The following is a 576,716-nucleotide window of genomic DNA, read 5'->3' as shown; positions in this document are numbered from 1 at the left end:
GGAGCTCAACAGTTTGATGAAAGAACAGAAGAGACAGTGTCATTCAGATTACATATATATATATTTACATGCAAGCTCCAAATGATTCTCCAATCAACCTTTTCTTTTCCTGCTCCTCCTTATGCCAGTGCCAGGATGAGGAGGAAATGAAGGAGATCACATGATTCTTCTACAGTCCTTCATTTCAAATGGAATTGAAATTGCTTATTGCAATGTAGTGCCTGCCACTTGTTGAATCGGGAGGCACTGTTAAATGTCAGCAATATTAATGGAAAAAATGATATAATGCTTGTATCTCCTTGGTATATTGAGAGTATGGAATGCTGTTGGAAGGGGAAATTATTTTAAGCAGAGATAATCTGTGATTAAGTAAAAGTTTAAGAAAGGAAAAAAAATAATTCTCTCTGAATTCATTCAGTAGCAGTCGAAATAAACATAGGTTAAGTATAAAGATCAGTAAATGTTCTGGGTGTTGCAGTAGTTGGTGTACATATTCAGTTCCTCATACATCTTTGTAGAGTCAACAGGAGACACTTGAAAGAAATTGTAGGAATGGAAAAAGGTTCACCATTGGTAATGCTCCAACAGAGAAATGAAAGCTGGGACTACTGCCAAAAAGATTCACTCTGAAAACTTTTAAATTAATACTGCAATTCAACCCTGACATTACTGGCACCTAGTACTAATACTGATGATAAAAAACTGGGCCAAAACTCATTTTTTAAAAAAAGAGCTGTAAGTTCAGTGGTGCAATCTGAACCATAGATTCACAGAATGGTTGGGCTGGAAAGGACCTTAAGATCACCTTAAGGGTGATCTTGTTCCAACTTCCTGCTATGAGCAGGGAGCTGGAACTTCCCACTAGACCAGTTTATGCAGCACTTCCCACTAGACCAGTTTACTCAGAGCCTCTTCCAGTCTGACTTGAATGTTTTCAGGGCTGGGGCATCCATATCTTCTCTGAGCAGCCTGCTCCTGTGAAGAATTTCTTACTAATACCTAATATAAACCCACTGTCCTTCAGTTCAAAGCCATTACTCCCTTTCTGAGGGTGAAATGCCAGCTAACATCAGAAGGAGTGGCAGATCTTGATGCTTAGGGGCAGCCTCCTACTTCTCAGCTGTGAGAATGTCTTGCTGGATTTCTCACCATTGTGTGTGGACTGGCATGTGGGCTGACTACATGATTTGGAGTGCTGCACATGGCTTATACAGACCAGCGCTGTGACTTGGTTTTTCTTTCCTTTATTCCCAGAAGCTGCGGTAGACCTTCCTGTAAATATCATTAGAAGAACTGTGTCAGGGATCAAAAATAACAGTCAAACAAACAGCTACAGAACATGAGCAGAAAGCTAGCAATATGGTTAAAATATTAGAGACAAATATGTGTATGAAAGGAAGGGAAATCAATCTCCACTAAATTGAATAAACTTTTCATAACGTGCAATTTATAATCTTCATGGCACTTTCCCATAAAGGTCCTCCTGCTTCACAAAAACGTTTTGAAGCCTGAACTATCCTAGATTAATGGCTGAATCAATATTGCCATTGTTACACCCCAAAAAATTTGATAGCTGGTTAAAAATACTCAAAACTACATTAAGGCATTTTGCAGAGCTAAGCTGCAATTGGCCTTGTGAGATGCTATGTTTAATCACATTAGAGGAGGCCTATGTGGCAGGAGCAAAATTATCTGTATAAAATTCAAGAAGAAATGTACTCATTATTGTGTACTTGTGGGTGAAGATAGGATTTATAATACCGTTTATAGCTAAGTTTACCTGAAGATCATATGACACACTTTAAATACTTTCAAAATTTCAAAGTTCTCAGTTATTCTGGCTTCAATATTGTAATGTATTTCTTGTCTCAAGCTGAAACTCAGTTAGAAGATTTCAGGTAAAAATAAACCATGACCAAGAAGAGTTAAACAGTATATGTTTGTCCTGAAAATGTGAAACTTGCTTACAACAGGTTGGGAGAAGTCATCTGAGATACTGTTCATCATGCTAAGACCTGAATTTCATTAGTGGGATGCCAATGTTCCATTGTTATTGTGGAGAAAAAAACAAGCAAAACACAACATTTGAGGCTATACTTAAAAATTGTGCTATAGATCTCAAACATGACTCACATGAAAAAAAGGGAACATAAATCCATAATGATTCAGTCTGAAGAAGCATTGAGAAAGAACAAGGCAAAATAATGTGCAAATGGAGCTAAAATGTGGTTCCAGGCTGAGAAGATCACAATCATGCTCAGTCTTAGAGCCTAAGGCCATCTTTAAACAAATATCATCTCCATAAATGTCTGGTATGTATTGCAAAATATCAACATCTTTGCTGTATTCTGAATGATGGGAAAAGGAAGGGTGTTTCAAACAGAGGAGTCAACTAAACAATGAAATATATTTCTAAATATAGATACGTATATATAATGACCTAAATATCAGAATCAATAAAGTAACTTTGTTTTCAAGAAATAAGCAAAACCAAATCAAACATTTTCATTTGATCTAAAACACTGGAGAAATTTGGGGCTTCGGGTCATAGGCTGCAAAAGTATTAGAGAGTATTTTAAAAAAAAATACACAGTGCTTAGCTTTGAGTAGCACATTTTTTTTATAAATTTAAACTACTAAGAGTAATGACACACACACATACACATATATATATGAAATGTAGTTCTGAGGAGACTGATAATTACGTTCCTCAGAAAATGGTCTTCCTTTTTGACATGTATAGTTAATATGCTGGAATAAAGAAGACATTCTTGATCTCCTGGGGTTTCTGTTTGAAATACCAAATAATTATTTTTGTTGTCACTGTTGTCCTGTTCTATTTTAGCTTTCAAAATATTGAAGAAATATGGCACAAAGAAATATTTTCAGATATCCTGGTTTATAAGGCTAATAAATGTTTACCTTTATATTTAGAAGTATTGTTCTCACCTGTACAGGTGTTAAATCCATGTTATTGTTAAGTACTGAGATTTCTGTTTGAATGTAGCTTGAGGTTTTGCTGTGATCTTTCTGCCAAATTCTGTTTCAACTTTACAAATGAATTTAGTTCAAGTAATTCAACGTGGAGAATGACTCACAGTGCTGTAAAACTGCTTATGGTGACCTGATCTGAATTAATTTTAGAATAATCCCACTCTGCCTGTTGCAGCATAGCCATTTACCCATTTACTGTCTTGTCAGCCCAGACAGATTTTGCCCCGAGGATAATTAGTGTTTCTGCAACTAAACAGGTGAAGATACTTTGACCCTTTTCTTTGTAAGCAAATCTATTTGCTGGTTGTATAAAAAGGAGGCAGGTTGGACAGATTTGGTAATGATACAATTTTAATGTACAGAAAGTTTATGCTGGCTTTTGGGGATAAAGAATTAGGAGGCCTGTCAGTATGGTACTTGAAACCACTCAATGCACGGATCATAAAAACACAGCACAAGCCATATGGAGGCTTGTGTACACTCCTCCCAGACTACAAGCTTCCATGTACTTCCAAGATTAGTTGCTGAAGGGAATATGTCTATATAAACAACAAATTTCTGGTCCTTTTTTTTTTTTAATAGAAAAATGTGATCACTGGCTAAAATAACTGTCATTTAAATATATGAGAGTAGTTCAGTATACTTAGTAAAGCAAGATCTGCTGAATACACTGCTGTAGTCCTCCTGTATCTGGTTTTGTGAAACATCATCACTTTAACAGAAAACTTATCTGAAAAGCTGCTTATTTTATGTTTTAAGTATAAGGTGGAAATAGAAAGAGTCAAACACAAGGCAGATACATATATTGAAATATATTTCAGCCTTTTTCAATGTCCCCAGTGTAGCTGGCGAACAAAATTATTTTTTTATTCTTTTGATTCCTGTTCATTGAGTAAACTCATTGTTTACAAGAAACTTACAGAGTTTTCATTTTAGCAAATTCCTTGTTTGATTTAAAGATGTCAACTCAGATATTTGGACACATAAACTTGCTCCAGACCTTGATCCATTTGAGCTTTGCTACCTCACACTTTTGCTTTCAGGTAGTTAGAAGCTGATTATTTGGATTCGCTGTGAAGGCTCAAAGTCAGTTACTTATCTCTCATCTTCTATCTTAAAACATTTTGGTTTGTTCTTTTTGCTATGACTATCTATGACCTTTTTTTGGTTCTAAAATGTCATTTAATTGGCAGGACCCTTCAGAAATAACCGCCAGTGGTTCAGAGGTTGTTTAAGCTATTTTCTGATATGCTCTAGACTGAATTCCCAAAGCCCTGATGATTTGGAAGGACCCATTTTATCTCAGTATTTTTAATTTTCCTCATATTCTGTTCAGCAAAAATTACACTGTCAAATGCCTGGTTGCAAACTTTATTGGGGAAGTTAAACATAGGAGGCCAAATCCTCCATTGTGAGAAGTGTCTTTTTAATGAAACCTGAAAGTACACTGCACAAAGGTATGGCTCACTCTACACAAAATTATTTCTTTTGCTTGTTTGCTTCATGGAACACGAAAGATTTGTTCTCACATCACACTGCTGGTATGATTTTAATTAAAAAAGAAACATCCAAAAATGCACTAATGGGGCTGCTAGTACAGCATGCTATGATAAGAAAACTTTGTCCTTTATTTAAAAAAGACGAGAACGCCAGACGAGCTGAGGGTTTGTTCCACCATACCTGGCGGGTCCTGCACGCAGTGCCCGCCGCTGCCCAAGGGCAGAGCCAGTGACGAGGCCCGCATTTCCCCAGCGCTTTCTGTACATGTATGAGGAAATCCCACTGAACCTTCCCTCCACAACGCTACTGCGGGTCGGGGACGATGCCCGCTCCACAGGGAGCCCCCTCACATTCCCACCTTCAACCGAGGATCTGGATGTTTCCCGGCCGCGTGGGGAGCGCAGCAGCCGGGCGCCCACACCCCGCCACCCGCGGCCTCCCCCCTCCCGAAGGGGAGCCCGTCCCGGCCGCAGGAACAGGTGGGGCGGAGGGCAGGGCACAGCCGCCTGCCGGGCCCTCACCTCATTACCGCGCTGTCTGTGTGCGAGCCGTTGCTCCCCCTGCACCTCGCCCAGAACTTTTTTTTGCCAGGCTTCGCGCCGCCCGCCGCCACCGAAGGAGCACCCAGGGTGGTTGTGGGCTTAGGGTGGCAAACTTTCTGCCCAGATGGGCCAGTGTGGCAGCTTCGTCCTCCCTTTCTGTTCAACATCACGTCTGCAGCACCATCCTGCCTCGGGCGCGCCACGCTGAGCGGGGGGCGGTGCGGCGGAGCCCTGCGCTCGTTCCGGCAGCGGGCGCCGCTCCGTTTCGGTCCGCCCCGCACCGGAGAGAGCGCGGCAGGCTCCAGTGGGCTCTGCTGCTGCTCCTGCTGCTGCTACTGCCGCCGCCACCGTCGCCCCCGTCGCAGGAGGAGAAAGATGGAGCCAGGCAAGGAGCCCCGAGTGACCGCGGGGGAGAAGCCCAGCGAACCAGAGCCGGCGGTTTCCTTCCAGGCCCGGCTGTGGAAGAACCTGCAGCTGGGGGGCAAGGGCCGGAGCGGCGGCGGGCGGGCAGCAGCCGAACGCCGCACTGCGGAGCCCCTCGCCCCGCCGCCGCCGGCCGGCAGCAAGGGGGACCTCCAGCCCGGCGGCAAGTGGAGCGGCTTCAAACGACGGCGGCAAGTGCTAGACCGCGTCTTTTCGTCCTCCCAGCCCAACCTATGCTGCTCGGCCGCCGAGCCGCTGGAGCCGGCCGGCGAGTCCGGCTCCGCCCTGCGCCGCCTGCGGGAGCACCTGCTTCCCCAAGGCAAGGGGCCGCCGCCCGGCCGCCGCCCGGAGCCCGCGGCCGGCGCTGAGGGGCCGGCGGGTGGCAGGGAGGGGCGCCGGCCCGGGGCGCACCTGTCCCACCAGAAGAGCTCCTCGCTGCCCAGTACCGCCTGCCTGGAGCAGCTGCTGCAGGGATCGCCCGCCGCCGGCAGGATCCAGGACCAGCGGACGGAGGACGGCGACAGCAGCGCGGTGAGTGCCGGCCCGCGTCGCCTCTCTGCGTACGGGGCCGGGTCGGCAGGTTGAGCGGGAGGGGTGGTAATCCTTGGGGAGGGGAGAGGAGGTGGGAAGGGAACTGAGGTAAGGAGAGGTGGGAGGGCGGCCGCTGGGGAAGGGAGCTGAGGTGAGGCGAAGGACGGCCACGGCTGAGTCTCAGCCCTCCTCCCGCTCGCTCGCTGTTGAAGAGAGCCCTTCGGGAAGCGGCTCCGGTCCCGCCCGCATCCCGCGTCGGAGCCCTGCATTCACTCCCCCAGCACGCCGTGACAGGCGGTGTCGCGGGCACCGAGCGGGGAGCACCGCTGCCAGCCGTGCTCCTGCTCGGCTGCAGGAGCGACCTCCCTCAGACCTTCATTGCATAAACCATGCAGAGGAAGGGTGTCTCGGAGGCTGGAGTTAGGCTTCCTTCACTCTCACGCCTCGCAGGTCTGTGAGGGCCTCCTCTGCAGGTGTCTGCTCCTAACACACGCAGCATGGCTTTTCCTCCGATGATCTCGGCTTTTTTGCTTATTTGGTTATCCATATTTGAATTACTATGTCTTTTGATTTCTGCAAGACACAAAAATGACAACCATTAGTATACATTTAATAGATTGTAGGTAATTATTTGGCTGGGTACTGTCTCATGCAGCTGTCAGTTCAGTCTAGGAGACTCGTGCTGGTTGTTGGGAGAAGGCAGTAAACAAAGCCATAACTCTTCCAACTGTCAGTTTTTAAATTGTGCGGTAAAACTACTGTTCATAGGGACTGCCGAATCTTGGAATAAATTTACTGCAAGAAAAGTGCAAAACGTATGAGTATTTTTGGATCTTGTGTAATTCTAAGTAGTCATCCACCTTTCTTAGGAATAACTGACTAATGTATATTATTATGAATTGTCTTAGGTCATAATCAGGGAGAAATGAGTAGCTGAACTAAAAGATGTGCTCTGTGTGTTGTCAAAAATAAGCTGTATAAATGCATTTGGCTGCTGCCAGAGCAGTACCTATACTAATGAAGGATGACAGTACTTCTGCAGCGATTTGCAAGTGTACCTTGAGGTCAGTGGTAATGTCCCTCTGCAGAATTCAAAGGAGTTCGTCTTCACAAATATGGGACTGACCTAGAGGTAACTATGTCACGGGGTTGCTTTGGTTGTAATCACTGGCCTAATTGGAAACTACTGGGGTTATCTCTTGTATAATGCTTATAAAGGGTTTAGATCATTGCTTATTGAGGTGGGATTATTGTGACAGGTGTCTCTAAAGTGGGCATGCAGTAGTTAATCCCTTCCTCCCCAAACTAGTGGCTTACAAGAATGTATTGCATATTTTAAGTATTTAGGTACTATTTTTTGAGACAACAGGACATTATTCTGCTTTAAAGACTGCTGCATCTAGCAGTATGAAAATGTGTGACTTTCTTCAGTGTTGTTCTGCTGTTGTGTTTAGTAAAGAGTTGTAAATGTTTGTTTACAAAACATGTCAAATGGTTTTCAGTTGTGAGGGCATTACTCTTGTTTAGAACAAGGTACATTTGGAAAGAATACTGCCAAATCAAATCAATTTAGGCTTTCTAACACTTGTTTTTAATCAGCAGGATTATGACCGATTCCTCCAAGTGTTTTCTAGTATTCATTTGGGCTGTGCCTGGATACCAGATATGCTGGTTTCGATAATAAAAAAGCTTGCTTGTGTGTTGATGAAGTTTGCAGAGCTGCTGATTGTGTTTGTTTCAGAGCGATGATCCGAAACAGAATAGATTTTCTGCTATTTCATAATAAGCACATTCACTGCTTTTCTCAAGTCTAAAGTATAATCTCACTTGAGTTATTAAATCTCGTTTAATTCACCAGCTTCATTGAGTTATAGGATGTTTGGGGAAGTAAGACTCCAACTTAAAGCATTTTTGTTTGTCTTCAAGTATGCCTGGTACTCTTCAGTGTTAGTTATTTGCACAGTGTTAGTAGAGCAAGGACCTTCCACTGTGGGCGGCTGGAGTTTCCATTTCAGTGTACCTCAGGAGTCAAGTCTTGCATGCTTACAGGCTGTACCCCAGGGCAGTAAAGTCCCTGCCCAACCTCAGTCATGGCCTTTACACCCTTCTGAGGTTTTGGGTTTACACATCTGGTAGCATGAGTTTGGAATAACTTGCATTTTTCAAACCCAAGTTTTACTTACACCACATGCTGATTTTAACAACTGCAGGGAACCAACCTCCAAGGAAGCTATTCCCTTTCCCCCTGTGCCCTCTGACAGTGGAGGGACAGTAAGAGATTATGAGTTAAAATCTAAAATCACAATAACCACAGCAATATCAGTAGTGAGAAAAGTATATAAAAAGATGGTGTCCCACCCACAAAAGGGTGTTTATCATTGGGACCAAAAGAAAAAGTGCTTCCCAAAGACAGTGCCTGGTATGTACTCAGACAAAGGCAGCATGGCCATGAGAGCTCTGGTGGCTTAATGCTCCATCCCCCAGCCCAGTCTAAGTAGGACAAGCAAACCCCTCTGAATCTTGTGCCGTGCTGCCACCTCAGACCGCTCCAACATGTTCTGCACAGCCTTCTCTGGCCCTGCCACCACTCTCTGGGGCTCTTCTGGGACTTGGGCTCTGAATGGCTCGGCTGAGCTTGTGCCCCTTCTCTCTCTCTTTCCTAATATTCCCTGGAGCAGTTGTCTTGGACTCAGCTTTGCTGTCCTTCAGCACCACATCTTAAAGCCACAGCTCAGGGGAACGGCAGAAGGACTGACAGTGGAGAGGGGCTGGGTCCACCTGGCTTACCCCCATCCCTTCTCCCTGGAGAGAGCCAGGCAAGACGGTGCATTTCCCCTGCTGCTCCTTGGCTTTTCCTGCTGGGATCACAGAGATGATGTGCGTGGTATGGAGTAAACAGCATTAAAAGCTCCATTCCATTTTTTCTGTAACCAGGACACAGCAGCAGAGACTTACAGCAGTGTCCAGGTTTTCATTGTCTTTCAGTGCAGCCTTACATGCCCAAAGATTTAAAAAAATATATCAGAATCATTAAAATGAGATTAAATTGCCTAAAAGTAAGTCAACATAAAATTGCAACTTCTTTTAAAACATATGTAAAATTTTATTGAAATACAGAGCAAGCAGATGCTACTGCCTCATTTGGATCAAGACTGTTGAATTCCTTAGCAAATCTGCACGCAAAAAGATCTACTACATTTCTTAAGGGAGATGGTGGAGAGAAATAAAATCCTGCAATAAGTCAATTTTTTTGTGCTTCTAAGCTGAAATAAGACAGTTGTCAGTTGCCATCAGTGAGAGGGAGCAAGAGTTAGTGGGTAGGAAGACTTACAATGTAAAATGTTATCATGAAATGTACATATGTTTAGCATAATCAAGCAATTTTAATTTTATTTGAACTCATTAAAGTGTGATATAACACTATTGCATTGTGCATGGACAGTCTAGCAGAGACCTAGTTTTTTCAGTATTGAATAAAGCTTCTGTTGCATTGAATAGGATTAGTATCTTGGTTTGAGCAGAATGGCACAAATAGAAGTGTAGTCTTATGCAAATAATACCTATTATATTTGAGTGCTAAATACTAACCTAGTTCTTTGGTGAAGACTGAATATTCTTGGAGCTGTCTGTGAATATTTCTGGAAAGGGCATTTTAAGTGTTTATTGGCAGGAAACTTAGGTTTCTTTTAAGCAGTAACTGAAATATAAATGCCTTTCTGAAATTATAAATGCCATTTCTTTTTAGGACAAAGAAATGAACACATGTGCAATTATACATAATCCTTCTTCCAGTTTCCAAAGACTATGAGGCAGGTTTCCTTGGCCAAACTTTTCATAACTTTCCACATGGCAGCCAGTCACTGTCATGTTGCTGAGAGCCACGTGTGTGCTGCATCCTTGAAGGACTTATATGATGGTGATGGAAGCTCCTGGGGTGTCCCCTGGACAGGAGATGACAACAACACTCCAGGAGCAATGCTTCACAATGCTTCCAGTGTCTGAGTGTGCTGCCATGGCCCAGGGCACTGAGGCAAGGGTTTTTCTACTTGTCCCTTTTAATTTTCCTTTCCATGCCAGCTGGAGCGTGAATTTATCTGACAGTGCCTGTGCCAGCATGGCCTTTTTCTTTAATGTGAGACATAGCTTTGCATGAAAAGTTTTATATCACTTGTATTTTGTCACAGTAATTTAGTAAAAACCAGGAGGGTGAAAATATACCTGTGTCTTAAGATTTGCAGTAATAGAGACCCTACAGGTGTTTCACTATCTTAATCAAAGAACATGGATCTGGTCATGTCATATTGAATCAAAAGTGAACATGAAGAGAGAGGGCTTAGGGAGAGGGTTCTTGGTTGAAGGGATATCCAGACTGCAGTCTGACTGTCACAGTGCAAGCTCTTGCAGGCACTTCTCTCCAGTGTGTTTTCTTCAAAAATAACAATGAATCTGATAACAACAAATTTTGTAATTTCATGACTTCTTAAAATGTGTCCAGGTTGATCTATTACACTGAAAGAGTGGACCGGTTCATAACACCTTCCATCAATGTTTCCAGTTCTGTGAGTGGCTATGTGAATCACTTAGAGGTGTGGAAGAACACTGGGGTTATTGCAGAGGGAAGATGGGGGCTGGCTAACTCTGCTGCTCAAGCTGCAGTTTCATAGCCATAAGAAAGCAAGTTTCATTAATTTTGTGACACATGAAGCTATTTGTTTCATTAATAAGCAGGGATTGGGAAACAGTGATCTAGAATATATTACACAGAGTGATGAGAGATGAGATGAAGTGAAAAACTGGAGCTGCATCCAGATACAGGGTCTTTCCCATTCTTACAAATAAAGATAACTATTAGTCAATAAAGTTGATGTAAGAGGGTGAACTGTGTGGCACAGGAGGAGGACCTGCAGAAAAAAGGGGAGTTTAGTGAGCTAGGTTGTATAAGGAGACATTGTACTTTCAGGGCAAAGAGCGTTGTCTTGTACTGGGACGCTGGAAAAAAGAAAGGAAATCTTAGTTAGCAGAAAGGAGTAAGTACAGGTTGAGCTGGGAAGAAGCCTGAAGAGAAGAGAGGGAAATTTGAATTTAGTGTGGAGTGGGATGCAGAGCCAGTGAAGACCAGACTGGCATACCATGCATGTTTCTCTGTCTATACCAGAATGAATCTGTACTTGGTTTAGAGCTGTGTGAGTCAGTGAAGTTACACAAGGGAAAAATTTTGTTTGTTTGTTATAATTGGCATATGTAATTGATCCAGCCAAAGAAGGAAAAAGAACAAGAAAAGACAAAAGCCTGAAATGTCAATGAAAAGCTACACAGATAATGTCACCCAAGAGGATCTTAATTGCTACTTTAATTTCACTGAGAAAGATGAAGGTGGTGAGAAAATTTGAAAACTACTGGCTGTCAAGGATTAATTACCTTTTCCTGACACAATGCTGGTACAAAATAGAGTTGGAGAGCGTTTTTTGCACAGGTATTTGGAACATGATTTGAGAGCAACATATTTCTGAAAATGGAGAGCAATAGTTTAGAAAGCAGGAGAACACTTGCTTTTAGTGATGTGGCCGCTGACACACAGGGCATGAGTAGATGAAACAATGTTTAGGCTGGGTGCAAAGACCATGGAGCTGGTTAAATAACACAGAAATAACAGCCAAGAGTAAAACGCTGTTGCTGAAGTTTGTTTCTTGTTAGGCAGCTGTTGCAACTTGATCAAAGCAATTTGTTTCTTCAAGAGTTTAATTAGACATCTGATTTTGTTAAAGGATGTTCTTATTGCCCAATTTTTCATTAAATTAATCTCTAATAAATCTTTTAGCAGTTTGAGATGTACTAATCTGTTTCTTGTGCTCTGTCAGCATCTGACCAGACTGTCAGTTTATGGTATTTTAATACCATGTATATATATAACTGGAAGAGAAATCAAGATATGGCACAATAGAGTTGTATTTAATTATATCCTGAATGACATCTGCTTAATTAACTAAAGATCTGCAGAATTTTCAAAGAGACCTACATGATTTTTCAGTATTGGCCAGTTTGCATTTATCCTCATGTGTAATATTTAGATATTTCAAAGTGAACTAATAGTGGCTGTTTATCTATGATCTCATTTAAACTTTATTTCCTCTTCTCCACACTCTTTGCATTTACTGCTTATGTATAAAAGTGCTTATAGTGAAATAATTGTATTGAGAATAATAGAGGTTTTGATGATAGAAATTGACACAGTCCTTGCACTGAAAGATCAAATACATGCTTATTTAGTAACAAGTGACTCTGCTGTGAAGTGCTTAAGTTTCAGGGGTTTTATCTGGATTTCAAGTGACTGTGTCAAAACTCTTACTTCAGTGTGCTTCATATGTGTGTTTCATAACCTATTGACCTGTGCTGAACTTTAAAAATTTAAAAATACTTGGTTATAGAAATAGAAACTTGGTTATAATACTAGACTTTCTTTTTTCCCAAGAAATACTGAAAAATGTTCCTTCCCTCTTTTTGAAATGTTGAATGCACAAAATCAGTCCTTCCTGTAAGATTTATCATCAGTTACTATATTGTTGCAGAGAGAATTACTTTCTAGCATTAAAAAAAAAATATAACTAAAACAGTTTTAAAACTGCCACTATGTCATTTAGCATGCAGTTTTTTAGGAAGTTCTAGCTTAACTGGTTTGTCTTATGTTATGTGCTAATAAATGAATAGATCCAAGTGTCTTTTGTTTTTTTTTTTTTTCTTCTTGGATAAATTTCTGGTCTTTGGCAAGATGACTAAGAATTTACCATTGATCTGAAGACCATATTTGCCTTTTCCTGTCTAATCTTACTATCTGTCGTAGATCTTGGATATTACAAGTGTTATCTTCTAGGTAATTTTAAGAGGGTAGCTACGATGTAATCCCTGGAGTTTATAAGTTTAAAAAATAAATATCTTCTCTTCCTTGTAAGAGAAGGCAGAATTCCCCCAGTTTTTTTCTATGGTAGACTTAATTTATGGAAATGACAAATTAGATCACCTTTAGTCCAGTATGGAGGTTTTTTTAATGTGAAGTTTTTGTTCTTCTCAGTGTATGTTCCATTCAGTGTATTTTGTAACTGTGAACTGAAGACAAACCATAGCAAGTGCACCAGAATTATCTTGTATATGTAGAATACACAAATACCAGAATGTATTTGTTTATATAGAAGTCTTATTGTGGGGTAGGTGACTGTGCTGGTTTGAAGGTAAACTAGCAGGAGAAATTAACTCTATGCAAATACCTTGTGAGAGATTTCAAGTTGGAGTTACAATTTAATAGGAAAATTACAATAAAGGCAGAAAGTACAGCAACACTGGTTTAAACGGACAAAGTCAGAGTACTACCTGGCCCCTGTTGGTCAGGGGTGGTGGTTGCAGTCCATTTAAGCAGTAGCTGCGGGGCTGCTGAAATGATGGTTGCAGTCTTGTGGAAAGCAGTTGTCCTGTGGAAATTTGGGTTCCTTCCCCCTCTGGATGCCCATTTGTGGTGGTTGTTCTCCCAGTTCCAAAACCCCAGGTTATATATGGTCAGATTCAGGCAGGAATGTTCAGGACCTTCCCCAGGGTGGGGAAATCCACAAAGGATTGGTATAAGCCTTGGTATAAATCATGTGATGTTTTGGGGAGTCCTTGATGACCTAGGCTGGTAGTGCTGCTCATGGGGGCTGTTGAGCCATTATGGCCCACTGGCAGAGATGGCCCCTCTGGGCTGGGTGTCCTCATCACTGCAAGTCAATATGTGGAGACAAAGAAATGCTGTCCTGCCACTCAGGGTTTAACACCCAGCTTGCAGCCTGGAGCATTGGGTGTGCAATGAACAGCTGTTGCAAATGATCCACCATTCATCGAGAGTAACCTAGGTGGGTGTGGAGGACATGGTTTGGCTACACCCATGTGGGCACTCTTCTCCTGTAACCGCGACAGTGATTCATACCTTGCCAGCAAGCCTGAGGTTTCCTATTTCACAGGCTTAGGAACAGTGATATACCATCGCTGTCAAAACATGTAGTTTTGAAAGGTTCAGACTCAGTGTGAGACGTGAGATCTGGGGATAAAAATATTGCAGTACTGGGATTTTTGTCAGTAAAGGCACCTCATGTTTCACATGAGTGACTTTTGGTGAGGAGAAACACTATGTCTTATCAAGTCAGGTAATTAATAAGGATGGTGAGCAGTCTTGTTCCTTTGTGCTCTGCATGGATGTTATTGATTTGCTTTTGTGTGTAGTCATTTGAGCCAATAAAATCATACAAACACAGAGTGGATTGCTTTGGAAGGACCTGAAGGATCATTTTAATGGCTTATAAACTGATGGATACAAGTACGGTTTCATGGATAATTTGACACAAAGGGATTTTTTTATAATTAGTATAATACATCTTGTAATGTATTGAATTAGCAGGATTAGAATGTATCAAGTTGTCCTAATTTTGGCTGAAGACAGAGTTAATTTTCTGACAGTTCCCATGAGGGGTTGTAGCTTGGAGCCTTGCAAGAACCCTGGTGGTGTTGTGCTACACCATTCATGTCATCATAGGGAGCAGGAGTAAGGGATTTACATTTCTGCCAAGATGAGGAACGTGGCTTTGGGTGGAAGAATAAGGCACCACATGGAGGAATACCACCATTTTGTTCCTTTTTTCCCCGGGAGCAAGTGTTGAATGGGGTGGTGGAGCAGCTCCAGCTCTAATTGTGGTGCAGTCATATGGGGTTGAACTCAGTGAGCATTTTGCATGTAAATCACCCTTTCTATGTAGTGGTGCTATTAGTATTGTTGCTGTTAATGTTTGTTTTCTTATCACATTGCTGTTGGCCAGCAAATGATTATCTCAACTTACTTCTGCCTTTTGTCCCTCTCTTACTGTCTGCGTAAAGCCTAATTTCCAGCTGAGTTTAATGTTTAAAAGAAGGGTTGAGATAACAACAGATCTATCTGTTCAGAGCCAGTCAGAAACAATTTTGATTAAGCATATTTTGTAGGTACAGATCCTTCTGGTTACAATGTTGCTTGGTCTGTGCGTGTGGATATGGTACCTAACTCATACCTTCCTGTATGTGTTCCTCACAGTTCTCTTTTCCAGAATGGGGAGAGGGATCAGAATGGCTTTGTTGCTGTATTGTGTGATATACTGTATGACATTATAATGTCAAGGGCAATCAGGGTAATTTGCCATGTGTGTTCAGTGCTGCTCTTCTGCCTGGGCCTGGGATGGTATGCCTGGGAATTCATTAATAATTGCACCCCATTAGAGGGGTGGAACAGGGGAGGATAATGCCCTAGCCCATGGGCCAGTTAGGATAGAACAAGATGTAAAAACATGCTCTACAGTGCAGCCAGGGAGAGTGGTCCTTCCTGGATCTCTGGTAAAAATTAGCCACAGAGACTCAAGGGTGACCCTTGGGTTTCTGGAGTCAGAGGATCCGGCCTGCTAATCCTAACTAAAAATGAAATCCTTGCAGTTTACTGAAGGTATTTGAGCTACTTCAGAAATGTTTGGCAACAAAAAATGAAATCCTTGCAGTTTATTGAAAGTATTTGAGCTGCTTCAGAAATGTTTGGCACCAAAGCACAGCTCCTCCTGGCACTCTGACTGCCAGTGCTGGGCTGGATTTTCAAAGGGGGATTCCCATGCTACTGATACTACGTGGAGTAAGTGGATTGCTCTGACCACCCAGTGAGCTTGAACAGGAAACAGCCATTGCTCAGGGATCTTGGAAATAATCATGAACTGGCCCAAAGGTGAAAATTGCTTAGGATGCCCCACCACATAATCAACTACCAGAAAATGAAAATAATATATGCTCTATTTCGTGATGGTTCCTGCTATAGGAGTGTATCGAAAATAGAAAGCTTCGTTGTGGAGTCCTACGTGGTGAGTCACAGAAGCTATGGAGGGACAAGTTGCATCAGGTCAGGTCACAGAGCTGAAAGCCATCCAGCTGGCTTTAGATATTGCTGAATGAGAGAAATGGCCAGTGCTGCACCTCTACATTGACTTGTGGATGGCAGAAAATGCACTGCAGGGTTGGCTGGACCAATGGAAAAAGACCAGCTGGCAGGACAGAGGTAAACCCATCTGGGCTGAAGAATTGTGTTGAGGCATCATTTGCCAGGTAGAGGAGTTGGCTGTAAAAGCACGTCATGTAGATGCACACCTACCCAGGAGTGGGGCTGCTGAAGAGCATCACAACAACGAACAGGTAGATTGGGCTGCCAAGATTAAAGTGTCTCAGGTAGACCTGGGCTGGCAGCATAAGGGTGAATTATTTCTTGCATGATGGGCCTCAGCTTATCAGGGAGGAGTGGCAAAATAGAGATAGGCTTGTGATCAAGGAGTGGACTGCCCAATGATAGTATGTTCCAGGTTATTCACAACTGTGAAACATCCACTGCAATCAAGCTGGCCAAGCAGGTTAAGTTACTGTGGTATGGCGGGGATGATGGTTGAAATATAATGTGAGGAGGCCTGGCAGATTAATTACATTGCAGACCACAAAAACCTGCCAAGGCAATTGTTACATGCTTACAGTGGTGTAAAGAAGGACTGGATGGCTGAGGATGTACCCTGTGCCTCACGCCACTGCCTGGAGCACCAGCTTGGGGTTTGAAGACCAAGTCCTGTAGTGACATGGTACCCCAGAAGGAACTTAGCTGAACAATGACACTAATTTTAAAGATTCAGAGTTTTTAGAATTTTAAAGGTTCAGAGTCACACCTTTGCCAGAGAGCATGGTATTGAGTGGGTATCATATTCCCTGTCATGCAGCACCCTATGGGAAAGCTGAATGATAGAATGGACTGTTAAAAACCACACTGAAGGCAGTGGGTGGTTGGATCTACGTTCAGCAAATGCAATCTGATTAGTTAACACCCAAGGCTTTATCAATTGAGCTGGCCCTGCCCAATCAAAACCTCCAACTACTGTAGAAAATAGGAAGTCCCCATGGTACATATAAAAATGTGTTAGCGGAAACAGTTTTGATTAGTTATGCCTTCTTTCCATGGGATTTTTTTTTGCTCAGGGACCTGGGTGCACTTGGCAGATGATGCAGAGGGTCATGCAAAGACAATGTGCACTCCAAGGAGATTTGATTCTTGGTTGAGAACAGTCTGTAATGTTAAATTGTGTGTTGAATTGTATTTGTTGCTGACGCTCCCACTATATGTCATAACTCCTATGGGCAGGATGTGTTGGAGAGATGCTGGAGTGGTTCTTGGAAGATGTTTTTACAGCTGGTATCTTACTTCTGACCTTGATTTAGAGAATAAATTTGGTTGTTTTTTACAGTACAGACTGAACTCTCTATAATATTTTCATGCTATCATTTGGCAAGACAAAGGCAATAAGAATAAAGAACTTTGATTTTTTAAATGAATGCTTACAATCGATTCTAGTCAAATCTTCATCTCTACTAAACTTTGATGCAGAAATTTCTGAACTAGATACAGGTTGCGTTCAAATTGAGTCACCTTTTAATGATAGGCTAATGCAACACAAAAGAGCTTTTTGTTTGAAAGTTTTACATAGACAAGATTAGTAAGGAAAAGCAATAAACTACAGAGGAAGTCCTGACAATAAATGAGACCAAGATTTCTGAGAAGAGAAAATGCAAAGAAAGAAGAGCAGGAAAGGCAAAAGCAGTATTGATAGAAACTCATAATGTTGAGACAGGGGCCTATGTGTGCAGCCTCAGGGGACCTGCTGGTAGTCCTGAAGGATTTGAAGGAGATAGCTGAAAAAAAAGAAAAATTCCAAAAGCAAAATCAGTTGAAATAAGTTTATGACCTACACTATACTTTAGCAAGAAGCAGAAATCCACAGGATTTATTTTACCAGTGAATGAGACAGCCAGTCTGGCACTGCAGGATTTTTTTGCAGTGTAGGATACGTAAGTAAAGACAGGAGATTGACTTCCTGTCTACCACAATCTATTCAAAATCGAGGTTCAAGAAAAAAATGAAGGCTTTTATAGAAAAATGTGAGAATTCTTCCTTTTAAATGATGGGAAAAGAGAAAGAATCTGTTTTAATAGCAAATAGTACCATTTATTATTTAATTCTGGAATATTGATAAAATTGAAAATCAAAAATTCTACAATACCTTTCAGTAGTGTGCATTATTAAATCCTGGAAGAAATTTCTGGAAGAAATAGAAGAAAGGAGGACTCCTGTACTTGAAAGTAAATGCCTAAAAATAAATATGTGTACTAAAAATGAATAGACTGAAGCATATTTAGACCAAGAAATCTGATATGATAGACTCAGGAAAAAAGTATGTACCCTAAACTCAAATGAGCTGTTACAAAAAAAGTAACTTTTTCTAAAACGTGGCTCCTCACAACTTCTATGACTAAAATCTGATATTGTCAAAACATAAAATAAGTTGGAAGAGATGATATTTTGCACATTTTTGTACAGATAAATGCAGTCAGAGGATTCCAAACATGACAATGCTTTTGTTGTTAAGAAGTTTAGAATTTTGATATGCAAATAATGTTTTCATATTAGTGACTAATTACTACTTGCCATTGACCCTTTATTGAAAGTGCAAACTTGAAACACTTTTCATGTATTTTCTTTTTGGTTTGTTTTTTGAGATCAACACATAGAAAAACAAAATAAGGGGAAAAACCCCCAAGCTTTAAAAAGGATGTTTTCTCAATTTTTAAATTAATATTTTTAAAAGAAACCTTCAGAAGAACCAAACAGCAAAACCAAGAATTCAAATGATCCCTTGGTAGTTAGACTTTCATGAGACATTTAGGACCCTGAAGACTGAGAGATTTTTATGGGTGATATAAACAAATATTTATCATATTGGAAGTTCCTCTTACATTTTCAGACTGCTTTTACGTGCCTGAATTCCTGTTTCCATATGCTCAGATTGAGTATATTTGAAGTCTGAGTTTATTTGAAGGTCACAGCTGATGTGGAGCAGCCAGACCAAAGTAGGAAGTCAGATTGCTGCACAGAATGTGAATGGCAGAGCTTGTGCCTGCTTTGCTTTTAAGAGCTTGTGCCTGCTTTGCTTTCAAATATACTCCCAGCACTCAGACAGTGCTGGGATTATATTTGTAAATTTCACAGGCTTAAGCTAATCTTAGGTTTTTTTTGCTTACAAGAAAAGCGAAAGTATATACCTTGACTTTAGACCTGAGAAGAGTGGTGTGTGAAGGAAGAAGCTGTGTTATGAACATGTACAAATACATGTGTGCTTCCAGAAGTATTCTTGGGGCTTCAAGGAAACATAGGAAGAAAAAGACTTACAAAAAAGAGTAAGTGCTTTTAACGGGTTATTTGAAGTAATTGCATGATCTGCTTCTGATGAGAGCCTCTGGGAACTTTTCTGTCAGAATACTCCTCGTCATCATAAGTAACTTAATAATTTAATAACTGGTTTTCTCTTTGGTGTTTAGAGTTTTTAAAATTTATTTAAAAAATATTTTTTCTGCTGCACTTTTCCTGTCCTGTGGTTTCCTGTCCTGTTTGGTTTGTAGATTCCAGTAGCATCAAGGCTCCTCTGTTAATAGATAATAGGTTTCTGTGGGAGGGATGCTAATCCAGCATTCTGGGAAACTGCTGGGAAACTCCCTGCAATGATTTCACCAAGTCTTGTCTTTCTCTTCAGTTTCTATGTAATGCTATACTTTTCATCAGTGCCCTGGTGGTAAAGGCGATTTAATTAGTAAACATCAACTTCTTTATCTAGTATTGTAGTTTCAACAGTAAGGATTTTGGCTTGGGTTAACCAGACTCGTACAGTTGCAGGTTCTCTTTGCAGTTTATCTGGCTCGGGCTAAATTTAGCTCCACAGTTCAGCTATGTAGGTGACTTGAAGTAAATCTCAGCCATCTGCAGCCGCCAAGATACATGATACCCAAAACAGACACTATTTTGGCCATAATTAGGAGGCATGATTCTGCTTTTGGAAAACTGTACAGCTTATGGTTTAAGTGATACTAAATGCTGCGCTTTGTAGTGTTATGTCATCCAAAATGAAGTGCAGTACAAATTTGCTTCATTAGGTGGAACAGAGTCTAAAAAATAACCATCTTTCCTTAAAGGAGCTAACTCTTCCACTGTAGAAGTTTTAATGTATGTCTTTGACGTTAGCCTAATATTATGTACATATTTAAACAGATGGATAATTTTAATAATAATAATAAATAATAATTTTCCTCATGCAGTATGAGTGAGTACTCGTGTACTATTGTACTATTTACCATGTACTATAAATAAGTACTCTTGTAATATTTGAACTTGAAAGCCAGGTACCTAATTACCTATTTGCTAGCTAACCTCACCTAGTTTGGATTTATTCCACTGAGAGATTCTTGGACCTTCCATGTGAAGATTTTTGTGTGAATAATTAAACAAGTGTGTGTGTACATTCTTATCATAGAATCATCTAGGTTGGAAAAGATCTTTGAAGTCATCAAGTCCAACCTATGACCCAACACCACCTTGTTAACTAGACCATGACTCTAAGTGCCATGTCCAGTCTGTCCTTAAACACCTCCAGGGATGGTGACTCCACCACCTCCCTGGGCAGCCCATTCCAATGCCCCATCACTCCTTCTGTGAAGAGCTTCCTAAAGACAAACCTAAACATTCTCTGGTGCAGCTAACAACTGTGTCTTCTTGTCCTATGAGACATGTTTACGTGCAGGAGTATGCATAAGATATGTGTCATTTGTGTACATCATTGCTGCAATAAAAGAAATTTGAGGTGTCACTGCACTTCATTAATATGGCATTAATATGTGTCTCTTCTCAGTGGCAGTTTCATGGTTATTTTCTGTGCTGCTGTCAAACTGAATCTGAATATCTTTTGTGCAGTGACAAAGGGAAATGGTTTATCACAGAACTGAGGAGTGAGAATGTATGCTTCGTGTAATGCCAGGGGACTGGTGACACATACCACCAGGTTTTTCTGTCTTACACTAAGGTGTTCGCTGATACTGATTCTGTTGTGTAATTTAAGTGTCTGTGTTTCGTGCAGTACTGTACTTTCATGCATTAAGTACTGTGTTTGCCTAGCCCTGGTCCTATAGGGGATTAGTTTTGACATTCTGGCAAATCCTTATTCTGTTTGGTCAGAAGTGTTCTGTTCACCGCTAACATTTTAATGTATCTCAGATGTAGTAGAGGAGATGCAAGCAGCATATTGTCCTGAAATGTGAATTAATATATTAAGAATATACAGTTGGGTTGTATTTAGTGGTAAAATAGTGCCTCATCATGCAAATGAAGAAACTGATTAACTTGTTGCCTTTCTTCATGAGAACAAATGACACAATTTCAAGACTGGCTAGATTCAGAGATTGTGTGAACAGTGGCACTCGATACGCTGGGAGTACTGGACATGTAAGTAGAAGGTTGCTTTTTCTGTGTGTCCCTGAGCAGATGGTCCTGTGGATGACAGCAGAGGACTCTTGTAAGAGCCCTCTTAAATTAAACGAGGAGCATAGAGAAGAGCTTGGCTTTCTGCATCTCAGAAACTGGATGTCATGAAAAGAAACCATGTTAAGTAGGCAGGTTTTAAACCTGGTCTTCATATATATCTAGAAAAAACAAAAAGGTCTTTCAACAGTTCTAATATAGTAAGGAAACTCTGAGGTAGATGCCATTTATTTTACCAGTTAGCAAGTATCTCAATTCTGTAGGCAAAATCCAGTGATTGCGGTGATGGCAAGTTTTTCAGCCGTTGCTTTGCTGTCTTGCCTTTTAGCATGTTTGAGGGAGATGGAGATCTATTGGAGCAGTGATGTATGTGAATACACTCTTATTGTTTCAGTTGTATTTAATTGTATCATTATGCAGTTGTTCTGAAAGAAACACCAATGTGTTATGTAAATTATGCTTGTTCATACTAATTATCTCTTTCATTAAATTTACTAGAAGTCTATAAATAATTCTTTAAGAGTGGTTATAAGTAGCTCTTTTATATTGCCTGTCACATGAAATTAATATCAGTAAAATTAAGTACTAGTTACTTGTCAAAGGAGAAAAGCTAGATTTCTAGAAAATATTTCCAACATGCTTTTCGTGTAACCCTACAGCATGACCCAGCAGACTATTGCCTAGTGATGGAAGAGGAGCAGAATACTAATAGAAGTCACTAAACCAAGCTGTTAATCCTTCCAAAGTGTATGATGCTGCCACTGGAACTGTACTGTTTCCATCCTTTATAACAAATGAATTATTTTATTATTTTGGTTTTGGCTTTTAAATTATTTTTATGGTCATTTAAGTGGTTATTTGTAAGTGAATGACAGTGCTTTTACTGGCAATGTGTACAGTTTCAGAAATGTCATCCTGTACCTTAATAAGCATCAGTAGTGAATACTGTAAATACCCGTGTCTTTCAGTGCCAACAGTGATGTTTCAGATAACTGAAGTTGTTCCCTAAGTGCCCACTAAAGTCCTAAATGACTGTGAGGCTGTGTGTGCCTTCCAGCCAGTGCCAGCTAGCCAGATGCCATACTTGGTTGCTCCTATGATGAGAAGCGTTTGATCCCCTGTGAAAATTGAAAGCAGTCATGGAGTCTCAAGGACTGCTGCTGTAATTGCTGACTTTTTCTACTGTGTTCCTTATTTATATTTAAAAATCAAAATGGCTGTAACAATACCTAAAAGAGATGTAAGAATAGACTTAGAATATCTGAAATAGATGGAAACCAGCCTGCAAAGAGATTCTTGAAGTCTTAAGTCTGATTAGAGTACGAGATAAATGAATGAAATGTTAATGAAAATTAGGAAAAATATCTCATGAGACATTCAAAAGTACCTGAAAGAAGAATACATAACTTAATCTTGAAAATTTGATTGTGGATTTTAAAATTTATTTTATGCTTATTCATCTTTTTTTTTTTTTATGTGGATTTAACAAAACAAGCAGATTGCATTCTTGCATTGAATGTTTTGCTGGTAGGCACTTTTAAGCAACTATTTGAAGCACCAGCTGGCATATTAGATTTGTAAAGATCTGGGCTTCACCTTACATTTGTATAGCAAATTCATCATAACTAGAATTTGAAGATAGCGAGTGTAAGTTAGTCTAAACACTTTCTGCCTGTTTCATTGCTGCAGATTCCCTCTGAAGGTTTTGGTCAGTTTCTTTAGTCTTTGCATTCTTTTCTGGGTTGGAATATATTCGGTGTTTAATTGTAATATCAGTAGTCTCATGTGAATGGTCCTGTACCTGGATACGTATTTTCTGAGCAAGATTTGTACTGGTAGCATCCAGTCACAGATTCATGTTAGGTAAAAGGTCTTACAGTTTCACATTCTCTCTCTTTCTTTCAGGCCTGGTTATTTTCTTTGGGCCATGGAGTGCCATGTTGCCCTGTTCCCTAATACCAGTTTTCCAATTTGTCATCCTCCATTTACACTGCAATTATCAGGGCTCTTATCCTTGTTTCTTGAAGATGGTACAGGTGGAGCCAAAGCAAAGTGGGGTTAATCCCAGAAAGTTTTGGGGTTTGATGACTGCAGATTTTTGCAGGATGTTCTGGAGTTGTGTGTTCATTTTGGTTTGACCTCATCTTTTCCCATGGAAGACTAATATTAGTCAGTCTTAATACAGTGTTTCTAGCTTCATTTTTCTCCCCTCCTTCTTCAGGTTATCTTTATGGGAGGAGGCATTTTATTATTATTGCTATTTTAAAAATAATTTTGTTAGATGAGTATAGGAAATCCAAATCTGTGCTTGTGATAATTACCCATTCTCATTTCTTACAAAGCAGACGCTACTTCCTGTTTGGCCAGTTGTAGGTTACTGACCCACTTTTGCTCACCATTTTCTCTGTAGAGGGAGATATAACCTCTTACAGTCATGGTGAGGCCTTGATAAGTCTTTGTTACAGTCACTGATGAATTGTGAAAATAAGAAAAAAACAACTGTGACAGGGAAATAGTCTGAGAAGAATTGCAATAGATTTGTCTAAATGTGCTCCACATGTTATGCTGGAGTTCATAATTGGATACTGATGGCCTATAACATTTTCAGCTGTGACTCTAGAATATATCCTCATTAGAGGACGCAACTAATATAAGATTTATAAGATAATGTGGTTTATTCCAATGGTATTTTTGTCCAGGAGCAAGGGACTGCAGAAACAGTTAAACACGTCAGTTGCTAAAGAAAAAATTATATAAGAAATAGTGCTGACAAAGGCAAAACATTGACTCACTGTTCTCTTGAGGTATATTATTCAAATAAGAATGAAAAAAACTTAGTGGCTTCATATAATAAATATTATATGTTTAAGTACAGCATTAGGCTGCAGACTGAACAGAAGTCCATAACTGATGCTCTTGTTGGCATACATCTGGTAATATTGTTAAAGCATATCGGAAGAGGAATTGTGAATGCTAGGGCCATCTATTGAAAATGGTGCTGAAATGTGTGCTTTTAGAATGGAAGGTGTAGACGTCTCCCTGCACAGCAGGGTGTCATACCTTGCAATGCTCTCTTGCTGTGCTTGAGTGTGCAGCTGCCCTGAGCCAGCCTGGTGAGCCTGAGTGAGCAGGAGTCCCACACAGGAGGGCATGTGTGTCAGGAGAGAGGGAGAGAGGAGGCAGGGCAGAGAAGGAGCTCTGTTGTCCTGCTCTGGATATTAGTCAGTTTGTGTTCAGTGCACGAATGGGAGATTTAGGGCATAAACCTGGCCTTCTCCTTTGGTGCTAGTGGCAGCATTACTGGGAGCTGGTGTGATACTGTACAATTACAGCTACTTTTTTTTTGCTGCTAATTCTTATTCGAACTCATGTTAAGATAGTCATGCACAAAAATTGGTAATTTTTTAGCATCACTGAACAGAAATATTTCTACTGCAGTTTTTCAGAATGTTCCATCCAATGCTTTCCAATACTTTATGATCTAGGGATGAATAGATTTCCTGTTAATAAAATGGGCAGGTGTCACGTTGGAGAAAGGTGCAGATAGCAACTTGAAAAAATTTATAAATGAAACTCATTTAAACAAAGAGCAGTTTTTAAGTACAGTAAAAATAAGTTGTATACCAAGCAATGAGAATCTCTGTAAGAGTAGAATAGTATTTCAAAAGGACAAACTATAAAAGGAATCTAGAAGTCATAATTAACAAGCAATCCTGCAAGAGAACCTAATTCAACATTTTAGCAAAATCATCTACAGTGGCCTCCAAATCTTTAAAACTTAATTTTCTGACTGTGAAGAGAGCTGATTTCACCAGTGAATAAATGGCTGAGAAGGACATGAGAAAATGCGCACACTGTATGAATTTTTAGGAAGATGTTGAAAAATAAAGTCATGGCTTGTCATAAATTCATAGATGAAGAAAATGCTGATCAAAGAAAACCTGAGATCAGTATTCAATTTACCTAAACAAAGGTAGAGGATGATTATTACCCAAGAGAACACATAGGGTCTCTCATTTGGTTTATCCCTGCAGGATTGCTAGTGGTGAGAGCAGGGGGAAGTGAGACAGTATTTTGCTTGCTTCTTCAGCATTATATAAATCTTTAGGGACGTCAGTCAAGTCTTTGATTATTGTTATGGAGAAAGGGACATCTGACTTACATTTATTAGTTTGCTTAGCTTTGAGAGGAGCCTATCCAGGTGCACAGCAGACTTGCCATTCCTTTGCACCTCAAGATGATCTGTTCTGCCCAAGCAATGTGATGGACAGTGGGAGGTCAGTATACTTTAGTATGCTGGAGATCAGACAATGTGTGTGATTTCTTATTCTTGTAAAGTCTCAAGATCTGAAATTACTGGATCAGTGGAAACTTGCACAGTTTCACTTTTACTGGGTGCTGGTGCATGACAGAGAGTATGATATACCTGCGCAATACTATGCTCTCTAGCCCAGGCATCTATGGGGTTGTTTTTGAAATGAGTCCTTGTCCTGGGTCGGCTATATGATGCTTTATCTCCAATTGTCTTGTTATGTTTATGCTGAATAATAAGTTTTGCACCTTTAAGACTTCCAGAGAACAAAGTGGGGAGAGAAGTAGTATGCAGTTTGTTTTCAGACACTGCACTCACTCCTCCACATTCCTGCTCCTAGACTGTGTTATCTGCGGATGACCAGACAGCAGGACAGAGCTCTCCTCTTTTTAGTTAGTTTTAGCTAGCTGAGGTAAAGAAGTTCCCTGGACTGTGCGTTTTTCTTTTTTTTCCTCTTCTTTGGACCTGTTTAAACCTGCCCTGGACTGAACACCCAGCAGAGCACCAGCAGCTCGCACCCGTGGCCCACTGGGCTGGGCCTGGGCTGTGACATTTCCAGCGCTGGAGAGACTGATCAGAGACTGAGTGAGCTGCAACCCATGGAAGGGACTTTTCTGAGTTTGTCATCTCTTTTGGAGCAGTAAGGGGTTTTATTATTTAATATTGTTTAAGTTTTGTTGTTTAATAAACAGGTTTTTTCCACTTTTCTCTAAGGAGCTATTTTATCCCGGACTGGTTGCGGGGACGGGCCAATTGAGTAATTTGCCCTGAACCAGGACAGTCCTGTAGTCCAAGTTAGTTCTGTCTGGGGTGCCATGTCACTATAGGCCTTGCTTTTCAAGGCCCAAGATGCTGTTCCAGGTAGTCGTGTGAGGCACAGGGTACATCTCCAGCCATCCAGTGGTTTTTTACATGAATATCAAGGTAGCTATTACCTTGGTATTAGTTGTGGGAGTGTGATGTAATTAATCTGCCAGACCTGCTCATATTTATGTTTTGACCATCATCCCCCATACCACAGTGGCTTTACCCATTTGGCCTGCTTGATTGCAGTGAATGTTCCACAGTTATGGCTCATCTGGGAAATAGTGTCCATGTTTAAGTCCACCCCTCAGACGTGAGCCCGTCTCTTGCTGGATGATTGGCGGCATCAAGGACCCACTGAGCCAGAAATAACTCATCCTTACATTGCCACTATGGCAGGAACCGTCGCTAAAGAGAGCATGTTGCTTTTCGTTTTCTGGTAGCTGGTTAAGTGGTGGACAGGCCCTCCTCACCATGTGTCATCTTTTCCTTCTCCTTGGCTGGTAGTCAGATACTCTGAAATTTTCACTTTTGGGCCAGTCCATGATGAGCTCTAGGATCCCTGGGCAATTGGGTTTTCCTGTTTGAGTTTGCTATCTGATCAGTGCAGTCTACTTTGCACAGCATCGGTGGCATGATGTGTGTAAGGGACTGTCCCTTTCAACATTCAGCCCAGCACTGGTAGCTGGGATGCCAGGAGGAGCTGCGCTTTGGTGCCAGACACTTCAGAGGTGGCTTGAGCCCCTCTAATAAAATGCAAGGATTTCATTTTTGTTGGCACTGTAGCAGGTTTCAGATCCTTTTTGTCCGTGACTCCAGATGGTAATGTACTGTCCTCTTCCTGATACCCTTATCAGGACAGGAATCCCAGTTTCTTGGCTTATTTACCATTTAGTTTCATACAGTACGCCACGTTGTGCCAGCATTCGAGCAGCCAGGTCACCAAGGGCTCACCTGACTGAAATCCTGTGTGTGTCACACCTGTCTTGGGGCCAGGAATTAGGTGATTAACTTTGGCCCTGCCTCCTGTTGTAAGGGCTCTACTTTGTCATCCCTCTCTAAGTGAACTGATTTTATCTTGAATTTCTTTTTCTGTATAGGGGAAACTGCTACTGGCATGGTCATTTCTGTGGTTCAGCTGCAGTTTGAGTGGCCACAGTGCATCTTTCTCTGTTTTCCTCCTCTTCCCAGTGGGGGTGCTATCTAGTATCAGGCCATATTCAATAGATAGTAACCAAGGTTCAGCCACATTGTAGAACTTCACTCCTCTCTGGAACTGCCATACCATTATTCTTTCAAATATTCTGCGACTTTAACAGGGTCCCGTAGTTACTCAGGTGTGAACTTCCAAACCATTGGAGAAGAATAGTGCTTTAAAACATGGCCTCTTTTTTTCTCCCACATTCCATGCCACTCATAACTATCCACCCTTAGGTCAGATCTCTGAATATCAATTTTCCTAGAAATCTCTTTCTTTACTCTGATGTAGACTTCTTGATGTTGATGTTGACAGCTCTGAAGAGACCTGGTAGTCTTAGGAGCAAGGACATACTTTCTTTCACATACAAAGAGACTTAAGAATTCTTAAAAGCTCTGGTAGCAGGCCTTAAAGAGGAAATTGGAGTGAAAGGGGGGAAAATAATCCTGCCCTGTTTCCCCCTTACTGACATGGTAAGATTATTAATGGACTCCCAAAGGCAGCACCTGAGATAAGGGCAGGAGAGCAGCACTGAACACACTTCCCATACGACCCTCATTGCCCTTGATGTTATCGTGTCATAAACTGATATCTCGCAGTACATCAACAAAGCCATCCTGCTCTCTCTCCCATTCTGAAAAATACCAACACATGCTGCACATATGGAAGTATATACAGGTTGGTGTCCCACAACCACATGAACAGACCAGGCAGTGGTCACCAGTGGCTCCATACCTAATACAACAAATACCTAGACCAAAGTAATGTCCAGTCTGCTCTGGGCAGATCTGCTGTTATTGCAGCCCTTTGTGCCACACATTATGCACCACATAAGGCTATTGTGATTTAGGAATGGCCCTCCCTGATTTAGTGTTCCCACTGAGACTCTCCAAACTATGTTCTACTCACTCAGTCCTCCTCCCCCTACTCATATTAAGGCTACCTCCAGACAGACTTTAGGAATGAATTAGAACAAAAGAAATCAATCAGCCTCTTTAGAGCAAAGCCCTGCTGCTGTGTGAGCTGCAGGATGGAAATGACTCTCCAGCTGATGTTCCTGTGCATGGAAGGCTCCAATCCCATCACTGTCCATGGCCCTGGTGCATCTCAATCTGGCAGCAGTCACTGTGCTGCGGAGTGGTTCTGCATGCTTTTTGCGTTACTGTGTCCTTACCTTAAAATAATCTGTATGTTTAGGCAGGGCTGATACATATGTCAGTGGCATCACTGCTGTGTGCATCCAGGACTGGAGGCAGTTTGGGCACTGTTGTTCTCTATTAAGTGTTTCACAGCTGAAAAGAAGGAAACATATTAGTTTAAATACCACTTTTAGTCAATTCACTGTTTGATAATGAACTTTCAGAACAGCTAGTCTGTACAGTTTGTGTTTTAATCAAGATAATGTTTCTTTTACTATAATGTGAAGCACAAGTAAGTGTTTTAAGTTTCACCTTACTGTTTTTTCCAGAATATTAGCACTAGTTTTGTTAAGAGGCTTCACTGATCCCCTATGAATTAAGACACCTTAGCTATAGTTATCAGAAGTTTAGCTATAGTCTATAAATATATCAGAAGTTTTTATTTTCAAACCTTGTTTTCTTTCATTAAGTGTAAGCCCCATTGTTCAAAGGGAAATCAAGATGGATTGAATGTTACTGTTTCTGAATTTTTGTATATTAGCTTAGGGGAAATGTTTGGAGAATATTTGAAGGTGAATTAACTGGAAGTTCTTCTGAAGGCATACAAAATCTTACCCTGTAAGGTGGCTTTAATTCTGTGTGGACTGGCATTTGGCAGCAGTACTTGAAAGAAATATTTTACTTATACTAAACTGTGGCTAACACCATGGGTGCGGCTAACACCGAGTGGGTGTATGCAGTATAATGCATCGCTGATATTTAGTTGTTCCCAAACTACCAATGTCCCTGCATTCTGGCTGGCAGAAACAGCGATTGCAGGTTGTGCGCACTTAGTCGCAGATATACTGTGTAAATGAGGAGAAAACTTTTTCTGGTGGGCTGATGAGGCAATTTTACCTGAGGCTGGCTAAAGAGCTCTTGTAAGAAAGCTAACAGGTTGTGACTGAAAATAGAGAATCACTTCCAAGGGCGAGTTCATGTTAAGGGAGGTCAAGCACTGGGTTAACAGATGAATTTTAGGTTCAGCCAAGAATCTTCTCTATGTGTTGACAATTGCAGTACACTTTTATGCACTGCTTGGTTCTTGCACTGTAATTGGCCTAAAGACTTAATAATTATTGAATGAAAGTCTTATTCTAGGTCTAGTTCATACTGAGAACTAATAAGGAGATGGGGTTTGTAAAGATGAATGAAAATTTGTTCTGAATATGGAAGTGTAGCAGTCTGTGTTTCTCAAGAGGATAGGGGTTTGTTACATCTTTGGTGATTTAAAGTACTGTTTAACAAGTAATTTAACTTTGTACTCTCTGAAACTGGGTAAATTCTGTACTACCAAACTTTATTATTCATCTCACCTTCAACTGATGAAATTGTTATTCAAAAAGCTCAGCTGGCATAAAAAAAAGAAAGAAAGAAGGCAAGTAGCCAGACTGCTGAATGAAAAAATAAAATTTATATTATTCAGCTACTTAATACTTCTGTGGAAATACCTGGTTTTTTTTAAAATTACCAGTTACTATAGATGTTCCTAGTAGCAGTCTATGTATGTTATCAAGAGATTGTGGAACTGAGGAATTTACTAAGCAGGAATGGGATCTATCTTAAATATAAACATATGAACAGAGCTGGAAAATAGACACTTTTCTACCTAACGTGAAACTTGAGTCCAAAGTACAGAGAAGACCCTAGGGCCATTCAAAAAAGAAAATTTCACTTTGTTAAAAAGGCCTGGCAGAAGTCTATTTGCTTTGATTTTTTTTTTTTTTTTTTTTTTTTTGCTGTTAATAATCTGAAGTATTTTGGTCTAGAAGCATTGAGCATTTTTTTTTTAATCCTTTTTCTCCAAAACAAAATTTGCTTCCACAGGACATCAGCAGTTGCCTTGGTGCCTACAGCTGCTAAGGAAATTGGGCACTGAGCATCCCATCACTGCCTCAGCAACTTGTCTGTCCATCTCATTTGTGCTGCCTGAAAGCTGGAGCACAGTCCTTTCCAGGCATGTTTATGTTCTACTCATTCAATTGTTTCCATGAAAAATTATATTCCACAAACAAATTTATTTTTTCCCTCAGACTTTGGCAATCCTTGTACTGTGACCAAGAGCTACAAGGAAGTTTTAAATTTCTTTAGGCTGTTTTGTATCCATCTGCATTGCTAGTTAATTTCTTTGTCTATGCTTTGTTTTGCTGGGCTTTTAAAAAAGGTTTTAATTTTTGTTGCTTAGCTGCATGATGAGTTGCCTGTCTTTTTCTAGAACCTTCTGCCAGACTTGGCTCAAGATTGAGAGAGCAATATGAAAGAAATATTATGGATGGTTTTTCACCAGGGAGATGTTAGGACAACAAAGCTTTTTAATGTTCCTATCCACTTTTGCAAGAAGCTCAGGAACCGATAATATTTGGAAAGTGTTCCTCTAGAATGTAATTATAGTCCTTAGTTAATCATAATTTTTTTGAAAGAAAATAGAAGAAAAATATCAGCTTTGTAGGGGAGTAGTTGGCTGGTTTTTACATCATTATGTGGTAGTAGTAAATCATTACTCACCTATGGGGAAAGGAAGGGCCATCCTAAATCTCCCTTTAAAACAAATAAAAATGTCAAGCCTCTTCTGTCCCTGTTCATATTTAAGCAGATTCTGCAACATCGGTGTGGTGAGGAAAGACTGAATATAACTTCAAGAATTTTTTTTCTGCCTAGTGATACCTATTTTGTGAGTGTTAGTCTACTTGGTGAACCATCTTCCTCCTCAGCCCATACAGAGACACCGGTGCACAGAGAAACATTCATCCCCAGAGAGACATTCACAGCCTTTTCATCCTAATCAGCCTTTATCACATAATTAAAACTTTAACAAAAATGCTTCAAGACTCAGACGTGTTTCATCAGGAAGGAAAAATTTGACTAACATATTTAGAAAATGGGAAATGAGACCTCTATATAGCAGTAAGTGTATTGTTGAGCTACAAGTTTTGAAGGCAGTCCCACTTTATCTGTTTCCATGCTACATAACCCTTTGTTTCTTTTCTCCCTGTTGGCGTGGAGTGATTATTTTAAAAGTCATTAGGCTGCTTGCATAAATACAGATTGCTTATTACAGTTTTTACATATGCTCAAAACCTCAAGATATGGAAGGTGTTCAATGTAAGCAGATTATCTGAGCGCCCTGCACAGATTTTCTTCAGGAAATAGTATTGCCTGTTATATACTACTTATTATTATCTATTTATTTATTTATTTATTTATTACTTTCTGGAAAAGTATTCTCTTCAGACATTCATCTGTTGGTTGACAGTCACTTTTCTATCTTGTAAGCCTCTGGCAGCCTTGCTGTCAAGAAGAGAGACATGCTGATTCTTTCTGTACACATAGGTCAAATAAGCATGATTTATATCAGGGATATCCTCATTCGTACAAAGAAAAGTAATAGAGCACTGTGCTTGTAAGATGACTTTTGATACCACAGGTTTTATAGCATTTTCTAAGAGCTGTCAAATGTTGCTGTTTAATAACAAGACTCTGCACTATCACTGGTGGTTTTTTTGTTTCAGCATTGCTGTCTGAGTTGTTTTATGTGGTAATTGGAATGTAATACACTAAGAATCAAGTATATCTGTAAAGATGAAAATGTTAAAAATGAAACATCTATGGGCACATACTAGATAAAATCAATCAATTTTTATGTTCTGGCTACATTTTTCTGTGCTTCTAACGAAATCCATAAGTGTATTTATCAGAGGCGTTTTGATAGTTGGTAACTGTACATAAAGATGCCAGGATGGTAAAATACAGCATGTTCTGCAACTGCACAACTGATTTTTATAGCATTTAAAAGACTAAAGAATAGTAATAATTTCATTCAAGCATTCAAAAATGAGTTATAGTGTCTTTAGGTACAAAGTCTTGTGTTTGTATTTTTTGATTGTGGTATCATGCCATACTTCCTAAAGACACAATAAGTTATTTGAAATGAGCTGATGGTATTATGATTGACTTTTTAAATAAATTCTTTCCTTTATCTGTTTTTAAAATGGCATAAGGAAGCAAATGAGAAAAGGAGGTCAGGAAGAGAGTGATGGACAAGGTTAAAGTAGTTAAATACTGACATGGAGATTACATTACTTTTTTACCTTGTTGCAGTGTTCCCAGAGGGTGCTGAAATTGGAGTACTTGGACTATGATTTGCACTGGTGACACAGGGTTCACTGTTCCAGAAAAACTCTATCCATAAAATATGAGTATCTTGATTCTTCACAGGATTTCTCTTAAAATAAAATAACATGGTGAATAAAAGTTATCATTTGCATATCGAATAGTACTTATCAGGAAGTAAATTTGAAAGAATAACTTTGAACAGGCATTTTATTTTGGCCATTCCTTGCTTTGAGAGATTTATATAACATCGAAGTCTTCATAGGTATCTGATAATTTTGACAGGAATATCTACACTTTTACCTGCTTTTTTTCTAGCTTAATGTCTTCAGCTAACTATTCATGATGGATTTTTTTTAAAAATTTAATGTTATACAATGAGTAATGTAATTTTTTCTACTCTTCTCTATAGGAAATTATTAAGTTTTACTAGATATAGAGGTAATTTTATGTCATTCTCTTAGTACACACAATGGCATGAATTAAAGTAGTTCCTAGTACCAATTTAAAGGCTTATTTCTTTGAAACAGGGGACCTCGAAAATTGAGGAAAGTGTATGCATTTCAGTTGTGCTGCATTTTATCTGGTAAAGACAGTTACTAAAGAAAATGCTTTGCCCTAATAGTGCTGGAAGTACATTAAGAGGTGCAGAAAACTCCTAATGGCATCTGTAGAAATCTATTTGGTTTAGATAATAACTGATAGTTGGCTACGTTATGATCCCAAAAGATTTTGGGCTGTGCCGTCTACTTTATTAAAAGGATGTGTATTCTCCACAGTTGGTTGGCTACTGAATGCTGTCCAGTTCAACCCTTGATTTCTGTTTTCTCTGGGAAAATATCTGAATTATTGTAACTGATGAAGTCTTTCCTGCATTAGTCTTCTGTTCTGTAGCATTAAACTTCTAGGTTCTTTAGAAAAATACTTTCTGTTTTTTACAGTATTTCTGAGTTCTGCATTCCCCTGCATAATTTAAATAATGAATAATAAATTATGGTTGAAATTAATAATTTAACCATTATGTGAATTATAAGTGTTATGGTCGTAATCTCAAAGCTGGCTTCTTGTAGCATAGATAAATTTAGTGTCACACCCATCTTCTAGTCAAACCCATGGCATTTTTGAAAGTGCATTATATGATATTCTTCCGTAATTAATGGGATTTTTTTAATTTTCAAAAATGTTTCAGTTGTCTCCAAAACTGCTACAAAGGTCGACTATGCTGCTGTTTCCCAAGCTGTTTTGTTTTTTTTTTTTTCTCTTGTGTGTTAAACTTCAGTTCTGCATATTTTAGTGCTAGAAAGAGTACTTCTTTAAGTAAAATTAATTTTTCTGGAGAGAGGTGGAGGAGTGGTACTATCTGTAGTAGAAGGGTTAGAAGGTATGGAGCTCACAGGTGGAAATGGAACAACTGAGAGCTTCTGGAATGAAGGGGCAAACAAATAATGATGATGTCTCATGATCTACTGTAGACCTCCTGGCTCCTGGCCAGGATGATGATACTGAGGAATTATTCTTTGATGAACTAAGGAACACTTTCAAGTTAACTGCCCTTATCCTTGTGGGGGACTTCAGCTTGCCAGAAATTAACTGAGAGAATCACATAGGTGGTACAACCCATGCCAGAAGATTCCTAAAAAACTTGTAATACTACTTTGTGGAACAGATCCTTAGGGAGCTGACTTGGAAAGCTGCCCTCTTTGATCTACTTCTTGACAGCAGATTGGATGTCATGAGCGAAATGGAGATTGGCAGCTGCCTTGGCCACAGGGACCACAAAATGATCAAGATTAAAATCACTGTTGATAGAAAGAAAAGTGCCAGCAAAACCTCAATTCTGGATGTGAGGAGACCAGACTTCAGGCTGCCGAGGGAATTAGTAAGTTACCCTGGGAGAATGTTTTTGCAGGTGCTGGGGTCCATCAGTGCTAGTCACTTTTAAAATACCACCTCCAACGGGCACAGGAGCAGCAATTCCCAATTGTTGACAGTTAAGCAGGAAGGGCAGAAACCCAGCCTGGCTGAGCTGGAGTCTTGTCTTGGAAATAAGAAAAGAAGGTGTATGCCCAGTGGAAGCAAGGTCAGGCAACATGGGAAGAATACAGAGGTGCCACTCTAGGGAGAAAATAATTGTGGTCAAAGCTCAACTGGAGCTGAAGCTGTCCAGAATTGTGAGAGACAACAAAGAGAGGTTTTCTCTAGTATATTGTCACTTAGCAGTGTACAAAATAGCATTGTCCTGTTAGAGGATGAGGATGGTTCACCTCAGAAACAGGGACATGAGCAAAGCAGAGTTGTTTAATACAGTCTCTGTCTCCATCACAAATGATGGAACCAAGAGGGTCTCTGCTCTGACCTGAAGGATCATATCTATGAGAATGATCGACTCCTTGGTGGCCCTAGAAATGTGTGGGATATGCTATTCCAGCTAGATCCCTACAAATCTATGGGGCCTGATGGGATTAATTCAAGGGTCCTTAAAGAATTAGCTGATGGCACTGTAAAACCTCTCTTGATGATTTTTGACTGGTCTTGGAAATGCGGAGAGGTCCCTGCTGACTGGAAGCTGGTGAATGTTGTCCTGATTTCCAAGAAGGGCAAGAACTCCAGAAACTACAGGCCTGTTGGTCTCACTTCAGGGCCTGATAAACTTAAGGAGATTATTCAGGGAGGTATTGAAATACACCAGAAAGACAATGCAGTCTTTCAGTCAGAGCCAGCACAGCTTCATGAGAGAAAAGTCCTGCTTATCAAACCTGATTTGTTTTTCTGACAAAGTAACTGCCCTAATGGGTTCCCTTGATCAAGGGAAGCCAGTGGATGTACTCTTTTTGGATTTCAGAAAAGCTTTCAATAGTGTCTCTCCCAGTATCCTTTTGGAGAAAATGTGCAGCACAGAGCTGAATGTACACGTCAGGGCATGGGTGAGCAACTGGCTCCCAGGTGAGGCACAAAGGGTGATAGTGAATGGGGTGACATCAGTCTGGTGACCTGTCACCTGTGGGGTTCCACAGGGCTCCATTCTTGGCCCTGTGATCTTCAGTGTCAACATTAACAACCTGAATGCAGGACTGGAAGGGATGCTAAGCAAGTTCACAAATTATTCATAACTGGGAGGAGCTGTTGACTCTGTCAAAGACAGGGAGGCCCTGCAAATTAGAGGAATGGGCAATGACCAGCCATGTGAAGTCCAACAAAGGAAAGTTCTGGATTCTGTACTGGACTGGGGTACCCTGGATGGATGGTTGGACTGGGGAATGAGATGCTGGAAAGCAGCGCCGTGGAAAGGGACCTGAGTTTCCTGGTCAGGGACAAGTTGAACATGAGCCAGCAGTGCCCTGGCAGCCAGGAGGGCCAAGCGTGTCCTGGGGGGCATCAGGCCCAACCAGGCAAGGGAGGGGATTGTCCTGTTCTGCTCTGGGGCAGCCTCACCTCAAGTGCTGGGGGCAGTTCTGGGTGCCACAATTCAAGAAAAATACAAAGCTATTAGACAGTTTCCAAAGGAAGGCTACAAAGATGGTGAAGGGCCTTGAGGGCAAGCTGTATGAGGAGCAGCTGAGGTCACTTGGTCTGCTCAGCCTGGAGGAAAAGAGTTACAATTTCCTTCTATGGGGAGGAGGAGGTGCAGGCACTGATCTTTTCTCTCTGGTGACCAGTGAGAGGACTTGAGGGAATGGCCTGAACTTATGTCAGGGAAGGTTCAGGTTGGATAGTAGAGAAAGATTCTTCACCCGGAGGGTGGTTGGGCACTGGAACAGGCTCCTCAGGGAAACAATCACAGCACCAAGCCTGAGAGAATTCAGAAAGCTTTTGGACAGTGCTTTTGGGTATATGGTGTGACTTCAGTATGGTTCTGTACAGGGCCTAGACTTGGACTCAATGATCCTTATAGGTCCCTTCCAACTCAGCTTATTCTGCAGTTCTCTGATTATGTAATGTTTGCAGTATCAAACGAGAGTGTATGTCTGTCTTTTTATGTTAAACAGGAAAATTACCAAAAAATGTATAAAAAATGCATGATATAAAAAAAGAGGGGAGATTGAATCCATTGCTATTTTTCATATCTAAGATAAAGGAATTCAAGTAAGTTAATGTGGAAAAGAAATATGGACCCTAAATTGGTCTGGTTGCTAATAGAACATATTAGACTAGGAACAGGTAAGTTATACATGACATAAACTGGTCTCATGTTTAGTGACTGATATATTCAGTGCTTAAACAGCTGCAGATGAGTTACTTATACATGGAAGTTTATGGAGTCTTTGAAACTTGAATATGAAGTTAGCATTTTTGAGATCTAGCATATTTTTCAAAAATTAATGAAGTAATTCAATATCAAAACCAGCAGCTTATCACTGAGAAATTTTAAGGGGACAAGGCAGGGGGAATAGAGATTCATTTATATTGGTGAAATACTCGTCACATATGAAAACTTTAAAGTGAGATGAGGGTAAATGTTTTGGAGGGGGGTTCTGGCAGTACTAGAAATATGACCAATCTTTTCATTGGTCTGGAGGACCACAGACTTCCCTGGTGTTGTTGCTCAGCCTGTGGAGTCCGTGTTCCTTTGCCGATAAACATTGTTGATACAACATACAGCCATTGCTCTCTGCTTATTTCACTGAATAACTTCAGAGGGTGGTTTTTAGTGCCCCTCTTCCCCAGAAGGCAGCTCAGATATCAGGTGTGTCACCTTTTGTCTCTTGAATCTGTAGAGAGACCAGGGGCACTTGTGATGTGGCTCTGGGACAGCGCTTTCAAAGGCAGCAGTCCAGTTGGATGGAGCCTTTCAAACTGCATTAATCTGAAATGCCCATATGTGTTATTATGATCCAGTTTCTCCTAATAATCATTCACATCATTGCCATCACTCACAATGAAATGATCCAGGAATTTTCAGTTATGAAATGAACATAGCAGGATAGTAGAATATTCTTAGTAGAGGAGACTAAAGTAGAAATAAGTAGAGCAAGTGAGATGCATATGTCAGATGTGCTTATTACAGAATATGAAAGTGGAGAAAGCATTGTCACGTAGGATATATTGACAGCTACTTGGCAAGTCATTTGTGACATTTATCCCTTGTCTAGAATAGAACATCCATGGCATGGAAGATACTCTGCTTTTGAAAATATTAAATGTTAAATGGTGAGAACATACTGATTTGAGGCTGTGTCAACCCACAGTTGTCCCATGAGCTGGTCATCTCTTTTGCTAAAATACTTTGCTGCTTGAAGCTAGGGATACATCTGCTTCTTGCTAGTTTTATATCTTCTATCATTTTCCAGATCATGATGAGAAAGAAAAGTATTCATAAACATAATGATACAAAAGCTGTTTTTCTGCTATGATTACATCATGATTAGGTATTGTATAATTTAGGGAATTTTATCTTTCTGTGCTAAATTCTGGCAGAAATGCTGCAGAGCAGCACTGCAAAGCAGACATTCCCACATTGCTTCACGTATTTAGCTAATATGTCTGTGGAGACTAGGCTCCTGTCTCACCTCTTTTATACCTTCAAAATGCTTAAAAATATTGCACAGCTGTTTGCATGTTTTTTCCCAAGAAACTATTCTGGAGCAGCTGTCTAAAACATTATATTCAAACTATTCATTAAATACTTTTCACCAAGACTGGTTTATTTCACAATATTCTGGAATGGATTTCCTGTCAGGAAATCCTTCTGCTGTTTAAAAAATAAATCTTATTCATATTTAAATACTTCACATTCCTATTTATTGCTGTTCCAAATTTTTCTCAAATTTAATTTTAATACAGATTACTAAAAATAATCATCGTAGCTTGTCCATGATTTTTTGGAAAAAGATCAGAATCCAAGTACACTCCCAGGACGAGTCATTTTTCTTACGAGGGTGTAAGGCTTGTCCTGAAGCATGTATCCTGCTGCACATATCCTGATGCTTCACCATTTCAGGGGCTGCACCACTGTGTCATTTTCCTCGTTACTGACAGTTCGGAAACAGGTAAAAGCAAACTGAATGAATGTTTTCTTACTGGAGGATATTAATGAAGTACATGGTTGAGCTAAGGAGGAGTACATTATGCTACTCCTCATACCATCTTCCACAATAATCTGAAACAGTCACTCTTTCAGAGAATGCATTTCACTGCATCACACAGAGCATCTGGCTGATAGGTGCTTTCTGAAGAGTGTTACATGATTTGCTAGATCTTCTTCACCTGTTGTGAGAAATAAATGAGAAAAGTTTAGGACCCCAATATAATAAGCTGCATATGTAAAGGTAATGTAGGACCTCCCAATGTAAAGTACATTTCTAAACAGACAGATAGTTGAACATGATGGCCCAAAAATCAGTTCAAGCCAAAATGAACTTTTTAAACATTGCTAAGAAGTGCAGGAGATGAAGCCTGTCTCCTTTGCCTCATCTCCATTGCCATCTGGGCAGGGTTGGAATTTCCTGTCTAGCTGAAGCTGCAAATTATTTTGCTTTTTGTATATATCTGGAGGTTTTAAGTGAAAAAGAAGTTGAGTTCTGGGCTGCCAGTTACATTGTCAAATACATCCATCTGACTTTGCTTGTGTTGCTTCCCTTTTCTGTGTTCTTTGCTATAATGGAACAACTTTGGTTTTGGCCAATTAGCAAGGTGTAATTTTTGTTCTTTGCAGTCCCTTGTTGAGTCTTCCTGAAGCAAGGATTTTTTTTCCAAGAACTTTGTGTAGGTGTGTGGAAATTTCTGTTTGATTCTAAATATTTCAGAACTGTGACCATCACCATTTAAATGTCTCTTTACATAGAAGATTTATAATTCTTTAGATAGAAAAAACGTTTTAGTGTTTAATGCTAAAGATACCAATGCTGAAACAAAATAGATGAGTTCTAAGACAGATACTGGAAAAATTTGTTCTTTATTTCTGTCCTGTCAGTATTCTTTATCCTCACTGACTTGAGCTTGATTCAATTTTTATTCTAACTTGTCCTGGTTATGCTGAGTACAGACTGTGCCAAATTGTCAGTTTTATAAGTGAATACCTAATGGATATGAAACTGTACCTACTCTGCCATGTGAACTTGCTGGATTAGCAATATAATTTACAAGGCAAGCTGATTTCTGTAGAAATGATACAGGTTTCTATACAGAATAAATGAGCTATGGGGGCTTCGTGTTTTCAGTACAAGTGTAATTCAATTTGTATTTCTGTAATAGTGAATATAAAAGATTTTTCAGACAGTCTTCCTTAAATAATGCTCTCTGCCTTTTACAGTCTAGTAAAATCAGATTTTTTTCATAATATAAAAACCACATTTTAGAAAATAGTTTTTTTAAAAAAAGTTTATAGGATACCATTATAAACTTTTTATGTTTAAGGGATGATTGAAATAGTTGTTTAAGTTGTCTGGAAGAGTATGGGCCATGAAGTAACAGAAGAAATAAATATTAGAGAAAATTACTTATTGTCATTTTTCATTAGGACGTCAAATAAAGACTAAAATCTAATGGCCTATTTTTTCAGTTTATTTTTCAGCTACCTGTATCTTTCCAAAGTCAAAAAGCTCTTGTTCTGCAGTGTTCTTTTAATCAAAAGTCACACTAGGGTGAAACAATTAATTTAAGAACCCTTTACTTAAAAAGTTGCTGGTTTTTTTTTCCATTAAATGGAGGTGTAACCTCAGCACAGTTTATCTGAGCTGCAGAGTTAGTCTATGTGAAAATGCAGTAGTAACATTACATTCTAAATTTAGCGATGGTGTTATTTTAATTTCTGAATCATGAATATTCTAGTTACTCATTCACGCTCTTGACAGATTCAGTCTTCCACAATGCTTTTTAATATCACTGATTAAAATAATGTTTTTATGTTAAAATAATTTATTGTGCCTAATCCAAATTTTAGGATCACTGTTACTGGTAGTACCCTGATTAAATGCTGGAGAACATATGTTGCCAGTATCAACAGCAATGCATTAAGTTCAGTGATCTGATTTTTTTTTTTAATTGGACCTCCTGCAATACCTTGAATTGAGGGATATTGAATGTAATTCTCACATGAGGAATTTATATTTATCATGGCAGCTAATTAAGTAAGATATGTGAGAAGCTGAGCCTTGATGCTTCAGTGAATAATTATCTCCTCTTCATACTTACGTTATTTTAAATTTGACTTGTAAAACGTGTAATTTGTGGATTTAAACAGAAGTCTAATCCAATCAGGATGAAGAGATGGATGAATTATTGTATAAGCAGCTGGAGGATGTTTCAAGATTACCAGCCTTTGTTCTTGTAGGACATTTAACCTACCAGGTATCTGCTGGGAACTCAACGCGAGGGAAAAGAGGCAGTGTAGAAGTTCTTGGAGTGTATAGAGGAGAGCTTCTTGCCACAGATGGTGAGTGAGCCTGCCAGGGATGGGGCTCTGCTAGACCTGCTGTTTGCAAACAGAGAGGAGCTGCTGGGAGATATGGGGGTCAGAGGCCATCTGGGGCACAGTGACCATGGAGTTCTTAATGTTTGGTGAAACAAAGAGTGGGCATCAACAAAGCTTCCACTCTGGACTTCTGAAGTGTGGACTTCAGTCTTTTGACAAGAATGATTCAGAGAGTTCCTTGAGAAACAGCCCTTAAGAATGAAGGGGTCCAGGAAGAATGGACATACTTCAAGAAAGAAATCTTGAAGGCACAGGAGCAGTCTATCCCTGTGTGCTGAAAGATGAGCTGACAGGGAAGATGATTGCCCTGATAAGCTTTTGAAAGAATTAAGGGAGAAAGGGAGGCTGTATCACCTTTGGAAAGAGGGGCAGGCAACTCAGGGATTGTTTTATGGATGTTGCTAGATCATGCAGGAAGAAAATAAGAGAGACAAAAGCCCAATTAGAACCTAATTTTGTCACTTCTGTGGAGGATAATAAAAAACGTTTTTGCAAATGGAGGGGCAAGGACAACCTCCATTCTTTATTGGGCATGCAGTGGATTATATGGACAGTGACTCTAGCACTTTCCTAGGCAGCTCATACCAAGAGGTACCCCAGATTGTCAAGAGCATGGACTACGCCCTGCTCTTACTTTTTCATGTGGGTACAAATGATGCTGCAAGCCAAAAAGTAAATAGGATAAAGGAAGGCTATAAAGCCCTGGTGAGGCAGGTGAAGAATATTGGTCCCAAAGTCATGTTCTCATCTATCCTACTGGTTAGATAAATAGGGACAGCCAGAAGCAGATAAATAATGCAGATCGTGATGTTGTTTTGTGGCTGGTGCCATCTAGGGTTTGGCTTTTATGACAGTGGGTTGTGCTTTAATGATTGTGGCCTGTTAGCGAGGTGTAGGATCCACCTGTCTGAAAAGGGCAAGAGAATCTTTAGCAGCAGGTTGCCCAGTTTGGTGAGATGGGCTTTAAACTAAAGGTCTTGGGAGGTGGGATCCAAAGTGGTACTGCTCATGCCCTTGGTTCCTCCTGGGGAATAGGTCATACAAACCACTGCAGCAACAGATGAGAGACAATTCTTGACTGCGTCTCTAGATGACGATCATAGGGCCCAACATATCAAGAGTGTTTATGGTTATGGTGAATCCTCTTATATACCTTCTAGAGCATCTGGCTGCATGGTCACCTCTCTGAAGTGCCTGTATACAAATGCACACAGCATGGGCAATAAACAAGAACTAGAAGTACGTGTGTGGTCAGAAGGCAGTCGCATTGCAGTTACTGGGACATGGTTGGATAGCTGACGTGACTGAAATGTTGTTATAGACAACATGTACTTTTAGAAAGGACTGGTGAGACAGGTGGAGCGATGGATTTGCTTGTTAAATGACAGAGCAACTGGAATACTTTGAGCTCTACCCAGGTACAAATGAATGATCTGAGAGTTTATGGTAGGAATTAAGGGGCAGGCTAATATGAGTGACACTGTTGTGGATGTTTGCTGTAGGCCACCTGATCCGGATGAGGGAGTTGATTGGCTTTCCATGAGCAGCTGGCAATAACCTCATGGTCACACGCCCTGTTTCTCCTGGGGAGCTTCAACCCCTCTGATATTTGGTGGAGAGACAACGTGGCTTGGAACACACAGTCCTAGAAGTTACTGCAGTTATTGAAGTAACTTTTTGGTGCAAGTGGTGGAGGAGCCAAAGAGGAAAGGTGTGTTGCTGGACCTTGTACTAACAAACCAGGAGGAACTGGTTGATGATGTAAAGATTGGGAGCAGCCTTGTCTATAAGTGACCATGAGATGGTGGAACTTAGGGTCCTGCATGGAGGAAGCAAAGCAGTACTAGACTAGGACACTCCAGAGAGGCCAACTTTGGCTTCTTCAAAGACCTACTCAGAAAAATCCTGTGGAATAGAGCTCTGGGACAGAAGGGATTCCAGAAGAGCTGCATGGATCAGCATGGATCAGGAAGCTCCTGGGAAGCAAATGCAAGGACGAAATTTATGGGATGTAGAGAAGGGAATAGACCATGTGGGAGGACTGTAGGAACATTGTCAGAGTATGCAGGGATGTAAGGAAGAAGGCCAAGACCCACCTGGAATTAAGTCTGCCTTGGCAGAGGGGTTGTACTACATGATCTCCAGAGAGATCTTCCAACCTTCATCATCTTCCAGCACTAACAATTCTGTCATCCTGTGAAAACATCCCATAAACCACATTCACCTAGAAACTGCCATTTTCACAGTATACAGTTAAAGATCATTTGCACTCTCAACAATGATTTTGTGAATGTAACTGTGAGAGACAGGAACTTGAACACTGCAGATGATTGTTCCAAAACATTTGAATAAAATACTCAAGTAATGTGTAATTGGAGAGTATTTCTTAGAGTTTGTGTAGACATCTGTGGCTTACAAGAACAGTACTATTTTAGAACATTTTAAAAACAAGTTCTGCAGGTTTGGAGGCATCCTCTCTCTGCATTATTCATGACATATCCAGTACCTGGCAGCAAATCAAAATGCTATGAAGTTCTGTTTTTCTTTCAAGACAGAAACATGGCAGGTTGAAACCAGCATGTCAGCTAGTTACTGAATTACATTACTATAATTTTGTAACTTACAGCCTACTTTTTATTTAGATAGAGACCTTCAGCACCAAAGCCGTGACTGAGGTTTTTGGTCTGACAAGGGAAAATACTCTGCTTTCCTCTTTTCAGAACTGGACTGGAGATGCACAAGGAATTGGGAGGGAAATAGGTGGGGCAACTGACCTCAGGTGACACAAAGGATATTCCAGAGTATATGACTTCATGCTCAGTATATAAAGCTGGAGGAAGAAAAAAGGAAGTGGAGGACATTCAGAGTGATGGTGTTTGTCTTGCCAAGTCACTGTTAGGCACGATGGAGTCCTGCTTTCCTGGACATGGGGAACAACGGCCAGTCCTTGGGAAGTGGTGAATTGATTCCTTGTTTTGCTTTGCCTGTGCATTGTTACTGCTTTATCTGTTAAAAGGCAGAATTAATATTCTTGCAGGACTTCTAGTATGGCCTCTTATTGGCATGGTTTTCCATGGGCCTTTTTGGACTTGACATGTAGTCAGTTTTCCATGAAGAAAACCTGAGTAATAGGAATTATGGGATATATTAGGTCATAGGAGTATATGCTTTGACTCTATTTCTTAAACTGGAAATATACTTAAGCTGTAAATAATATTGGAACACGCTAGGTGTCTTGCCCAATAGCTCAAGTCCTAGCCTTTGCTGGAGTGTCTCAGATCAGGACATTGGCTCTGATGCTGGTCCTGAGATGAGTGGAGGAGGTATACTGTGGATACAGTGAGTGGGTAAAGCGAAGCAGCAGTTGTGAAATCTGGTGATCCTTCCTCACGATTTTTCATAGAGACTTTAAATAACTTCATTAAATGCAGTGTGGGTAGAAAAGGATCATAGTTGATTTAACAGTTGCCTCATGAGAAGATTTTCTCCTGTTAATAAGTTTAAAGAGTATTCTCAGCATTGGATGTATATGAGTTAGCATTTTCTATCCAGTTTGAGAAACCCACATAATTTTTTATTCTCAGAGATTTTAATTATCACATCTTATATAGGTATATAGCAAAATTAGGAAGGAAAATAATGGAATTTATGGAAAACCACTGGAAACAGAGATCTTTTTTGTTTGTTTTCTGGAACATCTTAAATGTAAGATGCTGCTTGGTTATTTGCTACGCTGTCTACTCTGAAATAATGTACTGATTTAAAAACAAATTCTGTTTAAATTACCTCTTTTCTGTATTTAAATGATTTGCAGACTTTTATACAGAAGAAAAAGATATTTAAAGCAATTATTAAAATAAGTACCATTCCCTTATAATTTTTTTCTTCTTTTTATCTGCTGGTTGGGTTCAAGAAAAACCTGCAAAATAATGCACTTTTTTCACTTTCATTCAATAAACTTCTCTAAAACTCAAGAAAGTGTTTCTGTAAATAGGAGCAATGCAGGAGGAGAATATGAAATAATGAAGCAGTTGCAGAAAAGTGTTAAGACTGTTACTCATTTTCGATCTTAGTTGCAGCAAGAAAATTGGCTAGAAGTAATTTGGCCAAGATCTGAGATAATTAATGATTTTCTGATCTATGTACAGTGAAGATGAGAATCCAGTGGGTTCTAGAGGCTTAGGATGTGATATTATAGAGCTGAGAGTTTACAGATGTGAATGATTTAACATGAGCGACTACTGAGATGCTACTGAATTAATGTTGAGAGGGAAACAAAACAAGGTGCAGAAATACAGTCTCCCCATTGTGTGGAGTTCTGTAATTTGATGATAAAAATGGAACATGCTGGGGTGTAGCCCGATGATTCTTCTTCTCTTAGGCAAGATAAAATGGAAGAAATTAACCAATCTAATGCAGTGATAGAGCTGTTGATTTGTTGGGCACCGAGGTCAACAACTGTATGGTAATTACTTAATGAGTATAGTATCAGCTAAGTATGTGTATATGTATATATGCACTGAAAAATTTATGTGCATAAGTTAAATTTACACTTCAGTTTTTCTCAGATTTTTAAGACTACTGTAATAAATTTTTGGTGTACAGGTTTATAGTTTTATTTGCATGTTCTTGTTCTAGTAAACTGATCTCCAGAATCTTGATGTGAGCTTACTTACTTTTGACATTCACATTTTTCATTCTTAACTTCAACTGCAGATGAAGAAAAGACCCCTGAATAGCAACTTAAAAAGTTAAACAGCCATTCTGCATCCTTTTTCTTTAAAAATCATTATATTTGAGTATTGTTTGACTGACAAAAAATGTGGATGATTTAAGCTACATGGGAAATAGCATTTCAGTGATTCACATCCCTTTTTATAGATACGATTTTAATTTAGGCATGAGATTTCTGAGGCCTATTAGAAGGCAGTCCTCCTCTGGTATATCTTATTTCTTTATTTTTCATTTCAGATGTTCATTTTTAGAGCAGTTATTCTCTATTTCCTAATACATAGAGGAAAAAAAAGGTTAGACTTTTAAAGGAGGGAATAGAAATAAGCATTGAGAATGTGAAAAGTAAAAATGTTTACAATATTTTCCCAATTCTGTAGCACATTATATCGTTAGTATGGAAAGTATCATAAAAGTTTAGCTAGTTGTAATATATGGCATATTTTCTTGCTGGACATCTGAAATTCTTTTTGGTACTCTAAAATAAATGTCATTTCAGTGATAGCTTTATGACTTTTATTTTCTAAGAGGAGGTCACTGCCATGGAATAAATTAAGATTTCACTAATGCATAATAGCAATGGAGGATGTTCACTTCTAAGTGCTGAGATAACTTCTGTTTCTCAGTACTCTGCAGAATGAGATCCACTCTGCAGAATGAAACCTGGGCTATGGTCTATCATTCCATACGAGATTTTGTCAAGTAGACTAACTATCTCCACAAGTAGACTGAGGCATCTGGTTATGGAACTTTCTGCAGAGCTGGGCATTTGTTTAAAGGAGATGCAAAATATCTGCATTGGACTAAGATTCCCCATAACCTCAATATTCTAGGAAGCCAGTTTATGTTTATTTGTATGTTAGCTGCTTTCATACATACAAAATAAAATAGTGGAGTAATTCAGTGTAGTTTATTTGTCCACTGTGTGTACTTTCCATCTATAAGTGTTATGCTTCTATTACTGTAAATCTAAGGGACAGCGATTGTCCAAATGGATGTTTTCCCTTTCTTAGAAATGTTGGAATTTTTTAAAAGTCCAAATGAAATTACTGCACAGAGGGTATTGTGGCACATACTAATATCAAGGCAGCATGGTTTAGAATGTACATAATAATAGGAAGCAAGAAAAATATATCAGCTTTTCTGGAAATGTGTTACACTGCATGGAACTGTGTGAGTGCACATGCATTTATTTGAAATAAGAAATTTTAACAACATGTTACAAAATGAAGGTGTCGAAATAGTAGTACTGTAAGTAAACCTTGCAAAGAATTAGTCTCTGCTTTTGTTTTTCTCTGCATGATACTATTTCGTATTTATATTTAAAGATGAAGTTGAAATTCAATCCTTGGCTGATAGATCCCATAGACTCCAGCCTACTTTTTTAAAGGGAGTCTTCATGTTGTGAGTGACAAGATCAAACTAAAATGTTACGTGTTAGCAGCTCCTATTGATCATTAATTGTATTCCAGATGAAAGAATAGAAAACAAAAGCAATTTGTTGAGTAGCATTTGGGAAACCAATGAGTGTCTTGCCTGTTAGCACTGCAATCTTACACTCCTGTTTCTTGTAACAGTTTCCTGTGAGTTTTCTGGATTTTGGCTGTACCTTTCCTGCCATTCCTCTCCAGTACTATAAGCAACCTTAATACAGACAATTCAGATCTTATTGGTTGACTGTCACTGGAAATAGATACATCTCTTAAACTGTGCTTCTGAAGCTTATTATATATGTAGTCTTTCTCTGCTTAGTCACTTAGGCTATAAAAGTCTTACCGCTTTAATGAAAGGTACAGAAAGTGATGAACAAATTACTGCCACGTGTATTAAAATTTTTAATGGATAGTGCAAAATTTTGGTTAGCTACTGTGAAAAAGCACTGATTTCTGAATGTCCAGAAAATGTTCAGAGTAAAAAAAAAAAAACACAAACAAACCCAAAAAGTAGCACAAACTTTTGTAGAATGGTATTCCATTCTACATTTATACTGTAATTTTTCTAAATTCTGTCAAGTACGCATAGGCTTTTTACAAATACAAAAAAACATAGGAACTTTTTTGTCAAGCTGAGTGATAATGGATGCTATAAGTTACCTTTTTTTCTTCTTTTGCCCAGTTTTATGCTATAAAATGTAAGCCTGGAGAGTGACAGCCTGAAAGGCTTGAGGTGGAGCGGCAATTAGAGAAAGGATGTTGAAAGCATAACAGAAGCAAATGTAGACCTATGCCAAACTGTCCACTTCATTTTACCCTAATGAAAGGCTGGAATGAGTCATTAAGGTTGCTTATTGTTGTTGTTATCTGTCCATCAAAACATTTTTATCTCTTTCCTTCCCATCACCACAACTTTGAAATAAACTCAGCTTTCCCATCTAAGAAGATTCCAATGTTATTTGGAATATAGATAAAATCTCTCCTCCTTGATTTTTCTTTTTAGTCTCACTAATGGCTGTATCTAGATGTCTAGAATTGTGTATTCTTTGGAAAGCATTTAGGGAAGTGTTGCCTCTGTTTTACAAGGTGCTGCTTATATTGACTGCAAAGTGCATATATTGGTTTTGACTGCCAGGACTCTTACCATGTGCTTTTCCTTGTGTATTTCAACAGCTATTGATCATACTAAGACAGGTGATTTTTTGTATGGCTGACCAGTATAAGCTTTAGGTAAAACAAGAATTTAAGTTTCACTTCAACTTTTCTTGGGTTTTTTCTTCATACATTGGGAATAACTCTCCAAGGAAATTACTTTGTGGGAATAGAAAGAGGAAAATAATTTTAATTTTTAAGTAATAAAAAAATTATAGGAAATCAAATGTGCCCCTTTTATGCCTTTTGGAGTAGAGAAATGGTAGTACTGCTGTGGGTTTGGTCAAATTAACATTAGTGGAGCATTAGTAACTGACTGTTACTGTGAGTTGGTATAGTTTATATGAAATATTGGTAGTTCCAGTATATGTTTCATATAAGATTTATTTACCAAAAGAATAAACAAAATCATAACTTAAGAAGCACATTCAAATTTTTATTTATTTATTTTAATATAAAATATTGCATGCATTAGTGAATTCTGTTAAAGAAATCACAATTCTTTGAAGTATTTCTGGCACCTGATGGTTTCTAGTTCTGCATTCTTTGAGGAAAAAACCCTGCTATTCTCTCACATTTCTTAGCAGTGTCAGTTGTCATGTGGGGGCAAATGATTCCTGTGACAAAGCTAAATGCATTTAGGCTGTAACTGATTTAGTCACGTTCTTGAATTCACATTCTTGGTCCCACTGCATTATTCTGTGAAGGTCTATTGCATGAAGACAGATGCATTTACATTCTGAAAAACACTGTAAGAGTGCTTTTAGGAAGGGCGTGAAGTGATAGAACTTCATGGGGTAAAGTGACAAAGAGTACATTTAGATTATATACTAGGAACAAGTTCTTGACTGTGAGGGTGGTAAGGCACTGGAACAGGCTGCCCAGAGAAGCCGTGTTGCTCCATCCCTGAGAGTTACTGGGTGCAGTGAGAGTGTCTCTGTTTTTATATATAGAAGAACTATATTTATCTATTTGTCTGTCTGTCTGTATCTTCCCTATAATATCATTCTCCCTCTTAATTTCCTGTGCCAGTTTAAATCAAAACAATCTCATTTTATATGAAAGAAGCTTGAGGTTGTGGGGGAAAACAGTGCAAGCGAGAAGGCATGATGCTGTTACTCAAGGACAGAGTGGTGTGCCTTTCAGAAGGTAGCCCTGACTTCCAATCTCGTCTCCCAGAACAGAAATTTTAAGTAAGTTGGAGGAGACAGCTGAAAACAGAGAGAAGGGACCAGGCCGTGGCCAACTGCTTTCCCTCCCCTGCACAGCTGCTGCAGAAGGACGTGGCACTGGTGGTCCTTGGGGCAGGATCTGTGGGGTAGAACTGTGGGACTTGAGTCCCTTGTGCAGACACTGTGGCTGAGCCAAGGTGTCTCTCTTTGTTGGTGATGATGTTATGAAAGGCAGTTCCTGTCATCGCAGCCACATGCTGCACTTTTCAAATGATTCTGTGAAAGCCAAAGGCTCAGTGAGTTCTGACACTGTCAGGTGTGTTGGGTTTGGGTCGCAGAGGCAGGGCACAGTCTTCAGAGCAAGTAAGAAGGTCTGTGCTTTTATCTTTACCTCAAAGAACAGCAGTAGTAGGAACTGAGAGGAGGTACGCTCCAGGGTAGATGGCAGATCTGGAGGATTTGGAGGGCCCCTCATCAGGCTGCAATGCACTTTAGTGTGCAAGGTCTAAATTCGCCTTAGGGCCAAAGGAAATTCCTATGTGTTGTAGGTAACCTAAGTCTTATTTTGTCTAGTAATAACTGCTAATTGTAGCAAGAATTCTGCGTGTTTTTGTGTTTGATCTATTTCTTGAGCAAAATCTTCTATTTGCAAGTGCAAATTTAAGTGTGCGGTGTGACCACAAAACAAACTACCCGTGCTGGCCTTTTGATATATTCTAAGTCTTTTTTGTGAAATTAGTTGACTAATTAGAGCATGAAAAGAGATGAAGACTAGGGAGGAAAGTTTTCTTTCTAAATAAAACCTAAGATCTCGTCAAGAAAAATGCAAATACTTGCAATTGCATGTTTAAAAGACTTCTTAAAAATTATTACTAGTGCATTTAAGCAAAAAGCTGTCTTCTTCCTGAGTTTTGTCTCCTTTCTTTATTTGCACAAATTATGTGCCTTCATACCTAAAAGAACAAGTTGAAATGTGCTCCTGAAATGCAGCGCATTAAAATTACCCTTTTCCAAGGTGCTTTTATCACCAGAGGAGATGAAGAGGATTTGCAATCTCTCTTCTCTTCCTGGAAAGTCTGTGGTGTTCCAGTGAATGAAAGCATGCTGTGCCTTGCAATTACTGCACTTTGAAAAACACTGAAGCAACTATTTTGTGTAGTTGATATTTGCTGAAGTCTGCCATCAATATTTGTATTTATAAAGATGTCCTAAATCAAGCACAGATTTGTGAAGAAGCTTGGGGAAATCTTCTTCATAAATCTATTTTTCATTAATAGAAAAAGGAGCTCCTCTTCAGGTTCCCAGACTGGGAAATGGCTATAGTAGCAAATCAAAGCTTTCTTTAGTCTGTTCAGTTATTGAAACCCCTTGGGTCCAGTCTTTCTTCAGAGCTCAGAATTAATTCTGCGGTTGGCCTATTTTAAAGAAACCATTATGGAAATTAATACACTTCCACCTTCCTCCCCCCAAAAGCCTCCCACACCAAAATAACCACAACAAAACCCCCTCCAAACAACAATCACACAAAACCCCCTACACCCAAATGAAAACCAAACAAATAAATGGAAAAACCACAGAGAATCATAGAGAAATTCTTTAAAAATAAATATTATACAAGCTACTAAAATGAGAAAATGTCCATTCCGTTCTTCAGGAGTAAGACTTTGTACAGAAAATAGATTTTAATGGTGGATTAGTGTTAGGTTTTTGCACATACATTGTTCCCATTGTCCCTAAAACTTGAAATATGATAGGTGAAAGATTAACAATTCTGATTCTGGTGCTTTTTAAACAAAATAGTTTTTAAAACAGTTAAACAGCACACATAGATTTCAAAAATCACTTTAGTACTTAGAGACTCCTGAGAATGTTTACATCAAATTCAAGAAGTACCTCCCTGACATCATAAAAACCAGTCCTGTGTGGCACATTTTTGCACTCTGTATAACACAGGTGACTGTAGCAAGACATATAATAATTAGTATTGACCTGTTTGTTAATATTAGCATGTCATTGTCAATATCTTCCTCACAAGAAATTTAACATCCTGCATCTCCACAGGCTGAAAAGCTGAATGTCAGACAGGTGTCCTTAGAATTTACAAACCCACGCTGTGTCTGAAGTGGGCACCTCTTGCACTTCCTTCCAAAGAGATAAATTACTGCATCCAAAGGAATAGACTCACCTGTGTCCTTCCTTACCTCTGTGCAATACAGTGCTATCTATAATGGCCTTCCGTGGTCAAAATTGCACTCAAAATTACACAGAATGTTGCACTTTAATACAAAGATGAAGATCTGGTATCAGATTGATTTAGAGGAACTATCTTTATGAATTTTGTATTACTTCTAACAATTTTTTGTCCCTTTTTTGTTTAGTGTCTGTGCCCCTGCTTTCATTCCTCTTTATTGTGGGTATGAAAGGTGAGTGATGAACGTTAACTGAAATATTTTCGTGGTGGTCATGTCCTTAAGGTATTGAAGAAGACAGCTTTAGAATAAGGGTCAAAGTTTAACCCTCTTTATAAAGTCAAGAGACATGAAGGTGCACCTTAGGTGAAGGAGATATTTCTGATGTCGGAGGTGTTTGTTGAAACAGCTGTGTTTCCAGAACTGGTTAAAGTTTACAAACAGTATCTGTGGTGAGCATGATGTGTTCTACCAGAGGATGTACGCAACTCTATAAACCTACTCAAACTCCTCTACTTTTAGTTGCTTTAGTAGTAGTTCTGGCTATTTTACTTTAGCATAGACTTCTCTTTTTTCAGTGTGACATTTTTTGTAGGCGAAGTGTCACCTCTTTTGTCAGTCTCTGGGCCTTCTTACTTCTCTCTTAATTTAGGATTCTATTTTAGGCAAATATCTGTCATGACACTTTTAGCTGGCATCTGAAATGTACTCTCAGCCATTATATTTGTTAATAGTATTTTTAAATAGTGGATAAGAGACCTGCACAAACACAGAAACTGTATGTTGTGCCTGTGAAGGTAGTAAATGATGCATTTTTAGTGGTTAAAACAAGAGTTGAGAACCAGTCTCACTTCTCAGGAATCTGCTTACACCAAATTTGTGTCTTCAGCAAGTACATTGCATTGGCACTGCAAATGTAAACCAAGATAGCTCTGTTCTTTACAGAGCTTTTTGTTAAAGTCCACTTGCACTTAGTAAGATGACAGCCAGTAAGAAAACTTCCCACTCTGACCATTCACAAGTCAATCTCTGCCAGTCACACTCCCAGTGTGGAGATTTCAGCTGCTGCGACTGAGGCCCCTTCACAACAGGCTGCTCCGGTGAGCCGACTGGAGCTTGGCTGCCCCACACACGCCACTCACATGCAGTCACAGCAGGTTTCCTCGTTGGTTTGACCACGGGTTTCCCATAGGAGATGTTCATATCTCTAGTTCTGTAAAGCCATTTATTGACAGTAACACAGAATAGGCTCGAGTAGTTGCCTCTTGGAGGAGTGTGAACAAAGGAATCTCTGGGCTTTTTCACATTCAAGGTCCAGGTGCCTGTGAGTGTTCTTTGTGTCCATTCACCTGACCGCCAGTGTTTGGGCTCTTTGTTATGCAGAAGGTTGGCAGTTCATGGCTTCTTTTCTCTCTGGACTCCCATCTGGAGCTCATCCTGCATCTTTGGCTGCAGCTTACAGCCTGAGCTACCTACACCAGATGTGTTCCTTTACAGTAGCTCCCTTAGTACCTAAGTATGTAACTGTGAGTGGATAGTCTCTCATGTGCATACTTATTTCAGAATCCTTGATTGTTTTTCAGGTAAAATGTAAGGCCTTGTACAAAATTCTCTTCTGTGATATCTTTAATGGGTCCTTAGTTAATAAGGACTTAAGGTTAGTGAAATAAACAAAAGGGCCAGGAGACTTCTTCTCCTTTTTCAATGCCTTTATTAAAAGTGATCAGCTCAGGATTGGGTGGCTCGGCAGTCTCCGTCGTCCCTCCCAAAGCGACTCAGAGGAGGAGGATATGCGCAGCTCTGTCCACAAGGGGCAGAGCTGGGGTCACGTCCTCGTGGAAGCCTTTAAGGCCTGCTGATCCCGTCAGATGGTACTTTTGCCGGCTCAGTCGGCCTGGTCTCACCGCCGGGGTCGTCTCTCTTGGTCAGGGCGAGAGGCTCTGAAGGTGTTCCGCATCTCTGCAGGCTCAGCATTCGGCTCCTCACGTCCAGACATCACTCCAGTCTCTCAACTCTTAGGTGGCTCGTTGTTTTGGGGTTTTCTCCGTACACCGGGGGACCCATGCTGCATTGTGGTCTTGGAGTCACTTTGCATAGCCCCCCTCACCTTCTCAGGTCTCTTCTACTGTTCGGGAAGGTTCCCACCCTTCTGGGAAAGGTACAACTTAGCCTCGGGCGAGGCTCTGCTGATACAAAAGGAGCGATTAGCCACAACGACTCGTGATTACAATAACAAAACACGAAGAACTTCAGCAGCTACCCGTGGTCTGGCTGCTTTTTTGTAACTTTTTCTCACAAAAAAAATATTACCCGAATTTTTGTTCATAACAGTTAGGAAGAAGAAGTTGTCAGAAGTGTACATTTACACAGGTTTGCATCCTCTGATTTTCTGCACTGACTTGAATCCCATCTTCATGCATCAGGTACTGGGAGTTGCAGTAGGGTTACAAAGTATTTATTGATACATTTCAAAATTGTGAGTTTTAAAAGTGAGAATCAATGGTGTTCAAGATTGTGTTTATAGAACTAGAATTTCTAGTAAGATAAAATCTCATTTGGGGCCATATAATAAAATCAATAAATTCTACATAGTGTTTGTATTAGGCTTTATTCTTTACCAGGAGTACCTTTTCCATAAACATTTCAACAGCTCTTTACTGTGTTATCTCTGGGTATTTTACTCAGCTGAGCTAAGAGATATATGTTGTAGGTGACAGGAAGAGAGGTAGAGATATCAAATAAAATATGTGCTTCTCCTTATGGAAAGAGCAAGTGCTTAATCTGAGTTTGTGTTGTTGCATGTTAGCTGTGGTTTCCACTTGTGCTACTAAAGGGCAGACTGATGTTTTCAGGTCTTCAGGGCAAAATACTGTGACTTGTGCTGCCAGAGGAAAACCTAGGGGTCTGACTGTCAAAACCACCTAAAAAAAGTTAGCTCTTCAGTTACAGGAAGGAACCTGTAATTTCCATAGAATGGCTGAAATAAATTTAAAGAGCTGCAGTAGCATGTCTGGCATGCTGTTATCAAAATTCTTCTGTCAAGAATTTTTATGACATGAGACATATTAGAGTAGGGAGAAGAAATACACAGAGATCTACCCAAAGGAAATGACAAGAAAAATAGTGTGTTGTAAGTATTCCAAGCCAGAGGGCAGGAACAAAAATCCCCAGGGAAATGGCATTCTGCCAGAAATGTTGCCAGATCTTTCACATGATGAGGTTGCCTTATCCCGTTTGTGTAAAGATGTGAAAAGAGGTATTAACCAAGTTTGTGTGATGACTGAGAGTCCCAAGAATGTCTTCATGGGAATGTAAAAAAAATGCAAGTATTGTCCTGAATTGACTCCTCCCATTTACTGTCACTGTAGAGCTCTAGAGATCATTGGAAATTACATTTTTAGGCCTGAGGGGCTTTTGTATGTGTGTTAGCATGAGTTGTTAATCTGTGCTGAGTTCTGAACTCCTGTTTTTGGAGCCAGGATGTTCATGGTTGGCTAGGGGTTTTTGCATTGGCTGTAGGCATACTGAGCAGATTGCCTGGGTTATACAGCAGGGTAGCAGTGCAACCAAAATCACTGAAAGATCTATTTGGTTGTTTCACAGATATGAATGGAACTGATTTTGTAATGAAGCTCTAGAATGGGTTTAAATGTATGTAATCCAGGAGGGGCTGGAGGAATAATTCCAGGAGTAGAGAATAAATACTTTATCATCTTCTACAGTGCTTGAGCAATGAAACTAAATTCCTAATTGAGGGTAAGTAAATGTAATCTTAAAAAGATAATAAATAAGTAGGACTTCATTAATTTCAACACTGCCCTGTTTAGACTAAAGTTTTAAATGTATCAAAATGTATTTTGTATTTGCATAATTCAGCAGTACTTTAAAGGAACAGGTGCTCTTTTCATGATGGAAAAGATGCTTTCATTTTGAGTAACCTGGGACGTGGTGACTCTTTTTAGAATGCATCTGCTTGCAATGTGAATTTTGGTGTAGGATACATATTTTTGAGTGTGAGCAAAAATTAATTTTGTCTTCAGGAGGAATGTGCTATTGTGTTACTCCCTTGTCTCTTTTGTAAACTGCTTACACATTAAGTTACATGAAGCTGTGAAAAGATTATGTCTGATGGAAACGATAGGATCTACATTTCCTTCTAAATGAAAGCAGAAATTTGCTGTGGAGACAGCTTTTCCTATAGGTTCTATTTATCTGCTCACTTTCTGCAAACAGTGGAGGCATACAATTGCTGTTAGCTTCACTTTCTTATAGCACAGCAAATGTCAGATATGAATCCAGGATGACTCTTCACAGTTTAGTACATCTATACTGGTCACAGGAAAAAATGTATAGAATTAAAAATAGGACAGGGCGATTTCAGTTTATTATGTTTCGAAATTGTTCCTCCAGTACTGAGTTGCCATAAATGCTATTTTTGCGAGATTAAAAAACAAACAAAAAAAATTACACATAAGTTGAAATTTCAAGTTGACAAAAGTTACTAAATTATGAAATACTACATACCAGTTCTCCTCAAAAGTTTAAAGCACTGTCTTGAAATTAATGGTAGATTCTTAAACACAATACAGTCTAAACCACATAGTAAACAGACCAGTATCAAAACCAGTCACATTTAGTGAACAACCAAGGTCAATTTTTTGTATTAAAACAATTTATAAGAGAATTAAGTACACTGTCATTAGGCTGAGAAGAACCAGAGGCATTGATCAAGGTATAGGGAAATTTTAGGAAGTTAACTTACCTCAATTATTTCAAAGATGTGTCATAGTCTTGGCGCCATTATTTCTGGTTAACTGTTGTCACTAATGGTTTTTCTTGCCTGTCTGTCTCTTGGCAATGAAATGAAGGAAGGAAGGAGGACTGGTCTGGTGGCATTTTCTACCTGTAGCCTGAAAAATTGCTCTGTTGCACAGAGAACAGCCCTGGTGCTGATAAATTTGCCTGTGATGAGTAGTTCACCAGCAGTGATATTCTCTGCATTCTGTGAAATTAAAAAAAAAAAAAGATATCCCATTAAACAGAGTTCTTGAGTTAAAAGAAATACTGCACATATATTTTTAATATTTAATGTAGTATGCTTGTGTCCTCCTAATCAAACATTGCGGTGTTAAAATTGCTTTTTCATCAACAAAAACTTATTTTCCCCTTATCATACCAATGCTAACAAGACCTATCTCATAAATTCCATATTATTTTATAGTGTTAAATCAGGAAGCAGCATTACAAAACTCTTGTAGCTGGTATTTTTCATTTGAATGGTGCAGCAAACTCTGGGAAACTGGATGCTACTCATGAGGATAGTTTTCTGAAGAAAAATAACACCTCAGATGTGTAAGTGGAATAACTGAAATAAATTGTTCCAGTATTTCAGGTGAACATGCAATGCTTTACTCAAATGGACAGACTGAGGTATAGTTAACCACAGTTTGTTATTTCTTGGTATAGGTAATGAACTTTTTCAAAAGTGAGGTAATCTACCTGAAATGTGCACATGGATTCTGCAGAAAGGGTTTTTATTTTGTGAACTTTGGCAGAAAATTCACATTTTAAGCACACTTACTCAGTGTCACATATTCATTATGTGATGTTCAATTTCTCATAATGAAGTGCTGTGAAACGTAGTTTACCTTCCAAATAACCGATCCCTTATCCATAGTAGGAGGGTTTTGAAATAACCAAATTTACAAAACTTTTTTTAGTGTAACAATACATCATCATTTGTCTTTAGAAACTAAGGAGACAGGTATATTATGAAAATTAAAGAAAAGGAAATCAAAAGACTCACTGTTGGGGGCAGTTGTCAACATTGTGTGTATGCTGTAGTGTGGAGTTCTTGGTATAATACATCTTGATCCAAGCATCCATCAGCATCACTCTTTATGGGGTTTCTCAGTCCATACTCATTTGCTTTGCCCTTTTTCTATCATGAAAGAGAAGTAATGAGTGGCTTTGGGACGGGTTCTCAGCATGAGGGCCCAGGAGAATTATGCCTGGAAGTGACTGGACGATGTGGAGTTAAGGAAGCATCAGTCAAAAGAGAGATATCTTTATTCTCCAAACAAACATCTTTGCTTTTTCTCTATGGAAAATAGTGAGGCTCTTTGAAAATGCCTTTAAACGAGAACAGCAATGTATGCGATACTTAAAAATGCATTAATTGTTTTCCAGAGCTGCAGTCAGGGAGACAGCAAATGTGCTAGTCCTTTTGTGAACCCTCTCACAGCAATAACTTGAGTGCTCTGCCTTTTATCTGGAAAGTAAGGGGGAATTACTATGCTGCTTCCACTGGTCAAAAATGATGCCTAGAGGGATCAAATGAGAGGGGTATGGGCAGTATCTGGTATGTGAAGACACAAAAGTACACAGATCCTTCCAAAACCATTGTTTCTTCCTGAGGAGAGTGATTCTGGTACATATTCTTTTTTCTTTATGAGTGATTTAAAAAAAAATATTATTACTATCTTTTTTTAGCTTTGAAGTGAATGCCAGAAGGATATTTAACTCCACCATTTTGGAATTATAAACATTGATAAAATTACAATAAAGGTGTAAGGTTGACCAAGGCTAGGCCGGTTTGTGTGATTTCTGAATCCATAAAGCTGAAATGACTGCAAAATGTAGATACACAGAGATTTTAAGGAAAGACTTTTCACTTTCCATATTCAAGTTTCAAGCTAAATTGAAGCAAGATTTAGGTTACTTTCATTCTGAATATCTGCAGTTTGGAGCAGTAGTCAAATGATATTTGTGCAGAGCCATTGCTACCAGCTGGAGGTGAGCAGTATTGCTGAGCAGTTGCCAGCTCAGAAGGCTAACTCAGATTTGCGGATATCTTCGTGAGACACAAAGCACTAGGGAAGTTCATTTTAGAAGCAATTTAGTGTTGTTTTACTGATTGTGATACTATTGCTATATTTACTTTAAAACTAATTCATTATAATTCAAATTCTGATACAATTCCTAATGTAAAAGATAACTTTGTCATATAATTTAAATAAAAAAACTAATTCTGGATAACCCATTTTATCTAGAATGTGTTTATATGTATTTATATAAATAATTGGGATTATTAATATGGAAAATTGAGGTAGGAATATATTAGAATTGTTTTCTGTAGTGAAAACATGGATGATTTAAGTTTAAATACAATGATTAGAGATTATTCAAGCAAGTGTGGTATATGGCATTTATGTTGACTTCAAGTATTTTTCTTATTTTGAAACGGAGACAGCTACTTGTTCAGAGATCATCTTTGATTTGAAGTGACACCTCTCTCTGATTCCTAATTGAATTATCTTTCATCTCCCATGTTTGACATCACTTGCTGTGTAATTCTGCACTCTTCAGGCAAGTGAGAGAATTTTTTTGTGTGATAGTGCAATTTTTCTAGAGGTAACATAAATGCTAGCTGCCAGAAAGTGGAATAATACTGCATCTGTCTGAGACTTAGTCTTTGGAAAAAATAGGGAAAAGGAAATGCGGGAATGATTTTAATGCTTAGCAATTCAATAATTTTGGAAATTTGGGGTCTGATTTTGGCAGAAAAGGAATACGTAATTTTTGTATTTTCAGTTTTTTTATTTTCATCTCCTTAGACCCTGCTTCTGTTTCCCCTTTTACTTCGTGCATGCATCATGTATTTGTGAGTGCAAGTGCATGTGTACTTGCTAAAACATACTCAGACAAGCTGTGTAAGTTCCAGTAATCTTAAAACCAAAATGGCACAGAACTGCTCAGTCTTTCCTTGTCTTGGAAACTGAGTAATTCTGCAATAATTCTTCTGAAAGTCAGATCTAATTTTTTTCATGATGACTTAAATTTATTATGCTTTTTTTCATTTTTGCAAAAAGATCATATTTGGGATTTTTGAGAGCGTGGGCAACTTGCTTTCTACAAGCACATGTAGAAAGAGGCTTCATGTTTGTTGAGTCATACATAGTATGGCTTGATGTGCCTTTGAAAGTAATGGGTTGCTTCACAGAGAAAGACTGAAATGTCCAGGGAATGGTAACAACTTTTATGAGCACTGCAGCATAAATGCAAAGCATATATATAAGCTTATTTTGAAAAAATTAATATTTATGTGCATGTTGTATCTTGGACATACTCTTCTCTTAAGGGTTGGAGGGGATGGTAGTTCTGAATGCCAACTGCAGCACTGCTCTATGAGGGCAACTAGAAGCGTGTCGTGGTTTGAGAAGTAGTAAGATTTCTGAGATATGCTGTGGTCACCAATAGGTGTTCAGATTTCAATATTGGCACCTGGTGTGGCCACTGGGGACATTGGATACACCTCTGAGAACACAGGGGTTAAAAAGCAGAGCACTGCTGGGGGAGTTCCGGTGAGGAAAGAGTTTGGATCTCTCCCCCGTTCAGCTGCTACTGGCTGGGCAGGGGAGGGGAGGCCATGCGCCTGGGTGAGGTAGGCCGGGCCTTGGACAGCGTTGGGAGGTGAAGAGGCCCCCCCGAGGATGGAAGGGTGGGAGAAACACCAGGAGGCATCGGGCAGCCCCCCAGGAGAGAGAGTACAGCCTGTGCTTGGGACTGTGCTATCTTGAAACTTGCTAACTTGAGCCGGCAGCGCAGTCGAGAAGGAGAAGGGGGAGGGGGGGTGCAGCGAGAAGTTGTCCGGCCGCTTGTGGGAGCTTTGGGCGAGCGGAGCCCGAGCTTTTAACCCTTTTTCAGACAATGAAGGCTTTGCAGAACATTAACCTTTCCTAGAAGAGAGATAGAGATGAAATGGAAGAAGGAAATTTGCAAGTGTGAAGGTCTGGGAAAGTGAAAGATGTCGGGAGAGTAGAGGAGAGTCTTAGGTGGGAAGAGATCATGGAGTGGCCTTAGCTGGACTCTTCTTGTTATAACCATGGACAGAACCATGTTTCCTGTGACACAGAGACTGCATCCAGGGGGAAGCAATGGCTCAGAGCCAAGAGGGTTCAGTGTTGGTACCCCTTGGCCTCAGGGGGTAAAATCTGGGGGGGACAGATGTCCCAAAGGTGAGAGACTGTGCTGTTTTTGGAATGGGACAAAGCATCCTTAAAAGGAAAACCCTAGAAGCAGCTCTGGTCCATGTGCAGTGGTGAGAGCACTGGACATGGAAGGAAGAGGTCACGATGGCAGATGATTTCTGGATGTTGCCACGAGTGACATGGAAACACATGAGGTTTCAACTGTGTTTGCTGGGGAAGCCTCTGGCACAAGAAGGACTCCTCTCCTCTTGATGAACTGAGAATTGATTATCTAACGGGTGGTGATGGACCCTGAGTTGGTGATTTGGGGGATAGATGTATTGGAAATTTGATGGGGGGAGTAGGAAATGTTTTTGGGAAGTTTTCATTTTCCCTGTGTGTTTCTTGTTATTTAAAGTTGCAGTTTAGTTAATAAAGTTTTCTTTATTTCTAAGTGGGGGCCTGCTTTGCTTATTCCTGGTCACATCTCACAGCAGACACCAGGGAGCATATATTTTCATTGGGGCACTGGCATTGTGCCAGACTCAAACCATGACAAAGTGAAAGGCAAAACAATGCATCGAGGAAAGGTAGCTAAGGTCAGCATATACTTTATTTACTATGACATTTCAAATCAATAAAAAGTCCCAAGATGGATGAGGTTTGCAGGGACTTCTGGAGACAGATCAATCAAACCTCTTGCTCTGAGCAAGATTGCTTGGGACAATGTCAGAGCAGTTTTCAGGTGTCTTCAGAGACACTCCCTGGGCAACTTATTCCAGTGTTTGGCCTGGGTAAAGTGGCTCATTCTTGGTACCAAAATTGGCCAGATAGAAACATAGGTTCTTCTAACACCGTTTTGAGTATTAGAAATCAGGCATCCATCCTCTCAGTGACCAGCATTTTGCTGGTCACTCAGAGGATCCTTCCTGCAATCAAGTGCCTTGAATGTCAGGTAAACAGAGCTTTTAGCATAAACAATGATTACATATTCATCACCTATCCCTGATTACCTAATGTATATGTATTACTGTATTTTACAAACCACACCCCTTGTCAAAGTCCTTATGTGGCCCTTCTCAGGTCTTTTTTGGTGGTCTTTAATGTCCGGGTTCCTTTTTAATTGGCTTTTCATCAACCCCAGCTTTTGAGTTAGCACAGTGTTGTTGGTTTGTATAACTTCTGCTTTGTCAGCCTTGCAGAGCTGATCTGGCATCCTGCGTACATTTTGCACAACTCCTGTTTGCCTAAGTTACATCCTTTATCTATTTCTCCAGTGTTGTGCTATTCTGTTTGACTATCCTTATGAGAGTAAAATGCTGTTCTGTTCCACTGCTCTTATCAAGTCTCCCCTTCTCTGGAGACTAAATTCCTTAAGGGAGCTGGTCTAATATCTGTATTTCATTTTATGTGTACAACATTACAACAGCTGAATCACAATGCAGACTAAAACACACAGAGCAATTATTATTGCTTGTTATTATTATGGTGACAATTACAAACATGTATTAAAGTCCAGCTGGGTAACCATGAAGTAGGTTTGATCCAGATTTCTTCAGATCCCCAGGAAGTGTCCACAGGAAGTGTCATCTTGAGCTGTGCTTTGTCAAATTTGTGTTTGTTTCCAGATTTCCTGGACATCTGTAGACACTCTACCATTTTGCTCAATATATACAGGGCAACTGATGTTAATGACAGTGCATACTTCTTGTGATGCCAAGAGAAAATCTAGTGCCAGTTGTTTTTGTAAAGGGACATGTGACAAGCTCTTAACTTCTTTCTGCAATGCAGTAATGACATCTATAGTATGATTTTCTCTATATATTTTATATTAATTTTTTAATATTTTATATGTATATCTTTTTATATAAAGAAAATTGTCTTAATCCATTATTGTCTTCTCTAATTCACTTACTTCTAGCTGGACTAAAAACCACCATACAAAGCTATAAAATGTTGTCACAGCAGTAGCTTGAGTGCTCTGCTCTTGGTCGCTCAGTTACAGCATTTAAGGTGCATTTTATGCACTCCAAATAGCTTCTTATCCATAGTCCTGTGGGCACCTGGTCTTTATCAATTATTGTTTTGTTAAGGACTAAGGCTTTGAAAGTACAAATGCCTTTCCAGCCTAGGGGCAACACTTTATGGGTTTTATTCCCACATATCCAATAACATCCTTTTCCATTTGGTATTGGCCAAGGATGGTTTACTTTGGTCCATATGAAGTGTTTGAGTGCACTGTGTGTGATTTCCAATAGAAGTTCTGATTTCAGTGTCCTGTTCCTTTAGGGGGGTTACATCTTTGCACATATGTACGATCCTAAAAGATGTTGGTGAGTGCTTGCACACTGACTGGTTTGTCTACTTCTTGGTAAAAGAAGTAACCATAATCATTTCTTCTGGAACTCAGTTGCTGTAAATGGTTAAACGGTTTCCTTAAAAAAACTGTTACACAACCCCATAGAAACAGGTTGGGGCAATATATTTCTAGGATGAAAAGAAGTGTAAAAATAAGAAAATTACTTCCTTCAGTCCTTGAAAAACTTAGTGTCTAAATCCCTCTACTGGCAATTCATTGTTTGTAGGTGACCCACTGTGTTTGTAAGAAACAACTGATAAACCCAGAAGGATTTGGCATGATTGCAGTAGTTGCTTTTCAGAGAAGAGAACATAAGAGAGTTTTTAATTTGTGATAAAACAAGGGAGGATAATGACATGGGAGAAAGGTGGAGAGAGCAATGTAGCAGAACTGGCAAGGAAGCTGTGGTTTCTTTCTTGAAAAATGTTTTGTCATCTTAGTGGAGAAATGGAGAACTTGGTTTTATTTTCTTTTTTGCTGTACTTTTGCTGTACTGTTTTAGGCTCTGCAAGTGGTGCTGCAGAAGTAAAATATTGGATTTAAATCAATAAATGTTTGGAGCAAGAGCAAACTCTTGCTCCAAAATCAGGATATGGAGGCAGATGGAAAGAAGAGCAACTTGTTGGAAACTCTTCTGTTTGTTTTTTTTTACTGCCAGACATTCTCTGTCCCTCTTTCTCTGCTGTGGAACCAATGCGCATGCCAGTGTGCATTTTGGATAGCATTTTATGTGTGGCAGCCAACGTTAATGTGCTAGGGCTTGAAGTTATGACTCTGAAATAACAAGAATAAACCAGGTATTGAAATGCCTTTATTTTGTGTCTTCCTTCATGCTTTGGCTTTAGTATTACTTTAAAAGAAGAAAGGGTTTAGCAGGAAGAAAGAGATAAAACTGGTTTCTTGTTGAAATGGTATAGCACTTGATACATTTTCTGAGATATTTCCATCATCCAAATTTTTTTTTCCTGCAGAGGACCCATAATCAGATAATAAAACATTAATAGCACTACTCTTAAAAGATTTAGTTCCTAGCATGAGCATATGTAAATACAGGGTTCAAAGTGTTTAAGAGATTAAGCTTTTGTATCTACTGTGAATGTATAATTGATTTACTTTTTCCAGTCTTAAAATTAAAAGTGGTGTTCCAAGTGTGTGCTGTAATTGGATCCTACATAGAGAGATATGTTAAAAACGTTTTTGCAAAAGCTTGTGTATACTAAGAAATATAATTACTCTACTTTGTATTTTGGACAGGAATGTGTTTATTGTTCACGAACTCCAGAGGGCTGGGGAGTTTCTTGCATTCTGACTTCCTTTATTGTTTTTTCTTAGGACACATTTTATGCAAATAACTAATCTCAGAATATTTGCCCTGGCATACAGAACTACAGATGCATTTAATTTCTTTATGGTGATTTTCCTGCCTCAGCGTCCCTCAAAACTCTCAGGAAAAAAATCCACATAGCTTGCAGAGTACAGCAGTAGAGCACAAAATCTTAATTTATGTATGTTTATTCAATGCATATGTTATAGCTATTGAATCAACAGAGGATTGGAGTATACTAGTAATGACTAGTCCAAATAATACTATAAGGTCCAGCTTTGTATTTTTCTTACTTATTTTGCTTTAGTGGGCCAGGACTAGATATGAATGTAATTGCAACTGTAATTCTTAAAATCATCAAGTAATTTGGATTGGAAGGGACCTTAAAGACTATCAATTTCCAACCCCCTTGTATCAAAGAATTATTTTTCAGCCAGTTTGGTTTTTTTGTCATTTTGGGGGTTTTTGGTATTTTTTTGTTTGTTTGTGTGTTTTGCTTTGTTTTGTTTTGTTTTGTTCTTAAAGGAATCTTGGTAATTATCATACTGATGAAATTGTCATATTGAGCTCCTATCCAACATCAAGGGGCAGATTCCTTGATGTTGGGCAGTAGCTCTGAGTTGGGGGAGTGGGATGTGGCCTTTTCTTAGTTCGGTAGGGATGATGTTATATATACCTTACATGAAACTTTTTGTAACATTAGCTATTGCATTTTTTTTTTCCTCTCCAGAGAACAAATTCATTTGGAACTAGTAATGCAGATTTCCCCCCTGGGGACCCTGGAATGTACCAGTTGGATGTTACACTAAGAAGAGGACAGAATCTAGCTGCACGGGACCGTGGAGGTAAGTGAGCTGGTGAACACTGCCTTAATAATTGGGAAGTTGCATATTCATTGAGTAAATTTATATGTGGGTACTGGAGAACATAACTAGTGACTGGACAGCGGCTGGATGTGACACCATGCAGTCACATGCTCTGAGCCCAGCCATCCAGACAGTTCTTAACCCATCTTAACCTCCCAGTGAGGAGGGCATCTGCCTAAACCATGGACTGCCAGGTTCTCCAGGAGAATGCTGTGGGAGACAGTAAGAAAGGCTTTGCTGAAATCCAGGTACACAACCTTTCCATCATCCACCAGTACACAGCCTTTCCATCATTTACAGCCTTTCCATCATCCACCAGGCATGTCACTTGGTCATAAAACGAGATCATGTTGGTTAAACAGAACCTGCCTTTCTTAAACCACTGTTTTCTGGATTTGATCCCTTGATTGTCCTGTATGTGCTGTATGATCACACTCAAGAGAATCTGCTCCATAACCTGCCGAGGTACTGAGGTCAGGCTGACAGGCCTGTAGTTCCCTGGATCCACTTTCCAGCCCTTTCTGTGAATGGCCAGCATGTTGGCTAATCCCCAGTCATCTGGGACCTGATGATAAATAAATGATAGAGGGCAGCTTGGTGAGCTCTTCCACCAGCTCCCTCGGTACTCCTGGGTAAATGCCATCTGGTCCCCTAGACTTGTGACTGCCCAAATGGCTTCACAAGTCACTAATTCCTCTTGCATTACAAGATGCTTATTCTCACCCCTGTCTACCAGCTCAAGGGCTAGTTTCCCTGAAAATAATTGGTCTTACTGGTCTTACTGTTACAGACTAAGGCAAAGACGGCATTAAGTACCTCAGCCTTTTTCTCATCCTTGGAAACAGTGTTTCCCCCTGCATTCAGAAAAGGATTGCGGTTTTACTTGGCCCTCCTTTTGTTGTTAATAACTTATGAAAACACTTCTAATTTTCTTTCACAGCAGTGTACAGATTGATTTTGAGCTCTTTTTTCTCTAATTTTCTCTTTACATGACCTAATGACATCCTTTTACTCTTTCTTAGTTGCCTGCCCTTTCTTACAAAGGTCATAAGCCCCTTTTTTTTCCCTCGAGTTCCAGCAAAAGTTTCCTGTTGACAAGGCTTTCCTGACAGCTCATCTCTCAGCACATAGGGACATTTGACTTCTGTATCTATAAGATTTTCTTCTTAAACTGTGTCCGGCCTTCCTGGACCTCTTTGTTTCCCAGCAGACTCTCTGAACCAATTCCAGAATGGGCTGAAGTCCACCCTCCGGAAGTCCAAGGCAGAGGTTTTGTTCCTTACTTCACCAAGAATTAGAAACTCTGTCACTGTGCCCAAGATGGGCATTCTGACCACCACATCTCTCACCAACCCCTTCTCTACTCACAAAAAACAGATCTAGTGGAATCTCAATCCTGGTAGGCTCCCTTGCCAGCTGTGACAGGAAATTCCACACACTCCAAGAATCTCCTAGGCTGCCTCCTCTCTGCTGTGTTGAGTTTCCAGCAGACATCCAGCCAGTTAAAATCTGCTACAAGAGCAAGAACTAGCAATTGGGAAATGTCAGCCAGCCACCTATACAATGCTTCATCCACCTCCTCATCGTGGTTGAGTGGTCTGTAAGAGACTCTCACAAGGATGTCTGCCTTGTTGGCTCCCCCTGAATTTTGAGCACTCAAACTTAACCATCACTATTCTTGAGCTGTATACACTGAAACACTCCATGATATACAGAGCCACCCTATCACCTCTTCTTCCTTGCCTGACCCTTCTGAAGTGCTTCTGAACAGCCACAGCAGCACTCCAGTCAAACAAGTCATTCTGTCATTCTGTTTCTGTAATGGTGGCTTGTCTCACAGCTTTTCTACTGCAGCATGACCTCCAGTTCCTCCTGTTTGTTATCCCTACTGGGGTCATCTGCTTTAGCTATGTTATCACTTTCAACCCTGACACTGGTGTGAGCCCTGCTGGGCTCATATTTAGTGTGCAATGTTTTATCCCCTTCTCCCTTCAAACCTACTTTACAGCACTCTCAATCAACCCTTCCAACTCACAAGCTAGAACCATTTTTCCTCTTTTAGATGTTCCAAGGCTGTCAGCAAAAGACTGTTTTTTTCCTCTCTTGTCTTTCAACTCAGTGCCACTCCCACCTTAACCATGCAGAAGTTCCTGGTACAGTCAAGGGATGCTTCATTGCCAAACTGTCTACATGAAGTCAAGACCTCAGAGAATTCCTGAGGTTGTAGAGTGGTTCCAAGGAGCAGGGCAGTGGGCACACCATAATGTAGTGTCCACACACAGGATTAATTTAAATACATGATCTTTGACTTCAAAATCATCACCACTGTTTGAATAACCAAGGAACAGTTAGTTGTGCTAGACAAAATGTTTTTGTGCCACTGACATTCTGCCCCAGGAATTACAGGTGTGAATGAAGGTTACACAAGAGACCACCCTTTTCCACTGTTATAGTTTTTTGAAACAAGGAGATATTAACTTCAGGTAAAGAGTACTGACATCTTGTGGCTGGATGAAATAATGCAAAGAATGCTGCTCATAACCCTTCTAATTTATGTTTAGAAGATCGTGTTGCAGTTTTAAAAAAAGTTATTTCTTTTGGATGTATTTTCCAGTGGATACGAATGCAGAGTTCTAAAATCTGCTGGTCTCTTGAAAAGCCCTAAAAGTTAAAGGAAAAAAAGAAGCCTTGTCTTACAATTTTGCTGCTATTAATGATGCAGTTGTGACTGAAGCTGCAGTTACTCTTTATTTTAAGATAGACTTTGGTCAGTTAGTTTCACATGCACTCCTGGATGACTGCAAGTCCCTATGCCCACTGACCCTGAGACTCCTCCTCTCACAGGTGGTTCAGTCCTTGTGATACTTCCACATGCACGTCCTATGCATATGGCATTCATATGGCATATTTAACATTTTGTCATACCCATCAGGGTTGTTTTTCTGATCACAGTTGTTAATCAGTTGTTTGAAGAGGCTTTGTACAGTGCTCTCTGGTGAGTAGGTGATTGTTGCAGAAGACATGTTGAGGGCTTTGTGGACAGACTTTAGAGTTAATTTTCTCATTGTGAGTGCTGTAGGAAATGAGTCTATACGGAAAAGAAAAGCTTGGACACAGTAAGGTCATTGAAGACTTATACTGGTGGCATCGGTGGAGTATGTGCCTTTTCAAAGGCACAACATAATTAGTTTAATGTTTTTACAGGAGAAATTTTAACTTTATAATCTGATTTTTGTTGCATTAATATAATATACTAGCCCTAGTATGGGACATAATTCTCTTAACTAAAACAAGTACTGCCAGTATTTCATTATGACTTTGAGAATGGATTGCAAACAACAGAAAGTGATGCAAGTGTACATTTGATGTTAATGGAGTCAATTAACTGAGTATTGACACCCTGGAAAGTCATAGATTGTGGCAATAAACTATTCTATTCATCTGACGTGGTTTTGAATTTGACTATCTATAGAAATTGCATTTAGTTCTCTTTGAAGTAATTTAGTCTCCATTTCCTTTCTGTGTTGCAAAGACAGATTTAACAGTATAGATATGTATCTTTACCAGGAACAAGTGATCCATATGTCAAGTTCAAACTTGGAGGAAAAGAAGTATTTAGAAGTAAAACAGTACACAAGAATCTCAATCCTGTGTGGGAAGAAAAGGCTTACATTCTTATAGATAACCTAAGAGAACCATTATATATAAAGGTAAGACACCAGCTTACATATGTCTGATAAATTAGAACAGAAGAATTATTGGAAGAATTCAGGCTTTGCGATTTTCTGCATACTGGAAAATTTATTGTGCAATAGTGAAGACTGCAGAGCAGTTAGACTGAAAATAGTTTAAGTTTTGTCTATAGAATGATGATGTCAACATTTTTAAAAGTGGCCAATACAGCATTTTTGTTAACTTCAGGTCATAGTTGTTTTATATTTCTTTAGTGTGATTTTAGCAGAAGAACAGAGAAAGTGAACTGTATTTCATGACCCATTTCATGTATGGTAATATCACTGCATAATGATGATACGAACCATAATCTGTCCCATTAAAAGCAATTCGATGCTGAGATCAGTTTTTGAGAATTTATTGAGATGTGTACCTGATTCTCCAAAGTTTTCTAATTTTTCTGTTTGTATGGAACACAAGAGTTTGCTTCTATGCCATTTTCTACTCTTACAATTTTTACATTGTAGCTCTCCCTAGTAAATCACAGGTGAGGATGATTTTGTGATATTAGAGGCACCAATTATTCTGAAATATCAGATTGCTTGAGTTTAGATCAAAAAGTGGTCAGCAATGTCCTGACTAATAAGCAGCAGAGCCACTGGTATTTCTTAGATGTTGGTATTGGGGTGAAAACCAGAAAAACCGTGATGATTGTTTTATGCTCCCACAGAAGAGAAAGGTGCTTTTCTGGCCCTGGTAGTTTATGGTGATGCAAAAGTGATTCTTAGTTGTGTAAAACAAAGTAGATAAAAATTATTTTCCCAAAAATGTATTTAGAAATCTGTAGTGCTAGGATTCAAAATAAAACATGCATACATTGAAAATAATTTGGGAAGCATGGAAACTTGGCTTACCTATATAATTCTCTTAGTTGATCTGAAATTACATGATGTTTTAGATCAGTATCAGTCTTAATCTAAAATTCATGACAGAATTTTAAATGAAATGCCAAATTGTAGATTTTTTTTTTAGAGCAATGCCACTTAAACCTCTCTTAGGTATTAATCAGTATTACATTTCATGCTGCTCACATAAAGTACATAGTTACTAGAAAAGCTTAAAAGCTAAACAGAATCCTCAAATGGCATTTTCATGCCTTTATTATGTTCAGTGACTCATAAGGAATGAACAGGTGAAAGAGAGAGGAAGATGCAAAGACTTGCAATGTGGCCACCTGTTTTAGTTTATTTATGCCAAGTATCAGCCCTGCAGTAGGGTGTGTATTTTTTTTCCCCTAGGAAAGTGTGTCAAGTGGTACATCTAGCGTGTTTGCACTCTAAACACAGTGTGTGAAGTAATTTAGGTTTTATAGCTCATTCAGATATTTTAAAACATGATTGAATTTTACTAAGCTAAAAATACTTACTTGGTATTTTTACCATGATAATTTGTAGAGGGAGAGAGAGGGAGTAAACAATTTTGACATTGCACCATAAACTGAGATTTCATATTATGTTTTCTTTTCCCACTGGAATGACTAACAGATATAGATAATGCAAGGGTGAACACTCAGGTAGATTGATGCATGTGAGAGACTTGTGCTCACATCCTTGTATCCAGCCCATGGAGTTGTGCAGCTGTGCTGTAGCCTTTGTCCAAAGGATTTCTGTTACTACTATCTTAATCCTGTCCATATTAACTTATTTGCAGAAGATGAACTGTTTTGCGTTCTGGAATAGCTTCTGTAGTACAATAGTAGAAGTACTTATATTAGAGTTGAAGCCCTTAAACCTAGTCCTGTCATATTCTCTATTTTCTCCTTTCTCCTTAACACATCACACTCTTACTTAGCTGAAGATATGTTCTCAGAAAACCTCATATTTACCCAAAAAAGATAATTTACCTTAGAAGTTGACTTTGATAATTGATCTTTTCCCTTTTTTTGGGTTTTTTAAAATTTGTGTTGCATCTTTTCTTTGTTGCTGTCCATCTTTTTTGGTTTTTTTCCCTGCAATAACTGCCTCTGGATTATTTGCTTTCCTTTCTTCAGACTTAGGAAGTTATAACCCATCTCAAGTAATACCTTCTGATATACTGGCCAGATTCATGTCTGGATGTCAGTAAATTTATCAAGGTATTCTCTCTTTTAGGTAGCAAATTAAGAGGCAGACTTGTCCTAGTAAAGTATTAATTGTCATTGTTTCCTTACACATACCCCTTCAGTTTTAATCTTAGATTGTAATGTTTCTAACCCTTGAAAATTACATAGCCTTCAAAATGTACAATTATATTATTTCAAATACTGATGCAAGTGTTATAATAAAAGTGGAAGTGCTTTCCATAACCATATCCTACCCTCCTGCTTCCACTTTGCAGGATTCATAAAGGAAACAACAATGTATAAGAAATCAGTGATTCTGCTTTGCTTTATTAATTGTTTTGATCTTCCTTCTTTCAGTGCCTGTGTTTATAAAAATTTTTCTTTTTTTAAAAATTGCTGTCGTTCACATGCGAACTGTACACTAGTGTCTCTATATGATGCAGTCTGATTTATAAACAAGCAGTTTCAGACTTGATTTTCTGGCCAGAAAGTTTCAAGTTACTTTCAGGTAGTCCTGATTCAACAAGAGAGAGGCATGAAGCTACAGCTCTGGAAAAAGAGTTTCAAGAATGATTCATAGTCAGAAAAGCTCTAAAGAAAGAAATATTTCAAGTACCAAATAATGCTTTTGTGCATCATAGGTATTTGATTATGACTTTGGACTTCAAGATGACTTCATTGGTTCAGCATTTTTGGATCTCACATCATTGGAATTAAACAGGTATGGCACAAACAAGCCTATGGAATAGTTATATATTTTTATTTGATAATATCATGTTTGTGGAGTTGTAAGTAAAACATTATGCTAAAAAATAATTACAGAAACCTACACAGCATAAAACTAACTAAAGAAAACCACTTATGTTTAAGAAATTATTGTATTATGAATGTTAATTTATTAGCTGATTATGCACATTTTCACAGTGTCTATGGAGAGGTTGGCTTTACAATCACGTTAATCTTGTTTTCTTATTAGCTTCATTCACAGCATTACCCCCTAATGTTTGAAATTTTTTGGTGTTTTTGACCCATTGTTGTTACATTTTTTATTTAATTACTTCAGTACATGTAATACAGTACTTAATGCAGAGTAAAAGTATTTAGTCTTTTTAATGAGCATTCAGCAGAAATACTTTTAAGTAGAAATAGCGCAAATTTGTGCCACTGTTTTCCAAGTAGCTTTGTATTAATTCAGATGCTTTCAGTTCTTATGATTGAGAAATTTCATTATCGGAGAGTCTGAAATCCAAGTTAATGCATAGGTTTTGTCTCCTAGGCAAACAGATGTTACTTTGAGTCTGAAGGATCCTCATTACCCTGACCATGATCTGGGAAGTATATTCCTGTCAGTCCTGTTGGCTCCAGGAGACCAGCGAGAAGCGGTAATTTTATGTATTTTAATAAAGGTCATCACTCCTGTGATTGATCTCTGGTTGGATGACATCAAGCACAAGAGTAAATATCAAATTATGAGATTAATTTGACTTTTCTAATTCTTTAGATAACACTGAGTGATGTTTCTGGTATAGTATAGCATATTTCACCTGAGTTGAATCCTCCCTTATATAGTTAATAAGAAGGGATTCAGATGGATCAGGTAAAGTCAGTTGTAGGTGAATAATGGTGATTAATATGGAGAAACATCAGTAAACCATTGGTTAAAGAATTTTGGACCTAGTCTGCTATTTCTAGATAAGAGTATTTGAATCATATTCCATGTGAAAAATAAAGTTGAAAAAGGTAGTGTTTCTGCTTTTTGGCACCTAATGTTAAAGGATTATTTGATGCTTTTCAGTTTTTTGAATTTACATTTCAATTACAAAATTGTATAATTTTCTAAGTTTATTGTAATTCCTTCATCTTACTTTTCTGAGCTGCATAGTTGTAAGTGAAAATAGTTTCCAGGTTTCTAGATACTCGTAATTGTGACAAACTCTATTATAATTGCCTTGGTTTGAAAAGACAGGTGTCTGCTAAGGAAGGCAGGAGTCTCCCTTGAAATGAAAAATGCAAACCCCCTCCTTCTGAATTACTATAATTTTGAAATTACGGGGGCTCTCAGGCAAAGATATGGGAGTAGGAATAACAGTTCTTTATTAGGAAAAAAATTTTAAAAATGCAGTAATACAGGACAACACTGACAGAGTCAGAATACAACCTGACACCCTGTGGGTCAGGGTGTTGGTAGCAGTCTGATCTTGGAGTGACAGCTGTGGTTCTGTTGGAGCAGTGATGCTGTAGAAGGGTGTAGTTTTCTTCTGAAGGTCCAGTGGTGGTATAGATGGGCCTGGTCGTCTTCTGGGAGTCCAGTGGAAAAGAAAGCTGCTCCTCTGGGAATCCAGAGGGAAAAGGCTGCTTGCGGTGTTCTAAATCTCAGATTCTATCCAGGTACGAATTGGCTCCTCCCCCTGGGCAGAGCATCTCCCAATGGGTTGATGTAATTTTATCAGTTATGGAGTGACACTCAATGACCCATGAACAGAAGATATCTCCCCTGAGGGAGGATGGGTTGTGGAAGAGATAAAGAAACCTGCCCCACCTGGTTTTAACAGGTGGTCCAATTAACAGGAGATAACTGCCCCACCTCTAACACATGGCAATAGAATGCACAGCCCCAGCCGCATCTTGATTTTCCAACCTAAGACAATAATTTACTAGCATTTATGACTTTTCATGAACAGTAGAACTATGGCAGAAATAGAAGAGATTATTCTTACTATGAGAGGTTGTAAAATAATATGGATTCCTTTGGCCTCAGCTACGCTGTAGGGAAGCATTTGGACCTTGCAGCTAAATTTTGCTTTAAACATGCTGTTTTCAATTAAAGGAGAAGACTCCACTAAGCAATGGAACCTGTGAAACTGGAGCAGTGTTTTGTTGGATTTTTTATGCCAGTCTCTTTCCCACACCGTAAGCTGCCACTGTGCAGCCACAAAACTTAGTTTACTCACAAACTTTGTCCAGGCATTCAAACACAGAGACACATGCACTCAACCCTCTCCTGCACCTGCAGCACAGCCTAATTTTCAGAATCCTCCAGGAGGAAGACTGTTCTTGATGCCCAGAGCTTATGCAGGAGTTATTGCAGCATTTACCAGAAGAGTCAGAGTTATAACGACCTCTGATGGACTGTACGTCACAACCATGGGCCACGATCACCCATGCATCACAGAGGCCACGGGTGGTGGTATCTTTTTTCTATTGTTTCTTTTTCTTTCTTTTTCTCTTTTGAATTTTCCTCTCTTAAGATGATCATACACTCTAAGACACCTAGAAATGCTTTTCCAATGTTACACTTTTTTTTCCCCCACCAGTTATGGTTTTAAAGCATTTATTCTAATAAAATTTGTTATTAGATTTCTTATTTAACATTGTTTTAGTTTATCCACCCCTAAGGATCCATTAACAATGAACCTGTTTGCCCTGCCTCAGAGAGGGATTTGCAGCAGAGGCCAAGAAAAAGCATTACTCTGATGAAAATGTCCATGGATATGGTCAGCTGTATGGTTTTTGTAAGAACATATATGTTTCTGTATGCTGCAGTGTGAGACATCCTGTTGCACAGGACTACTGGCAGATTCTGCTAGTGTTCTTTTTACACTTTTCTCTAAGCTAGTATGAGCTAGCCCAGTAAGTCAGTTACTGGAGCTAGGTGTCTGGTAGGTACTAATGCAAAGATGTAGAATTTTGGAAATTACTTTATCCTCTGTTAATTTTCCTCATGGCATTCTGTTAGCACTTAATAAAAATAATGAAACATGGTGGTAATGGGCATCTAGCTTAGATAAGGAGTGTATTTTCCTTTTTTTGTTAGCAATATGTTTGTCCATGCAGCTCAGAATTCCATCTTGCAAATTTACACCACAAGAGTATTTTTTACTTAAATTAAGAAATTAATTTATTTTTGGATTTTTTTTTTATTTGGGTAAGACCAGTCCAGTCGGAGTCAGGTGGTACTTGCCCTGTTTTTCCAAGTTTCTTTGACACTATCCTGCCATAATCCTCAATCATGCAACACAGAAACGCTGTATTTTTATGTGATATAACATTATGTGGACAGCACAGGTTTCCTTTCTTCATCATACAGAGAGGGTAGCTACTGGGCTGCCTCCTGTTTTCTGCTAGTTTACCAAGTGTTCCAGGAGTTTAGAGGTGAGAAAGTGAAATGGAGTCACTACAGTGTAACATGTTTTTCATATGGGTGTTCATAAATTAGCAACTGAATGTTGAAAGTATTGGGAGACTGTAGCGTTTCTGGTTAACAAATTTTTTGATATCCAACTGACCGGTTATAATAGGATGAAGAATTTGGTTTATGTTATTACACATTTCATTATTAGATATTTTAATTTAATTCAAATCATCAGATTTTCTTCCCATTTAAACTATTATATAGAACTTCAGTCTGAAAATGCCCAAGATTCCAATTAAGAATCAAATGCCTAATCTGAAGTTTAATATTTATTGGAAACCAGTCTTCCCAAGATATGTTCCCAAGATATGGATCACAGAGCAGTTCTGGTGAAGTTGCAGTAAAATCAGAGAATTTTATCACAGTGCAGGGGAGATGACCTACAAAATTAATATGTAATTGCTGTGTGTTTAATGTGTTAAGGGTTTAATAATTCAAGACTCAATTAGCTTTTTTCTGTTACTACCTGTGCTTAATTATTTATTAGCTTTTATTTACTGTTGAAGGAACAAGTATATTACAAAATCTATCACTCCAGTTGAACTGTCATCTTTGGCTAGTTTTGAAAGGTTTTGTAATAATGATGGTATTTTTATTGAAATGAATGGGATGGAGGTCAATATATTTTCAAATGTTATGTTAGAGGATTAAGACTAGTTCTTGTCTACTCTTGAAAATGTCCAACATATAAAGCAGCACTAAAAGCAACTCCCACATTCCCAGTCTGTGTAGCACGCTGCTTGAATGATTGATGTTCCCCTTCTACTTGGATATTTCTATATAGGTAGTAATTTGAGTATCCTTGAAATATATAAATAAAAACCTGGGCACTTTTAAGTATGCATAAATGACTGATGCATGGAAGACACAGATACAGTGTCTCTTCACATCATGTGTAATGTTTTCCTGTCATTGCAAATTTCCTTAAATCCTGTTGGTTTGATATCCCTATATAGCATACATTTCAAATATTAATTTTCTCCTGAATAGGTTTTATTTTGCTCAGGTGATAACTCTTATATTGCTTGCAATTGAGAGTTGCAAGTAATTATGTAATTAGGGTAATACTTCACCACTTTACGTGATGTGTGTGTTGTCATACATAAATGGTGTTAAATTGTAAAGCTGAAGATTACAGAAATTGCCTAGAAGTACTTAAATTGCACTTATTATAATTCTATATGTTTAAAATGAGTGTTTATTAAGACCACGAGGGAAATGCAAAAATAGAACAGCTTTAAACAAGAAGTGTTCAATTTCCCATGCTGCCACAGAAACCACATGGTGTTTTGATCCTGTGTTTTGGGCAGGTCTCTAGCCATATTTCAAATTGAGCTCTTTAAAACAAGACTTTGTTTGTGATGTGTTGTTTGGTAACTTTTTGATGTGGATTATACTTTCCAAAGAGATCCTTTCACTGCCTGAACTTCAGCGAGGCTGTTTTGGAGGTCATGCACTGATGTGCAGGTAAAGGAAAAGTCTTCTGAGGATGTGTTGTTGGAGGACAGGTCTCACAAAGCATTTTATTGGTGTTTCAAAATAATGTAGCTGTATGTTACTGGAAAATACATCCTCTCACACTGCCTAAGAAATATTGATGCTTCTGGAGGATAAGATACTCCAAGTGCAAGTTTGAAATTAAATGGGACAAATTCAGGGGCCTAGTTGTATATTGCCACGCGTCTGTGAGAGAGGTTGTTATCGCAAGTGAGTTTAAAAATATGCAGCCAATTTGACACAGTAATAGATTGTTTTGGATGAAGACTTGAGGCTTGAAAAGAAATTATAGAGATATTTCGTCCACACAGGAGCATTTTTTCCCTTATCTTTCTGAAAAAGATTCTGATGAAATTCAGAATTTATATGTGCTGACTGATGAGATGGTCTTGAGAGTTACAACTGGAAAGCTCCACTTCCTCAGATAAAAACATTATATTTTGGGATTCAGGTATCATTTAAGAATATTAACTTAAATATACAATCATATAACTGTATGTAAAACTATGTTACACTGACTAGGAAAGAGGATTATTTATCTTTGAGTCCTAATGAACTGTGAAAAGCAATGCTTAAGTAGTTTACAATTGTGTTTTTTCAGTACAAGATAGTGGACATAATTTCAATCATAAAGAAATTCAGTAAACCGGTTTAATAAATAAGGACACATTATTTTATTTTTGTGGTACATTTTATTTGAACAAAATGCAGAAATAGCCTGCAGTTATTGAATGCTATTGTAAGAGTATAGGTAGATAAATCAAAATTTCTAGAAAATCTTGTCTGTATCTTTGCCATTTGCTACCTGGTGCTTGTCCTAAAGGCATTAAAATGTGAATATTTAAAGTAATAATCTTGTAATCTCTCTTCAAACTATGTACATAAATAGAAGGATAGCATATCTAAAGTTATTAGAAGGCCTGTTCTTTTGATTTTTGACATGTAAAGGCAATTGATTTGTTGTGATTTATGAAAAAATCATAAACCATGAATCAAAATTAATTAATGAATTATTTCTATGTTACTATAAAAATTAGAAATTTTTTAGTGTTCAAGGGAGGTTTAATCTATTTCCAGCCTAATGCAGTAAGTTGAAGTAGCAGTAGTTCCAACAATTAATTTGTGTTTGCTTTGTCCTGTTTAGCGCTACTTGTCCTTTACATTAATGCCTCATTTCAGTTTTACTATTTGGGAGAACACATAGCTTAGCTAATCAGTGCAAACTAAAAAGACATAAAACATATAAATATGAGAGAAGTATGTGTATATAAAAATGTTAAAACATGTCAGCTCTAAAGATTTGTTAATTTTAACTCTATTAATAAAAATAATGTGATTATGATGTACTTTCTGTATTTTTCATTAATTTGTCATTTTGATGACAAGTTTAAAAGACGTCAAAAGTAGCAATTGATTTTTTTTCTTAGACCTACTCCAACAAAGCTTGTTTTATTACTTTAATTCTGACAGTGTTTATTATTTCCTTTTGGATACATGTGGTGCTGTGTATGACAGTGTGCTCTTGTGATTTCATGCATGTGTACCGACTTCCTGGACATTCTGTTTGGTGTTGTAGTCATGGGTGCCACAATGCATGTGAGTTTTTCTGGCTCTTTTTCCATCAGCATTCAGTACACAGATTCTACCTGCAGTAAGCAAGTTCTGCAGAGCTGCATGTCACCCATTTCTTCACTACCACGGCTGTTCCCTGTCTGGGTCTTAACAGGCAGTTTTCAGCTATAGGAAAGGACAAAGTTGCTTGATAAGAAGCATTGCCTGGGGACCAGCAGTGACTGGGGACAGCAGTTCATCGCTGCCAGCAACCTAGAAAGAAAATGGAAAAAAGGGAACATATGAGTTTTACTTGAATATTGTTATTTATTGAGATTAAGGTTTAAGGCATTGTTTTTTTCCTAAAACAGTCTGTCTCAAATGATGCTTAGTTTTTTTTGCTTCATATAAAACTATTAACACTAATGTTCTGTCGGTTTGCTTGCTGTCTTAAATCATGTGTTGCATTATTTATTTATTTATTTGCCAGAGGGACATTAACATAATAGAGAAAAACTCCAGCAATAGACTCAGGGCATGGAATATTTTCAGATTAATAAGTTCCATGTAAACCATCCCTAGGCTATATATTTATTTTATTGGCTTTTAAGGATGGTTATTATGGCTTCAGCTTATCCTGCTTTAGCTGCTAATGATGCCATTTACTCAGTAAGGGTGGTTGTACCTTTCTGAACTCCTCAGAGTTGAAAGAGTCATAGAGTGGTTTGGTTTGGAAGGGACCTTAAAGATCATTTAGTTCCACTCAACTTCTTCCTCTAGATCAGGTTGCTCAGGGCCCCATCCAACCTGGCCTGGAACACTTGCAGGAATGGGGGAGCCACAACTTCCTTGGCTGACAAATTCCAGTGCCTCTCTACCCTCATAGTGAAGAATTTCTTCCTAGTATCTAATCTAAACCTGTATAGTTAATTAATCTGTCAGGACTTCCTCTGTTCCTTGCTCACAGCCTGGTCTGAAGCTGAGTTTGTGCTCTGACTTATAGCTTTGTAGGATTCAGAAATGACAAGGAAGGGAGGAGCAGTGCTGTGTTGAACAGGACTCAGGAACTCAGATTTTCTTCAAGGCCTACCATGAGCCTCAAGCTGTCAAATTCTTACATGCCTTTCTAGAAAAATGAGGTAAATGGCATTCTCTAGCTTAATAAAACATTTAGTATATTTTCCAAAGGCACACTGCGACAATTATTAACTTACTGCAGTGCACTTAGGACTTAACTGCCCATAGCAATTAAAAAAATTTCCTCAGCAGCTAGTTATTTTTCTTCCCACAAAAATTGATGTCTATTTAAAAAATCTCTGGGTATTTCAGAAATAAAACCCCCTATACATTTTCTATCATTTGAATTTTTTCACCAAAATATTTCCTTGCTAATTTCTTAGCAAGGAAAATATTTTAGTTTCAAAATTTATTTCCGTGATCTGAAAAAGCAAGTATTTTTTAAATACTTAATAAAAAATTGTAATTATGTTTTTCCATGGTGAAGGTTTCAATAGAAATTAATGGCCTTTGATTTATTCTTACTCAGTGTCAGTAAGAGGCTGCTAAACTTTATTAAGTTGTATAAAATAATTTCTTTGCATTTCCACAGAAATGCTTTAAGCAACAGTTGTGTTTACAAATAAACCTTCCACAACCTACTTGACCAGAATGTCTCTTTTATTTAATGATTAGGAATCTGTTGTGTGTACTTTAGCTCCTAGAAGTGCCAAGGTTTTACAGATTGTTTAGATAATGGGAGGAAAACTGAGATTTGGCTTTTTCAAAGAGTGAAGATATAACTATTTTTTTCTATTTCATGTATGTTATTATCAAACCAAAGAACTATTTCTACTGCTGTGAAATGAGAAAGCAGTGATAACTTTAAGGATTTTGTAATGGATTTGTGTCATCAAAAGAGCATCATGCAGATTTTCTCTTTTGTGGCTATACCTGTGAGTAAGGTATACAGTAGTATTCAAAAAGGTTGGAGTACTGTATTATTATGAAATAATAAATAAATATTCAATTATCAGACAGAATTGAAATCACTATCTATCATGGCATAATTATTTTCATTTTTTAATCTAGTTCTTTCTGTCTTTTCTTTCTAACAAGTTTATGTGATGCATTGTCTCCAGAAATTAGACACCCATACCACCCAGAAAAGTATGCCTGGGTATGCACAGGGCTGCTACTTGTCTGGATTTATTTCAGTCTTTTGTGTATCTGTTGCTGGAATGTACATGTTGCTGCTTCAGTTGTAGTGGTGGTGGTTAAATGTGAATTGCCCTGTTTGAGACTGTTGGCCTCCTTTTCTGTGTTGCAGAGAAAAGGTAATAAAAATGCTCTATTTTATTTTCAGACAATGCTAATGAGGAAGAGTTGGAAAAGATCAAGTAAGGTAACTTTGTAACTTTTAGCATGTGGTCTTCTAGCCGGTGGCGTTGGTTTTTTGTTTTGATTTTTAGAACAACTATGATTTCTTGCGAAGCATGCCATATAGGACTGGAAACTTCTAGCACAGGATTTATTGCCCTTCCAAATGTGTTTTAACGACAGCGTTTTTTGTTTCATTAAATAACATCATGGTATAGTTCATCTTTTAATATAATCATAGAACCTTTCAGCTTTGTCACAGCAGTTTAACCTATCTGGAAGCCATCTAGTAACTTCTTGTAAGCGGCCAACATGTCCTGATTCCTTTTTTGAAACCTTGAATTTCTCAAGTGTAAACAATTTCCTGTATTAATGTGAACAAAGAATTCATGCCAAAGAGTGTATTTTATTTTCCTGTTATGTACTTCTCTTACTGATCTGTGTTTTTGAGTGTAAAGTTTTCACAGTGAAGCTCCTTGAAGACCGATTTCCTCTAGCACTGGTTGTGTGCAGGTGGCAGTCATAGCCAGGCCTTACAAGAGAATAGTGGACTCCGCAGAGCTCTTTGGAGCTCTCTAAGCTTTTCCCCTCTTAGGAGTTATAGATGTGATAAAAATGGAGCAGTGTGTGCTGTTTTCCACAAGAGAAAGACTGAGACTTTGACTGTGGTGGAATGCGACCAATATTTACCTTTTTTCTTCTCTCTGTGTTGTTAAAAAGAGTGTATTTACTGCCTAAAGTGAGTGAATTAAAATTTTTCAGTGACTTGAGCTAGTGGAGTCGATAGAATTTACCATGTAAATATGTTAAAATGAGAAAAAAAATAGCTATGTGGGGTGATTCACTGATTTTGTTAAATTTTTTACTCTTCTAGCATATTAACGCACAACTTTAAATAGGAGATTATTAATAAACAGTGTTGTATATGGTGCTCATTTGACAAATATTTGCACTTTTTAGATATATTTGGTTTTTTAACCTTGAAACAAAAAAGAGAACAGTGTTCATAATTCTTGGGTTATGGGTGGGTTTTCACACAGTCTGCTTCTGGGATGCAGGACAATACTCAGTCTGTTTCCTTTGTGAAATTTATGTAACTAAGATAATGGTGAAGTGATGATATGTAGATTTTTGATTCTCATGTGGTTCAAGTAACTACAAGAAATATCTAAGATTCTCAAACTGAAGAGATAAGGAGGAGCTGTGAAAGTGTTGAGGGGTAGAACTGGTTTGCATCATGTAGGTGATGTGTTAACTCCTGATGTGCTGACCTTTTTGGGTAGCATGTTGTCTGCATTGCAAACTGACAAAACTGTGAGCTTCAATAATTCTGAATGAACAGCGCAGCGTGAGAGCTTGGAATTCTTTAAAGGTCTTCAAGTGAGCTATTTATCCCCGTTCTGTTTTGTTACATTCGTTGGATAGCATTTCATTCAGTAGCTGGCATTTTTGCAAATTGGCATACAAGAATATTAGGCAAAAAGTGAATGTATGACTTAAAATTTGAATTTTTTTTCTATGGTTGTCTTAACCGAAGTAATATTTTAACCTGGAAGTGTAATGCATGTACAATATCTTACATATGTTGCTCTGGTAATGATTTATATATAGAAGGATGTCATTTAAAACACAGGAGATAATTTGCCTTGTGAGTCTATCCAGCATTCCAAATCTTTGGTTTGCTCTCAGGCAAAACAAATTAAAAGATCTTCTGTTTACAAAGAATTCATTCAAAAGACTTGTTGTTCTCTGGGGTGCAGGGTGCAGAATTCATTCAAAAGACTTGTTGTTCTCTGGGGTGCAGGGTAATCAATATTAAATAGGACTGTTATTTCATTTGTAGATTAAAATAAAAGGTGTCTCAATGTAGATATATAACCCTGTTAGGTAATAGAGAAAGCACGCTTTTTGAAATTGTTCTTCTTCAGGAAGTGTTTGTCTTGTGCTTCTGAGAGCTGAGAAAAAAGCAGATTATTAGAATTTTTTAAAGATACCATTATAAAATTTCCTAAATCTAATTTTGGGTCTGTCTAGACTTTATGTACACCTCTAATAAATTAATTTGTTTTCACATGTTATGGCACAGTTCTTTGATTTTAAGGTTTGTCCTTGAAGCCTACCTTTTTTTGTAACATAGATGGCTTGAAGTTAAGGTGTAGCAATGCAGATCACTAGGGTGTTGCTTGTGTTCATGAACTGCGTGCGATGTTCTCCTATGTGGCTACAGCTTAAACAAAGCTATTTCAGTGAAGGCAATATCTTTTAGCCAAAGTATATGGACAGAGAGCTCTGTCAGAAACATCTATTTCACTGAAAATTGCTTTCTTCTGAGTAAGTGTCTACTTTTTCCATTTTCACATCTGTTGAAGAATTGCTATTGAATTGAGTTTGAACATGATCAGACCCCATGTTAAACTTCTTAGATTAATAACTCATTAAGGAAACACCAGGAAAACTTTGTAAATGCTTTAATTTGAGGATAAACTGATTAAAAGAGGGGTTTAGCAGTTTTAGCCAACATATTACGGGAAAAATATATGTAAGATTTATCTGCTGTGCCTTCTCAAGTAACATCATCCCAGTAAAATCTGGAGGAAAAGGTGATATGTCTTCTTCTCTTATATCCTTTCTTCTGTTTCATATCATCAATGGTAGTTTAGAACTGAGACCACTAGAACGTACTAAAATATAACAATACTCTAATTTATACTATTAATATGTGATGGATTTCTATTAATACTATTAATTAATTACTATTAATATATTTCTGAGTGACATTGATCAATTAGGACAAAATGTCCATTCTTACCAGAAATGAAGATCAATTAGTATGTTTTGCAACATGTATGAATGAAGACAAAAATACATTGTCATCCCAAAGTCATCAAATCGCAGTGTGGTTTGGGTTGCAAACCCAAAGACCATCTAGTTCAACCCCCGTGCAGGGACACATCTCATTTGACCTGGTTGCTCAGAGCCCCATCCAATATGGCCTTGAACACTTCCAGGGATGGGGCATCCACAGCTTTTCTGCACAACCTGTTCCAGTGCCTCACCACCCCCACAGTCAAAAATTTCATCTTAATACTCAGTCTCAAGCTCCCTTCTCTCAGTTTGAAGCTATTCCTCCTTGTCCTATCACTCCATCCTCTTGTCTGAAGTGCCTCTTCAGCTCTTTTGTAGCCCCTTTGGTTACTGGAAAGGGCTCTAAGCTCTCTCCAGATGCTTCTCCATGATGAACAACCTCAACTCTCACAGTCTGTCTTCTCCACCCTCTGAGCATCCTTGTGGCCTCCTTTGGACCCAGTCCAGTAGGTCCATGTCCTTATATTGAGAATCTCAGAGCTGGAACCAGTACTTCAGCTGGGGTCACAACAGAGGAGAATAGAGTACAGGATGAGAATCACCTCCTTTGACCTGCTGGCCGTACTTCCCTCGATGCAGCCCAGGGAGCCATCTGTGTCCTGGGCTGCAGGAACATATGAGAAGGTCATGTTTAGCTGCTTATCCAGAAAACCCCTCAAGACCTTCCCCTTAGGGCTGCTCTCATTCCATTCTCTGCCAAGCCTGAAATTGTGCTTGCCTTAGCCCTGACCATGGTGCAGAATGTTGCACTTTGCTTTGTTGAACTCTGTGAGATTTGCATGGGCCTCAGTTACAACTGAGAAGCTACTTCTGATTAGTTGCAGCTGGGGATGAAAGAGTGTATTTACTGCCTAAAGCAAGTGAATTAAAGTATTTTTTCTTTGCATTTAGGTAACTATATTTCCTTAATTTTGCTTTAGGAGCTTTTGCATGTACTTTTAAACTGAAAAATAGAACTTATGAACACTTTAAACAAGAATGAATTGTTAAATGAGTGGCTTTCAGGTCTGAACTGCCGACTGTTTTTAAAATTTATTTTAGAAACTTTTCCAAAAGTATTTGTGTTCCAGTTCTACAAACTAAAGTTCCAAAACCTATGATCTTAAAAACTGATGGTTTTATGCCCAACTCAAAATACTTCGTTTCTGTGGTTCCTGATTTGTATTTTCCTAATATCAAAATAATTTTTTCTATTTTAAAAGTGAAAAAAATGCTTTTCCACTGGAATGAGATGCCTCTTGAGAAGACAATAAAACTGGAAAAAGCAAATCATGGTATAAGTATTGCAAGGACAAACATAAGCATAGAGTTGTATGATATTTCTTAATTGGAGGAATTTACAGTTGGTTCAATCTTTCAACCAGAATCTCTGAGCCAAAACTCTAAGGAATTTCAGAATACATGGTAGAATTACTGCATTTTGAGTTCTTTGAAGAATCTTTCAAGACTGAGGAAAACATTTGTGTTTTGTAAGCCATGAGGTTCTAGATATCAGTTTGGCAGCTGTAAATAGTGCTTGAAGGAAAGCTTCTAAAAAATGGAAGTAAAAACCAGCCAGAATAGATAGGCCTGCTTGCTAGACGTCTAATTATAAAAATTATGCAAATGTTTGCTGAGACTTATATTTGCATTAATTGTGTGTGAGTGATAACAGCTGATCCAGCTAAGAACAAAAACAGCAGAGTAGCATTTTGTCATGGGGGTTTCATTCCTACATTTCCAAAAAAGTGGGAGGTTTCCATCAAGTTTTGGTTGCCACTCTTTTTGTGTATCAAGTCCATGTCAGCTTTGGGACTGTGGTGACGTTGGCTATCCCAGACAATAACAGGATCATTAGGAGACCTGTTGACTTTCATGTGTTGCAGCCACAGTTTCCAAGGGGAATTACAGGGACAGAGAATGAAGGCGGTTAGGATTATGATCACTCAGCCTCTCTGCAGAATTCTTCTGCATACTGTTGTCCTGCATGCTGTATAAATGTTTTCACCCTGTTACAGAAAATCCAAGTCACAGTGGGTGCCACAGCCTGCATCATACTACACCTGAGCTGCATCCAGCAAGTACACTTAAATAGAATGTCGCATTATTCAGTTTAGAAAACCACAAAAATATGTGGAATGCTGCAGAAGTATGAGCTGTTATTACAAATATTGTAGTGTCACAATAGCATTGCTGTACAGAAGCAGTATCCAGTTGTTGGTGCAAATTCCATAAACCAGACTTAACATGGCAGTTAAAACACTCAGGGTGTAGGGCAGTGTAAATTTTTCAACTGTAGAAATTTTTATTAGCTGCAACTAGAATTAGAAGAGCCTAAAATCTAAAATTTAGTCGATAAAAAGTTAAGGAAAGCGTTACTTCGTATTGCAATAATTATCAAGCAGATAATTTAGAAAACTTTCTTAGTTACAATAAGGAAAAAGTAAGAAGGAATCATCATGATCTCATTGAAGGCATTTCTGTAGCTCAGTGTCTATAATGCTGATGAATTCAAACCATTTTTCCATTTCTATTTGCCTACAGTAGAAGGAGAATGAGAAATCTCCTTGTAATGCATGGTGTTCTCTCAGAACCTGTAGAGGCCTACTGAGGACACAGGCTGACCCCAGCCTCCTTTCCCCTCGCCAAAAGCTGTTCAGGAAACACACAGCTGGACTTCAGCATTTAAAAAGGTCTACTTCCTAACATTCTTGACTTGCAGCTATTACATATAATAGTAAATGTGTGATTTTATAAGTTTAGAACTCTAGTATAATCAGAAAAACATATGGAGATATTTAAAAATATTGCTTTATGTATTTTGCATTATGATAATGTAAAAATATTTCAATCCAGTTCAAACTCTGTTCTGGCACACAGTATAGGAACTACATAGAATAGACCTTTCAGGTGTACTTTTTGTTGTTCTAATATAGGAAAAGCATTGCAAATGTATGTGACCGTCTCTTGATTTTTTCATTGTTTTGTGCATAGAGCTAGCAGTTGTATCTACTGAAATTCTCAGTCTTTATTTTACATTGTTTATCCAAGCTCTGCAAACATCCTAGAAACTGGGGGAGAGGAATTCTGTTTACATGAATTTACAGCAGTAATTTGCAACACTGACTTTGATTGACTTTGCTGTATTTCTATATAAGTGCTCTGTTAAGTGGTGGAGAGAAGTATTTTTCTTTTCTATATCTTTCACTAATTTCTTGATTGATTTTTTTTTGAGCTTTGAAACCAAAGTTATTTTTTGGATTGGAGTGCCTCTGCAGTTCATATAAGTGCATTATTGATTTGCTTGTTTAAAAAATTAATAACTTTGTGGTAGACTTTTCTATTTCTGTCTATTCTGTTCCAGGACTCAGAGGAGCAGTGTGTCTTAGGGGTGTCTGTAATAAGGAGGAGATTTAATAAAAGCAGAGTCTATTTGCACAAGCACATGCCAGGGAGAGAGGTGGTACTTTACAGGGCATGAGGCCTGATCAATGAAGAAATGAGATTGGGCTGGGACAGGACAATCTGTGTGATTTCTCCTACTTGATATGGACCAAAGTTTCAGAGGACATTTAGTTACCCAAAAATAAACAAAAAACAAGGGGATTTTAAAAAATACCAACAAAGTGCATCTCTTCTTTGGACAAAAATAACAATAGCTCATTAACAATGTGGTATTGATTATCCTGGTATCAATGCCCAGATTCTGACTAAGCCTTATTGATTTCCCATCCTTTAATGTTACCCAGAAATACCTGAATGCATGCAGAATATTAGGTCATGTTTATTAGATCATCTTTCAGCTCTGGTGTTTGGCTAGCTGTATTAATCACATCTAGCAGAGGGTGCAGTTCTGTCAGAAGATTCTTTTCTCTTGATGCCCCTAGCCCACTCACTACATCACATTTACACAGAATAGGTGGAACACAAATAAAAGCTGTGTTTTTCACATAACAAAAGTGCTGAGTTTGCTTGCTGTTTTTAAGCATTAAAGCAGTGTGTGGATATGAAAATAGGTGGGTTTTTCTTTCACAGGTAGTTTTGAGCATCCTTTGGTGTGAAAGACTGCACCACCCTCTCTCTTTGGGGGTTTTAGGATGCGTCAGGTGGATGTCACTATGCCTCTATCTGGCACAAAACTGTGAATTATGTAAACAATAGTCTCACATTAATGATGGTTTGGACTGAGATTTTGATCTTGCTTTTTTCCAAATTGTGGCATTTTATATGAAATTTGTAACTTCCCACCTATTTATAGACAAATAAAAAGCTGTGCAATTTCTTCTTTTTTTTTTCCATGATTGTGGCACAAGAGGGAATCTAGGCTGCAATACTCACTACGTGCTTTCTGAGGGAAACAAGTTGCCTAAGAATAAGTCTTGAGAAAGAGTCCTTCACAAGAGAAACTGAGAAAGACACATGCTCATTTCTTTGTTTTATTCTCACAGTTACCCTTCTGAATTTGTATCTCAATGTGGGCTGAATTTTACAGGTTTTTTAGGTACCCAGAAATGTACCTAGAAATGTGCCTATCTCATGCTGTGAAAATGAATTCATAAGGAAAGAACTTTAAAATGTGAAATAAGTCTTACTTTCCCATTTTTTCAACTTTTTGTCATATTTGATTTGAAATCTGAACATTCTTTTTCTGTTTTTCTTCCCACAAGAACCATTATATGAAAAGAGAGGTTATGTCAGTAAATTATCTGTAATTTCTGAGAATAGGTGTAGTTTTGACTGGAAGAAAAGTGTGCTGGATTCCCTTCAGTCTTGCTTAGAAACAAGAAGAGTGCCAGCTGGAAGTTACTCTTGCTGGAGAAAGCCACATAGGCTATGCTTTTCATGTCCAGGAAATCTCAATAGCTTTAGCTTTGGTGAGCTATGCTCTGACTCTTTCAGCACCTCTCCCTTTTGCTGTTCTGTGTATCTGTATGTTACCAGTAAAGACAGAAACGAGCCCTACTGTGGTCCACATTCACTACCTTGAGGAAGAAACAGCCACAACCAATCAATACCTCTTTTTAGCAGATGGCTGCTTTTCTTCCAGCATGTGAGACATAGTCTCTGGAACTTCACTGTCAGTCAAGATGCCACTAGGGTCTGCATAAAGCTTTGATTGTCATTGAGCGCAAGATGTGGCTCTGACCTGGGAGGGCTTCCTCCTGCATCACATGAACACTTGTTTTCCAGCCTCCTGCCTGACTCTTGTAAACTCCTGTCTGTCATTTTACACCCAGCTCTTCTTGGTCATCTAGATCTTACCTTGCTGCCTTGTATGGAAATTACCCCCACTGATGAAACTCCTGACTGGTCAGAAAAAAAAAAAAAAAACAACCTTGCTTGATGATGGGGCAGATGCTCTAGTGCAGCAAATTATTATGAGAGCTGCTGAAAATACTGAATTTAGATCAAGTACACTCTCTAAATTTTTCACTGTCTCAGTGATAAAGAAGAAGAGAGCTATGCAGTGTGCTTAAGATTTGCTTCAAAAAAGTTGTAAATGCAAGCTCATGATAGACTTCTGGAAATCATCACCCATTCAGCTCTTAAAACACCTCCAAGAACTGTATATTCTTTGCAGAAATCTCAACCACTGGTTATATCCCAGTATTAAATACTTTCCTGAACAGGTCTGGTCTTCCTTCTGTATCTCTCATCATCTTGTATTCAGGGCAGAGCCAATTATTTATTATCCAGTCTTTGTTTTGCTCTAAGCCCTCTAAGAAACTGGAGCAATAAAAAAATTTACCACTTCTTCACAAATCAAGTTAATGACAGTGATGACTGTATGCCCTCAATGAGAGATGTATTTCTGCTGAGAAAAAGTTTATATAATGCTCCCAAGTGATAAATGAAATCTCTTCTGGCAACTGATTTTCCCAATTCTGCCCTAATTTTTGTAAAGATCTGCTTTCTTATGTCCCACTGCTGCTTCATGTTGCAGGTTAAGTTCAAGATTATTCCACTCACAGTTCCTTGTTTGCCTGTGTAGAAACAGCAAGTTCATGAGAAGTTTCTCTGCAGTCAAATCCTTCACTTCAGGAAGAGAAAACTTTAATAAATATAGTGAAATATTTTGGGAATAGCCACACTACTTGAAGGGAAACACCATTAGAAAACACAAATGCATGCCAAAAATACTTGAAATGCTGCAAAAAGTATGTTAATCGTATTTGCTCCAAGCCCAGTGGCCACAGTTCTCATGTCTATTCTCTCTGGAGCTTGGGTGAGTGTGATAATAATCCTGTATAATCTCTATCATTGTCTCTGGGTAGTAGAGTAAAACCCCTGTCCTGGGCACCTGCATGGCTGTAGCCATCCAGCTTAGTTTACCATCTGAAAGACTCAAAATGAAAAAACTGCACTGAAACCCTCTTACAGAGATAGTAGAGGTCTGCAAGGGATGAAGCCAGGCATGCAAGACCTGCATGTGTGCAGGTTGCTGAGCCCACAAATGTTGCTGAGCCCACAAAGCCTTTGTTGCTCAAATTACATTGCATAATGAATTTATAGTTACAGCAGACTATACATGCAGACTTGCTTTTTTGATTCCTAGAGAAAATAATTTTCAAGTTTAAATATAGTTTAGCTATAATTCTGATTATAGATAAGGTAGCCTTTAATGAATAAAGTTTCACAATAGAGGGGAGAGCCTTTACCAACATTGCTTCTTGGATGCACTCAAGACACGTTTGTCTTCCTTAGGAGTGCAAAGGGGATTCCCCAGTTCTGGTACCTTGTACCCATTGTAGCTCAGAGCAAACTGGAAATTATCTTAAGTTATGCAAGTTTTTATCCTCCTGCTCTCAAACCCCCAGTGGAGTGCATTGATGAAAACTGTAGTTGCCTGGTTTGTGTGTGTGAATCTGATTTTGACCCCCAGAATCAGTGGCTGAGGTTTCACAAGTCCACAAGTCTCTACACAATTCTGAACAGAAGTTTTGTTCTTTCCAAACTCTTGAGCTTACATGCTGGTAAGCAATTCATGTTCTGAGAATACCGTATCATTTCAGAGGCAGAGATAGAGGAGTTTATTGAATTATTTTTCCTTGATACATAATGGTGGTTTTATATTATGTTATTCTAAGGCAAGATTATATTCTCAATGGGGCTTTATGTTTATAAACATGGAGTTTGTTCAAGTTCATTCAATCATATGCTACTAATAGAAGAGACTTTCTAATATTTATTTTTATTCTATCAACAGAGGAAGAAGTGAAGCAGAAAGAAACCCCTTTCTTAAAAATGAGCATTTCCTTGGGCAGCATTTGTTCTGCTTGTTTCTGCAAAAGCAGCATATGACATTATCCGCATAATTGTCACAATTTTATTGCTCTCCAAATAATTCTTTGCAATATAGTTTTCATATGTACTGTCAAATAGCTTGAAAATTTCTTCAGTGCTTGTTTTAGATTCATAGTTACATGAAATAGAACATTAAAGGCAGGGGAAATTTTTGGAATTGTGTTAACTAAATCTATTCTTTTGTTTACATAAAGTTTCAGACCCAGAGCTTACGTCTCTCAGACCTGCACAGAAAGTCTCAGTTATGGAGAGGGATAGTTAGTGTTACCTTAATAGAAGGCCGTGAACTTAAGGCGATGGATGCAAATGGACTCAGCGATCCTTACGTCAAGTTTCGTTTGGGGCATCAGAAGTACAAGAGCAAGGTAATTTTAGGTGAAACCAAAATTTTTTTTTAAATGCTTTGTTCCTGTTTGGTGTTTTTAGCTTGTATGACTTTCAATGGTGATGAAGATTTATTGTTGTAATAATTACCTGTCAGAGCACCTGGAGCTTTGTTTAAATGTTTCTTTTTGTTTCTTTGTAAACAAAAGTAGTTCTAGATGGGAAAATATGTAGCACTGAGAAATGTGGGTTTGCAGGGGGGCACACCTAATGTTCCATACAGGAGCTGTTTTGGCTTTTATTTACTGTTAGGAGTCAGTCATGGCAGGGAGGAGAAGGAGATGCAGGAGTGATTCTGACAAGGTCTTCCTGGCTTGCTGCTGGGTGCCTCTTGGACTCTTTGCATTGTTCTAGTCTCAAACCATGTCATGTTCATAAACTCACTTTCCTCTTCACAGAACAAGATTCTTAACAACAAGATTCATTAAAGTTTTCTTCATGTATGAGCTTCACAGGTAGAGAGGAGATAATTATTGTGAAGACTTGCTTGGCTTTGTTGCTACTTTTTTTTCTCTTGGTCCCTGCCATTTTGAAAATTGCTGTTTAGGGAAGATGCTGTGACTGTTGATGATGCACATGACCTTCCTCTCTGCATGGGCCATGACAATCACTGCCAGATTAAGGGTGAATTGAGGAAGAGGGCGGGAACATTTTCTTGTCATATTTGTGGGCCTCTGGGCCTGCATTAGGGCCTCTAAATCTGAAATGAGAAGAAATAAAATTTCATGCTTTTGTGAATTAAAAAATTTTCATAATCCTTTCTGAATTTTCGTTTTTTTCTAGTCGGTAGAACTGGTGGTTGTAGGGAGTAGTGTTTGCTAAATAGGGAAGATATTAGGGGTCTTCTGTTCTTGCTCAGGATAGTGAATGCTGCTTTTGCATTATGGTAGAAAATTCAGAAATTTTGACTGAAATTATTAAGAAAGCTGCTTTTATCAGCGTTTCAAAGGAAAGGAAGTAAAATACAGTTTTGGAAGTGAACTAATTTTAGTCCATAGAAAGTAAGCCACAGTATGGTGTTTCTCCCAATATTATTGCAGCTGGGAAAAAAGGACATGATACAATTGTTTATTTAAGTACTTACAGTCACCATCTATGTGTCATTGCAGGTGCTTGGTTTACCTTTGGGCTCAGAAACATTATAGCTAACTGTCACTTCACAGAGGACATAATTTTTCTACAGAGAAATGGCTCCATTCCCAGGACAAATCCTTTGTTCTGGGGGCTTTTGAAGGTGACGAGTTGCAGGATTTTGGAGGTTGCTGCTACGTCAGAGAGGCTTGAGAGAACGGGCTAGTAGATTTTCCTAATTACCGTTTTTTAGTTCTCACTGCTTGAGATATTGATGCAGATAAAAGAAGCTTCTTGAACAGACTTTAATGATCAAATTTACAATTTAAGAAAGTGTATTCCTATGCAATGTAATACAACTTTTGTTTTATTCTCCTTTTAGATTGTTCCAAAAACTTTGAATCCTCAGTGGAGGGAGCAGTTTGACTTTCACCTCTATGAAGAACGAGGTGGAATTATTGATATTACCGTGTGGGACAAAGATGTTGGCAAAAAGGATGATTTCATTGGCAGGTTTGTGCGATTTTAGCCCTCTTGGTCCATAGGGAGGAGAGAAGTCCGTGAGAGAGGATGATTAAAATGAGTCTTGCCATTGAAACTGTTTCTTATGACCGTTTGTTCCTGGTTTATTGTTTGGGAGTTTTTTTTAAGTTTGAGGAGGATTTTCTGCAGTGTTACAGTACAATTTGCTGCATTGCTGTAATTCTTTACATTGATGATGTAATATAATTTTTATTGACCAGTAGGTGGCAGCTTTTACCAATTGATAGACTGAGGTTTTCAACTATAAAAATCCCCTGTTTAGAGCAATTACCAAGGTTCAGGAGGTTCCATATAGCAACATCCAGTTTGGAGGACGAATAACTCTTGACTTGATGCATAAGACCAAGTTTATGTACCAATCTTTTTTTGGTAAATGAAGATAGAGTTGAAGGACTACACACATATTTTGAGACAAAGAATCATTCACCTATTTCCTATTCAGGAAAAGTGAATCTGTCTGGGAGTTCAAGAAATAGCTTATATTTGTATGGCTATGCTCCATTTTACAGAATGTTAGCTGATAGGGGGGAAAATGGCTTGTGCTTATAGCTACTACAAAGTAGGTGCTGTTTGGAAAGCTCAGGTATTTGTTTATTTCATATTTTCCTTGATAGCCAAGCAGTCATAATAATAGAGTTAATAATTAATAATTATTAATCCTGTATATTTTCATTGTTTTTATTGGCAGTGCTTTCACTAGCACTTTCACTTATTATGGTGTGATAACTATCAGTATTTTTCTGAAGTAATGTACTAATTTAGTCCTATGTCAACATGTTATATACCTTGGGAAATTATTCCAGTTTTCTTTTTCGTTCTAACATTCTTAGGAAAATCTGGTGAGATTCTAAGTTTTCATGAGTGATTTTTCAGAGCATCATCATCCAAGCACCACTTGCTGAAATCTTGCTGCTCTTGATTTTTTTGACCCCTCTGTCAGTGTACATATAATCCCTCTTCAGTGTTTGTCCTTGCAGACACTCTCTCATTTCACCTTCTGTTGGTACTGTATCTCTGGTAATGTAACCTGCAAAAAAAATCTTCTCCAAGGAGATTTCCATGAAAAACTGTCATTTGTCAAGCTCAATCTGAATATGAAAATAGGTCTTAATATTCCCCCTCCCTGATATTCTTTTCCAGTCACCGCAGATAAAAATCACCAACACCTGACAGCTCCACTTAATGCTGACCCCTCTTCCCCAGTTTCTCCTTTCAAGGCTGTCCCTAAAAGCTGGAAATATTTTGGTGCACACACTACAGACTTGCTCTGTGCATGTGTTATGGTAAGTCTGTATTAGTTTTCAAAAGCACAACTGAATCGTGTGCCATGACTAAGGCTCTGTGGCTTTCAAGATACACATAATAAGTTGAATATCTTGATTCACGTTCCAGAAGACATGATAATGAAGCTGTAGGAGGGAAACAAAAGACTTCCTGGTAGCATTCTACTATTGCTCAAGAATGAAGGATAATCCATTTCATCTTGCTGAGATCTTCCTGCTTGCTTGAATAATGTGCAAGCAGCAGCTGTAATGTTATATAAGAATATTTCTATTAAATGCAAATGAAAACAGCTCTTTCTTGTAGGTGTCCTGCCTGGACAAAATATGCCTAGGGAGCAGGCCAACACTAAATTGAAGAACTGAGCAAACTGAGAAAAAGTTTCCCAGGTGGAAGGTAGAAGGGAAAAATTCCAGGTTCATCCTGGAAAACAGCACAGCAAACCTCTTTTTTTTTCTGTGCTAAGCTCCATTACATGCAAATTCTATTCCAAACCAGAATGCTGTAAAGTCTCCCAGAATGATACCATGTCTCAGCTGCACTTTTGTGAAATAAAAGTGGGAAATCAAGAACATAGGCTTCTGTGGCCCTTGTATATTATTGACCTTGTTAGGCTGCAGCACAATAAGGGCAGGTGAAAGCTGTGAATCTGACATGGTAGCAATGATGCAAGGAGTTGGGCTTGCAATCCATTTCTGAGGGCAGAAAAATACAGCAAAGACGTCCGAGAAGGTTGAGGATATGGAAGTGAGATTTTGGTTTTGAGGTGGTGAAGATGGAAGTGGAAGGGATGGCTTGTAAGATCTGCCTGTGAGAGGGAGGTAGGTGTTAAGAGGGTGAGTGACAGCATGACATCCTAGTTCAGAAAAGTGAAAGGAGACGTCTGTCACAGAAGTAGCATGCAACTCTGTCTTCATCTTGATGCCCCAGCGTGTTCAATATGGCAGTGTCTGAGATGAAATGCTGACTGGTTGATTTCCGTTCTTAACTTGGAGCATTTTGTTTATAAAATACATTTGAATTTCAATTGTGTGCATTCTCCATGAGAGTTTAAATGTTGTAGCACCTTGTGAACTTCCATCTCAGAATATTCTAAAAAGCCCCAAACCTTACAACCAATTCAGTGTTTATTTCAGTATTTCAGTATTTCAAAAGCCTGGGAAAAGACTTCATGTAGAGCTTTGAGGAAAATATATTTCAAATCATGTGCAGATTCATGTGAGAAAACACTACACTTGACTAGAACTGAGATGCATTTTACAGGAGATAAATTCTCCCGTCCTTCTGAATACAGTTTTTTAAAAAACAATCAACATTCCAGGACCAAAAAATGAGGTCTAGAGTTCTTTTTATGGAAGGCACCAGGAACTAAAGCCACGTGGGCCATCTTCTTGCATTTAAAGAAAGGTATAGACTTGCATAAGTGGCATTAGTTATTGCTTCATCTGATAAGTAGAAATATGTATGTGTAAGTATTTTTCATTGTGAATATATTTAATATTCACGTTTTTGCTATGAGCAAGTAATTTAGGTACTATGTTGAGTCAGTATGCTCCTGTGATTAAAAACGTACTGCACTAAGTTTATGTAGGTAATACTAAGATCAAAATGAAGGTGATTTTAATCATCATGTAATTATTTAGCTTTCTTATCATTTATGTTTTTGAAGGCAATTCTGACTGTCACCTTTACGATAATCAGTTAATAAATCCTCATGACTGTTACACCTTTATGCATAGCACTAATCTGAACAAATGGGCTGCTGACAGGTGCAATAAATTGCCAAGAATGAGTGCTGTCAGAGAACAAGTTGTTTCTGTGAACATAGAGAATAAGTAAATCCCATGTCATGCAATTTTATCCAGCTGAAGTTATTTGCAATCCAGTGCGGCAGGATTTATAGCATTATTAATTGTTAGGAAAAATGCACATTTATCTTTAAAATGACATTGACTTTTGCATTTATTTTGTGCTAGGAAATTACTGCTGACTTCATCTATGTCTATTTTCATAAGTATTTATAGATGCTATTGTCTTTTTTCCCATTTGATGCAAATTAAGAAGAGAAGACCTTGTATGTAGCAAATTCATTAAGGCTGTGTATTAATTTTATCTATAGGAAAGTGGCATTTCCCATAATCTCACTAAATATTGATGAAAATAGATTGATTTTGTGAGCATTCATGTTATGAAATACAAAAGTTAAAATACTAAAAATTACTTATTTAAGTTTATAATACCTAATCTGCTATGCCTTGTCTGTTTACTTTTTTTTTGTGGTAACACAACCATAGAGTGGTTTTCAGGTGTACATAAATACAAATGATGTGCAGCCATGATTCTCTGATTGGTCTGAAAGCATGGGAATATGATATCAAATTTCTAAATTAAAGTGAGATTTTATTTTAAAAATACAAAATTATAAATTATTTATGGTTTGGGATTTTTCTTCCCTCACTGATGTTTTTGTAATTTTGCTTTGGGGGACTGAGCATTATCATAGAGAACTGAATTGTATATGAATACTCCAACATGCATGTAAAGCTGGGTGAAGGACTCTAAATATGCTACTATGTTTCTTCCCAGATCTTTTTCTAGAGGTGTTGTGGAGGCTGTGATTTATATTGAAATATTGGCAATTTTCTGTTGCCCAGGAAGAAGGTTTTGAATAGTATTTGTGAAGTCCATGTTAATGTTAAAGTTGCAGAGTCTTGAAATTTTCTCAATTTTTCAAAACTCTGTAAACAAGATGGCTTCTTCTGGAAATAGAAATAGTACTTTATTATGCTGGTCTTTCAAAAGTGGCTTTTGCATTGCAGTTTGAAAATTTGTTCATGTGGAACTTTGAATAGATGTATTATATATAAAATGTAAACATAATGGTCAATCTGTTGTAATTTTGACTTGAACTCTGTGCACATGAGTCACAGCAATTCTGTGCAAACAGCGAAGAGCACACAACCAGTGTGTATAATTGTCTGTTGATTATACATGACGGCTAAAGAAAAATTAATTACAGATGCATTTCTTGATGTAAAATCAAGGTTATGTCTGAAGCATTAAAATCTAAAAATGCTACTGCCAGGTCTGCCTTTGAAAAATCCTGTGATGTGCCAAGCCATCTCCATTTCTGATTGTTGTCAAAAGGAGACAGATGTAATACTGTGTCTCAAAATTTTGCCTTTAGGTATTCCATAGCTTATTTACTCCTATCTCAGCACATCTTCACTCTACTAATGCGGAGTTAGTAGTGTTCTTTCTGTTCTGCTAGAAAGCCAAAAGAGTTTCAGTTTTTGCACACAAATCTTCAGTAACTTTCTCTTACCAGATACTTTATTATTTACAACTCTTACTGACAGTTGTTATTGTCATGTTCTGACACAAAATTGATAGCATTCTCCAACGTATGCTGAGATACAGAATGCTCCATGCAATCTGGGCTGTTTATGAATCCTTCTTCTGACCCTCTGTCTTCTCACATATGGAAGTCTACTTCTTGAAGAGTGGCAAAATAAGAGAAGGAAATATGGAATGGCCAGTTTAGACATGAGGAGCATGACAGTGTGTAGAAAACAGTGAAGAGTGCAAATAGGGTTTTGTGACGATATATGAAAGGCACAGATTGCAGTTGTGTGAAAGCTCTTGCAAAATTTCTTGGGCCAACTAGTGAGGAAAGAACTATGTAGGGAGACATAATATTTATCAAAGCAATAGACTGATTTAGCAGATGAAAGTGTTAATTTTGCTGCAGAGAAATTGCACCAGTAACAGAACTAACAGTCTGTAGTATGTGGTTGTGCCATGGGGACAATCTAGGAAATATCACATTAGAAACCAATTGTAAGTAATTTCTGCCTGTGCAATATCAAAAGTAAATCTGTAATTTTATAGTGAAGAACTATGCTTAGGAAAAAATTATTCTGTCATTTCAAAATCCATCAGCAGGTTATTGTAGCATGGACTGTATTTCTTTCAGCAAGCAATAAACAGTAATTCTGTATTCAGGCATTGCTTGGTGACTGGTAAAATAGTATTTCATAGAGCTCTCATATTTCTGTTACCATGACTGACTTACCCCAAACTGCAGGGCTTTTTCCTGCCTTCCATGAGTTGCTGCATGGCAACTGACAGCACTGTTCTTCAAGTCCTGCTGAGGTCTCCTCTCCCAGCTGCCCAGGGATCCTCTCCAGCTTCCCCAGCTAAGCACCACTCTCATCCTTAGTCAATGTCCTACTTAGCTGAGATACTGTCTCCTACCCCTTTGGGAGCTTCCCTGATTTTCAATCTAACACCTCTATCAACCACTTACCATAAGCATCATGTGCAGTCCATAATTTAATTTCTTTCTCATTATCTTTACAGTTAAAAATGTCACGCTCCGATTCTTCTAAGAAATTCACATTACTGCAGTCAACACTCAGTGTTTCTGAGATGTGTCATTTTCTGCTAGTGCTTTGCAAAATTTCCCCTCTCCTTTTGTTTCTTGGTTTTACTGGAACATTTTAATCTGCTCATAAAGGATATGGAGTCTCACAAATTGTAGCAGTTCATGCCTTGCTGCTTCTGATGTGTGTCCAGCTCAGTTCTAATTGTGGAATCACACAGTTTCCTCTCCTTGGCATCCTTTGGAGCAGCATAGACCTGGATCACAGTGGAGTTAAAAATCTGTGTTCCTGAACAAGTCATGATGGTAATTAAGTTGCCTGGTTTGTAGCCAAGTGGTGCTTTTCTGTCCCTATCACTTAGGATTGTGCCAGTTCCTCTTTTATGCTTTATTTTGTCATGTGAGAAAACGATTCCACTATCTGCTGTCTCTCACTTGCCTGGCCACCTGGCTTTTAAGAGGCCTTCTATGTCATGTCGCTACCTTTGTAATTCATTCATTAGCAAGAATATTTCACCAGGGTGCCAACACAGTCTTACATTCCAGGTTCTGTTAGAACTAAAGAGGGGAGGTGATTTTTACCTGTTAGACATGCTGATAATAAAATACTACATATAGTTCTGCCTTCCACACTTTAAAAAGGATGCAGGAGAATTTCACTGGATCAGAAAAGTTACAAAAAAGTCATTTGAGGGCTGTAGGAGATATGTTCCTAGGAAATGTATAGGGAGCTGAAGGTGCTTAGCATATCAAAAGGAAGATCAAGAAGAGATATGATTATAGTGTATGAGTTCCTTCACTAGAAGAAAACATGAAACACTAAAGGGTTTTTCAACTGGTACGGAAAGGCATAAAAAGAACCAAAGGCCAGATATATTCAAATTAAAAATAAATCTGAAATATATTTCTAAAATTTTGTGTGATTAACACATTGAACACAGTTTCAGACAAGTGGTAGATTCCCCTTGAACCTTCAAATCTTCCTCCATGGGAGCTGTACCCTGTTTTTGAGCAATTAATCTGTGATAACTTTGGCACATGAGCTTGTTGCACTTTGTGGTTTTTCTCTCTTCTGATCTCTCAAGTCCTGAAAATCCAGCTACACGTGGTGCCTGGTAGTGTTCACATGCAGAACTGATAGGTGGGATTTGTGCCCCTACGCCACTTTCCAAAAGGCCAGCCAGCCAGAGAAATTGTTCCAGTGCTCCTGCTCACCACTTGAAGTGCTGAAACCCATGTGCACTGAAGGGGCCATACAGCATGGAAGATACAAAAGAACTCAAACTGCACTAAAAACTGCAGATACCTGCAATGTGATTCATAGTCATGCTTGGAAATGTGTCTTTGGAGTTAACAGCAGATTTTTTTTCAATAATTCTTTAGGCTGATCTCATTACAGGTGGAAAAAATCTTTGCCCTTACCAGCGCTATGTAAATAATAATTCCTTAAGAAACAGGATTATACAAAGTTAATAATTTCTCATGTTTCCAGTGTGACAGCTACAGGTCATATGCAGCTTATTGCCTTCTCAAAATGGCTGTAATTTTTCATGATCCAATATGAAAATACAGGACACAATTTCTCATTCATTCTGCACCACTTTCTGGTAACGTACAATTTCACCTTTATCCTCAAAGCATCTTTGTTCTCCCTGGAGATACAGTTGTAGGAAACAAATGTCTTTTTAGAGAACATCTGAACTGATGCAAAAGTCAGCATTGCTAAAGCTTTAAAGCTTGGAATACTTGAATATAATTTCAGTAAAATATAAAAGGACATTGTCAGATTGAGCTTTCCAAAGATATTTACATTTGGAAAACATACTTTCCAAACAGATGCTTATTTTTGGAAATATTTTGTTAGCTTCAGTCTTTCTAAAAAAATGTAGTACAAAAAGGAGTTTTGTGGTTGTCCAGTTAGAGTCTGTCAAGATTATTCTGGATAGGGTTTGTGTTTAGGTAATACCTTAAAAAAATAGACTTCCTTCACTTTTTTTGGTCCCATACAAAGATCTGATGAGGACAGAGAAGAATGAACAAAAAATTATTCAATTTTTTTTCTTTTTTCAGGATAATTTGGCACAAGATCAAACAAAATTGATTTTTTATCATTACAAAAAAATCAGCTATCAATGGGAAAAAATTGCAATTTTTCTTACCGTGTCTGTAGATTGGAAACTCTTCCCATTTTACTGAAGTGCATATGTTGTAAATAGGCTCCCCTTGTGCTGGGTGCTCCTTGAGCCTGGGCAGTTTCAAGTTAGGCCCATGTAAGCTGCATCTCCTTGAAGGCCAGGGCAGAGCACCTGGCATAGGGTGAGAAATCTGCTTTCACCTGACCATGTGTGCATAAAGATGCTTTTAACCTGGACTTCTCTAAGGTGCAAAGATGACAGTCCTTAATGGAATAACCCTACATTTTTACCAAATTTTCTGAGAGTACCTGAGAGAATAATTTTCCTTTAAAATAGTTAAGGTTTTTTACTGGAAAAAATTTTCCACATCACTTCCTATCTTTGTATGATTTTAGAAATAATAAGCTGGTAGTGGCCTGTTCATGAAGATTTATCAAGCAGGTGATAGATATATATTTGTCAGGTAATCTGTTCTAGATGTGATAGTATTAGAAATATTTCATTTCTTTAGGAAAGCTGCACAAGTAAAAGCAAATTGCCAGTCGCTTCTTTCAGCCTAAATAAAAAAATGGGACTACTCATATTGTTAAAGTGTTGTAGCTTCAAGAATTGAAGAAATTAGATCTAGTAGCCCTGATGTAGACCTTGTAATTTTACACTCTTTTTTTTATTGATGGATATATATGGGGTAGGTTTTGTTGCCTATTTTGTCTTTTGTTGCCTATTTTTCAGTGAGGGGTGGATTATTTCTCCATTAGTGTCATAATGACTTTCTGAGTCTTTTACTGATTTTAAGGGAGTTTAGACTGGTTCTTTAAATGTTTATTGGTTGAAAACTCAATATTGTTGCTGAATCCTATTTTTGAGGGATATCTCTTTTGAAATAAATTATTGAAGAGTATTTAATACTGGGGGTATTTTAACCTGCTACAGCTTTGAATGTTTAATTACAATATTTGTTGTCTTAAGAAGGGCTTTAAATTCCCCACTGCATCCTAAAAAAGAATTTGACTGTTTATGTACATGTATGAAGCTTGTTTTGACTATCAGCCTGCACTGATAGCAACAGCTTTATTTTTCCTTACTATTGCTAATTTAATTTCTCACTCCCTATTATCCAAAGAGTTCAAAGGAGAAAAAAACCATTAAGTTCAGAATGCTACATGAGTTAGAATTTTTTTCATTGTAAGATAATTGAACCTTGTTACTGTATGAGCTTTGCACTAGTTAACATGAGCTGTACCGTGGGTAGTAAATGTCTCTGAAAAAACAAAAGTCAGTTTTCCTGTAGCAAATCTCATCTGCCTGTGATAGCACAATACTCATTTTATGAAGCTGCTTTTATTCTCATAGTTGGCTATTTCCTATCCTTAAATGGCCGTATTTTCATGTCTGCCACCTTTTTCTTAGTTTATTGGTCCTGCAGTGACGATATTGTCTTTGTCTTCAAAATCACTTGACATTTTATGAAAAGAGTTTGCTTGATGTTTAGTTTAATGAATTAGTGGCATATAGTACATATGCTTGTGACAGTAAATAATCGCTGTTGAAAGTAGAGTGTAGAGTGGCTAACCTACACATAGGATGTATACATTTGTTTTATTTCAGTAGTATTGGTGGTTTTATTTAGAGCAAAAAGTTGGCAAAACTCATTTTGGGATGCTATATGGATTCTGAATAGTGCTTTTTCACAGAAATTCCTGTCCAATGCAAACTGGCATTACACTTGACACAGACAATGAATTTCAATACATGCTCAGAGTTGCAATCTAGGAAAGTTGAAACTTGTGCATTGTACAAATTAAAGTATTACAACATTTAAGCTATGCACAGACTAATTGATGCGAAGATATTAATGGGTTGCAGAGATACTTTTACTCAGCTCTTGGGTAGCAGAGATACTTTTTTTCCTTCCTATACCTTAAATTTCTAAAGCTGTTGCAAAGCTGTTTCTGCTGTCTGGCAGGCATGGAATTGTTCTTCATTAGTTCAGTGTATGGTACAGCCAGAGTTACTCAGAAGGGGATCAAGCAGGGCAGATTTGATTCAGCCACTCTGCACACACTCTGCACAGTTATATGCAGTCCCTGCTCATTACAGCCAGAGAGGTTTTATTATATAGGGGGTTGTGGCATCAGATGTTACCATGGGTGCCAGCATGAGGATTTGACCCACACACAGCTTACTGCATGAGAGCTGAGCCTTTCAGGAATTGCAGAGGTTGAGTTTTTCTATGCTCAGTCGTCTTTATGCCATCACAATTAAATCCATGTAGAATTCTAGTTTTTAGAAAGGGATTTTTACTATTGTTAGGTGAAAACTCTTTTACTATTGTTAGGTGAAAACTTACATTTTCCATGTATACGAGGTGTAATTAAAAGTAAAAGTTGCATCTGAGCTGGATTTTTAAAAATTTCCTTTAACTGCATTTGAGTAAGGCATATTAATTAAACCTTGTCTCTAATGTCTTTACATTCTTATTAATATTGATTTTTCATTTCAAAACTGTTTGTGTAGCTCTAAAAAAAAAAACCAAAGGACATGGGTTAAAGCTAAAGAGAAATTAAAAATTTTTTTCAGAAGCTGGGCAGGAGTTTCTGCTTACTTGCATTTTTTGTCCATTTGAATACAAGGGAGCCAATGTGCTCTTGTTTGGTGTGAGAAAAACCACATGCTGATGGAGAATGTATGTTTCTAGGTGCCAGATTGACCTGTCCACCCTGAGTAAAGAACAAACCCACAAGCTGGAGATGCCGCTAGAGGAGGGAGAGGGATACCTGGTGTTGCTGGTCACTCTCACAGCCTCAGCTGCAGTCACTATCTCTGACCTCTCCATCAACTCCCTGGAGGACCAGAAGGAGCGAGAGGAGATTCTGAAGAGATATGTATGAAGTTTTCTTTCATCCTTTGTTAGCAAAATATTGGCTTGTGTGAAAAATAACTCTAGTAAGGGGAAAAAAATCTAAATATATCTCTTCTATTCTAGTCACACCTAGCCAATAACAATCATTTAAACTAGTTATTAATATGCAAATAGTAACAGGCGGAACAGGTAACATCAAGAAGGTTACAAATGCTCTTCATACAATAATGTTATTTTTTACATGGTAGTTGAATGGTTTGATAAGGTGTCACATAATGAAAGTAATTTTACAGCCTTGCAGATGATTTTTACCAAGTACAAAGTAGCTAAGGGATCATTCAGCAACTCAGCAGTTTCTACTGATTGTTTATGCCAAATAATTTGATGTGCTAATGGTTTTCAGGGTTTTTTTTGGGATCATCTGTTAAAGGGCAAGAAAACTTATTTTTTGTCTTAATATTAGAGATTGAAGCACATAAAAAATAATAATTTCAAACAATGTTTCCATTTTAAAATATTCTGAAGGAGATTGTTTTAATTTCCCAGCATCCTTACATTACACAGAATCTTTGTAATTTTATCAAAGCAACAGAGAGGGGAGCTCTTACTCCAGCATTTGCTAATACCTAAATCACTGAAAGTAACTGTCTCACTGCACATGAAGAAAGAAAGAAAAAAAATGCTATTTCCACTTGCAATTACAAAGCTTTTATTGTACAATGCTGCCAGGTGTTTAGAAGGGCTTCTCTAGACACTCAGCCATTAAACCAACCTCTGACTATCAAAGAGGCTGCTTAATTTATTTTTGAGATTTTAAAATATTCCTATTCCATGACGGACATCCTTTCAATAACTGAATTTAATAAAGATGTACCTTATCAGGCTGTGCAGATAACATGAAGTCCTAGTACTAATGCTGTACAATATTCTTCAAACAGATTAGCAGGATGTGTGCTTCAGCAAATTTATTCTGTCTATCTCCACTGAATCAGCTGTCTGCTAATGCTTGTACAACTCATACACCAATAGTGTTATTATCATAAACACAATTTAATAGAGGTGACTTAGTGAGGCTAAATATAATATTCCAAAATGAATTGAAGGCTAAGGTATTGTCCGCCATCTCTGAAAAATAATTACAATTAAGAGAGTTACTGTACATTTTGGAATCCACCAAGACAGTCTGTGGTTGTCAAAATAGATGTCTATAAGTAGAATAATTTTTTGATGGATATGTTTTTGAGGTGCCATAGTTCCTGCTACCAACAGCAACAGTAACATATTTCTGTGGCTTATTCTGTGTGATGATATGGCAGACAAGTGATACTGATGGTTTTGATTATTTCAGTAGCAGTATAGAAATATACTGCTATAATAGAAATGTGTTGCGACTGTACTGTTAATAATTTTTCCTAAATCCTCAATTTTTTGTCCCCAGTGTAAAGCATAATTATGTGGCATAAGATTGATCTGGTTTATTCCTGTTTCCTGTAAATACAAGGATATGTTTCCTTGTAAATACAAGGATACGTTTACAGTGGTGTATGCATTTGAAAACATTTAAATTTTAGAAAGATATTCATATTGCAGAGGTATGAGTTTCTCATTATGTGTTTCTGAAAATTGTGGTATTCACATACTTTTTTGATAAATTCTACTGTTTTTATTAAAAATACTAGAAGAAGAAAGAAATTACCAGGATTAACTTAATTCCAGTAGTTTATTTTCACTGATGTTAAATTTTACTTCGGTGCTCATTCCTGCACTTCAGAACTAATACAAAGACAACATGTGTAATTAGCAAGATGTAGAGTTCCCTATTGAGTGGGTGTTTTTTTGGATTTATTTCTTCTTAAAAAAAATCTAGCTTCTATTTGAGAAATATATTTTGCACCCTTTCTACAGCCAAAAACAGTTAATGAGCTGACCTTGCCATCAGATCAAATAGCCTTAGAAAATGACTCTATTACTGTCACTTAACCATTTGTAGCTGAACATCAGAGCCTTACAAATTAAATAGGCATTACTGTTTGAACCATTATTTTACCACGATTGTCTGAAAAGATTAATTCCTTTTGGGGTGAGGAGGGGGGCACATTAATGGGTACAGACCAAGAGAGATTGTATGACCTTTTCAGAACTGGTGTGCTGAACTCATGGTCCCCCTTGTCACAGTTTAAAAACCAGAGGAGCTAGTTTAGAGAAGTTGTTAGCATTCCATTTTTATTATGACATTTCACAGTCATCCGATTTAATGTCCCTTGACCAGATTGTCCACTGTGAGACGATGGGCTTGAAATGTTATTTAGAGCATTGATAAAAGGTGAGCAGTTCTAAGATGACAGCGAGTCATGAGGCTGGTGGTGTGACATTAATTTTCTCCATAACAGAGATGGAATAAGACGTCATGGTGACAAGCTGTCAATCAGTACTAGCCCCTCAGTGTATCTCAATGCCATGGGATGGGGTATTGCTTCTCCCATAATAGAGCTGAACTGAGATGCTCTTCCTGACAGCTGCTGCAGCCATACAGAAAATATATTATACAGCCTTTCATTAAAAAAATAAAGAAGACTCATCTCCAGAGCATTTCAATCTTCTCCCATCTATTGAGGGCTGAAAAGATTCCCAGCAAATCACAGATTCCTCTGCTATGAAAATTCTAGGCTTCAGAAACTATGTGGATTTTTGATACCTTCAACAATAATCATAAATAAGAAGACAGAATATGGTCTGCTAAATCATTACTTAAAGTTATGTATTTAAAGTAATGTGTTAAAGTAATTTGCTTCTCCAATAGCCTCTGTCGTGGCATTGTATTCATTTTCATCAGTCTCCCCAGTCATTATGTGCAGTAAATGAATCTAAGCCAGCTACTTTCTGGAAATAAAAGTTCAAAAATTCTGTGGATTCTAACAAAGGTGGCAAAGCAAAATACAGCACTGGCACCCTTAAGAGTGAGCTAACCAGGATGAAATTTGGGAAAAGGGGACTGTGTGGCATCATAGGAAGTGGGTGCTGTTGCTTGTCTTGCTTTGTATTCGGTTTTTGCTTGGTTTTATTTCTACATCTTGGTGTTTGTTTGGTTGTTGGGAAACTTGGGTAGAATGTAGAAACATTTCTGTAAGTCCTGTAATTTTCATCATGCGTATTACAGCAGAATTATCTCTGTTCTGGGACTAGTTCTGATAAGAAACTTCCAAACCCTGATCATCATTATAATAAATGAGGGATGCAAAGATGCTTTTGAATTACACCAGTGCTATCTGTAATACCATCTCTGCTACCCTCAGCTTGTAAGCACATAAGCAAGGGATTGAGTGTGTGCTGATTGAAGTTGACCACCAGTATTTTGAAGTAATATTTATGATGATTATCTTAGGTAGAAATTTATTCACTGTTACCCTGTTATAACACAATGCATGTATGTAACACATGAGCTACTACACTGAACTGGATTTTTAAGTTCAGTGTTGCAAGGTCAAATCTTCACTGTAAACAGTAAATGGTCAGCTGGGGTTTGTGAAATTAGTATCAATGTGTTGCAACTGTTAGAATTGTCCTATTAATTAGAAAGACAGGGATGCATATTGTATGTCTAACATCTTAATGGGTAGATTTTCTGTGCAAAAGCATAACTAGTTTTGCAAGCTGACATTTAGTATTTCATTTAAGCAGCATCTGTGGGTTTTTCAGTGATTAAATTTATTCTTGTTTCCCATAACAGTAAATTTTGCTTCTGTAATAAATTAAGGAATTGTTGATTTGATATTTTCCCTGATGCTTGCTTTTTGTAGAAATCTGGACATTTTCATAGGCGGTGGAAAAAGTTTCACCACATTAAAATTTTAGGGAGGACCATAGGCACTAGATTCATTAGTCCGGATTTTAAAATATTTCAAAATAAAGGTATGGGCTAGTATTTATGAACAAAACTTTCATTCAATGTTTTATCATTTAAAACTCTGCAAATTTTAAATAATACCAAAAGCTAGAGTTTGAGAGTCATAGCATGTCACACCTAATTAGTGCAATACTCCCAGTTTGTTAGTTTTAGTTACTTGGAAAAAGAGCAGCAGTGGTACATGGTTTTTAATAAGCTTTCTAAATCTGTGTTGAATGAATAAATGCAAGTGTTAGTGTAGTGAACTCTTTTTTCTTCCTCTTAATACATGTAGATATTGAAGAAATTTATGCAAAAAAAAATAATGATTTCTGTTAAGAGCTTTCTGCCGTGGAATCGAAACATATTTTAATTATTTTTTTACCTTTTCTGCATGTGATTATTATGGCAGTTATTAAGTAGTTGTTATTCTCTTTTGATTGCTTTTGCTGATGTTATTCACAAGCTGCTTATAGGTGTATATGCAAGCTTGTATATAGGTATATGCAAGCTTGCATGTAATAGTCAACTACAAAAATCTGTATCGTCCCTAGGTCACTGCTCAAGATAATACTGGAGCCATCAGAGGGAAAATGTGAACATAGTTCTTGCAAAATAATTCAGGGAGAGGCGTTGTTTCTTTTTTTGTTTTAATTTCTTAATATACTGCTATAATTTCAAATTTTGAAGTGCAGTTATTTCCATAGTACTAGGGGATTAATTCACTAGAATCTGTATTACATTTAATCAATCATATTCTAACTCTTCCTTTGTAATTTTCATTGATAAGTTAAAGTTGCAAAATATAGGAAGAAATGCAAACAACTGCACATTCTTCAGCAAATAATATTTAAAAGTCTGAGTATGTAGGCAGAATTACAGTAACTTACATCTGGGCGAGGGAGGAGAGTATTAATATTGCTTTTGGTTTGTCTCTTTTGCAATACAGAATTATTTTTCTTTTTATTATTTTTTAGAGTCCAATGATGATGTTCCATAACATCAGTGATGTGGGATTTCTTCAGGTGAAGGTCATCCGGGCAGAAGCATTGATGGCAGCTGATGTCACAGGCAAGGATTCATTTAATTTCTGTGACACTGAATACCGCAGTAATATTTGGTGATTTTAGAACTGGGAAAAAAAATGCTAAAAGCAAAAGTTCATCTACAGGTTATGTTCTGTTTGTGCACTTCCACCTTCTGCTTATTAACAAAAAAATCTAAACACAAACAAAAGTTTTGTAAGTAAGGCAGAAAGTTATTCTAATGCTAGCAGAGCCCTAAGTAGATTATTTCTGATAAAGGTGAAATATAAATTTTTCTCTATCAGACATCCTACAAATATTACATAGAAGAAACCTCTTTTATTTTAGTAGATGACACCATACAAAATTATCAACATTAAATTCCAAGGTACAAGGCAAATAAAAGGTTCCAGACTTAGATACTACTTTAAAATTGTTGCCAAAAGAATCACTTGATATCTGTCAGATATTCAGCAAAGCTGCTGTCGGTTTCAGGCATTTCAACTGAATGCAATTTGCTGTAGCTACTGCTTATCTTTATAAGATAAGGGAAATACGATTTTTTTTCACATTTTCTATTTTATGTTATAAGTTGAATAATTAATTTGACACGTTGCTTTGCAAAATAAAGAAAAAGTATTTCAGCCTTACTGACCATATTTCTTCAGAAATGTCCATCTCCTCTAGGTAATTACCTTCCTACTGCCTGAGTTGAATGGAGCAAAATGAGCTGCATCTGTGTCAGAAAATAGCTATCTCCGATTTAAAATAATAATGAAAATTTTAAAAATTGGGAAGAAAGGAAAAGGAAACTAGAATAAATGTTCTGCTAAAGGAGCAGATATAGAGCAACCTACTCAATTTTTTGTAGTTTTTTGATAATTAACATGACTAGCAGTATTTCAGACATGGTATTAGTGCAAACATTTTATCAGTGCAAACATTTGATCATCCAGTTTGTGACACACAAAATAACAGATTCTATTTTTGGTGAGGTTGTAGAAATGCTTCTGAAGTCTGGTTTGACCTTATAATCCAATGTTTTCTGAACAGAGAGAGAGATTAAGTTACTCGGGGCAAATGGTATAATTTAGTCCCTGACCTGATTCAATCTTCAGCTTTTCCAAAACAGCATGTTATTTGTGCTGGTTGAACATTATTTTTGGATATATATTTGATTCAATTAAAGATGTATAGAGCTACCAAAAATTTTCAGACATTGTATTTAGGATGACAGGCAGGAAGATGGGGAAGGACACTCACTATCTTCCCTTGTTAGTAAGAAAAAGCATTGATACACCAGATGTGTTTTGTAAGATGGCTGCACATTCCAGATGTGACAGAAATCTTGTATAATCTGGACAAAAGTACTCTGGGAATTTTGAAAAGAGGATGAAGTAGTTTTATTATCTGCTAATGTAGTTTATAGCTATTTTTAGTAACTTGTAGTTATGTACAGGTCATTCATTTAAAATTAAACTTCAAATTGTAATAGTGAGAAATAAAGTAGGTGTTTGGTGATTGTCAATAAATCATGTTTGCAAAAATTGTGTAAAAACTTGACCCACATTTATTCAACTAAGTGATTAGTGTGCTGTCATCGGTGGTGTTACTTGCACTACTAAGGATTGCTTCTATGAGTAAAAGCTAAGGACTAGTTTGCACATCTTTCTGTAATGAGTTTTCAGAATCTTTTGCCCCTGAGTCTGAAAAGCAGCTGGAACAACTGTATAGTATCTGGTTTTGCTCTTGTTTCCTTCCTGCTAAACATACCCCATTTCACTTCCAGGAATCTTTTCATTTGAGGTAGTAAATCAAAATTTATTAATTTGAGCTGAGTAGATTTTTAAAATCCTTAATATTCCATTCTTACACATAAGCACAGAGGGAAAAAGATTTCTGTAATCTTTTAAGTAGCCATCAGTCCTGCCACGATTGCAAGGATTTTATTCCCCTTTTCAAAATGTGAAATTTTTCCTTTGTCCCATGCATTGAGCAGCATTGTAATACTGTACTAACTCTGTGTGAATAAAGAGCTGTTGAGACTCATGTTGAATGAAGGAGTAAAAAGCACAAATTACTTTTTAATGAAACCTCCAATTCTACTCCTTTCCTCAGAAAGCTCATAGCCTCCCTCAGTGGAATGCTAGTAGGTCACTTTAGCTAAGCCCTTAATAAACTGTAGATAGCCAAGGGCAGTTTTTTTCCTTCACTTTCAATAGCCTAATGTTGGACAGTGTGCTTCAAATCCTTAAGGTTAGTACAGATTTTTTTTTAAAAAAGAGAGTGATTAAGGGTGATGGTTCAGGTCTTAGCTTACAGCCCTCCTCACATGTACATCCAAAGAATAATGTGCCAGGATGAGCTGAAATTTCAGTTAAGTTGTAGGCAGGGGAGCAAGTAGACTTTACCAATTTTGAAATGCTGTGCTGCTGGAACATTCCATAAGTGGATATTAAAAATACCCCAGAAAAGTACAGTCAGAGTTCTCACTCAACCCACTTGCCAGGAGATCTATGAGAGGAAGAACCACTGAGGGGTTGAGAGACTCCCCACTGGTGCTTGAAAGCTTAACTTGGTTTTCACAAGAGCTGAAAAACTGGGTATCTTTCAGGACCAGGGCCTTTGGGAAAATGATTTGGTCTCTGAGGCTGTTTCCCCCAGAAAAACAGTGTAGTTCCATGATAAATATACAGTTCCAGGGATTCCACCAATGCAAAATTATATTCTATTGGAAATTGTGGTCACAGCAAATACATCTTTCTGGAAATAATGTATTATTTAGTATAAATTCTTTGAAAGTGTAATCTAATGAATGGGAAGATACAGAGAATGAAGTTTAATTTTTCCTTCTCTGTCTGAGAAGAACCTTCCAATTGAGTTTTCCATTGTGTTTTAGCTATTCAGTGCATGACTTTTTTTCTCCCTAGATCCTGAGTTAGAAAGAATTATATTCCTGTTTCCCTAAGTCTTTGCTTGCTCATGAAATCTCTGGCAGACTTTCTCAAGAATTTGGCTGCTTGTAGAGCCCTGGAAGGATAGGTGCTGTGCCTACAGTGACATCCTTTGATATGAAGAGATTTTCTGGTGGTTCAGTAAAACCTAAAGTATAATGGACTCATCATGACAGTTGGCTTCTGACATTATATACATGGGTTTCACCTAATCCATGTAAATTACAGGTAGTAAAACAATAAGCCCTTCACTGTGACATTGTTTAGGTTTAGGCAATAGTCAGATATATCTAATCCTTCTGCAGCGTAGTCAGGTATAGATGGTGGGTGGTTGTGGAAGGCTGCTGGCTTTGCAAGGCAGTGTCTGCATCTCTTTTACTGGGGCAGATACATTGCTCCTTGTGTCATGAAATAAAATTCAAAATCTCTGCCTCCTCATTCATGAAAAGTAAGCAGATTGGAAAAGGTGTGCCACAGATTTGATCAATTTCAGCAAACGTGCTGTACTTTTAAGGAATAATATTTAGGAACTCAGATTCATTAGCAAGAGCAAAATTCAAGCTCCATAAGATGGCCTGACTAGAAAATAGCTTGTTTTGTAGTATTTGGGCTTTAATTAAGATGTGTTCAATTCTAGCCCCCTGGCTCTTTCTCCCCCTGCCCCCACCCTTCTTGCTGTGTCACAGACCAGCGATCAGACGCTTTCAGATGGTCCAGCCCATGACTTTGACCTTCTGCGAGGTCTTGTGTTCCCTGGGGAACCGTTCAGCTCATGAGGTCTGATTTCACACTTCCAGGATGCCTTGGCTCTCATAACAATGACAGGGAGACAAAGCCCTTTAGAGTGGGCCGCATGGGGACTTGTTTAAATTGGAAACTAGAGAGGAGTCAAGGAACAAGGTTACAGGCTACAGAATAGTGCTTTTAATAAAGAGCTCACAGCTCTGGTTCAGCTCAAAGAGGGCTACCTCTGTACAATTAATTGAGACATTTATCTGGAGCATCTTAGGCCTCCACTTTCTCACAGAATTACATGATAAATATCAGCTGAGAGGCAAATGAAATGTGCATGAAATGAATTTTTAACACTTTGATTACTGGGTCTTCAGTCTTCATTAGAAGTAAATTTATTTGTATTTCTGTTCTCGTTATCAATCAATTGGGTTTTTTCCGAGTACTGTGATTTCATAACCTTATATGTCTGAGAGATTTTACTAAAGAGCTCAGTGTTATTTAGGTTTGTTTTGAAAAGCTTTTCAGGCTTTTCCTCCTCTAAAGAAGAGAAACTAAGGATAGAAAATTAGTCAGATTTTTGTTTTCTTCCTTTTTTTTTTTCAGTTTTATGTCTGCATTCAGCCTCTCCTCTAAGAAAAGTCTATGTTAAAATTTTGCTAAATGTAAATGTCTTTTCTAAAATCTGTCTTGCTAAACTGTTCTAACATCACTTGTGCAAAAATGGTCTTTGAAATGGTTCTTCAAATGCTAAGAAATGTCAGAGTGATGAACACAAACATTAAATTCACAAAGGTATGGAAGCCCATGCGTGTAAAATTGAAGGAATAAATTCAGAAGCCCTTTGGAAATACAGTTCCAAAAGTAATTTGCTCTGTCAATTAGTGCAAACAGATTTCAATATACACTTGAGCTATCTCCACAAAGTACAAAAATCTAGTAGGTGGGCAGAATTCTGTGGTAGATAAAACATTTCATCAAGTCCTGTCATATAGGTCACCTGAAGCCTTTGGTCCAATATCATGTACAGGAAAGGTACTGGCTTTTAAGTACCAGTTCTAGCTAGTAATAGAAAAAACAGGATTTAAAAAGATATTTTTGAAATATATTTTATTAAAATACATTTTTTGTTAACCGTAACATTTATAATTATACATACAATGAAACGATGGCTTGTGATTTTTTTTTTCTAAAGTAGTCTGTGGAGATGAGTTTAACTTGATTATGGCATTACACTGAGTTGCCTTGTAAGATACCTCAAGCATTCATGGTATCAGTGTGTTGCAACATGTTTGCATCATCACAGATAGAGTAGAATTATAATTCCCATTTTAAAGATGGAAAACTAAGAAAGATTAACTGACTCAGCTAAGGCCAACAGAGCAAGTCCTTGTCAAAGGTGGCATTTCACTAGGGTTCTGTACTTAATCCATTAGATAAGGCAGCTTCTCATGCTATTGAGCCATTCCTCCTCCTGGCCAAAGGTCAGACTGACTGTTCTGCTGCAAGCAGCTGGCTGGCAGGGAGCTTGGAACAACATTAGTGACATTAGTGTCTGCATGAGTGGCACTGCCCCCCAGAGTCATGAACTGGCTGTCTTGTCTTCTGAAAAAATAAAGGCCTTTTTTGCTGTGGGGACTTAGATCCGTAATGGATAGGCATGGCCAGAGGTAGGAGAGAATCATAATAGCCTATGTAATATTTAAAAAATATTTTGCCTTTTATAACCAGGTTAAAGTTGGTTGAACTTCATGAAGTTATGTTTTGACAACTTTACTTTTCAATGTAGAAAATGCAGTTGAAATTCCTTATTATGTTTTTAAACTGTCCAAAGCATTTTTAGTTCAGTTTTGTAATGTAATGTCAATATAATATTTAGTTTAGAATAAGGCTAGTGATTTGATGAAAATGGGTTCATGGACTAGCTAATGCTGAAATTGACTTTTTATCAGTTTTTGTAACTCAATGGACTGTGAAATGGTAAAATTATGAAATTATTTGTTTCCCTGGAGTTTTACTGAGGCAAGGTATGTTTTCCATAGCAATGGCAGAAGTATCTCTGAAGACCTAATGGGTATCTAACCCAAAGCTATCTGCTGGCCCTTGTGAGATAATATTTCAGAAATGCAATAAGTTTTTCAGAGGACAGCTAGGTCTGCCATGTGTTCTCTTGCTAGCATATACTCTGAAGAGCAGTTATATCAATGGTGATTCCTAGGAAAGGCCCATGGCAGCCTTAATTAAGATAGTAAGAACCTTTCTATAGTGGCTGTCCTTTATGATTTTTCATTTTCATTCCTACAGGCTGGAATTTCAGTGTTTGATGATAGAGAAGCATTTTTGTTGTTGTACACAAGTGTTTTCTAAACCACAGGATCATCCTATTGTATAAAATATAGATGTTTCCATATTTCTCTTTACTAAAGTCTCCTATTTTACAATATTAAGTTGATAATGAGCAGATGATATGCAATTTTCTGGAGACAAATGCATGCATTTAATAGAGTTTTAAAATTAAAAAAATCATTCTTGAACTTGTACAAAATATGGCAAGCAAGTTGTTCAAATTTAAGATTTGACAGCTTTTTATCAAAGTCAGCTTTGTATACAAGTGGAACTAGGAAGTGAGTGTGAAAGTGCAGTTATATTCAATTGAAGTCTCTGTTTGAAAGAAGTACTATGTTCCAAAAATAATTTTTGCTTGAAAACAGTTTGCCAAGAATAAAAATTTTATGTTGGATCATTTTCACCTTGGAGACTGTTGAAGGAAGGCCTATATAAACTGCCCAGAAATATGAGTTACATCATATTGCAGTTTGACAGTTTTAACACACAAGTAAAGTTCATAACTAGACAAATAAAAGATCCTTGCATCTGAATTGGTCACATGTCTTTGCCATCTCTTGTGAATTTGAGATGACACCCAATGGTTTGTTGTTCTAGCTGCCCCCTGGATTGGACAGTCCAGCTCGCCTCCAGCCTGGAAGATGGGCTGCAGTGGTGTGTGTGGGACTGTCAGGATACAAGGGTTCACAAGTCACCTAATACGTTTGTTCTTGCTTGTGAGTACCAGAAGAGAGAGCCAGATGAAAGTCCTGTGGTGTTTTAACTGATGGAATGGGCCTTTCTCAAACTTTTCCACTAGAAAAAACACAGGCTGTGTGGTGCTATGGCTACTTGAGAAGAAAATCCAGGAAGCTGAAATTGTGTGGAGATTGAGGCTTTATTGTTTTGATTTTCTAAATGTCTTGAGAAGCATAATTTTGAAATATTTTAAGATTGCTTCTATCAATCACTATTTTGGCCTCTTTTCCATCATGAAAAAGTGCATTTTATATTTTGTTGTTGGAGAAAAATGTCTAGGTGACCAGCCAAAACAGATAATGAATCTGAGCTGCCAACTGACTTTGTTTGTGAAGGACTTCCTGGGCTTTGGGGGACTTTGAGTTTTGACAAAAACAGCAAGCAATACATCTCTAGTTCCTCATTGCTGCCTCTTTTGGAGAGCTGATTTCAGGTTATGGTGTACAGTTCATCCAGGGACATATGGAAGTTCTGAGAAATAAGGTGACAAGCAAAAGACTAATTTAAATTATTGTGTGCATCATATGCAATGTGAGGGACAGAGTGCTGACTGAAGTAAAATCCTCTTCTTAGCTCTAAGTAAGGTAATCTGAGTTTGTGCTCTGGTCTTGCACTGTCTAAAGACGTAGCATAGCACAAACAAGGATATCTGTCCAACTAGATGCAACACGTGTCCTAAAATTCGGAAGCTTCAAAGATAAAAATAAAGATAGAATTCAAAGCTTCAAAAGGTAGGTAGCTCTTTAGGGTTTTTTTTACTGGTGGCATACATTACAAAATAGAACTCCAAGAGTTCATTCTCAGATAGTGAACTTCTGTACTGGGTAAAGGAAGAAAACAGGTGAGGGAGATCTGTCAAAAGAGAAGTTGCTTTTCCTTCCAATTATGAATATTGTGTAAATTAGCAGTTTATTTCTAAAATTTCAGGAGCCCTTCAGACTGTACAAGTAGAGACCAAAAAGCATGAGCTGTTACAGCAAAACAATGGATAAATTATATTTGTTTAACTTTGTATTGAGGTTTTCTGCAGGTTTCATTTCAGTCAGTTGGAAGGTGTACTTTGTTTTTTCACTACATACTTCTACTGTGAATTCCTGCAATCAGTGGTAAGGCATGATAACAGTTAGCCCCACTGTGGTCATGGGATACTCAAGATTTTCAGTGTCGGTGTTGGTGCTGCTGGGAGCATACTTTTAATGTGTGCCTTAGGCAGGTGGTGGCCGTCTTATTCTTGTACAGTGCTGACCACATGCTTAGGATTGTATTGAGACGTTTGCTGGGGATGTCTGTCTGATCAATAGCTAAATGTCTCTAAAATCACTGGACTAGTAGCTGGAGGCCTACAAAGAGCACAGAGCAGGGATTGCTAGTTGGAAGATCCTCAGTAGATACAGAGGGTTTGGTAGAATCTCTTGATGCATGACAGGTTATATACAGTTGTATACAACAGTTGTGGTTTAGTTTATAGTGTCCTGATAAACATAAATACATGTTCATAATAATGTAATATGGAATGAAACAACTGAGCAGCACAAGATTTATCAGAGATTTTTATGTGTACTTTTAGAAGGGCTAGAGGGAGACCACACTCTTCAGACACTTTTCTGAATATGTGTGACTCTTTTCTAAAAAATAAGGAAAACCATTTCTGTATCTTATATTTGAAATAGCTAATAACATTAACTGACATAAATTATCTGAGGCTGCCTTTGTTCGAGTGTGTTGTGCTCAAGGTACTGGTTTTGAATATAGTGTTGTTGAATCTTCTGGGTCCTCCTAGAGACCAAGGAGACCTAAGTACATTTTTTACTATTTTAGTGCTCTCTTAAGGCTTTCATTGGGAATGATCTCATTACTTTGAACACTTTTGAAATGCAGCAGGTTGCCAAGGTTGTCAGTGAGAATTAAGATTGCAGTTACTCTTTCTAATAATGAAAACTTGAAAGATGACAGATAGATACCAAGTTTCACCAAGTCTTCATGCATTATTCTTTCTGTCTTTCTGGATCACATTCACTAATTTGGGTTAGTATCTTAACAATGTTTGCACATATCTTATGTTGAGCATGTTAGCAATGAGTGGTGCCCTTCAGAGGCCCAGCTTGGCTATGAGTGTTTCAGCATATGTAAGAAATAGGCAGTGGTGAAGGTGCTTGGGGAAACTTTGTAACCAAGTAAATATGATAAAACCAACGTTCCTTAACAGAGATGTTCAAAGCTGGAAAACTTCTCTTTGTCAGCCATGGTATTTGAACCTACCCTTGAATCATGTAATGATATTGCCTCTATTCAAATTTGTTCTTGTAGCATTTTAAAATGATAGGAGAAAGGAGGTGTGAAATGTTGACTTTAAGTGAGGGATTTTTTCATTTCTGAAAACCGGTTGTCTTTGGTTTGACTGAGGAGCTCTACAATTAATGTTACATATTATTGATTGACATCCATGTAAATCTGTAAGAAGAGTCTTTGAAAAAGTGCATGCCAAGAGGCACAGAAGAGAATTAAATGTAGTAAACACCCTCTCTTTCTTAATAGAAAATGGCATGTATATGCTTCAATGTAATTTACTGTGTCTGTATATGTTTAATATGTTCAACTCACATTGTACCACCATATGCAAATATGATTGATAATGCCTTAAAAAATGAGATACAGTAGTCCACCTGCTGTGCCAGTGCTGCCTTGTTATTTTAACTGTCTTCTGTGTGTTTCTTTTTCAAATACTGAAAGCTAAAGACCTCGAATAATATAAATAGTTTAGATTTCCTATCACCTTCTAGATTGTGAAATAAAAGAACCTTTAGATGTGTGGTACATCCATTTCTGCTGACTAATGAATTGTATCATTTTTCAAGATAATGGGAAATATTCAGCATTGTATGATTTTCTAGAGGAGGTAAACATCAATTACCTATAATTCACAATGTGTTTAAAACAATTATTCTTTATCATTAATGTTAATAATACGCACATAATATGCATATTAACCCTTGGTGTAGTCAAAATCAATACTGCAGTTTGGGAGTTGTGGTCCCTGGACAGCTTTGTCTAAGTATTGATTTTATTGTCATTTGTATAAGGTATGAAACAAATTATGTGCCTTCCCTAATATCATTACTGTAGCCCCACTAATGTAGCTACTGTAGCTACTCAGTTTATGGTTTCTAATAATGCATGAAAAAATAATACAGAATTAATTAAGTCATTGAGAAACACAATTGCCTAGTATGGTAGATTTAATTATGGAGGGCCAATGCCAACATTCAATATATTTTGAATAGTTTACTGCCCAAAGAAAGTCTGAAGAGAAGAGCAAGTCATGCGGTACTATGCAACTCAAGTGTTCCTTTACATTAGACAAAGTTCCCCTGGGTCCAGGGAGCAGCAATTTGTTGTTCAGCTTTCTATTTGCATGAAAATAATGTGTACTCTTGTACTGTGCCAAAGGCAAATATCACTCCTTCCAGTTATTAGAGAAAATAAAAATATAAAAGCAGGATAGCATGTCTGTTTTTGACAGATTTATAGCAGTTATCATTACTGACATAATTTGAAATACGAGTTAAATAATTTAGCCCAAAATGTGATTTCTTCCCTTTATTGCCTCTTTATTGAAAGAGGTCTTCCCACCATGCCCCTCATGTTTTCATTAGTGTTCTTCCCATCATAGCTGTTCCTTAGGTCTACCTCTCCACCCCTCCTTAACCTTCTAGGTAATTTCAGGAATGCTGAAGATACTAAACCCACCTTTTGCTTTCTCCCATCCCACTTTGGAGTACTCCTTTTTCAGATAGCCAAGCTGTTCTTAAGTATCAGATTCAGGTGTCTACTTTTCTTCTTGTCGTTTTGTCCTAGTTTAGGCCAAGGATGTGTGAGGGTAGAGCCTGGAGTCGTGTGGGCTTGTCTAGGCTGTTACTGTATGTACTCAAATCATTGCTGGTATGTAGGAGTCAGGGAGTCTCTCTTCCAAGATGAAGAGGTCATGGCTTCTGGTGGAGGAAAATGGGCAGTGCAGAGGTGCAGCAGCCATTTTCTCCCTTTCTGGGAGAGTGTGCAGCGAATGGAGTGGTGGGTTGGTGCTGATTCCAGCTGGCAGATTTGTCCAACATTGTGGGTTCTTATGTTTTTTTGGTCTTGGGGACAAAAAGTACAGGTATGGAAAGTTGGAGTGCCATTATCTTTCATTGTCTTAGGCTTGTGGGAAAAAACATGGTGTAGGGAATGATGGGGTGGCACACCATGTGTGGAGACAGTGTGTCAGACTCCAGGAGCATTTTGCATATAATCACCCTCTCTTATACACTGTTACTGTTTGCTTTCTTATCTCATTGCTGTTTCAGTTAGTTGTTACCTCAACCCATAATTTCTGCTTTTAGTTTCTCTCACATGAAAGAGGGGCTGGGGAAAAGGGGAGCAGCTTAACTTCCTGGTGAGCTTAAAATAAACCACAACATCTTTCCAAAATAAAACCTTAAAAGGGTTAGTGTCAGTTTCAGGTTCTACCCCTAAACTTGCAGTTCTGATAATTTTTCTTGCGCTTTCCTTAGTATCTAAGCACTGCTTGCCTGCAGTGTTTTCCTGTAAGCTGCCTGTTTAATATTTAAGGACACACACACACATGCACACACATACACACACACACGCATATGCACACATACTTGCTTTGCCCATTGCTTTTCTTTAAAGGAAAAAATATACCTTCATATCCATTTCCATTATCATGCTTCAATTATCAACACAATACATTTTCCAAGCAGCAACTTCATACTTTCTCTTTTGGTGGCCTTCATGCTGAGGGATCTCTTTGTAAGTATATCCGAAACTACTTTTTTGTGCTTTAATGTATAATAAAATATCAACCATGTTTGCATTTCTGCTGTGCTGAGACTACAGCCCATCATTCCAGCCCATACCATCTCATTCTTTAATTGTACTTGCCCACTTTGTCTTGTGTTAGGTTTTTATATGAGGCTGCCATCAAGATTCTTTGATTTTGGGGAGACGGGAGAGGATTTGTACAGTATGAAACATAATGCAGCATAATGGTCTTTGTTTAATTTTCATAGGTGCTGTGTTGTTACAAATAATACAGAATAACACATTTCCTTCATATCAAAATACTTTCATTATGTTATCTTTAACGTGAATGGGTCATTGGTACCATTGAAGTGAAGTTCTCTTAACTTTCTCACAAGGGTGCTTGGCAACTTCTAGGAACATGCTGTGTTTCATCAGAAGAGTCTGTATGGTGATTTTGTTGTCTCCTCCCCCCTCCCCCCTTTTTTTTAAAGCAAAAGAATTGTCCTTTTAGCAAAGAATGTTAATAGATTATGGAGATGAGTAGTGTGTTATGAATATCCTGAATATACTGCAGACCATTACAGTGAAGTTCAGAAAGTAAGAAACAGCCCCCTATACTTGTTTTATTTTAAGCTTGCTCATCATGTGTTTTCTTAGTTCATAAAACTAGTTCTAAATTTTCTCTTACAGGTAAAAGTGATCCATTTTGTGTAGTTGAATTGAACAATGACAGACTGCTGACACATACTGTCTACAGGAACCTCAATCCAGAATGGAACAAAATCTTCACATTGTAGGTGTTTGGATTTAGGTGGGGGGAGCGGATGGGCAGTGGGTTTTGGGTAGTTTTTTGGGATGAGGGTGTTGGAGAGGGAAGGAACAAAAATACTTACTGGTAGTTCTAAAGGAGAATAGTGATGACATACTGATATTTCTTAACTAAACATTCAAATATGTTTTGAGGATTAAAAACATGAAAACAAATACAGAAGTGGTATAATTTTAAACATAAAAATGCCAGGACTGTTTCTTGGAAGGCATGTATGAGTAATGGTATGCATACCAGACTCCTGTTATGTTCAGCAAGAGTTTCAAGGGTCAAATCCAGTGTGATGGATTTGCCCCTGAAGTTTTGAGTGGGGGAAAAAAAAGATACTGTGAATATGACCTTTATTAAAATATGGTTGTTAACTGTAAAAAAATTAGATAGGTACATACAGTTAGAAATTCCTCATGCATTTATATTTCTCTGAATTATGATTAAATAATTTCTTCTTGTCTCCATTTACTAACTGCCCTTCTCACAATACCATCTAGTATCATACTAGTACAAGACAGCTGTTGTGAAAAATGCAATCTAAAACGATTGAGGAGTGATGTGATTGGTTCTTCTATCCTTTTGTTATTTTGAAGACAGTTAAAGGCTTTGACAAAATAGAAAAAAGGTCTTCCACAGACAAAATCCGTGTTGTTTGCCTTGCTCAATTGCCTTTTTTTTCTCCCTTCTGTCTATCTGACTGTAATGTGACACCAGTGAGTAGAAAAAACTGATCGCTGCTGCTGAAATCAGTAACAATCCTCTGCAAAAGCAGTAGAAGATTTAGTTTAATGTACACTTACTTCACTTTGTCGTACATTAAAATGCTATATTTTGCCCTTAAGGTCAAAACTCAGTCTGATTTTAATTTTTGTTTTCCCCTCTAGATTTATCATTTATGTATTTAGTATCGGTTTTGTGACCTGCAGTGAGGTCTCACAAATTAACTCAGAGCAAAAGAAACAAATCTCACAGTAGTTGTACTTTTCAACAGCTTATTATAGTAGTTCACATTTCTGTATCTGCAAAACCATGCTAAAATTCATTATTATATTTCTAGTTATTTACCAATAGAGCCAATAACTAATCATCATCTACTTCTTGACAATGTTCTGTGCACAAGGAATTGCCTAGATTTGTAGAGGACAAAAGACTAATCAGAAATCGAATAGAAAACCTCTAAAGGCTTTCAGTGCCTTTCTTCTATGTACATTTGCATTTATATTCAGATTTCCTAATTAATTTTGGGCTAGCAATCCCTCATCTGGAGGAGTATATTTTACTGAAGTTGAACTGCTTTGCTTGAATTTGTATTTCCTGGATCTGCCATTCAATCAAATATGAGTTCTCTCAAGTAATTTTTTTATTCAAATAAGGAATATGAATTTTTCACCCGAAAGTTTACATGTAGAGTGACATATCCTGTGCATGGCAGTGGAGTGTTTAATAGCTTGCAGTCTTTTTTCCTCAGTTGTACCTGAGAGATGCATTGTTCCATATTATTCGTTCTTTATTTGCTCTAATTTGTTGTATATTTGTAATTAAATGAGAAATTCAGAAACAAAGAATCTGTTCTTATTGCAAGGATAAGCTCTTGTAGATTGTAATTATTTCCATTTACAAACCTACAGGTTTCATTGTATTTGCAGTAAGAACTGCCACAAGGGTAGCGGTGTTTTAGAGTAGCTTTTAAAAGCTCTCTGTCCTTCTGCTGGTGGCTGTAAATCCCCCAGTGCTGCTTCTTGCAGGTCATGCAGTGCAAACCCCAGGCAGGAGATTTAAAGCAACATCCTTCAGAAAACTTGTGCTGGAAAAGCCTTTCAGAGAGAAAGAGTGATTAGAAAGCATTTTGGTCCCTAGAAAGAATTTTGGTCATAAAAAGCCTTGCAGAGAGAGAGAGAGAGTAATCATTGCAGCCCTTAGAAATCATTTTGGTTATATGCAGAGATGTCTCATTCACTTAATCTCGGTTCTTCTCCATGGCTTGGAAAAATAGATGGGTATCTATGTTAACCTTTTACAGTTTTGTCCTTGGTACTCACTGGTGTAAGTGACTTCTTTCTTCTGTGTGTACTTCTCTCTTTGTAGCAATATAAAGGACATCCACTCAGTGCTTGAAGTGACAGTTTACGACGAAGACCGCGATCGAAGCGCTGACTTTCTAGGCAAAGTTGCTATACCATTGCTGTCTGTAAGCTTCATTCACCTGACATACTGCTCTGAATTTTTCCTGCTGAAGGAGGGAAAGAGAAAAAAAAAAATAAAAATTTGCAGCTCTGAGTCTGTCATTTCTCAACCAAGGTCTGTAATAAGAACACTAAAATTTTAACATACTCTATTCACGGCCATGTTGAATCCCATGATAGTTAATTTTTCCTGACAGACTCGGTCCTGGTAATGAACAGGTACTTGTCAGACTTGCCACAGTTGTTTTGGGTTCTCTGTCAGTTTCAGCAGCTGGGGGTCAGGGGTCACCGGGGGGGTGTATTCAGCGGAGACCGCAAGACAGACGGCTGTCATGTCCTTTTCCTGCAGATTCAAAATGGTGAACAGAAAGCCTACGTCTTGAAAAACAAGCAGCTGACAGGGCCAACAAAGGGGGTCATCTATCTTGAAATAGATGTGATTTTTAATGCTGTAAGTCTTAACTTTGGGTTTTTTTGTACTGCTAAAGAGTTCAGTTTCATGAAAGCTTTTGTTCCTGATTTGTAGAGAATTTCTGTCATTCCTCATTTTCTCTAAGCCTTGATGTATACTACAGAATACTCTTCTGCCACTGCTTGGCACACCCACTCTTTTTGTTGCTGCTGCTGCTGGTATTGCTGCTAATGTACAGAGCAGCAACTCTTGTCTCTGTGTATGCTTATGTGTCCTAAGCTTGGCAGCCATGACTTTGAAACTTGGTAAATTTTGTGAATTGAAGCTTGTGTAACTAGTGAGGAGCAAGTAAACTTGAAATACTGACATGCATTTTAATGCATAGGTGAAAGCCAGCATACGAACCTTAATGCCCAAAGAACAGAAGTACATTGAAGAGGAAGACAGACTGTCTAAACAGGTAAAGAGTAAGGAAACACTAATCCCTTCTAAAATCCTTAATATCAAGTGTGAGCATTCAAATATCTGGTATCCTACTGCTGAGAGTAAAGAATAACATTTTCATTACCTGTTTACAAAAGAATATGATAGGTTGAGAAGTCAGAAATGGAATACACGGGTTTAATGTGTCTCCTCTATAAATTGCTGCCTAATTTCCATGAAATACATGAATAAGAACACAGTTGAAACCATCAGGTTTCACACATATCAGATTATTGCACAGGTGCATGTAAAATAAGTCTTGCATAAATTTTTGCTGTTAACTTTGACCTGAAAGTTCTCCATTTGTTGCAAGGTAAAGAGTCATCATTCTTTTAGCCAAATTTCAAGGAAGTTACTTGACTAAGGTTTGAATCAAAGGTGATAGCAGACTGAAATTCTTTAGAATCCCAGGAATAGGAAATGTCTTGACTCTTTTTTCCTCTGAATATATTTGCTACACACAGTTTTAATGCTTCGGTAAAAAATTATTTAAACACACATATTCTTCTGCACTCAAACTACTTTGGCCTCATTTTTTCTTATTCCACAAATGTTGTATCTTAAATTGAGAGAATTTGTTGGACTATGGGAACAAGATTTTTGTTGTTTTCAGTGAAAAGTCAAAGGTCTCAGAACTGCTTTCTTTGTTTCTGAAAGCCTGCATTCTTAAGCGTGGTTTAGATTATCTGCCGGATGAATTTTATATCAGTTTATGATGTAGTTCATAAAACAAAACATTTCAAGAGGCAGAATATTTCTTTATTAGCAATTTTGAGTAATGCAGTTACTAAAGCTGAATTTTGCACTACTATTCCATCAAAAAAGCAACAAAGCCTTTTACTCAAGATTCATTCTTCTTCTTATTTTCATGAATGAAAATGACATTGTGACTTTTGCAGATGGCAGGAGTGACCATTTTCTATGTGTCTCAGTACACATATCATTCACTGGTTTGTCCACTTTTTGTTGTGAGGTGTGTTTCCATTTTAGAGGATTTAAGTACATTTTCTAGAATCAAAACCTAGTGTTGTTATGTCTTACATATATGTAATTTGAAAGTATGTAGATTACTTTGGTAAATACTTAAAACAATGCTTTCAAAATAAATCAGAGAGACAAATTTGTTAAAAATGTTAAATGGTGCAGATATCTTAATTATATTAGAGCAGTAGTGTTGCATGGTTTCAGGTTAGCATCCTGCAGCATATTTTTATTAAAAATGGCCAACATTTGTTAAAGGCTTAATGAAACTGAAATCTAATTAATAAAATAATATGTGAAATTTTGCAAGTGATGTTTGAATGCTGAACAATTTTTGTACCATCTAGAATTAAAGTCAACAAATACCAATTGATACAATTAGCAAATTCTCTTTCTTCCAAGTCTCAGATTTTACATTAACTTGCTCGATTTATGAGGTAGAGAGCTTAATATTTTTTCAGCCTTTCACCCAAATTAAGAATGACAGTATTGTTAGCGTGAGCCTCTCCTGCAACTTTTTGGGGTTTTGAAACATTTTCAATCTTTCATCTTTTTAACAGCTGCTCTTAAGGAACTTCATCCGGATGAAGCATTGTATCATGGCGCTCGTTACTGCTGTCTGCTATATTAGCAGTTGTTTTGACTGGGATTCTCCTCCAAGAAGTCTAGCTGCTTTTTTGGTATGATCTTCTTTATACTATTTTTAATCGTCCCAGTGTGTTTGTGCTCTAGACTGAGAGACAATACTGTGTAGATTGGTGGTTTCTTTTTAATTTATTTAGAAGTTTGCATTATGATAATATCATCAGTCATGTTTATTCAGTTTTTAAAAAAAGTAATTAAGTTTAAAATGTCACGCAAACAAGATAGAGTGATTTTTAAAATTTATAATTGTATATTTATAGTAAAAAAGTAATTGATTTTATAAGTTGCAAGCAGGTGATGCAAATCAAAATAGAGTCAGTGAGCTGTGGATAATATATTTTAAGCTTCTCACAAATTATGTTCATTAAAATTTGTTAGATCCCCCTGCATATTGAATAATGACTCTCAAAATATTTTGATTACTAATTATTCAAAGGTGGTGTTCCTAGAAAAAAAATCCACCAAAATAAAACAAACCCAACTTTAAAACCATAAATGCAAACAAATTAGTACCTTTTAGGCAGCAAGCTCTGGTCATAGTTTTTAGTGAATGGTTTTAAGTGAATTTGTTTTTAGCAATTTAAACATAATTGCTGTTTCTTCAGGAATATTATCTTCATTATTATTAACCTTATTTTTCTATTAAATTTTAAGAATTCCAAGCACAATAGTAGATTGCATTGTGTTACCCAGATAAAAACCTCTTTATTTTTAAAATCATAAGAGCTACAAAGAAAACCATTATTTTTTCATTACAGAATAGAAATGTATGCATGGACATACTTTCTGGAATTTCAAAGTTTTTTTAATTAGCTGAGAGATACTGAGATTAGTAGCCGCTCCACTATGATTATGAACAGGGAAGGGTTTTAGTATAACTTTGAATAATTATAGACATCATCTGGTGACAGTACTTTTTACTTGGGTGCCTGAAGGTCAGGTGCCTCAAATTTGAAGAAATCAAACCAGGCTTTGGTAGCTGGCTGTGCAATAAAATGGGGTGGTTGGGTCTGTCACTAAATTATGCTGTTTTGCAGAAAGTTTCTCCTAGCAGGGCTCTGTTTTTACTGTGTTGCTTGTTAAACCCTTGGTTGCCATGTTCATTGGGAGTACAGGAGATACAAGTGCTATTCAAAGAGCCAGGGGGTTGTACTTTTGCCAGTGTCTGTAGTAATGGCACTGCATGGAAAGACAAAATATGCTTGCTGATGTTTGCTATAGAGACATGATCTATTGTTTCAGTTAACAGTTATCAACACTTCATAGGAAAATGCAGGTTTCAACATAAAACTCAAATGTTTCATGTTGCTATTACTGCTTCAGTTAGTAAGTATTCATGACTCTAAGTCAGATTTTAATATGGGTATGGAACACTGTTGCCAGTGGAAGAAAGGAAAATGGAAAGACATCCTGTTCTTTGGTAAATGAATTTTTTTTCCGATGGCACACTTCTGTGGCTGTGGAAGTAGTGGTGTTGCTGTTAAAATGTAATTGTTTCTGGTCATAGAAAAAAAATCAGTGTCATAATAATAATAAGTAATAGTAGTAGTAGTATGTAAAACAGAATTTAAGTAGGGAGGCCAATAATCAGTATATATTACTATTATAGTTACAGCATATTGCAGTAGAAACATTTTCCTGGTTATATTTTTATAGATATGTTTATATTTTTCATACCTATTTATATAGGGAGACATATATTTTAAAAAAATTTATTTTCTTGGTTTTCTTACAGTATTTTTTTTGCTTATGTAGGTGTTGCAGTAAATTTTTATGATTATATCACTGCTGTGATTCTACAGATGTATTCCACTTCTGCATCCAAAATGCATCCTTGTGCTTTTTGACCTGATATTATCCTCTCTAAGGATCAAATCATTCCTCTGTCAGGCAGAAGAAGTCTTTGCTGGCCAAGTCAAATATATGTGAATTTTTATCATGATTATAAGCTTTGGGTTCAGATGGTTTCTAGACTTTCATAGGCTGTTGAAATCTCGAGAGTGATCCACTTGCTTGTGTTATGACGAATTATTCTTGCACTAGGGTTACATTTGCATTTAATAGAATGTATAAAATTAATGTACGTATATGTTTCATTTTCTCTTCACTATTGTACAAATTATATCTCCTTGTGAAGTTGTCTTCTAGAGGCTAGAAAATCTCACATTGAAATGTCAGTTCCAGAAAGGAGATGAGAAACAGGCTGTTCTGGGGGTATTCAGCTCTTTAGCCAGAAAAAGAAACAACATATGAGAAGTAAAGCTTTAAACTAACCACTTCTTCTATCCTACTGGATTTGAAAATATACTGGGATGGGTGCATCCTGATACAGAGTTACAGTTATTTCACCTAGGATTGGTGTAAGGATTGATTTTGTGTATCTCCCAATGCCCCATGTTCTTGGCATTACCATCATGGATACTTTTTTACCCTGTGACTTTTCTTTCTAATGGGGATATGGGGGACCATAGGTGAAGAAATTCTGGCAGAATAGCTCCGTTTCCAAAAATGTAACTTCTAAGATTGATTAGGAAAGGAGAACTTCTCTTAGAAACCTACAGAAAACTTTGATTAATATGTTAACTATAATAAGTTACATCATATGCCTTGTGCACTCTTCACTGCAGTTCTTTTTAAAGTCATTCTCCTTGGAAAGTCACACTGTTAGTCACCAAGGCTTGAAAGAGCTTGCTGATTATTTACATTCCTGAGCTTATCTGTCTCAAACTTTTACATTATTTGGGACATTTTAGGTACAGAAATGTTGTACTGAAGATTTAGGATGATTCTTTCCAAAATCTGTTCAAAGGCATCAGGTCAATGATACAGAAACTCCAAGTTACATTTTCAATGTTCTAGATTATGCATTTCCTCAACTAAACATTATTTTACCTGTTTCTGATAAACTTCATAAACTCATCACATTCACTGGGGATTTTTTCTGAATACCTGAGAGTTTTCACTCCATTTCTTATTTTTATGCTTTGGTAATTTGCAGCAGAAGAACAATTTTATACATATGTGTGTGTATATATATATATATATGTACACATATAACTGTGATGCATTAATAGCTGTTATTTTTCAGATACTTAAAGATATTAATAAATAGCTCATGAATGATAGGTTGATCTTGCTAGCATATGACTCTATCTTAGAGCAATTAGAAGATTCTATATTCCCTCCTGATTTTTCGTATTTATTTCCTGTTAAATAAAGGAAGTGCATAGCAACACCATTAAGTTAATATTTGAGTTCCAGAACAGCTTTATTATGTCCCATGTCTATGCTGATAAAGAATGTGTTATGTACTTATATTTATGCTTCTTAAGACCTAAATACAGCGGGAAAAAACAGAATATGTAGAGAGCATTTGCTATAAAATCACATCTTTTTCTCTGTTTAAAACAGACCTTTGCAGTATTTAGCAGTTAATTTTTTTTATTACTATTTGGTAATTAATATGGTACGTTTCAGGAGGAAGAACTTTAGTAAAGTATACAAAAGTGGATGTTTTTTCTTCAGATTAATTCGCTGTGGGCACTGAAATGTCTGCTAAGTTTGTTAAGAAGCTGCTAATTAAGAAGTTAATTTCCACCAGCTTCTTAACAGACATTTCTTTTCTTGTAGATGTCAGTGGGTGCAACATGAGGGGAAAAAGGTGTGTATTCTTTTTTTCCAAACTAAACATTCTCTAATGATACTAGCAATTCTCTAATTCTCTAGCAATACTATAATGAGCAGAAAAATAATTGGACAATGGGGCTATCAGTAAAAGGACACACTTCAGTATGAGTCAGTGAATTATTTTATGGACAAACTTTAATCTTGACATGGGATTGTAAATAATTTGTGCTACCATCTGTCCATTTGAAATTCTTTTACCATTTCAGTCATTATACAGTAAGTACTGCTGTGTTTAACATTAACATTTGATACACATTTAATTTCTGTAGTGCTCCGTGGTCCTCAGGGAGCTTTGCTCTAGTGCTACAGGAGAGAGACAAAGTATTGATCAGTTAACATTTCAGCTATGTATGTTGCAAAATTAATGAAAATGCCAGACAAAAATGTCAGAGTGCACAAAAAGTTAAAATTTAAATTTGGTAGTTTAATGAAAAGTTTAAGATGCGCATTATCAAAAATATCCCCTTGCCTTTAAAGTATTTTTCATAACTGAGTAATTAAAGAGAACCATTCTTTACAAAGAAGTACACTCACTGTGGACTATGAGGGAATATATAATCTTCAAAGTGTTTGGTATCCCAAAATGGCTTCGGTAATGTACTTAATTGCCTACTTGAGCAATGAGCTCATTATTTTACTCGTAAATAAACTTATTTTGTTTCTCACTTGGAAGCGGAGGTGTCCTCACGTGATGAACATAAATGTTAGCCTCAAATTAAAGCTTCTTATGAACACATTCTCCTATTCCTGTTCTTATTCCTTTTATTTATTCTATGTGTGTACATGCACACACAGAGAAGATACTTTCCTTTCTTTTTCAGCCTTTCAAATATTGATAAAATGACTCTCCCTGCATCCAAGTAATTTGTCAGGTCTAACTCACCTTCACTTTGTTTTCTAACATTACAGAATTCATGTGTGAAAATGACATAATAGCATCCCTAGCTTTTGATTAAGTGTTAGTTCTCTTCCACATATGCTTTTTAGTTCTGGTGGCGTCACATTAATTAATTGAAAAGGAAACAGGATTTAAAAGAACTGGTTCCTAGAAGGATATGAGACAGAAAGAAATTTCATCAATTTACTGAGCTTTTCCTCAGTAAAAAGGGAAACAATCACTAGTGTGTATTTGGAAGCAATGTCACTCAAAGAAGAAACACAAAGGTTATGTTTCCAGAGAGATTTGGTATGATACCATCCAGGGTTGGAATGCATTTGTCATAATTATTACATATTTTCTTTATTTTTTGACACTGTAATTATAAGAGAATGAGAATTTCACACATATTAAAAAACTTGTAGATGCTCCCATTGTGGATACTATTACTGAAGATACAACCTTCAAATAGGACTTTTTTGCTAAACCTGGGTCAAACGTATCGTCAAATTTTCCTTGCCATCTCTTGTCTAGAATTTGAAATTTGAATAAGTGCTGGTTAGGTAGTTGGAAAAGCTTTTCTTATCTCCCCAAAAAAGCCTTTCCAAAAATTGTTGTTGCTGTCAAAACTGCCTGTTCTCAAAAGATTTGCAGAGGTAAAGTGTCATGGTGATAACAAGGCCGGGAACAAGATTAATTTCTGATGCATGTTGCACACATGTGTATGAGTCTTTCAGCTTTTTGTCATCTGTATCCACACCTACAGCTTAGAAAAATAGGTGGACCAGACTGCTGTGGGGTTTGGTGGGGTTTTTTTCCAAAGTAAAGGAGAGAAAAAGAAAAGTGGTTTAAGTTCTGTTTCCCCTCCTCCTAATTTTTGATATATCAGCAGAACTAATGTTGGACCTCTTCAAAATTACAATGGAATTTAAGCTTTTTACAACACTTAGTTATACTTTGTGCCAAGCTTTAGAAGGTGGAATAGGAAAGAAAAAAATAGCGGGAAAAACTGGTATATAGGACCAAAGAGATCCATTAGCTATTAATATTGAAAGAACATACCAGCACCAGCTATGATTAAAAATACAGCTCTTAATTATAACAAATGAGTAATTATACTGGTGTGGAAAACCTGCTGTCATCAGTCCACATCTTTTGTTTTGCAAATTGTGTGTTTGCAAATCTGATACAAAGAAAGATTCAGGAATATTTGTATATGTAAAGCCTCTTTAAGTACTTTATTTTGTGTATAAAAAGTCACTTTCATTTTACTTTCTTCACAGAGTGACTGCATAATTGCTAAACCAGTTTAGCAGTGAAATTTATTGCCCAAGCACAGATCTGTGCCATTTTCAGTAATGTAGAGCATCCTGTGTGCTGTCCAGCTACTGTCCCAGAAGAGTATGTGTCTGTCTTAGGTTCTCTGTCATTTCTGCCATCACCATCCAGGTGATTGGGGTGCCCACCCAAGGGTGTCAAAAATGTCACTAGCTCTACCTTTAAGCACTTTAATTGCTCCCATAGGTGTTTATTTTACCTGCATATATATTTTAGTACCTAACTGGATGCTGTTCTGAGTTTCTTCATAATCTTAAGGCATTAAATCTTGAAAACACCTATGCTGTATGGGGAATTACTTTCTTTATTTTGTGTTTTATCGAACAGGAATACACAGCAGCATAAAGCATTGGTATCCCATGTCTTAGACTTTTCCTTCAATATTACACCATTTTCCCCATATATTCTCCTTTGAAAGCTGACAGTATTCTGAAAATATTTAACTACCAAACCTTTTTGAATGCTATTGTAACTTGATACATCAAAAAGTCTGATGGATGAAAATGTGGTTGATGAAAAATTCTGGAAGTTGGCGAAAACTATTATGCATTCTCCTGTTTTTAGCATTACCTAAAAAGTTCGAAAAGCAAGCTTAGATTTCCTGTTAGGACTGTGATGTGACTAGAAATCTGGGCAGCCAGTTAGTGTGAGTTGCAGTCTTACTCTGCAGAATATTTCTGATCCCCCACTGCCTGGTGTAACTGGGCAGAGTTGCAGAGTGGACCATTGGGCCCCCAGGGAAAGACTTACATCGCATCACTAATTCTTACTTGTACTCTCTTCTGCAGTGCAAAACACAGTACTGAATGAAAAAATTAGCACTTGAAAGAATTCAGACATCATTGACGCTGAATTTGGATAATTAATAAGTAGCTTGGGTGTTCTAAGGTAGTTGTGTACCCTATCATCCTCACATTCCCTGAGGTGCTATTTTACAGTTATCTCAGAAGATCTTGGCCATTTAAACTTCCATGACTTAGATACGGGACATGATTGAGTTATAAGATATCTTTTTCATCATCTTTTAATGATAAGTATTATGAGAACCAACACATTATAAAGTCGCATGACAGAGTGTTTTACTTCCTTTTTATTTTAGAAGCAATGGGTATTATAAGGTTTGTTTTGAAGTGAGAGAACTGTAGAACACACTGATTTCTCTGGGCCATTCAGTAGTTAAAATAATGTAATGTCATGGTTTTGCCAAAAGTTGCAATGTAGTAACAAAAGAAGTAGATATGTTGTGTTTTGGTAAGAAAAGCTCAAGTAAGGTAAATCAGACAGAGAAGCAATTTTTTCAAAGCTTTTGAAAATACAGTGTGCAAAAGACTTAGAAAGGACAGAAATTAAATTCAGAAATTAAACTACCAGTTTCTTCCTATTGCTACTTAAGGAATCTTCAGTGCACTTATCCCTGTAGAGTTGTTTCTTTAGTAGGTATGTAGCTGCTAGGTGATGACATAAGTGTCTCAGTGGAAGAATTAAGGAAAAAAACCAGTTCTTTTCAATGTGCCAGATTTTACTGAAGTGAAAACATTTTAGACCATTTTGTAGCATTTCAGATATGCATTTCTATTGCCCATATTGTTTAACTCACAATTTTATAATTTCAGTTTTGGTAGCTGAATGAGAAATCCAGGCTGTTAACATAAAAAAAAAGCCTTAGAGCATATGTTGTGTCTACTAATGACACATAATGCTATATGACTAACAGTAATTGCTTTTATTGATGATGTAAGTAAAGCCTTTAAAAAAAACAACCCTAAGTAACCATTGCAAAACTTACATGTGAAGTTTTTCTTTTCCTAAAGAGGGAGCGTCTGCCACACCTAGCTTTCTCCTATGTTTTTAGCAAAAGAGAGCTGCTGCATGCTTACCATTCTATTAATGTATGGTTTGGACCTGGAAAGTGTTTGAAAGTGTTTGTTTCATTCTTGTAAATCCCTGGTGGGTTGTGATGCTGTTTGTGGTGATGATGATACCCCACATAAAGGGAGACTTGCGATGGAAGAAGCTTTGTTTCCATTGGAACTCCACTGAGATATGTAGGGAAGTCCTGGGAAAGCAGTGGTCTTTTACAATTGTTTTTTGTCAGAGATAGGGAAATTTCCTTGTGACAGAGTGTGAAAAAGCTGTAGCACTAGAAGTTGTTCCTTACTTCTGACAGTTTCAATGTCAAGGGGACAAATCTCTGAAGGGCGCTGTTGCAGAAAAACACTTATGAAGTTTACAAAGGGTGGATATTTTTACTCTTCTTCTAAATTATGTATGAGTTATACAGAAGTTTATTAGCATAATTTTTATTTTATAGTTTCAGTCAAGGTTAATGAAGTTGCCACTCAGGTTGTTTTCCATCCCTGAAAAATTAAGAAAACATTTTCCAAAAAATAGTGCTTTCCTGGATTACTTTTTTATGTGCTTTTCTCCTATCCCTCCCAAGGCAGCACCTAAAGATCTTGGTGACAAGGGTGAATCATGCAGATTACTGTCCAGACAGAATGTTTTCTTAAATTTCTCAGGCCAAATTTGTGGTTGCAGTTTTATGAAGAAAATACTCTTGTAGCTTTAGCCACATCACTGGTAAAGCCTGCATGTTTGCAATGGCCTATCTTGCACAGTAACTTCTTGTACTGGTCACAGCAATATAAAGAGGAGCAAAAACTGCCTTAAAGATCATTTTAGTTAAGCGCCAATGCAAGAAACAGTGTCATCTAGATAATTTTTAAATATGTGGAACATTTAACTGTGTGGACAGAATGTTAAATTTTTACCAAGTATCATGCTGAGGTGATTTAACTCCTGCAGGAAAGAAGAATTTCAGTTGACCTTGAAGTAAAAAGCGTGTAAATGTCATAACCATTTGTTTGATGAAAGCAGGTTTTTTTGTTTGTTTTTTTTTTTGTTCACCTTATTTGCTCTTAGAAAGAAAAAAAAAATGTTTATACATGCAATCTGTTTAATACTTTGCAATAAACAAGATGACATAATTTAAAAAGTATTATTTATTTTGGATTCAGTGACAGACTGTATTTATTCCAGGGTAAGTATTAACATTTACCAGTAGAAATAACTAATGTTGTGACTCCAATTGTTACTGAAAAGAAAAAAAAAATTAATAGCTGTAAGCCAAATGGCTGCTGGTGATATTGAATAGACTTACAACTGTATGGCAGATCTGTGAGTTTGTACATTTTCATTATTAACATCTACGCTATTACTGTTGCTCTGAAGTTACAAGAAACCAGCTGCTTTCCAGATGTACAAATACTCTGTGGGGAACATAGATTCTCAAAAATAAAAAAAAATTACGTAATTTAGTCTTATTTATTTGGGATTGACCACTACTCTCACAGCTGTTATTAGCACTGCAGAGTTATCTGTTAAAAATGATATTATATAATTGGAACTTCTGGTATTTCCTTACATTTCTCCTCAGTTCTTACATGCTTGTGTCTGTTAGGCTTTTCTTTCTCTGCTTCTTCCTGGTGCTCATTTACAAGGCAGAGACAAAAATCTCTTCCTTATCTCAGACCAGAAGGCACAGGTGCAAGCGTTTGAATCTATTTTCCAATGACAAATCCTTCATTTTCCAGTAAAAGTGTGTTTTTTAAAATTAAAACTAACTAGTTCCTTTGAAAATGGGTAATCAATACTGTAAGGGATACCAATAGTGTTTATTAAAGCATGTTTTCCTTTAAAAAGAAGGACTGAGTAATTTTTGATTCATACATAGTATTCTTGTTGCACTTTTGTCTTGAAGAAGAAATAATACCCACAGATAATGTATTCCTTCAACATGAGTTAAATTTAAAAGTAGGTTTTTTGATATTTGCCACCTTATTATTACTTGCTTAAAGCACTGTTAGCAGAAGGATTCTGAGTTAATAAACACATCATAGCATTAGTGTGTAAAACACAATATACTTTTCCCAAGACAATGATTACCAGCATAAGACCACATTAACAGCCCTTAATGCTTGTTCCTTAAATGTGCTTGATTTTCATCTTTTGGAAATAGTATCATAATATTGCAGCAAGTAAACATGGAAATGTATGGGGGTGATTTATTTTACAGTAGAGGTAACTAACGCCTTGTTTGAACTTTGTTTCTGTATTATATCACTCTCTTCATAGCACTGCAGCTTCACATCAGCCAGAATAGGGATTTTAATCCTGAATATTAAGCTTCTTTAACACAACTCCAGTGAAACACATTAAAAAGAAGTTATTTCTTCATCACAGTCTATTAGCTGGAACATTTGGAAAATAACTGCAGTGTGTTGGTAGGTCTTTATAATGTAGTATTTTCACATTCAAGAATCGCTTTATTTGTGTTTTATGGAGTTTTAACATTTCTGCTTTGCTTCAGGAGTGCTTCAGATTTTTATTAGCTACTTCGATTTCATCTGTATGAACAAGATACATCTCTATAAATTACTGATTCGCTGGAGCATATTTCTTTGCTTCAGAGTCGAGAGCTCTGTCAGCCCCATCCAATAGATGGTGTTCCAGTCTGGAGTTACCTGCTGGAGCCTGGGCTGCCCACCCAGGTCAGGCACTCTCTGCCTCTCCCCTGCAGCACCTGCACACCTGCAAACTGAGACATGCCCCATTCAGCCCTGCAAGAACAGCTCTATTGTTGCCTTTTCTGAGGGAAAATTATTCCAGCTCTACTTCTGAATTAAAAGCAAGGCTGTTATTACTCAGGGGATGTTAGGCCTCACTGCTTTCTTGAGAAAACAAATTTGCTGTAACTTTATCTGTAATTTAGTAGCACTTGGGTGCAAATAGAGGCTACATTGTATAGAATGAGAGGCAGAAAGTAAGGGTTTGTTAAAGCCATAAAATGGTTGGGTAACCATTGTATATCCAAGAGCAGCTGTATCAAAGCCATAGGTTAAGTAAAAAAAAGAAAGGGAGAAAAAAGAAACCAAACCACACACAATAAACAACAACCAAAAAACCAAACCAAATGAAAACAAAAAAACAAACAACAGAACCCCAAACCCCACAAAATACAAAAAACCCTAACAAAAAAAACCAACAACAACAACAAAAAACAACCAACAAAAAAACTCTAAAAAACCAAAAAACAAAAAAACCCCAACCAAACTTCAAGAAAATACATTCATTACAGCTTTACCATTAACCATCTATTTTGAACCCACTTCAAACATAGTGTTAAAGAAGTAAGATTTCTGTCTATATGGACAACATAGTAAAATTGCACATTTCCCAGAAGTTAATGTACATTTGCCTTGATCAACAGCCTACTCAGAGAATAGTCATGGTAAAGGCTACTCAGCTCTTTTTCTGCAAGTTTTGGTTTAGTTTTGCTTTCTTACAGTAAATGTAGCAGAGCTGTGCTGTTCTCCAGTGCCACCTTCTTGAAAAATATAATTTCAAAATGCTTGAATACAGTTTTCCTTTTGTTGATTGATTCTTGAATGTCAGAATTTCATAGGAAGAAATAATTCTGCTTAAAACCTTAGTCCTGTATGCATAGCTATTGCAAATGATGCTGTTGAGGCCAATCTAAATCAGTCAAGTATTTTATTCCATCAAAGTTGATTTTTACAACTGCATGCTTGTTCACTACCTTACATCCAGATTAGGCAGCAAATGTGCTCTCTCTTTTCCTCTTTTTTTTAAATATGAAAAAACCCAATTTGGTGTTAGGAGTTTGATCTTGCTGATTAGCAAAGTTAAAGTTAAGAACCTAATGTGCTTTCTGATCATCTGGCAGCTGTCATTAGTGAGTGACAATGCAACTAATCCCCCCTTCCTCCCCACCCTGACACACAAGCCTACTCCTCCATTCTCCCCAAAGCAGCGGCAGCCACCTCCGGGCACACTCTCGGCTGAAGCTGGGAGCAGGGAGTATGTATCTGACCTGGGATCTGAACCTGGGAAACTCTGGTTAGTATGCTTCATTGTCTCCGGATCACTGCACTCACCCTTCTGCTCCTTTACTTACAATGTCTAATATGCCTGATTTGAATTAAATTATTTTAATTAAATCATTCCACTGTTTCTCACAGTGCAAGACAGTTAAGAGCTGTAACTGGTGGTGTTATGAATCAGGTGTCCCCTCTTGATTTGGCCAAAATTAGTAAGCCAAAGATTCGTGTGGATTCTGGCATAGGCAGAGCAAAAGTTGTATGTGAAAAAAGAGTCAGCACTTAAACTGGAGCTGAGAGATACAGCACTTACTTTCATAAGCATCAGAAGCATTCCTGCTGGTATTTTTCTCTCAGCATTGTGCCACAAGCAATGGGTTCACTGTTTGCAGGGAAGGCAAAAGGCTGACAAGGGGGGTTTTGGTTTCTGGATGAAAATAAAGTTCATCTTGGTTTATCTCTGATTTGAGCAGTCCTGTCATTTACCAGTCAGAGGGTGTAATGAATGCTCAGCTGCATCACCAGACAGAGTTTTTCGTAGATAACTCCTCAACACTGATGGCACTGCACTGTGGTACTCTGAAGCTTGTATTTATTTTATTTTCTGCAGACATTAATTCTTTCTCCCGTTGTTTCTATTAAAAATTGAAAAGTCTGTCTCCCTCAAGATGCAGACAAGAAAGTAAATCCAAAACTCTGAAGAATTTCTAATGCAGGAGGAGTGTTTTAAAATAGGGGATGCCTGTGCTCTAAAATGTGATTATTGACTAATTAAATTCTGTTGCCTACCTGACAATGACAAATGCACCACTTCTCTCAGAACACTTTAAGATGTGGCTGGTAGAACCAGCAAAACCAATACCTCTGAAGTACAGGACTGTCTGCTTGCGCTGTGATGTATCTTATTTCTGCTGAATTTTGATTTTTTGAACTGATAGTAAAATATAAAATATATATTGGTTAAAAAAATAACAGATTCTTTCTGGGTCAGTGTTGACTTGTATGATGGGCTGCATTTTTTTTTTTAATTAATGCATTTTAAAAATAATTTTAAGTTTCCCAACATGAAAGAAAGAAGTGAGATACTGGATTTGCAAACAAAAGTTTTGTTGGTTTATGACAAGTAATCCATCTTTTTTGCATTGCTATAGCATTCTACCCCAGATAATTTTTCATAATTGGTAATTTGTGAGTCATATACATTATCTGCTATTTTATGGGCCTCTAAATAGTGAATGGTGTCAAAGGTCATCAAGCATTCATAAAGAAAATTATTTTATTTTACTTTTTCAGTTTTGATCGATTTTCTGAAGAACTCTGTGAACATTTCAGGGAAAAGTTCCAAAGAAAAAAATAGTAGCCTTTTTCCTGGAAGGAACTTCATGTAAATTCTGTTACAGCATTCAAAGAAAAAACTACAGCAGGGTATAAATGTTTAGTTAAGTCAGCTATGATTTATCCAATCATGGTAGGATTTTAAAAGTTGGAAATGTTTGTATTACATATACATGCAGCAAAATTAAGAATATTTGCATGTAACTGAATAATTTTGAATTTTCCCCTATCAAAAATATTTTTGCAGTAATCCACAAGCCATTGTTTTCCTTTTGTCATGAAACTAGGAGTGTTTATAGACATCTGCTATCCCCACTCTTTGGCAGAATTTAATAGTGGCTACGGGTTAAGAAATCTAACAAGGGAAAAAAAAATATTTTTGCATCTAAAATAATAGACAGCACCAAAATGGCATTACATTTTGATGCATTAGTTTGTCACAGGAAAGCTATTAATAGAAGGATACAGGCATGTCATTGAAAATGTAGTTGCCATAATGAGAAATCTAGTAGGAAATTTTCTCTTTACTGCTATTTCTCCAGCTACCCATGAACATTACAACTAACTGCTCGCAGACTTTCTGATTGAAAATTGGGAGAATACAATAATATATTAATAAATTCAACCTGCAGCAAAGGCAACCTGAACTAATTTACAGACAACTTTATTTTAAAATGAGGTAAATTTTAATTTCACAATAAAGTTGTTATGAACATGCTGCCACTTGTATGGTTCTCTCTTCACCAGTCACTTAAATGTACTCTGAAGAGTTTAATTATAATGATATTTCTATTAAAATTATTCAGTATTATTTTCATAAATAAAATAGCAATGAACTGATTTAATTGTGATGTAATTATATTGTATGTAGAATAATGTATATGTGGAGTTACAGTTGTGTAAACATTTTTTTTACTCAATTTCTAAAAATATGTATAGGAATACCTGATGAGTTTTGATCACACCATTCTTGAAATTTCATCTGAAAATCATGAATAATTGGATATTTTGCATAATAATTTGAATCTAAAATCAGTAACAGTATGAATAGGATCTTGTTCTTAAGAGTTATTTAGTAGTTTAAGAATAAAGCAAAAGATATGTATTGTTGCTGAACACTCTTTTTGTCGTTCTATAGCATACATCTGTACCATTGGTTCTTTTTGAGGTTATTTTTTATATATTTTTAAGTTTATGTTGTGGTCAATTTCTTTGGAATAGAGTATTTAGACAAGCTGGAATTCGCTACTAATGTATCCCAATTATTTCAGAAAAGTGCTTTAATCTAGATTACCTGTTCATTTGAGACAGTAAACTAAGGCACTTTTTCAGCTCATCAGATAATTGACTCTGAATGTCACAATTATTTGATACAAATTAAAAAATTATGTGGACTTTTTCTCCCTAAAACAAATTCAGAATTGGACAAATGGACAGAAAAGAAAATCTCATTTTAAAATTCATGCTTTCATAGCACAGTACGGATTCTAAAATTTATGTAATTGTGCTTGTGAACGGGTGCTGTCTTTTTGTCACTATAGATTTGAAAAATACAGCCTTTAAATACAGAACTGCTGAATTATATATTTGAAAGAAAAAAATATTCTCAGTTATTACTCTATTATATAGTACAAAATGCATTTAATAATATTTATCTTTTTATTTTCTATTTTCGTACTACTTTTGAAACTGTTCCCCCCCTAAAAGTGGAAAAGGAAAAAGGATACCAGAATTTTTTTGAAAGGCAGAATATATTAGTTTTCAATTGCATTGCTTGCCTTAGTCATAGCTGAAGGTAAATGCAAGAGAACACTGCTGCTACTGCTGTTGCCATTACACGTCAGATGTATAGTGTAGTGGCATGTATAGGGTGGTGGAGATACCTTTGTTCCTAAAAGTTAACAGAGCCTGTGCTTTTACATTCATAATTGAGTTCATTCAAATCAGTAGGAATATCCCCAACCAGTAAATCTCCATATATTTATAAATATCTGCCGTATCTGATCTGGTGGGCTACAAATGTGTAAAAGATGCAGAGGAAGAGAAAGCATGCTCTTAGATTAAAGCACTTTCCCAAGCATTTTTTCATGATCTCAAAAATACTGGACATGCTGCTGTTTTTAGGCAAGTGATTCTCAGTACAGTTGTGCTGTATTGAATGAAATATGTTTACACAAGAGGTATAGGATAGATGTACATTTAATAGGATACAAATACTTCCTGCCTGGCACTTAACTGTATTTGTAAGACCAAACATTAATTTTGATCTTCAGATGTGATCTTTTGATAGTTGTGGCCAAGTTTATTTGTCAATAAAAATATGCCTGAAATAAGTGTATCAGAAGAGCATACAGCTTATTTAATGTTTGTTGATTAAAAAAGAAAGCATCTCTTTTTTTGTGGTACAGTAACTGATTTAAATAAAGAAACCCAGGAAAATACAGACACCATTTTAATATTTAGAATTAAATTGGGTTAACTGAAAATCTTTGATATTATGAATTTTTAAAACTTTGGTAAAATGTGTTCTTTAGTGTGAAATTAAAAGGTATTTAGTTTAGTGGTAATGTAATTCTCTTCTATTTATTCATATAATGGGATCCTTTTTCCTGAGCTTCCCTGCATGTCATTCTCTGCTCAAGCCTGTAGGTAGCACCTTTGCATCACACAAAAATCGTTGCCTTTCCTGAGAGACAATTACTATTTAGGTGGGAAGGTCTTTACTTGTGCAGACCTCTAAATGTAGCTAGTACTATTTGCATAATTTCCAGACTTTGATGACAATATGTGATCTTAATACAGCAGATCACTCTGATGAGGTACCTCAGAGGTACAACGTTCTCTCATAATTATTTGTTTTAATGTACTGTCCATCAGGTATTAATAAATGAGCATAATTCTGCATTTATATTTCACATTTTCTTTCTTTGTTCTGTAAATTACATGACACTAGTGGTCTCTTTTATCTGCTGAGTAAGGTAAACTCTGTGAATTTAACCAAACTCTGTTCATCCTTTGGGCTTGATCCATGACTTATAACAGTCAGCAGCTAACCTTAGAGGTGCTGCCTTGATGGTCAGGGAGTTTCACCAAAACTACTGCAATGCAGGATCAGGCTACCCCACAAGAGCACCAACTTTGCTGTCGGTGCTGGGGGGTGACTCATTACCAATGCTTCTATTACTTGCTTCTTCAACTTCAATATGCAATATCAAAAAAAATTTAACAAAGGCATTATTTTTAAATCTGAAGCTGTTCTGCAAAAAAATCTTTGGAGTTTAACATTTGTTTTTTTCCCCCCTCAAGTATATGTTTCAATATCACTGCTTCCATTTCTAGAACCCACTGGTAGCGTAGCATCTCTTAAAATGACAGTTTGTTTTCCTTTGGAGCTACTCTTAGGTCACATAATGCAGAATGTCACTAAGTTTATTATTTTTGTCCTAAGAGGTCATAACAAAGAAAGTCTGGTTATCTATCACCCTTACCCATGATCACAAGTGTGCTGAATAAAACTGCTGACATTTATTTGATTCTACTATGATTGTGCCTAATTTTAGTGAGAGTCAGTAAATAGGGTTTAAAAAGAAAAAATCATACAAAGCTCTTATTAAGTACAAGTTAATGATTTTATCTGTGTGCTGGACTGAGATATTTGAGAAGGGAACACAGAATGTCTGAGAGAGACTCCCATGAGCAAGATGATTTTTAATTGTATTGTCTGAATGCTTGGTTGTGTATTAGAAGAAGCAAAGTGTGATGCAGGTGGGAGGGAACTAACCTTTGACACACTGTAGCAGCAGAAAAACATCAGGACTATCAGCATGGGAGTTTCCAGCCTTTCCCTTTCTCACTAGAATAGAAGGCATTTTTGTTGTGGATGAGAGAAGCACGGATTGAATTCCCACATGCACTGAGCCACTCTTTGTCTGGGTTGGGTTTTTGTTTTGTTTTGTAAAATGCAAACCTTTTCATCTTTCAAATTGCTACAGGAATCCAAGCATGCATTAAAAAAAAAAAAAAAAAACAGAGAGGAAAGTATATTTTATCAGTTGTTTTGCCTGAGCAAATGCTGCATGGTTAACAAGGAAAGCTGACTTGTTTCTGAAGGCCCTGCTTCAATTTGTCATGTCAGTGGCCAAGTTAGAAAGGCACTTGCTGTCCATAGCAAATGCTCTTATTGTAACTCATAAGGCAAGGGAGTCATTTCCCAGCTTGGGGCACCCAAGGAAAGCAGGACCACATCATGACTGACTATTGTCAAAACAGAGCATATACTGCATAGACACGAGAAGGAAAAACATTAACCCAAGGAAAGGAGGCAACTCCATCTAATACAAATTTGAAAAAATCTTGGTTTAGTAATAGTTTATTTTTTTACTTTGCTATTGCATCCTCACAACTCTACATATTTCTACATCAGGTATTTTACATGCAGATTGTATGCAGCTATATATTTGTGTAGCAAGGAAAAATTACAGGTGTACACAGGCATGGCTGGTAGGTTTGGGTTTTTTTCGTTTATATTACTTTCTCTTTTTCAGTTCTCACCATGTGGAAGAATAAGGCTACATTTATTTTCTATCTAAGCATGATAGAAACTGTTCAGCACTTTGTCTGGAGGATGAGCTGCAAGTTTTATTTTTTAACTTTTTCATAGTTAGATAACAATAGATAGAAATCTGTTGGGTTCTGTGATGGAAAGATTACAGAGAAATATATATATATATTCCTCTACAACAGATTCTCCTAAACTTTGAAAGTCTCAAGGGTATAAACAATTACCTTATGATAAACTTACACTAAAATGGCAATAGATCAATTTTGCTCTTTTCTATTCTGTCTTCCTGCTTTTTTTAGGTGAACTGATTGGTCTTTAAGAATTATTCAGAAGATAAATATTATGTAGCATGTGGTATGACAGTGAAAAACTTACATTTCACAGATATAAATATCTTAGGAATAGTATCTTAAGAAAAATAGGCATTTTCAATGTTTGAAGTAATTTAAAGTTTACCTGGTAATTGATTTAAAAATTTTCTGTTCCATGATGACATTCTACCTGTTAGATCAAACTCTTTTTTAGTAAAGGACAGACTCAGTGCATGTGAATGTGTTTACCTGAAATATACCTTCTTCTGGGGAATAATATCATCTTTTATCAGGAAAGTCCACTGAGCAAATAACATGCAATTTGTCACTGTCAAGACATAACATCAGATTTTTGAAGGAAAAAATAGGAATGCAATCATGAGCTTTCATGAGGTATTGTAGTCCTTCTTTTAATGTATTTTTCTTTTTGAGTTCTGACATGGATAAACATTATTGACATAGTGTTTTAGAGGATTACTGGTACTACTTTTTTCTCCTATGTGAAAAACCCACAGCTGAATTATGTTCTCATAAGGCTATTTTTACCTCAGGATTGGCCTGTGTTTGATTCTTGACTCGCTTACACCCTTTTAAATCAAATTTTAGGTATTTTGTTGCTAGTTTGCTGGGGCAGATTGACGGTTGGGGAGAAAGAATTACGTGTTTTCAGCAATGAGGCTTTCATTCATTTAGGTGGGTTCTGACAGGATATTGAAGTCGCTGCTTTCTGGATTCCTGTCATTGGAAAGGCGTGGCTGGGTTTCCACCACCATATGCCTTTCTGTCATTTATGTTTATTGTCCCCACTAAGAAAGGGGTTTCCATTTCCTGCAGTTGGGGTGCTGTTGCCTGAAGTAGAGTTTTGAGTTAAAGATTCAAGAGAAGACAACTGAAGAGGCCTACAGCCAGTTCTTTGTCACCTGAAATAGTTAATTTTGGTGTGGTGGTTTTAGAGTGGGATGTAAACACTGCTCTGGTTTTTGCTTTCTGTTGTGTGTGTATATATATATATGTATATATATATATATATATATACACACACAGAGGGAGAGAGAGAGAGAGAGAGAAATAGCTATTAATGTATAGATATAAATAGCTGGATCCTATCCAATTAATTTTGCATTCATAAACAAAAGGTTTCTTTAACCTATCTTTACTGAGAAGACTATTAACCAAGAGCCCCTACTGTAAAATATTCACCTATTTGAAAAACAGCACACAGGTGGGCTTGGAAACATCACAGATCTTACAGGTTACTACAAGTTCTTATGTGAAAGGCTTTTCTTATACCACTTTGTCTTGGTTTAAAAGACAAATGTCTCCCAAGGAAGGCAGGAACCTTCCTGGAATGAAGACCCCTCCTCCCAAATTACTATAACTTTGAAAATCGCGGGGCTTCCAGGCAAAAATATAAGAAAAGAAATAACAGCTCTTATAAGGGAAAAAAAAAAAAAAAAGAACAGAACAAACAAGAGCACAGTAACAGAGGCTTCCCACGTGTTGAGCGCTCTTTTTCCACGCTGGTGCGGTTGTGACCATGGCTGGCAGGCCGTGTTGGTGGCTCAGGCGAGGCAGATGTGCTGCAGAGATGCTGCAGAGATGCTGCAGTGACTCACTCTTGCCCAGCACAGGCACCCTGGGGTGAGCATGGAACCTCCTCAGGGGCGATGGCAGCCTCTGACAAGGGGGAGCGGAGGAGTGATTCCCCTAAAACTCACACAGGCAGCAACTGGTTTTGGCACTACCAAGCAGCAGCAGGGAGAAGCAGAGAAAGCAGGCAAATTCTATCGGAGCGCTGAATTGCAGCGTAGCAAGGTCATGGAGCTGCATACACAAAACTCCTGTAGTGACCACTCTGCTTGATGCCCAAATGGCAGGAAAGAAGGGAGCCCTAACCCCCAGCCAAGTCTTGGGTCAGCCCCAACAACTCTCGTGGCAGTGTGACATAAGCAACCTGCCAGACCTCTCCATACCTACACTTATTCCACCGCTCTCCTTGCCACAGAGGCTTTGCCCTCTTGGCCTGCTCAATGGGGTGACGGCTCCTGGCTGTGGCTGCCCTTCTGGTTTGTGTGGAGCCACAATGGCCGTGACATCTGTCAGTTGCACTGCTGCGTTACCCACCTTTCCCTCTGACTGCGGATGGTGCTCTTGGGGACTGTCCCTTGCCTCTGCCACAGGTATCTGGGCAGCATCCCTTCCCTCTGGGGCAGATTTTGGGGTAACTACCCAAGGCAACTAAATGGACCGTGTTGAATAAACTTAGCAAAAACATCATCAAGAATATGGTATCTTTAGCATCTGTGGGGAATTTAAACCCTTCAAAAGTTCTTGTGGTTGGCCTGAAAAGGTGGATGAAAGACTGGGAGAAAACACCCCCCTGCGTTCCTCCCCCAAAACAAGTACCACAAACCCCCAATGCCAGCATCTTAGGCTGTGGTAGTTAGATAGCCACATGCACACAGTCCAAAAGAGGTTTACAAGCACTGAATTACTCACCAAACTGACCCATTCTACAGACTTGTTGACAGTCACAATGGCATTAGTTTTGGGGCCCATCTGCAAATGGATCTGCAAATGGAAAAAACATGAACATGATCAGTTGCCAACTGAACTGGGGTAAGGTGGACCATGGTGATTCCTAATGAGGTTGCTGTAACAAGTACACAAATGGGTGACCCAAGAACTGTTATCCTCTTTTCATCCTTTTCTCTCGAACCACACATTAGGTGCCAGTTAATTTCTTGGTTTAAAAGACAAATGTCTCCCAAGGAACCTTCCTGGAATGGAAAGAAGACCCTTCCCTCTGATTTATTCTAACTTCAGAAATTATGGACGTTTCCATCAAAAATATAGAAAACAATAGTGACAGTTCTTTACTAGACTATATATGTATGTAACAGAGCAGAATGAGCAGCAAAACAGAGTCAGGAGTTTCCAGTTAATGCAGATTTCCCTGTGGCACGGGGTGATTCCCAGGGGGAAGGTGGCTCGGCCCAGTGCGGGGGAAGGAAGGAAAATGGCACCTTTTGCTCACTCACAGGCAGCATTTGACCTCAGCACCACTGCCAGCAGCAGCAGCAGCAGCTGGGGAAGGCAGGCAGATGCGATTGTAGTGCTGAGCTGCAGTGCTGCAATATCCCTGGCCAAGCATACAGCCTCTACAGCACATACCAGTCCCCCAGCAGGAGGGAGCAAGGCAGGACGGAAGGACAGACCCACACCCGGGGAAGTCTCGGGCAGAGCAGGTAACTTTTCAGGTGGTGTGCTCATCCTCCTGAACTGTGGGGGAAGAGGGATGCCCATTCCCCCACTGCCTCCACACACAAGGTCGCTCCTTGTGAGTCTTAAACATTCAGTAACAATCTTGGGGCCTGGGGGGTCTGGGATACCTTATCCTTATGAGATGTCCCCTGGACACATATATGTTGAAGGATGCACTTTTTATTTCAGGAGCGTTGGCAGTAATGAGATTTTTCTTTTCAGTAGATTTAGATTTTTTTTAGATTCTTATTCAGTAAGCAGTCTTGTTCTCCTTGTTCCCCCCCAAAAATGCACAGGATACGCTCACATTTGCTGGGGTCTCAAGCCTGAGGTGAGTGCCAGGCACCTTGACTATTGTTGGCAAGACAGCAGGCTCAGGCTGAGTGCAATGCTGCTGAACATTGAAAGAGAGGTGCCTGCAGACTGGTTCAAGCTGGCTCAAACTGTGGCCACACTTCTGTAGCTATTATTTTTTGAAGGTGCAGAGGCCAACACCAGCTGAGCCCATTTCAAAAGTGCCACAGATACTACCTCAGTTTACTTTGGATGAGTTCGGTGACCCCTTTTAAATATTCTTGGTTTGCAGTCGGGCTAAAACCTTTTGTGGGTGTGTGAGCAATCTTCAGCTGCTTTTTTTTCCAGTCATATCTATTTTATTACATTCAGTAGTATCTGTGAACTGTCAATGAAATAACTAAACTCATGTTAGCAGGCCAGAAATGTGTGAGATCTCTGGAGTAATTTCAATTACTATTTAAAAGTAGTACAGACTCATAAGACATGTAGCTGTGAACATTTGGAGATATGCTTCCTTGTCCTACTTTTGATATGATGAGTTATTTTCCTTGTGTTTGAATGTCTGTGTGTGTTAAGAAAGAATAAACTATGAAATGGCATCATGCTTTCTCTTATAACAAAAAAGATAGAAAAAGAGGATTAATTTTGGGGAAAAGAGAAGAAGAGGAAAGGAAAGACATGCTAGATGGTTTCAGGTCAAGTTGTTTTCACACGTAGATTATATAATTTTTTTAAAAATACGAATCACATGCAGTAATGCCAGTCTGCTTCCTACCAGAATTTTAAATCACAATAACTTATACCTCACCAGCCGGCTTTGTTGGTAAAGGAACCACTCTATTTACACAAGTTAACCTATTAGGCAAAAAAAATCTTGATTGTAACTTGAAGCAGAGTCTATTAGTATAGACTTTGTCAAAAGCAGCTTCAAAATCAAGAAAGGAACTGTACCTTTTGATTATTTTTCATAAAGAAGCATTCACTTCTTTATGCTGCCTTGTTATTCATATTCACTAAGCCATCAAGTGAATCTGGGCCTGTTTATATCACAACTACTTTAATTTCATATAATTTTTTTCCTTTCTTCTCAGTCTGAGCATTTATAAAGCCCTTTCTTTTCCAAATCTAAGGAATGCAAGACCTAAATCAATCCTAAGTGGCTACCATTTTTCACAGTGTGATGTATGGCTGTGTGTTAATTAGATTATTCCCTGATGTGTGGCATATTGTTTGTGGTAACTTTCAGTATGCATAGCTGTGTTTATTTTCACATACTGAGGCAAATTCTCAGTATGTCTTCAAATTAGCTCCTTGCAGGTGTTTTTCCTGAGCTAATCTTGACAGACTCTCCCTGCCAGATATGCCCATCTTCAAGAGCAGAAGAGCACTACACATGCAGGAACCTCTGTGCTTGGGGCTGTATGCAAATTTAATGCCCAGCTCATGTTTGTTTCTCTTACATGGATGACAGATATTTTAACAATAACTTTTGCATTTCCCCATGGAATTCCCATTGTTTTACTGTATATGTGTGAGCACATGTGCTCATTTACTCTCTATGTGTTTGAATATGATACTGCAACCTATACTTATAAATAAATACATATAAGACCTTTCTGTATATTAGTATATAGTTAAAATGAGTGAGAAATCTTGTATCAAGAATGAGTTGTCAAACAGCTCTTTATCAGAGATGTAGCTAGATCCCAGAGATACTTACCAGATGCTAAAAACATAGAGGGTAGAAAATGTGATAAACAAGAAATTGACACTGAAAGTAATTCTACAGCACTTGGGGTTTCATGCAAAAAGCAAGTGCATAGGAAATAAGCTTTTGGTTTCTGATGTTCGAAGCAAATACAGAGTGAATGGTATTCCAGCAATTGCATATAGAACTTTCTCCAGATATGTCACAATTTTCGTGACTTACATGAATTCTCTCTGCTGCTACAAATTTTGAAATAACTGGGAGTAGCTGAAGAGCTATTAGCTGTTTTCTGCTTTTTAAGGGCAGTAATCACAGTGTGGGTACTTGGACACCAACATCTGTATGTAAGCATTGAAATAAAAATTGTCTTGGCTGGCAAGGGCACAGCAGAGCACAACAGCACTCCCTCCTTCTTAGTCTTTGTGTGCAGACATGCCTCTTTCTGAAAGGAATTACCCAAGGAGGAGATTGCATCGTTGTCCCAAATGGGACATTGGAGATGTACCTTTTTCCCAGTCTGCAAAACCAGCTTTCAGTTATGCTAGTTTATATATTTAAAGTCAGGGTGTACAAAAGTCACTCTTCATAAGAAATTTGAAACATAAATTCAAGACATATGAATAGAGGTATTAAAGATATTTTAATACAGGGAATTCATATAGACAGTAAATACTATTTTACTGATTTTTTTACAAGAATTGTTTTTCTTTAGATATCATGGTCTATCAGTAGGTTAAAGTTGTGTTTCAATAAATCTTTTCTTCTCTACTAGTGATCATTCACAATGCATTTGGGCGGCTTAAAAAGGCATCCTTATAAACAAACTATTTTTTACTTTAATGTACTACTAGAAAACTCATTCTGCTCCTTTTTTCTGCTTGAGATGGGAATAACAATTTCATGTTAGTGGTGTGTAGAAGAAAAACAACAGAAAACACCTGCCTACTTAAGTATTCAAAGACTGACATCACAGTTCAGTAATTCAAACAATTGTCTTTTTATTCTTAAAACCAAAATTGCTGTTTGTATGGAGAAATATAACTAAACCTATGTGTAGATGCTATATATATATGTGTGTGTGTGTGTGTGAATCTGTAGATGGTATATATACGTATATGTAAAATATTTTTTTTTCTTTACCTTCTGACACTACCTGCTCTGGAATTATATTAAAGATAATTAAAGAGAGTATCCCATAATTGAGGTATATTAAATATAAGATGTTATACCTCAGCAAGTTTAATGTTGTTTCACAAATAATGAATAATATGTAATAGTATTGAACATTATGTGATAAAATGACAGGAATGAAAGAAGTTATATAATTATCTGGTGAGGTTTGGACACTCCCATTATTTTTTAACTTCATGCGTTAATCAGTTTTAGAACATAAGGAGTAGACACAGCTTTCCAAAACACCTGTTGCTTCAGCATATTTTTATATTTACTGGTGCTACTTCTCTTTTTTGTTTCATGAGATGCCTTCCTTTGTTTCAGATTGTATTTCATCTCTTTCTTGCTTGCAAGGGACTCATTTATGTTACAGTGAAAATGTCTTAACATTGGGTTTTATTCCAAACTGTTGTTCAAAAATCTGTTGTTTAAATGGAAAAGAAAATGTGCACATCCCTTGGCAGCATGCACAGCAAGCACCCATGGCTGGTGCGGCAGGAGGAGGGCGAGCAGGGGCTCTGTCTCTCAGCAGGCTACCACACCGAGGGGTGGAGAGGAGCTCTGTCTCTAGGAGCTCTTCCCCAGGGAGCCTCCTGGACTGCAGAGAGCCTTTAAAACCTTTGTCACTGGCAGGACTCGTCCAGGCCACTCTCCCCGAGGGTGGAGAGAACTCCTTCCTGCTGTTAGGGGAGCTTCTCCAGACGGCCCAAGGATTTCCTTGGACAGCTGGACTGTGGGAGGGGCTGTGCAGTAAATAAGAAATCATGGAGAGCATCACCCCGGCCCCGAGCCTTGCCTTCTCTCACTGGCTCCTCGCTGGCCCTTTTTGCCCAGCCTTTGCTGTCACAACACTGCCCTTGCCCTTGGCCCTTGCCTCTTGCCCATGCTCGTCCACCTGTAGCCCATGTAATCATCCCTGCCCACTGCCCTGCTGCCCCCTGTTTGATGCCTCTGCCCACCGTGCTGCCCATGGCTGCCCTGCTGCCCTTCCTGCCTCTGTCCTGCCCAAACAGCACGTCACCCACTGAGCATCTTGCCACTCGTGGAGTTGGTCCCTTCATTTCCTTCTGCCTCTGCTGTCTCCACTAAAGAGGGCAATTTCTTTCTCTAGATCAATACACTTTTCACAGGTGTGATATCGACCTTGCTTATGTCTAATTTCACCCTAGAAATCTTAGGAATCCCCCTCTATCCTTACTTTGGGATGGGACATTGTCTTTTATTGTGCTCTGTGATAACTTGCTAGTCTTCATACTGTAAATTTTTACCTTCCTTAGTCAGGCTTTCCCACATATAGATCTACAGTAGACTGTACGTTAGCATGTATTTAGAGGTTTGATGATAAAGATGTGTGGTAGTGTGAAAGAAAATACAATCAGACACACTGAGGTGTAGCCATGTCTTGTGTGATTTGATGGTGAGGGGAGGCTCATGACATGCTGTCTCATGAAGTTTTCATACAAGTTTCCAAATTTAACCACCAGCTAGTTAACCATAGATGCAGGACGAAAACAAAACTGCCATGACTTCTTAGTGTGATTTTATGCATTCCAAAATTATGTAGGAAAAAAAAGGATACCCTAAAAAAGCAAAAGGAGCCCTGTCTGTAAAATGGAGAGTTGTTTTACTTTCAATGAGTAAATGTTATCTATTATTTTTACCTAGGCAAAAAAATGCAAAGTAGTAGATAGATTTGATAATTTGTCTCATTTCTATGAAAAGATGGAAATAATCAATTGGAAGAACTGAGGAATGAAACCTCATCCAATTGCTGAATATATGTGGCCCAAAGGACCTATGTAAAGGTGTATAAATGGAATTGAAAAACATGCATAGCAGAGATTGCTGTGCTATGTTATCAAAGAGTTGTACCTGAATGTGTATATAAACTGTGCACATAATGTATATTTCTCTTTTTATCTGGAGCTCTTTCATTTGTCTTTCAGATTGGTACTCATTCCTCTTGGTGCTATTATGTGTTTATTTCAGTTATGGTGATTTCCACATCACCGGTATTTAGAAAAAAAGGAATTGTGGACTAAGACACCAATATGTCTTTACTGGTAAAATTTCCCTAAGTGTTTTCAAAGATCCAAGAAGTTTCATTCTTTTAGGATGTGAAGAGAGACAAGAGAATCCTGATAGTTTTTTGCTTTTGGTTGAACCATACAGCCCTTTAATGAGGACAACAGCTTTTGTGATTATCTCAAATCTCTATAGAGACTTTTTCCAGTAACTAAATTCCTGTTCTGGTTATATACCCAAATTCCTTTTTTCTGCCTGATATTTATCATTGATTATTTCAGAAGTGCTGTCTGCAGTTAAGATTTGTCTATAATTTTTGTCAATTGCTTATGTCTTCTGTGAGTCATAGAATTCTGAGGTTGAAACTTCATTGAGTTGCATTCAGTGTAGTCATGTGGTTAATTTGTTTCTAACATACAAACATAAAATTATGTCCTTATCCTAAAATATTTGCAACACTGTATTCCTGTATGTTTAAATTTATTAGGACTTCCAAAAATGCTGGTGTTTTGCCTGACGTTTTCTGCTTGTGCACATATGGAAATATCCCTAGCTTGCACCAAAAGAGATTTACATTGTGTATTAGAAAAATCTCTTTAAAAAAAAGGGCTCTCAAACACTTTAACAGGTCACCCAGGACACTGATGAAAGTATTTAAAGGACATGTAGATATGGTACCTCTCTAACTATGGTACATGGTTTAGTGGTGGACTTGGCTGTGCTGGGTTGAGTTGGACGTGATGATCTTAAAGGTGACCTAAATGGTTCAGAGATTTTACATTGGCCCAAGACGCCCACCACAGCCTCTCCATCACTGCCCACCACAGCTGGACATGGAAGAGGAAATATAACAAAAGGCTCAAGGGTCACCATCATTAAGCAATTATTGTTACAGGCAAAAGAGATTCAACTAGGGTCTAAAATTAGTTTTTATTAGAATTTATTGGCAATTAAATTGGAGTAGGTTAATGAGAAGTAAAAGCATATCTTAAAACACCTTCCCTTTCCCTTCTCCATGGGCTCAACTCCACTCCCAGATTGCTCCTCCAGTGCTTCACTGGGATGGGAATAGAGACTGCAGTAATTTCATAATACGTGATTTTTGCCACTCCTTCCTCCTTAGGCAGAAGATTCCTCACACTCTTTTTAATTCCTCACACTTCTACAGCAGACAGTCCTCCACAAATTTGTCCAATGTGAATCTACTGGATATCTGATATGATCAGATTTTCTTAGTGGGCAGGCTACAGAGGTGGCTTCTATGATTAGCTGCTGGAAGTTACAGACCCATGGAGAGAGGAACTCTTGCTGGAACTGGTTTCCTGGTAGGACTTCTGACCCTGTGGAGGACCCATGTTGGAGCAGGCTGTGCCTGAAGGATTGCACCCTGTGGAAGAGTGACCCACATTGCAGCAGTTTGTGAAGGTGCCTGTGGGAAGGCATTGGAGGAGTTTGTGGAGAACTGTCTCCTGTGGGACAGACCCCATGCTGGAGCAGGGGAAAGACTCTTCTACTGGAGCAGTGACAGAACCTGTGATGAACTGGCTGCAATCTCCATTCCTCATCTTCCTGCACTGCTGAAGGGGAAGAGGTGGAGCTTGGGAAGTAGGGAGGGGTGGGGAAAAGTGTGCTTAAGATTTAGTCTACTTCTCATTATCCTACTCTGATTTTTTTAGTAATAAATTATATTGATATCCCCATGCTGAGTCTGTTTTGCCTGTGATGATGTTTGGTGAGTAATCTCTCCCAGACCTTGTTTCTACCCACAAACTCTTTTGTTATATTTTCTCTCCCCTGTCCAGTTGCAGAGGGAGTGATTGAGCAGCTTCAGTGGGTGCCTGGCATCCAGCCACAGTCAACCCACTACAGGGTGTTGGACTGCAGTTCTTTACAAACTGCTCCAGTGTGGCCCTCTTCCAGGAGGTACAGCCCTCCAAGGCACAGACTTGTTCCAGCATGGGTCCCTTCCCTGGGTATTGAAGTGCTCTGCTCTAGGGTCCTCCGTGGTGGATATTTGCTCCACTGTGGACTTCCACGGACTTCAAAGACAGCCTGCCTCACAGCTGGCTGCAGGGGAAGTTTTGCTCATGCATACATACATATATAACTGGAGTACCTGTTCCTCATGCTTTTTTATGTACGTGGGTGTTTGCAGAGTATATTTACATATACTTACACATATACATATACTCACTCTTCTCTCTGACTGTAGTTGTGCAGTTTTCTTCTTCACATTCTTAAGTACATTATCCCAGAGATGCTGCCACCAGCATTGATGGGCTCAGCCTTGGCCAGCGGTGAGTCCTTCCTGGAGCCAGGTAGCATTGACTCGGTTAGACAAAAGGGGAACTTCTGGCAGCATCTCACAGAAGCCACACCTGCAGTCCCCCACTACCAAAATCTCATCTGACAAAACTGTACAATGTGTCTATCTGGCTGCCATCTTCTGTAGATTTTTTTTTCCCCAGCAGCCTTGATGCTCTGTCCTGAAGCATCAAGAACTGCAAATGGTCCCAGGTGGAGGAGATCCCTACACAGGAGCTGCTAACTAGAAAATCCCATGTATTTTCATTCTCCTCTCCAGGCAAAGAAAAGTAATAAGGATCCTGATTTGAAGCTAGAACCTGTTTGGTAAGGAAGGACAGTGTTGTTAAGGCTGAGTGAGAATTAGTGAGAAGGTTAACAATGCAGATATCCTTGTTGGAGTCTTACAGACCAGCCAACCAGGATGAAGAGGCAGGTGAACTATTCACTAAGCAGCTGACTGGTAATTCACAATTGCCAGCCCTTTGCTTGTGGAAGACTTTAGCTTGCCACATATTTGTTGGAAACTCAACACAGCAGAAAGAAGGCAGTCTGGGAGGTTCCTGGATTATGTGGAAGAGAACTTTCTGTCACAGCTGGTAAGGAAACCTACCATGTGTGGTCCCTGCTAGACCTGCTGTTTATGAACTGAAAGTGGTGGGAGAATGCCCATCCTGAGCACAGCAACCATAAAATGATAGAGGTTTTGATTCTTCATGAAGCAAGGAGTGGGGTTAACCCAGCCCCTACCTGTTCAGGACACAGAGAGTCCCATAGGAAAGAGTCCCTGATGGTAAAGGGATCAGGAAGGGTGGAATCTTAAAAGCACAGGAGCATGCTCTATTGTTGAAAGACAAGCCATCAGGGAAGAAGACTGGTCTGACTTTTGCTGGAATATGGGATAAAAGAGCTTATGACCTTTGGAAGAAGGGGCAGGAAACCCAGGAAAAGTACAAGGGTATAGTTAGGATGTGTAGAGAGAAAATCAGAGGCAAAAGCTCAGCTAGAAATCAACGTGGCCACTGCTGTGAAAAATAATAAAAGTAGTTTTATAATAAATTAACAACAAAGGGAGGTCCAAAGAAAATCTTCATCCTCTATTGAACATGAAGGGGAATTTTGTCACCAGGGATGATGGAAAGACTGAGGTACTTAATGCATTCTTTGCATCAGTGTTTAACATAAAGACCTGTTATCCTCAGGACAACCAGTCCCCTGCACTGATACACAGGGACAGGGAGCAGAACAGACCCCCTGCAGTGCAGGAGGAAGTAGTGACATGCTGTGGTACTGAGACATTCACATGTCTGTGGGGATGGATGGGATTCACCAAAGGGTACTGAGAGATCTGCCAGGAGAGCTTGCCAAGCCACTCTTCATCATTTATCATGACTTCTGGTTAACTGGGGAGGTCCCAGACAACTGGAGGTTCCACCTACAAGAAGGATTCAGGGAACTAGAGGGCTGTCAAACTGACCTTGGTGTTTGGGAGGGTTATGGAACAGATATCTTGAGTGCCTTCATGCATTACAAATAGGACAACCAGGGGATCAGGCCTGGCCAACATGGGTTTAGGAAGGGCAGATCTGGCTTGATCAGCCGATCTCCTTTTATGCTGAGGTTACCAACCTGGCGGATTATGAAAAACTGTGGATGTTGTCTACCTTGGACTTCAGTCACCCCCAGCATTCTGCTGAGGAAGCTGTGTCCTGAGTGACCAAAAAAATGTGTATTCCGTATTTCGTCTATGTTAATCCATGTAGTCTGTTTTAACTGTCACTTTAAGATTCAGCAACCCAGGAAACTGAACTTGTGTTTTACACTGGGTTCCCAGAAGGGGGATCCCTTTAGAAACCAGAAACAAATGTGTGTGGAACTCTTCTTCTGTTGTCTTCTAGCTATCTAGGGCCTGGCATGGGGCAGGTCTCTGAGTTGACACCAAGAAGCTGCATTTTGCAATGCAAAACTTCTCCACAGTGAACTTTGCAACAACTTCGCTGCTGCTGCTTTGTGCTGTGCTGTTTGGCAAGGTAGTTTTCTTTTGTTCTCCTGAGGCTTTGGAATCTCACAATACTGTTCTCTCCAGCTGCTGCACCAGGCCAGGGGAGATCAAACCCGCTGCATGAGTTCCAGCCGCTGCCCGCAGCTGCTGTGCTGTGCTGGGAAGCTTGACCGTCTATCTCTCCATGAGTTCCAGCCCCTGAGGGTGGTCAGCATTGCAGCAGCTGGGAAGTTTCTTCCAGCATCCCAGCAGTGTTGATTTGTTTTGGACAAAAAATAGTATTTTGGTTGTTGCTGTTTTTCTTTTTAGTAAGCTTTTCTTTTTTCACTTAGACCTTCCTACATTCATTTTTCCTTATTGATGAAAGAGGAGTGGTTAAAACTAAAGGGGAAATAAGAGTGACTAAAGGGGAATAAGAGTGACTCACTTTTGAGTCACCCTTTTGTATAACTGTATTAAACTAAGGCGAGCTGGCAGCCTGTGGCTTGGGCGAGTGCCCTGGGTTAAGAACTGGCTGGAAGGCTGGGCCCAGAGCATGGGGGTGAATGGTGCTGCAGTTGGTGGTCAGTCACTCCTGGGAATCCCCAAGGCTCAGTATGGGTTCCAGCCCTGCTTAATGTCTTTATTGCTGGTGTGGATGAGGGGATTGAGTGTACCCTCAGTAAGCTGCAGACAGCACTCAGCTGGGCAGGAGTGTTGATCTGCTGGAGCACGAGCAGCCTCTGCAGAGTGATCCGGACAGGCCGGGCCGAGGGGCCCAGGCCGGCGCTGTGAGGTCCAACAAGGCCCGGGCTGGTTCCTGTGCTTGGATCACATCAACCCCGTGCAACGCTACAGGCTGGGGACAGAGTGGCTGGAGAGTGGCCCAGGAGGAAAGGACCTGGGGATGCTGACTGACAGCTGGCTGTACGTGAGCCAGAGTGTGCCCAGGTGGCCAAGAAGGCCAATGGCATCCTGGTCTTTATCAGAAATGGTGTGGCCAGCAGGACCAGGACAGTGATTGTCCCCCTGTGCAGTGGTGATTCTCCAGCTCAAGTCCTGCGTTCAGTTCTGGGCCCTCCACTTCAAGAAGGACATGGAGGTGTGGGAATGTGTGCCCAAGAAGGGCAACAGAGCTGGTGAAGGGTGTAGAGAGCAGGGCCATATGAGGAGCAGCTGAGGGAGCTGGGGTTGTTTAGCCTGGAGAAAAGGAGGCTCAGGGAGACCTTTTCACTCTCTAAACTGCCTGAAAGGAGGCTGTAGCGAGATGGGGTTGGTCTCTTCTTGCAGTCAGTTAGTGACAGGATGAGAGCAAATGGCCTCAAGCTGTGTCAGGGAAGGTTAATTTTGGACATCAGAAAGGATTTCTTTACTAAAAGGGTTGTTAAATACTGGAATGAGAGCAAGTACCTTCAAGATGTGTCAGGGGAGTTTCAGTTGGACATTAGGAAGAATTTCTTCTAAGATGGTCAGGCACTGGAACAGGCTGCCTAGTGAAGGGATAGAGTCACTATCCCTGGATGTATTCAAAACAGGCTGGACCTGACAGTGCTATGGTTTAGCTGACACGGTGGCTTTGGTCTTTGGCCTTTGGAAGGTTAGACTCTGTCATCTTTGAGGGAGCAAGGAAAGGACATCCATCAGAGCTAATCAGAGGTCTGGTGAGAGTGAGCAGAGGGGTAGAGGAGTCTATACCTGCTGGAATATATACTTGCCTAGAGAACAGGTAGTTGAATTCCTGAGTCTTGCAAAAAGCTTTCTTGAGCATCAGCAAAACATTTATCCCCCTCTCCAGATGCTGTTGTGAAGACATTGGCAAAGCAGTGCCATTTTGAGAGTTACCTCGAATGGTAGACATGAGCTGCAGCTCTGAAGAGTCCAGGTCTGCTCACAAATCATCAATCTGCTTCAGTGTGACAGGTCAGTTCCACAGGACTTTATAGATTTATTAAAAACCCAGGTGAAGTTACTCCTGCCTTCCTCTCCTTGGTGTCACCCAAAGCTCAGGTGGAAGGGAGGTACTGGGGAGTTGGGGAAGGAGAAGTGACATTGAAAAGACAGTCTGCTAATACCCCAAGTCTGCTCTATTTTTAATAAAAAGTACATGGTTAGTAATTATGCTGTACATACCTCATCCACTGTGACTATGAGAATCATAAGATCAAGCCTCCATCTTGAATTTTAAACATCATTTTTATTTGGACTTGCTAGAAACACAACAGTGAGTAGAGAAGTTTTTCACATGTGCATAAATCTGTGATAAATCTTTAGTGATTCAGGGTTTGAGCAAGAAACTGTACTCCTTTGCCCTAAGGACAGTTTCTTGTTGCGTTTCAAAGACTTTTTATGATTAATGAATGCATTCAATCTTGTATAAAATTGAAAAAAATATCTTTTAAATTGTAGACAACTTAATAATGAGACTTCTCTAATAGAATAGACTATTCTCTAATAGAATATTTGGCTGTTTTGGTTTGGTTGAAAGATCTTGAGACTTGAACAGAGTGTTGAAGTACAGAAGCCATATGGGTATAATTCCAAGTCTTGGGCCCTGCTCATTTAAATTTATGAAGTACCTGTTTTCAGAGTTTGGTCCTTGAAAGGAGAACTCTCTGCTTCCTGCCATATGTAGCAAGTTTAAACACACATACAAAATCTGTATGTGTGTTTAAACTTGCTTTTTTTTAAACACACTGATTGTGATCTCATTACTATGTTATTTTATGTAACGCCCCCCCCAAAAAAAACAAACAAAAACCCAAAAACCAAAAAAACCCACCAAACAAAAACCAAACAAACAAAGTAAAATACTCTGCATTTCCCTATTATTCACATTTTAAGGATGTGCATTGAAGTAAGCATCTATAAAATGTACTGCTCTTCTTCCATGGTTGGTAAATGTTATTGATGATGGTCCTGGCTCAAAAAATGCTTTTTAGAGCTGTGAAACATTTCTATGTTCAAGTATGGCTAAACGTGTTGGAGTGGCAATCATCTAAATAAAAGAAATTTAATTCTGCTGAAACAAAAAACTACTGAGGTAGATTCTATGAAACATCATAAATTTGGAGTCTACAACACTACTTCCTGCAAATGTGGAGAGAGGAATACAGCTTGGGTTCTAGCATTTGCTGACTGGAAAGATAAACTATAAAAACAATATGGTAGTTGTCAGGACACAGATCTCTGTGCTAAATATGATTTAATGTAGTTTGTAAAAATACAGATATAATTAAATTTATTACATAAAAACAACTGGTGTTTTCAATAACATGAAAATATACTTCTCCCGCAGAAACATCACTCAATGAAAGCAGCAGAAGACAGTTTCTAGGATCATAAGAAAGAAAATATTTTTTCATTGTTGAATTTATTTGTTCTGAAAAATTACATTGCATGTTATAGATTAAAAATCTTATTTCTCAATATATATTGCAAGAGTGAACCTTAAAATCAGATTTAAAAATACAAAAAACTGTATTGCAGGCTGTTCAATTACAGGGTATAGTCTTTTGGTGTTTTGGATAGGTGATGCCCTATCGAACTTACTGCTGCCCACAGAACTTGCTGTTGCTTAAAAGTATGTGATTCAAAAATGTGAACTTCTGAATACTGTTCACCTTCACCCTTCTCTTTCAGCCTTCACCTCTCTTGTCTCTTTCCAGCACCTTATATGAATGGTTACTTAACTTTAACCAAAATGTAAGGCGGCTTTCTGTAGTTTTTAACATAATAATTCAGTTCTGTTTGGTAAGTCTATTTCTGATATTCCCTTTTTTTCTTTTCCCATGAAGCACCCCTGTTTTTTTCCAAGATGTCAGTTTTGTGCTTGCCCTCGTTAAACAGGTAACTTATGTACACATTGAGAGAAATCTTTTAGGTGACTGAAAGTGCATCAGACATTGTAAGGTATGAAAAGTGTATTTGTTAACCAGGTATTTGACTCCATTTCTTGTACAACTCCCAGCAGATCAGGAGTTGCTCTTCCAGAAAAGGCTGTAGTAGTCTGATGTGATTTCTCAAATGCACCTGAGTGGAGCTTTGCAGAACAGAGAAGTTTAGCAAGGGCATGAATAAGTAAACTCAACCAAAGAAGACTGAGTGGTGATACACTAGTAAATACGCTACTTATGTTATAAATTACATTTGTTTAATAATTCATAACTGATTCTACCAAATTGTGAAGTGACTGTTAGTAGATGTCCTCCCACTCCTTTGTGCTGTGTTTTACAATAAAAAGAGACAAAAATGTACAGGATGTACATATTCATGAACTGCATTCTAACTTCTACCTTCTCTTTATCTCACTGAAATATTTGGAATTTGCACTGTTTGTACTGATAGCAGAAGTCATTGTGTTCTTTATAGTGCAATTTGTTAACTTTTACACAAAAGTATGTGAATATACTTTAGCTTTCTTGGGACCTGCTCTAGTCTACTGTAAGAAATTGTCAGCTAAAAATGACCTTGGAGAGTTTTGTTTTGCATTTTGTTTAAAGAAAGCATTGCAGAATATAATTGCACCTATCGTACTAGAGAACAAAAAATACTTGCTTGTCTCAGTGACTTCAGCCTGGGGAGAGACTTACAAGTACAGGATTTGGGTTGTTCAAACACCTGGAGCTGCTTCACTCTGTGATCTAAACTATTATTTTCTGCTAAGTTCTCATTTCTGCAACGTACAATTGTACTCTGCACAGAAAAATTTAAAGACTTGGTACATACTGAAGAAAAACACATAGCCTACATGCTAACATGTAGATATCTCTGGCATCAAAGTTATTTCAAACAAATCATTTAGGGTCATCAAAGCTACAGGATGTTCATAGGGAAAAAAACTGTAAATAGACTAGAAGGAGTTGGTAATGTCAGCCCTAGATTAACATTAGAGCTGTGAATAGGAGCAGGCACACATAGCTGTATGTGACAGAGCAGACACATATATCTGCAAACACTGAGAAATGAAGTTTTGGAGGCAAAGTCTTGAGATCAATGAAGGAGAATTTTTTTTTAAAGTACAATATAGACTGGGAGATCAAGTTACAATGAATGGCAAGCTAGCTGAAGTTAATTACTGAAATGAATTTATTAAAATTTATTTACAAATAAGTACATTAAAAGGTAGAAAAACATTTTCCTACATTGTGTGAACAAATTGCAGGTTATGTACTTTAATGCTGGTCAGTAATAGCGGAACAAATCCTAGGCTTTTTATTTATTTGTTTTTATACAGTTATACTCAACCAATACTCCAGACATCACAAAAGAATGTGATGAAGCAGGTCATAAATCATGAGTATGAAAATCAGCCTGGAGAACTCACTGAGGTTGACTGATGGTCTTGAAAAGTTGAAATAATTTAATAATTAGACCTACTTGGACAGGATTTCTTCAATATAACAAGGACATTACTGTTCCAGTCTGTGAAATGAGACTTCAGCTTATGGAAGTGTCTCTCCATAGGGAAGCCAGGCATACTGGTAGTTACCAAACCAAAACACAGTATTTTTGCATTTTATAGCTGGAAATCACAGTCTACTTTAACACCTTCAGCCACAAGGTTTTAGTCTTCATTCATACGGTTTAAATTTTATTGCTGTTGCTTTCACTCTGACAGTTGGTAAAGTGTCGGTTTTCCTACAACCAAAGGACTTAACTTTATCAGAGGTTGTGCTTCCTAAAATCCTTTGATCCTAATGGTCCTTTTATTTTCGTGGTGGTTATTTATGAATGAATAGTGAGGAGGGCTTATTTATGTTTTCTGACATACCAATGAATAAGGGCACAATTTAAGCATTTATGAAGCTTATGTCGTTCATATTCACAATTTTTAAAGTAAATTACTTACTTTTCATTAAAAGCTATTTCTAACAACTTCTATACAGGGGTTTTGGGAGTATGTATGTTGTCTGAACTCTGGTAGATGTACAGTGAAGTGTAATTAAGCTGAAGAAGGTCCTAAATATTTTTTCTCTATACACAGTTTAATAACTTTTGATGGACAATTTAATTTTAAAATCTTCAGCCTTTTGGGAGAACAGGAGGCCGGTTCAAAGAACATCAGCATCTCATAAGGCAGTAAGAAAGGAAGAGGGCAATGATAACATTTTGTTCCTGGATTGTCTGAAGAAATTACATTTTTCAAATTTAATTGCAAGAGGTAGATGACAGAAAATTGATGCCCGGGTGAAGTGATAAAATGCCTACATAATGAAGGAATATAGATGTGAATATGTAGATCCCTGCTTGCATGCGATCCTTTTCAGCACAACGAAATTTAAAACTGTACAGAGCTCTTAAGATCATCAATCTATTGTGCATAAATATCTGTAGTTATCTAGTATGATCCATGTTGTGATTTTACACTTCTCACAAAGTCAGCACCTTAGATTTTTCTTCTGAAGTGATTCTCTCTCTCACTGAAGATACTCAGGATCTGTTTGGACACAGTTCTGTGCCACATGCTCTGGGATGACCCTACATGAATAGGGAGGTAGTACCAGATGACCCAGTGTCGTCACTTCCAGGCTTAACCATTCTGTGATTCTGTGAAAATCAATCTGGGAACATCAAAAGCAGTTTTTTACTTGGAAAATAATATGTAGAGCAGTTTTTAGGTAATGTCACTTAGACAAAATGTGAACAGTTGGGTATTGTTCAGAAAATGTGGTATTAAGATGGGATGGAGGTTCAGTGACCCTAATAGCCCCATTCTTAGATGTGCTTTTGATCTTATGTACCCTAGTTGATCATTGATGCCAGGTGTCAGTGCTCATAGAAATTTCTCATAGTTTGTCAGCATTTTTGCAGTCTGACAGAAAAAAATCCATCTTGAAACGGCCTGTGAATGGCAGGAGGCTGTTTGTATGGGAATTCCCTTAGTGAACTATATTTTGCCGTTTAATTTTATCCTGGATACTAACTACCCAGATGTAATAATGCAGCTCAGAAACTCTTAAATGAAGGGGGGAAAAAATGACACAAGAGATTCCACATTTTAAAAATATTTTTGAGTAGTATAATTTTTATTTCCACCTCACTTTTGCTAGTAGATAGACTAGCAACTCCTTACAGCAGTACAAATTTTATGTCTGTAATCCATGTGCTGTTTAAAGTGGCACTTCATTTGTGGCTCTGAGTTTTGCATTCTTGAAGTTGTTGATATTCTCACAGTAAAGATTGTGGTACTTCTGGAAAATGATTTTGAAACATCTGTTAGAAGTTGTAAGGAAAATAATTATTTGTAAGCAAATAATTAAGTAAAAATTTCGGAATTTTAAATAAAACATTTTGTTGGTGCTGACAATCTTGTAGAGATGCAACATACATTATGGTGTGATTGGATATCAGTATCAGCACAAAGCAAAGGTTGTTCTGGCTCTAAATGGTTTCACAAACAAACTGGGTGGTTTGATGCAGATCAAGTGAGTCACATCTACTTTTCTGAATTGTTGCTTTAGTAACAAGTGGATACACTACACATGGATAAAAGAGTGAGATTAAATAGAGCCTGGGGTTTGTTGTACAGATTCCCAGCATGGAAAACCTGTGAGGAAAAATGTCCTACCTAGTAAGTCCTTACGTTGCTTTTTTTAATTTCAGATATTGAAGCTAAAGATTAAAATTATTCCAGTGTGTTAACAGTTTCAGAATGTATCACATTTTAATGTCTTTCACAATTCATCATTAATATTCTTTGAGCTTAACTTTAGCCTTTTCTTATTTTCTTCTTGTCATCTAATGCCATCGTTTACTGAAATTTTCTTTTGGTATGTTCTTCTAGATGCAGGACCAAGTGCTCTAGCAAGCTAATATATAGCTTTCAATACATCAAAATACATCAAAAGCCCCATTTGGACTGGCATTAATTAATACTTCATCTGTTCTGTTAAGTTCTTGTTTTATTTGTCATGAATGTATCTCTTTTTTCTCTTTCTACATGAAACAAATAGAAAAAATGCTAATAAAAATCTAAATTGAACTCAGGGAACTAAATCTAAAGTGAGCTCAGTTCTTCTAATTCCAGCAAAGAGAGAAAGAATTCAAACAAATCCATGTTAGTTTCTGAGATAAAGGAAAAGATCTTAGAGAATAAAATTACTAATTATTATACATTTCTCAGACTCCCAAGATCTCAGGCACTTTAAAAAGAGAACCAACACTAATTCAAGGTTGAATTGAAAATTTGTCAAAATAAAACAAGTGGGAATTTTATAGGGTTTTTTCTGTATTTTTTACATGTTGCATGCTTTTATTATTTTCAAGTAAATTTTTTGTGTGTACAGAAAAACAGAGTAATATATAATGCCTTTCAGACTCAAATCTTTCATACTGCACCTCCTCCTAGCACTCAGGTAATTGGAACTAAAATTGCACGACTGATAAGAAAAACTGCTGCAGTATACTTTAGAGTAGGTTTAAAAGGCATATTTCTTCCAGACTTATCTGAATGAAGGCAGTGCATTTGGAGTGGATTCCTGTAAGTGTTTACATTAATGGTAGTGTATTTGAGATCTCTTGCAGCTAAAAGAAATGCTTCCTAATTTTTTTTATAAAAGTATTATACAAGATCAGTGGAGTTGTGATTGCTAGAACTGCCTGACTACTTTCATAATGGAAGAAGCTAGTATCTATCTAAAGTACAATACAAAGTAGTTGCCAGTGTTTCATAGTATAAAACATCATGCAGGAACTCTAAAACCTGCAGTCCTTGGTACAGTCTGTATCAAGCAGATACAGGTTTTGTCTCATTCTTTCTAGTCCTGTGAGAATACATCAAGGGACAAAGCCTCAGGTGATAAAATTGTCATTTTAAGCTTAAATGGTAAATGGAAGATCCTGTGATTGGAGTGCAGTATTTCGAGCTGTAGACATTGTCTATTTGTGATTGTGCCAAAATGCTGTGCAGCCAATTTTTGTGTTTCCAGGGTAATCAAGAGATTGGTTACAAATATAAGGTAAGGATGTAGATAATATGTAAATAAGGCTGAAGAGATGTTCTGTGAAAATGATCAAGGAAAGCCACAATTTGAGAAGGACACTGCAGCATGAGCATGTGTGAGACAATGGCAGTGGGGATGTCTATGTTTTGCTTTACTCCTAACACATTACAGCTCATGGCTCTGGATGCTACCAGCGCCAATGTCTGGTCCACTGAACTCAGGCATTTCTGTGGAATTAACATTTTCTAGTTTTGTCATAAAGCTTTCAAACAGCAGTTCTTGCAGCCCTCTTTCAGTATGTCCTCTGGTCTCTTCTGTACCTGAGGATGAGGTCAGTGTCCCCTGTAGGGTTGATCCCTTTTTTTTTACATGCTCTTCCCTGCTAGCAGTCAAAACAGAAGCAAAAGGAAAAAAGGAGAAGAGTTGAGAAAAACGGGGGTTACTGCTGGGAAGTGGGTGCAAACAGGATTTTGTTAAAAATGAAAAGAGGTTGGGTGGAGGTAGATAAAAAGAAATCTCAAATAATTGTTCTGTAGAATATGGCCTTTCCACAGAAAGGCAGAAATCTTTCTTTTCACTTCTGTCAGAAGATAGTCAAATAGAGAATCTTGTCTCTTAATTAGAAAAAAAAATACTCATCAAACACATCTCATCACTGGAAAGCTAATGATCCACAGCTGCTAGTCTGAAAGGGCAGGCTTTTTTTCTCAACAGTAGGAAGCGTTCATAATTTTGGATAAGATTTCTTTTTAAAATATACTGTAGTTTGCAAAAGAATAGGATATTCAATATCCTAACTGAAATTAATTTTTGAAGTGTTGTACACTAGGGATAGTGTCATGTGTCTCTCTGAATGATGACTTAATGCATGTGTCTCTCACTAAGACTGTCAACTGAAAATGACCAGTTCATGCCTGTGACTCTGAAAACTTTGATCTCATGGGAGAGATGAAAAAGCCCTTCTTATATTCTTCTGTATAGGAAATGGCAGTTGTATTAAACTGTAACCTTTGAGACTCACACTCATCTCTCAAAATAGTTAGCTTGTTTCAGTAGTGATGACCATCCTTTTTTTACACACACAGAGCCATTATTTTCCTGGAAGTTATCATGTCAGATACTATCCACTAGATGCTTTACAGACATTGGACAACTCTCAGAACTGTTCTTTTATACTTATTTGTGAGCTTTTCTGGTTTGCTTTGGGTATGGGACTTTTTGGCCTATACTTGCTTAATGGAATGTTGGTTTACTTCTCCACCTTTCATGAAGATTTGTACATATCGCTTCCTTCTTCTCTTTCATGTCCGCTATCAGGCCTTTCATCCATAAGAACTGAGTCCTGGAGTTTTCTTGCTGTTCTGCACCAGATTTTGGAATTGCTCCTGTTTACTTAAAAGTTTTGCCTAATACTGGAAATCTGCTTGTTTTCTCTCATACAAATTTCATGAGTGCATTTCTTGTCTCGGAAGAATAATGAGGCCATTTAGGTCAGAGGGCCATAACTGTGCTGGTCTCATGCAGCACACATATCATTTGTGTTGCAATGTTTGTGTAGTGCCTGGCTGACACCGTTGCCTAAAAGGAGGAACTGGTTAAAATTCAGACAGACTAGATGGAAGTTAAGGTGGCAGGTCAGCAAAATCATCTTCAGGAGATGACAGGTGTAATATCAACATTTTGAATGGCATGTCCTTACAATTTGTAAAAAAGGTAATATCTTAATATTTTAAGATATTTGTTTTAATGGCTGTACTGTAAGGAATTAATGCCCTTGAAGGTCATTTGGCCTTTAGAAACTTCAAGGGAGAAGTGTTTGAATTAGAATTCATCAATATTCTGGAGTACAGAGCACATGATGACCATGTTCCTCAGACTCTAGTCAGGTCCATGTCTCCTGAGACTGTGTGTAGATTGTTGGCTTTTTTCCTCTGGGGCCAGGGAGTGTTTAAATAGTACTTCATTTCTTAACCACTTTTTAACCAAAGTTCAGCTGGGGCCCTGATAAAGACTGTATGTGTTGCCTTTTCTCAATAGATAATCTCTAATACTTACTTTTTTGGTACTTTGTGCTTTTTGCTGGCTTCCAGAGCACCCTTCAGTGTGCATTCATTGACTCGGTATTTCTGGGGTTAAAGCATGCAAGGGTATTTTGTTTTTCTTTTGAGACACAAAATTTGTTGCAAGTTGGTTATATCTGATATGCCACTCTCTTATATACAGCAAGGTCACAGAGCAGTTCTTGAATGAGATGAGATGTTGCTTGCTTCTATTGTGGTTTTAAGCCTAGCTGGAAATGAAACACCACACAGCCATTTGCTCAAATGTCTCCTCTCTACCCCCAGATCCTGGTGGAATGAGGAGGAGAATTGAAGTTTCTACATTGAGATAAGAACAGTTTAATAATTGAAAGTAAAGTGAAATGCCATAATAAAGGGAAATAAAAATGGTAATAAAATGGTAATAAAAAATACCCAAACAAAACAATGCAATGCAGTTTCTCACTACCTACTGACCCTTGCCAGACCCCTCTTCCTGAAACCACATTACCCACCCTTCTGGGCAAGTCCCCCTGGTTTATATCCTGAACATGATGCTCTGTGATGTGGAAATAGCCCTTTGGTCTGTTCCAGTCATCTGTGCCAGCTGATGACTCTCCCAGCTTATTTTGAATACCTTCCACTGGCAGAGCATGAGGCAAATTGAAAAAAGGCCCTTGACTTTGGATAAACACAACTTAGCAAAAAACCCAAAACATCAGTGTGTTATCAGCACAATTCTCATTCTGAATCCGAAACAGCTGCTAGGCAGAATTAACTCTACCTTAGCTGAAACAAACAGAGCTTCTTAGGCATTACCATGTCTAACAGATTTTCTTTTAAACTAAACAACCTTAATTTTTTTTTCTTTCAAATGAAAAACTTCTAGAAATGCCAATATCCTTGTTTTTGTATCAAAAACACTGCTTTTCAGTTCTTTTAGTAATTATCATGTTTGTCTTGCAGTTTCATAGGCTTGCATATACATAAGTAAAGAGGGGTAGAAAGTATGGGGGTGAGGTAAGTTACCTGTTGTTGAGAAAGGTTACCTAAGATTTAGGACTATGTTTTTGCTTTCTATGTGGGTGCTTGTATTTGATAAGATCATTTTGTTGTAACTCCAAACAAAAATCTAGCAGAAGACTCCAAATAAAAAATCTAGCTGAAGACGATACATCTTGATGGCTAATTTAGGAAAATGAGCTCTGTTTTGGTTTACCTAGGTATTGGCATTGCTTTAGGTTTGTGAGTTCTGTAGCACAACACCTGCAATCCTTTTAGAAGGTATTAAAAGTAATAATATTCAAAATCTTTACCATTTGGATGAAAAGGCTTATCAAGATTTCTGGATGTTTATCCAGCTCTAGTATGTAGTACAATTTGCTTTCACTTTTTCGTTGTTGTTGTTTTGTTGTTTGTTGAAGAAAACAAACCCCGGTTGTGGCTACAGGTGGCTTAAATAAAAAGGGGGTTCATTGATAGGGAAAATTTGAGGTAAAAATGGTTTTAGTTTTGCCTAAATTGTAGTCCAATTATTTTTTGTTATTTCCTGTAAACAATTAATTTTGTAGCAGCATTGGTAAGGAACAATGTCTAGACAGTGGTGTATGGAGCTGGTGGTGGGATGGGTTTCTCCGGCAGTGGGATGACCAAGTTGATCCCATGCTAAAGACCAGCCCCGGTTATTTAGGCACATATCTCTAGGAGATATAACCCAACTAGGCTTCTGGCAGCCCCTGGTCACAGAGCACTTGAGCTGTTTTGAGCTAACACTGCAATAAATCAAAGTTTTCAAAGTGGTGGACTTAGGTGTCTTCTCAGCATTCTTCTTAAACCTTTTTTTGATGAATCCACAATCAGTTCTATTTTACTATACTTTCTATAAAATAATCATATGATTTTAGCTTTTACTTGATTTCTTGCTCATTTTCCATCCAAAAGACTTCTGATTGCTACTTCTGTTTGTTTGTATGACATTAGTACAAAATGACGATGTTCTTTTTTTCTAAATAGCAGATTAGTACTTAATCAACTTTTGTGCCACCTTTACACTGCTAGAGGGTTGTTTCAAAGCTATAACCAGATTCAATAACATGTTGAGGTCTTTAAATTTATCATATCCCTGTGACCTACAAGAAAAATGGAGAGGGACTTTTTACTAGGGTATGTAGTGATACAACAAGAGGTAATGGATTTAAACTGAAAGAGAAGAGGTTTAAATTAGATATTAGGAAGAAATTCCTTATTGTTGAGGATGGTGGCACTGGAACAAGTTGCCCAGAGAAGTTGTGAATGCCCCATCTCTGGAAGTGTTCAAGGCTAGGTTGGATGAGGCTCTGAGCAGTCTGGTCTAGTGAAAGATGCCCCTGCTGTGTTGAGGGGGGTGGATCTAGGTGGCCTTTAAGGTCCTTTCCAACCCAAGCCTTTCTATGATTCATAAAAGCAACTAACCTTTCTTAAAATGCAATCTTATTTTTATGCTCTTTTGCATTATTCACAAAAGCATCATTTTATGAGAGAACGATTAATATTCCTCTTGATGACAGTACATCAATTTTTCTTTTCCAATAATTAAGTAGGAGGGATTGGGAAGGGTAGTAGTTGTATTGTGGAGGTAAGTGTGAGTCAGCAAAGTGGTTGAACAACACTCCACAAGAAGAGGTGGATTTCTTTAGAATTGTTTCAATTTATTGGTCTTAACTCTGCACAACAGTTTAATGCTGATTTCAATCACTTTTTTTCCTGCTCTGTCTTCTAGCTTTTTCTTTTTGTGGTCTGGAACTTTGAGCTCTACATGATACCACTGGCTTTGCTGCTGCTGCTGGCATGGAACTACTTCTTGATCGTATCAGGAAAAGATAACAGGCAACATGATACAGTAAGTCTTCTCTACTTCAAGGGCATATATGTTCTTTGCTTTTTTTAACTAGGTAAAAATTTTAAACTGGGTTAAATATGATATCTTTTTCAAAATGTCTCCCTTCACAATGTTCGATGGACAATTTTCCCACCTGCAATTTAATTTTATTCTGGCTGTCCAATATAAGTGAGTCTGATTTTGTTGAAATGTCATTTAAAAATACAATAGAACATGCATTATCTAGAGAATCTGTTTTGTGTGGGAGCAGAGAGGCTTATTTCCTATTTGAGGAAAAGGCAAATTCTTTGAAATTATTTTATATGGCTAAGTCCTTATGTTGTATTTTTTATTAACATGTTGAATTTAAAAATTAAAATAATTCCAGTTTGTTAACAGTTTCAGAATGTATCACATTTTACTGTATTTCACAATTCATCATTAATATTCATTGAGCTTAATATTAGCCTTTTCTTATTCTCCTCATTTAATGCCATCATTTAATTAACATGTAGTTGGGATATAATGTAGGAAACATTTATTAATAAATGGCATTTATTAACAATAATAAAATGGTTTAAATTTTCAGAAGTACATATCAAAATTTGAAGTTGGATTCTATGCTGTACAAATTTTCCAGCATCCAGGCAGTTAAAGGATTTTGCATGCCGTACTGTCAAGCCTTATGAATTTGATATTTGTACTAGTTTTTGTATCCCAAAAGCAGCATGTTGTCTGCTACTTTATGATCTGAATAGATAACTGAATGGGCAGGAGAAAAATCTAAAACAGATTAGATAATTGGTCTCTGAGGACAGTGGTTAAGGAAGGTCAGTAACAAGTGGACTACCACAGTACAAGGTCCTGTTTAAAATCTCTTCCAGTGATGTACAGGAGATGATAGTGCACCCCCATCAAGTTTTTGGGTTACATCAGTTGTGTGGGACCATCTGACACTCTGGATCTGCCACTCAAAGGGATCGAAGTGGGTTGATTAAATGAACTGATAGGAGCCCCATGAAATTCAGAAGGAAGAATCCTGCTTTTGGGGAGAAATAACCTGTTGCAGTGATAAAGAGTGGAAATTGGTTGTCTGAAAGCAGCTGTCTGAACTGGGCCTAGGGGTTTTAGAAGGCAGCAAGGTGATCAGAAGCATGGGTAGTGGATTGAGGGAAGTGGTTATCTCCACTCTTCAGCAGTTGCCAGAATGCATCTAGGATAGTGTCCAGTTTGGGACATGCCAGCTCAAGAAAGTCATTGACGGACTTCAGCAAGTTCAGTGAAGGGCTGCCAACACGATCAGGGGCTTAAGCCCTCATCAGCCAGCCCTTGAAGAGAAGCTGAGGGAAGTGGACTTGAAAGATCCTGGCAAATAAAAGGCTTTTAGTGACTGGAACGCCCTATAAGGAGGTTAACAACAAGATGGAGCTAGACTGCACAAGTGATCTGTGGTGGTAGAGGCAACAAACTTCATTTGAAACAAAAGAGGTTCAGACTACGAAACCTTTTTTGCTATGAGAATTGTTAAGCAGTAGAAGAGAATGCTTAGGAAACTGCAGTTACTATAGAAAGTTTCCAGGAACTGACTGAGTAAAGCTCTGAGGAACCTGATCTGACCTCATGGCTGACCCCACTTTGAGCAGGAGTTTGGAAATCCCTTCCAGCCTGAATGATCCCCTAATGTATTGCAACTGCAGTTATTAGAACCCATACAGCCCTGATCCCAACACTGTTGCTACCTGTCTACAACACTAAGACTGTTATGTTTCCAAGGATCATCTAAAAATAAGGGTGGGAATGATGAAGGTATTCCCTAATCCCAAATGTGATTACATTTATGGAAAAAACTTAAGATCAAGATTTAAAACATGCAATACTTAAAACACAGCCCATTGTCTCCTGATGGCCGAAATGCTTAAAGCTTCTCAACCTGAAGATTTCATGAGTACCTGAAATCCCTGGTGAAAGGAGAAATTTTATTTGTGAGCATACAAATACTTTTAATTTCTCTCTGAAGTACCACCTGCCTAGGAAGATTATCTGATCATGTAACTTTTCTAACAAACTAATGAAGCTAGTGATGGACTCTCAGTTAAGAATGGACTCTCCTAAAATTCTCCTCTTGCTAAGAGTGCTTCATACCAAGCTAATACAGCCTATATCAAGCAACCATGTTGATCCCAAATATTTGGTATCTGTGCCATTAATGGCCTTGTTTTCATAATGATTTAAATTTGGTTATCATCATGTTGAGCATCTACTTTGAGTGAAGTCATTTGCAGATTTATTGTAAGCTTTTCTAATTAACTCATGAGTCTTCAGTATCATTAGAATAGGAGTAATTTAAAATACCTACGTTTTCCTGTGCAGAGTGTAAATTTTATCTAAATTAATGAAGCAATGTTTCCTAGCGGCTAGAGAATGTTTCAGCATTCACATGATCTGGCTTCTTTCTCCAAGTCATCAGAGATTCCTTGTGTGTCTCTGTGAAATAATTGGCTATTTATCTTAGATATATCATCTAACTTCAGAAGTTGCTTTGAAATCCTAAGGCTAATGATAAGACACAAAGAGAAATGTATTTGTTACCTGATTAACATTAGACAAGCATAGTTAAAAATTGTATATGGTCTATACTTGTTTAATGCCTATGGAACATACTTAAATTTGGGACCATGCAAAGCAACGCAGAAGAGTTGATTTCTATTGTAATATCTCTTTGAGAAATCAATTTTCAATTGTCTCATCAGTCAGGTGCTAGGGACCACATTTCTGCTGGTCAATGATTAGTTACACTGAGTTTCTGTCTGGATATTGCAGACAGACCAGCCTTAACTCATCCATGTTTGACCATCTCTCTAGATAAGATACCATTTGCTTTTTCCTTTTGGGCATCAGGTTTTTTTGGAAGTAGTTTGAAACTTATTTCCTCATGGAGAAATTCACCTGCCAAGCAAGGATCTGGGTTCTTCTATTATAACATGAACCTGTGCTTCTTGTTTGAATGCAGGTACAGTTATTTTGCCATTTATTACTACTCCTAACAAGTTATATATGCGAGTTCCATTCTTGAATTCAAGGGGCAATATGGCTGGGGCAAGGGGAAGGCCCAAGTGTATTTCCTAGTAGTAGATAAGTCAATTGGAATGCCCAACAGAGGTGAAGCAGTGTACTATATCTCCATAGATTCAGTTGGTCTCCTTGTAGGATTGATGATCATTGTGGTTGTAGTCTAGCACTGATGCAAATTTCCAAAAAAAGCATTGGATTCCCTATCTTTTGTACACTTTGATCAAGATCAGTTGTATTTCTGAAAGATATGCTCTCACGAAATAGGAACTCTTGCATTAAACATTGGTGTGACTGTAGATATATGTAAACTTAATGGATAATTCTGAACAGAACTAAAACAAATTAATTTTTGTCATTGAGTCATGTGGCAGGTGTAAAAATCTGCCAATATTAGGTGGGGAAAAAATAACTAAGATGGCATTTTTAAGGCCGCCTTCTGAATTCTGCAGTAACATTTTTGCCTGAAGTACATCCTGCTGCTTTCTCCAAAGATATTTATCCTTCCTTATAATTGTACTCCTGAGTATCTGATCTCACAAAATAATTTATTTTTAGCATAGCTGTTGTTCTATTAAACCATGATCACCTAAACGCACAAGATTAGAACTGAGTGAATCTTACAAGGCTGGGATTTTTTTTCTTCTCCTGCCTTTTTTCCATCATCTTTTTTACATCGTCTGTGGGGTAGCTATCAACTGCTGTGTTTCTGTCACCACTCCCTGCTGCATCTTGTCATCTCTGCTGGATTTGTGTGGTGGGGAGAGGTGCTGCCCCTATACATAATAGAGCATGGCATGGTAACTGACTGCAAACTAACAAAAAGTATGGTTGGTTTAAAAGCTTATTTTCAGTATTTTTAAGAAGTTGTTTAATACTTTGATGATTTCACATACACCAAAAAAAGCCCCTCACCTTTGCAACCTGGAGCAAACAGCAGCGCTTCTGTCTGGTGTCTGCAATCTTCTATTTCTAAGCAAAAGTCAGAGTCATTTATAACTGCATGGAGTTAGTGGGGGAAAAGTTTTGTTGGTTTTGGTTTTGTTTTTTTTTTTTTTTTTTGCTACTTGTGCATTTCTACTTCAGGCTATGTTCTGACTGCCTGCTGGAGCAGCCTAACTTGAGGAATGGTCAGATAATCTCTCAAAGTGATTTAAAATGTTCCCACTATCCAGCTGTTCTTGTCCCTTTCCCTGGGATGAAACAGTGGATTATATGGTTGGAGTGTGTCATAGGGAGATTAAACACAGTTTGCATAGCTATGAATCTTATTTTTACCCTGTGTACATAAGCTGGGTACCACAATTAGGACAAACTGTTGATCCATAATGCTTAACTGCTGTAACAGGCACAGTGGATCTCCTCTGGTGACACTGTTCTTGTCATGACTAAATAGGTTGCAGACAGGGAGCGCAGGTAATTTTCTCCTCCATCCTGCCTGTGGAGGACTGTACACATCCAGAAGGACAACAACCAGTTGCACAGCTCTTTTTGACAGCAGGGACTTGGTTTTTACAACTGGGGGATACTTTTTGAGGACTGAAGACTACTAGGAAGATATTCACTTCACCACATGGGGCAAAATCTTCTTTCCCAGAAGCTGTCCAACCTGATGAGGAAAGCATTGAACTAAAAATAAATGGGGGAGGGAGGTGATGGTGACCCATAAAAGTGATTCATCAAGTGAGGAATCACAGAATAGTGTGATTTGGAGCAACATCTTCCACCAGACCAGGTTGCTCAAAGCCCTGTCAAACCTGGCCTTGGAACTCTGCCAGGGATAGGGCACTCATAGCTTCTTTGGGCAACCTGTTCCAGTTCCTCCCTACCCTCACAATGAAGAATTTCATCCCAATATCTAATCTAAACCTGCCTTCTGTCAGTTTGAAGCTACTGCCCCTGTTGTGAAATTGGTGGTCTGAGTTGGCAAGAAAAGGGTGCAGGGTGAATGGCCAAGGAAGCCCTCAAAACCAGTCCAACAAGACAGATGTGCCCCTCAGGCCAGGTATAGGCACACAAATAAGGAAGTGGCTCTGGAAAAGTCTCTCACACCCTCTCTCAGAACCAGCATGTCAGAGGGAAGTATATTAGTGTGCACATTAGGTACAAAAGTGGGCACAATATAGGAACCAGCAGGAGTTCAGAGGTCCATGTGCAGCTACATTCATTCACAATCACAGAGACATGGTGAAATTGCTGTCATGTCCATTACACAGTGTATGTATTCTGGCTTTTTATCAGCACAGGCTGGGAAGGTGAGGAGTGGGAGTTACTTTTCATTCCAGCAAAGGGAAGATCATGAGGGGATCAAAGCATCTAGCATATAAGGAGAAGCTGAGCAAGCTGGAACTGTTCTGCATGGAGGAAGGTTCTTGATGATGTGTATAATAAATGGCTGAAGGGAGTGGGAGAGGGACACAGCCTCTTCTCAGTGGTGCTCCATCACTGGACACTATCAATGCCCACAAACCAAAATATGTGAAAATTCATCTGAACACAAGAAAGCACTTTCATTGTAACTGTGGTGACAACCAGGGCCGGATCGCCATGACAGGTTGTGAAGTGTTCATCTGTGGACATATTCAAGACCTTTCAGGACATGGTCTTGGGCAACGTCCTCGGAGGTGACCTTGTTTGAGTAGGGAAGTTAGGCTTGATGATGTCTGCTTGATTAGGGAGGATTGGATGGCCCTGCCAACATCTGCCACTCTGATATTCTCTCAACTGAAGATACTAATATTTCTCTCCTTTTAGTCTGTTATTTGTTAGGGATTTTTTCAAAGTAATTTAACATTTAATAGAAGAATAATGCACATTCTCAAAGGTACCCATGAATGTTCTTCTCCCATATATATTCCCATGGAAAAGTGATCACTTCACATCTTGCATGGATAGTTAATACTTACAGCCTTTAAGGAAATATTAAGTAGCCAATTTCCTCTTGAATTTATGAGATGCACATGTCATTGCATAGCAAATTATGCTAAACAGCTGGGAGTTAATGCACCATACACAATTTTTTTATGAATTTGCATAGTAGAGTGTATATGCATATATATAAAAAACTATCTTTTAAGAATTATATAAAGTGACAACAAGGCATCTTCTAATTTCATTGTAGGTTTTCTCCTCCATAGACTTTGATGATTTATATGTATATGTTTCTATTAGAAGTTAGAACTATCCATGCTTTGGATTAAATTTTGAGAACAGAAGAAAAATAATTTTATTAAAGACAGCCTTTTATTTTAAGATTTTAAGTAGTTTTGTCTGGGTACTTTCCTGTACTTTCCTCCAATATGACGACTCAAATCTTCACGCGTGTTCTGGAAATTGCCAAGTTAGAAAAAAAAAACAAAAGTGAAAATGGGAAGAATTATGCTTCTGAATATATCCATCTCAGTGAATTCTTTTTCTTCACTCAAGAAAAGGTGATCAGCACAATGAGCTTGAGTAGGTCATAGAAGCCCAGCTCACTTCCCCCTAGGAGATTTTTTCTGATTGGAGTCCTATCACTTTGTTCTAGGAGCCAGGCAACAGTGCTGTCAGAGCACTGTCAGGTGGATTTGTTGCTGCTTCTGTTTGGGGCTAAGAGTCCCACTTTGCAGTGCATTCAATGCATAAATTAACTCTAACAGGAAAGTGCCTGACTTTAATCAGCTGTTTTCCTAGAAGTGGAAAACTGAGTTACCAGGTAAGTTAACAAAGCAGGAACTTGATTTTTTTTCAGTGTTTCTTCACTTTATGATGTTAAAGATAAAGTGAAGAAGTGTTTCTTCACTTTATGATGTTAAAGACAGTGACCTTACGGTCCTTACATTCAAAGGCTTTCATGTGCCGATGAATACAGGACAAACACCAAGTGCTTCAGATTCCTTGCCAGTGTGGTGCTTTGGGGTTTTGAGCTTCAAGTCCAGAAATTCTGTTCTGCCAGGGAATCTGCAGAGATTTCTAACTGCAGACTAAATTCTTGCTGAATTATTGGAAAATAATTCTTGTGAATTACTGGGAAAAATAAATGTCATTGCCCCGGTATTCTGGTTAGACAGTGTCTGGAGTATGTCATTTGCAAAAGATACAAAAGGATGTTGTCAGGTGAGCAAGTACATCTTGCCTGCCTTCTGACTGTACTTTCCTGAGAAGTTTTGCCTCTGGTATGATAGCAGCCACAACCCCCCCCCCAGCATGAGGGCTGCTGGGAGCACACAGTTAGCCACAGAACAGTATGTGTGTGAAGCTAGCCAGATTTATGACTCTAAGGAAGAAAAGCATGATTGTTTTTATAAAATTATTTTCAATGTTATGCAGAACTGATTTTACCTTGTATTTTCTAGCTCCTAACTAATCATAAACTTTGCCTTCATTCATTATCAATAAAGTAAGTTAGAAGGGCTTTTGCAGATGAGTTGTAATCGGTATGTGTGGGCAGGGTGGGTGCTGTTGAAGAAAATGTGTCAAAATGTGACTGAATATTATGTAATCCACTAAGAATCATTGTTGTCTCCACACAGATGTTTAGGCTTTTTTCTCTGTGATCCATACAGTCAAGAAATAAATATATAATGTAGCGCTCCACAATGGGACAGGATGGGTTTTCTTTTAATATATCAGAACAGAAACATGAAAATGTCAGCTTAATCATGCATTTAAATTTTGTTGATCAAGTCTAATTTTTATGACTGCGCATAATCACTGAAGCTGGACAAATTTGCTCTAGATTGCATCATAATGTTTGCTGCATTTAAGTGGAGAATTATCTTTATGAAACATCCTCTCCATAATTTGCCATTAAATGAGACTTGAACAAATCAACATAAATCTTACATAAAGGTTATTTAACTAAATGTTGGTACTATAAATATTTTGAATGCATTGGGCATCAATTCAATTAAACAGTCCCACAGTACACTATGTAAAGATCTACATTGGCCAGTAGGCATTTCTTTTCTGCAGCATAACAGAAAAATATGGTGCTCCAAGTGGCTGTCTGGGCTACAGATAAAAGAGGCTGTCCATGCTGCAGTCATAATTCCTGTGCCAGAGGTTTGCTCACAGTAGCAGAGTACGTAGTAAACTCCTTGGTAAAACTTTACATGCCTGTTCTTACCCCAGCAACAGCTGCAAAACCCAAACACACTACAGAATTGGAAAGCCTTGGCTTGTTTTGGCAATCTGAAAAGCCCAGAACCAAAACCCTGCTCTAAATATCTCCAGCATTCTTTTAAAATTAGATCTTTTTTTCCTGTTCTTTTAAAATTGGATCTTTTTTTTCTGTCAAAAACCAGCTGGTTTTTTAATTTAAATTTTGCCACTTTTTATTTCCCGGTCTTTCAGTATTGCTGGCATCTAAAATAAAAATTGAAGTTCACAGCACAGAGGAAGCATTTTTTTGTATGAGGCTGTTATAATGATTTTTTCTTTTTGCATTTGCCTGAAGGTTTAAATGGCAACAAGATTCCTAGACAGATTGTGGTGGCTATTATAAATAATCGGTACTACATAACCTAATATCAGTTTAGTTTCTAGAAGAAATTCCCATAGTAATGTGAGATTTTTATTAATTTTTGTTTCGCTTTCTATTACTTCAGCGCATTTTCATTGAGCCACGACTTTAAGGATTTTTGGATTTTACAGTGTTTACAGAAATATATAAATACCAGGGCAAAAAATAGCTAACTGAAATTACAATATGTGTATTACATACATTTTCACCTAAAATATGAAATATAAATTTTTTGTACCAAAAAGTTAGCTTCAAATCTGAATGTAATGGAGCACATCCATAAGCTTATATAACTTGGACAAATGCTATTTTTTGACAGAAGGATATCTGGTTCTACTCAAATCTGGAAACAATATATTTGAAAAGAAAAAATAATAACAACCTATAATGAGACATTGTGTTCTTTATAAGATAGTTTATCATAAGGTTTTGCCTAAGAATTCTAGTTTGCAATTATTTTGTGAAGGTGTTATTTTTAATACTCCTGCATAGTAATCTTTCAGTGATACTTAGCCAAGCAAAGAATGCAGTTGTTTTTATTCTGCTGAAGTAAAAATAACTGCATTCTGAGAGATCTGACATTTCAAGTGTACAGTACATATTGAAACCTTTAGATGGAGACATACTTCAAATAAACACCTAATATTCAGTTCACCGTGCAGTGTATAAATACAAAAGAAAGCTAAAATAAATGAGCACCAAATATTGAAAGAAAATGAAAGAAATGTTATAGTACTTGTACCATAGTAATGTTACAAATTACTTACTCTTAACTACGTTGGCAATTGAATATTGAGGGTGTATCAAGCTGGCAACAGCAAAAAGATTACATGTTCTTGTATAATCAACTGTATTTACAACTGAAACATGTTCCCAAGAAATGTATTATACTGTAAATAAAAATTTGTTGTTGACATTACAGAACTCAGTGTAATCAGCAGCATGCATCAAAAGGCCTAGACTACTACTAGTCATAGTAGTCTCATTTCCTATTAAGAATCAGACTAAATTACATTATGAGCCCTTTCCAGAATAAGCTAACAAAATGCATTCTGGTAGAAGAAATAATTTGAGTGCCAATGTAAAAAATAGAAAGTAATTTAGTAGAAAAGTACTAATGTTTTTGTTTTTATTCTTCTGTCTTCTGGACTGCAATATATTCAATGTTACTGAGAAGCTTATCACACTAATTATCACATCTAGTAGTTCAGTTATTCTAAGTTCAAAATGTATAAATCTGGTTGGACACAGATACACTGCACTCCTAAATCAGAATCTGGTAATTTGATTTTTATTTTCCTTAAAATGTGGTATAAAAGTTGGACATTTTTATGAAGATTTATCTTCCGTAAAGTTTCTTCTTGACAATTCCATAAAAGAAGCAGATGTCATATTGTGAAGATGAGCACATAACTGCTGCTGTAGTGAGCTTGTGGACAATGGATATCCTCCCTTCAAATTAAGTACCAGGAAATTATCTGAAAAAGCCCAAGTGGTTTTATGCATCCTTCTTAATCCATAAAAATTGCATAAGTTTATATTACATTTACAGCTGTACACTGAGTTGCATGGTTCACAAACTTACAGTACATTTCATGTCAGGACAATATGAAATCCAAACAGTCCTGAACAGGATAATTCTGACTACTTTTATTGCACATCTAAAATGCATTTAGATGCAATTTGGAACCAAATTTCAACCTCACTTTGATTTCTTTTATAGTTTTAATACTTATGTATGAATATACAAATGTCCGCAGATATTTTGAAATCATATGTAGATATTTGGTATTGTTTTTATTGGAAACTACCTAGCTTTGAAGGACTATGTCAAGTAAGATCTAAGCAGATTTAGAGAAGTTCTAATGAGGGGCACTGAAGTATTAAGGTAACAGTCATCATGGCTTTCTGCAGAGTTAGTGCCCTTTTTTTTCCCCTTTTCTTTATATTACATCTCAGTGCAGAGCAAATACCTGCTATTATTAACATGTAAAGACATCAGAGTATCTAATGTGCAGGTTTTTTTTTTTGGTCAGCTGAAAAACATGGAACAGAGACAATTATTGATGCTTTGCACACAGTGAGAAATGGCAGGCTGATGCTAAGAGAGAAGGACCTTTCATTAGAGGTGGTGTTAAGTTTCAGTGTATCACTTTGTCACTGATTCTTTAGATTCAGGAGGTATTTCTAAGTCCTCTGCAGCTGTAGGGCTTTGATTTAACATGCCTGTAAATAACTAGAATCTAACTCTGCTTTGCAGGTGTTGAGATTAGAAGTCAAAGTGAATTATTTTCTCAGCAATTCTACCCTCTTTGTTAGTCAGTAGATCATTACAATAAATGCAATTTTTATTTAATGCCAGTTTACTCAGAAGACTGCATGTTAGCCCACAGATGCTGAGATTTTCTTTGCTGTGCAAATGTGATGGTTGTGCTTCCTTCTGGTGACCTTGTTTATGGCATCTGCTGTGACAGAGCAATGGTTCTCCAATCTTATATGGATTATGAGTTGTACGGTATTTTTGGCCTGCGTTTCTTGAAGATGTTGGGAATGGATCAGGAATAATGGCAGTACATAGGAATTAGATTACATGCTGCTTCTGATTTATAAGCTTTTAATAGGGATGTATCGCAGAGGAAGGGACTTACTTTTCAGCATTTAAACATCATCTCCTTACCTTTGGCTGTGAAGTAGCTTATGTGTTGTATTTGGGGCCATCTATGTGTGGTTTTTTTAAAATGTCATGTGTATTCTCACTACATTCAAGGGGCAGTACCAAGAAATTTCTTTCAAGACCTTCTACCAGTATGCAGCATATAAGTCTGTGACAAGTGATGTTAGAGAAGGTCATGTCACTTTTAGCTGCTTACATTAGATCCTTGATTTCCCTAGTGCCCTTCCATAGTTTGATTAATACTACTTGATTTCAAACAAGTTATCAGAAGGCATCATTTAGAGTGAATGTTCTAAGTACAATGTAAGATTTTTGCCACAGAATTGTTATTAAAATAAATGTAACATTGCATTTTATCTTTATGTGTTTTATTGCCCACCTTCTCTCTCCTCTCCCTCCTTCTCCACCATGTCCCTTCCTCCCTTATACCTCCTCCATGTATAATGCTTGACATAAGGATCCAAATAACTACTGTATTCCTTCCAAACAGAGTGGCATGTGCACTTTATTTGAAAAGAAACGAGGTAGAATCAAAGGATAAAAAAATCCATTGTGGGTTTTTTTTCCTACTGCATACATTGTATTCTTAATACAATGTTAAACTGGAAGCTGTGTTCAGATCTACCATACCTCTCTTGAACTGCCTTGCTTTGTTCTGGATTAGACTTTACTTCAGTATACAGCTTTTGTAAGGCTTCAGTGTTCCAGTGATTCATATGTCATATGATTATGATGAATCTGATTTCCTTGTTTTAATTTGTGGCCAACACTTGTTTTGGTGCTTTAATGAATTGTGTTATCATATCCATATTTCCTTAATGGTTGTGTGTTGTTGGGGTTTTTTCTTTTAACCCTTTCTTTTGAATTTCAAGACAAGTGAAAGCATGGGCTGTGTTTCATAAACTTCAAAGAATTATTTATGCATCTTGGGTATTGGCACATTTTCATTGCATTTTATTTTGCGACAAATATTGGATTCTGTTTTTCTTTCCAAACAATTCAGTACTCCAAATCTAAAGGTAACTGATAGCATGGCTAAACTAGAAATAGAGCATAGAAGGAGCAAATAGAGCAAAAAATGGAATGGAGGAGATGGAAGTCAAGGCTTAGTCTAATACTTCATGTAATTTCAAAGGACTTTTTATGCCCTTTGAACAAGTTAACATTTTGCCTCTCTACAGAAGCTTGTAAAGTAGTCTGAGATCCTTAGATGTGGGAAAAAAACCCCGCACCTGAATCCGAAGTGTTATTATCTGAATAATTTAGAATTATTGTCATGAAGTTATTTCTGTGAGGTGCCCTCATTTACAACAATTTTAGAGATTTCCAGTTCAACTAATTGTCACAATGCTAATTTGAATGCTAATGTGAGATAGGCATCTTCAATAGGATATTCAGTCTTCCCAAGACAAGGAATTTTTGGATGTACATGAAAGAAATGTTTAAGTGTCTAGGGAATGTTAATGTTGAAAAGTAAGAGACCTACTGACTTTGTGAGCTCTGGGCATTAGGCAGTGTGTGAGTCAACAGATCTGATTTGTATCTAGGGCTTTAGTCAACTAATGGTATAGCTAAGTGGGTGTTTTGCATGTGTGCTTTTTTGCAGAAAAACTGATCTAAGAGAGTTTCCATCTTGCTGCAGCCCTTAAAAGCTTGTTTTCCTCCTCCTTTCTCAGTTTACCATTTTCTTTGTAGAGCTGGTGAAGCTGCTCAGTAAACTGGGTCACAGGAACCAGCTGCATTAAAGGTTTGAGAATGTGTTTTTTTGAAGAACTCAGTTACTCCAGTGATGCAGTTTACAGCTCAGCTCCCCAAAGACTTTGAACAGCCCAGGGAATATAGCAATGAGCAATCAGGAGAGGAACAAGAAGATGATGCAGGTGCATGGGAAACAGAAAATGCCTTTGTTTCCAATGGTCAATGGTCAGTGAAGACTGGATCACTCAGACACCTCTAAATGGGATGTAAAAGGTATATTGAACTAAGCAGGAGCTACATCTGTTTCAGTAACATGCTCTCAACATTTCCCTGTGATCAAAACTGTCTTTGATCCCCCTTCTTTGACAGATGAAGCAGAGTTGGCCTAAAAGGCCAATAGGCTAGTGGCAGGCTGCAGTCAGGCTCCAGTAAGGCTTCTCCTGCTAAAATTGTTATTGTGGGCATGGAAGAATTCGAGTAATTCCTTCATTTCTCAAGTCATGCTTCCTTCTCATGCTTTAGGACATGCTTCCTCTTTATGGTTTCTTTGCATTTCTAGTTTTATCTCATTCACACCGCCAGGACAGAGCAGCAAGTAGGCAGAACTGGAGGTTCCCCTCCAAATTACTGTTGTTACAGGGTTCTGTGACAGGGTTCAAACAAGGAGAAATAGCTGAAATTGCAAATGTTTTGAACTGTGTGGGTGACTTTCATGTATGCACAGTGCTCTACTAGATGGGCATGTTACATCAAACCATATGTTGTTTACTCGTTGCATGGGCCCATGTAACATGGCTAATTGGGACCTTTTTGAAGGTACAGCTAACTTTGGGAAAGTAGAAAGATTCACGTGCTTTTATTTTTCAGTTATTCTTTTACCTGAATTTAGTTCTTCGATAAAATCCCTTAAGTACTTTTACGTGGATGTGTGAACACCCTTGCAGCATTGTCTGAGGGGGTGGCTATGAAGTTTAATTTTGGTGTGTTGTCTTGGATCACAAAAATTATGAGTTTTACCTCCACTTTTCCTCTTTATGCATACTTTATAATACATAGTATAAAATATTTGCACCCATAATAAGACACTGGGCTGGTTGGATCTTTGCTGACCTTCATTATGGATTTTCTTGTATCCTAATAGGTACTTACAAATATATATACATAAAAGATATAAAGAAGCAAACTGTTTTCTGGTTATAAGGAGATACAGCTTGCTTTCTATCAACAGAGACTCCTCCTGTTAGTGTCATTGATCACAGTGTTGAGAGAGAGAGATATTTAAGTCTGAATCTGCCATGGTCCATCTTTGGAAAATCATTTGATCTCTCTGTAAACTAAACTTAGTGGTTTATTTCATGCTGATGGCATGATGAATATTTATTAATATTCGTAGAAAGAATTTAATGTGTTTTTATATTTCATGGTGTTGGACTGAAAAACTATACATGGAAAAATGCATAGATGCAGACGTGTGGCAGGTGCAGCTTGCAATTAATGTGCATAAAGTTAGATGCACAGATTGTACAAAATTATTATTAAAGAAACAGAGGGCTAATGTTGATAGAGCATATGGTGTATATCACTGTTGAACATGATAGGGAGATAAACTACTGTGAATTTATTTCTGGCTTTGTATTCTTCAAGAATCTCTTGGTGAATACTGTAAATTCTGTTAAAAGTGTTGACCTTTTATGTAGGTAACCATAAATTTGAAGTGAGCATGTGTGTGCTGCATGGGCACCAGAGGAGCTGACAAAGGATTCCTTTAGTAAGAGCTGGCATATACTGAATTTTGAACTACCTTTTAAATACTTAAATTGTCAAGCAAGCATTTGCAAAGGAAGGGTTTTCAGTATATAATTCCCCAATGTAGGTCAATTAAAGTTATAACACTTTCCTAAATTTGAATCACTAGATCAAGTGTTTTTTCCTAGTTGTACATTTTCCCTCTGTGCATTTATTTCAAATGTTAATAAAGTTTTCATCTACAAAAGGCTTAGAATTGACAGAACAAAACTCTTTCTTTTTAAATGATGACAACTACTACTGTTTCTGTCTGCAGGTAGTGGAGGACATGCTAGAGGACGAGGAAGAAGAGGATGACAGAGATGACAAGGTAATTATCTTTCCTAGCACTTGGGTATCTGGGGACCAGAGAATTTAGACATGACACTGTTTTTACCGACAGTTAAAAAAAGAGTTGATGTGTTTTAGTCCAGAAAATTGGACAGAGTTGTTTATCATCCTATAATAATAGGTATAGCATGTTGAGGGAAAGGTTAGAGGACTATAAATCCTGCTTTCTTTTTATTTTTCTGTTTTTGTTTTTTTCTTCTTCTTCTTCTTTTTCATCATCATCTTTTTCTTCTTCTTCTTCTTCTTCTTCTTCTCCTTTCTCCTTCTTTTTTCTTTTTTCTTTCTTCTTCTTCTTATTTTTGCTTTTTCTCTTCCTTTTCCTTTTTATTTTTTTTCTTTTCTTGGTCCAGAGCTGGATCAAATATTTTTTTTTTCTGCTAGGAACAAGAGTATCTCTTCCAGTCTGGAACTTGATAGTTCTTGTGAAGACAACAGATTTTGAAGGACAAAAATTCCTCCTGTCTTTAGTACTACAAATAGGGCTGCATTTCAGGGGGAAAATGGTGTGGAAATAGCAACTCTATGCTGGTTAAGGATGGAATATCGGCATCTAAAATTTTCAAAGAATTGCTGGATAGAAGAATGTTTTGGAATATGACATTTAAATAATCACAATTCTCATAGATATCCCTTTGATTTGAAGTTTGCTTTGTGGCCCTGCAAGCTGCTAAACCACAGCAGATCATTCATCTGTTTGAGTGGATGTGATTCAGTTTAGATGCTGCCAGCTAGGTTGAGGATTGCAACCACAGTAAATAACTCATTTCCACATAGCATTGAGCCAAGCCATGGGGCTTCTTGGATTGGTTGTCCCCCAGAGAGAGGGAAAAACCAAAGAAAATAAATCTGAATGACCTTGCACCACTGAAGCAATGGCTAGCACTGGCAGGATGGCTTTCTGATGAGATGAGTGAAGACAGTCCAATACTTGCTGGTATTTTCCTATCAGAAGCGTTATATTTCTGGAAGAAAATAAAAAGGAAGAATATAGATAGTTTTAAAACAACTCTGTATTAAAATTCAGATTATTTTGACCTTCACAGATGTTCCCCCACTTCTGTTGTAATATAGCATATTTTTTTTTCTGAGAGGAGAGAAACAGTGATCTTAATTTATGCTCTTGACCTTTTTTTTCTGGCTGAGATGTACATTTATACACCCCTGTAAGAATTCATATGCTGGAAGCAGCATTTGAAATGTCAGAAAATTCACTATAATTAGTTAATTCCCTCAATGATTATTTTTCTGTGAGCTAACACCTAAGATGTAAGAGGTGATAAAAAAATAAGAGTATTTCCTTGTTCCCTTGCCAGGTCAAACACTTTACAGTTTATATGAGAAATTCTTCTGTACGTCACCTAAATTGTTAGCTACATAATCTCATAACACTGTACTACCAAAATCTTTTACAAAACACATATGGGATGTTTTTTGATGTTAAATGATGTGAGCATCCATTTCTAGCAATAAAATATATGATTGATTGTAAAAGTCCATCATGTAGTTATGGAGGGCTTGAATTTTATCTCAATATGCTAGCTTTGAGTCATCATTTGTTTTCTGATAGACACTGATTCACCATTCATTTGAGGCCATTTTCTCCTGTTTGTTTCTGCTTTATTATTAGATCTGGTGCAAATGTGTCATGCCAGTAGTGTGCGTATTCCTGGATATTTTAACCACAGTGATTAGTTCACAAAGAATAGTACTTGACTGCTTGTAGATTAAACCAGCCTGTGTAGTTACTGCTTAGTGGGTTTTGGAAATTGCTAAACAAACTCCTTTAAAAGAGAAGAGGAAGGTAGAGGTCAGCCCCTCCTTCCCCCCAGTTCTCTGGTGAGTCTCTGAGCAAACACCCCTAATTAGAAATATCACTCTAGGTTTCAACGTTATGATCTAATATTCAGCTTTCTCAAACTGACACCAGAGTTCAAACATTTTTTTAGATCTAGTTACCAAGGTTGAATTAAAGTGAGTACTGACATTACTGTGCATTCAGTGAGCCCTTTTATTGAATATTTAAGAGCTGTTTTTTTATAGAGAAGGTGTTAAGGTTGATTTTCATGAATTCAAAGCTGTCTTCATTATTGCAAATGTTTTGAGCTCTCAAGATTAAATATGCTGTTTGAATTGGAAAAAAACCCCTGCACTTTTTAGAACAAGCATGTATAGACTACTCTGTTTATTCAAGATGTTTGCAGTGGGCGTTATTTTGCACTAGGTTAAATAGTAAGCACATGGTTAGGATTAATTTGTTTGTTGTTACAAGCTGGTTTTCCTTTCTGGTGCACTAGACATACTCTCTTAACTCCTGCTGTTCCTCTTACATCTTTTGACTAAATGGAGGTGTGCAGTTTTGTGTTTAGTTTGTGTGTGTTTTCTTAAAGCTGTATGCTAAAGGAATTTTTGTGAGAAAACAAATGCACGTTTTGTAACACCAGCTGGTAGTGGCCTTTGGCTTTTATTATTTCTCTGTTTTTTTTCATGTGGTATAATAGAAAACTCAGGAAAATTGGTCTTGTTATGCAAAGAAAGTTACAAGATTCATAAATGTGCCAAACCCTTATTTTCATTAAAACTGAAGCATATGTTGCAAATATGTAAAATATGCCCCAGCCGTTTGACCATGGCCAGTGTCTTTGCTCCCTGATTACCACAAGGAAGCTATTAGTCCTGTAACCTTTGGACTTTATGATCAATAGGGTATTACATGGCATGGAACTGGAGCACCTGTTTTCCATTTAGTAAAGGCTCCTTGCAGGCTTTACCTAAACCTGTCCATATGTTTTGTCTTATCAGATTGTTGGGTGATTATGAAAAGTGCCTTTCTTTAGAGCTGATTTGGGTATCAGTGACTTGCTACATGACGACCTCGGTGTGGACATGCCCTGATGTAGGTTATGTCATGGACAGACATGGCTCGATGTCCCCAAACTGCAGTTATAGAAGTAGTAAACGGAGGATGATGAATGCCAAAATATATTAAATTAGTTAATGTAATGCATTTTATTAGTAATGGTGTGTAATACTGAGAGCAGTCTGACAAGATAGATTTTCACTACCATGTCTCATTCTAATGTCCTGCATTTTAGTAACTTTTTTCACCCTCTGCTGCAGTCAAGACAGGACTGTTAATTTAAGGCCATGTGATGTGTTTTTTTACTGGAGAATTTTAACTTTCATCTTCACTTGCAATACGAATAATGAACTAAAACAGCAGGTATACTACTTGTATTGGTTACAAAGTGGTGCTTAGCAGTGGAACACTTTTCTCATGATTTTTCTTCATTGTCCTGTTAGGTATTTAGGAATTTTAAAAGATCTTGTTTGTTTGGCTCAGGCATTTAATACTAGATTTTTCAAGAAATAGCTTTGGATTTTGCATTCTATATGTTCTGTAATATTTGCTAAACCTATGCTAACCACAGATTTAGAATTTAATCTGATTTCTCTTTCCTTTTTTTTTCTTTTGGCTCCTTCCCAAACACAGGCTTATATAATGCCTTAGCAAATATGAGTCAGTTAAATTACATGAAGTCAAGTTATCAATAAGCTATCAAAAGGATTTTTGTGCAGTTATGTTATAATAATGTAGCAGTCAATATGGATAATCTATGTATCTAGAATTTGTCTGTGTATATAGGATTTAGTTTTTAAGAATTTTATATATGCTTTTCACATAGCTTTATTCTTTTAACAAACTCCAGCTAAGATTTCAGATAATCTCGAAGATTGCTCAGGTCAACCTTTTGCTGGAAGCCCTCAGCACACCACAGAATTAGGCCACTGAAAACTGCTGCCACTGCAGGCATAAAGAGAGGAAAATGCACATTATGAACACTTTTGTTTTACCTTCATCTTAACATTTTATTATGAAAAAATATTCAAAACATTTGCGGTTTTGGTTATTCTTTATCCTTTCATTCTTCGAAAAATTATTTGCAGTTCTCAGTCAATGAAATTGCACTTCAAGATAACTAAAAGCTTTTGTAATGAATTATCGTTGAATCAAAATTAAATGTATTTTAAAGCTTCTAATAATTGCTGCTGAGAGGTGTCAACTGTTCTCAAGCCAAGACAGTATCCTGTCTCAGAAGCATGCCCTGCATTTTTACTGAGAGGAGGTCGTGAGGAGGAAGAAAGATAGCTCTGATGTAACCTACATTTTTATATTCTATAAAAGAGAAGATTGTAATCTATTACAGTGGCAGTTATTTTCTATAAAATAAATGGTGGGGAAATGATACAGAGAGACTGGAGTTAAAATTTCAGAACAAGTAAATCTATTGGTCCACCAACAGCTTGATTCTACCATTATGTTCTACATGAACATAGCATCTAAATACTAACTGTAAATAAAAAGTCAACAGCAGCTTCCAGTGAAAACTGTAGCTATGTATGAATCTGTTATCCTTTCAAAGCTTAGCTTATAAAACTGTGTCTACTTACAAAAAATCTCTACAACAGGGCAATCTCCAGTACATGGCTGCAGAAGTCATACTTCTCAGTACAGTTTGGTTTCAGCTTAGTTTAGTTATTCATGGAGAGATGTTGATAAGGGGTATGTAGTTTTAATAACAGTTGTACATAATGTATGGGTTGATAGTGTAGATTGCTTCAGCCTGTGCTCTGGACTATCACCTGGTTTTGATCATTGGATCACCCCCAAGTCGCAGCCATGAAGTTACTTTTGCTTGGATATACCTTAGATCCTGTGGAGCCTTTGCATAGAAAGTTTCACAAAAAAGCAGTTTTCATCCTGCCTTGTAGTGGGACATCATATAGTCTTCATCATTAACGTACACATCTTTGAAAACAGGTACTTGGACAGCCTTCTGAGAGGTTTCGTTTTAATGAGATCAGGTTTCTTTGTCCTGGTGCAGTCTTGAAATGCTATCAAAAACAGTAAAGTAAAATAAGAATTAATGAGATCAGAATCTAAGACTAATATCTGAAGTTCAGCATTTGAGGAGGGGTAGTCACAGGGGGACCATGGGTCTGTGTCTTGGTTTGAGACAATTTAAAGAATACTCTGGAATGAGCTGTCTCCTTTATAGGTTTAACCAGTCCCTTACCACCACTAAGGAATGAAGGAAAGTAGAGATAAGTGAAAAAAAACAGCAGTTTACTAACAAGAGTAACAGCAACAGGCAAAAAATCACAGCAAAATTGCTATATCTCGAGAATAAAGAGAGGCCCAAAAATGTTGGGGACATCCCAACACCTCCAAGGTGGTGCTCTGCAGTCGAATGCACGGTTCGAAGGACAAAGCGAAAGGCGGTGTCAGCTTTCCTCCTGCCCCCTCCCGGCTCTGCTCATCTCCCCGACAGCTGGTATTCTCTGGGTCGAGGGGCCAGAACCCGGGCAGGGACTTCACCTTCCTTGCGGCAGGAGGCGCAGGACAGGGAGGCCGAGTGCTGCTCGGGGCCGGGCCGGGCTGGGCCGGCCGCGGCCGCTGCTGCGGGGTGCGGCCTGCACGGCCCGGCCCAAACTGAAACAGCCCCTGGAAATCGCCCCAGTGCAGCCTCTCGGAGACGGGAAAAAACCCCAAACAACCGAAAAGAGAACCCAGAAGGGGAACAAAACCTCTGCCTGAGCAACGACAAGCAAACAGGTCACGGCAAAAGGCGGGTTTTAAGAACGTTCCTAAAGCACTCCCCACACACAAGGTCCTCGTTTGAAGGGTCTTAAAGATAAGAGAACAAGCTTTGGACACAGAAAGATGTGAAATGTACTAACATTATGGATTACCCCAGGACATTCTATAAACTGTTTAATGAATTACATTTACCCTTGTACATGGTGACCAATATAGTGTGGGTGATGTTCCTTATGAAGCAATCCAAGTATAATTCAATAAATTATTAAATCAAATAAAGAATGTGTCTAAATTATGTTAGCTGCTTAAGAATGGGACATACTTTTTCCTCTACACTTAATATTGTTTCTTAATGTAACTAAGCAGATTTAAATTCTATGAGGCCAAGCTGTTCACCTAGGTCCTCAAAAAGTAACTTTAGGGTCTAATTAAAAACATCTGTATGGTCTTCTCCATGACTTGCAAGAGAAATAGTAAGTGTGAAAGGAAACAACCAAAGCCCTTTACTGCTGGGTTTGCTTTGAAAAATTTGTATGTGTGCAGGTTAGTTTATACCTTAGCTCCATGTGATTTCAAAAGTGGCGAGAATGGACAATCACCATTCTTCATTCTCTAACAGAATTTCTTTGAAGTAGTTTCCCATAGAATCATGAAATCTGAGTTCTGTTTAAACTACTACCATGAACGAATCCCTTGCAACTCTAAGCAAGCCATGATTTGCCAGCCACCTGAATATTTCTTCAGGTTTATTCATAATTCCATTTTTTTATTCTTCCAAAGGACAGCCCCAAACACCTTTGGAGAGATGCCTTTTGAGCATTTTCTACAGCAATATGTAGGGCCCATAATACGCAACAAACCCTCTGAGTCCCACAGGAAGCAGAGATGTAAGGTCTAAGTGTGGTGGGTTGACTGTGGCTAGATGCCAGGCACCCACCAAAGCTGTTCTATCACTCCCCTCTGCAGCTGGACAGGGGAAAGAAAATATAACAAAGGGTTAAGAAAATTAACCCTTTGTTATATTTTAAAATTAAAATTAATTATTAAGAAAATATAACAATGGGTTAAGGTCAGGAGGAGGAGAGATAACTCGCCAATTACCATTACAGGAAAAGAGATTCAACTTGGGAATATTAATGTAATTTATTGCTACCAAAATCAGAGCAGAATAATGAGAAGTAGAATAAATCTTAAAACTACCTCCACTTTTCTCTCCTTCCAAAGCTCTACTTCCAGTACTTCAACAGTGCAGGGAGATGGGGAATGGGGGTTACAGTCAGGTCATCACAGGTTGTCCTTGCTACTGCTCAGGAAGAAGAGTCCTTTCCCTGATCCAGCATGGGGTCCCACCCACAGGAGACAGTCCTTGACAAATTTCTCTACCCTGAGTCCATCCCGTAGGCAGCAATTCTCCACAGATTGCTGCAATATTGGTCACTCTTCTGCAGAGTACATTCCTTTAGGCACAGGCTCCTCCAGACTGGGTCCCTTGCAGGGTTAAGAAGTCCTACCAGGAAGGCTGCTCCAGCAAGGTCTCCTCTCTTCATGGGTCTGCAGGTCCCTGCCAGGACCGTGCTCCAGCATGGGTTTCCCACAGAATCACAGCCTCCTCTCAGGCATGCACCCTTTCCAGCCTGGGTCTCCTTCCCAGGCTGCAGGTGTGGCATCTCCGTGGGCTGCAGGGGCACAGCTGCTTCAGCGTGGTCTTCATCTGGGGCTACAGAGAAATCTCAGCTCTGGCTCCTGGAACACCTTCTCCCTTTCCTTCTCCACTGACTTTGATGTCTGCAAAGCTATTCCTCTCACATATTTTCATTTCATTTTCCCCTGGCCACAAAAACATTTGTGCAATATCTTTTTTTTATTTCCTTCCTGACTACCTTACCACAGAGGCATTACTGTCACTGCTGGTGGGCTCAGCCATGGCCAGTGTTGGGTTCATCCTGGCTGGTATTGGCTCTGCCAAACACAGGAGAAGCTTCCAGGAGCTTATCATAGAAGCCAGCTCTGTAGCCCACCTCTTCCAAAACTCAGCTATGCAAAGACATTACAGTAAATACAACTTTGGAAGCCTTGTAGAGAAAAGTGATGGTTAGGATTTGCTAGCGTGAGGTGAATGCTGCATGGACTCAGTTCCCAGTGGAGCAAGGTTGACACAGTGTATGTGGATGAGAATGAATGAGCAGCAGAGGTGATGCTGTGGGAGAAGAGGGTGCTCAACTGTGTGCAAAGTGGATGCTGGATTGTAGTCCGGGTTTTCAACTTAGATTTTGTCCTGAAGGTTGCGCTACAACACAGCTGAAATTCCACAGCTTAAGCTAGGTGTTTGTCTTTGACTTCACAGATAGGCTTCTGAAGAAAATTGCAACCTCAGCTACAAAAATTTGCCAGGACAGTTGATCAGACTTTGCTGTGCTTTATGGAGGAAAATATAGGAATATGGGAAAATAAACTGCAAGATTATGCAAACAATATGCAACATGCATTTTGTTTGCAGTTTGAAATATCTGTGTGTCAGTGGAAAATTTTATGTTGTTTACTTTATGTTGATGTGTGGATTAGTGATAAAGTTGCAGGACAGATCATCTAGGCAAAATATAATCCTGACAAAATGAAAGAAGCACCTGTGCCCGAAGTATTCAAGAACCAAATTCATCCTAGAGCAATGTGGTATGGAATTAAAAAGTTGGTGTTGTGCAGCAGCATCTAGGACACATCCACATGGTACAGAGTGGAGTCTGTCTCTACTCAGATGTAATCTGCTGGCAGATTAAGAGGCAAATTTAGCATAAAGATTTTGGACAAATAGTGCATACTGCATACTGCTTTGTTCTGTTTCTGTTTTCTTCTGTGGTAGGAATACTATGCATTTACTGATAACTACTAGGAAAGTTCCAAAAGTAAGAAGCATGTCCAGACTGCTCCTGCCTGGACTTATAAGAGGTCAAGCACTGGGACCAGTTGCCAAGGAGGGCAATGGTTTTTGTGTGGATTTACTGATTTTTCTGTTGAGCTGCATGCAGGAGTACCAATGCCCACCCATGAACCCCGTTGGAGAAGCTGTGAGCTGAGGAGTCTGCAGGAACTAGAGCTGGAACTGGGAGAAAGAGTAGGAGAAATAAGATATAAAAATAAGCACACACAAGCTAGGGAGCAGGAATGACCAGTCCTTAGGCAGGCAAGGACATGATGATGCTGAGACCTGCATCAGGAGAAGGCAAGGAGGCAGGGAGAGGCCCCAAAGCCCAGGTGCAGGTGTGCTGGGGTAACAGGCGTGGATTGAACATTCAAGTAGGAATGTGCCCTAAATCTCCCAGAAATTAATTTCAGAGCAGTTGGCTTCGTCATCTCAGTAGTTCTTTGAATATAGTCCTCTGTGTACAATTTAGATAGATTTGAAAATTAGAATTTATGGCATATAGAAAAGCAATAAATGGTTGTTTTAGCACTCTGACTTGCTATTAAATGTGACTTAAGGACTAGTGAGGTATCAGTTTTATCTGCATGATCAGCAAATGCATGTTTGACTGGTTCAGGAGAAGTTGAGGTAAATGGTAGGTTAATGTACAGCTGTAGCAGTCTGATAGTGCAGTGTTTTTATTGATTGTCTCAGTAAATGCACCAGGGTATTAAGGTTGCTTGTCACAGTGCTCAGTGCCTGGGGTAGTTGAGCAAGTTACTTTTCCACTGAGTTGACCCCCAAGTCCCAGAGTCTTTCAATCAAACTCTTTAGATTTCATACACTGGCAATTCCTTTCCTTTTCTAATGGGCTGTATTAAAGAAAATGTGTCACCTTTTGCACCATGTAATACTAAATCAGATCAGAATTCATGTACAATTATGTCAGTGGAAATATAATATTACAGACCTGCTTATCTCATGATAGCACATGGAAAAATAAACTTCCACAGCTGAGAGATTTCCTTGATTCTGCAGATAAGTTATTTGTAAGTAATTGAGCTGAGAAATGTATATGGATTATTTTAATACATATAAAAATATATATAGGAAAAATTACTAATAAAGATTTAAGTATTGTTTTTTTCTTCTTTCTCTTTCTCATATTTCCTTTCTCTTTTCTATATTTTCTTGGCCTGCTGAGGTGCTAAGGTAACTAAGTCCAGGATGGGAAAAACAGATTTACAGAATTATCCTAGTAAACTACTTTTGTTCTGAAGGCTAACAGCTTTAGAAAATCAAAATGGATACCACTCCTTTACATGATGTCATACATACTTTAATGCCAGAGTAACAGAGAGCTCTGAGAGAAAAGAATTCTATTGAAAAAGTATTGCTTTTGGTTAGTCTTTAGCAGAGTGAATAAGTCGGAACAGTATTGCTAATCTGAAGCTTTCTTGCAATCAGAAATAGTAATTTAAGATCAACTGCTCAGCAGATGTGTGTTTTAGTATTTTACACAAAAGAATGGTACAATTCCTTCTACCCTCAATGTAGCCAGTGCCTTGCTATGCCTTTAATGCATGGTAATATCTATAAATCAGAATTAACTATGGAAAAGCCATTTGTTGACCTTTACTTACTGTTTGAGTAAAAATTTAGATACCAACAGGAGAAGAAGAGTAGATGGAAATTCTTTCCTGCTGCTAATTTGTAGTTGGATTTTTTATATTTGTAGCAAATTTGAAATTTGTGCGTATGTTCACACCAAAACATCTTCTTTTGTATTTTCTGTATTCATAGGACTACTTTCCTTCCCACTCTCAAAGAACTAATGCTGACTGAATATTTTAGATCAATACACAGCATATAGTGAAGATCAAGAAACAGTTTACTCAGCTATTTTTCTGAAGTATAATACGCACCCCTGCGTTTGATAGAAGAATGGTTTGCATAGTAATAGTTGTGGTTACTGTATACTCTATTTAGATTAAAATTTTATAGTCTGTTCAGGGAGTGCTTGAAGCTGCAGTATCAAAAACTACATTATATAATAAGAGTCAGTTTGTCACTAAATAATTGTTTCAAGCAGTTCTTACGTTGTGTAATCCTTTTCACTCATTTACCTCAGGATATATACCTCAGAAGAAAATGCATTTTAACACCTTGATGTTTTTAGAAAAAGGAACTTCATGCTGAATTTTGAAGTCTTAATGTATAAATACAGAAATGTCATTCCCTGAAAGTGCTAAAGATTTTTTTTTCCCCAGTGAAATGTTGTCTGTTTATTGAACATTGGAGTTTCTTTGTTTTTGAGACTGGCTGCCTTTGAAAGGTCCCACAGCAGTTTGGTCTGTGGCCATGTTTTCCTCTGATGTCAGTTAGACTTTTTAGACCTACCATAATGCCAAAAAGGTCCAATCAAAAACTATCAGATTGAAAAGCCGCACTTCACACTGTTGAAACTCCCCAAAAGAATTTGGTGAGTATCACATCTGTTTACAAATCTTTGAATGTGTATTTTTGAATGTGGTCAAAGGACAGCACCCTCCTTGGGAGCCTGCTGGGAGAATAATATAGGGAAAGTTCAGCCAATTTCACAATTCAAAATTAATGCTTTGATTAGGACCTCAGTTGTCACTGCAGATAAACACTATCTACTGAGTTTGTAAACATACCATTGGCTATTAAAAGCCAGGTCAGCATTACAGTGCAAGGAAAAGTAGAACAATATACAAGGTTTGATGAAAAAAATTGATTTTTTTCTAGATTACCAAATCAGAGTAGTTATAAAATATAGATAATAATTGTGTAGGGTTGGAGTAATTAATTTTTCATATCTGAACATGAAAAACATTCAGAAAAAATATTTTTACCTTTTAAAAAACCCTAAAATAAAAGAATCTGCAGTATGTGACATATTACACCATATTCTTATTTCAGTGTTCCTTAACATTTTGAAAAAGGTAATTTTGAGGATGATGTCTATAATGGCTTCCGGGGAGTTAGAAAGGATGTTTTTAATCAAGGATAAAACTTTAGTTTCAGCAGAACACTGTTAAAATCATGCTCTTACAATATCCTACTTTGCTTTTCCCATCATAGGTGGAGGGGGCTTAGTCAAGGATGGGGAGCACTCCAACACTGCTATACTACCTTGACCTTCCTGAAATGTTGTTCTTTCCCTTTAGAGATGTTGATAACACCCAGGCATTATACTTTTCTTCAGGTCTCAATATCGCTGTTTGGAGTTGTATCCCAAAAAACATCCAAGGACACAAGGCAGGAGCATAGCCAGAGCTCTGACACAAGCTTACAAACTATGATATGCTGAACACATTACCTGGTTTTGGGACACTGAAAAGTGTTTGTGCTTAGGAAAGCTTTATTTTCTTCTATTTCTGCCCTTTTTTCCCCCAAATAATTCATCCTACTCTTATGTTCTCAGAGAAAATTGAAACTCTGAATATATACACTAAATTATCTCCACCATAAACTACATATACTTCACGGCATTTAGTTGTTTTACAGGTTGAGATGCTTATTTAAACCTCTTCAGTGGTGGCTGAGTTTTTAAAGTGTTGATTGAAAGTAGTAACTGTAAGGAAAATTGAATGTGGTGTGGATGAGATTAAAACACAGTGCTGCAAAAGACAAACCTTGTGTTTTGCTCCATAAGATTAGTCATGGTGGGGAGGGGAAAGCTCAGTGCAACTCTGCCACTGAAATCAGCCAGGGGATTTATACAATATAAATGGGAAATAAAAAGAGTTGGAAACACATGGCCATGCAGAAGGGTGTAATAGGTAATAGCCTCTTGCTACTGAGCAGATCTCAATCCTTCTGATGCTGGAGTCATCTCCTCTGGAGAAGGTAATTGTTTTTCTGCCCCCTGTTTCAAGGTAGACTCATCCTCTGGGGATGCTGGGACCCAGCAGCCTCTGGTCTGTCAGGTGCCCCCTTCCCTTCCTAGGACAAACAAGAAAAAAAGTCTTAATGATGGTGATTATTTATTAATATTAATAATATTACATATTAATGTCAATTAATTGTCAATAGAGCTACTAATAAAGAGCTTTATCCATCTGTCTGTGGTGGGGAGCAATCTCAAAGACAGCCCTGGAAGGGTGCCCAGTCAGGTTGTGCTATCCTTAGGAGTCAGGGGATTTTCCCTACATTCCCTTTGTATTATTGTAACACAACAGGGGTGTCTTCCAGATACTGGAGGGAAATGCTTTGCATACTACACACGTCTGTGCTCCTTTGGTTTTGAGTAAGGCTAGTTAGTGAACTCTCTTGGTTTGTCTCCCTTGTAGCGTTATATTAATATTTCCCACCACATTAGTATTTTCAGCTGCACAGAAATCAAGAGCATTAAAGTCAAAACAAAGGTGGTGAGATTTTGGGGCCAAGGCAGTGCAGGAGGGTGCCCGGTGGGAGCTGTGTGCTCAGGACTGCCAGCTTCTACAGAGCTTGGAGTCTGAGTGAAGGCTGATATCTCAGGAGGAGGAAGAAATTACTGCACAGTACAGAGGTACTGTAGTTAGCTGATTTCTACCTAAAAAATAAGCAACCCCAAACACCCCTGCACCACCACCACCCCTGCCCTCCCCACTTCTGTATTTTGATATGTAAAACAAAGGTTCTTATGTGATTTTCAGTTTGAGATAGGATTGAAGATATTTAGGTATTAAGATTTCTTCTCTTCCCCGAGAACACCAGAGCTCTTCTTACATATTTGGTTTGCACATACTGTTATAAAACTGTATAGTAAAAATGAATCTATTTCAAGCTATGGATTGGCAGAGTTCACCTGTAGGAAACATAAAATAGGTCTTACAACGTCAGGATTGGTGCAAGTGATTAGTGTTGCAACCATGGGCATGTCAGATGTTCTATAGAAAGTACACAACAGTGTACTACAGTACTTCTCGGTATTTTTGTCTAGGCTAAAATGTCAGAAGTTTCACGATTCGTCTACTGATTTCTTGTTCTACTACTACTCCTCTGAAATGTTTTAACAAATGTACAAGTGCCTCAAATAGCAAATAGGAAAGGCTTCAGCTCATAGAATCATATAGAATAGTTTAGGTCAGAAAGGACGTTTAAGATCATGCATGTGTATAGTGTCTATACTTAATTTTCATAGTAAGTTTTGCTCTGTATTCTGACTGAAACTTGTGTTCAAGTTCTAAAAGATATTTTTGAAGTGCCATATTTTTGTGTGAAATGATGGATAGTTGTCCTACCTAGTACCTTTCCTACTAGGAAAATGATGGCATATGTATTTAATTCTGCTGTTGGTTTTATTAAGTTCTTCATACTAATGCTGTTTTGTCAGCAAGGTCCACTGGTGAGTTTTTCATTGAATGGAAAAAAGAAATGCACTTTTATCAGCTTTATTTCTGGCTTTCAAGTTGTTAGAACATTTCTCTCTACAGTCTTACGAGAGTAATTAAGAGTCTCAATTTACTCTCTCTAAACCATTCATTATTTTGAGTATCTTGATTATATTCATTCATCTTCTTTGTAAATTAAAATGTCCTAGTACTTTTTGTTGCTCATCATGTTCATTTTCCTCACATAATTTTCATTATTTCAAATATTATGTCTGCTTTTCTGAATCTGATTTTTTATTTTTATTTTTTATTTGGATTCGGTACTTTAGCTGAAATTATTAGGCTTATACAATGGTGCTCAGTAAACTACTAGTGTTAGTAATTGGGTTAACTTCACTATATGCCTCAGAAGTTTGACATCACATCTTTAAGTAATTCTGTCAGCTCCAAACTGGGCATCTCAACCTTCCTTCTTTTTGATCTAGATTTATAAATATGTTAAACATCATCTCAATTATTTTTACAGTTAATTGTTCAGTGTGCATATATATATATATATAATATGCTCTTTTACTTCTTTCTTCTTGCGTATTTATTTTGATATCCTATTTCTTTTAGCAACAGCCTAACATTTATTTTAAGCACAATGTAAATTATAATTTGCCTTCTCATTGTTTATTTGACTGCTTTAAAATTCTGAAAAGTTTCAAGAACTTTGTAATAACTAATTTGCAAATTTCATTGTATGGTACTAGGAACTCAAAACAACCTACCCATGGACCTTGGATTTAAGATTTAATGGTTATTTCTTGCATGTGTATACATTATGGAAGACCATGGTGAAGTTTCCATAGGGTTTGTCTGCTTCAAATCCAGTTTTGGTAAAAGAAGTTACAGAAAAAAATCAACAGAATTAATAATAACAAATTATCAGGACTGGATGATGTTTGCCTAAAAAAGCTCTGAAGGAACCTGGGGGGAAATAGTTGAAACACTAACAGTGGCGTGGGTTCTTGAAGCTTATGGAGGTCCAACATAAGAGTGGGTAAACTCAGGGAAGGAAAAGCCATTGAGAGTAACTTGGAACAAACAGCGGTGGAAACTCCTGCCCCACCATTCCCTGAAAGTCTGAGAAATACTTTGAAAAGTTGGTATAACTGTTTGACCTTAACGTGCTCATTTCTCTTGGCTGTTCTGTTTCTGCACAAGTCCACCCCGTGTTGTGTATGAGCCATCCCTCATCTGTTTGATAGCAAAGAACTGTGCTAAAATAGAAAGGGCTATTTTTAAGTATCACACAAAGCTGCCGCTTTTCAAAAAGCTGTTTTAATCCAGTGGAGTTGCTTATTATAGCCTCTCAGATAATTGTTGTGGCACAAAGTCTAAGCACCTCAAGTGTCTGTATATTTAATCCCAAACTGTCAGACTAGAATAGCACAGTTTTCTAGAAGAATGGCACTTGTTCCCTTCCATGTTTTCTCTGGGAAAAGCTTGAATATGGTATTACCTCCTAGCCAGTTGTTTCTGTGATAAAAATTTCACATCCCTTCTCCCTGCTTACTTAGTATTGCTGTGCCCTAGATATGACAAAGCGCAGATCCAGGAGAAATAATGAAATCTACGGAAAGCAGTCACAAAGGAGGAAAAAAGATATTTTACATTGGCAGCCTTATTCCCTGCTGTTGTTGGACTGCAACTGGGTACTCAGTTTGCAGCCAAGGTTGAAAAGCCTTTCAACTTTATTTACTAGAAAATAAATAATACAAAGACTACTGAAAATTGATGAAGAGAGCTGTCATTGAATTCTTTCAGAGTGGCTGGTGGTTGTTGCTTTTCTGAGTATCACAAAAGCGAGCAATGAGCTTAAAATTTTGGAAGAAACAAGCTTTTTAAGTATGGAGGGCTAATTTGTCCTCTCTGCTGAAAATGCCTTTGTGAATAAAATACGCTATCCTAAACAGTTTGCACCTTGTTAGAGATGATGCACTATACAACACGCACCATCAGAGCAGCAGTAGTGGAGCTGGAGAAGCAGGAGATGGCACAGTGCTTCTGCATCTGTGGACAGCTGGTGCCAGCAAACCTTTGAAGCTGATGCCTTCCTACATGGATCCCTGGCAGTTGTGAAAATGATGGAAGAGGCTCAGGAATTTAGGAAAGGAGAGAGGGTCTTCAATTCTCTTTACAATTTCCTGTTTTCTCAACTGAAAATAATTCCGTGTTCAAAAGCATCCCCTTTGAGCAGGGATGCATCATGGGTTGAATGACAGCTCTTTTGCAGCTTTTCAGGCTAAGTGCTGTTGGGTGCCCCTTTTTGCTCATTCTAGAATCTGTCTCATTCATTCATTTCCTTAATGTCCAATATTCACTCTGAATTGTTAAAAAGCAATGATTTGTTAGTTTGCTGTCAGCTGCAGGTTTCCCAGCCCTCCTCATCCGGCATTTGTATATCTGTTGATCTTGGTACTTCAAAGTTTTCAAATAGGCACTATGCAAGTTAGGAGATGATGGGAAAAAAAGGTAAATTGGGGAAATACATGTCACATGGTGACTGGTTAAAGTCCTTTGCTTATTTGCGTCTTCAGGAAAACAGATAAATTCTGTTTGATGCTTATTTTTTATCTTATGTTAGGTATATCTCTGCAGGGTTTGTTTCTTCTTTAGCTGCAAGATTTAGTATAAATAGTATCATCTGTGACCCAGTATGCTTCCTGTGTCATGAGTGCTCAGTAGCCCAGTTAGTCATTCACGAAGAATGACAGCTGTTTGTATTTCCTGCCATTTGTTTTATTCAGCTGTCATTCCAACATTGAAGTAATCATATGGTTTTTTGTATTTATTTTAACAACATTTTGCTTTCCTTTTTCCTTCTAAAGCAGCTCCATTCATTATTAGTTCAAGTCAGCAAATCTTATTATTCAATTTTAGAAGGAAATTCACTTTAAGTCACTGAAGACAAGCTAGTAGCTTTTTCTACGTGTTTTATTGTGAAGTAACATCCATGCAGTTCACAGTGAAAGCCTTTCCCTAAGCTACAAATATTTGTTCTTCTGGGAAAAAATAGATATTTGAGCAAATAAATGCCTTTGAGCTACTCTTTTTCTTTCTGATATTGTAGTCTGCAGTACATCAGCTGAATGTGAGCGCCTCTCACAGTTTTTGGTCAGAGTGTGATTTATGGTGGTCCAACATAAATATGTACATTTTTACTTCTGAGAAATTAGCATGCTGAAGCATATTTAAAACGAATGTAGAACAGACTGTTGTAATGGGCAGATATTAAAATAACATTGCTACAAATTACCTTTTGGTTTGATTTTTGCATATTCATTAAACCACCACCATCTTCACTACATGGCTCAGATTTAGATCTTTTCTAAAATGTCAGTAATTCCTAACAAATTAAAAGGGGTGGGATTTGGTTTGTGGTTTTGGGATATTTTTCCTTCGTATGGTTTTTTGTGTGTCTGCTGGGGATTTTTGGGGGGCTTTCTTGGGTTTTTGTGGAGTTTTTTTGTTGGGTTGGGATTTTTGTGTCATTATTTTGGGGTTTTTTATTTTGTTTTGCTGTGGGGACATTTTTTCTAATTTCAGTGAAGTAAGCATAGAAAGAAAATGGGCAATGGAGTGCTTTCAGGTTGTTCTCAAGATTTTCTTAAACTATATGCTAGAATTCTTGATTCACTCATCATTCCCTGCCCACTGTACATTCCTAGGGTTATTTTCTAGATGCCGCTGTTTTCTTCCATTTTATATTGCTTAGCCTCAAATGCCAAACTATTTTTCTTCACTATGTAATTTTCCAAAAGCAGAGTTTGAACATTTATCCAGGGGAATCATGTAAAAAAGGAGTGTGTTTGAATGGCTTGTTTTCTTTCTTTCATCAATTTATCAGCTTGATACATTCCTTAGATAACTCTGCCTGCTGTTTGAAATGTGTATTTATATATTCACTGTCTTTAGAACATCATGTAATCTTTCCTGCTCTAGACATTGTAGGATTTCTTCTGAGCTAAAATAACAGAGCCAATGATTATGATAATGTAATTTTTCTTTTTGATTTTGAATATTCATGGTTGTTTTGACCATCCTTTTCAATCCCAAAGAGCCTTCAAGATTACTTCCTTATGCATTCAACTCATAAAAACAATGCCAGCCAGATTTCACATACTACTATTTTTGTCTTCATTGCTCTATGTTCATGTTTGGAATTAAGTATTGAGGATAATCTACACTTTCTGGTTTAGCTGAGCTACAGTATGGTATTTTTCTTTTCCAGATCATATTCCTAATGATTGATCACGTGACAGCAATCAAGTGTTTAAGATTCTAGAGTTTGTTCTTCAAACAAACTCTAGAACTGGTGTAGGCCATCTGTGCTCTGTTGACCTCGGAATATGAAGCAATATGTAGCCACTAAGAATTTTATCTCTCTGTGCAGTTGCTCTTTACAAATAGTGTCCCCAGGAAAATGGTTTTGTTTGGTTTTTTCCCCATAGCAACATGCCATTGAGTTAAATCACTGAAATCTAAAACAGACATAAAAAAGTTTTGATTAGTTGTTCCGAAGGAGCACTGTTTGGGCAGTATGTACCAACAGTAAAGACATTTCTGTAGTTCTCTGCTCAGCAGTCTGCTTGACCAGGCCCAGGCAATTTCATACCATACTGTGCTAGTTAGGTAAGGAAGTTTCAGGGAATGTCTTGTGATTTCTGTGAACCAAAAACATGAGCAGTCCAAGATCTGATCACATGAATTTTGGAATACAAAATTACTTTTTTCTGTGTTTGATATAAAGATGTTGTCAATATGGGGAGTCTGAGAGAGAAACAACAGAGCTGTTTGTTTAGGTGCATGGCACAGTAGGAGTTCTAAGATCACAATATCTTGTCAACACAGGATTGGAAAACTTCCAGAGACAGTCAATCTAAATCTGCAGAGTTTGATGCAGAGTGTCCTAGCCCAGTGTGGAGGTCATCTTGAATAGTCAGTTTTGTCCTTTGTGCAAAAGCACATTTAACATTGTAATATTTACAAGGAGAAAATGAAAATTGCTTTCTACATAAACTAAAATATCAAATTAACTTTTACTTCTGCTACATCCAAGAAAGTGTATTTCAGAATTGTAACTGAAATTTTAGATTACGAACTCCAGCAGTACTGTTGCATATCAATTCCCTGCATATCAGCTAGTGACACGTGTGTAGGCCCTTACTGAAAGATAAATTTTTCAGGCTAGTTTTAACTTTCAGAACAGAGTACTGTATTATTTTGATGATTATTTTTTATTATCTTATAGATAATGAGTGGACAACAAAAATGTGTGTGTGCTATTTAGATAAGCAATGATTACAGATTATCTCAACGATTCAGATGTTTTGCTAAGCTCAGTCTTTCAGCATTCCTTTTCTGGTTTCTTTGCCTATTTCTTTCATCCCTACCTGCATGCAGAATTTTTATGCTAGCTGGTAGGTCTTGTTTTCATTGCAGCATTCTTCCAGGCTCTTGCATGTCAAGATTCTTCTTATTTAAAATAACTCTTTCCAATAAAACTAGCAGGCTCTTTCCTTACATTTTGAGGGTTATTAGACCCTTGAGATTTAACTTTTGTGTCTATCATCTCTCGCATTTGTATAACAGAACTTAAAGAGCTGCATTAATGACCACCTTATTAATTGCAGTTTTCATTCAGCATAGGGTAAACATTAGAACCACTAGAAATTACAAATTCAACTGTAAAATCATGGCCAAAGTTTGTTCTTTAGTAGAATACCAGGACTGTATTCTGACTAAATTAACTATTGCAAACAGCTGATGCACAATATACCATGATTTCTGTGTTTGCCTCTTTTGGATTGCATTGATGTGGCTGGGTACAAAAGAAGTATTAATGAGATCACTGTCAAGCTCCAGTGCTGTTCTGACTCACATAAGATATTCTGTCTTCCCTTCTTTAAGCATAGTCAAAGGGGTGAAGAAAAAAACATCCAAAAGAAGAATTTCAGGTATTTAAAACATTGACCTAAAGCACATTCGTTGAGTGTATCTCCCAGTGCTCAACCCTACAGCGCCTTAGTTTTATGAGTTTCCTTCCAAAACAAGGCAAAGAAAGGCAAAACAAAATTTGTGCCTTTTGTTGGCTTTTTGCTCCTGAATCTATCACCAGGAACAAACAAGGTTTCACCCTTTTCAAGTAATATATTTGCTTAGAGTATATATTAAATAAATACTTCATAAAGGTTATGAGTCAGTCTCATATTAGTCAGAAAGGTATCATGAAACGAAAATTATATTTTTGTTTCTCCCCACTGGATGGCCCTTTGGTGGAATTGCACGTTGCTCTATAAACTGGCTCTATTGCCTCCATGCCTTTTATCTGGAGTGCTGTCCTTACACTATTCAAATGTGCAGTGAAGGAGAGATCAGGAAGGAACATGTTTTAAAAAAAGCACTGGGCAACACTGGGTAATGTGATAGGAAGAAAGAGAAAATAAAGAGTACTAGTCAAAAATCTCAATTTAAACATAATTTACATAATTGCCATTACGGTGTTATTTCTTTGCTCTGGAAAGCTTGCGATATCTTCTTTTTCGTTAGAATTATTACTGTAGCTCTTGGCATATTTTCCCCCAATTTTAAATTTATCTTCTAGCTCTGCAGTAGTCCATGAAAAAAATTTAATTCATTACATAGGTGGTACTGCCAAAAAGTCACAGAAGGTTCAAAATTATTTTTATCAACTCTCAATGTAATATTTGAGAAGAAGAGACTGTTGTAATATTCAGACAAAATCACAGAATTCTTAGGGTTGGAAGGCACCTCTGGAGATATCTAGCCCAACCCCACGGCTAAGAGCAGGTTATTCATGCTCATAGGCGTGTGTCTTCATAAACAGTGAGTCTGTCCCAATCTGGAAATGTGTCCTCAGCTGCAAACGCAGGGAGGGCAGGATTCCAAAATACCCCAAGTGAGATTAAGACACAAAGGAGGTCAAATGTTGATTATCAAAATTATAATACACATTTACTCACTATCAAAGAAAGAGCAAGAAAGAATACAGAAAAGTAGGAAAAAGCAAAGAACTACAGAAAGGTAGGTAATTACCACCAAGAATCTGTGGCATCCTGTGAAGATCCTCCTTCCTTTGTCTGTTGGTGAGGAGGGCTCTGACAAACTTGCTGTGCACTCACTTATATAGAGGCTAAGAGGTGCTTTATGGCAGCAGCTGGGCAGCTCCACTCCAGCTTGGGACCATGGACACGGTATTCACGGGATATTCCCGTGATAGGTGATAGTTAGCTGGCCCTGCACTTCACTTACCTTTAACAGCAGGGCCAGCAGCATTCACTGCCACTGTCGAAGCTCATGGCCCCTTATCGCACCAGGTCTTCAACTGCAGATCTTATCAAAGGCTGGGCAATGGTGAAAAAAGTCTGTTTAACAGTCCTTTACTGAGTCTTCAGTATTTTCTTTCACATGTTTATATAATTTCTGTTGTTCCTATTGTCTGCCATTTTAAATATGGACTCTTACTAGTCAATAACATTTTATGGCTTCTATATTTAATAATCATGACCACAAATATAATTTCTCTCTGTAAAACTCTACTCTTCATTATTATGTGGTTTTCTCCGTATTTTATAATCCTCAGCCTGATTTCCAATTAGGCATGAGCCTAATTTTTAGACCTCATCACCATGCACACATAAAGACACGTGCTAGCACAAAGATTTTTAAGATGATATATTGAGCGTTTGTAGACAGCTGATAGTATCTGAAAAATGTGGTCACTTAAGGTGTGGTGCCCAGTAATATGGGTGAAGTTCAGGACCCAAGTTTAAAAACTCATTTCTGGTTATCTAGATAACCTACAGATTTGATGTGTGAGGTGAAATGGTGCCAGTGCTTTAAGGAAACCTGTTCCTTCTGGTCCTTTTCAGAGTGGAAGGAGTACCAAGCAGGTTTTCTATTCTGCTGATGCTGAAAAGAGAAGATATGCAGGTACCTGTCTGCTGGACATGCTATGTGTCACTATTTGAAATAGGTGAAAATCTCAAGAGTTACAATCTGTTTTACTGAAAGGGTGGGGACTTCTGAATCATTAAGGTTCCGTTGAGAAGGTTTAATATCTCCAAGAGTCTTCCCATACCTTTTCAATTCAAGAATTGGGAAGAATAATGTGGTTAAGCTGCTCTGTTAGTGATAGCCTGCAAGGGGGAAAGACAGTTAAAATAACCTGACTCTCAGCTCATTATAGGGTGTAATGAGGAGGCCAGTCCCAAGTCACATCGTGCACCTCTCCAGTTCCTGTAGCTTTACCTCAAGACCTGCTTCCACAGTCAGCTTTAGGATAACAATATCATCATGGTTGTCTGTCCTCCTTCTGTTTACCTGAGAATTTGATTGTAGCAATGGGTAACAAAGACACACAGACCTTCTTGCTTGCTCTGAAGCAGATTATTTATTGCAGCAAACCAAGCCTTTCTATGCTCTAAACTTAACCAAACCCAGCGTGCATTGGCTGCCTGGCACTGCGGTGTCACTGTTCATGTGTCCCTTTACCCAAGCAGCTCTCTGCAGCTCTCTGATCTGCGGTGTCCATGCCTCTCCCCAAGCAATCACTGCCCCACACACATAGCAACCACATGCCAGCCATGCAACCTCTTCCCTGGTTATAGGAATTGTTTTTCACCTCTCCACAAGTTGAACCTTTCCCAGAGTGCTTTGTGTTGCTCACCAGAAGTGAACAGGATTTCTGTCTCCCACATTTGAAAAAATAAAAACTTAACTGGGTGTCCATCACCAGCTCTGTGACCTTTTGATAGAGATTCAGGAGACTTTAGGGAGATCAAAGGCCTCCAGAGCTGAAACAGTATTGGCTTACTGTCTTCTTCTTTGTGGGCTTCACAGACAGCAGTGGTTAGGTTTTGGAAGGTAATTACTGAGGTGGGGTTTTGAGCAGTGGCCACACCATAAACCTGCTGGTCTGTATCTGTATGTTTTTCTGTACTGATGACTCCTGCCAGTACAGGACTAATGCATTAACTACCAACTACTTCTGGGTCTATTTCATCAGTCCACAAAGGAAGTCTGCCACAGTGTTAGAGCCCAGAGTCTCCTGCTGAGGGGTGATGTGGGTGCCTATTTATGGACTTTACTTTGGACACCAATTACTAGATGAAATAATCTGAAGAGTTTTCTCACAGAAGCTTCTGTTTAAGCAATAGAGATTTTTTGGCTTGTTACTACAAGTCAAAGATGATTAGAGGGGTTCTTCACTGATAGCAGAAGGGCTGTACTTTTGCCTTTGCAGCCACAGGTGTCAGAGCCTAGAAAGGTTGATGCTCAAGGTGGTTTTGGATGCCCATGTGTAGGGGAAGGGGTCTGGCCTTGCCTGGTGGGGCAGTGAACTGCCCTACACTCCCCACTCTTAAGAGACAGTATCGTGCCCTTCAGCATTTCCTTTTTTTCTCAAAACTCTCTTCTTATGATCTGTGCCTTTCTCTCCAAATTAGAAGTTACTAGTAGGAGAGTTATCCACCATAAAATGTTCAGAGTTTTATTCTCTGTATTTAAAACTTTTTTTTTTCTTTTTTTTTCCCCCCATTTCTGGCTTAAACCCATTACCTTTACCAGAGTATAATTTTGAGTCGGGCTTATTTATTTCTCTCACTTTCCCAGTCATTTGAAATGTTTCTTTTCAAATGCACTTTCACTTGGAGAGGAGAGAGGTTTAGGAATACAGGTATAATCCTTTCCTAAATCAACCTATTTTGTCATGGGGTTGGAAGAACAGTGTGTTGAATAAAAAGACTCACATAACATGGATTTTATTTAGGGATTTGTGTAAATTAGCTGGACATAGTTTAGAACTAGTAATTGACTTTGTTTTCGTCTGGTTTCACCAAAAGGAAAATACAGTTCTGGCTGAAAATCAGTATGTAAATGTTAAGTACTACTATTCAGCAAACAGCATATCAATCTTTAATTTCCAATTTACTGTGAAAGAGGAGTAGGACATCTTCTCAGACTTTACTTTGGGTTCATACCCTTTTTAAAATTCAGGTCATACTATCCGTATCAATTTGACTTTGCTTTCACAGTTTGTGAAAAGCTCTCATGGCTCACAACCATGCCCTAGCAAATCTCTTGCTTTTCAGATACCTTAAGCCTACTGCAAACAAATAAAACACACAAATGAAGTAGTAATAAAGCTTTGTATTAAGCTTTGTTAGCTTTGTATTATAAATTTTATCTACTATTTAAATGACAATTATGTCCAGAAAATTGGCAGTTGTAGTCATGCAAATGATGAAATTGATTCCAGTCAATTCCAGTCACGGCCCATATTCAAGGCCCCAGACCTCTCTTGCTGAGTCCCTTAAAGAGGCTTGTATGTTGGGTTTTTCTTTTACCCAGAGTTAGATGAGAAAAGAGAAATACTAACAAAATATTCCTCAAGAGTCAAAACAACAAAAATTTTACTGACAACTTCAGAAAATCAGGGAACTTTGGCATAAGTTTAAAGCAACATTGAATCAACATAAAGCATTTCACAAAGCATTAATTTAGCATGCTCCAAGTCCATCCAACTTGACAAACCCCCACCCATTTGATTTTAAGTTACTTAGATTTCAAGAAGAAGTAATTGGATGAAAAAGAACAAAGAGAAAGAGGAGATATAGAAAAGAACAAATATAACTACCACTGGTGGTTCCAGTGGTCAAGTGCTTGCCTCATGCTCTAGTATGAGGCTTTCCTGGGCCCTTCCCCCAGGTGGGACATTGGTATCCACTCTGGGGCCGGGTTAGGGGCTCCAGGGGCAGGTTTGGAACATTTCATCTGCTGTGCCCCTGCAGAGTACAGGCTGTAGGCGGTGGGGTGGATGGAGCAACTCACCACCTCGCCAGGGCAAGGCTTGTCTTACCCCTTATCCCATTCATGCAACTGAAATGTTTCAAGCCACCAATCTCCTCCTGTCTCTCACACCATCTTTCTCTGGAAAGGAAATGCCAGCAGTGTTTGAAAAATTAATTATTAAGAACCTTGGTTTACTCTAGGTAGCTCATGTATTGTATTTGATAACATGGCATCTTGCTGGAAGAAAATAAGTGCAGTTTTTCCCTAGTCCAGTTTATTTTTTACACAAATATTTGGAGCAGGAAATAAAAAACAGTTAATAGTTGTGGGACGTGTGGGAATAGTTGGAATAGTTTAAGCAAAGATGAACCATGATTTTTCTGACTGCCTCCTCTTTCCTGTGCTGTTTGTCTAATCATGTCTCAGAGAATATCAACAAATTTTCTTTAAGCTCAGAAGGTGCAGTGGGTTGGAAATAGTAATCCTTTCTCTCTCTCATTCTGTCTTCATGGTATTTGTGGGAAGTGATTTAAAACTGATATATTTTTGATTGTCTGGTTCTGGCTAGGACTGGATGAATTTTTACAGTAGCCAGGAAGAGGAATGGCTAGAACCTAGAGGTTTTTTTCTACCATCTCTGATCATTGTTAGGGGCAGGAGAAAGGGATTCTCTTCCAGGAAGAGGGTTTCCTTTAGGTTGACTAAGTGTGGCACTGGCTTCGAGCCTGGCCATGGTGGTGTGGCTGGGGGTGGGTCAGGCTCTATAGTGAGCATTTCACATGTAAATCACACTCTCTCTTCTGTACACTTTTGTTTTTGATATTGTCACTGTTGTTGTTCATTTCCTTATCTCATTGCTGTTCCCAGTAAATTGTTTTTATCTCCACCACAATCTTTTGTGCCTCCAGTACTGGGTGGGGAGGGAGAGGGAGTGAGCATGCAGCAGCAGGATTTGGAAAGTCTCAGTGGGAGCACTAAATTGGAGAGTGCCATTCCTAAATCATGACATGAATAAAGGTACAATTTTATTGTGTAAGACACTTATAAATTCAAACAGCCTCACGACCTTTGAATGTAACACCACTTGAGTTCTGGATATGACACAGGTTTTGTTAGAGTGACATAGTTCTATTTTCACACAAGTTAATTATAAACCAAAATGAATTTACATGGAGGGCAGAATCTCTTAAAACTGAAGAGGCAAGAGGCAATTTTCATATTTAGAAAGCAGAAAAATACCTGTGTGTATTATTGTTCATTTCTGCTGTGCAAGGGAGCCTTATACTTGTAAGTATGTGTTTTACATGAGGGAATAGAGCAGATGCCTATTTCCTGATGACAAATGAAGCATGCTGGATATATGATGCACATCTTCAGAAGCTGTATACCTGAGGAGAATAATGGCGTCATTGCAAAGGCTTCAAGAATGCAGTAAAGATTAAGGAAATAACTTACATAAATGGCTCTGTGTTGCTGTGCAGCACTGGATCTAGTTGATATCACTGGTTCTGATCCGTTATGGTCATTTTCAGAAAACAAAAATAGTTCTTTGTGATATAATAATTATTAATCTTATGTGAAATATAAGGTCTTTCACTTTGCCTAAGGAACTGGTGGTTTTGCTCTGTCTGAAGTGCTTGGTTTATAAATTACACTGAATCACTGAAAGTAGTTTTCTCATCTCTGTCTGTTTCTCTTGTGGTTGTTTTTTAGAAAACCTGTATTCTCTAACTAAATACTTTCAAACATCTTCACAGGTAATCTTGACAGCACCATTTTCAGTGAACCAGTGATGTTGAAACGATTAAATGATAATCTAATTTATTAAGATAGCAAAAATGTCAACAAAATGAGTGAACAGATATTCTGTCTGATAGTTACAGCATCAGGGGAAGAAAAGAAAAATTAAATGCAACATTTATTTCTTAGATGTTGAACTTTGGAGTCAATGACAGAGACTGTTGTATCATGTGGCTTGTGATTACAAAAAGTTGAACTTCATTAATGAAATATTGTTCTCAGAGTACAAAATTTTCTTTCCATTTCTTATTTTCAGAAAACAATAATCATATTCACACTTGCTAGGGTAATACAGCAGCAACCCATTGGAAATGTTGAACAAAACCTTTTGTCTTACCTGTGATCTGGAAAAAAATGAAGAGAAACTATTTTTTTTCCATGGTGATACTTCATTTTAATCCCATTTAACACAGTATTGTTAGTGGATTTGATGTTGCAAACATGTTTAGATTTAGAGATAGATATTTGGGGGAAAAAGAACAGCTCTCTATAGGAGGTGAGTTTTTCTGGTTTCTTGCTCAATGCCTTCCACCAGAAATGTTTATTTTCCTCTGCTTACATCAGCTCAAGAATCAGTATTTCAATAAAACTGCCTTTACTCCACCTTATGACTCTTGTCACTTGAAAGAGCACACAACGTACAAGGTTGGCACCTTCAGCATGTTTAAAACCTTGAGACCTGGCTTATTCAAATTTGTGTTTAGAAACTAATGCAGTGACAGACAAAATTGTGTGGAGCTCAGCATATACACTAAACCATTTGTGTTGCAATAAGCACTGTTTACAGGACAAGAAATGCTTTTCCTATTGCCAGGTTTTACCAGTTCTTTTACATGAATCTGTAACACAGGACCTTTTGAAAATCAACTGATAGCTACAAAATCCTTTTCCTACAGTCAGAAATTCTTTTACTCAACTACTCCTATTCTTTTATTTAGGACAGTGAAAAGAAAGGATTTATGAATAGACTTTATGCCATCCAGGAGGTGTGTGTCACTGTCCAGAATATCCTGGATGAAATTGCTTCCTTTGGCGAGAGGATCAAGAAGTAAGTGCTGACACAGGTGCTGGATTGCTCTCCAATACTCTTTAACATCTTTTTCATGCTGAGATATGTTAGATTTTTACTTCCTTATTCCAGGGGAGTCCATCGTTCAAACTCACCTATATTTACTTTGCTCTGTGGAGGCCCTCACTCAGTGGAAATTCTCCTACATTAATTCTGGAGTTTAGAACTATATTAATTGGGTCAAAAATAAAAAGTAAGGGTTTTAAGTAAAAGAGAAAGAGCATGTTGTTGTGAGGTTGTTATTTAAAAGCAATAATAAAAAATGCAATTTTGATAAAGGAAATAAGCAGAACTGAATAGGAGTTTCATATTTTGAGGGTGCAAATATGTTCCCTTGCTAGAAGTTTTATTTATTGGTCAGCAAAACCTTTCCTTTAGAGTATTTGTAATTTGTAACACCTAATACATAATATATAAAAATTGCCAACAAATCTGGACATTAAAAAGAGAGGTTCTGAGCGTACTACAGGAAATGTATTGGTGTATTTCTGGCATGATCAATGGACAGCAGCACAAGGTTTATTACTTGAGGTCAGACAGGTTCCAGAGAGACACCTTCCAGGCGTCAGTTGCAAAAAATGGAGAGGATTGACTTGGTGTTCTGCATCTCAAAAGCCAAGAGCATCTCACCACTACCCAATTTACTTTTGGAAGTGAATTTTAGGAAACCTATGCCTTGGGTGGAGGTCAGTCTGCAGGAATTCTGAGGATCATCTCTAAGGCTGTCCCATTCAGTCTCGATGAAATGGACATTGCCATTTATTCATTTAAGAACAAAGTTCCTAACAGGAAAGCCTGGGAAAGTGTTCCCATAGGGACAATTCCAGGCAGGCTGTATTCACAGCAGGGGAGGCAGATGCAAGCATATTGTATCACACAAGTTCTCCAGTTAGAAAAATGAACCAGTCTCTAAAAAATGTCCTTTATCAAGGGGTTATTCGTGGAAGTTGTCTTGATGATTAAGTAGTTCTAATTGTGCATTTTGGAGGTAGGGTTTGTTCTGTTATATACCAGATGAGAGCTACAGAATTTTGTAAACTGAGTGAGACTATAAATCTTTGTAATTTGTTCCTAAAACTATAATGGGAAACCTGTACTGAATGCTGTGTTAACACAGCCCATAAGGAGCTTTGCTAAGTGAGGAGCCAGTGCTCCCACACATCATGGTGTGTCTGTGATCATTGCACAAAGCCGAGTCACAGGAACATGAGCAGACCCTCAACCTTCTGTTCATCCCAAATGCCTACAGAAAAGGGGAAAAGAGCAGGTGTCCCCCGAGGATAAAGGGAGGCATCCTGCACTAAGTGACACTAACATAATGCTAGTGGAGACATGTCAAAATTGCCAAGGAAATAAGAAGACAAATAAACACAGGAAGCCAGAGCTCATAATGAAAAATATGGCTTGCAATTCAGGTAATTGCAATTGTTCATCGAGAGAAGCCAAAATTATGTAATCACATTGGTTGAGAATGTTGCTAGTAGTAATACTTTAAAGTGTATCAATAAACTATCTAGATTTAAAGCCACATTATCCTTCTGGATATATGTCATGCAACACTTTTGAGATGGCAGTGCCTTCACAGAACAAATACGCCAAGCCAGGCTCCCCTTAACCAACGTTCCTATGGGATGTATGTATAAAATTAGCATCTGGTCTTTCTCTCTTCAGTGAACACAGAAGTTGGAGACCCACAGCACCCTTTGCAATATCCATTAACTCACCCTCACACCTCAATTTTGCAAACTGTGGCAGAGTTTTATCAGAATAGAGTCTGGGACCCTTAGTGAGGATGTTTTTATCTGTGACTTTTTTTGGAAAGATAATATCCTGGAACTCTGATGGGATCCCAGAAATTCTCTTCCTTTATTCATAGAAAAATAACCCTTACTTATTTCAAGGTTGTTTGAATATTTTTTTTTTCTTTTGACATCCAGGGGGTTTTTCTTCCCTCAGCCGCTGCTGTTGCATTATCCCTGTCTTCACGACTAACTTTTCTACCCCCTCTTTTTTTCCCCCCTAGCCCTCTCCTTATGCATATGGATGAGTCTCCACCTTTGCATAGCCATGCACTTGCCTTTTCTTTTTCCCCCAGAGCTGGAAGGCACCTGGCTGAGGAGTGCCCCTGTACCTCAGACAGAGGGCAATGTCCCTGTTCAGCCTTTACTCCTTGTGCTATCCTTAAAGTGGAAGAGGGAGCAGATAAAACAAGAAAGCCTTAGCAGTAGTTATTACAACTATTGTATCCTATTCCACCATGGTGTTGAGAAGGGAATGGAGATTGCCTGTGTGAGTACATTTGGAGAGTAAGGAGCTCTGTGGGTTTTTCCTGGGGCTGAAACTGGGGTTAGGCACTGAGATTTCCAAAAAGCAGAGCAGTGATTCCCCTGGCAGATGTGCACTGCTGGGCCGGGAGAGGTGAAACTCAGCAGGCAAGTGGGCAAAGCTAGGACCTCCTCATTTCTGCTGACACTGGATCCAAGCCCAGGCTTTCCCTGATGAATGGCAAATGCATCCATGCTTTCATTAGTAGACTCAGTTTGTTCTTCCTGATGGAAACTGGCACTTCTCCCACTGTCCTTTCCTCTTTTATTGGCTTTGTTGGCCTACCTCAGTTCTGACTTTTGTTAATTTTTCTTTAGTACATTCAACTGGACTGTCCCATTCCTGAGCTGGCTGGCAATTGTTGCCCTCTCTGTGTTCACCATCATCCTGTATTTCATTCCACTGAGATACATTGTCCTTGTCTGGGGTAAGTAAAGCCCTTTTAAACTGTCTGTATTGCTTTAAAAACCTGGTTTTTAATGGATGACTTATACTGACACTACTTTTTGGTATTTATGGTCATGAAGCTACCCTATAATGGAATTAGGCATGTTAGTTAACAGCAACAGTGTAAATATTTAGGCCCACCTGCAAAATGCATTTTTCTTGGCTGACATTTTAGACTTAATCATACTATAAACATTTAGCCATGAGGATTCTTCGTATATCAAAGTGTAGCTTTGTCTAGATATTACTCCGACATTTATTTATTTTCACCACTTACACACAATCAGAGGCATTTCAATCTATATAGTGCTTTAGGACAATACGTCTTTTTTACTGCAGTGCTTTATCTTGTGTAAGTGTATGCAAACATAGCAGCAAGAAACCTGTTTAAGGGGTCACCTTTAGTTAGACAGAAAGGAATACAAGGTATTTGGCTGGTTGATAATGAACAGAAACTCTGGGCTTGTAGGGGGATGGAATTATGATTGATCCAAGCTTTCACTAGTTGTGCTTATATCTATTCCTTATACTGATTTTAAAAAGCTACTGTTACCACATCTGTTGTAAATAATGCTCCAGGTTTTCATTTGTATATCTTTTCATACTTCTTACACCACCAGCTGCTGTAGCCAGTAACACAGACTTATGAAGAGCACAGTGGCCAGATTTTCTTTCTGAAGAATACCAGTCACTCTTTTGTGAAAAAGTTTGGAATTTAGGAGACAGCATAAAATCATTGAACTGACTCCAAGGAATTTTTTTTTTGTTTATCAGTCAGTATTAGTAATTTTCTTAGAATGTTTTCCCAAATTATCATAGCTGAAACAATAAAGAAGATATGAACAAAAGTATTTCTACAGAATGAACAAAAGCAAACATATGGGCTTCCTTTCTTTTCCTTCTTTGACTTTTACTTCTTCCCCCATACCATGCATCACTTAAGTGTAACCCAGACTCTTAGTTTGTTCCCAAAATTTCATTTCTTCTAGCATGCACACAGGAAGTTCAAAATATTTGTCTGTCATTTTTCAGACAGGTCTGACATCTTGCTTTTTTACATCAGGTTTGGTACAATAATCTGAGATTATAATACCCCTCCAAGATCCACATAGCTGTAGAGCCAGAACTGTTCTTTGAAAAGCTCATGACTCATACCCCTGGAAGTGTCACACTCCCACAGAAATATCTCTGTTTCAGATAAGGCAGAATCTCAACTCCAAGCCTCCCAAAGCATGGATGAATAGTGTAAGCACAAATTATTATAAATGCACCTTGCACTCTCTGCATCTCTTCTCTCCCTGCCTTCAAGTTACATAGGCTACAGATATATAACTTCAAGCCCCTTGGTTCACTAGAGGTGTTGACTCCACATTTTTCTCCTGCATTTCAGTTCAGGTGACTTCTTACTCAGAAAGTGTATGTTGATCCCTTCTTTAGGAATCTTTTTCTCTTGCATCATGGCAGGAGACCAGACAGGTACTGCACAGGTGCAGGTCCCACAATCCAGACCTCCTCAGGGTGAAATGAATTCTAACAGAGCCCTGTTATGCTGAGAACAGCTTCGAGCATCTGTTCCTTCAAAAATTGCAGTATTCCAAACACCTACCTGTTTTCTCCATCACTGCATGTTTCTAGCCTCTCCTGTGTATATTTCTTCAACGTTTTCATCCATCCTGCCTGTGGGAAGCCATTTGATTTCTCTTTTCTGACTTACTTCCATAGGAATGTTTGAGCTGGTCTGTATCAGCATCTGCCCATTTTTTCTTTGGAAGGCAGAGTTTTTCAATAAAAATTTCTTCATATTACATGTCATCTTTTGTATAGCTGTCTTTCTTCTGTGCATCCATAGGGTCTGCTCCTTTCAGCCTGCCCTAGCAAGAAATTCTCCATCCTTTCCAGGCTGTGTCTCTCCCAGTAGAGACTACCGGTCCTTGAAGATGTGGTGTGTTAGGTGGGGTGCAGCAGAAACCACCTCTCCATCCTAATCCCATTTGATGAAGTGCTGACTCCTGGTAACAGCTACAGCTGTTAACGTGGAAAAACTGAAATTATTTTAATCTGAAAATTTTCAAACTGTTGGAAAAGACCAGTCTCCTTGTTCTATTCTACTTCTCCTGTAGTGTCTCCTCTCATCTGTGCAGCGCTTTTCCTTTCTTGAGGTTTCACATGTTGACTGGTATTTTTCTTTATCAGGTGTGATAAAGTGGGATCAAACCACCAGAACTCACCCATGAGTGGTCCAGTGGCCATGTGCAATGAACAGTGGTGTTCAACCTTAAATTTGCAGTCACTTCCTGATGCAAAACTTCTTCTTAAACAAAGGTGTCTGAAGGTCAGATGTTCCTTCTGAACACTCACTATCAAACACCATATAAAGGGAGGGCAGCATCTCCTATCTGCACTGCAGAACTGAGGATTCTAGCAGTGGGATACTGTGGGTGTTTTCAACACTGAATCTTGCATGCCCTATCCAAAGGCTTTATGTCCTTGCTAAAGCTTTCTGAAAAGTCTGGACACCATAGACTTTGTGGAACATAAACTATGTAATCTTATATCTGATAGAGCCTGGATAAATTACATAGAAAGGCATATTTTTAATAATGTCCTGGCTTTCTCCTGCTCACATGAGAGTCAATGCAGTTTGCACTGTTCCTGTCCATGTTTTAGACATGTGTTCCCAGAGTCCACAGACCAGGTTCTCAAAGTCTATGAATCTGACTCGGTATGTAATTAAGAAAACATATCTAATTTAAAAGCCTGCTTCCTGATTATTTTGAGGATGATTTTTCTTGGTGCTTCTGAATACTAATTCTCAATAGGCATTATAAGACCATGATGTCTAAAGGAGACATATCCTCTCTCCTCTGCACTGCCATCAGCTTGTCTCTATCTGTCATTCTCACACAGAGGTTTGTGCAAACTCCTCTAAAGCTTTCATATGATGCAGATTTCATGCTTCCCATATGTTTCATTGTCCTTAGCATGAAAAATACTTTCTTTGAATGTTCTGAATCTTATATGAATCTTGTGTCCTCCAATTCTGCTCATCCTCTCTGTTTCAGAAATTAAGTGCTTTTTATGCCTCTGCTTTTCCCAACTTCATCATAATAATCACAGTTTCTGTGACTTTCCAAAAAAATATATTGAAGGACTTTGAAAATGTCCCTAGAACTTTTGCATTTTGAAACAGGGAACCACAGAAGCAGAGTCCAACCTTTGGAGCCCAAGTTTACAATTCATACATTCATTCGGTGCTACTGTCAGGATTCAGAATGAATCCTAAAATCTATTTTAAAACTTTGACAAAAGTATGCATCTTTTGATGTCATATATCTTATGATAGTAACATTTGAACTTTCACTTTTGCAGGCATCAATAAATTTACAAAGAAGATTCGAAATCCATATGCAATTGATAACAACGAGCTACTTGACTTTCTGTCCAGAGTCCCTTCTGATGTGCAAGTGGTGTGTATAATTATTTTATTTTATTTTATCATTTTTAAAGCAGTTATTTTTATTTACTATTATGTTCTTTGGCAGAAAGAAACTGCAAACTCAAGCTGAGGATAGTCCATTAACCAGAAGGAGGCTGCTAGATCTTTATCCAATGAGAAAAAAGTTCCAGCATTGGTTGTGCCTCTTAGGATCCTTGGAAAAAATCAGTAGAAGGACAAGTGTTTGTGAGATGGTAGCTAGAGCTTGTATTAAGCAGCATCCAGCATGATGTGAATCTGATTGGGATAAGGCACTGTATAGGTAACACTGCAGCTGTGGCTCTCAGAAGGCAGAGAAGGAACAGGAAGGTCAAATAATGGAAGAGGCAGACAGACAGCATTGCTCAGCACTCTGAGAACACTTTGGCCTTCCAAGGGGTAAAAGCTTTTGCTGTGAATACAGTTCCACTGGGCTTCATAAATTCCTTTCAAAAAAAATCCCAAAAAAAGTTGGTTGTGAGTTACAAGCTTTTATGATGCAGTACACAATCCCCAGAGAGCATGCAAGATTTAAGATAGCATCAAGCACATAAATCACATCCAGTGTCACGAAGATTATAGACTTCCCATATTTCTAGTTTCAGTTCAGAGCTGGTATTAGGTAGGAGATGCAGGTGCAAACACTCTCTCTGAATCTGATACCCTCTGTGGTAGGCATTTAGAAATAACCAAGCTTTTAAGAAACATTTTGAAGAATGGTATCCAATATGGTCAAGATGATAATGTTTATTGTCTGCTAGAGCTCATGGAGGAAACAAAAAAACCCTAGTCTTTTCTAAGTTTACATCAGCATGCAGTGTTATTTCCTGGTGGGATATTCCTAGTGTTGGTTTTCCTTCTTATTCTAGATCTGTCATTCTGGTGTTGGTGAACCACATCTGCAAATCCTGTGTTGTTTTTAGGGGAAAATCTTCTTTTTTTTAGCCTTTTATCCCCTGACAGAAAAAAGGGTATCTTTATTTTTTCCTAACAAGTGCCCCCTGACAACTTTCTTTCTGAACTTTGTGTTTAAACAGATGCAGTACCATGAACTGAAACAAGATCCTACTCACAGCCCAAGCAAGAGAAAGAAAAACAATCTTGCCTAGCCAACTTCATGTGTTGAGGAGACCAGCATCTGCCAGGGGAAGATAAAAGAGCAAGCCTAAGAAGCGTTTCCTTTCTCTAAGATTTTTATTTATCTTGCCTTTTTATCTATTGGGGAGATTTTGTAACAGTATTAAAAGGTGGAAAATGATTTCTCATGGAAAATCTATTTCTCATTGTAAAGACATTTGTTTCAAGTAGGGTTTTTGTCATTTTAAAGCCTTGTTAGAAATAATATAACACATTAAATGAGTCAATCTAAAATGGAGAATATATATTGCTACTTGGTGGTCAAAGATACATGAGATAGTCAAATCATGCTAACTAAATCTACAAAACACTAAATCTGACTCAGAAATTTCTCATATTTTATTTGTGAGCCTTCATATTTTTATCCAGTTAGTCATCATCACAATTTTCTATGTTTTATATATTGCAAGAGAAATGCAATGTAGTGGAGCCTACTGCACTTATGTTTTAGTAGATTTTTTTAAATTTCAGACCCTGATGTTAACTTCTGGTGCAACATTTTTCTATGTGGTAGGGCTGCTTATAAGACAGTGAGAAACACCAACTGCAAATCTCTTTGTGGGGCTCCCAAAAGCAGTTCCTGCTGTCTTTATCATTCCATTGTAAGACCTAAAAATCTCTGTTTCAAAATACTGCCAGATTTGTAACTGATTGCCTGTCATATTTTTCTACATGTACCAGTAGTCTTCATTTGTACTACATAGCTTAGCTCTAATGGGTAAAATTAACTCCATACTGCTTTGGGTGTCATGCTATGAACACGTTTTTGTGCACATAACTATTTTAATATGGATATCTTGCAGAAAAGGTTTTTCATTCAAATCACAAGATCATATTAATATGCTTTATGGTATAACATTGCCTGTTACCAATGTGAAATACCGTGTAGAGGAAAAAAAATGAAGTTATGGTAAAACTGATACACATGGGTTTTTTCCTTAGTTAATGATGTCGGTTCTTCTGATACAATCTTTCCCTACTGCATGGAAACTGCATTATCTTATAAATTACATGGAACATAGATGAGAAACATTTACATTTCAAATGTCTTAGTGGCCACTGCATAACGAGTACTTGGGGATATATTCTGGTAGCTGCATGCCGACTTCCACACTCAGCTCCCCACATAGTGAGCAGAGACTCATTCCTGAGGGACTACCTGTGCACAGCTCCTCATTATTAGTTCCCAGTGACATTAAAGGGGATTTTTTGCCCAGGGGAGAATGACAGGACTGCATCCTCAAGGGGGGCTGTGGTCCTCTATGGATTACCTCTCACTGGTTGCAATTGCAGATAAAGTTATATTGCACTACTCTAAAAACACTTTTTGAAAAGTCTATTTAGAAATACTTTGCAAACACATGTGAATATGTATTTGTCCAAAGAAATACGTGTTAGTTGCATTGCTTATGAAGGATCATACTGGATTTCTTTGTTTTGCAGATAAGATGATAGCCAAGTTCTTATGTGACAGTTACTTTGATCCTTCTGTTTGTATATTTAAAAAAATGCCAATCAAATGAATGGTCTGTAGAAAGCTGTGGACTTAAACAAGCTCTTGTTACATCATGACTTTGAAAGAGTTTAACTTTGCAGCTTGTGTAACCTTTTGGCTGTATCCTACCTGAAGAGCAACATAGTATTGGTGAAATCAAAGGCACTGGTCAGCCTATTTTGTTTTAAAAAAAACAAATTTGTGATTCAACAAGATGTGAATGTTTGTTGCCTGTTGTCAGTTTTGCACATTTCTTTAATACACTGCAAGCCTTGTACCTTCTTAACGTTGCCCACCAGCCTGCGTGTGATTTCTTGTTGTCTTTTTTTTTGTACACAATTTCAAATGTCTGCTTTGGTGGTAATATCTGAGCTGGTTATGCATGTTTCCAGAATTAAACACACTTCTAAGCATCATTCTATTAGATATTTTTAAGCCTCTGTCTTTGAAATCGTATGTTGTCGTTTTTCCATGAGTGCTGTGATGGGCAAGTGAATTTTCTTGGGCAGGATTTTAGTATTTTAAGTTCCCTAACATGCAGGGATGGGGTCAGGGGGAAGGGAGACAACAAACATCTGTTTGTTGAAAAATGGTGAACTCCTTTTAAATGCCTCAGTCACTCAAAATTGATCTCACTGAAAATATAACACACAGAGGCAAGGCTAAAAATGCTTATTGATTAAATATTATTCTCCTGCCACAACAAGACAATTTAAAATCACAATTAAAATAGTTTGTGAGTGAACCCATTTTCACTATTTCCAGTTTGTCTATGCTGCTTTGTGTAGGTGGCCTCTGTAAAGAGCCAATCCTGTCTTATGCCATGAATATTCCAACATATCTTCCTTTTCCAGACTGATTCTGAAGTCCATTTTTAACCTGTTGGATTTGGCAGGCTTTATTCTGAAAGCAACTTGTCTGTTCATAAACAACCAAAAAAGAATAAGGCATCTCACAATCATGAAATTGTCTCTGTTCTCAGTAAATAAAATTTAACTTCATGTGAGTTCATAGAAAATTATTAGTTTAGTTGAATGTCAGAGCACTCAGAATTCACTAAGGCTGATTAATCTGAGAGGCTGTTGTTACATTCCTGCTGATAACTCCCAGTACAGAACTTGCTTACCCTGTTTTTACCGTTGTTCCTCTTTGCAGGAACACCTAAGTAATTTTCATAATAGCAATGAGCTTTAACTGGAAGAGCTGCTGTATTATAACTTTGTATTTTAAATCCAAGTGCAATAACCCTCGAGTTTGTTTTTTGTTCTATTGCAATTAAACCAACAGTGGAATAACAAGAAAATAATTAGGCAGCCTGCATACAGTCTATCAGCTAATTTGGTCCCCTAGAGCATAGGCTTCACCAACAAGAGGAAGAGCTGCCAGCAAATGCACTGCATGAAGCTAAGGTGTTTAATATGCAGATAATTCAGGAGCATGAAGCAAAGGAGGTAAAGGAAAACTTATTTATTTCATCATTGTTAGATTACACGTGTTACAAAACATAATGAAAAGCTTTGCAGCTCTCTGCTCAGCAGGCAGGGTTCCCAGCCAGTGGTTTAACTGACTTGTGGTTCACACAGAGCTTGAGTGCTTTGTGGCAGAAACTCTTCAGGTGACACTGACTCACTTGCATCTGCACCTCAACTCCCAGAGTCTGCCCCAAGCCTCCACCACCTCCTATCTGAATGGCAACAGCAAAAGGTATTGGCTTGTTGTTGAGCTGGGTACTGAACAAAAATATCTCTTTTCCAGTGGTGTTTTTGCCACCTTAAAGGACTGACCTTGCTGATTTGCAGTTTGGTGCACTGACCATTTCTCTGACTTGCAAAACTGTAGGCCTCAGAAGCAGACTGCAGAGCATGTATATCCTTGAGTTACATTCATAAAAGGAGTTTTTTTGCTGCCTTTTGAAAAAATATGCTAAACAAAAAAGAAAAATATTTTCTTCCCCATAGGATTTCTAGCCCTGGGACATTTAACAAGCTCAACAAGCAAATGTACTTGTATCAAGAGGAGTCTGTTGTTTACAGTCATGAGATAATGACTTGATCAAAATAAATGAGCCTGGAGAGTAAAGCAAGACCTTTCCTACGCTGTGTTTGTATTATTCAGGCTGAGTGTTCCTGAACATATCTGTTGGGAAAAAGGAAAAAGAAATGGGGAAGGAGAAGGATTGCTTAAATAAAGTATTTCCTGAAAAATTGGGTAACTACCCAATAAATGTTAAATTCTTGCAAGTTGTTTTTTTTTTTTTTAAGGACTGGGATTTGAGTAAAAGACCAGTCTTTCTGCACTATGTGTCTAGAAGTGTCTTTCTTACTTAGAAGAAAGTTCAGTCACTGCAATTTGCTGAGGCAGAGCACAGTTTTGAGAAGACAGGGTTGGAAAAGAGTTGGGGAAGAATTATAATGGATTATAATGCTGGAAGCAGCCTGTTCCTGTTTTCTCTTCACAGTGCAGATACATACTTTCCCCTGACATGCTCATGACAGCTCAAAACCACAGTTCCAAGAACCACCCCATTCCCCACCTCTTCCCAGCTTCAGGCACTGCTGATGGCATCCCATGGAGGTGGCGCTACACCTCTCAATGTCAAGGGTCTCTCTCTCCTTTTGTCCATTTCGGCCTCACTCTCTACATGACCAAACTCTTCATTTCCTGGTCACCACTGATACTAACAATTAAGCCTTAACTAGAAAGTGTTTGACATGTCATCCTTTCCTGCTTCTTCTCCCTATTTGTTCTTTTGATAGGCTGCCTTTCCTCACCCACATTCTTTGACTAATTCACCTTTTTATAGGTACAACTCCTTGACAATAGGGCCACAATGCTTCAGCTGCTGGTTTCGTGCCAGCACTTCAGGTTTCCCTCACATACCTCCTACCTGAAGCTCCATGTTTGGTTTCTCACTGCTACATTAAGCAGTCATACATACCTGTCTTTCATCAGCTCTGCTTCTCTTGGACCTGTAGTGACTCCCATCTAGACCAACCTCCTCAGGCATTCAGACTTTGTTGACTCCTCACTCCCTGGTGGTGACATATTTTGAAGCTGTTCTCTATGATAGTGCAGAAAAGAATAGTCGAGGAAATTTAAGTTTAAAGGAAAAGAAATTTCTGGAAGTTGTATAACTGTTCCTGCAATATGCATGCATCTTGCTGTTGGTTACTGGCCTCTGAAATGTCTGAGCGTGCAGTTTTGCTCTGCTCCAGTTAAATGATTTGGACCTCTGCATGATTTTTATCCAGACATAGAAGGCATCTGATCTGGGGGAAAAACAATTCATATAAAAGCATGCCAAAGCAGAAAACCTGTCGTTTATAAAGTTTGTGTCTAAAATTAGCAATTGCAGCAAGCATGGGTTGCTTGGGGTTGAAGAGGATTGTTTTTATGTATTCTCCATCACAGAAAATAGGCTTTCACTATGCAGTTTACTGTTCTTTGTAAAATCCTCTGATTCATAATTAAATACAGAACTATGATTTTTGCAGTTTGGGTTCCTTCTCTACAGGATAATGTGTAGGCTGCACTTTGAGTAGACATTTTCATAACAAAGAGTGGCATTTGAAAAGGAACTTAATTTTTTAATTAGCTGACACTTTCCGTCACTTGGTGTCAAAACTGTCAAGTGCCAGGAAGTTTAAAGCCAGGGTTTATGTTTACCTTTTTTAAGTTGTGATAAAGCAAAGTTCTGATAAAGTGAAGGGAGAGTCAAAAGAGAATCACAGGCGCACACTGCCTGTATGATGCAGGGAGTTTGCCCCTGCCCATCAGTAGCAGGAAATTGGCCTCATGGATGATTGAGGATGCAGAGCTGAACACTGAAGTGTGCTGTCCCAGAGCTGCCAACCCTGGGCATGGCTGACAGTAATTGAGACCATCTTGGCTGTAACAGAGGAGGCTCGAGATGAAGTTCCTGTGAAGAGTTTTATAGAGCATCTGCCCAGCTGCCTTGTCTCAAACAAGTGTATTAGTTCATAATTTTTGTGAGTGCTAATTTAAATTATCAGTATACAACATGAAAATGCATAGTGGTGCAAGAGAAGGAGGGAGTTTCTTGGGCCTCCTCCATATCAACCTGAATATTAAACCCTCTTTCTAGTATGAATACACAGTTGAGGATACGTGCCATACATCGCTGCAGCTAACTGAGAAGTCCTGAGCTTTTAGAAACCACAGTTCCCACTCTGAAACTTCAGTTCCTTTGCACAGAGTGGGCTGACACTGGACAGTAGCCATTCCACTTAACTTCACACATTCATAAAACAAGGAAAGGCCACATCTCTCAATAATAAGGAATGAGAAAACTCTGATGTTATTTACAAATAATATGTTTTAAAACTAATTCCTTAGTCCAGAAGTTCAGTGAGTTAATGCAGGTGGCAGCTTTTCTCCAAATTTCAGCCCTATTCAGCCGGTTACCAAAGGCAGACATTTGGCCATGAAAGAATTGCAGACGTATAATATGTGTAGACTCCATATAATAGACTCTGATATTATATGAGGAAATAAATTTTCAATCTTAACTCCTAAGCAGGCTTCTTAAGCCAGAGGACACAGATCAGGTGGACAAGTCTTTTTCTAAGGCCTGTGACAATAAAATGGAGGAAGTTGGATGGGTGAGCTATTTGATGGTTAAGGAATTGGCTGGATGGCTTCACCCAAAATGCTGCAGCCAACAAACAGCTCAATGTCGAAACAGAGAACAGTAGTAAGTGGTGTGGATAAGGGTGGTGTCCTAGGACCAATACTATTCAGTATCATCATCTGTGACATAGTGGGATCGAGCATACTCTTGACATATTTGCAGGTGGCACCAAGCTGAGTGGTGCAGTTGATTTGCCTGAGGGTGGGGATGTGTATCAGGTTTTCAAAAATCGAGTGTCTTTTGACTGATGGAAGAAGGATACAGCTTTAAAAACTGGCATGGTTTATGTTCAGAGTAGAACTGAAAGCATCCTACCACCCAAAGCCACTGCTAAAACATGATGAGGGGTCAGGAGGACGAGCAGGTGACATCAAAGCTTCCCACTCATCAAAGGAAACAGATGGGAAAGCCACTCTTACGTTGTAGCTTGTCTAAAATGAAGACAGAGGTCACTTTCAGCAAGGCTGCTGGAGGGCAGGTACAGACAGGAAGAGCTGTGATTGTGACAGTCACAGCTCAGATGATGTGAAGCTTCCCCTGCTGCAGATCCTCAGTTTAAGTGTAGAGGCATGGCACTTGCCCTAGACAGGAAACTGCAGTTTTAGTTTCTGTTCAGTGTGGGTGGACTCAAACCCATGATGCTCTGGTAGACATGAGGCTGCTGAGATGAAGGAAGAGGGACAGTGGATCTAGTCAATTAGAGAATCAATGCTCTTTGCAGCTGGAGCTCAGTAGAGAAGAAGATCCAGAACTGACTGTTCAAGAGATACAAAGGCAGAGAGGGGCTGCAGCCTTGAAGGCTCTCAGCGGATAACAGAAAAATTTGGAAATATAACCAGCAAAAAATTATGCAATTTTCATGAAGATATTGCAGAAAAAAGAGTGTACATATGCTCCCCAATAGGAGAATAAAAAAAATAGTCTTCTCCTTTGAAGATACTCTGGCCTATAGAGATTTCTGGGGAAGGATACACTTTTGAAAGATAAGTTCTCATTCTGCTTTGTAGGGACCTTTCTCCCCCAGTGTCTAGATAGATAGAAGCCTAGAGGGGACCTGAAACTTTTCCTTTGGAATAGACACTTGTTAGAAACTCATTTGTTTTTTATTTACAGGCCTTTACTTCAAAATCCTGCACAAAATTTGTGCTTAAATTTATAAAGAACAAATATTTGAAATAACAGCCTGATTGCCTCTTTGTAGTCTGTTATGCAAAGCAAGTTTTTTGCTCTTTCCACTTGGGCAGCCCAAAATGTAGCCCTCTAGCAGAAGCACAGAGTATTGTTCATTGATGGCTTGCCGTTGCTGTAGGCAAACAAGATAGTACAAAAGCAACCCTTCATGTCTTAAACCTGGTACTTCTGTGGTACAGCATGCAGTTGAAAGGGTTTTCTTTTAAATTTGTGGAGATAGCAAACCAAACTGAACCAAAAACCCCACTGTTTCTGGGTAGAACAGGGTTAATTTTTGCAGTAGCTGGGAGTGGGAATGGCCAGCACAGAGAGGCCGTTCTGTATCACTTCCTGCCATTGCACCTTCTGAAAAAGGACTCTCTTCTGAGGAGGAGGGGTTTCTTTCAGTCAAGAAATTGTGGCAGAGAGAGCTGTCTGGTATTGTCTCTTGTTGGAAGGGTCTCCATTCACCCCTGAACAACTACAGGACCCTGTTGAAGTGGCAGAATATTTGAAAGAAAAACGGTGTGGCAATTCCAGAGAGGAGGGAAGTTCTACAGTATGCCTGGACCCTGGCTACTGTTTATTGGGCACTATGTGATACTAGACTGCACTCTCAGGGGGAAGAGGAGGAAAGCAGCAAAACAGGCAGTGGGGCCACGCAGACTGCAGGTGAGCCACAGGAACAACCCAGTGCCAGCAGAAGTTGCCCCTATAAAGAAGAAGAAATCCAAAGTCAAATCAATTTCTTTAGTAAGGTATGAAGAGGAAGCAGGACCCTCACAACAGGAGGAAGAGGCAGGGCCAGAGATATTCACTGATCTGTATCCCTGGGTGAGCTGTGAGATCTGCAAAGAGACTTCCCCACCAGCTGGGTCAGCCCCAGTTGCTCCAATGTTACCATGTCATGGCCCATGATATGAAACTAGATGGCAGTGAAGCCAAACAACTGGAATCCCTGTCGCAGGATCTGTCATTGAAAAGGGCACTGAGAAGAAGACAGAAGCTCTCAACCTTTGGAGGTGACTCCTGTCAAGCGTGAGAGAAAGGTTCTCTCTCAGGGATGATCTAGTAGTGCACCCAGGCAGGTGGGGCACCATGGAGAAAGGTATCCAGAACCTGGGAGAATGAGTGTTCTGGAGGTAGTCTCTAGGGATTCAAATAAGGTGCAGTCCCCTGTAGACCTGGATGAGGTCCAGAGTGCACAATCCACGTGGCAGAAGTTTGTACGGAGCACATGATCATCGTACACCAACTCTCTGGCATCCATGTCCGTGACAGGAGGAGGAACAAAGTGCTTTAGGTGATTACCTAGCTACAGCCATGTGATGGTCATCTTTTTTCCTCCCTACTGACCTGCACTTTGTCTGTGGAAAGACTGTCCACGACTGCGGACAGACTCAAAAGACTTCATCAGATTAGAGAGGAAATGTCCCATGCCCCTCCAGTGTGGACCAGAGTCTAAACTATTGGGAGCAAGTACCCTCCTGCTCAAGAGAGAGGGTACAAACCACAAGGTAATCTGTGGCTTTTGCTGTGTGACCCCAGAGGGGATGTAAGGAAATGGGATGAAAAATCCACCTCTGTGCTGGCAGCACAGGTACGTGAGTTGGGAGGAAGAATAAGCACCGCAGGAAATTCAAGGACAAATGTAGCTCCATTTTCCAGCAGGCAAGTCCTCAGAAAGAGTAGAAGGTTTGATATTTTTTCTAATCAATCCTCTTGAAATTCTCCACTTTATGTTTACAAGAAGTGAGCAACAAATACCATGACTATAATTAAAGGGGCCCTTCCTCCAGTCAGGTGCAGGAAAAGGACAACAGCATTTACTGGACTGTGTGGATCCAATGGCCTGGCATGTCAGTCCCACAGGACTATCAAGATTTAATTGACACCAGCACACAACATACCCTGATGCCATCAAGATATTGAGGGGCAGAATCCATCTCTATTTCTGGGGTGACAGGGGGATCCCAACACATGACTGTACTGGAAACTGAAGTGACTCTGACTGGGAACAAATGGCAAACACGCCCCACTGTGACTGGCCCAGAGGCCCTGTGCATCCTGGACAGAGGATCTCCTGGGAAATACCCTCAGGAGAGGGTATTTCAATGACCCAAAAGGGCATCGCTGGGCTTTTGGGAGAGCTGTAGAGACAGAGGAAGTCAGGCAGCTGAACACCTTGCCTGGTCTCTCCCCCTCTGCTGCAGCACTGCTGAGGTCAGAACACCATCACTACCACAGCAGTGCAGCACTGATAACACCACACCAGCCAGGACTCCATGACTCTTATCCATGAGATGACTCGTGGAGAGTCAGGGAGTGGCCAGCAAGACTTGCTCACTCTTGTATGACCCTATGTGGCCAGTGTGTAAGTCAGTGGAGAATGGAGAGTGACAGTGGACTATTGTGGCCTGAAGGAAGTCACACCATCACTGAGCACTGCTGTGCCAGAAATGCTGGAACTTTAGTATGAGCTGGAGTCCAGGACAGCAAAGTGGTGCCACCACTGACATTGCAAATGTGCTCTTCTCCATGCCTTTAGCAGCAGAGTGCAGGCCACAGGGGTTTTTTGTATTGCATCCAATACACCTGGAACCAACTGCCCAGGGGTGGAAACACATGCCCACTATTTGCCTTGGACTGATCCACACTGCTCTGGAAAAGGCTGAGACTCCAGAATGCTTGTAATACATAGAGGATGTCATTGTGTGGGACAGCAGAGCAGAGAAAGTTTTTGAAGGAGAGAAGATAATAGAAACCCTTCTGAAGAGTTTTGCCATAAACCATAGCAGGGTCAAGGGATGTGCCCAGGAAATTCAGTTTGTAGGAGTAAAATGGCAAGATGAAGACATCAGATTCCAGTGTGATCAATAAATTAACAGCTGTAGCCTCACCAACCACCAAATAGGAAACAGGCTTTCCTAGGTGCTGTGGGTTTCTGGAAGATGCATATTCCAGATTACAGTCAGATTGTAAACCCTCTTTGTCATGTGACCCAGAAAGATTTTAGTGACAAGCTTTTAAACAAACCAAACAGGAGATTGTTGATGCAGTAGCCCTGGGGCCAGTCAGGACAGCAAAGACGTGAAAAATGGCTCTGCACTGCAGATGGGGAGAAGTGTCCTTCCTGGAGTCTCTGAAAGAATAACTGAGAAGACTAGAGGATGACCTCTTGGATTCTGGAGTCTGGGACGCAAAGGATCTGAGGTCTACACCCCAACTAAATAAAAGATATTCTAGCAGCTTCTGAAGGAGTTCAAGCTACTTCAGAAGTGTTTGGCACCAAAGCACATCTTGTCCTGGCACCCTGACTGCCAGTGCTGGGATGGATGTGTGAAGGAGAAGACCCTTCCACACATCATGGCACTGATGCCACAGAGAGTAAGGGGACTGCACCAATCATACAGTTAGCTCAAACAGGAAACCACAATCAAGGATCTTCGAAGTCATCGTGAAGTGGCCTGAAGGTGAAAATTTCAGATCATCATAGGAAGAGAAGGTGACATGCTGTGGTAGTCCCTCCATATATTCAGATACCAGGTAAAAGATACACTCTTTTTACTGATGGTTCTTGCCATCTTGCAAGACTACATGGAAAATAAAAAGCTGCTGTATGGAGTTCCACATGGCATGTCACAGATGCTGTGGAGCAACAAGGTGCATCAGGTCAGGTCACAGAGCTGAAAGCCACCCAGCTGGCTTTAGATATTGCTGAATGAGAGAAATGGCCAGTGCTGCACCTCTGCACTGACTTGTGGATGGCAGTAAATGCACTGCAGGGGTGGCTGGACCAGGGGGGCTGGACCAGGCTGCTGAATTGTGGCAAGACATCTACCCAGGTAGAGAACCTGGCTGTAGAAGTGTGTCGTGCAGATGCACCTGTACCCAGGAGTCAGGCTACTGAAGAGCATTTCAAGAATGGACAGGTGGATTGGGCTGCCAATTAAAGTGCCTCAGGTGGATCTTGACTGGCAGCATAAGGGTGAATTATTGCTGGTTGGTGGGCCCACGATGGCTCAGGCCAGCAGGGAAGAGATGTAACAATACAGATGGGCTTGGGGCTTAACTATGGGGTGGATGTAACGATGGACACTATCTCCCAGCTGATCCATAACTGTGAAACATGCACTGCGATCAAGCAGGCCAAGCAGGTACAGCCCCTGCAGTATGGTGGATTATGGTCAAAATATAAACATGGGGATGTTTGGCAGGTTAATTGCCTGCCAAATTAAATAATCACACCCCCACAAAGTCACCAAGGCAGGCCTGTGTGCTGACAGTGGTGTAAAGAACCACTGGATGGCTGGAGATGTACCCTGTTCCACTACCTGGAACATCAGCTTGGGCCTTGAAAAACACAAGAGGTAAACTTCTCCGTGTCAGTACTCTTAACAACTGGTATAGGCTGAATGTTCATGCTTTGACTGTTTTATTTTCATTTCTGCTACATTCAAGATTATTGGCAAATTTCCAGCATCAGTTAGATAGTTCTTCCAAAAAATTAAAGAATTTGCACTGAAAGAACTCCGAAATAGGATCTCAGTTTCTTAGCTGGACTTGAACTTGGGCTCTCTTCTTCCTTTTGTTCCCTTTCCAGCCAGCAGTGTCTTTGAATGTGAATAGAGAGTACTTCCTGATGTTGTTGAAAATCATCAAAATAGTGTAATTTCCCTTTTTAAAAAATGTATATTATCATCGGCTATAGGGAGATTGATGTATTGCTTCTTAATACTTCTAATTATTTTTGAATCAATTTATTTGTGGTCTCCAAACACTGTTTCACAGATGTCTGTGTAGATATTGTTACTGGAGCTCTGCAGCTTTATTGCTTCGTCTCTTCTATAGAAGTTCGGAGCCTGCTTGCTGGATAGTCTACTGAGCTCATCCATTTTTTTCAAAAGGCATTTTTTATTTACTCAGATGCCCAAAATATGCTATTATAATAGTATTTATTGATAGCCTGACTTAAACCAGCTTCCTAGACTAATCAGAATCCTTTTTTCCTTTTTTTCCCCTTCAAGATTACAAGTTTGGTTGATAAATCAGGTGCACTTTCCCATCTTTATGTGAATATGAGCACAGAGATGAATATTTTCCAAAGTTATCTTTAGAGCTGTTTTCCTAAAAATGCATAATTTCATAATCCTAATAAATATGATGACAAATTTAGGAATTTCTAAGGATCTTTATATATAACAATAGGATGTTTGTAATCACTTTATATGCATTTATCAGATTATAAATTGAATTATTTGACAGATTTTAAAATTTATTCACTTGGGAAAAATAACTGATCTTGAAATTATCAGAGTGAAGTCTGTTGTTACTGGAAAATAAGCTGGAGCTGGATCCCTTTGAATTTACTGGGTGCTCATAACATATGTTGAGGCATAAATAAAAATAAAATTGGTCTCTCTCACTGTGTCATATATTCTTTGTTTCATCCTGCTGTATAACAAGATAGGAAGCACATCACGTCAAAAATTGTTTGTAAGAAGTTTTGCAGAGTGTTTCCTGATTTCAAAATGGTCACACACTGGGAAATAAGTACTGTCAGAATATCAGTCTGGCCTCAAAAAGTTTTGCTGTTGGTGTATTTTAAATGGAAGCAAAATTTAGCATAAGAAATTTGAATATTGCTGCAGCTTCAATAACCATTTAAAATTTTTTATAACAGAGAAGAGGTTCAGACCTCAGAGTCTGAGCTCCCTTGAAACAATCTGAGTAATCCTGCAGCTCTTCCTGCACCATCTACAAGTCTGACTGCAGTTAAGTCGCTGTATTGCAGAAAGTACCAAACCGTGTTTCATCCCCATCATCAACTTTTGAATACTGTGCTCTGTTCTGGGTCCCTCGTGACAAGAAAAATGTCCAGAGAAGGGCAACGGGGCTAAGGAAAGGTCTGGAGCACAGGTCAAATCAGGAGTGGCTGCGGGAGCTGGGGGTCTTTAGCCGGGAGAAAAGGAGGCTCGGGGCGACCCTATCACTCTCCACAGCTGCCTGACAGGAGCGTGTAGCCAGGTGGGGGTCGGTCTCTTCTCCCGAGTAACAAGTCCATGCTTAACAATTATGAACAATTTTACAACCGTTTCTAAGCTATTTTTAACAGTCGCTGTGTTTCCTGCGCTGCCCGCCGCACTGACCTGCAGCAGACCCTGCCCCCGGCCCCTGGCACCGGCCCATGTCCCTGGCCCCCGGCCTCTGGCACCCGCCCCGGCCCCCGGGCCCCTGGCACAGGCCCCTGGCCCCTGGCACTGGCCGCCAGCCCCTAGCCCGGTACCCGGCCCCTGGCCCCTGGCACTGGCCGCCGGCCACTGTCCCCGGCCCCGGCCCCTGACCCCTGTCCCCGTCCCCGGCCTCGGCCCCTGGCCCCTGGCACCGGCCCCTGGCACCGGCACCCGGTCCCTGTCCCCGGGCCCTGGCCGCCTCCTGCCGCTGCTACCACCGCCGCCGGCCCTCGGCCGCGCCCGCAGCCGCGGCGCCCCGGCCTGGGAGCCCGCCGGTGCTCCAGGAATGCGCTCGGACCACGAGAGCCCGTTCCCTGCCGACGGGGGGGACACGCTGCCTGCTGCTGTTCGGAAATCGCGCCCAGCCCGTCACGGGAGCTGTGCCAACGCGCCGCGGTTCGCGGCACACACGCTCCTCTGCCAAGTGGGCGCTGACAGAGCGCCGGGGCTCCTGCGGTAGCGCTGCCCCTGCCTGTCTTCGGTTTCCCGCTGTGTTCCTTTTCCTAACTCGCTTTTGTAGGAACGCTTACTCTTCTTTATCGGTAAACGGGTCTCAGATCTAATGTTGTTGCATTTACGCTTTATTCTCGTCTGAGAAATCTATCAGAAAGAATCCTCCCCCACTGCCTGTTTTCTAGTGGGACGGGACACAGAGAGTATACAACACTGGAATTAATGCAACTTTTTGGGCAACTTTCAAAGCTTGACCGACATCTTCGTGTGCAAGTAAAATTCCTGACTCCTGTATCCCAGTGTCCTGTACCGTTTGTCTTGCTGCTGTCAAGTTTGCTGACCTCTGTTGTTCACCTGACTGGGAAGTAGCGTTGCAGCATCATCATCTGGTACATATATTCTCCACCTGTATGCTGAATGTGGAAAATAATTAAGAACTTTTTAAAGGCTTAGGAAAAATAGGATTGATTGAGGGAATCATATTCCTTGTCATATTTGTATATTATATTCTGTATCGTACATGGAAAGATATACCTTTGTGCTTCTGAAGTATGTCAGTGTGTGAAATGTGGGCATTTGGAGCAGAATGGTGATTTTGTTTGTTCTTTTAGCTAAGACAGGGTACCCTGCATACCCTGGGAGATTTTAAGAAGCAAACAATCACTTATTAATAGATATCACTTTTACAGGAAAGATTTGCTATACTGAAAGAGAACAGGTACTCTGATAAATTGGATAAAGCATATTATTTTATGTTAAATTTGACAGATATGCTTAAAACTTTTCAAAGGTATGAAGTGTACAAATTTGAGTATAGGCAAAACTGAACTACAAGAACTGGGAAATAACAGGAAAACTTTGAATGTATGATCCTTAAACTAAGAGAAAATTAAAACAGAATTATGATACCATACACTGATGATGTGCACAGTGTTTTAGATGGGGCTTCTTCTGGAACATAATTCACATATTTGCTAACTTTTGACTGTTTTGTTTTCCAATGTTAATTATGTTCATTTAGCATATGTTATCTACATTATCTTGGAAGGAGGTACTTGAAATTACTTTAAATAGTACAGTATGACTTTTAAAATTATTAATGTGCAGTTTTTTCTTTCTAAATGATATAAATAATAACGAACAATTGCAAGCACATCTTGCCTAAATAAGCAGAATCACCATCACGCCAAAATGAATGAAATGAAAGCTTTTTCTGCTTTCATTTCAGTCAGTGGTATGTTAGAATTCTGAAAATTCTAAAGGATTTGTTTTTTAAGACCCACCAGAATTTTTTCAGGGTCCTCTGAGTCCTACTTACTTAAAATTCACAATTATGATCAAATTATTGACTAAAAGCAAATGTTACTATTGTAAACTTAAATTTTGCACTCCTTAGAAAGTAAACACATAACATTTCTTTTTGTCCTACAAAAGGAAATACTGAAGTTTTATTAGTCATGTATGACAGAAGTGTTTCTTTAGTGTTTCTTACTTGAGAAAAATTAAAAGTGTACAAACAGAAACAAATCCAACATGCACTGACGCTTTATTCTCTTAGAGCAGGTTGTTCTGCCTGCATGTATAAAAATAATAGTAGGTCATTAATAAGCATGGAACATTTGTAAGGAAGGTCTGGTTCCAAAGTCAGCTTGGTTTGAGCGTCTTGTGTGGATTGCTGTAAGATCATATATCTCAGCTGCAGAAAGGCTAAATGGAAATTTTAATGTGCCACATGCCAGATGCATTAATGGAATTTAATCCTTCTAGTCTAGCAAGATTAGTTACTTAAGCAGCTCCTACTCCACACCCATTCTTTTTTTTATTCTTTTTAAAAAAAATATTATAAATGGCTATTACAGAAGAACTGGAATTTGGAATGTTGCTTATTCCTACCTACCTTTTAAAGGCTAAGTTTCTAAGTAATCTATTACTGAATCTGTTAGAAAAAAATAAATCACATGTCCTCACTCTAAAACAGCTCTTATTTCTCTTTGCTTGAAAGGGAAAGGAATAAACTTCTGTTTGAGTGTCCCTGTTCCAGATCTAGTATGGAATTACTTAGATCTCTACAAAGATGCAGGACAGGAACTGTAGTTGTTTTTGTATAAATGAGCAGTAAGGGCTCCCCAAAAGATGTGACTTTTCTACAACCCCAAACCCCTAAGAACAAGCAGGTAATTCAGCTGCCTTGCCTTCAATACCTTTTAAAGAGCAGCATGGGAATTTCTCTTTTTCTTAAAAATTTAAAATATGTAGCATGCAATCCTAAACGGTTAGGTTAGGGCATTAGTTTAGAGGGTTTATCATGTATAGTTTGCATGTACTCAGAGAATGGAGAATGAAAGTTTCATATTAAGTGGGGCATAATTTTTAAGGATATCCATTCTTACTTTCAGAGTATGATGTCCAGTATATACTTAAATTCTTGTTCTATCCTTTGTAAATTCCTCTGCCAACGTAACTAGATTTCTGCCACTGCTTCCACCTGCATCTTCCTTTGAGATAGTCCCAGGAGTGATATCAGATCATAACATGCCAGAGTAATGGGTTTATCAAATCACTGCAAGCCAGTACGATTTGGAGCAGAGCCAAGGACAGCCTTAAGTATTGCTGAAGGTGAATTCAGTTCTTCAAAGCATCATTGACCTGGGAAGCAGCAAGTGGTACGCACTGCAATTTTGCATATCACCCAAGTGTCCGAGCCATTCTCCTTCACTTGCCCACTGCACAAATAAATGCGACTACAAGCAACATAGTGCTGATGAGGAACAACATTTTCCACGTCTTTGTGTGAGCATTCTATCAAAGACATGGGAAATGTTAAATATTCATTCTATAAATATATAGTGCCTTCTCTGTTGAATTTTGCAACATGCAATTAATTTACATAATATAATTTATTTTTTGTTAAGTATAACAAAAATGGATAGAAGGACTTTGCATTTCTGTATGTTTTTATTTAAAGACATATTTATAACATTAGCTTTATTAAGGGATAACAAAATACATAGGCACAAGCCTTTCCCAGGATTTTTATTCCCTTGAAATAAAAATCAACTGCTTGGTTTAAGTTTAGGGTCGCTGCCTCTGAAAACCAAAGAGAAATATGGCACAAGGCACATAAAAAAAAAATACTTGCAAGACAGTTTAACAGAGTGTAAATGATATAGCACATTTCTAAGATCACACACATCCAGATTTGTCAGGCAAGTAGAAGGTAGTAACACTCAAGATTCAGCCAATGTGGTTGTTTGGAATTTAACTGCTAGAAGGATTTAGGAACTGACATGCTTCTACCATAGTTTCCAGAACTGCTAATAAGGCCCTCGCCTGTTCACCAGGGAAGAATAACATACTTTCAGATATTTCTTGAAGAAGCTGTGGTAGTTTTCCAAAAGTTTCCAGCTCTTTAAAATACATATCTACCAACCAATGTCCAGAAAATGCATTTTTCATCTTAGAAGTATCACAAACCATTACTGGAAGTATATTTGAACAACCTATTGCTCGCAGAGTTACAGTCAGGGGTGTAGACAAATTATAAAGAGAACAAAAATTAATCAGCATCTTAATAAATGAAATCAAACACAGTTCTTTCTTCTGATTACTAAAATCTTGTTCTCTGCATTCATAGAAGTTTTCAATGCTCTCTCCTGGATAAACAATATTCAGAAGTTCTTCCTTTGCTGTGACTGACTCAACATAATCCAGTGGCAGTTTCTCATGGGAGTTCCTTTGCTCTAGAAGGACTGGCCCTTCAGGAAAAACACAAACATTATTAACAAGAGCACATTTTGTAATGAATTGGCAGCTGAACAAGATTTTTGGGTTGCTTACTGTCAGAAGCCAGGTGTTTAAGTTCCTTTTTTTTACCAAGTTATGTTAATGTAACTGATGACTTACACATTTGCAACACAAGATAGAACCTGCAGAGACCCTTTGTAACAATTTCTTTACAGTATTGTCTTAACTCGCATTGAGTATGCAAAAATAGAATGTTATTACTTTTGTAAAATTCTATTAGGTACTTTGTAGACTAGGTTATTTGCTGACATTGACTTCAAATTAAAGGCATGGTACTATGATGGTCTTTATTTTACTTTTCTGGATGGTGTGGCCAATCTTGCCTTATGCTGTACAGCAAGGTAAACTATTGGGCTAGGAATCCAAACCTTCCCCAACAACTGAGTTTAAAAATTTGATCTTAAAAGATTTCTGGAACACAAAACATAATTACTCTAATAAATAGATTTAAAGTAAGTAAATAGGAAATGTTTATTTGTTCAGAGCTAGTCTGAACAAATAAATCCTTTTAGTATTTCCTGTTTATTAGTACAAGGGACCTATTAATATTTAAAGAGCTTACACATCTCTTGGGAAGTTTAAGAAAGGATGCATCAGTAAGAAAAAATGAAGGCTGTTAAGTTACTACAAGTGTTTTTCAAATAGGAACACATCAGGAATCTTATATAAATTTGTATTACTATGCTAAAGTAATGATACCATATTAACATGAATGCCTCTTCAGAAATACATTTTAATGACAAAAGGTGAACTCCCACATTTTGTATCAGTAATAGATATTTTAATTTTGCTCAGATTAAAGCTGTATTATCATTATCATTATTATTAGTGATCATTAACTTCTGTGTTCTAAATTATTGAGCTAAGTAAATTCACACCGAATAGTTAACATGCCTTCTACCATGGGCCTGTCAGTTACTTGACAGGCCATAACTCAGAATGTGACAAAGGCACACACAGCCTTACACTTGCCAGAAAACCTTGATGAATGCAAGTGCAAGTAAAGCTCTTCCCCTACGATAACAAGACCATCCACTACCTGTTCTTCACAACAGCCTAGGAAAAATGCACATCTGTTAGTGCAATGCCTTTTCCAGTTGGGGAGCTGGGCTTACTATAATATTTGCCATTGCATCACTTTAGCTGATTGATGTGAGCCCAGGTATTGGTTGGGCATGTTAGATGCCAAGGTGACATGGCACAGTAGAGATATAAAACACCTGGGAGCTACAGAACTGAGACTCAGTAAACAGAGACAGAACTGCAGAAGGAATGTATTGATTATGATCTGGTGCTTGCACAACAGACACAGACACAGCCTTTAGGGGGCAGGAGAAGACTGTAAATACAGAGGGTCATATGGCAAGAATCTATTAAAATTTAGTTTCTCTACCTTAATTAATAGGCTGCCTAAATACACTCTTCTGCCTCATGACTAAGCACAGAATGATTTTCACTGAAAAAATCTGGGTTCGGCACATAAAACACAGTTTACAGTGACACAGTAGGGCAATGGTACAAATATTTCAAATACTCATTTTAGTAAATTAATTTAAATAAGGAAGAGTTGCTATCCAAGATGATTCTCTGTGGATATTTGGGTTTTTTTTAAAACATGCTAAATTAAATACATTGGTACAGTACATACTTCAAGATACAAATCTGAACAAAAAGTATTGTTTAAAACATTGTGTGCTTGCCTAAGGGGCAAAGTACTTTTTTAAGAAACTAAGGCATCTCTCTCACTATTATCCCTAAACAGAAGTTATCATGATTACAATATCAATTACTTTCTTCAACTAACAGTATTCAGAGACCATCACATCAATTTTCACAAATGCTGAAAAAAATTATGTTGAAATATATGAATATAGAGAGATTTAGCCAATCTGGGTTTGTGTTGTGGTAAAAATAGATCAAAACAATAGAAAATACTTTGCCTTGATTGGTGACTAGGTAATCTCTATTTTCATTAGTGGAGAATATAGTTGCAATGCATATGGTGTAAAATACAGGATAAAAAACACTAACATATTAGAAAAACATGTGGAAATTCTGGTTAATTTCATATTCAGCTGATCAAGGGAAGTGTGAAAATAGTATTATTTTTACTGTAAACAAACCAGCTAGGCTTAAAAAGTTCTAAAATATTTCATAATAACTTTGTATTTTAGAAAACTATCAAGAAAAACACTGAGAACTTCATATGGATTCAGAACAGAAGGTAATTTCCCTAAACTAGTTTAGCATAAATGCACTCACCCCCATGCTGAAGTAGCAGCTTGCCAATTTCTACATGTCCATTTGACAGTGCATCATGCAAAGGAGTCACCCCATCCACTTGACTGAGCAGGTCTACCTCTGGACAACGCTCCAGAATTTCACGGACACACACTGTGCTACCATGGTTACAGGCTTCATGCAAAGGCGTCCAGCCAGCATAATCTGAATTATAAATCAAGGGAAGTTTTAAAACAGCAGAAGTAGTACTGAAATGTTAATAATGTCATTCATTAGACAGGAAAACACTTTACTTTTCTAGTACTCATTACAGCTGGAATGGCAGCTTGTGATTTCAAAACAAGAAATTCTATTGAAAAAACATCTGAAAAAAATAGCATTTTTAAGAATCAGTAGAAAATGTGATGTTAAAATACACTTCAGTATTAAATCCATCTTACCTTAATGTTTGCTGTAAAGTCCTCACTTTGTGTTATTTAAAAAAGAAAGAGCTTCAGATTGTATAAAAACCTGTTACCAAACAGATACTAATATAGTTCTTTACGCGTCTTAATTTCTTAATTTTGTAGAGAAAATGAATAACTTACCTTTAACATTAATGTCTATTCCCGGCAAAGAGAGAAGCTGAATCAATCTCTCCACTTTGTTATTTCTGCAAGCTTTATGCAGGGCTGTCTCTCCTACCATAAAAAATTAATAGATTACACTAGACTAGACAAGATAGCAACTAAAGAAAATAATCAAAGGGTCTGGAACTAGGAGACCTGGTTATGTACCAGAAAACTCAATAATGAGTACGATTTTCCTTTATCCTTTTTAAACATCTTAAAAGAAAAAAAACCCCACGGAGCTTCTGTTCCACCAGAGATCCAGCAATGAAATTGTACTGCAAATGGTTTAACACAGGAATTATCTCCCCTCTAGTTCAAGGTTTAAAGCTTCAATCACACTATAAAAGCACCAAGTGATCACAAAACACCAAAAAATACTGGGTTTTGAAGCAGTAAAACTTTAGAGTGCAGTTGCCCTCCCTTAAATTTATTCATGAACCTACATTAAGATGTATGGTTCTTTTCACACAGCGTTTATAGCTTAATTCAAATGAATGTTTCTGGCTAAGCACAAGTGCCTCTACACACTCAAGTATAAATCAAAACTTCAGATCTATTAGCAGATGGTTTTCTGTTTCTCAATAGACTCTCTGACTTGGCTACAGTAAAGAAGGAGGGGAGAAAGAGGGAAATTAATAATAATATCAATATTAATAATAATAAAATTATTACTAGTAGTAGACCCTGGGGGAAAAAAAAAATCCCAAACCGTAGTACCATGTACAGCTGAAATAAGTGTGAAAAATTAAACGGCAAACAACTGAGAGCTGCTGCTTATGTATGTAAAGACACCACTAGCTTCTGTGCAATAAAAACTTCAGACACATTCTAAATGCTGTTTTCTTTTCCATAATTGATTAGCTCTGAACAAGAGCCAGAGGAAAATCCTGATACCAGGTAAAGATGATGAACCAAACATCTTAGAAATTCAAGATACTTTAAAAGCTAAGAGATCTACCCTAAGGTAAATTTACATGGAACATTTTGTTATTTTAATACCTTTACTATATAAATCTGCCAGCCCATTCTTTCAACAGAAGACACTACTTATAATTTCAGCAGGGGTGACTAGAACAAAAAGCAGGATTGGTTCGTTTGGTTCCACTTCCCTCCGCCCCCCCACCACCAAGTCTTTCAGCTCACTTCTCTTTGCAGAAATCAGATGTAATAATTCACATCAATTTTACTTGCAAAAGCAATAAAAACAAAGGGAACGAATTTTAAAAATGTATGGTCTGACTCTGTTGCTGAAGTTTTTTTAAACCTTTAAGGGGGTGAGGTCTTCTTTTGTTTGTGATATAATTCTGTTTTTAATTTTTTTAACAACTCCAGCTTGCTTTTGCCAGTTTTTTTTCTCCTGGGTGTCATATTAATAGAGTTGTAGGTAAATTTCTGATGATGAAGATGAAAAAGTAGTTTCAGCAAGCAATTCTGTAGTAAAGCAAGCCTCATGCAAAGTACAATTATTAAACTTGTATAGTAAATAGGAACTGAATTAATTACTGCAGTGCTGCTTTATTCCTTAGGTACATGAGTTCCAGTATAGTTAAAACAAAAGCCAAGTGCATTTCATAGCTTGGGCTGAATGCCTGGAAGAAAACAGTCCATATGCTTAAAACAGCTATGTAACATAGCATACTCCTCAGTCTTTGTTCACAAAATGTCTAGGACTCAGAGAGATGAAGACTGAATTATACTTGCAAATCAGAAGACGTTGATCCTACCAAGCACAGGTTGAGGTGGATTAGCAAAGTAAGGCAGGCATGACTGGAATGAGCTCACACAAACTGTACACTGTATTTAATGTATGGAAGGAGGAGGGTAATGAAAAAGGCAACTTTATTTTAACATATATACAAATTGCTCCTTTTAAACAGACATTGTAAAAGAGAAATGTGGACCATAAGAAAATAATTCTTGGGCCAGCATTCATCAGGATAAGTTTTTAAACATGAAGCTATAAATTCTAACCACTTTAAACTTCTTAACATAAATTAGATATGTAGAATACCTTTAATATTTCTCTTGTGTACCTCTTCAGCCAAAAAAGAACTCCCTTTGGTCTGTGCAGTCTGGACTTCTGTTTTTGCTCTAAGTTTATTAAAGATTAAGTCACTGAAAAGAAACCAAAGGGGACACATTTAAAATCAGTATTTCATACTTAATGTATGTGTACTTAATGGTTTTAAATGTGTACCTAAACGATACTTAGATTTAGCCATTTCAGCATCATATTGGAAATGTCTTAATTACGCAAGTTTTGTGACATTTAATTATAACCGTATTTAAAATAAAAATCAAATAGGATTGTCCACTTTTAAACTCTTTTTAAATGTAATTCCATGAACAATGAACTTCTGTATATACCCTGTAAATTTAATACTAGGCAAATAAAACTACATCAGTCTGCATATACACTGAAATTGCTGATCAAAGAGAAAAGGGGAAACCCCAGCCCAAAGGTGTTATGGGCTTACAGTGGAGCTTTCTGTCAGTTGAAGTAATTTGTAGACAACAAAACAGGTCACATAAAGTTCAAGAAATGTGTCAGGTCAGAAGCTGTCCCCCAAAGCAGAATAAAACTGGTGATGTTATAGGTATTACTTACGGTAGATCAGGCAGCACTTTGACTTGGTTCTGCTTATCGCCATTTAGCATCTGTAATGTCCTTTGAGACTCAGGGCATGGCTGTTGCCCTATTTTCTTTTTCTTTGCTTTGTGTTCCTCTGTCTCACGCATCCCTATCTCTCGCAAAGCAGGTGAATAGGAACAGACCTGTTGCAAAAGTAACATTTTATAAATGCAGAAATTTTCTTTTGTTACTCTTGCTGCAAAGCAGTCATCTTTATCCACATGTATCCATCTATATTCTTGATGTATATATGTTTTTTAAAATCTGATCCCTGAATGATTGTACATCTAGATTGTTTCAGTTTGTCTTTTGCATTCCTTTTCGACGTTTTTGTAATTCACTCTTTACACTGGCCTCAGTGAGTGGCTTGTGTCTCAGAAAGAAAATGGGAAGTTCTAGGCCTCTCTCAGGTTTCTGGCAGCTGAGAAAACCTGGATCTCTTTAGCTGGATATAAGACTTGAGTACAGTAAACTGACTTTCATGTATTAAAACAAAGTAGTTACAGACTTCCTGCTCCCAGGGAGCAATTTGGTTAAAGACAGACTCACTCCACTCCTTCATCTCTTCTGAGATGAGGGGTTGGATTAAGTCTTTGAGCATCGCAAAGGCAGTAAGCCAGTTATCCCTCAGGTGATCTCTATTAGGACAGCCTTGGCTGTTGCAGGTGTTAGCTTCTTTCCAGTAACACAGAGCTTCAAATCCACTTACCCCGGTCATTTTAAAAAGTCATCTAAGTTTCTACAGTTTGGCAAAAGCATAAGAAAAAAAGGCCAGTGAGAGGGATTCATCAAACACTCAACGATTATATTTGAAGAAAGATATTAAGGAAGGCTTTGAGTATTTAGCAGTTCACTGTAGATCTTGCAAGAAATGTACAGTAGGTGAGGAACACCTTACTTGCACCTTCGCTGTATATTTACCACTAGGGAGCTGTTGAACTCAGAGAAAAGCCAAGCAGATAAGATGCTGTATGAGAAGAACTGGAAAAACTGAAAAGTTTTTACTGTATGGAATGAGAAAGAAGACTTAGTCATACTAAGGAAAACAACAAAAAGCACATAGACTTGTTTCAAGCACTGTAACAATATTTAAGTAGTTGCAGAGAGTGATCAGTAGTCATGGTGATACTGAAAGTAGCAATTCTGCCCTGTATGAGGCAATATACATCAAATATTAGTATGCAGCTGGTTTATGATAAGAATTCTGACAGTCTTTTCTTCAACCTCTGTTTAAATGTGCTGTATTAAGAAACAATGACCTCTCTTCACAATAAATTCTTGAAAAATTTAGGAAAACTTATGTATGGGAAATGTACAAAGGTATAAATTTGGGTTTTTGTGACTCTACCTGTAGAATAGTAGAATGCAGACAAACAGCTATGGATTCCATATTCTGTTTAGTCATTAGTGTGAAGATTACTGAAATGAGACTCTAAATTAGGGCATGACATTACCATGTGATTGCCCTGATTTGCCTGCATCCTGACAGCAGTCATGAATTTCTTCTGCAGCTTTTACCATATTTTTCCTCACTTCAAATTGTGATTTGAAGGCAGGCAAAGGTTTGCGAGTAGGAGAAAATTTCTAAGAGAAGAATTTCATGGGAATACACTGAGAAAATCTTCAATGTAACAATTGCCTGGACCTATCTCTTCAAAAACCCTGAAGGAAAAGGTAGCTGAGAAAAATCACACTATATTTGGCATTCTCCTTAAGTACAAATGTAACACTGCAATCATTGTATCAGGGATTATTTTTACAAGCTTTCACTGTTGTTGCATTTTTTCACTTTCATGATAACTGCACGTAAACAGATACCAAGTGTGACAAATCCTCTGGCAAGAAAAATCTTACTATTGTTCTGGACCCAGATCTCAGGCAAAGGGAAATTTAAATGTATGGAACACATGGAAAGACAATGCAGGCAACAAGCATGACCTTAGACCACAAAGAAAAGATATATTTCAAGACTTTTATGAATCAAATTACTTGTAAAATACTGAAGTGTGATACATTTTTAAGGAGTTACTTACTATTTTCTGAAGAGAAAGAGGTTCTGTAGAAACAGTAATATTCCTATGTAAACACATTTGCTTGAAAATTGCTTCGGCAACAAACAGTTGAAGCCAGTCGGATGGTATGGCACAAAGAAACATTTTTAATTGACATACAGAAAAATCTGGATAAAAGCAATTGGAGAAAAAATAAGTAAGCCTAAAAATGAAAATACAGAAATCTACACACCTAGTTATCTAGAAGATAGATCTTCCAAGCTTTTTGCTCCTATTGCAGATTCAGAAATTTATTCTCCTCAAGAATTACTAAAATTCTTCACATGAAAATAGATTTTAACCATCATCTGGTAAGATGACAAGATACTGAGAGAATGTTAAACGTATTTTAGAAGACAAAGCATCACTTTTTGTGTGAAACTTTTTAAAACGCTCTTAATACAATGTTATAAAAGTTATGGCTTTATTTGGAGAATAAAATTTTTTTTTTTGTGAAGTTCTATAAGTGATCACCTTCTAAAACTCGAAGAGACACAAATTCAGGTAAGAGTTACAACACATGAACAAGAAATCTGCAAATAATGCAGGTGACCTACAAGCTCTACATTAAAAGTCACCATAAGCAAACAGCAACCCCATTCAAATGTACCAAATTCCTTATACTGTTTAAAAAAATGCCCCACAGAGTGGCAGAGAAACTTACATATCCATACAACACACATCAGTAGGTATCAGGCATACATCTGACCTACCTCTGTTTTGGAAAAGAAGACAGAAAGACTGATTTTTTTTTTCTTACAGTGGTAAGAATTTGTATTTTGATTCTAAGAAAATAATTTTGTCAAATTAACAACTGAAATGGTTGGAAAGTAAGACCTGCAGTGAGGAAGGAAATCTTTACCGTATTGGGGGAATCTTCTGTTCTGCTAAGAAGTGCTCATAAATTAACTGATCTGTAGACTCAAGCAAAAGAGAAACCCAAGTTTGAGAATACAGATGTTTGCTACTGTAAGTATAACTGAATTTAGAAAAACTCGCAATAATTTTGCTTTGAGTGCTGTGGATTGTACCAAGTGGCATAGGTCAAATAATCTCTATAAACAGACTGAATCCTATTCTTGTTTTCCCTTTTGTATACAGGAAATTAATGAAGTCTCACAGAAATACTTATCCAAGATTTTACCTATTATATGAGGGCTACAAAATCCATTGAAGTGGTACATATTAAAAGCTCCACTAATTTAAACACCATGAAGTTCGAACTGAAATGGCCTTCTAAGAACTAAGTCAGCCTAAAGAAGTTCTCATAATTTGCTTTCTGTAAAACTGGAGTGAAACAAATTGTCCAGAGATTAAGATTTTAGTGTAATTTCTTTTCATTATGGTTCTTCCCGAGTGTCCACGTAGAAGGCAGACACAATTTAAATGAAGCTTACATGTACCTGTTACCACATAAAATGATGATTGGAAAAGGAGTCAGGGGAAGCTTTGGTGGGAATTAATTTTGAAAATTAAATTAAAATAATTCAATACTTTCTTGAGATAATTTTGTCTTGCAAGCTCCTCAAATCCTTGCAGCTAAAAGTACAGATACTTCAACTGACATTCCATGTTAAATGATAATGGCTATTTGAGTCATGATGTTTCTGTTTACCTAGTCTATTTAATGAGGAGAAACTACAGTAATTCATGGGACTCAATGGAATTTTCTTCCATTCCCTCCATTAAGTCCAAGGATTTGGAAGAGACATTGAAATGTTTCAATTGAAGTTGTAGGAGTCAAACAGTTCACTGTAGGTTTTAGACTTATGACTGAAGTGTCTTTAGCAAGCTATTCATTTTCTGGAATGATAAAATTTGCCTGAGCTAAGTAAAGTGCCTCCAATTGCCTGTCTGAATTTAAGTTTTATTATGATATGCTTAAACTTCTCCTAGACTGACAAGAGAGCTCCAAAGACTTTTTCTTCCTCAAACTGTGTGGTCTTGCTTCCACACCAACATTTAGACATTTATTTAAAAGGGATTTTAATAAGAAAACCTGTTCTATTTGATCTTTGCTTGCCACCGACAGACATACACAAAATAAAATAGCTTCCTGCATATGTACACACCATGCAGTGCACAGCTGCAAAACAGGGTAAAAAACTATAAACCAAGGATTTTAATTAGGACTTAGCATCTGATTAGAAGAATTTTGAGAGGCCTTGCAAACACTCACCATCAGATGAAATGGCAAGGTAATGCGCCAAATCAGGCACTTGATGAAACACATTTCTGTCCATAAGCAAACCTGAGATGATCCAACAGTCCACTACAGTTCCAAGAATTGCATTTAATAGACCAGCAACTTCACTTCTGAAAGGCTAAATGGAAAAAGGCATAGGTGTATCTACTGATCTGTAATATATAAAAAATTCAGACTGATAATATACTCGAAATAACATAGAAAACTTTTTTAGATAAAAGCTCATTCTGCTGCCATGTCACTCCTTCACTGGCCTTTCTTCTGCTTAAAAGCTAACTATTGCAGCCAGATCACCAAAATTAGTGTCACTGATGCCATATCAATTAGGATTTGGCACTGGAGAAAACCAGGTTCTATGAAATCATCTGCAAGTATATGCAAAATGGTGGCAAAACTTACAATTGCAATGTGATTTCTTTTTAAATTAGATTTTGTTTAACCATAAGATTGCAAGTACTGCACTTATTCCACTGAACCTTGTGTTTAATTTGACAATTGCAAGGATCTTTTTCTCCCTACTCTATTAGTATTGCCTTTTTCTGAAGATTTCATCATGAAATAAAGCTCTTTTTGTGACTATGTATGTCTGTGCCAAAAGGGAGAAGTATGCAAAGTGTTAGTTTCCTCCACAGAAGAAATTTTGGCAGTCACTTTGCAAAGGGAAACTTTCTTCAGCTACCAAAAAAATTCAATAAGATGAGCAGCTGCAAATTTAGGAAAAAAGCCATCCTTCTGAATATTAGCTATACAGTTTTCTACCTTGAACAGGCAGACACACACATGCACAAAAAAACCAACAAAGAGAGAGAGAGAGAGAGAGAGAGAGAGACTATATCTATATATATGTATCCTTATGGGTCCCTTCCAGCTCTGCTTATTCAGTGATCCTGTGAAAATGGTCATAAACAAGTAAAGAAAGCTGAAGTGTACTTTCTTCAAGAGGCATCAAGACAAGGAATTTAGCTATCCAGACACCTCATTGAGATAGATGAATGCATTTTTCACCCATATGAGAATTTAATCAATACTGGTCAGGTAAAGCAGTGTTTCTAATGTTTGAATTAGTCTTTGCAAGGTCACATCTATCTACATACTTTTCTGAGCCATAGCAGAAATACTTTATAAAAGTTACTCTGAGATAAGTTATTCCTCTGATCACATGTACCACCAGATGTTTTGAGAGCACACCTTGAAAGAACACAGGCACCATAGTAGGAACACATGAAATTAATCTGACTGAGGGCTCTACCACAGATTTACTAGTTACACTAGAGCACCAGTTGACATATGGCATCTTGTGAAAGATAATGAGTGCCTGAAACTGGACAATTTTGGGTAAGAGACAAGCCAGACTTAATGGGTACATACTACAGTCAATGATTTGTCTGATACTCCTTTGAGAACAAAGTATGTTCAAGGTTGGTTTAAAATAATTTACTAGGATTCATTAGGAGCTGAAAAGCACCAAAACTAGTTTGAGCATCAATATATCAAACAGATGTAAATATGAACAGTGGAGATGGTGACATAAATAATAATAAAAATATTATAAAGCAATTGGTTGAAAACTACACAAATACTGTCCCTATAGTTAACAATTACTTGTCACTCAAAAGAAAATAAATGAACACAACTACAAATAAACACGGTGTGGGGTGAAAGCATAATCTCCATCACTCCAGATTTTTAAGACTGGCCGGACAAAGTCTGTTACAAACGTCATCTCCGAGACTCCTTGCAGGCCTACTTCCTCCTACTTTCTTAAACTCTACTTGATTTGGTTTGCCCTTTCCTTTATTATGTCATAATACTTTAATATAGATGAACTGTGAAATCTCATAATGAAAAAAACCCTGAGAACACAGATATGGCATGTCAAAAACCTGAAAGTATAATTTTTAAAAGAAAGTTTAAATATTTAAAAAGGTGCATTTGCACTATCTTCTGAGGATTTGGGAACAGAAGCTGAAGAATAATTTAAAATACCTGAAATGCATTTAAATTTCCCTTAAGCATGTATATCTCCTTATCACTGGACCCCAAAGCTAAATACTGGGTGAATAATATCATTCCACCAATAGTTCTTTACTGGAAATAAATTTCACAAACACAGTAAATAAGCACTATTTTGACAAAAGTTAAGTGACAGGATCAAGGACATATAGATGTAATCCGAGGTAGACAGGGATGTAAAACACAAGTATTTACATTCTCTTTAGGGTTTCTAAATCACTACCTTAACTAATTCCTTTATGAAATACTTTTTAAAAAAAGGGTGGGGGTGAAAGCAGACATTGAGAGAACAGACTAAAATAATGACTGTTAATATCGCAAGTATTAATAATTTTTCACAGTCAGATATATAGTGAATATTAAATGCAGCTGGTACTCTAGCTGCATCTACATTTGCCCAGCCAAGTACCTCTGCATGCTGACAAGATAAGCCAGATACTGCCAACTAGTGTAGGCTTGGTTGGCATTTTTGTAAAAGAATAGTAGGGCAAACCAAGAGCTTCTCCTCAGTATTTAAAATAAATAGTTCAATGCTACAAATGAGAGAGAGGGAAATTCGCCTAATTTCCTGAAAGGACCATATGTTCTAAAAATGTTTAAATGTTAACATGTTAGAAGTATTTTCAATTTCAACCACGAAACAATACACAGTAATGAAAACATATGTACTATTAAAAAGGAAAAAAAAAAACCCAAGCATTTCCATTAAACTTGGAATTTGCTACCATGTATGACAGTGCCAAGACCTCTTTTTCCCCACTCTGCTCCTAGATCAAGAAGCTGGGAGGGGCATCAGCCGAGACAGATGACCCAAAATGACCAAAGGCATTCTGAACACTGTGCTCAGCAGTAAAAGCTGGGTTAAGGAGGAAGGGAGAATGTCTGAAGTGATGGTGTTTGCCTTGCCGAGCAAATGCCATGTCTCATGAAGCCCTGCTTTCCAGAAAGTGACTGAACATGTGCCTGCTGATGGGAAGCACTGAATGGAATCCTTATTTTGCTTTGCTGGTGGTTAAGTATTTATTTCACTTATTAAACTGTCTTTATATAATGTCATGCATTTTTTAGTTTGTCCTTCTGACTCTCTCCCTCAACCCAATGTAGGGTGGGGACTTACCTGCCAGCTGAGATTGACCCACTACACCATGTACAGCTAATTAAGTAATATGCAGTGAAACCTCTTTTCAAAATTCTCTTCCTTGTTCTTATTGTTGAAAATCAAAGCTATCTCACTAAGAAAAGCATAGAAGTGGGAAGAAGCTATTGACTGTGTTAGCATACAAAGGTCACATCACTTCAACTGATATCTGTTAGCTTAGCAAATGCAATTCCCACATTGTGGTTCCATTTAATGCTTTGTCAAGTCAAATACAGTGCTACGGTGGCAGAAGTTTCACAGTGTGTTTTTACACATGAAAGTTCTTATAGGAAAATTAATTTCAACTTTTTAACTTTGAATTACTGAGTTATTTTAGAACTCTAAAGAAGAGGGTTTTTTCATGTGCTGTAAATGTAGTACTCCACAAATGCCTAAAACATACTTCCAAAAAAACTACTGCAAGTGACAGACCAGAAAGACATTTGGTTCTACACCACACAAATTTATACTATGCAACTAAAAAACCTGAATGAATGCCTTTGTCACCTCTTTGTCAGGCTATGTAAGACAGCTTTTTTTAAAAAAATCCTCACCAGTATTATCAGGGATGAAAAGCATTTCTGATACCATCTGTGGCATTGTGAAAAACCATGCAATAGCTCAATGCAACTAGAAGTGTTATAAGCAAAATACACATTCCTTGGTAAAATCTGAAACTGAATTAAGAAATTCGATTCAAGGAACTTTGACCAGGAACTCCCCCATCAAACCTGTTTAAGTAATATAACAAGCAATATATGTTAATTCATTTTAGAATTATATTAAAAATTGATTTGATGAGCTCAAATAATAGGAAATCTTTTAGGTTCTTTGGCAGCGCCTTTTTAACTACAAGAATAGTCTATCAATATTATTCCACTATGTTGCCCAAACAGGTTAACCCAGTGAGGACATCCAATTTCCTGTCACTATTTTTATTCAGCTACTTCTAAAATAGAGCATATTCTAACTCCAGAAAACAAATGCACTCAACTTTATGCTTTGTTTTTCACTTTGTTTTGGACTGCTCTTTTTACATGGTATGTTTACACACATACATAATTTTGCAGCAAGTCAGCACTAGAAGAGAGGAAACATACACAGATATTTTCCCTGCACTCCAGCGCTCTTTGTTGCAACCTCTTTGAATCACAAAAAGAGAGAAAATGATCCTAAAAAGCTAAAAAAATTAATAACTGCTCTTTCTAATTTTACCAGTTAGAAAATATTGTATTAGATTTGTTCAAAGAAAGAATTTAGTTAAAATTATTCATCTGTTTCCACTTAAAGATATTTTCACTGAAAAACTGTGCAGAAGTTTGGTATATCAAAACATGGATGTTTTTTTCTTCCCACAAGCTAACACACTTAGGTGCACTGAAAAATATGGTCCATCACCCCTCTGCAATGTGCAAAAGCACAAACCACACGCAGAGAGTAACAATATCCAAAATAATTTCTTTCATTTAGCTTTCTGAATGGCCCTACATGCCTCTTGTCTAGGTGTTACCTCTTAAACAAACAGTTTTAATGAAACAAAACTGGTAACAAGGACTCACACCCTCAAACTGAAGACAGGAAGGACAATTTTGCACCCTGCATGCTACCTCTAATGACATGGATATACGGCGTATTTATTTATGTATCTATGAAATCACAGAAAAAGGAAGGAGAAAACACAGTTCTGTCTGCACAGCTAGGGAGGTTTCACTCTTCTGATTTTCTGAAAGACAGTTTAAACTGTGTAATGGAATTCTAAAATTAGTCTGAAAATACAGAAAAACATCAAGCTTTAGTATTACAAGATTGAGAGTGAATGAAGGGACAAATGAGTTGGATTAAAAAAATATGGTATTTTGGTTTAGAATTTATTTTTGCCAAAAATGCAATGGGAAAGAAAGTGCAATAAATAAATAAATATGAGGAACAAAGCTGTTAGAAAAAAACACAATACACTACCAATACTATGAGACAACAAGCTGCTTTTTAAGGCTAGAATTCATCTGTGTAGGATAGTTTACACTACAGTGTGTAAGATCAAAGTAAGAAAGCAACAGACATCCATGATTTGTGCTGAAACAACAATTCTGATATATATGTATATAGAGCAAATAGAATCTAAACAAGAGGCAGATCTCTGTGGTTTATGTTGTGTGTGGAGATTAAGCTTATTTTATAAGCTTATATTTTTCATATATGTAGTACAGTCTGACAGAAGTGATTATTCTGCCAATGCAAAGAAAGGTTCATGAGAAAGGCATGGCTTACAGTGCTGGAACCTGTAAAAGGAAGGCATAGCAAAAAAACCTAAATGGTACCTCAACTTCAACTGCAGATTCAAAACCAGGAAAAATATGAAAGCAGTGTCATTTTCCAAAGAAACAGAATGGCTACTGACACCGACTGCATGTAAGCCTGCTTGCTGCTCAGTACCTTTGAAAAGATAGGTTGCTTAAATATAAATATGGGTATAGAAGCCTGATTTTAGGCAGTTTTAAATATCTTGACCGAGGATAAAAAGCAGCACTGTTTCACAATGTCTTGCTTTGATAGCCCTCAAAAAAGGTAGGAGGTCTGGCTAGGTAAGATGATTGAAGCTCTCATTATGTTTAATCTTTTTGCTTTCATAGCATAATGAATAACTACTTGGTATTATATTGAAAGTGCTTTTTTCTCCCTGAAATACTTGATTTTCTATTGTTCTGTTACTGTGTGGAAAAAGTGAATGGAGTTCCTATTTATTCTGTGCTCTCACAATAATTTAAAAGAGAATGCAGAGACAGCAGTTAGGTTTTATTTTATGTGAGAATCTAGAAGTCAAAGATGTTTTACAAGGCCTCTCGCTTCTGAAAAGAAATAGGTGGTATAGAGGACACTTAGTATCTTTCAGGTCAATGTCCTGCTGGTCAGCAGGTCACAGAATAGCAATTAAGTTGCTTCAATTCCATTTTTATGCTAAGTCCTAGGAAATATTCCAAATGAAACTAAAAGACTTAGAAAGAAAACCAGGGCATTCTATTACAATAAAACAATGCATACCTAGCAAACAACAAAAAAAAAGTATTAGTTTTTTTAGGTTTCTCTTTCAAACGTTCCCTGAATCCTGTCACTGTAAAATAAGATAATCACTTCTTTCACTACACCATATTGTTTGAGAGAACAAGCTGGTGTCTGTAATAACTACAGTAATACCTGCTGGTAAGGGCATGTGAACATCTGAATGTAGCCAACAAGCTACTCAGGACTCGTTTCTTCTCTACATATCTATATAAGAATCTTATGGATCAATTCATTTCTTTAGTGGAGCAAAAACCAGCACGCTTCACAACAAAAGGCCGCTATAACAAGCAGCTGTTATACTTACATATAATTCCTCACAAAAGAATGAACAAAGGGAAGCCTTTAAAAATATATGTCAGTCTTCATTATTTTAAAGTATAAAATTCACACTCACATCATTTTTTCCATTTAATTCTCTATGGGAAAATATGACCCAATCTGCTAGAATATTTATGTGTTTGGTAAAAAGCACTGCGGTTCCACTTTCAAGCAAGAATGTCTTCAGAAGAACTGTCTGTGGCAAGGCTTGTTGATGCTGTGAATTCGTTCCTTCAACCAAACTGAAAAAAAACAAAGTGAAAAAAACCTAAAGCTTTATGCCACTTTGATTATTATAGTTACCACACAGAAACCTTGTCTTCATTCAAAATACACACAGATTTGGCAATTTTTAACTATGGAAGGACCAGATACAATTTCTGATACAGTGTAAGTACAATGATGATGACTATTACTATTATTATTATTAGACCTGGGGAATTCTAGTAATGTGTCGCTATTTACATAAAGTAAAGGCCATCATTTCTATAGAAAGGCAAAGCAAAACCTAGACTTCTTTTATACTTCATAAACCAAGGAAAAGTAATAGTCTCCCTAAGATAACAGAGAGATAATAGTTATTGAATTTTTTTAAAAAATCAAACATATACATCAGTATATTCAAAATGCTGCTTGTCTACCTTAAAGAATGAATAGCAAAGTACTGCAAATTTAGAACTACCACTTAAAGAGCAAAATTAAATGCATCCTGTAATAACAACCTGGAAAAAGAAACATGTCTTAAAACATGATTATAAAAAAACCTATGAATTTACAATTAAACAAGCTAAGAATTGAGAAATATAAATAGAATTGCTAAACTGCTTTCTAGAACAGTATCTTATCAAGGATATATACAAATCAGGATACAAGCTGCTATAAATAAATGAGTGCATATATTATTCTATAAATCCCACCTTTTTGTCAGAAACTCTACTTCACCTTTTACTAAATCAAAGAAAAACTTCAATAATGTTTTATGAACTATCCTCAGTTCATCTTCTGTCCCTGAAACTGTGACCATATGACAAGCTGTTTCACAATAAAGGCAAGACCTGAAAAAAAAAATAAATGAAAAATTCTATTTGTATGACAAAAATAACAGATAATCTATAGGCAAAAAAGTCAGCTTTGAATCTGGTCTGTTTTGACTAGGAAATAGTTTGCTCCCCAGTAACAGACAACAACATGTTTGTGACTGAGCTTCTGCGTTCCAGGTGAAGATTTTGTATTATAGAGTAAACAAAATAATTTAACTGGATTTCATTTTTCTGTTTCTACTTGAGATATTGTACAATTACTATATTAAATATAACTTATTTAAAATCCTTTAAATACAAGATAATTTTGGAGTATTTCGTAGACATGGTAACATCCTTCTGTTCAGATAATAGTTCATATATACTACTTGACACAACTACAGATTGTCAAACATGACGCAGATAATTCTGAAGTAACATGCAAACACAATTTTTGTCCAAAATTTTGAGTACTAGAACCAGGTATACAACTCCTGGGTATTCCCATTCTCCAGGAAGTACTACAAGACAAAATTTTTCATCTAAAAGACAAATTCTCTTTCATGTTCTTCAAAATATGCTTACAATCACACACATTCACACATCTGTAATCATAATTGTATCAAAGTATTTAAATATTACGTGAGGTTTTATCATAGCCACAAGAAGAGCTGTAGTTACTTTTCCAAATGAAGAATTAATTTCTGTTGATGTAAATTACAAAAAGTAAGTTCTCATGATAAAGCAGAGACTAACTATCCAAACTTGTCTTTGTAGATGTAGACAAGATAAAATCAGACATCTTGAAAAAGATGGTAAAGGTTATATTTAAAATCAAACATGAAACTTCACATTTGGTAAGATAAGCCTTGAGTTTGCTTTGTAACTGCAGATATATGTGTGTGCATATGTTTATATGTATACACACAGCAGCAGCAAGAGTATACAGATTACTATACTCTGTAAAGAGCGTAAGAAATAATTTTTAAAAAACTAGCAAAGCTAAGAAAATGTACTTATTTTTCTTTCAAAAAATTTCATCTGCCTGTGATGAAATGTGAAATGACCAAATCTGTTACAATTCTAGACTGTCACATACTGGTAACATGTTCTGTTGTAAAACAGCATGTCGTTGCAATAGAATGCCCTCTCTCCTCTGCTTCCTTGGGTTTGGAGTAACATAACTATTGCATTTGGTACCTCATTAATCTTCCTTACCTTACAAGTATCTCTATCAAGGACCATGTACCTTTCTTACAGATAGGACACTGAAGGAGATCTAAGTAATACTTCAACATCGATGGGGACTTCCAGGGAGGTTCACAATGAAGAGCAAGGTAAAAAACATTACAAAGTTTGGCAAAAAATATTGTATCAGTGTTTCCCTGTAAAAAAAATGAGAAAATAATATTGGCTCCAGGCCAGTCAAAGATCTCTATCTATATTCACTAACAGTTAATTTATTCTCTTTAATCTTTACAATCTCAAGTGACCACATTTAATCACTAAAATAACATGCGATTTAATGCACAACTCCAAGGAGAAAAATACACAGTGAAATTTAAAAAAAATAGGGAAGAGAAAAGGGAGAACTTGCTCTAGTGTGATATGCTAGTTGAATGCACCACTGTTTAGAGCAAACCTTGTTCTCAATCGATCTCTCTATCCGTAGCGTACCAGCATAGTGCTGTTTCTAAAAGTAACAAAAAATATTTCTGGCCAAGCCTTCCACAATATTTAGAGCATTACATTCATTTGACTTGCAAATAAATACTAATTTGAAAAAACCCTTTTTAAAATCCTTTCTTATTTTTACAACCACATTGATGAGCACAAAAAGAAGGGTGAATGGATCACTAAGAACTTCTAAATACTATGTCAGAAGCAAAGATCATAATACTTCCACTTATTTCTTTTATTTTTAATACTACTTTAGTCTTCATCTCTCACCAATAGGACATATTTTAGAAGAGGATGAAGAAGTTGCACAGGAGGTGCACTGTACATTTGGCCGGCAGCAAGTTCTGTGACTACATCCTGAAGTAAGTCCTCTTCCACTAGTCCTTGAAGTATAGACCAAGTGCCCCTGGACCAGCCAGTACTTTTAACCTAGAAATGAGATATCATTGTGGGGGGAAAAAAAAAAAAAAAAAAAAAAAAAGCTTACATTAAAAAAACCTTTTAACCAACCAAGTTAACTAACACAGGATATCCCTAACTAAAAAGTTGGTATTACATATCCTGGTTCCTGATAGGACAGAACTTATTCTTGCAGTAGCCACAGGGGACGCGACTGAGACATGGAGGTTATTCTATACCACCTTACATCCCTGCCAGGGCAGGGGGAAAGGGACTCTCATTTCCAAGCAGAAGGAGTCCTTCCAGTCAAGAAAATCTTAATGGCACAGGACTTCCATCTTATACTCTGACACTCATGACAGCAAAACTCCTAACAGCTTTAGGAGAACCCAGACAGATGCAATAGCTTCCATGAGATGCTGTATTCACTCTGCAATTTCCCTGTTTCTATCTGTACTTTCAGCTCTCCAAAGATCACGAATTAATGACACTAATGAGCTACTGAAGGTCTCAGGTACATTGCTATTTATATCTTTCCTCTAGTTCAGATTCAAGCCAAAGCTGATGCCTAAGCAAATTGCAACTGTACTGCTGAGTGAAGCACGACTTTCTTCTGCCACGTAACTGCTCTTTTGAAATAGAGCTTTTTTGTCTGACCATACAGCCTGAGGCTCTGGTAAACTCAAATTTCTCCTAATTCTGAGATAAGAGGCACAGCTGAGAAAAGCTGGGTCAGACTGATTGGGCTGCTGGGAATTAAAGAGTTACATAAATTTATTGTTGCTTTAGTCTCTGGTAACTTGTAGATTTTATGATCTCAGCCAAAAATCCTGTCTCCTAATGTGCATTAATAGAACAGTTCAGATAGAATTGTTATAAGAACACTGAGTCCAACTATTAACAGCACTACCAAGCCCACCACTAAACCATGTCCGTAAGTGCCACTTGTACTCATCTTCTAAATCCCTACAGGATGATGACTCCATTACTGCTCTGGGAAGACTTTTCCAGAGCTGGACAACCCTTTGCAGGGAGAAATTTTCCTACTATCCAATCTAAATCTCTTACTAATTGTTTTAGTATTAGTTTATATTTTAAATTGACAGAGATTTTGAGTCCAGCTGTGGATTAGAAGTCTAAAGAATATACTGTTATTAGATAGCTACCAAAAATGTTCCAGTAATAAGATAAAAAACACTAGGAGCTCTGTTCAAACATGAAAAAAATTCAGAAAGAAATTATAATCATGGTTAAATCACAGTGAATAAACTAAAATCTCAGTGAATAAACTCCACTTTAGCATTAGATATTTTGTGTCTTGCAAATGTCTCGTATCTCAGGTTCCTAATGTAAGCCATTGTTACATTAACAATAAATAAAGCTACTCATGTAGACAATTTTCTTTTAATCAAGTCTTTGTGCATCTGGTGTTTGCAACTCACATTTATTTCAATCTTCTCATTCATATATTAACTATTAAAATCTCCACTAAAATTTCCTTTGGAAATAAAGGTTGCATTCATACTTTTGTAATGTTAATTACATGCAAACAGCACATCTAAAGAGCAATTGTGAACTGTTTAATGACAGTTAAAGAAGAACAACTTGGCCACCTGGATTTAGGATGTAAGACTGTATTTGGGTGTGTGCAAGCATGTTACCACTGACCTTCACTTGGTGATCACACTAGGATCCAGCTTTATATATTGTGACTGAAACATTTATTTACTGAAAATTCTGTACTGGAAGAAACAGTACCATTGGTGCACTATTTTGAAAATACACTGAAATAAAGATGTTTTGGGAAGACTGAGGTACATTTTGCATAGCATTCAAATCAAAGAGAAACTAGAGACTGGTTCATCACATTTCTAAGAGGTAAAGAAGGATGATACAAAACTGAGGCAATAAACTTTTGTCAGTATCAGGAGACCTATTATTGAAGAGACTTAATAAGCTGTCCAAGCTTCACTGGCCTGCACTCTGATGAGGAATCAGAGTTTCTTGTGAAGCACTGCTGGTGCAATCATTAGCACTTTGAGCAGAAACAAATTAAATACGACAACTGACAAAATATGAAAACTGATAAAAGAGAAATAAATATTTTTGGGATGACGATGGAACAGAACACTTAGCTGTGATAAGCCTTCCTAGCAGATGCAAACTGATATGACAAAATACAATAGGCATATCTAACATGTTAATTTAGTTTGTAGGTTTGATTTTACTTCATTAGTATTATTGGAAATGTTTACTGGAGCTGCTTCTAAAAGTCATAAATATACTTACAATAGAAGACACATAGTATATAAAGGCTAGCAATGGATATTGCATAAAGCAATAAAAGTGACAGAACAGTAAGAGAAGTATTAGGCTTAAAATTTCCAAGCAAAAAATGATATTATTCTTAAGAGTACAGAAAATCAATTTCAGCTTACATGTGTTAAGAGAGGTAATTTTTAATCCAATTAATTCAATAAACTACACACTAAGATTAAATTTCAATGCAAACCTCTTGCAGAACAGAAACACACATAGCACTTTACAGATCAGTGATGGTGTTGGACCATGACAAAAGTATTTTACTCCTCATGTTTTCAAAAAAATTTTTTTCTCCTTCCTTCCTTATTGTCAATAGAAAAAAATCAGAAAAAGACTGGTTTCAAGTAACTATTTATGTAGAATGGCTCATGAAGATACCAGATCTTCAGTTACCAAGGAATACAGGAAGATAACACATACTTTAAGTGTTTCCCTTTTTAACTTTTAAGCAACATAAGTTACCATATAAAATGCACTACTAGTAGCTCATGGCCACTGTATAAATTGCTTTTTGAGTACTAAAGAGGCAATGTTTCAACATTATTTATAGATTTATTCTTAGTATTATAGATAGACAAGGCAAAATTTTAAAAGTACTTATTTACTTCAGGTATTTATAACAAAGACTTAATAGAATCTATTGCTGACCTGTTTTACAGCATTTATTTGGCTTAAGGGAAATAAAAAAGAGAGTACAGTACAAAAAAAGGAATTAAGTCAAAGTGACTATGAAAACAGGACTGGAAAATATAAAGCATTCTAGTTGCAATCTGTGCTTCAGCTGACTCTGGAATTTCACATGATGGAATATCAGGCATGTGCTGAAAGAACAAGTACTGTTTCTTTTTACAGTGAGATAACCTCTAGCTAATATCTGTCCCTACTAGAAAAAGCAGTGCTAAAAATTGTGTACTCTCTCTTTATTTTACTGCATAAATACAGTGCTTGAGTAATTTATGATGCTCTAAATCACATTAGGACATCTTTCCTTTTTGACTTCCTAACATTAATAAGTAAGGTTCTCTTAACTAGCAGCATTAAGCAGTTTCTTTGTAATAACAGAGACTGTACTAAAAGTATCACAGGAACAAACAACATTCAAGACTAAATGATGCTCTTTAATGCAACAATAACTTTATCAGAGTTTAGGATAGCCAAAATCTAAAAATATTTTTGATAACTAGTTTTGCTTAAAGTATGTTTGCCTAACTTTGTAATAAAATTCCATATGCATAACATGCCCTATTTTTTAATAATTCTTACCTCTGGATTGCATTTGTTCAGCTGGTTTGTTTGCATAAGTCTGTGCTTAATAGTCTGTAAAACAGAATAAAGTCAAGCTGCACACTGGACACCAGTCAATATATTCAATAAATAGTGTATGATACTTCCCAAATGACAGCTTCTGTTAAATGTATTTCAAGCATAACCTAACATTTAGATTGGTCTTTTTAGATTTTTCATTTGGACGGGTAAACTATGAAATAGGGGACTAATGACTTAAAAGGAATTAAATATAGCCAAATTTTCCTTCCCATTTTCCCCTTCCCTTGTCTCTTTGTTGTTATGTGGTTGCTCTGTAAGGACAGTGTTCCTAGATTAGACATTAATAAACTAAAAATTTTCAGTTTTTCTGTGGCAAAATGCCAACTATGGATTCCTCTTGCATGCAAAAATATAGGTCATAGGTGCAAAAATGTATTACTATTATAGCCATATTTAGATATTGCATAGTATTACAATGTTACTAAAACACCTTACTAAAATATACTTAGGAGAGACTGTCTTTGAAGGGTTAATCCAGTGGCACACTGCTATATAATAGTCTGAACCAGAGCATTTGCTGTATGTAAAATACATGAAAAGAACAAATGTAGTTTTTAAATGTCTGGGGGGTGTAGCCTTGAAAAAATGTCACTGATAAAAAATGTGGCATGTGATGATGATGCACAGATCAAACCAGCATGAGTCTTCTATTTGTAATCTTGTGTTTAAACACTGTGTGTACTTTTTGAGGCCTCAAAGTTTTTAATTCTTCTGCTACTAAACTTACAATGCTTCATATAAAACAGCTCCTACAAATAAACTTCGACACCATCATCTGCATTCGCTGTAGCTTACAGAGATAATATATCTTAACTCAAGGTATTCAGTTGCTTTCTCTTGACTTGAAATACAGCCGTTAACTACTAATGTAGCAATTTTATCAGGATTAGATCTGTGACAACAGAAAATCACAGGAATGCATTAGCTCCACTTTTGAGTTGTAATAAAAAACATTCATGTCAGTCAACAAAACATTGGCTCTACAATACGTTTTGAAAAGTGTTTTAGCATAAGTTAGCTAGCTAACAGGAAAATTACAGAAAGACTGTAATTCAAAGATATCTTGTTCAACAATATTTGCTACTATTTACCTCATCAATTACACCAAGGCTTTAAGTAGTAAACTATGTCTTCTAAACACCCATGCCAATGAATTGCCATGACTAAGTTTTATTTTAACTACTGGTAGATGTAATAAATATGGGATTATTAAATATTGCAGGTTAAAAGGCCTGTTAAAAGTTATGTCAAGTATCTACTTCATTAGCTCAATACTATAATGAAAGATAGAGATTTTTAATATAATTCATGCAATATAAAAAATATTAAATTGTATGTATATAAAATATATAATGCTATAACAAAGTATCAACTGTTACTTACCGCAGTAAAATACATATGTTTTATAATAACATTTTTCATTTCACCAAGTTGCATTTTAGGCAAGACTTGGTCTGTTTCTTGTGGAGCGAGGAAACGGTTCATCTGTGTATCTTTGGGATTTTGTATTTCATTCTGCAGAGCAAAACAATAATACTTTGTTTCAAAGCTAATGGTCAAACCAACTTTTATGTGCTTCTATATATTGTACTGCAAACTGTATGTTCATGTCATCATATCATATGTCAAATAAAGAGCTGCTGGTTTGGAAACAAACCACTGTTGTTGAACAAAGTTACAGCACAGAAATTATCAAGGGTGAGCTTCCCCATATTTATTTTTCCTAACTGACTTCAGGTAAGTCACAATCTCTGTGGCTGAAACAAGGACTATTTCTCCACAACAGATTCTTTCTCAGAACTTTTCAAAAACTAAAACCAGAGCTCACACATTTTCAACTGGTTCAAAACATAGTAAAGATTTTATAAGGCATTTCTTCTTCAATTTGTCTTTTCATATAATAGACCACTACAATGAAATCTTTTCAGTTCTTGCCTATAAACATGAAACAAATTAGTAATTTAAAATGTAAATTAAAAATGTAAAATAAGTAAATTAAAATGTTTTACTGTCTTTTTTTTCTTTGATATTTTTGTCTGTTTGTATAGTAATTAATTCTCTTGAGTCCACCTATCATTTTCAGCCACTTCTTCAGCACAGAGAATGAAGAAGCATTTCTCAAATTTCTCTCAACTGCTTATTCTCAGTAACACCACAAAATAACTTTTGCTTGAAAAAAATAACTATACAGAATATTTTGAATTTACTGAATGAGTTGAGAACATACATTTCAGTAAGAGTTTCAATGCATGCTTTTCATCAAAGATACACAGGTTAAGAATAAAACACCATGTTTGTTTAAGGCCAATAAACAAAACCAGACTCCTCCTCCTGCAGTGTGATGAGTTAAGAATCATGAGACAGACACAAGTGAAACATTGCCTTGGCCATTTCTTATTGTGAGCAGGTGTGGAAGGTTTGGTGCAACTTGCCTAATAATTCAAACACTTGAATCTGATGGGTGAATTGAGTCTGGGAGATAACAGTAAAGAAAAAACACAGTAGTGCATGCAATGATAAGGTGCAATAAGTTTATAATTCCATGTTTTTATGAAAAAGTTTCAAGTTACATGCCTTATCCTCTTTTCAGATTTTCCCTTAAATGTATTGTTCAATACAAACATATTTGACACATGCATAACATATCTCTAAACAAATACTGAGAACAAGAACTCTTGCACATTTCAAAAGAGAATGAAGTTTTTTTGTAACTAGAATAGAGTTCCAAATAGCTTTTGATGAGCATGGATAACTGAACTGATGCATTAACTAGCCTTCACTTCTTATGGCCCTTCATGCATGTCAGTTTCAACACACTCATTAAAACACTTACATTCAAACAATTTCTAGTACAATCTTGGTAAAAAAATTAGAAACTCCAGTATGCATCCAAAAAAGCTTTTAAATTCACTGTTTAATTATGAGACTAGCTTCCTAAAAGAAAATCATGCATGTGTTTTAATACCCTGAATCAATGAATTTGATGCCTTATAACATCATATAACCAATGACAATCTCACACAGTATTTTAACAGTAGACGTACAAGGTTAAGATAATAAGAACAGACACTGAAATATAAACATGAAGAAAAGACTTAGTTAAAAAAAAAAAATCACACCAAAAATACTCTGAACATCAGTGGAGTTTCAGTTGCCCTGGAAAGAATATAATGTTATTTTGCTAAATCCATCATCTAGACACATATATGGATGTTTAGGGGAGGACTGAGATTTATATTTGCTAGAAGTAGCAGTCAGATAGCATGATGTTGGAACAATCTAATGAATAACACGTCAAGTACTTCTGGGACAAAGAGAAAAGAGCATGTCCATAACATTCTTTGATAAAGCTTAATATATCTGGACAAGGGCTGCAATTTGACTGCCTATGTTTTATTCTTTTCCTTTTAAGAGACTAGGAGCCTTGGCTATTTCCTGAGTTCTTCGGATTCACTTAAACAGAAAGCTAATGTTCTCTTGGTCTCTGAGGTGAGTTCCTTTAATGAAATCTAAGCAAAAAAAGATGTGCAAGCTAATGGATTCGTTAAGATGGAAAGTTGCTACCTCACCTGGGAGGAATTCAAGGTGCATAGCAACAAACACATGATTTTGATAGAGATCAATAAAAGATGACATAGCCATAAAGCTTTTACATTAATTCATCTATGAAAATGTTCACCTTAGCTGAAAGGTTTAAATGAGAGCAACTTCCCTGAACGAGTTTCATTAAGAGAGTAAGCACTAGAGTAGGAGCCCACACTGATGTGTTTTATTCAGAATGTAAACATTAAGACCTTCCAACCTTCTCACCCTCCTGTAATACCTTTACTACAAAGAGCTAAGTGCTTTGCATTTACAAATGGCAACACACACAGTTTTAGCTCCTACTTGCTTATAAAGGTAGTAGTTTCAATTAGCAGTTGATTAAAGTCACCCCAGAGTCTGAGATCTAAATGAATATTCTGAAGCCTTTGAATAGTTACAGACCAAAATACTAATAACTTCTGAGCAGTGCATCTGGTAAGCAAACAAGTATGAAACATGGGGCATCTCTCTTAAGGGAAACAGTAAAACAAAATTTTGGTTCTAGTGAACTCTGCACTAGCACAGGACCATGTCCATATGGCACCTGGAGACTCTACAGCCTCTTCAGACAACCTGGTACAGTGTTCCATCAGCCTCACAGCAAGAAAACCCAAGTGGTTCCTGACTTTACATTTGTACTCAATTTCCTGCAACTGGGCACCACAGACAACCACCTACCTGTCTATTATGCATCCTCTCTTCAGGTATTTGTATATATTCATGAGCCTTTCTATCTTTTGGATACATGGTCCCAGAATCAGATAGTTGTCTTAACTTTAATCAAATCACACAACACTCTGGCTGATTATATTCCCCTCCATTATTAACACTGCATTATTTAAAGTAATCAATAAATTAGTTTACTTACTTGAAAAAGGTAATGTCCTATATATTGCAAAGGGTAGCATCGAGCTTCTGAGAGATACTTTTTATTTTGTAAAGGAGAAATTTTACCACTGATGAATACATGAGTTATATTGTGCTCTGCATTTTCACATGAACATATGGTTGCCTTTCCAGCTTTAAGAACTCTAAATAAACATATTCAGAAAGATGTATTTACTATATTATATTAACACAGCCTAAAGCTACAATAACATTCACAAAATACAGGCATGCAAGTGCAACTGAATAAGGCTTCTAGATGTATGGCACAGCACAAACTTCATTAGGAAGATAAAAGGGCACCTAATAGTCTTTGGAAAATTAAAGAACACATCTAACAAAACAGTGTCTTCAAAATTTAACACTAGTTATTCAAATAAATGTACACCTCCAATATATGTAATAGATAGTTTCACCTCTGTACCTTTCCAAGTATCAAATGTGATGACAGCAACTATAATCCACTGCATTATCTATCCCAAAATAATGATCTTTTGGTTAAGTTTTCCTATAAATTAAGCAGTTAACAAAAAATGGCAGACTGCTTTTCTGAAATGTAGTATGATATTTTTGTAACAGAAATACACATTTGCAGCATTAGTGCTGTCCAGTATCATGAAAGTATCACATACAGAAAAGAGATGTGCTTGTCTTTGGGGCACCATCACGTGTAACAGTTTCCCCAGGGACAATTTCCAGATCTGTTAAGCTACAAGTGCTCCTATTTTTTAGAAAAAATGCCAGACAAAAGAAAAGGTGGAAAAATAAGATTTAATGACATTCTGGATATAGGTTTTATTTTTCATAATCCAGATACATAAAAAGAAAAGGGTGCTGTTCTTACACACTTACCCATCCAACAGCTAGGCACTAAAGGCAGGAAGAGCATAGAAAGGGGATAAAAGGCACAGTATTGTTACATACTAGAAAAAACCCAGACTTTCCCCAAAGCTATAGTGTCCTTTATGACTGAAAGCAGTACCTCCTGAAGCCAAAAAATATCTACATGTCACTGTTTTATGACTGACTACAAATTGAATGCATGGGAAACAGTGTGTAAAAAAACATATTTCACTTCTCTTACTGATGTTGTTCCTGTTAAAGGTTGTTTCTATTGCAAGAAATAGAAACAGACATCATTGTGCAAGACATCATTTCAACAGTGTTATCATGAACATCTACATAAGCAGTTTTTATGGAAAAAGAATCAGCATTTTCACAAGTGTAGCAGGACATAGTAAATCCTCCCACTCAGCCGAAAAACAGCATACTTAAAATATTTTCAGTTGGCAAAATCAGAAGATAACAACTTCAACTACCTCTCACTTTGTATTTATGAAGTACAGACAGACAGACAGTCTGTGACATAGCATACAGCCCGGTACTATGATCCAACAAACTGCAATTCCCTTCTTGAATGTGGATCGGGGGCACAATCAAACCTGAGCAGTCCTAACTAACTGGGATCTCAATAGGAAGCTGGACAGTATCTGAATGAATGGAAAGCTCTGAAACTATCAGATGCTCCTTTTACTGTACCAGACACAAACAGGACTTAAACATGCACTGATTTAAATTCAGGTGTAGAATTTAAAGTAATGAAACCAAATGTGTAGGAAGAGTATGGAAAAGAAACATTTGTTCTCAGCATTCTTGCACTTTGGTTTTCCTTATCTTTCTTTTTTCCTTCTTTCCTTTTCTACTTCTCTACACTCACTTTCTAAACTATCTGTATTTATCATATATCAGAATAATCTGTCTTAGAACAAATTACATCTTCAGAACTAGAAGAATCTATTACATAAATGTGACACAAACACTCATTAGGTCAGCAGCAGTGGTGCCCAGATCCATGAGACAGTCAGGTCATCTAGTCAAGTGAAATAAAGTATACAGTTCCAGCTACCATTTGAATATAACACACACACACAAAATAAAAACTGTAAATCTGTGTATCTTGCCTCATGAAGGAAGTTTCTGTTAGCAGCTTACTTGATAAAAAACGTATGCATGTTATTTTTAACACTATATTAAAAGAAGGCAAGAAAAGCAGTGATGTTACAGATTTAAAGTCATTATAAAAGTATGGAAATATAATAATGAAAATAATTCAGAGTTTGGAAAGCTGGAGGTTGCTATGGACCAAATTAACTGGGATGGAACTCCTACCTTTCAATACATGCCATTCGTTTATCACCTCTCTTAACAAGGAGGACAACTTTCCATCTGTGGAAGGCCCCTGGAGCACTAGAGTTTGTCAGTTCTTCGCGCCATCTTTTAGGTGCAGATTGCATTTGAGGTGAATAATGGGTGTCTCTTTCAATTTCATATCCCCATTCGTACGTTGTTTCATCAAGCCATCTGCCACTTTCAGCACTATTAATTATGTACTCCTTAGTTAGTACCCACTTTCCTAAGAAGAAAATGAACTGTCAACCCCAAAAGATTTTTTTGTGGAGACAAATGGCAATCAACTGAAGAATTAATATAAAATTAACTTAAACATTTCTTGTCCAAATAAAAGACGAAATTATAAGTACCATTTAAAAAACTTCTTCCTATTACAAGAGTCCTGCACTTCAGACTCCAGAATCAAAAATCTCACAATGCCACTGAAAATGATCGCTTTGTTTTCTTTTAATGATTAAGTGTCTTTTTATCCTTCCTAGATGAAATACTTTTCTATCTCTTCAAAAACATCAAATACATTTTCTCAGCTTCTCAGATTTTGTTCTTAGGACTCTCACAGAACCTTGGTAAGTCCTTTAATTTGAATATCATTTGACACTTCTACAAATGTACTAAAATGAAGAAATATTTTACTACCTATGATTTAAAGGAACTAGACATTTAACATGTAAGCTCTTTCTCTTATATATTCTTAATTTTACTTGCACTGCTAGTGTAGTGAATATCAATATTCGGGGGACACAGTTTTAGACTTTTTTCTTTCCCCTTTCTTCTATTCACATCCTTTTCTCTCATCCCTTGGCTCCACCTCCTCCGCCTCTTCTCTTTCATCTTCCACATGTATGCTTTTGATATAGTATGTAATGATCTTCCCCTTTTCTGTGTCTCTCTCTCTTCTTACAGGTTCAGGTCAAGAGCACTGGTTAGTACCCTGCTCCTGTATTGAAACACTACCTACAGAAGACACTGTAAGAGAGATTGACTTGAATTGTGTGAACCTAATTGGTTTCACAGAACAGCAGGGTTGACTGACAAAATGTCTCAGTGCAGGAGCACAGATGGCACTTCTACAAAACCTAGTATAGGTACCAGTGGATTTATGACTGGAAAAGGTATGCTGTGCATGTGGATGTTAAAACCACTTTCATGCGAAGTTTCCATCCCAAAACTTCTGTCAGATAGAAAGCACATGACAAGTGGTATCCCTGACAGTATTTCTGGTGAACTCTATGGAGTTCCAAATGTGTTTAAACATGATCTTTCTTCACTACCTGGAAAACAACACAGTAGGAATGAATACACAGTCTCTGCTGTCACGAGTAAGAGCAATGACTATGCAAAATTAGCACCTCTTCTGGATTAAGAAGTATTAGATGGTCTTGGAAAAGATTTGCACGTATCAAAGCATGACAGAGTTTTGCATCACCATGAGGACACTAGATATACCGTTTCCACTCTGTTCAAGACAATATCTTCAAATTTTAAACTTCAAAAAGTAAGAAAACATTAACTCAGAGGTTTAAAATTGCTAAAATGAAGTGCTGTGCCAGAAACTTACATGCATTTTAATATTTTTTTCCCTCTTGCAAACTTTTGGTCTATTTAATTTTAGGTAAGATTGCAATCAGAATTTTATTTTAGTACAAAGAAAAATACATACATATATATAAATATGGAAACCAAGGAATTTAAATATATCTTTAAACCCAAATGTATGTTTAGCTATTTTTCTATTATCTCTTAATTTAAGATTATCCATCCTAACAACTGCTTTAACACTTTAGAGTAATATGATACAGGGAAAATAAATATCATGCTTAAAAATGGTATTATGATATGTCATAACTACAAGATACTCAAACTGCATTAAGAATTCTGACAGGTGATCAGTCCATAAAGAAATCTTAAAATACAGCGTTTTTCTTCTAAAACCATTTTAGTTGCTAATGCATGGGATTTCAGCACCAGACCCTAGTTAAAGAGGAAAGACCAGTAGCTTCTGTCAGAATGGCAACAGCCTGGAATTTTCTTTTGCTGCATAAACAGGAACTTACAGTGACCTTTGCCAGTGAATGTTCCATGTACATTTATCGTCAAAAATCCAAGCTGACTACAGGTGTTCATACTCCCTCTGCCTTCTTTTAAGAATCCAAATAATTTGAGCATGACTTTATTATCTAACATATAACAAAGTGTTCTGTTTGGGAAGAGATGCAGATCCAACAACAGGAAATAGCAGGCATATCATTTAGGGAAAAAAATCAAAACAAAAAAGTGGACTTCATCGTAACTTAAACATAATACTATGTTAAAAATCAAGGTTAATGGAACAAGAAGAATGAAGGTTTGTAAGACAGTTCATATACAAAATTAAAACAGGTAACTAAAACCCTTTTAAGGGTCCTTTCCAGACTTATGCTGTGATGCTATGAAATTAAACAGCAAATCGTTTACTCACCAGCAGCGCAGGCAGCTAAGACCTTTTCACTCTTGCACAGCTTTTTTGCTATAAGATGTGTACAATTTCTGTATTTCTAACAAAACAAAACAACACACTTTGTATCACTGGAAACTTTAAAATTCTTTGTCTATTTATACACAACTAACCTATCGCACAGTCCTTTCTTCTAAGACTTGCATTTTTACTTCCACTTCTAATTCTCTTTGCTGTATTGTAATGAACAATACCTTACTCTCCACAAAAACACAGTTCAGCTTGGACAGGCATTTGAGCAATGCCTTCTTCTCTTGTTTTTTAAATCCAGTTATTTGTATTATCCTTTTCTGGCTGCAACTTGCCATCTGTTGAAAGAAGAATGAAAAGGAAACATTAACACACAAAATACACACCATGGGAAGTTGCTTGCAAGGCCTGACTAGCACTTCTTTTCCAATAAAATAGGAAAACACATCAAAAGGAATGAATGCTGGTACCCCACATTTTAAGCTCTCACTGCCTGCCACAGCAGAGACACCTGACAGGCGGTACCGGAGCAGCCTGAGAACGAACGAAGCCTGAAAACGAGCCCCAAACTGCAGCCTGCAGTGGGCCAAGCCCGCCAGGTCCGGTATCTTGGCTCTGCACCCAAATGCCCGGAAGTTCAGGCCTTGGAACCCCTGCTCCGCTGCCGGCAGTGCGGTGCAGCCTCTCATCGCCCCGCGGGTGAAGGAACCCCGCCGCCACAGGCACACGCCGCCGAGGAGCGGCAGGCCGGCCGCGGTCCCGCTCCGGAGGTGACAAGCGAGGGGCCCTGGCTGCGGCGGGGAGCCCTGCAGCGCTCACGTACGGAGGCTACGGGAGCGGGCAATGTGCTGGCGCTGATGCTGCCTCGGTTCGGTTCGGTTCGGTTCGGTTCGGTTCGGTTCGGTCCGGTCCGTCTCGGTGCCCGCCAGGCGCCGCAGCCCGGCAGGTTCCCGCCTTCCCACGCCCCGCCCCCGGATGTGGCGGAGCGGCCGTTCCGGGACGTTGTTACTGACGCTCCGCGGTCGCCGGGGCCGCCGGCGCGGAGCCGCGGGGGGAACCCGGCCGGGTAAGTGGCCCCGCTGGGGCTGCCCTTCCCCTCAGCTTACCGTGCGGCCGGGCCTTGGCGCCGAGCGGGACAGGGCCGGGCTCCGCTGCGGCCGCCCGCGGAGCAGCGGCGTTACCCGCGGCCGCCTTCTCTCCCGTGCGGCACGGCAGGGCGCTGTGCAGCCCCCGAGCTCCTCGGGCTCCTCGGCGCTAATGGGCGCTGGCACCTGCCGCGGGAAGGCGGCGCCGAAATCCGTCTGAGGCGGTCCCGGCGGCGTGGCGCTCCAGGCCTGGCTGCAGCGAGGAGCGGGAAGGGGCGGTGCTCCGTCCGACGGAGAGGAGGGGGCCCTGCCAGGCGCAGGGAGGCGGGCCGGGGGCGGGGGCGGAGGGCGAGCTGGGAAACGCGCTGACTTCTCCGGGAGCCTGGAAATCGGCGTGGCTGTGGCTCGGCGGAACTGAAATTGTGGGAGGCGGTCTGGCAGGGGGGTGTGTCGGTCTGTACGCAAGCTGAAGTGTGTTGCCTCGGGAACAGACTGGCTGTAAGAATGAGGAGAGGGATCAGAGATTTCTGACCCTCAGAGCCATTTTCTCAAACGTCTCGTAGAAACGTTTCAAAGCCACATGGGCAGGTAAGAAGGTAGTGCTACAGCCAGATAATCAAGGCACATATTTTTGGGAAGGGTTTTCTGCCCTGTTCATGAAGGGAAAGCATTCCTGCCCCCCTGATCAGATTGGTGCAACGTTTTGGTTACGAGAATCAAGGCTTGATTTTTTTTTCAGTTACAAAACAATACAAAGAGATCAAAATAATATTCATCTTGTACCTCAGGCACTCAGTGTAGAATTCAGAAATGTAGAAATGCCAAGATTTGCTGTTCATAAAACTTTTTTTCGGTGTCCCACTCCTTATTTTGGTCCCTTCTGTATTTGAGAGATGACTTCTGACTATTTCTCTCTCATGCAATGAACTGAACTGATACTGCACAAGAACTCTGTTGATGCTTCCTGGCAAATAGAGGTAGCTTTGTACAACACTTTTATTTGTTTTTTCTACAGTTTGAGAGTAGAATATATACGTTCAAGAAAAAAGATTAAAAAAAGATGGTTGAAATACCTCTTTAGAGAACTGAGTTGTGGTCAAGTCACCCTGTACTCACTGAGGTATTTCAGATACTCTTTCATATTTAAGACCTGTAAATTGAGATGTGTATCAGAAAACTCACAAGTGGTGAGTTTTTGTCACTGCAGCTTAGATCAATCGAAGCAATGCTTTGAGCTCACCACGGCTATAAAACATAAGTTTTTCAAAAACCAAAATCACGTAGATGCAGACATCTAAAATTTGGCAGCAGATTGGACACTTGCTTTAAATCTGAGTTTCCCAGAATATCAAAACAGAAAAACAGTTCTTCCGGGCCGCAGATATCTCTTGTCTTGCTGTTTAAAAAGTATTCTGGTACCCTTAATGCTTACTGAAGCTTTTCCTATCTCTTGTTTTCTTAGCATTGCAGTTATTTTTTTGCATGAAGAAGTTACCATCAACAATCCTTGTCACTACTCTTTCTGCAAAAATGACAGTGAAAAAAATCTTAAATATTTAGAGTTAATATTAGGACTACAGTTATTGCTTCCACTTGTCTATTGACAATGAAGATTTCTATTTTGTACCTGTTGCACCTTTATACTTTTACTATTGATTTGTCAGGACTGTAAAGGACTGTCAGGATTGTATTGATTTTAATTCTTGTAAAATTTTACTTTATTTTAAACAGTTTAATTCTTACTAACTAGGACTAGCTACTATTCATTACTTGACTGCTAACTAACAGCAGTTTTATGTCACAGGATTCTTAACAGGCTGGAGAAGTCTTCAGCATAAGATAGTCTAACCTAACTCCTAGTGAGCAAAGCTGTGAAGCTCTGTCAGGGAAGACTTAGGTTAGATTCATGTTCTTCATCCAGAGGGTGATTGTGCACTGGAACAGGCTTCCCAGGGAAGTGGTCACAGTCCCAGGCCTGCAGAATTCAACAAGTGCTTGACAACGCTCTCAGGCACATGGTGTGACTCTTGGGGTGTCGTGTGCAGGCCCAGGAGTTTTACTTTGCTGATGATTGTGGTCCCTTCCAACTCAGGATATTCTTGATTCAATCATTCATTCTTATATGATGACCATTTCTTACCTTTAAGAATTAACTTTTTTTCCCCCATGTCTCTGGCACATAAAATAATGTGTAATCAAAATAACTGAGCTCTCAAACATTTCACATCTATTTTTTCTTCAAAATTTTACCAAAAATGCAGTTTGTTACCAAAATGGAACTTTAAGGAATTAAGTTTTTAAACCATTATTTCAGTGATGACTGCTAAGTTTGGAATTCACTTACTGCCTGATTCAATTATTTGGTTCATTTAAAGTCTAAAATATTTTCTTCCTTTCCTTACTTGTTGTGATGTCATTAAGGTAGCTAAGTGTCCCTTATGTCTCATAGGTCTCACAGGGAGCAGGCTTTTTAACTGATGTATTTTTAAGTCCCTCTAGTTTTCTTTAATGTACTTGTCAAGTATACAATTCAGTTGCTCAGTATTATAAATTATGTTTTAGCAGCTTGTCTCTGGGTTTTAGATAGTATCTACTTTTACACATTTCGCTCTACAGTACCTGTAACATGTTCTATAAAATTTAGGAAGCAATTTTCTGTACTGCACACATGGTATTTGACTTATAAACCTTCTAACTACATTTTAAGGATGATCAAGAATGGCTGTACAGCTCTCATGTCCACTTCGTTAAGAAAGCAAGATCAGAAAAATAAATATTCCTGTCCTCCTATCACAGAAAGATTTTATTTACAGTGTATCAGATGTCCATCTCTTTGAGACCTCCTTTTTTAATTTTATACCTAGAGAGAAAAAAAGAGTTTTCATTTTCATTACGCTGTTCAGGCTTTCTGCCTTAAAATTTTTATTTCCTTAATGTCCTATGCATATTTCTATTACCATTATGTCTTTTGCCTTGAAATTTCACTTCTTGCATTTCCCAGTAATAGCTATTTTACTTCACATGGTTATCTTTCTTCAGGCCTTATTGGTGCTGCTGCTTTCTATGTTATCACTGTTGATGCTTGTCTGTAAATCTCAGTCTGTTTCTGAAAGCCTCTGCCACTTTGTCCTTTACTTTGCAAGTTAGGGTTTCTTTTTTTTTGTTTGATCTTTTTTCATGTGTACTATTTGTCCCACATAAGCTTTTTGACTTCCTGTGTGTGTGAATTCCTTATGTAATTACTTGCACATTTTGAGAGTGATCAAGTCCATGCAAAAGCATCTTTCCATTGTGAAGCATAATCTGACAGATTTTTTTATTAGTGGAATATGTTTTGTAGTATGTGCTTAAAATACTTGCCATCATGCAAACAAGATTATCAGTTGACTTATTAAGGAAAATTATTAATTGGAGATTTTTTCTTATGTCTAAACATAATATGTATACTTTTAAAATGAAACTTGCAATGCAATAGGCAAACATTTAGTAATCACAGCTTTCTAAAATAAACAATCATGAAACTATACTGAAAAACCAGTCATAAAATCTTAAGCAGTATGAAGTGTCTCCACACTGCCTTCATGTGGATAAAAATCTAACTTTGTGCCACTTAAAGTCCATTTTTTTCTTCAGTACGAAACACTGTCTCTGGCTTCTTGAAACTGAAGGAATTTAAATTTTCTTCTGTAGTGATAAGGGATTACAGGGATTAGAAATAATACAATATAAATCCACAGAAGCTACGGGAGCTTCTTAGTAGTAATCACCTTTCTATAAAAATACCCGTAGTTTCTCTCATGAGCTAATGAATACAGGAAAGGCAGAACAAGCATTGTGAAAGTTCCTGCTTTTCCTCAAGCTGTACTGATAATATAAACTCTCTGTTATCATAACTTAATACTTATGTTTAAAAACATCTTCATGTTCTTCTCAGGACATATCTTTTGTGTTTCTTTCATGTAGCCATTTTTGTTCCAAAGAACATTTATTTTTATGACTATTATGAGCTCTGCCTATCTTCTCATCTCCTTGCATTCATCTGCCTTTCTGCCAGCTCACTTTCTGTTAATGTATGTCAGTGAATCAATGGACAAACATAGGGAGCACAGAACAGTGTTCAACAGCTTGTTCTGTAACTCTTCTCTACATGAGTTTATGTTGATTAGTTAAGTCAGTAATGAATTAGTGAACTGTGTTTTTTTAGCGTACTTTCAGTCTCTCACTTGGAGAGACTTGGACTAAGGTTTTGGTTGTTTCTTTTAAAATATAGTTATGAAATGGATTTATTTTGCATTTAATACTTAACTGTCCTACCACATAAAGTCCAAGTTTCTTTTCATTGTGTGACATGAGTTAATCTATCACTGCTTCTTAGACCTTCTTAATCATATTATTGCTCTTCTGCCTTGTCCTAAATGTCCTATATGCCTGCCTGGAATACTTAAGTGATGTAGTTTCTCTGGTGGCCTTCTAATAATATTTTTTCCTACATAGGTGATCCATTCTTATGTGATCAGCAATTTTTCATTCATCAAAATCCTTTCATCATCTTTTTCTCTTTGTTTTTTGAGAATGCCCATAAGTTGATTGACATTGTGTTTGCTGATTATTTGGGTTTTGGGCTGTAAAATGCATTTAGTTTATCTTTTGGTATTTTGTTCTTCTCTAAGTAACTGCATTTAAAATGGTAAATATAGGTAATGCTAGAAGATATATTAAATTTTTGCTAATAACAGAATGTTGAGTACAATCTGTATATACTATGAATATTCCAGAACGGTTTATTCTCTGCAATAACACATCTCTCCCCTCAGTTTAATTTCTGGGTAGGCAACTGCCAACAGCATGTTCAGAATGCAGATAAACATGAACCCTGGGTCACAGACATTAGAAAATCAAGTTATATGAGATACAGTCAGTGGGGTAATGTGTTATTTGTACACTTTCTACTTTCTCTGCAGTTCGCTGTACTTGAGATCAGTATAGAGGGAAAAGGTAGAGATGATTGTGGATGGAAGGACAAAAATACTGAAGAAAAGTTAGGAGAAAGCATGGCATTAGTTATTATAGGGTAGATGCAACAAGAGTAAGAAAGATTCAAAATACCTACCAGAATGTTACAATTCTGTTTTCTTATTAATATGTAACTGGAATATAAGATTGCAGCATATAGGTATCCGACATGGACTTGCCACTTAAGGTGAAATTCATAGAATGGGATGGATTAGAAAAAACCTTAAAGGTCATCTAGTTTCAGCCCACTACAAGCTCTCTTTTATGTATTGGAAGACTATGATAAGGTTTTTCCGGGGCATTCTGATCTCCACTCTCAACAGTCCCAACTCTCTCAGCCTGTTGTCATAGCAGAGGCACTGTGATCATCTTTGTCACCTTCCTCTGGACTTGTTCAAGCAGGCCCATGCCTTTCTAATGTCAGGAGTCCCAGAGCTAGATCCAGTGCTCCAGGAAGTGTCTCACGAGGGCTGAGTAGAAGTTTGAGTGGTTAACAGAGGATCATAGAGGTTCTTTGTAACTGTTTATTTGTCCCTTAAGGTGGAAAACCTGTTATCAGCAGATCTTGCAAATCTTGCTTGCCCATCTGCAGGTAACTCTTCCCATGTTTTGGTGGTGCAAAGCTTGTTCCATATACATGTAAAGACAGTATGGCAGGAGAGGGAACAAAATGGAAAAAGAGCAGAATGAGGATTAATGCAGAGACCAATTAGGAAAATTTTATGTGTAGCATATTGGACATACGTGTCATTAATCTTCTGATGGAACTGGTAAATGCTGACTAATGTGGTAAATGTGACCTGACAAAAGATAATCATGTTTTCGTGTGCAGTTCCCTTACCCCCACCTCCAACACCTCCTCCCTTTTGATTGTCTCTAATAGACAATTTGATTTGTCCTAAGATAAAAACATGTGGTGGGAATTACCCCAAGGTAAGAACACCAGGTAGGAATTGCAGGAGGAACTGTCTGGATGGTTGCATAATTGATGTATTCCAGAGATGGGAGAGCTCTGATTATTGTGATTGACTTTGATGTGCCTTGGCCAGCAAAAGGGTACAAAATGTTGCTGTAGACTAGGCAAACTGGTCTCCCGAGGTTGCAGGCAGCTTCTGTGTGAAACACCTCCCTCTGCTCCCCAGCAGGGATGCCTGCAGGGTACGTCCAACTCAAAGGCGGGGAGAACTGACTTTTGGAGGTTTGAGTAAAAAAGGCAGTAAGATCTAGCCACATACAGAGACAAAATCCTAAAGTAGTTCCATAGATACTTTGTTGCTTTGTAACTGTTCATTCTGTAAGGTCAAAGACTGTAAACCTGTATGTTTCTAGCCAAGCCTATGATATTACAACTCTTCAGACCCACTTATATAGTGGATTGACAAATTTAGATACTGTATTAGCATTAATTCTAATCGTAGTCATCCGCATAATCACTGTTGTATTTCTCATGCCTGACCAAGTCTTCTCTCAGCCACACTGCTACAAGGGGCATAGTTGGCAGGATGACTTAATCAGGCATATTCAGCAGAGCATTTGCAGACCTTTAAGAGGAAATTTGTGTATTCAAGCACAGAGAACTAGAAATGGACAGTATGTTGTCTCTGAAAGAACTTTTACAGCAAATCAGTCTGGTTTGAGACATGCTTCCAGATCCTGATTTGCTGCAATTCTTGGAGGCATAAAACAATGCTGCCACAATGTTATTCTGTTGTACTAGATAATCTCTATTTCTCTTAATTTTAAAATTTTATGTTTGATAAGGCTGAAACTCTTATACATTGTTTCTTAATTTTATTCCCCTTTAGTTAATATGGGTGAAGTAATCAGCTTACAATTTCAGTGTTAGCAAATAAGCTAGTTATTTAACTTGACCAAACGTGGTGACGGTATTGAACTTTAAGGCAAAAACATTCCAAGTCTGAAAAGGGAACACTGACAAAATCATTCAGAAGAAAAAAGAGGAATAATTTATGAAAGGAACTGTAGCTAATGATGCCATCCAGTTGCTTTAAAGTGCTTCTACCTCAACTTTAATGAATTAGATTTGTCAACAGCATATGTTTTATGCACTACTTCTAATGAAGTGGCATACCAGCACTACAGTGTACTTTGAGGTTTATGCCATCAAAGCTTTTTGCTGTCATAAAGTAGACCTTTTTAAATAATAGATACTAAAAACTACATTTAAATAACATTAAGGTTGTGACACAAACACCAAATGACAAACTTCAGGCAATTCAAAGTTAGGGCTGACAACTTGTCATTACCTTGCATTGTCATTTTTCAAAAAAAGAAAAAGAAGCACCCTTGCATGATTTAAAGATTGAATGTCAGAGTAACTTTAAATTTCTTGGCTTTTGTGGGCTGGAGTTAGAACCTTACTGTCAGTTTCTATGTGGGGTTTTTTTATTGTTTTGTTTGGCTTGTTTTGTTCTGTTTCAGTTTTTTTGCATAACTTCTGTTTTTAGAAAAATAATAAAAGCAGTGGAAACAGTAAAGGCTTTGCTGTCTTTGTTTTTAATATAAAACACAAATGTAAGAATATTGGTCAAAGAACGCTATCCTGTTGTCAGACTTCCATGCTGGTCTTTCAAACTTCCTTTGCTTATGTCTTTATTGATTTTTCTATGGAACTTACGAATTATGAGAATTTTAGTCCTGAAGTACTTTAGCTAAAACCCCACAAAGTATTGATAATTCCTAATTCTTTTCCACATAAAGAACCACTTCCATTTTATTGAATACTATTGCCTAAACCAGGAGTGTACAGAAAGCTTGTAAGAAGATTTTTAATTACTTAAATATGTGAAACAAAAGCAGATAAACAGGGGAGTTTCTGTTATTTTTTACATATGCTTTCCCATTTTTTTTTCCTGTTAAATGTAATAGAACTTTCTGTTCAGGTATTGTTTGAAATCAGAACAGTAGTCTCTAGAATATTTTAAATTCTTAAGATGCCATTTGACTGGGTACATGTATGTTATGTCAGGTAATGTAAATATAGGGAATTGTTGCCACATTTAATTACAAGCTGGCTTGTATTGAGCATTAATCCAGTTATAAATAAGAAACCCAGCCCAGTTCTATTAACTGGTCCCTGGGTTGACTGACAGGGTCTTCAACCAATGACACCTTTCCTAAGGTGCAAGCATGTCACTGGTTCAAGGTCTAGGGGCGTAAAATATGAACCCGTGGGCTGTTTAGACCCAGGGAGTTTTGAATTTCCTATAAAAGTAAGCCCCAAACAATAAAGCTCAGTGTTCACTGATGTTCAGCCAGGGTTTGGTGGGTGTGCTGTCTCACATGCCTAACTGCCACGTGCCAGGGAATCGTGAGCAATACAACCTTCTTTGTGCTTATACTGTCATAAATTTATCCCTGGTGCACAATGTGAGAGAGGAAAAAAGTGGAAAAATCATTCTGGTCTGCTTTGATACTAAAAATCAAATTATTTGTTAAATACCCTTGCTTGATATACATTTGCAAAGCTGTTTACTTTTGTTTAACTTATTTGGAATAAACTTCAAGTTTCTGACTTCTTCAGAAACAAGTACTGCAAGTAATGTTCAACTCCAAAGATTAGCATAAGTGTGTGGTGCTATCACTTATTACCAGCTTACTTAGGAAAAATGTCATTTCAATAAATGCTACCCCACTTTTCTATCTTTGAATACTTTCTTTCTTATTCAGACTATGTGCCATTAATTAGTTTTCTCATTGGATATTTTGGTTTTTCTGGTGATGTCCTTCCAACAGCTTCATGGTGGTGTACCAGTGAAGAGAGTCTTGGTTTGGGACCACTTGCTGTTGGCTGGGTCACAACAAGCACAGTTTATCTTACAGGTTAAAATAATTGAATTAAATCTCTGGTTCACTATAGAACTGTTATATAAAAATAGATTTGATGACAACTCATGCTTCTGAAGGATATTCTGCTAAAGTTATTACTTTATTATTATTTAGTTATTACAGATTTAGGCAGTTAAAATTTGATTGTAATATAAATTTCCTCCTTGAATCTTACATGGCTTTTTTTTTTTAAGTTGTAAAATTCTTTGAAATTAATATAAGGAAAAAGAAATTTGCTAAAATGTTAGTGTGACCTTGGAAAAAAATTTTACACCTTTGGTTTGTGATGTCCTCCTGTCTTTCTACAAACTTGAAATGTAGTCTTCCTTCAAAAGACCAAAAATTGATTTTTGGTTTTCAGTGAAGTTTTGCTATGATGTAATAGGCAAGTAGTACACATTGTTTACATTTCAGTTCCACTTCTTGTCCAGTTGCACAAGTCATTTAAGTCTTGTAATTATGTAAGAAATAATACAGTGCATGGTATTCATTTACAAGATATTTATGAACACTTGTCTTCTTAATCATGAAACCAAAGGCTAAGTGGTTTTGGCACTAAAGAATCTAAAATAAATTTAATAATAGATTTTTTAAGATAGGGAGGACGAAGCTGTTTCTGCATCACAAATCAGCTCATTGTCTTTCCTTCTTGCACAGTAATTTATGACCTGGTCTGGCTCCGAATAATTATTTCTTTTTCCCAGTGTGAATGCATTTAGTAATTATTATTTCTCTCCCTTTTTGTGCTCTTGCCTCTATCCTACCTTGAAATAATATTCTTGACACAGCATCTTCCCAGAAGAGATGGCTGAATGTATTAGAACTATCTCTGAGTGTTCTTGAACCGTGTGGCATTTCCCTGGCATATGTAGTAACAGTATAAAAGTAAATGAACTTCACCATGAATACAGTATATTTCTTTCCTGAGCTGACAGCTGTGGGACTCTTTGTTGCTCTATGATAAGGAGCTTTAGGCTGGAGCTTAAAGCTATTGTTTACAATGTCTTTGATAAGAAGGAATTCCTTTAACTGTAACTATTCATTTATTTTCCTTTCATTCTTTTCAACAGGAATGGAAAAATATTTAGGATAAATATTTTTTAAAATTGCCACTTGGTTGTGTGTCATTTTGCTATTGTAGCAGCATAGTTGAGATGACTTGTTCATCCTGCAAAGAAATAGAGATGTAAGATCTTATAATTTTGTAAAGTTATCAAGTAGCAAAACTGAATTGAAATATGGAGGGAGTGTTCTGGGAAGATAAAGGCTAGCACTGAGAAACTAGATGGAAAACTTGTTTATGTATGGTTTGTGAATTAGTGAGAAGGCTCTGCCTTAAGATTTTTTTTATCTTACCTAATAGTTACAGAACTGAAAAGCAGTTAGGCACAATGTGTAGTTTGATAATCACTAACTAGATGTGGTGTAGACATGTCAGTCAGTATATTTGTAGTTTAATATAGTGTTCCACAGATGTCTTTCGTATCTTCTATTTTTATTCTCTTCAGTAGTTTTTCACCCCAAATCATATATAATCTGTGGGATTTTTAATGTACCTGGCAGCAGTCATGAGTTCTGCTGTGAATATAAACTGATAATTAACTAGAAGTCGAGTCATAGTCAGGGCTAAGCACTTCACATAAAGAGGCTTAAATCAATGTCCTTTTAATTAAAACAGACAATACCTTTGGTCTGTGTTTTTTAATTTTTTTCCTCCTTTAAGTGATCTTTTTTTGATAGTTTTTTAAGAATAAAAATATACAGATCAATCTGATGCAGACCTTCACATAAAGAGGCTTAAATCAATGTCCTTTTAATTAAAACAGACAATACCTTTGGTCTGTGTTTTTTAATTTTTTTCCTCCTTTAAGTGATCTTTTTTTGATAGTTTTTTAAGAATAAAAATATACAGATCAATCTGATGCAGACCTGTAGCAGAATCAATATACTGCTGAGTATCAAGACTGTGCTTAACTAGCTGTGCTAAAGGAAAACAGTAAGCTCTTGAAGCTCTCACTCTTCTCTAGGAAGAAAAACAGAATTAGAAGGCAAGCAGGAAGATATCTGGCCATGAAGATGAGTGAGTCTTCATGAAGAGCCAATTACCAGCCCAAGCTGTTGTAAGAGCACTATAAGGCTTCTGTAGTAGTAGAAGTAGTAGAAAGCATAATTCTCTTGCTGCGGAACTTTAAACACCATGTATGCATATGTCTCTGCATTTTGTTGTGATTTTAGAGATTCATCAAAGATGGGCTTTTATTGTTTTGGTATATACAGACTAGTTGTCAAAGAATATTTTAAAATGGTTTTGATTAGGCTTAAATTAAGTTCATGCATTGGACAATCATCTGAGGTATTTGAACAAATACTTCCCATGAGTCTTCTGATGGGAAGCATCTTGGTTATTATGTTTTCTTTTTTGGCATCTAGTTGCATTTCAAAACCTGATTACTGCTTTCAGCTAAAAGATTCAGATAATTAGAGACCAGTGTGTCTATGTGAAGAAAATTTTTGTATTAAAATGTATTATACTTTGAGTCACATAAACTTATACCATAATGCTAATTATACAATACTGTATCTCATCAGAGAAGTCAGTTTTAAATTGATACAGGTGAAGCAGAGTGTTATATTCTTGAGCTTACTTTGAGGACAAGCCAACAGAGTGGAAAATGGTTGCAGATGACATTCTTCTGTGGAATTTATTTTCCTTGAACATATTTCCCGTTGTCAAATGGTAACCTTTTTTGTATTGCTGTTAGTGTCTTTGGATATAAATTTGTCCTCCTTGAAATTCTGATTTATATTACATTGTTAGGAACAGCCATTTGGTCAATCTTTGAAATGTAAAATGATCTTGAAACATCCTGTGAGATCTACTAAATTGAAATTATTTGTATAATCTTTTTCTTAACTCAGTTAGCTGATGACATGTGATTGTCATTTCTTGAGGGTTTTTTTTCCCTCAAAACTGCTGGATTTTTTAAACACAATTACAGTTGTTGGTTTGTTAATCCTGTGAGTCAGTCTATGCTGAACAAGAAGCTTATCTGAAACCCTTGGCAGCTTCAGTGAAAATTAAAAAGCATGCTTTACTACAGAGATTGTCAAGAGTGAAAATAATATTTGTCCAGTTGGACAGCTTGCTTTTGTAGTCACTAAATGAAAGTTGAGATTCTGTCTCTTCCTTGAAAGCTTCTGTGTCAAGAAGGTAATTTGGACTGTTTGTGGTTTGACAGGGATTATTAAAATCAGATGAAGTGAAGGGAAGAAAGTGTGAGAAAGCAAAATTGACAGTGACACACTATTATTTGCAGCTTGGATCATGATGACTACATTGATATGATAGATTCTAAATGTTAGTTTCACTGTGGAGTTATATTAACCAGCTAATACAGTAAAATGCAGTTAGAGATTATTTTTCTGTCTTAACAGACCACCATCCAACATTTATTTTCACTAGGATGTTTGGGAGGGGAAGTGTAGCAGAAAAGAATTAAGAATTGGTGGAATGGGCCATGGGCCATGAAATTTCTTTTTGCATTGACTTGAAATTGGTGGGAATTTTTTTGCATTAATAGTTTTGCTTAAAGTGAGTTCAAGTCTTAGATTGCTATTTCACATCAATTTTTCATCACTTGCATCTTGTATGCTATTTTTAAATAGTGATATTTTCTGCCACTTTGAGATAAATAATTTAGAAACTTAAATTATTGCAATATTCATATAGTTGAATTTTTAATTGCTGAAGATACATTAACTACCAACTGTATGCATCTTTTGGTGTCTAGTGGATATACAATGTATTATTTAATCTTAATCCTTTCTTAATCTCTTAGTTGTATAGGTAAACTTTCATTTCTTGAATAGACTAGTTAGTGCAAAAGTAAGACATCTGATTAGTTAAGTTTGAAGAGTGCTGTCATTTCTATTTGGTTTCCTTTTCTATTTTCCGGTATGGGAACTTTGTGAAAAATTGCATTTTGGGAGTTTTTAGCTGTAGAGTCTTACAGTGTTATAGGAAAACAGGGAATTCAAAAAAAAATAGGTGACACATGAAAGCCTTTGCTCTTATTTAGCATAGCCATACCTTCGTATCTTTCAAACAATGTCATGCAACATTTGAACAGTTAAGCCATGCTAGCATGTCATCTTCACCTATCTTACAGTAGAGAGCAGCATATTAGCATCCAGAGTGATTCATCTAGCAGAACAGAAGGGATCAGGGAGCAGAATGACTGACTGAGGGAAAAGAGGTTGCACAGAGTTGTTTGCAAACTTGCAAAATAAGGACTGTAATGAGAAGAGATGGTGAAAACACAGTTGAGACACTGCTAAAGATGCTCAGGTAACTCAGAACCCAATGTAAAAGGAAAGCCCACTGATGTGGGCTGTATGAGGAAATGTGAAACACAGATAGCCACATTAAAATTTTAAAAAAATATATGTAAAGACAATCTTACATGGAAGTAAATGTCATCTATATATTTATATTTACTCCTGTATCCATGTCATCACAGAGTAACCCATCTATATGATATAGGAAAGCCAGTTGATGTAATCTTTTTGAACTTCAATAAGGTTTTTGATACTGCCTCTCAGAGTATCCTTTTGGACAGAATGTTTGGCTTGTAGCTGAATAACCATATTATGCAATGGGTGAGCAGTTGGCTCATGAGTCAGGCACAAAGGGTTATGGTGAATGGGGTGACATCAGGCTAGTGTTCAGTCAAAAGTGGGCTTCCATGGGGCTCCATCCTCAGTTCTCTTCAACTTACTCATTAACACTTCGATGCAGAACTTGAAAGTAAGTCTAGAGATTATGCTACATTGGGAAGCGCTGTTGTCTCCCTTGAGGGCAGAGATGCCCTGCAGAGAGACCTCAACAGGTTAGAGAGATGGTCAGTCACCAATTGTGTGAAGTTTAACAAGGTCAGGTGCTGGATTCTGCACCTGTGATGGGGCAACCCTGGATGTGTGCATAGACTAGGGAGTGAGAGGCTGGAGAGCAGTGCTGTGTAAAGAGACTGGGGTCCTGGTCAATGGGAAGTTCGAGTCAGTAGTGTGCCTTGACGGGCAGAGGGGCAAACCAGGCCCAGCATCACCAGGTGGTCAAGAGAGGTGATTGTCCTGCTCTGCTGTGCACTCGATTGGGCCGCACCCTGAGTATTGTGTGCTCTTTTGGGCACCACATTATAAGAAAGACATTAACCTATTCAAGAGTGTCCAAAGGAGATGGTAAAGGGTTTGGAAGGAAAGTCTTATGAGGAAGTAGCTGAGGTCACTTGGTTCATTCACCCTACAGAAGAGGAGATTGAGGGGACCCCTCACTGCAATTTTAAACATCCTCATGAGGAGAAGCCGAGGACCAGGTGCTGATCTCTGTGGTGACCACTGACAAGACTCAAGGAAATGAGTTGCATGAAGCTCAGTCAGGAAATGTTTAGTTTACACATGAGGAAAAGGTTTTTCAGTCAAAGGATGGTTGGGCACTAGAACAGGCTGCTCAGAGAAACGATTACTGCACCAAGTCTGTCTGAGCTCATGAAGTGTTCCAAGAGTGCTCTCAGGCACATTGGTGACTCTTGGAGTGTCTTTTTCTGAGGGCCAGGAGTTCGACTGATGAATCTGGTGGGTCTTTTGCAATTCAAGAGATTCTATAATTCAGTGGTATTCTTTAGATGCTTTGTGTACACAATTAGTTCCAAGCACAGAAATTAAAAAAAAAAAAATCACAAATTACAGTACTCTAAAATAGAAGAACATTTAAAATTCAGTTCAGACTTAGACTTAGTTAAACTTACTCTAGGTTAGTTGGGGTTGTGGGAGAGCTGTATTTCCTGAATACACAGGTTTTACCATGTATTTAGCCCAATTCCCATAATTTTGAGAATATCCCTGTTCTGTTGAAATCCATCTCTGTTTCCTTGTTGTCTAGTATTCATCAAAGGGGAGATTAATTGAATCAAACTACATTTCCTACTATTTGCCATCTGTGGAATTAATCTGAAGAGTAAGAAGAGGAAAATAATAAACTCAAAACCTAGCATTTCAGTGTTTGCAGTGTTTTAAGTACAAAAAGTAAGATAATTGTTTAGAGCTTCAGAATATGGCAGATCAGAGGGATTACACCTGGCAACAGTGAGTGTTGATTATCTTGTATAATTCCAGAATTAATTTCAGATTGCTTGTTCGTGTTATCATGTAATGGTTGTAGTGAGTTTTTTTCTTAATGTAAACAACAGAAATGCATTTCACAATTTATAAAATATAGTATTTTTACTGCATTTACTGCAGGTGTAGTGCACATCTTAACAATTTGGCATAATTTAGTCTGTGAAAATGTAATTTAACATTTCATTTCTTAGTGAGATGTGTAATTCAACTCATATCCCTTTCCTTGTATAATTCAATTTTAGAGCAGAGCCTTCAGTCGTGGCAAAGGCGTGTCTTTATAATTTTTTTAAAGAAACAATGTAGCACCAGTATTTGTGATTAGCAGAAGTTTTCTTTCCATTCTCCCATCAAAGTCTAATTCATATAAATGTAAGGGAAAGTGATTGGAATCTTTCCCTAAGGACATCTCCTAAGAAATGAGGGATACCAAAGGGTTTTGGGCCTCTATGGAGGCCATGTCACTCAAAACTAGTCCACAGGGTGATTAAACAGTTCTTGTTAATTTCTAAGGGATAATCTCCTCTTTACATTTCTGTCAATGTTTTGTGTAAGGTGATGACTTGTTTTGGTAGTATGTAAAGGCTTTTGTTCCCAGAACCACTGCAGCTAGAAAGTAATGCTGAATTTTGGTGAAGTAACACATTAACCTTCTGCCTGTTGTTGAAAGCTTGTTGGAACAGTAAAATTATGTATTAAAAAAAAAAAGCAGGAGCATTACACTAAATAAGCTTTTTCAGTAGTTTTAAAACATCTTAACAGGATGTCAAAGTGAAATAAATTTCTACATTTCAGAAGGCACATAAATGAACTTGAAATTAAATGAAAAAGTACATGAGAAGCAACAGGATTTTGTATTTTTCTCTACTAAATGTTTTCTCTAGTAGTTGTTAGTGTTCTACAATTATTTTTGTACCACAGAGGACCTTTATGTTATTTTTATCTATGACTCCTTAATCTGTCAGAAGGTTTATGCAAAAATACTGAGTAGTTTTTGAACTGAGATTTTTTTTTAGATGTTGAGTAGCTCTTAAAACCAATATCCAGAGAAATCTGTTATCTGTTACTAAATTATGTTCAGCTGCAGCAGCATGAATAACATCAGATTCACTAGGTATGTCTTTTTAACAAGTTAAACAAGAAAGAATTATTTTCTGACAGCTATTCTGGTATCCGTTGTAATGATGCAAGCGTGAGGACTTGCATAATAAAAAAGGAATGGCAGCCTGAAACTATGTGTGATGTGGTATTAAGAAATACAGTTACTTCAGGCAAGGGTATAAGCACATCATTTGAGGTGACGTGCAGCAGTTGTCGCAGCAGGTTGTGTGAGCAGGGCATGTTGGAGGGCATGGGCACTCCCCAGCTCCTCAGGTGAGCTCTGCTGGTGATTTTTGCCCACCCAAGTAGAACAGGCCCAACGGCGGATTCTGTATGGTTCAAAGCTGTTGCTGGAAGGAGCGGGGTGGCCCAGAGAGCTCCCTCAGAAACATACAGCTGTCCAGATCTCCATCTGCAGAGAGTGTTAAAGCCCGGCATTAGTACCAGAGGGCAGCAGGGACACAACATCTGCATGTACTATGGCCAGGTGAATGATCCTTTATTGGATAGGTAGGGGGAAGCTTTGTCACCAGGGATGATGGAAAGACTGAGGTACTTAATGCATTCTTTGCATCAGTGTTTAACATAAAGACCTGTTATCCTCAGGACAACCAGTCCCCTGCACTGATATACAGGGACAGGGAGCAGAACAGACCCCCTGCAGTGCAGGAGGAAGTAGTGACATGCTGTGGTACTGAGACATTCACAAGTCTGTGGGGATGGATGGGATTCACCAAAGGGTACTGAGAGATCTGCCAGGAGAGCTTGCCAAGCCACTCTTCATCATTTATCATGACTTCTGGTTAACTGGGGAGGTCCCAGACAACTGGAGGTTGGCCAACATGACTACAGAAAGAGTTGGAAGGAGGATTCAGGGAACTACAGGCCTGTGAACCCAACCTCAATACCAGAGAGGGTTATGGAACAGATTATATTGTGTGCAGTCACATCCCACATACAGGACTAACAAGGGATCAGGTCCAGCCAGCATGGGTTTAGAAATGGCAAGTCCTTCTTGACCAGCTTCATCTCCTTTAATGACCAGGTGACCTGGCTAGTAGATAAGGAAAAGGCTGTGGATATTGTGTACCTGCACTTCAGTGAAGCTTTTGATACTGTCTCCCACAGCATTCTTTTGGAGAAGCTGGCAGCCCATGGCTTGGGCAAGTGCACGCTTCACTGGGTTAAGAACTGGAAGGTTGGGTTGGGCCCAGAGTGTGTATTGTACTATGTTGAACACATTCCAAGTGTTCCATGGGGTTGGTGGTTGGAGACAAGGATAACACAGACACCTCAGAAGTCCATGTGACAAACAGTGTATTTTATTGTTGAGAGCCTTCTTAGGCTCTAGGGCCTCAAGGAGATAGGGAATTCAAAACTCTTGGTTCTAGACAGGTCCTATCCTCACACAGGCCAGCTCCTGACCAGTGAGATATCTGCAGTCCAGGATGGAATAAAATTGGTGAAACTCCCTGTCTCAACTCAGGGCCCAATTTATGAAACTGGGCTGGAATTCTTATTTATCAGTACAAGTCAGCTTTGTACAGTAACAAGTGTGGGGGTGAATGGTGCTGCAGTTGGTGGTCAGTCACTCCTGGGAATCCCCAAGGCTCAGTATGGGTTCCAGCCCTGCTTAATGTCTTTATTGCTGGTGTGGATGAGGGGATTGAGTGTACCCTCAGTAAGCTGCAGACAGCACTCAGCTGGGCAGGAGTGTTGATCTGCTGGAGCACGAGCAGCCTCTGCAGAGTGATCCGGACAGGCCGGGCCGAGGGGCCCAGGCCGGCGCTGTGAGGTTCAACAAGGCCCGGGCTGGTTCCTGCGCTTGGATCACATCAACCCCGTGCAACGCTACAGGCTGGGGACAGAGTGGCTGGAGAGTGGCCCAGGAGGAAAGGACCTGGGGATGCTGACTGACAGCTGGCTGTACGTGAGCCAGAGTGTGCCCAGGTGGCCAAGAAGGCCAATGGCATCCTGGTCTTTATCAGAAATGGTGTGGCCAGCAGGACCAGGGCAGTGATTGTCCCCCTGTGCAGTGGTGATTCCCTAGCTCAAGTTCTGCGTTCAGTTCTGGGCCCTCCACTTCAAGAAGGACATGGAGGTGTGGGAATGTGTGCCCAAGAAGGGCAACAGAGCTGGTGAAGGGTGTAGAGAGCAGGGCCATATGAGGAGCAGCTGAGGGAGCTGGGGTTGTTTAGCCTGGAGAAAAGGAGGCTCAGGGAGACCTTTTCACTCTCTAAACTGCCTGAAAGGAGGCTGTAGCGAGATGGGGTTGGTCTCTTCTTGCAGTCAGTTAGTGACAGGATGAGAGCAAATGGCCTCAAGCTGTGTCAGGGAAGGTTAATTTTGGACATTAGAAAGGATTTCTTTACTAAAAGGGTTGTTAAATACTGGAATGAGAGTAAGTACCTTCAAGATGTGTCAGGGGAGTTTCAGTTTGGACATCAAGGAAGAATTTTTTTTTCAGAAAGGGTTGTTAAGTATTGGAATGAGCTGCTCAGGAAAGTGGTAGAGTAACCATCTCTGAAAATGTTCAAGAAAGAACTGAATGTGGCACTTGGTGGCTTAGTTGCTGTGGCAGTGTTCAGTAAAAGGTTGGACTTGCTTGTCCTGGAGCTCTTTTCCAACCTTAATGTTTTCTGATTCTTTGATAAGTAAGGTAAGTTTTAGTAATGTTTGTCAAGAGCTGTCTTTTCTACATCTGTGTTCTTCAGAGTATTCAGTTTTAGAATATGTCTTATTGCAGTGCTCTCCAAAACTGAAATAGGCACATAGGTTGAAAAGCTATTGACTGCAAACTGCTCTGTGATCTAGGAAACAAAGATAAGTTACATATGGAATTGTGTTGTCTTCCCTTTTTGAGCAATCATTCCAGTTGTGCTTGATTGAGTATAAGAGTATATTATCATCTATCAAAAATCTTGAGATAAAGTCATTCAGCAGCTATTGCAAGGTGGAAATAATAGCTATTTGTTCTAGTCATCTGTTTGAAATTATCCGACAGGAACATGAACATCACACAGATATGTTTATAGAAGAATTTCTAAAAACTCAATCAGTGCTGCAGAAATTTATTTCTTTGTATCTTTAATTTGCCTAGTTTAAGAAAGTGTAACTGTGTAAGTTTAAAAAAGTGTGTGCTTGTAAACTATTAGTAAGTTTAGTCTATGTAATTGTCTTTCTAAAAGCTGTGTATTCATTATTTAAAGTTGTAGTTTATGTAATTAGTCTAATTTTTTCTTCATTCTTACTTCTTCCCTAATAAATGCTGTACCCATATAATGTCTGAATGAATTTTTGGTATTTGGAAGTCCGGCACAGGAACATCCAGCTTAATTTCTCATGATGAGCTAGTTATAAAAATTACTTTCTCTTATACCATAGCAATCATAGTCTGGCATTTTATCTGAAGACTATCTCTCAGTGCCTGACTTTTATCTTTTGTGAAAAAAGTGGAAATTGAAAAAGTTGATAGAGAACAAAATTGGAATATTTAAACTAATTTGATGTGCCAAGTATTAGATAAAACATTCCCAATATCATCAACACTGGATTCAGTACATTTGACGGTGACAAAGTATGGCCTTTATACTATGATTTAAATGTAGGTTTAAAAAATTTTGTTAATTAAAATGGGGAAAAATTAAGGCAACATGAACAAGTAAGAAGGACAATTTTGACCAGGAGAAGGTTAATTTTTTGCAGTAGCTGTGAAGTAGCACAGCCAAGGCCCCAAGGCTATGTATACCACCTCATGTCAATGCCAGGAGTAGGGAAGCAGACTCTCTATTTTCCAGGGAAAAGGGGTTCCTTCTGGTTGGGAAAACATGGCTGAAGTTGGATTAGGCTCACATGGCTCAGCAGTGAGCATTTTGCATGTAAATCACCCTCACTTTTGTACACTTTTAAAATTCGTATTATTGCTCTTACTACCTGTTTTCTTATCTCATTGTTCTTCCCATTAAATTGTTCTCCTCTCAGCTCATGATCCTTGCTTTCTGTTCCTCCAGTTCTCAACTCATCACACTGCTGTGGGCAGGGGGGAATGAAAAAATGGAAGAAGCAACTGTGAGCAGTAGTGTGGTTTTGGAGAATCTCAGTGGGGGCTTTGACTTGGGGAGTACCATTCCTAAACCATGTCACCTTCCCATCTTCTTCCCTTTCTCACATTTCCCATCTTGCATACTTGTTAATTACAAATATCTAAGTTAAGGAGTAAACAATGTTTTTTAGTAACAAACTCTCCAAGTAAAAGTGAAAAAATATTTTTCTGATTTGGTAATAAAAAACTTTCTATTAATTAGTAATACTAAAAAACAGAGCAAATCTAAGAATTTTTTATGTTACTTTTAAGATCTTACTTGTATGCCAAGAATGAGTATGTCAATTCACAATTCTTAGAATTGTAATATGATTATTCATTTAAACCTTGTGAAAAATTAGAAACAATCTTTGTCACAGGATGCCATTTTAATTTTTAGATGTTCTCCAACTTAGTACAGGAATTTCTGTAAGAAAGAACACATAGGCCTTCACTAGTTCATACTTTTTGCTTGTGTTATTTGTCATGTGTCTTTCAAGCTCAGTGATGATTGGGCAGAAGTCTTTGAGTCAACACTTCTTACCAAGCAGGCCAGGTTTGTTTTTTAGCTGTCAGCTGAAGGAGGTAGAATTCCTGTGGGTAAGACTTGGAGGGCAGTAATGAAAGGGAATATCACTTGTTTATGAAATGAGAGGGCATAATGGGAGTTATGCCCTCCTATTTCTCATACTTTATCTATTAATATTTAGGCCACTGCAGCTGGCATTGCCTCAGTTCCTCTCAGTTATCTAAAACAATGATGCTGTTCTCAAGCCATGAGTTTCATGTCTCTTGTGGTTTTGGCATTTCACTTACTATTTTCAAGAAGAATCCATGCATATCTTCATATAATTTTCATTACTTTTTTCTTCATTGTTTTTTTCTGTCTTCTGCATCATGTTTCTGCATGATTTCTTGTGCAACATAAAGCAGCAATGTCCAAGTAGATGCTTTGAGAAGTTCTTCAGAAACAAAGACAGGGAAGGTGGATGTGGTTCTGAGATTCACTGTAGAAGTGACTTTCTGACTAGTATATTGTGTGCCAAGTCACTTGGCTTCTTATTCTGAGTGAGGCTTCAAAGTGCCTAACAAAGCCATATCTCTGTGTTTAATAATAATCTGAGTCCTGAAATCCTTCCTGGGACTCTGCTCTTGCAGGATTCTTGTTGTTTCTGTCAGCAGACATTCTGAGTGGGAAGTTACAGGGGTGGCTTCTGTGAGAAGCTGCTCGAAGCTTCCTTAGTGTCTGGCAGAGCCAATTCCTGGTGGCACTGAAGATGAATGTGCCACTGGCCAAGGCTGGGTGAGTTAGAAATGGTAGCAATGCCTCAGTGGTAACATACCTAAGAAAAAAAACACCCAAGACGTTGTTATTGCAACTAGAGTGCAGTGAGAGCATGTGAGAGGAACAACTCTGTAGACACCAAGGTCATTGGAGAAGGAGGGGGAGAAGTGCTCCAGGCATTGAAGCTGAGATTCTTCTGCAACCTGTGGTGAAGAGCATGGTAAAGCAGCTGTGCCTCTGCAGCCCATGGAGGGATGCAGAGATCCACCTGCAGCTCATGGAGGAGCCCCATACAGGAGTGGGTGGATGTCTGAGAGGAAGTTGTGACCCCATGGGAGATACATGGAGAGAAGGCCTTGCTCCCAGGCTGGAGCAGCCTGTTCTTGAAGGACTGCACCTGTGGAAGACAGATCCATGCTGCAGCAGTCTGGGGAGGATGGCTGTCTGTGGCATGGACTCATGTTGCAGCAGTTCACAGAGAGCTGTTGTTTATGAGATGGACTCACATCAGAGAAGTTCATGGAGAACTGTCTCCTGTGTGAGGGACCTCACTGTGCAGCAGGGGAACAACTCCTCTCCCTGAGCAGCAGAAGAAATAACGCCTAATAAACTGATCACAACCCCCACTCCGTGTCTCCTTGCACCACTGGGATAGGTAGAGCTGGGAAAGAGGGAGGGATGGAGGGAAGGTATTTTTAAGGGTTTATTTTACTTCTCATTATCCTGCTCTGGTTTTGTTAATAATAGACTTAATTCTTAAGGCTCTTAATTAGAGCCTTTTTTGCCCCTGATGGTATTTGAAGAGCAATCTTTCCCAATCTTTATCTGAACCCATAAACCCTTCATTAGATTTTCTCTCTGCTGTCCAGCTGCTGAAAGGAGGGAGTGAGTGGCTTTGGCCATGGGTTGGTCGATGATCTTTAAGGGTTAAGAGTTATCTTATCTTTAAATCTTAAGAGTTATCTTTAATAACTCTTCCAACCTAGTAATTTTGTGAATTCTATGGTAGGTGTGTGGCATCCAGCCATCATCAACCCATGACAAGTATAAATGGTCCCAAAGTGTCCTAGAGTCTCCTTCTATTTGCCTTTTCTGATTTTGCCTGTCAGAGGTATTTTTTATTTAAAAAATTTCATATGTGATTAATCTGCCAAACACTAAGTGTGTTTTGTGAATTCAGATGTCCCAGGACAATCCATTTATTTCCTGCATTGGGACAATAGGGAGCCTAATATGTCCTTATTTTTGATAAGATGTTTTCCAAGTTGTTATGTAGATGACTGCAGACCCTAACTAGTAGGTGCCTTTACCATAAGTGACATTGTGCTCCTTTCTGACTGATGCTCCTTTCATCCAGTTCTCTTTTGTAAAAAATTATTTGGAGACTGGCCTTCTTTCCCTGCTTTCCAAGACCTCCAGATAGCACAAATCAAAGTTAAGGATTGTCTGCATAGATGGTACTGACTGTTATCACTGGAAGCTGAAATCAAGACACAGCTGTATGTCCTATTGTGATCCCTCCAGGAGGACTGATACTATTTGTTCATCTTCATGGACTTTGTGAACTTCATCTTGCCTCTGACATTGATGGCTCAGTGGTGATCACTTGCCATGTTGTCCAGCATCACAGTATGATTGCATCTTTAATTAGGAATACCTAGTGTTTTAAGACATTGTCTCTTGTATTGGATTACAAAATCTGGCTAAATTTAGCAGAGTCTGTTGCAGGGATTTTCTTTTCCATTTATGCAACTATTTTCTCAAAACCTTTAACAATTTAGTTTTGAGTTTTTTACCCCTTTGTAAAACTTGCTTGCATTGGGAAGAGGGTGTGCCTGAGGCAGTTTGGAGAAGAAATCCAGGCAATAGTAGTGTAAGCCTCATTTTCTTTGGAAAGTTGATTGAGAAGCAGGAATATAGAAGAATTCAAGTACAAGAATAGAAGTTAAGAAGGCAATTAAATAATTAAATAGAAAGAGTTTGGTATAAAAAACAGCAGGAAACTTTTTAAATTTATCTTCATTTCACAATTTTGCTGTGAAGAAGAGGCTGTCAACACTGAGGAGAAAGGTGTTATTGTAGGTAGTATGTCACTTATGCCATGATGAAAAGCTTTTTTTCTGAAAGGAAGTGATACAGATGCCTTTAAGATTATTTAGTCAATTTTGCTATCCTCGTACAGTTTCTATGTAATCAAATATTCACAGTGAAAAAACTTTTCCTTTTCTAGGCTTCATCATGAATTTGCTGGTGCACTTTGAGTGAGAGCAGTGAAGGTTTCTTATGAGTTCAGTCCTTAAGAGAAGTCTGATTTGATCTGTTGCATGCTTTGAAGGTTTGGGTAGAGGCTGACTAGGAAGCTGCTCCTGGTTGTGGCGTAGGGGGTAAGCAAGCAAGCAAGCAATTCAAACAAGAACTTGCCTTGCAAGCTTGAAAATACCTGACACATTTTAGGTTTTGTGTACTCCAGTGTGTATGTACACCTTATGTCCTGGTTACAGACAGGACAGGGGTAATTTTTGCAGTAGCCAAGTGGTTATTCTCTACCACCTCGCATCATTGCCATGGGCAGGGAAAGGGAGTCTCTTCCAGTTGAGGGTAGTGTGGAGGTGATTCATGTTTGGCAGATTGCTATGTGATGAACTTTTTTGTGTGTGAATCATTTCTTGTACACCCCATTATTTATATTGTTGCCATTACTGTTAGTTTCTAACTTCATTGCTATTTCCAGTATATTGTTCTTACCTCAACCCAAAATCTTCACTTTACCTCAACCCTTAATCTTTTGTGCTTCCAGTACTCCTCCCCATCTCATGGCAGGGGGAGGGGTAAGTGAGTGACTAATGCTTGGTTTAAAGTGGTTCAGTGGGAGCACTAAATTAGGGAACACCATTCGTAAATCACTACAGCCTTATTTGGTGTCCAGCACAGGGTCAAAGGGTTCAGATAACAGTACATCTGACCAGAGTGGGTTTGAAATAAATTTGGTCTAAGCATTTGTTTTATTAGGTACAGAATCACTGCTTATGCTGTGATCTGTTCATGTGGGGATGGCACCTAACCTTGTATATCTTTCAGTGGACACTGTGTGTCCACCACAGTGTTCTTTTTTCAGAGCAGAGAAGGAGATCAGGATGGCTTGGTTGCAATAGTGTATGATATCAGTTACATGGTGACATCAAGGGCAAGGAAGTAATTTGGAATGTGTGCTCAGTGTTCTGCTCCTACCCTGGCCTTGGGTGCAACCTCTGGGAATTCTTTAGTTATACCTACCCTGTGAGGGGAACAGAGAAGGATGATTTTCCCCACCTTTTTAGCCCCTTTTACTCCTTCATACCTGTTACAACAGCTTTTGAGAATTTTGATTCCCTTTGGATGTTAAGGACAGCATATTCATGCTGCTATGCCTGCCACGTCTCTTCAGCATGGTTTTCACCATGTTTAGTCAAGAAAGAGATTTTTAAGAAGGCCATCTACGCCAAGGGTGTTTAGTCATAAGTGGTATGGAATTTGGGAGAAGATGGATCAGCATTTGGAGCTCTGTTCTGTTCCAATGGCTTTGAAGTTCACTTCTGAACAACTGCAGGACCCTGATGAAGAGGCAGAATATTTGAAAGAAAAATGCTGTGGCAGTCCCAGAGAGGCAAGCAGTTAAGCACTGTGCTGGGCTTTGGTTCCTATTTATTGACTACTGCTTGACAGTAGACACCTCAGGGGTAAGAGGAAGAAATCACACCAGCCACTGTGGCCACTCAAGCTGCAGCTGAGCTGCAGGAACAGCCCATGCCGATAGAACAGGAGGAAAAGGCAGGTCCAGAGATAATCACTGATCCCTGTCCCTGGGTGAGCTGCAGGGTGTGCAAGAAGATTTGAGCTGCCAGTCTCACCAGGCTGCTCCAATGCTGCCATATCATGGCCCATGATATGAAACTAGGTGGTAATGAGGCTGAGGAGCTGGGATCCCTGTCCCAGGATCTGGCACTGACGAGGGCATTGGGAAGAGGGCAGAAGCTCTCAGCCCTTGGAGGTGACTCCTGTCAAGCGTGAGAGAAAGGTTCTCTCTCAGGGATGATCTAGTAGTGCACCCAGGCAGGTGGGGCACCATGGAGAAAGGTATCCAGAACCTGGGAGAATGAGTGTTCTGGAGGTAGTCTCTAGGGATTCAAATAAGGTGCAGTCCCCTGTAGACCTGGATGAGGTCCAGAGTGCACAATCCACGTGGCAGAAGTTTGTACGGAGCACATGATCATCGTACACCAACTCTCTGGCATCCATGTCCGTGACAGGAGGAGGAACAAAGTGCTTTAGGTGATTACCTAGCTACAGCCATGTGATGGTCATCTTTTTTCCTCCCTACTGACCTGCACCTTGTCTGTGGAAAGACTGTCCACGACTGCGGACAGACTCAAAAGACTTCATCAGATTAGAGAGGAAATGTCCCATGCCCCTCCAGTGTGGACCAGAGTCTAAACTATTGGGAGCAAGTACCCTCCTGCTCAAGAGAGAGGGTACAAACCACAAGGTAATCTGTGGCTTTTGCTGTGTGACCCCAGAGGGGATGTAAGGAAGTAGGATGAAAAATCCACCTCTGTGCTGGCAGCACAGGTACGTGAGTTGGGAGGAAGAACAAATATCAGAGGAAGCTCTTCAAGGATAAATGCAGCTCCAGTTTCCAGTGGGTGAGTCCTCAGACAGAATAGAAGGGTTGATGTTCCATCCAATCCTGAAAGGATGTCCAGTTCATATTTACAAGAAATATCAATGAATACCATGACCAGAACTAGAGAGGCCCTGACTAGCCAGGTGGGGGAAAGGGACAGTCAAATCTATTGGACTGTGTGGATCCAATGGCTTGGTACATCAGACCCACAAGAACTTAAGTCTTTAGTTGACACAGATGTTCAGTGTACCCTGATGCCATCAAGATATATAGGGGCAGAATCTGTCTGTTTCTGAGGTGATGGGGAGCTGGACAGCTGGCTGTACTGGAAGCTGACTGGGAACAAATGGCAAACACACCCCACTGTGACTGGCCCAGAGGCCCTGTGCATCCTGGGCATAGATTACCTCAGGAAGAGGATATTTCAAGGACTCAAAAGGCCATCATTGGACTTTTGGGATAGCTGGGTTTGCATGACCTGCTTTTGGAAGCAGGGGCTGTAGGGCGTGGATTTTGTGAGAAGCTGCTGGAAGGTTCCTCAGCATCTGGCAGAGCTGATCTTTGGCAGATCCAAATATGAATGTGCTGCTGGCTAAGGCTGGGCCAGGTAGAAATGGTGGTAATGCCTCAGTGATAACATATTGAAGATGAAGAAGAAGAGGAAGAACAAGAAGGAAGAGGAGAAGAAGAAAAGAAAGGAAAGTATTGCACAGTTTTTATTATCATCAGAGAAGAGTGGAATGAGAATATGTGAGAGGAGCAGCTCTGCAGACACCAAGATCAGTGGAGAAGGAGAGAGGAGATACTCCAGGAGCCTGAGCTGAGCAGCTTGTGCGATGGAGCCCATGGTGAACATGATGGTGAAGCAGGTGCGCCCCTACAGCCCTTGGAGATCCATGGGGGTGCAGAGATCCATCTGCAGCCCATGCAGTAGACTCACACCAGAGCAGGTGGATCCCCTAAAGAGGTGTTACCCTGGGGAAGGCCTGTGCTGGAGCAGGATATCTGATCTGCAGACCTGTGAAGAGATGAGCCCATGCTGGAGCAGGTTTCCTGGAAGGACTTGTGACCCCATGGGGCGCTCATTTTGGGGCAACCTGTCTTTGAAGGACTGAGCCCAGTGCAAGAGTGACCCACATTGCAGCAGTCTGGGGAGGACTGCTGCCCATGGGATAGACTCACCTCTGAGAAGTTTGTGGAGAACCGTCTCCTGTGGGAGGGACTGCCTGTGGAAGTAATAGAAGGACTTCTCTCCCTGAGCTGATGGAGAAACAATCTGTAATGAGCTGACCATAACCCCCATTCCTTGTCTCCCTGTAAGCCACAGCTGGGATGGAGGTAGGGGTGCAGAAAAGGTGTTCTTTAAGATCTTATTCTGCTTCTCAGTATCCTGCTCTGATTTTGTTAGTAATAAATTCAATAATATCTCTAATTTGAGCCTGTTTTGCCTATGGTAGTGTTTGGTGAATGATCTCCCCTGGTCCTTGACTCATGAACCCTTTGTTATGTTTTCTGTCCCCTGTCCAGCTGCAAAGGGGAGTGATAGAGAGGCTTTGGTGGGTGCCTGGCATCCAGCCAGTGTCAATCAATGAGACTGCTGTGCAGACAGAGGGCCTGGCCTTAAGTAGCCTTGCCTGGTCTTTCAGAGGACCCTTCTGCTGTAGGACTGCTGAAGGTTGAAGAATAACAGGTAATGGTCACCACCACAACAGTGCAGTGTTGGCAATATCACACCAACCAGGACTTGATGACCTCCATCCATGAGATGATTCATGGATCACAGCACCAAGGAGCAGTCAGTGAGACTCTCACCCTTTAGAGCCCTCTATGGCCAGTGCATAGCTCCAGTAGAGAGTGGAGACTGACAGAATTATGGTCTGAAGAAAGTCACGCCACCACTGAGCGTTGCTGTGCTGTATATACTGGAACTTCAGTATGAACTGGAGTCCAAGGCAGCAAAGTGCTGCCATCATTAATACTGCTTAATGTGTTTTTCTCCATTCCTTTAGCAGCAGACTGCCTGCAACAATTTGCTTTCACCTGGAGGGTATTTAGTATGCCTGCAAATTGCCCCAGGGCTGGAAACACAGCACCACTATTTGCCTTGGACTTATCCAGACTGCGGTGGCATAGAGTGTAGATATTGCTGAATGAGAGAAATGGCCAGTGCTCTACCTCTACACTGACTTGTGTAGTGGTGGAGCACTGTGGATGGCAGCAAATGCCCTGTGGGGATGGTTAAACCAATGGGAAAAGACCAATTGGCAGCACAGAACTAAATCTGGGCTGCTGAACTGTGGCAAGATCTCACTGCCCAGGTAGAGGAGTTGGCTGTAAAAGCACATCATGCAGATGCACATGCACCCAGGAGCTGGGCTGCTGGAAAACATCACAACAATGAACAGGTGGATTGGGCTGTCGAGATTAAAGTGTCTCAGGTGGACCTGGACTGCCAGCATAAGAGTGAATTATTTCCAGTCAGTGGGCTCAGTACACCTCAGGTTATCAGGGAAGAGATGCAGCATAAAGAGGTGCGCACAACTCAGTTATGCACTTAATGATGGACATCTTCTCTGTGTTATTCAGAAGTGAAATGTACACTGCATTTAAGCAAGCAGGTAGGTAAAGTCTCTGTGGTGTGGTGGACAATGGTCGAAATATAAATATGGAGTGATTTGGCAAATTAATTACATCCCTCTCCCACAGCCTGGGAGACAGGCCCTGAGTGATGACAGAGGTCTAAAGCGCCACTGGATGGCTGGAGATGTATCCTGTGCCTCACCCCACTGCCTGGAACACCGGCTTGGGCCTCAAAAAGCAAGTCCTGTGACCACATGGCACTCCAGAAAAAATGGAGTTGTAAAATAGGACTTATTTCAAAAATAGCCTCATAGACCTCATATCCAGAGATCACGGTATTGAGTGGGTATCATGTTCCCTGTCATGCACCAGCCTCTGGGAAAACTGAGTAATACAATGGACTGTTAAAAGCACATTGAAAGCAATGGGTGGTTGGACCTTCATACATTGAGGTCTGCACTTAGCAAAGCTCACTTGGTCAGTTAACACTAGAGGGAGGCTCCATGAATCGACCTGGCCCTACCCAATCAAATCTCATACCAAAGAGGGGAATAAAGTTCCTGTGATGCACATTAGGAATATGTTAGAGGCGGCAGTTTGGATTAGTCCAGGTTTAAGCTAAGACAAACCTGTCTGTGGGACTGTTTTTGCTCAATGACCTGGGTGTACTTGATATCCAATGCAGTTGGATGGGGAAACATGATGTGTACCTGAAAGGAATTTGATTTTTAGGGGAGAGCAGTCTGTAATATTTTGTTGTATAATATTAGTAGGTGAATGCTGTAACTAGCATGGATAGTGAGTACGGACTGCTCCAGATACAGTGGTCATGAGCTCGTGATGCAGCTTGCAACCACCTGACAGCACAGCAGCCCTCCTGCCCTGGAAGGCATCTAGGACAGAGAACCCTCAGTCATGGGCTCAGTGAGCTCAACAGATATGTTGGAGGAATTACTACTGATGATAGCTGTGTGTATATGTGCTATGTGTGTATTGGTGGAAGGTGTAGGATTTGAGTATAAATTATAGGGTGCGTAATAAGGGGTGGATAATGTCCTGGTTTTTTCCCAGGGCAGTGTTATTTTTAGCAGCAGCCAGGATGGGTCATGGCTAGCACCTGGAGGTTATTCTTTACCATCTCACATTATCACTGAGGGTGAGGGGAGGGCATTCCTTCTGGCTGTGGGGAATGTGGCAGACATTTGCTCAGGGCAATAGGGTAGTGGGCTTTTCCATGTATGAATCAATCTCCTTTCTTGTACAACTTTTGTGTATTTCAGGTAACATTGTTCCTGAAATACATTGTTACATTTCTGATCTTATTGCTGTTTCCAGTAAATTGTCCTTTTCTCAACCTGTAAGCTTTACCTTTTACAATTCTCCTCTCCCTCCTGCCTCAGGAAGTGGGGGAGGAGAAAGGGGGAGTGTGCAAACCAGTGCATGCTTTGGAGTGTTTTCAGTAATGATTCCTAAATCATAACAACATGGTAAAAATAGTTAGCTTGTAATTATTTTACTTATGAAGTGTCTTTTTCTTTAAGGGGGGGCAAACAGATGCTTAGCAGTGCTGTTGAAGGTGAAAAACATAGCTGAGTAAGAATATGAGCCTGCATTGTGCTGTAGAATCTGAGTGGCGCATTGTACATTTGGCAGTGTCATTTCAAGCTTTACAAGCTGAGCAATGGCAGCAGAAAAAAGTAATAATTTCATTAAAAAAAGATGAAAAAGAAAAAAAAAGGGTAATTTCTTGGCTAATAAAATGTTTCACATGATCCTGTGTAGTACTACTACAGTAGCAGTAATAATAGTATTTGGGAAAAAATCCAAAATCCATTACATTTATACTATGAAACAAACTTTTAAGAATGCGACTATAAACTTGGGCCAATTTAAGAGGTATCTCTGTGGAGAGCTTCTGTATTTCATTTTTATAAAATGGACATCTTTCATGCTCTCAGCTTTAAATTGAGTAGTAATGAAAGAAAATAGAGTGTGTGGGAATGAAGGAGCTGAAATGCAGCCTACCTTTTAAAAGCTGTGGTCACGGACTATTTTTGTAATTCTTTTTAAATATAATAGTTTCATTGGAAGGCTATTTCCTGTTAAAATTCCAGCAAATCTGTCTGATCTACTGAACGACAAGACCTTAAAGGTCTTGAAATTTCTGTCTTTTAAATACCATTGTCCTTAAAGTGAATTGTGTTACAATGGAAGATTTTTCCAATAAACAAGAAAAGAAAAGTCTTTTAGAAGTAGCTAGTAGGTATTTGTAAGGTTTTTAGTTGAAAATAGTGTACTTTTGGTGCTTTACCAGTGTGCTTAAAGATAAGTTCTTTCAGAACAGTCCTTATAAATCTGTGCAGTTCTAGACACTAATGATCTGCAAGATAGGAATGCCATAGCAGATGCTTTTCAGAACATGGTTCTGTGAGGGATTTGGGGGGGGAGGTTTATAAAGTATTACCTCTTCTTTCTGAGTTTGTAAGTGCCACAAAATGACAAAACTCAAATATCATACCTAAATAGCAGTACTTATTGCCACAGTTAGATAGACAGTTCTGCAGAGGATGCACCATTAGTCTCATAATATATGTCTTATGTTCTTGTTCTTCAGGAAGAAAACAATGCCATTCAGTTTTTCTGGGAAAATTACTGGTCTTAGATATTTTCTCATTCCTCTATGCAAAATTTACCCAGTAGTTATAACCCTCATCTGGAGCAGGAGAAAATAAATTAGGTACTATAGTCTGTTTTGAAATGATTCTATTTATTTTGCAGTTTCTTGGCTAAGAAGATTAAAAGAAAATATTGAGTAGGTATTTCCAAATAGGCTTCTAAGAATCTGTTTTCTATGCATTGATGATTACTTTACTGTACTGATTGGTAATTATTGTTTTAATTTAAAATTATTTTAAAGCATCCATCATTCATAAAGTATAATAATTTGACAATGAGATTGATGTAGTCTTAAATGGTGACAGTGTCAAAGTAATTTTGTGCTGTGTTTGTATGTGACATTGGCAGAAGAGTTGATGAGTAAATTAATTTTTGTAAGGCCTTAAACCATATAAAAAGAAGACAACATTGCACCAGATTTATCCTTTCTAAAAAAAAAAACCCCAAACTTATGAAATAAAATAGGAGCTCAAAAAAAAAAAAAAAAAACCCAAACAAAAAAAAAATAGTTGCACTTGTAAATAGACATGCTTCTGTGTTGTCACACTTATGGTTTTAGTAACCATATAGACTAAAAAGGAGGTAGGGAAAGCCACTAGATTTAGAGGTAGGATTCTTAATGCTTGCGGGCTTCTTCTGTAAGGGTGGCTTGTTTATAAATGTCGAACCTTGGATCATACACTGCAGGATTGCAGCTGCAGGATAACCAGCTGAGAGCTAAAGATGATATAGGACTGTTTGTCCCAAGAGCTACTCAGAAAATGGCCATTTCTTCTTTACTGAAGGTTATGAAATCACATTATCCTTTATTCCTTTCTTCTGACATAACTACTCAGGAGTTTCCTTGTAAGTCCAGATGGCATGTTCCTCTTTTGAAGTCACTGCCTTTACAGTAGTGTCACACCAATAGTGTTTGATTAAGTTTATGTAAATGAGAATTCTTTCCTGTCTTTGAACATTTTTGCCAGTCCCAAGTAGTAACAAATCTTAAAAAGCAGTGCTGGTTCCTTTCTATTCGCAGCATTTCACTTTCTGTGGCTCAAAGAATTGGGGAGAGACAATAGGGAGAACTCACAGATTTTAGTTACAAATTCTGGCATGTACATATGCTTACAATGCAGGCCTAAGCTATATAGTTTGAAAAAATACAGATGTTAAAAATAGTAGCATATGCTATTTGTCAGAAATGTGCATTTTCACAGTCCTTTTTGACAATATTATGATTTAAGGGTTGATATAGCTGCCCTAGATCGCAGCACTGCATTCTGATATTACAGCTTTAGGTGGAAGATATAGCTTTCTGTTTCATCCATAGTAAGGACTGTGTTTCTTTAGTTATATTTTATTACCATTCTTTTATTTGGTGACTCTTATGGCAGAATTTGGAAGAAAGCTGTGTTCAAAAGGGTTACAAATGAGTATTTAATTATAGATACTTAGAATCCATCTTCAAAAAATATAAAGGCAAATGTTTTAAGCGTGTGGTGGATAATAATTTACAAATATAAAATTAACATTGAAGTAAAAGTTTATGACAACAGCAAATGTGGAAAGTCTGCAGGGGGAGCATTGCAAGATTATTTTTGTAAACTTGTTTCAAAGTTATTTGTGGCATTCATAATATTTAGTAAATAAAACCATAATGAAGACTGGTGGTTCTCTTTTGTTGAGGAGTTTTTTTTGTATGCATTAAATGTCTTTTTTACTGGAACAATATGATATTCTTTTTGTAAATGTTTTGTAGGCTTCAGCAAAGTGGGCGAAATAGGTGAAAGGCAGTTTGGAAAATTTAGATAGGGATCTTCGATACATATGAGCAGAAACAAAAATGAATCATGTTCTTTTATAGAGAGAATTTTAAATTTTCCTTTTCTTTTACAAGTCTATTTTAAACAGTAAACAATTTTAAAGGATTTTTGCCACAGAAAATTGGGTAAAAAGCTTTTACCATGTCAGAGTAGAGCTGAAGAAATTGCAGTTTTTAAATGGATTTCTTTTGTACACTCTATTTGGTTTTCAAAATAATTTTAAATATTCAGACTATTTAAATATACAGAACAATAGGAATTTCACATTGAATTGTAGTATCTCAGGCCACTGCCATTGCTCTTGCTGCCTGCTGTGCAATTGCAGATGACATCTTCTGTGCTGTAAAGCGGCTGGAAGCAGTTACACAACTAAAGCTAGATAAAGGAAATCATTGTTAAGGTCTCATTGAAAGCATAAGCTGAGTGATGAAAAATCTTGTCAATTCTCTCATTCCCTTTTAGTTTTGCAAGGATGTTAGGGCAATAAAGAGATATCTCCTGTAAGAGAAGAAGCAGTAACAGAAAAAAGCTTCAAAGATTTGGCTAATTCTCTATATTTCAGTGCTGCAGTTTGACATATCCCTTTTTCCAAATTATGGGTACATTGAGATGTGCATAAGCAACAGATGTGCTCAAAAAATTCTGTTCAAGATTTAGCTAAATGCCACTTTTACAAACCCTATGTCTGAGAACAAAGGCATATTATAGTAAATATAAATAGTACAAATTGATCTTACAAATTCCATGGAATTTCAGATGTATGTTTGTACTGGAAGGCTTTTACAATTATGTTTAACTTAACTGTTTAATCAGAATGAAGAAATACCCAATTGCAACTACATATAATTTTTATAGGAGATTTCTTCCATTTAATTGACACTGAAAAAGAAAACACACAAAAAGTGCTTTTCAATGGTAAACCCTGTGAGTTTTAAAAGCAAGAATTATCTGTGGTATTAACTTGATTGTTGTGTAGTATTTTTTTAAATAGGCCTAAAGATTTTTGGTAAAAAGTTTCATAATTTACACTTGTTAGAAGTGGAAATTATTACATTGATGTTAAATTTCATTGATACCGTGGCTTAAAATAAGACACCTGAAAAATATTTCTTTCTAAGCTAAACTGTACATTTGTTAAGTTTCTTGAGTAGCTACTGAAAACATTGATTGCTACATCATTTTAATGTTGATGAACAGTCCTCTACTATGTTTTGAAAAGAACTAAGTCTTTTAAGATAGGGACTTAGAGAGTTGCACCTGAAACAGGTTCTCTAAGACCATTTGTCCTAAAACATACAATAGTTCATCATATTAGAAAATTGAAATATGGTAGAATGATATTTTTATGCAGTTTAATAACAAAGCATAAATTAATCTCCTTTACAGAAAAAAGAGGGTTATTAATGTCTAAAATACTTTGACAGAATTCAGATTTGCCAAACTGAGTTCTTCTCCCATTTCTCTTTTAAGAAAGAGATGGATTTCTTTCTTAAAAAACCAAACATTGAGGGTTTTGCCTTTAGAGGAGAGCTGTGTCACACTGGTTCTTTGAGAGCATCAACAACTGTCTGCTCTTTGGATTAACAGGAGAGGCGGGGAAAATCCCAAATGACAGGGGATGGCCCTTGCTAGCTGACACCCATCCTGCTGCCCCCAGGGGACACAGGGAGGGCAGGCAGCTGGCTGATAGTGGAGTTCTGTTTAGAGTCAGATCATCAGTTAGAGTCTTATGGTACACTGAAGGCCCTGGCTCTGGTTATGCTAAAGAACAGTAAAATTTCACCTCAATTGTGCTAATTTATGTCTTGATGCTTTATTTTTTCCTTTTGAAACATTTTTGGGTTTAGATTTTCAGCAGAAGAAATTAGTATTAGCCATCTAAAACAGTATTTAAAAACTGAATAATCAAATGTTGCTTTTCTTCCGTAAACCAAGACTGAAAGGAATAATTGCTTTGTTTTGACAAGTGAACCAAAGAAGTATGACATAGAAGTCTTACAGGAATGCATGCATGAAAACTAGGCTGTCATGTTTACAAGGTGATTTTTTTTCATTTGATGAATTTTTCAAACAGTTACTAGTCTGTAAACTATACTGATATTTTTTCCCAAGGAGCTTCTTTTGACTGTAAAGAGTTAGGATTAAATATAAATACATAATTTTGATTCTGCAGCTATTTTATGAAGACTCATTCCAAAATGTTAGTATTTTTGCTATATATATATGTATGTATATAAAATACAGTTCATTTTACACGAATCATTGATTGTTCTACAAGACAGTTGAATAAAAGATGGGTTTGAGTTATAGATATTGAATGGAGTTAAAATTATATTCTGTGTAAACCCTTTATAAGAGAAAAGGGTGTGTGTGATCCAAGTCTATTGTAAGTAGTATCATAATTGAGGAAAGAGCTGTATTTTCAGTATGCCTTTTATCTCAGTTCTGTAAAGCGCTGTTTAATAGATTCTATTTAACTACTACTTTTAATTAGTGTCTTTAATTGTAGTAACGTCTGTTAAGTTTTAGATTAAAAGACTGACATTTCCTTAATGCTTTAAGAGATGTATTTGATTTACATCCAGCAAGTGATTGAGTTTCAGCTACATCCCAAAATGCTGCAAGTGTTTGAATTGTTATTTGCAAAGGGGTATTCTGTAACTTCTGAGAATTTAAGAAAACACTTTATCCATTAAATATTTCATATTGGTGTGCTGTTAATTGAGATGTGCAAGATATTATGCTTTAGAGAACTTCCATGGTTTTTTTAAATGTTGCTTTGGAAGAGCAAAACCAGACATGTGCATTTATGCTACTCTTAAGTCTACACCTATGACCAAAACCAATCATCTTGACCTTGCATATTAAATATCTGATGTTCTTTTTAAACATGTGTTTTGCCGACAGTTCACTTAGAAAAATTCAATTTGTTTTTCTAGTAGTGCCTCTAGATAACAACCAACACTGTGGCTGCTTTATAAAAGAATATTGCTTGCAGGAAAAATAAAGTATTTGTTATATTTCGTTGTCCAAACTGTGTGCATATGAATATTATGTTTGTTTCTCATGTTGTTGCTGCAATATGGATAGTATTAAACGTGACATACTAAATAGTAGACATGAAATATACTGATTATTAAGAAGGTTCCAGTTTTTATATAATATTTTTCCTTAATTGCTAGTAAGTCATCACTGATGGTAAAATCAATATCATTATTTTCCCACAAGAAGGTGCAGAAAAAAATAGAAAACAGGAAAAAAAACCTGCTAATGCTTTGTTTCTGATATAAAGATACAAAGGTAGTGTATTAGTTTGAATAGGCTGGTGGATTTGACCTGTGAGTCAAATGCTATGTGAGTCAAAACGAGTACAAAGCAAGATGAAACTTGGTTCAGTCTGGATTTTTATGTTTGCCTGTATTTGCAATGATGTGCTGAATTTCCAGAAGACAGTCACTCCTTGGACAGAAATTATAAGTATACAGAAAATAAGTTTACCCTGTAAAATGTTTGCTTTTAGTTTCCATTTATAATTATATATATATATAATTATTATTATATTATAAGAGATTTTTTCCTAAGTCTTAAAAAAAGGTTACTGCTGTGATTAAGGTAAAAGAACTGATTTCTTTAAACTAAAGAAATGCAAGATACTATGAAACTTATATCAATACTTGCATTCCCGGTTTCCCTCTGTACCAGTCTATGCAGAAGCATAATAATCTAATATTTATATTATTATATAATCTAATCTCCAAAGAACAAGATGTTGTGTATTTTGGTACTTCTAGTCTGCATATTTCCATTATTTAACCATTTTTCTGTATTTGTTTTACAGATTCTAAAAATGGAATGGGGAGGAGAGTATTCTTTTGATTCTTCCAATTTAGACTGTTTGTTAGATGTCCTCCCTGGAGAATTGGAATTTAGACAAATCCTTAGTGATCTTGATGAAAAAATAAAGAAGAACTCTTCCAGGTAAAGAGTATTTTATTTGAATCCAAAATACTAGTGAAAGTCATTTGTGAAGAAATGTGGCTTAACTCACCTTTCTTTTCTAGTGGCAGGTTAAAATTCCGATAAATATTTCAGCAGTAATTTTATTTTAACCACTCGAGCACTTAAGAGATTTTTAATGCTGTATAATTACTGTGCTATAGTCTTTCTCTCTATGGTATTTTTAACAATTGTATCATCTTAACCTTAGGTTCTGTTGCAGTAGGTATGATAGTGAAGGAAGAAAATGTGAATTCTCATGACAGTTGTATTTTCTATTATTATGAGATAGGATTTCCTACTAATGAGATACATTTTTATTGACTAAAAGAACTACAGAATTTGACAAAAGGCAAAGTTTAAACATTGTGGCTTAACTCTTTCGTGCCTTTGTAATACTTTCATCAGTGAAAGATGCTCTTAAGCAAATTAAGTTTTCGTCCATTTAAAAAAATAAGTATACAGTCAGAGATATAACAAATGGTAGGATTTTATACTAAATTTTGAAAATGCTCACCTTTGTGAGCATCTTCAAGTATAAACAGTGCTTCTTAAAGTATGATTTCAAAGAGCATCCATCATGACATCTCTTTTAAGATTGTATCATTTTAATGTAGCCCACGTTTGTCAGAGGTCTTTACTCCCAAACAGCTTCTGAAAGGATGGAAAGAAACCATTGCCATACCTCACTGGAAACTGACTTATATAATTTCTCAGTTTTTGTCATACTGGTTATGCTGACCTAAGAGGTTCTTTTGAGGGGGTATTTCTATTAGTTTTACCTCCCATTTGCACTTAAAACTTAGGATTTACTAAAGTACTTGCAATATTAATTTCATGATAGCAATGGTACTGAAGATCTGGTAAATATGCTGTTGTGGACCACTGCATAATACAATTTAATGTTAAGAGTTTTCCATGTGTTGACATGAGCAAAATGTAGATACTTAGAGATTCGTTTATGTCATAACATAGTTAATTACACAGGTAATTAAGTTTCCTGTGTCTATGGTTTTGTATATCTGGAAGAAAGAGCATCAGCGTTTTTAGCATAACTGTTGTCACCTCTTCAACTAACAAATAAAAGTGATTTTGTTGTCCTTTTTTAGCGATATCCTGAGAATTAGGAAGATTGTTCTTAAAATGAAGCTTTAGAATGAATGCTTCACTACTATTTTTTGTTTTAATGTGGAAAAATGTATGCTGCTTGTTGAGAAAACTTTGACTATGGGAAGAGAAGCTGTTCCTTCTTTTAAGTGGTACTTTATAGCCACTTAGCATTTTATGTTACGTTTTATGTTAACATCATCACAGTGGAAGTGTTTGTATGTCTTGAAGGAGGCTGATTGTCACTGTCTTACCTGTCTAGTCTTACAAATTAGAAGGAATTTTTACTGTAAATTTTGTGAGATCCAAATGATATTTTATTAAAGGAAAGCTGGAATTTGGATTAGGATGTGATACACAGCAGTGCAGGTCAGGAAAAATTTCTGCTGAATTGACACTTAAGCTAGCTTTAACCTTATTTTCACAAGGAAAACGAGGAAGTAGCTCTTGGAAGTAGTTACCAGGTGCTATTTTGCTCCTGTAGTATGTCAGTTTCAGAATTTGAAAGAGTTTAAAATAAGATGGACAGCAGCTGATGTGACTTTTAAATTAAAAAGAGTCCTTTTATTGCTAATATATTAGAGGTAGCATAGAATGTAATAATTTTCAAGTTACCATTGATCTTTGTAAGTGGTATGATAAGAGCAGCTCTGTGTGAAACAGTGATACAATTGAAATACAATCCATTTTTCATCAAATAGATTTATGCTTTTATTAGACCACAGAGAATAAATGTAATAGTATACATCATATATATATATATTTTAAAATAAAACATTGTGTAAAAAATTATGAGGCAAGAGTGTATAAATCATTCAACTGCTAATTTATTGCCTTCTAACTGAATACATTTTATAAAATTGTGTGACATGACAAATCAGATATGGTTTTTAGCTGTTGAATTACCTTCAGTAGTTTTGTACTGTACCAATTCTATTTGGTGCTGTAACAACAACAAAAAAGGTCATGTGTGTGCAGTTGTGTTATTTGCAAATTTTGCAAATGACATTGCAAAAATGTAGTAAGTGGCTCATTCATTCACTTTTATGTAACGGAACTCTTATTACACTTGAATGTTAAGTTGAGTTTTACAGCAGTTTATAGAAGCAGGTGAATATGAACTCTCAAAACAATCATCGTTGCTGGCCAGTTTTGGCTGCAGGGGTGATCTCAAGGTTATTCTCAAGTGCGAAGTTCTACAGGTTTAATCAGGTTGGCCTTTTGTCTTCATTCTTTCCTTTCACAGTTACTTTGACTTTTACTGCTCATCAAAACTGAGTATTTGGATTATTTTTCTGAATTGGTGGTTTAAGAATTATTGACATTTCACTTGTTAGCAATTCACAGATTAAACTTGCAGCTTATATTTAATACTTCTTAGCAGGAAATACAGTACAGAGCTTGAAACCAAGCCTATAGTTCATAACTTGAAGTGATTGCTAAGCATGAGGTCTCTTCAGCAGTTGATTTTTATTTCTGTATTCAGTTTTTTCTTCAGTGAGTGCTACCTTTTAGTTGTGATAAAGCTACAAGATTTTGTGAGACTGTAGGACAGTAGGAGATATTCTATGTCTTCATCAACAGAACAATTGCTTAGAATTCAACACAATTATTTAATAATAATTGTATCTCTGCAGCACCCTGGAAACTATAAATTTGTGAGTCTTTTCACAAAAGCCTAATTTGACTTCAATCTGATAAACTTTGTGTTGGTTTAACACAGCCTGGTTTTTTGGGGTGGGGGGGGGAGGCACAGAAGTGCTTTCTGTGAGAGGCTTCTAGAAGTTTCCACAATGTCCAACAGACCCAGTCTCTTATGGCTCTGAAGATGGACATGCTGCTGGCCCAGTTAGAGAAGTTGTCAATGCCTCTGTGATGGCACATTTAAGAAGAAAATCCGCACAGGAGCAGCTTTTTCTCAGGGGTGGCGAGGCACCACGGCTGGGACCGTCTCGGCACTGCAGGCACAGCCGTGTGGCTGCCGCCACCATCTCAGCACAGCCCACGGCGAGCTCTGCCTGCCTGGCCGGCCCTAGCCAGCTGTGCCGCAGGCAGAAGGGCAGCGCCGGCGACTGCGGCTTCTCCTCCCCGGTAGCTCGCATGAAGAGAGGCCTGGTGGTGACTGGGATGCATGGCTGGCAACGGGAACATGGAGGGTGACTCCCCTGCACAGAACCTAGACAAAATCATTGCAGGATCCTGCAGATATCTTTAAAAAGGTAGCATTTGTTGGCAATAGTACTTAAGAGCAGGAGATTTTTTTCCCAGTCAGAGAAGGAGGAGGAAGTGAGGACATGTGGAAAAAGACGACATGGTGACGCCAAGATCAGTGAAAAGAAAGTGGGAGGGGAGGTGCTTCAAGCAGTGGAGTCGATACTCCCCTGCAAGCCATGGGGAGGACTATAATAAAGCAAACTGTCTTCATGTAATCCATGAAGTCCTTGGGGGGATGCAGAGATCCAGTTGCAGCCTGTTGGGAAAGTGCTCATGCTGGAGTGGGTGGATGCTAAAAAAAGTTGTAATCCAATGGGAGACCTGAACAGAGAGGCCCGTTGTTTCCTGAGACAGAGAAAAGAGGGCCCTTACTTCCAAACCAGAGCAGCTTATCCTTAAAGGGCTACACCTCATGAACTAGTGACTCACACCATGGCAGTTTTGGGAAGACTGTTTTGCCCCTGGGAGGGACTAACATAACAGCAGGAGGTTGACTGAGACTGCTACTTGTGAAATTGGAACAACATTGGAGAAGTTCTCGGAGAACTGTTTCCCATGGGAAGGACCCCATAGCACAGCAGAAGAGAGACTCCTCTCCCTAAAAGCAAACTGAAGAAGTATTTCGAGTGACAAACTGACCAAGTGCTCCCATGCCGTCTCCCTGCACTCTCAGTGGGAAGGAGACAAGAGCTGGGAGGAGGGGGGTGGGGGGGGAAGGTGTTTTAAAGGCTTATTTTACTCCTCATTATCCTCTTCTGACTCTGTTAGTAACAAGTTTACTTTATGCCTTTTAGTTTGAGCCTATTTTGCCCTTAGAATGTTTTCTTCCAGTCCTTAATTCATGAGCCCTTTTTTCTGGTTTTCATGGCTGCCTGGCATGTTTACCAGCGTCAAACCACGACAGACTTCAACCTGACCTAATTAACAGTAGTTTACTCATAAGGATTTTGAAGGTCTATTTTGAAGGGCTGCAATGAGGTCAGTGCTACTAAGCGCTTAGAGCATTGCATCTTTTCCCATCACCGTTTTATAAAATTATGATTATTATTTGGGAACTAACAAGATCTTGTGAATTGTAGACCTGGAAGGTGTCTCAGTAAGGATATTAGTGTGACATGGTCCAGCTGTTGATCCTAACTTTGCTGATTTGCCAAGAAATGCTTACCAATGTCAAAACAAAGGGATGGAGGAGTTTCAAACAGGATATTAAGTCAAGCTATCTCATTCCATTATCCTGTATCAGAACTAGCGTGTAAAAGGCCTTATATGTTTTTAAACTGAGGTGTGCTGCAGGAGTCATCTTTCTATCTTATTTTGAAGAAAACCTTTGCTTGTTCTGCTCAGGAATTTTCAGGAAGCAGTTATGCCTCATATTCCTATTAGTCAAGAGATTTATCAAAATTTTGGCTTTTTCAACCAAAATCCCAAGAGTGATTGAGTGTTTGGGAGAATTTCAAAATGAGGGCTAATTGTAGAGGAAAAAACTTCATCATTTTATCAGTTTTACTTGGACTTAATATTTATCACAGCTTTCAAAAGTAATTTGACTCTGGGTGAATGTAGCTGGCTTATTGTACAAATGTATTACTTTAGTGTTTGCCTGAAAATTTGATGCCTGTAAAGATATTACAGCAATGTTATTAAAAACTTTGTCAGAATAGTAGTTGTCTAGTCTAATCACTTTACTGGACCAGTTGCTAGGAATAAGTAAACAAACTGAGAAAGGAATGTATTTTTTTTCCTATGCAGACTGTGTTGCCTTTGTGCATAATACCTGAATCTGAGTTAGTTGTTCCACAGCAACTTGCTAGCTGGGCAGCACACTTGCTCAGAAATTGGCTGTTTTATTGACACATGATTTCTTTATTCAAATATTCAGTGATTATCACTGTGTCAGTACCTTAGGTGGTTAATTAGCTGTCATCTACATCTACAGAAGCTGTAATCAGATTTTTGACTGCCCTGTAAAGTATCCCATTTCATTTCATATGAGCATATATGAGATGATGGGTTTTGAACCCTTATTTGTCACTGTCATGTTTTAGTCAATGGAGTTGAAAAACTCATGTTTCACTGCCTGTCTTCTGAAATAACTTACCAAGACAAAGCTTGCATCTTGTGACAGAAATATCTCGAGCCTTTAAAACAAGAATGGAAATTAAAGGTGGGCAGGCAGTGGTTCAGTTAGAACTGACCGTTCACATATGGTTAAGCTGTTAAGTACTTTTTTCTTGCTAAAGTGTAGCAAAGCCATCACCGTTCTATTTCTTCTGGTTTTAACGACACAGTTACTTTACAGTTAAGAGTGGATATGTTTTGTAAGGAGCTAAATTAGAGATATGCAATAGTTTTTGAAGTCCTTGAACCAGGTGCTGTGTCTTTGGTTTACCTCTTTGGGTTCAAGATCAAGAGAAAGTTTAACAATGAAAATGTCTGTGTGAATTACACGCTAAAAGTCTTTCTGCAAATTTTTTTTACTGCTCACAGCAGGTCCTCTGATACACAGTCTTCCAAATAATAAGATTTTTTTGTATGAATGTCCTATACCTCTAGCAGTCAAGCTTTTTAATGAGTAATAACAGTAGTTTTCTAACACTGCTTAATTCTTCAACAGCAGTGAAAACTGATCTTATTTATTTTAAAACAGTCTGTTCTGAATGAAAGATATGTAAGCTGATTCTAAAGCTGTGTTTCCATGAATGTGAGGATCGTAAGAATAAGGAACATGAGGTTAAAAGATAATTTCACTTTATAGCTTAGCTGTTTAATTTAACCAATGTCATTGTCACTTTATGGTTGCTCCCTATGCTAGATGAAATAAATTGAAATGTGCTTGTTAGAAATTGAAAGGAGTTAGAAGATCATACTTCAACTTACTCATAGTAATCTTAGGCAATGGAAAATGATACATGGAGGGGTCAACCCTTTTTCTGATACCATAAGTTTCAAAATAATGTTGTGTGACATTGTATGATAGTATGATAGTGCTTACACTATCAGTTCCATTACAATACTTTTTAAACTGTTAGTCCATTGATGAAGCCACTTTAAAAGCATTTTCTCCAGATGATTAGGTTACTTGTAAAAATTATCATTAATTTAAGATAATTAAGAGCTCTTACATTGAGATTGTCTCTCTGTAGTATGAGTACTTACCAAATGTTTTTCCAGAAAAGCACCCCAATGTGGACACAGATAATATAACACAACTTGGCTTTGGTTTGTTAAAGAACTGCAGGCACTCTCCCCTGTAAGGAGGAGAAGCTATTTCAGTCACATCATTTTCACTTTTATAATGGTATGCTAGGAGTACTAACCACAAAAAACATGTGCCCACAAAGGCTCAGGGTACTACCTGTGTGGGACTAAAGATTTGTTTCTTGAAAAATTAGTCAATTAACAAAAAAAAAAAAAAAAAGTGCAAGCATAACTATTAGGTTTATTTGCTACAGAGAAAGGTTATGTTTTTTCTTTGAGCTTTTACGTTCCACTCCTTCCTTAGTAGTTTGGTGACTGTTTTTTTCTGTTTGTGTCTGAAGAGTTCCACAGGTTCCAAAAAAAAGGTTGAGTCATCTGTGAACAAAAAATTTATTGAGGGTTATTAAATTTGCAGGTCCATAGTATGTATATCATGTCAGTTGACATCATCTGGATTAGTGCCTCAGTATGTTCAAAGAAGGAGTGAATTTGCTACTCTGAACTTGAAAAAAGTACATTTGCACTTAATTAAAAAATGTTACTGGAAAAAAAGGAATCCAGCACTTTTAATGAAATACATTAAGCATATTTTTCACATCAAAATTACATTTTTGTTTGCAGTTGCTGAAGCTTTAGGAAATTTCTTTTCTAAACCAGGAAATCAAAGACTTATTCTACCTACGTGGTATGAAATTATAAAGTTTCTGATACCAGCCTAGGTAGTGAGAATAATTTTAATAATATTTAACAGAATAATTTTTTTTTTAACTTAAAATGCTGCTTTCTGAACTCAGATAATAGACTATTTTTTAAGGTAACCAAATTCCTAAGTTTTTAATTAATATAATGTAAAGGAGTAAGTAACTATAATTAACCATGTTCTTGTATTACTGAGTGTTGACAGAATTCTTAGCAAGATGCAGCAGTGGTTTTAAAACCCTGTTTACCTACAGTATTCTGTATGCTGTAAATAAACAGGACGAAAATATGTTTATTCAATCAAAAACAGCTTTAGTCCTAATTAAATGTGTATTTTGGGAGGATAAAAGGATTAATTAAAATGAACATAGTTATCATGATTTATACTTGTGTGGAAGGTAAGGAGCAGGGGAATGGCACTGAAATCTATCCATTTAATCCCCTTATTAGTATTGGGACCAATTACCAAAATGTCTGGTCTTGAGAAGGCTGTATTTTATTCAAAGCTTGTAGTTTATTAGCTTGGCCACAGATTCATATGTCAAAGATAAGTGTAAAACTTCACTCATAATAGTAGTAGATTGGCAGAGATTTAACAATAGTAGTGTCTTTTATAATGCACAATGCTGTAATGTATTTGGGTATGTTTGAGATACATCAGCACTCCACAATAAGAGCCTTTGATAGTGTCCCAAGAGCCAAGGTGTATGAAGAAGGCGTTTAGTTTCATAGTCCTGAGAACAGGTTTCACTAACTAAAAAGATACTTGCCAATCTTTTGTCAAGTTTAGAATTGGACTTCATAGTTGGGCTATTAAACCCAGTTTTGCCAGGATCTAAATTCTATTTTTCTAGCTGAAACTGTATGAAATATTGAGCATTGCTTTTGAAAAATAAAAGTAGAAATGAAATACCAAAAAGATGTTTTTGCAGGAAAATAAATAGTTAGATTGTTTTTGGATTTTTTTAGTTTTGTTTTGTTTTCACTTAAGTGTCCACGCAAGTAAAAATAAAATAACTCTGGATGTTCAATTGTTCTTGCGATCTTTGCAAATGAAATCACTGTAAAAACGTAACCGACACATCTGGTTTCATAAAAAGAGTTATGATTCTAGATGAATGTTAAGGAATGGATCAGCTCCTTGAAAACAAAGTCTGTTTTCTTTCAAATATTCTAATGACAAAACAAGAAAGAAAAGATCTGCTTTCTCAGCACAACTGGCTCTGAAATTCTTTTCAACATTTTCTGTGATGTCAGTGGAGCTTTAAGAAGTTATTAATATATCTTATGTTTTATAAAACAACTGCTGATTGCTAAAGGAGCAAAATTGCACATTCACCTTTGAATGCAGTACTTGATTCAGTTTATCATCTCTGCTTTAGCTAATTAAGCACCAAGGACCAGATATTAGGTTGGCTAATGTCTTGTTCATTAACTACTTTATTAAAATGAATAAGATTGTTTGAAGGTGAAGCCATACATACGCTGGCTGAGGATGGTACAATCTGGCCTGAAGGAAAGTTTTGTTAGCTCCAGCTCAACAGCACTTAAATGTTAATTGTTAATTCTGCAAATTCAGGTCTTATTTGGTGAGGGTAGCTTAATCTGTGAATAAGAAAGACTAGAGTTACCTTAAATTTAAGTAGTTTTTCTTTTTAAAATACGGCATGTATAAAATACTTTTGTCTCCAAATAATGTAGAAAAATCCTGTGATTTTTTTTTTTTTTTTAGCATAGAAAAGTGTCTTAAGGATCTGCAATTGGACATAAATGAAATCTGTACTGACGAAGTACTACAAAGCACAACTGACTGCATTCAGTGGCTAAATAACTGCAATTTTAGTTCTCTGAGACCTCCTTCTACAGACCATGGAGAGCTGCTGGAGTTCCTTAAGACCTTGGTAAAAATTGTTTATTAAAAACTTTATTGTTGAAAAGTGGATTATACAATTGGAGGTGGAGAGGTGGATGGATGAGTTCAATTCGTTTTTTCATTTCAGCCGTTACTGTTGTGAGGGTAGTTCATAAATCCATGCCTGCAGCATGGTGTTATGTTTCCTCTTGATCATGCTTTAAATAGACAAACTTGGAACAAAATCTTTTCACAGATGCTACCATATGTTCAGCACTGCTTGGATTGTTTTATAAAACACATGTTGGTAAAAAAAACATTGGAAGTTACTGTCTCCACTGAGGCTGTTAGTGTTACTGCATGTTCTTCACTTTTATCAGTATGAATTTAACTCATCTAATGTATGTTACTGTCCTTTATGCATTATTTAAGCATAAACTTCCTACCTGCTGTGTGGCCAAAGAGGTAGGTGATGGATGCCTTATCCCTGTAAATGTTCAAGGCCAAGTACTACTGAGCTCTGAGCAGCCTTATCTGGTTGAAGATGTCCCTGTTCATTGTAGGAGGATTGTACTAAACAAGCTTTAAAAAAGTCACTTCCAATCCAAATGATTCTATGTTTCCCAGTGAGAAATGTGGGAGCTACATTCTTTGTTCTACCAAGTTGTATGACTAGATGCAACCAGAAATCAAATTTTACTTCAATGAAATTGAAGAGTATTAGAGAGTATTTTTATCCAAAATTTTGATTGAAAGCTTGCATTTGGATACACATGTGGAAATGGAAGTCTGGAAAATTGAATTGGCAAGATAAGTGAAGGTTGATCCCTCAGTAAATGATGGTCTTCAAGTTTATATATAAACTAGATGTATGCATTTGATATGATACATATATATAAAATCAAAACACATAAACAGTATCCAGTGATTATTCTTTGTCACTTCCATGTCAAGGTTTAGTTGTAGACCATGAACAACTTTAGGCTAAGATTACCTGTAATGGAAGAGAACAGGAATGTACAGAAGTCGAATTTAGAGAAGGGAAGTGTTTTCTCTGGCAAGAGCACAAGCTTGATAAAATCAATGGTTGATGAAAGCAATATTTTTTTTTTAACTTATAGGATTCTTGTTGCTCTTTTGGATCAATCACCATTGATTCCACTGAATATTGATCTGTATCAAATGAGGAAGTTAGTTTTTAGAGACGCCAAGTCCTTAATGTTCATGTGGTGAAGAGTGATTTTGTTCTCTTCTGGCAAAGTTGATCAGTATGAATGTTGCTGTTAAAAATCATCCCATTCAAGGATGTCAGAGGCTGCCACACGTCATACTTGATCTAGATGAAAATTGGAGAATCCCAGAAAAAGCTGACTATGAAGTTCTTGCTTTCAGGAGTCTTTTGTTATTCCTCTTATTTCTCTTTGATCCTTACTGTATTCCCTCAGAATGTGGCGTGGCAATGATGACTTACGTGGGTCCATTCCCTGCTTGCTTCCTTCTTCAAGGTCTATTCAAGCCATATGCCTGAACACCAGGTGGCGGCATTTGTTTGGAAAACACAAAATGTCTCCATCTTATGTAAGATGTGCTTTCCAGCTCTCCAACTTCCCGGGAGCTTACCAACTGCATGACAGTCTTGCTGTGAGCTGTAGTATCCAGTTAAGCCTTGAAAATGGCTCTGTGGCAGGCTGCTAAACAGACAGCAAAGTGAAAAGCCTGGACGTCTCAATTCTGCAGTTTATCATAAAAACAGTTTTGGAGCTCAGTGACTTTCACATCACTATTTCCAGGCTTATGGCTTCTTAGATAATCCAGCCTGTTGTGTAGATGGAATTACAGATGAAAAATGTATCTGTACTGTCTGTATCTATAGTACTGACTGTACCACAGTCTGTCTGTAAGAAGCTACTTTCATCTGCAGTCAACTATTTTCAATAATATTCAGGATTAATGAGATTATTATGAACAGACTTTCTTAAATATATATCTCTATCCATTGAACTAATTAGATAATTTCTTCTTGCATGCTTTTAATTAAATATATATAATTCATATTCAGTAACGGGAACCTTCTTTCTACTTCAGGACAACATCCTTATTCATTGTTTTAATTTATTATGTGTATTTATTTTGTTAGGAATTTTGTGTAAAGCTGCTGGGACAATTGAAAACAGTACAAAGTTCTTTTTGGGCTTTGCCTGGGGTGCTATATTTAGGTTTATTGTTATTATCACACGTTTGTAAATTTTTATGAAAATAACGATAATTTCTTCATAAAGCTTGAAAATGTTAATTATGTGAAATGTTGTCATTCTTTGTACTGTCCTGTAACTCAATATTTAAAAGCTGAATATATGCACTAACAAATTGTCATTAAATTCTGTTCCTGATAAAATCATGGCAGATTCTTTTTTTAATCAAGTCATCTTACTGTACTTGTTTATTGATGTGGTAGGTAGTTGAGCATATTGCGCTGTATTCTGGTTGGTAAATTGCAACTGGTTTTCTGTATGTTATTGTTATGACTAACTTTCTGTGCTCAAAAGGGAACTTTTTGTGCTTCTCCAAAATATCTGGATACTAATTTGGATCTTTTTCTCTTGAATAGTGCTGGCATCATCTTTTGCGATATTTTTATAGGTTAATTTTTAAATTAAAAAGTGTATATCAATATAGGCAATGTGCGAAGACACTTGATAACACTTTCTAGAGCTTCACAGTTCGCTTCAGGTACTCTTTCTGAGTTATCCCTACATCTAAAATAGCATCTGTAAGCTCCTATTTTTAATGCTGTAGTTAAAATGCTGTAGTTTAAAGGGCTTGAAACAGTCCTTGGATATATAAAAATATTTCTGCTTTGCCTTTAAAAGCAGCAGTAGAGACTTGCTTGGAAGATCATTTGGATTCACCATTGAAGGCATCAGGTGCATACACTGTTTTGATAGCTTCTTTTGCTTCGTACATTTCAGAATGTAGTATTTGAGCATGATTCATAAAAAAACCCCTACATTTTAAGTCCATTTAAAGTCTACTTGCCAAGAGACAACCTTTCAACACAGTGGTTAGTAATCTGGGTTTCAGTTTACACTTTGAAACACATTTTTCTTTGGGGCCACTAAACTTTATAGAATAGTTTAGCAGATAATAAAAGAAAATGGGATCAGTATTATGCACTTTGATATATATGACTTAAGATTTGAACCAGTTGCACATATTCCTGTTACATGCACATGCTTTTGTAGGATGATATTCAACAGATAATTTCCTTTATTATTCTGTCTTCCACATCTTTCCTGCTTGTTAAGTATGAAGAATTAATAAGAATTATTTTGAAATAAAGATCTAAAATGGAAGAAAAATAGGTAGTCTTTAATAGGTTATTTTTAAGACTTTCTTTATAAGAGCCAATCATGCTCCCAGTTTGTTATTCAGAATTAGGTACTGTAGTGAAAGTGATGGTTTGTTTCAAGAAACTCTGGTCAGAGTAGAGGGCAACAAGAAGGTTAAACCCTCTAAGGTATGTAACAGGTTTGAAACATCCAGAACAAAAAATAAGAGTTCTGAATTTAAAAATTTTTGTCACTCTAAAGCATACTTATCTATTGAAAAAATCTTGCTAAGGAAGAGGAAGTATTTAGTATTTGGCATTCCAAAATGGTTATGTTTATGCAATACCACACTCAAACTTGAATAATTTACCTGCCCTTCAAAATGGGAACAGAAATAAAACCAATATTTTCTTCAAATATTGTAAGTTAAATAAATCAGCAATGCTGAAGGTAGAAGGTAGAAAAGGTTTCTTTACCAGCCTTGCTTTATAGCATGAAGTATGCTTTGCAGACTGTGCTGATTTCTAGTGCTTAGTACAGGGCTATGTTTTGGATTTGTGCTGAACACACAGCACAATATAGAGGTTTTTCTATTATTGCTGAGCAGGGTTTACACACAGGCTTTCTGCTTTTCATACTGTGACACTGGTGAGGAAGTTGGGGGTGCATGGGAGGATGGGAGGAGACACAGCCAGGACAGGTGACCCAAACTGACCAAAGAGATATTCCAGACCATGTGGCATCAGGCTCCATATATAAAGTATGGGGAAGAAAGAAAACAGGTATGTCTGAAGTGATGACCTGGTGATGAGTGATGCTGTCCTGGAGATGGCTGAACACCTGCCTGCCATTGTAAGCAGTGAATTAATTCTTTGTTTTGCTTTGCTTGTATGCATGGCTTTTGCTTTACTTATTAATCTGTCTCTCAACCGATGATTCTTGTGGCTTTTACCCTTCCAGTTCTCTCCTCAGTCCTGGTGGTACAGGGGTGAGCAAGTGGCTGCCTGGGGCTTGGTTGCTGGCTGGGGTGGAACTATGACACATAAAGGACATGAGCCCCCCTGAGGTGGTTTGCCACAATGCTTTTCTCTGCTGGGGAGAATCAATGGGAGATGAAGGAGTAAGTGAGAGGGCTTCTAGATTCTCATCCACTTAAGGCTTTCCTACTGAAACTAAGAAAATCAAGAATACCACCAATTCCACTCAGTTTTCTTGTGATGGTGACAAGAGGAGCTGCCATTTGCTGCATGAACTCTTGAAGCTGAAGCAGCTCTAAGGTCAGAGATCCTAGCCCTAGACTGAGAGAGAGCTCTTCAGATTTGAATGAAGAAGGAGCAGCAGCCATGTGATTTCACTTGCTTTGTTAACTGACTGCCTTCTCCAACCCATACAGCACAGATGTACATGGAGATCACTAATATATCAGTCTGCATCTTGGTTTGATGGGTTATGCAGCTTCTTATTCCTCTGTCCTGTGTCATCTAAGACTCTTTAATTCTTGACAAGTTTTCAATTTTACATCTTTAAGCGACTCCTGGGATGACTTTTTTATCCTTGGAATGGTCTTTTTGATGATTGCCTGCTGAGCCCTAGAAGGTGACAATTTTATAAATTAATTCCTTGCTTGGTTTTATGAGAAAAACCAGTCATTATCTGTGTAAATCTTAGATAATTTTTTCATATCGCTTTCTTTAAAAGATGCTGTGACAACAAAAAGGCTGCTAAGGGTTTCCTTTGAACTATGGTCTAAAATTGATTGAGAAAAGAGGTTGGGGATATAAGAAAGATGAGAAGATGAGTGTGAGTTATTGGCAGAGGTAGACAAGAAATTTAATTCATGTATAAATCCTGTTTTCCACAGATTTCATTATTTCTGTCGCTGACATATCTTACTTGCTGTTAAGATAATTAGTATAAGAAACTGGTTTTAGTCTAATACGAAGCTGTTCATTTAATGAACTGTAATTTTAAAAATTTCTAAAGTACTGTTTGATTTACCTTTGTTAGCAAAGCTTGTTGAAGAATGAGAAGAATCAAGAAGAAATGGTACTTCACTTCCTTCTGGATCTGTCTAGTCAGTGTGGTGTCTCATTTCCCTGTACTGCAAGTGGGACGTCTTTTGAGATAACATCCTCGCTTCATACAATTCAGGATGATTCAGCTGTGGATGTGAAATCTCTTTGGGACGATGTGAGATTGCATCTTCGACAATTTTTAGTAAATAAACTGCAAAGTCAAGAAGAAACAAACACTAATGCTTCTCAACAACAAATGGAGTTTAAAACTCAGTGTGTGCAGCAGCTTTTGTTTCTTTATCCCAAACCAGAAGTCTTAATGAGGTATCAAAATATGCAGAATAAACTGGTTAGTGATCTTCTACAAAACTGTATTTTGTCTAGTTGGGGTGAAACAAATTTTGATAAGGTGGTTCATGGTTACCAAAGTTCCATACCCAGATTGTGCACAATGATAAAAGAGGATTTGTATATATTAAGTGGGACAATTGGTCCATCTTCGTCATTAAAGTTTATTAATGAAACTTACCTGGATACCATCACTGAAGAAATGACAGTTCTTCTTGAAAGACTTTGTGAACTGCAGTTCAAAGAAAATGCTCTACACATAGTTAAAGCAAACAAGATTTCAAAGAAGCATGGAGGAAGAGTTCACGCTGTGGGTTAGTAGTCTTATTTTATGTTCTTTGTAGTTAGGTGTTACTTTAATGATGCTATTTCTTTTTAAATATACTTGATTATTTTCTGTAAAGAGAGAGACCTGAAATTAGTAATTAGAGCTTTATGTTTAAAACATATTACTGCAGTTGAACTCTAGACTGTGTCAGAATTGTGGTGCAAAAGTAAGAGAGAGTAACTTATGTAATTTAACAAAATCCTAGTATAATCCATTGGATAACACTGTGATGTCATAGTAATTTTTTTCAGCCTGTTTTATTCCAGCTACTGAAATATGTACTAGAATAAGAACTATTTAATCTAGATTTATATAAACACAAACTGTTGTGTCTTCTACTCCCACTTTTTAATTGTCAGACATTTAAAGGAGTTTATAGGAAAGACAGTACAGTAATGTGTCCATAAAACAGATAGCGATTCACACATCAGAGCTGACCCAAAAGATTACTATGCCAATTCTAATTCTGAAACTAAGAAACAAACAGAAAACCCATTTACATTTTCTAGTCTATACAGTAGGTTCCAGTTAATACTGCCCGGTCATTTTTTCTTGTTCCAAGAAATGTCAAGAGGAAAAAGAGTCTGTTGTTGATGTAGTGTTTCCTGCATTTTCTTTTTGCAGTTTTTAAGTCTGACATGCTAATTTCCAAAGGGAAGAACCAATGCTTTGGAAAAAAAATAATACAAAATCAAAACTTCCATAACATAATTGCACAATTGTGTGTAATTGTTTTTTCAGAGCAGTGTTTGGAGCACACCTCTGCGCAGGAGCTGTTTGTTTAAAGCATAGCTTTCCATGAAATCTGAGTTTTAAAGTCAGCATATGTGTTAGTCAACTAAAAATTCCAGTGGAAGAAAAGCAAAGATTATTTTTAACAGGAACTGAAATATGGAGGAGTACTGGAACGTGTGAAAGACAAGGAAGAAGGCATGCAGACGAATAGAAAGGATGAGAAGTTCAGTGTTGGTGGGAAACAATGAAAAGAAGTAGTGTCAGAGTACTGTTGAGATATGAAATAACAAGAAATGTGTTTTTGAATTACATGGTGAGATGTGAGTCAGTGAAAGGATTCACTGACAAAAAAAATTGCCTGGAGTGAACAGAAGTTTGTAACTTAATTTTTCTTTCAGTCTCAAAACAGCTCAGGAAGATGGGGAAGTTCAGTTATCTCCATTTTACATCTAAAACGTGGAGTTTGAAGTGCTCACAAACATGTCTCTCTGAAAAAATCATACTTCAACTCTGTATTATAAAATGGGAGAAAACAGTCATTCAGTCTGTTAATAGAGTACTTCCTCTGCCTGCATTTTTTTGCCACAGGATGTGACTTTGCATGTTTTTGTGCCCGGTACATCTATCAGTACAGATTTCCAGTACACATTTCTTTTGCACGGTCGAAAACACAGAGGAAGGTGAAAACAAACAGTAAATATTAGGTCTTGCTTGCTTGCTTTAAAATTTTAAAACATTTTCTGCAATTAATTAAAATATAATTTCTCTATTTCATAAATATTAGATCAGATTTTAATTTTTATTGAAAATTCATTAAATGTCAGATTTCAGAAACAGCAGCTGTCTCCTTAACACCAATAGAATGTGTTTAGAATTGCTGTTCATTAATATAATTTAATTCTCAGGATTACTTTCTTCACAGGGGCTGTCATAGTCATGTCTTCATATTATTTTACTTCAAGAAATTAGTATGGGTATTGATTTGCCTACTGGTTTTCTACTATTCTTACTAGTTTTCTGCAGAAAACTGCTCATACACACTTCAGCCAGGGAAACCATAAGGCGCCAGTAGTGAAATCAGAAATCAGGCTAAAACAAAATATGTGGTCAGAGTTGTGAAGTTTTGAGTGTGATTTCAGGTTTTTTTCATTTTCTGGATGTGTCATAGCCTATTTGGTATTATTCATCAATTCAAGCAAAAGGTATCCTTGTATCATAAATAAAACAGTTATTGCTGTGTAACTTATTTATATATGAGCTCATATGTGAAGAGTCTTTTTTGGAAAGAGATTTCTCTCCTATAAATAAATGAATATACTACATTTGTACCACACTAAGTTATATAAAGGCATTTTTTTCCCTTTAGAATTAAAATGTTCACAAGGCAGTTCACAGTGAAATAACTGTTTGGGAAATATTTTAAGAGATTTGTAGTAGTGGACAAGTTCTTAATGTCAAGTGACTTTTCCTGCTTGGAACTCTTAAATTCTGGTACTTTGTTGCCCTCCCACAAATTAGAGTAGAAATTTATTTTTCCCAACCTAACATAGGCTAGGTTAAAAGACAGCTTTAATAGATTACCTTGACAGTGATACCCAGTTTGCCAAGTATTAAAAGAACCTAATGTATAAATATAGAGGGAAGGACAGAAAGAGAAGGGCTTTTTCTTAGCTGAAAGACAGATGTGTGTCTTATTTTTTGATGTGTCTTGCTTCTGCCCTTTGGGAGCCCTCAAACCAACACATTTCAGAATATCAGAATAATTTAATCCAGGGCATTCAATTGGGACTGTTATCCCAGAGGTGATAAAAGGGTTTGTGTTTGCTTAGTCCATCCTCAGGGTAATGTGGTTTTTATTTTATATTTGTGGGGAGTTTTTTTCATAAGAACTGCTGTAATTGATCCTACTATACAGCATAGGGAAAAAAAATAACAGAAAATGATAAAGTAGTGCCAAAACCTCAGAAAACTTTGTATAGACAACATATTTCTTTTGGGAAAATAGAGGTAGTCTATAACAAGCTTTAACAGAGTTACCTTTAAAATATTCCATATATAATAATCTATTTGAGCAGTAAAGAATTAACATTTTTCTTTTCATTCTGTGCTAGAGCAATTATTTGTGAAGTACTATAAAGAGTTTATTTCCATTTATCAGTACCTAGGAACTGTGTGGCTTACAGAGAAGCTGTCAAAATGGCATGTGAAAAGAGGCAAATTTTGGAACTCAGCATCTTGGGTTGCCAGCTCTAGTGGAAGCAGGTGGTTTTATGTTACAGCTTGATCCTATTACCTATTACATTTGTGCCTCTTATTACCTTTATCAGTGCAGAATTCGGCCAATAGTATTTGGGCTGTTCCTGTACAAGGTTTTTGTATAACATTAATTATAATTTCTCTGTGTACTCTCAGAACATAGTGTTTCCAGCTTGCTAGAATAATGTGCAAGGAATGTTTCCCAACCCACTCCCTCAACTTTTTTTGCTAATAGGGTTTTGTTGTTTCACACTTTCTATTGTATTAATCATTTCCATCTTTCTAAAGTTTATGTGATGTTGTGGTATTTAAAAGTATACAAAAATATCTGTTGACGATACTTAGCATGGAAAGAATCTCAGCTGGTTTTCAGCTGAGATTTTTTTGTGATTTTTTACTTCAATTTCCAAGGTGGTATTTCTCAGAGATTACTTGGTTTAAGTCTGTGTATTGTAGTTTTACCTTTTGGACCTTTTTTGTGTTCCTTTGTTTACAGAAATATTAAGCTGGTTAAATCAGGCATGACTAACTTATATTAATTTCTCATTTGTTAGATGAGGAAACAGCTACTCTTATAGATGATAAGACATCTGCCAAAGAAACTTAAACCCCATGGAATTATGGACAGTTGATGTATTAGTGGAAGGTTTTCTTTGGCTTTATTTATATAGTTTTTGTGTATAAACAGAGTATAAATACTTATATAGACTAATCAGCTATTTTTTCTAATTTCCTGTGGTTTAAATAAAACAGATCAGAGCTTTAAGTTTTATTTTTTCTGACATATTCAAATTGATTGGCTTAATATTTTTTAAGATCACAAACTTACCAGAGACCCTTAAACATTTAAAATCATAACTGAAATTCATTTTTAAAATCTGAGGCAATAGAAATTGTGTTCCTAAAAATCAGTAGTTTGTCATTTTTAAGAAAAATATTATCACAAAATGAATGTAATCTAAAGTGATAAAGATTTAACAAGTACATTTTTAGGTAGAAAATAAATACCTTCAGAGATGTACTATAATATTAATATGAATGTATTACGCTTTTATCCCAGTACATAGCCTTTTAGTTAAATGTCCAGCAGGCTTCCTTTCTCTTTTCTTTCTCCAGAATATAACCCATGTCCATTCTATTATAAAGATATATTCAAATGCAAACTGTGATTTAAATTATTATATTTTAAATCTATTATCTTTGAATGTTCATGAGTTCCTACAGAATATGTTGTGTTTTTTAATCCCCTAAAATGAATATGGCGTATAGCTAATCTTGAACAGAAGGACTCACTACCATGTACAGGAGCTGCATTTGTGCAGTGGAGATGAGAACAAGAAGAAAAACTGGCTCTGGAGTAACTCGTTGAAGTGAATACAACTTTGGAATGTTAAATTAAAGTACTTGATATGAAAAACCACTTTTGAGCTTACTTATACTTACATATTCTCAGCAATTTGCTGAAGAGCTAACTTGAGATATGAGTTTTGGGCTTTGCACATTTAACTTAAATTTGACTTCTCTACTATTTTTATGTGCATATGGTTTTATTCCCCCTCGTTTATAATTTCCTCTTTTTGAAACTAAGAGCTTTAGTTTCAGATTTGTTTTTATCCTTCTGTATAATTTACTGTCACTTGGTTTACGATCTCAATAGCCACCGTTATGGCCTAAAACAAGTCTTCTATGATTTTTGTCTTTTCTATCAAAAATATACCTAAAATAGTATTAATACTTGCTGGTTTAACAACTGCATGATTGAAAATACACCAACTGTTCACATCTAGGAATAATTTCAGCTCAATAACTTTAATGTAATTAATCTTCCATTTATATCTGGAAATTGAAGAGTTCCAAACTTGGATTAATGCAATTAAATATTTATATCTTTGTAATTGTTTTGCTATGAGAATTTATTGCAGATAATTTACAGTATTTGTGCTGTGGCTACAGTTGGTTTTCCACCATGTTTTCTTGCCCATAGTCTACTGTCTGTTTTTCAGCAAGTATGAGGGTAAAAGGGGAAAGTGTTTTAGTCACTTGACTTGCTACTGTTCAGTCCTGAAAGTCCTGTTACATCTTTCTTACATGTTGAGAAGGCACATAATACAAAGTAATGCATATGGATTACAGATGATAATATCCAATATGGCATCCTGCTTCTGCAGATCAAATTCATTCTGTTGTCCAAATCTTTGGACTGGTGCAAGCTAGCTTTCAGTTGAATGTCTAATGCATCCCTAAGGCCACATGTTTAGAATTGCAAAGTTTGCAATCTTAATTATGGAAGTTATTTGAAGTTGGCCTTTTTTTTCATAAATTTTAACTTCAGGATATTTGAAGACCCACATGACTAGTCTAGTGACTTCTAGACACTATAAAGAGAAAAATAAGAGAGTTACAATAAAAACTGTAACTTCATCCTCTTTGCTTCCTTGCATGTCCCTCTTCTTGTTTTTCCTTATTTCAGGACACCCGCAACATCCTGTTCATCCCCTCCTGTGGACATGATTGTTTTGCTTCTGTTTGTGCATGACCAGCAGTTTCTTTATGTGCTTCCATTGTATTGCTGCCTGCCTGGCATATCTTTCTGTCTTTTATTTCTGACCTCTCTGTCCCATTGCAGAGTGCCTGGCAACACAACTTCTGTAGGAACAGGGCTTTAAGGACCTATATAAAACAAGATACAGAAAGAATGGTGCCTTTGTGCAAGTCACCATTGCAACTGCTGACCCCTTGAGCTGCTCTGCACATATATTTACAGAATTGTAAGGTTGGAAGCGACCTGAATAATCATCTACTTCTAGCTCCCCTGTCGTGGGCAGGAACATCTTTCACTAGACCAGGTTGCTCAAAGTCCCATCCAATCTGACCTTGAACATTTCCAGGGATGGGGCATCCCCAGCTTCTCTGGGGCAACCTCTTGCAGTGCCTCATCACCCTCACAATCAAGAATTTCATCCTAATATCTAATGTAAAGCTACCCTCTTTCAATTTGAAGGTCTTTCCCATTATCCTGAAAGGCACATGGTTTCGTTCTTGGTAATTTTTTTTTCAAAATGTTTTCATAATTAGCGAGTACTAGCTACTTGCCTTCCTTTGTGTTTTCACAGCATACCTGCATTTTTTTCCTCAGAATGAACAGAGCATTTAACTCACAGTGCTCTCTAATAATTTCATTCTCCTCCCAAGTGTAAAAGATGAAGACTGATTTACTCTATAGTCTGATATATTGTGAATTTTCGGAAGTCAACCTGACATTTATATACTCTAGTTTTCTCTTTAGTAATAAAAAAATGACAAAATCTGAGGGACAATTATGATGGAAGTCTCTCTTTTACTTCAGAATATGGGCCTGCATGAAGAAGGCTTTGTAGGACTGCAGCAAATTAGAGGGCACTTTAAAAATGTCTTTAAAATATGTTCCTGTACAACTGATTCAAAGAAAGTGGTTGCAGGAGTCTTTTCAATAAGTGCATCTACCATCATTACCCACGAGTCAGTGAGATGGTCTTGACTGATTTTTGCCAAGATGGAGAACTCCCTTCTGTCATAAAATTGTACAGCAAAAAGTCAAAATTATTTTTGTTACAATAGTTTTTTTTGAAAAATAATATAGTTGGTTGAATTAGAGGGGAGTGTCATGCTCCCAAGATGGTTGTAACATGCCAAATTACGATATTAATGTCCTTTTCACTGAGGCTTAGTCTTACAATTTTAAAAATCCCTCTCTCTTCAATTAAAGGGCCACTGTATCTACTGAGTTTTTGAAAAACAGGTTTCAGTCATTTTATAGTACTTTTTACTACATTTACTGAACAGAGCAAGGCAATGGGTTTATTCCAGTCCATCTGACCTGGAGAGAATAAGAAGGTTAAAACCCAATCCAACTTCTTAATTAGAAATCTAGCACCTAGTGCCCATAAATATTGTGGACTGTCTGAAATTAGATCAGTTAGTGGTCTCAGATTTTCCAGAAGAGTTTACTTTGCCTAGAGTAGATTCACACACTGATCATCCTCTGGCTAAGAACCAGATCTACATCCTCTAGCACAAGGGACGCTGTACTGACTTTCTGTTCATGTGCTGGGAAATTCCAGCAAGTTCTGTAACACAGAAATTACATGTTCTGTTATGCACCATGCCATCAGCTCATGTGTAAAGAAGTGTTTTAATTGTGTAATCTCAGCTCAGTGAGTAGGAACGTGTATCTTTACTCACAAATTTGATTAATCCTGCTTTTGTATATTAGTCTTTCTACAAAACATTTGTTTACAAATTAGGAATTTTGAAACATTTCACTAGAAGTTTTTAAAGGACAGTATCTGCCCTCTTTGCTGTCTGCCTAGACTTATTTTTTATGTTTATGTTCCTTGGAAAAATAATCATGAGAACTTTGTGATGACTTTGCAGCTAGGGTTTTGAAATACAAAGGCACAGGAAGCAAAAATAAGAATATTGGCTCCAGCCATTATTTTTTATATTATTTGAACAAATTAGAACTGACTGTATTATATCTTGGAGTAAGAGAAGCAGAAGTGACACAGACACTTAAATCTATTTTTAAAGGAAATACTAGTAGTAGTATCTAATATCATGCATATTCCTTCCTACAGAAAGGAATGATCAACACATGATAGAAATTACGGGTTGGTTGAAGGTTCCTAGCAATCTAATTTGAGTAGAGTAGTTCCAGTGTAATGAACCAATCTGTGAGAGACTTAACTTCTGTGAGTGTTGAAAATTGAAATTCAGCTAGCAGAAATTTTTACATTTGCAGGCATTAAAGAAATGTAAGCCAGATTAAAATAAATATGTTGATTACTGTGTTTTCAAATGCACATTAGAACTGCCTTTTATCAGCCAAGTGTTATAAAATGGTTTGCAGAGAAACACATGCAAGTCCTGTCAAAGTTAGAATTCATGAGAAGGTTTGACAGACCTGGCTGTCCTTAATTTATCTTTCAGCAAAGACCAAGGAAGATCAACTTTTAGAGTTCTTCAAGATCTCCTGTTTCAATGTAGGTGCTATTTTCAGTTATTTTCAGCAGGCTTTCTTTGTTTTTATGCTCTCTTAAAACATTCTACTTTGGTAATTTCTGTATGTGAGTGTGAAGACTTCAGAGAATGTGATAACTCACTCAGCCCACAGTGTAGGCAAGAGAAATCAAAGGATACATGTGGAATCAGTCTATGTCATTGGCAAGGCCCAAATATTGTTTCAGATCTCTGAGAAATATTACTAAGAGTATAATTTTGTCATATGATAGTTCTTGCAGTTTTCGGAAAGGACTTTTTGGTAATAGTTACTGCTTCAGAAGAAATTATTAATTGTAGAATAGCACCTAAAAACCCACTCTTAACTGCTAGAAACAACTGCAACTATTGTCTGTCTACAAGTTTTAAAGTCATTTTAGTTGAAGAAATGTTTAAAAAATGTCCACTATTTCAGTATTTTGATAATTATAAAAAAAATTATTGGATGTCACATGCTTAGTTCATTAAATGGACAAGTCAGTTAATTAGTTCTAATTCAGAAATGAAATAATTTGTTTATGTTTGAATTGTTTAAAGTGTTACTGTCTATCTGGAATTGAAGTGTATGATAGGAATGTCTTGTAATTTATTAGAGACTGCATGCTTTTGAGAATTAAGGAGGAGGTTGAGTCTCTGGTTTCAGAGCAAACTGAGATAGGTATCTGTGTATGAAGTAATTTTCTTGAGCATGATTACAAGGCACTTCATCCTCAGAGTGCTTCAGGAAGTCTCTGTGGTCTGTTCCTCAGGGTTGTAAAGGAGCTGTCTGCTGTCAAGGAGTCAGATTTTTGAGATCATTTGTTTAAGATAACAATATAAATTTGAAGTCAGAGTGTGATTCGATGTTCTTGTTTTCCATCCTGTGTTTCCAGCACTGGTCTCTTTTTTCTTTCATCAGTTGGTCAGTAAACATGATTTACAATTAAAGATTTCATTTTGGCAGACCTACCCATGCAATGTTGACAAAGGACTTTAGCATTTGGTGGCAAACATCTAGCAACCTGACATGGAGTCAACCTTCACTATGAGGTCAAAGCTGATCTCATTTTACTAGGAAGACATTATGGAGCAGGTTGTAATAAATTTTAATCAATAAAATAAAAAAACCCCTAAATTAATTTTAATTTTAATCAGTTGCATGTGTAGTGAATCTCTTTCAAAACATTAGTGTAGTTTTCACTGATGTTGTTTAATAGCTGGCAGTGACATCTCTGTGACAGACACACTCAATTAAATCTATGCAAATTTATGCATGCTTATCATGTTTATACATCAGTTGAGTTCCCTTACTTCACTGCATTTTTTTTTGCCACATGCACAGTATGGATATATGGTATAAGCATTTATGAAAGTCATGTGGTAATGGCAGTATCTAATAAGAAAATGTTTACCATTTTTAGATCTGTGACCTTTTATTTTTTAAAGGGACAAAAAATGCCAATGTGTAGTTTCTTTGTGAAGGCAGCTTTACCAGTTTATCCTGGAACTCATGGGTCTCACTGCAACTAACAGGGAGCTGCAAAGCAAGACAGGTGTTTAAAAACCCTTAACGGCTCAGATAACAGTTTACATCACTAATAGTTCTTTCTAGGTCTGTCAGTTTCAATCAGCAGAGAACACATGTGATCAGTATATCTGATAAACTTGTCAATGCCTTTTTAAAACAGGATTCCCCAATCTATTCTATTCAACTCTACTCTCTCCTTTCCTTTTTCACTGTTTCAAGTAGAGTCTTGATAAGACAGAGATACAAGCAGCTGTGTATAGCTAGCTCAGGCTACAACTAATTTGTGCAGAAAAAAATTAAATCAGGAGGTAAATTATTTCATGATTGCTCATTCCCAACAGAGTTGGGCATCATTCTGAAGAAAATATCAAATAATTGGTTTCAGACCATGTCAGACACATGCAATTCCCTTCTCTAATGGCTATGTGAGGTAGGACTAGGCCTCAGGGGTCACCAAAGAACTGAAAATAGCTTAGTGCCAGGCGCAGCAATAGAGAGAGAGAGCACATAGGAAATGAAGTGGCAATAAGTGCAATCTATAGGGGAAATGTGCTTCACTTGGAATTTAATGTATTGGCTTAGAATCTGGCAGTAAGCCATGCAACAATTGTTTACATTTCTGTCAGCATCTGCATCTGTTCTGCTTTGTAAATGGCACTTATCTTTGAGTGAGTAAATGGTGGAATCAATAACAACTGTTAAGGGATTTCCTTTTTTTTTTCATATTCCATAAAAATTCACGCTACAGACAATGTAGCCTTAGATTAATAAGAAACAGACATTAACAGGGTCAAAGGGATTTGTTTAGGAACATTTTATAGCTTCTTGGGTTTGCAGTAATTGTATGCATGTGACTTGAATGTATCTTGTAACATATCCAAATTAAACTGTTTAAAAAATGCTAGCTTGCAGTAATGAAGATGATTTTTTATAATTATCGTAAGTACTGTGTATAGAAAACTGCTGGCACTGTTTGTAATAATTTAGTTCCATGTAGTACTGTGTATTACATCTGCTATGCAGAAATACTAAGTTGCTTTTTACAGTATAAGCAAGTTAACGATTATATCCAGCAATACCAATTATTTAAACCTAGCAGTTGCATTAAAAATTGTATACCAACACGCAGTTTGAGAAAACTGTGAGCAGATGTCCATAAAAATGGAATATATCTTTACTAAATGCAAATGAAAGAATAATACAACTTATGTACAAGCTCTCTTTAGGAGATGGTGTGCAGATGAACACTGTCATAAATCCAAAGTTCTTATAATAGTTATGGCATCACTTAAAAGTTAATATCGCTGACACCTGAGGAACACATTATTGTTAATGGAATTTATGAACATAACTCCCTGTGCAAGGCTTTGAAAATTTACCTCTTGGAACACCCCCATACACAGTGACTGTCAGCAGCTAAGTTTGTTTTGCTTTATTAGGCTATTTCTTTCTGGATTTTAGCAAAATGGTAATTCCATTTATTACGTATGGAGGTTGTAGTTAGATTTTAAATTTAATATTGCACTTCTGATGTTTTTATTTTCTTCCTTATATAGCTTTATTGAATGAAATCCCTGACATTGCCTACTTGTGTCCATAGCAGAACAATATTGTAGATCTATCTTACATGAAATCAAGCCTTAGAAATGGGGACAGATGAATGATATTTAATGTATTGTATATTGGGAAAGCGTGTTATAGTATAATTGTTTAAGAGGGTTTTAGACCCTTGGTTCCTGCTGAGAGAAATCCCTGCTGTAATCATTGAAGAAAACAGTCATCAGGTTGCTTTGCAAGGATTCCACAATGAGTCTCAGAAGCAGTTTAGCCATGTGGCCCTGCAGAGTGAGTAGTAAAGGCTAATTAATGTGAGAGCAACGTTGTCATAATGTAGTTATTCTTTACCATTTAGAGCCAGCTCACTTCTGATGCAGATATTTCTGTGCCACACCTTATTGTGTCAGATACCTGGAGGAGTTGAAATTATCAGAATTAGACACTCATTTTTTGAGATCTGGTAAATTCAAGGTTCTATAAAACATTAGAGGTGCCATGCTCATTTAAAAAAATATGAAGAGAAAATAATAACGAAAGTTACATTTAGCTTATCAGTCTCATTCATACATGTTTTCTTATGCCTTTTGAGATCTTTAGTGCCTCCAGGCTATAAGCAAGGGAGTTGGAACACTTTTTTTAATGGTTTCAAGAGCTACAGATTTGAGGAAAGTATCACTTCTGAAACTTGCTATAAAATCACAAGTTAGCAGATATACACAGGTCATGTAGATCTAGCTCAGCCTTATTTCTTATGCATCTTCCTTTTCAAAGATGAGGAAAATCTTTAAAAGTGCTAAGATAAAGGCAGATACCTTGCTACTGAATTTAGGTACTTAGGAGAAGGTCAGGTACAATAATCAAGTGCCTTATAGAATGCCTTTCACTTTATGTTGCTTGAAAAATGCTTTAATTAACTTATTAGCTGTCTTAGAATTCATATGGGCACCTCTCAACTTCATCACTGGTGAAGTGAAATTCTATGATACCATCTGTCCAGCTACATCCAGCCAAATGGTCTCTGGTAAAATGGACAGCTTTATTCTTCGACAAGGGTGACATGTCCTTCAGATCTTAGGAAAATTTCTTCAGCTTCAATTCTGCTAAAATGAAAGACCAAACCTGAAAATAGTACCCCTAGTTTCTCCGGTGTTGTATAACTGCATCAGCTGCCTTGGTATCAGCACACGAACCTTGCATAAATTGATAGACTCCCTTCTTTTGGGCATTCTTTTTCTATTAGAAAAATAGAAACTCTCTCTAAGAGTAATATTGTTTGGGTTGACAGACTTCTGATGCCCATTTTTTGATAGTTGGGGTAGTAAATGAGCAGGCTTGAAGAAATTAAATATCCTTTGAGTCCCCTCTGCCTCTATGTGGTTGGAACTCAAGAGTGCAGATTATCTAAATTGCATTCAAGTTTTGAGCTTATTCTTTTGCTTCATTCCAGTTTTGTGTAAGGAACCATCAAGATTGATTTACTTGCTACAAATCAACGCAGTGCAGGTTCATGTTAATTCAAGTAATCTTTTAGTCTTTTCCTTCCTATCCAGAAAGAACTGCAGAAACCTCAAGTACTCTCTTTTTCCTCTTAGCAAAATAGTTGTTCTGTCCTCCATGAAGCAGAAAGACAGTTTCCCAGTTTTTCTGAGGTCTTTGTCTGAAAATTCAAGTCCTTAAGAGCTATGCAGCAAAGCCTTGTATGCATTAGTGAGCCTGAAGACCCTGACCAGCCTTTTCAGGGACCTTCACCGCAGCCTGCCCAGGAGATCTATTTCACATGCACCCGAGTCCTCAGTCCTTGCTTGAACTACGTCACAGATGTCCTGGTGTTCACCTACTGTTGATTCAATTTTCCTGCCATGAGCTTGAACCTGCCTTATCACCATGGTTCCACTGAGTGGTCACTGAACTCTGCCTGACTTGTGGTTACCTTCACCAGACCAGATCCAGACTCAAAAGGGTTAATTAGCTTCCTGATTTGACCTCAGATTTGTGTCATCACCATTAACTTGGCTGATGATCTGGACTGTTGGTTGAAACCTATCATGTTAGGATCTGCCTTACTTAGGATCTGCATGACTGAGCCCTGACTGGCAAGGAGCCTGTCCTGCTGGCAGTATTGTCATGCTTGACTCCCTGTTCCTCAAGTAGCAGCCAGACTTCAGTGGTCCCTGACACTGTGCTTGGTTTGAATCTTTTCTGTTGTAGCTTAAGACAGTTCATTTTCCTGACTTAGGATATTTCTGCTAGCACATTTGGCCTCCAGAGCAGTTTAGGAATTATCAGCATAGGCATTGGTTTTGTACAGCAGTATTGGTGTGATCCTTGTTTTGCAGAGACGGAAGCCTGGGGCTATATTCAGGAGCTCAGAACCTTTTTTTACTCCTCTGTATTTGTTTAGGTCCTGATCTCAACTTTTTTGTTGAGCAATATTTGTAAATCAGCTTATTGGCACATTGGCCAAGGCTGTAGAATGCACTTTACCTCTCTATAGCCTCTGTACCAGCCTTTCTGTCCCTTTTCAGAAATTCTTCTCTCCAGGTATTGCTTTAGCAGAAAGCCAACATATCCTGTTGTTAGGAGGTACTAAGAGGTCCTGTTTATGTTTGTCTGTATTCAGAGATCCTGCTGCAGCTATTTCCTTGTACAGGGACTTCATGAATTAAAGTCAGACATGCAGAAAAAAATCAAATTTAGAAGAATGATAGTAGTAAATTGCAGGTGGTTCAGGAAGGAAGGTGGTTTGTATCATGTAACTTTCTCCATTTCCTTTCCTGCAGTGTGACCGTGTTCACAGGGGTCTTAGGATGAGGGAAGAGATGACAATCTGACTCCATGTTTCAGAAGGCTTGATTTATTATTTTATGATATATATTATATTAAAACTATACTAAAAGAATAGAAGAAAGAATTTCATCAGAAGGCTAGCTACGAATAGAATAGGAAAGAATGATAACAAAGGCTGTCCAAGCCAGCTGGGTTGTGATTGGCCATTAATTAGAAACAACCAACATGGGCCAATCAAAGATCCACCTGTTCCATTCCACAGCAGCAGATAATCATTGTTTACATTTTGTTCCTGAGGTCTCTCAGCTTCTCAGGAGGAAAAATGGTAAGGAAAGGATTTTTTATAAAAGATGTCTGTGACACTGCAGTTAGACTGGAATGCCATTTCTTGCTGATTCGCCGCTGGCTGAGATCAGCTTCATGGACTTTCAGCCACACTGTGTATTGTCCTCTGTGGATTGGATAGAATGCTAACAACAATTTCAGACCATTTTCATAATGGAGGGGTGCGCAGTGTCACCTGGCTAAGTGAGTTATATTAGTTTTCTGACCTAACCCTCCAAGTCATGATCCATTTGGTAACATTTTCAGAGTAAGCATACTCCACTTTGTGAATATGGCAAATTTTCCTCCAAACAGGTTGATGTCACTGAGGTTTTGTTGAACATATATCACAGCCTTCATGTCTATTTCACATCCGTCCACATGGAGACGTGTTCTCTTCATGACAATCTTCTGCAGAGTTTATAAACCTGTTATGAGGTGTTCTCTATGTCATCGCATGGGCTGCCTCGCTCTTGGCGAAGCACACAGTTCTTAAAGGTTTTTGTCCTGTGGTTGTCCAATCAGAACAATGTCAGAAAAGAGGTGCCTTTTCATTCTACTCTGCTAAAAAATGGACAGTGATGTGCTTGTTCAAGCAGGCTGGTCAGTGTTCTTCAAAATTAAATGCTGCTATCAGTATTTTAAACCTAATGATCTGGATGTATAGAAGGCCTTTCAGTCAAACTTTGGATAATCAGGTGTGTGCACACTACTTGAGCATCAAGCCCTAAATAAATTAATTGTCATTTCTGAGAAACAATTAAACTGAAATATATTCTGAATGATCATTAAAAGTAAAAATTTTTACTTTTTCTGAGTTTGGTAATGTATTCTAAGCACAGCATTACTGTGGTATACCTTTATTTTCTACACTCACTTGCTTTCAATCTAATAAGGACAATATCATTTGAGGGAATCAAATAAGTGGACTGTTTCCTTGTTCCTCCATAGACAGGGCAGAAATATCACAAAGTTTTGAAATTATAGGAGGTGGAACTAATGTTGTGTTCATTTTTAGGATGTGTTTTGTGGTTCTTACACTGCAGACTCGGGCAGTCTTTTCATGTCAATTAAACTCAGATTATATTCTCTAGTTTTCAGGTAAGGAGTAAAATTCTGTCAATGTGATTTTTTGTAGGTTTAAGACTTAAAATTAGAAATCCAGTGATAGATTTGCTATTTACTCATTCAGAGAGGAAAGACACTAACAAAGGCATTTATGTATAACTCTCTTGACATTCTTAGAAATGCAAGGAAGTAACATGAATAGATCTGTTTGGAACTTGGAAGAAATTCAGATGTGGATGCAAAACCTGCAGTCCAATCGCTAATGCTGTAAAACTGGAATGGCATATTATGGAATTAGCTCTTCTCCTTAGATCTAAGTCTATTTAAAAGTGATTTGTAAATGCCTAAAAAATATTTTAAAACTTTGAGGGAAAAGGAAGGTATGAAGTACTTAAAATTTGCAAAGGTCAGAAAGATTTCACACATAAAAGTACATTTCAATCAATTTCTTTTTGTATTCATCTTTCAGAGCTTCCCTTTCAAACTACTCTGACTTTCCCATTGACACTTTCCAGATTAACTTTTCTGCTGGTGTTACATCTGCAACAGAACTGCGTAGGACTATGGTATCAGCTCACCATAATTTGCATAGAAGAGCAAACTTGTTACACTTATAGACATTATAAAATTAAAGTACTTAAACCCATGTGGTTTGGTAATACTGCATTGGAAACGTCTCGGAATCATTTATAGTGTGACTGTGCTGAAATCAGAGTTCCCTAGTTGATGTGACATGATTATATGTTATGAGTACATGTGTTAACCTTTCAAAATAAAATGTTCGGTTTCTTCTTTTAAATACCAAATGCTTATAGTGATAATACTTGCTGATATTTGCTCACTGACAGTCTCACTTGTTTTCAAACCCCACACATTTAAAGTTGTGGAGTGTTAGATTGATGTTTCTTTCACTCAAATGTCATATTCATCAACTGTATTGTGCTAGCAGATTGTTAAACAGACAAGGTGACTTGCAGAGTGACAAGTGATGTGATGTCCCAAACCATTAAAATACAGTAATGATGTGTTTTTTTGCCTTTCGGCTTTTGCAACACAGTGGATTTTCTGTAAAACACAGGTGAGAACATTCCTGAGTAAATACATTGCATGGACAAATTCCTAGTTAATGAGTAACAAAACCTGGAAGTCAATTGGAGTCTCACAGATGATTGAGAAGTTCTGAAGACTTAGGAAAAAATAATGTAACGGTATTTATAATGAGAAAAAATACATTATGTTATAAGGAAAGTTAAATTGCTTGGTGCATTACACTGTCTTACATAATCAGTTTTGCAGTATTGTTTGGTTTTTTCTGCTATAATAAAAGCTATTTTATAATTTTACTTGAATAGCCTCCCAGGAATACCACAGGAAAGGACGGAACTTCTGCTTAACCTTATATCAACTCAAATGTCTTTCTCAACTTATCAAACTCTTCTTATTAATGGAGGAAAAAATTGAAGAGCTCTCTACAGAATTTCTGCTGCTGCCTTCATTTACAGAGAGGAATAAGAATGTTCAAGGTAATGAATGATTGTCCTGATTTATTGGTTTATTTTGTGCAAAAGAATAATTTTATGCTATTTTCAACATTAATTACCTAATTTGTGTCATCATATTTTTCAAATAAATGTGTTTCCATATCCATTGAAAAAGCTTTTGAAATGTGCAGATTTACATTTGAGCACAATGACTTGTAGAAAAGAACTGATTGCTGTGCATAAAGATGTGATGTACTAACTGTAGATATTGATGGAGAGCCATGATGAAAAACGATCAAACACTGCAACAAGATATCTCCTACTGGATTCTCTATAAAATCCTATGTCTCATATAGGACACAACAATACTCAGAGTCTGAATTCTTTGAAACTGACTTTTTCTGAACTTGTCCTTGAAAACTGCCTTTTTCAAGAGAGAAAAGCAAATATGTTAATATCAGTTTAGTTGATCTTAGTGTACGTGAAACTAACTGCTAAAGGATATAGTCCATGTTTAACCTGTTATTTCTCACACTTACTCATATTAACTGTGTTTACTAGCATGCTTATCTCACTGGCTTCAGTGAGATATGTTACAGAAGGAGGTTCTACATCAGTAAAATGATCCCGCTTCAAGTTTGCATTTGCTATAGGTTCAAAGCTCACTTTTTTTTCATCTAATTGTATTCAGTAGAACCAGGTATTGTGAAAATTCAGGTGAATAACACTTTCCAGGAGTATTCTCACAAATGTTCTACTCTGCTGCTTCTGCCAGTGGAGACTCCAAGCCATGAGAGAGAAGTGGTTTCAAGAGCTTTTATTTTATTGCAGAAAAATATCAGACCAGAAATGAGGCCAGGCTGCTCAGGGAGAGAGGATAGGTGAAATCAAATGTTCACTATCTCTATAGTCAAGCTTCAGGCTGAGGAAAAATGTGTTTTGGGAATGACGTAGTCTCAGAATACTACATTGATGAAAATAAAATATTAAATAACATGAGTTCTAAGGCACACAGTTTGTTGTTGTATTCTTCACCTGTAATATTGACACTCCAAAATAAAAAAATACAGGTTAACCTATATATTTTTAGAATATATGTCAAAGCTCTAATAAAATATGCATTCAAATTCCATTTTTGCTGACTTGAATGACTTCAGTGACTTCAATGTATTTCTACCTCCTTCACTCAGTAGTATTAATTCTCAAGAAATATTACACTATTATACATTATAATTTATGTTTTATGGACTTGATTCTACAAAGAGGTCTTAAAATAAACTTGTAGACTTTTCCTCATGTGTTGAGCAGGGTATGCACTCAGTAAGGACAATGGTAAATATACTTTTTATTACTGTATTATGTGAGAGAGTGTAAAAAAAATCAAGACATCTCAAATGGGAAATTTATTTGATATTTATATGATTATATTCTAAGGCATGTGGTCTCCAGTCATTCAGAGGACTTAACAATTTCAAGATTAGCAAGAAACATTTTGCTTTCCTGGAAGTAAAAATTATCCTGCTTAATTAATTAATAAATTTTTCTCCAAGCTTAATTTCATACAGAACTATTTCTCCAAAGAGTGTTAAGCCACTTTCTTTGAGAAGTATTCTTTTGGAGTAATCATGTCTATAGCAAGTTAATTCTTAATTGGTACCTGTACTTAAAATCTCAAATCTGAATGCGAAATATTATTAGATCTTGTAGGAGGCAGTCTTGTGGTAAAAGGTCCATTCCAGAAAAAACCATAGAATTCATTTTACCCTGAAAAACAAGAGAGGGTAAATATTTTTCAGATGCTTTTAATGAAGTCTCAGACATACTTTTGTTTTTAGAGTTGCTGTTGTGATCAGGTGATTCTATTCACGGAACTGTTCTCCATGATATGTTTACAGATAGTTTGTGGAAAGATATGTCCAGAGAAATTTTTAACAAGAGGTCTGAGTAGAAGAAAGGTTTATTTTCATATTGTTGGAAATCTCAGTTGTAGTGAAGTGAAAGATGATTTGATGTGGGAGAATGAAAGCTATGTTCCCAGTAGTTTCAGGTTATGTAAAGTACCTAAGAGAGTTTAAGATTTTCCCTGTTAATGTCCTATATTGGGTTGATAATTTTATTTTTTTCACTGATGATGGCCGAGTTTTTTTATAAGAAGTATTGGTTAAAATCCGTGTTTTATTTTCATCAGAACACATTGTAGCATATGACTAGACAATAAAATGGCCATCTTCAGTACTTATTTAGAAGCCTTATTACTAGAAATCTTGTTTAATTTGGCAGAGTCAAGATGTAGATGTGTCTGAAGCAACTTTAAATTAGCTTGTGTACAAAGGTCAGGTTCACAGTGCAGCACAGGCTGCAGAACCAGCCTAAGAAGCAGAGTGCATTAGCCCAAACTCAATGGAGTGCTGATGGTGCTAGAAAGTTACCCATACTCTCAATGGGTTCAGGCTAGGTTGGGTATGTCCAACCTACCCCTCAGTGTCTGCAGTGAGGGATATCTGAAGTGTCAGGGCTCTGCAAATAGTACTGCTGGCAAACTGAGGAAAGATGGCCAATTCATAAAAGGTAGGTGAATGTCCAGGTCGCCTAAAGTTTCCCTAGGCAATGCATAGACAGAAGCCTTGTACTTGTTTCCTTTATGCTTTCGTTGCTTTTAGTATTCATGAGAGACAATCTATGTAGCTCACACAGAGGTGCAACAAAAGTAATGGTTTTTTCTTGTGCTGGTGTCAAGTGGTGTATTTATGTGAATAGCTGTTTCAATGTCAATTGATTTTTTGTTTTATATTCTGTAGTACTTCAATTTTGGTATTTAGAACATGTATAAAGTTCCATCAGAAACAAAGTAGTTCTTTGGATGGTTCCTCTTTATAAAAATTTTTTTGTCCCAAAGATGGCATCTGAGTTTTATCTAAACCAGACGGTTTCTTGGCCCTCATTTTTCCCTAAACCCAGCAATGACAAAGAGCAACGGCTGCATAAATTGGATGTAAGAAGAACACTTAGGGTTTATCACAGAAGAATCAAAGATTTCATATCTTCTGACAGATTGTTTGTTCTCTTAGGGGGTCTTAAGAGGGGTCAAATGGCTTCTAAGAGTTGCTTAGCTAGATGGTTAAGGGATTGTATTAGAGAGGCGTATGTAGTTAAGGGTAAAGAGGCTCCCAGGGTTTGTAAAGCTCATTACACTAGGACTATAGCTGCTTCTTGGGCGGAGAGGTCGAAGGCTTCCACATTGGAAATTTGCAAGGTGGCCACCTGGGCTTCTCTTCTTACTTTTTCATTGCATTATTGCTTGGATGTAGTCTCTTCTGCAGATTCTGCTTTTGGTAGGAGGTTGCTTGTGAACCAAAAAAAGAACAGTGAAGAAAAGAAAGACATGTAGTTCAGAGTTCTAGCTGGCAACAAGACAAGTTTCTTTGCAGCGTGCACAATGGAATCCTATGAAGACCAATTTAGGCCGTTGAAAATAGATGTTAGAGGGAAGTACTGCCTACCAGTGTTCTCTGATGGTAACCCCATGGCAGACAATAGCACCAAAGGAAACAGTGAACCAGAGTGAACTCTGTAGGGAGATGGATGTAGAGAGTTTTTAGGTGATACAGATAGGTCTCTGAGTTCAGTTTGAGTTCTTTATCTGGCATCTTCTGGAATATATTCAGAATCCTCATTTTCACAAATTACTTTGCATAGATTGGAGAAAAAAATTCTCTGAATTGCATTTTCCACTCTTAACTTCTTTTCACTGTTCTTTCCAATTCTTCGTGATTTTATTTTTTGACTTTACCAGCAATAACTTAGTGTTCTTTAATATGTGTACATCAAGATTTGAGCTTATTTAAAACTGTATTTGTGTTATCTAAGCAGAGGTTTTTTAAAAGATAGTGTAAATACACATTTTATCTACTACCGATATGTTCTTCAAGTTTTCCTTTAAATCAAAATAAGGAGAAAATCATGCAAAGTTCTTGGACAAAAAAGTGATGGTATGGATTTGTTCCACCCCTTAACAGTAGTGTGACATCTGGGCAAGACTGCTACTCTGCCTTTCAGAGAATAGGTATCTGTGGTTTTTCTATAGCTTACAGGACATTAATTCACAATGATACATAACTTCATTCCACTACAGGCATTGGGTTTCATAAAATTATAGGAGTAACCATCCCCACTTTTTTCTGGACTATTTAACCCTTTCATCTGCTGGTATCTTGTCATACCTACTGTGATGAGATAGTCTACTTCAGTTGAGTAGTTTACATTCAGTTGAAATTAATGAGAAGTTCTAACATACCTAGTACTTCCAGCATCACAGCTTCTCTTTGAAGCAATCAGGAACATGATTGTCTACAATCAAGTGTTAAGCAAGAGACTTGGGTTTTGAACTCTGACAAATAGCATTCTCTTTCCATCTTTAAGTTAGATTTTTCTTTCCTCTTGGGTTTTCAGGAGCCTCTTGTTAAGACTTCTAAAAAATCAAAAATATCTAATGTGCTTTCATCTGTCTCACTTTTTTTTCCCCATTTCAGTGAGAAAGGTGAACTTGGGACAGATCAGATAATGAATACCAAGAAAGGCTTTCTCCAATGGAGTGCTTGAAAACACTGTGGGTGAAGTTGTCAAGTCCTTAGGTTTACAAGCTCTGTCGCAGGGGACTGGGAAGATTTGCAAAGGTCCTTCCTTCACACTTTAAAGAAAAATGCTTAACTCTATATCCATTTCTGGAAAGTGTAATAAATGGAATGTAGAATAAAATTTTTGAGGTACATCCTCCTAACAGACTTTTATTGCAAAGTTGCAGTATTGCAAAATTTGCAATTGTAGATTAAAAAAAGTTGTGATTTTTGCTTTGGTCTCAACATAAGACGTTCAAGTATCTTCTTTTACAAATACACAGCTTCAATCAATCCACAGCGATGATGAATTTTAACTAGGAGGACAATATTATTTCAGAGGTACATTTTCTGCATCTGGGTTAGTACAGTTTGCTCAGTACAGTACAACAAGTAAAAAGTTCATTATTGAAGATAGATAGCAGAAGATGTTTTTGACCCATAGTTAGTCAGGGATTTTTTAATTGTTATTTATATTTCTGGAGGAATGGTTCTTTTTACTTCTGCAAGATGTATTATTTCCAGCATGTTTTCAATAAGAGTTCTGACTGAGCTGGCGGAATCCAATTTGTAAGCTACTTTGCTAGCACTGATACTTAGCTTATACACAGATAGTGAGTAGCTCATACAAAAGCTTTCCTTGATACTTTGCTATTCTCTACTGCATGCAAGACAGTGTCACAATGACTGTTCTTATAGACCTAAATGCTATAAAAATAGGAAAGCTGAGGAATTCTATAGAAAAAAAAATAATAGAACTTCTTATAAAAAGTAAAAATAATTATCTTAAAAATGCAAGAGGTGTCACTGTCATTCTTTGGTCTTTGTAACCACCATTACAAAACCAGAAAATTACTGAATTGGAGAAAGAAATAAATAGATAAAGGGGACCTAGGCAAACAATTATTTTGAAGAGAAGAGTAATCCCAGACAAATTTTGATACACACAAGGAAAGGTGGCTGAATTGTTTTGATTTTAAATGTAGCACTGGATATTATAATCTTGTTCTCATTATGTACAATCAAAGTTATTAAAACGGCCTGGTTGATAAACTAAAGAAAATACAGAAATTATGAGCATTCCATCAAGACTAGATGTTTGTAGAACATCGGTTTCAAGAAAGACAAAGCAAGGATTTGTGGTTAATCCAGTCTTCCCTAATAATCAAGAATGCTGAAGGTTTAGAATATGCTCTGGAAAAGAAGCAAGTATGAGAAAATTATGTTTTTCTTCAGCCACCATCTTCTTTTACAACATTCACTTTTTTCAGCTCTCTTTCTGCAAATTTTTTTCTCTAAACAAGTGATCCCTCTCCCATGTGTGAGGAATTTAATTTAAAATTTATTTTAATTTAATTAAGAAATGTAAATTTAGGGTAGAAAGCATCCCTCTCCCATGTGAGAGGGTTCACATGCATTTCTTTCTATGTGCAAAAGCAGTTTAATATGTGCTGTTTAAAGAGAGAAGTCAGAGGATTCGTCTAGATAGGTATGATTCCTCCAACCCATGCCTGTCTTTCTCTCTGCAGTGGCCAGCTAATTTGGGCTGAGTAGCAGCTGTACCTTAAATAAAGCTGTGCTTCTCTTTCCCAGGAGAGTTTGTTGATTAGGGCAAGACAGTCAGAAGACAAGTTGTAAGGCCCTAAAATCCTTACTTGATGAGACACTTGAAAGGGCTTGTGGTTTTTCATGGTTAGACACACAGACAAATACCAGCAAGATATTCTCAAGAGGTCAAAACAACTTTATTGGCAACTTCGGAATATCAAGGAACTTTGGCAAAACGTTTAGGCCAGCATTCAATCAACATAAAACACTTTTCAAAGCATTAACTTAGCTCATTTGACTTTGCAAGCTCTAAGCCTGTTCAATTCTAAGTTACTCAAAAATTCCAAGAAGAGGGAATTAAAAGAAGAAAGAGAGAAAGGCAGAAATTTTATAGAAAAGAACAAGCATAATTACCACTCCAGGTTCCAGCGGAGTGGTATGAATCTCTCATAGAGATTCAAAGAGTAGATGGGGTCAAGACATGCTGACCTTGTGTCAGGTTAAACACCCTTTGGCTTTCCTGGGCCCTTCCCCAGGTGGGAGTTCAAGTCATCTGGCCACTCGGGGGCTGAACTGGGGCTCCAGGGGCAGAGTGTGGAGCATTGTCTGCAATGCTAGGGATTGGTGGCCGCTGTGGGACTGGGATACAGGCTCTGGGGGGTGGAGTATATGGAGGAATGTTCTGCCTCACCAGAACAAGGCCCGACCTGCCACTTTCCCTCACACACACTCCCAAAACATTTTGAGCAAACATTCCTTCCAATCTCTCACACAAGTGGAGAATTCACAGGACAGGAAGGGTGTAATTTGTTATCTGTCTCTGAGGACATAGTGTTAGAGAGGAAGGTTGTAGTAGCACCTGAAGAGCAGGGGCTCTGTGGGGGGCTGTGGCTAAGCGTACGATGTTCAATACAAAGTGGGAAGGTGACCCTTGCTAGCTGGAGGTTAAAACAAGGAAGAAGATGGCGTTGGCCAGCCATACCCAGATGAGATCTGGGGAAATCAAAAATTTGAGAAACCAAAGGAAGTCAGTAAAATATGGGAGACTTGAACCTGGGGCATCTTTGAGAACACCAGTGAAATTTTTCATGTGTGTAAGCCTAAATGTACTAGCATAGATACATATGAGTATAAAGCAGGAGTGCCCAGACTGTTAATTAGAAAAGGAGGTGGGATAATCTAGTAGAACACGTTAATTTAATAATGAGGGAGCCTGTTAAATGACTGGTGTGCGTGCAAGCATCATTTGGATCTTTGCCTGTGGTTCTGGAGTCAAAAATCTACCATCAGCTAGACACCTATTTATCTCAGCTATGAGTACTTAACAAGTAAGGCAGCAATTCTGTGAATACACAAGGATTTCAGCTTAAATGTTTAAGGTTTGCTTTGAAGTCTTGACATAAAAAGTTATAAATAGCAGATCTAAGTGGTGACAATAATACAAGAATATGAATGTATAGAAGCTTACTTGTGGTTATAGATAGAATGAGATGTTATATATATAAAAAAGGAGAATTGAAAGGAAAAAAAGGTAAATTTAAGGTAGAAAGCACCTTAGAAAATAGGAAATATAAAATAGAAAACAGGAAAAATACCCAGTCAGTTAGACTATTCGTTGGGTTTTTTAAATTCTGGAAATTTTTTGAATTTCTAAAGAAAACTGTTAGAAACTGTATCATAAAATACATTAAAACATGCTGGAAAAAACCCAGTAAGTTTCTGGTTTTGTCTATAATGATGAGTATTGGAGAGTTGGATGGCCTGGATAATATCTTTTGGTTTTATGTTTTACCATTTTATCTTTCATTTTACACCAGCATAAATCTGTCAATGTCTTAGGAAAATGCAAACAAAAATGGTATTTGGGAAAAAACCTCCAAATGTTGGGGAAAAAAACCCCAAAACCGACAAAGAAACCCCACAAAAACATCAAAGCTCTACAATGTTGTATAAGTGTATGAAAAACAGTGTTTATTTTCAGAGTGCAAATCAATTAAGGGAGAGCTTAAATCTACTTTGGATAAATTAAACCCAATGCTGGAAATTTCACAGAGAGAGAAAAGCTCATTAAACCTTGGCCATGTATTACTGGTAGCTTCAGATCACTGAAGACATCCAAGGTTATGCCTGGAAGATAATCTTTGACAATGTTTTGATAGCACCTGGTCATTTAAAATCTCTTTTAATTTCATATAGCGTACATTACTTTAGGAATATCTGCACCAGTCTTGTTTATGCTACAAGACAGATTTTTAAAATAAATATTGTTTGGTATTATCCTTGTATCTCTTTGTTCTATTCTCTCACAGAATCACAAAATGGTTGGGGTTGCAAGGGATCTTTGGTATTAATATTGTCCAACAATCCCTGCTCAAGCAAGGCCTCTAGAGCAAATTGCCTGCAGTTATGCCCAGATAGCTTTTGAGTATCTCCAAGGATGGAGATTCCATGTCCTCTCTGGACAGCCTTACAGTGCTTGGTCACCTTCACAGTAAAAAAAGCATTTCCTGATGTTCAGAGGAAACCTCCTGGCATTATGTCTGTTTGGGCCTGTGACCACTGGCCCTGTCATTGTGGAAGACTGATTCTGACCTCTTTGAACTCTCCTTTCAGGTATTTATATACATTAGTGAAATATCCTGCCCTGTCCTTTTTCTTCTGTTGGCTAACAGTCCCAGTGCTCTCAGCCTGTCTTCACTCCATTTGTCATCTTCTGTGGCCCTCCCTTTGTTGGACACTCTCCAGTATGTTCATGTCTTTCTTGTACTGAGTAACCCAGAACTGTACATCACTCCAGGTGGGCTCCTCACTGTTGAGCAGACAGGAAAAATATTTTCCTTTGACCTGCTTATAATGCTTTGCCTGATCCAGACCAGATACCATCAACCTTTTTGCTGGCTTATGTTCAACTTCGTGTACTTCTGGACCCCCAGGTGCTTTTATGCAAAGGTTCACACCAGCTGCGAGAACACCAACATGGGTTGGATGCCTGGTTTGTTCCTCCCCAGGTGCATGACTTTGCCTCTTGGACTTTATGAGATTCTAATGTGCCTCTTTCTCCAGCCTGTTGGGGTCCTTCTGGATTGGTACCATGGCTGTCTGCCATCCTGTTTGATGTCAGCTGCAGACTTGCTGAGGGTACGCTGTACCACATCATCCAGATCATTAATGAAGATGTTAAACAGGATTGGACCTAGTATTTACCCCTGAGATAGATTGCTAATTACTGACCTCAAACTAGACTTTGTGCCACAGATCACTGCATTTGGGGCTTGGCTATTCAGCCGCTTTTCTACTCACCTTTCTGACAATTTGTCCAGTCCACACATCTTGTGGACTGCATCTTGTCTGCATCTTGTCCTCTAACAATATCTTATGGGAGACAATGCTATGGGCTTTATTGAAGTCCATGTAGAAAACATCCACTGCTGTCTCCTCATCCACCAGGCCAATCATTTCTTCATAGAACTTTATTATGCTTTGGCCAAGCATGACTTCCCAGTACTGAAGCCATGCTGAATGCTCCTGATGAATTCCTTGCAATGCACCTGGAAATGCCTCTGTTACCTTCCTTGGGGTTGAAGTGAGGTTGACAAGACTCTGATTCCCTGAGTTCTTCTCCTTGCCCTTTTTGAAAATAGGAATAACATTTCCTTTCTTCTAGCCGTTGGGCTTTTCTCCCAGTTGTCATGATTGATCAAAAATTATTGAGAGTGGCCTTGCAATGACACCTGCCAGCTCCCTCCACACTTAGGTGTGGGTGCATCCCAGGAGAGCCCAAGGGTTTCAGTATGTTTGCTTAGTTGTTCTCAGATGATCCTCTGAGGTCCTCTGATCCTCTTCCACCTAGAGTACATCTTCCTTGCTTCAACCTTACCTCCTGGTCTCTGGTTTCTGGGATTCCTGAAGGCTGGTCTTGATAGTAAATACTGAGTTGAAGAAGACGTTCATTATCTCAACCTTTTCCATAACTATGTTACCAGGTCCCCCATCTTGTTGAGCAATGGGCTCATGTTTTCTCTAGTCTTCCATTTATCACCTGTCTACTTAGAGAAGCCCTTCTTGTCCTTGACAACCCTGGCCAAATTAGTTGCATTTGAGCTCTATCTTCCTTAACTTTTTCCATGCTCAGGAGTTATTTATGTGTTCCTCCCCGGTTACTCATCCTTACTTCCACGTTCTGTATGCTTCATTATGTGTTTGAGTTTGGCTAGGCTCTTCTAGTTCATGCATGCAGGCTTTTTGCTGGTTTTTTTCAGCTCTCTTGAGATTAGCAGAGGTGAAACTTGAATTTTAATCAAATTTCTTGTTCCCATTATCTAGGGCCTTATCCCATGGGACTCTTCCAAGCAGATATTTGAAGAGGCAAAATTCTGCTTCTCTGAAGCCTGGGGCTGTGATTTGCTTTTTACCCTCCTTTGTGCTCTCAGGATCTGGACCTCCACTATGTCATGGTCATTGCAGCCGAGGCTGCCTTGATTTTCAAATCGCCAACAAGCACCTCCATTTGTCCTTGTATCACTTAGAAGTGGAATCATCAGTACATTTCAGGAACCCAGATTTCTTGAATCACTGAGAAAAGTGATATCAACCCCAGATACTGGTTTGTCCTTGACAAAACTGGGGCAATATCCCATTAAGTATCCCTCTAAGATTTATAAGTGAGCTTTGTATCAGCCCTTCTTAAGGAGCTTCTCTTGTTATTTATGTTTTTATAAGCCATTATTTTGCTTATAATATCTGTACTAATTACCTGTCTTTTTATTCTTATTTCCAAATAAGTAAGAATATATTAGTGTTCAATTGATATAATTCTTTGAACAAAGAGGAGAAATTCATTTCTATGCAGCTGATCTAGAGTTATTTATCCTCCTTAAGAAGAGATGACTTCACAATCAGTATAAAAATGCATTAATGACAGAAGAAACCATATTTTACACATTATGTGCATTTGTATAAAATACAAATACCACCAGATGTTGATCTCATCATGTTATGTAAAAGAAACTGTATATAAGTTGAATTTGACTTTATTATAACATTAGTATTCCCCTACATCGTCTTGAGGATTTTTTTATGCTTCATATTGATATATAAGAAGATGTTGAAGGCTGCTGACTTTTCTGCAGAATTAATCTAAACTTTGATCTCTTTTGTCATACTGTGCAGGAGTTCTGAAGAGAGCTAGTGGGGAGCTTTTAATAGGAGAAACTAGAGCAAATGAAACCAGCGTGCTTCCTGAGCAGTTACTTCAGGTAGAAGAGGTGAGTGTGAAGAGTCGTACACTTTGTGTGGGGTTTTCTTTTGTGTCTCCAGTGTAGGCTTTCACCATGTTCATTTTAAACACCTCTTGCTGTAGTTTCATTACTTCAGCTTCTGTGATTACTTCTATGTGCAAAGTTTCGGTTTTGATGGATTAAAATCTTATGGCATTCAAAGAAGTGGTTGGTATTTAGTAGTTATTAGCAGAAAAAACTGTTAACAAAATGGAAAAAAATTAGTTAAATATGATAGGTTTCTTAGTAGCATACAAATAATCTCAAAGAACCTCAAAGAAAATCTATTAAGTTCTTAGAATTTGATCATAATGGTTCTTCCTAGAGGTATAGATGTCATATAATGTCTAGTTTTTCTGATGCCAACAAACTACTGTGTAATAAGCACTGTGCTTTGTAGAACATACATACAAGATTGTTGTTATCTGGCTCCCATTTACTACAAAACACATTTTTATTATTGATTTTGTGGCACATAAATGCTCCAATTGTCTCGTATTTTATAATAGTGGAATTTAATTTCTTAATGGCCTCATTTTGATGCTGAAATTTTAAAAAAATGTGTTTTGGATTGATGTGTGAAACTAATATGTATTACAAAGAAGAATATTTTAGGTAGATTAGGATGTACTTGATCCCCGTTAAAAAAATTGAGGGAGTGTAAAAGTGTGTATCCATGGAGGCTGCCCCTGTGCTTACAAGAGCTGGATGTTGCCAGTGGGAAAAGGGAGAGGAAGGAGGACACAACTTTTAAATTGAAGTAAACTGGAAGGGCTTCACTTTGTAGCCCTTCATTCTCTTCCAATTTAGTATTATAGCTGCAGGAATAGTTAGAAATCTGTCTTTATTATTTTCCTACTGTGTCCTCATGGTGGAGATATTTACTGAATATCATCTTATGTAATTAAAATATATCTCTTACAGTGCAATTCTCAAATGGCCATTTCTGGAAAGGTTTAAGTCTGATATAAGTCATAAGAGCAATGCAAAGTCAGATAAGTCAAAAAGTAATGATGTCCTACTGTGTCTTCTTATGGCAACTCTTACACTTCAGATTACTGCAGAAGTCTGTGTTTAAAGAAGGCAAGGAACTGATGTAAACCACAGCCAAAGCCAGCCTTGGCCTAAAACTACAAATCTCTATTTAAACATTTTAATCTTTTCTAAATCCACTTCTAGAGAAGTGAAATACAGTGTGGCTGTGTTAAAACCAACTCCTCTTAAGGCTTTCCCATTGAGATTCATGGTTAGTAACTTCCAGTTGTTAACTTGCAGTGAAAATTGTTACAGGGTATATATTGCTAGATTACTTTTTATTATTACTATTGAAAATTCCTATGAATTCTTTCACGTTTTAAAGTAGAGTCGGTTAAAGATTACCAATTAAGTAAAGATGAAGCATGTTTTTATAAAAGCTGTTTTGTTTAAACAGGAATTCATTTTTTCCGAAAAATTTGATGACATGTTTAATGTTGCTATGCATTTTGTTGAGTGTAAATATTACTTTAGTATGATTTCAACACTAGTGGACTATATTTTGAATTATTTAAATAATTTCAAAATGTGATGGTTTCCTGTAATTTAATTATGGATGTGCATTTAATTTTCAGACTGTATTAACACTCAGTAAGGACTTTGGAGTTATTTAATTTTAATATGTGTTTCAGCCTATTTTGCTGAGTTTTGGCTGGAGAAATGCATTTAAAGACCTGTCTTCTTCTGTGGCTCACTGTATAACAATAGCAATTGAGGATTTTTCATCTAAAATTCTTCAACATGAGCAGAAAGAAGAGTTTTCAGCTGCAGGCTGTGCAATGAGTCTTGTAAACAACCAGCAAATGAGGGAGTCCTGCAGAGCAGTCCAACAGGAGGAGCAACCAAAACGAATTGCTAAGGCAGGTATCAAAAGATCTGAAGTTTGAAGGGAGACAGAATGCCAAGGCTGTTTGCCATCTACACTTTGAAGTACTTACAGTACTATTAATATTCTATATCTTATATAAATGGAATTAAAAAGAAAGTGAGAGGCATTACAATGTGAAGCTGAACACAGCTTTATACAATAGCCTATAGTTTGTACTTGAAAGCATTACCCTTTAAACTTCACTGGCATTTTTTTTCAGACAAAAAGTTCTAAAGCATTCTGATTAGTATCTACTCTGTTACCAAGTGGTTAGATGGGAAAATGTTGAAAGCTTTGAAATATGGCTATAGAGGGATTTCCTGTATTCATATCATTAGACATGCCATTCAACTAATTGGCATAACCAGTTAAAAAAAACAATTTTGAGTTATTTGATTTGGCTGAAAGGTCATTTATTAACTAAATTCCTTTTATAAGGAAAGGTATGTTTGAAAGACTTTTTCTAGTAAGATCTACAACTATGCTAGCAGATTTGGAATGCTGTTAATGAATGCTTGCTTGAAATAACACATGAGCATTGGGGAGATAATTTTAAGGAGATTAATGTATGACTTTACGAAGAGATGACACATTTGTTTCCAAATCCAGTGTAAAGAAATGTGTTTGTGTATTTTTCAAAATTAATTAGTTTAGAAAATTATCGTTATTTACAAGGAATTAACCTTGTGCTTTGAATGAGCATTTAGTGACATCAAAACCAAAGGAATGCATTACTAGCATAAGATGGTTTCAATTTTTCCCCTGGTATAGAATATGCAGCTTTAAAGCAGGAAGGAATGAAAGAATATTTAATTTACTTAAAAAAAAGTTACTCCTCTGTTTAACAGATTAAAATATTTGTAAAGCTGATTCAATATATTTATGTTTCATGCCAATTTCATTATTCAGTCATCTGACCCTAGTGTGTATAAATTAAGCAGTACTGTCAGAATACAAATAACTTGGTGCCACATTTATTTCTCTCAGTTTTGTTCTGACATCATGGAAGAACTCGACACATTGCTTCCATTGGCTCTGGCCTGCAGAGATGATTCTCTACAGGAAATTAGAGCAAACTTTGTAGAGGCCTGCAGCAAAGTGGCAACGGCTGTTCTGGCAAGACTAGAGGAGAAAAGCAAAGATGTTCCCTTGAAGGCTCCCCTGCAAGACTTGTATGCTGCCCTTTCCACGGCAATATATGTCTTTCAGCATTTTACAATGTACAGCAATTTAATGAGAGAAACAAGCAAAAAGTATGTCCTTTTTACTTAAAATGTTTAATTCAAATGCAAATAATATGGGAGTTCATTCCATTTTGGTGATACTGTGTGGTAGTGTGCTGGTAGTTTCCCAAATTGCATCATATTTTTTAGCACATGCAGTATGTGTACTATTTTACGGAAATACCGGAATCAACCTGATAGTCCACAGCAGCCATTGCAAGACAAATTATTTATGTGTAGGATCTGCATTTGATTTGCAGATCGGGTTTTTTTTAATGATTAAATTTGAGAAAATAGGATTTTCCAGGGAACTGAATGTACTGTGCTGTCATATAAAGTGCTAAGGCCTTGACTTCCTTTTCTGACCTTTGTAATGCCTAATATTCATAAGATCTGCAGGACATAGCCGTCATAGAGGACAATATAAAAATACATTTCTGTTCTTTTTAACACCATGTGTATTCAGACATGTGAAGAAATACATACAATATAATGCATACAATACATTGTAGTTTTATAATTTAGTTTATTATTACATGCAGAAAAAAAATTAAAGCAGATATGAAGTCGGAGTGTAAAGTCAAAGGCAGTGTTTGACCTGGCAGGAAATACAACTGCACTTGCTTTTAGGAGATTTTGTCTTAACACATTTGTACTAGGAGGCTGTTGGTCCACATATTTCCAGCCATGTGCAATCTAAAAGTAGAAACAGTGGTTTTGGGGAGGGACCCTGAAACAGCACAATTCCTAAGAAAAGTATGATTTCTGAGTGGGTATATGCACTGTTGAGCTGCTTTCCCTCTGATGTTTTACTGTCTCTTGCATGAAGTGTATCACTGTGAGTGGAAAGTCTGACCTAAAATACTGCTCAATAATTCTACTCAGATGTATTATCAAAGAGTTTTAGTACATACCTACCAAAAGCAATTTCTGTACTCTGTGCTTACGTGTTTTTTGTCACACTCAGTGCTGATGTAATAATTGCTGATGCAAGAATGCTGCAATTAAAAACTCCAAATAAGTGAATGTCAAATGTACTTATCTCAGAAAATAGGATGAAGTAATTTATTTCTCAGTGATTGGTTAAATGACAAGTTATAGACAAGCAGACGTATTTTGAGAACTTTTGAAACAAAAATTTACAAACCTGAATGCTAGGTTCAGGACCAAGAGGAAATGAATGATTGATACCTACTAATAAAAACTATTTGCAGTACTAGGGATTGTTACCTCCTAGTGCATAGCCTTTCATTCATTGTCTTTTTAATGATTCTCTCTGAACAGACCCCTCTTCCTAGTGCCTATCCAAAAATGTCAGGAATTTATCAACACTCTCCAGTTTCAAGTTACAAACTACTGCATCAGAGTTTGTGCTACGAGCATTTTGCAGGATGCTGAGAGCCACTGCTGGGATGACTACAAAGCTTTTTACGAGGTATGAGGTTAAGTTTACTATGGCTCCCTTTTACAAAATGTGTTTTAGTGTTTGCCAGCTCACTGGCTAATCAGAAGCATGAGATCAGCATTGTTTTTACATAAGGATTATTGGAATGTACTATTTTGAAATATCTATTATTGCAGGCAGGTGTTTATTTAGAGATGATGTAGGAAAACATAGTCATTTAAAGATGAGATAGATTGTTACCATGGCAGGTTTGTGTCATTTACTTCATAAAATATTCATTGTGTGTCAAGGCGTTTATATAGAACTCAGTAAAGAGGACACCATCACCTTAATCTCTAAGAACTTTGCACTTCTTTTAGAAAGTGTGATATATGAAGATCTTTTTCTGGGAATTTTTTTATCTGATTCTTTGATTTTTATTTTCAATTGTTTCCCTTTTTACTTTTTGTGAGTAAAGGGTGAAACAAAGAAACACGTTCAATATAGTTACCTAAAGCATTCAGCAATATATTTTTGAAATAGCCAGTGCCATTTCACCTGCATCTTGAAGTAATGGGTCTGATCTATAGCTATAATCCTTATAATTCTGATAAAAAAATTAAGATAATTATTTCATTTATTGGATTTTTTTCCTTCATCCTAGTTAAATACAAACATAGGTTGACATACACTGTTTGAAATTATTTTCACTTAATTGCAGGGTGATGTATTACATGGATTTTTAATCAATAATAACTGAAATCTACTGGAGACAAAGTCTTGTCCTTCCTTATATAATTTTCCGTGTGAGACAATTAGTGTGTTCTGTTAAGCATTTTCTAGAATTCTTACATGAGAGAAAATTCCACCTGATAGATGTAATCTACAGTTACCATATAAGAATCTGCTCAGTCAGTGACAAAATCTTTGCTGGACAGGGCATACAAACCATAGAGTAATTTATCAAAATGTCCGTCTCTCAAAGACAAGTAAATAAACATTTCAGTTTTGTTTGAATGATAGATGATAAGGCAGTGGGTTTTGACAACTGCTGAATCATGGTATGTTCTTCATTGTCTGTAGTGCCTGTGGTGCTGTGTCCTGTTTACTGGTGATCCAGTAACTTTACCAGTTGTCTCACAAGAAAGAATATGGAGTAGCTAAACAGTTTTATCATTACTGAGCAGAACTGATGTGTGTGGGAGGAGTGAGGAAAACTGGTGTCTCAGCTCTGTATGTTTACAGGATTTGAGGCGTATATAATTTTACATCATCACTCCTCTTTTTACTGGTCCATGGGAGATGGCCCAGGGCTGGACTGTGATCTGCTCTGAGTTCCTTCAGGAGGCATGCTGCAGAGCAGATGTTACTTCAGTTGATCTCTTGTAGGCATCCTAAATGGAAGAGATTGGATTAAGATCTATTGCTTGTTACAGAGGCAATTCCCTGCTGAAACTTCCAGCAGTGAGAGGTGGCTTCTTCCAGTGTAGGAGCTCAGCGGGAAGAGTGCGCCACTCGGCCAGCTCTTCAGATTATGTTTTTGAATGAAGCTCTTAGTGTAGCAGACATCTGCTGTAGCTGTGGGAACTTACGTTTTCTAACAGGCAAAGAATAAAGAATTGTCTGTTCAGAGGTAATGCTGAGTGGCTTGTGTAATAAAACAGCTGCTTGTTTCCTCATATTTAAGCTAAATAAAAGCTCCCATCTGTTTTTATTATATGAAGCCTGCAAAAATAGCAGATGTTTATCAGTGGAATTGTCCAGAAATGGCAGCAAATAGAAACACAGGTCAGAAAAGGGGAGTGAATCTTGTTTAAATCTTCAGTGATATTGTTATTTCTGCAGTGGAGGTAAAATACTAAAAAAGGGGAAAAGAGCTGTTACTTAAGTAAACCAAAGCAGAGGAAGTGAAACAATTTGTGTTTATAATTACAAAGTAAAACTGGTCAACAAGCTTGTTTATTTTGTTCTTTGTCATATTTTTTGCCACTTTTTAATATAAAATGTACTTCAAGTATTGTGTCAGAGGAAAACTAAATAGTGACAACTTCCAATAATTTGCTAATGCTCGTGCTAATATATTTTTAAAAAAGCCTGATTATTTTTTATTTTATTGTTAAAGAATGCCTATCAAATTCTAAAAGCATTGTAAAAATTGGGGGGTTATTTTATATTTCTAATAATGCCAAAATATCAATAAATTCTTAAAATATTTTTCAGTTCCTTTGGGATGTGGGAACTGGAGATTGAAGTCTCTGTTCTCAAAAAAGCTTCATGATAATGCTATTTGCTGAATAGGTATTAGTTGAAATATTTAAATGTGAAACATATTTCCTGGGTAATTTTTAGAATTATTATGAAGTAACTGCTGTGATTTTGACTCCTGCATATTTATTTCTGTGTCTTAATGGGATAGATCTGTTTAGACAATGAAATATTAATGCCAATGATGTTTCCTTGCCAGAAAATGTTTGGTTTCAATACATCCAAATTACAAGACGAAAAAATATCTTAGTAAAGCAATCTGGATATCTCATATTGTCAGTTTAATAGTTCAGTTGTTCTTATCTCTTCTCTTCTCTTCTCTTCTCTTCTCTTCTCTTCTCTTCTCTTCTCTTCTCTTCTCTTCTCTTCTCTTCTCTCATACCTATTATATATAACCAAGGTTTTATAGTCATGGTTATGCATAGCATTTCTGCATCTGGATAAATACAAATGATTAAGTAATTTAAATAATTATTTTCTTTGCAGGCAAAGAAACTGCTATGTTAAGTTTATCTGACTATTCAGTGGTGTACAGAATACTATGTTTTTAAACTAAACACCATGGGTTTTGAGATTATAAAAGAATATAATTCAGGATATAAAAGTTCAAATGCTGTGGTTTTATTTTGTGGCAGCACTGTAATTTTGTGACTGAAATGCAACATTGTTTCCTTGCAAATAAAGATGTCTCACATCTTTTCAAGCACCATTTTTGGCCATCCTATTCCTGGAACTCTTTAACTATTTCCTTTCAGATTTAATTAAATAGAACTGTAAGAGTTAAATTGACATTTTGGAAGGGGTGGATTTTTTGTGTAATGTGTGGTGGTTTTGATAGGGGGAAAGATGCTCATTCTCTGTCCAGATGTGGCATTACTTCTGCTGTGCTCTTCATCATGATCTATGGACTATTCTACCTCCAAAGACAGCCCAGGAGATTCTTACAGATGTACTAGAGCGATCTTTGGATATGCTATGCTCCAGATATTGTCAGGTGTGTCCCAGCTACAAAAGAACACCACAAATCAGGTAATGGTTGTATATTTAATACACCATTTTGATGGATTAGAGAAGTAAATGTTAGTCTTCTGTTATTTACTGCTTTGATGCAAATTCAATGTTAATGAACACAGCAGAGGGGATAGACTGAATCTATGCATTTTGATGTTTGTTTTAATAAAATTTACTTTGTGTTTTTAAGTATACTTAGTAGTTATATTGCAAACTGGGCAGAATTGAAGGCCTCGCAACTCTGTCAAATTGTTCCATAAACTGCTTGATTGGTTTGAAAGTCTCACAATGAAAGTTCATAGAGGATTGGTGATGCAACCAAAAATGTGGATAGAATTGACAATGTCAGGATTAGAAATCAAGCTGTTGATTTATTAAGAAAATTTAATGAGTTCCCGTAGAATCCATGGTTTTATAGAGCTTTTCAAGTGAAAGAACTACAACATTTGTTTTGATGTGACCTTGTAGTAGATGCCAGTGGTGTAGATGGAGAGAGGAGAAAGAGGCTATTCCTTTTTCTGTCATTTTAAAAAATAAGAAATGGGAAGTTTTTCCTGTTGCAATTCTTACGTTTTGCCAGAGAGTACGGTCTTTTTTAGAAATACTAAAGCAGGTGTCTTCAAGTGAAAGTTAACCCTACCTTTGTCCTTTCTATCCAATGTCGTGTTTTACTGAATAAATAGGTGTTCTTCTCCTAACAGAATGGGTGAGATTGGAAGGACCACAGTGGATCATCTGGTCCAACCTCCCTACTCAAGCAGGGCTATCCCAGAGTACATAGCACAAGGCCAAGTCAGACAGTCCTCTTAGATGTCTCCAGTGAGGGACAATCCGCAGCCTCTCTGGGCACTCTGTTCCAGTGCTTGGTCATCCACACAGTAAGGAAGTTCTTCCTCATATTCAGGTGGAACTTCCTGTGCACAATTTCTGGCCACTGCCTTTAGTACTGTTGCACAGCACCACCTAGAAGAGTTAAAGAGCTTGCAGTTTTAGAGGGCTGGAGATGCTTACCAGGTCCATGCTCTGTGTGACTAAGAGTTATGTGCTGTCATCTCAAGTTTTATTATGAAAAGGAGTGTTGTCATGAAAGCTCAAGTAACTTGCACAAGATCACATTCTTAAAATGGGTAGGAAAAAATGGAATTTTATACTATGTACCTATTTGTCTGCTCTGCTCCTGCAATAACTCACTGTAATTAGGCTGTTCTGTAACTTTTGGTACAAAGAGATTTTCTGAAAACTTGCCTGGAAATTTTTTTGGGGAAAAAGTTCCCCAAATATGCATTTTTCATATGAAATATGAAAAATGCAATATTACCAAAGTGTCATACTAGTGAATTCTATATGAATTTACGTCAAACTACTGAACAAGAAAAAACTTTTTATGTTGTCATTTTGTGGAAAAGTTGTATATTCGTTAGTGTGATTCTTGAATTTTTCACTAAGTAAATTGAACTATCCAGTCATAATTGAATGGAAAAAATACTCAATACATTTTTATCACAGACTCTTTACATGTTTTTTAAATATTGTTGTCGTTTGTGGGAGTATCTTTTCTCCCAATGGTTCTTCAAATGGTAGAGAACTGATGTATGATATGGACAAATGTCTGTTTACGTGTGTTTGTCTAGATTCTTCAAAAATAACATATTCCTTAAAAATGCATATGATCACAGGTGGATCCATGGCTTTTAGGTACTTAAGTAGTTTTTCAAGTCCAACTTCATACCTCCCATATTTTTTGTGTTATTCACGTTTCCTCTGCATTGTATGTCATAATTGTTGTGTTGTCGTAGTTTGAGTTCTTGCTGTTGTTCAGACCAATGACATGTGGTGGTCTGCCAACCAGTATCAATAAGCAATAGATTACTGACTCAGAAATGTTCCACATTGTACAATGTTGCATGGAGTTAGTTTTGCAAATTGAAGATTAAGTTACTTTGTTCCTATTTTTTGCCCCATCAGGATTTGAAAATAGTAGGTGCATTTTAATGATAAGAAAACAAAACTAATATTTATTTACTTGTAGTTTAGGAAGTAAATTGTTCATACCTAGTGACACTGTCATTTCAGAAAGGATATTTTCAAAATTTTTAAATATTCTTTTTACTAGTTTCAGTAACAACTTCTCTGTGAAAGAGTTGATTTTTACAGAGTAGTGGATGGAGACTTTCTGCATCACTGAACAGGAAATTTTAAAAGTCCATGCTATGATTTTGGTGTTTCATCCTGTCAGAGAAAATGTCTGTTTAATTGGAATTTACCACTATAAAGATGTTTTAAGTAATGTTATTCTTGGGCTTTTTTTCCTACAGAGTTGATATTGCAGCAATTTTGATGTCCACTGAAGATATGCTCTGGTCAATTTGTAGTTCTGTGCAGGAGTTTCTGAATCCACACAAAGACAGAAATCTCAAGATCTATAAAATACATAGCCACTGCAATAGTCTGATATCCGTGCTGGCTATTTTAACTTCACCATTGAAGAATTTGTATGAGTGAGTATGAAGTAAACATTTAATTTGAGATAAAGTTGGTTCTTGAGCTTACCTGGATAGATCTAGAAGGGTGAATTTTTGTGTTGAAATCAAATGTAATGCATAGTATTGGCACATTTTAATAGTCTTTGACTATTTCCCAATTTGATCCCATACTTATATTTGTGATCTTGCCTAAAGCCCAGTTATATCTGCTGAGATTTTATTAGCTTTGGATCAAACTCTGGTGCTGTACTTTTTTTTTTTTTCTGTTAATAACATAGACCATAGTAAATGTCTGGGTTTATTTCCTCTGTGAGAAAACCAGTAGAATTTAATTAATTTTTACTGCCCCAAATTTGCAATTTATTTTTCCAGTTAGGACATATTTCTTTTTAAATATGGTCTTACTGATCTGAAAACATTTACTACTATGGTACCAAATACTTTGGCAAGCAGGTTGTCAAATCCCTCATGTTGTCAGTCTTCTAGAAGTATTGGAATGTAAAGGTAATTTACTAAAATGATCATCTGGTTACACGACCAGTATGCTGCAGCAAATGTAGTAAAATGTAAGAATATGGAGTGCCCATATTTATAAAATCATGGTTTCACAAGTCACAACTGTAAAAAATGGACATGTAACTTGCACTGAAATTTGGTCTGAGTTTTTGTTGATAAAATTAATCTGTAAATTTGCTGTAAGAGACAATGCAAAGCGAGATCACAAATTTAAAAAAGAGGAACAACAAAGCCCCAAACTAATGAAGCCACATCCTATTCAACTGGCTTTTACTTTGTTATTCAAAATAAGAAAAATTCTAGGTGGTACTAGGGTGGAGACCTCCTGCATATAAGCCTCTTTAACTAATTTTTTTTTGTCATGTGTGGGCTCATTTTAATATTTGTGGCCTCTAAAGAACATGCAAAACTGGATTGTACCCGATTGTTTGATCTTATGTACCACAGGCTTATGAATAGATAGCAATTTTGATGGTGGCTCAGAAATAGATTAGGTAGTCCTGCTATGGCAGTAGAAATGGAGGCAAGAAAGGATTACAGTGGCTGTAACTGCTTCTACTGTCGCTTTTGACATTTCATCTTTCTTTTATGAAAGGCCTTAAAATGATAGACCCTAGTAAATATGCAGTATAATTTGTTCCTTTAAGCGATTCTAGTCTCCTCCACTGATCAGTGTTGTTTACATATTTGTGTATACGTAGCATGACAAAAAATGTGTGCTTGCTGGAGAACTCACAGAGTTTCAGAACAAAGTGCCCATGAAAAGCTTGGTTTCTATTTTATGTAAAATGCTGCAGGTAAACATCTTGGTCATATAGCTTGAAGAGTTAGGGATGTGAATTTCATTACCTGAATTTGCTTATCTGGAGATCAAAACCTTGACATGTGCTGAATGTAGCAGCTCCTTTCATTTACTACAAAGTACTGTGCAAATCACCACCAAAATATGGCAGCTCTGTTTAAAGAGAATACAAAAAATTGTCTTATTTTGTTACATAGTTACAAAAATAATATTAACTGAAGATCATTTCCATATAGATTATACATGTTTTATAGTAAGTAAAATTGTATTTTTTTTTTAACTTCTATTCAGACCTTGTGTTTTCACAATCTGTGAGGCCCCCATTATCAAAACAATTTTTTTATATTCTGTATTTAATTGCAGTCAATATTTGTCAAGTAACCTAGTCCAGTGTCCAGAGTACAAAGAGGAAAGTGGTTTAGCCAATCAGCTTCTTAAATTACTATATTCAATTGGAAACACCTTGATATAGTGAATTTTAGGTAAAGTACCTAGGTGTAATGTTTATTAGGGTATGCATAGTTCATTACATTAGGAATCTATCAATAATAAATTCAAAAGTTACACCTGATTTTAAAGGAATATTAATCTTTCATCAATTCTCTCTGCAATTAGATAGTATTATCACAATTTCCATCTTGTCTTGGCTCTATATCTTTCACGCCTTCGGTAAAGTTAACTGGAAGTGAAATCTTTTCTTTTAAATCTATTATGCTCTCTTTTTGTACTGGAAGTTTTCCCTTAAGTGACTAGAAGTCAATTAATCTTTAGACTTTTCAGGGAAATTCAGTGTAATCAGAAAAGTGACAATGATGAAACATTGTTTTCCAGTAGTTGTGTAATAATATGACTGGTTCATTTTCGACTTACTAGAGAGGCTGTATTCTCTATTGCTTAAGAGAACTGAAATTATTTCAATTTCTTAATTATTTTGTGGAAATTGCTTAAAACAGTAATGGTGGTGAAAAATTGGTAATATCCTTAACTTTAGATAAGGTGATTCTGTTCTCTCATTCCTAATATTGTGATCTAGACTTTCTTTTCTGTATGACAAGGTTACTTAGATCTGGTCCGAAATTCATCTGTGAATCTCTTGGGTCATCTAGGTTTAATTTTTTTTTCTATGGGTTTTTTCTATGCCTCATTTTTTCTCCATCCTTCTGTGGCTTTCCTGAAGTATCTTTAGCATAATGGAAATGTTGGTTGGAAAGGACTGCTGGAAGTTGTCTAATCTAGCCTCCTCCTCAAAGCAGAACAATCACCAGGAGCAGTCAAACATGACTGTGTTTGACCGACTTAACTGACACATGCCAGCCTCCAGGAACTGAAGTTTTCCGACTTCTTGTGAGGCGTGCTCTGCAGCTGCAATGCCTTAGTGCAAAATATTGCCTCATATCAAGTGTGAGCCCTCAAAGCTGCTGGCTATAATTTGCTGTATCACGTCAGCATAACTGGGTAAAGTTGGTCAGTGTTGTCTTCGTAATTACTGCTTGGGTGGTTGTAGGCTGCCATTACATGAATCAACACTTTAGCCACCTCTTCACCGGGTAAAGGAGTCTAGGGCCCTCAAACATTTTTTACACATGATTCAGTTTAGTCTTCTCCAGTTTTCTCACATACTCCTTGAACTGTAGGCCCAGAGGCTGGACAAAATATTCTAGGTAAGGCTTAAACTGTTGACAAGCAGATGAAGTAAATCACTATCTTTGTTTTAGTTGCTGTGTTCCTGCCTAGTGTGTGGTTTGCATTTTTCTAGTGATAATACACTGTTGCATTGTCTTCAGTACCTACTGCCCATAAATCCCAGGTTTGTGGCTGGGTAGAGTGGCACTTAGACAAGTCAGTTCCCAACCTAGGTTATTGTAATTCTGTAGCTGAAGCAAACAGTTGCTCTTTACCTCAGTCAATTTTGTGAAATTCTGTTGGCCCAGGTGTCCATGAGTAGGCACTCAGCTGTTTGTTAACTACTGGGTCTGCTTCCCCCAATTTAGTGTCACCTGAAAATCTGCTAAGCAACTGCTCTCTGTTGACTTTTGTCCACGTTATTGAGGACCTGGTGAACAGTGAGTCTCTAGAATGTGCTCCTCAAATATATTGAGTGTTGCTATTTTCTTGCTGCTTACTCAAAGCTCTGAAATATGAGGATTTTCATAATTCTGAATTTCCAATCATCATAGTCTTACTTGCGGACAAGATTGTTGTCAGTTACTCAGTTCTAGTAGCTGGGGTTTCATGTAGAGGATCACACAGTTTCAGTGCTGCCTGTGAATACATAGGAGAGTCCAATGCCATTCTTTAGTCATAAGATTATAGAGGAGTAAATTACCTGGGCCTTACTCTCTTCTGCCTCAGGTTCGGGATTGCTCAGTTTGGAGCAGATCCATTCTTGTGCCTGTTCTGATATGCTTTAGTCTTTATGCTGGGTAGGGGACGATAGTCTGTAAAGGTAGAATATAAAGAGGAAGGTAGATGCACCTTTTTGTGATTTCATAGTATGAATTGTTATATCTTATTTTCTCAACAAGAAATCAAGTAAATTATTTAAACGCTGAGAGAATCATATAGAGAGTTTATTGGCAAAATTGTTCCCTATTGTTGTAAATTCAATGTTATTTGCTATTAAAGACTGACATTTCTCTTTAATATATGAGTTATAACTCATGAAGCTGCTTTTTTAGTAATGTTTATTGGTTATACAGAGAGAAATCATACAAACTACGAAGAAATAGTGTTAGGATGCACCTTGCTGGCATCTCATTTCTTCACACCTGCACTCAGGCTTACAGGGTCAATTCTCACCCTGTCATACTCTACTGAGAAATAAAAACACTATAACTTGAAATCTTGCTTTGGTATTAAATCAGCTATCCAGTGCTTTGAGATAATAGGTAGCTGGTTTAGCATAACTTGAAGCAAAAACAAATGTCCTATTAGCTATTATTATACTTCTATCAGAAGAGTAGTTGAGTTCAACAGTCTGGCACAGAGTTGTTTCTTTCCTGGTAAGAATTACCTAGCCAGCATTGGACATTAAAAAATGCTGTCATGAGAATTACTGTATTATCATCAGACACTTGATTTTTAATAGTATTTGAAGCTATTCTAATATTTAAATAATCTCTAAAACCCTTAGATTATCTCTACCTCACTTTAAAAATTTCTATAGAGATTTTGGTATAAGCAAGTAAGTCAGAATCCAAAAATCTGCCCTGTGCTTCTCCTTAGGATATGGCTAAGGCTCCTTAGGAAACAGCCAAGTCACACTTAGCAAGCTGCTTTAGTCCAGAATTCTGTCAAACAGTTCCTACACAAGCAATAGACAAGATGTGGTCCTCTTTTTTTAAATCAGATTGCTAACCAAGATGTATTTATCACACTTTTGTGTAGGATGTTTGCTCTATACTTTGCTATATTCAGAAAAAATATTTCAGTGGATGAGAGACAATAAGATTTGTTTTTTACTTTCATAATATTGAAATTACTGTCCTTAAAATAATTCTTTTCAAGTTGGCATTCTTCTTTTGGCTATATTAGAATCTCAGCTTTATTTTTAATCTTCAGGTTTTCATGAGTTCATAAACAGCACAAATTGACTGTGCTAATCCTTCTGCTCAGATTTTGCTTACTTCAGGTCTGTATTAAATTATTTCTATTTTTTTTTTATTAGCAAGAGTGCTTTCCAAATAAAACAGCCTATCTTTTGGAGAAGTTCAGAAACAGCTACCTTTCTTTTTGAAAAACTATAATTCTCTCTCTTCTTTCATCTGAGTCTAATAGACATGTAGCTATAGTTCTGAATTACTTCAGATGAAAGATAAAAAATTCACAGTAAGATGAAAAGTAAGGTGCTTGTGAAGTGATAATTGTTTATATTTAATGGAGGATGCATGTAACAGGCTGGAATTCCTCTCTGGTGGAATTGTAGACAACGTAAATGAAAATAAAAAGGGAAGAGGCCAAGGGGCATCCATTACTGTCACACATTATTGAATCATATTGGCTGCTAGAAAATTGTACAAATACTAATAATTTATTACTAAACAATAATTAAAGGCAAATATTAAATTATAGAATTCTGTTCTTACACACATCTGTAATCCTATCATATAATTAATTAATAAAATATTTCATTTTTAGTTTCCATAGATTTTGCCTCTCACATCATTTAAGTAAGTAAAGTATTGCAAAAGTGATATCTAGTCACAATCCAGTTCTTCTCTAGTCCTTTATATTTGAAGACAACCAGTATTCCATTTCTCTCAAGCCAGTGAAAGTCCAAAGCTTCTGGTTCAAATTTTTGCCCGGTATGATCCAAAGTCTATATACACTTGCATGTCAATCAGTATCATTTCAAAAGTTACTTTACATATCGTTATTATAAAAGTGTTGAAAATACTATGCATTTTTGTTAGGCAGGAAGAAAAGAGCTATAGAAATGAATGACTGAAGAGAAATCTCCTTATTGAATACATTTTCAAACATAGTTTGAAAATGTATTAGATAGGAATAAAAATATGAAGAAAACTTGAATAACAGTTGTTAGATACCGAGTTTCAAAGAGTGAAAGTGAATAAAAATATAGAATTTTATTTGTTACAGTACATAGGGTTGCAATAATGTGTTTGCACACATATATTAATGGTATTTATCATAAGGTATTTTCTGTCTTCTATTCATGTAGACATAATTAATAGTAGTGGTCTAAGGGGATTTTCAGTCTCCCTAGTAATTTGGAAGTATTTGTTTTCTTTCAGGACATTTGTGGATAATTCTGATGAACATCTTCCTCAAGATTTTTCAGAAGTCTTTTATCATCCATTACACTGGTTATTTTGCATACCGTCATCCTGTTTTTTCTTTCAAAAGTGAGTATCAAAAGTTGACTGTTCTAAAAGGATCACAAACGGAGGCCATTTTCCATGGGAAAAAGAAGTCATTTCCCCAGGTTCTGGGTATCAGATTAAAGGTGGCATTTGGAGATTTAAGGGTCCAAATCTCCAAATGCCAGGGTCCTAGTTGCTGGCAGCTTTAGTTTTGGAGAAATCCAGCAAAGTTTGCCAATTTCTGGCTTCACACGGCCCAGTCGGCCGGGGCGAGTGGCCGCAAACGGAGGCCATTTTCCATGGGAAAAAGAAGTCAGTATTAGTCAAATATTGTTACATTTTGAAGAGCACATCTGAATCAATGTCTAATTAATATTCTAATTTTTAGAAGTCATAGAAGCATTTTTTAATTAATTACATATTTTTCTAATATTTGAAAGTCTGAGGAAAAGTTGCACTGAAAGCACTGTATTTTGTTAGTCTATTAATTATGTTTGAGATTTGAATTATCTGTAAGGTTTTCTGGCTTTAATTAAAGACTATAGAGTTCTTGATAAAACAGAAATTCAGCACAGTTGCTGTTTTGAAGGACTTATAATTAAACGGGAGATAAAGAATGTATGTCTTTCTCTTTAGGATTGCTGTATAAAAATAAATATTTGGTACATAAATAACTCATTTAACAATATGCTGCTTGATTGTAGTTGAATTTTTTGGAGATTATTGAATGATTAGAAGCAAAGGCTTAACTTCTCTCTGTCACTGCATATGAGGACAAGTGACATAGAAGGTAGATACTACCAGCTGTGCTGTTGTTTGCTTTCTAATTTTGAAACAGAAGCACTCCCACACCAGTGTAGATCCTCTCCTAACCCTTTCACCTCCCTCTCCTCTTTTTCAAGGTTATTTCCTGAGAGGTTTTCACTCTCCATTTTCATGAAAAGCTGCTTTTGTGAGATGTTACTGTGTTTTCCAAGAAAGTATTTTTATTTTTTGGAGGAGTACATTATCAAATGACTGGTGACCTATGGATGACCCATGTGCTTTGGATTTATTACCTCTTTCCTTGTACACACAGCATCTTTTACCCTGAATATGTAAATATCTTCCCTATAATTTTGCTCCATACTACACAAAACATGATGATTTCTCTCCATAGGCTCCACTCCTAACTACGTGTCATCAATCCTCTTCTCTCCTTCCCTAGTGCCTCTGATATCTGCTGAACCAGAGACAATATGTGTTGTCACTGCATCAAAAACATGTGGTTTGCTAACTACACGCCAAACAGAGTTGAATAACTGTGAATTCAGAATATGTCCTGCTTGAAATAGTAATTTAAGTTCTTATAAAGCATGAAAGATCATGTGTGTTTATCAAGCTTCAAGGAACTTTGTCAGTCACTTTTTAAGTTATGCATGGTTGGAGAAAAAGGAGAAGGATGGATAGAGTAGAGGGAATGACTGCATTAGAAAGGAATCTAGTCATCCATTTCTGGAAAATTTATGCTCCATTAAGTATTCATTGTAGAAAAGACAATATGTTTTTTGATGCCCTCATGCACGGCCAGATCTCAAAATATAAATTATACTGTGAAGTATGAGTTTTGGAAGATGATTTTGTGACTGAGTACCCTATACTGTGTAACAGTATATAAGGAAATGCTGGTACCATTTCGGTCTGACATAATTATCTTTTTTGAGGTGGAATTAAGATAGATAAAAATAAATAACAGAAAACTATTCCAGAGCTATGTAGTGTGCACTTATTTTCTGTGGAAGAAAGTTACTAAAATACCCTACTTCTCAGTCACCAAACAGGAAAATACTAAGTACAAAAGAAAGTACATCTCTGAGAAGATCCAGTCAGTGTACCTTTGTGAGAAAAGTCTGTATATAGAGAGAGCCTTGCATACTCTCCTGGTGATAATGAGCAAACTATATTGGTAAAATACTTATTGTTCCTTTTTAACAACACATCTTTCAGCTGCTCGGGAAAAAAAATTAAGGGCTCTGAATCTAATGAGTAATTCTGAGGTGTTCTAGTTTTTTCATTGGTTTTATACTCTATGTGAATGAAACATTTTTCCCCTTCAAATACTGCCTTGAGAATATTATAAAGAAACATCATATTTAACTACTGCAGAAAATGATATTTCAGAGCATCCTAATTATTCATGGGTTCTTTTCTGATTTTGCATCTTATATCTAATTAAAATATATGTTCACTGTCTGTAACAAAATTGGAAGCACAGGCCATTGTATACCTCTCAACTGTGGCCACCTGATTTTGAACGGACAACACTAACCTGTCATACATTTAGCTATTAAGTATTTAGTCTTCCTAAGCTTGCTATTTCAGAAAAAAGTTTTGCTAGTTCCTGAAAGTACTTTGTTTACTATGTAACATGATTTCCTACATTATTTTTCATTGCTGCAAATGGCTACAGTCTGTTTAATTTTATCAATTTGACTCCAAAATCAGTGCCAAGATTGTTACCATGAATTAGCATATCTACCTGCCTTATAACATCTTGAACTTAGAACATGAGATTTTCTTTCTTTCTATTTTGAATAGAAACCAAAATAATATAGTTGGTTATCAAACTAAAGAGTTACTGATAATTTATGTTGCAGTTCTTTTAGTGATAATAATTAACTTATTTATTTATTTAGATATATTTATTTAGTTAGTAATTGTGATTCCTTCAGTGTTAATTGTGATTTGTTCTTTGCCTCATTTGGGGTTTATAATCATAGCATTTGCAAATCAAAGTTAGAGTTTTTTCCTTGTACTGTACAAAATGGGACATTTATATGTGTGATATTTATATGTACTTCACCTTTTGTCACTTTTTATGAGGCTAGTCTTATTTTCACTAGTACTGAGCTAAGAGGATGAGAGAACATATGTCTCTCCATATGCACGTTACAAAACTTCTCAGTGCATTTATTGGTGCTAGCTTCATGGCTGTAGGGAATGTCTGCTATATTTTATTTTTCCTCTAAGTGAGTCACACCACTGTACATTTCAATTTGCAAGATGCTTAAAGAGCCAAGAACTGGTGTATATTACAACATGATAACTTCCCATCTGGTCAATGACAGACAGGTTTTTTTTTCAATTCAGATACTTTAAAAATATAATTTATTTCTATAGGAATTTAAAATATTATTCTTCATAAATCTAATTGACTCAAATTGTCACTTATCTTTTAGTTTGAAGGCAATGAGTGACCTTATTAGATAGGAAAACATGACATTAAAAGAAGAGAAAAAAAATTAAACTGGCCTGAATGTTTTAACTGAATTACCAAAGAGTTGAGTTTGCTCTCAGCCATAGCATTAATTCTAGTGTGAATATAGTAACCATTTTAATTTTAACTTTAATTACTAACTACTGATTAGATTATATATAGATTATATATGCATTAGATTATATATATAGGACTAATATTGAACATACAGAAATTAGGATAGTTATTTTAAGAATGCAAAATCCTAATATCTGAATGCAGTATGTATTTTAAATATGGAGAATTTAATTTGACAGCAAGTTCTATCAAGATTTAAATGTATATGTGTAGGTGTTTTTGATAAATACTGCTTGAATCCAATATGTGCTAATATTCAAATATAATTGTAGAGTCAGTGCTACACTGTCAACAAAATATATAAAGTACCAGATGGAAGTCACAAAAGCTGTGCCTAAGGTTTCCTGGCAAAGACATTGTTTATGAAGTTAGAGGTATTTGCTGTAATGTTAAAAGAGCAAAGGCTGAGGTTCCTTTACTAAAATTACTATTAATTACAGTGGAGTTTTGTTATAACAGTGGACTGTAAGGGCCCTGCTGGAAGACAGTGCTATGGTTTCCTTAGGTGGCTTCAAGACTGCCCTGCAAGATATGTGGCATACTGCTTTTTCTGGTAATGGAAACATAGACATCTGAGGGACTAAAGTAGAGGAGTGTATCAGCTGACATTTTCTTTTCCAGAACTAGTAGGTTTGTATTGAGTATATTCTATAAATAGCTGCTTTGATTCAACAGTGAAATACTTGTGCAGTTATCTGGGGGTTTTTTTTGTGTGTATTCAAGCATAGCTGGGAGGTGGCACACTTGGCTAAGTCAGAGGTTGTAAAAGCATGCAACTTAATGGAGAGGTACCCCTCCGGTAGAACTATCACGAGCCCATTTTAATTCTGTCCCAAAAGTTATGTGTAAATGGCATGTAAATTGTTTGAGCAGAGGCATATAAATACTTGTCTAGTCTGACAAAAAAATGTCAGATTGAAAACCTCCCTATGAAGAAGGTTTTAACTGATGCTGAAGGTGCTTTTTGCATACTGGCAGGTAATATTTATACCTGCCCAGTCAATGCATATGAAGTCCTTAAAATCATGCATGTAAAATTCATGTGCATAGAAGTTTATGAGGTGTATAAAGTTTCAATATTATCAACTATTGTATAAATTTGTAGCCAAAAAAGTAAATACAGCAGGTAAACATCTGTTGAAATTTTTTTTTCAAAAAACCTTCAAATTAATAAAAATTTACACATTAAAGGAAAAAATATCCACAATCCAATTTTGAAAACTTGTTTTCAAAAATGTTTCAAGAAGAAAATACTAAATACAATAGGTGATAAACATTTGGCAGGACAGATTTGTTTATTTTTTATTTAACTGTAGTGTGAGTTCAGTGATTGGTCTTAGGTCACTGGCTGTGTTCAGAGGAAGCCCTGGAATAGTATTTGTAAACCTCAATTTTTGCAGAACATGGAAATCACAAGCAGAAAATAAACTGTCATCTTTTTAAAAGCTAATGAATTTGTACTATGCTTTCTCACTTCTCCCTGCTGGTGAAGCAGTAAAACAACCAGTATAATATTTCTTGTGGATTTTTCAGAACACATAAGAATTGCTCAACCTAAAGTGGAATTTTGCAACCCCTTTGAGCATTTTGACTGCCTTTTACTTAAGAGCTTTATACACTTCATCAAGGAGAGACACTGCAAATGTCTTAGTCAACGATTACTGCAATAATAAACTAAAAAATTGTACCCTTACATTTATTCAACTGCAGCAAAAAAAGCCCCTCCTTTTTGCCTAGAAGAACAAAATAGGTACTGTTCCATGAAAGAGATAAACACAGTTGCTTTGTACCAGATTTAACTGTGGCAGACTAACAAATGTCAGTTTTCTTTTAACTAGTTGAAATTAAGTGCAGTTCTTTCTCTGAGCTGCCTTAAAGTAAGGAAGCATGAAAGCATTTTCAGAGTAATCTGGGAGGAGTTGACACTTAAGGGATTTAGTGTTACATCTGCAATTCAAAGATATTAATTTCATAGATAAATTAACTTTATTATTCTTTCTGTCTTTATCTTATATTTTGAAAGGACTTCGTCAGCCAGAGAAATGGCATCCCAAGGTCTGCTGAAGCTGCTCTTATCCCAGCCATACTGTAATTTGAACTTGCTTTTGGAAACATTGCTACACCATGATTGTTTCTTAGTGAAAATTTTGTTGAGAAGCTCAAGTAAGTATTGATATTGTCAATCCACATATGATTATCAGTGAGAAACACAAATTCATTTTTAACTTAAATGCTGGAGGAAGGCTGACAGCCATTTTGAGGGTTAAGTACCCATTTACTTACCAGTAGGACACTTTTTGAATGGGTAAAAAGATAGAAAAATCATCGCTTTTTGAGTGAGAATTTACATAATACACTCAACCAGTGTATTAATAATTTCAAAGCAAACTGCAATTTGATAAAATAGGCTGCTATCATAAATGCAAATGAGTCAAGATTAATTTGAACTTTATGGAGCTTTGATAACACAACTACTGTACACAGGTTTTTAAAAGTGTGGATCAGTAGTCTAAAAGAACACTTTCAAAATTACATTTGAACAGTGGAAACCTTCTTAGATGTTTTGTTGATATTATTATATGCTTGTTGCTGTTGGCATTCTAGAATTACATATATATGCTTCTGCTTGTTAATTCATTAATGCTCTTTTGAAAGTAGAACAAATAAAAGAATATTTCTACAAATTTTTATTTGCATTCTGATGGCATTGGGTTTGAAGCAACAAACTTTATGACATTTTTTCATTAGTAGTTTGCAGATCAAATGGTCATATTGTTGAATAACTAATGGCGTAACCACCTATTTGACTTTATTTTTCAGGAATATGAGAGTCTTGGTTTCTTTATTTTTTTTGCAAACAAATTCTTCCTATTTATCAAAAACTATTAGCTCCACATAATATTGTATATATTTATTTTTATGTTTAAGTGTATTTATCTCTCTATCTATCTATATATAACATGATTTAGTTCTGTCATTTTGTAATGGTCTAATGTTTGTCAGGAGTACATCTATTTCTGTCACACATCTTATTGAGATCTGCAGTGCATACAATTGCCTACTCAAACACATGTCATCTTTTACAAAGGCTGACAAATGTTTGATCAGGGTCAGAGTCTTAACCTAGTGTTATACATATTGAGTTTTACTATCTGTTTAAATTATTACAGGTAATAAGTGACAGAATGTATTAGTCTATTGACTGACCAACCTCTTAAGCTTTAGAGAAATCCATGTGACTTTGAATTACAAAATGTGTTATTTACACAGGCTTTATTAATGTAACTTCAATACTGGAATGAATAAACTTCCAGTTTAGATAAAGTCAATATCTGTGATGATCCATATCATCTAAATTAACTTCAATGGGGTTAATTGTCTAATGACAAAAAATATATATTCTCTATTCCTTCTTGTATACAGCCAAGTATACCATAGTTTTTGAGCAATTTGCCCTAGTGATAACAAGACTCCCTGGTATTTAATTACATAAGAATTTTTTAAGAAGGAAAAGCCTTTTCACATATTTTACACTCAATCTTTCCTTCTCCTTTTAAAAAGAGGCCAAAAGGCAAAAAATCTTAGGTATTGATGAATTTTCCTGTACTGTTTTAAAACTTCGGGATGCTCAAAGTAGACATCGTTCAAACACAATAATTTTCATTGTTCTCCCATTGTTCTCATGGTTGTACCACAGGGAGGTTGAGAAGGAATGTATATTCCCCATCATAGCAGGGAGTATTGTTGTGAATGCCAACAGAGTATTTGTAGAGAAGCTATTTGGGCATGATTCATGTTGCTAAATATTATAAGAAGGATAACATATTTGTTGAAGCTATTAAAACTCCATGCATATAATTATATGCTATCTGGACAGGGAAATTAAAAAAGTGCACTTTTGTAAATTTTTTGTGAGTTAAGATATGTGAAATGTACATAAAAATTAAAATATGGAAATATGATGTTATTGCATCAAAAAGTACTAAAGGTAATAAATCAGGTTACCCAGAACAGAACCTTTTGTTTGTCTTCAGTGCACATAGCTACTGCATAGAGGCAATTTTGAAAAGATGGTTGAAAACTTTGATTTGTGTATTTGACCTCTGTAACAAGCTGAGAGTCTAAATAACCTAGGTGTGTTAAATTACAGTCCCATATAATCTTAGAGGTTTTTTTCAATAGGTCCAACATCCAGCAACTCTTTGTTCAAAACATGTTCTTGAGTGAGTGAAGGGTCTAAGGTCTCTGCTGTGACTTTGCAGAGACCTTAGAGAAAAATAGTGAAGGTAGCTGGTACCATGTTAATTTTCTGACAAAATAAGCTGTTTTGCAATTTACTTGGCAGATTTTTTTTAACCAATATTGCCTTATCATTCATGGATGTGAAATAGAAATTGATTATTTTGATAAGCAAAAAATAATAGAGGAAAAAAGGAAGTAGTGTCTCTATAAAATAAGCAGATGAATCCAGAAGATGCTGATGTCAAAAAGTGAAGGATATAAGTGAATTCTGAGAATTTCTGCTAGATTTGCTCTAAATACACATCATGCCAGTTGAACAGTCTAGGACTTCTTTTTTGATAATCATTATTTCTAGGAATCAGGGGGTTTTCTTTGCACAGTAAAACAAACAGCTATAGCTTTATTGGATTGCACTGGCCCAACACAGGATTAATATGTGTCAGAGGGGATCCCATCAGACAGTAGACCTGGCCATTTATGAATACCAGAAAAGACAGTGGTCACTAAGAAATTGTCACTGAGAAATTGTCAACAAGGCACATTCTAGACCTTCAGTCAGTCTTTGGGTCTCATACATTTGTTTAGGAAGAAATAGTAGTGTCAAGTTGATGAAGAACAACATAAAATGCAGTATATTGCTTTTTAATTTTCAAAATAATCTTATTGATTACCATAAAAACTTGAGACCTCAGTTGTTACAGAAATTTAATTTGTCTTTCTATACACAACCCCAAAGTTAATATTGGCATGTGGAGATAAACTGTAAGAAATCTGCATTCACAGCAGGACCATGCTGTTGGCAGTTTCACCTAATGTTTTTGGCTTGCACAATAGCTATTTGAAAAACTACTAGAAGACAGTATTTTTTAGTCTGTACATCTCAACCTAGATGATATTCGGGGCCCCACTAAAATTTTGAATTAAGAATTGATAGTAATTGACAAATATTCTGTAATAAGTCTAAGGCTGCAAATCTGAAATTGGACCTAAATAAATGTGATTTGCTTCAAAAAGAGATCAATTACCTTGCACATGTAAGAAGTCTGGGGGAGGGAAGATATCCACCAAGAAAATATAATTGTGTGGTGGACCATTATACAGCTTTCTAGACACTAATAGATATTAGGAGTTTCCTAAGACTGTTCTTTTATTCCCCTTTTTCTGGAAAGAGAACTTGGAAATGTATTTGTAGAACTGAAAGATTTTTTTTCCCCACTCCAGTTCTTTGCCTGCTTTGAAACAGTTCTCTAACTGCCACGAAGTATAATGTGTCATTTTAAGGTAAATTTTAAGTACTAATTAATTTTTAATAAAATTTAATACATTACATTTTAGACACATGAAAGTAAATAGCACTGGTTTTTTGTGGGTTACCCTAAAAGTACATTGAAAAGTGGTAGCTTCACTAGTTGACCTCATTGACTGAACTACTAGTGGCAATAATGAGTTATAACAGAAGAAAATGTACATGCCTTACATGAATTACCAACTCCATCAAAACTCTGGCATTGTTAAAATCTGTGACAGTTTTTATTTCAAGTTCTTGAGGGTCATTCTTTCTTCTTGTACTTTCATTGTACTTTCTTGTACTTTCTTCTGATGATTCCTTGGATTTAATAATCCTGTCATGGTCTATTGCATAAGTGAAAAAACTAGCAACCGTTCTAGTTCCATGGCTCAACCACACACCATTTTGGGAAAAGTAGTCTTGCAGATTTTGGTCACAAAACTCAGATGTTGATCTGTAACCCCGCCCTCAATAAGGTGAACAGAGGTAAATCTCATAGAGTAATTTATATCTTTGCTCAGAGACAGATCTCTCCTCCCGGTATTTGTGGATCATCCAATATAAGGCTTGTGGGTACCTCTTTGTGATAGCAGTCTGTATCATGGTAGCCTAATGAAGATTACTTTAAAAGAGGCACCTCCTCAAAAGGTCCTTCTGACCAGTAAGCTTATTGGATTCTGTACCTGCATAAGCAATGAAGGATATACTGAAGTGATATACTTGTAGCTGGAAGATAAGTAAAAAAGGGACCCTAATACAGATATCCTGTTCCATTTGGTGACTTTCCAGTGATAAGCTAAGGAAAACATGGAGTTTCTGAATTGGATTTGGACAGGATTTGGACTGCAGTGGACCCCTGCTGTGAATACCTTACCTTTTCTTGACAGAGTGTGAAGATAGTGTTTGATACGTGTGTGATAGACTTGGTGTCTGTGATATACGGTCATGTGGTTAGCTTTTCAAAGACATAGTAATTTCTGGTAGGAACTTCTTGCTATAGTAGGGATCTTGACTGAGTAAGTTGTAAGAAGGTAAGCTGTTTAGTATCTACCCGAATACATAGAGAAACACTAGGGAGCTAATGTGGCCATAGGACTACATTCAGTATTACCTTATAAAATTTTGGCTGTCAGAATGTCATACTTTCTGCATACTATCCCATAAAATCAGTACTGGAGGTATCCTGACAGTAATGGATTTTTTCTATTGGCCATATATATATCTAAGATAGATTCTACAGAAATCACTAACTCCGAAATTCATTAATGGAAACTTCTTCTCAGATAGTTGAAAATAAATTGTTTAGGGAGAAAATACTCCAAATGCAGTTGAGTTAAATTAAAATGCTGTGGCATTGATGACATGTAAATATATACCTACAGAAGTAGTTTGCTGATATATTAATAATTTATGGGCAGATGATTTAAGCATTTTTAAAGCTTTTTTGGCATGTTGAGGTTTATGATTGTCATAAATTTAGGATTTATTTGATTCATAGATAGCAACTAATACAGGGTTTATTATTATTTGGAATGTATTAAACTGAAACAGGTAGGTTTAATATCTGGGTTTTATTCAGAATAGGAGTAATGTGATCCTGAGATTAGCTTAGTTGGTGAGGACGTGGTGCTGTTAGCAATCAAGGTTGTGGGTTCAATCCCAATATGGGCCATTTACTTAAGAGTTGGACTTGATGACCCTTGTGGGTCCCCTCCAACTCAGAGTATTCTCTGACTCTTCCATAAATCTACAATATAAAATTTCTCCTTGGAATTGAAAACTGAAATAATACACTATCTGCCAAAATGAAACCATGTTCAAAGTTACAATAGAATTTTTGCTGTCAGTGGAGAGGAGCAACTCTGAAAGAAAAGTTAAGTGATCTACCAGGTCAGATACAGTAAGGAACAGAAAAAAAGTCAGTGACAGAAGCAGCACTGAGAATGTAGTGTACTGCAGACTGCCTGCTGAAGTATTTGATTCTATAAACAAATAAAGCATATCCTTTTTACATTCTTTATATCCTTGATCAGTTACTGTAGTTTAAAGAAACCTTTATATTCAATAAAGAAAGCAAAATCTTCATGCTCCTTGCAAATTAAAGACCAGTATCAGAAATAATTTTCCCATCTTCAATTCTTCTTCCTAAGTGAAACAGCATGTATGCATTTGAGTTTTGACTACCTCTTTTGGTCAAAAAAGATAGCATAACTATTTGTATCTTGGCTGACCTGTATGGATTAGCTGGGGAGAGTGAGGTCTAGCATCAGTAACAGGATTTTCTGAATTCAGCAAGATTCATTTCATGGCTAGACTAGTCAGGTAAGTGCTGGATGAGTGATAATGTTGGCAAATTACTAGGTAGTATTTCTATCGGTAAGAAAGAAATGTGGATGAATTGTACTTGTAACTCTGCCTTTCTGAAGTTATGCTTTTAAAATACATGGTAGTATCCCAAGAGATTTAGTGCATTATTTTGTCATAGGAAGAATGATTCATTGTGAATGGTTAGGGCATAGCTTTTATTCAATAGATACATAATTTTCTTATAGAGATATTTATTAAAAAGAATAGTATTCTAATATGTTTTTGTATATTTTGTGCATATAGAACATCATGCTATATGGAAATAACAGACAGCTGATTTTTTTTGTTTTAGCAGGTATCTTGATAAATATATAGCCACATTTATGTATGAATGCTAAGTCTTGCTGAAATAATATGGAAGCATCTCCTTTGAGGTGCCTATGGGAGCTTTAGGTTCCCTTCACAAATTAGCTTCTGCTGTACAAATGCAGTCAGTGAAAAAAATAGAGGGAAGCATCACTGGGCAGTAAGTAAAATACTTATCATATAAATTCTGTTCTATGTAATAATTAACAAGAAGACTGCATTGGAGTTCAAGCTGATATGAATATTTAATGTTATGACAGGTGAACTAATAAATGTAAAAGAAAAACATCTAAGGCAAGAGAAATCAACGTATTTTTCTGTAGACTCCTAATTCATAATATTTAAGTCAGCTATACTGATCTGCTAGCTAAACTTTTCAAATGACATTATCATTTAAGGTCCCTTCTAACCCAAGGGATTCTGTGATTCCATGATCCATGCCCACTTATCAGTCAGAAAACTGATTTTAACCTGAGCTTTCAGGTTGTCACAACAAGGACAGCATTTACTTCAGGGTAAAGCAAGAAAAAGCTGATGAATATTTACATGCCTTGTTATATTTAGTCACAGAATGACTTAGTAGTGGATTCATGCAGATCTTTGCTTAAAAGCACAAGAGTTGCATTATACAGTCGTTATAACAAGATGTATTATTGCCCTTTCTACAAAATTCTTTTATGCTCATTTTTCTTTATCTAAATATTTTGGTAGCACTAATTGATTTGAAAATTAGTATATTGGTAAGTTGTGACTTAAACTTTCTATTGTCATAAACCAAATTTAGGCTTAATTTCAAGTCATGAGCACCTTTAAACAAACCAATTCCCCATCATGTACTTCAAAGGCAGCTTACATAGTACTTGAAATCTTAGCAGAACTCCCCCTAGAATTTTAAATTAATTAAATTAATTTCAAAAAGAAATACTTACAGTAATAGAATCAAAGTTCATTTCAGATTTTCATCTCAGCATTTGAACTGCTTTTTCTGCTTTGATGGTCAGGTCTTTGTCATACATATACCTGGTTTGAGTGAATAAGTGGAATCCATTTGATTCTTCACTTAGAAGCATCTGGAATTGAAAACAATGTATATCAGCTCACTCAGCTCATAGGAAAAAGAAAGCTGATTAAAAACGTGTCTTTTTGCAGATCTGTCTGCTGCCTTGAAGAAAAAAAGCCACATATTGTTGGTTATGAAATTAGTGATCATGTTTTTCAGCTTTCTACATCCTCTGTTTCTGCTAAGGTTACATGCTACCTAGATTGAATGATTTACAGTAATGCATGAATTAGGTTGTAGGAATTCAGAAGAGAGTAAAATGAGATTTATTTTTAGTTCTCAAGTAATGCAAAGATGAGTTGAAAGCAATGATTTTCCATTATGGTAGATTTTGAAGACTCCCATCTTTCTCCTCCACAGGCTGCTAAAGGTAAAGACAACGAAACTGGGAGAAAACAATGACATTTTATAGTATAATTTTATCTAAATAATTTTTACAGAAACCTCTGTTTTTGCAAACTAGAAATTTAAATTAAGAGTATTTAACAGGTTGTGGCTCTGGTTCTCACAGTTGGAAGCATATATCACAAACTGGTGGGAAGCTCAGGTCTTCAACATCAGCACAAATCAAAGTCATTGAATTGCATTGATTCCTGGAGTTTTGAACATATCTTTATGTGTTATAGGAAGGAGATTGTGTTATAATGATTGTCAGAAGTATTTGTAAATATTTGTAAGCTTACGTAGTACTTGAAATCTTAGCAAAACTCCCCCTAGAATTTGGTTAAATTAATATCACTTTATGATATTCACTACTTGTCTTTAAAATCTGTATTTTAGCAGGGCTGAGATTTTGTTTTGTGGAACTGTTTTATTCTGAGTTTCATCTTACACTGAAAAACAAAGCACATTGTAGGGAATATGGAGCTGCTACTTTTCTTAGTTTTTTATATCTAAATGGGATTTTATTGTTTCATATGACTATTATATAAGGAAGAGTTAAGCAGTAATAGATTTTTTAACTGTGATTCTGCAGTTTGGAATCTAATTATTAATCTTCAGTAAATAATAAATTTATAATTACAGTCAATTCCAATTTAATTCTGAATTAAATAGGCATATTTCATAGTTTGAAAACATGTCTAAGTCTCTTTTTTTATTAGTTACACATTATTCAGGAAGACAGTCAACTGTCTTTAGGCAGAGAAAGATCAGATTTTAGTACCTGTAAGTGTTATTGTTTGAAATATTATTCAGATACACTTTGCAGTTTGTTTTGAATAATACTATCCATTACTGAGACCTTAAATTACTTGGAAATTATTGGAACCATGTTTTTGTTTATTTTGAAGGTAATCAAGCATTAAATTGTGGTGAACAAAGTTCTCTCTTGGAACAGGAAAATAACAAAGAGCCTACTCTGATTGAAACAATCTTCACAGTATTGTCTTACTGCACTTTATCACCCAAATCTCTTGGCATTGCTTTTGAGTCCTACATGGAAAAAGAGCTGCTGTGGAACTGCTTATACAATATGACAGGTTTTTATTCATTTATTAATTTCTTAATAAGCATTTCAAATCTGATGTTAAATGTTGTTCATTCTCAGACATGCAGTGAGTATTATTTGTATTTGTGATCAATCAGGTGAAAGTATGTTAGTTTACTTCAAAATTATAGTATTATTTAAGGGTTTTGTGCAGTCAGGCCATGATAAGAGTGGTTAAAATTTTGAAGAATGCAGAGGTTCCGGAGCAGTGTTGTTGACCAGGAGTCTGATGACCTCAAGTGTTTGTCTTACCAGCAGAGACTGGCTGCAGAATGTTTTTGTAGGTCTCAACCAGTAGAGGTTCTTCACCTCTATGCATTCAACAGCTCCAGACCTTTGCCACAATTTAAAAGAGAGGAGGCAAGGGAGAAGAGTGGAAAAAGAGAAAGAAGGACTTCTTCTCCTGTTGAGGGAGAAATAATCTGATGAGCATTTAGTTTCTATTGTCAACAGGCATTCAGCCTCTTAATTTTCTGTTGAGGAGGAGAGCTGGCCTCACAATTAGAGCAACTAATTCTATCCCTTAGGAAAACAGTTTTCAATCAGAAAAGAGAGGTGATATTTAGAAGGGTGATATTGCAAATTATGGATTAAAAGCAGGAGGGCTCAAAAGAAGAGGATGAAAATGGGAGAATGCATGAGGGGAAATAGAATTATGAGCATCACAAAATAGAAAACAATGATAAAAGTGCTCAGATACTTCTCAGAGAAAAATGGGATTGCAAAAAGTAGAAGTTTAACATGTAAGAGGAAGGAAAACAGTGAAATAGTGCTTGGAAGCTTCCAGAAAGACCATGATTAGATCAGCAAAAAGTAGAGGGAAGCAAAAGTATGAGCAAAGGATCTAAAGATCTAACATGTCAAAACATCTGTCTGAAATACTCTGCAACACACTGTCTGACAATTGCAGCTCCATGACAATGGAGAAACTGCAGTTTGCTGTGATATTAAGAATGTGGAGAAGATTGATACTTGTTGTAATGTCAATAACTGTATTTAGGATGGTGTGTTTTGAACATGCAGTCTCTGATGACATGCTGTGTTTCTGTTGATAACTATTATTTGTATGTATTTTTGTTTCCAAAATACCTTTCTTTTCCTTTACTGTCTGTTGTATAGCAGTTTGGGTATGTAATAAATGCAACTTCATTTATACTTTCAAGACAAGAAAGTAGAAAAAAGGGTATATCTGTTTGCCTCATTGATGCCTAACAAATACTTAAATGTTTTCCATATAAAAAGGAAGACATCAATCAGCGTAAATAGAATTTTTAAAATGTATCAGTGGAGAAATTAGAATTAAGGAAATAAATTGATTTTTTTTGTCAGTACTGTATTAAGACGGTAACAAGATGCCATATGTTTTGCATTATACTCTTTCTTAATTTGTAACAGACAAATAGGTCTAATTTATTATGACATAATGTTAATTTTTTTATCCATAAGAATACTGAAAACACTTTCTGAAACAGATTTACACTTACTGAATAGTTAATAATTCTTCCTTCTGAAGTTTCCAGTTGTGGTGAGTCGGAGCCTGAAGTTGTCAGATGCTTGAAGTTGACTTTGATTAATTCAGTGAAGGGTATAGTGAAACAAATAATTTCTTTGATGCATTCATGGGAGGCAACAGAAAACTATGGAACATACCAGCACAAGCAAATAGTTCCTGAAGTTTTACTGAAAACTGTTCCAAAGGAATGGAATTACACCCCTCGGGAAATGAAGAGAAAAGAATCTGGCAAATGTAGGTGAAATTTAAACATAATATTTATATATGTGTACAATGCATCCTATAAGCTTCTCATAAGAACTTTTAAGTCCTTCACTCATTTACTCCAAAACTAGGCAATTAAATTTTGTGAGTGTGTTATAGCTTTACAATGAACAAACTATTCCTAAACATCTTGTGGTGGTTGGGGTGTTTTCAGTACTTTCCATTAAAATTCGGTTATTCTTTCTTGAGGCTTGCAGCCATACCTATACAAACAAGATTTTGAAAATAATCAGTATTGTAGTATTGGTAATAATATGCTGGAAATGTTTCCAGCATCTGGCAGTAGTCAGATGGGATTCAAAACAAAGTGAAGAATAATGCTTATACTTTGGCCTCAATGGCTGTAAACAGCTTTCCTTTTCATTATCATCTTTTCATTTGGGATTGTCATTCACCCCAACTTTACCACTCAGCAATTTATGCTTGAATAAAACAAGCACTGAAGCTTTTGTGGGATATGCTGCTGCTTGGTTGTTGAAACAGTAAAGGAAGAAAGAAATCATACAGAACAGGACGTGTTTTGAAGGTGCTTAGATGTAAAGCTGATTTCTGGTATGTATTTTCATAGCCCACAGTGCCTAAAGCATCTGTCATTTCAGGTTGTGGTTCAGAAGGCTAACTTTTAGAAACATTTTATGATAAATTTTTGCCACCAAAATATTACCTGAATATTTTCAAAACTGTAGTATATTGTGGCACAGAGTTTTGAGTATGTAGATTGTGGCCAAGCCAGGGCATCAATCCATTCTTTTTTTTCATACATCTTCACAGCACTCTCATTTTAATCTAGAACTTTTGTATGGCTATTTTGGCTAATTGCTGTGTGTGAACTGATATGCAAACTGAGAGGTAACAGTCTAGGCTTCAAGACAATTTAAATTTGTATGTGTGATATCTAGAACAGATATGGTTTCTTTTTTTAATAAAAGAAAAACATTTGGAATGCAGGTGCAGTGACACAGGGTTTTCTTGAATTGTTTGGAGATTGGTGCTTTTTTTAATCTTGACACCTTTTGCTATGTTTTTCATTTTATATATGTCTTGGGTTCTGATCAACACAATTTCTCTGTAGTTACTTTTATAGCTACTTTTATTATCTAGGGTCTTTAAAATGCAGTGCTATCTAGTGTTGATGTTTAAATGAAAGATGATAAACTGAACTTTTGTAATTTTGAACTTAGAAAAGAATTTATAAAAAACTAGTGGATATAAATGCATGTAATATTCTGATACACTTAGCACAATGCTTCAGTTGTCAAGTTGAAAAAATGCTAAAATTTTGAAGACAACTTTTTACCATTCAGAATACCAGAGTACTGTCTTTCTCATGATTTTGTAATGACTGTGCACACCAGGACTAACTGTTGAGAGTCACAGTCTAAATTTTAAATTTTCTGTTTTTAATTAATGTAGTTGTTTGAGTTTTTTGGGATTTATGTGCAGATAGCATAATACAAGTGAAACTACAGTACAGTGTTGAGTACTTAAGCTTTTTACCCATTTTCAGTACAAAAGGAAGTTAGAAATTATCATACAACTATCAGAAGCAGTTAGAACTATACTGTTAATGTTAATCATATAATCTTTTCTTTCTATTTTTAAGGCTTCACAAGGCTTGCAGCTCAAGCAGTATCTATTGTAATCAGCAAGTTACCTACAGTGATTGCATGTTTGCCTCCCCCAGTTAAATACTTCTTTTTTCTGGCTGAGAGAAAAATGTCAAGAAACTTTGCTGAATTGAAGAAAGCTGGTCTGCTTGTCTGGAACTTGATTGTAATTATATGTCGGATATTTGAGGATGGAAATACTGCAGAATTTTTAACAGGTGCAACACTTGACAGATGGAGCAAAGAAAAACTCAGTTTAGTTCGTGTGTGCTTAGAAAGTATTATGGGAAAACAGAAAAGTGGTCCTAAGCAGGTGACCCAGAAGATTATACAAAGCATTGAGCAGCAAAGACCAAACTGGATTGAGAGCCAGTTGCTGAAGGCAAGAAAATTGAGCATAGACTGGTAAGAATATAGTATTTTTCAAATGCTATGATTTGCTCTTTATTTTACTGGATTATTGGCATGTTTATGGCTACTGCTCAATTTTAAGGAAAAGAGATGAGCAGTGATCTTATATGAAACAAATTAGTCCTAAATATTGATATACCATGGGTTTGTAATTTAAGTTCATTGCTGAAACACTAAAATATGGTTATTCATCAGAACGGTGTGTTCATAGTACTACAAGTTTTCATGTTATCGAAAATATGGACAAGTCCATGATCTTTCAAAATGTAAACAGGTACGAAATACATTTATAATTTAATTTTACTGTGGTGATTAAATTAAGAGGAACTGTGAGAAATTTTTAATGTTCATCTGTGAATAAAAAGTAAGCATACTTTATTCTAAAACATATAAAACCCTGAGGCAAACAGGGTATATCATTAAAGGACAAGAATAATATCCTGCTGTGCCTTTCTGAGAAAATACCAATTTTTCCTTCAGATTTGACATTAAGACCTTTACAGTGATTTTTCAAGGAGTTGTGTACACATCAGTGTGTTTGTAGTCCAGTCTGTTTTAATGTTGCATTCATGTATCATTCTGTAAAAATACCATTCATCGACTTTGCCATATTAGATTGATTGGAATAGCATGACTTACTGAATTAAATTGTAATCGCTGAAAGTAAGATTGCTGGTTTGTTCCATGAGTATTCTTGAAGGCTGCAGTTGTTGTCATGTCAGGATTTGTCCCTGTAAACAAAGGATACAGTGATTGTTGGCTGGAATCAGTGATGCCACTGAACAGGTTTTCATGCAGGTTTTCATCACTCATACCACTGAACAGGTTTTAAGGGACAGTGTCCTGTTTCTATGAGTCGTCAGTTAATGTGGGTAGCAGTAATAAATGTGGTAAGCAGTAATAGTGTCACATAAACACGCATTGACACTGACCTTTGTTATCTTTGCATTTCCATTTGATTCTAATTTACAAGATCTAATCCGATGATTAAAAGATTGAAGCCAGATGCCAGTGACTGACGGAGTTGTAGAATAAAAGAGCATAATGATAATTTGTAAATTGACCACTTAACACAGTGGTCCCATAATACAGTTTGTAATGTCACTGAGAGAATAGGTACTTCTTAAAAATACAAATATAGGAAGACAATATTGTGGATAACCTCTAAAACCTGAAACTTGAGTTAGTTTACACGTCTTCAGAAGCTGAGAATTTTAATTTAATATGCAACTGTATTTTCTTTTGTAAAATACCACAAAAGTGCTGTGTTACATGTTAGGTATCAGATTGTGGAAAGTAAAACATGGGAAAATGTTTCTGTATGTCTACAGTTTGTTTACAGCAATGAAAGAACTAGTTTGTGATTAGGCCTGGTAATTTTAAGCTTAGAATGAAGATTACATTGCCTGCTCTCCAAGTGAGCAGTTATTTGATGCAGTTATGAAGTTGACTTCCCTGACTTCAGTTGCATTTCTGCAATAGAAATCTAATATGAATGTTGTTTTTCCACTTTTCATTCAAATATTATCAGTCAATATCTGTGGGAAAAAAAACATCCAGTTTATAAATACCTGAGGTATCTAGAGATAAATGTTATTATAAAAATGCAAATTACAAAACTAATATATTAAAGCTGAAATTCAAATAATCAATTAAAGTAAGTAGTGACCACATAATTACTAAACTTAAAACAGTCTTTCAAGAGGGGATTTATGATTTTCATGAATGAAATTACTATATTGTAATCATATACTATGTACTATATTTGTGCTATGTAACCATTCAATAATGAAATTATTTTCTGATTTAGCTGGATGCATGTGCATATATATATATACGCACATATTTGTAAATGTTTATAGACTTCTAATAGATACATAGGAAAGAAAAAACCCAATAAATTTCAAAAATTTATTTGGGACTCACCTACACAGCGATAAAAACAATTTTGAAGTGTAGTGGGTTTTTGTAAGTAAAATTCTTGCTTGATTTCATGTTATGTTATTATTGTCAGTATTGCTATTTACATAAAAAGTCTAAATTTATATATTAACTTTATTTTAAAGAATATTTCAAAAATTATAGCCCTCATTGAAAGGTTCAGAAAATGGCAAAGGTTCTTTACCTGTCTTGTGTACTGCCTGAGTATTACTATTCATTAAAGTAACCTTCACTTTATGGTAGCACCAGAGCTGTAAACAGTCACGTTAGATTCTAAAAAACACACATCCTGGGAAGAAAAGAAATGTCTGTCTTTGCAAAGTAATTTGTCGAATTGAAGATTATTGTTTTTCATCATGGTGACCCTGACCTTGCTGGCTGGGTGCATATACAGATTAAGATGAATGCAGTTATTCCTTGGCTGAGGTCTGCCTCTCTCAGGGCACATTCTTGCTAATGACATGATTGATAGGCAGTCCCAAATCCAGAAAGGAAGTCATTAATCATAGTGCTGCCTGAATCCAATCATCTGGTTCACCTGCGCAATAACGGGCAGTAAAGAATACAAGTTGGGTGCTTCTGGCACTGATACATTCCTTTGTCAGAGGTCCTTAGCTTTTTCAATGTTAGTTGCTATGAATTTTGACAAGAAATTCAGGTTGCATCTGTATGTGGCATCAAATATCATCCTTAAATGTGCTTTAATTTAAAGATCAATTTCTTTGAAGCTTTTCTGTAAAGTACACCATAATAATATAGTATCACTTACTTGCATTCAGCAAAGAACAAAATTATAGTTTATATTTTGAAACTATTTGCTCTGTAGGACATTCTGAAACTGCATGTGGAAGCAATATCTATCGGCTTTAATGTCCAGCAGCTGTGCAGCAGTTCAGAGAGCCTGTAGGTCAAACAGCAACTTTCAGAAGCACTGACTTTGTAACCATGGCACACTTTAAACAGTAAAATGCAACCACAGTGGTTTTGTTTTCAGATTTTGGGGATTTTTTTGATGGTTTGTTTTTTGTTTTACTTCTTAACAGTTACAACACTGATTTTTTTAATTGATTGATAATGCTTCCTTGGTTTATTTTAAATTATCCAACCGTGTCTGTAGAAAGGACAATATATTCTTGTTAATCTTTTGAGTTCATGACACATACGTGTTAAATACCTGTGCTGCAGCTCTAGTATTTGAGGAAAATTTTAGTACTACTTCTTTCTTAGACTTCATTAGTAGCAGTACTAAGATAGTAACTTGTGGTTGCGTGCAGAGAGTCTGACAACAATCAGAGATTTGAATGCACATTTTTGGAGGCATTTGGGAATGTCACTTTCAGATTTTCATGGTAGAAGTTTCACACAAATACAAAAAAAAGCCCCAAGGAATGGTATAGGGCAAAAAATGCAACAAGTGGCAAATACGGACCTTTTAAATGGTTAGCAACATAGCAGTGGAAATAAAACTACTTAAATTTAAAACTTCTAACCTATACTTAAAGTAATGGCTACCTTTCTGACATGTTAATTAGGCTTTAATGTATGCTGTGACAGGCAAAGAAAAATGCACAAGAGATCAAATGTAAATGCCATTTCTAGTACCAAAGATACTTCTCTAGGGGAAATGAAAATATTTGCTACTTCTTTATCCTTAAGGAGTGTTTTATCTGTTCATCTTTCCAATTAAGGTGATTAAAATTAGTATAATACTGTTATTTAACACGTATTATGTGAGAGATATATGTAGAGCAACATATGTCTAAGTACTTCGAGGTTTTTTTGAACATATAGTTCTAGCTGAGTTGATATTAATATTTTGCTCTTTATAAATTTAACTTAGAACTGTATCTTTTCTATCTTCTAGTGCCTCAGTCACAGTTAAAGGTGCAACATTAGAGGAAGGAGGTATTGCGCTTGGATTGTCTGAGCATAATATGAACATGATGGTCCTGGATATCTGCCACAAACCAGGTGGTAGTGAGTACCTGAGGCAAATTTATCACATCATCCGGCTCAATGAGGTAGGGAAACGGCCTTTCCGCAGACCAATTAGGTGTGTACTGGCCTGGGGCAACATCTGCTGACAGCTAAGGATTAGTCAAGGAGGTGATAACACTTCTTAAAATCACTATAGAATCCTTAATAGAATGCATTCAGTTTAGGGTTTTGTGCATTTCTACAGAAAAGACTTCGTTATAGGAAACACTGTAGATTTTGTTTAGGTACTTAGACAGTAGCATGGCTCTTAAACTTCCTTCAGTTTCATGTTGTAGACCACAGATTCATTTTAGGAGTCTGAGCACAGTAAAAAAAATAAATTTAAAAATCAACGAAGGCTGTTGAAGAATTGACTGTTACAAAGGTAAAATTACACTTGGTTAATTAACTATCTTGGTTTAAACAAGTAAGCAACCCCTGTGGCTGTACTGAGGAAGTAAATGTAATCTTACTCAATTTAGACAATTCTGTTCAGCCAAAGTGCTTTTAAAATTACAAGATACAAATTCAGATTTATTTCCTGCATATGGAATTTTGGCAATGTAAAAGAGCAATTGCATTATTTCTAAGGCTATTCTAAATTGCCCCGAGTTACCAAAAGCATTTTGGTTTTATTCACTGAAATAAACATAGGTTTGTTTAAATTGTATGGCAACACAACTTAATTTAGAAAGTTATGGTTTTAGTTTTAATTACTAAATTCCTTGAATGCATAAGCAGGTGCTTAAGACCCTTGCAAGTGTACAGAAGTGTTTATAATAAAATACAAAATAATGCAAATATAGGCAGAGGCCAGGATTTTTCTTCTGGAAAACCTGGTTGTAGAAAACTCTGACTTAGAGAGCTCTGTCTGTAGGGAGGCCATAGAGAGCACCTTAGTACACACACTGTGCCTCTGAAAATAGGATCCAACTGTTTAGTTCCTAAGTAGAGGCTTAAAAACAACCTTTATGAATCTGCCTTTGGAAGCATCAGAAGCAATGTAAGCGCATGTGCAGAGACGGCAACCTTACATTAGGAATCTTTTCAAGTTTCAATTTCCTGAACAATTAACTGGTTTAGGAAGTGAAGTGAAAATTATTACTGTAATAAACAAAACTTCCTCACCTGGAGCACATTCAGGATTACTATTAGGTATAAAGAGATGTGAAAAAGACCGAAAGATCGAAAATAGCATATAATCCAAAAGTTAGGACAGTTGTCTAGGGGACAGCACATGCAGGCTCAAATCTTTATACTTCCTGGTTTATACAGGGAATTGAATCTGCATCTCCCACATCTGAAATAATTCCCCAAACCTCCATACCATTAGCTATCAGCATGGAACTCCTTTTTCCCTTGTTGGAGTTGTTTTGCCTTGTAGAAATAGTGGTAAAAATGCATTCTGTAACTTTTAGGGTCAAAAATAGAATGATACTGTAGCTGAAGGAATAAAATGCACATCCTGGGTTTTGGAGACCCTGATCTAAGATCTGACTCCTGTGAGTATTCCGTTATTTATACAAAGTGGAGCAGCTCCAATAGGAGGTATGAAGCTAAGAGAATTAGGGGGAAAAGGGACTTCAGCCTGACTTTCCACATCCCAGGTGTCTCTCCTTGAATTTCTGCAGCTAGTAAGACCCTTTTTAAAAATAGAACATTTCTCAGTGGAAAAAACTCTATTGTTTTAAAAGAGAAGAAGAAGAAGAGAGATCCTGACCAGCTTGAGTTACAGAAGGATTTAACTGTATTACTTTCAAATGCCTTTGAAACCATTACAAAACATTTTAATGCTTAGCATGGTATTATGATTATAGACTTTTCAATATTATTTTTCAAAACCTAAATTATGTTTTATATGCCTGCTTACCAAGAAATAGATTTGATTTTGTATTCAAAGGTCCACTCTTTTCTTCAAGGACTGCTTGGAATGTCACAGGATTATGTTCTTAAAATAAGTTTTAGAGATCTTTATGCTACAGTGCTTGGTAATCATGTGAAAAAACAAAATGATGGGACAGAAAATTGTTGTTCTTAGTAATATTCCTTAGAAAAGCAGGTGGAAAAGGATATGGGTTCTTGGAAGCTGGATGTGAAAATAGTTTTTATGAAAAATTTTAACAATTACTGTATACTCAAAACAGCATTCAGCCCTTCATGTGTTTGCAAAAAAAATTTTTTAAATATTTTTTTAGTAATGACAACCAAAGAGATAACTCTTCTGATCTGTCAGGCTCAATACTATTCTGTACACTTGGTTTGATGCCCAGTGAGTGTACTGAGGATATAGTTCACATGTTTACAGATGTGATTTCATATTTTCACATTTTTGAAACATGACCCTTTCAGTGACTATGATATTTACTGTACTAAAAGGGCATCTTAATGTAATGTATTTACCATTGTTGAATAAGTCTCTTCATCAAAAGCAAATCCACAGTATTTTATTAAAGACGGAAAAATACTTTTATTGAGGTCAGTTGTATACCATACCACTTGAATTTTTCAAACCCTGGCAAGCAGGTGTTAGCAAAATTGGTCAAAATCTCTCTCCTAACACCACTGTAACATTAAGAAACAGGCATTCTTTATTACAGTGTCAGATGCCGCAGGGATATCTCCACCAGAATTGTGCATGTCAAGTACAGAAAACCTCCTGCTTTATATACTGTATTTTACATACATATTCATTGATTTTTGCAGAACGAACCATATATATAATAATAATTTCCTGGAGACCCATAACATGCCCTCCCCACTTTGTGCGTGTGTTCGTCTGTCCCGGGGGTCCCTCTTGTGGTCTCTGGTGGTCCCAGACCCCAAAGTTACCCATTCAGTGAACTGGTATTGCTTTCCAAAAAGGGAGCTGAGATGGCATACCCAGGCTGGTTCGTTACTTTGTTAATGTTTAACATGATCCTACAGAATAGGGATAGTGCTGTTTTGTAGACTACTGGATTTGCAAAATAAGCATTGTGTCTTCCCGCCAGCTGAGCAAATAGTTCTTCATCTGGCAACACATGGACAGCTATTTCCAGTATTGCTTCTGAAAAAGCAACACAATCTGCTTGTGCTGGCTCTGTTACATCTAGAGGGCTGGGTTACTTTAGTCTACAGATTTTGTAAAAATGTGTACGTGGAAGGCAGTACATTTATGAAAATTTGGTAGATGTACAGAAATAGCTTTTAAATAACCTCCTTCACTGTGGCTCTGAAATCTTTGTTATGGCATAAAGTAGTGAATGAATAAATGAATGGGGAAATAAAAATCCAGATATTTTTGAAAAGCTGAGTAAAAATAGCTAAAAGAGGGTATGTTTTCCCAGTTGCTCTGTGATATTGTTTTAAGCAGAAAAAAGCCCAGTTTTTTTTTTCTTCTTTTGATTGGTTGGGGATTTTTTCCATACACAAAGACAATTTTGTGATTCTCTTGGTCAGACATGACATTTGATTGCAACCAGCAGAGAGACAGTCCTTCTCTTTCTCTTGCCCCCGTGCTTTTCCATTCATAGGCCCCCCTTTGTACTAGTACTAGAAATCATGTGGCTTGTTTATCTGGATGAAGCCTTTTTTTTTTCCTGGCTGATTTCACAACATATGCTAGTGCCAACACAAGGGAGAAACAGCTACAGTCTGTGTGGCCTGAAACTGAATTTGTGCCTTTCAGGTCAGGCCATAATTGGGTAAGTTTAAACAGATGATGAAATTCTTCTTTTAGAAAGATCTACTGAGAGGCACAGGATGCCTTGGCAAGTAATTTGCCTGTTATTCCACCTCAGCATTACTGCAAATAAGAGGAGCATTTGCATCCACCCATCCTAATGACTCACCTTGAGTACTTCTCCGCGTAATGGACTTCATTTTAATAACAATAAACTGTTTAATCACAGTAGTTAATCCAGCAAATGGATGTGTAAATGTTTCATTATCTAGTTCTTCATAAAATGGTTCTATTTAATCAAAACACTTTATTGGCCTGCAATGATGATTTATTTACATAGTAGTCGAAGAAGTGAAAACAGAAAAGATGGTGTCCAAAATAATAATGCATCTGTTACAGTATAGTTTCTAAAATTGCAATGCAAATCATACTGCTTCTAGTCCTTGAATGTTTAAGCAGCTAAAAATAGCTTTCAAGAGTGGGAGAATATTTATTTCCTCGGTTTAAACAACATGGTTGCAACATGTTAATGAAATAATTGATTTATAGTCATGGTTGACTGTTTTCCAAAAAGTTTAATTCAAAAGTCATGAAAAACATTTGTTGTTCACTTCTACATATACCTTTATATATCTATATATATACATATATATATATATATAAATTGAGAATTCATACAGATAATTTGGCAAGAATTTCAAAGCAGTAGGTTCGATTGTTCTGTTTTGCTCAAGCTGGGTGCATGTTTTCCGAGGTTATTTCTTGTTCATTGTAAAATGGTGATGTTGTTAAAAAGGTTTCTGTTTTTTAAAAAGATTTTTAATTCCCCATTATTAAAAGGAAGTTTTATCTTCCAAAATTCTGCTTGAAATGTAGGCAAATTTCACATAGAAAGCTAGGTGGCCTGTACTATTCTGTGGTTGCTTTTTTCTTCCAAAAGGAATATTTGAAAGAGCAGCTGTCTTGTGAGAATTCTTCTGAAGATGGTGTCACCTCGAGTCAATATCTGCCTTTGACGCTGAAGGGCAGAGAAGAGCAGCCTGTCTTCAACCCTTTCCAGGTGTACAGACAATCTTATGCAAAAGTATTCAATCAGGTTTGTGAAAATCTGAAACCTTGGTTATACTATATTTTTACTTGTTGGTATTATTATGATCATGATAATGATAAAGACTGAATGTATGAAAATGGAGACTTATTTATGTGTGTTCACATTTAATGAAGCAGAAAGGTATATTATTTCTTGGGAGTGTAATGAGGGTACCCTTTACAATATCATGATGTTCAAAAAGCCGTTACTGGCCTCTTCTTTGATCAGAATTATTGCATGCAAGAGCAATTTGCATATACTTACACTTTCTGCATTCAATATACTGAGGGAAAGCCCCTAATAGCAATAACTTTTATTACATCTGTGCAATAGTACATAGGGTTAGTCTTAGGCCTTTGAAAAATCATATCAGAACTATAAGTTCATATTTATAATCTTCCTCGTGGGGCTTTCACAGATATGTTGAACAGTCAAGTAAAGAATGCTTTAGAAATACAAAGATTTTACAGAACAGCGAGACTAAGTGAGTTAAAACACACACACACACACACACACACACACACACACACACACACAAAAAGGCACACATTTCTGGTTTTCTTTAAGTCATACTCATAATATGTAAAGGATTACAATTTTCTTATTAGAATTTAGTTTCCTTATAATGGAACAGTTAAAGAAAAGAGATCTAGTTGCCTAAATGTCTGCGGGAGCCCTCCATGACCAATTCATTACACAAAATGCTAGATAGTTTCTGATACCACTTCTCTACTTAAAAAAATCTTATGCCATAGTTTCTCATATATTCTTAATATGTCATCAGCGTTTTTGATTCCAGCATTCAATTCAAGTATTTGAAAAGATGTGGGATCACAGTGACACAAAATTCACTTTACAGACTTGTGTGGAAATGCATCCTTTTTCAGTGCAGCCCGGCTTATATACAGTGTAATCTCTCCAGTTTTGACTATTTTGGTCTATTTCATCAGTTATATTGCTGTTTTTCTTACTTGTTTAATGAACAGTACAATCATTGTACTGTTGCAATAAAAGTCTTAATATCTTGAAAAAGGAGACAAATACCAATTCCACAAGGCTGCTCAAGGCTCTTCACTCCAGAGAAGCATGCTTTATAGAATCTTTGAGTCAATAGAATCATAGAATATCTTGAGTTGGAAGGGACCTTCCAATCAAGAATCAGTGAACCACAGAATGGGTGAGATTGGAAGGGACCATGGTGGGTCATCTGGTCCAACCTCCCAGCTCAAGCAGGGTTGTCCTAGAGCACAGGGGCAGAGAATTGTGTCCAGATGGTTCTTGAGTATCTCCAGTGAGGAGGACTCAACAGTCTCTCTGGGGAGTCTGTTCCAGCCCTCAGTCAGCCAGGCAGTAAAGAAGTTCTTCCTCATATTCAGCCCAGGAAGCCAACTGTTTGATGGGCTGCATCAAAAGGAGCATGACCAGCAGGTAAAGGGAGTTGATTCTGCTCCTGTGACCCCACCTGCAGTGCTGCATCCAGCTCTGGGGTCCCCAGCACTAGGGAGGACATGGAGCTGCTGGAGCCAGTCCAGAGGAGGAACAGCAAAATCACTAGGGGGTTGGAGCACTTCTCCTATGAAGAAAGGGCAAGAAAATTGCAATTGTTTGGCCTGGAAAAGAGATGGCTTCAGTGTGACCTAATTGCAGCCTTGCAGTACTTGAAGGAAACTTACTGGAAAGATGGAGAAGGACAATTTACATGAGCATGTAAAGGGAACAAAGGGGAATGGATTCAAACAGACAGTAGCTGAGATTAGATATTAGAAAGAAATTATTTCCTATGAGGGTGGTGAGGCAGTGTAACAGGTTGCCTAGAGAAGCTGTGATTGCCCCATCTGTTTAAAGCATTCCAGGCTAGGCTGGGCAGAGCTCTGAGAAATCTGTTCTAGTGAAAGATGTGCCTTGCACATAGCAAGAGGTTGGAACATGGTGATCTTTCAGATCCCTTCAAACCTCAATCATTCTATAATTCTCTCCTCTGATTCTATTTCCAGGTTTAATGATGTTATTAAATAGTTCAGTTCTCTTTAACATTAAATTGTACTTTTATTTGTGATGTGGGACTGTCCATTTATAAAACAGTGATCAGTATAGCTGAGTGTCTTGTTTCCAATGAAAATTATTTCCAGTGCCTGTAAAGATGCCAGAGCACTGACAAGGAACCTTTTCTTATTCATTTGCTTTCTGTTTTCTCAGTATTTTGTTTTTTTCTGGTTACCTTTATTTCCCCTTCGTGCTCTGTATTTCACCTTTGTTTTTCTATTTTACTTTAACATGCCTGGCAAAGGTGGGGGATAGGGAGTAAATTAGGTAAGGTGAAGGAAAGTGATGAAATATAGATGGGAGGAATAGGAGGGATTGCAGTGATTCTGCTCTCCCAGAAGAACCAACTGCTGTCTGTAAGAAGAAAAAGATACACTCCAAGTTATACTTTACTATTTATTTAGGTTTATTTTCATTGTTTTGACTTGCTTAAACATTTTTTTCTTTACCACTCCGTGATGTTTCAGTATTACAGCAATAATACTTATTACAATACTTTTTACCTATTTCCACCCAGGAAGATTATAGTCACTACTTGACCATTGCTGACAACGATAAGGAACATTATGCAACAGGATTTACTGTTTTATAAAAATAAGAATGTTGTGTATAGTCTCTTGTCTGCCCACTGATGATGTAGATTGCTTTTGTTTATTAAATAAGCGCTATGGAGTTATACTTGTTCCTATTTTATAGATTTAATGCTGTTTATAATACAGCATTAAATCACTCTAATTATGATACAAGTTACTTCTTGAATTCCAGCTATGCCAATTTTTTCATGACATAACTTTTTGCTGACAGCAGAAAATGCTGTAACAAACTGCTGTTACATAGAAAGTTACCAACTATTTTACTTTTTGGACAAAGAGTAAAGCTCGCAGACAAAGTAGTTGATCAGAATGCCATCAACAGTTGGAATAATAATGGTTAAAAAAACTGGTTTTTTATAAACTGTGGCTATGTCCTTAATTAATTAATTGCCATTTTACTGGAATAAAAACCTTCTTCTCTGGACATGATTGATAACATCTTTCTAAGTCCTCATTCTAGACTCCCCCTCTTTGTTAGTATATCAGCTGGAGCTTTAATGTACTGATCATATTAATGCTGATGAATACCTTACTAGCTTCTTTCCGTGTATCAACAGTCAGCCATTACTGAATGGAGCTGGGATTGGTCAAGCTTGCTGCCAGGTCACTTGGGACTGAATCAGATGGCCTTCAAGGTGCTGCTGTCACACAGGTAACGGGATTTTGGCAAATCATCACATTTTCCTTTTGTATTTTCGACTTTATAATAGTGAATTCACAAAGATTTTAGTGGTGAAATTTGTAAAGCAAATTCTGCATTTCTTTTAAAATACGTAGTTTTTAAAAGTAGCAATATTTTTTCTGTAGTATTTGATCCATACTCAGATGTCTTTCAATTCCTGTTTTGAGGTGTATAATTTGTTCTTTCTGTCTGAGGCAGAAGTATATGAATATATGTTGATATTGCACTTAAACGAGGCTTTGGAAAAAATCAGTAACTTTTGCAAACCTATACTGCTCAGGGAAATTTCAGCACATAATTTAGGCTCTATTTACTCAAGTTGCAAAGGATCTTAAATTCAGTTGGGGGCACAACAAGTGTAGCTAGAAATAGAAAGTGTTTCCTTAATAGTTTTCAATTAATAAAACTTTTCCTCATATTTTATTGCCTTTTCACTTGTAAAATGTAACTGCTTAATTCAGAAACTGCAATTTCTTAAATTCAGAAAAATTTAGGTAGAATTTGTTTAGGGGGTTGTGTGGCTTGTTTGTTTGTTTGTTTTTGTTAATATTTGTCACTTGTGAAAACTTACATGTTGCACACTGAACTAAGACATTCACTTCTTAATTCTGAATCCTCTTGATGATACCTAATAAGATCCTATCAGTCAACTTTTGAACTGACTGTTCATCTAGCTAGAAACTAGAGTGATGATTTCAAAAGTCTGTGAATTTGCATGTCATAAAGGTTTTGGGGTTTTTGTCTCATTTTCTCAATTCATCACTAGCAGTTAGTCTTAAACATTTAATTCTTCCTTCATTTCATGTATAAAATACTTTTAGTCTGTTTTGAGTTTTCCATCTTAATTCAGATAAGATTGCTTCTTTCCTTACCCAAATTGTTCTTTCCCAGAAGTTTAATTGCACAAAAAGTCATGCTAGCAAAAATTTAATTGCACAAAAAGTCATGCTAGCAAAAATTTGTTATTCAGTTCTCTTCTTGATGTCCTTTGTTACCTGTTACCAGACAGAATGTGAAACTTCGCAGACTTTTTGTGTTAAATGTCAGAGAAAATACAGTACTATTTTTTTATATTTTGATGGCTCTCCTGTTGATTGCTATCTCATGTCCTTCATTAAAAATGAAGTAGATTGTCCTTTTAAAAGAGGCTCATGGACTAAAACTGGTTCTTAAACTTCGCTTCATTTTATTGTCATCAATATGAGCTGAAGGGAGCAAAGGGCTGCTGTGATTTGCACAGGAAATATTTTGTGTGGGCATTTCATATTCACTGTTCCCTTAAAACACATTTTATTTTTCTTCTGATCTCTTTTTAGATGTTAGAAAGAAATCATGTGTGTGCCTCCTCAGAAAGAAATAATGTGTGTGCCTCCTCTCTCCATCTCTGTATTTCACATCCTTGTCATATCATCTATTTTTTAAATTTTAATTTATTTCCTAATTGTTGTCATCTTTCCTAATTTGAAAATGTCTTAATTCATTGCCCTTCTACATGGTAAGGAAATTCTCATCTAGAAGTGACATTATGCAAGTAATTAATGATTAGAGCATGGATCTATTATTTCAACCACTCTGCAAACCAGCCCATCATTTAGATCCACTGTGATCATAAAAAGTAGAATAGCTGATCCAGAATCTGCCATAGCAGCTGGCATCGACAGCACACCTGGTCTTTATCTGACTTTATTTTTATCATAGCTTAAGTATGTCTGCTCATACATTCCAGCTGACTAGGACAATTCTAGCTGTTCTTGTGGCTACACAAACAGGCTTTGCAGTAAGACTCAAGTGAGCCCTATCTTTAGGTGATTCTTCATGATCCTTCCTAGAACTGCATAAGTCAGCCTTACTTGTGCTCAAGACTTAATGTTCAAGCTGAATGAGTGTGTGATTATTTTGACCTCCCATTTATGGTGGACCTATTCTGTTTCTACTGTTTCCCTCCTGAGATGAGTTAAACAAAACCACGGGCAGTGCTTGAGCTGTTTCAGAACCATCATTTTATAAAGTGGAGCACCATGATATTTAAATTACTTCTTCCTTTGACACATGCTGAAGCTTTCCCTGAATAGTTATGTCTCTGCAGGCAAAAATTTTTTCACCAGTTCACAGTGATGTTAGAATGATATTTATTTACTTATTTTCATATTTCAAGAAAAAATACTGTCAGTTGCATATGAAATTTAAAAAGCACAGTCTTTCTTTTGAGAAAAAAAAGAGTGAAAATGCTTAGGGGACTCATTTACAAGGGAAGTGCTCCCCTAACCTAGTTAATGACTGAGTTAGGTGAGAGGGTGTTATGAGAGCATTGTCCCAGAGCCAGCAAGTGTTAGGCAAATTAATTAGTTGGTGGTTAGGGGAAAGTAAAATACTTTTAGGACTGGTTAAAAGGGAAATGAATTGTTGTCTACTACTCATTGCCGGCTTCACACAATGATGGGAATCTAATCCATGCATTCCTGTGATCCTCAAAGTAAAAGCATCCAGGAAATTTGTCAAATTAAAGATGTGGCGGTTATAAGGCTCTGGAATCCTCTCACTGAGTCCCTGAAAGGGGTTTACAGGGATTTATGTATGTACTGTGAGTTAGATGCAAGAGAGGAATACCTACAAGATACTCCTCAAGAGTCAAAACAGTAAAAACTTAACTGGCAAACTTGAGAAAATCAGGGATCTTAAGAAAAAGTTAAAAGCAACATTGAATCAATAAAAAGCATTTGACAAAACATCAATTTAGCAAGCTCTAAGGCCATTCAATTTAACAAACTTCAACCCATCTGATTTTAATTTACTTAAAAATAAATAATACATTTGTGTATATATTATGTATATAGTTTGAACTGGAAGAATAAAAGTTAAAATGTATTTCTCAATTATACTTGAAACCGTATCTTTTAGCAATAAGACCATTAACATTCAACTAACCTATGAACTTGATTTACACAAGTTTTAAAAAATATCCTGCATACTTACACAGATACGTGTAAGTATGTAGGATATTTTTAAAATATCTTACACACATACACCTTTTCAAGTCTTGGACTCACTTGTCACTTGTTCATCCTTTTAGCTACTCCAATAACAAATGGGGGTTCCTTACCTCTAATACATGTATTAAAGCAAGAAGAGCAATTGTTATTTAATTACGCATATCTTGACTTATACTTAGTGTCCTGCTCATAAAGTTACAGTTGTTATTGTCTGGCCAAATCAGTGTGTTGAAAATCAGCAAGAAGTACTTAGCAGTAGGCAAAAAGCTCATGTGTTGTCAACACTGAGGCACAATTCCAGAGCACACTACCATGCATGTTTCTTCTTGTTTATGTACTCTCCTTTATATAAAATTTAAATTTATGACCATTAATTTTCAGAGGAATATCTTGGCAATTTGTACATGGTTAGAAGATACGACCTTCTTGAGATGTGACCTGCCGTCTGCAGTTGTGCAGGACTTTCAGGTGCACTGAATACCTTACAATAATGTAAAGATATTCCTGTCACTATAAAGAGGACGAAAAAAAGAGACATTTTTGTAACATGTGAAGCCGTTATCCAGTATTGCAGTTATTTGCAGTTCTGAAGAGGAATGGCTGAGATTCCCTCCTCTACGCTTAGGGATGTTGCACTAAGAGCTGATGTCTGTGCAGGGACAAGTAGTGATTTAGTTGGAATGATGTAGATCCTGCTACAGGAGCACGCTGGGAGCTATAGAAATAGATAGAGAAGAAGTCATGACTGGCAAAGCCAACAACAGTCAGGACCTTCTGAATAGAAATATTAACAACTTAATAACTAAGAGAGGAATGGGAATGTGTTACTTTTACCATGTGTGTCAGGTGAGAAATAGTAACAAGTTTGAAAAACTATAGAAATTAAAACTAATATTTGTTCAAGTGGATAAAAGATGCTATAAAAATGTCTAAACTAAAAATTAGAATTTGATTTCCAACAGACAAGCCAGTGTAGCTCAAGAAGAACTTTCCAGAAAATGTTTATACAGTGATATGAGCTTACATAGTTTTAAGTTGGAACAGGATAGCCAAGTATCTAGCCAACTTTTGGTCATGTGTTGATAAAGATTCTGAACTTCTGAAAGTTGAAAACATGGAGATGTTTATATATTGGCTTTCAGGAAACCGTAAAAAATTGAGTAAGTTTGTTTTTTACTAAAACTGGATAAAATCTTTCGGCTTTCTAGTAGGCTCTGTTGCTACAGCTACAAGTCAACTATTAATGATGGTTGGTGAAGAGCTGGGGTGCTGCTAATACTGCAGTAATCATCACCTGATTAGTGTTACTATAAGTGATGCCATTACAGTGCATATGAGAACATTTGCAGCAAAGTAGATATAAACTCTCAGATCCCTTGGACTACAGATTTTTTCATAACATAGTCCATTCTGCATAGAATTTGCAGCAAAGTAGATATAAACTCTCAGATCCCTTGGACTACAGATTTTTTCATAACATAGTCCATTCTGCAGTCCATAGACTGCATTCTTGTGGATGAACTACTGGACTGTTTACAGGTGGGTCAGCTTTTTAGGTAGGTTAAAACTATCATTAGCAGCAGGTTAAAACTGGTTAAAACTGGTTAAAACTGTCCTAGGATTGAGAAAATCTTGTATCTAAAATCCTTTACTAAAATCCTTTCAACTGTACTGCCTTTTGCAAATTGATTTGTTTATACAGTGGTGGCATTTTTTTCCCCATATTAGAGCTAAGGGATAAAATTACGTGTTTTGACTTTGATTAAGCTTAATAAAACTGAAGTAAGAAAATCTTATTTAGAATTTTGAATGATTGCAGGGCAAAATTTGCATAGCTCTTGTATATTCTAGTGAATACACAGACACCATCTGTTGAGAATGATAGCCATATGGTGAACTATTTATAGAAAATGTTTATATTCATTGTGTTGTTGATTATCTAGATATCCAGAAAATGCACTTTTGAAATCTAGTTTATAAACGTGTGGAAAAATTTATTATGTAGTTTCGAAACTGAAAAGAATGCCAACAAACTGCATGTGTTTTGTTGTCTGTCAAAGATTTTTTATAAAACTTTACAAAAGTCTAAATCTGAGAAATGAGTGCAAAAAACCTCCAGGGTATTAAAAGGTGGGAAGTTCTCTAACAATTTTGTTTGTGGAAGAAACAAATGATGGAAGCGCAGTTACTGACACAATGCCAAGACAGAGAGCTTATCTGCATGTCAGAGGACAGCAGTCTTATATCTAGTGTACTTCTAGGTATGTTAATCTGTCTTCCAAACTGCAGATGTTCCCAGATCTTTGGTATCCAAATTTGCTGGATGTTGGAAATTCATGCTGTTGCTACAGTTACAAGTCAACTATTAATGATGGTTGGTGAAGAGCTAGGATGCCATTAATATTGCAGTAATCATCACCTGCTTGGTGTTACTATAAATGATGCCCTTATAATGCATATGATAACAGACTTTCTAAAATGCGTGGGAGGCTATGAAAGGCAGTATCTCATTGCTCCTGTATGAAAAGAAGCAGGTGAAAGGTATTAATCCATTATTGTACATCTTTTGGTTAATCACAAAGTCAAGCTTAGACCCTAGTGCTGGATGTACCAAAAAAAAGCCAATGGGATTTTGTGGAAAATCTCACTTTGACCTTTCTGGGTAAGCAAGGATCCTGTTCCATAAATGAGTTGGTCAATAACAAGGTATATGTCACATCTGTCATCACAAGGATTGTCCTTTGTCTGCTTATCCTCTTCTGACATAGCTAATCAAACCATACTGTGACTTTAAAAAATCTGTCAGAAGTAGGCTTAGTTCCTTGCCTGGCACTTCTAAAGCATTGGTGGCAGAATAAGCAAATAAGCAAAAGGGAACAGTACTACACACTGTTTGACTGCCACTCAAGCCCCTATCATGTATACAGTTACAGCATGAATTTCACAAGTAAATGAGGTTAAAGAAGAGGCTCCCCATATGCAATACACTTTTCTGATTGTTATCAGTCTCTCTCTTGTGCAGATATATTGATGAATAATATGAAAAAGAAATACTCTCTGATGAGTAATCTCCAACAGAAGGTGTGAAAAAACATAAGGATTGCCATATCCCATTTAACATTACTTAATATGAGCTACTTTTTAATACTTGGGAGTCTTTTATGATGAGGCCTTTGCTAGCCTTGCAATACAAAAGCATGTACTTTAATTAACAACTATAAAATTGCTTAAATAAGGTTTCATGCTAATTGGATGCTTTTTTTAATACTCAAACCTGCCTTCTAGAAAAAGTGAAAATAAAATGAATGAAAAAGAAGAAAGTATTGTAAGAAGAAAGTTGGTACATCTTTTTGCATTCAAAAGTATAGTAAGCACAGTGTGTTGGCTAGGGCAGAGACCTGTGATCCAAACTTCTAATAATGTCTCACACTATCTTTGTTCCCCATTTAAATGACATTCTCCATTCAAATCACATTTGTCTGCATTTTTATATCCTTTGATGTGCTTTTTCTTGGTTTAGGAATGGTATTCCACAATGTAGTGCTCCTGCTGAGACTCTCCAAACCACTGAACCACTGCTTACTCCTTTCCCCCTTCCCTCCCCTGTGGTGCTGTGGAGAGGAGAATTGGAGGCAAAAAACATAAACATCATGGGTTGAAACAAGAGTAATTTACTGGAAACAACACTGAATGAAGAAAACAAGTAGTAACAGCAACAATACTAACAACAGAGGGTACAAGAAAGAGGCAAGCAATTCACATGGAAACCCCCTGGCAAGAGATAACACCCAACTGCTCCCTCCACCCCGCTGGCTCTGGAGAAAACCCTTTCTCCATGCCCAGAAAACTACATGAGGTGGTATAGAGTAACCTCCAGGTCTCAGCCATGCCCCTTCTTGCCTAGTGCAAAAATTAACTCTGTCCTGCCTGGAACCAGCATGGCTTTGATGGGAATACTGCTAGGTTTATTCAATATATTGTGTTAATAATACATTTGTGTATTTATTGTTAGGATTCATTGGTTCCTTTAAAGGTATGTATCTTGTCTTCGTAACTAGGTACTTGTATTCTATAAATCATCACTTGGACGTGTGGCACTTCACTGTTTTATCACTGTATAATTAACCTGGTGATTGCTATCCTGTGACTTGGGTGGCTTTTCTTAAAAACAGATATTTCCTTTCATCTGTAAATAATTTGCTCTCCTTTCAACTCTGTCTCAAATCCTGTTCTCACTAGGGATTCTTAAGTGGAGATACGCATGTTTATTTTTCTTATCTATTCTTTTATCTTTCCTCTTTCAGGCCTCTATTGATCCAAGTTTCCATTCTTAGTAGATACATAGTAATGTAGTGATTGTAAGTGTAATGTAAGTGTAATGTGTAATTGCTAAATGTATAAATGTGAATTATTTGATTCAAAATACTGACTTCCCTAATTGTACACAGTGGCTTAGCTTCTCGTCTTATCTATAGACTTTCTTGCTACGCCTGCAAGGGAAGAGGCTGCAGGACACAAGCTGACAAGCTAAAAGTCTGTCTTGTCCATCAAGGCATTGTTTCATCCTTTTTCTGCTTTTAGATAAAGGATTTTTCATCAAAGTTTTAGTAATGTAGTGTAATTCAATTTCCATACAGGGATCTCAATTTCTTTGTAAGCTGTAATGAGCTGAGACATGCAAGTCCCCTGTAAGGTAAAAGGGGAAGTATTAATATCAGAGTTTAACAAATGGAAAATCTGGTCATGCAAGTCACTTTGAAGCTTTCTTCTATGCTGCAAAATTGGTCTGTAGCAAAGTAAAGAGTAGAACCTAGTTCTTTTGACTAAATTTAAGATACAAAACTATCACATAGTAGCTGATCTGTGGCGGCTGTTGCTATCCTCTGTTCCTTTGTGGCAGCAAAGGGGAGATGACTCAGCTTTAGTGAGGCTTTAATGGTTATCTAATTTGAATCACCTTGCATTCATTTTAGGAAGTGATAGTCCCATTAGTTTTTCTCTGAAGGGGATGGGGAAGACTGTATGCTTCTCCTGACCTTAAAATGTTCCCTGTTGCACCAAAAAGCACTTGCTTTGTTGTTGCAACAGTGAATATTTCAAGGTCAGGACAAAGCATACAGTGGTGGTGGCCACAGTGCAGATCCCTGACCTTTGCAGCTGTAACTGTTGTCTCTTAGAGCTATGGCTTTTCCAAAGTTATTGACTTCTCTCATGGCTTTCCTGAATGTACTTCCCCTGTCTTGCCAGGTTGGCACTGCTTAAGAAAGGATGACAAGTCCTAGAGGTCTTACTGCTTCTTCCCTAAGTCAAGTTGTTAATGTCAAACTGACCTTGGAAAGTTTACAGTCACAACACAGATACAGCAATGTTGGTGAAGGGAGTAGTAAGTGTAAAATCTGCCTATATACAGTGATTTGGGCGTTTCTGATGCTGACTGATAATTTGACCCAGAAAAACTTTTTGATTGGGATATTTCTTCCCCTCTTAACTTCTTTCTAGGGTCTAACAACAAAATTTAGTCTTTGGGAAGAGTGGGAAACCATTGTGCATACTGCCTCATATACCAAAGAGGGAATTAAGAATTGTCATTCTGATAGTTGACACTGTAAAATGTCATTGAAGAAAGCTTTTTCATGTTAGTCTTTAGATTGACAGGTTATGACAAAACTGCATTCATGTTGCTTGAATACATCTTTTGTCTAGTTTTACATGCTTTTTGACTTGTCTAGAAAATGACATATTAAGGTTTTCATTAGCCTTAACCAGGTGTGATTTTTTTTTTATGGAAGATACCTTGGTAGGACTACAGCTGAAGGCGAGTAAATCAGTGAAGCTTAGAAATGCCACAGCCCTTCTTCAGATGGTAGCAGGGAATTGAAAGACTCATTAATCAACAGCCAAGTCACAGATGTGATGTCTTTCCTGCAACAGCCAACAGACTGTGAAAGTCACATCCAACACATAAAACTGTTAAACAAGCCACATCTACAAACATTCTTAAACTTTTGTCTTTCCATTTTACTTGAAAAACACAACTCTTTTCATGTTTTCATTATTGAGTTCCTTTATTTTAAAGAAAAATATTTTTTTGTTTTCCAAGCAATACTATGTAGTTTAGGAAACAAAAGAACAAAAGTAAACGCTGACACTGTTTTCACCCTTTGTTCATTTTAATACAACATACTCATTTAAATGGAAACACAGTTTTGATTGCAATGATTAATGTAAAGAGTTTTAATATTATAAATTCCTGTACACAGAAAATGTGCATGGAAGTTTTGACAGAAAAAAATTTAATACAGGGATTTTCTGCATATAAATGACTGACTATATTCTTAATGATTTTCCAGTACTTTCCCCTACTACAAAAATCATGTGGAACAAAGATTCAGTCATGCTGTCATACTGTAGTGCTGCAATGTAGACAGTCATAAAATGTTTAAAGTGAAATTAGTTAGAAGATTTTATTAGTTAATCAACCTGCACTGAATTTTTCACCTGCAGTGATGGGAAAAACCAAAGAATGATATCGCCATACAATTTTTCCACATCATGCTTCCTTAAACTTTCTGCATCCCTGGAATGAAGGAGAGTTTAGTCAGAAGTGTTATACTACCTCATAATTATTTTTTTCCCTCAGATTATCTTTAAATTGATATATTCCCCATGGATAAAAATTAATTTTACTCTATCAGAGTGTATGAATTTGTTAGAATTTTTGTATTGGCTAATTCCTTGGTCTCCCCAATTTTCACATTTTTTCCAAAAATAAATGTTTAGTATAACAAAAATGACTCACTAAAATCTGAGGCAGATGAGAACAGTTTCCCACCATCATCTGGGATGAGTAATTTCTTAATAGCCGTAGTCTGATCTTCTGTTTCTCTCTTTAGAACATCTGTCTTACTTTTGGTCTTCATATCCAGAAATAGATTTTAATTTGCAATCCACGTTCTTCACTCACTTTTTTTATTTCCAGGGTTGCCAGTTGCAAAGTTATTTTGGTCTTATTGAATTTAAGTAAATTGAACTGTATGTAAGTATAGTGCCTGCTGAATCAGTAAACATCGTAGTGCACACAAAAGATGAGGAAACAATGGTGCTGCATTTATGGCAGCAATAACGTCTTATATTATTGGTACATCAAAAGTTATAACTGCTTTGCCTTTACAAGGTTCTGTCAGCAGATATTTGAAATTATATTTGTATTTGTATTTGATATTTAAGTTATATTTGTAACAGACTTTTTCTGTTTACTCAAATGTGGTGCTACTGCTTGTTGTTGGAGGGCTTGTTAAGGCATATACTATCATGTTGTCATTTTAGAAAGAACTGTTGTTATTTAACAGCCATTTTTTGCATTTTAAAGAGATTTCACTATTGGTATCAGGGACAATTTTAGTTTTGTTTCATGTTTGACCATAAATTATTGTCTAAATTTTTTCTCATTAGCTTTCTGTTGTTGCTTTAACCCAGTAATTAAACATCTCTGTAAAAAGACCCATCCTCTAAAATAACACAGAAATTATCCTTTTAATTGTACTAATAAAAAGCGTGATAGCTGAATTTAAATACTACCAAACTCTTCCCACAAAAGTATTAACAAAATTATATCAGTCAATAAATATAGTTAGTAAAATAACCATCATGATTTCTCTTGGGATAATTACATGGGTAATTCAACAGTACATTGGGATAAAAACTGAGACCATTAATATGATGTATAGTTAAACTTCTGTAAACGGTATGTAGACAATTAAAGGTTTTCTTGTCTTTCAAGTAAAAAAGAAACCTTTAAAAATATGTCGTAGCTCCTTAACAGTAAATTTATTTTCCATTTCTGTCTTATATTTGGCATCTCATTTTTTATTGTTTCATATGGAGTCACTGTTAGATCATGCAATAGAAACAGTGGCCTTTATAACCTCTAAGTGAATGCAGAGACAATCTGGTATTCTTTGCATATCTCAGTGATCGATGGTTGTTGCATAGTAAAATTTGATAGAGTGGTTTCAGAACTTTAGCATTAAAAATGAATGGTCATTGATCTCTGTCTATCTAAACTTCAGTGCCATATTGTCATAGTTCAAGGTGACCTATGGAATTCATATACTATGAAGTTATGCTCACAGATCATTCTCCAATATCATGCCCAAGCCTCAATATTTGGATATTAACCGATGTGAGTTAACCAGCTTCAGTCTATAACTTTCTGAGCAAGAAAAATTCAGAGATACTTATCTGACAAAAAGTGCTGCTTTTTTCTATTACTTTTTCATCAGGAAAGGCGTGAGTCCAGAACAAGGTTTGTGTGATCAGGCTTTCATAGTGTTTTCACTATTGGTAAAATTTTTTTATAGAAAATTAACAGACTCTGAAGTCTTAAAAGACCATGCTTTAGTTCATAGCAGCTTAAAGGAATTGCTCTAATACTTCTAGAAGTATGTGTTATCAATTTGTTGTTTACTTATTTATCTTTTTTTCAGTGAGGATTGATCCTCCTTCGGAGAAGAAAAGTTCCTCCTTATACCATGATACTTTAATTCTTTCATTAGTTTATGACATTTCCTGATTTGTTTTTTTAAATTTGCTTAGTTTTCTGATTTTAATCTATGTTGTCACATGATAAATTTTCGTACATGGAGTTCAATGACTGATTAATCTTTTTATTCCATACTAAAACATAATCCTGAATGTGCTCACTCACATCCTTAATGAGTTGACTCTGTGTATTCAGTACAATAACTTCAATTCAACGTTAGGCTAGATTGTATGCCTGCAGTTTTGTGGCATGGGAAGACTACTTAGAATTAACAATGTTTCTTTGGCCTGTATTTCTCACATATTTGGTTATGTGTCTGTAATTTGCAGAGAATCATGTGCTTGTGCTGCAGTGCATAGTTTGTATCTTGTCCATATACATACACTGAAAACACAGGCTACTGAAATTTTAATTAAAATTTGAATAGTGGCTTTTACAGGCACCTACTAGATATTCTAATGATGCAGAAATCTTTTGTTGTAAAATAAGGAAATAGTGAACTATACCATTAGACTGTTTACTAAATCCAGTCTACGCCAAGAGCAGTTTTGAGACATTATTTTTTTCAATTTGATTCAGTTATGATTTATTAGAAATTTTTCTTGAATGTTAGTACTACATGCTACATATCTGTTCATATAGAGACAAACAATTTACCATATTGCTCATTTTGGAACGGTAGTGTGTTTAACTAAATCTTTACCATGATGCAGCAAATTAGAATTTAAAGAAGTGATGCTCTATATCTCAAGTAATACACTTTTAGTCTTTGGTTACTGTATCATCTCTTGGTTTTGAAGAAAAAATTGTTAGAACAAGTGAAGTTTTTATGCACTAGTTCCTCCTGCTGGGCTAAGAAATAGCAAAGTTATGGTTTCACAAAGTTGATGTCAAATACCCCTGCAGTTACTGTAATAAAGAAATTAGAATGAGGTTTTCCTACTGCAGTGAAATAGCTAAGGAAGAAGGATATAGAAGGGAAGATAATTTTTCTATTGCTTATAATACTTTTCTCATAGTTTATTGAAATGATAAATAATAGGTTTGAAACATGTAGAACAAGCTTTGGCATAACTGAATTAATTTTAAAAGAGCTGAGTTCTTATAGGGAATGTGCACCCTGTGAACAGTGTTTTTTCCTTTAATAAAATTTTCTCAGCATCCGATAATGACATAAAAATAATGCTTTTAAATCTTCTGAGGCAGACTTGTCAAGTTTTTCGTGGCATCTTGTAATTGTGTAAACTAAAGGGTATGTTTTAACTCTCCTCGGTTACGCATCTACATCAGGTTCTTCTCATGCTTATTCTTCTCCATAGTTTTAAATGCGTGGGAGAATTTGATCAGTGTCCTTTTTATATTCAAAATGAGTCAGCTTCTGTCTCAAAAGTGTCTTATTGTCATAATGTCACTGCGTCTCAAGATTTGTGACCTTTTGCTCCATATGGACTCATGGTAGACCTTGTGTTTTTGCAAACTAGATTGCTTTTGTTCCCCTGCTAGGGGGTATCAAAGCCTTTTGGACTGAAGTTTTACATGCTAGTAGATTTGCAAATAAATAAATAAATAGAGTAAAATTATTATACTAAAAGTACCCAACAGCAACTGAAAACACCCAACAAAGAAACAAACTTAAAGTTTATGTATAATAAGGACCGCCAGATGTCGCAAAGGCATCGTGGATGAAGTGGGTTTTTATCCAAAATGTGGCACTTATATGAGGAATAGTAGTATTGTGTTGGAGAGTTGAAGAGGCCATAACAGGTCAGTGAAATGTCCTTCAAACATTTGATTTTTACATTTGAGAATAGACCAAGATGAAAAGATAACCACATATCTGACATTGACATTGCTACCATTTAGACAACCGATGCAATTGCCTTATTCAATGGGCTCAATCAGATCTTTATTACTTTGAAACCTACATAACAGATTTAATTTTGGTGGGGGTTTTTTCTTATAAAAAATTAGGGCTCTGAGCAGTACCAGATCACAAACTTCTAAGCGTAAATTTCTTAAAATATGTATAAAGTTTCTTTTTCTCCTTGCTCTTTTAAAATGTCAAATACTATTAACAATAGTACCAAGAATACCAAGTAGAGTTTAAAGAATTTGAACTGATTTGAACAGCATGTGTAAATCAGAGTAAAACAAGTTGAACTTGTAAATAAGTATTTGATGATTGATTTTTTTATTGAAAGAGAATGAGTATGATAGTGGATAAAGTGATTTTTCTTATTGAGAGAAAATGTGGTGTTTTTAAACATGTCTTCAGTATGAATGGAAGCCCTGTCAAAAAAAATGAACAACACATAATATCTTTTAAAAGGTAAATTAACATAAGTATATCACTTAGTTTATGGATCAAATTTTACAACTGAAAAAATGTTGTGTGTATTCCTAGTATCATAAAGCTTACATTTAAAAGATAATGTTATTACCTTTGTTAGGTCATGGAAAAACCTAATTTTAACTGAGTTCGTGGTAGAATTTAAAGTATATTTAGAAGAAGAAATGCCAGTGCAAAAAATTAAGTCCAAAATATGTATTCATGTAGAGATCACAGTCAAATCCCTAGTAATTTTAAGTATTTTAAATACATAATTCAACAAGTAAGCTGCTATATGCTTGTGTTTAATGGGCTCTGCCTGAGTATGCAGGAGCTGCCAAGATAAAATACAGAACAAATGCGGAACATGCATCATTCTAATTTATTATGACTATTCTTAGAAAATAAAATAAATAAATGTCTTTGTGGTTTTGTGTTGTATGTAGAAATCTGCAATCTTTATTGCTAAGATTGAATTTGATTTTTGTTTTGTATGATTCTTGCTGATTTCTCTGTTGCTTGTGCACATGTGCATATACCACTTAAATACATGATATACAAGTATAAAAATCATATTGAGTCAAATCTTGAAAATTTGCAGACTGTTTTTTTAATTTTTAATTTAAACAGAGTACATATATATATACATATATATATATATATATATACACTTCACTTACATTTCTGCTTTTGCGTGTTATATATAAAAAATAAATTAGTTACATACTTTTGCACATATGTATTTATGTAATTATTGTTAAACCAGTAAAATGTGCCCTGGACACTTCCCTCTTACATCAAATAAAATGTTTGTTGAGGACTGATTTGTGAAAGCAACCATATCTTTAGCTCTAATTATGGTTTTGATTAATTCTTTCTATTGTAATTGTTATGTCAGTTAAGTTTGGAACTTAAGAGGCAATTCCTAACTTAATAAACATATTTTCTTAATATTCCGTACATAGCAAACTCTTTAACTCTAAAGTCTTTGTGTGACAATGGAGGGTTTCTTAAGGCATTGGATTTTTAAATGTGAACAGATTTATGTATGTGTTTGTGTACTCTGCTTATCAGCTACATACATATGGAATACTTTTGTCTTGTTTTAAGACTTTATGTATATTTAACCTTTAGTTTAACTAGCAGGTTGTAAGATTTTCATAAAAAATAGATGAGCTTTGAACTTACTGAATGTTATTGGTGCAGAACAATCAATCACTTCTAAGGTTAATGAGAACATATGCTTTATTTTTGGTAGTTATATTGGTAAAATTATTTAGCATAGAGAAGGATTTTGTATCCTGTTCTCTGTATTAGATCATAATTTACAGTTTTTGAATGGCAGATTATAGGCATATAATAACTTTTGTTATTGAAGTTAAAGTGAGAAAAAGACAAATAAGTCTTTGTATAAACTTCTTGTACAGTGAATCAGATAATCGGTGATATACTTCTGTGGCAAGTATTTATCTGTAGAGCTATATCTTTATAGCTACATTGACCCACAATGTATTACAATTTTCTTGAATGTTTTTACTTTTCTGCATCCTGTTCTGTTATCTTTTAATAAAAGGTGACTTATGTAGGTGGTACCCAAATTACATCACTCACTCTCTCAATGAAATAAAAAGTCAATACCTGAACGACAGTTTGGCACGGGGAAGGGGGAGTATGCAATTTCATATGGTAAAAACGTGCTGTGGTAACAAAGATGGAATCCATCCCTATATTGCATAGCTTCCTGATCGTATTTTTAAACCTGATAGCAACAAAGAGCATTTATTTGTTGCCAGGCTATTGGAGGATTTATTTCTGAACTCAAATCCCACTTATCAAGAAAATTGCATCCTCTTTGTCTCGCAGAAGGATATACGTCATCATGGCATATTTAGTTATTTGGCACTATAATATTGTTACCTTGCTTGAAACACATGGTCTCTCTTGATACACAAGAAAAAGCGGAATCCATTTCAATAAATTAATAGGTATGAGAATCCCAATCCATCGTTCTTTTCAGAGGTTCACATACATTGTAATGAAATGCATTAGGAGTTTTCTTCACTTGAAATCCAAATGAGACCCATTTTGGCTCACACCCTTGACAGTCCCTATTATAAGCACTGCTGTCTCCTGTTCATGTGTGGCCTTAGTAAAATGCTTCCTTTGTAAGATGCACGGAGACAATATAATGCCATGAAAGATGAAGGTGTCAAAACACAAAGTTAGAAGCAATCTAATCAATGCCTCCTGATTTAGCCTTTGAAGGCTCTCTTCATTAAAAGTCTTTAATTGTGAGGCTTATCTTGAGGTAGAGCTGTTACTTAATATTTTTCAGTGTCATTCTTTGGACAGTCATTTGTACCTTTTAAATGTAATTTCACTATTCATTGTTTCGTAAATTGGATGCCTTGTTAGCAATAGTGGTGGTGTGAATGACTTGCATTCAAGTGATTGAAGGTAGTAGTGTATAAATGCTTGGTTCTCTCCCCCGAAGGGTAATGTGTTTTATTTCTCAGTATGTCATTGTAAAATATATGGTTTTCATTATGAGTCTTTTTACTTCAATGTGTAGGAATGCAGGTTGGAATATTTTAAAATTATAAGAGAAAGGCTTCTAGCTGAATCTTTCTGAACTTTTAAAAATTTTCAGATCAGTGCAAGCATTATTAATCCTATCTAAAAAATGTGATCTCATATTATGTTTTTCTAAATACATTTTGAAAAGGTATGAGATTGAAAAAGGTGGTACATAGGCTTTCTTCTTCACAAATGATCATGAAGTTGGTAGTGGTTGCTAGAAAGCAACTTCTGGAAATCAGTTAAAAATGAAGTTGTTCTGAAAAAAGATAATTTGAAAATGCTTTTAAAATAAAAACTTTTCACCTTAAAACCATCAACTTAAAATAAATTAAAGCCTACAATGCAAGTAATGTTTGGGGGTTTTTTGAGCCATATGATATATCCTTATATATATATCTATGTGTATGTTGAATTGTACTTAGTACCATGTGTGTATTCATGTAACACACGAATGTTGTATATCAGCAAATGCATTTTCATATTATACTATTTACTTTCTGTCCAATTTTGAAAGATGTATTGGAAAATGCACGTTGCATGTTTTTATAATCTGTCATGAAACCTTCAACTGTTAAATGCCTGGAATATCAGGAAACCTAAAAATCTCAGAATCAACAATTTAAAAAAATATACTGAAAACAAGACAAAAATATAAAAACTACACAACTGTTTTGCAGAAATCCTTGAAAATGGAAAAAGAATTGAGGAAACTTTGACCTGATTTTTAAATGGCTAGTGTCATGAGTACAGCTGCTCTTAGTAATTATTTGTGATAGGTTGTTTTTGAATCCCATATGTATAGCAGCTCCAGGCCCAACTACATCATTTGCTGGCACACAAACAGATTCTTCCAGGTGCAGAAAATTAAATTTTAATATGTTATTTAAATATTAAGAGAATTACAGTTTCAGTAATTTTACTGCTACAGCTGGAGTGCAAAGTGTGTCTGTACACAGCTTGTTGCATAGTCTGCTAGAATGAAAATTCCCATTGGCTTGAAATACTTTTGAGGAAGTAAATGTTTGATGTAAAGATAAAACCATATGTTTGCTACACAGTCTATTTTTAAAATATTGTTTGGAACTTGGCCTATTTATAGCCTAAGATTTTAAAATGTTACATTGTAGTTTATGAGAATCCATATCATAAAATGGATGAAAGTTTAAGAAATGGTAAGGAAAAACTTAATTAGCCCCTGAGGGCTTGAGTAAGACAATTCCAAAAAATTGTAAAGCAGATAGTTAGCCTAAAACATGTATTTAATAATGTTGATGTATTTTCTGAATTAAAGTTCAGACATGAAACTTCAGTGTGTTAATTCAGAGGAAAAAATGGGTTTCTGAATTGAGGATCTCAACACTTTTTCCAGGTTTAAGAGAAATATCTAGAGCTAACTGACTGGTTTACTCTAAGGTTTTGCCCTAAGAAAATTAGAAAGTTATCATAAGAAGGTAAAGTAAGTGCTAAGTAAATTGTATGAAGGTGTAATTGCACTGAACTGAAAATACCATATAATGAAATATGGTTTAATTCCGATAATTTTTTTTTGTGCCTGTCCATTCTGGTTGCTCATTCCAACATACTTTTAACTATGTTTGGAATAAGCAGCAACATCCAAGTTTAAATGTCAGTCGAGCAGACTTGGAATGTACTTCTCAGGGGTTTTTTTTCTGATTGGAAAGAAAACAATTGAGTGTAAATGTGTGTTGAAAAAAATCCAGTGCTATTCTACGCAGATTAGCAGTTTACAGGGTCATCATCTAACAATTATATCTCCTGTACTTCTGTGGTCTTCTAATAAATATGGCAATTTTGAATCTCTTCTTTAGGAATCTCATATAATTCTTTATAAGAATTAATTAATTGATTGATTTTCACTATGCATCATTAGAAATCAATGGTTCATTGGAGTACCTTCAGCCTTGCAAATACTCTGGTTTACCAAGTGAACGTCTGTTTTCACTTTTTATAACCTATTCATGCTTGAAAGGGCCTTAAACAGGACTGTATTGTCAGCCTGCATTCAGTGTCATTTAATTTCTTTCCTTACTCAATAAATTGTGAAATGTTGTTTAGGTGAATTTAAGTTATGGATTTGAGTTCTTCACTGATTACTCTTCGTGAACGGCAGTTGTTTCCATTGGTTTTCATTTTAGTACTAAACATTGATTTGGATTCATTTTAATAGTAAATTATTATACCACAGCTCTTGTCCAAAGTTCCTCTTAAAAATCCACTCATCTTTGGTTGAGATGAATTTTCTGAAAATAGGATAGTCTGCATAGTGTTAGTACAAGGTCATGTTTAAGATAAAAGTTATAGCAGCTTTTAAAGGGCATTCTAACCTTCACAAAATCATTTTGGAAAAAAGTACATTGTGGTACTTTTATCTATGCAGTTATATTTCATGATAACCAGCTATGGTAATATCTTCAACTATTTTTAATAGTTATGGATTTTTTTCAGTCAAAAAGTTAAAGAAGGAACTGACTGAAAGCAAAACACCAGTGTAAAATTAGAGAAATTAAGCCCTGGAAAGAGAATCATCACCAAGTCTCATAATCTTTTACTATCTAAAATCTAAATTCCTCCATCTATCCAGTGACTAACACTTTTTCAAATTATCAGATCCTCTGTTGTGTACATATTGTGTTTATTTTGACTTTTACTGTGATTTAAACTTTTTTTGTATCTGCTAAATTAAACCAAATACTTTGGGTTTAGAAAAGCTTAATTAATTACACGTCCACATATTTTTTGTAGGGTAGACATAGATTTCATTGGTACAGGATAAGTCTGTAATTTTCCATCCTATTTAAAATACCTTTAAAGTATAATGACTTATTGCTGCTAATAGTTAGCATAATGTATTTTTGAACATTTCTTTTGACTGCTGTAAGGTATTCCCCTACTGAGAGACTAATTTTCTGCTAAAGGAAGAGGATCTCATTCAGACTTAAAAAATACATATGCAGTCCTATATTCATTAAATAAATTGCAGCTTCGTGTGCTTTTTCAGATCTGGCCTCAGGTGCTAACAATGTTTCTGTTGGATTTTGTGCCATGACAAGATAAATCTATTGATCTATCTAAGATTGTGAAGGACTGTGATGCTATGTTGTCCTGGGTCCAGCTAGGAGAGGGGTAATTTTTGCTGTAACTGGGAGGGGGCATGGCTGGGACCTGGATGTTATTCTGTACCACCTTACTTTATTGCTGGGGCTGAGGAAAGGGACTTTCTTCTGGGAAAAAGGGGTTCCTTCCAGTCAAGAAAGAATGGCTGAGGGACCCGTCTCGTATTGTCTATTATGAAGGAGTGGCTTTTGCATGTGAACTTTTTCTCATACCTTCTGTCATTTTTGTTACTATTGCTGTTTGTTTTCTTACCTCATTGCTGTTTTCAGCAAATTTTTCTTACCTCAACCCATGTTCTTTGCCATTTGTGCCTCCAATTCTCTCCAACCTGTTGTGGTGAGGATGGGCAGGGGGAAAAGGGGGAGTGAAAAAGGGCAGTATGGTTGGGAGAGTCTCGCTGGGGGATTTAGGATTTACCATTCCTAAATCTCAAGTTAGGTTTATAATGAGACTTGGGGAAATGCACATCCCCTTTGCTTTACGTGGTGGGATGTGTGCCCCAGACCCATGATAGACAGGTCCACACATCTCTTCCATCAACCTCAAGGCTGCATCCAGCCAAGTGATACTCTGATCATCATCCAGTCATATGTAGTCATATGACTACATCCTCCAATTTGATGAATGCTACTAGTGATAAAAAAATAATACATTGTGTCTTTTATTTTGTTAACTATTATTAGTGTTTGTGTTGACCAAAATTTTCTTTCTTACTGGATTGTTTCTGATAAGGAGGTGCTTGGAAAGATCATGCATTGGAAAGCCATGTCAGCTGTTGCCTCACAGTACATGATGTAGTACAACACATTTTTTTTCTGAGGTAAAGCAATCCCTATTTTATAAAAAAATGCAGAATTTGTAGCTCAAAACTATCAACAGACTAGATGTTCCAATGTATAGAAGTTTAAAAGATTAAATTGACCCTGATCAGAAGTGTAATGCCAGAAATTTCTAAAACATGCACCGCTTTATTAAACTGAACAAAGTGATTTATGATGTAATTTTTGTCTCTTTTTTAGGCAATAAAATAAAAAATAGCTGCATTAGGAATTATCATAAGAGCTGAAAATGCATTGTCTGAAGTAAATCCAGAGCCCAGTTTTGTAATCTCACAAGATTAGAAGACAACAAACTGGTAAAGCAGTATGCTTTCCTCTTAAATGGGCTTTCATAATGGTCTCAGACTTTGTTTTCCCTTGATTTAATGAAAGATATTCCCATACAGAAAGTGTGAGTCTAATGAAGACAATGTTCCATTTTAAGTAAAGCTATGATTTGATCTAAGTATGACTAAGTATGATTGATTTTTTTTTCCTTTAAAATTTGAAGTATTGTAAAAAATGTCTTTGAAAATGTAGCACACATTAGAATTTATAGAATTTCTTAACTGTAAAACAAGCAGAGGACAGAAGAGTGGGGATTCAGAAAAGGGGTTTTCCTTCTTCTAATAAGCAACATCTTAAGAATGAAAATCCATACATAAGAGTCTTAGAATTAATATAGTGGCGGATTTTTAGTTTTTCTTCACTACATTTTGACTAGTTCTATGTGATTATGACCCTTATACTCCTTAAAACTGTTTTCCCCGTATGACAACTGCAGATACACTGTAGATTTCAACTGAAGTACTTAAAATGTAACCCTGTTTCTCAGGGAATTGTCAAATTTTTAACATTTAGATGAATTTTCCTGAATGCTGAGATATGAATAATTGACCTCTCAAGATGGAACATGTCTAATTGGAAGCAGCAAGATGATAATATCAATGGATTTCAGTGTAGTATAATAGTATGTTGAAGCAGAACCCTGAAACTCTATTACTGCACATTGACAGGCAGTATATTAAAAGCCACTGTCAAGCATCTGATTTTCAGGGAAAAACTTTTCGGACAGATTAATGCAAAATATGTATTTTAATTACAAACCATCATAGTACAGTAATCAATCCCCTTTTTTTCTCCTTTTTCCCCCCTTTCTTTCCGTTTCTTTCCCCCCCTTTTCACCACCCCCCCCAACCACCGTATTTTTATTGTTCCCTTGTATTTCAAATTGTATTTTATTAGAGAATTCTGGCATTCTCAGATTGTAAGGGTCTAAAAAACTTATTTTCAACATCTTTCCTTTTTCATGCTCAGTAATTAAAAATGGCTATGGGCATTTCTCACCCTTTGAGATTTACCAACTGCCATAGCATTTGTAGAATGATTTTTTTCACCTGCTTTTACATGGAATAACCAAATATCGAAGCAGCTAAAGTATTTTTTCAAACAAGAATTTACCTCTAGGCTTCTCTTCTACAGCACATGGGCATATATGTGACTATTTCACTATTCAATTAGTTTTGAAATCCTAAAAACAAAAGTAATTAATAAGTCTTTTGTCATGGATAAAAAAAAGAGATGTCTTTCTAGTATTTGTATGTCATCATGCCAGGCCTAGAAAATTAGCCTAATTTATTATTTAAAACATTGGTGGGATTCCTAATTGCATCCATCATTAGATGTGACACATTTAGAACTAGACCCATATCCAGTGAGAATTTTCCAGTTTGAATTTTGAAATAAAAATATTTTTCAAGAGATCCCTAGCTATTGCTTGTTACTATGGAAACAGCCCTATTTGTCTGAGAGCTCTGCCTGCTTGCCAATGGGAGCGCGAGCAGCATCAACTAAACATATGAATACATCAAAGACAAATTCATATGCTCAATCTGATCAGCTCAATTAATGTAAGAACAGAAGCTGAAGGGGGTTAAAAGAGGGCATTCATTCAGGATAGATGAAGCCTCTTTTAGCAGAATATATACACCGGCCTTTTGGGGGAGGAATTTAGCACACTGTCAAAAACATTATCAGAAAGGAAAGTACTAGGCCTCCTACACCTAACAGATATGAAGCTGTCAGACAAAGAATAGCACTATTCATTAAATGACACTTATTTTCTCCCACTTTACAAGAATACAGTGAACAAAACAAGCAGGGGAACAGCTGAGAGAGACACTTTTTTCTTCTTCTGGTGATGACAGACATTCAGCAATTATGGTGATAACTAAGGAATACTAAACAAGAAGCCAGGCTCCATTCTGTTTATCACCTAAAATTTTATGTTACTAAATTTGCATGCAACTCTTGTTTTGTTTTATTATTTATGTCTAGGACAAATTAGATCCTTTTGTTTTTAACATGGTGCTTTCAGTTTGGTGAAGAGTGCTGCTAAACTATACACATTTTCCGTTCTCCTTGTTAAATGGCCATATCAAGTTGAAGTGCTTTTGAAGTGAGAGAGTTTCAAAGCACAACAAAACTGCTGTTTCCAGTGGAGTGGGAAAGAACATTAGTGTAACGGCAGGTATTGTGTACTATTTCTACCATACATCATTTAGAAGACAGTTAGGGAAAATTTCTGTTAATTCCCCCCTTGATTTGCAGAAAGTAATAGGACTTTGTTACTTATTTTTAGTGTTGCTAATGACATATTCCTATGAAGTTTTTAGGTGTTTTGTAAGTTAGTTTTTCAGTAGATAGAACTGAGCAGGAAGGCTCTCAAGGCTACTGGCTTTTAAGGATCTCATATATGATGATCTGATTTAAGGTCTATTATCAATAGTCTGCTACTATTATCTGCATGATCATGTCCTGATTGATACTGACTTTGTAGCCATGTATTTCGTAATATGCTGTCAGGCAATGCTGACAGCTGCAATGAAAGAACAATCAGTGTGGGGCAGCTCTAATGTAAAGGTCCAGCCAGGCTGTATGAAAACTGATAGCTGCAATATTGGCTCCTATGTTACCACACATACCAGTCCTTTTGAGATTTTGTGAGTGAATTAAAATGGTCTCCTGATACACAGATAGAGGGTGAGGGGAGGTCCTCACTTAAAAATCCTGCAGATTGCTAAAATGTTGTGTTAAAGTCAATGGGTAGACACTAACTTAGTTCAGAAAAAAAATGTTTCTTTTCTGAAAGATGGATGCACAAAAATTGCTGTGGATATTTATATACTGGTAACATAAGTACTTCATATGCCTCCAACAAAATTTTTGAGCAACCTTTTGATTTTAATTTATTTTTGCATGTGCTAAGATAATGCAGCAGGAAATCTGAAGTTTAAAGTGTAATTAAATTAAAATCCCCTAATCTCATAACTACTGCTCTAAAACAACTCAAAGTTACTTGAACCAGTCCTCAGTTTTAGCTGTATTATGTATTACTTCAACATTATTTTCTGTATTGCATATTATTTCAGTATTATGTGAGATACTGAATGCAGTTCCCTTCTTTCATGTTGTGAACATATGTAGGTACGTGGCATCTATCAAAGTAAAGAAACTACTAAAATGAAAATAAAGCAACCAGTATATAAATTCATAGTGGATTATTACAATCTTATGTCTTTGGATTACAGTTTTTTTGTAGTATTGAACACTTCAAGAACCTGTAGGTCAAACAACGTCTAGCATACAAAGACACAAGAAAGACATGTTTTCTTGCATTCGCAATCCTATTAACAAATCAACAGTTCTGAGTTTTAAAACATAAAGTATAAATACAGGTACTTGCTATTTTTGGATTATTTTATTGTTCAAGACTCCATCAAGTTCAAACCCCTATTTTGTGAAAGATTAAAATCTTTTCCTCAAATAGATGATGGTCACTGTTATTAATCGATATTATAAGAAATAGATATGAATTGTGCTACTTTAAAGACATTTTCAGTTACTTTAACATATTTTAGCCCTGATTGTGCTCAGAAAAGCATTACTTTAAACTAAAATTAATATTATGGGTTCATAATTTCATTATGAAGATGCTGGTAGGTTTGTCAGTCTTGGAAAGAAAGAAAAGATTTGTTTGCATGCTGTCATTTTAACCTTTCTTAACCTTGATGGAACACACGGAGTGCAGTGGCCCAGTGTGTGACTCGTTTGCTGAGTGACCCCTTTGCAGAGTGACCCCTTTGCAGAGTGACCCCTTTGCAGTGTGACCCGTTTGTTTGCTGAGTGACCCCTTTGCCGTGTGACCCCTTTGCAGTGTGACCCGTTTGTTTGCTGAGTGACCCCTTTGCCGTGTGACCCCTTTGCAGTGTGACCCGTTTGTTTGCTGAGTGAACCCTTTGCCGTGTGACCCCTTTGCAGTGTGACCCGTTTGTTTGCTGAGTGACCCCTTTGCTGAGTGCTGTAGCCGTGGGGCGCTCAGCTCCGTGCGCTCGGTGTTACCATCAGACCCTCACGTGCTGTGCTGGTGTTGGCGTGGGCGCGCAAACTGTGCACCAGTGCCGACGCCCTGAGCTGATGGCACACCTCTTTCTGCTGCAGAGAAAGTTAGTTTCTGACAACTTATGATTGTCTATTTTATAAACATTGTAAACAGTAGGATATATACTAAAAAAGGATTTGCATACTTCTGCTGATGGTCAAGTTCCTTTATAAAAGCGTGCAAGAAGTCCAAAGAAAGAATTAGAAAGTAGAGTATTTTGAAGGTTGTGGACAAATATGTAATCTGCTGATTGATGAAACCTTCCTCTATCCTTAATAATGAATTGCTTTGAATTATTGTTGCAATGGAGGTCTTTATCATTTTGATAATCAGTATGCAGCATTCAAGTTTCTCAAGCAGTAAGATGCTTTTATATTATTGTTATTTAGAAAAGTGTGGTTTTCAACTAGCTTCTTCTCTGTAATTAGGGGTTATAATTACTAACCTTGATAATTTAATTAGTAAAAAGAAAGAAACGAAAAGCCAAAACACATCTAGTGTGACACCTTACACAGTATGCCAGGAGTCAGCCCTGAACCAAATTTTAACTTTCACATTATAACCCTTGGAAAGTAGTGGTGTATAAAAGGAGCACTCACAGAGCCTGAATGCCACTTGCACTGACATAGTAGCCCCATTTGGTAACCATAAATAGATCTTTTGTGTCCTTGCAGTTAGCTAAAAAAATGCTCCCTAGTTTATTAGAAAAACTACCTCAAAATTAGTAATCAAAAACTAAATTGTGTATTAATGATGGAAATAAAAAGTTATGTAAAAATAATGTTCTTAGATTTGAATTCATTATGTGACATCTGTTTTCTTTTAATTTAAAAACACCCCATTGACTAAAGGTTTCATTCAAAGATATCCATCTGACACAACTCATCAATATAATGAATTTGGCTTTTGGAACACGAGCTTAACTTTTTTCTTGAATAGCTCATATTCAATATAGGTATTTGTGGAGTATATTAGACACTGTACCTAATGATTAGCTTACCAAGAGATATGAACACATATTTTCCCAAAGTTCTTGGGATAGTTTTGACTTGTTAGAATTGCTGAATATTTTTGAATTTTCTCAGGTTTGCAATGAAGTGCGTGTGAGTTGAATTGTGAGCTGAGGTATTTTTTACAGTAGTAGCAATACCTGTAATGTTCTATTATTCTTAAAATGCAAAATCTTCTGTAATACACTAACTGTAATACATTACTTTTATTCTAAAAGAAAAGTGTAGACTGTGATAATCTGCATTTGGACAGGAGCAACATGCAAATTTTCTAGTTTTTCTGTTTAGGCAGTTATTTTTTATAATATTCCCTATAATACAGAGAAGCTCAGAATGTTGTGAGAAAATCACAGTTCAAAGCAGAAGGCAATGATTTGAATTTCTGTGTTGTGCACAGGAAAGAAAGTAAATGATTGCTTTGTAGGATAACCAAAAGTAATAAATAGGCCAAGAAAATAACCAAAAGTAATAGGCCAAGAAAATATTTTGTTGCATATAAGATGCAATGACATAAACTTAATTGCACACTGGAGGTCACCCTTGCTACTCCAAATTGTTTTATGATTTTCTAAAAAAATAAAGGCAAGCAGCCTTTTAAAATGCACGCTGAGCTTTTAAATATACTTCTAGCAATAAAAGCACTAATCCAAGTACACGTTTGTTACTGTGTTAACTCATTAATTGTTTAAGCAGTATGCAGTATATGTAGAGGCCTTCAGAAAGACTTTTTGGCATGTGTTTGTCTGAAGTCCCACAAGGATTCTATAGTCTGCCCTGTAGACTGCCTGCTACAGGCAATTCCTTTTATCACTCTCCAGGAAAGTTAGAGTTTGTTTAGAAGCTTGTTCTAGCACAGCAACCTAAACTGTCATTACTTTGTTAAATTAGGACCCATCCAAACGCATATAGAAGTATTAAAGTACCATCAAAATAACTATTATGCCCTTACATATGTGCAGTTAAATATTTTATTCAGTTGATGAGCAATATGCCAGTTTTACTGTTGATTAGCCTAAAAACAGAGCTGAAAGGTCTTGAGAAAATCTGTCCACTGAAGTCATAGAGATCTCAAAGGAGAGGTTTAAAATTAAGCCAGTGTCCTTATATTTTCAATCTTTTCCATGCCAGAAAGCCTTCTGATAGATCAGACATCCATAACCTGTTGCTGTATGCAACATGTTGTACGCAGTAGTACAGGGAAAATGTTGTGTGGGTAGGTTTTTTTGATTTTTGTTTTGGGTGGTTTTGGTCATTCTGCTAAGTCACTATAATTGAGTTAGTCTTCAGTAAAATACAAATTTTTTTGTGTGAGGATAAATTTGGCCCTAATTGCTTGCTGATGTGCTGCAATAAATATGACTCTGCTAACCAGATAAAATTTTAGTATGAATTTAGTCTGTTGGGATATATCATTAAGGTTGCAATTTTGAAATAGGCCTGCAAATGTTGTGTAACATTATCATAACCAATTAGAAAGAGATGCCTTTCCAGTAGCTTTAACTGAACAGACAGTGAGGAGGTGGAAAATGTGAGGAGAGTTTGTTTTTGATGGAGAAACAACAACAAACTCATCCCACCAGTTCCCCATTATTCTAGCATCATGTCAGCATGAGCAAGTCATGCCTCCTAGCTGCCCATTAAAGGAGTCCAGTCCAAAAACAAAGTAGTGGCCCAGTATAGGTATTCACAGTTGAAACTGTTTCTTCACAAAAACTTTGGGACTACTGGGAATTTTTTTTCCATGACTTAAACTGACAGACACGCGCACACACACACAAAAACCCAACATAATAGAATGCTTTCTGAGGGAAAGATTTCATAAGATCTAGGGAATTGTATGAATTTAAGTAAACCAGTAGTAAAATTTTCATCTACAATTTCTTTAAAAGTGCATATGCATTGAGATCACTGAGTCATACCTAAAATCAAAAATGAGATATGTGAAAAGTAGCAGTTAAATAAGCTGACATACTGTCAATCTGTATCCTTATTCAGAAGAGACAACCAATATATACAATTGATAAAAATTAGATAAGTGGAAAAAATGTTAGTGTAACTATAGTATTTGAAAATAAATTAGAGTTTAGTTGTAGATTTCTGGAAAAAAACATACAGAATCTTCTTATTGTATTACAATATGATCTCAGGTTAGAAAACCTTCTGTGATACTTATAATTTCCTTGTAAATGGGAATTATTTCATCACAGGAAAAAATAATGAGAATCTCATAGTTAGATCAATATCAGTTTGGGGGATTTATGATATTAAGGAAAATGAGAATTAAAGGAATGTGTTATGTGGTTTTTAATTATATTTGTCATTTTATGATGACATATGACATCAAAAAGTCGTGCATTGCATCAAATTAATTTTTACTTATTCTGAGTTCTCCCTCCATGCTAGCATGAAAAATCCATGGCAGATATTTGAGCTATTTTCAGTTTTTATAAGCCACAACCTAAATTAAATTTTCCTTGGCAATTGTCATAATTGGAAATAAAAATATTAGTGTAAGTAGACAATAACTCTTGCAACAGAAAGGAGAAACTTCAGTAATAATTTGCAGATGTTGAAGTAAACGGAATTTTTGTTGAGTGAAAAGGCTCCTAAGGAAGAGAAAGCAGAAATGCTTAATAATGGTGGAAGTGGTTTTAGTTATTACACTGTCTGTTTTGCAACATGGTTTGCAAAAGAGTTTATCATTATGTACACATAAAAATACAAAGAAATGAAATATGAATTAAAAATTCATTGTCATCATTCATACCAGGTAATTACATGAAATTGATAAAACATGCCGATACATGTTATACTGGTAGTTTTATTCAATATGTGAATAAATCAGTTGCATAGGTAACAGATTAACCTGAGTCTCAATTTCATACTACATGTATTGTCAGTACTTGAGGAATTTATTAATTTTTCACATTATTTTACTCCTTATTCAGAACACATGACTGCAGAACTGAAATATGTAAAGAAAAAGTTAAGCCAGTACATTTTAGGATACGAAGTTATGTAGTTTATTTCTTAATAGTAATAGTTTTTCCTTTGTCTGAGTGACTCCAGTGTTGGGCAAAGCTAGCATTTCAGTGCGCATTTCTATTGCAGCTGTTTCTAAATATCTGATGGCTGTCTTTGGAAACTGCCTCATTTCTGCCAAGGTATTTCAAAGTTTCAGTTGTGAAATCTTTATGGCTAATGAATGTGGACTTTTATCTGGAAGTTAGTAAAAATCAAGGTATATGATGAGGACCATGGCTTTGAAACGCAAAACAAAGTCTTTTAGTTTGGTGTCATTAATCTGTGAAGCTATTGAGTGTGCTTCTTCCCTGATTCTTTTACAAATGGAAATGTGTGTTCAGTGAAATACCTAAATTAATGTTTTGGGGATTTTTTTGTTTAAAAATTTTATAAACTCTGCAAATTTATGGAGCAAGATGCATGCACCAGTAAATGTACATACTGTTTGTTACATATAGAAGCGTATATAAGTGTACACATTAACTATAACGATACCATATCACAGAATAGAACATATACTTGCTGGGGTGGGATTTCTAATGATCTGTAGTTCCTATGGGAAGGCATTTTGCAGTCTCAGACCATGCCAAAGCATTTTTTTTCCTTTTTCTTAGAGTTTCTTTAGGTCAGAGGTCTACTGTCTGGCTTTAGTCAGTCTTATAGGTAAGCTGCTGACGCCTTTTTAATATTTGTACAGACTTTGAACATCACAACTCTAGGGGAAGCCACTGTGGCAAGTGGAGATGTTCATATTTAACAATACGCCAGCTAAAAGCCCTACTGGTAAGAATGCACATCTTGTTAAGGAAGAATGCACTATACTAGGCAGTTTTGAGAATGAAAATGTGTCCAATTATTGCATATAGTCCAGCCACGGAGTGGATGTAATAAGGCTAGGACATCACTCATTCAGCCATTTTTGGATAGCCCTGGTCTGACCTCATGGCTGACCCTGCTTTAAGTAGGGGGTTTAGCTAAAGACCTCCTAATGTCTCTTCCAACCTGAATTTTCTTATGATCTTATGATCGTCCACCAGGATTGGAAGAAGTTTCCTAGCAACAAGAAACTGAAGGCACTGGTAATGGTTGAAACTTAGTGTCAGGGAAAAATGCCAGAATTCTAATCTACAAGTTGAATTGACCAATATTATGTATGTCTCCCTTAAAGGAGGGGAAATTTTACATTAATTGTGAATCCTTTGAAATGCTTTTTCTCTATACATCTGACATGCTCTTCATTCCCTGTCACACAGATCTCTCTCTCTCTCTCTACTTCTGATCTAATTTCATCCATTGGCTGGCTGATAGACAATATTTAGATATAGCTGTATGTGGTGATGGATAGGTAGCACTGCAGCATCATCAATATACTGCTGGTCCTTCCTTCTGTGGTATTTCACCCAAATAATTCAACGGGTGGTACATGCTGAAATGAGAAGGATCCGAAAGTTCTGGAACTTAGTATATTGTCTACTGTTAGAGGAGGAACACTGAGAAATTGACTCACTCCATTTTAGTAAGTTAACTGGGAATTCATGAAGGTCTCTTAAGAAGGATAATTATTTATAGTCAATAGTTTTATGAATTATGGGAATAGCATTAATTCTGTTGAGGCATGCTAAGATTAATATGAATGTCAAGTCCTCTCTACCAGTACAGAAAATTACACAGCAGAGCCACTAGCCTGTCCCATTTGCACTGAGCCTATAACATTATTCATTAGATCAATTTCTTTTGACTTTTCAATAAGCTTTTTAGGAGTTTGCTTGAAAAAGGGAAGGTTAGTGGGCAGTCACAGTTAACTTGAATTACTATATTTTTCCAGTGTATTTTTGCCAGACTTTCATTCTGGCAATCCTTCATTTTTGAAAAAGAAAGGAAAGGTTTTTTTCCTGAAGTAACATGTTCATTATTTCATCCAGTACCAGTAGCTGATATTTATTACCCGGATTTAAAGCTGGAGGACATAAGGGTGACAAATACTGGACTGAAACCTGTTGTACAATACTATGTGAAGAACTAGTGTAAGGAACTTTGAAAATGTTAGAATATAAGAAAACAATTTTGTGATAATACTCAATTTCAATTTCCTCAATACTCTTCTACTGTTCTACTCAGAGCAGCATGATAGTTTCACAAGATGGTGGGTGTTTGGCTATGGTGTAAACTGAAACTTGTCCTGATTGATTAAAAAAAATATAATAATAACTTCTTGATATAGACTTTCCTAGATGCAGTGGAGGCGGATATAAAGTAATCTTGCCCTATAATGAAGTTTCATTGCAGCTTTTGAGAAAATTACTACATCCTTGCTTTGATGTTCTGCTGTTTGTGCACAAATTTGTCACAATTTTTCTTCAATATAGAATTTCAGTAAATAAAAAAAGGTACTTATGAAATGTCACCAAATATATACAAACTGGTTATTAGGGTTATGGTTGAGGCCAGTGTTACTTTATTCAGTAGTTTCTTGCAACCTAGTTTATAATTGTTTTATAATAGCTTAATATTGTTTTAGAAAGGAAATGAATGTATTTAAATATGAGATTTCTGGTCAAGCCTGAGTCATTAATTAATTTTGTCACAAAGGGGAGGATACTCTTTGGCTGTTATTTTAATATGAGAGAGAATAATCTCTTTAAAAGATCAAAGAACCACACAATATTGTGAGTTGAAAGACATCCTCAGGATCGTGAAGTCCAGCCACTTAAGTGAATGGCCTGTTGAGGAATCACGCCCACAGCCCTGGCATTAATTGCACCATGGTCTGGCCAACTGAGCGGATCTGGGTGGACTGGACTGTCCTGCATCTTGATCTCTGCAATCAGCAATTCATCTAGATTCATCTGCCTGCTTGCTTTGAGTCAGAAGTTAGTTTATAAAGTTTTAAGATGCTAGACAAAGCAATAAGAATGCAGATGCATAAACTTCTTCAGAAGTTCTTGTTCTGTTTGTTTGCAAACGAAGACAGCTTATCAGCACTGGCATTCTGAGCGATACAGATCTCTTATGGCTGAAGGTGTATTTGATTTGATCAATGATTTAATGGTAAGAATTTGCATATATAGAAGGCATGATGCTCTCATATAAAAAATAAAGTGGGGAAGTATTTCAGCTGTATAGATGTTTGAAATACTTTTGGGCTTTTTTTTGTCTTTTTGTTGTTTTTCAAAATCTTTGTAGGATTAGGTAAAAGCATCTGATGTTTCAACCTGATCTTGGTGCTGCAATTTTCCTACCTCAGTATGAGATCAGTTATTTCTCAAGTTTGTAAGTCTTAACCCTGCAAAGGTGTGCATTAAGTTATTGAATAACCAGTCTGATTTCTGTTCTTGTTTTTCCTGTACAGTTGTTCTGCTCTTCATAACTATTGAAGTATCATCATGATTTCCAACATTTTTTTCACTTAAACTGATGAAATTTTGAAAGTTTTACTAGTGAAGCAGTGCATTTTTATTAGGACTGCCTAGGAAAAAATTAGAGCAGTAGTATCAACTTGGAAATAATTTTATGATAGAAATTTAAAACAGGACACATATTTTGGTCTGGATTGTGAAATGTTTAACCCTACATTTTTCATAAAATCTCAGATTATGTTTTGGAATTCAAAGCATCACTGATGTAGATTTCATACTTATGCAGGTTTCTGTTAAGAGTTTTGATGTTGCCTGTTCACTACAGATTCAAGTATATCAGGTCTAGAAATAATACACTTTTTCTACCCAGGGCATTACCAATCTTATTTTAAGACTCATCCCCATCTTCCTCTCATTAGCCAGTAAAGAAATCAATAGTCTTCTAATGCCTTGTGGAATATCTCTCAGATAATTTAACTGTTCTTTAACTTTTATATTGTTAGACTATACTAATAAGTCAGAAGTGTCAGAGGAAGAAGTGTCCACAAACTGTCATTATTCACCTGCCTGCACAGTGAGGAAATGCTTCCAAAGAGATGTGACTGTCCTGAATCACAATAAAAAGTTCAAACACCCTATACAAAAACCAGCAGCTTTAAATAAGTGTAATTCTAGCATGAGAAGGGAAACATGGCAGGAATCTGAAATTCGTAAAAACAGAGTGCTTATCTGTCTCATATACTAAATGTGAAATGTGTACTATACTGTGGGCAAAAGACCCATATACATGCCAGCAATTTTCGTTTGAGTGGGATAATTAGTGTCCTAAATTCTTCAATGGGCCCTCCCATAAACCCTTCTATATAGATATAGATTCATTAATTTCAAATGTTCACCAATAGTGCAAAACATTGGAAGTGGTAATATCTACTTTCTTTAGAATCAAGGAGAAGTCAGAAGAAAATTTATTATGTGGACTTTCCCAGCTCCACTTTTCCTTGCAAATGGAAGTGTCCTATGATCTGTACTTTGGGAGAGACACTGATGGCATGTATTCCCTTTCATTATATATCTGGTAAACAGTTCTTTTTTATATTGTGTATTGAATAGCAATATTAGTAACAATACTAGTATATTTAATACAGTCTAGATGATTAGCATCTCAAGTGCATCATTTTATGTGAGCACTGAAGATCTGGTGTATTTGTGTCTCAGGTGCAGATTCAATTCTAGGGCAAGTCCCGTCAGAATTGTTAAGTTGTTACTGGTCTTGTTTATTCTTAGTTTGATCTTTCTTTTTTTCTTCAATGTTTTTGTAACTGTAATGGTGCTGGGTTCAGACATTTTGAAGCAATCTGAATATGTTTGCTTTTAGGCTGTCTTGATGGATGTTTACTTTTGTTTCTTACCCCAAACCAAGCCTCTGTAGAAGTGCTTGTTGAATACCATGTGCCTTTTACTTCATGAAAGATACAAAAATGTGTTACTTCTCATCAGGAAGCAATGATTATATTATCCATACAAAGATGGATATGTTGTAAATATTCATAGAAGACAGCTGCAAGCTAAAAGATGTTGCTCCCAAATCACAAGTTTCTTAATTACATCACTGTAAAGAAAAGATCAAAGATAATGTGATTTCATTTGATTACTGAGTCATCCAAATAAGCAGGGAGCTCTAGTGACAGTTTTTCTGAGGTAGCAGATTGCAGTTGGTATTTTAGGAAAAGTATTTTAAAACAATGCCCATAATTACACTTAGAAGTATTAAAATAATCTCTGTAGTTTCCTACAGTTTGATGGAGCTTAACCATTGGCATAATGATGTTTTACTGAAGCTGTTCTTAAGATATTTGCAAGCACCTCACTGCAGGGTGTAGGTGTGGTGAGTCACCCATTCAGCACATAACTCCCATTCATTCATTCCCACATTGTAGCCTCTGTGATTTTGCATAACCTATGCAGCATTTTGTTGTCAATCAACCTCCGTTTTGTACAGTATGCTCTCTGGCTTTCTTTTGACTTGAATGAATAGTGCCATTCATTCACATCATACTTTTCTGCGGATACTATTCTAAAGCAGGGATCAAGCAGTTGGCTTCTAATGTGCAAGAACTGTAAGACAAAGAATTTGTGCAAACCAAATAACTGGAGAAGAAAAAGGAAGGGACAATTTTTTTTTTAGTAGGGATCATGCAATGGAGAAGGCAGAGCAGGCATAATCATTCTAATCTGCCACTTGTCATGCTATGCTCCTCTAGAAGGGAAAGCAGTCTTTATTTTTTCTTGCAGATATTCCAAAATTACTAAAACATTGCCCTACACATTTACAGGCTGGTTTTTTGGGGGGTTTGTTGCTTTCTTCTGAAAGAGACCAAACATACGGTTTTACATCTGGTAATTTTTTTTTAGTTCTTGGATACCGTCATTCTTGCTTCAACTGTTATCACACCTCTGCTATGCTCAGCATGGCTCAGGTACAGTCACAGTCTGCAAGCCATTTTGGGGAAGGTAGAATGAGCTCCTTGGTAAGAGTAGTAAGAGTGAGAGAAGACAGGGGCTTAGAAAAGGATTGCAGGAATGGAGGAACTAAATCACAACCTGCTAGACAAGAGTAAGTATAGGATTACTCCATGCTGATATTTGTGGCCTGAAAAGGGAAGGAGAGTCAAGTAGTAGAAAGGAAAAAAGTGTAAATAGGCTGACTACTCCTTCCTGCCAAATATAGAACACTGACTGTTGATCCTACATGATCCTGTGTTTGAAGGTTTAATACTCTCTATAAAACGTAGCTGATTTAAAAGCAAAAATTTCTGCATCATCTCCTATGGCTGTACAAGATGTTGTCTCCTACCTGAACCTTGTGATTTGTGAGTGCCTTTCTGATGCTGCCTTAATTAGCATCATCATCTAGATTATTCCTTTAGAGAAAAACGTTAACTTATTGATTATTGAAACATCTGGGAAGGTATGATTCAGTGTACTTCTCTCAATGACTATAATTTGTAATCCTTTAAAATTATTCTTTAGAACCAGCTAAAGCTAATCTCTGATTGTAGCCGATGTCTTATTTTAAGACCATTTTACAGGACGGAGACTCTGAAATAAGTTACTTTCCCTTTGTTTTCAACCTCTCCCCTCTTACCAATAAGGAGAGACAAATGCAAAAAGCTTCAAGTGGGAAACCTCCCCCCCGCCAGTTTACTAAAAGAGAAGAGCAAAACCCAAGAAATACAAAGTCCCTGGGTCAGATGGCCCCTGAGGAAGCAGGGAGGCGAGATGGCTGCTGCCAGGGATGGCCCAGGGGACAAGGACAAGGTGGGGGAGAGGCCCCTGCCCCAGGCTGTGGGGCTGAGAGAGAGGACAAAGGACACAACAGAGCAAACGAACATCCACAGTTCAAGAAAACAAACTCCCTTCCCCCCGAGAAACAAAACAATAGGAGCAGGGAAAAAACAAAACCTGGGAAGAAGTATATTTGTTAAAAACAAGCCAGTGCTGCTGGGTGCTGGTACAGGCTCTGTGTCATGGCTGGGCAGGCTTTCTCTCTAAAATGCACTGGTAAAAAAAGCACTGGTGAACTGCTGGCAGCAGCTGAAACCTGCAGAATGGCTCTGATCCATGGTGGTGGGCAACTCTGGGTCCTCTTCCCTTGGCAAACAGCAGGCAGCAGCGGTGGAAGTATTGCAGAGCTCTCCAGAGCCCAAGGGGAATAAAAGAGAGAGCTTCTCGTGTCTGTTCCCCATTTTAAAAGGGACCCAGCATCCTTCCCCGGCTGTCAACCAGGGCAGAACACACAAGTTCAGTTTTCTGGCTGCAGGTCTTGAAGAGACAGCAAGCTTTCATGGTTTGATGTGGAGAGATACATGGAATACATGATGTTGGGTCACCTGATGCTTAGACTCACCTAGGTCAGCTAGGACAGTTTAGTAGTGTGATTAAGCAAGATTTAAAAGGTTTGGAATGTTTCAATGTGCATGCTCTTGCTGGATCTACCTGTACTTAATTGATACCTATTAAAGAAAGAAGTTTCTCCCATTTCCTCAGATCTCTAATCATAGAGCATGATTTTAAAAAGTGACAGCATTATAAGGTTCTCCTCTGTTTAGAGTGAGAAACATGTCTTTCTGGGTGGCAGTTGAAAATGATAAATTAAAAAAAATTACACTGCCAAATATTTTAGTATCGTTATATTGTCATATGCTGGTTTACCTATCTTTGAGGATATTTACACTTGAAAGTTCAGATCTCCTTCCAGTTTCTCTCTAATTAAGTTATGGTTTACATAGTAAGGGCTAAAAGTAGAATGTTTCTAAGTAACTAGGTTACACTGACCTAGGGTTTTTTTAATTATTTAAACTTAATTTTTTGATTGCATGAAAATAAAGAACAACTCCCAGTATAAGAACACATTTTCTTACTAAGTGGAAATAAAATTATAGGATAAATTTTACCTACGTGTCATTAATAAAATTATTTTTTATAAAAGAATAATTAATCTTTTATAATTTTGCGGTTTAAAATAATATTTTATTACATACAAATGCATTTTGTGTGTACATTTTATATTTTCTATGGAATGACCAAAGTGTAAACTTTGATATATAAGCACTTGTCAGCAAAACAATAGATTTAATATTTTTGTTTAAAAATATTTATATCTGTGGTTGAATGAGACAGTCTATTCAATCTTATAAATATCATATTTAATAAAGAAAAATCCACTGCAAAGGGAAAAAATGTCTTCATCCATAAGCAACCGGATGAGAAATGGATTTTATTCAGTCAAATCCTTTTAGTCAATGAAACAGCACTTTCATGCCTACTGCACTCAAGTGATAATTAATATAGTCTAATTCCAGACATGATGCCTGAATTCATGTACTGTCATCAATACCCCATGTTAAAATCAAACCTTGACAGGGACTTAACACCCTGGAACAGGTCATCATATGATAATACTCTTTTTTCCTTTCAGTATTTGTCTTCAACCAAGCAAAGTATTACAAGATGAGGGGGAAAAAAAGAGAAAGAATTACAAATGAAGAGTGACGCAGGCTGTGAATAGAACATATGTTAGGCTAGGCAGAGGCATCAGTGAATTATATCATTTCATGATGAAGTGGCAGTGGGGCTGAACGGACCTATTTTAAACCTTGATGTATTTTATCTCTACTGTATTTGGTCTGTCATCTTTGGAGAAAGACTTTGTGTAATTGAGAGTCAGCTCCAATTTGCATGACTTGAGCATGAAGTGTAAGCCAGATGAACGGTGTTATGGAAGAAAGGGAAGCATCTAATAGAGTATAAATGAGAAATAACCTTTATACCTCAGACATTTAAATGTGTTTTATTACATACTGTGTTTAATGGTATTATTTTCACGGGGCTATTAATAATATAAACAACGCTTGAAAGTACTTTAACATTTATATAATTTTACTTCATTATTTTAATAAAACCTGCATATTTACAGTTGAGGCATCCTTTGTCACCCTGAGCATACAATATAATGGAACCAATTTGTCCTTACATAATTTTTATGAGTGTAATTTCTTTTGTTCTTGAATTCAAGTTTCATGTTCAGAGGCTAAGATTATAGTTTTATAGTTATTTATTAATTTGGAAAGGAGTGTATTTTGATGAGGTCCTTATCATGCCCCAAACAACTATATCTCTAGAAAAATCCTCAGGACATTTGTATTTCTGTATATTTTGCTTTTAGTATGGTTAAAAATACAGTTTTAAGAAACTTTAGGTTTTTCTACTTTTCAATTGTTGCCCAGCAAGAAGCTAGCATATTGATGATGTAGGGTATATGTTTGACCCTCAGTGGAAAGAATTTGTGCTAGTTCTAATAAGTCAGTCTTAGTAAGTCTTCCAGTAGGTTTTGCTTTCTCATGTGAAAGTGTATGTGAATACCATTTAGTGTGCCCAACAAAACTCAAGGACCGTAGTCCAGAGTCACTAATTTGAATTTAATTGTATCCATTGTTTTGTTTGGATCTGGTTTTGTTAGAAAGATTCTTCAAGTAAACCTCTGGAGACAGAATAATATTTTATTCTTACAGCTGGGCATAAGGACAAGTGATAGCATCTGTAATGCAAGGTACTTATTCCATATAAAACATTTTCTTGCAAGGTCAGTGTACTTACATGGAATTTCAATGAGTGTTTTACAAGCACTTGTGCTTCCTCTGCATAGTTAGCCAACAGTTTCAAGATTGGAATAAGTGTTATTAACAGCTACTCAGAAGAAACAGGGTAAAAAAGGCATAATAGTCAGTCTATGAATCTTACTGCTGGAGAGAACTCTTGTCTGCCAGCCATATTCACACTGGCCATTTCCTTCATGAAGGGCATCCTCATAACCCAAAAAATTCCATGTGGGGAAAGGACAGGTCTGCCTGCATAGCTTTGGTGGCAGACTTTGGGTCACAGAGGTTCTCGTAAGTTCTTTGCCCTCAGAACTTGTGCATAAAAAAATGGATTGTTGCATGAATTCCTTTATATTGCCTTCTTCATAATGAAAACTTTGCTACAGTTGGACTGGTAGTCTTTTTGTGTCAGGTTTTTTGTATAGGTCACAGCTCTAACATGATAAGGAAATATTTAAAGTCTCTCTCTTTAGAAGTCTCTCATGACTAAAATGCTAATGTGATCATTCCTTGCTTTTGCATTATTTTATTAGTTTCACTTCATTTTGAGCTCTGTACAACTAATTTCTCCAAGCAGTCTCTAGATACCATCCACTGATGATATTGTACCATGTTAGGTAAGAATAAGAATTTCCTGTGAATAAAATAATTATAACACAACATTTAACGTCTTTGCATTCAGTTATTGGAACAAACTGCATGATTTTCTACCATGAAATTACAAATGGGTAACTCTGTTCCAGCACACATCCAGGCTATAAAATTAGGCAGATTGTTTAATGATGAGAAGCTTGTGTAAGGAATGAAGGCTCAGAGTGAACAGTAAAAATGAAAGCTGAGAAAGTCATTGAGACAGACAGAATTTTAAATCTTTTTTTTTTGGCATTGGTTCACTCTTCCCCAAGTTCTATGGGTGTTGCTTTTGCTGCAAACTGATGATCTTTTTGACTCTTGTAATGTGTAGCACTGTGCCTTACAGTCTCATTTTACTAGTAATTTTAGACATTGTATATGACTTGAATACCTTTTAACTGACTTCAAACTGTATGTGCATGAATACACACATAAATACACCCCTATATTTTTAAAGGACAGACGTCATAAAAGTTAACTGTTATTCAAAGACCAAATGTGCAGGTTTTGAACAGCATCTTTTCACACAATTCCATTGTGAAAATTGACTTGAACCTGATTTTCTTTTTGCCAAAAGAAAAGGAAAGATTAATTCTGGATGGGGAGAAAAGAGTAAAGTTTTCAGAGTCTGCAAGATATGGATATAATTTGCCTGTAAACAGTAATAAACTTGTTGTGTCTACGGAGCAGAGATCCTTTCAAACATTTCTCTTTTTTTTTTTTTTTTTTTGGCTTTCCATGTTTCCATGTTGACTTCCCTTTTAGAGGTCTAACACTAATAAAACATTATCCTGAAATAAAAGGCAATGATTTGTGGAGTCAATATGAGAGTTATATATTTTTATCCTATTGTGAATAGTTTAGTACAGTTTTCAAATAGTGCATTAAACTAATTTTCCTTTTTTCTTTTCTTCACATATGTACATTTAGTGTAAAAAATTGTTTTGGAAAATGCATAATGGCAGCTACATGGTGAGTTTGAAACTGAAAATTAGGTCTTTATTTTATCTGTCTGTGCATCAGTTTGTGATATTCCTTCTGATTTTCACACTGAGAGTGGCAGAAACTTGACAGTAAGTGGTAGGCAGATTAGAAGTGCTTGGTCTGTCTAGAAATATGCACAACTTGTTGAGTTAGAACATGGCTCACAAAGTAAAATCAAAACCACTCCTTTCTCCTTGGAGAAAAGAAAATCTAAACAACAAAAATCTGGAGTAAAATCTAATCAGACCAAAGCTTACACATTAGTGGTTATGTTCTTTAGATTACTTACATGACTTGAGATTTATACTTGGTTATTTTACATTCTGTAAAGATTTGTATCTTTCCTACTAAATGTTAGATGCTACAGTTGTATTAATTGTACTACTAATAATGATGGAATTGGAGAAATGGCAAATTATAGTTTTTTATGTAGTTTTTAGATTCTAGATGTGACTTCTAACCAGTTTATAAGTGTTAGCATTAGTAATTAGGAAATGTATTTGCTTTAATTTTGTTTTACAAATCAGTTAAAAAAATTAGAGAATTGTTGTCTGCAACCTTCCTTTTAATATTTACCTTCCAGCATCTTAAAATTCATGGTTCTGGAAAGATCTTTACATTTTAAGTATTAAAATTTTTAAAACTTGAATTCAATTTTATGTATGTATTAAAAATAGTCCTTCTGAAATTTTTAATGGGGTCAGTATTTTGGAAATCATTATTGAATTCTATTACTAAGAAGTAAAATTGTCCATCTTATCTATAAAAATGGCAATGTGGTACCTGCATGCCTAGTAACAAGTTGTAGCTCTCGCAGATATATTTGTTACAAAGTCTGAAAATAAAATTATTGCATTCAAAATAACCTTACAGAACTTTATTTTCTTAAAATCAATATTAGGCATCATTTACCTAGGAAAAATAAGCGCTCGGAGCTATGAACTCCATCATTCCTTTGTATCATTAAAAAAAGACAAGTTCAAAAAAGACCAAAAATAGGAAAACATCTAATGCTAAATTTTTAATTTTCCACATTGATTTTTAGTTTATATGAGCTACATTGTCTAAACATAACAGTTAAGAGATAAATAAAAGAAACAATAAGCATTAGTATTTGTTCACAAGTTACATCTTCTCTAATCAGCTGTGAACTAGGAAGTAGAATTATGCTGTAAAACCAAAAATCTGTTTTGGAATTTGACCTCAATAGCACAGAATTATTACAATGATGAATCTGTTATGCTTCTTTCCAGAAGCATTTGTATTCACTTTTTTTTCCCCCTGAGCAATATTATTTGTTGCAGTTACTGCAGAGGAGTATCTTGCTTTCATTTCTAATTTATTTTTCCTAACCCCCCTCTTTATCTAGCACCCTATGCCCACTTTGCACTTATGGAACATAGGAAACTGCTCTCTACTTGCAATGTTTATAATAGGATTCCCATTCCACATTCCAGGACAGTAAAGCAGCTGGAAATGCTTAGTGGCTGTCTGTACCAGTACTCCCATCTTTGTAGCATTAAAATAATTTTCCTCATCTTGGTGTATAAAGAACCCAAGTGAGCCCCTTACCTCTTCCCTCATTATCTGAAATTTTACAGTGACACCAACAGCAGGAGATGTGGTGGGGCAGCTTTTTGGATATCAAAAGTTGAAGACCTGAGAGTGTTCACTTGAATAGACACTGCGGTTCTTGTAGCCTTTAATAGGTTCTTCCTTTACGTCTGCTGATGGCTGGAGCAGTGAGGGTGGATATGGTCCAGGTTTTCCTGTCACTCACAATTTTCCTACTTAAGGAAGAGAGCAACTAGGCACACATCTGAAGATTGTACTTGGTGCGTAGTACTAATCAGCAATCTGCTGACTGTCACAGAGGAGGCTGAATAACTGAACATGTTAATTTATGTATACTGCAGGGTTGTGACACAAGGTAAAATGAACGTGGTTTGTCACCTGTCTTAGCTGCTGTTCCAGGAATGCTTTTATTTTGTACATGTACTGGGACACACACTGTGCTCCATAAAGTCAATGTTCCTGAGCACTGTGTTTTTATACAAGCATCATGCTTAATGTGGATGTGTGTGGTGGGGGAGGGGGCAGTCTGGATCCCAGTTGGATATAGGTATGCAGTGACACTAAAGTGCTCAAGCTGGGAAATTTGTGGATATTCTGGGAAACAGTCACCTGATCTTCTTGGAATGAAATGTGAAGATAGGTGTTTCTTTTATATTTATTTTCAATTGCAGTCACTAAGCTCAAAGGTGTTCCATCTGGTAATGTCATGGCATCACATTCCTTTCCTTCAAAAAACCCAAATCATGTTTATTTCTGTCTGACATTGTCAGTACGAATGAGGTGGTAGATTTTCCAATAGTAGAATTAGACTAAGACAGGCCTGAAAGTTAAACTTAGAGATTCTGGGGTCAAACCTTAGTGTTTTTGACATGAATGGCTGTTTCAGCATTGATTTCAGTGGTGTTGGGGTCCATGTCTTTTGAATTCCATGAAAGATACTGTGAACTGTCAATTATGTCTCTATATAGCCTCAACGATAAAATCCTGATAGTTAAATACTCTGCATACATTTATAGTTATAAGAATATATTGTTTGTATCTAAGATACATCTTTAAAGTGTTTGAAGATATTACCCTTACATATAGTCATAAAAGTAAAAACTTTTGTTGCTAACAGGTAATATAATATGGTGAAGCCATATTTTTTAAATGTTAGGCCATTCTGAATTATTCTATTAGATAGAAATCCTAAATGTGTTAAAACTAAGTTGAATTGTATCAACAGATACAACTAGCTCTAAAGCAGGCTGATATTTTAGAGGAATACTCTCTGCAACAATAAAAGCAGCTGTTGCTAAAGCAAAAATAAAGGAAAGATAAAAGTAGGTTTAGGAACTTTTGACAGTACTTTAGTTCATTATATAATGATGATAATAAAAATTGAGTATAATCATATTTAGAGTTGTTTAGTTCCATGATTGAAATTTAAACATATCTTTTGAATGCACTTGATATAAAATAAGTTCAAAATGTATGGGCAAAAGGGTAAAAGGAATAGAAATAATTGGATTATTTGACAGGAATGTAGTCCTCAAAACTGTCTGCATCTTCTGATAGTTTTAAAAATTTTTTATTCTCATTATAGGTAAGCACTTTTATTAAAGCCATATAATCTACCCACCTGAATAAAAAGTAGGTGCTTGAAGAATGGAGTTCAATTTTCAGTACATAATTTTATATATTCCTTGCTTCACTTGATAATTTTACAGCCATCAAAAATACACAAGACCTGCACAAACCACAGTTAATAGTGCTGGAAGGATTGTAATGATAATTTGAAAAAACATGGAAGCTTCTATTTCACTTTTCACATGCTCAGTGTTGTAGTTATCAGTAGGGGGAGGACATAATTACAGAGATCAGTAAATTGAAAAATAAATGACAGGCTGTGTCCTGTAAACACATTATGTGAGTGACTTGAGTATTTGCAGAATCAGATCTTATGACAGAGAATCCATTATCCTGCAGTTCAGCATTATTTTATATTTTTTGATCAAAGACATAGTCAGTATTTGGAAAATTGAGACATCTTAATACATTTTTATTCATAAAGTACTGTGAAATGCACACAGGCATTTCCTTTCATTTTTGCTTTTTGCCTTGGTTGTGTATTTTAAATAAGGTCCATTGAATTGGGTAGTAATATTAAAAATCAGTTGTTTACCTCACAACCACTGTTACAGAAACCCCTCCCTAATCTCAGAGATATACAGGCCTCATCCCTTAGCCCTACTTTGTTTTATCTGTCATTTGTCCTAAAAGTCAGTCTATGGCTAGAAATGGGGCCAGTCTTTTAGAATGAAAAAAAGAAATAAAAAGAAATGAAGGACTAACACAAATATCAGTATGGCTATGTGACTCAGAAAATCTGTGAAGTTTCTTTCACTGTTAGTGTCTTTTTTTTCTCCTTAGTGTCTTTTTTTTCTCCTCCCTCAAATTCCCCAACTTCTCTTCTAATCCACCTGTCATGTGGCCAGCACTTAGATGTCAGATTACCATTCAAGTACTTTAATGCTGTTGAAAATGTGCATCAGTTTCTCTGTGACAAAAATAATGTCTTCCTACAGTTCTCAAACATGAGCAGAAACTTCTGGATAATACTTCTATGCAGATACATAGCTATATTAGAAATAACACGAGTGTTTGCAATATGATCTTTTAGTTAAAAAGGATGCTACAAAGCATCTCTTAAAAGATTACTGAAAACCAACACAATTCCATTGTAAATATGTTACTACTAATGGACAACACTGTATTCAGTTTTCATTATGCACTATTAGCCAGAGTTGTAAAATAAAGAAATTTTTCTAGGTTTTCTATTAAGTACCTTTCCTATAGTACCTATGTTCTGTTGAAATTAGACTTTTGCACATTGATATATATTTATTGAGAATATTTCTTTTTTCTTTTTCTCCTGGTACTTTTCCAGAGCTGTAGCATGCAGTGAAGGTTTTACAGTCAGCATGCAGTCTAGCAGATGTCATTCCATTTGCCTAAGCCCTGCTGACATTTGGAGTTGTGGATTAATTGAGCTACAGAATGAAATTTAATTAAAATTAAATACAGATTTGGCCATTGTATCTGTTCATTTTTTGCACTCTGGTGTGTACATTTGCAGTCAGTGCCATAGTCAATTTGTTTAATCAGGATGCTATGTGGGAGAAGCTGCACTTTGTTTTAAACTGGAATCATGGCAGATGCCAAGTAGAGCATAATTTGTGTAGTTTCATGTGATACCTGCCATGTAGGTGATGCCATTGATATGCCTCAGAACAACCTGAAGGATGCACTCTTCTATTTGCGAAGTTATTGAAAAAGAAAAGACCATGTAAGAGGCAGAGTTTCATGTGTATTTTTGAAGTAAAGATTTTGTTGAAGGTGATGTTTTAAGTTAGCTTATGAAACAATACATTCAAAAGCAAAAGATTACAGAAGGGCAATTTATTTCTCTTATAAAGTGCCATTGTTAGAATCTGTTTAGCCTTGAGATAGATCTGTAATGGAGATGTCAACAAAAGGCATTAAAAAATGCCAGTACTTCATCCTAATAATTTTTTTATTAATAATTGAGTAGATAGAGATGTGGAAAGCAATAATATACGGCAAATGCTAAGTAAAGTAGAAGTAACACTGGAGGGAATATTTATGGAATTTTTTTTCTTTATGCATTTAATTTAGGTCTATCTGGAAATGCTTCTGCTCCTATATGTAGGTAGCACTAATTTTAAGTATTCTGACTCAATCTAAATTAGATTACTTGAGCAGACACAGTAGATGGTACTAGTAACTCTCCATTAAATTAAAATAAAAAAGACATTTGTAGATGCCATCTTAAATATTGCATAATAAACTTAAGTGATACATTACTATTGTGAAATCTGAGAAACTGGAATATCTCATTTGTAGCTTACTGAATGAACAGACTTTTTAAAAACAGAGTCTGTTTATTCAACTTCATAATCAACATCACTTGATTACTACAGTGAAGAATGCTCTGGTGTAGCATGCATTCAAATGCCAGTTGACATATCAAAATATCCCTGGATATTCACTCAGACACTGAGATTAATTCCGTTGGTCAGAGCACGGTGCTAATAATGCCATGGCAGTGGGTTTAATCCCTCTACAGGCCATTCACTTAAGAGTTGGATTTAATGATCTTCATGGGTCTGTTCCAATTCAGAATGTTCTCTGCTTCAGTTTGCTACAACTTTTGGCTCACAGCTTCCTATAAACAGAGGAAGCATCCATATATTTACTAGGTAATTAAGGATTTCTCCTCTATGAACTTGTCCGTTCTCCACTTAAGTCATGGATAACTTTACTGCACTTTGCACAAAGCAATTGTTTTGGTTTTGATGTGATGCTCTTCTCTGTGCTTGAGGCCCACCAACTCATAAGTTGGAAGAAAGGGTTGAAAAGTAGATTCCTTCTTTCTCATTCCATACTACTCTAGATTTTGTGGACTTCTCTTATGTCCTGCTCTGACATGTCTTTTCCAGCCTTAGCTAATCCCATCTACTTTTGCACCTAGTTTAATCCTACTATATCTTTTTTTTCCTACAAGATAGAGGGATGAAATGAGAAATGTGTTCAGGTTTTCAACGCCATGAGCAAGCCATGAATTTATATTGATTGCTTAGTATATTACTCTTATTTTCCTACTTAATACAAATGCTTAAACCCAAGGCTGTTTTTTTTAAAATTTTATCTTGGATTTGAATTTATTTAATTTTTTCCCCCATTTTTAGCCCTTATTGAACATACATTTTCCCAGACCTATTAAAGGCCTCAAGATTTCATGCATAACTGGTAACAATGTACTCAGAGCCCATCACTTCACTAGTACAGTAAGAATTTAGATTCTTGTGCATATATAACTTCATTTCTCTTGAGTTTCACTGACCAGCCTAATGCCCAGGAGTTCAGTCATAAGGGCTTTCTTGATGTTTACAGTATCAGTTCTTGACCTAATCACTTGTTGAATCATCAGCAAACTTTCTCATTTCACATTTGACTCACCCTCTCCTCAGCAACATGAATAAGTTAAACATTTGGCTCCTCGTGGAATTTCTGTGGCATGCACCATGCAGACTGATTCCTGTCCTTCAGCCAGATTTATCTGTGTTGCAACTCCTTCTTTTCCACCATGAAGGGTTTCTTTACAAGGCTTTGATGAAAGTCTATGTCAGAAAGTATGTCAGAAAGACTATGTTTAAAAACTGGAATAGACTATATTGAGCAGATCTCCTTTACAAAGATAATAATTTATAAATTTTTCATAAACTATTTCCATTTACCAAGGATTGGCTGATTCTTACCTGGTATAAGGAATTTATCCATCCATACACATGTTCTGTTCTTTATTATAGTATGCATTAACTGGTCTGATGTAGTCTTGAGACTTACCTGTTTGCAGGCACTCTCTGGAATATATTTCAAAGATGAGTGGCATATTTACTGCTCTCTACTTCTTAATTAAGTAGGCTTTAAATAGTAGGTTACACACTACAATTAGCCGTTCAGTTAATCATTTCAGCTTTGAAACAGGTATTGTTTGGTACTGGAATTTTGCTACTCATCTTTTTTTATTCCTCTATTTCTCACATAATTTTTTTACAGACATTTATTTTGAGATAGATTTTCTACTAAGGCATTTATTAAGAAAACTGAAAGTGTAGGAACTTCCTCAAGTTTTCCAAAAACATCTTATTCAGAAACAAAAAACTACCACCACCATGAAAAACAAAACCAGCAAAAAACCCATGGCGCTGGCACACTAATATTCTTCCAGCCATGTGAAGATTCAAGCAGAAAACCTCTTCCTGAAACGTTTGAAAATCTATTATTCTATTGTAAGCTTTTGATGATAGCATGGGTTGTTACTCAAACTCCCTTCTGGACTGCCTCCCTGGGTTTTGTATCTAATTTATCACAGTTTAGGATACTATTTTTAACTTACAGAATCATCCCTTCTTTCTTTTAGAAACTTCCTTTCCTCTCTTATTTATTAATTTTTAGTTCTGCTTGGTGTATCAATTCTCTAAAATGACCATTTGCTTTCTGCCTCCCACAAGATGCCCCTTGCATTTGCACTGCCTCTGTGGATTTAATGCTGCTTATCTCAGGTGTACAAATCTTTCTGCCCTCATGTGTAGCTGAGCTGGTGTTGCTGAAGTTGGGTGCCATTTTTTGAGTGAAGGCACAGTCAGGGGGATTTGCCCAAAAAGGTTTAAACCCAGTATACTGTAGCTGCTGTTATAGACTGGCTTTTTGACATTTCAAATCAAATCTGTTGTTCTGCTCAAAACCAAAACAAAGGTGGTTTCTTCTATGGGCCACTAAACAGACTGCTCCATCAATCAATTGCTGATTCAGGTCTACAAATCCAGTCATAGCATCAGGTCACAAAATTATATTTCTCCAATCCACATGCAAGATAGTAAACCATGTCTCCCAATATCACAGCATCCTTGTTGTCAGCTCTCCCTTGGCATATCACACAGCATGTCACAGTTCTGGTCAGACAGCAACATCATGCCTGTATGAAGTTGTTCTCATCTTGATCATGAACACAGCTGCAGTCAAGACCAAATGCTTGGTCCCAGCTAAACCAAATTCTTAGCAACCCTCCAAAACTTGCTTTTTACAGTATCCATAAAAGTAGATTTATTGTGAATGTTTATGCTGTATAACATTGCTTTCCTCTTCTTACTTGTAATCACCTGAAGTTTGATTTCTTTTGCTGTTCCTATTTCTATCTTACTGCTCATTTACAGAGTAACAGTTAAGAATACAGTATTTTACAGCCAAAACCAGACTTATAGTGTAATTTATAAAATGCCATACAAATAATTGAATTTTAAATGCTTTTGAAAACACATTAAAAGGCCTTAAATGTGACCTTCTTATGCATGTGGCAAAAAAGGGATTAGCCAAGAGCGTTAATGCACTACTGATGCCATTATTATGTGCAGATGCATCTTCATAGCACATGAATTAGGATCAAAGAAAAGTAGCTGGGTGGAAGGAGACATAGGTTTTTGGACTCAAAGCTGAGAGAGTGGAGAAGTAAAGACATTTATCCTGAAGTTTAGGAGAACCAGCGACACACTAATTTGGAGGGGGCCATTGGAGTGAAAAAGGTTCATCCCTGTCTCCAAAAAAGTGGTCTGTGGAACATATCGCTCCATAAGAGTCCTCTTACATTGAGTTATGTGCTAAAATTTGTGCTTTGATTGTGGGCATAGAAAATAAAGATTTTTTTTTTATTATAGAAATTATATGTGACAGAAATTGGTTGCAGTTTGGATGAAAACCAGTGAAATAGCAAGTATCATTTAGAGGATGCTGAGCCAATAAGTGTGGGTGGTCCCCTGAAAATGAAGAGAGATTTTTTTACAGGAGATAGAAAGATTTTAACCTAAATTAGAAGATCATGACATTCAGGATGGTGTAGTAAATTGGCAAACTGAGAGAAAACACAAAAGAAAATAGACAAGGGTTGGTGTTTTTTAGAGGCAGTGGTCAACATTCAGTGATGTGACTGAGAGGAATAACAGAGGAATCATACTGAAAGTAATAAAGTTCTATATTAGAGGCACAGCTGTGAAAGAAGGAAGTGGAAAACATAAAGAGACAAGAGGTTACAGGTACAGATATAGATACCAGAAAAGAGCATTCAGTAGTAGAAGGCAGTTATGGCAGCAGAGGTGGGAAAGATACCATAGAAGAATAAGCAGATTGCAGTACTGAAGATATGAGTAGGAGGAAGACAGTGGCTGTATTGGGGGTGTTGTAATGTACAAGTTATATAGCTTAAGAGATGCAAGAACATGTAATGGGAATACTCTAGAAATTTTTTCAACTGTCAAAAGGATGTGGCTCGTGAACCACCATGGCAAAGAACCTGCATTCAGCAAGAGCCACTATGATGGGGTTCTTTATGTCACTGAAGGGAAACATTAAAGGACAATCTGATTTTATGCGAAGCATCTCTCTGTGTATAGACTGGTTCATTCAAACCTATAGCACAATAGCCCTATGAAGTCTGGTTTTGGTTTTAAATTACAGCTGTTTTATTCATGCAATATCTATTGTTTTTAATTTTTACTGATCTATTATTGTCAGTAATCTTATGTTTTTCAGCTTCATGGTTACTACTCACTGATTTTCTTTTTAATGTTTTAAACTGATTACCAGTTGGAGTCTTTGTGTACCTTTTCATCCACCTATTCAGGACAGTCAAATAATCTGCATTTACAACTATCAGTGTATCATAGGCTTGAAAATATTTGGGATTACTAATTTTGCAATATACATATTTTTTCACTGTAAGAAATAGAGTTCTCTGCTAATATTGAAAAGTAGACAGTAATTCTTCATGGACCCATTATTCAATCTTGTTTATTTAGGGGTAAAACTAATCTCTCATCTTTCTTCATTGCCTGCTTGCAAATGTGGAGATTGTTGAAACAAGTTCTGGTTCATCTGAAAGTTAAACTGATTTTAGTGCCTATTATTGATGCTGGCAACTGTCATGTGTATGTATATACCTCTATATCGATATTACTCAGTGTGAAAGTTTCATTGTCTGGTCTTAGACCTTGGTTCATGGTGCTTCTGGAAGTACACAGATGGACTTTCACATTAACAATTGGAAATTTTGATAATCTGAGACAAAAAAATGCCTTACTATCAGTCCCATTAGAAATTATTAATCTGCATATATTATACTCCTTTATCTAAGTTATATTGAGGCTAATAACTCTGACATTTGCTGGAGAAATTGCTTAGTGGAGTTCTCTACTTCACATAATTTCATTTTGCCCTAGATTATTTATTATGTAAAAGAAATTTGTGCTGTCATTCCATCAGCATTGAAGATTTCAAGTGAAGCCAACAAATGCTAAGTTTACACAAAGTATTACACCAGATAACCTAAACTTTTTCATTTTTCAGGTTGTGGATGGCCATGTGCCTAATTTAGAATATATAGTCAGAGCATCTGGTCCTATCTTAGAGTAGCTATTGTATAAATAGAAATAATTTTATTTGTTTGTTTTGAAAATTATATGGGGTCAAAAGACAGAAAACCTAATTTTAGAACCATATACTAGAAGCATATGATTGCCGCATTGGACTGTATTATTCCAGATTGTGCTCTGCAGCTTTAAAAGTTGCATGCTGTCAGAATTGTTTTCCTCAATCTTGGGAACTGGTACTATATTTTATTTTTTATTTTTTCTTGTTCTTTAGCATAGCATCTTGTAATTCATAAACTATACTGAGAAACTGAGAGGATTTTGGTTTTTTCTCTAGTATTTTAGTTTGGTGACCTCAGACCATCAGGCAGGATATTTCAGAGAAAGGAAAGAAAATCTGTGAGCAATGCCATTCTTGATGGCATTTGGAAAAGAGATGCTTCATGGAGTTCATGTGGCACACAGCATGGGTGTAATCCTTGGCTGCAGGCTGGCTTTAAAACACCATGCTCCAGCTCTGCATCACAAGTGCTTTGGGGCTGGACCTCTTGAAGATGTAAAGAGTATTGCAAGATGCAGGCATTCTTAAATTCTGTTTAGTAGTCAAAAGGCATGGCTTTATAATAAACACACAGGCATTATCATCACCTCTGCTGTAAACTATAAACTGATGACTGTGTATGGACTAGGTGAAGAAAATGAATAGGACTATAACTGAAATAATTGAAAATAGAAACATGGAACTGGTTTTTTATTGATTTTTACAGTACTACCAGTATTTTTGAACAAGCTGTGTCAGATGCATAAAATGTGACTATCCTGAGGTTTCAGTGTGTGTCATTCTGGCCATTTGTGAGGTTTTAGGAAATTTTCAGCTCCTTGGGATTTTTTTCAGGAATGCTAAGCAGTTGTTTATAGGAAGTGTTTGTTTCCATTAAGAAAATTATCAATTGACATTGACATGCTTGCATAAAAAAGAAAAGACAATGAAGATATAACTTGGAATTTCTAACATCCTTCCAAAATGTTGGCTGAGTTATTAACTTAGTTTTAAACTAAGTTAAGCTCTGAAATATCATAAGAAATAAAAAAACATTCACTGTTTGAGTAATGAATTTATCTAAGGATACTGGTAATTTATGGAGTTCCTTTTCCTCCTTTTGCTTGTGTAATTGCTTTTAAATCTGTGGATGTGTATCACATTTTGCTGATAGTTGAATTTTTTTACTTGTAAAAAGAATGAAAGTTGTTCTTCACTTTGGTAAGAATGAACTATGAAAGACTTGAGAAGTAATTATGGAAGCAAGTAATGCCACCTCTTCTAGGTGTTGCATTCAGATCAGGTAGTTCCCTCTGTCCCCTTTTTCCTTTAAATGATGTCTTCTTCAGAAGGAATAGAAAAAGAGTAGTCTTGTCTGTCTTCAACTCCTCTTTCAGAAAACTGGTTTGAGTACTTGAAGTTTTTGTTTGTGATGTTATAAATGTGTTATTCTGCAGACCTTACTAGAGTCATCTAGTGTGCAGCATCCCCAAGGAAATTATGTGAGAAGGGGGGGTAATTCATGTTCATTCACGTTAAGCCATTGACATGGAACCATTTTTAGATTTTTGTCTCAAGGAGGGACTGACTGGTTTCCTCCAGCCTTGGCTATGCTACAGACTGCAGGATAGGTGAAATAATACAGGGGAAATTATGCATGAGGTACCTTGGGTACCAGGAATTTACAGTCTGGACCTCCTCACAGCCTAATTTTCCTTGCTGAAGGAGAGTAAATTAGCCCACATGAGCTTATGCTGCTTGAAGTGCTTCTGGTATCCAAGTCAGCTCATCTAAAAATAGCTTTGGAAATTCTTTGCAAGCTGCAGTGTAGGTGTGCATTTATTGTCTGCTGATGACTGGAGTATGCATGGAACTAAATTCATTGAAGATCAGAAGATCCTCTGCCTGTCAGTAATTTTAAACACAGTGTAAATGGCCAAGTGCGGGTGTTGTCCCTCTCACTGGGCCCCAGAGGCACCCCTGATAGGGGAAAACCTCCTTTTAACAGTGCTGTGCCAGGATTGAGAGACACACGGGACTTTTTAGGTTGCTGTTTATTTTATCAGAAGCTTGGCATGCTGTCTGCACCAGACCTAGTGTGCAAGAAAGTACAGCAAAAATGTACAGTTGTACAAGATGTACAGTTTCAGGGTCTTTTAAAGCTGTTTTATCCAACTAACTCTTAAAACATACTTTATTTCTACCTTTCTACCAATAACTAATCCTTTGTCTGTCCACGTAACCTCTGCACTGCAGCTTCCTGTGACCAGTCACCCTGTGCCACCAACACTGCAGAAAATGGAGTAGATGAAGAAGCAGCAGCTTGAGACAGTGCCCAAAATCTTCCATCCTGCCTCCTATCTACTTCTATACTAGAATCCCAAAACTCTAAATTTCTCACCCTGTGACAAAAACCAAACTACATTATTCTCTATTATCTATTTCACACACTTGTAGACTCTAGTCTATCCCGAAGTCTCAGAAGCAGTCTCCACAGGGAAAGGTCAAAGGCAGTAAAATGTAGGTGAATGTGAACTTAATGTTCCTCTCAAAGATAAGAGATATTAATTTATTAAATATATTTTTAAATGTTTATTTACTGATTATAAAATAAATGTCAAATTAATATTATTTAAAATAAGGATTTGCAAGGACTATTGGCCTTTATACGCTGGTGCTTTGGTAGGTATCTTTATCACATTACTTTGTGCTGAAATTAGAAGTTTTATTTTCATCTGAATTGTCTCCATCAGACAGCTGTTTATTGAAAGCATCAGTGATAAAAACCAACAAAATGTAAACAACTCTTCATCTGCCAGTCTAATATATTGATATATATATTTTATTTTTTTTTTATTTTTCTTTAAAAAGTGATTCATTTTAATAGAAAAGAGGTACCAAATCTATGTGTTATTTTAATGTTAGATGTAAAATTACAATGCAGAGTATAAAAACTTGACATTTTCACAATAATAGAATAAGAAATGTTTCCAGTGCAGTATGACAACTTTCTAAAATCTGCATTGTATTGCTTTCTGTTACTTTCTTTGAAATATCTTTCTGTAAGCATCCAGTGGTCTGTTAAACTGTGAATCAATCTTAGATACTTAAATGAGTATACTTTGCTTTGTTGAAATTGTGACATAATTAAGTAGGACTAGTACAAGCCTCCCTCCATTTAAAAAGAGTGATTAGAGAAAGCAATCGTGAATATCACATTTACTTCAACTTTCTTGTTGGGTATTTTGTTTGTAGAAGTGAGATTGTTTTGGTGATGTAGGGTGTACCATCTTGAGTAACTTCAAATCTGAAAAGAAGATATACAAAACTATTTTAGAAAGTTTTTGAACCTCTTTAACTCTCTGCAGTTATGAAGACTTGCTGTGTTTCAGAGCTAGAAGAAGGAGATTTTTCTAAAATGCTCTTCATTGCAGAACTTGTTTTATATAAGAGATATAACTAAAAACCTAATATCTTTTCTTTCTCCACTGCAATCGACGAAGTGTGATTAATAATAGATTTAAATTTGCTAAGTGCATTTACTCCTTTGTGCCATCATAAAGAGAATCTATTACTGTAAAATTGAGGCTTAGTTCCAAATTGCACCATTATGAAGTTTTCTTCCAGCAATGTTTTGTCTCTAATATGCTTCCCTCATTGTAATTCTATTGCAAACCTGATGTCTAGCATCAAGTCTCACAATAATTATTTTAAATTGCTACTAGGAACAGTAGTCCTGGTGGGATATATTACTACCATTCTAACAAGATGAATTTCAATGCACTTGTAACCATATTATAGTGTATTATGAAAAGAAGAAAATCTTTGATTTGTAGTAGGCAAGCAGAAATAGAATACTGCAAAATTATTTTTATCAACTTCATGTTGTACTTTAGAACGTGTAAATGAAACTAGATTTATACTATCAAAATACATTAGTAATTAATTATATATTAAAATTAATGGTGAACTGTCACTAAATCATGATTTTAAGTAAAATTTAGCAATGAGATAGGTGGAGCTTTAGAAATGGAATCGCTATGCTGAAATTACTACTAGACTCAAAGCTTGGAAGTCTCCTGAGCTTATGTCTAGAATAAATAAAAAATAAAAAAGAAATGTGAATGAAACAACCACACTATAAGCATTGGTTTCACAATGACAGAAGCCATCACATTCTGTGCTGTACTTCATAATGAAATCACAGAGTAACTCCTAAATTTATATCAATTAGCCAAGAAACTCTAAGGCAGATATTCACCAGCTGATGCAATGCAAATTAATTTAAACATTTTCTGTACTTTTATTATATTTTGCAGTTTTAGAATTAAGTGCTAATGCTGTAATTCAACAATATGAATAATTATTTACACACCAAAATTCAGTATCATTGATATTGAATATAAATCTGTAACATCTAAATCTAAACGGAAACCTTACACAGCAACACTCAGACAATGGCTACAATTTTCCAGCTTTTCTAGTTTCATATTTAGAAAATTCAGAACTGAATACAGTATAAGCAACATCAAAATAACCACCCCAGGCAAACAAGAGAATAAGACAAACTTGTACATTTACGTCTTGTGCACCACTGCCTTTAGTGACTTCATCCATAGACACAGCTATAAAAATTGCACCACACTTTCTCATTTTGGGAAAAATAATGCCTGGTGGATAGAAAAAATTATAACAAACGGAAAGTGCCTTGAGTCTAATGGATCAGTTTGTTTGATTGCTCACATCCCTCTTCCTAAACATTTAACAAAGACTTTCTGTTCTCCATCCCATTTCTGAAATGCAATATTTTCTGTGAAGGAAACAATTTAGAATCCAAAATGCTGAAGTTGTTTTTTAAAGAATGTGGCATGGAAAAAATGTTACCTTCTAACTGCCAATTAATTTTCAATTTTCACTATTGATTGAAAACAGTGGTGTAAAGAACTAGAAGTAGTTTTAGATATTCTTCACAAGATATTTTCTTATTCTTGTTTCCACTCCCAATTTACTTCCTTGAATCCTACACTTCTAAGTGTGTTTAAAGTGTGTTTAAAGTACAACACTTCTGGTTTTGCATTTTCTAATTTCTGTGTTTTATATATACATATGTAATAAATATGGATGAATGTATACAAGTTCACAGTTACTATGCCAAATCCCCAAGATACTCGTAGACTTGGAAAGAGTTAAAAAATGAGATTGCAATGTAACTGTGTATCTTGTCATTGTCACAAATTTTATAGAAAAAGGTTAAATATATGGAAATCTGCAAATTCAAAGCTATTTCTGGTCGCCAAATTTTCATATTTAACCTTTGCTTACTGTCTCAAGTGCTAAGACTGTACTTGCATGGTGCAGACTATAATTTGTTACATTTGTTAAAAGAGAGTTCAGATGCTCATAGGAGATGGTTTCTCATCCAATGTGAAGTAAAGCAAAGATCTGTACTGGATCAAGGCTAAAATACTTAGCAACTTGCAGAGCTGGTGCCAGGAACTGAGAAGGGAATTGCCAGTAAAAAAATTGCACCACCATTGCTCCCACTGGTGATGATCCATTAAAAATAAATACATAATTTCACTTTTGTGCCTTGACAGCTTGAAACACTGAATGTAATTTTATTTGTTTAAAGGAAGAAGAGAATGAATGCAAATGAATGTCATAAGTGCAGGTGTCACACAGCCCCAGCAGTATGTCACAGTCTATTTCAAATGGACAACTTTTCACTGAAAATAGTGGAAAAAGTTCATTATTCATATTCTACCTCTTTTTATCTGCTTGAACTCTTAATAGAAGCATTTGAAATGAAAACTTATACATAATCTTTCTAGAAGTTTTTCAAAAGTGGTGACTTGGATCAGCTTTGCTACAAGTCAAAGAAGCAACTAGTAAAATGCTGTAGTTCCCTCCTCTTGATTCTGACAGCCATTAATCACATTAGTACAGTCACCATCCATTAAATGTATCTTTCCAATTAAAAGTGCTCATCCCAGACTGAAAAGGTCAGGGACTGGAGTAGTACCATTATTGCCTTTGCTCAGATGTTTCAGTCTCTTGATAGTGAAGCACTAAAAACCACAGTTTGAACTTATTTTTAGGAAACATTTTGACACCTTATTATGTTAAAATTGCACAGTGTATTTTTCCCCTTAAATTAGTTTCAGTGTACAGAGATTACTACACAGATGTACATTATTAAAAACGGTGCAAAAGTGAAGAATATATTCACTTTTGACTGAAATGTATCATATGCCTGAGAGCTTGCTGCTAGGTGAAAGTCAAAGTAAGAATCTCAGATATTTTCTGACAAATAGAGGGCTGCCATTAATGCTAAACAAGGTATATTCCACAGAACTTTTCTTTATTCCGCAGAGACTGCTGGAGAGAGATAAATAGAATTTCATCCAAGCCCCTCTGAGTGTTAATACAGTTAAATAAAAGATGCTCCTAAAAAGTCTCTTAAGTGCTAAATAAAAAAAACTTCTGTCAGAATGAGACCATGACGTCACCTCTTGGGATTGATAACATCCTTCAGCTAAAATATGAAGTGAGCCTTAATGAGAAATTGAAATCAACTCAGAATTTTTTAGTAATTCTTCCTTCTTGGAACATAGGAAACGAATTATTCATTCGCTATTTCAAGAAGCAAGGCAAGAATATGTGCTGTTGAAAAATTTTAATAGTTCTTAACTTACCAACACTAGATGGCAAGAGACATATTCTATTTAATGTTAAGAAAGTACTATGTGAATTTACCAATACGTGTATCATCTTCAGATTTCAAGAATGTTGAACAGATTATTATCCAGAGCTAGATAAATTTGAATTCCACAGAGTTGAAATCCTGGAAATTAGCTGCATGATGTATGAACTAAATAATAGTGTTCCTGACATAGGAAAAAGTGATGGAAATTAAACATGTAGTTATGCACACTGTGTCTGCACAATGTGCTGCATGCACTGCATGTGTTAGAATTTCTTCTCAGTTCTTTTTTTAATCTTTTATTCATACCATTGCAGGTGATGAAAAATTTATGCCTTGAGTCTGGCATTGAAATTAAATGCAAAATGAAAACAGAAGCAGTTTATACTGACAGCTTAAATGTCTTTATCTAGCATACGGTCGCACTACAAAAATCTCTGTGTGACTTTTAAAATCTCCCATGTGCAAAAATGCAAACATTGCACAATACAGAATAAAGTTAGGACTCTCTATATTACCAGAAAAGTTTTCATTCATTATTATTATTATTATTATTCCCTACTAAGTTTTCAGAATTGCTTCAGAATATCAGATGAATGTGAATACAGTTCCCCACACAGCCCAGCTACTGACACTGTTATATGACATAGAGAAAACAACTGGGTCTTGTATTACACTTTATGAATTTCTATACTTGCCACATTATGAATTCAAGGAAAGCAATACATCTTGTACTTGTTATTGCAGGAATAAAAGGTTAATTATTCAGGTGGATGAGCTCCTGAATTATGATGGTTTAACTGATGCTATAAGAGCAGTATTAATAAGAATCATACATATATTTTTAAAGTCACAATCCATATAACACACCCTTAGAAAAATATAGTGTTTTAAAAAGCAGTTTTTGTTGTAGCAAATTTAGCAATAAATTGCTATAATTAGAGTGCTATTTTGAGTCATTCGATCACTTCTTGAGGTGTATAGATTTGATATATATGATATATATGATTTATATATATATAAAAGTATTTTTATATATAATATATATATTTGACATATATGATTCTTTTTCTTATTGTTTCAATTGTTTATGTAATGTCAGGTCACTAAGTATAATTTTAAAATTAGAGTTAATGTCAGGAAAATATCTACTGTAAACTGTTGTAAGTCGTACATTATTATACATCATTAGATTGAATTCCTAGGAAAAAATGCTTACTTTTTAAATGTTTCAATGACTGAAATGTGGAATCTACTGTGTAATAATAGCCACATGGACTATTAACTGTAAGCTACCTCTTATATTTTCATATGTAGATGCCTGTTCAATTTCTTGCCAGTTTTACATCAAGTTTCTTATTGGTGACTTTTTACAATGCCTTATGTCAATGTTGGTGTAATTACACAGATAATTTTATACAATAATAATTGTGCTAAGAGTGTATTGGAAGTCTTTTTAATTCAGTAATTCGTTTGCATTTTAATTATTCTAACAGCATAAAGTTACAGAGTAAAATTGAAACATCTTGTTGACTGCTACTGCAGTGCAAAAAGAGTTGAAGATCTTATTTTGTGCTATTAAATGTCATTAGCAAAATATACATTTAAAAACATTGAAGAACACACATTTGTGAGTTACAAAAATCAGCTGCAATATGTCTTACAGTCCATTATATAACAAAAGGATATTTTAAATATTTTGGACGTCAATATCTGTGGCATTTAATCCCTGATTTTTATATGCTCACTATGAGGATTCAGCACTTGAGCAGATAATTCTGGTAGTGGTAGTGGACTGAATATATCAAATGCACTTGAGGAAAGAGGCTGAAGTATCTTTCAATGGGAGGAAGGAATGTGGCAAACCAATACTTTTTTTTTTTTAAATTAGATATCTTAAAAAACATAAAATACTGTCTAGTGGGTTTTATACTGCAGGAGACAGTGTCCCAGCTACAGGGAGTAAGATATTCTGTTGATCTCTATCAATAGATTTTAAGCTAGCTATGTAATATTTCTTTCATTGCCTTTATCATATACAGATTTAATATCAGCATGAATAAATCTAAATTGTTTGCTCCTTTTTTCCTAATTCTTGAAGCAATGTAAAAGCCTGAAGAGGTTTGAAGTGACAGCATTACAAGCAGTCTTTTGCATACATGGCCTTTAGGGATGAGTGGCTACCTTGCATCTAATAAATAAGAAACTGAATTCATTGAATAATGAATTAAGTGGCATAAGTTGTGATAACAAGGAGCAAACATAACTTCATATGAGTGGTGTTTGCTTTGTGGAGGTTTATCTGAGAGGGCTGTTTCTTCACCAAGGGGGATTGAAAAAAGGTTCATTCAGAGAACATAGCCTAAAATGATCTAGCAGTTTTTTCATTTGCTGAGCTTCTTTGTGAGCCTCTATCAAACCTGCTGTCTCCACCAGGGGGATAACTGGGATTGTTTTTGGCCTGTGTGTTTTGTTTACAACAAAAATTCCTAGTCAGTTTTACATGGGTCACCAACAATTAAATAGAGGTGTCTAATTGGTTGACCCGTATTAGGGTCAGCAGCTGGTTACAGAATAATATGTTGCAGTGCCCCACTTGCACAGTCCTGAACCAAATTAAATTATTAATCTACTCTTTGCTTCAATGTAGCTTCACAGGGATCACTGACCTGCCATGCTGAATAAAGCAGAACTACTACTTTACATTTTCATTATGATGAGTTATATTTTAAATTGCAAATACATTGCCATTTAGTTCACACAGAGTATCATATTTGATATCTTGAATTTCATCGGGCATTTAGTGCTTATGTTTATTTTGTTAATTCCAGTTATTAAATGAACCTGGGAACACATGTGCATACAATTAGTATAAATAAACTATTGAAACAGGCAGAATCTGAGCATTCAAAAGAACCAAAGGGAAAATGTTTGTTTTCTGCAATTGGTATTTTTTTAATTGAGAAGGATTTTATGTATTGAAATGATCTGAAAATTAATTCACAATTAACACTTATCTTTGTAGTGACAGTAAGGAAGCTGATCTACCTTTTCTGCCATTGTATGTTAATTTCAATTTTGTCTTCCCTAATTAGTCAAAGATGAGGTGCATCTTGTGTCAGAGCACGCTTAAACAGATTATTGCTGTATAACAACTGTGTGTTCTCACATAAAACTTGCATTTTTTTCTTTTAACAGTTACACTTCATAATTCATATAGACCAACACCTGAGATGAATCAGAGTCTATATTACTGTTTAGTCTGTCCTGTTGAGGAAGATTATAACTTGAATTCTACTTAGTGAAATAATGTCTGGAAATATCCAGCTACATGCTTTTTCATTATTTTGAAATTAAATTTTAAATGGCTAGTTCAGTACCCAGCAGATAAAACGGTCTTGGCACTAGAACCTGTTGCTTTTTAAAAATATAGATCGATATAGATACATAGATAAATCGATAGAGTTTAAAGATAATGTCCTGCCTTTAGGAATAAAGAAGCAGATCCTGTTTTTTATTTCAATAGAATGAGATTCCAGGCTTTTATGTCACCTTAAATAGAGCATGCTGCTTGTTGAGCAGGAGACTTGGGAAAGAGATAATTCAAAGGGATTGTTGTCTAAATTGTACCTTGAAATTTGGGCAGCTATTCTAATGATTCTTCGTGGTGGCTTACATGAATGGTGGGCCCAGCTTACTTTCAGTGATGCTACCACAAGAGCAGGATTAGTCCTGTTGTGCCTGCATGTGAGTTACATAGCCCTGAGGCGATACAGAACACCTAAAGCAGATATTAATGGCTGATTCCTGTGCCATGGATCTCCAACCACAGAAGAACCTTTGATCACAAATTGGTTTTGCTGACACTTAAAAATAACCTTGTCATTCAGCTCTTGGATGACAAATTTTAAACCTGATGCTGATGAGGTTGGCTTTGGTCTTGTTTTGTTCATGAGGATATAGTCTGGGTTTGTTGGGGGCAGGGATTGAGTTAGTCAAGTCCAGAGGAGAATCATGACCAAGTTAAATGAACAGTGCCAGATCAAGTGCAAAGTAAAGGAGGAAAAAAACTTTGAAGTATTTATACATTTCCTCAATTGTTACTCCATTGGCAATATTAATTTAGAGAAAGAATGGAAATTTCTGTTAAAAGTGAGGCTGCTCAAAATTAAATTAGGGTATGTAAAAAAAAATATGCTGAGGATAATGCAGAAATATGATACAGGAGCTCTCTGATTTTGAATGGTATTTCCCATAGTGAGTCAGGCAGATGAGAGCTCAGAAGGGGTCATGCAAGGTTAGAAAGTTTATATTGTACCTGAAAACAGTGAAAACGTGTGTGCAGATAATGTGTAGTTTAAACACAGAGTTTCTGTTTTCCTCTTGGAAAACAACACAAGGGAAATAGAAAAATAGCAAATTCTTAACAAGTATAAAATATACTTTTATACAGCACAAAAGTAGCCTGAAGGTAATTTCCACTGAACACTTTCAGTAAGCAAGCTAGGTCTTGTCAGTTCTTTCAGAACTGTGCATTTTAATAGTTACTGATAAGGAAGAGACAAAAATTGGACAGATAAAAGGTAGCCTTGCATCATTCTCAAGTAGGTGTGATTGGGAAAAGTATTTAATGGAAAGGGATGTCAACATCCTACATTAGGTTTTCTGTGCCTACCTTATAAATTTTTCTCTTAAAATGTTTCTGGAAAACTTTTTGTGAAAAAGTTTCTCTTTCTGTCATCTTTTAAAGTATTTTTCTGCAGAGCAGAGCTTTGCACCATGCCTGTCTCACTTGGCTAGTTAGTCCAGTGTTCTCTTCATACCTTTTGCTATCTGTTTTCTTCTCCTCTCCAAAACTGCAAAGCATTTTCTGTTTATGCAAATTATTGCATATATTAATACATGGAATTTTTAAATTTATCTTTGCAGTCCCAAAGTAAGAATATTTTTGTATACCATCCATATTCTAAACCATTTTAAACTACTTTGAGTAGTCACTGATTGCACTATAGCCACAGCAACAGACTGTTGTTGTCATTGTTGAGGTTCTCCAGTTGTGTTTTTATTTCTTGCTAGGGCCCAGAATTATATAACGGGGTTTTCTGTTTCTTCTTAGGCTATCTATATTTAAATCTAATACATATGAATATGTAATCTATTCTCATACCTCTTGAATTCTGAATAATCCTACCCTAGTTTATTGATAAAGATGTTTTAGCTGTTGTATGCTAGCCTCACCTTGATAAGAAAAAGGTAAGAAAAAAACCCTAATCAATGCTAAATTAATAAAGTAAATAATCAGCCATCTCTCTTATAATTTAAAATTTCAAAATAGAAGCAGACATTAATGTATTACTGAATTCAATGTGAGTGCTTATTAGCCTATGAGCTACTGATAAAAAAATTAAGTTCACATAGGGAAAAAAATTTTGAGTTTCTATATATTTAATGCCTGCTTAGTTTTTCTGATATCAATATTCTTTATTAAGACAATTTTTGTGAACACTGAAAAATAAAACTCTTATTTTTCCAAACCAGAAGATTTTGAAGCATTCCCAAACACAATTCAGTATGGAACAATTCTGAGCTGATCTTTGCATGGCTCATGTTCCATTTTGAGTTAAATGGAAAAGTTCCATTTGGAGCATATTAGCTATGTTGCATTTCAATTTCCTGCACACTAACCTAAAGATGCAGCATAAAAAATCTTCCCCATAAAAATAATGAGAGATATGATGCACTCAATAAATACACAGTCTATCTAAGATCTATGAGCAGCTCAATAAACTTACATGATTGCTGAACTGATGGAAGATGAAACAGTTTAATTTAATGAAAATAATGGACAGAAATAGCATGAGTTGTTACTAGTTCTGTTCTCTGCTTTAAAGGATTCTAGTGAAAAAAAAAATTCCTGTGTAGGATTTAACTTTTGCTTAAACAACATTTTCTACCAATATATTTTTTCACTAAAAACATTGAAGTTGTGTGTCAGGTTTACTCACTAATTATGGTTAATTTTATCAGTGTTTTTCTTTTTGATCAATGATTTTAATTTTTAACTGCTGTTCATTTCAATGATGTTTTCATAAGGTTTATATGACAAGGTGAGAAAAAATTTGGAATGTTTCTGTGATTCTAAATGTAACTATGCTAGCAAAAATAGACAGATCTTGTATATATGGGCATACATATACAGATCTTGTGTATGAATGCCCATAAGTATGTTCTGAAAGCAAGTTAGTCATAATTATGATGTTTTGTCAGACACTTCATTCTCAAACATTTAGTGCTCCACAGAGAGATTGGTATTTGTTTCCCCTGTAGGCCAATAAAACATCTCAAAATAACACATTAAGTGAAAAGCATGAATAGGTGGAAGCAGCCCTTCCTATTGAGTTTGACAAAGATGTGGTTCCCGAGACTTGTAACTCTGACTCAATGCAACCCACACTATTAATACCAATGTGGGCTCCTGATGAAAAGAACCCAAAAGTTCCAATACCCAGCAGAATTTTTTTTCTTCTTTCTTTAAGTATTGTTATGGGTTGAAAGGAAAATTTTGCTTACCCTGATACTTTGACTTGCAATTGAAGTGCCATGATCAGTTGATCAGTTTGATTTTTCAAAAGCAATTTTCAGTTCATGTATCTCATTATTACTGCAGTTAAGAATGTCAGTTTCTTAGCCAGGGTCTTGTTTTTATCATTTATAACAGGCTGTAGGTTGGGAAGGGGTTCTTTAGACCACCCTTGGGATTCTCTTTCCATACAAGCTTTGAAGAGTGAGAGATGAGTATTTTTAGGATGGTAATTGGAATAAGCTGTGATCACAGAGGGAGTTCTGATCCTTGTCCTCTTTTTATGGATGATTCAGAATGATAATCGCCTGTCTGAAGACGGGGCAGAACTGCACAGACTACATTAGATAAAGCACTGTTCAAAAGCACCAGTTCACAATAATTTATTTTCTATTTTCTTTAACTTGCTGGGGCTTTTCCCTCAGCAAATGCATAGAATTAGCTTGAAGTAACACATCAAACACTGAAATACTAAAAAGAAATTAGAAAATTATTGTGTCATCTGGACTTGTGTGTCCACAAATGTTGTCCAATGCCAAGTAGTTGATAACTGTGCTTGGCATGTTACTTTAAACAAGACAGATTCTACCATATTGAAACAAGCAGGTGAGTAACAGGACCAGGTATGGTGGACAGCTTAATAATTCCAATGTTTTATTAACCTAAGTTTGTAATTAAAATAATAATAATATCAAGCAATAATATAAATTCTGTACACTCAAAATATTTCTGTTTGGGAGGTGTCAGCATTTTAGAAAATCTTTTAATGTTAGCACCACTAGTTTATACATAATTAATTTAATTCTTTGGAGAAGCTACCTCTGAACTAAATGTTCAAATCATGCAAAGATAATATAATTTGACACAATTGCATTTTGCTTAGGTTTTGAAAGTGGGATAATGAAAGTTACTAAGAATTCTGAAAACATTCCCTAGCAGCATCCTAGCCTTTGTAGTTCTGTGGGTAGGTTTGGGATTACCTCAATTTCCTGTATTGTTTTGTCTTTTAGGCTTGGAAAATTCCTCTGAAACCTCATGATAATCTGCACAAATGCTCTTCTTTATTGTTGCATAATCTTAAACTGTCAAAATATAATTTCGCAGTTTTGTGTAAAAAGCTTGATTACCTCAAATGCTGCTTGATAATATGCAATACTAGATTTTAGTTTTGTAGCTAGTGTGAATGTGCTTTAGTGTACCTAACATTTGACAATCAATGCAAGAAACCATCAAGTGCAACATGCTTTATGAAATGTTAATCTACCACCAACTGCTCTGATACTTATTTACCTCTTGCATATTTTTGGTTTTCATTATATTCATACATTATTATATTCATACTGAGATTTGGTCAGGGCTCTCCATCTGCAGCTTGGAGGCTGTGTTTGCTGACTGTCTCAAATTAAACTCCAGCAGCCTTATCAACCTGAAGTCCCTGCCACTGGAGGGGCCTCTCAGTTCTGCATTTTCTGCTTTTCTATCAGAAAAACCATAGTGACAGACCTACATTCAACCCTTGGTTTTGGTTAAACTATTTTTTCTGAATTGCAGAATTAAAGTTAAACAGGTGCAACCATTTTGCCGCTTCATATGCACACCTAGATAATGCCTCATGAGCAGCAGTTTTCATATAATTAGGTATTAGAAATAAAAATTAATACTATTAGTCCTCAGATATGTGCCTATCTTTGAGGGAAAACACAGTAAGATTAGAATTGAAAGATGTTTACCATAAGAAACAGTCCTTGGAATTTATATGAGCTATGTCAACTGGTGCAATTTTTGCCTTAATGTTAAATCTGGGCTGATGTTTCAACACATTGGCAATGTCAACATTATTCTCCTAATTGTCTCATATGACAGATGTTAATGAAGCTTATGGGTTGATTTTTCTGCAAATCCATTGGACATTACATGAAAAAATTAGACAGTTTTCAGGCATGCAGATAGATCTAGTAGCCATAATTAATAACTTTTTGAGTAAACAAATGAGTAAGCTCAATCTTAAAGACAAAAAACCTTATATTAAAATGAAAATTATTCTCTGACATTTGAAGTGGATAAGTGCTTCTGCTGCAATTTTCTTTTCATTGCAGTATTTGATTTCTGTAACTAGTTTTTAAAACCTTTGACATGAAGCAACGAATTTCTTCTGTTTAAATTATTTTTGTCTTTTATAATAATAGTAATGGTTGCTCTCACCAGTTACAGGGGGAAAATGATTTAATTTTCAAGAGAACAAAGCAGTTTTGTCAATAATTAAGTAACAGGTAAGTTTATATTGTTTCCTTGTTGGAACTGGAAAGGTCTTCCTGAAAGATATCCTGAGATCTCTTTACACTGTTTCACTTAAAAGGGGTCAAGAGAGTTAATCAGACCTGGACATGACACTAATTCCACACAAATTTACAGAGATTCCAATGAGCATATCTCCAAAAGAAGAACAAGGAATATTAGAATACGTATCTTGTTTATCAATTCTAACATTACAGTCTTAAAGTTATTAAAAGAACTGAGCAGATGTCTAGCAATGCTGAATTGTACAATCTGAATAACTTTTACAAAAGTGCAATCTTTTCTTGACTGTTAAATGTCTGCCAGTAAATCCTGATGCTTGATATCAAGTGCTTAACAGAACCAGCCATGTACTGTTCATGCTTAATAGAAATGACAAAAAAAAAAAAAAAAGGAAGATTAAAATATAACAGGTAAATGTCACTAGTTTACTGAAACAATGGGACACAATGGCTTTCACTGTATTTTTAGTGCATATTTAGAGAGAGATACGCAGTGAGTCAGGCCTGTAGGGGAAATGATTGCAAAATATCTCTGCTAATTTCAGGGAGGGGGTTGGTTGGTTTTTGTTTGGTTTTTGTTTCTTTGTTTGCATTCTATGTGTGTGTTTTTGTTTGGATTTTATTTTGTTAGTTTAGGGGGATTGTTTTTGTTTTTGCAAATTTATTACTCTGGTGATAATCTTGACCATATTTTGACTTTTAAAGAATTACAATAATTTATGTAGAAATATGTGGATACCAGTTTTTGGTCTGTCAGACTGTTTAATGTGCAAGTGCAAGTTTTGTCCCAAGATTTTGTGAATAATGTGCTATACTGATATAATTTTGTACATAGTGGGAAATACTGGTAATTTTTAATATGCATTTAAAAGTCCAGAATGTCATACTACATGTCTATGTAAGAATTAAAATCAGGTACCAGATAAGTTTCTAAAATAAGTGTAAAATATGCTGAATAGAAAAGCTTTTAGTGCAATATACAGTAGAAAAGTTTGGCTTATACCCAGATCTTGAAATCTTCTGCCATGATTACAAGGCTTCAGTTATTTTATAACTAAAATAGTTTAGAGGAGTCTTTTCTGATAGTATTACTCTGGGGGGAGGAGGAGGTGGAGAAGGTAAAGAAACCAGAAACCTCTGATAGAATCCCAGACATGACTCAGTGGGTGCCAAACCTTTGCTCCAGATGGGGACTGTGTTACTAACATTTTACTTAAAGATACAAATGAAATCACATGCACCTGCATGCTTTTTCAAGAGTAATAAATGGACCTAAAGAGTTCACTGAGCAAGATTTCAAAGTTTAGAGCTTGGAAGGAAAATGGAAGACTAGATCTAACAGAAGCTGAGTGTATTTCACAGGCCTGAGTTCAAAGATTTACTTGATTTCTCTTACCAATTAATGTGCACAATGGATCAAGCTAACACAAGTAATCAGAAGTTCATGTGTTTAAGTAATTCTCTTTTAATGAATAAAATAACATTTTGTGTATATTCATATTTAAGTATCAACTTGCACACAGAGCATGAGCTATAAAGGCATCTGAGCAGTGTGACTGACAAAATCACTGTGACTATCACTGCTGATAGTGCATTAGTAGGCAAAGTAGGTAGATTAATTTACTTAGAGTAAGCTAAGTGCATTCTTTGCTTGTAAAGGGAAATCACTTGCTCACTTAAGCCAGATATCTGACTTTTGACGGTAATTGTCACTGCCTGGATTTCCCTTTGACAGTTTGGCAACCCTGCACCTCTGTTATTGTATCCACTTCTTTGTCTTGTTTTCAGCCAGATTAATCCATTCTGTTTTGACAAGAAGACTGATGGGTAATTGATAACTGTGATAGACACAAACAGAAGAGTTGGATGCTGAATAATTCAGTACTTTTCAGTATCAATAAGAGAACAGGCTGAAGAATTTGTGTCTCTATTTACACTTAACCTAAACTAAGTCAGCCCAGACATTTATGCTGCCAGTCTATCAGAAAACCAAACAGTGTACATTCAGTTTCCACCCGACAAAATGTTTTATAAGCTTGTAACAATATGTGTGAAGCTGCCAGAATAATAAATAGGTACAGCAGCCCATGCATGCTAATGTTAAGTTGTAAGCAGTTTTGTTGACAAGTGCTAATACTTCTTTCATACTATCATCAAAAGCAGCTACTACAACAGCCATTATTTGCTGACTTTCCAAGCAAGACATGATGGATTGTGACCTTAATATGGGTTAGCCAACTTTTGAAAGTTAAACAACTTGCAATAAATCATAGAATTATTACAATGCAATTTAATTGGTTAAGGACTGTTTATTTCCTAAACAGGGTGAAAAATTTCTGTTTCGGCACTTCTAATTTGCAAAGTGCAATTTCATGCATTCATAAATGGCAGTTTAATATTCTGCTCTTTTGTCATGCAAAGTGTGCAACACACAAGCAATCTATTAATTGGACAAAAATGCATTGCAAGCGTAAATTATCCTTCATATCTTTGCTTGTGAGCTTTTACGTCTATTAAATGCATTAAATGGAACACAGTTAAAGGTTTTACAACTTGCAGGTTAGTCAAGAAATCTAAGTCAAGATTCAAGATTGTTTTTGTGACCTTTATTTTTGGCAAACTGAAGTATTTAAGTAGTGGTAAATATAAAGAACAGTTTAAGAAATATTCTTAAGAAACAGGTACATTAATTCTGTTGATTAAAAAGTCATAGAAATTGGAGCAGTTGTCTATTATTACATTTCTTTTGTAAAAAGGGAGAGGATGTGTCTGCCTCCTTTGTTTTCTTTCTCTAAATCAAAATGCCACATATTGTAAAATTAATTTATACACAGTGATTTTCAGTAAGAAACAGAAAATGCAGTAGCTTTCTAAAGTGTTGCGGGATTTGGAATTGTATTTGAAAAACTAACACTTTTTGGTCATAATGGTCAAAATGCATGTTGAAATAGTATACCTTTACAAACTAGAGAACCTTATTGTAATAGTGCTGGAACAGCTCAAATGGCATGGTGTTGTAAAAGTCACTCATAATACAGACTGTTAATGCTTTAATTTTGTTCAAATATAAAATGAAACTTAGAGTAGATACCACCTCAGTGAAACACATTGTTTTGGAGAGAGAAAATAAAGTTGTAAATTTACTGGCTATCCACTTTAATTGAGAATTTTAAAATGTGCCTAGCATATATATCCAGAAAAATAGGCAGAATGTCTACAATTACTTGTTTTTGAAAAAATTTATTCTGGTAAGCAATGGTTGAACATGGGTCATGACAGGAAAAAACAATAAATTTTTGGACAGAACACTCTACTGAACATAACCTTCTTCAACAATTCATTGCTTGCCTAAAATTCAGATGGGAAAGTACATCATTTATTCCCTATTTATATGTTTTATAGAACGGTAACACCTTTTATTTGTGCAGTAACTTTCTTTTAAAAGGAGCAAGCTAGAGTATCTGAGAAAACAGTGTTAACCTTTCATAAATGCTAGTGATTCCATTATCTCCAGCACCCACCACCTGGAACTGGAATCCGGAATATGTGGGCTAATTGGCATAGAAGAAATTAAAGTACATTGTAAGTACTTGAGAATGAATGTTGCTAACATGGAAAGATGTGCCTTCTGTTTGGCACCGTACTTAACAAGGCAAGAATGAGTTAAATATAGACTTCTGGCAAGTGAAAAAATAAGTAATGCAAAAAAGCAAACTTGTTTTGTATAATCCAGCAATAATAGGTGAACCACTTGGAGTGCTCACAGACTTGTGAGATAATTCAGGTTGGAAAAAAGCTGTGGAGGTTAACATGGGGTCAGGCTTTATCCAGTCTGTTCTTGAAAACCTTTCTGAATGAAGACTGCAGGGCCTCTCTACTTCCAATGACCACAGCATAGCATTAGCAGTTGCTGTGAAAACAGAGGGTATCTTGGTTTTGGCTTGGATTTGTATTTCTTCCAGACTGGTTATGTACAATCTCACCTTACTGTTTTAGAAATTGCAATGCAGTAATACAAGGATTTCAAATATTGCTAACTCTCATGGTCCATCAATTTAGGTGCATAGACAGTGAAAGTGCAGTACTCATAATTTATTGATTCCTATTCATCTTTCAAAGTCAAGTTAAGCTTTCTCTTAGGATTACAACTGGACAATGTCTCAAATAGATAAGGGATCACCATTTTCCCACCCACATGGAACTCAGCTCATGTTATCATTCATATATTGGGATTTTTTTTTTTTTTTGCTATAAGTGCCAAAATTCAAAGAGAACTGTTTACATACCAGTTTATTGTACAAGCAAAACTAATAATTAGATCAGTTAATTATTGGATCTATCAGGTGAGCGCTTTCATTATTAAACATTTAGTGTTGTGAGCAGATAGTTCATGCTGCAACATTCCTCAGCAGTATTGTCTGTGATTTTTCCTATGATGCAGTGTAAAATACTTTCCAAACCCTACAGATGTTCTGCGAGGTGTTACCGGTCTCACTGAGGAATGCAGGCAACTGTCGTGGGTGTGTCTTAAGATGGCAGACAGGCAGATGTGTTTGGCTCAATGTTTTCTTGACCTTTGTGGCTAAGTGAGAGGGGGAAGAAATGTGGAGTAAATTTACATGATGAGCCACAGGTTCTGGATTCATTCAGCTAAGCAAGGACAAGCAATTCAGGACTTGTGGGATTACCCTTGCCTATGGAATATGAGGTAGATGAAGACCATTTTAATGAAGTGTGTGAAGGGATTTTCCAGAAGCTGCTGTGTTGCAAAGTCATGTGGGATTTCCTTATTCATGAGCATTTCTAGTGGAAACTTATTACCCCAACTGCTAGCAGCCAATTGCTAATTGATTTGGTGGATTTAAATATGAATCTAGGGATGGTTGTTATGGTTGCTCGTAAATTTGGACATGTCATCCAGGATTCTTGTAGCAAATACAAAGTGGTGGTCATTTCAGCAGGACTGAAATTTTCTATATAGCAAAGTAATCTTAAATTCCTATGAAGGGAGGTCCTAGAAGATATTGAGTATAGTTATAAGACATATTTTGTGATATACATGCCTGTGTCATAATGCTGGGGGGAAAGGGTTAAAAGCAGAACAGTGACAAGGAGGATAGTAAATTCACTTAAGTGACCTTGCAGCTGGGAATGCTAAGAATACCAGGGGGGCAAAAGTCCGTTTATTATGCCTGATATTGTTCATTCTCTGCCTTTTTTGAGAAGTAGAATTCCTATGTAGAGATAACACACGCTCACAGACATGCTTGAGCCTCCTCCTGGGAGGGAGAGAGAGAGAGATCAAAAGCTCAGAGATCATAAAAGCACAGCCTTGTGATAACTGCGCACGCGTGAAGCCCTTTGATTTACTGGGGCAGCCAGCAGGCCTCTCTGCTGCTCACTAGGATGAACTGAGCCTTACAGAGCCTGTGTCCTTGTGTCCCTCTGCTGCCCAGTGTTGTCAGCAGGGTAATGAAATAAGCTACTCCTTGCACTTAGGCTGTGATTTGCTGTTCACCCTGGTTGCCTGTAAGTGTCAATTCATACATTAATCTCTCCCCTGTTTTACATTTAAGCTCTTGTTGGGGTCCAGGTTTAAGCTCCGTAGCCCACTAAAATACTGCTCTTGTAGTCTACAGTCTCTAAACTTGAAGTGTGGTTTGTTATAATCTGCAAGGGACAATCTTGTGCCCATTCCCTTTCAGGTATCTCTATTTTTTCTTGGTTTGTAACCAAAATCTTTTGCCGTGATTTTCCATTTCACTGCTAAACTCCTTTACCAAACTCTCTAATATCAAATAGCAACAAGGGAACATGCTGCCCAGGGAAACAGTGGTAATACCATCCATGAAAGTGCTCAAAAGGGTGTGTAATCTGGGGACATTGATAAGTCATGCACATAGAGGACCTGGGCTTATTGTTGGACTTGATGATTTTAGAGATTTTTTTTTCCAGCCTTACTGATTCTATGATTCAATTTCATCAGTATGCATTTCTCTTTTTTCAAATGACTAGTCTAAGTCTTAAAAAACATCCTTGGAAGATATTTTCAGGTAGCTGAAAATAAAGAATTATAATTTTTTCTGTGGATATGAAAGAGTGTGAGAAGCAGTGATTATCTGATAGCAAGAAAGGACTGGTTGAGAAATCATCTGTGTTGCCTTCCTGACCACCACTGACTACCAAACCTATAGATCAGTGCTCTTGACAATGCAGCAGAAAGCAAGACTGAAAGCACTCTTTATGAGGCTTATTACTGTGGATAGTACTGATAACATATAACAATTCATTGCAGGCTGGAATATATGATTCTATTAACATTTCTCTTAGTAAGGAGACCACCACTGGGGGATGTGCTCCTTTTCAAATCTGTGAGTCTGCTGCTGTTGTGTTGGTGCAGTTCATGTCAGCACTGTCAAACTTCCTTGCAAAACAATCCTGGGTTAGTCTTCTTGCAAAAAACAAAAAGGCAAGATAACAAATACAAAACAATACCAAAAAAACCCCAAAAGTGAATAAGCAGAAAAATAAGGGGATTTTTCTTTATCACTGATAGACTTCATATCCTGAACAATGATAGACATTATAATACAGCATACGCTGTTAAACAGACAGTTTCTCCATGTAAAAGATAGAAGAGTTTCTCTATAAGTTTCTCTCTCTTTGAGTCTAGATTGCTTTATTCTGGAAATTACATGTATTGTATATGTAATTTTGGGGGATTTTTAGTTCCTGTCAGCCTTCATGAGGGTGTAGAAAGGAAACAAAACATAGATTTCTTTTTTTCCTGGTTTATGTTTCTTAGGGATTTTTTAAGGGATTTACATCTCTTTTTGCATTGGGAGTTGAGTATGATTTTGAGAGAAACCCTTCTGATAGCGTAGAAAACTTTATCAGAGGCCAATGTAAATTAAAAGATCCCTGGTCATATGTGCTACAGTAGGATGAGATTTCAGACTGGAGAAGGATTGGTTGGGACACAATTTTGGGTGGACCAGTGGGAGTAAAGGGCAAAAAAGGCCTTGTTAAATAGAAATGCTACATCAGACTGGTGTTATAATGCATACCAGAAAATAAACAGCTCTTGTACGCCAGGGTTTAGTTAGCCCACCAGTCATAACGATTGCTAGACTCCAGCAGTACTGAATATGGCCAGGATCTTGGTTGCAGAGCTTTGTTTACAGACAGGATCCAGTAAGATCTGACAGCAGAAATTCTGGTAGTTTCAGTCTTGGTTCCCTGTCCTTGGAAATGTCTGGCATTGCCTTTTAATTTATTAGTAACAGGTAATTTATTTCATTTTATTATCATGATATTGTAGGAGACTTAAAGATCACAATTGCCTCTAACACTGTCAAAGGCCACAGAAGGAATTTGCCTTAGGAACAACTGCCACAGAGGGAGCTTGAGGTAAGCACAGAAGAGATGACTTTGGAGCAGGAAGGTGCTAATTTCAGGCCTAGCAGAGGTGAGATCTGGTATGGGCATCCCAGTTAATGCATCCTGGCAAAAATTCCTCTTGTGGCAAACTGCGGGAAAGGAAGCTACTGCTTATACACATATCACCACAAGTTCTGAGAACAGCATTTCCCCCCTGTAGATACCAGGAACTTGCTAAGGTGGCAGCCCCAGAAGAGCAACTCCAGGGACCCCCACCACTTAGAAGCCCAGGATGAGGAAGGACCAACAGGATGCTACTGGATCTATGGAGTGGTGACTATCTTCTGATTAGTCACCCTCTGTCTCTCTTCCTCTTCCTCTCCTTCCCCCACCCCCATTACTTTCTATCTGTCTACCTCACATTAACTATTAAATGGAATCCATGCTATTGACTTTGGCTTTGTGGTCCTGTTTTCACCTTAATTTGGGCAGAGGCATCTCTCAATAATTGAATTGTAATAAGTATGTGATTCTGATAAGTATCATAGACAATTCTAGAGGCTGGGCAAGTCCAGAGTGCCTGGAGGGCTCCAGTCAGCCACCTGGGGAGGTCTGACAGGTGTTTCTCAGACAGGCTAAATGTGAGGCAGTGGGATATACAGCATAGTAGTGGAAGGCTTTCAGATGCTGCATAGATAAGGAGGGGCCATGAGTAAAAGCAAACAAACTTAACAAAGTGATTTTTTTCCTTGTCTCAAAGTACTTGATTTCTAGTAACAAAAAGTCAAATGATTTTTTAAAAAATATGCTGCTTATATGATGCCATCTTTGTGGAAAAGTTGTGTTAATGGCAATCTTTCACTGGAGGAAGCCTAAGACAAGCATTTGGGGGGCTGGAGGAAAACTATGATGATCTGCAACTCTCAGAAAGAGGTAGCAGATAAGTAGCAAGTCCTCTTATTTGGATACCATACAGCTACTCTACAAAGCTGCTAAAAGTGTGCTGGATTTTTCTGTGGATTTAGGGCCAGATTCACAGGCAGGTCCATGCATCATTTGTGTGTTCATCTTTATGAAAAAATACTTCCAAGATAGGAAATGGGAGTTACAAGCCCTGTTTTTTATCTGTGCTTCATAATTTTGAGGAAAACTTTGTACTGATACATGGTAATGGTATAAAAATTACCATGGCATGCTTTCTTTATGTTTTGCTGTTATTGTTTTTGGGTAGGTTCTGGAATGGGCCAAGAAATAACTTATTGGATCAAGAATTTTAAAACAGGTGTGCTGGAGTGTGTTCACTTGGTGTCTCCAAATGAAATTAACTGCATTTTTGCCACAAAAGAGCAAAAATTACTGTTTGCTTCAAAAGAAAAGATACAGTAAATTCTGTTCTACAGCAGACTCTTATAGGACTTAGTAATATATTAGATGCTCGATAACTCAAGCATGTTTAAAAAAAGTACCAGCACACGTTCACCTGAATTCTGGGACAAGAGCTTATCTGTTTTTCTTGAAAGTGTGTATACTTGCCTTATCATTGCAGTTTATTGTGCAGCCATAAAATAAGATGGAGCCCTGTGGAACCCCACCAGTGACAGGTCACCAGTGTGATGTCACCTCATTCACCATAACCCTTTGTGTCTCACCCATGAGCCAGTTGCTCACCCATGCCATGATGTGCTTACCCAGCTGTGTGCTGCACATTCTATCCTTATGGATAAAATGTGCAGGACTATGAGAGAGAGCATTGAAAACTTTTCTGAAATCCGAAAGGATTACATCCACTGGCTTCCCTTGGTCAGTCAGCTGGGTTACCTTATCATGAAAAGAAATCAGGTTTCATAAGCAGGACTTTCCTCTCATGAAGCCATGCTGACCAATGACTTGTCTGTCAAGTGTTTTTCAATACCTTCCTGAATAATCTTTTCCGTAACTTCACCAGGCCCTGAAGTGACACTGACAGGCCTGTAGTTTCCAGGGTCCTCCTTCTTGCACTTCTTGGAATCAGGACAACATTCACCAGCTTTCAGTCAGCTGGGACATCTCCCTTGGATTCCTAAGACCACCCAAAAATCATCAAAAGAGGTTTTCCTATGAAATCAGCTAGCTCTGAGGATTCTTGGATGAATCTTATCAGGTCTTATAGATTTGTAGGGATCCAGATGGAGCAGCAGATCCTACTCTTTCAGGGTCAGCTGGGAGTGGATCATTCTCACAGTCATGGTCTTCCAGCTCAGGGCACTGAGACCTCCTTGGTCCATCATCCATGTTGAAGACAGAGACCAAAGAATGCATTAAACACCTCTGCCTTACCCATACCCCTTTGTGAGGTGACCATCCTCATCCTGTAATGGCCAATGTTGTTTTTATATTCCCTATTGTCATTAGTATATTTGAAAAAACTTTTTATTGTCCCTCACAGTTTTGGCCAGCTTCAACTCTGTGTTTTGGCCACATAAATGTTCTCCCTACGGTGGCAGCAGCATCTCTGTATTCCTCCTGTGTCATCTGACCTTGCTTCTGCTTGCTTTTTTGCCCTATTTCCAAGAAAAAATTCCTGTTCAGCCAAGCCAGCCTTCTGCCCCGCCTGCTTGAATTCCAGCATCTGTGAATTGCTGCTCCTGTGCCCTTAGGAGGTGATGTTTAAAAAATGCAATGATGGACCCCAGCAACTGCAAAAAAATTTTCCCAGGGCATTTTACTCACTTGTATCCTGAGCAGCCTGATGTCTGCTGTCCTCATGTCCAGAGCTGAGGTTTTCCTCGCACTTTTCCTCCTCTCAACAGAGATTTTAAACTCAATCACCTTGTGGTCACTGTGGCCAAGACAGCTGCCAATCCCACATTGCTTATGAGATTCTCTCTTTACATGAGCAATAGGTCAAGGAGGGCATTTTCCTGAGCCAGGTCCCTTAGGACCCATTCCATAAAGTTGTCATCCAGGTTTCTTAGGAATTGTTTGGCCTGGGTTGTACCAGCTGTGTGATGCTCCCAGTTAATTTTTGGCAAGTTGAAGTCACCCATAAGGACAAGAGCAGCTGGCTTGCAAGTGTCCCTTAATTCCTCAAAGAACAGTTTGTCAGCATTATCGTCCTGCCTGGGAAGTCTGTAGTAGACTCCCCTGATGACATCATCATTATTTGTTTGCCCCTTGGTTCTTACTCAGAGGCTCTCACTGGTGCCATTGCCAACTGAGAGCTGCATACATCCTAATCCTTCTATTGCATACATTGTGACTCCTTCTGCCCTGCATATTCCTTCTGAAGAGCCTGGAAACATCCATCAAGGCACTGCAGTCACAAGACTCATCCCACTGAGTTTCACTATTACCACTGGTGTCAAATCTCTGGTCATGCAGATTATGCTGTTTTGCAATACACAGTCCAAATGTAATTTGCAGGAATGTAGCATGCAATTGGCTTTCAAAGCAAGGTTATTAAATGGGTACCTAATTTTATCTCTTGCTATAAGTGGTGAAATCCTTCTAAATTTAGAGATGACTATGTACTGGCTAACAGTAAAATTCAGCCAATCACATAATTACTGAAACCTTCAGTACAGAGCTCCTGAAATTCTCAGGTAGTTTTAATCAAATTTATCTGATGGATTTAGCCATAAAAAATTGGAGTATTCATATTGCATCATTGCATCTCAAGCGAAGAGGAAGAGCAGCACTCACCAACTGGGACAGCCAAATGAAGGAATCATTTCAGTGCAGACACCAATTCATTCTTAAAAATGTTCAGAAGAGAATTCTTTTGGAGACAGTGAGTAACTATTCAGACTTTCCAGTAGCACCTCAAAATGCAAAGAATCATGGAATTGTAGAATTCCATGTTAGAAGGAACCTAAAGACCGTGTAGTTCCAACCCCCTGGCATAGGCAGCAGCAGTTTGTACTCCTGCCTTGGACCAAGACCAGGTTGCTCAGAGCTTCATCCTTCAGCTTTTCCAGGGATACAGCATACACAGCTTCTCTGGGCACCCTGTTCCTGTGTCTCACTCTCCCCCCAGTACAGAATTTCTTCCTATTATCTAATCTAAATCTATTTTCTTTCAGTTTGAAACCCTTGTCCTTTTACTATAGGCCTTGGTTAAAATTCTGTCATATTTATTATACCTCCACTTATGAATTTCAGGACTTCAGTGACATCTCTCTGGAGTCTGAGTCAGGTAAGGTGGCTGTATTATATGAAATGGAGTTTACATTAACTATGAATAAGCAAAACTATAGTCGAATGAGATTTTTTCCAAATCTGGTGTTACGAAAATCTAGGTTCTTGCAGTGTTTTTGAGGTGTCAGGATAGTCCTCATTACTGTTGGAGCTGTCTTATGCACAGAAAAACACTCTAGTCTGGTCACTACCAGTTAAAGACATAGATCCTGCAGGATGATGTGCATATAAAATGTGTACCTACACAGCAGCAAATAATTTTGTCTATGATTTTGGTATTCTCAGAGTCCGTACTTCTATACAAAGATTTTAATGCTATTTTAGGAAGGCAAAATATACACTCTCTTCTTGCAAAAATTTGCATTGAGGAGTATTTTATTTATAATATGCATTTTAAAAGTGTCATGGCAAGAAGTGGCTTTGATTTTGAAGAAGAGTGGTTTTGAATAATTAACCATGAATTACTCTACTTAGAAGAAAATAATTATAGGTTGGACATAGCTGCTTCAAATGAGATACATGGAGTTAGTGACTATTGAAAAAATAAGGCCACCTGCTAGAAGCTGAAATAAATATAAAAACGAACTTTCTCTTACAGTCAGGATTTAACTGTGGTATTTTAAAATGTCTCCAATTTCAAACATGCAAATTTCTTCTAGACAGAATTATTAGTAGAACTATATTGTTGAATTACAAAATCCTCAGTGTAATAATTAAAGAAGGTAGTTTTATCCTTTAAAAGAGATTTGTGATTAAGTCTTCTTTTAATATCTGAGCTTTTGCTCAGAACTACTGAGAACACTATAAATACCTTTTCAAATCATAAAAAAGATTAATCTTTTTTAAACCCAAGGTATTTTTTACAAGTAAATGTTTTATGGTGTTTTTTCAAACATATGTTTGTAGTACATGTATAGAGATGTATACATAAGCAACATGGTTGCCTTCAGTTTTGGGTGTAAGGGATTTGGCATCCATGCAACATTAAATTTCATTATATGGAAAAGAATAATACAACAGTTGTTTTTAAAATCGTACTTAAGAAAATACTGACGGCAGAATAGCCTAAGATTGTGTACTGTTTTTCAAAAGCTCTTATTTATTCGAAAATCACCTGAATACTACAAGAATAAATCCTTGTAATTTATTTCTTTCAACTAATTATAATTTATGGGTTTTTTTTTCCATAAACGTATGCTTGCATCTTTCATAACTTGAAATTTTCTACAAAAGTCTTAAATGTTACTGTGAATTGATGATTTTTTGGTGCTTCTTTAAATGCCATTCTCAAAGTCATTATTGCATGCCTATACAACCTGTGTTGCTTCCTTTCCAATGGGTTTTGCTGACATATATTCATCATGTGATATTGCTTATGCACCCTACTACCCTGTAATGTGTTATTGAATTCCAATTATGGGAACCAAAGCTTTCATGGATATTTATCCTTCTTATAACTGTCATGCCAGTTCTACAAAACCCACCAATACTTTGTTGTGTTGTCAGAACAAAGGTTTTTTCCAATTTAATCTTGTTTTTTGTTTTTGTTTGCTAACTAGTGTGCTTTAGAAAAAGATAGTAGTGACTGGTACCCAAAGGCAGATAGGTGAATGAAACCTGTGGCATGTAGAGTCAGACACCCAGAAATAGTAGCCTTTGCTGTTGAAGAAGCTGAGATGATGGCCTTTCTCTAAACCTTAAAGCTAAAATTATTCTTTGGTGGGGGTGGATAATGATTTTTCTGATAAAAATTAAAGGTATTTATCATTAACTAAAACAATTACAAAAATATTATCATATGTACATCTTCAATAGTGGCTATTTCATTTTTAACTTCTTATTCTTTTGTAGCACAAGTCAGAGCACTACAAAGCCAGCCAGAGGCTGTTCAAGTGTTTAAACCCTGCATATTTATGAACACAATATCTGAGCATTAGTTATGTTAGCTAACTCCAGAGCCAGTGCGTGTTATCTTAATGTGGGAGTGCTCCCACCCTTTGTGGTTGGACTGCTGCCATTTTGGCCTATCCTTTGAAAGTGAATAATACCTTCTGTTGATTTTTTTGGTGTTACCTTCCAGACGTTTCTAAAAGGCTTTACTTTGAACCCGTGAGAAAATGATGTGGAGCATCTAACTACAAAAAGTAGGCCTTCTAGAACATAGTTTAGAATTTCTAAGTTCTACAGTAATTTCTGGACATACAGGGTATTGGGTTGAGTTCATATTAAATTATTTAAAATGTATCTGATTCTCCTGTAGCAACTTCTTACCACAAAAGTATAGCCATGCTTTACTAATTCCCCCCTCTTTTGTTGCAATCAAAAACCCTTTCTTTGTGATGTGGATATTAATCTTTTTCCTGAGTGTTTTAGAACCCTCATTTTTATTTGATCTAGAAGCATATAAATTATGAGCAACCTTAAGCAAGTCAAAAATACAGTGAAAGACTAAAGTAAAACTACAGATAATGTGGAAGTCATTCCCTTTATGAACAGTACAACTAGATCAGTCTGTGTAAGGTCTTCCAGCTTTTCAGATTGAATTAAGTCTGACTATTCTCATTATTTAGAAATCTTACTTTCAAAAAGGAGGAAAAGAGTTTCCTTTCAGTATTTAATTGCCAGAATATGTTTATAAAAAAGGCAGTGGAAAAATGGGGCATTTAATTATGATTTTAAATTATTTAAATTCTGGTGCACCTGTTTAATCAAAAGAAAATAATGTATGCACAGTAAGGTACTTCCATTATGTTTCTGATGACAATAGCAGGTATTATGAAAATATAACAGGAAGAGAATATTTAACATTTTCATGTGTTATGTCAGGAGACAGAAGAATTATTGTACTGGATAATTTTTAGAAAATTCTGTTATATGAAGCTATAAAATTCCAATTCAGGTATATCTGATTACCATATAAAGTTAAATGCTCACCCAAATATTTAATTAGGTATTTGATTCGTATGCTTGTAAGAAAAATGTATTATCCTCAGATACATACATCTGTAGAGAGTACTGCAGAGCTGATACCCTGACACATGAGCATTTTCTGCATACAGCACAGAAGAACTGTAATTACAGGATTCAGTACTTTCTTTTCATATAATTACACCTTCACTCTGTGAAGAGCGTGGTTTGTGCTGTTGCTGGACTGAAATTTACAATGAACTGAGCTGCTGTATGAATAACCTCTGCTTCTTGACTCCTGAGGCTGGAGTGTGTGAAGGGGCAGGCTGCTGCAGAAAGAGGTGGTATCCTAGAACTTGAATGGGGCGCTGAATTCTTCCACTCTTGCCAGCTATTGGGGCAGTTTGTGCAATATGCAGATCAGGCTACTGGAAACAGGGATTATAATATGTTACTTGGGACAGATGTGAGCATTCATCAGTAGATTAAATCAATGTAAGATGAAAGGAAACCATCGTGTGGTGCCAAATATTCTGCAATAATGTGTTAAAGGTGTCTCAAACTAGGAAGTCAAATTTGTTCCAGTTTGGTAATACATTAAATAGGGTAATGTCTATTCCTCTCAAAATATGTTGGCTAAATAATTTCTAAAATGTTTTAAGTACTTTTAAAAGTTTGAAATATTTTAAAAATATTGGCTTAGTGTTTGTGAAGCAGCTGGGCAGTGATGCCTGCAAGAGGAAAGCATGAGAGAAAATACATAATAATTATAATAATACAAGCTTTAAAGTGTGTGGTAAGTTAGATATAAAGTCATTCATTGAATCCTTAGTAGAAAATACAATATTTAAATAAGAGATTTTTCTCTGTTCTGTGCCCAAAATGACAAAACTAAGTAGAACTTAATTATTAAAATTAATGGTTTCTGTTAGTGCCAATATTTTCAAACTTTTTTACAAACCTGTTACAGATAGGTAATCTGATAATTGGCTCTCGCAGTTAGGGGATAAATATCATATGTATGTCAAGAGAGGTTTTGTTGATGAATGGTTATGTTCTTGTAGTTTGTTGTTTAGATGTCCTCTGCTCTCCCCACAGTCCCCTTTCCCTGCTCTGTGCTGGTGCAGCCCGGGCTGTCAGGGACAGGGCAGAGGAAGCATGTCCGTCCGTGTGCCCTTTCCATGGGGCAGCTGGGGATGGAAAAGCTCTTTTCCAAAGGTCGTGGCACGGCAACACCTGACCTCCAGCCAAGTGACAAGAGAGCAGTCTGCATCGATAAATGGCAAAGAAGAGCTGAGGACAGACCTTGGGAGGGGCCAGGGGTACGTGATGCCAGCCCAGGGGCAGAGAAGGTGGAGCCGCCATTTTGTGGGCGAGCATGTGGCGGTTTAGTTCAGTGCTCCCAGGGCTGTCCTTTGCCCTTATTCAGTCCTTTGTTGTATTTGTTAAGGTTTAATGAACCTTCTAAAATTCTAAAGTGAGCAGTCATTTCTCACATACCTGACTTCAAAACTTCTAAGAAGCTTTTTCAATCTGTGCACGAATTTTTACATGTGTGTTTATACTGTGGCATTGTCATAGCAGATGAGAGGGGAAAGCGCTTGTAAATGAGTTAGTCTTTTATAGGATGAACTGAAACCAGAACACTGAATATTCTGGACAGGCAGTTCAAAGAGCGTTTGTAAAAACAGGGGAAGTATTTAGTTTCTCTTTAATATATATTTGCCCAGGTGTTTCTCTCTAACTGCAAACTTCAGATTACTAAAATTGTTGAGTTGATACATATTTGAAAATACCTATCCACATAATATCTGTCTTAATCTTTACTATAATTTCTGGCTCAGTTTTTATCCCCAGTTATGCAACAGACTACATATCTGTACAGTCTTAACAGACAAAGAAAAGAATTACCTTTTGTGTTATGGTTTTATATATAATTTCTTCATTTATTTCGCTTACAAACCCAACCACAGCTAATTCTAGTGAGATTTAAAGAAATTGTTCACTTTAGTTTCTTTTAGCTTGTCTTCTTATTGTTGAGTCTTTAGTCTACACATGTTCAGCTTTTCCTGCAAACTATTAGAGTCTCATCCCTCCAAGAAGCACAGATCCATGGGCAATTCACACTTTGCTGTGACTGTTCTTGGATTCCAGTCAGAGCAGGGTTCTTTTTGCAGTAGCTAGAAGGGGCCAGGAGGGGCATGGCCAGGACCCTGTGATTACTCTGTTCCACCTCACATCATGTGCAGGGGGTGGCAGGAAAGGGCCAGTCAGGTAGTACAGTGGAGCAAGTGTTGGTTTCACGTGGGGAATACTCCCGTGTTAATGGTTTGCCTGTCCTGTACACTCTGTTGTTAATATTAGGGAATATCATTCCCAACCCATGACAGGTAGTTAACATGGTTACTGAGAGTCATGACCCTGATGTATTGTATGTTAGATGTTGAAAGGGCTAGGATCTCTTATCACAGACTGAGTGCTTTCGCTAACCTCACATGCATTCCATGCTCTGCTTCTGTGCCACTTGATGTCTGATGGGTTATAGGCTGGCACCACTCTTCTAACAAAAATACCAAACATTTTGTGATTGTATCATACAGACATAACATTCACCTAATTGCTACCTTCAGAAGAAACAAAATAATCCAATATCCCAAGTAACAGTTAAGTGCATCATTTACAGAATTATTTCCCCCTTAACAGTTCCAAGTGCTCAGTTAGTGAAACTTGATGCCCTAATGGAGATTTTGAATATGTGTCTTTTTTAGAGTATAGGCCATTGTAGGCAATTGTTGAAAATACTCTTACAATTTTATTTTCTGTGTCTTAAAGAAAACAAAGGGATTTTAAAAAGCTGTTTTCTTGTTACAGGGTTCATCCAAAGAGGTCAGCTATGACTTCTTAAAATTCAGAAAAATTTTAAGTAAGCAGCCATTTAAACAGTCATGCAGCCATATTTTTTCAGACATATTTATATGTCTGAAAAAATAACTGTAAAAACAATTTAATTTTTTTTTTTCATTTTGCATATAGTTTGTCCCTTTACCACAAAGATTTGTGATCTTTCTGAAGTCATTCTCCTCACCCATATTATTATGCTCTGGCATATTCTTTGCACATATATGAATGCTGCAACTTTGCACTTACTAGAGGCAATAAAATGAGAGGAAAAATGTCAGAACTGAAGAGTCTTGACTGTCAAATATAAACTTCTCTAGCATTCATGGCTATTGCTCTAATCGTCGATGCCAAACATTGAAATAATTTTCTTTCCCTGAATGTTTTTACTGGCCAGGATGCATAGAGGAGTAGTGTGCTCAGTCATAATCATGCTCCAGCAAGGCTGGAAATGTTCCCTTTGAGCTGCCAATCATTAGGCCAGCCAAAGTGAAGACAAGCACATTGACAAGTGAGAATGGTAATAAATTATTTTCTATTGATGGGTGGTGACAAATCATTTTTTGAAGCTGCTATTCTGAGTCTACATGAAGAAAGACAGAGATGGCCCTAGATGAGGCTCTTCACACCTCATTTAGCCCAAATGTAGCCACTTGGGTGGTGAATCGGTTCAAAGTATCAGCCCAGGCATTTCCTCACAAAATTTGTGTGCTGTCAAAACGTGTATTGAAACAAAAGAAAGATTAAAATGCAGTCATGTGAGAAATTCAGGAATATAATTTCCATCACATAACTCCAGGTACAGAAAAGAGATTAGAAGAAGAAATAAGTAAAATATTAAGGGTGCTTTCAGTAGGGGTAGATTTTTAAAGATGTCAATTAATAAAAATAGCATGAGGATTTATCAAAGCTTGGGCATGCCCCCTTCCATTTTCAGCTGACAGGTCAAATTAATTCATGTGCTTCCTACCAGTGCATAACACACTACATACCTTATTTAAATTTACTTTTGCCAAGACCCACTGATGTGCTTAGTGTCTGACATCCCATGCTATTTCAGAATCCAGGCGGATATTTTATTTTAAAGGATATAGCAAACCTGTCCTGTTAATTTTATCAATTATATATTTTTTTTTATTTCTGTAGGAAAAAAAAGTAAAATACTGTTAAGGTCTGACTCTAAGGATGCTGTGTACATTTTAATCTGCTCATTTTTTTAGGTAAGATTTTTGTTCCTGTTGGTATTTAAAGTCAAATATTCTCTTAAGCAGAGGTTCTTGAATCCTCTGAATTGAAGCTAGGCATTGCTTCAATTGTTGTGGGGGTTCGCACTTTCTTTTCATATTGTCCACTACCCTGGAGGAAGCAAAAAGAGAAGAAACAACCAGAGGGGCAAAGTTCTTTTATCTTCAGGAAAGTTGTAAAGTAGGCGTCGCTCCCGCCTGGCTTGTCCTGGAACAAAACCTCCCTATCCTTTGATTAAACATGCAAAAAAATAATTTGTACTTAAACAAGCAAGGATTTTATATTGCAAGATATGTAAATAACAAAATTACGGTTTTCCTGTGTCACACTTCCAAAAAATTGTTCTGCTTAGTCTACTAAGATAATATTTTATTTACTCAGAGCATGTTAAAGGGTCTCATGTGTTTTAATATGGTTTAAGTAATCTCAAATATAATGACCAAATGCATATTTGATTATGTATGTAAAAATTGTATTTATTTCTCTTCTTATTTCTCTTAAAATTATAACTTACTCGAGAAAATGCAAATCAGAGAGGTAGAACTGGAACTATTATGGCTTTTAGATAGCCTCGACCTGCCTCCTTGTGTATTATGTTGGGAAGTTTGTGGACAAAATAGTTAAGTTTGATGATGGTTTATTATCGTATTGTGCAAGACAGTGTATAACATTTGATGTGCCAGGGAATCGGTGGGAAGCATTAATGATGTCAGTAAATTTGATATGAATTTATATACTGAGAATACAATGGTTGAACAGTAAAAATGTAACATTACCTTTCAATATACAGATATATTTTGACATAAAGTATATGTAGTTTGTTTATACTAGATTATAGCTTTTGTAGGTTTCCTGGTTTTGTTTGAAATTTTTAGTGCAGCTAATGCCAAATAATATGAAAAGAGGGTACCCTGTATGGAGCTCTGTTCTTCTGGCTTGTTGCACTAATATTGGAAATACAATAGTGAGTTTTTCTGAATAATTCATAGCACCAGGCACTTGAATAACTGACTTTTATTTGGTATTGTTTTGTCCACCAAAGTAACATGACAGGATAGCCTTTTTGCATAAACCCCAAGATCACTCTTTTTACCAGCTATCAACCAGTTTATACTTGACTAACCATTTATTTATTAGCTCTTAATGGTCCATCACAAGTCATCCACAAGATGACTACACATGACAGAAAAATCTGTAACACCAACTTTCTAATTTATCTTTGGGAGGATTCGAGGAGGTCTTTGTATTTCTGTAAACACTGGAATTTATGTAGGCTGATTGCTAAAATTGCAGCTGAGTTTTCGTTTTTTCAAACCTGTAACTCTTTTTGTGTTACATTCTTAGCCTTCTGTTTGTAAACATACACAAAAGAATATGTATAGAGAAGGAGAGAGGCCTAACTTTTTGCCATTTGCCCCTTGAGCATTTGGAGAAAAGACTGAAGAGAAAGAGAGGGGAAAAGAAAAAAGAGGAATGTCAAGGGTAGCAGTTTGATGGCTGGGGCTTTGATCAACCTAGTCTTGTGGAATGTATCTCTGCCAATGATGGGAGGTAGAATGAGATTATCTGTAAGATGCCTTCTGACCCAAACCATTATATGAGTTTGTGAATTTCAAACATGGATGGACTGAGGAGGAGGAAATGACATAGTAAACATCCCATAGGAAATCAGCAATCATATAGTTGGCAGACAATGAAGAGTGAAAATCCTACAAAATAGATCAAATCATTTACTCTGTATGCTACCCTATTTTGTCTGAAAAGACAGAATCTGCTAGCAGTGCCCAGACATGCTAGGTGGTACCTCTTTTTGCTCAGGATGGACAGAGAGCCCTTGCTGCTGGAATACAGGCTCTCAAGAGCCAGGAAAGATGGGCAAAACTTCTGACCTCTCACAATATTGATGTGCTGAGATTCCATATAAAATATTCCTCCTTTGAAACTGAGTTCTGGTAATGAATCTTTGCCTCACCAGCTTCACCTGCTGCTGCAACACTGCCCAGTTGCAGAGGAGCTCACCTGACACTGACCAGGAGGGATGGGGAAGCCAGAGCAAACATCTCTTCAGTGATCCCTTTAACAACAGAGTAAAATTGCCCCAAATGGTCTTTATGAAAGTAATGCCTCTTTGTTTCTAATGAAACCATTTGCAGCAAAGAGAACAAATAGAGCACAAGGAAAAAACTGATCTGAAGGATTATTTTGTTCCTTTGCTTCTTCAGTGAAAACCAGAATACAGTTTAGAAGACTGTGAACAATGGGCCACTGTAATCTTTCGGTTTCTTGTTTTTGCAGTCTGCAAATAGGGATACATTTCTCTATGTGGCTGTTTTGAGAATAAGGCATTAAAAAATCAGGTGCATGGGTTTATTGTGCCACTGGAAATCTCCATACAGAGGACCGAAAACTGCATTGCCAGTTCTCTTATAAGGAGGCAGTTTGGGTTATTTTTGACCATTCTGATTTTCTGAGGTCCTCAAAGACAGAAAGACATATATTTTCTCTTCCCATTTTCATATATCAGTGTAGCTTTGCCCTTACCTGTGTACAAACCTTCTTCCTTTTCCATGTGAATTTGTCAGTCTTCTGTTAACCATCTTAGGTACATGCTTTACTTCTATACCCTTGGAGATCTATGAGTTTTGGCCTCTTTTGAATAGATTCTTTTTGTAAAAGGATATCCTTACCCCTCCTGCAGGTGGTGTTCCCACAGAGAGTTTTCCCTTGTTTCATCAGACCATGGGAGGGAGCCTTTGTACCCTTGCATGTCATAAAATGCCAGTGAGAGCTTCCATACTGCATTTCTGCATCCTTAAAGGAAGATACAGATTGACTTGCTCGTGTTCACTGAACATACATGGAGGAAAATGCCAAGCTTTGCCAAGTCTCCCTTTTTTAGTCATAGAAAGTTGTAACACAGCTTCATATTTACTAGTTTGCTAGAGCTACATCTAAAATTTGAAAAAAAATTAGTAAATATAGTTAGCAAATGATATACAGTTTCACAAAGGTTGAAAATAGGTAGGGATACCTACATATATTTAGGCTGAGTTTGAGGATCCAACACTGGAGCAAGTGTCCAAAGATGCTGTGGAGTTTCTGTGCATAGAGGAATTCAGGATTCTCTGAACAAGGACCTGAGCAAACCAACATAGTTACACCTGGTTTTAGTGCAGAGCTAGATGACTTATATACATCCCTTCCAACTCTGATGGTGAATAGCACTTAAGGAGTTCAGACTCTAATGGACAATGTTTGCATACATTTTGAGCTTTAACCTATGGAACCTGGCTGAAGACTGGGCTGTAATACTTGTTAAAGTCCATTGGTCCAGTTCTCAAAATGACAATAAAGAGCTTTAGCAGACAAGTAATCTTGCATCATAGTGACATCCTTGGAGGAATAAAGGGAGCAGTCATCTTAATAAGATCGAGAAAGTGCAATGCTGTTGATAAACCTGAGAAACACCAAAGCTATTTGAGATCAGAAGATAGATAGTGATTTCAAGTTCTCAAGGACTTGAAATTGTGTATTCTGAAAGAAGGGCAGTTAGTGGGATATTCAATACAGAAATATTGAAGGTGCATCCCAGTGCACTGGACAAAGCTCCAGTATTGTTGTGCCTTGGCTGGCCAAGAGGCACTCATGTCTGAAAGAGATTAAATAGAGTGACTAAAAACACACAAGGGTGGATGCTTGTGCTTCAGCCTTGTTTTGACTAATAGGAACACAGGCCTTGTCCCCTTCTAATAGCATCAGTTAAATCAGACATAAGGAAATGCCACTTGCATCAAATTGGAAAGTTACTATTTCAATTTTAAAAATGTACTACAGTATTTGGCACATGAAATTTTATGAAGACTGACTATTTTATGCACAAGTTTGGGCTAAAGATGGATACAACACAGTAATATTCCATTTGAATTAAAAGGCAGCCACTGTGCCATCTTTAAGCTTTAATTCTTACCTAAACTTCAATGCGATTTTTCACCAGAACCTCGTTGCCTGATTTAAAGTACCAGGCAGATATGTTATAGAAACTTCATTTAAATATATATTTAATTAGAAATCTTTTATGATTTTAATGAGCCTTAGAAGTTTTTTGATGAGCAGTCAGTGTAATTATGGTATTTAAAATTATTGGATAAATGCATACTTTACAATCTAACTTCCTTGCAACTATGTTTTCATGCTGGATATTTTTAACATGAAGAATTGTTTCACTTTCTGTCAGTTTATCCTCCTCTTCCTTCCACAAAAATGTTTTATCTCTGAAATAAAATTAAATATGCATGATACTTCTTGTATTGAATAATATTGCAATAGCACAGTTAAAAATCAATCTAAGAGATGAAAATTATTTTGATTTTGTTAGAGAAGTGACAAAATTGATAATTTGTTATGCATAAGTAAATTACAGACCAGCTCTGTCCTATATGTGTGGTCCCTTTTGTGCTTGAGGAAATTACCTGCAAAATTGCCATAGAAGACGTGTTGTGCTAGGTATTGTGCTATCAGCAATCTGCTTCACTACCACAACATAAAGAAAGAGAGAGGCTCAGCAAATTTAGAAAAATAAAGAGGCCATAGAACTAGCAGTTAAAAGGGAAAAAAAATGGGCTTTTTAATACATCCTGTGCTTTATCGCACAACCTGCCTGAAGACCATTAACTGTCACATGCTGAGCCTTGCAATTCATTGTTCAGAAGCAGGACACATTAAGTCCTAATAAATTGTTGTTTCTTTGCTTTTTTCCTTCGTGTGTGTGTTTGTATGTGGTTTTTATTAATGAAAACTGAGCTCATAGTAAGTTGAGTCTTTAATACAGAATAGATAAGCTAATATAAGCATAATGAGCCCAAAGAAAGCAGCAAACACCAGTATTGTTTCTCAGGACCACAAAACAGTCAAATGTCTTCTCCTAATTGAAAGGATAGTTCGGGTAAAAAAAATACTCAACTATAGCATAAGGTGTCAACAACTGCCATGTAGTGACTTGATCTCCTTGGGCATGGAGATAGCTGGACATGAGGTAGTCATTCCTGACAGCAACGTTTTTAGTGTCTCACCCAGGAAAGGATATTAGAAGGTTGCAGCTTTCACCAGCAGCCAGTACAAGCCCTGCTTTGTGTCAGCAGTGCTAGGTACAGAAATTCTCCTCTTCCTTTTGCAAAAGAACATGAAAATTTATTCTGTTCTGTTAAATTACTCTTGTTTCATTCACTGCCCACCTTTTAAGTGCAAGAGAAATGTCATTTGCACTCACGTTTTGCAAGGAGATACATGTACAATAGTGTTTGTGTACTGTCATCTTTGTATCTTATGTATGTACTGTCACATGGAAAAGCTTAAGATATTTTAATTTCTGTCTGTTCAACTGGACTTTTCTTCTAGGTATTTAAACTTTTTATTTTGAGCATTATTTATTACCAAGTCTTGTTTTCAGATTTCTACACAACTTTCCAGAAGGTGCCCATTCTGTCTTGCTATGCACTACTATGTAGTGTAGTAGTACCAAATGGAGTTCTGAATGTGTTACTAGAACTTCTGTGGTGATTTTTTCTTTGGGTTTATATTTTTACATTGAAACATACTTAAAAATTTTAATACAGTTTTGCCATAGGCCTTTTAAATTGTTTTTTCTTTGAGTTTTGTAAAAAATTATTATGAGTTACTCATTTCCATAATTGATATGTCTGTCTAGCAAACATAGATTTTTACAAGATTAACAGCTTTATGATCTGCAATACCATTTACAGATACTGAGACTATTAATCCAGACACAATTTTCTTCTGGCATAAACAAACAATCTGTGCTGATTCATATAATTGGTTTTGTTTCACCTAGCTTTCTGTGCACATAGGTTTTGTTCCTTTTATCTTCACGTCTTCTTTTCTGGGGGGGGATTTCAGCTAGTTCCATGAAGTTGTAAAATGCTTTCAGTCTTAAAAATATTTTCATATTTGAAATAATTGTATAATTTACTTTTCCTATCTACTTATATTTCCATCCATTTAATATATTCCTCCAAGATAAATACTCTTCTCACTCTCTGTTCTAAGATTTACTTGTTTGTGATTCATATATTTATTAACCCTTTGCTTTATCTTGGGATATTATTTAATTCAGTGTTCTAGTTTTAAATTTTTTTAATTACTTACTTAGCCCAGCCATGGCCCAGTCTTGGGAGATCAGTCTGTTGAATAGATGCCTTGGTGATGCTGTATTGTGCAAGGAGTTGCACATCAATATTCACACATCTCTGCATGTGTAAATATTCCTAGTTTACAAATTTTCAAGACAGATCTGTGTGTAAATCTGGCAGCTTTGCCAAAAATAAAGGAACTGCTTAAGAGTGTCTGTTTCGATGTTTCTGCCTTTTCCATATTTTGTGCCATCAGTGATGCTGTCTCTTCTGGCTTCTCACATCTGATAGTTAAATTCACAGAATTTACAGTAGTAGTAGCGGATGTGAGAAGGAGAGAAGGTTATTTTTGGTTGGCACAAACATGGGCAAAACTTATACAATGTATAAATGTACATGTATATGTAAACATTTCCTCTCCTATACTTGTCTGTTCTCTGCAGCACTGCAGTTGGGTTTTAAACATCAGTGTGCCCACATCTGAAAAAGAGAATAGAGATGCTAAATGTTGGTTAGAAGGGACTATTTAAGCTAGAAAATGTAGGTATGCTGTTTATTTAACCACAATTTGAATAAGTTTAGGATAAAAATAAGACAGACCTGTCACCATTTTTTGCTTGACTTGTGTGACATCTCACTCTTAGGCAAAAGGGAGCACCCAAGATTTGTAGATTCTTGTGGTCAAAAGAAATTATAGAAGTCAGAGAGTACACAAAAACTCAACAAATTTTATTATAAATTATAAGCTTGTCATGGAGAATGGAGGGAAATCAATCAATCAATCAGTTCCAGTGTCAGTGTAGCCAACAGAAAGGCCAGGGACATGTGGCATGCATCCAGGCTTGGTCGAGGTACATTCTTACAGCTTCTTCCCATCCTAATGATAGCTATCTCACTTCCTATGTGAATTAGTTACCACACACAGTCCATTCTTTCAGATCTTTCTGGAAATGGGTTGGAGGGCCTTGGGAGAGTCTTGGATGGCCTTGTTTTCCCCCTGCAGTCTGTGCCCACTTCTTGGCCTCATTCTTGTGGTTGTGCTGTGCTGTGTGTAGTTACCTTCAGGAACCAGAACAGGACATGTGTCCTGGATAAGTGCTGCCCTACCTTTGCATGGCCTCCATCTGCAGCCACATATTTTTCTTTCTCATGGTGGCTCCATAGCCATCTGGCAATTGGTGCTGGAGCTCCTTATCTTCTCAAAAGTCCTTATGATCATAAGAATCTTAAATAGCTGTTACAAACATATCATCTCTTCCTCAGAAGTAACCTGGTCACTAAGAAATGCTGTAATTATACAAGAAGCAATACTTTTACACAGTGTCCACTTCTATTTTCATGGTTTCAGCCATATCTGTGACTAGTTTACATACTTAGAAATCAGAAAATCTGCTGCTTAGGATGAAATAGACATTCCAGGTGCCAGCTGCAGCAGACACAGTAGGTTTTATGGTCCTAAGGTTTTTTGTAACTTCCAAATATGTCAAGCTCATTAAAAATACTGAATAATTAAAACTATTCCAGTACCTTTTCAACTGTTTAGTCTTTTAATAGTTTATCCTAGAATAAAGTGCACATGATGCTCCAGAATGCTGTTTATTTTAAGCAGAAATTTGGAGAAAATTAGAATTTCATAAGAGAAACACTGCACTAACTTTGGCTTATTTATTGTAATATCCCTAATTTCTTTATTTCTTTGACTGTTCTTTATGCAGAGATTATACTTTTTGTGAAAGCACAGAGTATTGTGCTGATTTCTGATCTTTAGAAGTCCAAAGTACTTTACCAGGAGTTCAAATATTGCAATGAATTATTATGGGTTTTATCTTTTTGATATCTCAGACCTATCCAGTCAGTGTCAATCTAATGCTGTTGCTTAGTGCCATGCTCTCCTGAAATGTGTGAGCAGCTGCAAAGAAGTTAACATTCCTGTTTAAAATGCTGAAAATGGAATTAAATAATACTTCTTTTCCAGATATTTTAGGTTCCACCTGTCTGCTTTGTTTTTTCTTTTTTTTTTTTTTGACTTTTTTTTTCCTTAATGCTCAAAAATGCCCAATTAGTGTCTGGATTGTCAACAAAGCCTCTAACTTGGACTTCTGAAGAGTGGACTCACACCATTCTCCATCATTTATCATCAGTCCTGGTTAACTGGGGATGTCCCAGATGACTGGAGGCTGACCGATGTGATGCCCATCCAATAGAAGGGTGAGACCTGAGGATCTACAGGCCTGTCAGCCTGACTTCAGTGTCCAGCAAGGTTATGGAGCAGATAATCTTGAATGCCATCATGCATCACCTACAGGATGACCATGGAATCAGGTGCAGCCAGCACAGGTTTAGAAAATGCAGGTCCTACCAGACCAGCCTAATCTCCTTTTATGACCAGGTAGCCTGCTTAGTGAATGAGAAGAGGCTGTGGATGTTGTGCGCCTGGACTTCAGCAGAGCCTTTGATCCTGTCTTCCACAGCATTCTCATGGAGAATCTGGCAGCCCATGGCTTGGGCAAGTGCACTGGGTTAAGAACTGGCTGGAAGGCTGGGCCCAGAGCATGGGGGTGAATGGTGCTGCAGTTGGTGGTCAGTCACTCCTGGGAATCCCCAAGGCTCAGTATGGGTTCCAGCCCTGCTTAATGTCTTTATTGCTGGTGTGGATGAGGGGATTGAGTGTACCCTCAGTAAGCTGCAGACAGCACTCAGCTGGGCAGGAGTGTTGATCTGCTGGAGCACGAGCAGCCTCTGCAGAGTGATCCGGACAGGCCGGGCCGAGGGGCCCAGGCCGGCGCTGTGAGGTTCAACAAGGCCCGGGCTGGTTCCTGTGCTTGGATCACATCAACCCCGTGCAACGCTACAGGCTGGGGACAGAGTGGCTGGAGAGTGGCCCAGGAGGAAAGGACCTGGGGATGCTGACTGACAGCTGGCTGTACGTGAGCCAGAGTGTGCCCAGGTGTCCAAGAAGGCCAATGGCATCCTGGTCTTTATCAGAAATGGTGTGGCCAGCAGGACCAGGACAGTGATTGTCCCCCTGTGTGTCCAAAAAGGGCAGCAGAGCTGGTGAAGGGCCTAGGAAGCAGGTTATATGAGAAGGGTCACAGTTTGGATGAAAGAGCTGGGTTTGTTTAGGCTGGACAAAAGGAGGCTCATGGGAAACTTTATCACTCTCTACAATAGTCTCAAAGGATGGTGTAGCAAGGTAGGTGTTAGGCTCTTCTCCCAGTCAGCTAACGACAGGACAAGAGGAAATGGCCTCAAACTGCACTGTGGTTGGTTTAGTTTGGACATGAGGAAGAATTTCTTCATTGAAGGGGTTGTTAGACACGGGAATGGACTGCCCAGGGAAGTGGTAGAGTTGAACAGATGGTGTTCAAGAAAGGACTAATTGTGGCGCTTAGTGCTATGGTTTAGCTCACATGGTGGTGTTCAGTCAAAGGTTACACTTGATGATCCAGAGGTCTTTTCCAACATTAATGTTTCTATGAGTCTCTGATTTCAATACACTTGACAGATAAATGATATTCCTGTAATGAGAGGATTTCTGAGATTTAGAAACATTTTCCCAACCTTTTCCAAGATGAAATCCAAACCTTTTAAAGTTCGTCACGCAGAGAGACAAAGGCAGGAGCCTGGCATGTGGGGACGTCACCAGTAGGTAAGAGACCCTTTCTCTGTCACTTCCATGTCAAAGAAAGATATAACCATTCCACAGTCATTCTTTCTCCTGTATTAAGGAATTAGTCAAATCCTTACTCTATCGATTTATTGCAGCATGACGGTGTTCTGTACACTTTCCTTTGTTCTCCCCACATCTCTGACGAAAGCTGCAGTGGTCCTGGCTGGCAAAGGCCAACCTGTTAAACTTTCTGAAAGTACTTTCTGGATTTTTAACTATGAAATGTGTTTTCCTCTTGAAAATCATGTAAAAAAGTGTTCAAATTGGATTTCAGACAGTAGAAGTTGTAAACACAATTTTTTAATGAGTTTTTGCAGATATGCCACCAGGTTTTGCTGTCACAACCCTAACAGATTAATAAAAATAATGTAATAGCCCAATTCATTTTGTAGTTATTAAGTAGAAGAAAATTCTTCAATCTCTGCTTTCACTAGTAAAGCAAATATTATAATTTAAATTATTCTACTCAGTTAATTTGAAAACTAGAGCCTTATGATTTTTTAGACAAGATTATAAGTATTTTTTTCTTACTATTTTTAAAGTAAAACTGTAGTATTTAACTTTCTAAAGAATGGAGGAGTGGAAAAAATTACAGTAAATATGAGATATATTGAGATATGTGAGATGTATTGTTTCATTATGTCATATTTCTGTTTAATCATTCCCATATTTAGAAACTGCTCTAAATAAAGTATCTTGAAATATAGGAAAAACTATTTACAGTTAAAATATTTCCATCTGTATACATTTTGAGTAAACTAATCAGCATGATTTTTAAAATGTATTTAATACACAGCATTATGAAGTTAAGTTTCTATAGATGCTTTCCAGAAATTCACTTTTCCCTTCCAGAGCTCAGCATGCTGTTCAGTAAAGTCACCAGTCTTAACCCTCTTTGTAGTGGGTTAAAAACAAATGAAATTCACCTTTGTTTATTCATCTTTTTTCTTCCAGTTAATAACAGTTTAAGGAGTGGCTTTGGACTAAGCAGAGAAAGTCAAGGTCTTTGCCAATTCATTCGGAAGTGCTGTTTTTTCTAGTGCTCTCCCTTTATACTTGGTTGCAAGGTCTCAAGTCTGTATGATGAATTTCCAGAACTGTCGGTTATCATTTCACCTACCTTTCTCTTAGCTTTTGTGGCTTTCTTGTTTCTGGATGTAAATATTAGTTACACTGATGTAGGCAATATCATCTTTCTTGGAATGAACTGGGCGAAATTGCTAGTTTTTCAGTTCCTAACAGAAACAAACTCTTTCTGTAAAAGATTGCAGTTCAGCAGTGAAGGACCTGAATGACCAATAGTGAAGCCTACTGTGGACAGAGATTCTGTTTGTCTATCTCCATCTCCTCTCTGGTTTTTTAGTATGCTAGTCTGAAATTTATTTGTTGGACTTGTAGATTTTTATCTACAGATTATTTTGCTCTTCTTTGGGATGGTATCTCTGCTTCAATCGGTTGTTGCATTTTCAGTCTGTCCCTGGGAATCTTCAGGAAGAGTGAGACAGGATTATGCAAACAGGTACCAGTTTTTGAAAATAAAATAAGAAGCATCTGCTAAATTTCTGAGCTTGTTGAAATAAATATTTTTGCTCCTCAAAAAAACTGGGGTGTTCTGGCTGCAGGTCAAACAGCAATGGGCATGAAAGGACGAGGTTTTTTAGCAGCCAGCATTTGCTTAAATTTGAGTAAAACAATTTGTTATCAATACAAGTCAGCTTCCTGGTTCCCCTAAGAGTCCTTCCTTACATGGCATATTTTTTTCTGCAAGTTGTGAACTGAGTGAAATCCTTCCAAAAGCAAGAAAATTAGTATTTGTTAAAATTTCAATGCATTAAGAAGGGGATTATAATACAGCCATAATAATCTTATGTTTTTAAAATATTGATATTTTTGTGCTATTGTAGTAGCCTCTGCTTAATAAATGGAGAAAGTTTCTTGTTGACAAAATATGAATTTTTTATACTGTTAAGCCTCAACGCTGTCAGATTATCAAATATAGTTTCTCAGCAGATATATCTTGTATTTGTATTTACAGAACATACATATGCCACAGTAACCATATTTGAAAGTTTAATCCTTTAAAATATTTACATTGGGTTTTCAACATCCATAATGGAAAGGCTTTGTAAATTGAAATAAAAAGGTGACGTATAAACAGAGGGAACAAGTAGCTTATTATGTGAAGAGCAGGGTATTTTTAGTAGATGCATTTCTATCGTGTAATCATAGGCAGGTAAGTCGTATGCATTTCCCAAATGAATATATCTTTGTCACGCTGATTATAATTTATTTCCTTCCTTGATATTCTTGAAAAATTAAATTAAGACTCAAAATAATTAAATTCAATCCACAATAACCGAGTTATTTTAAATTACTGAAAAGATGTAATCCTTTGAGTACTTACGTCCAAGCACTTAGCTTAGACGTAGTGTTACTGACCCCATTCTTCCATAAAATCAGTCCTCTTGAATGCCTACTTTGTTGTTCTGTTACTTGCAGGGGTATAGGTATGTATGTATGTATATATAGGTATAAAAAAGTATTTTCTATGCATATGTATTTGAAATAAATGCATTTGCACAATTAGTGCATTTGTGCATTTCTTAGTTCAGAATGTCGGATAAGCAACTTCATGCATGCAGTAGATGTTATGGGCCTAGTCTAAAGAAGAAAATAATGGGGACTGCCAAGCATGCTTTTTACTGGTACACTGAGAATTTTTCTCTGCATCTCTGCAAACAGATTTAACTTCTTTACTTTCTGCAATTCAATAAAAAGAAACAAAAGGATTAAAAAAAATTGTTATGTGTAGTGATTTGTATAAATGGATATATTGATGCTATTTATAAGCAAGGAGAGCACAAGAGCACAATCAATACATTGCTAAGGAAACCTGAGCTGGAATCACTTGATCTTCCTGGGCTACTGAATACTTCCTCCTTGCACTCTGTTAGCTTGTGGATGTGCAAGCCAACACTTCCTCTCTTGCTTCTTATTTACGAGGAGAAACAGAAGCTCTCTCCTCTGACCTCTTGATCTAAGGTGTAAGCTGACCAGCAGAAAACTTCAGTGATTCCTGTATTTATCTGTGCTGATGTGTTTTGCTTTATCTATCTGAAAAATACACTACTTTTTTTTCCCCCTTGATTAGCCACATGCAACACAGAAAGGAACAGCATACAGAGAAAAGTGTTTAAGTGATTGACATCATGTTCACACAGTGTGTCACCTACATTGTTTGATATTTCAGCATATTCTGAGAATATATTTATTTTTAATTATCTACATTCACAAGTAATTATTGGCTTGAAAATTTTTGGTGCTACCCTAAAGATTACAAAGGTGATGGCATTTTATTCTAAACATGTGCTTTCTTTTAAATATCAATAGTATACTAAAATTGGGCATTCTTGACACTTGAATTTGCCTTTTTATGTTTAAGTGAACTCTAAGCAAAATGTAGGTGGTGGTAATGGGTTGCTTCAAATAATTTCAATATCTTTTTAAAATACTGATTTTATTTAATGTTCCTAGATATATCAGACTGAAATAAAACATATACCACCTCTTGTGGTATATGTTTTGGTATTCAAGAGGCAGGGATGACTTGGGAGTCTGACTGATTAGAAGCCAATTTATTTGGCCCAACAAGTCATTTATATGGGACCTCTTAAGACAACAATCATCCAATGACCTTAAACATTGCCTTATATGGCAACATACTGGTCTTGCTAACCAATGATATTACAGTTCACCATATGTGGATATCCCTCCTTTCCATTACTTGAGTTACTTTTTGCTGAACTCTGCACAGGTCGTGTGCTAACACTTGCTGCTCCTTTTGTCCTGTGTTTCATCTTATATCCTGTTTCCACAACCCATATCCACAACCTCTGAATTTGAAATTTTTTTTCTAAGAGCTGTGTTACAAATGATTTGAAACAATAGAAGTGTGCAAGTTGTTTGTTCAGTTGATGAACCTTGCATTTTGAAAGTAATTCCTGATGGTAATTTTATTCATATTCACATTACTTGAACTGGCTAATTAGTATTGCCAGAACAATTGTCACATAGTTTTGATATGCTAGTAAAAAAATCTATTTTGGACAAAATTTTTACTAGTAAATGTTGACTTTTTCCACTTAAACACAAACAGCTAGTTTTTCATCCCATTTAGAAAAATAAGCATGTGTTACAGCCTTCTTCCTTACAGTCCAGTAAGTCTTTTAAAAAACTATATTATTCCAGACTTAAAGCAGAAAACTGGAAAAATTTCTTAATTAATAAGGGACCAGATGCTGGTCAAGCTCATTTCATAGATCTTTAATTCATGGATGCTGTTAAGCAAATACACATCATTGGATCTGCATAAATGCTTTAAAAATAGATTACTTTTGGATAAAATGAAAATGTATTAGGATAACCTCTTATAAAGTAAACACTAAAGAATGTCCAGAACGGATGATATTGAAGATTTTTACCAATGCTAGTGTTTAAGAGTCAATGAAATATGCTGAGAGGTATGAAATTACTATCTTCAAAAAAAATCTGCTGATTTACTGTTAAACTTCCATTAGCCAATAACTGGTTTGAATGTACTTCATTTAGCATTTTCGGTTATTGTCCTTGTCTTAGGCTAAGACGATTTTATGGTGCAGAGACTCTGAAATTTACCTCCCTTCTCCTTGTCTACTGAAAACGAGAGACAAATGCAAAAAAGATGTAAGTGTATAAAATAACATTTTACTAAAAGAAAACAGCAACAACAAAGAAAACAACAAAAATGCCTAGATACGCAGGTGCTGGTTACTCTGAGAACGAAGAAAACAAGATGGCTGCCACCCAGGCACCTCATGTGCCCCAGAGGATAAAGACATGATGGTAGAGAGGCTCTCCTGGCTAAACCTTCCCCTCTGGAAGAAAAAAACCCCAGGAATGCAGGGGGCTATGGTATAATTCTGGTGGGAGATGGGATGTGCTGTCATTGTCTGAGGCAGGTCCTGGCCTGCAGTGCCAGTTTTCCCTGTTCCCTCTGTGTGATTGTGGGGTGCATCTCTGGGATGTCACTCCTACTGCTTGCTACCTCTTCCTGCCCCCGGCTGGATTCCCTTACAGCTCAGCCAGACTCGCTGGTTTTTGGGATACAAAGTAGACAGAGTTGACTGATGAGGCGGTTAAAAAATGGTTTATTGCAAAATCAGTCTCATGGAAGGGCGAGACTGTAAGGTTGTTACATCCATTCATGCCATCACATCTGAAGCTGTATGTACATCAGAAGGCGTTATAATTTTACATTGTTTTACATTTTACAATGTCTTTTATAAATTTCTTATCCAATCAGCTACTTCCACAAAGCTCGCTAGCATCTTCATATACCAGTTGTTAATTGCTGCATTTTACGCAATTTGCAGCAATGCCTCTCTTTTTATCCCATCATATAACTCTACAGAAACTTATTGCTGTATCTTCTACTTTTTACTAACTCTATAACAAGTTCTATTGCTAAACTTTAACATTTTCTACTATCTTGTTTAACATATTTATTCACTTATATGAGCCATATTTCATATAAGTGAAATTATCTACTTAAAACATATTTCTGCTTAAACTATGAATCTTTATTCTTATTTTGTGTCGGTTTCACTATTCCATTCCAAACCTTCAAACCTTCTCCAAGGTCTTAGGCCAAACACTGTATCCATGGTGGTCTTTGGTAAACACAGATCCCATTGCTTGAAGGTTCCATCACCCATTGTGTTCAGCATGGTTTCTAACAATCCATTGCACTTTTTGGCTTTCCCAAGGGCTCATGGGTGATAGGGAATGTGATACACCCACTGATTACAAGGTTCTCTTGCCCAGGTGTCCATGACATTCTTTTTAACATGAGTCCCATTGTCTTATTCAATTCTTTCTGGGGTGCCGTGTTGCCACAGGAGAGGCTTGAGGCACAGGGTATTTCTCCAGCCACACAGTGGTTGCTTCTACCACTGTGAGTATATAGGGCCTGCCTTGGCAGGTTTGCTGCAGTATGATACAATCCATCTGACAGGCTTCTCCATATTTATATTTAGCCCTTTGTATCCTGTACTAATGGGTTTTACCTGCTTGGCCTGCTTTGATGCAGCGCATGTTTCATAATCATGGGTTACCTGGGATGTAGTGTCCACAGTTAAATCCATCCTTCAGTCACAAATCCATCATTATGTTGCATCTCTTCCCTTATGACTTGAGACACCTCATGACCTGGGCCCACCAAGTTGCCAGTCCAGGTCTACCTTTAATTTTGGAAGCCCAATCCACTTATTTGTTGTTGCAATGCTCCTCATTAGCCCAACTCATAGACATGTAGGCATCCACATGACAAACTTCTGTGGTCAGCTTCTCTACCTGAGCAGCAATGTCTAGTCAGATTTTTGTAGCCTCAACAAATTTCCTTCTCCAATGCCAATTGGCCTTTTACCATCATTCCAGCCATCCCCACAGAGTGTTTGCTACCATCCACAAGTCAGTATAGAGGTATAGTGTTGGCCACTTCTCTCAATCAGCAATATCCAAAGCCAAATGGGTTTTCAGCTCTGCATTCTGGCTTGATCCATCTTGTCCTTTAGTACTTTCTGTGACTTGCTGCATAGGCTCCAATGTGGCAGCTTTCCATTTTTGACTTGTCCCTAAGATAAGAGAGGAACTGTCAGTGAAGAGAGTGTGTTGCCTCTTACTTTCTCGTGGCTGGGTTATATGGTGGGGCCTCCTCAGCATGTGCCACCTAATCCTCTTCCTCTTCAGATGATAGTCCAAAACACTCACCTTCAGGCCAGTTTGTGATAATTTCCAAGATCCCTGAATGATTAGGATTTCTCATCTGAACTTGCTGTGTGATCAGAGCAATCTGCTTACTCCTGGTAGCATTGTTGGCATGACGTGTTGAAGGGATTTTCCCCTTCAACATTCTCCCCATGGTCATCTTACTGGGCAACTGGATTTGGACTTTTTTAGTCCCTCCTTTGGACAGGGGCAACTGCTACTGGCTTAGGCTGCTCATCTTGTTTAACTGCAGCCTGAGTGACTGTGCTGTCTGCCAATTTGCTCTCCTTCCCTTCTGGTTGTAGCTGTTGCTGTAAAGTAACAAGAAGCATGCAGGAAAGCATTAACTAGGGCCCAGCACAGAGCAGTAAGTTGCCCCTTTCTGAACGGACACAGCAATTTTATTTCAAATATTCTGCCACTTTATCAGAGTTTTATATTTGTTTAGAGGGAGACTTCCAAACTAAACTCCCTGACAAGTATGAAACAGTGCAAGCTTTCATGCTAAGGGTAGTAGATATACCATGGAGGAGCTCCAGAAGGAGGCAAAAACCTGGTGGCTCTCTGGCATTGACCCCCTCACCACAGCAGACAAACAGCTGGACTGGAGCCTCTTGGTGTTCTTTTTTTCCCTGTCTCAGCTCCCTAAGGCTTGGGGCTGGAACAGGGTAGCCGAGCTAGATGTTTCATTTCTTAATATCCCACATGCCCAAAGCCTTAAGTTGATGCCTCCATTATTGATGAAGGCTAGCTTCCTATCCATCCCACCAGTTGAACTCCTACTGTGTCCGTAGCATCCAGAGGGAATTCAGCTTTTTCAAGAAGTGATGTGTTGGACCTGAAGGAGGTGAATGGCAAAAGGAAAAATCATCTTCTCCTCTTCCCCCCACAGGCTGTGTGTGATTATTAATAAACCTCCAGGCACAGCAACCCAGATCAGGACAGGCAAACAACAATGAATACATTTACCAAATGATCTTCATTGCCTTTGATGTTATCATTCCATAAACTGGTAACACAAACTGTATCAACTGTATCTTAGTTCTTCTCCCTGATCTGAAGAACAGCACTATCATGGGCAGTTCCTTCCACATATTTGGATGCCAATACAAGGTTAGGTGCCACAATGCCGTGATCAGACCAAGCAATGTGGTAACCAGGGAGTTCTGTACCCAACATAGAAATTATTTGGTCAAATTTGTTATTTTTTCACTTTCTCTCTTGATCTCCTTTTAGCTTGGTGCCAAATATGTCTTAGTTTAAGGAAATTTTACCGGGCAGAGATTCTGCAATAACTTCCCTCCCCTTAGTTTTCAACCTATACCCTCTATCAATGAGGAGAGACAAATGCAAAGAGGTATGTGAAAAAGAAAAAACAGTTTACTAAAAGAAAACAGCAGGAAATATAGATGCAAACACATAAGCCCTCACCCACAAATGCAGAGGAGATCCCTCGAATTGTTCCAGGGAACACAGACCAAATGGTGTCAATTCTACTCTCTGCACCATGTGGCCAAGACAGGGCACGAAGGCAACAACACACCAAATGAGCATCCATGGTTCCAAAACTGCTTTCTGTCCCAGGCAACAATGGAAGCAGTGAAAAATAGAACCTAGAAAACATATTTTTCTCCTAAAGGAGTCAGTGCTGTTGAAACACTGGAAGAAATTTTTCAGGAGATGTAGGACCAACCCCCTCAGCAGCTGGAAACTTGTGGAGAGGCTCCAACTCTTGACGACAGGCAGCTGTCCTGAGCAGCAGCAGCGGAAAGTCCAGAGAAAGAAACATCTCCCCGGGCTCCAAAAGCAGTGGTTGCTATAGCAACCGTGGCAAGGGTCGCTGTCTGTCATTTTTTTTCATCATTTCCTGGGAAGCCGCAGCTAGCAGCCTGTCAGAGTGCCCCATTTTCTGACGTTCTCAAGAGTCTGGAAAGGAAGAAACAGAGAGCTCCACGTGTCTGTTCCCATCACCCCTCCCCTTTCCGTGAACTGGGGTAAAACACAAAGGTTCTGCTTCCAACTCTGGGTCTTAAAGAGATAGTAAACTACCTTGCACAGATTGATGTAGAGAAGATATGGAATACATGATTTTGGGTCACCCAAATATGCTACATAATGCTACACTCTACCTCCTATCTCTGTAACTATGACAGTCCTTTAAGCAAACAGCTCCTCTAGGTAAAAGTATGCAACAAATCAAATTAATTAAAATTAATTAGTTCAGCTCATGTAGTAGTGTTTCTGAATAATGCTGAGGACCATAAATTCAAATTAAGGCATGCACAACTTCTTCCTAGATTTGAAGAGAAGATATACATTACCAAAAGGAAAAGGGGAAACCAGTCACCCTGTTAAACACCATTCACTGGGGAGGCTTGCAAAAGTGATTGCACTGAAGGCTCATACAGTCAGATTTTATATCATAAACCAGAGAATGAAGCAGACAGAGCAATTAATTGTACCTAATGCTAATATGCAAATAAGGTTAAGTATGATAGCAGTCACATATGAGTGGAGTAATAGGAAGCTAATTATGGCAAAACCTTGACCATAGGCATTCAGTGCTTATCATTTTATTCGTTGTATGCTTTGCTTGTTCAGATACTTCTTCAGGCAGTAATATGGGTTGTCAGGTTCAGTTTTCAAGGTAAAGGTGTGAAATATATATGCTAATTTATGTATGGTCTTTGAACATATTTTTTCCTAATTGTTTTTTTAACAATGAGATTGTGCTAACAGAGCACTTGCTCCTTCTGGTTTTAGTAAGCTTTAAAATAGATACAAAGTATACAGCATGCTCTATTGCCAAAATTAGCTGTTCTCTTCTTCCAAATATAAGGTAATGAAATATAGTCGTTCCACCATTCTGTATTATATTTGATTTATTCACCAGTCTAAACTTGTATATGGCTTCTGATTTTTGCAGTATGAATGAGGACCTAACAAGTGTGGGGACAGGACTAAAGTATTGCTCCTGACAGTTTCCTAAAAGCAAAGTCCTTGTTTGGCTCATTTTTTATATCTACTTTTCTGCACCATTCTATGGCTCATTTATAACCTCTTAGTTTTAATACTTGATAATGTGATTTCTAGTTTTAGTATTGGTGTTTTACCTTTTGTCTTCAAGTGGTCTGAACTGGGAGCCTACACACTATTATCTACTTAGAAGAGAATGAGATTAATATTAAAGGGATATGAAACTTAAAATATCCACAGAACTTGTAAAAGAAGTGACCATTGTGTAGGCGTAATTGCAATGATACAAAGTTTACCTGACTACGTATCAGCACTCTTGCTGCTTTTTTTATCCTGAGTATCTTTAACAAAATACTGCATGACTTGTAAGGTTTTATATTTGACTACTACTACTAAAAAGATAAGCATCTTCACAGTCCTTCACTTTTGCAGTTTTAGTGACATTAGCTCTTAATCCTAAACTAGAAATGAGTGTTCACATGGGGAAGGAAGAATCTGATGTAATCTATTTTTTTGTTAGATTGTTATGCTTGATGGTTAAAGAAGCAAAAGAGCCAGTCAGTTTTGTAGTATTTTGTGAAATAGTACTGTCAATGCCAGAGAATTATGACAACTCACATTAAATATTTGGGTTGGACTTCATGTGGTCATATTTCACTGCAAACTTAGAGAGTATTGAGAGCATCTGCTTAACTTCCAAAATGTTTGTTAGCTCTTCCACTTTTTCTCTGCAAGTTTTACAAGGTTTCCACCTCTACTAATGTATGTGTGACACATAAAATGGAAAAAAAATACTGTTGCAGTAAATATAAGATTTTGTAGTAGCTTTGACAATTTGTGTCAATTGCCTCATGCCCATGCCAAGTTCTGTGTGGCACGGTTTTTGGGGGTTGTATTTTGCATGATTCAGTAATCTCAACTGGAGTAACCATGGCTGGGGAGGGCAATGAATTGATAAAAACAAGTTCTGTATTTTTTAACTTGTTCTAAAGACTAGTTTAAAACACATTAAGAATTAATAAAATGCTTTTTCTTTCAGGTGGGAGATGAAAGAAGATGCAGATCTTGAAGATGAGGAGCACATTATGGTAGAACACTTAAGAAATGTTTATTTGACACAAAGGACTCCTGTCTCAGAGGACAAAGAAGAACAATTACCTTGACAGATTTCGGGTAGCACCTTTCTTCTGTATTCAAAAAGATTAAGTTAATGTCATAACTCATAGCATTAGAAAGCTCAGAAATATCTTGAGTAAAAAGTTTTAAATTAGAGAGTGTTCCCTTGTTATTGTCTGGTCACCCTATCCAGAAAGCAATTGTTCACATATGCATAAGGTGAGGAACAGTACAGGAAAATGTCAGTGTCACAAACAAGGAGGTTGTATCTCAGTACTGCAGAGGCAAAAACCTGAATGACAAACTAAGAATTGTTTCAAAAATACAAGATTCACTCTGAAAATAATGCAATTTAGGACACAAGCTAAAAAAATGTTTCTGGTTTCCATTCACCACTTTGGAGTCAGCCTGCCCTCAGTTTGTGTAACTCAAGGACCTTTTCCTTCCTTTGATGCTTGTTTGTTACATCACAAAATACATGAAAGGGAAAGGTATAGACTATATAGCTACAGTCCTTTTTGAGTTGCTCCAGGATGAGTATGCTTGGCCATTGTTCCAAATCAAAAATGCATCAGCATTACTGCATTCACAAATACTTACTCAACATCCAGTGTATTTTATGGCTTAAAAAACACTGGATTTCTCATAATAGAGAAATTTTAGAAGTTTTGAGAAGCATATTTTTATTTAAAATAATTATTTGCATGCAGTGCTCACAGGATTATCTTAAAAGTGAATTGAGAAAATAATAAATAATTAAAAAAATAAATAAGGTAAAATTTCATATTCAAAGTAATCCTGGTTTGATATTCAAAATTTTCTGAATATTATATATTTTTCTGAATACCAAATATTTTTCTTACACACTGGTTAAAACTATCAACATTTTTAATACAGAAGGTCTGCTTTGTATCTCTTTAGCTGTACAGAAATAATACATAATTTTTCTGTAAGTTTCTTTCTTTAGAAGTCCAATGGAACTACTTTTTCTACCTGATGAAGGACTCTGTCAGGATCTTGCTAAGGGCACAATCTGAGCAGAGTTATTTGTGTTCCCAGCATATCTTCACACATATGCTATTATGGACATAACTTAGACTACTTCAGTAGGATGAAGGCATGCTTTTTTCCCCTAAAGGTTTCAGCAACATCATGGGTAACCATATTACTAATGCTGATTTAAGGTCTTATCTGAAATGCTATTTTTTCTCCTCTTAATTGCTCTTTTTTCTTTCCATATAAAACATCACACCATTTAAAATTAAAATGTGGACAATTGCATCTTACAAATCTCCAAAGATCCTGTTACAACACAGCAACACAAAAGGTCTGTGAGGAACTGTATCTTAGAAAATGCTAAAAACATTATTTAAAAAATGAAGCAGACATTTTCCTCTGCTGCCAGTGTAGTAATTTCAGATCTTAAAGGAAGTGATGAAATATGAAAACCATTTTTTTTTGCCTTGTATTTCACCTTTAAAGATTAATGGTGGACTTCAGGTTTAAAACATGTCTACAGGTTCTTCCATGAAAGCAGGTTTGGTATTTTGACAAATGAGGCAGACACATTCCAAGCCATATAAATAATGTATTAGTGTACATGGAAATTGGAGTTCAGAATATTCTCTGCTATTTTATCAAAATCTATTATACATAATTAACTTTTCGTATAGTCACATAAACTGCCTATGTGATGAAACTGATTGAAATACTTCTTATGAAAATGCTCCCCTTTTGGGAAATACCTACTCTGAAGAGGATAAATTTTGCAAGTGAATAAGCTAATTGAGAATAAAAACCCATCACTTAAACTTAAGTGGGAATATCCATACAGTCACTTCCCTGGTCCTGTTGGCCACACAATTTTGGATAAAGGCCAAGATGCCATTGGCCTTCTCAGTACTTGGGCAGACTCTGGTTCATGTTCAGCTGGTTGTTGGCCAGCAGCTTTTCTGCAGTGCCGTTTTCCAGTCACTCTGCCCCACACCTGTGGCATTGGTTTGAGTTGTTGTGACCCAAGTGCAAGTGTTGATCCTCATTCCACTGGCCTCAGCCCACTGATCCAGCTTGTCCAGATCCATTGTAAAGCCTTCCAACTCTCCAACAGGTCAACACTCCTGCTCAATTTGGCGTCATCTGTAAACTGACTGAGGATGCCCTCTAGTCCTTGGTCCAAATAAAGATAAAAACAAACTGATAAAGATATTAAGCAGTACTGTCTTCAATACTGAGCCTTGGGGAATCCCACTTCTGACTGGCCAATGACTAACATGCACAAGAACTTAACAGCATAAAAGCTAAACCTTTGCACAGTATTTTATTTGGATGCTTTTCCTACCCAAACCTATATGTGCATCTTTTATGGTATCTGAGTGCAAACAAATGTGTATGTTAAATTCTACTTGACCCACAGTCCTTACTGAGAAATATCAGAATTGAGAAATACCATACTGAGAAACACCAGATTATTCCTCTTTGGTCTTGCTGGCAATGTATCCATTCCAAATAACCTTTAGGGTATAAAAGGGACATCACCTTGGCAATATTACTTAATGCTGAATACACACTTCTACAACATTCATATTTATTCAATAAAATTACAGTAATAATAAGAATTGTATAACTTGCTAAGTAACAAGATTGCTAAGTAACATGCCATTAATTTATCAGGACTGTTTGCTTTAGATGTAAACACTTAATTGAAAATTGAAAAAGCTGACTGTTTTTCCACTGTGTACATGTATTCCATAGATGCTTGTGTGTAAAATTAGGAACACTTTTGTAACTGTAAGACTGCTGCTTTCTATGGCTTTTCTTCAGAAAACAATAGTTCTATAGTCTTTAAAAAGTTCTGCTGATTCTAATATTGATTTAAGATTAAATTAATTTTTAAGAATGATGCAATGTCTTGGCTCTTTGAAACTACTTATTGATCCAGGAATGTCTCACATGTATTGTTTAACCTAAATAAATGAAAGCAACAGAAGTCAGATTTGTTGGCTACAGTGTGTGCCCCAAGTTACTGCAATCTGATCATGTTAATTCCTCCTGTAAAGTTGATAAAAAATAAAAGTAGAGTCTGTTGTGTACAACAGACCTTTCTGAGAGGACAAGAGCTGGCCTCAGTGTCTCAACTGAATTAGCTCAAAAGGAAGTTATTGCATTTATAGAAATTAATTGGATCAGATAGCACAAACTAGGTTAACTATACATTATCATTAATGCTCACACCTAATTATTATTTAACAATTAAATATACTTAACTACTTTTACAAAATAGGCTTCAATGGGAGACTTCATGGCATGGAATATCTCTAATTAGGTTTGTTTACTGTCCCCTTCAGAATGCTCCAAATCTTAACATCTTTCATCTTTTGAAAGGTAATTAATGAAATTAGAAGCAAGGCAAAACTGAAATTGCATTAATAATAATGGAACTCAAAAAGAGAGGAGAAAGATATTTTGGGAACAGCTTAACATTTACAGCCTTCTTTTCTAGTTACTGCTGTCCTGACAGACTCCCATAGGCATGCTTTATTCTAGGAGAGGGAATTTGATGTGTATCTATGCTATTTGCTCAGGAAAAATGCACAATGGCAAATGGATGTTCTCACCTTTACATCATCACAGCAGTGCATGGTCGACATGAGGCTGGCTTCTTCCAATTAGCTTCTGCTGGTAGAAATATTCAATTTCCCTCTCAGCTGGAAGGTCTTCACAAAGTATTAGTGAGTCTTATGTACAGTAAAACATCAATTATATAATATTGTTTTATGGAGCTCCCTAAAAATATGTGCAATCATTTCTAGTGACAAACACTACTCACACTCCCAAGGCAACGGTTGAAAGACAGAAGAATTAGATCCATTGCCCAATTAGACATGAAATGAGAGAATAACTTGATGGCAACAGGGAGATTTCTAAGTGACTAGATGGATCTTGAGGAGGTTCTTGTTGGAGGAAAGCCACTTTTCTGTAGCAATTTTCCATATTGTAAACAATGTTATGAAGGGAAGCAGAATCTCTAAAAGCATTCTAGGTGTAATGAGTAAAGGTGAGCCTGCTATTTCCTTTACCTTTGGACTCCACCACTTGAAATGCAGACTAAACTGACTGACTTTGCCAGGAAGGCAATATAAGGAAAGCATGCAAGGTCTTGTGCAGGTGGGGCTAAAGGCCGTGCAATATCCATCAGTAAAATGATAGAGGAACCAGATTATTCCTCTTTGGCAGCATCATTTGAGAACAGACTGTTAGTAATTATTGCAACAAGTGAAACAATACAGTGCTGACATAAAAACACTCTAAAATATAAGGCTTCATGCAAAGAAGTAAAAATAAATCCAAATACTTTTTTTTTCCCCTGAAGAAAGTGATTCTATAACAAGTATCTTGGGAAGAACTGACAATTACCAAATACTAATGAGCAAAGTGCTCTTCTGAATTAAGACTGTGTTTCTAAATTTAACAGACAACTATCCCTAAGCTGACAAGAAGTCACTGAAATCATTGCTGGTACGAATTTCACTACTGGATGAAAACCTTAATATCCATGACAATGTCAGCTGTTAGTAGGTTGCAAGCATCTTTTAAAAGATGCAATGTAATATGTCCCACCAGAGAAAGTGTCTGCTCATTGTATATTTTCTGCCTATGAGGTAAAACTGACTGAAATACTTTTTGCGAAAAACCTTCTCTTCCGGGGAACTCTTATGAATAAGATACATTTTGCAAGTGAAACCATCTAAAACAGAATAAACCCCCTCACTTACTTTTACATATAAATGTCCATACATGGAGTTGTTCCAAATGGGCTGTTGTCTTTTAAATTCACACACCTTGTAATCTTTAAACAGTCACACTGGGAAAACAAACAAACAAACAAACCAAACAAACAAACAACAAAACCCCAACAAAACAAACAAACAAAAACAAAACAAAACCAAAACCCAACCAGAAAATAAACAAACAAACAAACAAAAAGAAAAACCTCCAAAAGAACAAACACACACAAAAAAAGAACACAACAAAACGACCTTTGTGTCCCATTCACTAGGTTTTCTCCTTGATACATTAATTCAGCAGTAACCCACTGTGTAACAGTAGGACAGTTCTGTCTTTCCCTTTAGAAACATAAAGTCTAATGATTATCCCAGCAATGCCAAGCCACATTTGCACATCTTTTCAGTCCCTCCAGGGCTGGTGCCTCCACCATGATTATAGAGTCTCTGCAGTAAATTGATCCAAGCTCCCACTGACAACAGCCTCAGTGTTTGCACTGCCCTGAGTTACATCCATACTCTATCTGGAAGTAAGGCAAAAACCCACATAATCGTGATCTTATTCAACAGGTTTGATTTTTTCCAGTTACTATGTCAAACAGAATGCCATGTCTGCCATGCCATACACATGTTTCAAACTTCATTGATGATGGAGGTTTGCTGCAACAGCACATAAGTTCTTCCTTTTAGGACAACCTTTTAGAAAAAAAAAAATCTTTTCAGCTTTCCCAGTAAATACAAGCACTCAGTCATTAGAAAATACCTGATGAATGATTAGCAATGCTCACAGGAATGTTCTTTACAATACCTGTTAATGACATGTTTATGTATACTCGGTCCCTATATTAATTCACTAGAGAATGGAATATGATTATACAAGTAACTTTGATACATTTGCGATTGTTTAATGTCCAACAATTTAATAATTTTTCCCATAATCTGTGTTTCTGAGGTAAAAAGTCAATAATTTTTAAATATTTGGATTCCATAAAGAAATAGGGTCACATTGTTCTTCATGGATCCGCTTGACTGCTTTTTTTTCCGCCTCAATACTGCCTTACTGGCATCCTTGACAAACTTACTGATTTCTTAGTATTGCTGTAATTTACAGAGTGAGTATTGCTGCCACTCAGTTATACATGGACAAATATTTAATCTTCTTGATTGTTTTACAGAACTAAAGCTGTGTGGGTCCTACACAGAGAATCAATTTAGGTTTAGGATTCGAACACTTCTGCTCCTAATGTTCCACATGAACCTATGGTCTTGCATTGTTCTAAGCTACCTTTGTTATCTGGGATAGTGGCTGCTGTGCTGCTAGTGACTAATGTACTTTGCTTCAGGTTTTATTTTCTTCAATTTCTCTGAACTTTAAATTCACCCTTGGAAATCCACAGCACATCTGTTTTCACAATCTGCAAATATCTAAATACTAATCAGTAAAGCCTATGCCTTCTCAAACTTGATACAGGGTTTTAGAGAATCAAGAATTCAATAAATGTAAAATTGAGACCAACCACCTGCAAGGTTATCATTCAAGAAATGCAGTAGCCATTTTCACTTGGATATCACCTGTCTGTAAAATTCAGAAATTTAATCTTTAACGAGTTGTAACAGGACACTTCTTATATGCATAAATATATACATATTCCATATAATTAACATGTCTTAAAGGGATTTTATTATGTAGATTAAGATTATGCTTTTCTCTAGAGAATGGGCAAACATTAGAGAAATAAGAGATTGAAATGGCAGGTGGCTTTGGGAATGAAATTCTGTTAACAGAAATCCCACCTGCAGGTATGGATTAACTTCAGGAAATTAATGGCCAAACAAGTGCTGTGAAGATTTTTTTTTTTTCAGAGGGAAATGGATGAGGTCTTTTCAAACAACAATAAATTTCAATTAAGTCTCCCAAATTTCACACACGCCTTTCCACTTTATGAATGAAGAAACTGAGAGAGGTTGTTGCATTAATGCAACACAAATGTGTAATGTTAGTCATCTGGCCTGCTTTAACCAGAACATGGCAGTCTGTTCTTTATTTCCAAGAGCTGTGCTGGGTCTGTATAATTACTGGCTGTACCACCATCAGACTTTGGTGTCAGCACGCAGATAACTCCACTGTAAGGTGCACCTCCATCAAAAGGTGCCCTTAAAGTACATCACAGAAAAGGCACATGTAATTGCTTTTCCATTTTCTGTGTACACAAATGTTTACATGGCAGTTGTACAATTTTTTTGAAGTTATATAATACCCTGAAACAATCATCAAAAGTATTTAAAATGCAAAATTTATTCAAAAATCATTTGTGGAGTTGAGGATTGGTATTTTAGAATGGAAAAATTATAGGTATGCTGAGTACATTCTTGCAAAAATAAATCATGTAATGTTATATTGAGATCAAATATTTCAAAGTTCAAAATACAATTAAATTGTTTGCACATATAAGAGCAGTGAAATAACTTTGCAAGGTTTGCATCAGAAACCCATATATCTACAGAGTAGGTAGTAGAACACAGATCATAAAGTTCTGTCATGAGTGTTGCTTTCAATTTTCGTTTCATTCCACCAAAACTTTTCATATCAGTCTGGCATTTTTTTAAAAACTATGTACAGGACCAAAGAATTATGAGTGGTAACTTGAAATATATATCATATATATTTAATCTTTACAACAAATGCAAAAGCAGTAAGTGAAAAACAAAGACATAAAAGACTGTAAAACTCTTCAGAACATAAAATGAAGCATAAGAGTGAATGTCACAACAGATTTATCTATGTTCAACTTTCAGCAAAAACTGCTGAAGATGAATTTAAGAATATTTATATATAATTCTTTTGGCACAATAGCAAGAACCAAAATAAATTATCCAGGCATAGGATGTAAGAAACAGATTCAGAGTGTAAACAACAAGTTAAATAAGAATTTTGAATTAAGAAATCTTTATATCCAACAAAGAGGTTTTCTAGCCGTGCAGTGCACTCAACAATAGTGTTGTTTTTTAATGAGTTTTTTAGTATTTCAATTTTTTCTCTAAAGTTTCCAGTTCAACTATTATTAAAAGTATTTTGGAAAAGGTAAAACATTATCTTTGTCAGGAAAACTAACAGATTTTTATTTTTCATTAAATGCATTCTTTATATGCACTATAAATTGTACACAAAAAGCCAATTCCATCAATGTCAAGCCAAAACAGAAAATGAAAATGAACTGCAAAGGCAATTCTAAAGAAAATTACTTTTTCTCGCACTCTCTTTTCTTTGAGCTTTGATTCAGAAGGCACTTTGACAAGACTATTTTTTTTTTTTAATCTCTGGAAGTAGGAACTGCCATTAACCAAAACAAGCAAATTTAAGACTAAAAAATTTTATTTTTTTCCAGACTGAGGTTTGACAAGAGCTGGGGTTAAGTTGCTCCATCGGGAGACTTATATTGTGTAAACACATTGCTCAGCACTAAATAGTGTCTTGTGATATTCATTAAGCAGGTGACATGGGATGGTCCATAGGGCAAAGTGAAATGACAACACAGTTTTCAGTATGATTCTTCTCCAGTCTGATACCATTTGAATCCTTTTGTGAAAGAAAATTATTCCTAAACTGGATCACATCCTTCAATTTCAGGATGCAGAGCAGAGCTTAAGTGGAATAAGCAGGCCACATTTATTGCAAATGCAAATCCAACCTGTACAACCAGACAGTGACCAGTTGCAGTACAGTCAGACAGCGCTGTTGTGAGCTGTTTGCCAGGGTTAGCATGCCCTTAACAAGCAGTACTGTGACTAACAGTGTTAGTAACTCACAGTGCCAGATACTGAAAGCAGAAATGTTGGGACTTCTGCAGAAAGGATCATGGTGTTCTATGGGCACTGAGCGCTACAGGAGGCCCTTACAACTCAAAGTTGCATTGCAGGATAGCTATTAAAATCAGACACCCTGCTTGCTACAATAATCTATCAGCTGCTTCTAAAATCCTGCCCACCTTTACTGTGTTATCTGGAGTAGACAAAGGTTTAATTGTGAGTGGATGGTATTAAAAAAATCCCAACAAACAAACAAAAATAAACTAAAAAAAAAGAAAAAAAAAAAGACAAGGAATATTCTGCATTCCAAATTTCTCATCCTATCTCACCTTCTGTTTCAGCATTGTCATGATGATTGAAGTTCTTCAGGCAGTTTTAAAAAAAACCAAAAAATATAAATAAAGTCAATTGAAACAAATAAGATCTAGGACAACAAAGAACACATCATAAAGTGCATTGCAGAATGTGAATTTAAAAATAGTGCCTATTGCAGCTTTTTCCCTTTTATGCTTTGACTTTTATCTCACATAAGTTTGAAATAATTCCTAGTTTTCTTGGAAAAAAATTCCATGTTTTTCTATTTATCCTGCATATATTCATGACCTTAAGAGCTTCTTCCCTGTTTTCACTGAGCTACAATATTAAACTTCAGAAGCTCACATATTGGGGTTTAAAATGGTTTCATTCACAATATTTTCATTCATTTTTTCCATTCAGTTTTTTGAGTTGATGAGATGTCTTTTCTCAGGCATCTGAAATAATCCTTGTTACAGTAGTATTTGTTATTCTAAAAACTGTTTTCAGAGCATAATTGCTTGTCATTGACAAATACCTTACGCCATTGGTGTGCTTCTCTTTAGATATGATGTAGTCTTAAAGTAACCTCTCCCATTTTTCATATAGTTTGAGTTACAATTTTTTGCTCTAAATTTAAAAAAAAATATATTTTCATACTGACAGCACTGATAACTGCATGCTCTGTTATACAGGCTGCCTCCCTCAGTTAGAACAGCTTTTCTCATTTCCATGATGCAGACACACACTGGCAGAGCCACTTGCCCAGGTCAGTTGGCAACCTCATCAATTGGCTGGCTTGCTTATTTCACATTCCCAGTGCATCCTGGGGACCCTTCCTTCCAAAGTATTATTGTTTTAATTATTTTCTTGAAAATCTGAGTCTTGTTTCTGGGTTTGATTTTTTTAGCCCTCTATGCTGTTTTCAGTACAGTGTTGCCATTATTTCATATTACAGGCAGTTGACATTTTTTCTCTTTGAGACACCCTCTTTCAAATCCAATTTCTTAATTATTTCATGGGAAAGGAACATGATGTCTGGCCTTTGTTTTATCACTTATATTTTGGGGGGGGGGGGGGGGCGGGAAACAAAGACATGGTAACAGAAAGGACTCCTTTAGGGAACAAGTCCAGGCAAACAAATGAGAGATGTATACTAGATTTTCATACTAGAGAGACGTCTACTAGATTTTCTACTAAATTTTCATACTAAAAAAGTATGTCCTGGCCATACCCCCTCATGACTTCTTGTGTACCTTCTTGCTGGCAGAGCATGATAAACTGCAAAGTCCTGGATGTAGGGTAAGCACTACAGAGCAATGACTGAAATACCAGTGTGTCATCCACATTATTCTCATACTAGGAGCAAAACAGCACTGTACTAGCTAAGATGAAGATTAACTATCCCAGCCAAAACTAGGCTATCACACTTTCTATTCATATATGCTTAGTATGGAGTAACTGGTCATTCCAAGGGGAGTGACTGAATATAAATTGGTTCAATCCAGCTTATTTGGAAATAATTAATACAAAAAGGATGTGTTATGCAGTTTTAGCCTTGTCATATTCTCTACATTTCCTTTACAGTCTCAGAGGCCATCTATGTCTATTAAGAACAATGTAACCACTGTTGAATTCACTCTTCATTTTTAACTAGGTCTGTAGCCTTCTACAGACTAGAGACATTGACAGTCATTTACCAAATACAGTTCAAGACAGCTTTAGTTATATGGTCACATATGCTTTTTGTAGGGGATTGTTGTTTCATGAACCACATTCTTTCCTCTACATTTCTAGAAATGCGGCTCTATTTACCAGACATGGGTAAAGTCTGAGTTTTTTAAGACTATGAAACTAATTTCTACCATGAGTGTTTCAAACTTACCTACACTTACCCCACATAAGAAAATTATGTTTTTGTTTAAACTGTGAACTGAAATGAAAGCAGTTTTAATAATCTTGGACAACTGACAGATACACTCTTCTATGGGTTTAGAGAGTGGTGGTGAATGGTGCCACATCCGCTTTGTGGCCAGTCACCTGTTGTGTCCCAGGAATCAGTGTTGGGCCCAGTTCTGTTTAGTATCTTTACTGATGATCTCACGCAGGGAACTGAGTCCATCAGCAAATTTGCAGATGACACGAGGCTGGGAGGGAGTGTTGATCTGCAGGAGGGTAGGAGAGCTCTGAAGGGACAGGCTGGGTAGATGGGCCAAATCCAAAGATAGGAGGTTTAACAAGTCCCAGTGTGAGCTCCTGCACTTTGGCCACCACAATCCCCTGGAGTGCTACAGGCTGGGGACAGACTGGCTGCCCAGTGCCCTGGCAGAAAGGGACAGTGCCAGACTGAGTGAGAGCCAGCAGTGTGCCCAGGTGGCCAAGAAGGCCAATGCCATCCTGGCCTGTATCAGGAACAGTGTGGCCAGCAGGAGCAGGGAACTCAATCTTCCCCTGCTCTCGGCACTGGTGTGACCGCACCTTGAGACTGTGCCCATTCCTGTGCGCCTCAGTTTGGGAAGGACGCTGAGGTGCTGGAGTGTGTCCTGGGAAGGGCAGCAGAGCTGGTGAAGGCTCTGGAGCACAAGTCCTGAGGAGCAGCTGAGGGAGTGGAGGTCTTTGGCCTGGAGAAATGGAGGCTCAGGGGAGACCTTGTCACAACTGCCTGAAAAGTGGGTGTAGCAGATGGGGCTGTCTCTTGTCCCAGGCAACAGGAACAGGACAAAACAACACAGTCCTAAGCCTGCACCGGGCGGTTTAGGCTGGACATTAGGAACAATTTCTTCACAGAAGAAGTGATGGGGCATTGGAATGGTCTGCACAGGGAGGTGGTGAAGTCACCATCCCTGCAGTGCCATTGTCTAGTTAAATAAGTGGTGTTAGGTCACAGGCTGAACTTTGTATTTCTAAAAAGTGAGCTCAAGAACCTTACCAGACATGCATAGAATCAGAGACTCATAACATGGTTTGGGCTGGAAGGAACTTTAATGATGATTTTGTTTCAACCCTTCTGCCATTGGCAGGGAACCTTGCACTAGTCCAGGCTGCTCAAAGCCTTATCTGCACTATCCAACCTGGCATTTAACAGGCATGCAGATGTTTTTGCTAGTATTAGCCTATTACTGGTATTATTGTAGCTCACAGAAGTCTGTGAAGGTATCAGAACTTCACAGTTCTACATGCAAACAGAAGATAAAAGCCCAGCTTCCCGCAAAAGGCTATTAATTACACACTACCTCTGATTCCTTTTCACTCTGGTATTTGGAGTTTCAGAGTCAGTCTTACAAATCTTCAAAACATGCCCTTTCAAACTGTTACCTCTTTGTAGAGCTCTGAAGTTTTGAAGAGCTTCAAATCTGTGGTCAACATCTCTTTGTAAGTCAAGCATCTCCAAACCCACAACATCCTCTGACTTGATTCAATAAAGATGCCCGCCTTAAATCCTTCCCTGGACCTGTAATTACAAAAGGCTGTATCAAGATGAGAGACACAGCACATTTTTAGCTATACCACTTAACAATAACTATCCCTGAAACTTGATCTAGACTTCTATATTCTACTGGTTTTAGTTATTGTTTGGGATGTGGGCTTTTTTTTCTGGGTACTGCAAGAGATGGAGAATGATAGTGAACCAGATTAAAACCCTGATAAAAAACGTCACCTACTTTTAATGTGAGTCAGTACTAACCTAATTCACTTTGCCACTTAGCAGTACTTGCTATTCCATCTCTGCAAAGAGAGATGGAATGAACTTCAAATGGGAGGACAAGATTGCCTACATCAATAGTATCCCTAATGTCCCACCAAAAGACCTACATCTAAGTGCAACTTTTTTCTAACATGGGAAATACAGGGAAAATAGTCTCAATATGAGAGGCTCAAACATAATTCCTAAAATGTCAGCAGACTACTTCTCCAAGAGATTATATTATCTTCTACACCAAAGAAGAAAAGTATTTCACTTGCTCCTTCCTTAGGTATTGCAGAAAACAAAAAATATATTGCTCAGGGAGGTTGTAGGTGTCCCATCCTTGGAAACATTCAAGGTCAGGCTGGACAGGCATCTGAGTAACCTCATCTGTTTGAAGATGTCCCTGCTTATTGCTGAGGGGCTTGGACTAGATGGCCTTTAAAGGCTCCTTCCTGCCCAAACTATTGCACTGACAGCAAAAATACAAGGTTGCTGCTTTGGGTCATTACAGAGAGAGCAGCTGTGAGTGAACGATTAAAAATGTTTCTTCCACGTAGACCTACCTGTCCATGGCTCTAGTTTGCTGAATTTTACTGTCAGTCATGATTGGGGTATAAGAGGGGATGAATCATTTCCTCTGCACATGTGGCATGTGGCAGTTTTACATGTCCTTGGGACAGGAACGCCTCACAACCATCCTGTGCAGGCAGAACCATGAGACCATTGGCGTGGTGCGGGTTGTCAGCAGTCGTCTGAGCAACTCCGGAGAGCTTTTCAAGGAAGGAACACACTGTGTCCTTGAAACCAAGCCCAGGTGCTTCTCACTGTAAGTACAAATGTCTTGGGACTGCTTATGGTCATCAGTGTTTTACTGTAGGCCAATGCGACACACTCCTCATGTATTTCTAAAGAGGCCTGAAATATCTAACACGAAAAACTTTATCGTCTTTTCTTTTTTACAAACTCCTAAGCGATCAAAATGGAAAGCTGGGAGTGGACACATGACATTCCCAGTGTGATCTACCAGCACACGAGCAACAGCCCGGTATCTAGATGCCGATACCCGCCTGTTCGCTCTCAGCGCAGCCCCGTCCCTCCCTCCATGACTTTATCGCAACACAGCCGCTCAACGGCCGCTCTCGTTCGTCCGTCCGTCCGTCCGTCCGTCCGTCCGTGACTTTATCGCGACACAGCCGCTCAAGGGCCGCTCCCAGGGCAGCCCCGCCCGCCTGCCGCCTCTCGCGCTCCACTTCCGGGTTCCCCGCCGCGCGCCCGGGCGCTGACGTCACCACGCGCGGACCCCGGAAGTGGAGCCAGCAGGGGGCGGGCGGAGCCGCGCGCGGCACTGGGCCCAGAGCGGCCGCGCGCTCCCCGTGACGGCGCCGCGCGCGCCCCGCTCCGCCGGCGGCAGCGCCAGGTACGTGCGGCGGCCCGGCCCGGCCCGGCTCGGCCCGGCCCTGCAGCGCCGCCCGCCAGGGGCGCGGGGCAGCGGCGGCCGCGGGCCCTCGGGCAGCAGGGGCACGGCCGGCCCCCACGGCGGGCCAGTCGGGGTGGCGGCGCCCAGGAGCCTCTCCAGCCCTGCCCCGGGATGAAGACCGCAGGCCCGCGGGCGTCCCGTGTGCTTGGCGTCAGGCCCGGAGCGGCGGCGGGAGGGGACGGGGCGGCGGCGGCTGCCTCCGAGCCGCCCGCGCTGCCCACGTGTGAGCTGCCGGAACGGGTGTAGAAGTACCCGTGTGCCCATGTCACCGGGGCTGCGGGGAATGGCCACGGTGTCACTGCCCGGGACTGGCCCCCAGGCGATGCCGAGCGCTGCGCTGTGCCTGCTGCCGCTCCACATTTGACAGTTATAATTTCAGTTTTCTACATAAAATCGAAGGGGTTTGTTTTTCGGAATGTATCCTTACAGTCATTGCGGCAGGTTTTGGTGCTGTCAGCTGCTTTTGCCAAACGAGACTTGCCAGTTTTCCCCGCTGCCTAATGCAAGCTTTCTGTGTAGCCATAAATGATAAAAAGTCATTTGAGCGTGATTCTTGACTTTATGCTATAGCTGGGTTTGAGTGATGGTTTTCATTCCAGGTACTGCTCTTCTAATTGGGTAGGATTGAACACTTCTTTTTAGACTTAAGTTTCTTGTAGTTGTTCTGGCGGTTTAGAAAGCTGCACGAAATACTTGCCATTTCTGACTTACCCAAATGTAGAGAATAATTTTTCAGTTTAAATTGTTACTTTTACTTGGTTTTGGTTTGGTAGGGAGAAAACTCAAAATTTGTAATTGTAAAGCAAGAGAGAATGGGCATGTATAGTCCCTTTCCAAAACCCACTCTCTTTGCTTTTTGAGGAACTGTTGCCTTTGTTTTTGTTTCAAGGATAAATATTGAAACTTTTGAGAGAGATTGAACTGGTTTTCTTCCAGGTACCTAACTTTTTATGCTGGTTTTGCATAAGCCAAGCTGCTCAGAACCACATAAGCCAGCTTGTCACAAAATGCGTCTTCTACTTTACAGTTCTTTTGCATGAAGTTTTTTTTGGCTAAAGTAATAAGTTTGCATGAGCAGGTAACAGACCTTCTTCGGGACATACCATCATTGGCAAAAAAAGTGTTGTAAAATTAATAACAATTACAAAGCTAACTGGATACATTTGATATTAATGCAGCACTGATTTGGTGACACTGAGGAGTGGGGTGTTAACAGTATTTACCTTTAAAGGAGAATAAATACCCATAATGCAGCAGAAAGGTAGTGTCCTTTTACTAACCCTTAGTATTTTCTTGGCATCTTTAAGGAGGCAGAGGGTGAAAGAAGTGGCGTGGTGTTCTGTTACAAACAGTAAAGCAGTCTTATGATAGCATCTTGGTTAAAGAATGCCCACAGGTTTTTAAAAATAGGTATTTTGTAACTACATGGGAAAAAGTGAAAAAACTCTTGTGTAGAGGAAACTAAAACTTTAACAACTGAGGATAGTGGCTTGGGGTGTGTCACAGAGTGCAGTCAATGTGAAAATGCAGAAAGAATGTCTTTATATGCTTATTTGGGTTTAGAATTGATTAAATCTGCTGTTCTGAGTGTTTTAGATATTATTTCATTTTCTTTAAAAAGAGGAAAAAAAAAGATTATTTGCTGACCAGAGTATTGGTCTTCGCAGGGTAGCTCCAGCTAGAAGCCCCGGGTGACGACGGCTGTTGCTGAAGTCACTGCCAGTGCTTGCTGCCTGCCTGTCAGCTGGAGCTCTGCTGTGCCTCCTCCGCTGCTGTCAGTCTAGGCACTGCCCAGCCCACCTCTGTCAGAACATGGTGGGTTAAGACGGATGTAATATTTATTGTGTCTAAGCTGACCTCTTTTTGTCTGCAGTAGGTTAGCAGATGTGGGCAGGCATAGGAATAAGATTAAAACTTGCAGCAGGCCAACAGTACTGAGCAGGTGGAGGCAGAGAAGGGCATCATCATTTCAGACGCACAGTGCACACTCAGACTGCTCTCTTAGTGAAGTACCTTTAATTATTAGAATTTTCTCACCAGTGCCTGGATTTTGTCTGTCTTCTTGAGATTACCTTTTCAGTGACTGTAGCCAGCAGTTATGACTATATTTAAATCAGCAAGTTGATTTGACCATGGTCTTTACTGAATTCCTTTTATGTACTAGTTAGCAAATGTTTGGGAGAGCTTCTCCTTATAATTACTCAGTGGGGATTTATCTTTTAGAATCTCTTCTTTTAAGTTCACAACCCTATTTTTTTTTTTCCGTGAAGACTCAGCACTGACTCTGGAGGTTTTGCCCATTCCAGGCTCTATAGAAAAAGTCCTGAATACAACTCTATTGCTGGTACTTTGAATCTGACCCACTGTTCCTTTGGGGAACAATGTGCTGTTGTGACTGAGGAGTTTTTTAGATTTACAATAGATTACTGGAATTCTTTGAAGTAAAGCATACATACAAAGAATGAATAGATATCTTTTAAATTTTTTTTTCTGCAAGCTTACTGAAACAAACAATGGACATGAAAACATCCTCTTATGAAATTTAATACTGCTCTGTGAATTTGTTTGGTGCTTTAGAAGGACTTTTTTTCTCTTCACAGGTATCATTGTACATATATCTATTTAGCTTGCAGATGAGTTTCACAGATTTGTACTGAGTGGAATTCCCAGAATACAATTTAATAGGCTTAAATTTGTTATTTTTCATGGTTATTTTCCAGCATTTTATTCGCTGTGTGGACAGAGAGCTTAATATTTAAGTACTCACAGCATTCCTTACACTGTTTTTGTAATGCGACTGAGTTTTATTAGGAAGTGAAAAGATGTGCTTTTATATCATCCTTACCTTTCTGCTTAGCTAATTTTCAGTTACTTATTAGTACACTGGTTTTGGTAATGATTTTTGTTCTATGCCTGAGTGTTTCTATGAATCAGAGTGGGACCAAAAGTTATTTACCTCCAGCTAAAGACCCATTCTGTTAAAAAAAGTGCCCAGGGTGCAGTTTCATAGCCTGTTCACATTAGATCCCTGTTACTGGAATGGGGAGCACTCCTCTCTGCTTCCTGCCTCATCTCTCCAAGCCAAGCAGAAGATCAGCTGGCTGCACAGTGAGCCAGGTAAAGAACCAGATCCAGCTGATACAAAACTAGAGGTAGAAAATGCTTCTCATTGCTTTAGCTTGCTCACTGACATGAATGCCGTTACAAGTAGTTGTGATAGGACACAGGGCAGCGGCTTTAAACTGAAAGGAGGCGAGGCAAGTTTAGATTAGCTACTAGGAAGAAATTTTTTACAGCAAGCATGCTGAGACATTAGAGCAGGTTGTCCAGAGAGGCTGTGGCTGCCCCATGCTATGATGTGGAAGGCCAGACAAATGTTTTGGGCAAACTAGGCTTGTGAAAGGTGATGCTGCCCATGGCAGGTCATTGAACTAGATAAACTACAAAGTGTCTCAAAACCCAGATGCTTTTATGAGTCTGTAAGAAATTATGTAGGACTGGAGTGGAGAATTTAGAACTAGGAGGAGGGCTGAAAGTGTATCGTACAGACTACAGCAGATCATGGAGTTGCATCCTGAGTCACCTTGTACTTTTAGTGTGGTGAAAGCTTCTCAACCACTTTTCTGAGCAATCTTTCTAGTGACTTAATTAGTAGTGGTACTGCTGGTGAGGCTGGTCGCCTGCTCTGTGGTCTAGTCAAGTCTTCACTGCTTTTAATCCTGTTACACTCTTCTGAAGAGTATTGACCTCCATCTGCATGGAACATTTCTGGTGCTGTAGTTTGTATTCTGTTGAGTGCGTATCTAAAGAGGAAAGATAAACCATGTTAGACTTTATCGGACAAATTTTAGGTGTTTCTGCTGTTGTGGTTTCTGTATTCTTCCAGGTTCTGTTGGCCAGCAGAAATTCCAGAGACCAATCTGTGCAAATCTTGCTATATAGACATTGGGCTGTTATAGGTATTGGTTTTAAATACATTGGTGAAATAAGTACTGTCTTAGCAAAAGCACTATTAGCTGAATCAATATATTTGGTATGGTTGTTCATTTAAGAAACTCTTCTGTCAGCAAGCAGTTTATTCTGTGTTGTGGTTTAACCCCAGTTGACTAAGTACCATACTGCCTGTTAGTTACTCCCTTCCCTTTTCCCTCTGCCCCAGTGGAATGGGGAGTGAATTGAGAAAACAAGGTAAAACCTGTGCATTGAGATAAAAGCAGTATAATAACTGAAAGAAAATAAATACTACAAAGTATAATAATTGTAAGGAAGAGGAGAGAGAAAGGGAAAACTTGAGTCTGACAAGCAATGTGCAGTAGTTGCTTACCACCTGCTGACTAATACCTAGCCCATCCCTGATGAGCCACCATCCCCCCTTCAGGGTAGATTTCCCAGTTTATTTACTGGACATGATGTTCTGTGGTGTGGAATGTCACTTTGGCAAGTTCACATCGCCTGTCCTGGCTGTGCTGCCTCTTAGCTTTTTGTGCAGCTACTCACTAGCAGGGCATGAGATGCAGAAAACTCTGGACTTGGGGTAGCGCTACTTAACAACAGCTGAACCATCCACCAACATTATTCTCATCCCAAATCCAAAAGGCAGCTACACTAACCCAGCCAAAACCAGGACACTCAGGCAGGCAGATGAAAGAATTTTCTATATTGCATGTCTAGAAAAAGAGATGATGATTCAAATAAGAATTAGCTGTATATGTTGTCAATTGTACTGCAAATTTAGCCAGTTTCAGGGTTGAGTGGAAGTGGGTCCCATGCCTGAAGCACCAGTAATGTTAGTGCTTATGTTTTTTGAGGCTTGTGCATTTAAAGTCAGGCCCATCATACTATATTTTCCCAGTTTCTGCTTTTTTTAGTGTTGGTAATTATTGTTGGTAGTAAGGAATTTTACTATAAACTTCAGGTCAAAGTTTAGGCTAATTTTCTTTTTCTTTTAAGATGGATGTGATGAAAATGTTTTGATTGTATTGAAAGTATTCTTGATTACTCTTAAGTATCCCTAAGCAACTCCAAGATGTAGGTAAAAAGTATGAAATTTAATAGGGAGATAGCTTTGGAAATGGTGAATTATTTCCCAAGATAGCTAGTCTGGCTTTGTCTGAATTACAAGCTCCATAAAGTTGCCATTTTCCATTTGCAGTATATCTTTTAAGGTACTTAATTTGAATTCTCTGGACATTTCAGCAGCAATATACATATTCTGCTGACCCGTAGAGCTTTCTTCACTGTATCTGGTCTATAGTGAAAGCTGCTGGTGGGACATGGCAAAAAGTGGGCTCTCTGGTTTCTTGTCATCCCTTGACTGAGGTATATTTTCTCTTAGGAGTGGGCATAGTGGACCCCCTCATTGTTCTGTTTTAGGTGTATGAAGAAAGGTGGATGATTGTACTTCGGAGCTGTTTTATACTTCTGTGTTTTGGTTTTTGGAGTAATAATGGCTTGTTTGAGAATATGGACAAAGTAATTCTGGTTGCTCACATTATTAGAGTGCCAGGTACTCTCCAGCTTGTCTTCAATGGTGTGTTGAAGACCAAACCGTACAAATAATGTAGTGCTTATAGTTTCTTTTGAAGTTCTGCAGGCCAGGCTATATAAAGCCTTGAAATGTGCATTTGGGTGGCTGTTGTGTTTTGGCATACAATACATGCAAATCTATGTCTCCTTGTTTAACTTAAGAAGATGGTAAACTAGCTTTGCATCCTTCCTTCTTTTTTTATGCACAATGTGTAGCAAATCTTGAAAACAACTTGCTTTTTTTCCTAACAAATGGGCATCGCATTCCTCTTCAGAACGTGTGTTACAGACGCACCTCAAGGGGGAAAATGTTAAGTGGGCTAGATTTGAATAAATACAGGCACCACAGTCAAAAGGAAAGTATTTCAAAGAAGAAATGGGTTTACAGGAAGCCTTGGCAGTGAAAGAGCCATTATATAAAATCATTATTAAAACTTGGTGAAATGAGAGAAAAATAGATGTGTTCAGGCACACAGTCTGTGTTTCTTGAATAATTATCATTGTACTGACACAGTATCTCCCCACTGAAGCATATGATTCAGTCTTGTGAAATAAAGTCTGATTGAAAAGAGACTTCTGTATCTGTACGTTATCTCCCATGCTGCGGAGCCTGTCTGCAAGGCTAAGGGGAAGATCTCAGAACAAGCATAGCCATCAAAATCAAAACTACTATAAATGCAAACTTGCTCTTGATACGTGCTAATCAATAAGTAAAAAATTGGTGGAGGTTTCCTTGTACTTAATTTTAAATGTTTGCATTTTGGAATAGCGGAGTTTGAATTTTGGAAGCATAAACTTCCTACCATAGTGATCACTGCTTGAGTCCTTCTTTTGCGCTCTCTATATTTCTTTCTTGGCATGTTGGCAAATCAGGCTAAAAAGTTTTTAGGCAGCAGCTGTATCCCAGTTCTGTCACCTCAGTTGCACTGGGTGAAAATTGATAAATTAAAAGCGTCCTCTTAAAAAAAAAAAAAAAGAGGAGGGGGAGGGAAAAGCAAGAAAGGATGGTAGTTTTAACTCAGATCAAGCCCCTGTTTTGGTTTAACTCAGATATGATTCCCTGAACTGGTTCTCTGCGCATTGCTACAAACAGTTCTGTCAGCTGAGGGGACAGCATAGGTAGGGGGTGGGACTGCTAAAGTCATTTTGCAAAGATGTGTTTGTGAATATATCTTTTGATTCTAAGACCTGGGGGCAGGAAGGGTCTTTGTTCTGTATTTGCTCTCTGTGAAACAGTGGGGTACTTGTCATCTGCCTGGATGAAGTTGAACATAGCATTCCCTTGGCTTGGATTTAACATGTCTCAGTATAAGAAATTGTCCTCAATTTTTAGAAACTTTGAGCATGTTCTGATAATAGCAGCATGAAGACTCCAGGTTATTTCACTCTGTGTTATGTCCACTGTGATAATGAAACTTTTATTTCCATCAAGAAGCAATATGTGCTTAACCACCTTGCTGTGTGAGCTTTCGTATCTGTAGCAAACCCCAGCTAGTATCCTGACTTGTACTTTCTTTATTAAGACATGATTTTTTATTGTCGGTGACTCAGAAACAGACAGTGACATTTTTGGCACACAGTACCATTTGTTCTCTGTTGTTGCTCTTTCTAAATAGGTTATATCTCTTGAATTGTAGCATTACATTCATGTGAATCATCCTATCAACTTCAGTAACATCAAATAGGTTGCATGTATGTTCCTGCAGGAGAGCTCTAAGTTCTTGTTCATTATCTTTCAAAATAATTCTCTGGGCAATTAAAGATTTTTAAAAAATTTTTGTCTTTTCATTCTTTGTTCTGTTAGTCCTATTATCCTTGTCTTTCTTTCTGGTGAATATTTAAGTAGTCATGAAAATTAGGGTAACTCCCTAAGGAATAATTGTGAGAGGACTACACCAAAAAACCCAGAAGCTTGAATTTTTGTCTATTTCAGGTAGTTGGTTGAAGCAGGAATGAAGGAATAGAAATATACAGAGATGGAAAGTCCAAATCTGTAATGATGTCAACTCCTACCTGCATTTTCTTGAGATGAAAAATAAAACTGTTACCTGGTTTATTTCAGACACTGAATTTTTCAAAGCTAGTAGTGTGTTCATTTTGAGAAGCTCTGATTTCGCCTTCCCAGTGATGTCCAGAGGCAACCTTTTCAAGAACATTGTTTTAAAAATTCCAGAGAATCGCGGTCTTTAGAGATTGCTACTAACAGAGATATAAGAAATCTTTATTTCTGTGAGAATATTTAACTATTTAGCTTTCAAAAAAAGGAGCATGGTGTAGATAGCATAGTATTTTTTCTTTGGTTGGTTCTAAATTGCATTTATCTTTCACAGTGTAGGACAGCAGATAAATAGCTTTAAATGTTTTACTTTATGGAAAATGGTGGTAGATACACCTCCCCCCAAAAAATGTATTGTGAGGGTAGTCAAACATGGGAGTGGGCCCCAGAGAAGTTTTGGAATCACTGTTGTTGCACATCTTCAAAACTTGACAAGTGCCTAAGCAGCACATTCTGGTAACACTTTTCAGCTGACCTCCAAAGGTATGTATAGATGTATGCAAGTTATACCTTACCATGTACATGGTGCTGTGTTTCGGATTAGGAAGGTGGTTGGTACAGTCTACTTTTGCACCAGGTGTCAAACTCAGTATTGGTGTGTAAGAATCTCCAGCAATTGTACCTGTAGAAGACACGCTGTGCTGTCCTTGTTTGGGCATGCCTGCCAGCACCACAGAACAACTGACTGTGCTTGTTCTGCCACAGGGCTGTGGTGAGGATGGGCGCTGCCAGTGGACAACAGCGAGTGTGGTCTGAGGAAAGCTCTTAATTGGCGATGTCATTTCTGTACTCATTCTGTAATGGCAGGATGAATGAAACCAGGGGACTGGAGTAGTGTGGACAAAGGGAGCTTGGGAACAAGGAGTTGAGTTGGCAGTGTCTCTTGATATGAAAAGACAAATGAGAACTTGGGAAGGGAACAGAATGGCACTAGAAGCTCTCAGGATAGAATGTGAGTCCAAATAAGACAGTGAGCTTGTGAGAGAAATAGGAGAGGAGGATTGAGAGATGCCTAACTCTGGAAAAGGAGGAACTGGGGCTGGGAGAAACATGAGGGTTCTACTTCAAACTCAAGAAGGTTAGACAAAATACTGAGTGGCTCCTTATTAAGTGAGTATCTTCATTCAGTGCATTGACAAAGGCAGAAGTGCAGTGGAAAAAATCATACGAGTATGCCTTCTGTATTGGGTTTGTGCAGTAGGGTTTTAGTTGCAGAGGTCTGCAGGTGTGAGAAGGTCTGCAGGCTTTTGTGAGAAGCTGCAAAAGCTTCCTAAATGTCCAGCAGACCCAGTGCTAGCCAACTCCAAGATGAACCTGCTGCTGGTCAAGGCTCTACCCCTGCAACCCATGGAGATTCACAGAGGGGCAGGATGGTGCCCAAAGGAGCTTCCCAAGACTGTATTGGAGAGAAACATAGATGACACTGCCTTAGAGAAGTGGTTGAGAATAGAGATCACTTCTTTCCTCTTTGTGTTTTCCACGTTATTTTTTGTATGAGATTGGACTTTTGGTGCACAAGTGCTGAACCTTTTTTGTGCAGGTGGTCCTGATTTTGGTATTCCCTGGTATATGTAGACTAAGCATTGCTTTGGTACTGTGCCTTTGGGTAAGGAAGGCACAAATTTTGGCTTTTTCATGCAGATTGACTCAGAATCAGAAAGGAATTCCTGAGAACGCAAAACAGACCCCTAAGACCATGAGCTCTTAATTCGTGTTCAACCAGACACTGCTCGTAATGATTCTCATGTTCCTTGTGCAGTCATTGCTGTTGTGGGAGGTAACTAACTTGTAAATTGATGTGTGCACGCGCACACACACACACACACATACGCTCTATCTGTATGTTTGGTTTGCACTTTTGCTTTTTCTTATCTTCATACAATGGTAGAGTTGTTGACTTTGGCAGGGACCTCTGGAAATTGTGTAGTCCAATCCCAGTACTCAGAGAAGGATTACCTAGAGCAGATTACTTGTGGCAGAGTATAATGAGTTTTGAATCTCTCTAAGGACAGAGATTCTATTACCTGTTTTTATGATCCACTCTAATCACAGAGGAGCAAAGTGAGCTCTCTGTGGATTGTGGATAGAATCCCAAAGGTTTGAATACTCCCCAAAACAAGATTAGAACCAAAAGAGGTTAAATGTTGATAACAAAAATTGATGTTTTATTTAATAGAAAAGAAGTAAAGAGAAAAAGAGGTGAGGGGTGGGAGGACAGGAAGAGTGACAGACACATGTTACATAGAAACATATCACTCCTCCATGGGTCTTTATTATCCTCTGGTCTTCTAGGTTGTGAGGGTTCCCCTCTGACAAAGAATAGAATCCAATGGATTAATAAACATTTGGGTCAGGTGGGAGTGCCCAGGTACCTACCCTGAGGGGGCAAGTTTGACCCTGTCCCTTGCAGGACTGTGTATCAGTTGCATGATTTTGCATCACATGCAGTGCTCTGGTGTGGGGTCTGGGGAGCCATTAAGGGAACATTTAATGGACCATGACACCCCCTGAGCAGCCCCTAACATGAATGTCCCATAGATGTGGCTTTTATGACTGATCCAGTTTGAGTAAAAAGATGGGTGTGTGTTGCCTCTGACCAGAGGTTTTTCACCATGCACCCAAAACCTCTTCCTCCTTTCTTTGGTGGGTGGGGCGGTACAAACCTGGTCTCAGTAGGCAAGACAGCTGCTGGGCTTCATCCTCCTGTGGAAGTATTCTTCTCCCCCAGCCCAGACCTAAAAATAGTATCATTTTTATCTTAAATTACCTTACAGTCTAGGGGCTCAGCCTAGGGAGCCCAGACAGGATGCAGTGGTCTTTGGTGCAGCTTTGTTGGTGCAGCTTTGTTGATGCAGCTTCACTACACAGTTTTAATGGACAAAAATCCTTTGTAAAAGATTTAAGCCATAAACTACAATATTTCAGTTTTTGACACTTGTCTGGATGCCTACTCCAGTGTTTAAGCCCCATTAGGTTAAGGAAGTTTTTCTTAATGTTTAAATGTCCAGTTGTATATTACCTTCTCACTGAACAACCAGGGAAAGACTAGCTCAGTGGTCTTCTGTCTCCTCTGGCATTTAATAAATACTGATTATGCTCCTCCTACTCCACACTGACTTTTCTCCCCGTAGTAGTAGTTTATCTCAGTAGAGTAGTCCTGTTTATCTCAGCCTGTGCTCAGATACCAGATGCTCCAAGCCCTTAACCATTTTTGCAGCCCTTTGCTGGTCTCACTTCAGTATGTTTGTGTCTGTATTGCGCCTGGAACATCTGAAACCATCACAGTATTCCAGATGTGTTTAGAAGTGCAGAGTAGAGGAAAAGGATCATGTCCCTCCACCTACAAGCTATGCTTTTCCTAAAGCGGATGTCATTGAAGGGATCTTCACTGCTTTGTTTCTTCAGGTCTCATTTTAAATGACTGGGAAACATTATATATAGTCTAGAAAATATTTCCTATTCTTTCTACATTTTGGATTTTTCCCTTTCCAAGCTCTATCAGCTTGAAATAGTATTGTGTTTTGTGAAGTTGCAGAGACAGTAAGAGAAAAGGTGTATTTGTTGGAGGGAAGAAATTTGCCCCAGCTGATTCTTGAAAGAGTCAGGAATATTTTGAAGCAGAGTAATTTTTACATATCAACATAAGTAGGTAATTGCTTTCCATTTAGTTTGTACCTTATCCTTGGGGTAATTAAACACCTGGCTAGTTAAGACATACTTTACCAGAAATATAAAATTAGTATTTCTGTGCTATTCTGGGCTTGGTTTTAAAGCACTCGAGTCTTAAGTTCAAATAATTACCTATTCTGGTTACATTTTGGGATTCTGTTAGCTTTGATTGTCTCTGAGGACAATGTACTCTTTCTTCTTCCTTTCCCCATTTTTTTAAATATTTGTCAGATTTTTTGGATCCACTTTCCAAATTTCTATGAAGTCTGCTAAACTTCATGTACATCAAGGGAGCATGTATTTTGTCTAGCATTGCTGGTCTTTTATTCACAAGATTTGGGGTTTTGTTGCTGTTTGGTGTAAGGCTTTTGTCAAAGTATTTTTCATCTGTTTTCCACCTGCCTTTATACAGTAGCATTTAGTAACAAAACGTGGTGAGTCTGAAAGTTATGGTTTATCTAAGAGGTTTTTTTCCTTTTTTCCTTCTTCTCTAGCACAAGGAATTTAGGACAGATGATTTTTTCTTCTTTGCCCTATGTCGCATTTTTAAGCTGTTGCAACTGAAATGTTTCTTCCACTTTCATTTTGAGGTAGGTTAAAGATGTAAAATATTTGAAGGTTTGCTACATTATTGTGTGCATGTCTGCAGCATATTTTTGCTTGCTGTTCTGTAGTTGATATAGTACTTTCCTTTGAACATTCATTTTGTCCTGTGTGCATACTGCTAATGTGACTGTGTAGTGCTCAATACAGCATTAATTTAATTACAGAAAAAAAAAATTACTGTTTACATAAGGATACTTTATAGGTAGTGATATTTTAGCACATATTTTGAGAATTGTCAGTTATTTAAGAAAATGTTTATATTGCCTACAACATGCTTTTCAGGAGTCCGTTGTGCTCAGTGGAACTGATGCAGCTTTGTGTTTTTCTCCTTCAGGACACTGTTTAATGTATCTCTCCTTTTCTTGTATTAATTTTTTTCTTGGGAATCAATATGATCAGCTGCTGTAGTTACTGATGTAAAGAATTTTAACATTAGTCCTTAGTAAAAATGTGTATTGTTCATGACTTCTTAGGGTGAAACATTATCCATCTGATCAAAAGATGACCTAGAGGTAAAATAATTTCAGTGCATTCTGTACTCCTTTCCTGTAGTTACAGTTTATTTATCAATAAACACTGTTGTAGTTACTATATTTTTCAGCTACCATGCTACTCTAATTTCTAAGTTGTGTTTAACAGCAGTTAATGGGGATTTTAAGAATTGAATGGAACAGACAAAATGGAAAAAACTTACTTTGGGTTAGAATCAAAATTTCTTAGAAACAGACTGTTAAGCTTCTTTAGTTTAGCCAAAGAAAGAGATAAGACTTGGCTGTGGTGTCTAATCATGTAAGTGAAACATAGAAAACATAACATAAAAAGGTGTAGCAATAATTAGTGACTGAAGCCTGAAGCCAGAAATAAAGTGCAAAGGACAGTGACTAGCCTTTCGGAAATCAGAGCAATTGATCGACTGTTTAGCTCTTAATAACTTGAATTTTGCCATGGATGCCTTTCTGTAAGAACTGCTGTAGTTAAAGATAAATTACTGGTCTTAGAGACTGGTAGCTGAGGGAAATAGAAGGCCTCTGTTTAAGAGGATGTAGTTGATTTTGAGGGACTGTCTGGCCTAAAACTGTGAACCTTCCAAGAAAAAATAGGGAATTTATAATGTTTTTTTTTTCCCCAAACTAGATTGCATCTCCCCGTGTCTTTCTCGTCTTGCTTTTATCTGTACCTTTGTGTTAGGCAGTACATGGGCTGATCCCTACTCAATCACATTCTGCACTTATAAAAATTAACATCAGTTTTTCTCCTTAGTAGGGATTCCTTCAACCTGGTAGGAAACACAGTGCTTTCAACAAAATGGACAAAGAATTTTGCAGTGTTGGTTTAGAATGACTCAAGTTTTTTTAGCCCATGTCTTTTAGTGGTTACTGCTAGGACAGAGTGTTTAGGCTGAAGGCTAAACCAGTCCTGTAGATGCATCTGTATAGCTCATTGAAGTAGTTCATCAAACAAGTAGAATTTGATTTCTTCAAGGATTTTGCTTTATCGCATGGAAAGTAAAAGTATGACTATGTATGGCAAAAGGATTGAAAATAAAAAGGGAGCACTTGGTCCACATTTTTTCCTTCAGGTTTTCAAATCAAAGGTGCAAATGAAATAGCCAGATAATTGTCATAATTATCATCTGCATTTGTGGACATCTGGAATCCATCATGCAGGAATACTAGGCCAGGAGGAATTGCATAAGCTTTAACAGAGTTAAGAGTGTGAAGTTGTGCTGTGACAATGATAATTCCCAAACAGCAAGCAGGCTGTGGTATAACTGGCAGAGATGTTGTGTGTAAAAGAAGCTGGGGGTGCTGCTGGATGGCAAACTGAACAATGTGCCCTTGTGTCAATGAAGTCAAATCGATTCTCTGGTATTGGTAGGAGATGTGCTAGGGTGCTGTGTCTGGTTTGTCCCCTGATTTCAAGAGAGATATTGATGAAAAATTGGAGAAGGTCAAGCAGGTAGCCACCAGGATGATTTGCATGTTAGAAGGATGATTAATGTGTTAGAGAACTCAACATTTGGAGAAAGTTCAAGAAAATTGTTTAGGTTGGAAAAGACATCTTCAAGTCCAGCTGTTAACCCAGCTCTCTCAAGTCCCGCCTGAAATGATGTTCCTAAGTGCCACATCCACACATCTTGTAAATCTCTCCAGGGATGGTGATTCTACCACTACCCCAGGCAGCCTGTTCCAGTGCTTGACAGCCTTTCCAGAGAAGAATTTTTTCTAATATCTGATCTAAACCTCCCTTTGTGCATCTTGAGACCATTTTCTCTTGTTATTTGTGAGTAATGCCCAACCCCGACATTGTTGTAGAGAGCAAGAAGGCCTTCCTGAGCCTTCTTTTCTCTAGGCTAAACATGCCCGGCTCCCTCAGGCAATGCTCATAATACTTGTGCTCCCAACCCTTCACCAGCTTCGCTGCCTTTGTGTGTACATGGTCCAGCACCTCACTGGAGAGACAGCTTGGAGAGGTTTCATCAGTCATCCAGTACATAGAAGATAGACAAGCTGTGAAAGTCAAGCTGTTTTCTGCTCAAAGGGATGAATAGTGAGAGCAGAAATTTCATCTCAGCGTAGGGAAAAGGAAATCTTGGAGTAAGTTTCTGAAAAGCATAGTGGAATCTCCCTCATTTTTAAGGCTCATCTTGGCAGCACCATAGCTTACTTAATCTAAAGCCGTGTTAAAACCTAGTGAAATAAGGTCCAAGAGAAGGTTGGAGACTAGATAATTTCCCAAGATCTTTTCCTGCCTGGACTACATGATGCTGCGGTCACAGCTTTTTCATCAGGCTTGGCTCTGGACAGAGATAGCAAGATTGTAGATCAGGCAGTAGCAAACTGTGTAAATAAGTGTGGTTACAATTACTGACAGGTACTTGATGGGATATTTTTTTATATAAATATTGTATTTTTAGTTTTTAAAGCTGGACCAGTAAAGAAAATAAAACTTGCATTGCTTTTTTATTTTTGTTCTTTTTAATGTTACGTGAAAGAAAAGATGTACTGATATGGAAGACAACTAAAAATGCAAGTTTGATGCAGTCAGAATTAAAATATCAAATTATTTAAATATTGAGCTGAAAGGAATAATGTATTTATATTATTCAAATTATATATAATATATGTATATATATTGTGTTGTATATATGATATAATATATTATATATATATATGTATATATACGATATGTATGTATATATGTGTTGTAGTGCTATATTATGACAATCTAGCAGAAGCAAATCTCAAGGCTGCAGGGTTTCACAGGGCTATTTGCTTTGCTTGCCAGGTAGTTGAAATTAAGCAGTACTTGGTTCAACTGGCCATATAGCACATGCTGCCTCTCAGGCAGGGGTTAGAGCAAAGACAGTTGAGGTACTATATTAGTAAAGCTTGCAGAAATCATAAACATTGAAGAAGCAAGTGTTGTACAGGAAGAAAAGCTGTGGGAAGAGGTGTATGGCAGATCTCTTGAGGCAGACTTTGCCACAAAGAAGAGGTATGTACGCTATGGGGATTTGGGTTTTTTAGTCTGATTCTGAAATAAGATAACTTGATGATGAACTGATGTCGTCAGTAGCCCTGCATGCTCTTTTCAGTTGTGTATGATTTGATTCTGCATAGTGTTCATCTGTTTTGTATATTTTTGTGTCGTCTGCAGTATTTGCATTAGATGCAATAGTCAGGTGAGGTGGTGATATATATTTGCATCTTCCAGAAGATGTTGGAGGAAACAGATGTGTTGTAGAAAACTGAATGTGCCTCTTACCTTTCTTTACCTCCTTCAGTGCAGCTCTCAGCACAGAGTCTGAAGCAGAATCACAAATACCTTGCTGTTTATAAAGATCTGGCTACAGACCTGGATGCGCTGCATTTCCATCTGATTTGCATGTGATCTTTTCAGGAGTGTTCAGTTCATGGCAGACAATCCTTCATAAAGTTGTGTTGTTACTGAAGAGCAAAGGAGGAGAGAGAAAAAAAGGAATTTTACAGTACTAGACATATAGGCCTATGTCTAGGGGTTTTTAGCAGCTTTTGGTGGTGGCCTGAGCAGAAACCTTTTCCCTAGAGTTTTCCAGTTTTTCTCTCTTTCTTCTCTGGCACTCTGGAAGATTACTTTGGTGTCTCTCGTAAGAGAAGACTCTATTAATAGTCTTCAAGTTTTTCTCTGTTCAGAGGCATATTTCTCTCCCAACTGACTCATGGGATTTCTTGAGAAAAGACGATAAAAAAAAATAAAAATTCTGGCTTTGTCCTGTAACTGCTTAGTATGTGCAGAGATGAGGCTATTGAGAGTCAGTCTTCTCCGCTCCATCTTTCAAGTCAAAATCCTATTAAAACCAGCAATACAAAGTACAAGCATCTAAATCTCATCCAAACACAGTTTTTTTATAAACTATCACAGGGCAATTTCAGCTACGTTATGAAGTAATGTTCTACCAAGTCCTCATAACTCCTTGTAATGTACACTGCCTGGAAAACCTTATTCTGTAAATAAGGAGCATAAACAAATAGGCACACAACTGTTTTCCAAATTGCTTTATTGTCTCTTTTTTTTTTTTTTTTTTTTTTTTTACTGTCCTTATCAGCTGAGATATAGGCCCATTAAATAATGGAAAGGAAATCACCCACTAATTATAGCGTTATTGCATATTACATGGACTTTTCCTGATGCTTCAATTGTGGGATGTTAGTTCTTCATAAACATTAATTCTTTGGAAATTCCCTCACATCTGCTGTTTGTGAAGGATTTCTTCCAACTTTTTAGAGGAAGGTGATGGTGAAGGCATCTTGAAATTAATGTCTTATCAGTGTCCATTCATTTCAGGTGCTGAGATTAGGAAAGCTAAAGAAGGTTCTTTTTATTTCTTAAAGCAGGAATCCAGGCTGAATTTCCTGCCCAGGAAATGAGAAATATACAAAGAGGTTATCTGCAAACATTTTATCTTTCAGGTGTTGGGTACAAGTCACCTGCATATTTCTTCTCTGAATAGGATTCTCTGGGCAGCATTCTCCCACCCTACTGCTGGGTCACTTTTTCTTTTCCCAGAGTTGATGGCCTGATTCATTAGGTAATTGTCTGTTTAGGTCAACAGAAGGAGGGTCCTGTATACCTAATAATTGATAGTTTGCATATTTAAGAAAGTACTGTATTGTGATGTTGTGAATTAGCCACAGTAGGTGGGCAAGTCCTTCTCTGGCTGCACCTTCAGTCTCCAAACAGTGGATGGGGCAAAGAACTGCAAGGGTAAAAGTGAGAAATCTCATGGATCGAGATAGACAATTTTATAGAAGTAAAAGCTGTGCACACCAACAAAGCAGAACAAGGAGTTGCAAATACTCAGCCATCCTCAGGAAAGCACAGCTTCATCGCATGTGACGGTAACTTGGGAAGACAAACCACCATCATTCCACACATTCCCAGTTTCTTCTTTTCCAAGTTTTTATTGCTGTGTGTCATCATGTGGTTAGTTGGTCTCAGCTCTCCTGGCTGTGTCCCCTCCCAGCTTCTTGTGCGCCCCTGCCTGCCTTCTGGTAGGGCAGCACATGGAAGACGGGGGAGCCCTTGATGTGAGTGGACACTGCTCAGAGTGTTAATGATGCTGTTTTCAGCACAAATCCAAACCCTACAAGCTACTATGAAGAAAACTGACTCTCCTGCTTGTGTTAATATGGATATTCTTATGAAGGTAATTTTCAGCATTTCAAGGAAGTTAAACCAAAATCATTAAAATCTTAATGTGTGGAGTTGGTTTGACTCCGCTTGGTGTAATGAGTTGCTGACACATCCTGTTAATGCACATGGCTCCTGGTCATCCATTGTTTGAACTTACGGGGTAAATAAAGCTGGAAGGTGGTTGCTGTGCTACTATATCAAACGTTAGAGCAGACTGCTGTTGTGTACTTTATTAGCAAGTTCTACCACCATTTGGTCGTGTACACAGATCTTCTGAGATGCAGGGGTTTATGGATTTTTGCCAGTTTCTTTGTATTTTAAGTGGTTACTTCTGCCCTTCTAGCATTTATTAATCCCTTCCTGTGCATCTTTCCTCTGCCTTTTGCAGTGGTATGGAACGTGCTTTGGACAACTAGGTAAAGTTTCTTGAAATTCTGGTAAGTCTTAGTAAGTCTGTGCTAAATGCGTGAGAAAGGCCATTTTAACTTCAACAGAGCAGGACAGGCTTTAAAGGTAGTTAATGGCAAGAAGTACATATTACTAAGCTGGTCCTCTGATCCTAAATTTCTGATCTCAAACATAGAAATGCTGTCTTTAACATGGAGGTGCTGTAGCTGCTCATTAACATCATCAGAACCAACCACAAGATGCTGTCTCTGAATCTTCTTACACTATTTTGAAATGGTTTTCAAAACCATTTAATCTGAAGCAGACTGGAAATAACAGCCTTTCAGAGCTGGGTTGGGTAAACCAATAAACACTTAAAAATGCGTTATTTTAAGTGAGGGAAAGTGATGTACAACCTTAATTGATGCAGTTACTGATGTCATCTGTAGTGCCCTTAAAGTGGGAAAAGAAAATCCAATTAGAGAGAAAATACTACTAAGATAAATTATTGGTTTTTTTGCTTTATTGAGACAATACCAACTAGGGACTTGAGGCAAACTGTGACCCAGTCATCTCTTTGAAGAAGAATTGGGTCTTAATCGATCATCAGCCACATTATACAGATCTAACCCATACTTGGTTAGCTTGCTTGGGATGTCAGTTTACAAAGAGTAGGACTCTCATACTATTATATTTTAATAAAGGAGTGCAGCACAAAGAAGCATTCTGATAACACCTCCTCATTGTATCCAGATAAGCCTGAAGGACTTGTGCTTTTTGAAGATACTTGTATTTTTTTTTCTTATTTCTATCTTGTTAATGCTACAGTAATTTATAGCTTTTCTGTGGAGTATTTGTCATGTTGACTTAGCTTCAGGTATTGCTAATTTAGAGCAAAATATTTTTTTTGTCACTCTTATGTCTGCATTTGCACAATGAAGAGTATTTTAAGTATGCTGAAACCTGCGTATGTGTACAGTGTGTATGGATATGATATGGTGTCATATGGTATCAGTTTGATTTAAAAAAATACAACTTATGCCATCACAAGGTCTGTAGTCCAACCTTCTAATATCACTTTACAGGCAACAACATGAAATACGCGTATGTTCTCTTATGTGTGTGTTTTTAAAAAATTAATTTTTTAACCATTTGTTTTGAGTGTGCCAGTTTCTGTAATTACATAAGCAGGGGTATAATGAAAATGTAGCCTTATTGGCTCATGTGAAACCATGAAAGAAGAATATCTGTGTCAAATTATTTTTAAGTATTGCAGGGGATGGAGTTAAAGAGGCACAGAATGTGTATAAGATACTTTGTGTCAGAATATGTAAGTTTTCATGCATAAACAAGATACATACAAGTAAATATACCTAAACTTATTTGCTGTACTATTTCTTCAGGTGAAATAGTAACTTATGCTTTAGGAAGTATACTTGCTGTATGTAGCTAATAAAAAAAACTCCACAGAGCTGCTTTCAAAAGACTAATCTAAATAATTGTCTGAATAACACATTTAAGAACATCAAAAAATTAAGCATAACACATTTAAAGTCTGTATTTATTACAAGAAACTTGATGGCGTTTAGGCATTATGTTAAGTGGTCATTATATGCAGTTGAAGATCTGGGATTTGAAATTAATAACTAGAATAAACTGCAGTTTGAAATGAATGCCTACAATTCCTGCTTTGCCTATATGGAACCATTCAGAATTTCATAATTTTCCATTGTTTATTTTTATACCATCAGTAGTGGATTTGGCACCTCTCTGTCAAAGAACAGAAATCCAACTCTCTCAAGTAATTTATTCTCTTAGTTAATTAAACAAGTATCACTGAGGGATTCCAAAACATCCTGTATTCACAGAAACAATGCATAACGTGCTGTGTACTTGTTCCATCCTCATTATGATATCAAGTCCTGCCTCCAGTGGCTGCTGTAACAGTTTTTTACTTTGTCAAAAAGAATTGTAAATTCTGCCTCACAAAGCTAAATTCAGATTTATTTACTCTGGTGCTTTCAGCTTTGCAGTTGAACTGTTATCTACTCAGTGGCAGGGTCTTCATCTAATAAAGGAAGAAGAATGGTATTCGTGGCAGAGACAAGAATGGCAAAGATTCGTGGTCTATGCACTGATTTATCTGATCAGGGGGTGGGGTCTCACTTTCCAAGGTAAACCTTTTAATTTAGATTTTATGTTTCCTCCCTTGGCTAACAACAAATATTTGAGGACCTGTTTGTATTTTCTTAACCACATTAACTTACTTACACCAAATTATGAATTTTTGAATGTTGTATGGGGAGAACCACTCAATTTCATATGACTAGAGTAATTTTAATCTGGGTTATTACAAAACACTGTCATTGTCATTTTTTAGCATGTTGAATAATTTAAACTGAAATGACTTTATTTTCTATACGCTTTACTAGAATATGCTGGAATTTATTAGAATATACGACTATGTAGAATATAGTGGGTTTGTGTTGCAAATGTACAAACAAGATGGACAAGATTTTGTATTTGGTAGTCTTTTTTCTATGGACTGCTTGGAAGCATCTGAGGAAAATATTTAATATCATCCGTATCTGGGAATCAACCTTTGAATCACAAATATTTACATAATAATATTAATAATAATTAAGAATTATTAATATTTACATTGACAACATTATAGGTTAGAAAATGCACAAAAAATCTCAGTGGTTTTGCTGTTGTTTTTGTAATTGCACTTATGACTGGTCACTGAAGGGTTGGACAAAAGATGCACATTTTAACGGAATCATGTCATAATTTATGAAGTACTCAGTATAAACAGACGTTTCCTTTCCAACTCATTTGAAGTTATGTCTTATAAAGACTCTTATAAAGTGTATTGCTGTTTCCCATCAGCTTTGTCTGAACAACCTTTACGAAGGAAGGTGTCAAAATCTGCCATAGTTCCAACTTGTAAAATGGATTATTGGATTTTCTAGACCCACAAGTTTAAAAGACCAAATCGCAACAATCCTTCAAACCCTCTTCTTAGTTAATAACTAACACCTCCTTAAATTGTTGTATTTAATATACAATATACAATTGCTCCTTTAATATACAAGAAAATGTCTAATAGGTTTTGTCTATGTAGAATAGAGAACTAGTCTTTATTATGCTAAGTTGTTGGTTTTTTTGTGCTGTCTATGGAATGAACTACTGTTACTTAATCATTTTCCTTCTTGCAGGTCTAAGTGTTAGGGATCCAATAGTACAGTTGGTGAATCCTGTTACTGTTTTGACAAGTTACAATAGAGTTCATACAAGCTCATCAATGATGAAGTACATGAGGGAGAAGAATAAAACAAGTTGGTAATGACTGACACATAAAACAAAGAACCAAAAAAAGATTAAGGGAATAAGAGTTCAATGCTCTGAAGTCTTTTTATTGGGAAGGAAGAAGCAATTGTGATTTGGTAGTTCACTCCCTTGGTGTCAGACTCAAGATGAAAGAGTTTGTGGATTTGAATGTCTGGTTTGCCTTCTCTGCAGAAGGAGAAATTTGGAAATAGATTTTGTATGTAAAGTCTTGTCTTGAATACACTGAGATTTGTTCTGTAGCTGGACAAATGTAGCTTTATATTTTAATACATTTACAATACAAATGCATTTCAATACCAATAATGTATTGTGGAAATCAAAGTGGCTTAAAATTGTGAGCTTCAGGTACCTTTACTAAAACAAAACTATGTAGTATAGTAATGACAACAAAGTGGAGTTATTGAGGAAGAAAATCCATAAAGATTGTGGAAGTTCTGTTGATTGTCTTTTGTTTTTCTTGTATCTTCTGTTTTTGACTTGCAGGTGTTGCACTTCTGTAAAAGGCTTATTGTTTACTGATGCTACATAGAATCATGAAGGGAGTAGTTTTGATTAGGTAGAAGTACTTTAAGGATTAGTGAGAGATATTGTTCATTCTTGTGAACTTGAATCTTTGCCCAAACTTGGTCAGACTTTGGGCTTATAATAGAATATTTTTTGGTGATGTAAACAGTAGCAGACAAGAGCTGTTGAAGGAGAATTCAGTAAATTTATTAATTTCCAACTCTTGTTCTTTTTCAGGTCATCCTTTGAATATTAATCTACAGTTACCTCAGTATTTCAGAGTTTGTTCACAGTTCGGGTAAATGATGGCTCAGCTCCAGCAAGGAGGTCCAGATGAAAAAGAGAAGACCACTGCATTAAAGGGTATGAATCTTTTTTGCCTTTTTTTACATATATTGACATTTCAGAAATTATTGTTTAGGAAAGGAAAATAATATGATATGATTATAAGTTAGAGCTTGGGAATTACAATACTAGAAGAGACTCTTAGTCCACCTGTGCTGCTGCTTATTGTCTAACAGTGTGTCCATTTATCAATATTTTCATAAAATAGTATAAAACATAATGATATATGGTAAGGAGTAACAGAATAAACTATTCATTGCTTTTTAAAATATTCATCATTGTCCTTTTAGAAAGTTGACGGACTTTTGTGTTCTTAGTTTTCAAAAGTTTTGATTTAATTTGCGTGATGCTTTTGTTTTTAAAAGCATATTACAGCTTTTAAAAAGCTCTCGGACTAGAGCGCTAAAAGGGAAAAGGCTTTCAGGACATTGATATCCATATTGGTTTAATAAAGTTCCCATTGTATGTTTTAAAAAATAAACACATCTAAATGACTTAGGGGTAAAAATAATTTACATAAATGGCATATTTTAGATAGTGGCATTCAGCTTTGGAAGTACAGGAAGCTGGTAAGACCTACAAATAAACTAACCAAACCTTGATTTAAAGTGTTTGCATCACACAGTTGTATTCTAAATTGTCTTTCAAAGGAGAAAAAATAGCATAGTTTGCCACTCAAGTGTACATCCTGGATTTCTATCAAAGCATTATTAGAAAGCAGTGTTCCATTACATGTGATGATAGATGGCGTTTCTTCAGTTGCAACTGAGTTTTTGTGAAGTATTTGGTGAAAACCATGTAGGGCTTTTGTAAAACTTTGTGCCAATTCCGTCCAGTTAGTATCTTTTGAGGAAGCTATAGTTCAGCTTTGGAAGTAAACTCCCATTTTATACATGGCATTAATTTAATTATCTTTAAGGATTAGTGCTAATGATGTGATTGAGTGATTATCCATTTAGCTATAGAAGGTCTCCTGCAGATCACTCAGTTTTCAACTCTGTTGAACTATTTCAAATTGAGTTAGAAAGTCCAAGACCTTAGGTAAGAATGGTAGATCAGATTTGGAAAGAATTGCCAAGCTGTAAGACACTTTAGATAATTTTAATTTGGAAAGTTGCACAAGAAGAAGGTGAACGTGTCAGTGGTTTCAGCTCAGAACAGGTGCAGTTCTGCTTAGTGACTGATGAAAGCTGTAAGTCATGACAAGCTGTACCTATTGTGAATAAGAATAATATACCTTATATACTATGGTCCTTGATACTCAGGAGATTGATTTTTTTTTTTTTTTTTTTTTTTTTTTTTTTTTTTTTTGTTGTTGTTGTTGTTGTATAGTAAGTGACACTTCTGTGTAAATACATCTCAAAATAGATCATGGTAAGATGGTATGGAAGCTCAAGTGAAATTAAATTCTAGGGATGCAGTGTCACTGGAGTCTCCTCACCAAGGAGAGAAACATGTGCTAAAGACTTGCTACCTTGATCTTGTCAAAGTACAAAGGAAGAAAGGACACATTTTTTACATCCTGTTGTGGGAGACTTTGACAAAATTCTTTTCTTTTTCCAAATCATTTGGTTGAGAACCAAAGGAACTTCTGCAGAACTTCCAAAGGACAGTGTACGAGAGCAAACACGTAATTGCTTGCATGAATTGGATTTCAGGGGACTTGCTGTTAAACAGATGTGATGTAAAAGTGAGCTGTGGCTGACAAAGACAGATTTAGAATCATCCAATCAGTATCTATTTAGATGCTACAGAGATATTGAGAAGCCATAATACTTGTTGGAGAGATGTTGAATTTCAACAACCATACCAGATGGCTTTTGGTCCTCCAGCTTTGCCCAGTGGAATCCCTCAGAAGGAAGAGCTGGTGACAGTCATGGGTGCTGGAATAAAAGTAAAATGAAGAGTTGCAGAAGTGCAGGTCAAGGAACTCTCAAGAATGTTAAAGATAATTTTCAGTACATTTTAAACAGTAGAAATTCCAAAGTGTTGAATGTGTCAATCCTAAGTTGAGGTAATGTGGGTAGCCTACTGGCAACAAGACCAAGCAAAAATAGTGGTACAAAATATAAAAATAATAATTTTAAGTAATACAGAGATGGAAACATAGTTAATGCTGAATGAAACTTAAAGAAAATTAGTCTTTTCAAACAATTTTCTTTTTCTTGAGCTACAGCGTTAGATAATAATAAAGGTAAAAATCCATATACTTAGAACATTAGGAATACTTAATGTATTTCCTTGGTAACACAAGTATCTTGATCTATGAAATAATTATAGTTAAGTCAGTTTAGCACTCTGGAACAGAATGTTTGTGTGGTCTTCAATTTCATCTAATGAACAAGTAGGAAAATGTATTTTGGTGAAATCCTGCTGAATTGTTTCTTGTTTGTTTTTTTTTTTTTTAATTAACAATCAGAAAATATGTTAGACACATAGCACTGCATTGTGTGGGTGATATGCATTGAGAAGAGATCATTGTACACTATTGCCTGTGTAGCAGTAATTGTTTGGTAGATTTAAAGATGTCCCCACAAGTCTGCCTCTGCTTAAATGTAAATCTTTAAATCTAGGGTAAGGAATGTAGATTATGCTAATTTTAGTGTACTTGAATTGGTGACTGTATGTAGGCTGTACCAGGCCATACAGTCCTAATCTGGAAAGGATGTGTATGCCATGGCTTGCTGTAAAGTGGATGGAAGTTTCTCTACCTTGAGGGCTGTTAAAGGGGGTGGCTGAGCGAAGGATTTAGGCCTAACAGTCTGGGTATCAAAGGAGGGGCTGAAGACTGGTGTGGTCACACATCTGGTGAATGTCAGTGAGATGATGTCCTCAGATAATCTGAACTCCTCAAGAAGGCATTTAAGATGCTATCAATTATTTGAAACTGAAGCTAGAGAACTTTATGTTAAAACCATGATGCATACCTCAGAGACTTACTTTCTAACATTGAGGTAATGAATCATTGAAACAAATCGCTAAGTCTTTGGTGGCTTCCCTTTCTCTGGACATTTTTAGATTAACATAGAGATAAATGGGTAGGTAAATAAATAAGTAAATAAATGAGTATGTATACAGGCAGTGAAGTCCAGCTTTTGAACCTTGAACAGGATTTCCATAACAGTGTCCTGTGTTCAGTAATACTGGGATATTCTTCTGTCTGTAAGATCTACAAATATCAGCAAATGCATGTTTTTAGTTTTACAAAGGAAATAAAAGACACAGCATACGTTATGTATTTTTTCTTTTCCTTTTTTAGATTTATTGTCTAGAATAGACTTGGATGAACTAATGAAAAAAGATGAGCCACCACTTGAATTTCCTGATACTTTGGAAGGATTTGAGTACATTTTTAATGAAAGTAAGTCATACGTGCTTTGTAAAGACCATATGTAGAATAATGTTGAGCAGTTATTCAGAAGTTGAATTATACCTTATAAGTCCCTATTAAAATTTCATACTTTCTTGTTAGGATTGAAATTTTAAACTTTAGTGCTGATAGACTTGTAAATCTGAGGCCTGTTTTTTATTTCATACAATTATCACAAAAATCCCTCATTTCATACAATGTTGTGGAGTTGTACTGGGCCTACTTTTATGACTTCCTGTTTTCTGTTACAAAAATGTTGTTGATACAAAAATTCTGAAAGTAATTTCTGTAGCATTTAAAAATCAGAATTAAAGACTGGTCACTCATTTAAGGAATGTTTGATTTCCTGATAAATTTTTATTTCTACAGAAGAAGTTGTTTTTTAGATAATAATTTGTCCCAGCTATTCCATTAATACCAATAGGAAAACACCTATGTATGTTGATAGAAGAATAAGCAATATGATAGACTGTCTCTTCTGGTATGGAACATAATTTTACATTGCAGCCAAGTGTGTGACAACTGCAAGCAAGTACTTCCAGCTAGCTCAGTCTCTGTGTTAAATGACTTAGTATTTGTAATTTCCAGTGCATGAATTTTAAAATCCAGGTGAGAAACTAACTTCTGAACTAAAGTAATACCAGACTGCAAGAAGTGACTCTTTCAAGATTGTTTAAAACCTGTAGAAGAAATGGGAATGTTTACAATTTTACTTCCTTGCAGTGCCTGCTCTGTGAACAGAGGAACTTTAGTTTCTAAGTCTGCCTGTTTCACATCTTCCACTTTTAAAGGAAAAAAAAAAGCTTTCCTTTAAATGATAGTCATTTATGCAACACTTAGCTTTTTAATACCCTGATGGCTTTCACAGGTAGGTACTTAGAGACTAAAAGTGTCATGAAAGTGATGCTCTTTCTTTGATGGAAGGAGTTCAGCTCTGTCACTTTTCAGCTCCTTATTTTTAGATCTGCACAGTGTCTGTCTTCCTTACTGACTTCAGAGTTAATGGTTCATATGTGGCTGATAAAAAGGGCTGAAATTTAAATTTTGGGGAATGAATTATTTTACTGAATATTCCATTACTAAACCTTACAGCCTGAGTGACTTCCATAGAATGGAGGAAAACCTATTACATATGCTAAGGGTCAGCAAAGCAAAAAAGTCACCATTTTGCTTTTATATATTTAATTCAAATGTTCAGTCGTGTATTTTTATGTCTTAATCATGCTTCTTTTTATGGTGGAAAAGTACAGAAGTTTTTTGTTAGATTATTTAAATCTGAATGAGGCAGGGGTTCCAGAAAGTCAAAAGAAAAATATAGCTGAAATTTGTTACTTGTGGCGAGAGTCATTTCATGTTCATGAATGCCATATTTGAAGAGTATGTATCTGAGAAGAAGCAGCTGAAAGTAAAGTTATTCTGAAAAATATGAGAAGGAGGATGTTTGAACCCAACACAGGGGTAGGAAACTGTGGAGAAATACTTCCATGGTATCTAGTACTTGAGGTAAGGCAGGTCTGGAAAAAAGTTAAATCAGCAGATAAGCATAACTACTAGACGTCAGATAACATAACATAGACATCAGATCTTAAACATTTTATTTAAAGCATCAGGAATCAAAGTGTAAAAGTTCTGTAAATACATGAACCAAGTAATTTTTTTCTATCCAAGAGGAAACAATACAGAGGAACCTTTGTTTCAGTTTTGAGAGTTTACTGGCACCTATCACTGTTTTTAATGTTTCACTGATATACTGCAGTTTTCTATCATAACTTGTGTTTTGTCTGATAGGCTGAAACATTGTTGGTAAAATATTTGTTCTTGTAGTTGGCTTCCTACTGGTTGCCTTTTTATTATTATCATTGTTTTAACACAGTCCATGTCTTCGCAAGTGGTTGGGTTTGGCGTTAACTTTGGCTATAAACAAGGTCAACTACAGGAAGTTACAGTGAGAGCAAAAGTAGCATGTAGTTTTGCTCTGAACAAGATTCTGCTTTATTCTACTGTAGTCTCAGTGAACCCTAAATCTAGGAGGTCTTACTTGATTTCATCTTGGGGTTAAGATATTTTCCCTAACTGCAGACATGGTTCTTTTCAGATTAGCTTAGAAAATTGTTAAGCTTGAAGATAAATATTTCCCTTACTACCAGCTTCCAGCTCCCTTTTGTATTTCCATTTCTTTATAATGCAGTTAGTTTTGAATTAGAAGATTTGTAGTTACAATTCAATCACCTGCAGATCAAATATTAACTGCTAATGTTTACATTTCACTGTTAATTCATAGCAGTTGAGATGTAAATATGTCTTGTGAAGTACTCTGGCATTTGATATCTGTGTGCATTTTCACTGTCATAATTTCTGTTTAGCGTAATCTAGCAGTATATACAATAAAATGGGAGTGCAATTTTTTATGCTACAATTGTTTTCTGTTAAAAAGCCTATAACCAAAAATGAGGAAGAATTCATAATGGCTGGATTTTTAGATGTAGACTTCATTTAAAATTTTCAGCAATTGACTGTGTCTTACTTTTAATGAAGAAGTATATTAACTATAATGATTTTGTTTCTTTTATAGAAGGGCAATTAAGACACATTAAAACTGGGGAGCCATTTGTTTTTAATTATCGTGAAGATTTGCATAGATGGAACCAAAAGCGCTATGAAGCCCTCGGAGAGGTACATAATTTTTGTGTGTGTATGCATGTATGTATATCCTTGTGTGTAGCATTTAAATATATGCACACATTTAATATATGTGTGCATATATATGTGTATATGTGTACATATAAAGGTGTGTATGTGGATGTATTTGTGGGTATGTATATATGTGTGTGTGTGTGTTCATGTGCTATGGATTTTGTTCTGTTTCTCTGTAGATGCAATATTTTTGCATACATTAATAAAGTTTTAGTGAGGTTCCAGTCATTTAATATAAAGTATTTCAGGATTTACTGCATATTAGTGCTCTAACAGTAATTTCTATTGTTTGCTATGTAGCTTATGTGGTGATTTAGATTACTGTTTGACTTTAGTATATCTTCATAATAGAATATCATCTACCTACGTAAGTCAGATTATACAGTACAGTATTTTCTTTAACCTTAGTCACCTCATGGATTAAAAAGGTGCGACAATTTTCTTTTTGGCTGAAGATAAATGCATTGGTTGATTTTCTCATGTTACCAGGAGATACCAAGTACCACTAAATAAAACAGAAATCTGAAGATTAATTGCTTCATTATCTGTTGGTGTATTTGGATGCTACTGGTACTTTCTAGGCAGTTCAGCCCCCCATAACTACCTGCTCACTCCTCACTGTGGAATAGGGGCGAGAATCAGAAGGGTAAAAATGAAAAATTCACAGGCTGAGTTACAGTTTAATAGGTAAAATAAAAGCTATGCACACAATAAGAAATCAATTCACTTCTTTACATCAGCAGGCAGATATATAGCCATTTGCAGGAAAGCAGGGCTTGTTTGTGCATCATGGTGCCTTAGGAAGAAAAGTGCCTTATCCGTACAATCCTGGAATGGGTTTAGGTCGAAAGGGGCCTTAAATGTCATCTGGTTCCAACTCCCTGCCATAGGCAGGGACACCTTCTACTACATGAGGGTACTTGAAGCCCTGACCTTGAAGGCTGAAAGGGCTGGGGCATCCCCAGCTTCTCTGGGCAGTCTTCCAGCGCCTCAGCACCCTCACAGTCAAGAATTTCTTCCTAACATCTAATCTAAAGCTACCTGCTTTTGCTAGGTTTGAAGCTATTGCCCTTTGTCCTATCACTCCATGTTCTTGTCAGTAGTCCTTGTCCAGCTCTCTTGTAGCCCCTTTACTGGAAGCTGCTGTAATGCCTCTCTGGTGATGTCTGTTCTCTGGGTTGAGCAGCCCAAAGTCACTCAGCCAGGTTCATGGGAGAGGTGTTCCAGCCCTCTGGGGGTGCTCCTTGCTTGCGTGCTCAGCTTTTGTCAGCCTGGGCTCTCTGCTGCAGCTGCCCAGCTGTTTGTCCTGCCAGAGCTTTGTTGCCAGGGATTGATGAAGCTTGCTTTTTACCTTATTCTCGTCATTCTTGCCAAGAACTGTGGCAGGGAGTAGAAAGTGAGTGGGGCTACTGCAGGTGCTTCTCACATGTTTCGCTTTGTATACTTTTCCAAATAAGGGGTAGTGCTGTGTCTTGATACACACTTCTGCTGAGATAAAATACTGTTGCATGGCCTGGTGTATGGATGTTTTTGTGTGTCTGCACTGTTCAAATATTCCCATTTTCCAAATAAGTGAGTTGGACAAGACATGACTCTAAAGATCAGTGTGGGCTTCCTGTGTCACCACACCTTCCTATGCATATTTGGAAATACATGGCGGATTTCACATTCTGTGCATCTGAAAAGTGTGTGTACTTCAATCCACAGTAGTATGAAAAGCTTTTTGTGATTTTTTTTTTTTGGTGCACTTTTTCTGGGACCAGGGGTCTTGTATCTGTGATCTGTGTTGTACATTTTCCTTAGTTATAGTCATTCTCCATGTTCCAGTTTGAATGATCTTTTAAAATGCACTTTGTTTATATTGGTAGGTAAAGATCAAGGAAGGCTTAAGGTCAGATATCTGACAGGGAATTGTTCTAAGTTGTCTACTTTGTGTTTTTAGAGAAAAAAACCCCTAATTTGTCTTTCAGTCTTTTTCCTTTAGGTGCTCAGTACCACATAATTGTTTGAACAAGCCACAAATTTATAGTTGCTCCATTGTCTGGTTTTGATGTAGTTATTTGGGAACACAGGAGGTGCTGTTCCTTGGCATTTATTCACATAAATAAAATCTTGTTTTGTGCCATACATTAGTGGGTCACTGATGCAAACGTTGAATAATACTGGAGTAGTGTATTACCCTCTGATAAGCTGTTTTGTAGTCTAAGGTGAAGATGTGTTTAGCAAACTGTGGTAGCTTAAGAAGCAGTCACTCAAATAATTTGTAAAGTGATGTAGTAAAATCTGGCCTTAGGCCTTTGCTTTGAAACATCATCCTTTGGTTGTAGTTCTTTAATGTGCATTTAGGGTTCAGTTATGTAGCTTGCCATCCAGTGAGATAATGAAGTAGCTATATTTGTGTCACTGAACAAAATTGTTTTATGTATTCAGTGTTTCCATTGTTAGCTCAGTCATTGCATGCTGGTTTTTTAATTTTTAAAGAACATGTATATCCTGCACAAGAAAGCTTTTTTTTACTGTGCATATACATAATATACATGTATATATATATTTGTTTGTTGTGGAGTGTTTTTAATGTGTTTTATTGATTTTAAGAAGTGAGTGTACTCCCTGGCCTTATAATACCAGCATCATTCTCTCTTTTCTGAGCATTAATAAATTTCAGTTTGGTTATCCATGGGGTTTTTTTGCTGATAAAAATCATGAATACACTGTCTGTGATGTTCTGCCATTTTTCTGATTGTGTGGAAATTGGTTCTTCAAAAATCAAAGTGGTTTCCATACATCTCCTCTCCTTATATCTTTTTTTTCTTCATTCACTGATCAGTTATTTCAGGCACACAATTTTTTCCTGCAGCCTTTTGATATGTGTTGTTAATAGACAATTTAGTGAACTGTTAATAATTTTGTGATTCTGGTTCAGTCATTGCTATTGTGGCATTGAATTTTGTAGAGAGCCTCTCCATTTGCTTTTTAAAAATTAAAATGGCAGCAGAAGTGCATAGAACATAGTGTTGCAGCTGCTTCGAACTGATGATTAATCTTTGTGGCAAGTTTGAAGTATGATTGAGAAAAATTTTGTGCAACAGTTTAGTTATTGCAGGCTTTTGCTGACTTTCTACTTTCATACTCATGTAATATCCAGAGTATCCCAGCATCAGAAGGTGGATATTGTCTGTTGCTTTGCATGTATCTTACAGCCTAAAGGCAGTTATAATTTGTTGATTACTTGGAGGCCATTGAACACTGGCATTAATATTTTTGGGAATGTCTTCACTGATGAAGAGACTTTTACCTGTGCTGATAGTTTACTTCTCTACCAATGTCTTGGAAAATTCAAAGAGGATTTGTAAATATGTAGATTATAATGTGGACCATAACATAAATATCTGTGCTGTGATCCTATTCAAGTTAATGCCATGTCTTGCAGTTGCAGCCGTTCTGACCTGCAAAAGGATCCACGTGCCTGTAGGCAGGTAGTAGCAAAAGAATTGAGATGGTTTTTTGCTTTCACCGTAGTATAATATTTTATATTTATGTAGAACAGATACGTTAAACAAAGAAATGGAACACTTAAATCAGAAATTCCTGGTGTCATGTATGATAAGATACAGTTAATTTTATGTCATCAAAGAAGTCTTGTTCCACTAAATAAACTGCTTTAAAGTATGTTCACAAGTGTTAGATCCAGCTCATCACAAAGTAGATTGCCATCAAGGTTAATATTTGATTAGTGTGCATGTGATAAGTATGTAAAATTATGACCTTGACACCCATAATTCAGATGGCTAGGAGTAAAATTGGATTTTTATTTCAAGATCTCCTTTAAGTTAAAGAACAGCTTGGTCTCAACATGATTTAAAAAATAAGTGTTCACCTGCTACTAATTTCCTCCTTGGTTGCAAAGATCATTATTTTTTTTTTGATGACTGAGAGGCTATTTACATAGCACAAATGAAAGCATAGAGCAGCAGAAGAGGACATGTAAGTTAATGAAGAAGGAAGCATTAAGTAGTCTGCATTTGAAAGAGTAGCTTCTTGCATGAATAACCCAAAATCTGATGATAGGCTGCACGTGCACCTGATAGTACTTAAGGTCCAATCTTGCAGCCAAAGCTCATGTGAATAAACTCAATAGGTCTGATCTTATGAATAAGGGCTTCAGGATCAAGTTTCAAATAAAATGTGCAGATTATTAGTAGAAATCCTTACACTCTTAGTTTCAGTTTCTTTGCAATTTGTCATTGAACATTCCAGATTTTCTCTGGCTAGCAACACTTTGATATAAAGTACATGCTTCACACTGTGATCGAGCAAAATTGCGTCTGTACCTCGACTTCTTAAAACGTATTTGCTCTTAGTTATTTAGTATTTAGAAAAACTCTTACTGAGTCAATGAAATAAATTTATAGTGATGTAGTGTATTGTTGGATTAATGAACATTTGCCTTTGTGGAATGCCTGCTTGGCTTGGCCTGTTGAAGAGGTTTTGCTGTTCAGAGATGAGATACCAAATACTTAACGGGTGTCTGTGAATTGAATTTTTTCAGTGTCTTGTTCTACGGCCAAATAAGGATGAACTTCCATGGAGGTAGTAAAAAGGTTTTCTAAAACTCCTGTTTCAGAGGCAGAGTGAAAGCATCTAATTCAAATATCTCCCCTGTCCTGATTTCTGAAAGCGGTTAATTTCTGGTTTGTGTGATCTCCTCTGATAGTGCTGTTTCTCTGCAAGTTATGCCCCATTTTGGTGGTTTAGGAGTGGTACTCTTCAATTCCGTCGTTCCACTGAGGCACTCCAAACCGTGTGCTGCTTCCTTCCTTCCCCCTCCCTCTCTTCCCCTGTGATAGGATGGAGAGCATTGGGGGCAAAAAAAGTAAATATGATGGGTTGATATAAGAACAATTTGCTGGAAACAGCTGTGAGATAAGAAAATCAGCAGAAACAGCAAAAATATTAATAGCAAAGAGTGTACAAAAGCAAAAGAGTATTTCCATGCAAAAGACTCACCATGGAGGTCTGATCCATGCAGCCAGGCTCCCTTGCTCCAGAAGTGAGCCCTTCCCTGTTTGTGGGAGGTACAGAATAATCTTGGGGTCCTAGTGATGCCCCTGCTCTGCTGTGCAAATGAGCCCTGTCCTGACCAGAATCAGGGCCCCCATCCACTAATGAACATTGCAGAAGGCTTTTTGCTTGGGCAAAATTTTACAGTGGAATCAATGTCACAAAAAATATTTAGAATTGCACCTCTCCTTGAGCTACACATCACATTTCCCCATCCATCTATATTACCCATGAAATGCACTCAGGTCCTTCAACAAAAACAATCTGACTGATGGGTTTGCCTTTGTTGGAGGCCAACTAATCCAAACTGTCACCCCTAACAGATTCCTCATATGCACAATGTAACTCTGTCCCTGTACCCTGGTATGTGGGGGTTTTGATTGGGCAGGGCCAGCTAGATTGGAGCCTGTAGTGTTAACTAACCAGGTAGTCTTCAAATAAATGTAGATCCCCGTGTTTGAAGTTTCCACCACCCATTGCTTTCAATGTGGTTTTAACAGTCCACTGCATCATTCAACCACCAGAGGCTGGTGCATGACAGGGAGCGTGATACCCACTCAGTCACTCAATATTGTGCTCTCTGGCCATGTGGTCTGTGAGGCTATTTTTGGAACCAGTCTCATTGTACTGATGCCTTCTCCTGGTCTTAAAAAATTGAGAGCCAGACACACTTGATGGATAAGGGGTTTTTACCTTGGTAGTTTAATAAGAATGCTGTGGTGCACCACTTCATCAAGGTGGGATGTGCCGCAAAGCACACATGCTATAGATAGCATATACAATTTATAGGCTTTACTAATTAGCATACCTAACAAATATGCCCCAATGGAAGGCCTGGATGAATGGCATGATATTCCCCCATTCTAGGAATTCCCCCCTGGATGGGCCAAATTTCTAGTTTGCAGGATATGTTCTAGAGAAAACCTTCGTTTCCCAAGTAGTGTAGGGTTTTCCAGCCTCCTCCTATAACGCCTCTAGGATGTTTGGTCTCCTGGCCTAACAAAATACTAGGGCTATGTTAAGTTATCAGACATAAGGAATTACAAGTATGCGTGCTAAAAATACTGAGCATACGTGAAGGTTATATAAGAGGTATATAAAAGAAAAGGCAAAACATCATCTTCACAACTTCATCAGTACAACTCCATTTTTTCTGGGATGCCATGTTGCCATAGGATTTGCTTTCTGAGGCCCAAGCTGTCATTCCAGCTCCCTGTGAGGCACAGGGTTAGGGTGAGGGCAATGTAATTATTAACCTGCCAAACCTTCCGCTATTTGTATTTCAACCATCATCCACCACACCACAGGGGCTGTACCTGCTTGGCCTGCTTGATCGCAGTGCATGTTTCACAGTTATGGATCAGCTGGGAGATAGTGTCCATCGTTACATCCACCCCATAGTTAAGCCCCAAGCTCATCTGTATTGTTACATTTCTTCCCTGCTGGCCTGAGCCATCGTGGGCCCACCAACCAGCAATAATTCACCCTTATGCTGCCAGTCAAGATCCACCTGAGGCACTTTAATTGGCAGCCCAATCCACCTGTCCATTCTTGAAATGCTCTTCAGTAGCCTGACTCCTGTGTGCATGCATTGCATACATGAAATGCCTTTACAGCCAGCTTCTCTACCTGAGTAGTGATGTCTTGCCACAGTTCTTCAGCCCAGATGGATTTACCTGCCAGTTGGTCTTTTTCCATTGGTCCAGCCACCCCTGTAGTGCATTTACTGCCATCCACAAGTCAGTGCAGAGGTGCAGCACTGGCCATTTCTCTCATTCAGCGATATCTAAAGCCAGCTGGGTGGCTTTCAGCTCTGCGACCTGACCTGATGCACCTTGTCCCTCTGTAGCTTCTGTGACTCACCATGTACAGCTGCTTTCAGTTTTCAGTGTAGCCCAGCCCTACAGCAGGAGCCATCAGTGAAGAGATCATATTCCTTTTGATTTTCTGGCAGCTGATTATATGATGGGGCCTCATCAGCATATGTAACTTCCTCCTCCTCTTCTAATGATAATCCACATTTTTTCCTTCATGCTGAGTCATGATCCCTGGGCACTGGCATTTGCTGTTTAAGCTTTCTGTGTGATGAGAGTTATCCAATTACTCCACATAGTATTGGTGGCATGTTGTGTGGACGGGACTTTGCCTTTGAACATCCAGCCCAGCACTGGCAGTCAGGGTGCCAGGAGGAGCTGAGCTTCGGTGCTCATCACTTCTGAAGCAGCTCAAGGCCCTTCATAAGCTGCCAGAATCTTTTTCAGTTGTAATGTAGTGGGCCTCAGATCCTTTGTATCCCCAGCTCCAGAACCCCAGTGGCTCATCCTCCTCATCTCTGGTACTTTTCCAGAGATTCCAGGAAGGACCATTCTCCCTGACTGTAGTGTAGACCATGTTTTTCACATCCTCTCCTCTTCTTACTGCCTCTAGAGCTACTGCATGAAAAATCTCCTGTTTGATTTGTTAAAAAGCTTGCCATTTAGGACACCACTTAAAATCATCCTTCCTCCAGATCACATGCTAGAGAGGGCTCACAATCTGACTGTAATCTGCAATATGCATCCTCCAAAAACCCACAGCATCTATTCTTAGCCTGTGCTTCCTTCTTGACGGTTGGCAAGGACATAGCTGCTACTTGGTAGACCATGTCCATTCGAGTCCAATGGTGTCCATCTTGCCATTTTACTCCCAAAAAAAATATTTCCTGGACAGGTCCCTTGACCTTACTTTTCTTCACAGCAAAAGCAACCTTCAGAAGGATTTGGATTATGTTCTCCCCTTTCTCACAAACTTTCTTTGCTGTGTTCCCCAGCAATGTGGTGATGTCATCAATGTAGGTGTTCTGGAGCCTCACCCTTTTCCAATGCAGTCTGGGTCAGTCCAAGGTAAATAGTGGGCCTGGGTTTCCAACCCTTGCACATCCAGTTCCAGGTGTACTTTATGCCCTTCTAGATGGCAACAAACTGTGGCCTGCACTCATGGCTAAACATATGGAGAAAAACACATTTGCAATGTCAGTGGTGGCACCATTTTGGTGCCTTGACTCCATACTGAAGTTCCAGCTCATACTGAAGTTCCAGCACACCTGGCACAGCAGTGCTCGGTGGTGGTGTGACTTTTTTCAGGCCATGATAGTCCACTGTCAGTCTCCACTGCACTTACACACTGGCCATGTGGGACTACTGAAGGGTGAGTGAGCCTTGCTGGCCACTCACTGGTTCTCCAGTGACCATCTCATGGCTGGGGTTCACAGTCCTGGCTGACGTGCTGCTATCAATGGTGCACTCCTTTGGTAGTGGTTGGTACCTGATGTTCTTCAACTCTCAGCAGTCCCACAGCAGAAGGGTCCTTTGAGAGACCAGGCAAGGTACTTAGCTGTCTGACTTCCTCTGTCTCCACAGCAGCTCTCCCAAAAGCCTACCAATGGCCTTTTGGGGTCCTTGAAATACCCTCTATTACAACCTGCCCTTGAAGGTGAGGGTAATGCAGGTTCTTGCTGATAGACCCTCTTGGGACAGATTTGAGTGAAATGACAGAGTCATTAGTGTCTATAAGTGTATATATAAGTAAGTTTATTTTAGAACAGTTTTGTTGTAATGAAAAGCAGATATGTAGCTGATTTAGTTATTATTGTCTTGGTTTAAGATAATTTAAGAGGGACACTCTTAAAATAAGGTACTTAAGCAATAAGGGGAAATTAATATGAGTAGATGTAAGTGGAAAAAATATAACAGTTTATTGAAGAAATTGAATAGTGACAGGCAAAAAAGTAACAGCTGTTTTTTGTTTTGTTTTGGTTTTTTTAAATATAGAATAACAGCAGTAGTATTATGATTTGCATGTAAAATGTTCACTAGGTAGCTGGACCTGACCCCTTGGCAGCCATGGTACCCTAACCAGAAGAGACCCCTTCTCCCAGCAGGAGAGTCCCCTCCTGATGGCACAGCAATGATGTGAGCTGGTATAGAATAAAGTCTGGGTTCCAGCCATGCCCCCTCCAGGCTACTGCAAAAATGTTCTGTTCTTGCCAAAAAAACCCCTGTTCTTGCCAGACCAGGACACCCATCTACTAATGAATATTGCAGAAGGTTTTTTGCTTTAACAAAATTTTGATGTGGAGTCAATGCCACAAAAAACATTTATGGCTGCAATGTTTGGACAGAAATATAAAGGTAGGCAGATGAGAGAGATAGCCAGGATCTTTTAAATATGTGAAGGTGTGATCTCATTTCTTACTACACAGAGAAGAATCTATGTGGAACAGAGAATCTTGAGTGTACCAGCTGAAGGAAGAGCCTAAATGAGCCTTACCACTTTATGCACAGCAAAGGCAGTGATAAATGCAGTACTTTAGGAATCCATGCCCTATGTGTTATAGGGGGTTTTTTCATACTACTTCGATTATTTTCAATTTTTGCTAGGTAAGTGTGAAATAGAAAAATGGCAAAGAAGACTTTAAACAAATCAGGTAAAACAATTAAAATTGGGGCATAATACGGAATTTCTCTCTAATAGTAGTTCCTAAGCTCTAAGTAATACGTTTCTAGAAAGTTCCAGTCTTTTCCCATTTTTGAATCAATGTTTCTGATAATAGAGAAAGTTACAGGCAGCTGAAAAAAATTTAAATTAAATATGTGTACAGTCTTTGTAATTTTATGAAGATGTGAGCTTTTAACAGTTCATTAATTTTCGGCATTTCTTTTTTCTGAGTGAAGTAAATGGACAGCTAGGATTCAGGACTACTTAACAGTACCTACGGAAATTTAAATATGAATCTTCATTACATGCAGTATATTCATTTGCATATGCTAAATCAGCTTTCAAAATCTGGTGTTTGTGAAGACTTTTTAGTGGCATGATTATGTCAGATGTGCTTCAGTGAACTCTTCTAGTTTGCAGGCAGCAATTGGCAGTATGTTGGTTCATCAGAGTAACATGACAGTTCTCGAAAGGTTCAGAGATAGTTTTATAATTATTGTTAGCATGATTTTTGAAAGAAATGATGAGCATCTCATAAACCCAGATGGGAGTTTGTTACGTTGTTGATAAATGTGTTTTACATTTTTAAATTGATAAACAGTGAAAAGCGGAAAAGATACAATAAGGCAGATGGTTGTTTATAAAGCACTTGTAAGTTGCTGCAATTCAAAGAATGGTACTAATTGTTAAAAAGAAGACAAAAACTGGAGTAGGGGGAGTGTTTCAATGAGTTCATCATAAGCTTTTTAAAAATAAAACCTTCAGCAGCTTTAGTTCAATTAGAACCATCCTTGCCATTCTAGTTTACATGCAAAGGTTTATTCTCTCAGTTCTTAACTTTTGTACCCGCCATTTTCATGTAGCTGAAATTAAAGCTACAGCTAATCTACCTGTATGTATCAATTTCTTTCTTTTTCTTTTTTGTGGCTTGGAAAAAACACAAAATTTATTGCACAGCAGAATGAAGTTGAATTATCACTGAACTTATTGCTTCCATAAAAAAGAATGAGCAAACTCCAAAATCAAGCAAACATTTTACAACAAGGAATAAAATGGTAGCTAGTTGACTTGTTTTTTATTCAAGGAGTGGTGAAGAAAATGTTTTTTGACAACTATGTGACCAAAATAAATACATATTTAAGTAGTGCTTAGGCAGAACACTAAGTCAGTATGTGTGATGAAACAAGTTGGTGCACCTTTCTCTTGTGAATGTTTAGGTTGACTTTCCATTAGTGATCTTAAAAGTCTCCATGAAAGATGAAGTATTTTCCTATGTTTTCAGCATGAGTTTTTTGAAAAACAGATATGTAGATTTACTGCCTTGATCAAGCATCTCTTCTAAAATATGTTTATTTTCAATTGTAGAACTCCGGAAGAGCTTGTTCTTTCACAGCATTTTCAGCTTTTGCATGATAAAGACTTCTATGCTTTCTGTATTTTCAACGAGATACCTATACATTTAATTTCTCTGGGGATATTTTTATTAATGCTTAGCAGAGCACTGATATTGTCAGGGAAGCTGTATCAGTTATGTCAGTCTTGAAATAATTTGTTGAGTTGCTGGTCAGCAACTAGTTATATCAGGCTGGTCAGCTAAAAAAATGCAGAGTGCCTTCAAGCAGGAACATCCTAACTCTTATAATAGCTACAGGTCTATCTGCCTGCTCTAGTGGTGCAGCTTCTGGGGGTAAAGGAGATCCTAGATGAAAGTCACTCTGGTGAAGTGCAAGAGGTAACCATGGGTAGATGGAGCTAGACTTACAGTATGACTGTGAAGCTGACTTCTAGGGGAGAAAATGTTGCTGATTTTCAAGTTTTATAAGGTGGTCATAAGTAATGATTCACTTAAATTTTGTGACGTTTGTATGAAAACTTTAGAAGCAGCAGCACAAATCTTCTGTAGCTGTTACCTTAATCTCTGGGAAGGATACTGAATGTCAAGACTGTACAGTCAGAATGTGACATAGACCAAGAGAAGAAAGAACAACTGTTTTAATGTCTTGCTCCATAGTTAAATTCAACAGAATTAATTGCTCTAGGCAATGTTGGCCTACTTTTATGCCACTTCAGGATAATATTTAAGCTCTGTGAAAAGTTTGAAAGCTCATCGTATGCAACTGTGTTCTTTCCATTTTTGGTACCAAACAGCTGTGCTTTCTACATGCTGTCAGGTTTTGACCTTAGCTTTAATTATGGGAAAAGTAGTTTCAAGCTCCTGCTCTGAGACCATTTAAAAACTGCATGTCTCAACACCTAGCTCTAAAACTCTACAGGGAGTTTGTAGGTTTGATCAGGACTGATGTTCTTATGTAGCTTTCAGTATGTGTTCTTTAGAATAGTGCTTTCTAACCTGAGGGTAAGCACACAAGAGAAAGCAACTAGGAAAGCAAACCCAGGACTACTTAGCAATCCATGTCTTTACTAGAAAAACGTGTAAAGGTCTGCACACTTCAGGTTCAAAAATACTTAGGTCTTTAAGAAATCAGAATAAGCTCATCCTTCAGTGAGAGTTTCTTTCCTTTACAGTGTATCTGCTTTAAATATCAAAGTCGTGCCTTTTTTAGGTGCTCCTGTTGGTATGGATCCTGTCACCTCTTCCCAAATTCCTCTGTTATTCAGTTCAGTGGGAAAAACCTGGTTGTGTGTACAGACTAGGGAACAAAAGGCTGGGAAGCAGTGCTGTGGAGAGGGACTTGGGGTTTTTTGCTAGTGCAATGCTGCATATCAGTAAACAATGTGCTCTGGCAGCTGGGGGCATCAGGCCCATCAGTGCCAGCCAGTCAGGGGAGGGGATTGCCCTGCTCTGGGGTGTCTCACCTTGAGTACTGTGTGCAGTTTTGGGCACCATAATATCAAAAAGATATTTAAGCTATTAGCAATGTGAAGGAGGGCCATGAGGATGGTGAAGAATCTGGAGGGGAAGCCTTATGAGAAGTGGCTGAGATCACTTGGTCTGTTTGGCCTGGAGGAGACTGAGGGACGACCTTGTCACGTCCTCAGCATCCTCACAGGGGGAAGCAGAAGGGTGAGAACTGACCTCTTCATTCTTGTGTACCAGTGACAGGACACAAGATAGCAACATGAAGCTATCATGAAGGAAGGTGCAGGTTAAAAATAAGGAAAAATTTCTTCACACAGATGCCATTGAACACTGAAACAGATTCCCAGGGAACAGGGAAGTGGTCACAGCACCTAGGCTGTCCGTGTTCAAGAAGCATTTGGACAACACTTGGGGACATGGTGTGAATCTTTGGGCTGTCCAGTGCAGGAACAGGAGCTGGATTCATTGATCCTCATGAATCCCTTCTAACTCAGCTTATTCTGAGTGTCCGCTCTCTCCTTCCTTCGCCCAGTGCTTCGTAGTCCCGCTCTCGCCTGCGCCATCCACTATGAAAGTTTCAGTTTCCAAGTTCATATTGCCTTCCACCAACTCATATTTCAAGACATGTGTCATGATGCACTTCAAAAGGTATTACCTGATAGTACGTATGCCATTACTCAATTCTACTGTATTTCACAAAAGTGCATGTTAAGAGGGTTGTGTGCCTTGAAACCAGTTTATAGTAGTAGGAAAGGAAACAGCTTGTTTGATAACATCAGTTTATACTCACAGTTGTCAGCCAGGAACAGAGCCCTTGTTTGTCCTGAATTGCAATCTACTGTTAAGTTTACAGTGTCACATCACTTCTTTTTGAAGTGTTTAGGGAATGTCAGGGACCGTTGGATGCTACTTTGCTAGGACTACATAAGGATTAAACATGAAATAAAAGGTCTGATAAATTCTTGCAGATATCAGCATAGTTCAGTGCTCTTGGTTGGTCTAGTATGCAAAAAATACTTCCAGATGTATATGGTTGTAGGTAAATAAAATTAAAATAATTTTCACAGCAGGTAGGTTGAATTCACCTTCTGGAAGTTACCAAGTTGCATACTGAGTTGCAAGTCAGGTTTTATCAGTTCTCCATCAGTAAGCTAAAACTGGAAATTAATAAAGTATGTAATTAATATTTCTTTCTGGAGTAAATCTTCCTTTATACACATACTGTATGACTGAGTAATTTCAAAGTAAATCTGTAATATGATATTCACTTACCTTTCTGTAAGACAAATCAGATGTCAGTTCACAGTCAGCCTAAGAATTAAAATATATTTTTTATTTTCTTCAGCTGTCTTTTAGAAAGTTATTCTCTTTGGCAAAGTAGTCAGTATATTCTTCTAGTTTCAGTTTCTTGGGCTTACCTTTCCATCTTCACAGGAAACCAAATGAGGATTTTGTTAGTTAGTCGAGAAAGTTGCATTTATTTGGTTGCAATATTAAATGAACTGCTAGTAATTTTTGACATAAAAATAGCCTGTAACCCTAGAGATATTTAATATTTTGTTGGAAATATGGCTGCATTTTTGTGGAGAAAAAGGATACATTCAGTAACACATAACATCCTTAGATCATAGCAACTTATTTTTGGATGCTTTGCAATATTCAGGAGTGCAGATGCTCTCGATCTTGCATTTCAAGTCATAATTTTAAGAGTACCGTGTTGGGAAAATATTTCTAAGCAGCAGAAATAGCAGAAGAAGCCCTACTTCTCCTTAGCAAAACCAAGATTGTTTGGCTGACTATTAAAAGGAGCGTTCAGTCGAGCTCCAGGGATGATCTCCAGACAACTTGCAGGCAATTTAGAAGAGGCTTTAGGGACAAATGGGTGTAGCATGCCACTGAAGGCGTGGCACTGCAGTTCGTGGGCAGTTCTCCTGAGCAGGGGTAGCACAATGGGTGCAGACAGGCTCTGGGTGATGGGTTGTGTCCTTTGGTTGGTCGTGGGTTGGTTTTTTTTCCAAGCAGTGGTTTACGAATGGTCAAAAGCCTGCTGCTGCTGCTGCTGCCAGCGAAACTGTGCTAAGCCCAAAGAGAACCCGCCAAGCCTGGGGCAGTATCAGAGCACAGTGCTAAAGGCACCTGTGCGTGGTGTGAGCTGGTGAATGATCTGCTCTGTCAGGTAGCAGAGCTTAAGCAAGAGGTAGAAAGGCTAAGGAGTATTAGGGAGAGCAAAAAGAGAAATCGACTTGTGGAGTTACAGCCTTGCAACCTGAGAGAAGCTTGGCAGGAGTCAGAGGAGCCCCGTCCCATAGCCTCGTCCCGCAGCCACAGGAGCTGGACGAATGCCAGCTAGCCGCTCCCGGAGTGGCCGGAGGAGACCACGGATTCCGCCACTCCCAGGTTCTTCGCAAGAACACCGGGTAGTGGTGCTGTCTGCGGCGTGGGTGGCGCAGGCGAGAGCGGGACTACGAAGCACTAGGCGAAGGAAGGAGAGAGCGGACACTCATATCGGTGCCAAGGCGCTTTATCATCCCAGGCGGGGCCAGTGACTATGTCCGAGAAATAAGCGTTTGGGAAGGCACTGATAAAGGGAATGGGCGTGACAGGAAGAGACACGAGGGAACCAATAATCGAAGCCCAGGGGAGGAGCGAAGGGCAAACTGAACCAGTAAGTATTGCATGGGGGAGGGAAAAGGCTCAGGAGGCGAATCATATCTTAAATAAGGGATAACTGACATAGAAGTTTATCGAAATAAAGGGGGGGGGGGGGGGGGTGTTTATAGATGGACAGGGAAACTGGGCAGCGCCAGGAGGGAGGAGATAAACTTACGAGGACATAAAGGGATGGACTAGGGGATCGGTTACCTTGACAGACAGGTCACTGGCAGGAAAACGAGGGACAGACGACTCAGGGATGCACCATTATGAGGGAGGAACATGGCAGGAACCGAAGGTCAAACCATATTCTCAATTTATAAAAAATAGCCAACTTTACAACAAAACCTGTATAAAACACACAATGCTACACCGTCCCTCTTACCATCAGGCAGAAGGAGGAGACCTAGCTGGCGGGGGGAATGGAAATGGGTACCTACTCAGAGAGGTAGCAAAATTCCCTCCTAACCCCCATCACTTTCCCAGGTGCCCTTACAGAATAGGTACAAGGCCCTGGGTCCAGAGACTCAGGCACATGATGGTTAATAAAAACATCTGGAGAGTGTCCCAGGTGCACTTTGTCTGTCAGATGGATCACAACCTCAGGAAATTAAGAATAGAAGAAGGGTAGTGTGAAAAGTTCATCACCTAAGGGGAGCTGAGGGCCCTGTATGTCACCCAGACCCATTCCACAGGGAAGTCTGCTGCTTTCCTGGGGCCCAGGTGTGGGATATCAGCAGGAGATTCCCTGAACTAATTCATCCCTCTGATTATTACCCGCTGCTGCTCATCCAGGTTGGCAGTGATGACAAGAAGGGTACCAGGTCATTTGAAAGGACATCAGGGCTCTGGATTGATTGGTTGATGGGGCAGGAGCACAGGTGTGGTTCTGCTCAGTTCCTTCAGGAGCAGGGATGAAAAAAGGAATAGGAAAACCCACATTATCACAGAATGGCTGCTTAAGGGCTGGTGCCATCAGAGGAATTTTGGTTTTTCTACCATGGGCAATTTTCACAGCACTAGGCCTGCTTGAGTCAGATGGGCTCCATCTGTTCAACAAGGGCAAAAGGATTCTAGCCCATGAGTTGGCAGGGCTGACTGAGAACGCTTTAAACTCGGTTTGAAGGAGGAAGGGGATGAAACCAGGCACTCCAGAGGTGAGCCCAAGGGTGGTAAGCCACAGTCAGAAGTGCGTGGACACTGATGCTTGCAGTGTGGGTTACAAACAAGGGGCTGGAAGCCACGGCACAGCAGGAAAGCGATGGCAGAGTCACCATCACAGAAATGTGGTGGGATGACTTGCAGGACTGGAGCACTGCAGTGGATGGCTACAAGCTCTTCACAAGAGACAGGAGAGGGAGAAGAGTGGAGGGGCGGCTCTGTATGTTAGGGAGGATCTGGACACCATGGGACTTGAAATTAATGACAGTAAGATCAAGTGCCATGGGTAAGAATCAGAGAAAGGCCGTCAAGGCTGACATCCTGGTGGGAGTCTCCTACAGACCACCCAACCAGGATGGCGAGATGGATGAATTATTGTATAGGCAGCTGGAGGATGTTTCAAGATTGCCAGCCCTTGTTCCTGTAGGACATTTAACCTGCCAGGTATCTGCTGGGAACTCAACACGGTGGAAAAGAGGCAGTGTAGAGGTTCTTGGAGTGTATAGAGGAGAGCTTCTTGCCACAGATGGTGAGTGAGCCTGCCATGGGTGGGGCTCTGCTAGACCTGCTGTTTGCAAACAGAGAGGAGCTGCTGGGAGATATGGGGGTCATCTTGAGCACAGCAACCACAAAATTATAAAGTTTTCAATCTTTGGTGAAGTAAGGAGGGACCTCCACAAAATTTCTACCCTGTATTTCCAGAGGCTGTACTTTGTCCTATTTATGGCATTAACTCAGAAAGTTCCCTGAGAAGCAGTCCTTAAAAACAAAGTGGTCCAGGAGGGTGGACATCAAGAAATAAATCTTGCAGGTGCAGGAGCAGGCCATCCCTATGTGCTGAAAGAGAAGCCAGTAGGAAAGGAGAGTGGCCTGGCACAGCAGGGAGTTTTCACGGGAGCTCAGAGGAGAAAAAAAAGAAGGTTGAAAAAGGAGTGGGCAACTCAGGAAGTATTAAAGGATGTTGTTAGGTCATGCAGAAAGAAAATTAGAGAGGCAGAAGCTCCATTAGAAGTTAGTTTGGCTGCTTCTGTTAAGAATAATAACAAGTGTTTTATAAACATTTTAATTAAAAAAGGATAAAGGTAAAAACGACGTTCTTTATTGAATGCTAGGGGTGAAAACAGTCATCAAAGATGAGGAAAAGGCAGGTGTGTTTCACAGCTTAATTTCAGTGTTCAACAGTAAAACTGGTTATTGTCAGGACAACCAACCTCCTGAGCTGGTAGACAGGGACAGGGAGCAGAGATGTGCTGTAGTCCAGAAGGAGGTAGGTAGTGACCAACTGTGCTACACAGATGTTCACAGGTCTGTGAGGAAGAGAAGTCTTGTGAGGAACTTCTTAAGGAGCTGGGAATATTTAGGCTGGAGAAAAGGGGTCCTTTTCAGTTAAAAGTAAGTAAATCCTGTTTGCATGACACATCACTGTTTTTTTTGTCCGTGACTACAAAAGCTGGTGTGCTTTAACTGTTAATCTGGTATGTCAGTTGGTTTTGGCATGGATTTTTAACCTTTTGAAACTGTAGCACTGCCTCACCACCTTAACAACTTTTTTTTTTCCATAATAGTTGGAATAATCAGAACTGCTCTTTCTTCCAGATCCCTTTTCATAATTCATCTCTACTATGAAATTTAGAGATAAGGTAGTTGTAGCTATATAGCTATATAGTTGTAGCTATATAGAATTGTATTCATAATCTTCATTTAAATTTGTTCCGCTGTTAAACTTTTGAGCTTTTTTGAGTTTCCTGTTTTCTTTTGCAATCTTTTAATCATTGTGTTTCTTGTCTCATCTTGGGTAAGGGGGTCTTGCTTTCTGCTGAGGTTTAGTTGCTTGTAGTGCAGGTGCTTGGTTGAATTATCTGCTTAGTATTGATACATATATATGCATATGTATATTTTTTAAAAACTGAGAATTTCCATGAGATGGTCTTAGTAATTAAGCCATTTCTAAAGCCAAATAATTGTCAAGTGGTTTCTAAAATTAGAGATGCTTCTCTTAAAAAGGAAAAAAAAAAGGAAAACAAAACATAAACCAACAGGTGTCAGCAAAGACCGTGTAACGAAACATTGGGTCAAATCAGATCAACAGTATGTGCTGCACTCTTGACAAATCCCTGTTGTCTTTCATTTAATTCTCTTGAAAGACCTTGAGATCTTATTTGTGATCAGTCTGCTCAAAATACAGAATATCACAACTGTGTATGAAGGTTGAATTGAATGGCTTTCAGTAGAAAACACAAGAAACCACATAGAGGTTATGTCAATTCCATCTTACTGAATTGTTCTCCCACATTATAATCCAAGTGAGGTCTTTGTGGATTTTTAAAATACCATTGATTTTGTTTCTCTTTCTCTACTTTTCTTTTTCCTTTTTTAGCCTGCAGTGAACTGGGGTTTTAGAAAGTCCATTCAGCTTTTAGGGTCTTTTGTTCTAGAAGGGTGACGGTGAGGGGGTTTTTTGGGGTTTTTTTTTGGTGGGTTTTTTTTTCTTTTTTTTTTTTTTTTTGTTTGTCCCAATTCTTAGGTAAGTTTATCAAAGAGCAGTATGTCAAAAAGTTCATTGCATCTCTCATTAGGATGTATTGGCAGATTTGTCACCTCAGGGTCAAAATAAAGCTCATTCAACCAAGGGTATGGCAGCCACAGCAGCAAGCCTCAGGTCAGTTCCACCACTTGAGATTTGCTGTAGGGCAGTCAGTTGGAGTTCATTTTGCATTTGTTTCACTGAACATTATTGCTGTTACACTGTGAAGAGGAAAGCATTGTAGGTAGACTGCTGTATATTATAGGGATTGTTTCCCTCTTGTGCTTATTTTCTCTTCTTGCACTGGCATGCCTATTACCAATGAGGAGAAAAATTTTATAAAATAACAAAATCCATTACTTGTCATCATGTTACTTCTAGTGTTTTATACTTGTTTGTTTTTAAGATAAGTTACAAAACCTTCAGCTTGTGTACTGTGCTGTGAAGTTATTAGAAAAGGCTAATAGTGCTGAGAAGTCTAATCTCTTACGTTGAATATAAATTATTTGAAAATAGTATCATTTTTATGCCCATGGAAGGTCCATTTTTGAGAAACTTAGATGCAAAAGATTGTAGCATGCTTTGTCAGGTGTAAATTAATACTTAAAATAATTTCAGAGGTCTCAGGAGCTGATGGTTAATCACTTGGTGTCCTGTAGGAAGTTTAGTCAAAGATACAACTTCACGAAAAAAGAACAAGCAGGGCTGTTATTTGTACATCTGTATGTGGATTTCTCAGGAGAATTGGTGATGTTCAGCTGTTACACGCTTTAAGTGTAGTTCTGTCACAGGATGAGAGTTGATTAATAAATCTAAGGTCACATTAGTATTGCATCTCTAAAGAAAGGAAAACAAACCCTTGCATTTTTTTTCAACTATAGGAAGTTATGATTGAGTGACATACTGTAGGGGGTAGAGATGGTCAGACTTCAGTGATTTCTAAACTAAAAATGCCACTAAGAATTTTTATTCTATTTTTCCCCTTTTTTTTTCTGTAATGTGTGTTCATGTAGGATATTAAACTGAGGTTAAAATACAATTAACTCAGAATGTTATTGGAGGAATAGTAAACTACTAATGACACTAATAATGTACTAACCCCTTTTATGATATGACTTAGGAAAATCCAGGAAGTTGATCAAGAAGGAAAATGCTAGTGTAGTTAGGTTTTATTAGCTAGAGTCTACTTAAATAGACTAGCTCTATTATTCAGAGAAATCTGGTCACTCATAAAAACATACAACTAAAATTATTGTCACTTGATTCTCTTACTCTCTTCACTCTGATTTACTTTAAACTCTATTTAAAAATAATTGAAAAGTGATCTGACAGAGTGTTTAATGAGTGTTTTTTCACAAGCTGGCATCTTTGGAGGCAGAAGCCCCCCTATCCACTGAGTAAGTATGTTGTTGCCAACACATCTCACTCATGATGGGAAGTAGCCATTCTTAACTTCTAGAAAGTAGTTCTGTCTCCATTCATATTTAATCCTTGGAGCAGTGAAAAGTGATAGCAAGAGTAGTAATAGTGATGGTGGCCTTCTGTTTCTGTTTTGAGTATCTGTAGATGAGGAATATAATGTGGAAAATCTCAGATCCATCGAGGTGGATCTGGTCCACCAGAAGGATATATTTAATCTGTAGTTTTGTCCATTTCCTTTTTTTCCCCAAAATCTGCTACAAGTGTATAGGAATAAGCAACGGAGTGGACAGCTTGGGTTAACAGTTTGTGCTTCCTCATAATTTCTCCTAGGTCTTGTAATCTGTCCTTTGTCATGGGAGTAATATCAACCAATCTCATGCGCCTTATCCTTTGTTGTGTCACGTGTTTTATTCTTTATCATGTGTTAACCATACACCAGACATTTGACAGGCTTGTTGGTATTTTGGTCATGAGGGATGCACATATGGGGAAAGAGGGGAACATGTGGCATTTGATTGTCTTCAAAAGAGACTTTGTGGTTTGCACTAGCCTAGGGGTTCCTCACATCTGTCATGAATCCATGACTGTTGGTTGCATGGTAATGATTTCCAATGACACCTGATAGATGCCAGGTTAGAAGTGAAAGGCAATAAATCATACAGGCTTATGCTGATTTTTAGTATGTTTTTAGCTGAGAATTCACTTGAGAAAACATTTTGCAAGTTTGAGTAATTTACTTGGTCTTTTTTCTTATTTTCCCTCTGTAGCAGGCTTGTTGTTCTATTTGTATATGCATGTATTTGTGTATGTAATCTTGAGTGGGTAGCCATGGTTAGTTTTGAAAGTGGGAGCACATTTGTGGGGGAGAGAAGAAAAGAATTTAAAGGACTTGGGTTGTAAAGCACAGCGTGGGAGGGGAGCTTGATGGGCAAGGCTCAATGCACTTCACTGAGTCCCAGCATGTGTTTTGGTGTGGTATGTACTGAAGCAGCTCCTCTGGATTAGGATGTAGGTGTTATTAATCAAGTCATTGAGTTGTGACCTGTTGTCTGCATACCTGGCAATCTCTGTTATGGAAAAGTTCACTAGTGGGTCAGCTGCAGTTCTGCTCTTCCTCATGAATGCATGCTGGTTTTTTTGATGTTTGTAGAATGTGGTACAAGGCTTTTTTTCAATGTATTACAGTCTTAAAATGGAGGGGTTATTATTTTAAACTGAGTTATTCTGGAATTGCCTCCTTGCTTTGTGGGAATTCTTTTTTCAGTGGTCTTTTCCAGACTCTGTTTAAAGACTACCTGTACTTAATTCATTGAAGTGTCTCTTTGTTATTTGTCTCCACTTTTAATTGTACTTAGACTTCACTACCTTCATGATTTTTCTAACTTTAAACATGCAGTCACTAGTTCTTAGTCTTTAATTTCACATAATTCTATACAGGTATGAATCTTTTTATCATGTAGTTTCAGGATGCTCTATTGCAAAGATTTCACAAATTAGACTCATAACAAAATTTCTCAATGCTTTTGTTCATTGAAAACAATCTGTAAGATTAAAGTCCTCTCTATGAACCATAGTCTTAAAAGAACATGTTTATATTATGCTTGTATATACCACAACTAGGTTTCCACCTGTAGTTTCAGTTTTGCTCTGCAGAGTGTATGCAGCATTATAGTCCTGCTATCATTGTGCAGAATATTTCAGAATGCAAGGGTAAAACCTCAGGCCCATTATAAGATAATGTGCTTCTCTCTATTCTTTTTGCTTTCTGTGCAAGTCATTAAATTTAATTTCTTTATGATGAAAATAGCCTGTTTTCTGGATCCATATGAAGGCTCACTGGTCATGACGTAGGTCTATCCCCCACTTGTCCATTAGGCTATTGGACTTTGCAGTTTTCGTGTTTGAGACCACTAGCACTTTGAAAAGGTACTTCTGGGGGTATTCTATGTTATATCCAACATAAATCATGACTAACTTATTTCAAGCTCCTCAGAAAGGCACTTGTGAGCACTGAAGGTTGGTTCCACTCCTGAACCATATGTGTAAGGCTCTCAACCTTGTTCATCATAGATGAAGGAAAACTACAATGAAGAAATGATAACAGAGATTAGATCCTTGTGCTTTTAATATGCTGAGGACAATCTACTTGGTTTTAGTGCTCAGTATGTGTTCTAGTCAGCTGTGGTCCCTGCTCTCATCAGCTTGCCTTCATTATGGGAATTGTTTTAGTGCAACAAAATTAGAATAGCTGTGATTTCATTTAGGGCAGAAGTTTCTCAGGCTTAAGGAAAGCAGAATACGGGCTTCTCTGCTCAATGAGAGCAATTTAAAATGCAAGCAATGTAGTTTCCTTCCAGAGGAGACTGCTTTGTTCTGGGAAGAAAATTTCCTCTATCGCGCAGCTTGAGTGCAACCTTTCTTTGGACAGTTGAAATGTTAGGCTTTCCGTGGCTGGACAGGATTTCTCCCTTGCTATCAGAATAGGTGTGAGAGGCATGGAATTTTTTGATACTTGTGTTGTTTGTTTTTTTCCTTGTTCCAGTTCACTCAACAGTCAGTAAGAACACTTTGATAGCTTTAATTTCAGATATTTGTCTTATTTGGGATTTATTTTCCTGATAGACAGCACTTGGATGTGAATGAGGTACAGAAATACTCTAATGTGAGGTGGAAGATTTCAGTATCTCATAGAAGAAATACAGAACTGCCAGTTTCTTCTCCATTTATCAGGCAATTAATTTCATACACTGTGGGCAGGTCTTACTGTTGGTTCTTTTTTCTTTGCAGTCTTGGACACAGTGATGATGCCTGCTCTCCAGCCACCTTATTACCTTGAATTACAGTGCAGTATACTGCTTACAGCTTTGGCACACCTAACCAGTTTCAAGAGCCTTAGAAAAAGTGCAACTATCCCAGGTTAGCATGACTAGCATGAGTAGCACTCTCTAGTAAGTGTTACAGTTTGCACTGAGAATGTCTGGATCTGAACAATTTGTTGCTTGATAGTTCAGATGATTTATTGATGCAGGACTGAGTTGATCAGCCTCTGTCTCTATATACCTGCAGTGATGAGCAGCTGTGTGACTGAGTGATAATTAGTCCAGGAGAGTTCATAGAGTGTAACCAGAACCACCTAGTCATGCAAGAAATCAAAAGACACTTCTCAACATTCTACAGTAGTTTCTACAATAGTTTTTAGATGTCAAATGTAGAACACCAGCATGCACAAGATAATATTGCTACTTAGAGAGGTTGTGGCTATATAAATTGTATAGATTTGAAATAGTTAGTCTAACTAGTTCTGTATAGAAAATAGTCACACTGTTTGCTTTTCTTTTTTCTTCCTGCAGGAAAGATTTTTTAATAATTTTTTTTTAAAAAGTCATCAGCCATAAAATCAGAAGAAGCTTGTAAAAGCATAAAAATCCACTGATAGTGTTGGATGTTTGGCATGTGCTGTACTTGCTGCCATATTCCTAAATAAGACAGAATTTTGCTAGATTTTCCTAGGCAGTACTGAATTTTGTCAAGTTTTCCAGACACATCTATGGTAGAATGCAGGAAGTCTGGCCATTAGTGATGTTTTCAAATCAAGAAAATTTTGGACTTGCATGGCACTTCAAGAAATCTTGTGTATCAGTTTCCAACATTTAAGACTGATAGTGTACCAGCCATTGCTAGGATATCCCTAAACGTGTTGATGTACTGCAAAAAAGCCTTCAGCCCCTTCTGTGGCTGCATACATGCACACACACACATTCACATATACATACATACATACATATATATATAGATTGGGGCAGTATTAGGGGTTGTTTTGTTTGAGGGTTTTTTCAATGGAATTTTTTCCTGAAATCTTCCTGGGCAATGCAGGCCATCCAGGTGCTGAGCTGTCTGAAGATCATAATCTCAGACTTTGCATGTGAGCCTTCTCCTCCTGTATCTTTATTTGTGTTTGCTTTTATTGAAAGCATTCATTAGGTTAAGTCTTTGGCGCACTAGAGTGTTCTACTGATTGAACACTCCCATTTTTAAGGCTGCATTGCGCTTTATTGTTTATTTATTTTATTAGGGTAGTGCATAAAGCATCAGTTAGAATGACTACCCCATTGAGACGGGCTGTGGAAAAAATGAGTAAAGGTTTATTTCTGCTCCGAAGACACACAGCCTAAATAAATGAGAGAGAATAGAAGAAATAGATGCAAACAGATGTAAAAGGGATAGACTTTCACAAGTGGTTAAAGTATATTTTCTGCATAGGAGTTTTTATCTTCCAAGTTTTCTTTAAGTCATTTTAACAGTGAGTAGAGGCCTAAATTGAGAGTTAAAACCAAAATTTCTATGTTGTAGTCAGTGTTATCATTATGCTCACTTTAATGTCCGTACAACATTAGCCTTTGAGACTGCAGGAACTTAACTGCTTTCTTGTTGGTGTTACACTGCAGTCGATTTCGGTGAACCATAAAAAGTTTGCCCCTGAAGGTAAAATTACACTGTATGCATGTTCCAAGCATACTGCTTTGAGGATAAACATGTCTTAAATCAACTCATCGCTCACAGCTGAATTCCTTCTCCAAATGCAGTTTCTGTGTAGATAATAATGTTCAGAAGGACTGATAATCTGTAAACCATAACGTTTTTTGAACATAAGTCTATCAATAAATGTATTTGAGCAGGATCAGAAAGAATTCTTATAATCCTAATGAAGATTTTGGGTTTTAGAGAGAGGAAAGGAGGAGCATATAACAACATCTTTAATTAGCTTTCATCAGCACTTCCAGTTTGTTCATATGTGTTCCAAACATTTGCATATTATGTTTCCTCACATTAACATAATAAAAACTTTTGGACTTTGTTGAAATTTCCTTTTGTAATTGTGCATTTGGAAAATTTAATTTGAAGTTTATGACACCCTGGCTTCTACTTGCTTGGATGATAGTGTGTAGTTAAGATGCCGTCACTTTAAACTTTTGTACAGTGATACTTCTGTTGGGGCTTAATATACTGTGGATTCAGATGTATCTGTGATGTAATTGTGGCCTTTAGGTGTTAATCTAAAGAATACCATCTGGATTTGTACCCAGATATTCTTGTATTAATATTCTAAGACTTAGACCTTGTCCTGTCTGGAATTTAAATACTGTTCCCTGAGCTTTAAATAGAAGGCAAGCACCATTTCAGCCTCTTAAGATGAATTCTTTATTTTACCTCTGTAATTTGCCTTTTTTTTTCAAACTCTTATAGCCATTGAAATCCAGGCAGTAACGTCCACACCATTTTTACAGCCTCAAATAGATGAAGTACCTGTTTGTTCCTCAGTTTAACTCCCAAATTAATTATAGTTAGAAAGTACTTAATCTGCATCTCCATTTTTCTTAGAATATGTAAGAGCAGAAAAAAAATGTCCCTAGATAGGAGGTAAGAATTTGAAATGTGAATAACTTTGTTACATTCAAGAGGGCAAGTCTTTTGTTGCAACAAGATTGATTTTTGTGTGGCTTGTGGGTTTTGTAACTTTCTTGTTTTCTGGTGGGTTTTGGTTTGTTTTGGTTTTGTGGTTTTGTTTGGGTTTTTATGTTGTTTTTGTTTGTTTGGGGTTTTTTTGTTTGTGGGCTTTTTTTGGTGTTTTGTTTGGTTTTTGGTTTTTTTTCTTTCTTCATTTTGTGCCTTTCTGAAATGATACCTTTAGTTTCAGGATTGAAATTTCAATTTTATTCCTATATGGAGAAAACAGACATAAACTCCTGCATAATGGGCAATCTGTATGGGGTTTTCTTCTATTCAGCAATCTTTGATCCATACCTCCCCTGTTCAGTAAGTAGAAATGGCAAAGTAACTTAGCTGAGGGTGGCTACAAATCTGCTTTCCATGTAAATCATGAAGTGAACCTGGAGGAGAGAGAATTCCAGAAATCTGCTAGTAGACAAAATGCTTCAAAAGTATTTCTTTCAAAGACAGCCTTTCTTCTACCCCCCCCGAGTATATATTATTGGTTATAAACCTTAGTTTTGAGGTTGTTATTCACCTAATTGTGCACACAGTAGTGCATGATGGATTCACAAGTACAGTTACCCTTCCATTGTACTGGCAAGAAGTCTTTTCTGTGAAACAGAGAGAATTTTATGTCTAAGCTCCACGTTCTATAATTAGTTATACAGTAGAGGATTCAGGAAAGTTGCAAAACATATACAAGTCTTAGAAGTTTAACCAATTAGCCTTTAAGTTGTCTTCCTGCATATGTCATTATTGTACGTGTTTTAGTATCTGGTGGTATTCTATATTTTTCTTTTCTTCCAGATCATTACTAAATACATTTATGAACTACTGCAGAATGAATGCCACTTGAAGAAAGTAACTCTTCCAGTAAGTATAATTTATTTTTCCAAGGGCATTGTTTTTTTGAATCTGTACCCAGCATAGCCTGTGATCCCATATTCATATAAAGACAAGGTGTGCCAGGGCTCTGTGCAGGGCATTGTTTTAGGACACCGCCTTTGCGTTTTGCATGTGTATGCATCTGGAGATGTGGTTCCACCTCATTTCTCATGTGTTTGATTTCTCCAACTGAGCCTTCCTTACCTTACCACATACCAGAATTTTCAAAATGTGGTGCTTTTAATAGGAGCACTATAAGCTTTCTGAAAAGTATTTGTGGGTATTTTGAGATGTCTACAGATGTAGAGAACAGAAGTGTCTTTGCAGGCAGAAGACTACATTCACATTCAATATCAGTAAAATAGTCAAAGTCATTTTTTAAAAAATGCTTTTTCAGTAATTTGTAATATGCATGTAATATAAAGTGCTTTTGTCACTTAGTGAAAATATTTAATCAACCCTTGGAAAAGATTAAGTGCTCCCCCACATATCAGAGTGTTTATAAATATATGTGATGTGATATGATGATGTTCAGGTATTTTTATATTGGAGAGCGCAGGGGAGACTGGAGTGTGACAGCACTATGTAGATTTTCCATCATTATGAAGGATTATTCCTATGCTGTTTGAAATCTTTTGAATTGCTGTCATTCTCAGAGGAACCTTCATATTCAGTCAAGGAAAATCTGTTTAGGCTATGGAAGGAAATGGTCTTTTGCCTTAACAGTTCTGTAAGATTTCACTATTCCCATTTCCATTCCCTGAATGTTGCTTAGGGAATGTTTTGATGACCTGACCAAACTACTTGTAGTTTCCTAGAAGGACTTTTTCGGTGTTTCGTGGTCACAGCAGAAGGAGCTGAGCTACAAGGTTCACAGAGAAATCTAAGGGCAATATCCCAGCCTGGTGCTTGCACCAATGCCCTGCGAGCCAAGACTGAGATACCATTTCCCCACTTCAGATTTTTCTGTGTAGACAGACATAGGATTGCATTCATCATGACAGTCTGCCTGGTGCAGTGCTAGTTATGATTTCCACCCTTTTGGCGGATTTTCTTTCTTGGTGAAGTTTTGGTCCAAAAAGTGCTTCCAGAAATATAATGTATCAAAAAACTTCTCAAGCTATGTCACAGTTCATCTGTGACACTGTGAAGCTGTCTTTTATAAACTTCAAATCTGCATTTTAAGGCTATAGAACTTTCTTTGATTCCTAAAAAATAATATGAAGAATATGCATATAAGTATGGCAGTGGTAAAGCTGATCAATTAGCTCCCAAGCATGAAGATGAAGAAACTTGGGATAAATGTTACAGCACCTCCATCACCTATGTCACACCTGTGCTGATTCATCTGCCTGGCTCTAAGGTTCAGGTTTCTTGGCTTGGAAGACAAATGGTCCTGGCGAGTTCCCACTTTTGGATTAATCTCTTTACTCGTATTTAGAAATTGTGTAGTGACAATGGATACAGTTGTTCAGTAATACAGTTAAGCTATTCTCAAATGTATTACTTTCAACTTCTGTGAAGTGTCATAATTTAATTGCATTCTGGAGCAAAATAGGAAAGCACAAAATCTGCAGGTGTCTAATTGTGAGTGTTGTGGAAAAAATCTCATGAGGTACAAGTACCGTTCTTCAGGAATGGCTGTTACATGTAGCCAGCCCTCACCATCAAAAGTAAGTTACAAAGGCATATACAAAAGTGAAAAATTGAAACAAAATGTCTGGAAGTTGAAAAATTAAAGCTGTGTAAAAGCTAGGTTTAAATCACCACTGACAGATTCCCAAGTAAGGACACACAACCCTCTAGGTGAAACTAGTAAAGGAAACTAGTAAAAGTAATAAAACAGCTTTTAGGATGAGAATAGAAGAGAGTATAAGTATTGGTAAGTTACAGGAAATTCAGAAAAAACAAATTTGAGGATCATGTTAGAGTTGTAAAGACTAATAATAAAAGAGAGCTGATAAGGTCAGTAGATGAATTGCAGCTAAAATGAATACCAAGGTCAAATGAGAAAAACTAACATAATTAATTCCAATACTACTTGTCCAATTTCCACACACTTAACTATCCTAAACAGGATATAATTCTGAGCAGCTGTCTGAAATTTGTCATATCAGTAGAGGAGACCTGAGGACAAGTTAATATATTGTACAATAAACAAATTCCAGGATGAGATTATTTTTAAACCTAGGATTCTATAGGAAATCAAACATGAAGCTGCAGAATAGCCCGTTTATGTTTAACTTACTGCTGAAATACTACTACTACTACTACTAATAATAATAATAGTAATAATAGGGAAAATTAGTACAAGTTTATTTTTAAAAAATCCAGAACTCATTGCAGGAGTCAGAGATCACATGGAGAAGAAAAATCTTGTCAGTAAAAGAGTACAGATATTTCCAGTGAACTGTCAACAAACAGATGCTCTTTAAAAGCACAGGAGAAGGTACTCTCCTTTAAAGTTAATTGGTTAGAAGGGGAGAAAGGTGTTCATATTTTACAGATGAAATAAGCTGTTACCAGGTAAATGCTGTTAAGAGCTGACATAGCTGTAAGCAACAGGATAAAAGGAATTCATACAAGCTAACAAACATTTCTGGTTTTTTTCTAAAATTATTTGGGATAGTTAAATCTAAAGCTGGTTATGATGATTTGGGAAATTATTTATTCATGCTGAATAACTGGATGATTAAATGACAGGATATTCAATTCTGGTAAATACAAAATTATGGGGAAGATAACTCACTCTGTAAACACAACAGTGGCCTCTAAATTACAACTCAGGAAAGAGCTTGGAGTGATTGTGAGTAGTTCTCTGAGAGCATCAGTGAGTGCTCAATGGCAGTCAAAAACCCTCAAAGCAAATAGGATATTAGGAATTACGAGGTATCAAGAACAAAACAGAAAAACATCGTCATTCCACTCGTTATATGGGCCCTCATGTTAAACACTGCATGAAGTCTGGACACCATATCAAAGAGGATATGAAGAATTAAAAAGAAATACAGAGGAGGGTTGCAAGGATGATCACAGGCGTGAAATTCTATTCAGACAAAGAAAGATTAAACAAAGATTCTTTAGCTTGGAAAATAGATGGCTGAGGAAGGAATATGACAAATCTATAAAATCATGAAAGGTGAAGGGAAGATGAATAGGAAATGGGTTTTTGCTTTTTTCATAATAGAGAACCTAAGGGGCATCAAGTTTAAATTATCAGGCAGGAGATCTCTACTGAAAGAGACAGTATTATTTCATATATGTCCCAATTATATTGTGGAACTCATTGCCACAGAATACTACCAAGGAGAGAGGTATAAATGCAGTCAAAAAAACCATTTGACAATATTAAGGTGGGATAGGTGCCTTGAACTATTTAACGTGCATGCCCAGTTATATAAACTGTGGCTTCAAGGTTCCAAAGTTACCAGCTGTCAAAGCGAGGCAAGAATCACTCTGTAACCATTGTTTTTACTGTTCCTCTATGCAATCTGCCAGTTGTAGAAACAGGACCCTGGACCTTGGTCTGACCAAGATGGCTCATATGTGTGTATATATACACACACACACACACACATATATATATTTACACAACTTTTTTATGTGCATATTTTTGAGATGAGTGCAAAAAACTTTTTTCTTTTAATTTCATCGCAGGTGATCAGAAAGTTGTTGTATTGGTTTTCCTTTTTCTGTCAGCTGATAATGAAGCTGGCAGTGCTGTGATTTTTGAGTATTTGAAATGTGTTTCAGGACTCTGTTAGGTGGAGTGGGCTTTTTTTCAGCATGATTTTAATAGGGAATGGAAATGTTAGTTTCAAAGGTTTAGCATGATGGCGTTTTATCTTCTGTAATTTCAACTTTGTGTGTAAAGTCCAACTTGCTGTCGTTGTTTTGCTTTCTTAGGTGGCAACTTTAGTTTGGGATACAAAAATTAATTAATTTGATGTCAGATACGAAAGTAAGACCAGTTGGCAGATCAGGAGAGCTTGCCCATTGTTGTATTATGCCAGCATCTTCGACTGAACAATTCTGAACATTTTTTCCTACACAGGGAGGCCAAGATCCATGTTGAACTATTGTTACTGTAAAGCGCTGTACTTCTAATAATGTTCAACAAGTACTACTGGACATGAACATTTTAATAAAGAGTCTCATATTAGGGGAGAGGCCATTCAGTTACTGCTTCTAAAGT

The 576,716-nt window shown here is 37.2% G+C and overlaps 4 protein-coding genes across 9 annotated transcripts in view; 3 read left to right on the top strand and 1 right to left on the bottom strand.

Annotated features, from left to right (window-relative positions):
- Positions 1 to 4,743: 4,743 nt before the first annotated feature.
- Positions 4,744 to 224,130, top strand: MCTP1 (multiple C2 and transmembrane domain containing 1). The gene is given in 24 exon segments (XM_054283418.1): positions 4,744 to 4,933; positions 4,936 to 4,992; positions 4,995 to 5,074; positions 5,076 to 5,990; positions 65,483 to 65,597; positions 69,186 to 69,328; positions 72,033 to 72,112; positions 72,668 to 72,773; positions 80,994 to 81,032; positions 91,351 to 91,521; positions 92,994 to 93,124; positions 103,653 to 103,839; positions 108,678 to 108,771; positions 120,986 to 121,088; positions 123,201 to 123,303; positions 123,648 to 123,749; positions 124,096 to 124,170; positions 125,735 to 125,854; positions 170,320 to 170,439; positions 185,425 to 185,478; positions 212,934 to 213,043; positions 215,707 to 215,816; positions 219,206 to 219,303; positions 220,349 to 224,130. Coding segments are annotated over 24 exon segments (3,360 nt in total). The 5' UTR covers positions 4,744 to 4,758; the 3' UTR covers positions 220,421 to 224,130.
- A 13,362-nt stretch (positions 224,131 to 237,492) lies between these two features.
- Positions 237,493 to 271,555, bottom strand: SLF1 (SMC5-SMC6 complex localization factor 1). Of its 2 annotated transcripts, none has more exons than XM_054283550.1 (18): positions 271,501 to 271,555; positions 270,619 to 270,732; positions 270,389 to 270,464; positions 267,910 to 268,153; positions 265,724 to 265,886; positions 262,654 to 262,785; positions 261,208 to 261,261; positions 257,494 to 257,652; positions 256,762 to 256,928; positions 255,442 to 255,579; positions 254,601 to 254,766; positions 247,969 to 248,113; positions 245,772 to 245,917; positions 243,715 to 243,881; positions 243,118 to 243,221; positions 241,083 to 241,175; positions 240,517 to 240,699; positions 237,493 to 238,205 (listed from the first exon to the last, which is right to left on the bottom strand). In XM_054283550.1, exons 2-18 carry the CDS (start codon positions 270,730 to 270,732, stop codon positions 237,709 to 237,711), a joined length of 2,748 nt encoding a protein of 915 aa, XP_054139525.1. In that variant the 5' UTR covers positions 271,501 to 271,555; the 3' UTR covers positions 237,493 to 237,708. The 2 variants fall into 2 exon arrangements, with proteins under 2 accessions (XP_054139525.1, XP_054139527.1); XM_054283552.1 differs by lacking the exon at positions 271,501 to 271,555 and adding an exon at positions 271,218 to 271,283.
- On the top strand, positions 271,385 to 504,587 carry KIAA0825 (KIAA0825 ortholog). 3 transcript variants are annotated; one of them, XM_054283547.1, is made up of 20 exons: positions 271,385 to 271,460; positions 308,545 to 308,684; positions 317,653 to 317,821; positions 323,109 to 323,778; positions 340,416 to 340,586; positions 351,875 to 351,969; positions 353,649 to 353,876; positions 354,872 to 355,137; positions 356,392 to 356,542; positions 359,595 to 359,785; positions 362,083 to 362,265; positions 368,323 to 368,433; positions 373,788 to 373,927; positions 382,320 to 382,508; positions 384,030 to 384,263; positions 385,897 to 386,305; positions 390,117 to 390,273; positions 394,831 to 394,986; positions 398,174 to 398,268; positions 503,719 to 504,587. In XM_054283547.1, exons 2-20 carry the CDS (start codon positions 308,554 to 308,556, stop codon positions 503,840 to 503,842), a joined length of 3,870 nt encoding a protein of 1,289 aa, XP_054139522.1. In that variant the 5' UTR covers positions 271,385 to 271,460; positions 308,545 to 308,553; the 3' UTR covers positions 503,843 to 504,587. The 3 variants fall into 3 exon arrangements, with proteins under 3 accessions (XP_054139522.1, XP_054139523.1, XP_054139524.1); XM_054283548.1 differs by lacking the exon at positions 384,030 to 384,263; XM_054283549.1 differs by lacking the exons at positions 382,320 to 382,508; positions 384,030 to 384,263.
- Positions 504,588 to 517,710: 13,123 nt separating this feature from the next.
- Positions 517,711 to 576,716, top strand: part of FAM172A (family with sequence similarity 172 member A) — a 257,672-nt gene continuing 198,666 nt past the window's right edge. Inside the window, exons 1-7 of one of the 3 annotated variants that reach the window (XM_054283355.1) lie at positions 517,711 to 517,782; positions 519,510 to 519,657; positions 529,588 to 529,683; positions 539,858 to 539,983; positions 543,225 to 543,326; positions 545,908 to 546,008; positions 572,444 to 572,509. In XM_054283355.1, coding sequence (XP_054139330.1) covers positions 539,923 to 539,983; positions 543,225 to 543,326; positions 545,908 to 546,008; positions 572,444 to 572,509 — 330 coding nt within the window. In that variant the 5' untranslated portion in view covers positions 517,711 to 517,782; positions 519,510 to 519,657; positions 529,588 to 529,683; positions 539,858 to 539,922. The remainder of the gene's footprint in view (positions 517,783 to 519,509; positions 519,658 to 529,587; positions 529,684 to 539,857; positions 539,984 to 543,224; positions 543,327 to 545,907; positions 546,009 to 572,443; positions 572,510 to 576,716) is intronic. The other 2 variants (XM_054283356.1, XM_054283357.1) reach the window with 2 other exon arrangements.

This window comes from Melozone crissalis, unplaced genomic scaffold (genome assembly GCF_028551555.1).
Source record: "Melozone crissalis strain CALT ecotype California unplaced genomic scaffold, PUWL_Pcris_2 ptg000036l_1, whole genome shotgun sequence".
In the NCBI taxonomy this organism is placed as follows: Eukaryota; Metazoa; Chordata; class Aves; order Passeriformes; family Passerellidae; genus Melozone; species Melozone crissalis.
This window is presented reverse-complemented; position numbering and strand designations above follow the sequence as displayed.

What these genes read in the sequence shown, in the direction of transcription:
- SLF1 (XM_054283550.1), bottom strand. Translation starts at nt 270,732, where the DNA reads ATGGCAAGTTGCAGCCAGAAAAGGATAATACAAATAACTGGATTTAAA. An exon ending in TTGATAGAGATACTTGTAAG is followed by an intron (nt 255,580 to 256,761) that starts GTAAGGAAGATT and finishes TTTTTTTTTCAG; the next exon opens with GTCTTGCCTTTATTGTGAAA. An exon ending in GCTGCTACTTCAGCATGGGG is followed by an intron (nt 238,206 to 240,516) that starts GTGAGTGCATTT and finishes TTTTTCCTGAAG; the next exon opens with GGCCAGTCCTTCTAGAGCAA.
- KIAA0825 (XM_054283547.1), top strand. Translation starts at nt 308,554, where the DNA reads ATGGAATGGGGAGGAGAGTATTCTTTTGATTCTTCCAATTTAGACTGT. An exon ending in ATAAAGAAGAACTCTTCCAG is followed by an intron (nt 308,685 to 317,652) that starts GTAAAGAGTATT and finishes TTTTTTTTTTAG; the next exon opens with CATAGAAAAGTGTCTTAAGG. An exon ending in ACATCATCCGGCTCAATGAG is followed by an intron (nt 390,274 to 394,830) that starts GTAGGGAAACGG and finishes TTCTTCCAAAAG; the next exon opens with GAATATTTGAAAGAGCAGCT.